Source organism: Tetrahymena thermophila (assembly GCF_000189635.1).
Source record: "Tetrahymena thermophila SB210 genomic scaffold scf_8254594, whole genome shotgun sequence".
Lineage (NCBI taxonomy): Eukaryota > Ciliophora > Oligohymenophorea > Hymenostomatida > Tetrahymenidae > Tetrahymena > Tetrahymena thermophila.
The window spans coordinates 53511-630226 of NW_002476365.1; the positions used below are offsets into that span (position 1 = coordinate 53511).

At 22.6% G+C, this 576716-nt stretch overlaps 144 protein-coding genes across 144 annotated transcripts in view; 83 read left to right on the forward strand and 61 right to left on the reverse strand. All coding sequences in view use genetic code 6, as the record gives it.

Moving 5' to 3' along the window:
• Nucleotides 1-2578: 2578 nt before the first annotated feature.
• Nucleotides 2579-2827, forward strand: TTHERM_00285410 (hypothetical protein; the record flags this gene model as incomplete). The annotated part of the gene is made up of 1 exon (XM_001018555.3): nt 2579-2827. One exon carries the CDS (start codon nt 2579-2581, stop codon nt 2825-2827), a length of 249 nt encoding a protein of 82 aa, XP_001018555.3.
• A 1545-nt stretch (nt 2828-4372) lies between these two features.
• TTHERM_000285419 (transmembrane protein, putative) lies at nt 4373-5011 on the forward strand (the record flags this gene model as incomplete). The annotated part of the gene is made up of 1 exon (XM_012798250.1): nt 4373-5011. One exon carries the CDS (start codon nt 4373-4375, stop codon nt 5009-5011), a length of 639 nt encoding a protein of 212 aa, XP_012653704.1.
• Nucleotides 5012-5451: 440 nt separating this feature from the next.
• Nucleotides 5452-5913, reverse strand: TTHERM_00285420 (hypothetical protein; the record flags this gene model as incomplete). The annotated part of the gene is made up of 1 exon (XM_001018556.1): nt 5452-5913. The coding sequence occupies one exon, from the start codon at nt 5911-5913 to the stop codon at nt 5452-5454; it is 462 nt and encodes a 153-aa protein (XP_001018556.1).
• A 558-nt stretch (nt 5914-6471) lies between these two features.
• On the forward strand, nt 6472-7414 carry TTHERM_00285430 (transmembrane protein, putative; the record flags this gene model as incomplete). The annotated part of the gene is made up of 2 exons (XM_001018557.3): nt 6472-6885; nt 7073-7414. The coding sequence occupies 2 exons, from the start codon at nt 6472-6474 to the stop codon at nt 7412-7414; spliced, it is 756 nt and encodes a 251-aa protein (XP_001018557.1).
• A 577-nt stretch (nt 7415-7991) lies between these two features.
• TTHERM_00285440 (ENOS interacting protein, putative) lies at nt 7992-8905 on the forward strand (the record flags this gene model as incomplete). Its single annotated transcript, XM_001018558.3, has 2 exons — nt 7992-8403; nt 8529-8905. 2 exons carry the CDS (start codon nt 7992-7994, stop codon nt 8903-8905), a joined length of 789 nt encoding a protein of 262 aa, XP_001018558.1.
• A 405-nt stretch (nt 8906-9310) lies between these two features.
• TTHERM_000285449 (hypothetical protein) lies at nt 9311-11672 on the reverse strand (the record flags this gene model as incomplete). The annotated part of the gene is made up of 5 exons (XM_012798251.1): nt 9311-10300; nt 10353-10585; nt 10646-10911; nt 11028-11577; nt 11660-11672. The coding sequence occupies 5 exons, from the start codon at nt 11670-11672 to the stop codon at nt 9311-9313; spliced, it is 2052 nt and encodes a 683-aa protein (XP_012653705.1).
• Nucleotides 11673-12172: 500 nt separating this feature from the next.
• On the reverse strand, nt 12173-15269 carry TTHERM_00285450 (hypothetical protein; the record flags this gene model as incomplete). The annotated part of the gene is made up of 7 exons (XM_001018559.3): nt 15098-15269; nt 14842-15001; nt 14613-14724; nt 12766-14559; nt 12633-12694; nt 12376-12582; nt 12173-12323 (listed from the first exon to the last, which is right to left on the reverse strand). The coding sequence occupies exons 1-7, from the start codon at nt 15204-15206 to the stop codon at nt 12173-12175; spliced, it is 2595 nt and encodes an 864-aa protein (XP_001018559.2). The 5' UTR covers nt 15207-15269.
• A 129-nt stretch (nt 15270-15398) lies between these two features.
• On the forward strand, nt 15399-20643 carry TTHERM_00285460 (transmembrane protein, putative; the record flags this gene model as incomplete). Its single annotated transcript, XM_001018560.2, has 5 exons — nt 15399-15908; nt 15968-16091; nt 16258-16950; nt 17190-18645; nt 18900-20643. The coding sequence occupies exons 1-5, from the start codon at nt 15465-15467 to the stop codon at nt 20641-20643; spliced, it is 4461 nt and encodes a 1486-aa protein (XP_001018560.2). The 5' UTR covers nt 15399-15464.
• A 519-nt stretch (nt 20644-21162) lies between these two features.
• On the reverse strand, nt 21163-31782 carry TTHERM_000285478 (transmembrane protein, putative; the record flags this gene model as incomplete). The annotated part of the gene is made up of 18 exons (XM_012798252.1): nt 21163-21490; nt 21550-21760; nt 21823-23153; nt 23294-23786; nt 23837-24228; nt 24379-25563; nt 25612-26612; nt 26892-27577; nt 27644-27927; nt 27975-28031; nt 28084-28205; nt 28255-28365; nt 28514-29032; nt 29163-29654; nt 29714-30175; nt 30288-30411; nt 30460-31265; nt 31315-31782. The coding sequence occupies 18 exons, from the start codon at nt 31780-31782 to the stop codon at nt 21163-21165; spliced, it is 9072 nt and encodes a 3023-aa protein (XP_012653706.1).
• An 887-nt stretch (nt 31783-32669) lies between these two features.
• On the reverse strand, nt 32670-34355 carry TTHERM_00285479 (ubiquitin; the record flags this gene model as incomplete). Its single annotated transcript, XM_001470813.2, has 1 exon — nt 32670-34355. The coding sequence occupies one exon, from the start codon at nt 34353-34355 to the stop codon at nt 32670-32672; it is 1686 nt and encodes a 561-aa protein (XP_001470863.2).
• Nucleotides 34356-36820: 2465 nt separating this feature from the next.
• On the forward strand, nt 36821-38743 carry TTHERM_00285480 (transmembrane protein, putative; the record flags this gene model as incomplete). Its single annotated transcript, XM_001018562.1, has 1 exon — nt 36821-38743. The coding sequence occupies one exon, from the start codon at nt 36821-36823 to the stop codon at nt 38741-38743; it is 1923 nt and encodes a 640-aa protein (XP_001018562.1).
• Nucleotides 38744-39851: 1108 nt separating this feature from the next.
• Nucleotides 39852-46298, forward strand: TTHERM_00285490 (regulator of chromosome condensation (RCC1) protein; the record flags this gene model as incomplete). Its single annotated transcript, XM_001018563.3, has 20 exons — nt 39852-39924; nt 40021-40090; nt 40151-40293; nt 40360-40413; nt 40483-40605; nt 40673-41073; nt 41120-41281; nt 41345-41543; nt 41597-41713; nt 41770-42283; nt 42340-43243; nt 43299-43762; nt 43813-44589; nt 44773-45076; nt 45137-45207; nt 45275-45471; nt 45527-45643; nt 45698-45916; nt 45974-46085; nt 46136-46298. 20 exons carry the CDS (start codon nt 39852-39854, stop codon nt 46296-46298), a joined length of 5184 nt encoding a protein of 1727 aa, XP_001018563.3.
• Nucleotides 46299-46724: 426 nt separating this feature from the next.
• TTHERM_00285500 (alpha-N-acetylglucosaminidase (NAGLU)) lies at nt 46725-49602 on the forward strand (the record flags this gene model as incomplete). Its single annotated transcript, XM_001018564.1, has 2 exons — nt 46725-47368; nt 47607-49602. 2 exons carry the CDS (start codon nt 46725-46727, stop codon nt 49600-49602), a joined length of 2640 nt encoding a protein of 879 aa, XP_001018564.1.
• A 1333-nt stretch (nt 49603-50935) lies between these two features.
• TTHERM_00285510 (hypothetical protein) lies at nt 50936-52449 on the forward strand (the record flags this gene model as incomplete). The annotated part of the gene is made up of 2 exons (XM_001018565.3): nt 50936-51241; nt 51388-52449. 2 exons carry the CDS (start codon nt 50936-50938, stop codon nt 52447-52449), a joined length of 1368 nt encoding a protein of 455 aa, XP_001018565.1.
• A 1319-nt stretch (nt 52450-53768) lies between these two features.
• TTHERM_000285519 (divergent CRAL/TRIO domain protein) lies at nt 53769-56107 on the forward strand (the record flags this gene model as incomplete). The annotated part of the gene is made up of 6 exons (XM_012798253.1): nt 53769-54757; nt 55096-55306; nt 55366-55437; nt 55495-55772; nt 55825-55954; nt 56015-56107. The coding sequence occupies 6 exons, from the start codon at nt 53769-53771 to the stop codon at nt 56105-56107; spliced, it is 1773 nt and encodes a 590-aa protein (XP_012653707.1).
• A 331-nt stretch (nt 56108-56438) lies between these two features.
• On the forward strand, nt 56439-60032 carry TTHERM_00285520 (serine esterase, putative). Its single transcript, XM_001018566.3, has 14 exons — nt 56439-56652; nt 56767-57057; nt 57159-57225; nt 57291-57371; nt 57424-57546; nt 57608-57750; nt 57821-58174; nt 58312-58697; nt 58766-58987; nt 59039-59190; nt 59254-59363; nt 59416-59525; nt 59585-59683; nt 59796-60032. The coding sequence occupies exons 1-14, from the start codon at nt 56536-56538 to the stop codon at nt 59896-59898; spliced, it is 2358 nt and encodes a 785-aa protein (XP_001018566.3). The 5' UTR covers nt 56439-56535; the 3' UTR covers nt 59899-60032.
• Nucleotides 60033-60610: 578 nt separating this feature from the next.
• On the forward strand, nt 60611-64074 carry TTHERM_00285530 (hypothetical protein; the record flags this gene model as incomplete). Its single annotated transcript, XM_001018567.2, has 8 exons — nt 60611-62048; nt 62266-62384; nt 62439-62700; nt 62761-63139; nt 63196-63343; nt 63402-63731; nt 63793-63910; nt 63965-64074. The coding sequence occupies 8 exons, from the start codon at nt 60611-60613 to the stop codon at nt 64072-64074; spliced, it is 2904 nt and encodes a 967-aa protein (XP_001018567.2).
• A 1015-nt stretch (nt 64075-65089) lies between these two features.
• TTHERM_00285540 (peptidase M1 family protein) lies at nt 65090-67252 on the reverse strand (the record flags this gene model as incomplete). The annotated part of the gene is made up of 1 exon (XM_001018568.3): nt 65090-67252. The coding sequence occupies one exon, from the start codon at nt 67250-67252 to the stop codon at nt 65090-65092; it is 2163 nt and encodes a 720-aa protein (XP_001018568.2).
• Nucleotides 67253-67532: 280 nt separating this feature from the next.
• Nucleotides 67533-69032, forward strand: TTHERM_00285550 (hypothetical protein; the record flags this gene model as incomplete). The annotated part of the gene is made up of 1 exon (XM_001018569.1): nt 67533-69032. One exon carries the CDS (start codon nt 67533-67535, stop codon nt 69030-69032), a length of 1500 nt encoding a protein of 499 aa, XP_001018569.1.
• A 702-nt stretch (nt 69033-69734) lies between these two features.
• TTHERM_00285560 (hypothetical protein) lies at nt 69735-71367 on the reverse strand (the record flags this gene model as incomplete). Its single annotated transcript, XM_001018570.2, has 2 exons — nt 69735-70734; nt 71012-71367. 2 exons carry the CDS (start codon nt 71365-71367, stop codon nt 69735-69737), a joined length of 1356 nt encoding a protein of 451 aa, XP_001018570.2.
• Nucleotides 71368-75420: 4053 nt separating this feature from the next.
• TTHERM_00285570 (MFS transporter) lies at nt 75421-77577 on the forward strand (the record flags this gene model as incomplete). The annotated part of the gene is made up of 3 exons (XM_001018571.3): nt 75421-76606; nt 76989-77235; nt 77301-77577. 3 exons carry the CDS (start codon nt 75421-75423, stop codon nt 77575-77577), a joined length of 1710 nt encoding a protein of 569 aa, XP_001018571.1.
• A 464-nt stretch (nt 77578-78041) lies between these two features.
• TTHERM_00285580 (hypothetical protein) lies at nt 78042-82013 on the reverse strand (the record flags this gene model as incomplete). The annotated part of the gene is made up of 1 exon (XM_001018572.2): nt 78042-82013. The coding sequence occupies one exon, from the start codon at nt 82011-82013 to the stop codon at nt 78042-78044; it is 3972 nt and encodes a 1323-aa protein (XP_001018572.2).
• A 1655-nt stretch (nt 82014-83668) lies between these two features.
• Nucleotides 83669-90388, reverse strand: TTHERM_00285590 (ATPase, histidine kinase-, DNA gyrase B). The gene is made up of 4 exons (XM_001018573.2): nt 87595-90388; nt 86917-87152; nt 85646-86860; nt 83669-84561 (listed from the first exon to the last, which is right to left on the reverse strand). The coding sequence occupies exons 1-4, from the start codon at nt 90276-90278 to the stop codon at nt 84017-84019; spliced, it is 4680 nt and encodes a 1559-aa protein (XP_001018573.2). The 5' UTR covers nt 90279-90388; the 3' UTR covers nt 83669-84016.
• Nucleotides 90389-93145: 2757 nt separating this feature from the next.
• TTHERM_00285600 (cyclic nucleotide-binding domain protein) lies at nt 93146-97727 on the forward strand (the record flags this gene model as incomplete). The annotated part of the gene is made up of 2 exons (XM_001018574.2): nt 93146-94095; nt 94388-97727. Exons 1-2 carry the CDS (start codon nt 93317-93319, stop codon nt 97725-97727), a joined length of 4119 nt encoding a protein of 1372 aa, XP_001018574.2. The 5' UTR covers nt 93146-93316.
• Nucleotides 97728-98219: 492 nt separating this feature from the next.
• TTHERM_00285610 (acyltransferase) lies at nt 98220-99784 on the forward strand (the record flags this gene model as incomplete). The annotated part of the gene is made up of 8 exons (XM_001018575.3): nt 98220-98324; nt 98446-98538; nt 98609-98733; nt 98800-98892; nt 98945-99002; nt 99056-99193; nt 99247-99609; nt 99689-99784. 8 exons carry the CDS (start codon nt 98220-98222, stop codon nt 99782-99784), a joined length of 1071 nt encoding a protein of 356 aa, XP_001018575.1.
• Nucleotides 99785-101431: 1647 nt separating this feature from the next.
• On the reverse strand, nt 101432-102332 carry TTHERM_00285620 (NAC domain protein; the record flags this gene model as incomplete). The annotated part of the gene is made up of 3 exons (XM_001018576.3): nt 101432-101705; nt 101980-102044; nt 102108-102332. The coding sequence occupies 3 exons, from the start codon at nt 102330-102332 to the stop codon at nt 101432-101434; spliced, it is 564 nt and encodes a 187-aa protein (XP_001018576.2).
• A 1075-nt stretch (nt 102333-103407) lies between these two features.
• Nucleotides 103408-105792, forward strand: TTHERM_00285630 (hypothetical protein; the record flags this gene model as incomplete). The annotated part of the gene is made up of 9 exons (XM_001018577.3): nt 103408-103546; nt 103602-103731; nt 103787-103932; nt 104031-104153; nt 104204-104440; nt 104521-104556; nt 104626-104986; nt 105043-105169; nt 105235-105792. 9 exons carry the CDS (start codon nt 103408-103410, stop codon nt 105790-105792), a joined length of 1857 nt encoding a protein of 618 aa, XP_001018577.3.
• Nucleotides 105793-106376: 584 nt separating this feature from the next.
• Nucleotides 106377-109087, forward strand: TTHERM_00285640 (hypothetical protein; the record flags this gene model as incomplete). The annotated part of the gene is made up of 2 exons (XM_001018578.1): nt 106377-108938; nt 109019-109087. 2 exons carry the CDS (start codon nt 106377-106379, stop codon nt 109085-109087), a joined length of 2631 nt encoding a protein of 876 aa, XP_001018578.1.
• Nucleotides 109088-112464: 3377 nt separating this feature from the next.
• On the forward strand, nt 112465-117707 carry TTHERM_00285650 (transmembrane protein, putative). Its single transcript, XM_001018579.2, has 3 exons — nt 112465-116738; nt 116872-117070; nt 117127-117707. Exons 1-3 carry the CDS (start codon nt 112520-112522, stop codon nt 117692-117694), a joined length of 4986 nt encoding a protein of 1661 aa, XP_001018579.2. The 5' UTR covers nt 112465-112519; the 3' UTR covers nt 117695-117707.
• A 1202-nt stretch (nt 117708-118909) lies between these two features.
• TTHERM_00285660 (WD domain, G-beta repeat protein) lies at nt 118910-123508 on the forward strand (the record flags this gene model as incomplete). The annotated part of the gene is made up of 4 exons (XM_001018580.2): nt 118910-119882; nt 119940-120259; nt 120676-121692; nt 121748-123508. 4 exons carry the CDS (start codon nt 118910-118912, stop codon nt 123506-123508), a joined length of 4071 nt encoding a protein of 1356 aa, XP_001018580.2.
• A 1035-nt stretch (nt 123509-124543) lies between these two features.
• Nucleotides 124544-128709, reverse strand: TTHERM_00285670 (EEIG1/EHBP1 protein amine-terminal domain protein; the record flags this gene model as incomplete). The annotated part of the gene is made up of 11 exons (XM_001018581.2): nt 128439-128709; nt 128224-128357; nt 128065-128161; nt 127900-128002; nt 127739-127837; nt 126352-127648; nt 126196-126297; nt 125967-126143; nt 125225-125914; nt 124880-125167; nt 124544-124756 (listed from the first exon to the last, which is right to left on the reverse strand). Exons 1-11 carry the CDS (start codon nt 128557-128559, stop codon nt 124544-124546), a joined length of 3321 nt encoding a protein of 1106 aa, XP_001018581.2. The 5' UTR covers nt 128560-128709.
• A 976-nt stretch (nt 128710-129685) lies between these two features.
• TTHERM_00285680 (RNA recognition motif protein, putative) lies at nt 129686-135010 on the reverse strand (the record flags this gene model as incomplete). Its single annotated transcript, XM_001018582.4, has 13 exons — nt 129686-129699; nt 129754-129798; nt 129874-129894; nt 129954-130022; nt 130079-131044; nt 131142-131712; nt 131764-132740; nt 132800-133028; nt 133645-133735; nt 134175-134233; nt 134337-134477; nt 134704-134780; nt 134902-135010. The coding sequence occupies 13 exons, from the start codon at nt 135008-135010 to the stop codon at nt 129686-129688; spliced, it is 3369 nt and encodes a 1122-aa protein (XP_001018582.4).
• A 3109-nt stretch (nt 135011-138119) lies between these two features.
• TTHERM_00285700 (RING finger protein) lies at nt 138120-138938 on the forward strand (the record flags this gene model as incomplete). Its single annotated transcript, XM_001018584.3, has 1 exon — nt 138120-138938. One exon carries the CDS (start codon nt 138120-138122, stop codon nt 138936-138938), a length of 819 nt encoding a protein of 272 aa, XP_001018584.1.
• Nucleotides 138939-141510: 2572 nt separating this feature from the next.
• Nucleotides 141511-142302, forward strand: TTHERM_00285710 (RING finger protein; the record flags this gene model as incomplete). Its single annotated transcript, XM_001018585.2, has 1 exon — nt 141511-142302. The coding sequence occupies one exon, from the start codon at nt 141511-141513 to the stop codon at nt 142300-142302; it is 792 nt and encodes a 263-aa protein (XP_001018585.2).
• Nucleotides 142303-147616: 5314 nt separating this feature from the next.
• TTHERM_00285730 (transmembrane protein, putative) lies at nt 147617-150609 on the reverse strand (the record flags this gene model as incomplete). Its single annotated transcript, XM_001018587.2, has 4 exons — nt 147617-148099; nt 148166-149034; nt 149274-150064; nt 150164-150609. The coding sequence occupies 4 exons, from the start codon at nt 150607-150609 to the stop codon at nt 147617-147619; spliced, it is 2589 nt and encodes an 862-aa protein (XP_001018587.2).
• A 1578-nt stretch (nt 150610-152187) lies between these two features.
• Nucleotides 152188-152721, forward strand: TTHERM_000285749 (hypothetical protein; the record flags this gene model as incomplete). The annotated part of the gene is made up of 1 exon (XM_012798254.1): nt 152188-152721. The coding sequence occupies one exon, from the start codon at nt 152188-152190 to the stop codon at nt 152719-152721; it is 534 nt and encodes a 177-aa protein (XP_012653708.1).
• A 3631-nt stretch (nt 152722-156352) lies between these two features.
• Nucleotides 156353-161471, reverse strand: TTHERM_00285750 (hypothetical protein; the record flags this gene model as incomplete). The annotated part of the gene is made up of 3 exons (XM_001018589.2): nt 156353-157587; nt 157977-158097; nt 158154-161471. The coding sequence occupies 3 exons, from the start codon at nt 161469-161471 to the stop codon at nt 156353-156355; spliced, it is 4674 nt and encodes a 1557-aa protein (XP_001018589.2).
• Nucleotides 161472-164569: 3098 nt separating this feature from the next.
• On the forward strand, nt 164570-165082 carry TTHERM_00285760 (hypothetical protein; the record flags this gene model as incomplete). The annotated part of the gene is made up of 1 exon (XM_001018590.2): nt 164570-165082. Exon 1 carries the CDS (start codon nt 164624-164626, stop codon nt 165080-165082), a length of 459 nt encoding a protein of 152 aa, XP_001018590.1. The 5' UTR covers nt 164570-164623.
• Nucleotides 165083-168783: 3701 nt separating this feature from the next.
• Nucleotides 168784-169915, forward strand: TTHERM_00286770 (cyclin-dependent kinase-like Serine/Threonine kinase family protein; the record flags this gene model as incomplete). Its single annotated transcript, XM_001018592.1, has 3 exons — nt 168784-169064; nt 169139-169422; nt 169557-169915. 3 exons carry the CDS (start codon nt 168784-168786, stop codon nt 169913-169915), a joined length of 924 nt encoding a protein of 307 aa, XP_001018592.1.
• Nucleotides 169916-170684: 769 nt separating this feature from the next.
• TTHERM_00286780 (zinc finger, C3HC4 type (RING finger) protein) lies at nt 170685-171749 on the forward strand (the record flags this gene model as incomplete). Its single annotated transcript, XM_001018593.2, has 1 exon — nt 170685-171749. The coding sequence occupies exon 1, from the start codon at nt 170811-170813 to the stop codon at nt 171747-171749; it is 939 nt and encodes a 312-aa protein (XP_001018593.1). The 5' UTR covers nt 170685-170810.
• A 915-nt stretch (nt 171750-172664) lies between these two features.
• Nucleotides 172665-174456, forward strand: TTHERM_00286790 (Serine/Threonine kinase domain protein; the record flags this gene model as incomplete). Its single annotated transcript, XM_001018594.1, has 4 exons — nt 172665-173023; nt 173164-173366; nt 173521-173976; nt 174068-174456. The coding sequence occupies 4 exons, from the start codon at nt 172665-172667 to the stop codon at nt 174454-174456; spliced, it is 1407 nt and encodes a 468-aa protein (XP_001018594.1).
• Nucleotides 174457-174976: 520 nt separating this feature from the next.
• Nucleotides 174977-176389, reverse strand: TTHERM_00286800 (hypothetical protein; the record flags this gene model as incomplete). Its single annotated transcript, XM_001018595.2, has 1 exon — nt 174977-176389. One exon carries the CDS (start codon nt 176387-176389, stop codon nt 174977-174979), a length of 1413 nt encoding a protein of 470 aa, XP_001018595.2.
• A 2014-nt stretch (nt 176390-178403) lies between these two features.
• On the forward strand, nt 178404-178823 carry TTHERM_000286801 (transmembrane protein, putative; the record flags this gene model as incomplete). The annotated part of the gene is made up of 1 exon (XM_012798255.1): nt 178404-178823. The coding sequence occupies one exon, from the start codon at nt 178404-178406 to the stop codon at nt 178821-178823; it is 420 nt and encodes a 139-aa protein (XP_012653709.1).
• A 1940-nt stretch (nt 178824-180763) lies between these two features.
• TTHERM_000286803 (hypothetical protein) lies at nt 180764-181152 on the reverse strand (the record flags this gene model as incomplete). Its single annotated transcript, XM_012798256.1, has 2 exons — nt 180764-180881; nt 180956-181152. 2 exons carry the CDS (start codon nt 181150-181152, stop codon nt 180764-180766), a joined length of 315 nt encoding a protein of 104 aa, XP_012653710.1.
• Nucleotides 181153-181910: 758 nt separating this feature from the next.
• TTHERM_000286805 (transmembrane protein, putative) lies at nt 181911-192863 on the forward strand (the record flags this gene model as incomplete). The annotated part of the gene is made up of 16 exons (XM_012798257.1): nt 181911-182378; nt 182438-183234; nt 183301-183424; nt 183625-183779; nt 183989-184021; nt 184160-184232; nt 184337-184651; nt 184718-185215; nt 185279-185389; nt 185440-185561; nt 186103-186386; nt 186445-187133; nt 187205-189444; nt 189519-189907; nt 189966-190458; nt 190664-192863. The coding sequence occupies 16 exons, from the start codon at nt 181911-181913 to the stop codon at nt 192861-192863; spliced, it is 8991 nt and encodes a 2996-aa protein (XP_012653711.1).
• Nucleotides 192864-196344: 3481 nt separating this feature from the next.
• TTHERM_00286870 (transmembrane protein, putative) lies at nt 196345-207154 on the forward strand (the record flags this gene model as incomplete). Its single annotated transcript, XM_001018602.2, has 17 exons — nt 196345-196812; nt 196881-197677; nt 197742-197865; nt 197946-198422; nt 198477-198968; nt 199036-199533; nt 199597-199707; nt 199762-199883; nt 200117-200126; nt 200531-200813; nt 200871-201559; nt 201618-203857; nt 203927-204315; nt 204368-204860; nt 205048-206384; nt 206441-206657; nt 206767-207154. The coding sequence occupies 17 exons, from the start codon at nt 196345-196347 to the stop codon at nt 207152-207154; spliced, it is 9135 nt and encodes a 3044-aa protein (XP_001018602.2).
• A 2424-nt stretch (nt 207155-209578) lies between these two features.
• On the forward strand, nt 209579-211453 carry TTHERM_00286880 (hypothetical protein; the record flags this gene model as incomplete). The annotated part of the gene is made up of 5 exons (XM_001018603.3): nt 209579-210050; nt 210127-210281; nt 210459-210612; nt 210729-211079; nt 211188-211453. The coding sequence occupies exons 1-5, from the start codon at nt 209705-209707 to the stop codon at nt 211451-211453; spliced, it is 1272 nt and encodes a 423-aa protein (XP_001018603.3). The 5' UTR covers nt 209579-209704.
• Nucleotides 211454-214153: 2700 nt separating this feature from the next.
• On the reverse strand, nt 214154-214744 carry TTHERM_00286891 (hypothetical protein; the record flags this gene model as incomplete). The annotated part of the gene is made up of 1 exon (XM_001470814.2): nt 214154-214744. One exon carries the CDS (start codon nt 214742-214744, stop codon nt 214154-214156), a length of 591 nt encoding a protein of 196 aa, XP_001470864.1.
• Nucleotides 214745-217877: 3133 nt separating this feature from the next.
• On the reverse strand, nt 217878-223008 carry TTHERM_00287890 (adaptin amine-terminal region family protein; the record flags this gene model as incomplete). The annotated part of the gene is made up of 11 exons (XM_001018605.2): nt 217878-217922; nt 217981-218064; nt 218641-218805; nt 219196-219754; nt 220073-220596; nt 220656-220709; nt 220874-221266; nt 221405-221655; nt 222133-222355; nt 222474-222698; nt 222856-223008. The coding sequence occupies 11 exons, from the start codon at nt 223006-223008 to the stop codon at nt 217878-217880; spliced, it is 2676 nt and encodes an 891-aa protein (XP_001018605.2).
• A 2216-nt stretch (nt 223009-225224) lies between these two features.
• Nucleotides 225225-225575, forward strand: TTHERM_000287919 (hypothetical protein; the record flags this gene model as incomplete). The annotated part of the gene is made up of 1 exon (XM_012798258.1): nt 225225-225575. Exon 1 carries the CDS (start codon nt 225306-225308, stop codon nt 225573-225575), a length of 270 nt encoding a protein of 89 aa, XP_012653712.1. The 5' UTR covers nt 225225-225305.
• Nucleotides 225576-227095: 1520 nt separating this feature from the next.
• On the forward strand, nt 227096-229757 carry TTHERM_00287920 (calpain family cysteine protease; the record flags this gene model as incomplete). The annotated part of the gene is made up of 4 exons (XM_001018608.2): nt 227096-227618; nt 227711-227766; nt 227956-228435; nt 228729-229757. 4 exons carry the CDS (start codon nt 227096-227098, stop codon nt 229755-229757), a joined length of 2088 nt encoding a protein of 695 aa, XP_001018608.2.
• Nucleotides 229758-230842: 1085 nt separating this feature from the next.
• TTHERM_00287930 (hypothetical protein) lies at nt 230843-233612 on the forward strand (the record flags this gene model as incomplete). Its single annotated transcript, XM_001018609.2, has 5 exons — nt 230843-231638; nt 231862-232320; nt 232375-233000; nt 233069-233222; nt 233296-233612. 5 exons carry the CDS (start codon nt 230843-230845, stop codon nt 233610-233612), a joined length of 2352 nt encoding a protein of 783 aa, XP_001018609.2.
• A 2224-nt stretch (nt 233613-235836) lies between these two features.
• Nucleotides 235837-240045, forward strand: TTHERM_00287940 (cation channel family protein; the record flags this gene model as incomplete). Its single annotated transcript, XM_001018610.2, has 6 exons — nt 235837-236378; nt 236604-236959; nt 237223-237416; nt 237612-238063; nt 238138-238633; nt 238691-240045. Exons 1-6 carry the CDS (start codon nt 235866-235868, stop codon nt 240043-240045), a joined length of 3366 nt encoding a protein of 1121 aa, XP_001018610.2. The 5' UTR covers nt 235837-235865.
• Nucleotides 240046-241021: 976 nt separating this feature from the next.
• Nucleotides 241022-241947, reverse strand: TTHERM_000287949 (transmembrane protein, putative; the record flags this gene model as incomplete). The annotated part of the gene is made up of 4 exons (XM_012798259.1): nt 241761-241947; nt 241588-241697; nt 241393-241533; nt 241022-241333 (listed from the first exon to the last, which is right to left on the reverse strand). The coding sequence occupies exons 1-4, from the start codon at nt 241870-241872 to the stop codon at nt 241022-241024; spliced, it is 675 nt and encodes a 224-aa protein (XP_012653713.1). The 5' UTR covers nt 241873-241947.
• A 1168-nt stretch (nt 241948-243115) lies between these two features.
• On the reverse strand, nt 243116-250763 carry TTHERM_00287950 (hypothetical protein; the record flags this gene model as incomplete). Its single annotated transcript, XM_001018611.2, has 8 exons — nt 243116-243162; nt 243220-243429; nt 243483-243741; nt 243799-247704; nt 247759-248544; nt 248611-248983; nt 249037-249850; nt 250292-250763. 8 exons carry the CDS (start codon nt 250761-250763, stop codon nt 243116-243118), a joined length of 6867 nt encoding a protein of 2288 aa, XP_001018611.2.
• Nucleotides 250764-250815: 52 nt separating this feature from the next.
• On the forward strand, nt 250816-251313 carry TTHERM_000287959 (hypothetical protein; the record flags this gene model as incomplete). The annotated part of the gene is made up of 2 exons (XM_012798260.1): nt 250816-250941; nt 251275-251313. 2 exons carry the CDS (start codon nt 250816-250818, stop codon nt 251311-251313), a joined length of 165 nt encoding a protein of 54 aa, XP_012653714.1.
• Nucleotides 251314-252169: 856 nt separating this feature from the next.
• Nucleotides 252170-256834, reverse strand: TTHERM_00287960 (endo-1,4-beta-xylanase xylA, putative; the record flags this gene model as incomplete). The annotated part of the gene is made up of 2 exons (XM_001018612.1): nt 252170-254361; nt 254422-256834. 2 exons carry the CDS (start codon nt 256832-256834, stop codon nt 252170-252172), a joined length of 4605 nt encoding a protein of 1534 aa, XP_001018612.1.
• A 2119-nt stretch (nt 256835-258953) lies between these two features.
• On the forward strand, nt 258954-261162 carry TTHERM_00287980 (hypothetical protein). Its single transcript, XM_001018614.2, has 9 exons — nt 258954-259336; nt 259419-259648; nt 259701-259790; nt 259848-260027; nt 260084-260281; nt 260338-260430; nt 260483-260578; nt 260646-260723; nt 260772-261162. Exons 1-9 carry the CDS (start codon nt 259058-259060, stop codon nt 260932-260934), a joined length of 1407 nt encoding a protein of 468 aa, XP_001018614.2. The 5' UTR covers nt 258954-259057; the 3' UTR covers nt 260935-261162.
• Nucleotides 261163-261990: 828 nt separating this feature from the next.
• On the forward strand, nt 261991-266823 carry TTHERM_00287990 (cyclic nucleotide-binding domain protein; the record flags this gene model as incomplete). The annotated part of the gene is made up of 6 exons (XM_001018615.2): nt 261991-262168; nt 262232-262977; nt 263038-263370; nt 263422-263550; nt 264194-264916; nt 265024-266823. The coding sequence occupies 6 exons, from the start codon at nt 261991-261993 to the stop codon at nt 266821-266823; spliced, it is 3909 nt and encodes a 1302-aa protein (XP_001018615.2).
• A 795-nt stretch (nt 266824-267618) lies between these two features.
• On the forward strand, nt 267619-268197 carry TTHERM_00288000 (hypothetical protein; the record flags this gene model as incomplete). The annotated part of the gene is made up of 1 exon (XM_001018616.1): nt 267619-268197. One exon carries the CDS (start codon nt 267619-267621, stop codon nt 268195-268197), a length of 579 nt encoding a protein of 192 aa, XP_001018616.1.
• A 2176-nt stretch (nt 268198-270373) lies between these two features.
• TTHERM_00289010 (hypothetical protein) lies at nt 270374-271177 on the forward strand (the record flags this gene model as incomplete). The annotated part of the gene is made up of 1 exon (XM_001018618.2): nt 270374-271177. Exon 1 carries the CDS (start codon nt 270473-270475, stop codon nt 271175-271177), a length of 705 nt encoding a protein of 234 aa, XP_001018618.1. The 5' UTR covers nt 270374-270472.
• A 371-nt stretch (nt 271178-271548) lies between these two features.
• TTHERM_00289020 (hypothetical protein) lies at nt 271549-273054 on the reverse strand (the record flags this gene model as incomplete). Its single annotated transcript, XM_001018619.2, has 3 exons — nt 271549-271731; nt 272883-272930; nt 273022-273054. The coding sequence occupies 3 exons, from the start codon at nt 273052-273054 to the stop codon at nt 271549-271551; spliced, it is 264 nt and encodes an 87-aa protein (XP_001018619.2).
• A 100-nt stretch (nt 273055-273154) lies between these two features.
• On the reverse strand, nt 273155-273466 carry TTHERM_000289038 (transmembrane protein, putative; the record flags this gene model as incomplete). Its single annotated transcript, XM_012798261.1, has 1 exon — nt 273155-273466. One exon carries the CDS (start codon nt 273464-273466, stop codon nt 273155-273157), a length of 312 nt encoding a protein of 103 aa, XP_012653715.1.
• A 550-nt stretch (nt 273467-274016) lies between these two features.
• TTHERM_00289039 (hypothetical protein) lies at nt 274017-274400 on the reverse strand (the record flags this gene model as incomplete). The annotated part of the gene is made up of 1 exon (XM_001470815.1): nt 274017-274400. One exon carries the CDS (start codon nt 274398-274400, stop codon nt 274017-274019), a length of 384 nt encoding a protein of 127 aa, XP_001470865.1.
• A 3247-nt stretch (nt 274401-277647) lies between these two features.
• TTHERM_00289040 (hypothetical protein) lies at nt 277648-278088 on the forward strand (the record flags this gene model as incomplete). Its single annotated transcript, XM_001018621.3, has 1 exon — nt 277648-278088. One exon carries the CDS (start codon nt 277648-277650, stop codon nt 278086-278088), a length of 441 nt encoding a protein of 146 aa, XP_001018621.3.
• Nucleotides 278089-280518: 2430 nt separating this feature from the next.
• On the reverse strand, nt 280519-281837 carry TTHERM_00289050 (peptidase family S49 protein; the record flags this gene model as incomplete). The annotated part of the gene is made up of 7 exons (XM_001018622.2): nt 280519-280693; nt 280806-280964; nt 281011-281170; nt 281227-281309; nt 281395-281455; nt 281581-281663; nt 281776-281837. 7 exons carry the CDS (start codon nt 281835-281837, stop codon nt 280519-280521), a joined length of 783 nt encoding a protein of 260 aa, XP_001018622.2.
• Nucleotides 281838-283015: 1178 nt separating this feature from the next.
• Nucleotides 283016-283441, reverse strand: TTHERM_00289060 (scavenger mRNA decapping enzyme carboxy-term-binding protein; the record flags this gene model as incomplete). The annotated part of the gene is made up of 1 exon (XM_001018623.2): nt 283016-283441. One exon carries the CDS (start codon nt 283439-283441, stop codon nt 283016-283018), a length of 426 nt encoding a protein of 141 aa, XP_001018623.2.
• Nucleotides 283442-286518: 3077 nt separating this feature from the next.
• TTHERM_00289070 (NADH:ubiquinone oxidoreductase 17.2 kDa subunit) lies at nt 286519-286941 on the forward strand (the record flags this gene model as incomplete). Its single annotated transcript, XM_001018624.2, has 1 exon — nt 286519-286941. The coding sequence occupies one exon, from the start codon at nt 286519-286521 to the stop codon at nt 286939-286941; it is 423 nt and encodes a 140-aa protein (XP_001018624.2).
• Nucleotides 286942-287760: 819 nt separating this feature from the next.
• TTHERM_00289080 (pyridoxal-dependent decarboxylase domain protein) lies at nt 287761-289665 on the reverse strand (the record flags this gene model as incomplete). The annotated part of the gene is made up of 4 exons (XM_001018625.3): nt 287761-288229; nt 288291-288622; nt 288907-289577; nt 289632-289665. 4 exons carry the CDS (start codon nt 289663-289665, stop codon nt 287761-287763), a joined length of 1506 nt encoding a protein of 501 aa, XP_001018625.2.
• Nucleotides 289666-290843: 1178 nt separating this feature from the next.
• Nucleotides 290844-293993, forward strand: TTHERM_00289090 (transmembrane protein, putative; the record flags this gene model as incomplete). The annotated part of the gene is made up of 1 exon (XM_001018626.2): nt 290844-293993. The coding sequence occupies exon 1, from the start codon at nt 290985-290987 to the stop codon at nt 293991-293993; it is 3009 nt and encodes a 1002-aa protein (XP_001018626.2). The 5' UTR covers nt 290844-290984.
• A 7193-nt stretch (nt 293994-301186) lies between these two features.
• TTHERM_00289110 (hypothetical protein) lies at nt 301187-303189 on the forward strand (the record flags this gene model as incomplete). The annotated part of the gene is made up of 5 exons (XM_001018628.1): nt 301187-301321; nt 301462-301553; nt 301926-302210; nt 302387-302504; nt 302872-303189. The coding sequence occupies 5 exons, from the start codon at nt 301187-301189 to the stop codon at nt 303187-303189; spliced, it is 948 nt and encodes a 315-aa protein (XP_001018628.1).
• Nucleotides 303190-309887: 6698 nt separating this feature from the next.
• TTHERM_00289130 (hypothetical protein) lies at nt 309888-315827 on the reverse strand (the record flags this gene model as incomplete). Its single annotated transcript, XM_001018630.2, has 7 exons — nt 315261-315827; nt 314035-314148; nt 313774-313926; nt 313483-313569; nt 313257-313427; nt 313087-313185; nt 309888-312836 (listed from the first exon to the last, which is right to left on the reverse strand). The coding sequence occupies exons 1-7, from the start codon at nt 315729-315731 to the stop codon at nt 309888-309890; spliced, it is 4044 nt and encodes a 1347-aa protein (XP_001018630.2). The 5' UTR covers nt 315732-315827.
• An 87-nt stretch (nt 315828-315914) lies between these two features.
• On the reverse strand, nt 315915-317157 carry TTHERM_00289150 (dual specificity phosphatase domain protein). The gene has a single exon (XM_001018632.2). It carries the CDS (start codon nt 317083-317085, stop codon nt 316486-316488), a length of 600 nt encoding a protein of 199 aa, XP_001018632.2. The 5' UTR covers nt 317086-317157; the 3' UTR covers nt 315915-316485.
• A 1417-nt stretch (nt 317158-318574) lies between these two features.
• Nucleotides 318575-324500, forward strand: TTHERM_00289160 (cyclic nucleotide-binding domain protein). Its single transcript, XM_001018633.2, has 11 exons — nt 318575-318752; nt 318831-318913; nt 319036-319539; nt 319589-319856; nt 320072-320271; nt 320327-321336; nt 321480-321705; nt 321756-322061; nt 322114-322267; nt 322335-323362; nt 323425-324500. Exons 1-11 carry the CDS (start codon nt 318577-318579, stop codon nt 324342-324344), a joined length of 4875 nt encoding a protein of 1624 aa, XP_001018633.2. The 5' UTR covers nt 318575-318576; the 3' UTR covers nt 324345-324500.
• Nucleotides 324501-325720: 1220 nt separating this feature from the next.
• On the forward strand, nt 325721-327702 carry TTHERM_00289170 (transmembrane protein, putative; the record flags this gene model as incomplete). The annotated part of the gene is made up of 4 exons (XM_001018634.3): nt 325721-325856; nt 326106-326408; nt 326483-326884; nt 326972-327702. The coding sequence occupies 4 exons, from the start codon at nt 325721-325723 to the stop codon at nt 327700-327702; spliced, it is 1572 nt and encodes a 523-aa protein (XP_001018634.1).
• A 598-nt stretch (nt 327703-328300) lies between these two features.
• On the forward strand, nt 328301-333487 carry TTHERM_00289180 (endo-1,4-beta-xylanase xylA, putative; the record flags this gene model as incomplete). The annotated part of the gene is made up of 10 exons (XM_001018635.2): nt 328301-328747; nt 328795-328900; nt 328965-331115; nt 331904-332160; nt 332218-332364; nt 332424-332723; nt 332778-332858; nt 332916-333059; nt 333115-333371; nt 333439-333487. Exons 1-10 carry the CDS (start codon nt 328379-328381, stop codon nt 333485-333487), a joined length of 3861 nt encoding a protein of 1286 aa, XP_001018635.2. The 5' UTR covers nt 328301-328378.
• An 877-nt stretch (nt 333488-334364) lies between these two features.
• On the forward strand, nt 334365-338859 carry TTHERM_00289190 (kinesin motor catalytic domain protein; the record flags this gene model as incomplete). Its single annotated transcript, XM_001018636.2, has 8 exons — nt 334365-334629; nt 334684-334877; nt 334957-335166; nt 335219-335350; nt 335406-335633; nt 335685-336414; nt 336507-338287; nt 338344-338859. The coding sequence occupies 8 exons, from the start codon at nt 334365-334367 to the stop codon at nt 338857-338859; spliced, it is 4056 nt and encodes a 1351-aa protein (XP_001018636.2).
• An 809-nt stretch (nt 338860-339668) lies between these two features.
• TTHERM_00289210 (transmembrane protein, putative) lies at nt 339669-342656 on the reverse strand (the record flags this gene model as incomplete). The annotated part of the gene is made up of 3 exons (XM_001018638.2): nt 339669-340655; nt 340709-341218; nt 341409-342656. 3 exons carry the CDS (start codon nt 342654-342656, stop codon nt 339669-339671), a joined length of 2745 nt encoding a protein of 914 aa, XP_001018638.2.
• Nucleotides 342657-343245: 589 nt separating this feature from the next.
• TTHERM_00289220 (thioredoxin family protein) lies at nt 343246-344034 on the forward strand (the record flags this gene model as incomplete). The annotated part of the gene is made up of 1 exon (XM_001018639.3): nt 343246-344034. One exon carries the CDS (start codon nt 343246-343248, stop codon nt 344032-344034), a length of 789 nt encoding a protein of 262 aa, XP_001018639.1.
• Nucleotides 344035-345226: 1192 nt separating this feature from the next.
• TTHERM_00289230 (hypothetical protein) lies at nt 345227-346604 on the reverse strand (the record flags this gene model as incomplete). Its single annotated transcript, XM_001018640.3, has 5 exons — nt 345227-345585; nt 345668-345927; nt 345989-346038; nt 346089-346396; nt 346463-346604. The coding sequence occupies 5 exons, from the start codon at nt 346602-346604 to the stop codon at nt 345227-345229; spliced, it is 1119 nt and encodes a 372-aa protein (XP_001018640.3).
• Nucleotides 346605-347319: 715 nt separating this feature from the next.
• TTHERM_00289240 (zinc carboxypeptidase family protein) lies at nt 347320-354701 on the reverse strand (the record flags this gene model as incomplete). The annotated part of the gene is made up of 8 exons (XM_001018641.3): nt 353750-354701; nt 352943-353442; nt 352168-352681; nt 351913-352116; nt 351487-351768; nt 350586-351423; nt 349447-350218; nt 347320-349059 (listed from the first exon to the last, which is right to left on the reverse strand). The coding sequence occupies exons 1-8, from the start codon at nt 354660-354662 to the stop codon at nt 347320-347322; spliced, it is 5763 nt and encodes a 1920-aa protein (XP_001018641.2). The 5' UTR covers nt 354663-354701.
• Nucleotides 354702-356141: 1440 nt separating this feature from the next.
• TTHERM_00289250 (transmembrane protein, putative) lies at nt 356142-356977 on the reverse strand (the record flags this gene model as incomplete). The annotated part of the gene is made up of 4 exons (XM_001018642.2): nt 356142-356323; nt 356373-356493; nt 356552-356716; nt 356774-356977. 4 exons carry the CDS (start codon nt 356975-356977, stop codon nt 356142-356144), a joined length of 672 nt encoding a protein of 223 aa, XP_001018642.2.
• Nucleotides 356978-357372: 395 nt separating this feature from the next.
• On the reverse strand, nt 357373-357995 carry TTHERM_00289260 (hypothetical protein; the record flags this gene model as incomplete). The annotated part of the gene is made up of 2 exons (XM_001018643.3): nt 357373-357621; nt 357687-357995. The coding sequence occupies 2 exons, from the start codon at nt 357993-357995 to the stop codon at nt 357373-357375; spliced, it is 558 nt and encodes a 185-aa protein (XP_001018643.1).
• An 881-nt stretch (nt 357996-358876) lies between these two features.
• Nucleotides 358877-359542, forward strand: TTHERM_00289270 (Tim17/tim22/tim23/pmp24 family protein; the record flags this gene model as incomplete). The annotated part of the gene is made up of 1 exon (XM_001018644.1): nt 358877-359542. The coding sequence occupies one exon, from the start codon at nt 358877-358879 to the stop codon at nt 359540-359542; it is 666 nt and encodes a 221-aa protein (XP_001018644.1).
• A 942-nt stretch (nt 359543-360484) lies between these two features.
• TTHERM_00289280 (hypothetical protein) lies at nt 360485-363268 on the reverse strand (the record flags this gene model as incomplete). The annotated part of the gene is made up of 1 exon (XM_001018645.1): nt 360485-363268. The coding sequence occupies one exon, from the start codon at nt 363266-363268 to the stop codon at nt 360485-360487; it is 2784 nt and encodes a 927-aa protein (XP_001018645.1).
• Nucleotides 363269-364855: 1587 nt separating this feature from the next.
• On the reverse strand, nt 364856-365791 carry TTHERM_00289290 (hypothetical protein; the record flags this gene model as incomplete). Its single annotated transcript, XM_001018646.3, has 4 exons — nt 364856-364996; nt 365056-365315; nt 365373-365441; nt 365503-365791. 4 exons carry the CDS (start codon nt 365789-365791, stop codon nt 364856-364858), a joined length of 759 nt encoding a protein of 252 aa, XP_001018646.3.
• A 1166-nt stretch (nt 365792-366957) lies between these two features.
• On the forward strand, nt 366958-367473 carry TTHERM_00289300 (swarming motility protein ybiA; the record flags this gene model as incomplete). Its single annotated transcript, XM_001018647.1, has 1 exon — nt 366958-367473. One exon carries the CDS (start codon nt 366958-366960, stop codon nt 367471-367473), a length of 516 nt encoding a protein of 171 aa, XP_001018647.1.
• A 2628-nt stretch (nt 367474-370101) lies between these two features.
• On the reverse strand, nt 370102-371139 carry TTHERM_00289310 (Scd6-like-Sm domain protein). Its single transcript, XM_001018648.2, has one exon. It carries the CDS (start codon nt 371111-371113, stop codon nt 370382-370384), a length of 732 nt encoding a protein of 243 aa, XP_001018648.2. The 5' UTR covers nt 371114-371139; the 3' UTR covers nt 370102-370381.
• A 570-nt stretch (nt 371140-371709) lies between these two features.
• TTHERM_00289320 (thiol-disulfide oxidoreductase DCC) lies at nt 371710-372141 on the reverse strand (the record flags this gene model as incomplete). The annotated part of the gene is made up of 1 exon (XM_001018649.3): nt 371710-372141. The coding sequence occupies one exon, from the start codon at nt 372139-372141 to the stop codon at nt 371710-371712; it is 432 nt and encodes a 143-aa protein (XP_001018649.3).
• A 777-nt stretch (nt 372142-372918) lies between these two features.
• Nucleotides 372919-376058, reverse strand: TTHERM_00289330 (Serine/Threonine kinase domain protein; the record flags this gene model as incomplete). Its single annotated transcript, XM_001018650.2, has 7 exons — nt 372919-373006; nt 373066-373248; nt 373303-373392; nt 373457-373639; nt 373700-374185; nt 374265-374741; nt 375418-376058. 7 exons carry the CDS (start codon nt 376056-376058, stop codon nt 372919-372921), a joined length of 2148 nt encoding a protein of 715 aa, XP_001018650.2.
• Nucleotides 376059-377042: 984 nt separating this feature from the next.
• Nucleotides 377043-378027, forward strand: TTHERM_000289339 (hypothetical protein; the record flags this gene model as incomplete). Its single annotated transcript, XM_012798262.1, has 3 exons — nt 377043-377346; nt 377408-377520; nt 377878-378027. The coding sequence occupies 3 exons, from the start codon at nt 377043-377045 to the stop codon at nt 378025-378027; spliced, it is 567 nt and encodes a 188-aa protein (XP_012653716.1).
• Nucleotides 378028-378876: 849 nt separating this feature from the next.
• TTHERM_00289340 (hypothetical protein) lies at nt 378877-380894 on the forward strand (the record flags this gene model as incomplete). Its single annotated transcript, XM_001018651.2, has 3 exons — nt 378877-379033; nt 379150-380408; nt 380541-380894. The coding sequence occupies 3 exons, from the start codon at nt 378877-378879 to the stop codon at nt 380892-380894; spliced, it is 1770 nt and encodes a 589-aa protein (XP_001018651.2).
• A 1064-nt stretch (nt 380895-381958) lies between these two features.
• TTHERM_00289350 (transmembrane protein, putative) lies at nt 381959-382675 on the reverse strand (the record flags this gene model as incomplete). Its single annotated transcript, XM_001018652.1, has 1 exon — nt 381959-382675. The coding sequence occupies one exon, from the start codon at nt 382673-382675 to the stop codon at nt 381959-381961; it is 717 nt and encodes a 238-aa protein (XP_001018652.1).
• A 2056-nt stretch (nt 382676-384731) lies between these two features.
• On the reverse strand, nt 384732-386609 carry TTHERM_00289360 (hypothetical protein; the record flags this gene model as incomplete). The annotated part of the gene is made up of 1 exon (XM_001018653.3): nt 384732-386609. One exon carries the CDS (start codon nt 386607-386609, stop codon nt 384732-384734), a length of 1878 nt encoding a protein of 625 aa, XP_001018653.1.
• A 1470-nt stretch (nt 386610-388079) lies between these two features.
• On the reverse strand, nt 388080-388928 carry TTHERM_000289379 (hypothetical protein; the record flags this gene model as incomplete). Its single annotated transcript, XM_012798263.1, has 1 exon — nt 388080-388928. One exon carries the CDS (start codon nt 388926-388928, stop codon nt 388080-388082), a length of 849 nt encoding a protein of 282 aa, XP_012653717.1.
• A 2706-nt stretch (nt 388929-391634) lies between these two features.
• Nucleotides 391635-393125, reverse strand: TTHERM_00289380 (hypothetical protein; the record flags this gene model as incomplete). Its single annotated transcript, XM_001018655.3, has 4 exons — nt 391635-391769; nt 392303-392401; nt 392506-392600; nt 392915-393125. 4 exons carry the CDS (start codon nt 393123-393125, stop codon nt 391635-391637), a joined length of 540 nt encoding a protein of 179 aa, XP_001018655.2.
• Nucleotides 393126-394202: 1077 nt separating this feature from the next.
• TTHERM_00289390 (protein phosphatase 2c) lies at nt 394203-397661 on the reverse strand (the record flags this gene model as incomplete). The annotated part of the gene is made up of 7 exons (XM_001018656.2): nt 394203-395018; nt 395080-395172; nt 395231-395316; nt 395364-395816; nt 395905-396755; nt 396861-397296; nt 397364-397661. 7 exons carry the CDS (start codon nt 397659-397661, stop codon nt 394203-394205), a joined length of 3033 nt encoding a protein of 1010 aa, XP_001018656.2.
• Nucleotides 397662-401622: 3961 nt separating this feature from the next.
• TTHERM_00289410 (leishmanolysin family protein) lies at nt 401623-403321 on the forward strand (the record flags this gene model as incomplete). The annotated part of the gene is made up of 4 exons (XM_001018658.2): nt 401623-402422; nt 402477-402560; nt 402621-402983; nt 403039-403321. The coding sequence occupies 4 exons, from the start codon at nt 401623-401625 to the stop codon at nt 403319-403321; spliced, it is 1530 nt and encodes a 509-aa protein (XP_001018658.2).
• A 1336-nt stretch (nt 403322-404657) lies between these two features.
• On the forward strand, nt 404658-406457 carry TTHERM_00289430 (leishmanolysin family protein; the record flags this gene model as incomplete). Its single annotated transcript, XM_001018659.2, has 4 exons — nt 404658-405457; nt 405506-405589; nt 405754-406116; nt 406175-406457. The coding sequence occupies 4 exons, from the start codon at nt 404658-404660 to the stop codon at nt 406455-406457; spliced, it is 1530 nt and encodes a 509-aa protein (XP_001018659.2).
• Nucleotides 406458-408767: 2310 nt separating this feature from the next.
• TTHERM_00289440 (transmembrane protein, putative) lies at nt 408768-410501 on the forward strand (the record flags this gene model as incomplete). The annotated part of the gene is made up of 1 exon (XM_001018660.1): nt 408768-410501. One exon carries the CDS (start codon nt 408768-408770, stop codon nt 410499-410501), a length of 1734 nt encoding a protein of 577 aa, XP_001018660.1.
• A 665-nt stretch (nt 410502-411166) lies between these two features.
• On the forward strand, nt 411167-413499 carry TTHERM_00289450 (transmembrane protein, putative; the record flags this gene model as incomplete). The annotated part of the gene is made up of 3 exons (XM_001018661.2): nt 411167-413035; nt 413162-413418; nt 413478-413499. The coding sequence occupies 3 exons, from the start codon at nt 411167-411169 to the stop codon at nt 413497-413499; spliced, it is 2148 nt and encodes a 715-aa protein (XP_001018661.2).
• Nucleotides 413500-416452: 2953 nt separating this feature from the next.
• TTHERM_000289469 (transmembrane protein, putative) lies at nt 416453-416863 on the reverse strand (the record flags this gene model as incomplete). The annotated part of the gene is made up of 1 exon (XM_012798264.1): nt 416453-416863. The coding sequence occupies one exon, from the start codon at nt 416861-416863 to the stop codon at nt 416453-416455; it is 411 nt and encodes a 136-aa protein (XP_012653718.1).
• Nucleotides 416864-418355: 1492 nt separating this feature from the next.
• Nucleotides 418356-425530, reverse strand: TTHERM_00289470 (REJ domain protein; the record flags this gene model as incomplete). Its single annotated transcript, XM_001018663.2, has 6 exons — nt 418356-419021; nt 419071-421638; nt 421702-421912; nt 421984-422476; nt 422533-423708; nt 423856-425530. 6 exons carry the CDS (start codon nt 425528-425530, stop codon nt 418356-418358), a joined length of 6789 nt encoding a protein of 2262 aa, XP_001018663.2.
• A 479-nt stretch (nt 425531-426009) lies between these two features.
• TTHERM_00289480 (REJ domain protein) lies at nt 426010-433749 on the reverse strand. Its single transcript, XM_001018664.2, has 6 exons — nt 432697-433749; nt 430947-432125; nt 430403-430895; nt 430053-430263; nt 426762-429998; nt 426010-426704 (listed from the first exon to the last, which is right to left on the reverse strand). Exons 1-6 carry the CDS (start codon nt 433640-433642, stop codon nt 426036-426038), a joined length of 6735 nt encoding a protein of 2244 aa, XP_001018664.2. The 5' UTR covers nt 433643-433749; the 3' UTR covers nt 426010-426035.
• Nucleotides 433750-434181: 432 nt separating this feature from the next.
• TTHERM_000289489 (transmembrane protein, putative) lies at nt 434182-434535 on the forward strand (the record flags this gene model as incomplete). Its single annotated transcript, XM_012798265.1, has 1 exon — nt 434182-434535. One exon carries the CDS (start codon nt 434182-434184, stop codon nt 434533-434535), a length of 354 nt encoding a protein of 117 aa, XP_012653719.1.
• A 1486-nt stretch (nt 434536-436021) lies between these two features.
• Nucleotides 436022-436788, reverse strand: TTHERM_00289490 (COPI associated protein; the record flags this gene model as incomplete). Its single annotated transcript, XM_001018665.2, has 4 exons — nt 436022-436274; nt 436344-436448; nt 436529-436633; nt 436739-436788. 4 exons carry the CDS (start codon nt 436786-436788, stop codon nt 436022-436024), a joined length of 513 nt encoding a protein of 170 aa, XP_001018665.2.
• Nucleotides 436789-438068: 1280 nt separating this feature from the next.
• On the reverse strand, nt 438069-438713 carry TTHERM_000289499 (hypothetical protein; the record flags this gene model as incomplete). The annotated part of the gene is made up of 1 exon (XM_012798266.1): nt 438069-438713. One exon carries the CDS (start codon nt 438711-438713, stop codon nt 438069-438071), a length of 645 nt encoding a protein of 214 aa, XP_012653720.1.
• Nucleotides 438714-439144: 431 nt separating this feature from the next.
• Nucleotides 439145-440307, reverse strand: TTHERM_00289500 (hypothetical protein; the record flags this gene model as incomplete). Its single annotated transcript, XM_001018666.2, has 4 exons — nt 439145-439812; nt 439871-439920; nt 439975-440097; nt 440171-440307. 4 exons carry the CDS (start codon nt 440305-440307, stop codon nt 439145-439147), a joined length of 978 nt encoding a protein of 325 aa, XP_001018666.2.
• Nucleotides 440308-443313: 3006 nt separating this feature from the next.
• On the forward strand, nt 443314-444858 carry TTHERM_00289510 (leishmanolysin family protein; the record flags this gene model as incomplete). The annotated part of the gene is made up of 1 exon (XM_001018667.2): nt 443314-444858. The coding sequence occupies one exon, from the start codon at nt 443314-443316 to the stop codon at nt 444856-444858; it is 1545 nt and encodes a 514-aa protein (XP_001018667.1).
• A 3125-nt stretch (nt 444859-447983) lies between these two features.
• TTHERM_00289520 (leishmanolysin family protein) lies at nt 447984-449528 on the forward strand (the record flags this gene model as incomplete). The annotated part of the gene is made up of 1 exon (XM_001018668.1): nt 447984-449528. The coding sequence occupies one exon, from the start codon at nt 447984-447986 to the stop codon at nt 449526-449528; it is 1545 nt and encodes a 514-aa protein (XP_001018668.1).
• Nucleotides 449529-452401: 2873 nt separating this feature from the next.
• On the forward strand, nt 452402-453946 carry TTHERM_00289530 (leishmanolysin family protein; the record flags this gene model as incomplete). Its single annotated transcript, XM_001018669.2, has 1 exon — nt 452402-453946. The coding sequence occupies one exon, from the start codon at nt 452402-452404 to the stop codon at nt 453944-453946; it is 1545 nt and encodes a 514-aa protein (XP_001018669.2).
• A 3381-nt stretch (nt 453947-457327) lies between these two features.
• Nucleotides 457328-458872, forward strand: TTHERM_00289540 (leishmanolysin family protein; the record flags this gene model as incomplete). Its single annotated transcript, XM_001018670.1, has 1 exon — nt 457328-458872. One exon carries the CDS (start codon nt 457328-457330, stop codon nt 458870-458872), a length of 1545 nt encoding a protein of 514 aa, XP_001018670.1.
• Nucleotides 458873-461722: 2850 nt separating this feature from the next.
• Nucleotides 461723-463267, forward strand: TTHERM_00289550 (leishmanolysin family protein; the record flags this gene model as incomplete). Its single annotated transcript, XM_001018671.1, has 1 exon — nt 461723-463267. The coding sequence occupies one exon, from the start codon at nt 461723-461725 to the stop codon at nt 463265-463267; it is 1545 nt and encodes a 514-aa protein (XP_001018671.1).
• Nucleotides 463268-465381: 2114 nt separating this feature from the next.
• On the forward strand, nt 465382-466926 carry TTHERM_00289560 (leishmanolysin family protein; the record flags this gene model as incomplete). The annotated part of the gene is made up of 1 exon (XM_001018672.1): nt 465382-466926. The coding sequence occupies one exon, from the start codon at nt 465382-465384 to the stop codon at nt 466924-466926; it is 1545 nt and encodes a 514-aa protein (XP_001018672.1).
• Nucleotides 466927-470110: 3184 nt separating this feature from the next.
• On the forward strand, nt 470111-471655 carry TTHERM_00289570 (leishmanolysin family protein; the record flags this gene model as incomplete). The annotated part of the gene is made up of 1 exon (XM_001018673.2): nt 470111-471655. One exon carries the CDS (start codon nt 470111-470113, stop codon nt 471653-471655), a length of 1545 nt encoding a protein of 514 aa, XP_001018673.2.
• A 374-nt stretch (nt 471656-472029) lies between these two features.
• Nucleotides 472030-472783, forward strand: TTHERM_000289579 (hypothetical protein; the record flags this gene model as incomplete). Its single annotated transcript, XM_012798267.1, has 3 exons — nt 472030-472177; nt 472230-472506; nt 472570-472783. The coding sequence occupies 3 exons, from the start codon at nt 472030-472032 to the stop codon at nt 472781-472783; spliced, it is 639 nt and encodes a 212-aa protein (XP_012653721.1).
• A 2361-nt stretch (nt 472784-475144) lies between these two features.
• Nucleotides 475145-475426, forward strand: TTHERM_00289580 (leishmanolysin family protein; the record flags this gene model as incomplete). The annotated part of the gene is made up of 1 exon (XM_001018674.1): nt 475145-475426. One exon carries the CDS (start codon nt 475145-475147, stop codon nt 475424-475426), a length of 282 nt encoding a protein of 93 aa, XP_001018674.1.
• A 2490-nt stretch (nt 475427-477916) lies between these two features.
• Nucleotides 477917-479461, forward strand: TTHERM_00289590 (leishmanolysin family protein; the record flags this gene model as incomplete). The annotated part of the gene is made up of 1 exon (XM_001018675.1): nt 477917-479461. One exon carries the CDS (start codon nt 477917-477919, stop codon nt 479459-479461), a length of 1545 nt encoding a protein of 514 aa, XP_001018675.1.
• A 2898-nt stretch (nt 479462-482359) lies between these two features.
• Nucleotides 482360-483904, forward strand: TTHERM_00289600 (leishmanolysin family protein; the record flags this gene model as incomplete). The annotated part of the gene is made up of 1 exon (XM_001018676.2): nt 482360-483904. One exon carries the CDS (start codon nt 482360-482362, stop codon nt 483902-483904), a length of 1545 nt encoding a protein of 514 aa, XP_001018676.2.
• A 3275-nt stretch (nt 483905-487179) lies between these two features.
• On the forward strand, nt 487180-488724 carry TTHERM_000289607 (leishmanolysin family protein; the record flags this gene model as incomplete). Its single annotated transcript, XM_012798268.1, has 1 exon — nt 487180-488724. The coding sequence occupies one exon, from the start codon at nt 487180-487182 to the stop codon at nt 488722-488724; it is 1545 nt and encodes a 514-aa protein (XP_012653722.1).
• Nucleotides 488725-491504: 2780 nt separating this feature from the next.
• TTHERM_00290610 (leishmanolysin family protein) lies at nt 491505-493049 on the forward strand (the record flags this gene model as incomplete). The annotated part of the gene is made up of 1 exon (XM_001018678.1): nt 491505-493049. One exon carries the CDS (start codon nt 491505-491507, stop codon nt 493047-493049), a length of 1545 nt encoding a protein of 514 aa, XP_001018678.1.
• A 711-nt stretch (nt 493050-493760) lies between these two features.
• TTHERM_00290620 (leishmanolysin family protein, putative) lies at nt 493761-494069 on the forward strand (the record flags this gene model as incomplete). The annotated part of the gene is made up of 1 exon (XM_001018679.1): nt 493761-494069. One exon carries the CDS (start codon nt 493761-493763, stop codon nt 494067-494069), a length of 309 nt encoding a protein of 102 aa, XP_001018679.1.
• A 2641-nt stretch (nt 494070-496710) lies between these two features.
• TTHERM_00290630 (leishmanolysin family protein) lies at nt 496711-498255 on the forward strand (the record flags this gene model as incomplete). Its single annotated transcript, XM_001018680.1, has 1 exon — nt 496711-498255. The coding sequence occupies one exon, from the start codon at nt 496711-496713 to the stop codon at nt 498253-498255; it is 1545 nt and encodes a 514-aa protein (XP_001018680.1).
• A 69-nt stretch (nt 498256-498324) lies between these two features.
• Nucleotides 498325-499261, forward strand: TTHERM_00290640 (leishmanolysin family protein, putative; the record flags this gene model as incomplete). Its single annotated transcript, XM_001018681.2, has 2 exons — nt 498325-498351; nt 498593-499261. 2 exons carry the CDS (start codon nt 498325-498327, stop codon nt 499259-499261), a joined length of 696 nt encoding a protein of 231 aa, XP_001018681.2.
• Nucleotides 499262-499325: 64 nt separating this feature from the next.
• TTHERM_00290650 (leishmanolysin family protein, putative) lies at nt 499326-500018 on the forward strand (the record flags this gene model as incomplete). The annotated part of the gene is made up of 1 exon (XM_001018682.1): nt 499326-500018. The coding sequence occupies one exon, from the start codon at nt 499326-499328 to the stop codon at nt 500016-500018; it is 693 nt and encodes a 230-aa protein (XP_001018682.1).
• A 1187-nt stretch (nt 500019-501205) lies between these two features.
• On the reverse strand, nt 501206-505539 carry TTHERM_00290660 (elongation factor Tu GTP-binding domain protein; the record flags this gene model as incomplete). Its single annotated transcript, XM_001018683.3, has 13 exons — nt 501206-501274; nt 501333-501799; nt 501858-502126; nt 502183-502505; nt 502568-502859; nt 502909-503120; nt 503180-503398; nt 503457-503922; nt 503982-504370; nt 504427-504751; nt 504898-505100; nt 505183-505337; nt 505440-505539. The coding sequence occupies 13 exons, from the start codon at nt 505537-505539 to the stop codon at nt 501206-501208; spliced, it is 3489 nt and encodes a 1162-aa protein (XP_001018683.2).
• Nucleotides 505540-506755: 1216 nt separating this feature from the next.
• TTHERM_00290670 (FMN-dependent dehydrogenase) lies at nt 506756-508258 on the reverse strand (the record flags this gene model as incomplete). The annotated part of the gene is made up of 3 exons (XM_001018684.1): nt 506756-507102; nt 507320-507592; nt 507763-508258. The coding sequence occupies 3 exons, from the start codon at nt 508256-508258 to the stop codon at nt 506756-506758; spliced, it is 1116 nt and encodes a 371-aa protein (XP_001018684.1).
• Nucleotides 508259-509643: 1385 nt separating this feature from the next.
• On the reverse strand, nt 509644-512176 carry TTHERM_00290680 (hypothetical protein; the record flags this gene model as incomplete). Its single annotated transcript, XM_001018685.2, has 3 exons — nt 511496-512176; nt 510510-511375; nt 509644-510307 (listed from the first exon to the last, which is right to left on the reverse strand). The coding sequence occupies exons 1-3, from the start codon at nt 512024-512026 to the stop codon at nt 509644-509646; spliced, it is 2061 nt and encodes a 686-aa protein (XP_001018685.1). The 5' UTR covers nt 512027-512176.
• A 927-nt stretch (nt 512177-513103) lies between these two features.
• TTHERM_00290690 (kinase domain protein) lies at nt 513104-515283 on the reverse strand (the record flags this gene model as incomplete). Its single annotated transcript, XM_001018686.2, has 9 exons — nt 513104-513185; nt 513247-513342; nt 513398-513493; nt 513549-513644; nt 513692-513790; nt 513846-513941; nt 514000-514095; nt 514156-514259; nt 514321-515283. 9 exons carry the CDS (start codon nt 515281-515283, stop codon nt 513104-513106), a joined length of 1728 nt encoding a protein of 575 aa, XP_001018686.2.
• A 1024-nt stretch (nt 515284-516307) lies between these two features.
• TTHERM_00290700 (hypothetical protein) lies at nt 516308-519026 on the forward strand (the record flags this gene model as incomplete). The annotated part of the gene is made up of 6 exons (XM_001018687.3): nt 516308-516542; nt 516626-516713; nt 516834-517220; nt 517410-518347; nt 518399-518873; nt 518930-519026. Exons 1-6 carry the CDS (start codon nt 516434-516436, stop codon nt 519024-519026), a joined length of 2094 nt encoding a protein of 697 aa, XP_001018687.3. The 5' UTR covers nt 516308-516433.
• Nucleotides 519027-520146: 1120 nt separating this feature from the next.
• TTHERM_00290710 (corvet complex core vacuolar protein) lies at nt 520147-525237 on the reverse strand (the record flags this gene model as incomplete). Its single annotated transcript, XM_001018688.3, has 9 exons — nt 520147-520409; nt 520473-520626; nt 520679-521005; nt 521091-521342; nt 521393-522385; nt 522443-523174; nt 523234-523446; nt 523500-524585; nt 524758-525237. 9 exons carry the CDS (start codon nt 525235-525237, stop codon nt 520147-520149), a joined length of 4500 nt encoding a protein of 1499 aa, XP_001018688.2.
• A 974-nt stretch (nt 525238-526211) lies between these two features.
• Nucleotides 526212-528326, forward strand: TTHERM_00290720 (zinc C2H2 type family protein, putative; the record flags this gene model as incomplete). Its single annotated transcript, XM_001018689.2, has 7 exons — nt 526212-526404; nt 526455-526499; nt 526593-526666; nt 526758-526814; nt 527013-527131; nt 527187-527245; nt 527302-528326. Exons 1-7 carry the CDS (start codon nt 526374-526376, stop codon nt 528324-528326), a joined length of 1410 nt encoding a protein of 469 aa, XP_001018689.2. The 5' UTR covers nt 526212-526373.
• Nucleotides 528327-529091: 765 nt separating this feature from the next.
• On the forward strand, nt 529092-534494 carry TTHERM_00290730 (hypothetical protein). The gene is made up of 20 exons (XM_001018690.3): nt 529092-529319; nt 529524-530041; nt 530206-530395; nt 530503-530610; nt 530666-530848; nt 530909-531123; nt 531236-531322; nt 531373-531512; nt 531566-531915; nt 531979-532051; nt 532107-532156; nt 532226-532453; nt 532510-532674; nt 532727-532815; nt 532864-533112; nt 533170-533326; nt 533399-533503; nt 533555-533887; nt 533946-534042; nt 534099-534494. Exons 1-20 carry the CDS (start codon nt 529221-529223, stop codon nt 534191-534193), a joined length of 3531 nt encoding a protein of 1176 aa, XP_001018690.2. The 5' UTR covers nt 529092-529220; the 3' UTR covers nt 534194-534494.
• A 1082-nt stretch (nt 534495-535576) lies between these two features.
• On the forward strand, nt 535577-537752 carry TTHERM_00290740 (hypothetical protein; the record flags this gene model as incomplete). Its single annotated transcript, XM_001018691.3, has 2 exons — nt 535577-535639; nt 535776-537752. 2 exons carry the CDS (start codon nt 535577-535579, stop codon nt 537750-537752), a joined length of 2040 nt encoding a protein of 679 aa, XP_001018691.1.
• Nucleotides 537753-538645: 893 nt separating this feature from the next.
• On the reverse strand, nt 538646-539008 carry TTHERM_00290750 (hypothetical protein; the record flags this gene model as incomplete). Its single annotated transcript, XM_001018692.1, has 1 exon — nt 538646-539008. The coding sequence occupies one exon, from the start codon at nt 539006-539008 to the stop codon at nt 538646-538648; it is 363 nt and encodes a 120-aa protein (XP_001018692.1).
• An 889-nt stretch (nt 539009-539897) lies between these two features.
• On the forward strand, nt 539898-541412 carry TTHERM_00290760 (hypothetical protein; the record flags this gene model as incomplete). The annotated part of the gene is made up of 1 exon (XM_001018693.1): nt 539898-541412. One exon carries the CDS (start codon nt 539898-539900, stop codon nt 541410-541412), a length of 1515 nt encoding a protein of 504 aa, XP_001018693.1.
• A 1153-nt stretch (nt 541413-542565) lies between these two features.
• Nucleotides 542566-544174, reverse strand: TTHERM_00290770 (Serine/Threonine kinase domain protein; the record flags this gene model as incomplete). The annotated part of the gene is made up of 3 exons (XM_001018694.2): nt 542566-542597; nt 542686-543281; nt 543699-544174. 3 exons carry the CDS (start codon nt 544172-544174, stop codon nt 542566-542568), a joined length of 1104 nt encoding a protein of 367 aa, XP_001018694.2.
• Nucleotides 544175-546375: 2201 nt separating this feature from the next.
• On the reverse strand, nt 546376-548545 carry TTHERM_00290780 (Serine/Threonine kinase domain protein; the record flags this gene model as incomplete). Its single annotated transcript, XM_001018695.2, has 3 exons — nt 546376-546410; nt 546514-547097; nt 548058-548545. 3 exons carry the CDS (start codon nt 548543-548545, stop codon nt 546376-546378), a joined length of 1107 nt encoding a protein of 368 aa, XP_001018695.2.
• Nucleotides 548546-552936: 4391 nt separating this feature from the next.
• On the forward strand, nt 552937-556985 carry TTHERM_00290800 (transmembrane protein, putative). Its single transcript, XM_001018697.2, has 4 exons — nt 552937-553088; nt 553217-553510; nt 553972-554269; nt 554334-556985. Exons 1-4 carry the CDS (start codon nt 552993-552995, stop codon nt 556538-556540), a joined length of 2895 nt encoding a protein of 964 aa, XP_001018697.2. The 5' UTR covers nt 552937-552992; the 3' UTR covers nt 556541-556985.
• Nucleotides 556986-557793: 808 nt separating this feature from the next.
• TTHERM_00290810 (transmembrane protein, putative) lies at nt 557794-563290 on the forward strand (the record flags this gene model as incomplete). The annotated part of the gene is made up of 4 exons (XM_001018698.2): nt 557794-558162; nt 558430-558684; nt 558855-559152; nt 559533-563290. 4 exons carry the CDS (start codon nt 557794-557796, stop codon nt 563288-563290), a joined length of 4680 nt encoding a protein of 1559 aa, XP_001018698.2.
• A 976-nt stretch (nt 563291-564266) lies between these two features.
• Nucleotides 564267-567731, reverse strand: TTHERM_00290820 (transmembrane protein, putative; the record flags this gene model as incomplete). Its single annotated transcript, XM_001018699.3, has 6 exons — nt 564267-564536; nt 564614-565924; nt 566219-566469; nt 566531-566828; nt 567194-567460; nt 567564-567731. The coding sequence occupies 6 exons, from the start codon at nt 567729-567731 to the stop codon at nt 564267-564269; spliced, it is 2565 nt and encodes an 854-aa protein (XP_001018699.2).
• Nucleotides 567732-568711: 980 nt separating this feature from the next.
• On the reverse strand, nt 568712-569767 carry TTHERM_00290830 (lactonase, 7-bladed beta-propeller; the record flags this gene model as incomplete). The annotated part of the gene is made up of 1 exon (XM_001018700.1): nt 568712-569767. The coding sequence occupies one exon, from the start codon at nt 569765-569767 to the stop codon at nt 568712-568714; it is 1056 nt and encodes a 351-aa protein (XP_001018700.1).
• Nucleotides 569768-570530: 763 nt separating this feature from the next.
• TTHERM_00290840 (Fes/CIP4-like domain protein) lies at nt 570531-572967 on the reverse strand (the record flags this gene model as incomplete). Its single annotated transcript, XM_001018701.2, has 6 exons — nt 570531-571196; nt 571257-571409; nt 571466-571680; nt 571742-571916; nt 571983-572532; nt 572789-572967. 6 exons carry the CDS (start codon nt 572965-572967, stop codon nt 570531-570533), a joined length of 1938 nt encoding a protein of 645 aa, XP_001018701.2.
• A 693-nt stretch (nt 572968-573660) lies between these two features.
• Nucleotides 573661-576716, forward strand: part of TTHERM_00290850 (hypothetical protein) — a gene marked incomplete at both ends in the record, with an annotated part of 6004 nt that continues 2948 nt past the window's right edge. Inside the window, 6 exons of the mRNA XM_001018702.3 lie at nt 573661-574254; nt 574410-574610; nt 574745-575305; nt 575363-575941; nt 576001-576165; nt 576231-576482. Of these exons, the coding sequence (XP_001018702.3) occupies nt 573661-574254; nt 574410-574610; nt 574745-575305; nt 575363-575941; nt 576001-576165; nt 576231-576482 (2352 nt within the window). The remainder of the gene's footprint in view (nt 574255-574409; nt 574611-574744; nt 575306-575362; nt 575942-576000; nt 576166-576230; nt 576483-576716) is intronic.

The following is a 576716-nucleotide window of genomic DNA, read 5'->3' on the forward strand; positions in this document are numbered from 1 at the left end:
AATATATTTCGATCTGTAAAATATTTATTATAGATGAAACTTAAATTATAATTGTGGTTTGAAAGATATGCTTAAGGTTCAATATAATCTAAAATCGTAGAACTAAATATTAGTTAGTTAGTTAGTTATTATCAAATTTCTTTTATCTTAGTATTCTATTAAAATAGCAAATAAAATAGCTTGATTATGAAATTATTTATTGTCTTAATTTTCACTTGGCTCTGTTTTTATATTCTAATTATACGTAATTTTTTAGCACAATCTTAATGGCTAACAACAAGTATTATTTTAGATATTAGCAATATTTATCTAACTATTTAAAAAATTTGCCTTTGAAGGAGAAAAATTATTGTTACATACTACTCAGAGTTAATAGTATCTTAGAAATTTATAACAAAATAAATTCTGAAATAGTAATTTAATATTTAAGTTTAATATATAAATGGAGGAAAATTATTTAATGGATATTGTAAAGGAATATTCGTCCATAACTTAAAATTCATAGTAAAAGCGATCAAAAATATCATTCATCAATCTACCTTGATGAAAATGTAAGCTAACGAAAGCAAATTTACTTATTTATTTATTTTTATTAATTAATTAAGAAGGCAGCTTATAAATGCGATTAAATTTATACATTTATTAAATTAATTGCGTTTAAGTTAAAATAGAAAATTAATCAACGCCAGTTATTATTCGTTAATGTGTTAATGAATGATTTGGAATCCATCTGATATTGATTTTTTTTTGTATTTCTGAAAGCAATCAAATTAAATGTATTTATTTACTTGTTTACAATCTCTCTTTTAATTTCTATTGGGATAAATTTATGAAGAAATAAAAAGATTGTGATAGTATTTAATTAAAATTATACTTGGAAGAATGTTACTGCTTACAATTTTAAGCTCAACAATAATTCTAATCAATTTTAGTAAATTTATCCCTTAATCATAGGTATATTAAATTTTATATTTATCCTTGTTCTATTAATATCCAGTTCAATTCAAGAATGTGTTACCTTTAAATTATTTATTGCTTCATTAGATACCTGATTTTAAACTTTCATAGAAATTAGCTTAATTTACAAAAATTTATTTTTCTTGAACGATCTTTTTTAAATAAATGATGCAATTAGAATAATATTATCTTACTATTCGCATTTATGAATTAAACAAACAAGCAAAATTTATCAAAATTATAAAATTTAATTCTAATTCCTTGTTAAATAATAGTTTTCTCTCAAATATACAAAAATAAAAATGATTACAAAAAAATGATTGATATTTATTTTTAAATTGATTATGGAATGCATCTAATCAGAAAATAAGAGAGAATGCATAAGAAATTTGTAAATGATAAATAGTCGGCGAGGGAGGAAGTAATTAAAAGAAAGGAGAAATTTATAATATTTAGACTGATGAAGTTTTGATTAATAAAAAGAGGGGGATTGTTGTTGTTATTCAAAAACAGATTTGAATAGAAATATTTAAAATCAATCAGTTTTCAAAAATCTTTTACATTTGAAATGAACCAATCAATCAATTAATGAATACATGTTATGTCATAAATTTTACTTCTTAAGTCTATATGAAGCAACTACAATCTAATGAAATAAACTATGAGTAAATTAGTAAAGCAAAAGCGAAGAATTACATATATGTAAGTTTCGACTTATTCATTAAAAAAAGCTATCACTATGCATATCTATATGCTCAAATATAGGTCTAGCTAATGTTTATATAAATTAGCAGATTAAAGCTATGAATATTATTGATAAGAATGATATAAATTCTTCTTTCAATTTAAATTGTTTGGCCTTTATTATTTAACTTATTATTTATTAAATGATTGATATATATTACATAATTGAAATTATTTGCACATATTAGCATTATTAACAATTCTTATTAAATAAATATCATTCAATCAGGTAGATTGAAATGTTAATTAACAAGCTGTATTAATCTTAATTTATTATTATTATTATTATTATACTAACTTGAATTTATCTATTAATTAAATTATTTATTTTTGTTTGTTTGATTGCTTCCTTATTTTTTTTGTTTGTTTGTATGGTACAAAACTTTGAAAAAAGCAATTTATAAATAATATAAAAAAAATCAAAACAATTAATTTGTAAAAAAAAAAAAAGAAAAAAGATAAGAAATATAGTAAAAAAAGCTATTGAATTTACTTAATTCTATCAATTATATTCATTATTGATATACTCAACATATTCACTTAATAGTAGCTATTAAATAATCAATAAGAAAAAAAATAACTAAATATCAAATAGATTAGATACATATTAAATATATCAAATCATTGGTTAAAAAACATACATATTTTATATAGGCACAGAACATTTTAAAACACTCTTCGTAAACAACCATACTATCGCAAAACTTTCAGTATTTTATTAAAATTGGCTTCAGTTTCTCTAAGAAGTATTGATTATTTCAACCATCTTCCCTTAACTAAGAAGGAGAAGTCTATTAAAAAGCGTAGCAAAAAGATATAATAAAAATCATCATTTTATTAGATATAAACAAAAAATATAATCAATTAAATTACAACAATGGAGGTCAGAGGCAGAGCTGGCACCTTGTGCATGACTTAATATGAACGTGAATAATTTTTAATTACTTCTGAGCTAGAAGGATTAGCAATTGCTGATGAGTCGCAAAATGGCGGCGACACTATCGATCAGATGCCTTAAATCCTTTAAAATGAACTAAGAAATTCCAGTAAATAGTAAAGCTTATAATGCAGTAAAATGATCAACTCAGGCACTGCAGATTCTAGCTAGCAATCAAACTAAAATTGATTCCTTAACAAATGACTTAGTAATATAGCTATTTAACAAAATTCTAGACTAATAACTAACTAACTAGAACAATTAAAAATTTTCATTCATATTTTTAAGCAAATACTAACTAAAAACCATTCAAACTTAAATATCAAATTAACTCTTTCATCATCGCGCTATTAAATATTTTGTAAAATAAAACTATTTTAAACATCCACATCCACATCCAAATACTTAAAAATTTATTCATGAAATTCATAACCAAATTTTGATGAATTCTATTTATTTACTCTAAGTAAAATGAAAATAGACTAAACAAGCAGATTAATAGATCTGAATTATTCAAGCATCTGTTTTTAATACATGCTAGCTGTCAAATATAAATTAAAAAAGTTAAAAAAAAAACCAATCAATCAAAAGATTCTTTGAAAGTCTAAAAACTGAATCAAATACATAAACTATAAATCTATAAGTTCTAAATAATCAAAAATCTTCAATCTAAAATTATTTATAATTACCATTTCCTAAAAACTAACAAGTATCTACACTTCGTATGGGCAGTAAATCAATCAGACTTTATGTTCCAGCACATAAATTTACAAATTACTAATTACTGTCCTATTAAAATAATTAATTACTTATTTTTTTAAATTTTTGATTCTTGGTTATAGTTGTCCTTCCCTCGAAGTGCATACATATCTGACTGACTGATTAATAGAATAGAGTCTTTTTTTCCTGGTTATTTCCACTTTACAAGTAGCTAAAACAGATATTAATTATTTATATATATCACAAACAATCTGCTATGGTCGTTATTGCTGTTACAGACTATTTATACGTAGTCATATATTATTTATCTCATCTAATTAAAATTTAATAAATATATATAAATATAAAATATATTAACTTATTGTATATATAGCTTATTTATCTCAACTTGTTTTTTAATCCCTCATTTTAAAAATTTATCTTGCTTATAAACCTAAAAAATTTTTAAAATTAGCCTAAAATATTTTAAGATGTTTAGTTTAATACAGCTTATTCCCTGGTATTGCAATCATGCTATTTTAAATTAAGTGAACTTCAAGAGTTTATATTCTTTTAAAACTTAAGTAGATAGATTGATAGATAGTTGCTGAATGAATATTCTTCGTTTTTTGGTTAAGTGGTTTATTAAATTGAAGGAATAATATTCATTATATAAACTAGTTTACACTTTAATGCTCTGCAAAAACTATAATTAAAGATACACAAAAAAGATAAAGTTCTATTTAAAGCACTATGACTTCTACTATAACATATTCAATAAATAGTAAGTTAACTAAAATTAAACAAATAAAAAATATTTTTCAATATCAATCAATAAAAGAGTGAATACTTGTTCATTAATTTTCCAAAAAACTCCTTAAATACATTAAATTAAAATTAAATGTATTAGTTTTCTTCTAGCAAAACAATCCATGAAAAAAAATTTCTAATTTGAATTAAAAATCTCTCTATATTATCTCAGCTTATAAATTTAATTGCTTTATTTTTTAGTTTTTTGTGTTTTTTTTTAAATATATGGTAGTCAGTCTCTCACATACATCAATCAATAAATTTTACTGTCTTGTTTTTCATAATTTATAATACATACATGTAATGCTATTTTTTTAATTATATTCGGATTTTAATCAAAATAATTACATTCCTTTCTCAATCCAATCCAATCATTTAATTTCTTTTATATAAGCATTAACAAAATAAATTGAGGATAATTCTTCTAAGCTAGCAGAATTTTTCCATTAAAGTTCCTTAAAAGGTTTTAAATCTACTCATTTTCCTATGAAATTCGGAATAAGAAAAATTTATTAATTAACAATATTTTTAAAAAAAATATATTTTCTCTGCGTAGATGTACTTGAAATTTAAAATGTCTCTTACCAAATGAATAAAAAATAAATAATTCATTCAGAAAAGTAAAAATATCTGTAAAATTAGCAATCGGTATGGTATTAGGGGTGCCTAATAACTAAAGTTTTTTTTTTTCCAGTTTTAATTAACTTAACTATTACTTTACAAGGTATAAATAGAAAGTTAATTAAATCATCTATCCCTTTTCTTTTATCTTTACATTGTAATAAATTAAGAATTTATTTAATTTGCAAAAATTCTTCACCAATAATGAATTATAAATTGATCATTAGAATGATGCCAAAATGATGCAATCCAAATGATGTCATATGTGAGTTAATTCTTTTAAATACTTCCTTCCAAAAATAAAATAAACTATTTACAAATAAATATGCATTGATTTTTCCAATAAAATATGTACAAAATAAAAATTTGTCAAAATAAATCTACTTAATTTACTGAATCATTAAAAGTATTGAAATTGGTTCATTATAAAAAACATAAATCAGGTAATTGAATGGATCAAGTGAACCTAAAAAATGCATAATATAGAAACCTTTTTATGAAGTACTATAGAGTTAAATATTCGCCATTTAAATCTCCTAATTGTCAGAACATCACAGAATATTATTACAGTAAATTTATTAAATTTAATTGGAGCAGGACTGTTAGAAACTTAGTTCTATTGATATATTTATTTAAGATCAATTAAATTTGTTAAAATTCTAGATTTATTTTAATTATTTAATTCAATTTAGAGTATTCTCAAAAGTTGTAAGTGCGCTATAAACCATGCTAACAATATATATTATTTGCTCTTTGAATGGTATTATTGAACTTATACAGCAATTTTAAATAAAATCTAATTCTTTTTATATGTATGTGAGCATCTCTCTATCCTCACAAAGAAACTTTTAAATATCCTGTTCTATAAGCACTAGTAGCTCTCTTATTTTACGGTTAAGAATGGTATCTTTCTCTATGCTATAAATATAATTCTTATTTTATTAGCCAGCAAGGAACTCTTAGTCGGATATGAGCTTTTAGTTAACTTACTCTAAAAACAAAAATATTTATACAACATCATTGATTACACTTTTATTTGTTATATGAAGAGAAACAAATTCTAGAAAATCACACAATTAATCAGTAGTTTTAGCCTTCATCCAGCTTTCTTTTTACCCCTCAGCAAATTTATAGCTTTCTTCCATATTTTGTTAATTCAAAAGTTTTTTATTTGAAAATTTTAAATAATTATAATAATTTTTTAATATATTTACAAATTATCTTTAGTAAAAAGTAAATTAACTCTGAATGAATTTCAGTGTATTCAACAATTATTATTTTATTTAATTTTTTATGTTCAAACAATTTAGCTCACTTTAAATTCCTAATTTAATAATTTTACAGCAATTCAAAGCAAAAAATAAAAAAACATCTAAATCAATTAAAAAATATTTTAATTTTAGAAATGAATTAATAAAAATATTTAAAAAATAATTTATATGATTTTATTAGTTAATTGTTACCGTTTATTACTAAAATAGCTTTTGAATGCAAATTCTTATCTAATTTGTTAGTAAAAACGAATTTTTTGTTAAAAAAGATTGAAAAAAAAGATTATTAAAAAGGGCCATTTTAAGATTATTAAAGTATTAATAGAACTTCAATAAAAATTTACTACAGAAAGGCTTAAAGTTAAATTATAAAGCAAGCTATTAAGAAATAAAGCCTTCACTATTTATTGATCAGACTTTATTTTTATTTTAATGTGGGATGATTAATTGATGGATGAAGAAGAGCTAGAGTTGCTCTCATTTTGCTATTTTTTTTTAGGCGTTCTTTTGCCAGGATTTTGGGGATACTTATTTATAGAATATTCACTTGACCCTTTGCGTTATAATGGTCAGTAGGAAAATTGCCAAATATTAGTAAATTGGGGACTAGTAGCGGGAACTGTCTTCCTTATTCATGCATGTTTTTACATGATTATGAGTACTTTAGCTTGTCTTGGAGCCAGAAATTCCTGGTATACTAAATTTATTAAAGTTGCTACTTTTGAAGATAATTATTGGAGATCATTTGTGCTAACTTTCTCCCTTCTAGGTATATTTGGTATGCTAGGAGTTCTTAATAAGTAATTTGAGGATTAGTTCCTTCTTTGCGGAGATTTATATAAATTAGTAAACACATTTTTCATTTAAGTTTAAAATTAAACAATTCAACTTCATAGTTATCATTACTACTTATTTATTGATACAAATTATGCAAATACTAACTTAGTATAAAAAGATATTAGAAAAACGCATTTAATTAAAACCATATTATTTTTTTGTAATATTTCTAAAAAAATTTTATTTTAAATTATAGTCAGAGATGTTTTATTATGTATTCTTTTCCATAGTGGCATCTTTTGCTATTATAGCTTGCTTAATTTAATGCTCATATGAAAATAATATGTTTGAAGAAGAAGATGAGTAAGAAGTTTTAAATGCTCGTAGAGCATAGAGAAGACGTCGTCGTCAATAATAAAATAATAGAAATAATAGAAATATACTTCCACCAAATATGGCACCATAAAATCAAATTTAATATTAAAATTAAGAAGAAGAGGAAGATGAGTATCAATATAACCCTTAGGATTTTGATAGTGACTAAGAATAACATTAAGCTTAAGTACGTTAAGATGAAGATCATGAAAATCTATTATGAAACAATTTTAGAATTAACTTGTAAATATGAAATATATTTTCATAGCATATAAATTAAGAATTTTACAGAAAAGTTTAAATTAAAATGTTTAAAAATAAGTAAGATTACATTTTTAACTAAATAAACAAACAAACAAAAAATCAAAGATAATCAGTATTATGGACAATATAATTATATTCTGAAATAAATAATTAATTATTTATTGCCTAATTATATCAATTTATAAATTAATATACTTTATCTTGATATGAAAATAATAGTTCAAGTTTAAATATTTTAAATTAAATTACAAATATTTTTATTCATTTTTATTATTTTATATCAATATAAATTAATATAAATTAGAAGAATTTTAATATAGAATAGCAGCATTTATGTTAATTTTATTATTATTTAACAATTTTTTATTGATATAATTATTTTATTTTATCAAATTATTTTAATTCTTATTTGTAATATTTTTATATTTAGTGGAATTAATTACTTTAATCAATTAGACAAATAAATATAAAGTAGAAACAATTAAATTTTTTCTAAATTAAGATCCTTCAAACATTAAATTTTATTTCTAAGCGATATGTCTAGACATTCTAAGAATAATACATCTACAAGCGTTTTTACCTATAGAGAGAGGTAAATGATTAAAGATTATGGAACATAAAAAGCTAGGATAGGAAATGATTCTTGCAAAAAATTTGATCAATGCAATTTATGTTTGCTAAAAGTTTAAGATCCATTAACTTGTAAAGATGGGCACATATTTTGTAAAGCATGTATTGTAGAAAACTTAGTCGAATAAAAAAAAGAAATAGCAGTAAAATAAGAAAAATATCAGTAATTTGTTGAAGCAGAAAAAAGGGAATAAGAAAAAAAATCTTAATAAAAATAATTGGAGGAAATTGAAAAATTTGAATAGGTGGAAGATGGAAGAGTTAAGAGCTCTCTTGAGTCCATCAAGCCAACAACAAAAAAAGTCACAAACTACATAAGTATTTTTCAAATTTATTGGTTTTTTCATATAAATTATTATTACTACAGTTTAAAGTTAGTTTATGAATAAACAACAAATTATTTATAATAAATATATGTATTTTATCTAATGATTTTATTATAGACTGGTTACCTGAAGATAATAACTTGAAATAAAAAATGGAAGAACCTAGCAACAAGTTAATATGCCCAGGAGATAAAAAAAAAGAAATTAAAATGAAAACATTGTATTAAGTTGATATAAAGTTTGCTGGAGATTAAGCTGTATGTCATGCATGTTAAAAAGATCTGGGATTTTAAAAAATGTGTTTATCAAAAAAGTGTGGTCATTTACTTTGTAAAACTTGCTTTGATAATGACATAGCTAAAACTTGGAGATGCTCAGTCTGTTTAAAAAAGTGTGATAAAGATGATATTATTTATTTACAAGAATCTCTTAGCTCGTACTCATTCCACAATAACGTAGAATCTGTAAAATTCTCTTCAACAGCAGCAATTTGAGGTTAATTAAAATAAAATAAATTTAATAAATAACCTGCTTTTATTATTTTGCAGATCAGTTAGATTATAAGGTTAATTAATGATATGGTTTAAATGTAATATTTTCTTATGTAATTATTTTTTATATGCAATATTTTTAATAAATTATATAATTAATATACACAAAAGCTATTTATAAAATTTATGATGCTTATATTTATTTACTTTCCCAAAAAAAAATTCATTTTAGCTTTCATAACTTTTTTTAAGTTTGCTCAAGCCTTTTAACATCAAATTAAAATCACATTTGATATATTTGTTTATAATATACATAGAAAATTTATCAATTTTAATGCTTTTTTAGGTAAGAAATATCAAATTTACATCACATTTGATGCATTTGAGAGTAACGAAATATAATTAAAATCACAAATGAGAGTAGTTAGGATTGGGTATTTAATTAATCGGCACATTAGTGTAAACTACTTATTATGGAGGAACTTGATAAACTATTGGTGGATTGCTGTGAATTATGTGAGGAACATGTAATACATTTTATTCATGAGCTAGAGTATCTACAACAGATCTTTAAATATTTGATTGCAAAACATGGCACAATTTTTCATATTCTGTCTTTAAGCGAGAATTTTATTGGTCTTGGTTTCTAATTGCTCTTTCAAGCTCGAGAACTCTCTGATGAAGTAATTCCTAAGATTCTTTAAAGAGCTTTTTCTCATTATTATGCTAGAATATTACATATTCCTACTTTTCTTTGTTATCATCCTTCAAGCGTTGCAATGCTCTTTATGCCTCCAATAGTTCTTCCTCCAAATCTTGTATTTAATCATCTTTTTAAACGTGCTTTGTTTTGTGAGATTCAATTTTCATATTTCTAACTGACAATTTGTTATGAATAGTATTGAGTTGCTATCTTTGTTCAGCAATTTCCTTCTCTAAGTTTAATATTGCAGAGTGGTACTTTTGCTCTTTATAATTTATATCTTTTACTATTTCTTGATTTTTTCTCAATATTTCTTCTCGCTAATCCTATGCTACACGATAAGCATTTTCTACATTTTTTATAGGTATTTCATACTTTCTTTGTACATCGTCTTAAATTCTAATCTTTAAATTTCTCTTTTAATCATCTCCATCCAATCTTATTTTTAACATCTGTTCACGAATTATATTTATCTTATCTTTAAGGTCCTCATTAATAGATTTGAGAGAGATATATTTCTCATCAAGACTATTATAACGACTTGACCACTCTCTAATCATATCAGTCATATTTCTTTATTAATCTTAAACAAGAATAGTCACTGCCTCAATTTAGTCTCTTTCAAGGGTAGCAACAACCTTATTATTGTTTGAAATGTGTTCCTATAATCCCTCTATTGCTTATGAGTACTTATCCTAAATATTAAAAAGTTTGTTAATTTGTAAGAAAATAATTTATATATTCTACTTGTAAAATTGACAAATCAGCCTTGACCTTTTCCAAATCATTACGAAGATAATTATTTTCGTTTACTAAATTGTTAAAATCCAACTACAACCCAGAAATGACACCTTCTTTTTGCAATACGCTATCCCTCAGCTTTAATAAATTAACTTCAAACTATTATCTAACTCTTTACTCCTCCTAAAGTTCTTGCTCTATTCTTTCCTTCATATCATTTACTCTCTTTTTCTCATTTTCTTATATTTTTAATTAATCATTTAATAAAAATTATTTAATTTTTTTAAAAACCATTTTACATAACATTTTTTCGATCTAATTCATAGATTATTTTTTATCCTGTTATTATCTACTCTAAAAATTTTAGGTATTCTATTGGCCTTCTTATGGGTAAATGTTGACACTTTAAACTGAAGCATTTTGCCTGTCTTATGCAGAAGATATGTTCATACTATTTTTTAAAGGCTGGGTATTAAAATTTTCCTATATTCTAATTGGTTCGTTCTTGTCTTATCTGGATGGTTATCTTGGTGGTCTTGGAACATTCATATTAGCAAAATTTCCACTTTTTATATAAGTATTTAATCATAAACAAACAAATAGCTTATTTGAATATTAAAAATCAACATTTTAAATTTAATTTTATAATAACTATTAAATTAAATTTTAAAGAATTTCTACCTTCTATTTCTATTCAGGATCCTGTTAACTTCGGCTATCATTTCTTCAGGTACCTTATTGCATGAAATATCTAAACTTTTTATTTGTGTATTTTTTTCGAGTCCATCTAAAATCATTTCGGCTCCCTTAACACCAATGTCATTCCACTTAAGATCAAGTGAAAGCAAATTTTTGTTTACTTCAAGAATTTTTGAAATGATATAAGCCCCATCTGAATTAATGTTATTGTTTTTCAAATCAATATGAGTTATGTTTGAGCAATAATCAAGTAAATTTAGCAGTGCTTAAAGACCTTCTTAACTGTCCTATCCTATTTGATTCCATTCTAAATGGAGTTCTTTCAAATTTTGGTTTCCTTGAAGAGCTTTACAAATTATTGCAAACCCAGTTGGTGTTATATTATTTCCTTTAAGCTCAATGGTCTGGAAGCGGTTAAATTTACTGAAAAATTCCGCTACTATCTAACAATTTTGTTCATTTAAGATAACATCGTTCAAAATGAGATTTTGCTGTTTTTCCTATTCCTCTAACTTTATTTAAAGTCTTCTTGCTATTTATAAAATAGAATTATGCTTATAATTCCTCCAAGTATTTTGCTTAGTTAGCTTATATATAAATATATAAATAATTACTGCTCTAAGACATTTCTGTTTCTACTAAATTAATATTTTTATTAGATATTTAAGTTTCACTGTTTTTGAATTTAACAAATACTCAAAAATAAAAATTTCTTTCTTTTATTTATGTGATGAAAGTTGAATATTAAACATTCATTTAGATCTATCTTACTATTAAATAATAGTAATGATCCAAAAGCAGTCATAGATATCAAGATACATATATAAAAACATACTTTGATTATTTTTTTCAAAAAAATTTAAATTTACTTATTTATTAGCTGGTTTCTAATTAGCCTCAAAGCTGCTGATAAAATTAAAAAAAACTTTTAATCCATTAATAAATCTTAATAGTTTTAAAAATACATTGAAATTGATTGTTTTTTGATTTATAGATTGTTTATACAATTAAATTAAAATAATTTACTCTATTTATATAAATATAAGCAGTTAAAATACACGGTAGAAGTATTGATTCATTTTATTTAAAATATTTATTAGACTATATTAACAATTATTAAAATTATTTCAAAAATTTTGGTTATTATTTTAGGTTTTTTCAATTAAAAATGTTTTTGACTTTTAAGGTTCTCCAAAATAAGGAGCACTAGACACAAACGAGTTATCAACTAATTAGTTATTTTCACTTTAAGAAGATGCAGATTTATCTCTATTTGTTCTTAAAATATTAATAATACAAAAATGAATAGACTAAATTATTATAAATTTACCTATTTCTTGTTTTCTGCTATGAGTTTGTAGATTTTTTAGGGATTTTAGTTGGCTAAGGATTGTTAGAAAAGGAAAATCTTAGTTAATCTTTGGAACTATCAAAATTTGTTAACTCTGTTTAAGCCTTTATATTATTTTAACTCACTCTTTAATCAACACTATCGGAATTTATTTCACTTTTTCTGTGTCTTACTAAATTATTTGAACTTTTTAAATTATTTTAATTTAAAATACCTCTTTTATGTTAATATTTTACTTATTTCTGTTCTTACTGTTGTTTCTTAGTTGTTATCTTTTTTAAAACTAAGTTAAATGACCCTAAAGTAAAAATATAAAATCAGAATAATTTAAGTTTAATTTAAATTTAGTTTTTATTTTAAAATATTTACTTTTTCTTAAATGTAAACTGAATTTTTAACATCTATGTATTAAGTATTTGTACTAAGGCTTCTTTTGTTGTGATTTAGAGTATTTTTAGGTATTAAATTAGTTTCTTCTTCTTCCTCATATTCGTTCACATCTTTTGTTTTGTTTAGAATTAGAAAATCTGATTTCAGCTGATTAACTCTTTTAATGTCTTTAGTCAAAATGGTAGTTTTTTTAGAAGTTGTAGATAAAGGTTGTATAGAAGGGAGAGAGAAGTCGTCATTTTGCACAGGAAAATTTATTTAAGAATGGTTTGCTTTCATTGTATTTTGATTTGAATTTTAGTTTTGAACGTTTTCAAATATGGAAGTCATGTTAATCATTTTTTCTGTTATAGTTTTCTATAATTTTTTTTACTTATCCAAAACGAAAGAATCATTTTAGCTGTTTCTTTTTGTATGATGCATATTCTATTATTAGTTTTATATCTTAGGACCAACTATTGTTGATGGTATTTAGTTTTCTGGTTTTTTATTAGTTTAAAGCAAGTAAACTATTTACTGATTTTGAAGTTTAGGTACTGAAGGAAGATACCTTTTGCTTTGATTTTAGATAGTTTCTGATTAATTAATCAATTAACTCTTCTCTTTGAGAGGAATTATTTTATCTTAGTTTGTAAATTTTCCATTTAATAATGCATCATTATTTTCAAAGTCAATATCTTGCAATTACTCTTTATTGTTATCTACTTAATTTATATACTATGGACTATTTTATTGTGATATAATAGCTTTATTTGGACTAGTTTTTTGAATATACTATGGATCATTCACACTGATAGTTTATTTTTGTACCTAAGAATCAATAGGAGTATTCTGCAAAAAATCTTATACTTAAACACAACTAGTTGAATCATTTTCAATGACCAGCTATATTTTTGAGTGATCTACAATCTTTACATTGCTGTTTGTTATATATTAAATGTTAAAGCTTTGTTATTATCTATTGATTTAAGGGTCGTTTTCTTTTTACATATTTTAATTTTCTATGTTTATTTAAGAATTTATTTATTATTTGTTTATTTTTTTTATTTTTTTCTTTGGTTGAATTTATTCCTGCTATAAATCTATTTGCTTTATTTATTCTAATGGCTAAACTATTTGCTAAACTTAATGATTGTGTAATTGTTAGTTAGATTAATTATTATACTAAGCTTGGCTTTGATTAAAATTATCTGATTATTAAGGGAAATATATATTTTAAATACTTTACTAGTGTGAATATGGCTGCTAAATAACTTATAAGGGGTTTTAATTTTATAAATATAATTATTTTTGTTGGAAGGCTTGTTGAGAATTAGAGTTGTTTATTTAGGGTTGTAAATAAACTACTGGTTATGTTTAAATAATTTATTAACCCTTTTGATGAGGATAGATTATTTGCTGATGTGGCTGTACAATCTGCTAATAATTTTAATTATTTTATAAAATAGCTTATTAAAGGTTAGTGTTTGAAGCTTAAATTTATTATTAATTCTATTAATGTGGGAGATATTAATGTTGATACTAATTATTAGTGTTTAAATATTATTGTTATTATCTTTATGGATCAAATTACTGATTAGGAAATGGTAAATCATTATATTAGAACTATGAAACTTAAGGATAATTTTCAGCACATAGACTAGAGTTTTTTCGAATTTGAGGACTGCTAGCTTCAATCGAAGTATTTTATTAAATTTAACTAACCTTTTTATTATTTTTTTAAGCTTATTTCTCTTTTCCTCCTAAACCCTTAACGAGAGACATTTAGTATGGCTGTTAGATTTAGAAGTAAAGTAAGTTAAAAAAGTTCTTATGAAATTTATTACGCTTTTAGACTTGTTTGTAATTGGTGATGGAGTTTTAGATTTTTTATTATCATTTTTGAGCTGAATACTCCCTTAATCGTTTTCTTCATAGTTACCGAGTTATGAAATGCATCTAAAGATATATTTTTATAACATTTTTATTTTATATTTCATTATACTGCTTATTCATAAATATCAGCGAATAATTTCATCATTAAGATTAATCTATAAATTTTTTTGTAATTTTTACATAGATTCATTTACAGAAATACTTTAAATATCCAACAAATCGTACAATTTGTTAGTTGCAATTGTAAACTTTGGAGGCAAATACTTCTGATCTTCCATTAACTTCATGTAGTATATAATTTTAGCGAATTTGTTTTTGAAGGAAGAATCATTTTCACTCTCTGATTAGAAATAATAAATAAAAATATGTCATAAAAATAAATTAATATAAGGCAAAATAACAAAAATGTATTTTTTAAATTATAAGATAATACTACTAGAAATATAGCTGCATAACTTGTCTGATATTAGACCTACAAGATTGATTAAAAGATTATTATAGCGACTTTCTTGCTTTCTTAGAGCAAAACCACTATAAATTGACATGCTTGTTTCTTAATTAAATAGAATATTTCTTGTATAAATTGTTATGAATTCATATGGTGTAATTTATTTTTAGATTTCTTTATCTAATTAAGTCAGCTTAGTATTGACCAATTATTTTATTAGTAATCTATAAGATATTTTTCTAAAAACACTTTTGATTCTTGATTTTTTTTTCAATAACTAAAATAAAGAGAAAAAATCAAATTTGAAGCTTTTAAAAATTAAGTTAGAAGAAAAGAATTTTAAGTAGACTTTAAAATGATAAAAACACTGTTATAGATATATTTTTTAATTTATATTCTTGTGCTTTTACACAAAGTAACTGCATAAGTAGATTTACCATTGAACTTATAAAATTTTATAGTGTAGAATTGTATTAATGATTGTAAGACAAATTGTTAATAAGGATAATCAAGAATGTAAATATTAGGAGGTAATCAAGGCGCTGTTTAAGGAGTACCAATAATAACTTATTAATAGTCTAATATATAGGCATTTTATGAAGCCAAATTAACATTTAATATTTATTATATCCAAAATTAAAACATAAACTCTTTAGTAGTATTCTAAAATTAGAATAATTGTACAAAATCAGGGTAAACTTTTTAACCTTTGGGTACTATAACTTAATAAACTGATATTTACTAGGGATAAACTCTTTAATACAATATATCGAATTCTAGTTAACTAAACCTAAAAATTGTAATTTTAAATAAAGTAAAATAATAAATATTTGATAAATTGATTTTTTTATGAATTAGTTTTCATCACCAAGTCTTTAATTTGGAATTGATCTTTAGTCTATTAAGTTAACTGTAAATTATTGCAAGGACCCACTATGCTCAGTTTGTGACTCTAGTTCTTGCTCATAATGCAAAGATAATGGTAAAAGAAAATTACAAATTGATAAAAATAATTCTAATAGAATATTTTTTAAAAAATTTAACAATTTACCAGATAAATCTTATCCTAATCAATGATAAATTTTATTAATATTTATGTTTCAAACATTTTTTCTTTTAAACTAAATAATTAAAAATATTTATAATAGCTTAAATTGTTTCAGGTTCTTGTGTTTGCTAAGATAAATATTATTGGGATGATGATTTATAAAGTTGTTTGTAATGTGATAGAAAATGTAAAAAATGCTAATTCTTTTCTGATAATTGTACTGAATGTGATGGTAACAATAGAGACATAACTTAAAAATGTGCTTGTTTTTCATATTTTTAAGAAATATATGATTAAACAAATAATTCATTTAGCTGTAAATGTTTAGATACTGATAATAGAATTTAGTTGCAAGGTAGTTAGCAGTGTGTTTGCAAATCAACACAATAAACTACTGGTTATTTTTAATTAAGAGACTAATAAAAATGTGAGTAGTGTGCATAGTATTGCTAGGTTTGTGATACGTATCCCTCAAAATGCTCATAATGCTCTTATAATCGTGATCCTAATAACGGATGCAACTGTTTATGTGGATTTTATAAATAGTTTCCTACTTCTGACTCTTGTGTCTTACTCCCTAAATAATCAAGAGAATTATCAAACGGATAATGTAAATGCAAGCAAGGATTTTATGAAAATAATTAGCCTGATTGCGATAATTGTCTTCAAAAGTGTGTAACTTGTGTAAATAAAAACTCTTGCTAAACCTGCCAACAAGGTAGAGATATCAACAATGATTGCTAGTGCTTAATTGGATACTATGAATTTACTCCTCTTGCTCCTACTTGTGGAAGTAATTTTTAAAAAATAAACAAAATTTAAATTTAACCTTTGCAAAAATAAAGACTTGTTTTATTTTAATTTATTAAAATGGAATTAGAAATTTGTTTGTTTCATTAATAAATGATTGTAATTTTAAAAAATTTAATCAAATTAATAAAACAAAAACATGTTTATCAATAGATTATCAATTAATAAAAAACAAAAATAATTTCATTTTACAATGAATTATAAGTTTATTTTAAAAATTAGAATGTGATTACAAATGCTCAGAATGCATAACAAGTGCAAATAATTGTACAAAATGCAGAGGAGATAGAATAAACGCACCTTAGTGCTAGTGTCCCATCTTTAAATTTGATAATAATTAAGAAAATTGTCTAGACTGTGATTTAACTTGTTAAACATGTAGTGGAAGTAGTCCAACTAATTGCTTAAATTGTATGAGTGATAGAATATTTAATCCTTCAAATAAAAGTTGTGAATGTAAATAGGGACTATATCATGTTTTCAAACAAAGACAGTGTGGTCAATGCTCTTAGGAGTGTCTTACTTGTGTGAATAACAAATTTTATTGCACTTCTTGTAAATTCCCAGAAGATTTTCTATTTGAAGGCAACTGTTATTGTGATAAAAATAACACTTCTAAAATAAGATAACAAGATGGTAGTTGCTCAGAGCCTAATTATCTTACATTTTAAATTTATTCTACTATAGATTAAATTAAATTTTAGAATTTAATAATTATTGAATTTGACGAGGATTTAATTTTAGATGATTAAATTAAACAAAAACTGTAATAAATTTTATAGATTTAACAAACTAAAATATACAGAAACCTAAAGTAGACTAGCTTTGAAGATAAAACATATTTTTAAAATTCAGACCCCTAGTTTGCCTAGTTTATTGATAATCAAGCAGGCTAAAGAAATTTGTAATAATTTAATGCACAGTTTATATTTGAGAGCATCACCAGTAACTCAGTGAAGTTCAGAGTTGTCTCTTCTGAAAGTTTTTCAGATTTAGATCTCAAAATTACGTTAAAAAACACAGAATTTGCTATTTCAAAAAGCAAAAAAAGATTATCTAATGCAAATATTGCTAAATTTTGGAATATAAATCTGGCAAACTAATACAATTTAAACAGTGATTAAACTCATACACAATAGCAATTATAGACTATGGAGAGTATTAATAATTTAACTTTTTTTGGAGTATTTTAGCACCTTTATTTATATTTTATACTAATGCCAGGCTTTTAAATTATGGCAATAATCCAGATACTTCCAATTTAACTACCTCCTAACTTGTATAATGTTTGTAGAATGTTCAATCTCTTAACCTTTTAAGTCAATTTTGAATGGGGATTACTTAATTATAACTAATAAAATACAGTTTACAATAAAGCTATCTCTTCATAATCTGAAGATAATGCTATCCCATAAAATTTTAGGAGATTAGGATTTTCTTCTAATTTTTTTAACAACTGTCTTGAAATAATTATTTTGATCATAATTATGATAACGATTACCTTTATATTATATTTATTATACTCTCACACTTAAGATAAGCTTTCAAAATTATTTTAGTATAAATCGTACATTACAAAGGCATTTAATTTCTCTCATAATGTTATCTCTTACTACATAGAAGCAACCATTTTCTTCCTTATAATAGGTTTTTGGCTAAATGCGATCTATGTATAAAAGTAAATTTATTTAAATATGATTTAACTATTTTAAAATATTATTTTTGATAAAATATCTTTTAATTTTAAAACCCAATCTTTCTATTTGTAAAATTTTAATTTATTTTAAAATTAAAAAAAATATTTTCAAATATTCATTATATTTTTATTAAAAAATTAAATTCAAAAACTGAAAATAATTTTTAAAAAAATCTGTTAGAAAAATTTGTAAATATTTATTTATTTATTTAATTTATTTTATTAATGAAATATAGTAATGGTGTTAACATTTTCGGATTAATTTTTTCTATAGCTGTCGTTATATTTTTAGGTTACTTTTTTACTTATTAAGCTTGTTTAATCCAACTAAAAACAGATATGGTTGCAAACAGGCATATGAGTAATTTTTTGCTGATTTGCTTTTGGTATCAAAAATTTTTTAAACTCTTTAGATATGTAAAAAAGGTGTTGATTTTAAGCATTTTAGTGATTTTTAACTTTTCTCCTATATCGTAAATGGTATTAATAATGCTGGTTTTTTTTACTTTTTTAGTCTTGAGCATAGTTATAAGACCTTATATGTACAAGGTAGATAACATAATTCTAATTTTAAATGATTCTATATAAGCTATATTATCTGTGCTTTTGCTTACAATTACTATATTGTATGAAAAAAAGATAAATAGTGCTTTTATAATTAGCTAAGTTAATATAAATTAGTACATTATTGTAGGCTGGGTTGCAGTTAGTTTTATTTCTTTATTTGCTATTTTAAATGTTTTTTATCAGCTGTATAATTTGAAACGTATTTTTGATTTTATTTTTAAAGATATTCACAAAAACTAATTCCCATAGAAAAACAACTAAAGCCCAGATCAATCAATTCTTAGGAAAACTTTAAATTAAGAGCAACTCTATGGGATAGAAAATATTTAAGATGAGATAATTTAGCAAGCTGATAAGAATTATCTTGAATTTCTTAAAAACTAAAGATTATAAAAGCTATTAGATGATGAAAAAAGAAAATATTTTGAAAATGTAACTCTGTAAAATTAAAAATAGTCTTTAACTCCTGATTAAATGAGATATATCAAGGCTTTAAATAGAAACTCAATTTATTAAAATTTTGAAATTAATCCTGCAAACTAATAAATAAACAACAAAACAAATGTATAAGTTGGTACTTAAAATTATGTGAATAGTTCTTAAACAGACATAAATTAAATATAATTTTAGGCTACTAATTTTTAATAACCTGAAGTAAGATAAAATTATGAACCTTAATATTTAATAGAATTAGTGACTAATTAGAACTATGATCAAGTTTAAAACTAAAATATAAATTAAAATTTCATAATTAACCCATATTTGAAGAATATGAGAGTAAACTAAGCTGAGAGTCCAAAAGATTAATTTTAAACACTTGAAAATGAAGAATTGGAAGATTTTAACTATGAGCCAATATTTTCATAAAACAGTGCATCTAATTATTAAGTACCTTTAATTAACAACTTAGAGCAGTAGTCTTATTAATAACAATAATAAATTTAATATCAATTAGAATAGAATATTACCAATTAAGCCAATAATTAAAACTAAAATATTTAGTAAGGCACTTAATAATTCATTAAGTAAAATGAAAATGAAAAATAGACTGAGGTTTTATAAATTAAACCAATATAAAACTAAAATGAAATGAACATTGATAAAATTAATGAACTACAAAAACAGTAATAACAAATAATATAAACTCTTCCCTATAAAGAATAAAATCAAGAAATTAATGATTAAGCTTAAATCTAAAATAATAATCAAAATCATGAAAACGAAAATATTAATAATAACTTACAAAATGAAGGAGACTATCAAAATTAAAATGCTTACATACCCTAATAATAACCTTTCAGTCATAATTAACTTGATGTCATTTAAGAGAATTTTAATGAATAAGATTCAAATTATTATTCTCCTGATTAAATTATTTAGCGTATTTCAGAATATAAAAAGTCAAATAATTGAATTAAATTTTTGATGTATTTTATAAATACAAAAAAGAAAAAATTAATAACTGTTGAAAGTAAGTTTTATTTTTTTATTTTTGAAGAAAAATTTTCATTTAAATATTATTTTAATTTTATTTCAAAGCATTAAATTTCGTTTTTTGTAAATCTAAATGACATTTTACTCTATTTATTTATTTTTTGTTAATCACAAAATGTTTATACAAAAATATTAATATTTTAAAACCTTATTTATAAAAAATATAATAAATGAGAATATCATATTTTTCTGTTATCATAATTAGAGACCAATATAGTTAAGTTATTAACTTATTGGTAGATCTTACTTTAAAAAATTATCTTCCCTTATGATTAAAAACTAAAATTTGAAATAAAAGGTAAAATTTAAGAAAATTTTATGGTCTGGTGGTTTATCTTCATATAAAAAAACTATGATATTTATTATTTAAAAAAATAAATCTTATCAAATTTAAAAGATACAAAAATACAAATATAAATAAAATATTTATATTTAATTTCATTCGATTGTAATTTATTAATCTTAGGTTAATAATCTTTTTTCACGCTCTGTATATTCTATTTCTTAATCCTAAATATATTCTGACTTTTTTTCATCGATTTGTAAAAGGAAACGTTTCGAATTTGAGTTTTTCGTAGACGATCTATTAGTAAAGAGTGTATGTGAATGTATTCTAGGAGATAATTTTTAGAAAATATTTCTTGAAGAATCTGTCTCTTAAAAAGAAAATTTGGATTTGTTTGTTTTATCTAAATATTTTTAAATTTTTTCAATTTAAATTTTTGATAAATCTCCTTTTAAAACAATCCTTCTTAACATTCTCCAACTATTTATTTTAAAATTTTGATTATATTTATAAAATTTATAATATTTAAATTAAAATACTTTCTAAAAACTTTGAAAGGCTCATATTCTTGGTTGTAAACTAAATTATAAACCAACATATTGTTCTTAAATAATTTATTTTAAATCCACTTTTTGTTTTTTACAAATTTGTTTATCATGAATTTCAGTAATGTAACAACGCATTTTTTTTTCATTAAAGTGTAAGAGTTCCTTTTGAGTATCGCTTATATAAAACTCATAGCTAGTTGTCCTAATATTTAAATTTTATATTATTTTACTATTAATTTATTTATTTTTATTAATAAAATATACCAAACATCATGAATAGTAGTACTATCAAGATTGCTGAAAAGACATATTTAAGGATTTCATTGTTATTTAATTAATCAAATAAACCAACCCAAAAAATTAAAAGGGCATAGGTGGCTGAATTTTATTCTAATCTATTTATTTTATGATCTTAGTATGGCTTAAAAATCATCAAACAAATGCAATAAATCGACTAGACAAAAATTACAGATATAAGCTGAATCACAGGTTCACTATTAAAATATGTTGAAAGTAATAAAACAATAGTTTTGTACCAAGTTTTAGCAAATTCCCACCACCAAGTATTTCTCTTAAAGCCTTAGAAGAAATACCCATATCTTCTTATGATGCTTGTCGAGGTGCTATCATACATTTTTGAATAGTTTCTACATAAAATGTAAAGCATAGCTAAAGGATAAATTACAATAACTAATATCAAAACTGGCACAATTAAAAATATTATGTAAAAATTATGCTCTGAGGTATAGCATTCTTGATTCATTTAGCTTTTCATATAGAATGTGGTATCAAATTTTTCACAAAAGATAATTTATAAAGCTGCTTAATAAATGTTTTACGTAGCTAAATATGAGAATACAATAATAGTACTAATAACCATATTAATATTATCATATTTGGTTTAAGAGTAGCTTAAATTTTGAGGGCTAAAATATGACATTCCTAAAAATATAATTTTAACTACCAAGTAAATTAAAAGCAAAAATGAAGCAGGAAGCACAAAAGAAATATAAATAAATCTTATGTATTAAAGTGGAATACCAATATTTATTTCACTAAGACTACAATCTACTGAATACAAAAACAATAATATTGGCTGTGATGTTGCTTAAGGCAATGTAAATAAACTGTCAAATAGATCAGGAAAAGAAAGACCTATATTAGATTTAAGAGCTGTTATAATGTAGAATTGATTTATAAAAATCTTTGAGATAACTGACTATTAGAGTATAAACTATGAGACTCCCATCTATAGAAGTTTGAGAGAAGAAATTATTTTAATTTAGCTCATTTTACAATTACTATTCTAGGATTCTACGATTAAATAAACAAGATAACACAATATACCAATCAGAACTAAAATTTATTTATAAGCGTTGTTTTTTATTGATGAGCATTTCTCACATAATACACTTTTTTAGGATATTCCGCTAACTCTACCATACTATTCGCCCCAAATCTAGCCATAATTATCACACGCAGAGCATAAAGCCCCTGTGTATCCTTAAAAGCAATATCCCTTTGACTCATCACCATTGCAAACATTTACTTCTGTATCGCATTAAAATATCTAGTCTGAGTTATTATTAATTCTCCTATTTATTTATATTTTTATTTATTTATGAAAAAGTAAAAGTAAATAAATTTCTTTTAATAAAGCTGCTCTTCTTTTTATTTAATTTGGTTAAATTATTTGGAATAAAATAAACAAGCTTAATAATTATTATTTAATTACCAGTAATTTTCTCTTAAATTTATTTAATTTAATTGGCAAGATGTTGTTTATGACAGATCACAGTTTTTGCATGATATTTATTCATTCATTTTAGGCTCAATAAGAGAATAAGTACCATTTAAGCATTATGTACACTCATATAATAAGCAATCTTCACATAAGGAGTTATAGTATTCTCCAACCTAACAGCCTCTAAAATGTATTAGAATATTTATGTTATCTACATTAATAAAATGATTAGTTGAGTTTAGAGTCTTCATTCCACCTAACGATAGCATTAAAGCTGAATTATTTGATGGAACTCCTGTGATTTTGAGGCTGTTCATTAAGCATCCAATTTTGTTCTTAGAATGATAAGCATAATCAACTAAAGTAGCACCTTCTATTTTAATAGTTTCTTACTGTAATGATGTAGTGTTCTCCTAAATATATATTCTACAATTATATTGGCTTATTTCTTAAAGTAATTCAGAACTAATTTGGCTTGTTAAAGCTAATTAAACAAAAATTGTATTAATTTTTATCAATTTAAAAATAAAATACTTTGGTTTTATAAGTCAATTTGTTAAACACTATTCTTAAATTCATCTAAAAATTAAATGCTCAGATCAAAGTTGCTTAAGCCACTTCTAAAGTTGCTAAATGCTACATTAGGATAATTAGTAATGTTGATATTGAAATCTTTGCTTGGTAAAATAGAAGCGTATTGAGGATAGCTTGCAATTTAGTTACCAAAAATTATGGCTTTATTAGTTTTACAGTAATTATAACCAAATGTTTTACAAGAATCCTTTTATGAATTTGGATTTTATATTAAGAAAGAAGGCTTTTTGTTCAAATACCTAATAACTGCTCCAATCCCAGCTGTATTGTTTACAAAGCTTGATTTTGTAATTAACAAATCTGAATTATCAAGTAAAATAACACCACCACTCCTAAATTTAAAATTATTAAAACAGTTTTTAAATTGATGTAATTTATTTTGATTTTAATAAAAATAATTTTTAATTATTTGCTTTTTAATTAATAAAATTTGATAAAAAAATTAAATAATATTTATAATCATTTAAATAAAAATTAAATACCCGAGAGCATTATTATTTTAGAAGATTGAATATATGATGAAAGAATTATTTCCACCAGATTATTAAATGAATAAAGAACCTCCATCACCAGATGCTTAAGTTAATTCTAAAGTTGTGTTTGATATTGAAAATGAAGGTGCATTGCTTATATATGCAAATCCTCCATTTAGAGCAGAAGAACAACCTTAAGATTATACTTGAACTATCTATAAGTCACCTTTTTCAAAGTAAATACTACCACCTTATATAGATTAAGTATTTAAAAATTCAGATTAAGAAATATTTAAATTAGATGAAGTTGAGTAAATAGAACCTCCTTATTATAAGCTTTAATCAGCATTAAAAGATGATTCTTAAATATCAATTTAACTTCCCGATAAATAAATAGAACCTCCCTAATTAGACTAGTTGCTTTTAAATTTAGAAGTACTTATTTAGACTTAAGAGTTAACAATATTAAGAATTGAATTCAAAGGATTTTTTCCAATTGATTAATTTTATGAAAGATTTAAATTTGTTATCAAAACAATTGACTGATCAATAAGTAAACTTTATATTGCCTAGTTAGAAATGATTTAAGAATTTTATATAACACCAATATTTTATACATTGACCACTGCTAAATTAAAGAATCCTTGATTTTTACTTATAGTCAATTAATCAATAAATAATTAATTTTAAATTTCAGTTTATAAAAGTATATTAGAATTAGTTTAATCATCATTTTGGATTATTGATAGATTAGATACAGTTAAGCTATTACTTGTTACCTATAATGCTTAATATTATTTATTATTAGTAAATTTGTTATTATTTAGATTTATATTTTATATTAATATGTGGTCTTAGATTAGCAATTGGCTTATTTATAGGTAATTTTACATAATGCTAATACTTCCTTTGTATGATAAGAACATTAAATTTTTATTATTTTAAAAAATAGTGTTGTTGACTATTAAGTTTTAAATTATATAGCTTTTGATTAATGGAGTAGAGACACCCTAATTCTAAACAATATTCAAAGTTGAAAATGTTACATTTATGTAGCTTGAAATGAAAATAGGTGCAATATCTTGAGCATCTTTGTTATAATTAAATTATGATTGTTAAATTTGGAGATTATCGAAGCTTATTTAAGTAATCGAGCTGTTGATATCATCTTAAAAGTAAAAAAGGATAATTTAGCTAAAAATTGCCTTAAAAATATTAATTTTTTAAAATTTCATTTATTACACATCTGTAAAACTGAAAAGATTGATTATAATCTAAGAATTTAATGATATTTAAGAGATAGATAATTCATTGAAAGAAACAGATTTCACAGAACTTATCTAAAAAGTGTATAATGTTTAATTTCCTAATTATATATTATTTAACTCAAATGTTTAAATATTTTGAACAACAAATTAGAGACATTCCTTTTAAGAAATAGCTGATTCCATCTATAGGTTATTAAATGATATTAAATTATAACCTGAAAAAGATGAAAATAAGTTCTCATTTATAATTATTTTTTATTAATCTTTAGTGACACTGTTTGATAATATGTTTACTTAAGAATATTATGAGAATTTGAAAATAGGTAAAGGCTGTAAAATAGTTTCTTTTTCAATCAATACATCAAATATAAGTTATGATATCAAAAAATAATTTTGAACTTGCATGTAAACGCTTTGAATTGAGTAAATTACTTGAGAAAGTTATTCTGAAGACATCTACTCTTAGCAAATATTTTAACCAAATATAGGTAATTAAACCTATGCAATTTAGTCTCCTGAGTAGAGAATAAGTTAAATGAAAATATTTTCTTCAGTATTGAAGATTTAGTAATTTGCTACTCGTCCCAATTCTTTGCTATTCTATTAAAAGCTTCCCAGTAAATTTATTGTTTAATTGTTTTAGTTTATTTTATAAATAAATATTTGGTATCGATGTACATCAAGGAAATACTCTTTGTTTACAAAAATTATTTCACTACTATCAGGGGTGTAAACATAATTGAATTAAGTAAGATTGAGTGACATAGTAAATCTTCCATAAGCAACAAAATTTAGATTTGAAAGTTAATTAATTTAGTAAACTCCTAAACAACTTTATATTATCATATCTAGTTCTTAATTTAAATTAAGTTTATAAGGATATCCTATACAAGGACTTTAGATTTAACTCATTAGATTTAATGTGATTGGGTCATATAATCCTAAACTAAAATCCATTGTCTTTTTAATAAACACCTTTATTATTTATTTTGAATATTTTAAAACATTTTTAAAGAAAAAAAATATTTGATTATATATATAAAAAATTATATATCATGTTTTTAAATAAAAAATAATGTAATTTTATCATTTTCATTAAATTATAAATTTTAATTTTGCTCAAAATTAAAATATAAAAATTTAAATAAAATAGAAATTAGTAATTAATTCCCCCTATACTTCTAATTATAAAAATTGTGCTTAATAAAAAAGTGTTTAATTTCAATTTAAAATGTTTAATGAATTAAATTTTACCTTTTCATTACAGAACTAGATGACATGTGCATGAGATTATATTCCTGAAAAAGATAGAGACTTTTAACTCAAAACATTTAATTGCTTAGAAAGAATAAATTAACCGGTTTATCCATTAAAACCAGAAGCTATAAATATATAATTGGTTGATTATTCAATAAACAAATTAGTTACTATTGATTCGTTCAGTAATTAAACGTAAAATTATTTAGTGAACTATGATTAGTTTTAAATAATATATCCTATTACTTCTCCTTATGTTGTAGTCAAGAAAATTGAATTTAGTGATAATATTTGTTTCAAATCTAAAATAAATTAATTTTAATTTAGAATAATTTATTAAAATACAGTAAATTTTTAAACATCTAAAATATTTAGAGTATTAACATAAGAGCATATTAGATAATTTTTCAACTAAGTCTATCTTAGGCATTTAATTTACTAAACATTAATTATATCAAAATTAGTTTTATCAAAAAATATTATTTGATCTCGAGTTAATAAAGCTGATAAGGTATCAGAGCCTTCAATATTAATAAATTTACTTTGAGAATCTAAAACAGGATATTAGCTATTAACATAAAACCCATAATTTAATTTTTAAGACTCATAATCCCAAAACTACACTATATTATTTTACTAATGAAATATTATTCCTTGCTCTGTATCAAGTGTTGACATTACTCCTTTGTATTGTTAAATCAAGAATTAATAATTATAATTATAATATATTTTAAATTGATTAATGTTACCTTCATATGTAAAACAATTGTTATAAGCATTAGATTAAATCAATTCTAATAAACTATAATATCCTAAAGTATTTGAATCTAAACTTCCGAAAATTAGCATATTATGCTTTGCATCTAAAAATATTTTTATAATCTTTTTATTAGTTACTTGGATTTGTTGCACGAGGGTTAATGCAGGATACGATAAAGTATATAAGAAACCATTAAAATCTACAACAAAAACGTAATTATTATCACTGTCAAGGATACCATCATAAAGTGAATTTTAAAGTTCAATTTAGCTCCTAAAAATAATAATTACTAAGTAATTCAATAATAGTTAACTATTTACATCAATTGAGGTTTGCTGTATATTTAATAACTCCATGTCTTGACATAATTATCCTAACTATGATAAATATTAATTTATGAAGTATCATAATATAATCATACAAAATTACCTTATTGTAGTTAAAATTAGATTTTTTTCATCAATTATTGTTTTAAAGATCCAATTTTAGTGGGCATGCTGATAAGCTAGAGTGTTGCAATTTAGATCAAATATTCTAAAATCTCCATTGTGCTTTATATAAAATATTTGAATCATTTATTTAATTCCAAGATTATTTTACATCCCACAAAATCTGTAGTTGGTGAGTATAATCAAAGTCTCCAAATATTCCCATCAGTGTGCATCTATAGTTCAGAGTATAATAATCAAGAGAAGTAGACCACCAAGTCCACTAAAAAAAAAGTTGTAATATTAATAAGTAAAAATAACAATAAGAAGAAAAGAAAGTAAATACATTAAATTTTTTAATATTTTATTAATAGGGTAGATATTAAATTAATAAAAAGAAAGATGATAAAATAAAATTTAAAAGTATTTACTCCAATAACCATAAGAACTCCAATTTAAGGATAAAATACTACATTTTCAATCAAATCTACATACCCTATTTAATCAAGTACTCTTATAAGTTAAAAATTTTTAGATAAATCCCACACGACAACAGTCCCAGGATACACGCATCCAACAAATAATCTATCCAGATTTTCATCATAAAAAAATTTATTTATTGTAACGCATGACGAAACATTATGAGTCATTATTCCAATTTATTCATAAGTATCAATTCTATATACAAAGACTTAGTTTGAAGTTTAATTTGCATACCCTACAAATAAAAAATTCTTTTCAAGGATAGAATAAATGATATATGAATCAGTCAAATCAACACTACTTGGAAATTCTGGAAGATACTATTAAGTTAATTAGTTATAAATAGTTATTTTGTCTGACAATAAATAAGATAATCCACTTTTTATATCAATCCAAAAGCTATTTAATTTACTTTAAGTAACTAATTTTTTAATTTAGCAAGTACTAGTTAATCTTCTTGTGTACATCTTTTTTAAAATAGTGTAAAAAAAATGAATAATTTAATAATTTTATTCATTTTAATTAAAATTATTTAGGAAAATATTCCTAAAATTCCTAATAATTTATTTATTTGTTTTGAAAATTAATTATACTTACTTGAATATCTGATTTTATAACAAGAGTGTTGTATTTTTGATCAATATATTAGATATCACCAAAATAAATGTTATCAAACATACTGATTATTTCATTTTTAACATAGTCATATAAAATAAATTTTCCATCATTGTAAGCGATAGTAAATATATCCTGCTCAATATAAATATTAGTATTTTAAATTTTATTAGCATATACTTATATTTGATAAAGAATATTTGCAGTATTTATGTCAATCACAATAACTATATAGTTATTTATAATAGCTATAACTAAGCCTCTAGGGCCATCATAATTGTAATATAGAACTGATTATTGATTCAAGTTCAAAATGTTTTCTTTTAAATTTTGATAATTCTTAAAGTATAGCTTAGTATCTCTATTTATAATGAGAGTATTTTGTTCAATTACTAAGTTTATAGAACTACTTTATCCACTATAGTAATTAATTGTGTTAATCAAATTGAAGCTACTACCATCATGTTAATAAATCTTTTGAAATTAAAAAAAATGGTTTAATATCATAATTTGATTTTTTTTAATAAACTTACTAAAATATTCTATTCTTAAACATTGAGAAGAGATATTTATTGGCTGTTTAAAAAATATGACAACGTTTAAATTGTATTACCTAAAATTAATACCTACTAATTACTGCTTCCATTCGAGTAAAAATAGTTAAATAGGTATAAATTTCCATTAATTTCGATCAATATTTACTTAGCACTTTCTATTAAATAAATAGTATCAGTAATCAAACCATTTGGAATAAGTAGTCCTTTAAATATTAATGAATGATCATAGCTTTGATCAAATCTATAGATAACATATTATGTTGTAGGTCTAATAAAGCCAATCATATAGCCATTAGTTATGTCTTATAAAAGAACGAAACTCTACAAATTACTATCATCAATAGGATTAATAATATTTTCTATCAATGTTCCAAGCTAATAGTCGAAAATATAAATAAGAGGCTTTTAAGTTACAGTGTAATAAGCATATTAAACAAGCTTTACAATTAAAAAATAAATATTTATTTGATATTTGAAATTTTATTTTTATAAATGAAGATTTTTATTAATTTATTCAATAAATATCTCTTCTTTATTTAAAAGTAATTACTTTATTAAGCGACTTATCTATAAAGAAAGTAGAGTTATAAGTAGTATATTTAAATAACTTATCGAGGGTATTATCAAAAAGAGACCAGTACTATATATTTCCTCCCAACTCGATTTTAATTATTCTTTTAAAAATATAAATACATAAAAAGAAAGAAAAACTTTAATTTTACCTATTTAAATCTGAATCCACTTATATTTTTGTTGGTACATCGTATGATGATTTTCCTGTATCGAAGCGATCCATTACATATTAAAATTTGGAGCTTGGTATATCTACTATGGAAACAGAATATGTTTAACTTAGTATGACTTTGTCTTACACTACAAATGCTTAAAACCAAAAAAATGATATTATTTAATTTTTAAAAAGAAGAGGCTTTAAATCATCTAACGAATAGACAAAAATGTAGTTTTAAAAGAAATTATTGGAAACAGCTGCAATTTAATTCTTTGAGTTTATAGATCCAAAGATGAAATCTATTGTTGAATTCAAATAAGTCGCATTTGCATCTCTTTAATCACAGTACATATTTTAAAAATCTGCCTGATAGACTATACCTTTCTACTATATTGACCAGACTGAAAATAAATTATTTTATCCTAGAGCTACTAAATAATCTTCTTGTTGACTTACTAATACTTGCGTGGAAGTGGATGTAAACGATTGCTAGAATTGTAAAATGTTGTTTTTATAAGAAGAAGCATAAGAGGATCCACTTGAATCCTGATAAGTCACGGCTATTTGATTTTATGTAGGATAAATTGATTGCAAATTAGAAAATTAGCTTATTTAAAATAAATTTTTGAATGCTTTGCTCTATATATCATATGAAAAAAGATTTCCTTAAGTATCTATTAGCAAAAACCTTCTATTCATTTTATCATTCACGCATTAGATTATATAAGTATTATCTAGCTTAATCTGAATTATGTTTGTATCAAGAATAGTAGAAGAAGAAAAATCAACAACAAATAACTGTTATTAATAAAGTCTTAATAAGAATAAAGTTAAAAAAAATATTTACTTCAGAAGAATTCCAAGTAACAACAATTAATTCTTCAGAATTTAAGCAAGCTTTAGGATCAACAGTAACTACAGAAGGAATTTATAGAGTATCTCCTTTAGATCCATTTCCTGAACTCCATCCAATAATCCTACCATTCGCATCCAGTGTGTGAATTAAAGAAACCTTTAGGGAAGGTCTATCATCTTTGTCGATTTGATAGAACTAGACATTATCTGCCTCTTCTGTAAATTAATATTTGATATTTTATTGGAAGTTATAAATCCCAACTGTGAAGGGATTATAGACAACCGCAGCAATATCCTCTACATCATTTTATGGGTTTGACTTCAATAAAATCATTGTCTATACTATGTGATCATTGTTTTGAGATCCTACCTACCAAAAAGGGCATCCAACTGCTTTAATTAAAGTAATTTAAGCTATAAATATGCATATTTTTATATTCTAGTAAGAATAAAAGCTCATATGATTTTTTTTTATTTATCAATTTTGATAATCTTATAATTTTTATAAAAACTAAGACAAACAATTTGTTTTTATAATAATTAATTTAAATCGTTATTTAAATAATAATAATCATATCGATACTAAATAAAAACTTTTTCTGTTAAAAAAAACTAAATGTTTGTTTAAAATAACTAGTTTTTAATTATAATTTAATGTAAAAAAAAAACTAAATGTTTGTTTAAAATAATTAGTTTTTAATTAGAATTTAAGTACATTTTTTTTACACTGTTCTGTTCTTTGACCAAAATAAAAGTCTCGCTTTATTTATATTTTAAATTCTACTTAAATTTAAACTACATTTTTCACTTATTAATCAATAAAAATAAAATGTTATTAATATAATCATAAAATTTTGTTTAAATTTAAATGGTATTTTTTATTTAATATTTAAAAATTATCCATCACTTTACTATTTCATAACTTTTTTACATTTCTAAATATATTAATTACCCCCTAAATCAAAGCAATAAATTATTAATAAATAAACGCAAAAGCTATTTTTGTTTTTTGTAGGGCTCTAAAATAAAAAAATGTGAGTTCTTCTAAATCTTTAAGAACATCTTATTTTCTAAAGTAAATTAATTGTAAATATAACAAAATTAATCTTATTTTTATTTAAGTTTTTAAACTTATTATTTTATCAATAATCCTTTTCCGCTATCTATTCTTTTTTAAATTTTATTTAAATATGGAAACCAATTTATACTTAAAAAAAACCAAACACAAAAGGTCATTTTATCTTATCAAATTTTATCATACTTTTACTTTTAATTTATTCATTAATATAAAAAACACTTAATTAATCTAAAGAAAAGTAGAAAAAAATAAAAATAAAAATATTAGATTCATGTTATTGTTATGCATAATGGACACATTTTTAATAATATAGATATCTTTTCGTAGCAATTTTTGTGGCATTTATGCTTTTCTTTATCTTAACAAAGCTCAAATGTAGATATTTCATTTTCTTCTGCGATAGATTTCAGACAAACAGAACACTTAAATTATTCATCAGATTCAAGAGGCTTTGCAAATAAGAAAAGTTGTTTCCATAAAGCAGTATTCAAAGTTCCATCATCTTTAACAGGATTATATCTGGTATAGCTATCAGGTTATGCTGATAGCATTGGTGAATGAATATGCTTATCCTTTCCTTTTTCCACTTTAATCCCACTCCATTTATATTAACAGTTTGTAAATCCGCATGTTACTAATTCAATATAACATTTACATGAATAATTTGGGCATTAAATTTTTTCATAAATATTTTAAATTAATTCAATTGTTTTATACCCAATTTAAGATATCACAAGCCTATCATAGTAAGGGCATTTTTTATTTTTGCAATATCCTTCAATATTTATACCTTGACAAGCTAACCTATAAATTGGAGCATCATTTGAAAATTGCATTTTTTTTTTTGAAATCTCATTTTCAAGATCTACAAAAGTTTAAGCAGTTGCACCACCTCTTAGTCTTAGCAATAATAGCAGCGTATCTTCTTAAAAAAGGCCACACTCATTTAAAGTTTTCTTATCATCTAATTATTTATTATCATAAATCAATCTTTATTAGTCTCGATGAATACCTTTTTTATCTTAAATTTTTAATTGTAAGTTCTCAATGGTATCACTACATTCACAATCAATTGTAAAAATCTCACCAGTTAGACTTTTAATATATATTTAGCTGGATTTTACCTTATAAAACTTTTTAGCTTGATTATTCAAACTTTATGCAATAAATCCAATTTCGTTTGGATATAAATCATTAAATAGATTTCTTATTTGACTTGGAGAGTAATTACTAGTAATTTATATCTACGTTTCATTGATAAAGATGTCTATTAAACTAAATGAAACAAATTTTTCTCCATTTGCAAAGCCTAATTCTTTTAAACTTTTTTCCATATTAATGCTTACTCTTTCTTTGAAAATTTGATTGAATTGTCTAAACCCAAATAAAATACGATTTTCGTTGAGAGGAAGATCCATAGCAATCTAATATTATTTGTCATCGATGTAAATTATATTGTCTGTAGAGTATAACTCTATTTTTTAAAATTTGATAAGTTTTTCTGTTATAGCCTAATTATCTTTCACCAAATAAAGGTTTTTTATTGGAACATTAATCTATTTAGATAGTTTAATCAATAACTCTTTCTATGAAATATCGGAAGGTAGGACTAAATGGATAATATCGTCTCTATACTATATATCAAGTTCAAATGATATTTGTTTTTCTTAAAAGTAAATAGGTAGTAAATTAAATTAAGTTTTTGCTAATCTTTAATCGAGATCAGGTTATTTTGCATAAAAGCTTTTAAATGATTATTTGCTAATCTCAAAATGACTGTTCTTAGAGTTAAAAAGAATATTAGCTTTATCATAAAGTCTTTCTAGGGTTAAGATGTTATAATCACTCTTTTCTATTGGCATTATAAAGCTTTTACTTGGATTTTAAGTACAGATAAATAGCTTATTTTATTTGGGAAGTGAGCATTCCCTTTCTATTTCTTCAATTTCGATCATTATTTAATTATATTTTCTATTAGTTTATTAACCTTTTTATTATAATTTTTATTATTGTTAAGAAATTTAGAAACTCAATTTAAAATACATTCAAACATTATTTACTGATTATTTCTGATATCTAATATAATTTTTACAAATTTTATTTCTAAGCGCTAATCTATCTTATTTGTAAGATCAAATACTATAATCAAAATATTTTTATTTGATTGAAATATCATTAAATAAATAACAACAAAAATAAAGTCTTTAATTAAAATAATAAAAAAAATACTAAAGTAAATATAGTAAAAAATAAAGAACCCAAAGACATAATTAAATATTTAACTTTATGAGCTAGAAGATCGTATACACCATGTATAAAAATAATTAAAATATTTTTTGCTTTAAGAAATTCAAATAGAATATGAAATAGAAGAAACAAAAGAATTTCATACTTAAAAAGTAATTATGCGATTTAGAAAAAGGTTTATATTAAAATGTTAGATTATTCTTAAATGCTTTTAGAAATTGTATAAGTAAATTTTGTGTGATTTAAGAAAAATTAACAAAAAAATAAATAATACCTTTCAAAAATAATAAAAAACATTTATATTGAACTAGGTACAATTATGGCAAGTGCAATATAAAAGATTTTGAAGTTTTGAATACTAATAAAAAAGAATTCTGTGGCTACAAACAATATTTATACTTTCTGATTTTAAAGACCAAGAATTCATTCTTTATATTTTTGTAATGATCATAATAGTTTTTTACTTTAAAAAATTGTTTAAATAAAAGATGGAAGTTTTACTACTTTGAAATAAGTGACTTAGTAGATGAGTTTTTCATAGATGCCTTAGGAGTTTTCCTATTTTTTTTGTTGCATAAAACATAAATATAAAATTTTAAATTAAAAAATATAGTTTATCAAATAAATTTTTTAATATTCCTATCTCTAAGACTTATGGTACATTAGGAAAGTTTTTAAGAAAAACGAAGAATTATCAAAAAAAATAAACAAATCTTTTGAGAAATGTTTAAAGATTTCATATTTGAAATAATAGTCCCTAAGTGAGATATAATAATAGAATTGAAAGATTTTGAGAGAAATATATAGCTTAATTGATTGTTATTCCTATTAATTCTGAGTACAATACTTAAGTTAGAAAGGAAATTAAAATGAAAAAATAGCTTTAGAATTAGAATTTAATCAGAATTTTGAAATTAATTACACCTTAATAAAAGCTACAAAAGCTATAGAATTAGAAACTAAAGATGCTGATATGAACAAAAAATAATTAAGCATTAGCTATTTTACAAGATATAATAAAAATATATTCTTATCTCATGCTGAAAATCATTCAAAAGTTTAAGTTAATATAGTAGTATTATGGTTAAAACAAAATCCATGGACATGGACTGCTATAATTACTAATCATAAACAATCAAAGATAATTACAATCTCTATTAAAATTTAAATGAGAAATAAATAAAAACGATATTATATTTATAGTGTATATAAGGTTTTAAAAAAACTAAAAATAAGATGATATATTTTTTATTAAAAATATTTATATAATTTAAAATTAAGAAAGTTAATATTAAATGTATCAATTATACTTTAGAAATATAATATTTTGTTTTCACTAGATTTTTAAAAGGTATATGGATATATGAAAAATATTGTTTTGTTCTAATTTTTATTATTAAGTATCAAACCAAGTATGTATATTTTTGAATTTTTTTATTTTTTACATGAAACAAAAAAATAAATAATAAATTTTTTCTAACAAAATAAGAATAGTAGTATAAGATAATTAGCTTTTATAATATAGAATAAAATTTAATATTAATTATTTATAATAAATTAAACTTTTTATTTAATTTGTGTTATAAAAATTTGAATCGAGTTGAAATTGTTAATAAGCATGTTGAAATTATGAAACAAAATTAACAATTAATAAAATGAAATTTCGAATACCTAAATGTTTGAATTTTTAGAGTAAGATAATCAATATGAGTCAAAACTTTAATAGAAAATTGTTTGGATAGAAATAGGCAAGTCTTGAGATAATTTAAAATATTTAAATATAACTTTGAAATGTAATATCAATTTTGAGTTTCATGTAAGCAAATACTATTGCTGATGTATTTAGTGTGTGTGGAGATGAAGTTTTATGTAAATATTAATCTATGAATAACCCTTTTTGAAAGAGTAGATTCAAAAGAATATTCAATATAAAAATTTAGGAAAATATATCTTATTAACTAAAAACGATTAAATTATGATTGATTATATTATTTAATAATATTTTAGAAAAAAAAAATACTCCTTTCTTTTTAGTATCCTACAGATAAAGTAAATATTATCAATAATAAACAATATTTAATAAAACCATTCGAAAAAAGGAAAGAACTTTATTATTATAATAAAAAGACATCAGCAACCTTTTTTTAGTAGTGTTTTTAAGATTTTTATTTGAATGTTGCATCTAATAGTGCTCCTTCTATGCCACCTGAGCTATATTCAACTTGGAAAGCTAGATAGCACGATTCCCTAGCCAAAACCCCATCTTACTTTAACTTGCTTTATAAAGCTACTTGCATACATCCCATTTAACGTAGGTTTGTAATTGACATATTTCTAAAATGTAACAAAGCTAATTAGAGATTTGTTACTCTTTTGCTATATTATTGGCTAATACTATACATTTGATTATGATATTATTTATCGCCTTCTTGGATTTGAATTCTTTGTGATATTTGCTCTTCCTTTAATTTTAGAAGGCTGGATAGCTAATTCTCCTAACTTCATTCTTTACTTGCTGAAATTCTACTCTATGTATTTTCCACTTTTCATCAACTAATTTTTGCTTCATGAAGACCGTATGATATAAACTATATTTTTCTTTGCTATCATCGAAGTGCCATCTATGGCACACAAGAGATAAGATAGAGACTTACCTGAAATTAAAATGAATTCTTACATTTTTAAGTTAGTTTAACTTCCTAAAAAGTAAATAGCGATTTTACATTGTACAAAGAAACAAAGGAATGGTACAAATTAGATTCAGTTAGCAATAGCATGTTTTGGGAACTCAAACTAATAAAATACAGAGCAGGAATAGAATATCGTCGATAGCGCAAATGTGAATTAAAAAAAAGTATTAAACGACTTTGAGAATGCTGTTTAACTGAAAATCATTAAGAGCATAGATGTTTGTGCTAATACTAGCGAGCTCAATTACATCGAAAAGAATCATATCTTAGTAATATCATCCTGCTCTGACCTTAAAATCTATAATGCATAGAACCTACAGCTCCTAAGAGTTGTGAGTTTTCCTAGATCTCTCAAAAGACTCTCTTTTATAAATTACGATAGGTATTACTCATTTTTAAAGAAAATTAATACAAACGAGACAATTGTTTCAATAAACGATTCCGTATTCAATACAATAGCAAGCTAACATATAATATAATATGACGTACAGCCTGAAATAATAAAATTTATAAAATACTATTCGTCTTGTTGCAATGCTGAAAAGTATGTTTACATGTGCGTTCCATCTGATAGACTAAACTACCTAATTATAGTAGATGTTAAAGAAGATTATAAAAAAATGTCTTTGAGTAGCAATGATTAAAAAAATATCTAAGATAAAACTAATTAAGAACATAACAATATATAACAAATAGAATAAGAAAACGTTTAAAGTTTAATTAATTTGAAGGAATAACAAAGAGAAGATGAAGAATTTTACAAGAATGGAGAATTTCAAGATGAAGTTATTGAGGAAGATTACTCTGATTTTACTAATTATTGGGAAAATTCAATTGAAATAGACAAAAATATTATCAATAATTAAAGTAAAATTTTCAATCACATAGAAAACAGAAAAAATAAATAGCAAAATTAAAAGATTCTAAATTAGACAGAAGATGTTAACTTGTATGAGTATATATAAAAGAATCAAGGCTTTAATTATAATAAATCTGACTAAGAAAAAGGAATTAATGAGTACGTTATAGATTGTAGCGCTATCAAAGACATACTTGTTCATGAGCAACTGTTAGTAATTTCCTGTTCAGAGAATATTGTATTCTTTGACTTAAATCTTAGAAGAATAGTGAAAAAAATCTCTACTCTTAATTTTGATACAAGAGTTCATTGGATTAGAATTACTCCCTAATACACTTATTATTTGATCTCTAATGAAATTAGGGCTTGGATAGCAAAGCAGTCAAATAAACTCAATGACTTCTCAATTATTTAACATTTTAACTTTTATGATATTCAATACATATTGGAAAACAAATCAAAAAATTCTCTATACGTAATTTATAATAATACCCTCTATAAATAAAAAATAGCTGTCATAGATCTATCGCTATACAGTTCAAGCTGATAGTAAGTAGAAAATATAAATACTAATAAAATATCCTTATTTAATAAATAGTTTATTTCAAAAAATTTTAATGTATTTAATACTTTCATTATTTTATATTGAGCATTTAGTTAAAACATAATATTAAATTAAAAAAAATATATTTTTAAAAAATGAAAAACAAAGAATTTAATTCACTTTTAAAAAATAGCTCTATTTCTTGCTAAAATTAGGTTGAAAAGACTTTTGTTTAGTTTATTTTAATTGTTTTTTGTTGTTTTTTTTTTCAAAATCAAATTATAAAAATTTTAAATTATGAATAGAAAAATATTCTATTTTATACAATAATTTTTTTATTTTTATTTTTTTTCATTTTAATATTTTAATTTTGTTTTAAAATTTACAAAAACTAATTATAAAAGATTTTAGTGTCTAATAAAAACCTCAAAATTATTTATATTAATTATGATTATTTATTTGTTGTTTCAAATTTTTTTTTTTACAATTTGAATAATTTTTGTCAAATTGTTAAGAATATTTTGCTGCTTTTTTATTATCAAACTTTTAAAATTAAGAATTATTGTAGAAAAATATGCTTTTAAATAAATTGAATAATTTTATTTTGTTATTTTTTTTTGTTTTTAATGTTCAAATATTATATTTCATAAAAATTAAAACATAATTTTTGTGCTTAATAAAAAATGCAAACCAACTAATGTTACATCATTTAAGTTCATTTTTTTTAATGATTATTTGTTGTTTCAAAATTAATATTTTTCACTATAAATTATATTTAATTTTATGGAATGTTTAATTATAAAAAAACATGTTTTCAAAGCTAAAAGTGGAATTCAAACATAAAAAAAACACTAAAAAATACAATTTATCAATTTTTAAAGTTAATAGAAAAATTATTTTAAATAAAATCAAAAGTGATGCCCAAAAATATTTTAATTAAGACTATTTATTTTTATAGAATATCAGTTTTTCAATACTTAATACAGTTAAGCATACTATTAATATTAAATTCTTAAATTATTAATTAGTAGAAAGAAACTCCTTCCTAATTCACAATTAAATATAAAATATCTTATTTTTTAAATTAAGCAATTATATCTAGTTTTAAATTATGTTTGACGAATAAATATTGGGATCTGTAGTAGATACTAATGAGCATATTATTTAGAAAGATTAAACAGAATGTATAAACTTCTTATATTGCATTTATTTAATTTTAGAACAGAAATATTGCAATAGAAAATATATAACTATTATTATTATTTTCTTATAAAATTTAGTGTATTACTTTGGTTGCGAGCAGTATAAGCCAAATGTTATTAATGAACCTGTTCCAGATACATCCTTTGTGTAATAGCTTAATTGATAATAAGCTATTAAGAAATGTAACTTTAAATTTTATAAAAACAGATTAAAAAGAGTAGACTTTTCACAAAATCTTAATCGAAACGGATCGATGACGGTTTCTACAAAGAATTTAAATTAAAAGAAATAAATAAAAACAAATATTAGATCTATATATTCAGGTTAAGGATACACATTAGCATTAGATGGTATGATTCAATTAATATTTGCATTGAGCATTTGATAGCATGAGTGAGTTGAAAATAATTTTTTAGATAAATAGTAAATTTGGGGATTCGGAAACAGTATTGATGGATAGTTAGCGGTCTGTATGTAATTATTAATTTTAAATGAAGCTTTTTTATTAAATTGAATAATTTCTCATATAATTTAAATAGAATAGTCTAATTTATGTTAAAAATAGCCTATAAACATCACTAAATTTTTTCCTTTATTTTAAGGACATAAATTGAAATTTAGTATGATAAGTTGTGGTGAAAATTATTGCTTTGCACTAGGAAGTAAATACAATTTCTAACATATACTGTTTTGTAAAAATGTAAATATAATTTATTTTTAATATTTTAGATAACCAAAAGCTTTATGGTTGGGGAAATAATATACAGCTTAAGCTTGGTATTGAGACAGGAACCAAGCATTTTGTACCTCCAACAGACTTAACCACAGAAATAATTAATTAAAATTTAGATAGCATAGCTAATGAATTAATATAGGAAAATGCATAGTATTAAAAACCTTAAGTTGATAATAAACCATAGACACCTTAGTCAGTTTAGTTAAATAGAAGAAAGCCTAGTCAAAAAATTTAAATCAATTATGAAATATAGTAAATCATAGCTGGGAGAAGCCACTCATACGTAATAGCAAATAACAGAGTAATAGCATTTGGGTATGATCATAAAGGAAAAATGGGTATTGGATAACTGGAAGACTCTTTAGTTTCTCCAACAATAATTCAATTATTTGATGTAAATATTAATTAATTTAAATAGCTATAAATTAATTTTATAATAGAAAAGCATTAAAATATCTGGAATAAGTATTGGAAGGACACACACAGTAGCATGGGATACCTAAGGATCGATATATACATGGGGAGATGCAATAGATGGAAAATTAGGTCATCCTATTGAGTTTGGTAGTAAATTTTCTACAATCTAAACAACTCCAAAAAAGGTTTTCAATTAAAAAATTAAATATTTACAAATAAATTAATAAATATTTATTAAAATTAATTAGGTTATGTAGTTAAAAAATGAAATTGTTGTTTAAGCAAGTTGTGGAAATAATATAACTCTTGCTTTAACTTATAGAGGAGAAATTTATTAATGGGGCAAAGGAGAGTATTCTTCTAATTGCAATCCTAGCTTAATACCAAATATTATGGAGGCAATTAACCCTAAAAAGCTTGTTGTTTCTGACGGTGATATTCAAAATAGTAATTTAAAATAATAAATTAAAATATGTTTAAAAACTTTCAATTATTGATAGCAAAGTTTGTAAAAGTTGTCTGTGGATACACTCATTAAGCTGCACTTGATCAGTTTGGAAGACTATACACTTGGGGAGACATGACAGATGAATGCTTAGGCCATATTGAAAAATAAGGTAAATTTTAATTATTTAATTAATAATTTTAGCACTTATAATATGAATGAAAATAGATTTGATGTAACCTAAACTAGTAGCTGCTTTAAAAAAATATAGAGTTTTAGATGTAAGCTGTGGGCAACACTTTACAGTTGCATTGACAGTAAGTAGAGAGAGTAAGTTAGATAGTGATTTCTCAAAAAGATTTAAAGATATTACTTTGAATGATGCAAAGAGAAATATAAATATTTTATAATCGTATTAGAAATAAAAAATAAAACTCATTGATTTATCTTAGTCCTCTTTATCTCATTAAGGATCAAACTTAATAGATTAAATAAATTCTTAACTTCCTGATTTTGTCATTTAGTCTCCAATAAACGATACAAAAATAGAAAACAAAGACTTTGCTGGATAAATAACTAATAAAAATAAATCCAGAAAGTAATCGTTGAATTAGTAGTCATAAATTAAAGGAATTACAGGAGATTTTTCATCAAAGATTCTTCAATATCAATAACAAGAAAGTAGAAAATCCTCTATTAAAAACTAAGCTTTACAATAATTTGCTAATCTAGAATCTTAATTGTAAATTTTTTTATTTATTTATTTGAAATATGCTTATTGTATTTATTATTTAAAAGTTAAAACACAACACCTAAACATAATAAAAATTATTATTCATCAGGTGGCTTAATAGATTAAAAAACAAAAAATTAAATGGGAAACTTTTAAAGTGCTCAGATAAATTTCCCAAGTTCAACTAAAAAAACTAATTAAGCAGGTTATATATCTGAAAATATTATTAATGAATTTGGTTTGAATAAGAACACAAAGAGTCAATAAAGTAATACTAAGTAAAGTGATGTTAGGAGATCTTCTATACCCAAGAATTCCTTTTTTTAAAATTCAATAAGTCAAAAGATCGATGTTCAATCTAATGAAAGAGACAAGTTTAAAAGTTCAATTCAAAATAATCAAGTTGCTTTAAGTAGCTAGCCTTAATCTAATAGAAGAATAAAAATACTAACTCCAAAATCTGATTTAACTTAAGCTATGTAGGGACTATCAATTGCAGTGACTTAAGCACATAAGAGTAACCAGGCAAGTCTTTAATAAGGAGAATAAGATCTTGATAATTCATAAGCCATTTCTATTAGAGATTAGAATAAATAATTCTCAATAACAGAATTTGACGAAACAGAATCCTTCAATAATAAAATCTAAGATATTAGCCAAACTAAGTATATCTAGCAGAGTAACTTGCAAATCGAATCTCCATCTAAAGGCTTGCAAGCTCAAACACCTAAAAGAGATAATACTAAATTTAGTACAACTTCTAAAGAATTCTCTAATCAAAGTAAATAACAATACAACCTAGACTTACTTAATTAGCCAACTAAAAATGATTTGAATACAATTAGCAATTTTGATGATAACAAAGATGAATTTATGTCTATGTAAATTGAATAAAAAATGAAAGGAAGCTAATATAGTGTTATCGATATTTTGAAAAAGCACAACAAACACGAAATTTAGATTATTAGTGTAAACGCTTTATTGAATTATATTAATTTCTAATTAATTTTTTTTTATAAAAAAGAACATAGGAAATTTGAATTAAAAAGATGTTGCTTATTTGTAGTTTGACAAAGTCAGCTCAAACTTGTTTTAACTCGAGGAAAATGACCCTACTTATCTTCCAATTTAATAGCAAACCGAGGATGAATAAGATGAATTTTGGTAAAAGTTTGATGAAGAAAATAAGGCCACAACAACATCAACTACGTCTTATGCAAAAACATAAAACATAAAATCTATAAATGATATTATTCTTCCAAAAGTTAAAGCTCCTCCTAAATTAAAAAGTAAAATAAAAAAGACAAGTCAAGTGAGTGATTTTTAGATGGATGATTTTAATGTTAATAATTCTCAAAAAAGAAAGAATTAATAAATTCAAAGCGAAGTTCTAAAATATGAATACATAGAAATTGTTAAATAAAAAAGAGAAACAGAGCATCTTATGTATTTGTTATAAGACCCTTAATCAAGAAGTAATTTAACAAAGTAAATCGTTTATTTAGAATATTATAAAAATGCAATGATTTTTTTTAAAGAATGAAGATCAAAGAGATACAGGAGTCTATTAAAGAAGATAAAACTGAATCAAAGAGTTAATAAAAGCTAAAATAAGATATTGAATAGGAAATGTAGCCTGTTATTTTTATTAGCATGAAAGATCACCTATAAAAAATTAATGAAACTAAAAAAAGAAACAGGAAATTACTTGCTTAGAGTGATACTTTTGATAAAACTAAGTTAGTTTCAGATATTAAAAGGTAGCCCTCACCTAACAAGGAGCAAATTTTGCAGTAGATAAAAGAAAGAGGATTGCGTTTAACATAGTAAATTTAGTTAGCAAATATAAAAAAGGAAAAGCTTTTTGAAGAGAAAGTTCAGAGACTGAAAGAAGATTAAAAGAAGAAAGAAAGAATGCTTGCAAGCATTCAGGCTTTAGAATTAAATAAAAGGAGAGATTATAATAGGAAAATTTACAAGCTAATGGTTTACTTAAATGCAGAGAGAATATTGTAATTCATATAATAAACAGCTATTGAGGCTATTACATACAGGAGAAACATGTTTAAAATACATATGAAAGTCAGAGTAATTCAAAATGCTTTCAGAAAATATCTAATTCACAAACATGTCATGCAAAAAATGAATTAAAAAGTTGAGATTTTCTTTAAAGATGTTATTTTTAAGTATAAAATAAAAAAAAATATTAAAAGAAAAAGAAAAGCTTGCAAATAAATTCTTATGCACCTATTTCTTAAATCCTTAACCTAAAAAATTAAATACTAGCTAATGGTTATCCGCCGCTCAATAAAAAAGTACTTTTCTTAAAAATCTTATTTTAGCTTCATACACCATAAAATAACTTTTAAAATTAAAATAAAAAAAATTTTTCTTCTTTAAAAAGAAAGTAAAAATTAAAAATTATTTTGAATTTTAAAAATTAATTAATCTTTTTAATTTGGTATTGTTTGCAATATATTAATTTGATTAATTAATAGTATATAAAAATTTGCTGTTTGGACTATGAAGTAGACTTCATGGCAAATATCCTAAATAAGCTAATAATGGGATTTGTATGTTTCAAACATGTTCAAAATTACTGACCCAGAGGTTTTGGCTTTAGCAAGAAGAGGATTGCAAAATTAAGGTGAGTCTAAAAGCCCAAGGGTATAATTATCAGCTATTAATAGCATATCTGGAGTAGCTGATCAGCTTATGTAATATTCACCATAAGTATCATAGAAACAAAAAGTTGATATTGACAATAATGCTTTTATCAGCTTCAAAGAATTTAAAAATTATGTAAAATATTCTTATAATATGATTAATTTTATTTAAATATAATTTTATTTCAAAATTTAGATTAGTTTAAAAAAAAGAGTGGGAGTTATGAATTAGAGATTAGGAAATTAAAAACACGAAAAAGAGGAATTGTATAATCATTTTTAATAATAATAATAATAATAATAATTTAGTTAAATTAAATTTTATTTATAATAGCAAAGTTATTCCTAACTTTATTCCAACTACATTTGAAATGAGAAATTCAGTCGTGCATCAGACACTGACTAAAATGCTTACAGTTGCAGATAAAATTTAACAGTATATGAGCTTTGATCACTAAAACGACTCTCAGAATTTAAATAAAACCAAAAGCCAAGATTAATTTGATATTTTTTTACCTTTCACCGTTCACAGTAATAAGTTCAGTTAAATTAGTTAAAGCTAAATTTTATTCAATTAATTAAAAAGATTCTAAAATTATACTTGGATAAGCATTTCGTATTAAATATGAGAGCGAGCATATTCATCAAAAAATTTATCTGAGAGTAATTGAAGAAGAAATAAGGATTAAATATGATTTGATTAGTAAATTTAAAATTTAATTTTAATTATTTTAAAAAAAATATTTTAATTATTAAGAAAATCATATCCATTAATAGAGGAAATAATATTGTGATCTTGTTAAGGTTTATAAGCAGGATTTAATAAAATTTATTGAAAAAAATAAGTAAGAAGTGAATCTTGAAAGAACATAACTTATGCTCAAGATGAGTCCAATAAAATTAAAGCATTTTTAACTTCAAGAAGAATATTTATACAATCTTCAAGAAAGAAGAAGAAAGAAAGGAGCAAAACAATGTAGCAATTCATTTTATCTTAAAATTTATAATTAAAAATTAATTTTAATATAAATAGAGCTTATATTTTCCAAAGACCATCTCCCATTTTCTAGCATTCTAATGGAAATAGCTTCAAAAATGCCAAATGCTCCTTAGAGACCAAAGCTAAAAATAAAATTCACTATGAAGTAAACAAAAAATAATTTCAAATATATATAAATATTTTTTAAATAATTAGAATGTTTGAAGAAGTTTATTTTAAGAGCTACTATGAACAATTTGTAAGCACCTATACAAGATTTGCAGTAGAACAGAGAATAAAAACTCTTTCTTATAACCAGAAGAACAAAAGCAAATCTGATAAACTTTACAAAAAAGATGAATTAAATGAAGACCAATGAAATAATTTTCTTTAAAACTCTAAATTATAAAATTGAAATATAAAATTTTTGTAAATATTTTCAATTAAAATTTATTTGAAAAAGCCTTTTTTCATAAGAAATAATTGTATTTTATCTATATGTATTATTTTATTTTGTTGATAACATAGTTATATCACTTTGTGGAGGAAGGAAATACTTTGGAAATCAAAAAATAAGTTTCTAATTCTATATAAACAAAAAATTAAGTAAGCAAAAAAAAAAAATCGCTCACGCTGATTATAAATATGGCAAATATAGCGTCATTTGTTATTGGTACTTAAATTTGGAATGAAATATTTATTAAATATCAATTTTTGTTAAGTTGAGTTTAATAAAATCATAATAATAATTAGCATTTTTTAATTTTGGATATAAAAAAGTATATTAAAAATAATAGAACTAAAAATGAAAAAATATAAATTAGCTTTGGCAGTATTAATTTTATTTGCTATATTAGGTAATGTTTTTGCTAAAAGTTCACTGCAGGGCTTAAAATAAAAAAGTTCAAGTATTTAGGCTGTAAGTTTTCTAGCGTCAAGAACTTTGGGAGAAAGATTGTCATAGAATATTACATTTAATTTGATTTAATAAGATTTAAGTGTTGAAAGTAGAAATGAAACACAATACAATGAATATTTCATTCTATCCTCACCTTAGGAAAATTAGCTTGTTATTCAGTCAAATACAAAAATAGGGCTTTCCAAAGGGTTGTTTTATTTCATGAAAAATTACATGAACTCTTCAATATCTTGGAATGGAGATAATATTCAGCAACTTGAATATTTACCAACAGTTAGTGAATAAATTCGAATTTAAACTCCTTATTAATTCAGATACATGTTTAACTACTGCACTTATTCATACAGTTTGATGAGTTTTTGGGATTGGTAGAGGTGGGAGAGAGAAATAGATTACATGGCACTCTAAGGCATAAACATGCCTCTCGCAATCATTGGTACTTCTAAAATCTGGCAAAACACCCTAAAATAAATTAACTACACTGACTCTGAAATACTTGATTTTCTTCCTGGTCCTGGTTTTGAAGCATGGTAATTTAACTATTAATAATAAATAAAATGTAGATAGATTGATTTGTTGATATTGTATTTAAGATCAACATTTTTTACGTTTTTAATTAGATTATTTTTAAAATTCTTACTATAGAAAAGAAATACTATAGATTTTTATATTTTTTAATGTAATTTATTCCGTTTTTAAAACATAAATCTTCTTTCTATTTTGATTGAATATTTTAAATTTTTTTAATAAATTTTATTTAATGAATAGGTGGCTTATGGGAAATTTAGAAGGTTATGGAGGCCCAGTAACACAAGCCTACATTGATGGTTAATATAATTTGTAGAAAAAAATATTAAAAAGAATGAGAAATTTAGGAATGTAGCCTATTTTGTAGGGTTTTTATGGAATGGTACCAAATTCTTTAAAGGCTAAGTTCCCTCTTTCTAAAATATATGGCGATTAATCTTGGTTAGGATTCAGGAGACCTGCCTTCCTTGATGCAAATGATGAGTTGTTTTCAAATATAGCAAATATTTTTTATTCTGAATCTGAAAAGCTTTATGGAAGAGCTAAATTTTATGGAGGTGATCCTTTTCATGAGGGAGCTATCGTGCCTGGTTTAAATTTAACTTCTTAAGCATAAAGTATTTATAGAGCTATGCAGTATACTGATAATCCTAAAGATGAAAAAGTAAAGTGGATTCTCTAATCTTGGTAAGAAAATCCCTCTCAATAACTGCTTTAAGGTTTATAGAATGATGAATGTATAATTTTGGACTTAATGGCTGAAGCAAGATCTAAGTGGTAAACTAATGATTTTTCTGGGCATGACTTTTTATGGACTTCCCTTCCTAACTTTGGCTTAAGAATTGGATAATATGGAATGATTGAACAATATGTAAGCTAACCACCTTTAGCTTATAGCATCAAAAACTCTACAATGAAAGGAATTGGAAGTATCCCAGAGGGAATATTGACTAACGTTTTAGATTATGAAATTTTATTTGACAAAGCTTGGATTTAACCTAACTAAGATACAAATTTGACTCCTCGTCAGTAGGTATTGCAATATCTAGGAGATTTTATAAGGTATCGCTATGGAGAGTAAAATAATAAAAATTTATTCAGTGCTTGGAGTTTGTTAACAAATTCCATCTATAATAGCACAAACCCTTGGGATGGTCCTAGTGAAAGTGTAATGCTAGCTAGGCCTGCTTCTTATATAGATAAAGTTTCATCATGGGGAACTAGTTATATTTATTGGAACACAACTAATGTACTTGAAGCATGGAAATTATTTACTAACTATGTAAAGGAAAAGAAATAAAAAAATAGAAGCTAACATTTGCAAAAGCTAGAAGAGATTAATAAAAAACTTGGAAGATCTGATGATGACATGGAAGCATTTGTTGAAATATCTTAAAATGAAGAAAGAAATATTTTTAAGGACACCTTCTTATATGATTTGGTTGATGTAGCAAGATAAAATCTAGCAAGTTATAGCTATCTCCTTTATAACAAAGTAATGTTGGCTTTCAATCAAACTGATACAATCAAATTTGCTCTTTACAGCTAGCAATTCCTTGAGTTAATTAAAGACTAAGATTAATTACTCTCAAGTCGAAAAGAATTCATGCTTGGATACTATTTGGAGTCTGTTTCTAAATTAGGTACAACTGATTAAGAAAAACAAAATTTTATTGAGCAAATTAAGAGATAAATAACAGTTTGGTCAGATTTCCCTAGTGACCTTCATGATTACGCAAACAAAGAATGGAATGGAATTCTCAAAGACTTCTATTTACCAAGATGGGAGTTATATTTCAAAAGTTTACAATCATACATAGTTGAAGAAAACAAAAAATAAGAACTGGCATAACTTTAGTAACAGTAATCTGAGGAAGAAATTGAAGTGGAATAATAAGAAATAAAGTAAAACGATGAGGATTTAGTTAAATATACAAAGGAAGAATTACTTTCTGGTAAAAACATTAATTGGTTTGATGTTGAAATACAATTCTCTAAGAATAATATTACATACCCATCGACTCCATAGATATCAGAGTTAGAAATAAACTAGGCTCTCTTCTAAAAATACTATTCTGTCATTTTAGCAGAGCATATAAATATAAATTAGATTAAGCCTGCAGTATAAAAACAGTATGGAATAAGATTGCAACCAAAGTAACACTAAACATATACCTAAGTCAAGTTTTCTAAAGATAAGTAAAATACTAAGTCAGAAGAAACTTAGTAGATTTGAAAACAATAAATAACATTAATAATTAAATTATGAACTAAATTATCTTTTTTTGATTTAAGATAGAAATATTTATATTACTTATTTGAATTTTTGAGAATAAGAATTAAAATAGATTATCTATTTTATTTAGTAATTGTAAAATTTTTGTTTGCAAAATATTTGAAATTAAAATAGAAATTTATAAAATTTAATTTTAATTTTACTTGTGTCATTTTTAGTTCTAGAAAATATTCTTTAAAAAAGTTTAGGTAAATTTAAGATTATTTAAATAAAAAGAAATGAAGCAATTAAATAATTTGAGTAAATCAAATAAGACAAAAATACTATAATTCCATTTATCGATCTTAAATTTACTGGAATTAATTTTTTTTAACTTTTAGGAAAAAATAGTTAGTATTATTTGATTAAAAAAGGTTAGTAATTTAATTTAAGATATTTTGTTAAAAATAGAAATATATTAATTTTGGGTTAATATTGAGTTTAAAACATTAAAAAATTGTGAAATTTTAAATGAGAAAGTATTTCATTTTTTAATAGATTTATTTATAAATAGATCGAATTTATAATTTTAATTATTTTAATAAGCAATAGCATAATTAAATGATCAAATTTTATCATATTAAATAATATAAAATTCTTATTTAATTAAAAAATTTAATAATATCAATTAATACTTAATATAGTAATAACAAATTAATTGTGAGCGTTAAGATTAGATTATTTTTTTAGATTTGATCTGTTTTATTTAAATATTAAAAATAAATAGAATTTTGTAAAATACTTTATGAGATGCTTTTATTTTTGTTATTTTGAGCAAATTCGACAAATAATTCTATAATGTAAAAACGGCAAAGATATACTTTATAGTGAGTGAATGAATCTAAAAATAAATCCAATATTTTATAAGATAGTGGAATTTAAGCGGGATTTAGTTGGTTTAAGAAGCTATTAAAAAATTAACATAACACTGATCTTTTCAAATAAGAAAACGAATAAACCTTAGCTAAAAAACACTCTCATGCTTAACAAAAATAAATAGTAAAATACTAGCTATTATTAAAGTGTAGTCAAATATTAGCTGGTAATAATTATTTATAAAGTTGTAATCATCAAATATCAATCAGCATTTCAGGGCACTCTTTTATTGTTAACTCTAAAATGATAAAAAAATCAATCTCTCTCTTCCAATTATTTTTAGAAATAATTAAATTTTCTTAAATATAAATTTCATTCAATAATTAAATTATTAAAAATTAATCACTTTAGTAAAAAAAACAAAAATCTAATTATTAGTAAAATAAAGTGATATACAAAGTTTAAAGATAATTAACAGATGGGTTCTTGTTGTGTTCGTGAAAAAGAACAAAATCCTTCTACTCAGAACATGCCTCATAACATTTAGGTTGTTAGGATGCAGAGGAGGGAACTGCTCATTAACCACTAATAGTCAAAGAGCATCAACAAGTTACAGCAGACTAATACTGGCAGTAATTCAAATAATAACGAACACACAGATTTTGAAACAAATAACTCTACAAACTTTTCGCCAGATGCGGCATCAAAAGCCAAGACACAAGCAAACAACACTCAGCTATTTCAGCCACAAACTAATGAAAAACATGAATAAGACTTTGTCGAAGTATTAATTTACTAAATTTTTAAACTATTCAAATAAATTGGCTCAAATATTATTCTATTCGATTAAATTATTTGAATAGTAAATATGGAGCTTTTATGATTATTTTATTTAAAAACTGCGCGCTAATAAAAATATTATTTTTAAAGGATCAAGAAGAATTCGTTTTCAATAGTGATTTGCACTAATAAGGCTAAAGAGAAGAGCAAGATAAACAAAGTGGATAAAATGTACCTGGATTAAATCTCTAGACTCTGTCTTCAAAAAACATAATAAATTCAGATTGTAACCTAGAAAATGAAGAGGGAGAGTAAAATTTACAAAACGAGAGAGAGTTTACTGAAATAAGAGAAGAAGAACATGAGGATAGTTTTTCTAAACAACTCACAGAGCAGTTGAGGGCTAATTTAATTCAAAAAAACTAATATATGGGTAGTAGTCATAAGGCAAGTGTTGATAGCGATTTTCCTATTCAATCAAATGATATTAGCAGTATTTCTGGATTTTCATAAAGATAAACCTACCCTATTAAATCAACTAATTTTTCAAGGATTTAGTTTGCAGAAAAGCAACAATCTCCCTACTAAAGTCAATAAAGCTCTTATACAAATTTAAATGGAGCCCAACTCAATAAATCTGAGAAGCTGATTTAAGGAAAATCTAGAAATGTATCTCCTTCTTAAAGCAACTAGGACCTAATTACCTAAAAATAAGAAGTATTTAATTTTTAAAAATCTGATGACCTTCAAAAACTCTAACAAGAAGCTTGGGCTATTAAAGAAGAATAGCTTAAGACAGAGTTGAAAAGGCAAGAAACCTATAAGATGGAAGAAGAACTTAAAAAAATGGAAAAAAGAAAAATGATGAAGTAATTTACTTAATCCATTATTGGAGGTACTCCTTATTACAGAAATAGTGCAAATAACACTCCTATGAATTTCTAAACCACTTAGGGATTAGGTTCTGTTTCTTCCTCAACAAGATCACCTACATCCTCAGATCATTAAGTAAAACCCATGCGTACTTATTCTACTCACTTCACACAACACTCCTAAAGTCTCAGATCTAGCTATGTTAATGGTGCTATGCCTGGAAGTATAAACATTCCCACAAGTATTTTTGAGAATTTTAAAGTAAAGCACTCAAAAGAAGGCTCTGATGATAATGATAACGATGATAACATCAGTGATAATAGCTAAAAAATTGAATGAAGAGCACATTTAGAATAGAAAAATTATAAATATTTAAATGATTTAATTTTTTATTAAATTTAGTCATGAAAATTAATTCTATTTCAAATGAGACATCTTCGAATCTCAAATTCCTTATACTCATTTAATTATGCTTTAAGGTTCTATAGTTTCTTGAAAATCTTTTTAATAAAAGATAAAGATACAACTAAACCCTATCTACATATCTATAGATTTTAGAGCAACAATTTATAGAGAATTTATATGAAATTAAAATAAATAGAATCTTATTTATTCTCTTTATAATAGATATAATTAAAATTTATATAAAACTCACTTTATCTTTATAATTTATATAAAAAGTATATATTTTAATTATTTCAACTCAGATGTATTAGCTTTACAGAAAATTTAGTTCAGTAAAGAAGTGTTGTTTGAATTTTCTAGATTGTTTTTTATTTATTTTATAAAAATTGAGACTATCACCTACTTATGTAACCTAAGCATATTTTAATCAATCACTTTATTAATATAAATAAATGTCTTACCCAAAAAATTTTTTTATATTAAAAATATCCTAAATATATATATCTATTTAATTACTGAATAAGAAGCAACTAATAAATTTTATAAAATATGTTGAATTATTTATAAATAATTTTAATATAAATAATTTAAATAGTTAGTTAGACCTTAATATCTTAAAAATATGGCTCGAACTTGAATTTTCCAAATATTATTTTGATAATAAAAAAAAAAAAATAAATAAGTAAATATTTATTTATTAAAAATTTATAAACCTCCTTTTATTTATTTATTTATTTATTTATTTATTTATTTAATCTTAGAATATCTAAAGAAAGTAATATTTTAATTATAAAAGTAAATTAAAAATAGTTAAAATAAAATTACTTTAATTATTTAGAATATTATTTAAATTATTCTAAAACAAAAATAATAGATAAAAGAATATTTATGATATTTTAGCAATTAGAATTATATTTATCTTATCAATTTATTAATTAATATTCTAAATATAGAATAAATTAATTTACTATTAAGATTTTTCATTTATTTTTAAATATTTGAAAAATATTATCGGTGTTATTAGTTTAGTTATGACCTTTTAGTTTTATTAGAATTAATTTATTTTATTTCTATAATAACAAACAGCAAAAAATAATAATCAAATTTTAAAACATTATAAAACTTTCAAATTTAATAATTGAGGACCAACTCAAAAAATTGTATTTTTAAAAGATAACAATAAACTTTTTTTATTGAAAGTCTGAAATATTGTGTACTTTAATAAGAGTTTTTGATAGTATATTTAAAGGATTATGGGATGCTGTGACTCAAAGGAAAGAAAAGATAAGGATCAGAAGTTTTATGATGAATCATTTGACGAAGGAAGCACTAAATTTGAATAAGATGATTTTAAAATCAGTTTAATGAAAAAGAGTCTTCAAAGAAGAGAACAAGATAAGCAGACAGTTTAAGCAAATTTTGAAATGATGAAGTCAAATACAATTTAAAATGGCTAAAACAAATCAAATAATGCTAGTTTCCTAAATAATTCTAATAATAATATTGTTAATGATCTAATAAACTGCTCTGAACGACAAAATAGTAACTAAAAATAATAAAAAAAAGGTTAAAGTAAGGATTAATAAGAAGATATGGAAGAAAGGAAATCTGAAACAAATACAGAATACTATACTCCTCCATTCAATCCAAGTGAAATACCCTTGTCTTACTAAGAAGATTCATTTATGCTAGATTTTCAATTAAACCCTTAACCTAAAGCTTACATGGAGTTTGATCCTCATAGCAGAAGAACTTTAATAAAATCAAATTTTGAAGAGTAATCTGACTCGCTGATGAGAAGTGGCTCAGTTCCAATTTATTTGAAGAATTCTAAGGCATTTATTATTACAAATAGTGGTTAAAATTTTGACATGAAACAGTTCTTAGAAGAAACAAAATAAGCTTTAGAAACTTTTTAACAAACTCAAAATAGCTTAATTAACGATAATAAAAATACTCCTTAGGAATTAAAGGAGAGCTCAAGTAGCATCTCTGATAGTTTTAGCGATAACGAAGAAAGAAAAGAATCTTCATCCTCTGTAAATGATAGTAGCTTTGAGAGTGTAAAAAATGTTTTTGATGCTGAGTTTGATAGAGAAGTTAATTAAACTATTGGCTAGAAAAATACATAATTAGAAATTAAATATTTCTACTAATTAGACGACTTATAAAATCTATAGACGTTATCTGCTCAATAAAAGAAATTGAAACCTGAGTAAAGATGGGATTATTTAAACGTAGAGTAAATAATTTAGATTTTATTTAAAGAGACTAATACTAATGATGTAGCTAAAATTCTTTTTTTTTGACTAGCTATTTAGATAAAAATTTTACTAACTTTAATTTTTTGCAATCAGTTTTACTTCAAAAATTTACTTTTAGTTTTTATTTTATTACTGATAACAATTTATAATTTTTAATCAGCAATACAAATTTACACTCAAAATTCTACTGATTGATATTTGGTTTACTATAAATTTCTAGACTTATTTATTTAGTGAAATATTAAAATGAAATAAACAATAAATACTTTTTTTGACTATTTTGTAATTAATATTTTAAATAATTATCTATTAAAAGAAATGAACTAACACCTAAAGAGCAGAATACATTTAAGTAATTTAAAGAGTACTTTATTGATTTCATAGATTACCCCAAAAAATCAGAAATATCTGACCATTATTTGCTTAGATTTTTGAAAGCTAAGAAGCTTGATTTAAATATATCAAAAAAATTCCTAGAAAAACATCTGAATTGGAGATAAACTGAAAAAATAGACTCAATTATTAATGTACAAATTAAAAATAATAATTTCATCTAACCAATTATAAAATGAAATAAATTATATAGGATTTCAAATTAGAAGAATGCTTATAAATTAAAAAATACTACCCTCATGGACTCCATTTTACTGATAAATTGGTAAAAAAAATTTGATTGATACAATAAAATCTTATTATTTTTTGAATTTATTTGTAGGGAAGACCTGTCTATATAGAGAGATTAGGATAATTAAATTTAAGTAAATTGTTTGAAGTCACAACTTAAGAGAGATTGGTCAAATACTACATTTAGTTTTATGAAAAGATCGTTAAGTATGTATTTTAACAATGTACATCAGCTAAGGGTTAATAAGTTGATAAAATGGTAATCATTTTAGATTGCAAAGATATTAGTTTAAGGGTAGATTAGATAACAACTTTCTTGAAGACAGCTGTCAGTATTACCAAAGAAAATTATCCTGAAATACTTCATAAGTAATTACAAGGGATTTAAAGTTATATTAAAATATTTTTTTTATTTTCATAGAATGTACATTATCAACACTGGTATGATGGTAAATTTGGCTTGGAAAGGTGTTTCATTACTGCTTGGAGAAAAGACCAAAAAGAAAATATCTATGTTAGGAAGCAAATTTATTCACGAGTTAGAAGAAGATGTAAATATTACTTTTTTAAAAAATACTATTTAAATTAATGCTGATTTTAATTATTTATAGATACCAAGAGAAAATATACCAAGATATTTAGGAGGAAAATGCACTTGCAAAACAGAAAATTGTTTCAATGAAAATTATGGCCCATGCCCATGAAAATCAATCCCAAATATCACTTGAAGTCATAAAATTATAATATAAAAGTTTTATAAAATAAATTTCATTAATAAAAACTATTAACTTAATGTTTTAATATTTATTTTGTAAGTTATATTAAAAAATATCTTAAAAGAGAAATTAATATAAATTAATTATGCTTGCTTTAATAATTAAGTAAAAAAAACTCAATAAATTATTGATATGGAATAGAACACAAAAAGCTAGTAATTAGCATTTCTTAAAGAGCTATGTGTCAATTTTAAAACATTATGCTTACCTAAAAATAAAAACTACAAATTGCTTTACAAAAAATTATTTAATTAATTTTAAAAAATTGTTAATTTAAATATCATTCATTGAAAGTAAAAAAAAAAATAAATAAATACATATCTGATTTAGCATAATATAAGTAAATAGCAGCCAAAATGAGTTTTAAAGCATAGCTAGAAGTACTTGTTCACATGGAAAGTTTTAGGAATATCAACATTTATCATTAAGGGATATATGTGATGAGAGCTAGAATATTTCAAAGACTTGAGGATGTAAATTTTCCTCTTTTTTAAGACTTTTTATGATTAAAATCAAATTATTGCAAATTTTATATTGAGAAAATGTAAAATGATGTAAAAGATAAAACGAAATATTATTAATAAAAGGGAACAACTATTAACGCACATCCTTACAGAATTGTTGAATTTGATTCGAGTTTGATTAGAGAAAAAATGAAATAAAAGTACAAATTAAATTCTGATTTATATGATTGCTATTTCTTTTCAAAAGGATTTGTCATTAAATATATGGATGAAATGGTAGATTTAGATGATATTTGCCATTTTAGAGCAGAAATAGATTCTTATCCACATTATAATGAAGATAATTTCTTTTTTACTGTTGACCTTATGTTTGCTGATCTTTCTTCTCAAACATAAGAAAATGTTTCACTCAATGTAAATCAATATTTTATTTGTTCATTGATAGATAGATACATAGATAGATAAATAAATAAATATATTTGAAGCAGCTTATATTCTAAAATAAAATTAAATAGGATCCAGATAAAGCAGCTTTTAAAGTTGTAGGAACTTTTGAAAGTCTTTTACATAATTCATTCAAAGGTAATTTATTTTAATTACTTATTCGAAAGGAATTTAACATTTATGCTCTTACTGATATCAATTAGGTATTAGAGAATATGTTCCTGTCTACTTTGGAGATCTATATTACTCCTAAGTGAATCTTACTGTGCATACTGCACTTATTAGTAATATAATTTGCTAAATGAAGTCCACTTATATCCTTATTAATATTATAAGACTATTAATTTAGATATCTTCCTCCTAGAATCACAGAGAATGAAAAATCAAAGAAATAAAACCACAATTAAGTTTAAAATCCAGAAAATTTTGATTAGTTTTTTAGCATTATAACAGATAACTGTAAATATTTTAGTACTAGAAACTATTTAATTGTTTATTTTAATAAATTACTTAAAAACAGTTAAACCAAGTTAAGTTGATGAAATTTATAATACATATGTTGGATCTCTTAGATTTGATCACAAGAAGTTTCTTAAACACTTCAAGGAGTTAGCTTAAAAAATGATTAAAAATGAGTTCAAGCTTTAAGAGATATATCTAAAAGTATAATTATTTTTAAAATATTTCGTAAATTGAGAGCTGTTTAATTTGAAGAATTGTATTAATAAAATAGATTCAAGAACCTGCTATCCCCGAATATCTTTAGCTTTATTGGTAGAGCTAAAATTAGCCAAATAATTAAGCTATGGAAAAAAAACAAGAGGATTCAATTAATTCTGATAGAATAGCTTCAGAGATGTCAGTATCAGAAGACAATGAAGAGATGAAAGGAGATGATGAAACTACCATACCACAAGATGAAACAGAATTAAGTATATAAATGACAACTTTCAAGGATACTTCATTTTAAATTGATAAAAAATCCTACTATAATTCATTCTACGACATCACTAGAATTCCGATAAGCAAATTTTTTGATTTGAGTAAATAGGAAACAAGAAAGCAGCTTGTTAATGAAATCTAAAAAGTAAAGCAAAAAAATATTTTTCGCTTAAAAAAAATTTTTAAATTCATTATGAAAATTTTATTAAATTAAAAAAAACAGACTTTGTTTGTGATAAGTTTAAGCTAATTTATTTAATAATAATAATAATTTTATTTTAGGAAATAAATGATATGGCTGGTTGTCAATTTTTACTCTGGAATTAATATGTTGAATTGCTCCGTTTAAATACAATTAAGTTTACTAAACTGCTTCTTGATGAGTATTAATATAAAATAAATGATTAATGGGGTCAGAGTATATTTAGATACCCAGTAGTGATTAAAGAATATTACAACTACAGCGAATAAAGAAGTGCTAAATAAAATATAAAACAAGCAAAAAAATATAGAAAAACTACTTGCTTTAAAAACAGAGAACCTTTAAATATAGAGGATTTAAATCTTTTTCCCAAAGCTAAATTCCATCCTATCATCTTCCACGAAGTGTATACTAAAAACAAAGAAATTAATTTGGACACATCTTCTTATGAGCCTTTGAGGAGAGAGTAATTAAATATTATGGATTAATTTAGGTCTATTCCTATTTAAAAAAATTTTTTAATATAATTTACAGCGAAGCACATGTGGTTGTCCTTGTCCATGGTTTCTAGGGAAGTTCCTACGATCTTAAACTATTCAGTAACAATATAACAATAAAGCATCCAGATGCAATATTTTTGCATAGCTCTTGCAACGAGGAGTACACAGATGGTGATATAGAAGTTATGGGTATCAGACTTGCAGATGAAGTTGGAAAATTTTTAAGTTCTTAACTATATGGAAGAAAATTAAAAAGGTAAGTTGTGAAAATTAATATTTTGTTTGAAATATAAATATATTTTAAAAGGCTATCATTTGTTGGTCACTCATTAGGTGGATTGATTCTTAGATCTGCACTGCGTCACTTGACCATGTACTAGGAGTTCTTTTTTACTTTTATAACATTCTCTACTCCACATTTGGGCTTTTTGTTCAGCTAAAGTAAAATGGTTGATGCAGGTAAATTAAAAAAAATAAACTAATTTTAATTATATAAATATTAATTTATTTATTTAATAAAAGGTCTTTGGTTTATGAAAGCTTGGAATAAATCAGAAAGTTTAAAGCAAATGACTTTAGCAGATAAAAAAAATTTAAGAGAGACCTTCATTTATTAATTAGCAAAACAAACAGTAATAGCATTTATTTAAAAATAGTATTTAAAATTAACATATTATAAATTAGGACCTTAGTAAATTTAAGAATATAATACTCTTTAGCTCTCCTTAAGATCAATATGTCCCTTATCATTCAGCTAGGATGCAGTAAACAACAAAATAACATAGTGATTCAAAGTAACTCAAACAAATAATTTATTTTTGATTTCTAAAAAATACTCTATAATTTAATTTAGATAATCTGAAGTATATGATGAGATGCTGAAAGAGATATTTGGTAGAATAACACTTGATAGAATCCATAGAGTAGATGTATCTTTTGAAATACCTGGAAAGTAAATTAAAAGTTTCTTCAAAAATAAAATTCTAATGAAAAAACAATACATCTTTATTTATTTATTTATTTATTTATTTATTTATTTATTTATTTATTTATTTTATATTTAGGGTTTTGGATAATTTTATTGGAAGAGCTGCTCATATTTAATTTTTAGAAAACGAAGCTTTAATGAAAATGATTCTATCTGATTTTAAAAATATATTTATATGAAATTATCTTTGTTTTATTCATTAAATAAATAATTAAATTAAGATTATATATAATTAAAAATGATAATTCAATTAATTTTGCAGCTATTTTTTAATTAAAAAAAACATAAGAAATATTCTAATAAATGATTTGATGTTAGTTAGAAATAGATAGATTGATTGATTGATAATATTAATTCCTTTTTTAAGAAAGTTAATATCTTTTATAAATTTAATTTGGTAGATAATTGAAACAAAATTAAGAAATTTCAAAAATTTCAACCTATTTATCAAAAATTTATTTTTTATTGCAATTGAATATTTTGGTTATAAATTCTAATATTTTGACTTTTGTTTGTTCTTAAAAAGTAAAAAATTTAATTTGAATGATTTTGCTTCAAAAATTGAAGTAGTAAAAGGCAAATTTTAACTAGAATAAATTTAATATGTATGTATGTAATTATGTATGATGAATTTTATAAATAAATATAGATCTCTCAGTTTTTTTTTTTTTTGAGTTTATCATCCTATCCATCCGGTAGGGTATTAAAACTAGATAAAAGCTTATTTGTATTTTAATAGAAAAAGAGATTTTAATATTGATTTTTCAATACTTCTTATTTATTTGTTACTTAATTCGCAAACCCACCGCTCAGGCCTGAGAAAAATAAATAAGTAATATAAATATTCAAAAAGATTATTTTACTGAAAAAATAAATTTACTAGCATCAAATATGAATAACTAGAATTCTCAAAATCATATTCTTTACTATCCCATACAAGCTAATGGTAACGTCAGATAACAGCCAAATTAATTTAATCTCACTTAAAATAGTGGAAATCTTATTCCCTTTACTCAGATCAGTAAAGAAAAAGATTATACGTATGCAAACTAGCCTCCTGTGCTGAATTAACAGCACATCCAGCTCTAGCCTCCACAATTAATGATCAATCAGTAGAAGATACCTAACTAAAATATACCTAACACTCTTCAAAGTTTAGCGACTAATTTTCCTAATCAAATAGTAAAAAAATAACAATAGTAGTTTATGGATTTGAATTATGCACAGCCAAGTAGATCTAGTTTAACACCAGTTTAACAAGTTTAGTAAGCAACGACAGTAACTCCTCCGAATCCATTTGCAGGTACATCTATTAACAATCCAACTACCTAGATGACTCTAAACGCTGCTCAAACATCTACAATTCCCTAAAACCTTCAAAAAAATTAACAATATCTACAAAATAATTTATTAAATGGTAATAATAATAAATAAGCAGTAAATTAAAATCATATTGTCTAAAATAATAACTCTAACAATCTATAAACATAAGATGTATTGCAACCAGAAATGACATTGTAACTGAACACCACTTAAAATTAAATCAAAGGGACAACTTAAAAAAAACAGTAACAAATAGCATTTTAAGCTACCGACTAGACTAAGTAAAATAATCAATTATAATAAAAAAACTCTTAGTACTAACAAATCAGCTTATAGCAATAATAAAGTTTGCCACAATTCATTTAAATTCCTTCTACATTAAATTAACAATAAAATTAGCAATAAAACCTTGCCTAGCAGTAGGTTTCTATGCATTAAAACATACACAATCCTTAGCCTATAATAAAATCTCAAAATTCAACCTAACCCTAATAAAATATAAATGAATTTGATAGTACACATTATATAGTGCCCAAAGCAAAATCTAGCATAATAAACAACTAAAATAATGCAAACAATTTAGCAAATAATTACATTGATTTCAATCAGTAATAGAAATAAAAAGATTAGCAGAAGATTGATTAATTGAGCAATTTATACCCTCAACAGCAGCTTTAGAATTAACAGCTTTTATAGTAAGAAAGAATTGAAGATAAGAAAATTCAATTAATAAAAGATATTTAATAAATTCCGTAACAAAACTAGCTACAGTAAGTAAATATGATATAAAATGAGGGAGAAGGAGAGAATGCATTTGGTGAAGCTGCTTAAGTAGAAAGATTTATTAATATTTAGAAAAATAGCAAAGTGTTGATATTAAGTGAGAAAATTAGAATAAAATATGAGAACAAAGATGTGAATAATAGCTTGTGTAGTGACTTTGATATTAACAGCTGGACTAATGAAATAGATAATATAATTAACTTATATGAAATGACACTGACTGGTATCAAATTATTATTTTAACTTCATAAATAAAAAATTATTTTAAGATAAATTTATTTGATTTTATTTAAGTCAAATAAATTTCCTTTTTATAAAATTAAATAAATAAATTTTTTGTTTTATTTTGAGAATTTGAAGAAAATAAAATATTATTTTATGATTTTTTTTTATCTCTTATAAATTTTATTGAATTTATTTTTAATTGATCAATTTAAAAGGACATCTAATTAAGGCTATTGAATTCATGAACGGAGAAACTTCTCTCAGTTTCTTAATCGAAATAACCAAGCCATTTTTAAAGAATTAATTAAGAAAGAAATCAGGAAAACCATTTGGAGTATAGTTAAATAAATAAATTTGTAAAATTTTAAGTTGACTTATTATTTATAAGGATGGAGATGAAAACCGTATCATAAAAGGAGGATTAGCAGAATATTGTTTTTAAAAGAAGGACTAAAATTAAGATATATGGACATTGAATTAAGAAAAGCTACCATCCATTATCAATGACACAAACGAAAAACTAAAGAAATACATAGACAACTTGAAAAAGAGCAAAGGAAAAGGCTAAACTAGTGTTATTTCATAAGGGAATGATATAAATTAGAGCTTTTAATAGTAAGACCATTAAAACTTAAATGATACTTTTTAAGGTAAAATAATAAATCTAGCTTTAATTCAGATTATATTTTTTTCAAAAATATTTTTAAAAGGATCAACCAAAGCAACAAAAAACGGAGATAAGAAACAAAGAAGAAAAAACTAAGAGAAACTTAAAGATAAAACTGCAGAAAAATAGAATGCAATCTACAATAATTTAGGAAAAGAACATAATGATAATTATGGAGAAAATCATTTAGAAGAGTAGAATGATTTAATTATGAATGAGGGTTATCATGAAGAAAACGATAGAAACTCAGATATTATGCTTGGGGATGAAGAAGAAAAAAAAGAAAATCATGGAAATCAAAGTTTTATTAATGCATAAATATAAAATTATCAAAAGTAAAACAAGATAAATTCTATTAAATAAGAGGAAACTAATTTACTTAATAATTAAGGATTTTATTTATCTTCTAACCCTTCTCTCATGTATTTATTTATTAATAAAATTTAACTTTTTTATTTGATATATAATTAATATTTAGCTAAAACTAATATTCTAAGAACATTGACATTAAGATAGAATCATAGTAAGATAGGAAAGTTAGCTAGTAAATTGGTATCAAGTAAAATAGCTTTTCTATTCCTGAGAATAATTCCAAAAAGAGGATCTTTCATAGTAATGACGAAAATGTAAAAATTATAATCATTCATATTATCTAAGTTTATTATTTTGATTTTTTTTAAAAAGTTTGATGAAGGAATTTAAAATAACGGAGCATCCTCAAAAACAGCTTTGTATAGGCAACATTAAGGCACTTAACAGAATAATAATCTATTTAATGATTAAAATGAATTAAATTAAGGGTTTAATAGCAATTAAGTTGCTAATTTAAATGGAAATTAAAATTCCTTTTAGAATAAAGGATTCGTATTGAGTAATAAAGTTGAATAGCAAAACGAAGATATTCAACACAAAATAGAATTAACTCAAAGACAAATTAATTGCAAAAAATTAACAGAGTAATAAATAAAGGAATACAAAAAGAAATATAAAATTGGATAATTCCTTATAAACGAAGTAAAATAATTAACCATTTTAGAATATGTTTAATTAAAGTAATCAACTAATTAATAAAAAGCAACTAAATTAGGAGCTAGAAAAGAAAGAAAACCAAGACATTACTAAATCTATTAATTAAATAGATCAATTAAAAATTGTAGGAATGGCATTGTGCTATGGAGTATTTAAAGATCAAAGTAATCATTCATACATCCTAATCGTTTTGAAATTTAATTTTTTTATTAAATTAGTAACAAAAATGGTTAATGTTATCAAAGAAAATCAAGATGCTGAAGTGAGAAAAATGAACCAACGTTCAAAAGAAATGAAATAAATGCTTCAATAACTTTAATTACTGTGATATAATTCGCTGAATGAAAAAACAAAATTAAAAAAGTTTTTCAATTTGATTACTAAATAAAAATATAAATTAAAAATTTAAATAGATATTTAAATAATTAATCTTTTTACTAACCTCTATATATGTAAATAAAATTCAAAATTAAATTATTTGTAACTGTTTTCTTAAGTGTTTTGTATTAAATTCTCACACTATAAAATTAAGGGAGACCAGAAATTAAATAATTTAATTTCTTTGATGGTTTTTTAGAATTATTTTATTTCAAAAAAAATTGAATCAAAGATTAAATTCAAAATTAGTTTCAATATTATCAAAAAATTATCTCTTCAAAATTTTTATAATTGGTATAACTAAAATCCAAATGAGTAGTTAAATAAATAAATAAACAAATATAAATTTTATTAATGTTATTTTCTGAACTATTTTGAATGATTTCCTCTAACTATAAAGTTATAAATAGTAAATAAATACTTTTTTATATTTTATTATTAATATTTTTAATTATTTAACACCAATAATAGAGTTTATTTAGCATTAGCAATAAATAAAAACTATAAAAAATTAATACCATCAAAATTTTTGATTTTTATGATAAAAAACCTTTCAATAAAAACTCACTCCTCATAATATTTGAAGCTAATTTATAAAAAATTATCTGCAAATATATACGCAAAATCAAATTAATTTTTGATTTTTAATATTTTGTATAAAATTAAACATATTTTTATTAAATATTAAATTTATAAAATACTACCACAAATGCAAATTTGTTAATTACAGATGTATTCATATAAATTAATTTAGAATCAGATATGTTTTTTTTAATTTATTTTAGTTATTATTTTGATCTAAAAAAATTTATTTGAAAAGATTATTTTTAACAAAATCTTTAAAATAAAAAATGAACAAAAAATAAGAACTATTTTTTTTCGTTTTTTTATTAATTTAATACAATTTACTCTTATCCTTTAATAATAGTAATAATAATATTTATTGTACAAATAATATTAAATGGTCATTTCCATTATTCGCTTGAGGTTGACGAACTGTCATTATCTATCTTCTTAAATTCTATTTTATTTAAGAATTTTTGAATAAATTATTAACCTAGGGCTTCTATTTATGAGAAATATTCAATTTATAAAATTTGCAAGTTTTGTTCATTCTCGAAGTATGATAGTCCACAGTTATATAAAAATATTTACAATCTTTAATCTGATTATTCTTAGCTTATCACTTTGAGTAATTCTTCTTCATCTTGATCAGTGAATTCATCACAAAATTCGATGAAATATTCTAGAATCACTTGCAGAACTGAGTCATCTTTTTCATATTAAAGATTTTTAATAAAAAATTTGTTTAAATATGAGACCCACTTGTCTTTATCACATAAATAAATTATTGCTTTCCAAACAGAGGCTCTAAACTGGTAATCGAATTTATCCATCAGCTTTTCTTAGTCTATGTATTTAAGAGTTTCAATATCTAACTCTTGATAAATCATGTGGTGATCAACGGTATTTAAAAGATATAAAAATTTAGGTTATTCTTGTTATTTTAGATCTTATAGGCTCAATTGCTCCAACTTATTTGTTTCTCTTTCTACAACAAAAATCTTCAAATCAAGGACCTCAAGCTCTTATTTAGATAAATTAAAACTTCCATAATTTTTTGCTTATAGCAGATTTTATCCTTTGAAATAAACATACCCTTATGTTGTTAACAGCTTTTTTGTGACTTAATCATCAAAGTAAGTCAAAAAATCTTTACTAGATATGCTTTAATTTTAAAAATCTTGTAGTAATTTTTATAATATTTTGTTAAACTTTTCTTAGCCATATATTTTATACTCAAGCAAATCAAATATATTTTAACTTTTCATATAAGTAATATCATTATGAGTGTTTAATTCTAAATACATATCATATTTCAAGGGAGTATGCATTAATGTATAATCTATTTTGAGATCATCTTGCAAGAAATCAAATTGATCTAGCTAACTTCTCAATTCAATTCCATTCTCATTTTTAAAATATTAGTAAATCATTTTCTAAGAGAATAAGTTTGCAAACCCTTCTTTGAAAAAGAGATCGTTCCACCATTTAATAGAAACATAATTACCAAACCATTAATGAGCTATTTCATGAAATAAGGTTTCTACTCTGTCTAGATCAAACACATACCTTTTAACTATTGCATTTTAAATATCTTTTGCCTCAATTGCTTCAGTGATGATATTACATAAGTAATAATTTTCATCCAAAGAAATACAACCAAAAGTCTCCATTCCTATATCTTTGTAATAAGGACAGAAGAATAGATCAAACTTTTGAAAAAAATATTTAACACCTGTGTAGGACTCCATAAAATCAAGTGCAAATTTTATTTGTTTGAAATATTCATTAACTTATTCATCAAGAAATTGTATCAAATTTTATCTACAGTATATGTTGATATCTATATTATCTCTGTACTTGTCAGAGTACTTAAAATAATCACCTGCATAAAATCCAAACAAATAAGTTGGGAAAGCTATTTTTGTCTAAGGAAAGTAAGTAACGACAATTTCATCAATAATTTTCTCTTATTTGTACCATTCAGTATGACTGGAGACCATCCAGTTTTAAGGGTGCTAGACAGTTAAAGTGTAATGTGATCTAAAATTTACCATATCTATACAAGGAAAAATCATTTGAGTACAGCCTACTTCTCCTTAGCAATAAAAATAAAATTTATTTTATGATTCTTCAGAATACTTTACAATGCCTTCTGCTCTGACTTTACTGTATTCATTCTAAAAAGCAATTAAGAATGTTAAATTATGATCTTTCTTGTTTAAGTGTTTTTAGATGTCTTTAAGTGGTATGCTAAGCTTGTTAGGAACATATTAAAAATGTATTTGTTCTTCTTGATCATTTTTGTCTAAAATACTCACTGAGATGACCTTCTCCCCACAGTAGTCTATAATAAAATGTTGATCTGATGAAGCTTTCAGGACAGATTCCTGAAAATCAATGTTTATTTTTACATTACCCTAGTACAAATCTATGTTTAAGTTAAGATATATTTCATATTAATTAATGGAATAGATATATTATTCTCTTTGAATTATTTCTGAATTAGATAGCAAGGATTACTTGTTAGAAAGCGAAGATGAATTACTTTAAAATAAATGCATTTAATATGAAAAATAGTATCTTTTTTATTTTAATCAATTAATATATGTTTTTACTACTTTAAGTAATACTTTATTATTTTATCATTGATTGTTTCTTTTTTAAAAAGTTTCTGTGTATCTGATATATAATGCATCAAAAACTAATCAAAAATATCTAATTGTAATAATAAATAAATTAATAAGTAAATAATTTAATAAATAAATATAGAAGAATTTTAAGGAGAAAAGAGTCTTTAGATATATTCTAATAAAAAAATTATCAAAGGTAGTTAACAAAAAAATGGATAAGAGTTTAACAAGCAATTATAGCATTTAATAATATTCAAACTTATTAGTAAAAGTTTTAAGTACTCTGAAATAGGTTTAACACTTTGCTAAAAGCAGCTAACCTGAGTTAGTCAACAATTTTGATTGCTTGAAGACTTTTGAATATGTGTCTAATCACCTTTCAAAGTTCGATATAAAAAATCTGATTACTGAAATTCCTAGTTTATGCTCACCATCCTCATCAGAACCGCTTTCAATAACTTTCATTCAAAAAAAAAGAGGATTTATTATTCCATGGCACATGATTTACATCTGCTTCGTACTTGAATAATGTTAATCAGCTCATGAATTTTAAGATAAAATGATGAAAATCTAAGTTAAACCTAAGAAGGGAGATGCAATTTTTAACGAGTCTAACTTGATTGCAGGCAAAGGTCTTTACTTAAGAGGAATTTTATAAGTAGCAAATAAAAATATAGACGCTGAAGAGCAGTTCAAGAATACTAATGAACAATCTGTATCTTGTGTGGTAGCAGATTTCATAGAGCATTTCTAATTTTATAAGCTTAACATTTAGCTAGCAGACTTTGAGTAGTTAGCAGAAAAAATGAAAAAAGATGACTATCCATTATTTTAAAAGCATCCTCAGATTAAAGTTGTTTGGGGAGAAAAACGTGAAGAAAATAAGAATTTCTAGGATATGTTTGAAAAGCATCTTAGTTTCATCAATTTTTTGCACACAATTTATGAGTTTTAGTTTATGAACGAATCTAACGATGACAACGTCTTGATCATTATGAGCATTGAATTTGCATTATCTAAGCAAGATGAATAAAAAAATTTTTTGCAATACGTAAGCAATACAATCTAAGAATGCAAAAGAGTCAATTCAAGTGTAGTCATTTTTAGCTCAAACCATGACTTTTAAGCTTAAAAAACCAGTTTTGAATCTATCAAGCATTAATTTCCATTAATCTAAGAAAGTGGCAATGATTAACACTTCTTATTTAAGTATTTGATAGAAATATTTTAGAAAGACGAAGTATTACAATTCAAAAACCCAAAAAAATCGAGTCTTCCTAAAAGGGCTGACATAACATAGGGTTCTTTGATTTTGTGGGGTGACCAAAACAAAAATGAAAAAAATTTAGAATATTACAATCGTTTAAGAAAAGCATTTTAAGAATAAACTGTTTTGCAAATATTCACTACTTCAGAAATGAGGAGAATTCCCTTAGAAAACCCTAATAAAATTCATATTGTTGTAATGAGCAGTCTATTCTCAAGCGAAACAAAAAACAATATTTCTAATTTGAACTGGTGCTAGTAAGCTATTTTAGAACATGATTTAAACTGCACTCATTTAATTTTGTTTACAAGTGAACAATCTATTGAAAGAAATAAATGGGATTAAGATTTCAAAAAAAAGCATCCTAATATTCTAATAACAACTTCATATAAAGAATTAGAAGAATTAATATCAAAGGAAAATTTCTTAAACTAAAAACATTGAATTTTTTAATGATAGATTAATCTATTAATTCTAAAAAGAATATTATTTGTTCCTTACTTCTTTATTATTAACATTTTGTGTTTTGTTTATAATTTTAAATTATTTCAAATAAAAATTATATTTTATTTGAGAAAAACTTTATTTTATTTGAAAAAAAAGTTATTTTAAATTATTTATTTAAATTCCATTTTTTAATTATTGAAAAAAAATAAAATTTTTAATTATTTTAAAAATAATTTTATGTTACTTTTAAGTAAAAATTCTATATTCCTTGTTACATACAAATAATAAATAATACAATGAAAAAATTATCTCTTAAAATAAAAAATGTTAAAATTGAAAATTCAGTCGCCAGTAGAACATCAGAAATCAGGTGGTTGATCCAAATGTATCATCAATCTTTTCAATTTTTATATTTTAAACATATATTTATATAAAATTAATTCTTTAATAAGTATGTCTTATTCTGTTTTAGTAATAGCATAATTTAGATTTACTTTTTCCTATGGGTTTATTAAATAAAATTATTAATTAAATTGAATATCAGACATAAAGATATTTTTTAATTAAAAATAATAAATTTTCATATCTGACTTAACAATTCATTTAATTCAACAAGATTATTTTTGCTAAATGACTTGAAATATATTTTAATAAACAGACTTTGAAAAACATGCATAAATATTAAACATTTTATAAAAATCATTATTAAGGGAGAGGTCTCTTTGCCAGAGATTCTTCAGTTTGTAGAGCTTTGATAGCTGTTTACTATGATAAGAGAGGTGATACATTTTGTAAGTGAGGAAGTTCGTTAACAAGCTTATTTTTGAAGGTTTCGTATTTTTTCATGTAAAGGAAGAAACATTTTTTCATAGCTTAATATTCTTAATCACTAATTTTAGTAATATCTTATTCTATGTAAGGGAAAGGATTTGCAATGTATTTTTCTCCCCAAACTCTGGTACCGAGCATAACGTCCATAATAGCTTGCTTCTCAATTAAAACTTCATCAGTTTCACCTCTAATTCTGTCAGGAATACGAGTAGCTTCTGTGAAGTTGATACCTACTGGAGGACCTTCCCAGTATTATTAAATAGGATTCAAATGATGCATTCCAATAACAGCAGTGACCTACTGAGCGGCTTAGAAAGTATCCTTCAGCAAAGCTGTCATATATAGATCACGAGGTAAATTAAAAATATGTGGTAAGAAGTTGATTGAAGCATCACGAATACTGATAGGTTGCTTAAGATCCTTCATTTTAGTCAACACAAATTTAAATAAGTCCCTCATTTCTTGAATTTCGACTGTATTTCCTAATATAGAACGAAGTAAAGGCTCAGGCATATCTCCCAACATCACCTTTTATTTTCCCATCAAACCAGTATACAAAGTTCTATTAACGAGATGGTAAGGTGAATAATTTTTATAAACAACATGTTCGTTAATAGCTTGTATAAAAGGCTAAGTAAGTGATTCTGTAATTTCCTTATCTTAAATATTAGGATATGAATATGCGTTGTATGTATCAATGAATTGGAATTCAGTGTGAACTTAATTTCTTTTTAACATATCTAAAACAGTTAAATTAACAACACATTCTTCCCATGACTGTGGTTTCAAAGGATCTATTTATTCTAAGGCATTCACTTCATAATCTTCAACTCCTTTTAATGCGCATTTATGAGCCATAAATCTTTATCTAAATATTGTTAAAATAAAAAAATACATTATTTTGCACATTTAATTCAAAAATTTAAATCTCATAATTATAACTTCATTGATAAAACATTTTAGTGTTTCATGTCTAATTGTGCATTTAGTATATTTAAAAAGTTAAATCTTTCTAATTTTAAACATTATCAGAAGTTTTATTGAACTATGTATGAACATTATTATAATGCTTTATCTTTATGTATGAAAATCGCATATACTTTTTATCAATTATGAGGTTAATTTATGGATGATAAATTCAATACCTTGCCATGAAAGGAGAAGGATCCATTTAAATAAATAATAAATCAGGATTATTGACTGTTAGAGAACGCTATAATACATCGTAATCTTTAAAATCTTCCTTAGGTTGTCCGAGAGGTGCACCAATCAAAGTAATCTCATCAGATGATCCTTCAGAATGGTTACAACCAGCTAATGGCTTTAATTGAGCCTATTGAGTTTTATTTGCAAAATTAGCATCTCTTTAATTAAATAAATAATCTTCAGCTGATAAAGTTTTATATCCAAATGCAGGAACTTTAAGAAAAGCCTTGGCTGCAGCAGCTGTTGTAACAGCTTTGCTGCATTTTTAAATATTACTTTGTACTATTCCTATCATATCTTTAATATCACAAACTTAATAAATACTACCTATAAATTTTGAATGAAAATTTGAGTATTTTTTATTCTAGGCTTTTCTTTTTATACTGTTTTTAATAATCAAAAAGATATTTAAAGAAAATTAGAAAGAATTTTGCTACTAAACATTAAATTAATTACATAAATCTATAAATTAACTAAATAATTTAAAGGTGTTTTTTTTATTAGCTTTATGTAAATATTGTGATATACCAAATTCTATTTTTCTCAATATTTTAAAAATTAATTCACATTTTCTTCTTTTAATCATTTTAAAAATCTATTTTAAATAAAATCTTTTTTAAAATTTTAATATAAATTAGGATAAATTTTATTTTATTTTTTTATTTTAAAAATAAATCAAATGTTATTTAATTATCTAAAAAATTATTAATTTCAAATAAACAAATTTTAAGTTATATTCTTCAAATAATTTCCATGATCAAAATAAACAAATAAATAAAAATATAAAATAAAATTTAGGTATTTTTAATACAATTTATTAAAAGTTTTTGTTTATTTTCTGATTTTTATTTACTGTAAAGTTATTTTTAAGACTAAAAAAACAGCTGTTATATCCTAAATTATATAAAAAGATTTATTTGTTAAAAAAAATTACTTTTTTGTAAAGTAAAAATATTCAAAAAGACATCTCTGTTGTATTTGATTATTGATTCTTATTAAGTAGTGCATTACTTTTAAGTTTTATTTAATGATTTAAAAGTAAATTATTGAATATTTATTAATTATTTAATGATTTAATAGTAAATTATGGAATATTTATTAATTATTTAAAATAAATATATTCAATTAAAAATGTTAGCAATTTGATAATAATTCAATCAAGACAATATATTTACCAAGTAGACCATATTAATTTGCTTATTATTTTTTATAGTTATTAAATATTTTTCATGAAAAAATTTATAAAAAAATATTATCATTAAAATTTATATGAATTTGATCAATACAAACAAATATTATATTTGAAAATAGATTTCAAAGAAATTATAGATTTTGAAATAAAAGAAATTTAAGCAAATGTTTGTTAGTAATTGTAGTGGTTTTAAATAGATATTCAATAGAAGCAAAAGCTATTCCCAAATAAAAATAAATATCATCATTTTTTTATCTATATTACCTATTATTACTGAAAAATGACTTAATTTATTCGTTTCTGTATTTGTATTTATTTTGATAAATACTGAATATACACCTAATTTAAAAGTAATTAAATTTCTAGAAGGATTTTATTATTAAAATAAATAAATGAATGAATCAATTAATGTAAAATATAATCAATTAAATTGCTTCATACCTTGATTTACATTCTGTAGTAATTGGATATTTCTCTTCCATAAGCAATTTATTTATTGCTTATTATAAATTTAATATTCAAAAGGTTAATAAATAAATACATGATATCAAATATTTACAAAAATTTATTTTTTAATTTGAGTAAGCTAAAATATGTTTAGAACAAGCTAATTAGTTTATTATTTTACACTTTTAATCTTTGTTTTGTATTTAGTTTGTATAAAAGAATAAAAAATTTACATTTTTTAATTGATAATTAATACAATAAAATAAAGTTTTGAACTTTGATTTATATCAATAATGCTCATAATATATCTTCATTCAGTATAGACAAACATTTATATTAATTTTCATAAAAATGTTCAATTGATTCTAAAATTATTTAAAATAAATTTTAACTATGAAGTAATTAAAATTTAAATGATTATTTTATGATAAAATCTGATTGAAAGGAAAAGGTTATGTTTAAACTGAATATATATAACATCTACAATTGTCATAATATCTTTTTTTATATTTATTAAAAGTTAAGTGCAATTACGGAATTAATTCTTTTACAGAAAATTCAAATCTTTTACTTTATTTGTTTATTTGCTTTATTATTATTGTATTTCTTTAAAGCAAGAACAATTGTCAATAAAATGCGATTTTTAGGGGGTCCATGTTAATATTAAAATAAAGATTATCCTTTGTTCAATTTGATAAAATATTGAGATTGAATAAGGAGAATATTCTAAAAATCGCAATTTTATAAATTCTGATTTGCTCTAAATAAAAAAGAGTAAATTTTTTTAATTCATCGAACAGAGTAAACTGAATAGCAAATACAATCAATCAATTATAAATAAAAAAGACTTTGCATTCCAAATTTTTGTAAGTGGAAACAATTTAATGTTATTTAGGAATGAGTAAAATAGTAGAACATACTTTTATAAAAATAATAATTACATGAGCAGATATAGCTTAAGCTAATATTACACAAATTTATAAATATAATTCAACTAGAACTAATTTTGCAGTTCTGTACAAAAATTTTAATGTTAATAAATTTTTTATTCATTTATAAAAAATTATTTACTCTAAGAATACATTGAAAATATTCAAGTGTAATGTGAAATATATTTAAATAATTGCAGTGTAAACTAAAATAAAAAGAAATTTCATAAAAATAAACAATAAATCTTGCATTAATCAACCAGCAAAGGTATTACCAAAATCAAGGAAATATAATCTTAATTATGAATTATCAAGTTTTATTAAATGAAATCTACCTAAATAATAGAGATGACTAAAAGGTGGATGAAGCTAATTCTCTCAATATCCAATATTCATAAATCAAATCAATCTAATCTTACTTTACTTATAATTAGATTGTGAATTAAGAAGAATGATCATTCTTATTACTTTAGCAGAACTATTAAGGTATTATAAATTTTAATATGCTTAAATTTGCAAAGTTACATTAAAGAATAAGTCAGAGTGCCAATACGTAATAGTACCTTAACTTTTTTAATTATAATAAAGTCATAAATTGTAATTGAAGAGTTGTACTTTATATATCTTAAAAGGTTAGCACATATATCGAATCATCATTCTTTATTTCTATTTACAGAAAATTAATTTTTGATAGAATAAAGGCAGAAAAGTTAAGCTGATTTCAATTATCTAATACGAAATATACATCTTCTTTATTAATAAAGAGTGATGAAATAGCTCTGTAAATCAATTAATTATATTATTTAAAAATAACCAACACATCTAATTATCAATTTTACCAGAATTGTGTTAGAATTATTTCTTAATATTAAGTATACTCTTGCTAATAAATTTTCTAAAGATCGATAACTTAAATTGAGTTAGAATGGCTTTTGAGAAATTAATAAAGTTAAAATCTCCTTATTCTTACACAAAAAATTTATATCTTTTGTAATTTGGATTGCTTAACTCTTATAGACAATAAGTAGGTAGTAGTTTATTTTATTTTTACTAAATAATGCATTATCAAAGACATAGTCATTCCATCAATAATTTAAGGCAATTTGGATTAAAAGCCTTAAAACGTTGAGAAGAAATACTACAAAATTTTCCTTTAAACAATTTGAAAAAGTTCTTAATAACTCAATTCATCGAACTTAGAATGAATTTTGTCTTGATGTTTACCAATAAATTTTACTTTATCTTTCTTTAAAAATGAAATTTAATGATAGGGCTAGCTAGATAACTAGCTAGTTAAATAAATAAAAAGATAAAAAAACAATCAAGAATTAATTCTGATTTAAAATTGACCTATATTTAATTATGAATTAATTTTTGTTTGTTTGTTTGTTTAAAAGCATATTTATAGAGGTCTAAATATAATTTGTTTGTAATGATTTACTAAAGACATACATGCACTGTTTGTATATATATATATCTCAACTTACTTATAGCATTATATTTATGTACCTCTTTTAAATATTTAAAAAAAAAGCATTTTTAATATAAATCAGTATCTTTCTTAATTTATTCTTTGTCTTTAGACTTTAAAAGCTCAGTCAACAATTAATTTAAGATTGTAATCTAATAAATTTTAGAAAAATAATAAATAAACAAAAACAAAACAAACAAATAATCTGTTTATTTCCTAAATTATAAATAAATAAACAAACAAATATAGGCTACTCTCTTCAGTCTTTACACTTCATAATTAACTTTACAATAAGCTTATATCCCATTTATGTCTACCATAATTAGAACTGATTCTTAACTGAATCCTTTAAACAAAGATCCCCATACAAACGAAAATGTTTAAACTGAAAATTAGTTTGTTGCTGAAGAAATCAAACCTGCTTCTATTTAACAGCAATCAGAATCATTTAAGGAAAGCGATACTCAAATTGAGAAAACAGAAAAGCAACAACCAACCTAGCTAATGATCGATGATGTAATTGAAAAATTAAATACAAGAGGTATTTTCTAGTTTTGGATTCTCTTTACTTTCTGCATTCTTTATACCGTCCTATGTGCCGCAATGCTTTATCCTTCTTTTTATCTTATGGACCCTAGTTTTATTTGCCCAGGTCAAGGAGACGGATTCACAGAAGCAGATACTGGGTGCGATGCTGGCTGTTATATTGACACCACTAGTGGAAGACGAACTTTAACCGACACTCTTAATTTATATTGCAATAATTAATAACTCCGTATAATGAGTATTTCTATACTTTACTTCGGTTGTGCTATAGGAAATATAGTCATCGGAGCATATTCTGAATTAAAAGGACGTCGTTTAGGTATGATAGTAACATGGGCTTTCTCAATTATTTCATTCATCGGTGTGATCACATCATACAGCATTACTTAATTGATGATATTTGAATTCGCCTTGGGTTTCTTTATCTAGCCTGCAAGTACATTGGTCTTTGTTTATATGAGTGAAGTATCTATTGGAAACTACCGTCAATACTTCTGTACTATTATCATGGTATTTTGGTCAGTTGGTGAATTGCTCTTACCAGCTGTAGCTTACTATGAATATAACTGGAGACTTGGATTTACTTACTACATGGTTATCCCAGCTGTTGTTGTAGTTATTTTACTTTATTTTTTCATGTATGAATCACCCTAATTTTTAGTCTCTCAACGTAGATTTGATGAAACTAAGCAAGTCTTACTTAGAATAGCCTCATGGAATAAAAGAACTGATTAGTATGCTATCATTGATAAATATGTTGAAGAGTAAAGATAATATGCAATTGAAGAAGAAAAAAAGAGCAGTTTCAAAGCTGATTAAATAACTTCCATTTATTTCCACCAAGTCTTTTGTCTTCCAAAGTTGCTCAAAATTACTGCCGCAGCAAGTGGCATTCTTTTAGCTATTAATCTTATTTACTTTGGTTGCTAACTTTCCTTGAGTACCATCAGTAAAAATTTTTAATTTGTTTGACTAATCTTTATTTTTTAATTACTTCTTTACAACTTCTAGTAACTTACAAACGAGTTAATCAAAAAAATTTATAATATTCCTTATAGTACGATTTAATAATTAATAGATCAATGAAGGAATAAATCAATCTTACTAACTAACTATCTTTCTTTTTTTCTCAAATACTTTCTTTTTTACAATTACAATTTGAACATTTTTTTGATAAAATCACAATCCCAAATATAAAAGAAATAAATAGTTAGTTCGTTAATAGTTTAGAAATGCTTTTTAATTGTGCTTTAATAAAAAGCATATCATAAATAATTAATTGCATAAAAATAATTATTTTTATTAATTTATTCCTATTTATAAATTATTAGGTCCTAATCCTTATGCAAATTAAGTCTATTTGGGAATAGCAGAAGGTTCTACTTTATTATTTTCAAATTTAACCACTACAAGATGCAAAAGAAAACTTTGGTCTTTCATTTTCCATACTGCCACTTGTATTTTGTGTCTCTTCTTTTTATTTGTTGAAACTGATGATGGCAAGATTGCAGTAGCTTTCTTTGTGAGAATTGGAAATGTATTCGCTATGGCACTTGTTTAGATATATCTAAATGAATTGTAAGATTTTTTCTTTAATTGTTTCTTATATAATCTTTAATTATTTTTCTATCAAATTAATCAAGATTCCCAACTCCTGCCAGAGCTGTATGCTAAGGTATAGTTTATTTCTTTGGTCTTGTTGGAAGTATCATCGCCCCCTACGTAATTGAATGGGCTGTTGATATTGGTATTAACTAAATAGCATGGCTTGGTATAGTCTCCTTCTTAGGGTCATTATGCTGCTTCTTCCTGAAGGAAACTTATCTCATGCCTTTAGATTAAGAATTAGAGGAATCTGATTTAAAGAGATTCAAAAAAATGAATGTCAAAAAAACAGCCACAGCTCCAACTGAATAATGAAAAATTTATTTAATCATTAAAAATGGTATTTTTTACCTACTACTAAACATTTGAATATAAAAATAAATAAAAATGTAAATAATAAATTCTAAATCCAAAAATATAAACTAATATGTAACTTAACTTTATATTACATTAATTCGTATTTGTTTTATCTTTTAAGATCAATTTTTAAAAAGCTTTATATTAAAACTACTTTTTATTTAAAGATTAACTTTATTTATCTACATCAATAATCCAAAAAGACAAAAATTATTTTTAAACTGATAAAGCTTTTTCTTTTTATTAAATTTAATTTAATGTAAAATTTCTTAAGATTTATTTGTAAAAAAAAATTTCTTAAGGTTTATTTGAATATAAAATTAAATTAAAAAATTCATAATAAAAAGACATATTAATTAATTCAAATAATAAATAATTTATATTTAGATTTTAAATATCATAATTAATATAAATTATTTCAATCATTTTTTTTTAAAGCAATTTTAAATTATTTGTTTAGATGGTGATTTTTTAGAAACATCAGCTATTATTTGCTTTTATATTTTGAATTAAGAAAATTATTAAACTGGTTTTAAGGGTGGATTAAATTGATCATATGAATTAGCAGCAGTGTCATATGACAGCATATTCTAATCTAAATCTTAGCCTGAATGTATTTTGGTTTCGTATTCATCAAAAATTTACTCTGAGTTTCTATGAGATAAGTCTTCAAAAATTTTGAAGCTTTTGCTTTAAATTTCTTACTTCAAACTACTTTCTTAGGAACTACTAGTAAAAGGAGAAATCTAACTTATTTCAAATTATCTTTCAGTTTAAGACCCTCCAAGTTACGCTGGTTATTAACTAGTTTTTATTTTAAGGAATTAACTAAATTTATTAGGAAGAGGCATGAGACTTTTTTATGGTTAAAAATTATTTTAGAATAAATTTGATTAAGAATTTTAGTGGATTGAAAATGTTTTTATTTTTTTTTGATTGTTTTTAGGAGAGTTTTAATTGCTGTGAAATGTTTTTTAGGAGTTTTAGCGCTGAAATAAGCTTTTTCTATCAATAATTATATTATTTATCTGTTCTGATGCTGTTTTAAAATCGTTTTAATGCAAATTTAGAATTTCATCACTATTTCTACTTGAAAGAAAACCACTTAAGAGTTTATTTGTTGAATTTTATTCTTTTTTAGAAAATTCTAATTTGGACAAAGAATTTTCTCTGCATAAATTAATTTATTAACTGATGTTAGAGTTTGGTTATTCATAATTATTAAAATATTGCTGTAATGAATCATTTTTAAAAATTTATTTTTTTATGTTTATTTGATTTAAAAAAGAGTTTTTTAACTAAGGACACTTTTTTTTCATGCTATCTAAGAATTTTATCTTTTGTCTGATGTCTAGATTTTATAATCTTAAGGGAAAGACTTGATTAGTTTGCTTTTTGTTAGTATCGTTACTATTAGAAGGTAATTGTAATAAAAATTTAACTTTTTTGCTATTTGGAGATTAATCTTCGATGCTATTTAGTTAATTTTCATTATCTTTATCCTGTAATTAATTATATTTAGAACAAATTTCTGTAAAATTATTGGAATTATTATCATTTTACTCTAATTATTTAAAGACTTCCATTTCTGATTAGGTTTGCTAGTAATTTTTATTTTAACTTTATTCATTTTAGATTTTTTTTAAATTTATTATTGAATGAGTGTTTTTATGGTTTTATACTTTTCTGGGAGATAAATTTAGAGATTTTATTATCGAAGGACTTTATGGGAAATAATTTTCATCTTGGTTTGAGATATTTCTTTAAGTTTACGATCCAAACAAAATATTGCTATATTTTTTATTTTCTATAAGTTGATTTTAGCTTAAATAATCTGATATTAGAAAATCAGATTATTTCTACATTTAGTGTTATTTATTATTTTAAGCTGCTTTTACCTTTATCTCATAAATATCCTAGTTAACTCCTTATTCGAATGAGGATTTATGGTTTGGAGAGGAATTTAATGATGCATTTCTTGAAATTTACTGTGAGTTAGCAATATTTTATTTGTTTATAGTTCCTCGTTTTTCTTTAAAATCAAAATAGTTAGATGAATCAAAATTTACTTAATTCAAATCTCTTGTATTGCTAAATTATTTATTTAAATTAAGTTATGATTGAGAATTTGAAAGGGATTTTTCACTTAATTTACTTATATTATACATACTCCTTTACCTTTAATTCTATCTAATGACAAAGTCAATTTTTTTCAAGCTTGAAGGAGGTTTCTCTCCTTCCTCTGTCTCTAAATGGTGCAAAGACTGAGGATGTTATGATTCTATAGCATTTAAATTATTTGAGGTAAAAATCAGTGTTGATCTTTGTCTAATTATTGGATTTTACTCTGCTGAAGCATGGTAACTCTTACTGTGTTATGTATTACGATTGTTATCTTAAGACTCCAAACAGCTATCTTACTAAATTTAAATCTATGACTAAACTCTTTTATGAGACTATATCTATTTATTTATTATTGGTTATATAGCAGCAGTGTTATATACATTATCAAATTTCATCTTGAATGAGTTAAATTCTGATACCAAATCCTTCATTGAAAAAGGTGAAAGGTCATTATGAGTTTCTTAAAAAAATTTATTAGATTCAGCTTTATTATTTATTTTATTGTTATTTTCTTGCATTAAATTTTCTACATTTGATGATGTGAATTTCTTGGTCTATTTTTATTAATGACTTTCAGAAATAAAGTAATCATTTTCAGCTTTGATTTTTTAAAGGATTGTTTCTTCTTACTTTTATACTGCTTCAGTATAAAGTTGCAGATACCTTTTGTGCCTTTGATTTCCATGAGCTATCAGAGATTTCAATAAATTTTAGTTTTGATATTAACAGAGAATCTTTCGAGGAATCTTGAAAATAACTGTGTCAGTTTCTAGAGTTACAATAGAGAATTCTTTTTAAAGTTATATCATTTTATCTTAGAAAGCTTAAGATGGTGAAACTTGACCTACGTAACTGAGCATGCTTTCAAAATCCTCTTTGAACCAGTTTTCATGTCCAAAAAACTCTCCCTCACTAAGCTAAGCGAGTCTTAAACTGAGTTTACTTACTCTCGACATGGTATTTTTCTACAAAGATGAATCTATATTTTTAATTTGACTTTTGGAGTGATTGGAAGTCATTTTTTTTTGGATTTCTATAGAGCCTTTGTAAAGCAAATAAAGAAACTCCTCTTCTTAATCAGGATGAGAGAATATGGGATTTTCAAGAATTTCTTATGCTCTTTTTCTTTCAGTTGAGCAATGCTCTATTTTTTAACTAGAACTATTATTATTGGAGCTTCTTTTAGATGAATCATTAGTACTTTCTAACTCTTTTATAATTTTTTAATTTTTCTCTAAGTGCTCTTCCTTGAAAAAGAATGCAATACTGCTTAAAATGTCTTAGTTTAAATCTTTCTAAAAATTATTTAATAAAGCTCTTCTAACAAAAGTCCTTTTCTCTAGCTCTTGCTAAAAGACTTTAAGATAATTTTTCTTGCTTATCTTACCCAAAATTATAAATTTAGAAATTTAAAAATGATTAGAAATTGTGTGGAGAGTTTATAATTAATTATCCAAATTCAAGTTTTATGCTTACTAATGTTGATCCAAAATATCTTAATTTTCCTATGACTGAATTATAATTTCTTTTACTGGTTGAATTTAGTAATTTGCTTCTAATTTTTTAGTTGATTCTAATCTTAAAGTGTTACTCTCTTCTTAATCATCTGATACTATATTAATTTCTTGATTATTAACTTGTTTGTTGGTTTATCTTAATGGGATCCCGTTGTGTGCAATTAAAGTAGCTGTTCTTTTTTAGGACTAGTCAGAAAGAATTGACTCTCCAAAACTATCATATTCATACAATTGAGTTATCTTCTTAAATCCACATATGGTTCCACTTTACCTGAAATATTTTGAAAAGTATTTATTTCTAAGTAATTCTTCATCTTCTTAGTTTCTTAAACACTTAAGTATGCTTTTACCTTGATTTATTTGGTTTATAATTTACTAGCTACTTTACTATGAATGCTAGTTGCCATGTTTTGAGTCCTTATATTCATTGTTTAAATATTCTAATTTTTATCTCCATTTTACTTCAAGCTCTATATCTTAAGAAGACTTAGGAATAAAAACTGATATGTTTCCTTTGAGGATAAAGTATAAATATTAGCTTTGTTCACCTTTGTGGAAAACTGCGCTATATTCTGGAATTTCTTCGTATTCTACATATTAAGCCAAATCAAATAGACGATCTTATAGCTCTTACTTTGAGCAAACACCTTTTAGGTAAGGGATATGAGATAAAAAATCAGCAACAATTGCTCTGTCTTTCATATCACTTACATTAGATTATCTTTATAGTATTTTGATGCAATTTTCAATCATAATTGAGTTCAATCAAGCTAAAAAAAACAAGTTTAAAATAAATAGAATGAGCTTTGTTTAGAATTTAAGCAGTTATCAAAGAGATTTAGTTGAATTTGTTATATAGTTTAGCTAAGTAAGTAGGTTAATAGAATTATTTTAGTAGTTGAAATTGTTTTGTGTTTAAGTTTATCTTTTTCAATTTATATTAATTACATAAATCATACTATTTGATTTATAAAATACTTACTTTTAATGTTTTTGAATAATTATATTCCGCTTACTTATTTATTTTCATAATTATTTGATGGAATTAGTAAACTGTGTATAAATAACACATATTTGTATCAACGACAATTGCAGCCAACACACCATAATATAGATTTCAAATATAAACATTACTTATATTTTCATTACAAATCAAATGTTTTTTTTACCATGCAAAATTCATAATTAAATTTTACCATAAATTTTTTTAATTTGCTCTAATTACTGTAATAAATAGAAAAATAAATAGAAAATTATTTATATTTTTTGTAACAAAAAAATTGAATTTTTAAATCTTCAAAATATCCAAAAATACTTTAAAAAAATTAATAATTTTTAAATTATTATGTCATATAAATAATTTTATTTGAAAAAAAACATTATTATTGTTCGCTATTTTTAAGAAATTGTTAAAAATGAAATACCTTAAGTATGGTAAATTAAACAATAGATTGGTACCAACAAAAAAAATTCAGAACATTTAAAAATGATAAATGTATGTAGATTTAATTTTAAAGTAATTATATTTTTCCAATAAAATTAAAGTGTTTTAACAAAATTAAAAAATAAGAAATTATCTTAGAGATAAAAATATATTTTATTATTAAACAAAAAAAACATGAAAGAATGAATGACTAAAAAGAAAAAATTTGATTTTAATCTTTCCAGATGTTTATAAATATAATAACAATTTTCTTCAGTGTAAGGTTTTTCTGATATTAATCATAGAAAATATAAATTCTATAAGAAATAATTGATATTCTTTTTGGAGTAAAGACACTGTTTGATAAAACAAAATTTGCATTTGTCAATTAGATTAAATAATAAGTTCCTAATTTAGTAAAAACAAACAAGTACATTTTTTTGCTTAAAAAAAACTTTTTGAGTATTAAAATTAGATAAAAAGTTATCACCGTTCTGAAAATAAGTAAGAATTAAGAGTTTTAAATTAAAATAATTTATTTAAATAACTCAAAAATTTTAAAACTCTTAATCTCATTAGTTTTCCAATTCATAATTTAAAAATCTATATTAAATGAGATGTTTTTGAAAGAAATTTGCAAATAAATACTGCAAAATCATAAATAAATAAATAATTGTTATAAAAGTTTAAAAAGAATCTAAATATTTGAGGACTGACTAGCTTGTAATAGATTTAAAACATCAAAATTAATTAAAACAAATAAATTATAATTCATTTTTATGATATAAATGTATAAGCATATATTTATATAAAAAAAGAGATAAAGTAATTATTTTTAGAAAAGTTTAAAAATGCCATAGATTTAATTTTTAATAAATAAGAATAAAAAACATCAAAAGTAACTATAACAAATAAATTATAATTAATTTTTATGATACAAATATATAAGTATATATATATATATAAAGAAAGAGATATAGTTAATCATTTATAGTCATACATTAAGAATTTAGAAGTTTTGAGAATGAAATTTTTTAAAGAAAGATGATGTTTATTAATTATTTAATTAAAATATGTTGTATTCATAATCAAAGAATTACAATTTTATTTTATTGAAATGGTATTAAATCGCATTTGAAAGGTTTTTAATGTTGGTTGTTTAGTTAATTTATTGAATTATTGATTGATTGGTTAATTTATTTTTTGTCTGATTTCTTGCTTAGATAATTATTTTTGTTTGAATCAATTGAAAAAAGCACAATTTTTTCCAAAATTTATTTTTAAGATTTTTTAATAATTAAAGTATATGTGCAGAAAGAAAATTTGGTAAAGCTCAAATCGATACATGCAAATTCTTGTTGCTATTGGTCAATTGACTTGATTAGCTAATAGGAAGAAGCTTCCATTTAACGATTAGATGTTGTAACTCGATAGAATCTAAAGGATTACTTAAAAAATCATAGAAGCCTATGCTTTCCAAATTCTTTTTAGTCTTAATAGTAAAATTACCTATAGCAAATACAATACTTTATTAACAATAATCATTAAAAAAAGACTCTAAATCTTTTTAAAAAAAATCTTGTTTCTAGAATTCGTCAGTACATACAAAGATACAAACAAACTGTCTTTCACCACATGTTTTACAATCATTGTTTTTCTTTTCTTCACAAAATGTAATAGCTTCTTTAATACTGCAGCACTTTTAAGGCATAAAATTAAAATTTGTTAAGAGCATTTCTATCGTTTCTAAGTTCCTATAAACCTTATCTATTATTAAAACGTTTTTGCATTAACATTTTAAAAATTTGTAGTGCGAATGTATTCCTGAAGGTTGCTTCTAGAAAGTCATAGTTCTTGTTTAGTTCTTTTAAATTTAATCTAATAAAAAAAAATAAATTAATTATTTAGTTAGAATAATTTTATTAGTTTGTTATCATAATCTTTCGAATTTTAAACTTTATGTTATTTATTAAAGCTCATAAAATTCGATGATAAGTTTTTATATTTAAATTAAATTTTATATTAATTTTTTATAAACGTAAGATAGTTATTATTTTCAAAGCATAAATTTATCCATTTTACATCAATAAAATGTTTTAAATAAATTTAAATTTATCAAAATATTAATTTTTATCTAAACAAATCTAATTTATTTATGAAATTAATAATCAAATTATTATTCAAGTATAAACAAAAAATTTTTAAATCCCTTTAACTAAATGTTAAATTATTTTTAAAATAAAAGTGGGTACATTTAATAATAATCTATCAATATTTCATTCAATTTATTTTTTAGAAATTTTTTATTATTATTAACAATTGTTTATTGATTCCTTAAAAAATGAAAGTAAATCGATTTTTATTTAAAACTGATAACTTTAATGGAGTTTTTTAATATAATTTTGTAATTTAGTGAATTTAAACTGGTGATTTATTTCAAAATTAAATGAATAAAAACATTAAACAGGTTCTCTGTTCATCTAATAATTATTGAAAATATTTTATTTAATTTTTTTTTTGAGTATTTCTTCATTTAATAATTTTATTTTGACGATTATAATCAAATTAATAAAAAATTAAATACTTTTTCATTGATTTTTCTATTTACAAATATTTTGAGTAATTTTATTAAAAAATTATCTTACAAAACGAATTATATTTTTATTTAATCAATTTATATTTATGATAATAACCAAAAAAAGGCAAAAATCATTTTTTTACAAAATTAGTAATAAAAATATCGATAAATGATTGCCTGTAAAAGTATGAAAGGATTTTTAAAGGTTTTACTCATTCGTTTTCAAAGAATTAAATTACTCATTAAAATTTTATTAAAATTTATTTTTAAAGAAATCATCAATCCAATCCATCCATCCATCCATCATTATAAATTTTATTTCAATAATGATGAAACTTTATTTGAGTTTTGCTAAATTAATTAAAGAATGTAAAAATTTATTACCAGAAATATCTTCTGAAACATCTAATAAATCATTTCCTGTCTTTGTTTAAACTTGATTTCCCTTATTGGAATTCAGAGCCATCACTCCATTTTAAGATGATAAACCATTTTAAATGATTGAAGATTAAATTTGTTGATTTGTGTTGCTTTTTTATATATTATTATGCTACTGATTGATCTGCTCATCAACTTATGAAGTAATAGTAGGAGGTTAAGATAACTAAAAAAGAGAAGCATTTTTATTTTAAAAGATGCTTTTGCTATTATTTTACTCTTGATACATTAGAAAATTATTGGCATAAGAATAATTAATCAATGAATCCTATATTTTTTCTGACTTTTTATTTTCGATAATTTTAATGTCAAAATAAAATTAACTTCCTTTATGAGGAACTGAAGTAAATTTAATGCCACTAGCATCATTACTTTCTAAAGGTGGATCATTTTCTTTTGTTAAAGTATATTAATATTCTGGATTGTAAAGTTTTTTAGCAATTATATTGCAAATGAACAAATTAAAACCAAAAGAAGATATTTATTTAAAATCTTAATATCCTATCCCTATTCCAGAGTTTAATAGTTTATTTAGTTTTTGCTAAATACTTTAGTCCATACCTTCTCCTGTGTCTTCTACCTAAAACCTAATTATATTTTTTAATTAGTTTCCTTTTTTTGTAGGAGGGTATATTCTAAATTTTAAATATCCAGTTTGGGTATGTTTGTGTGCATTTGAAAGTAAAGTAATAATTATTTGTATCAGTCTTCTACTATCCGTAGGAATAACGAAGGGAGTATCTTAATCATAATCTACTATAAATTTAATATTCCTATCGCTTGTTTATTTAAACATCATTATACAGTGCTCTACTACTTCGGTAATTTTAGTTTCTGCTATGTCAAGCACGAATCTTTCACCTACTAAATCATTAAAGTCTCTCAAATTATGAAGAATATATTTTATTATCCTACAAGATAATTAAATTGGCTTTATGAATTAATCTTTAATTTTCTCTTCAATCCTTTAACTTTTAATTCCTGCCTAAGAAGTTGCTATAATTTTACTCAAGCTTTAAGTTAAATCATTATTAAAGCACCTAAACAGGTTTTTTAGAATTTAATAGAATTATGATTTATTAACTATTTTTTCTCTCTAATGAATTTCTTCAAACACTAGCAAAAAATTGTATGGAGCTTCTCTTCTTTCATGTTCATTTTCTTTAAAATTTAAAGTTATTTAAAATCTTTTGAAAACTATTGTAATTTAAAAGTACCTTTTTAGTTATTTTTAATTGATGTGATATTAATTGATTGTGATTCCGCCATCTCCTCCATGTTGAATTTAAATGTTTAGGGATATATTTTTATTTAGTATTTCTTTATTTCTGATAAGTCCAAGAGCTAGTCTTCTGCCGTGAACGAAGCTATTACAATAGGTTTGTTAGTGTAGTGCTTCTTGAAATACTCCCAATTCATTGAAATTTTTACCAAAAATTCTTTTAGTGAAATCCTATTTTAAAAGCAAAAAATAAATTTATAAAATATTTCCTCATAGCAAATAAATAACAAATATAAATAAATATTTGAAGAAATTAAAATAAAAAAATTATTAAAAATTTATTTTGAAAAACAAACTATTGCAAATTTTAATTAATTGAGAAAGAAGGGAATAAAAAATATTTTTTATTAATAAATTTAAAAGTTAAAAAATTGAATTGAAAAGTGCTTTTTGAACTATTTTTTTTAATTTTTAAAAGCAAAATTTTTTATCAATTAGAAAATGAAAGCATCTAAAGAAACTAAATTATAAAAGTAGTAGCGATTATTAATTCATATTAAAAAAATGAGATTACATAATGAAAATATCTAAAAATCAAATTAATTAGCTTTGAAATTATTTTAAAATATTGCTTAAAATGTTAAAAATTTGATGAAAAATAAATAATTCTTACAAAATGTTTTTAGACTTTAGGCCTATTTTGTAGGAATATGCTATATTGTAGTTTGTAGTAGCTGCAGAGTTAGACACTTTGTTGCAGCTCATATATGAGTTTCTTGCAAATATTAGCTCCTTAAATGTAGAGGGACTATAGAGGAGTGGTGCTGGATTTTCTTGACTTACTTAGAGTACTTTAGAGTTATTAGGAGGATATTAATTAAAATTTTCTAGGTTATTATTGTTTTTTTTTGTAAAAGATTGAATGGTTGAGTCTTATATTAAACCAGGTAAAGGTTTTGTTTAACTTTATTTTTTAAAATTTTCCCACAAATTCATAGTGTCTATGTCAACTCTTTCTATTATAATATTTTGTAAAAATTAATCAAAGAGCTTAATGAGGTTGCTTTATTTAAAACTTTATTAGGATTTTTAGCGAGGAATAGTGGTAAAATCTGAAGGAGAGGCATGCCCTAATTCTGCTGGTGCAGTTTCTGCAAATATGTTAATTTTTTCTTTCTAAGCAAAAAAGGTTGCAATTTAAGGAATTATTTACTTTGAAACATACATGGTTGATGCTGTTTCATCAAGTAGAGCATATTGGACTGAATCCTTTAACATATTATCAGCTTCTTATTTATTAGAAGTTTCAAACTATGTATTATTTTATAGTTAAGGCTCCTTCTGCTGTATACTCCAATTTTAATTTTGGGTTTATTTTACTGAAAAATTAATTTTATTATCTATATTGTTTATTATGATTTCGTTTCCGCTTTTAGTTTTTTTCAAGTTGTTATTGTTACTATTGTTGTTCTTGTCATTTGACTTTCCCATGCAGAATTACTCCGAGAAGCAGCTATCAATTATAATCCTTTAAGAAAAATAACTTTTTTTTGCTTGTAGGTATGTATCATTTTAGGCATTGTATATATTTATCTTGTTGCAGATCATCAAGTGAAATGGGAATTATTTGAATTTAAATTAAATGATAAGAAGAATAAATCCAAGAAGACCCCATTAAATAAATTAGATATATAATTAATTTTATTGGTAATCCAATGATAGAATAGAAGCTAAAGCAAATATTATCATATCTAGTAATAGGAGCTTATCTTTAATTCGAAAAATTTTAAAGTTTGGTAATACTTATTTTAAAATGAGCTAAATAAAGAATAGTTCTACTACAACTTCTAAAGCAGAATTTTCGATATCAAACTTTAAGAAATTATTTGAAAATACGGCGCATCTAAATATTTAAGTTGCTACAAAAAAAAATATCTTCTTTGTGTGATCTTACAAAACGATTTATAGACTCAATGTTTTTAAGTATATTAAAATATTAATTAGAGAAATGACTTCAATTACTAAACAAATTAAAGCAAAGATTATAAAAAGCTAATAGTTATCATAATTGAATCGTCTTACAATCTACAAGGCTTCAACTATCATACCTGCTACCTGAATAAGCATCACTTTTAAGATTTCCTTTTGGATTACTTCATTTTAGTTTTTAAAAAGTTTGTGAAGGTGCATGGACATATCTTCTGTTCTGTTAGTGGAAGCATGGTTAGAGTGAAAATATTTATCTTCGTTCTCTTTGAGTTTATGTTGATTGCTTTACTTAGATAATTAATTGCAAATAATTTAAGCATCTAAGCTTGCAATTTTTCCATTTGAAGAATTTTCAAAGTGCTGAGTCTACTGAGCCTCACTCTTGGGTGATTTTAAATCTGATTTACTGTTAATATCTATTTCCTAAATCATTAAACCTTTTTAGGTATTTTTATTATTATTGTCATTACTATTATTATAACCACTCGTTTGTTTTTTAGAGGACTCAACCAAATAATTTTCATTAGCTCCAAAATTATTACCTAAAAAATAAAAGTTACCCTGGCCGTTATATTGCATGTTTTATTTATTTTATATCTAAAAAATATCTTGTTAAAGTTTTGTTAGATTATTATTGAATTTTTATTGACTTGAAATTTATCCATTTTTATTATTTTCTATACTATTTTTAATTTCATGCCAAGAATTACTTTGCTATTAATCTTATTTAACTATTTATTTATTGACCATATCTTAAGCACCATAAAATTTCTTATTAGAGGGTTACAAATTAAATTATGAATTCTGAAAATTTTAATTTTATAGCATGATATTTAAATCTGTAATGTCTATTTTTGTCTGAAGAAGATTCCTTTCTTTTCCGTTAGCAATTATTTCTCGCGAATTATGCTCAATGTCACTTTTCTAATTTAATTCATTAACAGTTTAGACATTATAAATAGAATTTTGAAATGAATGGTTATTGCTAATAAAAGCTTAACTCTATTTATTTATTAAGTAGTTTATTTCTTCATTTTAAGGACTTTAAATTAAGCTATGTTTGCTATTTGGGATAGGAAAAAGGTTTAACAGATTGTTGTTTTATACTTCTTCTTTTTGCGCTCCATTTTAATATATCGTTTATAGCATTTATGGAGTATTTTATTGATTTTTAATTATATCATTAATTTGAGCTATCTACAAATCGTTATTGTTTGGAATTTAATCGCAAGGGCTAAAAGTTATACTTTTTTATGGCCTAACTTCAACTATGCTTTTTTAGCTTTTTTTGCTACCGTTGCTCATTAAAGTCTCATCAACAATTGCTTGCTTTAAATTATTTTATTGGCCTTTATTATTTAAAGCCATATAAATTACCTAATAATGATTATTTTAATTAATTTTTGACTGATTTCTTTAATTAATCTGATAAATACAAAATCTCTATAATCTAACTTTATCTTTAATTTCTATTTTCAATGAGTAATTTTTAATATCCATCCTAAACAATATATATTAAGCAAATATTAATATTTAATCAAGATAAAGATAAATAAATAGATAGATAGAAAGTTTCATTGACAAAATATATTGATTGATTAATCGATATTTTTTGTTTTTTTCTTTAATGATAAATTGATTGATAAACAGATTATAGTCAAAGATAAATTAATTTGTTTGTTTGTTTGTTTAAAAAAAATTAATAGCTTTTTAAAACAATTAATATTTATTACTAAAACAAAAACTTTCATTTTGTTCATTATTGAATTTTTAACTAAAAAACATGATCTATTTTAGAGTAATTAATAAACAAACGATTTCAAATATCCTATAAATTATTTATGGAAAAAAATTAAAAAAACTTAGGTCGATTAAAAATAATCCTAGTATTAAAAACCTATTTAAAAATCTAAACTTAAAAAAAATGTAAACTTGATTAAAACATTAAATTAATATGACTCTAACGTAAAACTAATGTATTTATAAAATGAAATACTATCACATGAAGCAGTTAGTATATATTGTAAACAAAATAAGGTATTCCTAATTCAATATATTTTCTATGATTGAAGGAATTATTTGCAAAAATTATAAAAAATCAAGATTATTTTCATACATGGTAATGCGTCTAAAAAAAACATGTATATGCTGTATATACCACAACTTGTTTGATTCAGTTCGTACTAATTCTAATAATTATATAATTTTGAATATTATCTTAGAATGAGAAATCTTTTTACTTAAAAAAGTAAAAAAAGACAAATTAAATTTGTGGGATTTATTTTAATTTATTAATTAAAAGTGGATATTTTGACGTAGCTAAAAACATAATTATTGGATATTATTAAAATTACAATCAAAATTTATATTAAATATTCTCAAATAGTTGATGCTTTTTTTTCGTTCAAATGTATTCATTTTGAGAAAAACTTTCTTAGTTTAAGATTAAGTTTCAAGCTTTGAAAATTACTTCCTGATAATAATAAAAATACTAATAATAAATTTATTGCTAGTAATATCAATTTAATAAAAGAAATTCATCTGTAGTTAAAAAGCTAGGAAAAGGTGTTGACTTTATTTATTTATTTATGCTTTAGAATCAATAAAAATTTCAAATAAAATTTAATTTTATAATGATATATTTTTTATCTATAATATAAATAATAGAGAGAGAGAATTGTTAAGACTATATCTATTTATTGAAATTTCTAACAAAATACTATTTTTTTAAATAGTAAATTTCTCAAAAAAATTTAAATAAGAATTAACCTCAGTTTTTAAAATTCAAGCTATTTTTACCCACATTTTATTATTAAAACAAGAAATATATATATAAATTTTTGCATCATCAAATGAAATAATATTAAATTTGTAATCTACATTTTAGGTCATCTAAAGATAAGGTATTATTAAATAGTAATTAAATATATTGTCTAATTTTAAAAATACAGATTTTTTAATAAAATATTAATAATACTTTTGATTATCTTTTGAAAAAGCATCCGCTATTATTAGGATATAAATATTTTACATAGTCATAAATTAATATGTATTTTTATTTATAAAATTAAATATCAACAATAATTATTTTCATAGATACAAAATTCATTAAAGTTTTCAATCTAAATTTTTTGCTCATCAAATGAAATAATTAAATTTGTAATTTACATTTTAGAAGTTCATCTAAAGGTAAGATATATATTATTAAATAGTAATTATATAAATTGTTTAATTTTAAAAATACAAAATTTTTAATAAAAATTTAATAATATTTTTATTGATTATCCTTTGAATAAACATCCTCTATCATTAGAATATAAATATTTTACATAGTTATAAATTCATTTCTATTACCTATAAAATAAAACATCAAAATTAATTATTTTCAAAGATTATACATTATTCATTAAAGTTTTCAATCCAAAATTTTTCACTTTAAATAGAATAATTGGATTAAATTAGCTCTCAAACAAAAATTGCGTATTAAAAAAGTTAAGAATACTGGTTTTATCTATTTAAAGGAGAATGAGAAAAAACTTTTTAAAATAATTTAAAAATAGATTTATTTAAAAATATATTTTTTTTTGATTAAAATACCAAATTAAATAAAAAAGTAAAAATTAAATCAAAATAATTTCTTAGCATTTATTAGAATAAAAAAAATAAATTCATTATTTGTTCATTAAATTTTACAAAGTTAATTAAGTAATAATAAAATTTAACTACATAATTAATATTTTTTATCCTCTTGAAAAATTCAAAACAAATAAATTTTTTTTCAACTTTAAATTGATTTTATTTTATTTGAATAAATCTTTATGCAAAAGCAAAAAGCAAAAGTTATTTATAATAAAGCTACATACTTAATTTTATTTTTATTAGATTTTTAAAAAAGATTGTATAACAAATCTATTTTCTTTAAATTAAACTCTAAGCTTCCAACAAACCTTGTGAAAATAAATATAAATTATGATTTTCACACAGAATTTAAAAAGTAAAAATTAGAAAATAAATGATTATAAAAATATCTTTTTATTAATACTAGTTAGGATAAGCAAATATTAAAGCCATTAAATATATCGAAATTCATTATTTATTTATTTATTTTCAGTAAATTTTGCTCTAAGGATTTTAAGATTTCTATCTATTTTCAATATTTGATAAGTAAGTAATGTTTATACTTTAGCTACTTACAACAACGAACTTATTAATTAAGTAAAAAAAAATACTTAATTAATTAATTAGGAATTTTTATTCTTCACTCAAGCTCAAAATAAAGGACTAACTATTCCTCAAAAGCTTCAAAATATATAAATACCTAGTATATCATAGCTTACTTGCAAGAAGATACTTTAACTTCATTTTTAAAAACTCTCATTTATTAAAAGGAGTAATAAATTAATAGAATGGAATACTTAGAATAAATAAAAGATTCGAAGTACTTTGAACCTATTAGAAATACTAATCATTTTGATAAAAAGATATAAAAACTCATAGAGGCTTCAAAAGTAGTTTAAAAGAAACCTCTTGATATAGTATGTGAGTATGGATCTAAATCCAACTTTATGTATTTTGTTCTAGAAGGCAAACTTGCTGTGTTTATTCCCAAAAACGAATCTGACTTGAACCAATAGTACTAGATTTTAGTAGGCATTGAAAAGTGCAAAAAATAGATTAATAAAGACCCTAGTTTGCTAGAAGCATAGTAGAAATTATAAAAACTACAAGCTGAATGGCTGAAGATTTAAAAGCAATTCGATTCTGAGCTTTTAAATAATTTTAAAAAGTACCAAATTAGTCTCAAACCTGCTTAATAAGGGTGGGATGATGAATTTTACTTGGAAAAGAAGAAACAGATTAATTATTAAACAAGCAGTTTGCTTAAAAAAGATGTATGCAGCATGAAAAAAGTCGGAGAGCTGAAAAGCGGAGATTGTTTTGGAGAAATAGGAGCAATTTTAGATAAACCAAGAACTGCAACTATTATTTCAATAGAGAAAGCTACTTGCCTATTAGTTTCTTTTGATAAATACAAAGAAATCTTTTCATAAGAGCAGATTTATGAACTCAATTTCAGAGTCTTGAATTTGGCTTAAATCTTTTAAGAAAAATCTGTAGAAACAGAAGTGGTAGCCCATCTAGCCACTCATTTCTAATAAGTACAGGCGATTAATACGGTATACAGGTAAATTAATTTTGAAAAAATAAGAAAATACATTTTATATTTTGATCCATTCAAGTTGATAATTTGTGGTACTAAAATTAAAGTTATACGTACAATATTAACTGATGAACAAACCTTCAAATTATAATTTCGTTTCAATTAATTAATACATAAATACATCAATCAAGTTAATGTTACATAAAAACAAAGGCTCTGATGAGTTTTATCAAAAATTTTATTGATTTTTATTTTAACCTTGATGATAATAAAAAATAGCTTTAAATATTAAGTTATGTTTTATTTTTATTAACAGAGAAGGTGAAAAAGTAGACGGATTATATTTAATACATAATGGTCATGTCGAGATATTTAAAACCTAAAAAGATTACTTCAATAGTTAAATTTCAATAGTAGTAAAGGGAAAGGGATCTCTTCTTGGATTGGAGGATTACTTTGAATTTGATAATAACTCGCTTTTATTAAATAAGGAATAAGCTAAAATAAATAATAAAAAAAATGGGAGAAGTTTCACTGCTGTCTGTAAAGATTTAAACATGAAAATTTACAAAATAGATAAAGAAATTTTAGATTATTTCATAGAAGGCTACTCCCATTTTAAGAGCTATATTTTGACTATGGCTCATTAGAAGTTCTTGGAATACAATTCTAAATACTAAAAAAACTTAGAGCTAAAAAAGAAACTCAGTAATTTAAGTTTAGTTTAATAAATCCCAAAGAGCTCAAAAAAAATGTCTGTTGATATTTCCGACTTAAATAATTCTTTGAATCTTTCATAACTAAACGGCCATCATTAAAAATCGATTTCAATTGAAAAATTAGAAGACTTACCTAAAGAAGAAATAGCACCAAAGCTAAAAAATATCCAAAATTAAATAGAAGATTAAATTTTATAAGGTTACATTATCAATAAAAATAAAAATGATAAAAATTTAAATTTTCCTGAAATGCTTCGTTATGAAAACAGCAAAATAAAAGATTTAAAACAGAATTATGAAGTTTACATAACAAGGAATAAAAGACCACAAAGATAATAAAATCAATCTTATGCAAAATATGATGCCTTTTTGAGAAATAAATTTGATTAGCAATTTATTTAGGCATTTGAATAACTAAAAACGAATCAAAACAAAAAATCTCAGAACAAATAACAGAGTTAAGAATTAATTCTTAATGATTTGCCTGAAAACAAGCTAAGTTTAGACTTTATTGTTTAGCAAAATTAGCTCAAATCATTAAGATTCATCGAACAAAGATCAAAGAAATCGAAGACAGAAAAATCTGTAAATAATATAACTTAGAACTCAAGAGATAGTCTTTATGAAGAAGATGAAGAATAAATTCAATATGAAAATAAAACTCTAGAAAGAGAGGATTCTGATTAGACTTAAACTCTTTAGTTAGCAGACAAAAAAAATGAAAAGCTCTTCAAATATAAATCAATGAATTTAATTCCATCAATTGCTGATATTAAAATAAACAAAAATTATAGCCAAAAGCAAATTTAATAAAATTAAATGAAATTTTAGGAAAAGTTCTAAGGTGAATAAAAGGAGTAAACCAGTAATTTTACTACTGATAGAACTAAATCTGAAACAGATTAACTCACCAAATTACAAAGTATTTAAAAGATAGAAATGTAGCATGGGATACCAATTTAATTAATTAATTCAGATACTGAATAACTTTTATCAAATTAAGGTGTCTAAGGGTAAAGTATAATTGATAATACAGAAATTATGCAAAATAAAATGTATGACAAAGACCAAGTGATAAAAAATGATTCTAAAATGTTTGAATAAAATACAAATAGCTTGCTTAATCAAAAAGACAAGTTTGCCTAAAGATTCTCAAATTTCTAACTTGAAAAGGACAAATCAGGTAAAAAAGTAATCTTAAGGATTAATAGAAATAGGAATTAAAGCGAAAAATTCACATCTCCGGAACCAAAAAGTTAAAACTGCTCTCTTCATTAATTATTTATTTCAGAAAATCAGCATTAGGATAATGATTAAATTTCTATTTAGAGTCATTAACCATCAGAAAAAAGATTAAATTCAAATACAAATAGCAGCTAAAACAATTAATTTAATCATAATCTGTAAGTTTCTAATCACGTAAGATCAAAATAGCAATCGCTTATAGATTTAAAAGATAACAATAATAAATCTTGCTTAGTTGAATAGCACTTAGAGGAAAAAATTTAAAATGACTCACAATAACTTTGTGATATAAAAAATTATAATTCTAAGATTTTAAACTCTATTCAGTCTGATTAAACTCCTTTGAGTAAAAATAGTACCTATTTCGAAAGTTAAAAACACACTAATTCTCCCTTTTTACCAAAAATTAACAACTAAATCTAAGCAAACCACTAAGATTAGGAAAAACAAAAGATAATTTCTTCTTTTAACTCACTATATTCTAATCATAAAAAAGCTAATAATGATAGCAACATCAAGATCAAAAGTAATGAGACTTTCTCGATAAAATCACCTGTGAATATATCTAAAATTTCTCATTCGAAATTTGATTTGATTACACCTAACAAAAACAAGGTTATTTAATAATTCAATAGTCCTAAAAACTTAAAAGTTAGATTATCCATACCTTTTACTTAAAATGTATATGAAGAAAGTGAATATAATAAAAGATCACATTCTAATTAGTTAAAAGATTCAACACAAAGTGTGGATTAAGATTACAATCACCATTTTGGTTAAGACAATAACGAAAAGATAAACTCAGAGGCCAATTAAAATTTTATAAATAAGTTTTTTTTTAGCCAATAACCCAGTAAAAGGGTTTCAATTTAGCCTGAAAAGTTTAGCAACAACAGCACTCTTCCACTAAAAAATAATAGGTATTCTTCTTTGATAAACATAGAAAACGAAAGCTAGATAAATTAAAGTTAATCTATGGTTTCATAGAATTTTTACAACAGCCATATTTTTAGTAATTAAGATGATTTATAGAGTGCTTTATCTCCATCTAAAAAAATTAAACTTAGAAAAATAGTTGAAAATAACAGTTTTACTCATCTTAACTTTCAGCCTAATAATTTAAGCTATTCTAAGCCTACATAAAACTTGTAAAGAATCTAAATGAAAGAATAAATTATGGATGATATTTAATCTAAACTCGGGCTATTTCCATAAAAAAAGAAAAATGAGACATTTTATAAAGATTCAGCTTTGAGAAAACTTAACTCTCATGAACTAAAATCTGACCATAATATAAGTCCTACTTCACCTCTAAAATAAAATCAAAGATAATCAGAATAAAATATAGAAAGTATAAAAAAATTAGCATTTGCAGAGTATGTCAATAACAAAAGTATTATTAAAGAAGAAGAGCATTAAACATTATTAAGTACTCCTTAAAACAAAGTAAATAGTAATAACTAAAAACAAACAATGTTAAAAGGAACTAAAAGTCCCTAATCTCTTCACAAATACTCAGAATATGGAAATAGTCTGGCTTAAATTTATAAACTATAGCAGATGGTAATAGGGACACCCAAAAAATAGTTAAAACCTTCTCAGCTGGTGCTCTATTAAAAATAGAGTAAAACATCCAATAATTATATTTCTAATCTTTTCAACAACAAACTAAATTAGTAATAGATTTAATGAATTAAATACTCAATAAATAAAAACTATCAAAATCAAATTATTTAAAAACATTAATTTTCTAATTGAGAATATTTCTGATTTATACTTTTTATTTTAAAATAAAATAAAAATCACATATTGATTAGCAATAATGCATAAAATCACATTATAAATAGATAAATTAATTTTATGTTGTAAATTTATATAAAAATGGTTCAATTAGTTAAATAATGGTTAATCTAAATATAGTCTTGCCAGCAAATAAAAATAAATCAACTTTAAAAACTTTTTTGGGATTTTAATAATAAGACCATTAAATATAAATGAAAAATAAGTGTTATAACGTGTATATTTTATATTTAGATTAATTAATGTTTTTAATTAGAAAAGCATATCTTTTTAATAATTAATTCGCATCAAATTCTATCAAATATATATATTACATAAATCTAAAATTTATTAAAAATCAAATTAATTTTTAGTAATAAAAATAGTGTAAGGAGCAAAAGAAAAATGGAAAAATATAGAAGATTTGCAGATTAATTTACAGGAATTAATCCATTCTTGCCAGTATTTTTAAACAAGAAAAAAAAAGCAAGTGAAATCATTTTGAAACTGGTAAAATAAATAGAGTTTAATCTTAGCAACTATCCAATAAAATTGATAATATTAAAGCATTTAATTAATTTAATTCAATGCCACTTAACAATAATCTAATATTATTTTATTAAATTAATAGCTTTTAGGTCCTATTTTAGTTTTAATTAGATTGCCATTGATTTTGATATTCGCTCTTTTACTTGTTCTTTACCATTCTATTTTCATTCACTTGGTAATTCTATTTTGGATACTCATATTCAAAGGAATTAATAACATAATTTTAATCAAATTGTTACTTATAGTTAGTAGTCAATTCATTTAAAAGAGTTGTAACTCTCTTTAATCACCTTGTATGTTTGAGAGTCATCTTATTCTTGATGGGTTTCTATAAATTCAAAACAAGTTTTAAAATCCTCTCTAAAGAAGGGTAATTTTATTTTTATAAAAAGTCAATAACAATTCTTTATTTTTATTTAATATTATTATTGCAAAGTTCTAACAAATCTCCTCCTCCAAAAATGAACTCAGGATTTATAGTTTTAGCTAACCACACAAGTCCTGTAGACTACATCTATATGACATACTTGTAAAATAATATATGAATTTGCAAATAAAAATAAGCTTATTTTTAATTAAAGAATGTCACCTATTTTCTCCAAATAGTACATTTCTACCAAGGACTCTTCTCAAACAAAAGTAATAAATAATTTATTGTTAGAATCAAATAAATGTAATTATTGTTTTCTTAGGTCCTTTTAAGCCCATTAAGTTTCTTTTAGACAATAAAGGCAGCATTTAGCTTGGATTATTCTATTCCAGTTTAAGGTGATGATACTGAATTAGCAAAGCATCATGATTAAAAGCTTAAAGTTATTAGTCTCATCTAAGTAAATAGATAATTTATAATAAAAATTTAATTAAGTAACTCATATTTAATTAGTCATCTTTTGATGAGCATAAAGGTCCTCTTTGTGTATTTTTTGAAGGTGCAAAGACAAACGGTTATGGATTTTTGTAAGCTGAAGAGAGTTTGATTTAAGATATTGCAGAAGTTTAAGAAAAATATAGAAGAGAAGTTGTTGTATTCAATTTAAAGTACACTGATAAATCTCACTTCTCCCCAATAAATACCACCAGAAATCCTTTCTTGCATTTTATTCTTTTGCTAACTAATTTTTCAAACGAACTAAAAGTTTCTGCTAAAGGCATTCCATTCTAAGATACTACTTAAACAGGACCTTTAGACATAAAATAATATAAGGAATCTATTTATTCATTTTACGAGTCATCAGGTATTAAAAAGGTACTGCATTAAATAATAAATAAACGGTTTATTTATTTATTTATTTATTTATTTATTGATTTTAAATTTATTAAAATAGATGTAAGTAACATGGAGAGAATATTAGAAGTTCTTAGATTATTGGTAAAACTCTCAATCTAAATAGTACATTGAAGAAATCAAAAAGAGAGAATGAAAATAAAATTAATAAATCAAAAAAACTTCTTTATATGTGTTAATAACCAATAATATTGATAATTTCATATATAAAATAATTCTTAGTTTTATCAATTGAACAACAAAAATTTATGGCAATAAACTTTTTATAATTTCTAAAATCTAAATCTTTAACAAATCCCAATAAAATTCATTTATTTTTTATGTTTGATGAAAAAAGGAAGTTTTTACATTACTAAATTAAAGTTAGAAAATTAATACTGTTTTATATTTTATTGAATTCTATAAGATAAATAATTTGCACAAAATGTATTAAGTTATAAAGTAGGGTAGGTAAGTAATTAAAAGTATTTTGCAATTAATTAATTTAACAAATGTGTTAGCATATATGCAAAGATTAAAGAATATCAAAAATTATAAAATAAAAAAATTAGTTGTGAGTAAACTTTTCCAAATTTAATAAAATCATAATAAGATGTATGTTTTTACATAATTTTCTCATTCTAAGCATTAAAATTTAATATTTAATATCATTAGAAATGAAAAGAAAATTAAAAATATTATTTTAATTATTTGACTATTTTTTTAATGATTATTGATAATAGTTGTAGTTTATATTTATTCTTTTAATGATTATTTAATCTATTTGTTATTAATAGTTTTAATCACTTAATTTTGCCATGCAAGTATAATAAAGAGGTACCTTATTTATATGTATCAATGTATTTCGAAATTAATTGCAAAATTTTATTTATTAAATTACCTTTAATTGAACCATATAAATAATACTTATTTAGAAATATCTTGAAAAGATATAAATTTTTGTTTAGTATTACTTTTTTCAAATTATCAAAACTTATATTTATTTTTGAATATTAAGAAAACAATATAGTTCTTCACTTTATCTACTCTTTAAATTGTTTGAGGTTTAAATTAACTTGAAAATTATATATTTCCAAAATATACTACCTACTCCACCAATAAATTTCACTTAAATTTGCAATTTTAAGGTATATAATTAATGGGTTGAAATTGTTTTATTTATGATATTAAGTTATTATCATTTGAATGATATATATTTGAAAATATTTAAGTTTAGAAATAGTTAAGTTAAATGTTGATTTAAAAAGAAAATTTATATAAAAATTAATTTGATTAATTTAATAAATATACATTTTAAATATCTTTGTATAAATTTAATTAATTTTCTACAGAAAATATCTTAATTTATTTTACTTTTAAATATCTTTGAGACAACAAATTAAATTTTTTAAATAGAAGTTTAAGGGGAAATTGAATTCTACTTAAAAGTTTTAGAAAAACAAATTTAAAGCACTAACTATATTTATAAATAAATAATTTACAATATTAATTAGTTTAAAATATTTTAAATTGAAATAATTTTGAAGAATGGAAGGACAGTTGAGATTTTGGATATTTTTAAATAAGAATCTCCTTGTTCTAAGGGATTCTAATTAAAGTAAGTTATAATACGATTATAAAAGCAAGGGAGTCATATAGAGTTAATTATACATAGAGACAATTTTTTACTTTTAAATAACTATATTATAAATACTTTAATCTTTTTTACAAATTTTGTGTTTTATATTTATATTGAAGCAGGGAGAATTAAATAAATCTTCATGTTTAAAATTCAGTATTTAAATCACTCTTGGACCTTGATGATAGCAGTAACGGCGTCACCTTCGGTTTCTCTAAGAGCCTTGATGGCCTTAGCCTTGGTGCACTTACCGTGTTCCATGACCATCTTGATGGATTCAGCATCCAAACCAGTTTCGTCGAGGTCACCTTCAGCTTCTTCGGTGGTTTCAGCGGTGGTTTCGGTCTTGGGAGCTTGAGTGGGAGCCTTGGAGTTGAACTTTTCAGCTTCAGAAGCAGCTAAGTTTTGAGCGAAATCGTTGATCTTGGCTTCACCGAAGCTTTTAATTTGAAAAGAATTATTAGAATATAAATAAACACTATTTTTGCTTAGAAGGTTATTTTTATCTTTAATTTTAAATATGGCTGTCTGTATTAGATTTAAATTGTTTTAAGCCAATCCTACAAATGTAAAACTATTCTTATTAATTCAATCATATTTTTAAATTGCCATTAAATGTCAAATTGCTTATTTTGTATATTTTTTTCTAAAAAATATTCAAATATTTTCCCTCCTTCTAAGTTTAACATCAAACTTAATCATAAATTGCTTACATGATGTAAGAGTTTTCAGCACCAGGTGATTTCATGACATCGGGGTTGTCAATATATAAAAGTAACTACATGTTTATTAAATAAAAATTATTATTTTTTCAAAATTATAAATTTTGTCAATTAATTACGTTCTTGCCCTTTCTAATGGTGACTCTGTTGATACCTTCAACAGACTTCATGCCGAGCTTGGCCATAGCCTTCTTGAACTTCTTTTCACCTCTGTTAGCCTTCTTGTCGCCCTTTTCATCATCAGAGTCAGAGTCGTCGTGATCATGTTCGTGATCGTGATCGTGGTCGCAGTCTTCACCGTGGACGTGTTCGTGATCGTGGAGCTTCTATTCAGCGTCAGTCATTTTATTTGATTTTCTTTTCTTTTTTGATTTTTAAGAATTTGTAATTAATTTTCTTTTTTTCTTTTGTTTTTGGCACTTTATACTTTTTTTTGTTTTACCCCAAATTCATATGATTTTGTATTTCAGCCTTATCATTCTTTTTTCATCTTAGTCAAAATTTTCATTTCAAAGGCTCGCTAACTCACTCATTCACTAAATAATTATTTCATTCATCCTCACTTTATCTTTTTCGATCTACCTACATACATAGATAGATAGATATCTGCAAATATACATAGATTGTTTATACTCTAATATAGATTTAAAAATTCATGATAGATATGATTGAATATAATTAAATATTTGATTGTATGTAGATCTTGAATTTGATTGAATTTCATTTTTAGAAAAGGCAAATGAATGCGATCAATATTTTTTTATATAATCATTTGATATTTTGTTCTAATTTCTAGATATGCTAATTAATTTGATATTTATATTTTTGCAGATTAATTGAAGCGATATTAAATTAACATTTTCTGAGACATAATTTAGTAGTGCTTAAACAATTTAATTTAAAATTAAAACCTTTTTATTTAATGCAAATAAATTTAATTTTTTTAAATTTAGAAAATAATTTTCATTTAATTTTTATATTAATAAATTAAATAATATAAAAATGAATAGATTTATTTAAAATAGAAATTAATTTATATTTTTTTTTATCACAATTTAATATTTAGTCCATATAAAAATGATAATTTATCATAGTAAAATAATTTATTTGGTTTTTTGTTTTATTAAATGAGTAATTTATATAAATACTAATAATATTTTTGCATACTTTTGAATAATTTTTAAAAAATTTAGATTTGAAAATAAGTGATAGCCAGTCAGTCAGTAGTGGTAGAAAAAGAAATTTTTAAAGTTTTTGAATTAAAAAATTGAAATCAACTTAAGCAGTTAATAATCATTTGTTTTAATTATTTTTTATCAAAAACAAACACTTTATAAAATGAAAAAAATTAGCTTTTCTGACCACCTATAAGAATATTTTTTTTCTTATTCCGAATAGTTTGATTAGGAGTATGTGCAAATGACTTCAACTTACTAAGATTTAGATAAATAATGTTCTTCTGATAGAGAAAGGCTTTTTTTTTTGCTTGATGCTCTTGAATTAAATTTAGCTATTCTTAAAAAAGATATTATGCTCACGTTATTTTCTTTATGCGCTAGTAAAATAAATTAAAATTATGAGCTTAAATGTTAATAAAATTTAAATTAAAATAGAATTTTAAAATGGGAAAATGATCTTAAATACAAATTTTATTGAAGAACTTTATCATAATGATGGGATTAACATAGTAGATAGTACTTTTAAGGATTCAATTGAGAAATTAGTACAATATTAAGCAAAAAAGTAAATATTTATAGATAAATATAAAGAAAATGAAGATTATTCTAATAAATTTAAGGAATAAAAAGGTAGACAATTCTCCTAATGATACAAACGAAATGATCGATACCGAAATATAATTAAAAGCATCATTAAATACTTTATTTTTATTGATAATTCACATGCAAGAAACAAACAAAGATGATTTGATAAAATATTTTGAAGGTAATTTAAATTTAATCAATCAATATTTATATTAAAATCTTATAATTTCTTCAAAGACTATCTAAAATTAATTTTAAACTATCACATATTAATACTAGATAAAAAATTTGAAGAGTATTTGATGAAAATGATTTAGCTTTCAGTCGAGCTCTTTTTAATACCTATAAAAAAAATAATTAGTTTATTTTATCTATATCTGAAAATATATCTCTAAGATACCAGTAAAATATTTGATTCAAAAAAAATAATTATCTAATTGTCCAATTTTTAGATGACTCAGGGACTAAGTTAGACGATAATTACTACACTGAAGATAATATGAATTAAATAGACAAGGGACCACCAAGATTATTCATTTAAAATCCCACTAAAATAGAACAATTTTACTAGAGAAATATTATAAATTAGGCAGATATTGCATTAGCTTAAATTATAGTAGTGGGCTTACTTAGAACTATGCTCACTACATGTGCAACAAACAATAAATATAATCCTACAAATACTACAAGTACTACTACCACTATTACTAAATCAATTTTTTTGCAAAATTACTTTATTAAATTTGTTTTTTAATTTAATAAAATAAAGAGGGAATAGATTTAAATAGAGAATGGGAATCTTCAGGTATTCTTTCATTCATTAATTTTCAATGATTAAGATTTGATTAATTTTTATATTTTAAAAAATTGCCAGTGATACACATTTTACAGTATAAAGATGAAATTAACTTACAAAAAGAGGAGTTAAAAAAATACATGGATGACTATAATTAATACATTGAAAATAATAAAGATTTTCCTCAAAAAGATGAAAAGGAAAGTGAGTTAAACAAAGAAAAGTCAATAATTAAAATTGAATTAGATAGACATAGATTGTTTACTGCCAATATTATTTCAAGTTTTATTCTTTTGTTAGCAAAGAAGTTTAAGCATAATTGTGTTTGGTAATTTTCTTATCTAATCTAGTTAATTACTGATGCAAATGGAGTCTTAGTCTTCCTTAAGTTTTTAACAGATAAATTTTTAAGCATCAACTATGAAATTCCATATATTTTGTATGACAAATTTTATTGAAAAATTAAGAAGTAATTTAGTTAATTTTAATTAATAGATCCGATAAAGTTGCTTTAATGGATATTGCAGGTGATACTGTTTACAAGATTTCCAAATTGATGTATATCACTTGCAATAATTTCACAGAGAAGATATCTTAGTATTTAATAGATTATTAATCATTTGTAAAAAAAAAAAGCAGAAATTCAACAATATTTTAAATTTTATCAAAAAAATAAAAATTAATTAGTTTATATTGAAGAAGTTGCCTTAATAATTCACTATGAGAGAAGTTAGTAAATATTGTTATAAGCTAATGAAGTTGTAGATTCCTATGTTTGATAAGAGAATGTTAAAATCTAATTAAAGTTACGTGAAAGTTATTTCTGACCTATTCTGTAAAGTTTATCCTAACTTTGAGCCAGACAAATTTACAAAAATATTCAAAGAAGAACAAAAAAAATTCATGAATTAAGCAGATAAGGCTATGAAAGATGAGCCACTTAGATAATTATATTTACTTGAGGGAATTAGAGACAGAAAGTCTATGCTAGCTAACTATTGTAATTAAGATGAAGTTCGTAAAATAAATACAGATTTTAATAATTATCATTACTGGAAAGCTGATGAGTCCAAGAAGGAACTGAAATAAAAGTTAAATTTAGATGAATCAGGTATCTACTAGGACTAGCTTAAGCTTAAAAAATAAATTCTCAATAAAATGTGGGATGAAGTTTAAGTTCCTGAAGATTTTGAAAATAATTATGAAAAGTGGCTGGAAGATAATGTGTGGAATTATTATGATTGATTGATTGATAATAAAAAAAAATATTTAATTAGCTTTTTCAATTAAAAAAATAATAAGCAAAAATGAAATTTTTTGGCTGGTTGAATAAATAAAATTCTACTAAAAAATTGTTTATTTTTTTGCAATATTGTATAAAAAGTATTCGGATTTTAAATATTTAGTTATTGTTTTTTTAAATATTGTGCATTTTGAGTTCAATTTTGTAAATTTATTTGTTATTAAATAAGATTTTTTGAAGTAGTAAGCTAATCCTAGTGAAAAAAATACATAAACAAAATTTTTAATTGTGTGGTAAATATTTGTTAAAGCTTCAAATATGATGAAAATATCTTTAAATTGGGATGCACTGATTAACTTTATTGCATTGGAATAAGTAAAATGCCAAAATATATTTTGTTTATTTCTTTGTTTTTTGCAGATTTTGAAGTTGAATAATAATAATAATAAATAATGCTAATATTTTCATTTGGTTATTTGTTTATTAATCAAAAATTAATTATTATTTAGTTAGCTGGAAAAGGTTTATTTCAAGTAAATATTCTGCCTAATTATTAATTATATATAAAATAAGATAGTATTGAATTATGCTAGAAGATCCATGTCAAAAAGTTATTCGCGTTATTAAAGAGAAGCAACATAACAGAGACTACACTTATGAAGAAAGAGTGGCAATACTTGACTTTCTAGTAAAGAGTAAATTTGGAGAACATTATATGGGAAAGATCAGTGCCTTGCATAGGTTAGCCTATCAAATGTAATACGAAGTTTATGAAAAGGGCAAGACAATTTACACTAATATGGATCAAATTGATAAGCATTATATCATTTTAAATGGGAGAGTAGCTATTTTAGAGAGCAAAAATATAGAATAAATGAACTACTAAAGATAGAGAGAATAATAATTTGACTATGATCGCACACTTTCCTAGCTATAAGTAAATTAATAAGCTCGATAGCTAAAGAAGAGATGCGAACTTTAATAATATGACAGTTTTGGATTTAATTTACAATTAGCTTAACAAAATACATAGCAATATTCCCAAACTTCTGACCATATAGTCTTAGCTATGGAAAATACTCATATTTTAATATTAAAGGCAAAAATAATTCAAGAGAATAATGCAGAAAATTTATAGCTTAATTGTAAATTTGTTGGAAAGTAATTGTAAGTAGAATACACCTTGCTTAACGATATTATTTGTGAGCAGTGCTTTAAAAAGAAAGGAATGTATATTTGCTAAGAAAGTTAAAATCCTCGTTTCATTTATTGCGTTTTATATGGTTCTGTTCTTTACCAAGATTAATCACCTGCTGGGACTAATAGAAACAGAGTTGTTTTAGGTGAGGGAGCTATTATAGGTCAATCTATCAAAGGTGAAAAGCAAAGTAATTCTAATAAAGCTCAAAATTAAATTTCATAAAAAGCTTTATCTCGATAAAATAGCAGATATAATGGTATTTAGTTAGATATTTAATCCGATGAAAAAATAAATGAAAAGGAGGAGTAAGTATAATCTTCAATACACTCTTCATCTGATTTTACTGTTATATTAATGATCGATAAAGAAAAGCTTGGCTAAAAATTGATTGAATACAGGAGGTAGTAGGATTATTCAATAAATAATAGCAATAAGCAGTAATTTCACCAAAGTTCACAAAGGAGTATTTAGAAACCTAAGGCAGAGAGCAGTTAAGTTAATGATTTTAATGCAAATATTTAGTAATCAAGAAGACAATAAAGACCAGTTTAAGAAATGAATGTCACGAAAGGAAGATTGGTGTTTTAAAAAAAGAGTAGGAGTTAAAGCTATTCTATTTTGTGCAAATTGATATAAAAAGAAGAGAGATCTAATTCTTACAGCAGAAATAAATTAAATTTTATAGAACTAAATCCTAATTACAAAAAAGAGTATTTAGCAATTGAGTAACCAGAAAATAAAAATAGAATATAAACATTAATGGAATAGTCATTTTATCAAAATAACGATGTCTAAAATTCTATGCAAACTAAAAACCTATAATTGTAAGCAAACGAGAACAATAGTAATAGGAATGACTTTGAAGATGTGGTTAAGAGACTTGCAGAAAAAAGTGTTTTCCCTTAATATTATCAATAGGAAAAGAAATATAATAAATTGCTAATGAAAAACCTGAAAGATAGGGAATAGATAGCTAGACTTATAATCGAGAGCAAAAAGCCTACTTACCTCCCAAATTACTTTAGTAACCCTGAGAATTTTGTAAACAAAGATCAATTAATGAATCAGTTTCACACAAAATATTTGCATCATAGTATTAAAGAGATTTAAAATAACCATAAATAAAAAAGAAGCTACACTCACTAAATCCAAAGTTAGAATTCTACTGAATATTTAGAAAATTTCAACATAAATAGTCTATAAACTGAAGAAGAGATAGATAAATTTATCCAAAAAATCAATAGACAGCTTATAATATCAGAGACTCATCAAAACCAAATACCTAACAAGACTTCATAAAGCATATCAAATAAAAATAATAATAACAATAACAATAATAATAGTGTTAGTAGTCATAACTAATAAATAATTAATAAATAATACACGCTTGGTAATTTAATCAGCGAAGAAAATATGGATTTAAATCAAGAGCAAGATAAACTAAATCACTTAACTGTAAATTCATAACAATTATTCTACCCATATAGAGTTCAAGAAATGTTAGATTAGTTTATATCTCTCAAAAACTAAGAAAGTGGATAAAAGAATATAGAATGTATTGAAATAAGAAAATCTAGCATTCCATAAATAAAAAAATAAGGATAGAGCTAATAAGAATAGTATTTAAAAGAAGAGGTATTTCATAATTAGAATTAAAATATGCAAAATAATTGCAATATATACTAAGATATTGCTTTTGAAAGTAATTAGGAGCTTTAAGAGATGGATGTAAATTACCCATCTAACGACTCTTTTCAGAATGACTAGTATTTAAATTAATTAGAAATTCGAGAATAGGATCAGAATTTAAACATGGATACAGATTAAACCCAAAATTATGAAATTATGAATTATTTTACTTCTAATTAAGTATCTAGGTTAGGAAGCAGAGGAAATATAGGGATTAATTAGGTAGATAACGAAAAAGGAGTTCTTAGATCACAAAGTGTTCATAATATATTAAGAAAATAATTAGATGTTCAATAATAAAAAGTGTTTGCTTTAAATTAAATGTATCCTAATATTAGGTAAAGGAGCTTATCAAGAAATAAAATTTTAAACAAGAATAATTAAAATCTTACAAAATCGTAGAATGAGTCAATAAATAAAATATTAACAAAAACTGAATTTCGGTTAAAAATACAATCAGAAAAATAATTAAATAAAATAGTTTCAGAAGAATGTAGAGGTAGCACAATTTTCAAACCAGAGAAAAACTTTGTATCTCTATTATCAACTTACATATAAAATACTTAATAAAATAGTTAAAAGACGAGTAGAAGAACATCGAATTTAAAAGCTAGGCCATCAACATCAAATTGCGACTAAAATTAATTTAACTTAACGAGCAAATAAATAATGCTATCTAAATTTAATAATAACCTAAACACCATAAATAATCAATCCTTGAGTAATTCACAAAAAATTAAATAAGATTTAAAATAGTCACAATCTGAAATTAATAAAACCCCAAATAGAACTATATTATTTAGCAGCAGCGACAGAAGATATTCAAAATTAAATTTGCCATAACACAAAATAAATTATCAATCAGGAGAAAATTAAGATTAAAAATAAAAATAAAAGTAATGAGCCTTCCTGAGATAGATACCTTACCTAGCAACTTAATATACAATTTGAAAAAAAATCTCCTCAAAATAAATTGCATTAAGTTGCTTTAAATTTAGTTAAAATAATAATTTTAAAAATTAATTTTGAAACATACTGTAACTCCTCAAAAGCTCACTTCTAGCCTTTAGCTATTTTTTAGTAAAAAAAGAAGGTATAGAAAGTTAAAAATTTTGATTTAAAAATAGCTATAAGTGAGATGTGCGCTTACAAATAGTGAATTAAAATTAGATAATAAAATCACAAACATACACTGACTGATTTTAGAGATAAATTTTTAATTAAAAATTTTTAGAGATTCTGTCAATTACATAAAATAGAATAGCTATATTTAAATTTGAAGCGAATGTAAATTTTTCATTCTTCATTCAATATCCTTATTTTTAGAATTGGAATAAAATATTGATTACTTTCTTAGCTAAGATAGATAATATATACTGTTCTTTAACAAATTTTATATAAATAATAATTTATCTAACTTTTACTTTGTTTAATTTATTTTTTCAAAAAATAGCTGCTTTATATTAAATATTTTATTTGCAAATATTTAAAATTATAATTACTCTTTATATCCTACAAAAAATGGTATTAAAGTTGAATACTTTGTTTAAAATTACAATAAAAAAATAGTCAAATATTCAAAGTTAAGATAAACAAATATTTTGCTTCTCATCTAATTAATAGAAAATAATTACAGTCTTCTCAATTTAGTTACTATATATAAATTTAAATTTGTGATCATCCATAACCACTAGATCGTTTATTTATCATCAAGTATTAAAGTTGAAAATTTTAAAAATTAATACTTCTTAATTTTTTATCATTCTAATTATTTTTGATTGTTATTTTGTTAATTTTTTTTTTCTTTTATAAAAATTATTAACTACTCGCTAAAATTGGCTAAAAAAACTGATTTAATTTAAAAAAATCAAAGTATAAAAAAAATTATGTTGAATTAAGATTTTTTTCTATAAAATTTACTAATATTTTATTTACTCGATTAAATATCTATTATCTATTGCATCAAATAATAAAGATAAAAACAGTAAAATCATATCAAAATATTAATTTTTGACATAATATATATCAATTCTTTAAATTAAAAAATTTAAGATAAATTATTTATCCTGCTAGAAACTTAATTTTTATTAATCTAGGAGCTTTGAAATTTTTAAAACAAAGAGATGTTTTTAAATAATTATAATATTAAAATTAGTCTAATTAGCTCTTATTTATTTATTTCAATAATTTAATAATTAAAATTTGCTGTTAAGAAAGAAAAACAAATAATATTAAAAAAATATTGAGTAAATTAGACCTCAAACTAACTATTGATTGGAAATGAATAAAATTAAAAATAAATATTTATAACCAAAAAATAATAAAATTAAGAAATATTATCAATTCGAACTATTTATTTATCAATAGTAAGTAATAATGAAAACAATTTACTTTACTCTCACAGAAAATTAAGAATAAAAAAAAATTTATTAATAGTAAAATTAGGTTATAACTTAAAAACGAATTTATTAGATCCTCAAGCACTATATTAAATTAATTAGAATTCAAAAAATTGTTAACAAGAAATAAAGCAAAAAAGGGAAACAATAGTCTTTAGGCAGATAAAAAATGGAATCAAATAAAAAAAAGGGATTTACAAATTTTTTAAAGTGTCTGTACACAGAAGACATTTACATCATAGCAAAATAAGCAAAAAGAGGAAGAATATATAGTTTCTTACAATTATCCATTAAATATATTTTGATAATATTATTAGGAGACATTGTAGAATACTCGCAAAATCTCACTGAAATTGATTATAATTTATAGTTTTTAGATGAGCACTCTTTTTATCATTTCTTGAGCGATTCTTAGTATCTAAACTAAATAGTTTTAATCATTTTTTATATCAATTTGGTAGTTTTTTCTTTACTTAACTTAGTCCTTTTTGATTTGCTGCTGAGATACTTATTTAAGGGAAATACTTCTACTTTCCTTTTATATAAAATTTCTTACTCAAGCAATAGCTAAAATCATATTTTTTAGTAGCTTAAAAAGATTTTATCGTCTCTTATCTAGAGCTATGGATATGTCTTCCTCCTTCCTACAGTTTACTATTCATCTAAAGATCTATCTTCTGTATACTCTATAGTTAACTTATTGATAGCTGCAATTTTAGGTAATTATTCAATTTGTAATTTAATTAAAAATACTTTGATTTAACTTAAATCATCAAATTGAACTTTTAAAAAAATGAATTTTTCGAAAATTTAAAAATATTTTCATCATTTTTTTATTCATTTTATTGATAAATGTGAATAAATTTTGTGCTTAAAATTTATTGAGACAATTAAGGTTTTTTATATATTTTGTAAAAACTCTGATTTAATAGTTTTGAAAAAAGAATTAGTAGTAATCTTCAAATAAATTAACTTGAAATTTTTGATTTGTAGAAAAATAAATAATCTGTATCAATTTTTTACATTTAATTTCTTCAATTTTTTATTTTTATTTTTTTGATTACTATTTTCCTATTTTCTTAATCTAGTTTTCTATGATCATTTTAAATACCTTCTCTATTTTCTATGCAGATTAAATAATTTTTTTTCCTTCATTTTAAAAATGGAATAGTAATAAAGCTAACAAAATCTCAAATTAATAATACGAATTAATGAATTAAAAATTATGTTTAATAAAAAAAAAATAAAAATTTAGGTTTCATATTCTATGATACTGACTACGATTATTCTTTATATTCAGAAGATCATTTATCTGCTCCTTACAGCAATCTTAATAATTTACTTTTTTTGGGGGAATTATTGTTTTGCGCTGTAATATGTAGAGACAACTCTTACAAAGAAGGCTTGACTATACTATTTTTATTGCTTGATTTAGTAAGAATGCATTTTAGACCTTATTACAGTTTTTAAACTCAAAAAGTAGCTCTCTTTTTTAATTTCTATGGAATAACTTTTAGCTTTTTGATATTAATTGCGCGGTTAACGCCATAACCAATTAATTTGATTACTTTTTTCTCTCCAGTGTTAATTCCCATAACATATGTAATGGCAAGCAAGACAATAATTTATATAGAAAATAATACTTTTGAGGATCTATAAAATAGCTTAAACAATTAATAAATTAATTTAACTAAACTAGATAGAATAATTAGACTTACTGTACTTAAATAAACTAAAGATTAAAATCTAACATTTTCACAAGTTGATAACATTTTAATGAAATAAATGAATATAATTACCTAAAAATATCAAAGATAAAGCTCCAAAAATTAAGAAAATCATTTAGATAAATAATAGGAAATAAGTTAACGTGTGTAAGATCTTGAATAAATTTAAATTAATTTTGATGACGCACATTCCCATAAAAATACAAAAAAAATTAGAAAACAACTAAAGGAAATTTTGAAAGAAATATTTTAGAATACTTTAAAAAGCAAAAGTGGAATTTCTAATGCAAGAGATCACGCAGTATATTTCGTTTTTTTAATTGAAATCATGGGATCTCTTAGACAATATTGGATTCTATACAAAAATATTTTATAAAAAGAGAACTAATTTTCGAAATAAGCCCAAATATTTAATTCTATCCACAATATCATTTATCAAAATAAAGCTGATGTTCTAAAAAAAGATCAAGTTAGTGATCCTTTTGGACTTAATTATTTAAGTGTGATGTAGTATGAAAAATAGCTTGAAGAAACTGTCAAGCTATTTGATGTGGTGATCAGAAATAAAATTGAAGTTTTGGTTAAAATGAAGCAGAAATTAATTAACTTGGAAGAGTTAATCAAAGAAATTGAGTTATTCTTTTAAAATAATAAAAAGTTAAAAAGTTATTTAAATTAATTGACTAAAATTAACTCATCTAATAACACTTTATATGAGCTTTTGCATCTATATTTAGATACTTTAGCTTTTGCTGATAAAGACATTTAAATTCCTAGATATACTGCAGATATAAATAGAAAAAAAATAGACCAATAGAGTTATATAAAAAGAAATTGGTAATAAGATTTATACAGTAAGTACACTTGCGTGCTTGCGTCAACTTATGAAGAGTCAGGTGCCTTAACTGTGAGAAATGTAACTCAGAATTTCTATAAAATTTTCAATTTAAAAAATAAAGAAGAAATAATAAATAAAAGAGTTGATATTATAATCCCTTCTTATTTGTAAAGCACACATTAAAAATATGTTAACCATTTCCTAGAAAAAAAATGTAATCTAAAAAATGCTTTGTATAATAAATAAGTGGTTTTTGGTGCTCTTTCTAATTGCCATATTTTACCTTTACAAATTGATATCAAGGTGAACCATTTATTAGATTAATCTTAGTTTGGCTTAACCGCAAAAATCACTGCAATTGATTAGAAAAAGCAATTTATTCTTTACTGCCCAAAGACTTATTAAATATTAGGAATGACTCAAAAAGTGTCCAATATACTAGGGTTAAGCAGTGAAAGAATAATAAAATTTAAAATTAATTAACTCTTTCCTTTAGTATAAGAATCTGGTTTTGTTCGTATTAGATAGTAAATTAATCAGAATTCATAAATCTTTGATCAGGAAGACCAAGATCATGAATATCAAAATCATTAACATAATTTAGTAAAATCAGAGCTGAAAATAGACAATAAGAAACGAAAAACAAACAAATAGCCAGTGAATTAATAAGAAATATCATTTTAAGAAGATTTCTTGTATATATCAAAGAATATTACAGAACAAATTTTAAGTGCTAAAAAAATTTCAAAAAGCACTACTAGCAAGGTGAAATAAACTGCCAAATTAGAAAACGAGGATTTAATTAGCAATTTTTAATTTTTAATGATGAATTTATCAGTGAAAAAAGTCGATTATTAATTGAATTAAACATTTTGTTAACTAGAAATAGTTAATGCAAAATAGTATTTAATAGAATAGAACCTACAGGCAATATTTTATTAAGTAAAAAGTTAAATAGGATTATATTAGAATTAATTAAATAATTCTCATTTAAATCCTCTAATATCTCTTGAAACACTTTAAACTTTACTAACAGAGCTTTCTAAATGTTTTGAGAATTCATAAACCAAAATTTAGAGTTTTTCTTCAAATGTATCTCTGGGCCATCAAAATAATATTTCAGATATTGCAAATAACTCATTTTAAGCACAAAATAATATTGCACAAGCACCCTAAAAAGATACAGCCAATTTTATATCAGATATATTTCACAGTTAGCTTTTTCCTCAGCAAGTACAGCAAGAAACAAATTCTAAAAGATAAATTTTAAATCCTTTAAGTATTGAAGATGTAAAGTGTAATTCAGGAGACTTTCCATCAATTATTTCATAATAAAATGAAAATAATATTGATAACATAAGTAAAATTTCTGAGTGTTAATTAAAGCAATACCCACCTACCACGAGAAGAAGTTTATTGGATAAGCAAGATGATAGTATTCTCTAATTAACTGCTGATCAAGGAATAGAATAAGATATCTCTAACTTAAACACCTACACTCCTAGAGAGAAAATCTTATCATTAGGCGAGAAGACTTCAACTGAAACTTAGAGAAATTAAATGAATTAAATTCATTCAAGCAACAAATCGTTGTTAAAAAATAACGATTTAAACTATTTATAAATGAATGATACTTAGAACTAATAAACATCTCATAATTTACAACATGCTAGTAAATTTTAACCAAAAAGTGCAAAGAAACTCACCAGCAAAAATAATAAACAAAGGAACTCTTAATAAGCAAAATTTAACAACTTTTAATAGACTTTTTATTAAGAATAAATGAACTTTTCAGATAAGCATAACATAGAATCTCTATTGGATAAAAGTAAAATTAAAGATAAAAAGCAACTAAGTATTTGCAGGCAGCAAACAACTTTGAACAGGTCTAAAAGAAACTAAGAAAACTCTACGAAAAGAGAAAAAGAGGTTCTAAAATAAATTTTAGATAAATAAGCAGATATCTAATCGACTAGCTCTAAGAAATCTTCTTATGCATCTGCATCTAGGCAACTTAACTAAATACTTTCTTATTAGCATGTGCCTTTAGCAATAAAAATTTCAACATCTATTGGAATAATTAGTTATTTTGTTATAAATATCTTAATAATAACGTAGTATTTGACTCTGAGTAGCTAAATAACATAAAGCAAGCAAGATAAATTTTATTCAACCTGGCCAATAGACTTCTAAGCTGCTGTATGGAATTTAGTTAGAGACAACAACATTATATATGCTGTTAAGGGTTTGAATGATTACAAATTTCCCTCATCAAATGTTAAAAATTTATTCTTAAATAACACTTTTTATAATATTCTAGAAACTAAAAATATTGTTAGTGAGCTTATAGCCTAAACTTCAGGATAGAATGCAAATGCTCTTCCATTTTAGCTTCTGAAATAATTACCAAACACCTTCTAAATAGGAAAATATTATAACTAAGATAACATTACGAAGGTATCATCAATTGTTTAAAAGTATGTTTTCTATTATGTGAATTACACAACAACTATCCACTTCTCTATAATTTTATCTTATCAGCACACTTTTAGGTACGCAGTTGGATTGGGTACAGGAAGACCGGAGTACTATATGATTTTAAATAACATAAATTTTTACTAATCTTTAGGGAGTGTTTAATAGCAATTATTAAATATTTAACAATAAAGAGATAGTGACCTATAAGACTAGTTAGTTTAAACTATGATTTTAATTATAGTCATATCTGGTGTTTGTATTGGTATTATTATACCTCTTTATTCGTACATCCAATAGCAAAGAGAAGATATAGTAACTCTTTTTTCCACTTTCAGCTCAATAAAGTTAGATGATATGCTTGAAAAAATACAAAATAGTTACGAATATCATAGAAAATAACACAACTTAGCCGCTCTTAAAATAAGCAACTTCAAGTCAGAAGGAAATAAGAAAATAGCGAAAAATATTAGTGCTACAACAAAATTACAAAGGATTAGCATTCCTTTATTGTTTAAACTACTTATATTATTTGGTTTAATAATCATATATCCTATTGTAAATAAAATAGTAACATCAAACTACATAACGTAATAGACAATAGCTCTGAATACAGTTGGTAAATTTAATCTTTCTTTAAATTCAAACTATATTTATTTATTACTTTTTTGATTAAATTCTTTTTTAACTTTTCTAATTATTTTTAATATTGAATAAAAATAAAACAATTTTATTAATAAAAAAATAAATAGTTAATATGTATAAATTAAAGGGCTATATATCTCATATTATAGCTTAAAATTATAATGTCGTTTATATGTAAATGTATCCAAATGCTAAGCCTATTATGGTAGGTAACTTTTTAAATGATATCAAAGACCTAGTTAGTTACATTGACTAATATTAGCAAGATCTTTAGGATATTATTGATTTATAACCAACAATAAATAGGTAAAATTAGTAATAAAAATAAATTCTTAATATATTTTTTTCAAATTAAATTTTAGATATCAGTAAAATGACTATGATAATTTCTTCTTCTAAATATTTAAATCTAATATGTGCTAAGTATTCTAAAATTATCCTTAGTATAACTCCAATACTACACTGATTAATAATAATGATTGTACTACAGTGCACAATGGGATACTATAAAAAGGATTGTAAATTAGTATTAAGGAATTTCTAACAATATATCCAACTTTGTATTCAATTTACCAAATTTAAGATCCAAAAAAATACACTCCTCTTCTCTAAAAATTTACAGCCAGCTTTAATATTCAGGATTTCACAAAGTTTGAAATGATCTTAGAAGAGGTACTTGTATCTCTAAAAAACTTCATTTTTTCTGTAAGTCAAGATTACTATGATTATATTTCTTTAATTTAGATTTGGCTTTTACTCTACTAAATATGTTTAATGACTGTAATCTTTATTTTTGGGTGGCTTCAGTTCTCCTTCTAATTACATTATAAATTGCTTAAAACAAAATAGTATTTGCAGGTTATGGACATTGCATCTTTACTTGAAAACAGCTATATTCTTATTTTTATTAAAAAAAATACATCTATTTGATTCAATGTATAATAAAATATTTATTTTGATCAACTAAATTCTCTTATTTATTAATATTATTAAAAATATGTTTGCTATTTCTTAAATTAAATTTTATTAATAAAAATTACTTTAATAATCATCAACGAATAACATCTTTAGTTTTCTGTAATAGTTATATTTTGAGTGCTGAAATATTTATTTATGATTTAATGAGTTATTATTGATTCAATCTAATTTATTTACATATTATTATTTTTATCAAAGATTTATTTGTAAAGCAGCTCAATTACTCTAACTTAGCGAAATTCCATTTTCTATAAATTTAGCAATCTTAATACCTCCATAAAATAGAACACCGTCTTAAATTTTAAGCGTCTTCTGTTCGAGCAATTATAGTAATTAAAATCTAATATTGATGATTTATATTTTTATCCTTGGCGGATTATTTCAAGATTATATTTCATTTAATCCAAATTAGATAATAAAAATTTTATTTCTTTAATTTAAAGGAAAACTGAAAAATATGTTTATTTTAAAACAATCAATTTATTTTAAATAAAAAAACTATTCAAAATATTTTTCATTTGATTAATATGTATTATTTTATTTTTTAAAATTTAGTAAAAAATATAAATAATTTAACAAAAAAGAATTTAATCTATCTTATTAATAATTTAAGTGAATACTTAATTCATAAAATATATGATATAAACTGGTAGTTAAAATAAGATGATTTTATTTCAAATAAATAAATAAATAAATTTAAAAGTTTATTTTCTATTTTAAAATTTATAAATTATTCTAATGAATTTTTTATTAAAATATCATATTAATTTGAATTAAATATGACAACTTAAGAAAGATAGATGGCTAACAATATAACACAAGATTTTGTTGTGATTTTTATAAAAGAATGGAAATATTTTTAATGGTCTTTATTATTAGTTATAAAATTGGTTTTGATTTACTCAGTTTAAAATAAGCAAATATTAATTAATTAAATAAAGAGAAAAAGAACTAACTATATCGTTAAATAAAAAATATAAATAAAAATTAACATTCAATATAAATACAGATTGATTGATTAATAAATATTAATTTTTTTTAATTACTATATATATATTTATAAGAAAATAAATTACTATTGAACGAACACAGTAAAGCTTATCCACAAAATTTATTACTAATTAAATAATAATTAATAGAAAATTAATTTTCATCAATTTAATAAAAATGAATAGCTTTGGTGTTGTATAGAAAAATGTCCTAACTCAATTTATACAAGGACAGCCATCTCCTTAACAAGATAAAAAATATATTCCTGATAAATTTAGTCCAGACATGATAAGTGTACAGAATTTTAATATGTATCCCTTTTCTGCTTTTGGTTTCGTAGAAGTAATGCTAAAGAAACCATTTAATAAATCTCCACAAAGACAATCTCTAACTTCTTCAAAAAATCTAATGTAAAGATAGTCAAATCAGTTTAGTAAGTCCCCTATGAGGTAGTCAATATATTCTAGGGAAAGCATTATTAAGGAAAGAGATGAATAAGAGGATGAATTAGAGAAAAAGGTTCTTTAAGAACCTACATTGTTAACTGGTATATTAATAGGCCCTCAACATCTTTTGGTCTAGTTAGATAATACAGAAATCTTAAGTAATGACTTAAAGGTAACAATAGGATCATATGGAAAAGTTAATGTAGTAGAAATACTTAGAAGCAAATTTTTGGCTCTAAATAGGTTTGTAGTCTTACTTTTAGATAGGCAAGTTGGAATAGAAAGAGGATATGTCGGCCTAATATCTAATAAAAGAACATTTAATAATAAATATTTCTACTCTCTTGACACCATAGTTGAGTCAGATGTTTAAATTAAGAAAACTGGTATTGTAGTAGCAGGTTTTATCAAGAATTAATATCATGCCATGCAATTGATATATAATCAAGTTAGCGATGTGATGGGAGGAGTTCTAGTCAATATTAATGTAGATAGAAATAATTTAAGCAGAGATGCAGAAAATTTTGCAAGAAATCATTGGCCTTTGCTAGTAAACGATCCAGAAGCAGGATATTGTGTTGCTGGTTTTACTCAAGAAATCAATTCAAAAGGTTTAAAAAGCATTTTAATTAACTCTGAGCAATTCAATCAAATAGTAATTTTCACTCAAAATTATCAACCACAAGACATCCTTAGAATACCTTGTAAGCAAAATTAATTTTATTTATTATTAATAAAATATTAATTAAATTAATTAATAGGTTGCGCTTAATTGAGTGAAGATGAATACAAAGTAGATGTAAAATCTATAAAAGCTCATAGAAAATCTATAAAAAGTGTTGTTCGTATTAATTACAGATTGATTGCTTCTATTGATAGCGAAAAAAAACTCAAAATTTGGCAGATTGATTCAAAAAAAGTATATTCCGAAATAGATTTATCATCAAGTCCAGGATGCATAGTAGCCGATAACAGAAATATTTATGTTTGTCTAGATGACAAAATTTAAGTATGGGATTGGCAACTTAAATAAATTACTCATGAAATTGAATGCTTTTATCCAATCACTCACTTAATTAAGGTAAATCATTTAATTAATTTTCTAAAATACAAAACTAAAAAATAATTTTTTGGTTATATTCAAAAAAGTGAATGTAAAGTATTTCAATTTGAATTGAATATCTAAAGATAATCTTTTAATATTCTAAACATACTTAATTTTTTATTCATAATTTTAAATGAATATTTTCAAATCTATTCTTTAAGATTGCAGAGTTAATAAATAATTTTAATAAATTATAAAATGGATTTATTAAAAATTTGCAATTTTTTTAATTAAATTTGATATTAAAATTAAAAAAATTTAAATCAAAAATTCAAACAATTAAAAAGAATTTAATTTTAAATTTATTAAAATTAAAACATAATAAATAAATTAAATTTAAACTAATAACATAATAAATTAAATAAAAATTATTTTAATTTTACTATGATTAGGTCAATAAAAAATATATGGTTACAGCTGATGCTGGTGGTTAGATCATAATTTGGAGGAATAATGAAGTAAGTAAAATTGTTTTTTAACCCAACTAATAGATTGATTAGGCTGATGTGACAAGTATGGTTTTATTTAATGAGAAGTTTGTTGCAGCTGGTTTTTCTAATGGAAAAATAATAACTTTCGATATCAGTTAAGGTGTGTAAATGAGGGTCATTGAAAATGGTCACTTTGTTAGAGGTAGACTGAATTAGGTTAATAGCTTAGTTGTTTTCAATTAAGAATATCTTATTAGTGGGTGTTCAGATTAAACAGTAATTATCTGGGATTTAAGCAATGAATATAAAATACTTAAGAAAATGAAATTTGATGGATAAATTCTTTCAATTTCTTCATTAAATGAAAAAGAAATGCTTATTGCTCATGGCTGCCATGTTACAGTATATAATATGTCTACTGATAAGACTTTTAATCTTACTTAGGTATACGAGCCTCATTCTGAATTAGTAATAAATTGTACAGCTATAGATCATGAAGTCTTTATCACTGCAGATTTAGGCGGTACTATTAGACTATGGAGAGTCGATAAGGTTTTAGATGAAATTTACGAAACTATCTCCTTGGAAGAATTGCAGAAGATCTCTGAATAACTCAAAGAACCTAGCAACTACAACTACTTTTTTTTTAGAAATTTTATACAATTTTCTCAAATACCCTAACTTTAAATATAGCCTATGAGTTAAAAAGAGAAGCAATTAAAAAATGAAATTGAATAACAAAAGTTGATCTAACAAAATTTAATGCAAGAGTTGCAGTAGGTTTATCAAATTTTGAAAAATAGAGAATCTGAATTACAGCAAAAGACCAGTCAAATAGAAAGACTTACTGGAGAGCTTGACTCTTTGAATAACAAACAATATCAAAAAAATAGTAAATAGCAAGAATAAGCTGAACAAATCTAAAAATTGTAGCAACAGGTAAGAGATCTGACGAGCAACGAAAACAAATTAGTTAAAGTAATTTAAACATAAATATTGTGTGTGTTTATTTATATTATTTTTACTAAATTAGGAGCTAGAGTAACTAAGAAAGAAGAGCCAAAGCAATTTAGAAGAAAGCATTTAGCAATCAAAATCTAAAGAAAGACTTACTTATATCAGCAGCAATGGAAAAAACTCATAAAATATAGATTAATTGCAGAAACAATTGAACTAATTAAGTAGTACCATAGCCAAATTAGAAAATGAAAATGATAGGCTTAAGAAGGAGTTCAATAGCAACGAACAATAAGTAAGATAATTTTAGCAAAGTCCCAGCAAATCTTATAATAACAAGGGCTCAAACGATTAATATCTTACTAACTTAGAAATGGAAAATAACAAGTTGAGAACCTAAATAAGAAATCTAGAGTAAGAATAGCAGCAATTTTAATAAAAATAGAGTAATGAAAGTAACCAAAGAGAAGTTTACAAATCTCCTATTAAATCATAGAGACTAAGCTAAAATACAGTTCCTAAATCACCAATAATTGATCCTAAAGAAGAAGAAATAAATAGGCTAAAACTAGAACTCACAGAGTAAGATTCATAAAATAAACTACTAGCATAGTAATTGGAATCTTACAGATTAGATTTAATAGAAAAAAATAATGAAATTGAAGAGATGAAGAACTCAGTTCAAACATTAAAAGACAGCTTTAATGAAATTTAAAACTTATAATAAAAGAAGCACAAATTAGATCTCAAGTAAAAAGAAAAAGAAAAAGAGGAGATTATTTCAATCTTAAATGAACAAAGATAGTAAAATTAGAAACTAATGAAGACACTCGAAAGCACAAGAGAGCAACACATTAAAAACTTGTAAGAATCAAATAAAGAAAGAAGATAAATGTTAGAAAATCAGAATGTTTAATCAAACATACCTAATTTCAGCAGCAGCAATTAGTACACGAATGACTTGAATAAAAATAACTCATTTAATTCAAGAGTTAATTATCAACAAGAACCAATATTATCAAATAATTAAGAGAATTTAAGTAGCTGGTAAACTCCTTAAGATATTCAAAGCTGTAAAAAAGAATTATAAATGGTTTAAGACTAGATTCAATCATTGAAGAAATCCATTCTTAATTCTAGTAACTCATAAAGTGATCTCTAGCTTTCATCTCAGAAGAATGCGAAACCCTAGAAATATAATGAGCAGTAACAAGAAAAACAGAACAATAATATATCAGAAAGAACTGCTCAGAAAAAATAAGGTGGATTCTTAGATGCTAACATCTCAACACCTATCTAAAATAAAAAATCTCTTTCTCCAAACAAAACAACTAGCCCATAAAAAGATAGAAACACAAACAATCAACCATAATAATCATTTTCTAAAAGCAAATCTGAATTGTAGCAGATTTTACAAAATAAACTCTCAGATTTACAGCAAGAGCTATTAAGAAGACAAGGAAAACTAGATAGCTAAGGATATAGTTTGAATAAATAAGAGAGAGGCAGATCACCAAATATTAGTATGAGCCCTTAAAGATATAAATAAGTTAATACAAGTTCATCGCCTCTACCTAAGCAAAATATGTATAATCAAGGAAGCATAAACAGCAGTGTAATAATAACTGGCAATAAAAACTTGGGTGATTTAATTGGAAGTCCACTTAAGTTAAATAAATGCAACATTGAAATAGATATATCTGCAGCAGATGATAATGAATATGATATAGATGAAAAATACTCATCACCATAGAAACAAAATAATTAATTCTGTTAACCATAAGTATAGATTTTACTTGCAAATGACTAATAAAATAAATAAAAAAATAAGTTTTGAATGATTGATAGGTAGAAGTTTTACAAATAAATAAATAAACAAATAAAAAATCCAATAACAATTATAACTAACAATTTTCCTTGTAAATTTAAAATTTTAAAAATTATTTTATATGTTTTTGTAAATAAAATTCAAATTTATTTTCCATTCAACTAATTAATTAATTATATTTTTCATTATTAAGATTTTCACTCAATATTTTTAAAAAGTTATTAAATTTTTTTGCAAATTATTTTACTTTAATCACTTTCTTTACTTCTTCATCTATATTTTTATTAAAAAATATATTTAAAATTACCAGATATTGACCTTGAATTTTGAGATATTAATATACTCTATTAAAGCATAACATAATTTTGGAATTAGCCAGGCATTAATTAATTAAAGGCCACTCCCTCCCACATTTTTACCCTTCATTGAGATTCTTAATCCAAAATTTCAGAAATTATAAAAAATATCCTTAATTTTTGATCAAATAGGCTAGGCTCTTAATATAAAAAATTTCAAATTTTTTAAAAAATTAAAAAATAATTAAATAAATGGTATTTTGTAATACATCTTAATATAAGTATTCAAAGTATCAGCTTTTCTCATTTCTTAACACTCATAGTCAAAACATAAAAACTAAAAATTTTCAATGCTTTTCATAAGTTTTTCTTCGTTCACAATTATATTTTATTTCTCATTAATTAACACTTGCATTCAAAAAGCTTTTGAGTGTTTATCAAATATTTTATAAATTTTTTATATTGAAAAATTGAGTGTTAGTTATTGAAAAATGAAGGCATATTATAAACATTTATTGTATTATTTAATTATTATAAAATAAAATTAGTATTTAGATAGCTAGATCAATAGATAGATATCTAACATAAGGATATAAAATATAAAGTTTAATAGACGATTAAGTAAATTTATTATATTAAGAATAGTTAGTTATTTTTATAAATAAATAAGATTTTTTATATATTGAAAGTAAATGCATGTTAACAATCACATAATCAATCAATCATTTTCAGCAAATCTTTCTTACTGTCATTCAAGGTTTCCTCCTATAATTTTTTCAACAAGCTCTGGACCTCCATGCTCTAAGCATACATTCAAAGCATCTCCATACTTTTATTTAGTTTTAATAAGATCTTTTGAAATAGCTTGCATATCGTTTTCCATATCTTTCATCTTTTTTTCCATATTCAACATAAGTAGCTTGTTGTCCTCAACCTTCTTGTCAAAATTTACTTTCTGCATCTAAAATTGATAAAAATTAGTTAAGATCAATAAAGTATTTAAATTCAAGAAAGTTAAATTAGTTATTATTTTTTTCCGAATAAATAGAATTGATTAAAAAGATTAAAAATAAATTTTTTGTACTTTAATTTAAATCAGTTCATCTTTAGCAGATTAGTAATCGAGCTCTAACTTTTTATATGCTTTGGCTATATCATTATTTTAATCAGATTTCTGCAATTTTTAATTTAAATCTTTTATTTTTCTTTGAAGCTATTCATTTTCAACTGATAGTCTAGCTATTTCTGATTCTTAGTCTGGATTAAAATTAGAGCTTTGAACATTTATAGGTTTAACAGATGCTCTTAATTAAATTTTCAGCTCCTAAATTTAAATTTAAAGACCTTCAATTTCAGCCTGGTGATCTTCTTTCTTTAGATTAAAATAAAATTATTAACTTATGCAATAAGCTATTTAATTTGAACTTACTTGCTTCTTGTATTTTTTCTTCAGTTCTTTATATTTAGTTTGATTAATGTCATCAGTTGATTGATAGAGATTAGATCTTTCTCCTTCTAAAATTTACGATTCAAGTTCTCTTATTCTTTTTTTTTTCTCATCAATATCTTTTTCTTTCATTTAAAGAGTATCAGTCATTTTCTTAGCCTGTCTCTAAAAGTTACTCTTCAGATTTTCTAATTCTTCTTTTTGCTCAATTATAGTGCTTTAAGCTTGATCAAATTCTTTAGTTCTTTATTCTATTTCTTTGATATTACTTTCTAATTTATTAATGTATTCTTGTTGATACTGGTTCTTTTTTTCTAGTTAGATAACCAAATCTCTATTTTCATCTTTATCACTGCTACTATCATTTTTCTGTTGCAAAATTTCCAATATTCTTTGCTTAAGAGTTTAAATTTCTTTATCTTTAATTTCAATTTCTTTTTAATGACTTTCGTTATCTTTATCTACTTAATTTTTACTATATTCATAACGATTTTTAATCTTTTGGTATTCTATTTCTACACTTTTGAATTTTAAATCAGCTTTTGTATATTCATTTAAAGCTTTTTGTCTCTCGTCTTCTGCTTTTCTAATTTGATCTTTTATTTCATTTAGTTGCTAGTCTTTTTCAGATATTTATTGTTTCAAGTTAGTAATTATGGTGCTTTGTTCTTGCTGTATGTTTTATTAAAATTAAATATAAATAAAGCTAACTTAATATATTAACATTTTCAGAAGTGGCTGAATTTGCATTTGTCCTTATTGTTAATTCTAGTTCTTATATTTTCTTTTAGAGTTTGAAATTTTCACTTTCTTGCTTAGTTTACTCATTTCTAAGTCTATTAATTTCTTCTTATTGGCTTGTTATTTTTTCTAATCTCTTTTTGAGTTCCAATTCTGTTGTCTTATTTTCATTAAATTATTTAATCAAACATCAACTTCATAAAATATTTTACTTTTGACTAAGTACTCAAACTACTTTGTTCATCCTATAGAGACTCCAATATCTCTTTATTATCTTAGTATTCTTTTCTGAGGTTTTGATAATCAGAAGAAAGCTTTTATTTAAATTAAATAATTTTCAATAATTTTTCTCAATTTTTTTGAATTACATTTTTAAACTTAGTTTCTAAAGTTTTAAAATTCGAATTGGCTTAAGTTGCTTCACCTTGAGCTTTAGTAACTTAGAGATTTAACTCTTAAATTTTTTACTTGAGTTTGTCGTTCTCTATTTGTAACAAAGAGGATTTTCCATCTGGTCCACTTCCACCCTACTTATTAAAGAGAGCCTTCTTCAATTATTCATTTTCTGTTTGTAACTCATTAATTTTTTTAAAAGAATTTTATAATTCTATAACCTTTTGCTATAATAATTGCTATTAATTGCTATTAGCTTATTAATTTAAGGCTTGTTGCTAAGCTTATGGCTATTAAATAGATTCATTTTTAACTAATGGTCTAGAAGGAGAAACTCCTACAGGTTAGTTACTTCTGATAGAAGAGCTCATTTAATTTTGGTTGTTAAATATTGCTGGTTTCTTTGGAGGTTCTTAGCCAAAAATCGGTTTTCTAACTTAATTAGATGCCAAATCAGAATTGCTATTCTATCTTGATAAAGAATTAGTAGGTTTATTTTAGTTAGGCTTTTAGGCAGCAACTGGAGCTTCGTCTTCAGAATCATCATTTGCATCGATAAGAATGACATCCTCTTCATCGTCATCATCATCTTATTTTTAAATTAAAGCAGGCTTAATAGCTGAATTCAACTACTGTTGAGGTACACTTGAGCTACTCTTAGAAAATATATTATTTTATTATTATTAAGGTTAGATTTTTGATTATATTGTAGTCTACGACATAGGATTAGCAGGTACTCTTTATTAATTATTTGCATTTATTGTTGATTGACTTGAAGATTATTAAGGTTTGTTTATTTAAGGAGCTTACAAAAAGGCTTCTCTTTCCTTTTTTAACTGTTCTAACTTTTCTCTTCTTTTTCTTTCTTCTTATTCTTGGGCTAGTTTTAATTGGTTTTCTTCATCCTTTTTTTTTTATTCTTCCTTAATCCTTGCTTCTTCTTCCTCTTTTTCTTTCTAACGCTGCATCTATTCTTCATATTCTTTTTACTTTCTCTTTAGTTCTTCTTATCTCTGCTAAAATTCTCTTTGTTTCCTTTCAAATTCCATCTCTTCTTCTTTCTCTTTCTCTAATCGAATTCTCAATTCTTCATCTTCCTACATTTTCTTTTCTTCTTATTACCTTTATCTCTCTTATTCATAAGGATCATCTTTTTTCTAAGTTTTTTATCCACGATCAATACTATCATCGCTTTTATTTTATTTATCTATATTACTCATAGAAGTGCTTCTTCCATTACTAGCTTAAATGTCATTCATATCTTTAGCTTTACTGAATTTTAAAAATTGATATTAAAGATAGATGTCTTCATAGAATAAACTAAATAGGCTAAATAATATTCAATAACTAATTAAATTGTACCTCCTTTCGAATTCGAATACTCCGCTACCAATGTTATTAGAAATACCTTTTAGGTTTTGAGAACGAAAAGAATTCTCTCCATCCCTATCACTTTCACTTCTGTTTATTATAAAGTATGATTTTTTATAAAATGCTCACTTAAATTTATTGATATGCTTTACATTTATGATTCATTTACATCACCAACTTTCTAATAAATCAAATCAAATTTTAAAGTTGCATTTTTATCAGGACATTTTTCTAATTTCAATTCATAACTCTTTCCTTTTATAATAAAAAATATATACATATTAATTTTTAAACTTTTAGAATTCAAAGCTCTTTACTGGTTTTTTCTGAATTAGGTAGCTCTGATAAATCTAAAGAAACTTAACCTCCTGCTTTATCACCCTTTTGAGATTCTAAAACTACTGTGAAAACACTCTAATAAATTATTTATAGTATAAGTTTATGGTCTCACACTAACTAAAAAGATTTAATATTACTAATTTTTCTTAATATTAATTATTCTTTTTGGAGAGATAAAGAGTTGCATCTAGAAATAGAGATTCATTGAACTTTGCCTAGCCTGTTCTGTGATTAAGTTATGAACTACGCGACGTTTAAGTTGAATGATTTCCTAATAATAAAATTGATTGCCATTTTTTGAAAATGAAAGCTAATCAGAATAAGGTAGTCAAATTTGAAAGAAAAGAAATACCTCTTTTCCAATGGACTTTAATGAAGCATGAACCACCTAAACTTAAATTAACCTATTATATCTCAGCTTCATAGTTAAACTTAGTCGCCTTTGTTCCAATTCTCTTAAAGAATTTGCTCATATAACTTATTTTATTTTGTACACACTTATTTTTTTCCCTACTTTATTTAACTTTCTTAAATAATATGTAATTATGCTTTAATTATCGTTTATCATAATTATTAAAATCTGTGATACTTTCGCTTTAATCTATTTTCAATGTAAAGCCTGATATAAATATTTTTAGAATGATTTGACCAAAAATAAATATCAAATAAAAATATTGATTAAAATTTAAGGAATTAAAATAGAAAGAAAAAATTATCAGTAACGCTAATTTTCAAAATTAGTGCATTCTTAATGTATCTATATTTATTCAAATCTTGTTAAATTTCATAATAGACAGCTTGAATTTCACTGAACATTTCATTTTTCTCATAAAATACTATTTTATGTTTTAAAATATTTAAGATAAATTAAATTAATCAAGAAAAAATTTTGAAAATTTGTCAACAAAATAACAAAATAAAAAAATAACAAAATAGACAAAAACTACTTATAATAATGTTAATTGTAAATTAATAAATATAAATTGATGTTAAATCTTTTAGCAAACAATAAATATATTTGATTAAATCATTTAAAGAATAATAAAAAACTAGCTATTCAAATGTTCTTATCAAGGATACAAATTTCATTTAATAAATAATGAACACAAAAAAGATGAAATTAACTAATTTTTATATTTTTTAGTAACATTTTTATTTTTTTCAGCATATGAGTAACTAATTTGGACTTTAAGCCAACTGAAAGAAGCTATTTTCATAAGAAATTTTATCGTTTTTAATAAAAAATATTTAATACCTAAAATTATTTATTAAAATTAAACTGAATAAAAATTTAAAAGCATTAATAAACAGAGCAACTATCCAACTTTCTTTAATTTCTCAAATTATAAGAATAAATTCATTCATTTTTTCAGATAATATTTTTGTATTAAATTTTATAAAGTAAAATAAATATTGGACATAACGTTTTTCTACCAATAAAACACTTCCATCTCTGATTTAAAAAACATGCATAAAACAAAGAAGAATACATAGTATTTGAAGTTTATTATATTTTTTTTGTTTTTTAGCAATACTATTTCATAATTTATGCATGCATGACTTATTAGAATTTTAAACGTCTCTTTAAAGAAAACCATCTCACTCATTATCATCTGTTTAATTATAAAAAGATTAAATAAAATTAAAAAATATTGAATATATTTTACCATTAATTCCTACCTCTGGAGTGCCTTTGTACACAGCCTACTCACCTTTTCATTAAATAATATAAATTTAATTTCAAAAAAGTTAATCTAAAATTTTAAATTGAGTAAGATTATATTTACTTATTAAATCACTGTGGTACACTATTTTATAAAAAATATTTTAAGTTAAAATGATAAATCAATTAAAAAAAATTAAATACCTTTGCTTTCATACTAAACTTGCTTCTCTTCTTTCTTCTTATTTGCAAGATTTTTCTCATTTTTAGATTCTAAAATTTTAGTATTAATAAATTACAATATGGATATTAAATTATTTTTATTTTACTGCTAGATCTATAGTTCAGTTTACTATCAATAGGAACATTGGTAGATATAGTATTTTGTATTGTAGAAGTTTTGTTTGTATTATCTACATTATCAAAACGAACTACTATGTTGTTTGGCATTTAAATTTTAGAAGCATTTTTTGTAATTTCTGGTGGTAAGAGTCCTTACTGAGTTGATTTAGTAATATTAGCACTTATATTTATGCCTTCTTTAGTCACATTTATATTAGTAACGCTAGCTTCAGCATGGAATGCTAATTACTAGTTAACTAATCTATTCTAATTTTGAAATTAAAATGCCTTTGGGTCTATGCTCATTAAGTTGCTAATTTATTTCTATATGTCAATGCTATTAAGACTGCTTTCTTGTCTTTTCTTTCTCTTTTTATCAAAAGTGCTCTGCTTAATTTAAGGAATTTGAATTTCACCATTTTGCACTAAAATCTGTTAGCCGCTTATTTCGTGGCAATTTATTGAATTACAATTAAACTTCAAGCAACCTCCATTTATCAAAGGATTCAAAATTTAAGATTTATCAGCTTATGCCTATTGTTACTATTCCTTCTCTTACTCTTTTTACTTTTTTTTTTGCTGTTATTGCATCTATTCTTGCTTTTACTCCTGCTGTTTTTACTTGTTTTTTTCTTTCTCTTATTTGATCAGATTAAGTTGTTCATTTAAAAGCTGATATTCCTCCTACCTCTTTTTCTTCTCTTCCTTCAATTATTATTGCTCTAGCTATTTAGAGTTCATTTTTTTTGAGGTCTTTTTCTCAGGTTTTTCAGCTTATTTTACTTTGGTTTTTTGCTTTTTAGTTGTATTATCATTCTTTTGCTTTTATTGTTCCTCTTTATCTTTATCTTTATCTTCATCTTCTTCTTATTCATTTTCTAAAAATGTGAACATGTTGTTATCAACTCTCTCCTTCTTTTTGTCAGCTAATTCCAATTTTATAGCTCCTCCTTCTAATCATTTAGTAAATAAATTATTTAATTAATTATCAATATAAAAATATAGACAAATTCATCAAATAAATCTGTGTTTAAATAAAAATAATTTTACTTGGCTAAATGCTCACAAATTCTTCATCTTGTTCATTCTTTTCTTTTTCTGATTCCTGCTTTTTTATTTAAGTTTCTTGCTATGAAGTGGAACTAGAGACAACTTTAGTTCCATTTACTTTATTAGTATTAGCAGTATTGCTTGCAGGATTTTAAGTTGTTTTTTAAATTGTTTTTACTTGCTAGTTGACAGTTGAATTTATATTTTTTGAAGACTATTAAGAAGCGCTTTTATTAAGCTCTAACTTTTATGAGTTTTAGTTACTAGATTATTTTTAGATTTGAAACTCATTCTTAACAATTGAAGAAGATAAATTACTAGGTTGACTAGTTATGGAACTACTCTTTATTGGTTTATTTATATTTTAAACACTTTGCTATTTTTCTTCAGCTTTTTTAGGTGCATCAGAAGAACTTGATTATGCATTATTATTTAATTTTGTTTTGCTTGTTTTACTTTAATTTGAAGATTAAGGAAAAATATTGCTTTTTATCAGTTAGCTGTTTTCTTCATTGTGTTTACTCTCCTCAAGATCTGCTAGCTCTCCACCCATACTGCTGTGATTAGTGCTCTGTATAAAATTATTTAAATTTTAGCTATTTTTTAAATCGAATTATTATACCTAAAGAGAATTCGAAGATCTTTTTCTTTGCTTTTAATGATTCGGATGTAAAGTAAATATTGTTTAAACCTCTTGCAATTGCTGCTTCTGTTCAACTACAGGAGTAAACAAGTCAACACATTATGGAGCAATATCAACATATAGTAGATTTTTATCCTTAAATGTACTTCTAGCAGCACTCAAAATAATTTCTTTTTCTTCATCAGTAAATAAGTTATTTTCAAGGAATTCCAACATCCAGTTATCATTATCAAACATGTATTTATTGAAACTAAATTAAGATATTTATTGATCAACCAGTAGTTTTTTAAATATCTTTTCAGTTAAATTTTGCAATTTGACATAAGGAATCCACAAACTATGAGTAATGTTATATGCCAAAATAAATGTGTTAAGCACACTAAATTCATCTTCTTCATTACTTTGAGGTAATTATATGCAATCATTTCCTTACAAACCATTTATATAATTAGGATTATTAGGATTTTCAATTTTAAGTGAGCTTTTTTTTTAACCAACAGGTCCCCATATATTTTTAAATTTAAAGCTCTTGCTAGAGTCATTAAAAAATCTACTAGTTTAAGAATTTTCTGCTAGTTAAAATTTATCATCAAAATAGAATTAATTTGGTGAGTAATTTATAGAATCAAGCTCTACCCTGTTAATGTATTAATTTATACCAAGCTATTATTGTATATCAGGTTGTTATAATAACTAATACAAATTAGGATTTTAAAAAGGCAAATCTAATTTTTCGACCATCTTATAATAATTTAAAGTATTCATAGATTTTAAATCAAATAAAGGGTGCTGTAACTAGTTTGTATTTTAATTAAATAAGTTTATATCTTTCTGAGTGATGTTAATGTCTTAATTTTAAATATATTCTTAGTTTTAAATCTCAAAATTTTAATTTTAATCTTAATTTTAATTTTAAATTCCCTCATTTGTCATAGCATCATCATCATCCCAAGTACCTTTTTAAAATTACAACAACGATTGTTAGTTGAAAATAAGATGCAAAATGATTAATTACATGCTGTAATATTATTAATAATAACTGCAGAGTTCTTAGAATCGTTCGCTTTTAATACTGCAGTAGTGAGTGTATCAGGTATTTATAATTAAGATTTTAATTCATTTAATACTATCATAACATCTGGAAATATAGGGTTTTAAACTGATGAATAATTATTGTAAAAACTAATTTTTTAATTCACTATTTTTAATGCTATTTCTTTATAATTTATATAAAATCTTTAATCCTATTAATTTATTATTTTTATTAAAATAAAATTAATTTATAAGTAAATATTTTTTTCATTATAAAATTTTATTTATTTATTTATTTATCAATCAATCAGTCTCATCTTATCTCTTAATTTACAAAATATCCTTACTTCCTTCCTTACTCACTTTTTGATATTAAATAATCAATATTTATTTTCTTTTTTTTACATAGCTCCTAATTCAATAAAAATTATTTCTTATACAATTTTAAAAAAGATTTTTTCCTAAATATTTTATTTAACTTGATGTATTTTAATGTCTAAATTATTTCCTTTTATTTAAGATGCTATTAACTTTTAAATATTTGATATCTCTTTAAACATTAGTTAAGTATATAGTTTGCCATATTGAATACAATATTTTTATTTGCTGATAACCAATTTGTTTTATCCTATAGAATATTCTTTAAATGTAAAGGAATTTTTAAGGAAATAAATAATTTATTAAATTCAGATTGATTTCCAACCAATAATTTTAAAAATGTAAAAATTCATTTTTTTTTTAATAAAAAAGATCAAGATTAAGCCAGACTGATAGATAGATATGTTGTTAATTAATATTTCCAAGCTAATCAATAAAGACTAAACTTACTTTATAAAATGTATGCTCTTTTGCTTTTTCATGCAAATAAGGACAATCTTTTTTAATACATTATTAGCCATTTAAAAATGAATTACAGTATCTATTTTATTTATATTATGAAAATATTAAGTATTATTTTAAATAACTGTTTTATTTATTATCTATCTTTCTCTTTGTCTATATATCTCCAAATCAAACCAACTAACCTAAATGCTTCATAAATCCCTAAATATGTTTAAGTAAAAACATATTTCTTTAACTTTTTAGTGGCATATTAATTCAACAAGTGTTTGTTGTTAGTCTCTAAAAATTGCAATTTAAATGCTAGAAGTGATATTCAAAAACTATAATAAAGTGAATAAATGGCTCAAAATAGCTAAAAAAAGATTTATGATCATGATCCCTTTAGCTTATTATTTTTATGAGTTAATTATAAGAGCACTTGGCGTAATATTCTTTTGGTTTGCTGGTAAAAAGTTAGAGATATATATATAAAAGAGAGAAGAAGAGAAAAAGAAGAAATATATTTTAATGCCTACTTAGTTGATCCATAAAATGCTCTTAATGGCTTGCTATCGAGTTCAAATTAATCTAATGCCTATTAATAAATAAAAATTGAGTTGAAGCACTTTGAGCGCGGGAATAAAATAAAAGCATTTAATAGAAAATAATCAAATAGAAAGTAGTTATTATTCTATTACTAATATCGCAATTGAAGCCTCATTAGGAGAAGAATATGAAACATAAACACCAACTGAATTTTAATCTCTATTACCCTCCTGCTTTAAAATAACTTTTTTAACATTTCCATACTATCCCATATACTGCTTCTTCTTTAAAACCTAATTTTATGATAAATAATGTCAAAAAAATATTTTATTTTGCTTTTGCTTTTTTAGTTTTAACATTGAAGCAAGCCAGCTTCTTTTTGAAAGTACTTAAGAAACTTAAAGATAAAAGTATTAAATTATCATAGCTTATAAACAAGCCTTTTTTTGCTTGTTTTTTTTTAAATTGTAGGCTTTTTTAAAACTAAAATCTTCTTATAATGTTTGTGCATCTTGTTACCTCTTCTTTACAAAGCTTTGCATCGAGTCCATTCAAAAATACTAAATTTGTTTGTATGATTCTTTATTCCTGTAAATCTGTTGAATTTATGAAAAAACTACATTAATGAATTATCTAAATGAGATATTTGTAAATATCATAATAACGCATACACAAAAAAAAATATTTCTAATAAGCGAAAATCTAAAATAAATCTACTTTAATTTGAATTTGCTTAATTTATAGAGAGGGTTGAGATAAGGGCTCCTTAATTTGATTTAGGACCATTGACTACTTTGAATCCGCCTTTGTTTTTATCGCTACTCATTTCTACTTTTATTATTCTTATTATTGCTTAATACTTGTTTGTGTTTTTTATAAAAATGTGCCTTTATCACTAGATATTTAGATTTTTTGTCTAATATTTTTTTTTCTCTTTCCACAGATCAAAGATAATCTATTTTTCCCTCCTTATATATTTAATGTGATAAAGCTTTTAAATTATAAAATCAATACAAAAAGCTTGTCAATCAATCAATGAACGAATGAATGTTTGCATTATTTTGATTTAGAGTTTATATCTCTGTTTTTGATTGTTAAGAAGCAATGGTAAGAAAAATTTTAACTAACTACTTATTGATTTTCAATAAATACTTCTTAATTTTAAATGGTAGTCTCAATATGTATTTATAAATTTTCATTTCTTGGGTTTTAATTGTATTCAATTAAATGTTATTATTCGCTAATCTATCTGAGGTAAAATGAAATTTTCTTTTTCTTTCACCACCAAATCAATTAAAATAATTAAAATCTACTTTAATTTTAGCTTCAAATAAAATTTATTTATCAGTTCAATTATAGCTCGCTTTCAATATCTTTACTTCCAAATTATAGTGTCAAATAAAAAAAAACACTCCTAAATTGTTTGAGTAAAGTAGAAACATAAAGGAATTGAATCCTTTTATTACAAAGAACCAACCCAACCAAACACATTAATTTTTTTAAAATTTAAAACCATCTAATTAGCAAATCACGTAAAAAAAAGTTCAGCAAATTATATTTTATTATCTTATATTAATTTATAAATTTAATAGATATTTTTAATAATGTTTAATAAAAAAATTATATTTTGTGAATTAATTATAATGAGTTTGAGTATTTATTTATAAATAAATATTTAATAAACAATTTTCCTTAATTTTATGTTCAAGATTTTATATCAAACTTAATCATTTTAATAAAAAATTTAAAATAAAACATAATTAATTTGTTATCAATTTTATTAATTGAGAAAGTTAAAAATATTTTACAAAAAATTTAAATAAAACTAATTAAATTTTTAAATATTTTTAACAGTTTCTATTTTTTTTTTACTTGCAATAAATAAAAATAGATTTAATTTATTATTTCTATTTTCAATTTATTTTTCTGATATTTTAGAATTATTATTTTAGATTAATTTTTTAAGATTTATAAGTTGACTAGAACTTTTATTTAAAAGTATTTTATCTATTTTATAATTTCAGGTAATATGTTAAAATAAATTTCTAATAATATTTGAAATAAATGATTTATCTAAAGAACTTTCAACAGGTTTTGAATTTGAATTTTGGTTTGATTATTTTTTGATAATTTTTTGAAATTATAATTTGATTAAAAAGATTCTGTTTTAATCTTTTAAAATTCAAAAATAAAAAATAAATAAATGAACATTATTTTAATTTTTCAATTGTTTAAATCTATTTTTATAAATTATTTTATTTTAAACTTTTTAAAAATTTATTCTTTAATAAATTGATCTTAAAATATTTTTAATTGGGTTTACAATCAAATTCGAAAAAAAATAAATACCTTTGATTCTATTTAATTAAAATAAAGCAATCTAAACAACAAAATTAAATTTTTGTTATCATATTTAATAGATATCTGAACTACTTACCCAACACGATTAAGATTTTTATAAAATGTAAAAAAACATAAAAGCTTAAGTTCAAGTTAAATTTTTAAAATGAATACTTGAGAGAACTCTATTATATTTATTTTTTAGTGCTTTTTTTAGTTTTTAAGTTGATTGTGCTTTTATTTTCTTTAAGAAACAATTCAAAAAATATAATATTCCGTCATAAATTAAAGAGTAAGTAGAGAAAAAAAACTTAATGAAATCAGGTAATGTGTTTTCATAGACTGTTCTAATAAATTACATTTTTTCATAGAATCAAAATATTATGGAAATATATTTTCTTTTTAGAAACAAAAAATCAATCAATATCCATGTATTTTGCTATTATTTTCAACAATTTAGAGTGCCTTAATGAATAGTGATAAGAAGAAATTTAATTTTTATTTAAAAATATGTGGCTATTAATATACTAATTACTTTAAACTAAAGAATATTTTTTTACTACTACATTGAATGGTAAAACAAAAATTAAAAAGAGTTGCATGCGCACATGAAAATATTAAGGTTTTTTTTAACACAAATCATTCAAGTTATAACTTTTTTTTAATGGAATATTATAAATTCTGAAATTCAACACATCCTCAAAAATAGAAAAAGGAGTTGAAAAAAAAAAAGCAATTTCTCTTTTTGTAGCTATTTATTGAGATATTTTCCTCATCAAAATAAGATTAAAATTCTCGTAGAACAAGAGAGAATAATTCTAAAGTATTCATTTCATGATAGTAAAATTTTTTATTATTGTATGAATAGGGAATGCGAAATATGAGGTATTCAATATAGCGTAATTTTCACTGATCTACATATAAATTATTGTTAATTAAAAACGTAATTTGAAATATATATGAATAATTTATAATAAATAATTCTAATATTAATCAAAACGAATTGATTGATTGAACGATTGCTAAATTATGTAAACAAAATTCAAACTTATAAAAAATTTAAATAAAAAATTGATAGGCTTAATACTAGCTGGGTAATAGTGATAATTGCAAATGGTAATATCAATAGTTTAATTAGTTTGTAAAATTTAACTAAAAACATACTAACGAGCTCTAAGTTCTTCTAAAAACACTTATTACATCACCTTGATTTCAGTAACACGAAATAAAATCTATGAGGTAATTGAGTATAAAAACCTTTTGAGAATATGAAATACTGAGGAAGTATTTACTTGAACATATTCGAAATAATTGGATGATATATTATTGAATCTATTTTATTGATAAATAAGTGATTAATTACTAGATAGAGGGAAAAAATCAAATTGATAAAAATTATTAAAATCAAAGACCATATAAATAGTAAAAGAAAGGTAAGTGATTATTTGTTTATTTGTTTTTTAATAGGTTGCTTGCTTGCTTGGTTTTAGTAAAATACTTACGAAATTTAATTATTAAAATTTTTTTTCAAATAATATTCTTAAAATAAATAATAAAGAGTAAAACAAAAGACTTCAAAATAAAAAAATAAATAAATGGAAAATAACACAATCTAGAATGGTATTCACTTAGAGTGTCAGTTTGAGGTTAAGATACAATAACAAATTTAAATGACATAATAAAAGAACTCAGTACTGCTCAAAGAAGTCACTGAAAGACTCTAAGAAAAGTAATACTAGGCCACTCTTGGAATTGGCAACATTTTCTATGCTGTAGTTGGATTCATATTTTAGTACCAAAGCGAGAGTTTGCTAACTCTGACTATTCCAAACATCCTCTTTTACTTGATTTTAATTTATTATATTCTTTACTCTTATCGTGTAATCTCTTAATACCTAATAATTATGAATGTACATGAGGAAATATCTAAAGATAATGTACTTTCTTTCTCAATAGACTTGGAAATAAATAAAGAAAGTGACATTAAAAAGAGCTTTTAAAATACTCTACTTGATAGAATAACTTTTAACAATACACTTTACGGATTGTTTGGATTTTCTATTTTTGCTTTTCATTTTATCTACATTTTCTTCTTGTGCAGTGATGACTCTTAATCTATACTCTTCTTGGCAATAATATTCACAGGATACTATATTAATATATTCATCTATGCCGTTTTACTTGCTATTTCTACAATCAAGAAACTCATTAAAAGATTTAAAAAAGTTGAAAAAAGTGAAACCTTGTGTCAGAGCATAATCTAAAATGACTAATGCTGCATTTGTATGGACTCTTTCAAAAAAGGAGAGGTTTTATAACAATACAGCTGCTGTAACAACATATTTCATACTAATTGCATCCTTAATTGGAAGCAAGTTAGCAATACTTGTCCTCTTTGCAGACAAAATATTTGAGTTTTGAGCTCAATTTTAATTTTTTCTTTTAAATTAAAAGTAAATCAACAAAATTTAAAAGAAATAATCACCTACTTTAAAATTAAAAATATGTGAACAAAATATATCTTACTTATTTCAAAATAATCCATCATCCCTAACTACTATAAAGGAAGATACAATTAACTTACTCTAATTAACAGTATTTTATTACACTCAAAAAATTGATAGACACTCAACAATCAATTAATCAAACAATAAACAAACAAACAATTAAACATTAAAACAAACAAATAATCATTTTAGTTAATTATTAATTATTACTATCAAGACTTAAATGATTTTTAGTACTTTATATATATAAATATATATTCAATATTTACTGATATCCATTATTACTTCCTTCAAACAACACTATTATATATTCTTATTATTTATTATTTGTCTTTCAATTAAAAATTTTTAGTGGATTTCCACCCAAAAATGATCAATTCAAGAATTTAAATTTTATTGACAAGAAAACTATTAAAATTTTTTTTAAAAATATACATTTAAAAGACACAAAGGCTAATTAAAGTGCATAAGATTACAATTAATTAAAAAGATCAAAACTAATTTTTTGGATTGGATCTGTGATTTCGCTCAACTTAATCATCTTTTTAACATTTTAAAGTCTAAAAAAAAAAATAAACATTTTTTGAAAAGAATATTAGCATTTAAATTTTTAAGGTTGTAAGGTTCTATAAAGTAGTGGCTGCAGCAAATAAATCTGATACATTTTGGTCATTATAAATCTTTGAATTTGATTAAAATATTGTACCTTAGATTTTGCGTTATCATGGTTGGTCGTCATTTTATTTAAAATTAAAAATTAATTAATAATTAAATGATGTAATCATGGTCATTTGATTATCCGAAATTATTGTCAAAAATTATATCATTATACTTTTTAACTGTCAAAAATGGTTAGCAAATAATTTGTCATTATTGCTTCAATACGACAAAATCATTTAGAAGAAATAGACTTAATTAAAAAATTTTTTGATTAAAAAAATACAATTTCGTTTGAATCTTACATAGAAAATTTTGATAGAAATCTATTTCATCTTTATTAAAATATGAAAACGTAAATTAATTTGTTAATAGTTGAGAATATAAAATTTAGATTACCATTTTTATTTATTAATCCATTAAGATTAATTATTTTTTTAAATTTTATGTTGTAAATAAACATACTGTTTTTATTATCAATCGAAATAAGGCTTTTCCAATATTAATAAGCTCAAATACTAAATTATTGTTTGCTCATCATTTTTTGGTATTCTTCAAAATTCAATCTCACAAATATTTAGCTTTCTTGATCTTATTTATTAAATTCCTCTTCAAAACTCCAAAAAGATTTTAGTTAGTTAGTTAATGAATGGATGGAAGATTAATAATGATTGATTAAAGTAAATTTTGAATATAACAAACGCTTATGTTTAATTTATAATTTAGATTTGTGTAAATGAAAAAGATTATTTCTAAAATTTCGCCTATGACTACAAAAGTTACTAAAAAGAATTAGAAATTTTTATTGCTTATTACTTTTGAATTGATTAAAAGTAAATTAAATCTTCCGACAAGTAAAAATTGCTTTTGTTACACATTTTAGTATGAAAATTTATAAGCACATAATTAATGCTCAAAAATTCTTTTAAAAATTGTATTTGTAGGACTTTATACAAAAAACTGTTGATTTTCCATCTACTTTTAAATAATAAAGGACAAAATTAAGATAATTTTATTCAAATACTTCTGATAATTTCTCTTGTTAAAAAGTTTAACTCCTTATTTTCTAATTTCAGCTTTTAATAGCTTAATTACTTAAAAAAGAAAGATATTGCTTCAGTTAAGGATTGATAGTATTGTAAAGGAGGAAAAAATAAAAACTAGCATCGACCAACTAAAAATGTTCTTTTAATTGATGATTCTTTTTATGCGTTTAATCATCTCAATTTTTAATTCAGTATGAGATCAGTATTTTACCTAATTTAGTTATTAATAACTATATTATACAAATCTTAATAAATTTTCTATTTGACTTTAAGCTTATAATGATATGTAAGCTAAGCTATCAATTATTGCTAAATTATTTTGAGTCATTAATTAACAGCAATATATTTTACTATTTTGTTCTCTCCTTTCATTTCAAATAGATAAATCAATTGTAAGATAAACAGATATTTCAATATAGATTTTATTTTTGATAATCATTCTTAAAATTAATCAGAAAAAGACTGTTTTCTGGCTATAAAATAACAATTAATTTAACCTGCCAGACTTAACTTTTTTAATTTTGTTTACTTTGAGATCAATATGAGATTGAATCAAATTTTTGATTACAAAAAAATATTTACATAGTTTATTTTACTTAATGTATACAATTTTTTTGGAGAAAACAACTAAAATCTAATTAAATTGAAATACAACATAATATCTTATAAATCTTTTAATTAATCAAACAAAAAGATTTTTTTTAGATTATCATAAATAATAAATACATTTAGATAGTTCCATTAATAATTTATTAAATACATACAATTAATACTTGATGAGCTTAGAAATGGATTGCGAAAATCAAATAATAGAGTACACAAACTAGAAGAACTTTTAGAATAATGTTTAGCTAATACAAAAAGTGAAGAAGAGACTTTGCGAAAAATAGTATTAAGCTACTTTGGGCATAGGAAGTTTATTTTATGCATTCATAGGATTTATTTTTAAAGTATCCAACAATGATATGGATGATTGGAATATACCTAACTATCTCTTTTATACAGTGCTTGGTTATTACTTAATTTACTGCTTCTACATAATTGATTAGTATTTGGTCATATCTTCAGTTTATGATGAAATATCCAAATAAAATGTTGTTTCTTTCTCTATCACCATAGAAGTAAGCCTTAAGGATGAGTTTAAGAAGCAAAACTTCAATAGAAACTTGCTAGATAAGATTTCCTTCAAGAATACCAAACTCCATGTATTTGGGTTTATATTATTTCTCCTCCATTTATTCTATGTTATACTCTGCTTACAAAATGACACTCAAGCATTTATATTTTTGCTCATTATTTTTACAGGCTATTACATCAACATTGCAGTATACTTTGTTGTATTTATTAGAAACACATTCAAATTTGTTAAAAAACAACTTAAAAAATAACATATTTAACCAAAAACTGAACATTTAACTGAAGAAACTTGTTGTATTTGTTTAGCTTAATTTTAAGAAAATGACAGTATTTAATAATATAGCTGCTGCAGTAATCTCTTCCACTAAGAATGCATAGAAAGCTGGAAATAAGTTAAAAATTCCTGCCCTCTTTGTAGATGCCTTATATGAAAATATTCATAATTTATTTACTTTTTGAAAATTAATTATCAACAAATAATAAAAAACTTAATTTACTAAAATTAATAAATAACATTACTATAAATAAAAAATATATTAAAAACTAAATAAAAAAAAAATATTTTAATTTAATAAATTTTTAAATTATTTTCAAATCTAATATTTATTTATATATTATATATAGAAATAATTAATTGTATATTACTTTAATATTATATTAAATCTAAAAATATAATTTATTTCCTTCTATTCATGTTGATGCAAATTACAATCAATCTTATATCTTGATTTTTTTAAAAATATTCTTAAAATTATTACTGAAATGATATATAAAAGATACTAGAAATATACATATCTAGAAATCGATAAATTTTGTAAAATTAAAATGAAAACCACTCATCAAACATAATATATATTGATTTATTAATTATTATTTCAATAAAAATATCTGTTGAATCTAATTGAAAAATTATTAATAAATTTCCTCACTATTAAATGCTATTATAAATATTTTATGTAAATTTTTATTTTATTATTATAATTTGGTTATTTATTGAATATGCCTTATATCATTAATTTCCTTCTTTTAATTTTATTAAAATTTTTTTTTATAAATGACTTCCTTATAATTTAAGAATACTAGAAATAAATTTGATATTTATAAATTTTATTTTATGCATTTAAAAATCACTCTTTAAACATAATATATATATTACTTATATATCAATATTTATATTAGCTTAACCTGAAATTAATTGACAAATTAAGAAAAATTTCATTACTTTTAACATCATTAGTATTAAAGGGAAACTTTGATTGCAATATCATAGTTTGTTTTATAAATATTTCATATATTATCAATTAATTTCCATTTTAGAGCTTTGTACTTGAAGTATTTTTCAATATGCTTATAAAATCAGTCAAAAGGTGGGTATATATATCTGATAAAATCAGAGATAAGGTTGAAAGATAGATAGATTAAAAAAATTGATAACTTTTTTATGATATTAAATTTAAAGGCATTATCTTGTAATTAAATTATTTTAATAAAAATACTTATAAATTTTAAAATCAATGTACATTAAAAAAGGCATAACTTAAGTTGTTTTCTTAACTTTATTAATCTAGGTTTTTAATTTAATCAACTTACTTGCTAATTTTGCTAATTAATTAATAGCTTGAGTATTTTGGAGTATTTACAATTGGCTAAGTGCCTTCAAAATGTTTTAATGATTCATCAATTATTTAGATATTTTATTTTGATAGTTCAAGCAATTTATTATTGTTTTATGTTTTGTAATAATAGTTTAAATTAGTTCTAGTGTAGTTTAATGAACAAGAAGTTTACATTCTTTTGATTTTTTTCGACTGATTCATCTAATTTTCACATAAATATTATTTTAAATTGGTATAATTTTAAATGTGATAATATTCTTTATGTGAATTTTCCATATTTTCTTAAAATGTATTGTTAGAAAATACAGTTTAAAATTTTTGATCTTTTTCGAATAGTATTTCAATATTCTAAAATATATAGAAATGATATTCAAGTCCCTTTTATATTAACAAAAAATTTAGTGATTTTCCTTAAAATTAAATATAAAATTAATTACTTAGTTTTGAAGTGTCTTAACAAAAAAATTAAAGAATGGTCCTAGATTACCAATTATATGATAATTGACCTTCCACCCAATAAAGTTATAGTCTAAATATTATTAATTAAAAGCAGGATTTTTGGTTCCAATAAGTTCTAGTAACATATATAATTTTTTAAGTGAAATACCACCACTGTTGTCTTAAACTGATATTTTAATTATGTTAGATTTTGCATTTTCACCTTTGATTAATTGGAAAGAAACATTCACTTAGCTTTGATTTTATTCGTTTAACTAGAGTGTTTTAAGCTAACTATTACATTAGCTTGTAATTTGGTAAGCATAACTTTAATTTAAGTCATAATTAAAATCTTATTAAATATTTTTCGTAGCTTTTGTTAAGTTGTCTGAATTATCAATTTGATGAGAATTAAATTATTCAAGTTGTTGAGAATTTAAATTAATGGTTTTTTAATCATAGAATGTTAAGTTTTTTTTTCTTTTAAATATATTTTATAAAAAAGAAGAAGATTTTCTTTTTGATGTAGTTTATTCGTTAAAGAATTTTATAGAATTTTCAATTAAATTCATAAGTGTCTATCTTAATTTATTACTTTAAGTGCATATTTCAGTATTCTCGTCACAGTTTAAATATGAAAAATTTAATTTTACCTCTTTTAACTTATTTAAGAAACTCCTTTTAATTATATCATTAAATTTTCCTAAAGAACAATTTTACAATAGCTAGGAGCTATTAAGAAGTCTGAATTCATTTTTAATTATTTGAGCATGATCTTTGTAATTGTACATTTAATTGTATGATTATAAAATATTTGAATTTATTACATCTTTATTTTATAAATTATTTGAAATATTTTATAATTTATCTCCTATTTTATTAAAGTTAAATTAGTATTTTTGATAAATTATTTTTCAGTTTAATTTAATAAATCTAAATTGTTTCTAAATAATTTCTCTAATAAATTTATGCATAATTGACAATAATATTTTTAAAAGTATTGTAAAACAAAAATAAGTATTTAAATAAATATTATTTTAAGGAAAAGATAAAATTGGAAGATAATTTTTAAAAATATATATTAAAGCTATTAAATTATTTACCTATGTTAATAAATAGCTGAAAAAAACATGTTTCTAGGCTTGAATTAATTTTTTTGAGAGCTTGTATCTTTTGTTTTTCAGTTTCTCTTTCGATTACTAAGCAACAAAAATAACTCATAAAGTTTTAATAAGCTGACACTTTAATAGAAAAAACTTGATCTTTTGAACAATCGTCCTTTTTGTAAATTCCATAAAAGAAATCCTGCGTCTACTCTTCAAATTAGATATGAGATTTATCACACTCATTTTTAAATTCTTTATTGCCACCTATTGAATATTTTTCATTAAATTTTAGCTAGCTTGATTTTTATTTTTTATGTTTTTTTTCTATATATTCTTTGATTAAACTAATTATTCGGTTTTCAACCGTATTCTTTTATAGATTATTCATCCACATATTATTTTTGTTCTGAATTATATCTCCAGCTTGACTAGTTTTTGATTATTAAAAATCACTGCTATAATCTTATAGCTTGTCAACTGTTTGAGTTTACCTAGAAAAAATTTTAAATTCATTTGAATCATTTATTTGTAGCATTTTTTTTGCTGAATTGTTAATCATATCTAATTCAATCAAATTGTTTTTTTAGTCATACCGCACAGTTATTATGCTTAATGATAACACTTGTTTCACTATTTGAGACCACTCCTTTTAAGAATTCTGATGCAAAAATATTTATCTTCTTTCCCTTTGTATTATGTATGTTGAATATAAGACGAAAATCATAAAAGCACCATATTAGTATTTAAACGAGTAAATATTTTTAGACCAAAACACACAATAGTATCTAAATTAGTATTAAATATTTTCAGTAAATAAAAAATTAGATAGTAAATACTATTAAATTAATAAAAAACATAAAAATAGAAACTATTATTAATTACATCACAGTTGATAATATCATTTGAGTGCATGTGAATAAGTAATTTGAGCTTAAGAAAGCAAGCGTTACTTATATAGAAATTCCACTAGCTCCAAAAAAAAAGAGAAAGTAATCATCATTTATACCAGTAGAAGTTCCAAAAAAGATTATTTGACCACAAAATACTAACACAACAAAAAAATTAAGAGCGTTAACTTAGAAATTAAAATATTTAGGTTTTCGAATTGTCAAAGTAGAGTGAAAGATGCAATTTAGAATGGCAACGCTGAAAACAACCAAGTTGTTCAGATTAAAATTAACGGAAGATATTACTACACAAGGAATAGCTATTATGAATATATATCCTGTTAAAGTGTTAACAAATATCTTTCCATATGTTTTATGAGACTCTTCTTAAAATTTTTGTTCTAGAGACTATGATTAAAAGCATAGTGATATTTAATTCATATTTTTTAGTTTATATTTAATTATTCGTCTTATTAATTCTTAAAATTATTAAAAAATAATAATCTTAAACAAAAAACTCATTAGAAGGTTTATTTTAATTAAAGACAATCTCTCTTTAAAAATATGATTTACTGCCTCAAAATATACAAAATAAAAATAAAATTGCATTTTCCAATTGAATTCACTTTTTTTAAATATAAAATAATACATTCAAATTAAATAAAATTTTAGAAATTAAATTAATCTATTATTTTTATATAGATTATATATTTTTATTGCTATTTATTTATTTGTTTATTATATAACAACTAAATTAAAAATAGATTATTTTATATTATTTACAAAATATTTTTAATCAAATAGAATATGAGAGATGTACAATCTGTTTGTTTGTTTTGTAAAATTATTAATAGAAATTAATTATTTTATCACTATTTTTTGAAATATAAAATAATTTTTTTGATAAGGAAATATGATAAATATTTTAATAATCAAACAAAAAGCCAAAATATTTATTTTATTTAATAAAGATTTGTTTATTTAAATTAAAAATATAATTTAAAATAGTCCCTAAGTTAAAATTTTTTTGACAATAAAGATCCATTTTATTTTTTTCAATCATTACGATTTTGACAAAAATGTATGTCAATTTATGTACTTTTTGGTATTTTTATGTCACTTTATGTTACTTTATGTCATTTTATGTTCATTTTTTTATGTTAATTCTTTTTCTTTGTTAAATTTATGTTAAATATTTCCCTACCCATTATTATTATTATTATTATTATAGGGAAACTTAGATTAGAATATCATAGTTTGTTTTATAAGTATCTCTTAGATAATTAATTTCCATTTCATAGCTTTGTATTTGAAGTATTTTTCAATATGCTTATAAAATCAGTCAAAGGGTATATATATAAAATGTGCTTATTGTAAGTTAGATAAATTATTTATTATTTGTAATTTTAAAAAATAATATCATTTTATTTTAATATTTTAGAATTGTTTATATTACTTTAATTTTATCCACAAAATTGCTTAATTTTACCACTGATAATTTTAATGCAGACATTAATTTCAATCTCTTATTTTAGTTTTTAAATATTTTAATAAATGTAATTCTAAAAAAATCAAAGCTAAGGTTGAAAGATAAACAGACACATCAAAAAACAGATAAATTTTTTATTATATTTAATTTAAAGGCATTATTTTCTAATTAAATTATTTTTTTAACAAAAATATTTATAAAATTTAAAATCAATCTACATTAAAAAAGGCATAACTTAAGTTGTTTTCTTAACTCTATTAATCTAGGTTTTTAATTTAATCAGCTTACTTGTTAATTTTGTTAATTAGTTAGTAGCTTGAGTATTTTGGAGTATTTATAATTGGCTAAGTGCCTTCAAAATGTTTTAAAGATTAATCAACTATTTAGATATTTTCTTTTGATAGCTCAGGCAATTTATTATTGTTCTAAGTTTTTTAATGATTGTTTATATTAGTTCTAGTGTAGTTTATTGAACAAGAAGTTTACATTCTTTTAATTTTTTTGGAGTGATTCATCTAATTTTCGCATAAATACTATTTTAAATTGGTATAATTTTAAATATGATAATATTCTTGATGTGAATTTTCCATATTTTCTTAAAATGCATTGTTAGAAAATACAGTTTAATACTTTTGATCTTTTTCGAATAGTATTTCAATATTCTAAAATATATAGAAATGATATTCAAGTCCCTTTTATATGAACAAAAAAAAGAGTGAGATTCATTAAAATTAAATTTAAAGTATAAAATTAATAACTTAGTTTTGGAGTGTTCTAACAAAAAAATTGAAGAATGGTCCTAGATTACCAATTATATGATAATTGACCTTCCACCCAATAAAGTTATAGTTTAAATATTTTGAATTAAAAGCTGGATTTTTGGTTCCAATAAGTTCTAGTAAAGTATATAACTTTTTAAGTGAAATACCACCACTGTTGTCTAAAACTGATATTTTTATTATGTTAGATTTTGCATTTTCACCTTTGATTAATTGAAAAGAGATGTTCACTTGGGATTGATTTTATTCATTTAACTAGAGTATTTTAAGCTAACTATTATATTAGCTTGTAATTTGGTAAGCATAACTTTAATTTAAGTCTAAATTAAAATCTTATTAAATATTTTTCGTAGTTGTCGTTAAGTTGTCTGATTTATTAATTTGATTAGCATTATTTTATTCAAGTTGTTTAGAATTTATATTAATGGTTTTTTAATTATCTAATGTGAAGTTTTTTTTTCTTTTAAATATATTTTATAAATAAGAATATTTTCTTTTTGATGTAGTTTATTCGTTAAAGAATTTTATAGAATTTTCAATTAAATTCATAAGTATCTATCTTAATTTATTACTTTAAGTGCACATTTCAGTATTCTCATCACAGTTTACATATGAAAAATTTAATTTTACTTCTTTTAACTTATTTAAGAAACTTCTTTTAATTATATCATTAAATTTACCTAAAGAACAATTTTATACTAGCTAGGAGCCATTAAGAAGTTTGAATTCATTTTTGATTATTAGAGCATGATCTTTGTAATTGTACATTTAATTGTATGATTATAAAATATTTGAATTGATTACATCTTTATTTTATAAATTATTTGAAATATTTTATAATTTATCTCCTATTTTATTAAAATTAAATTAGTATTTTTGATAAATTATTTTTCAGTTTAATTTTTATTTAATCTAAATTGTTTCGAAATAATTTCTCTAATAAATTTGTTTAGAATTGAAAATTTTATTTTAAAAATTATTATAAAATAAAAGTGAGTTTTACATTTCAATAAAAATTATTTTAAAGAAAATATAAAATTGAAAGATAAATTAAAAAAAAATATTTTAAAGCTATTTAATTTTTTACCTATGTTAATAAATAGTTGAAAAAAACATTTTTCTAGACTAGAATTAATTTTTTTGAGAGCTTGTATCTTTTGTTTTTCAGTTTCTCTTTCGATTACTAAGCAACAATAATAGCTAGTAAAGTTTTAATAAGCTGATACTTTTATTGAAAAAACTTGATCTTTTGAACAATCGTTCTTTTTGTAAATTCCATAAAAAAAATCTTGTGTCTACTCTTCAAATTAGATATGAGTATTATTATCACCCTCATTTTTAAATTCTTTTTTGCCACTCATTGAATATTTTTAGTTATATTTTTGCTAGCTTGATTTTTATTTTTTATGTTTTTTTTCGATATATTCTTTGATTAAACTAATTATTCTATTTTCAACTGTATTCTTTTATACATTACTCATCCACATATTATTTTTGTTCTGAATTATGTCTCCAATTTCACTAGTTTTTGATTCTTAAAAATCACTGCTATAATCTTGTAGCCGGTCAACTGCTAGAGTTTACCTAGAAAAAATTTTAAATTCATTTGAATCATTTATTTGTAGCATTTTTTTTGCTTAATTGTTAATCATATCTAACTCAATCAAATTGTTTTTTTAGTCATACTGCACAGTTATGATACTGGATGATAACACTTGTTTTACTATTTGAGACCACTCCTTTTAAGAGTTCTGATGCAAAAATATTTATCTTCTGTCCCTCTGTATTATGTATACTGCATATAAGATGAAAATCATAAAAGCACCATATTAATATTTAAAGGCATAAATATTTTTAGACCAAAACACATAATAGTATCTAAATTAATATTTAAGAAATTTTTCAATAAATAAAAAATTAGCTAGTAAAAAAGTAATAAATTAATTAAATATTTATAAAAATAGAAACTATTATTACATCATAGTTGATAATATCATCTGAGTGCATGTGAATAAGTAATTTGCGCTTAAGAAAGCAAGAGTTACTTATATAGAAATTCCACAAGCTCCAAAAAAGAAAAGAAAATAATCATCATCTATACCAGTAGAAGTTCCAAAAAAGATTATTTGACCACAAAATGCTAACACAATAAAAAAACTAAGAGTATTAACTTACAAATTAAAATATTTAGGTTTTCGAATTGTCAAAATAGAGTTAAAGCTGCAATTTAGAACTGCAATGATGTAAATACCCAAATTGTTCAGATTAAAATTAATGGAAGATATAACTACACAAGGAATAGCTACTATGAATATATATCCAATTAAAATGTTAACATATATCTTTCCATATGTTTTACGAGACTCTTCTTAAAATTTTTGTTCTAGAGACTATGATTAAAAGCATAGCGAAATTTAATTCATATTTTTTAGTTTATATTTAAATATTTGTCTTATTTATTCTTAGAATTTTAAAAAAATAATCAAAAACAAAAAACTCATTAAAGGGTTTAATTTAATTAAAAACAATCTCTCTTTAAAAATATGATTTATTGCCTCAAAAAATACAAAATCAAAATAAAATTACATTTTCCTAATGATATCACTTTTTTTAGATATAAATACATACAAATTAAATAAGATTTTAGAAATTAAATTAATCTATGATTTTTACAAACTGATTTTTACCATAAAACAAATTTTTCTTTTACATCATTTGATGTAATATATAGATTTTATATTTTTAACGCTTCTATTTTTTATTTTTTTATTAAATAGCAACTAAATACACGATTAAAATAGATAATTCTATAATATTTATTTTTTATCTTTAAAATTTTATTAAAAAAATGATAAAAAAAATTACTAAATATTTTTTAATCCAATAAAATACTAGAAATGTACAATCTATTTCGTAAAATTATTAGTATAAATTAATTATTTTATCACTATTTTTTCGAATTAAAAAATCATTTTTTGTAAAAGAAATATGATAAATATTTTAATAATCAAACAAAAAACTATTTTATTTAATAAAGATTGATTTTTTCTTAGATTTGTTTGTTTGAATTAAAAATATAATTTAGTCCTAGAGTTAAAATTTCTTTTATAATAAAGACATAAATATAAATAATTTTATTTTTTTCTTTCTTATAAAACCTACATTTTTTTAGATTAAAATTTATAATTTGTATTTTTTATGAAGTTATGATTGTTAAAATATAATAAAACTTTATTAATATTTACAAGAGTATAGAAAAATATATATTTATTTAATGTGTGTGAAAAATTATAAAATGTATTTTTTATGGCAAAAGTGATTAAATTAATTTTATTTATTTATATTATAAGTTTTTTTGAGGTTAAATCAACAACATTTCCAACCTTGGTTTGCTTGAATACGAGCGGTATTTAGTTAATAATCATTATTATGATGATTATGGTTATCATTACATGTATTTTTTTCAAATTAAAAAGAACTCGGTAGTAATGTTACAGATTAATATGATCTTTCTCTCTTTTTACTTGCAAAAGCACTTAAAGTGTTTTGTTGAATAGGTGATGTAGTTGAAAATTCTGTCTTGACTAATTCATGGTATTCCTTTTCAAAATTTGTGTTAGATTGATATGTACTTTCGCAAGTTTGTTGCTGAGAGTTCATAGAATTAGAAAGTTTTGTTTGACTTTGCAAGTTTGCTTGAGAATAAGATTTTTAATGCATAATTTTAATAGGAGTAATTTATTTTTATGAAGCATTTCTTATAATTGTGATTTTTTTTTAACTTTAGGTATCTTTTTATTGAATATTTTCTTGATTATCAGGTATTTAATTTCTTTGATTTTATTTGCTTGGAGCTGATTAATCTTTTATATTATTATTATTATTTTTTACAAAGGGAGTATTAGATTAATCTACTTTGCTGAAATTTTAATTTTTCAGATACGAGTTTTCATTAATTGCCTTGCCATTTACTGCACTTCCCTCAAGTGTTAAATCAGATAATGAATACAAATTTTGATTTTACTGATTTATTTAGTTTAATTTGTTTAAAAGAGATTTAATAAATTTTTGATCATTTTATTAGTTTTAAGAATTAAAAGAGAGATTATGAGCTAAATTCTTGTTGGTATTAACACTGTTCATAGCAAAAAAACTAGTCAAGTTTTTAGTACTTAAAATAGAATTTTTCTTAGAGTTTATATCTATTATTGTTGGTTAATGAAAGTTAAAACTGCAAGAGTCTCGGTGTTCAGATTATTTCATAATATTCTATTGCTATTATTACTACAATTAAGTAGATTCGATTAGACTATTCTCACATTCAATTTTTGAAAGAGATAAATCGCTTTGATCTTATTCAGATTCATTCGAAATGGAGTCAATTTAATTTTGTAAATATTTCTCAAATTTTTATGGTTGGCATTTAATACTACTATTTACAGACTATTCTAAGTAAGGATTGTTACTCACTTTGCAATCAAGTGAGGCAGACTGATACCTTTGATCAAATTTCTTTTCTTTCTTCTACTCTTTGAATAATGGAGATTAATTTTTATCTTAACAATTTTATCCTTCTTGGTTTTCTTGATTAAATGTAAAATATTTTTTGAAAAAATATTCATTTTATGATTTTTCATTAGCATTTTAAGCTTAGGAAAAGCTATTTTCGAATTAAATACCTGATTTATAAAATTATTTTACAGGTGATTAAGAAGAAGTTTGCTTTGATAATTGGAACTTATTAGTTTATTCTCCTGAATTTAGGTTTGTGCTTTAGGCTGACCTATAAGTATAGTTTCTGGATGACATGTTTTAAGTTGTAGAAGATTCCTGCTTCTCTTCTGGAATAGCTTGCTCTTATTTGTATTAAGTAGAAACAAACATTTAGCTATTTTTTACTTAGGAAGCACTTAAAATAGTGGCATAAGAACCCACCTTTGGGTAATACAAATTACTATTAGAGATTTACTTGGAAAATGTTAGATTTTATACATTTGATTGAACATTAGTGTTAGTATTATTGAATGTGTTATTGTTCTAGCTAAAAGAAGCATTTGATTCAATCATAGATACATTTTTCGACTATGCTACTTTAAAGGATGCAGTTTCAGAGATGTTTTTTGGAAGCATTCTTTCTTTCACCGACTAGGTATACATTTAAATTTTCTTTTAGTATCTGTTTTCTTCTTTATTTCGACCATCTCCATTTGCATTCTTACTAAATTTGAGCTTGTATATACCTAGATCTGATGATATGCTCGAGTGGCTAGCTAATAAAGAGTTGGCTAGCTGATTTTAAATAACTGGAGTTTATTGAACTTTTTGCATTACTATTAAATAAATTGTATTTATTTATTGTTTTTTTAAATTCAACTTGTGATTATTAAGTAGATATTTATTTTATATTTTAATAAATATTTTATTTTCAGAAGAGTACTGAAATTTTAAAGTTGTTTGCGAAGGTAAATTATTATTTTGTTATTTGTTTATTTGTTTACTTGTGATTGATTTTACTTACTTTCTCTCAAACAAATAATATTAATTGTAAATTTTTTTGAATAACTTATTAAAGTTTAGTTAAATGTGGTATCTATCTATCTATATTGAGAGCAAAAATAACTATATATTTTGCTTCTAAATTGTCAAAATAAATAATTAATTATAAAGAAAGTATTAAGAAGATATTATATATTCCACCTTATTTCAAATATGACTTTGATTATTTATTTATTTGAAATTTGACTGGCTACCTCAATTCTCAAATATCCATTAAAATTAACCAATCAATAAAAATAATAATTAAATAACTTTTATTGTATTTTACATCCTTACTTTTCTATTTCTTTATTTTTAAAATATTTGGAATCTTTGCAATTCTAGATTAATATTTATTTGATCTAATTAATATTATCCAATTTTCCTTTCTTGAGGATACAAATCAACCAAAAAAATTTTAATTTTTGAAATATATAACAGTAATTTTGATTTCTTCAATAAATAAAATAAAGTTTTGTATTATAAAATTATGCATTCTAGTATGAATAGAATTCACGCAAAAAATAAAGTATTTAAAGTTGATTATAATTTTAAAAATTTGTAATTAATTATCAAAGAAAGATTAAAATAAATAAATAACACTTGCTTCAAGATTATCTTTTTTTGTGGTAGATGAATTAAATAATTAAGATTATTAATCAAGGTATTAAATACCACGAAATAATCAAATAAAAAAGAATATAATTGAATTGTATTTACCATTAATTATTCTTTATTATTTCTTCCAAATAAATTATATTGCAAACAAGTCATTATAAATTTATATATTCAATTCTATTGCATGCAAAATAATAAATATTCTACTTTAATAAACTAATTATTTTAAATAATATAAATTTTAATTTTTAATAGTTACATACTCTTAAAAAACTAAATTTTTTTAAAAATTTAAAAATAAATCTTTGAAAATAAATTTTATGTGTGAGAGCAAATAAGATAAAATAAAGATATAGACTTAAATAGATAAAATAAATTTTTATTTATATCTTAAATTCATTAATAGTTAATATGATATGTAACAAATTATACAAAATGATTTTACATTTTTTATTTTTATTTTTTAAAATTTTAAATTGTATTTTTTAATTTTTAACGCTTACAATTTATATATAAGCCTATTATTTTGTTTATAAAATACAATACTGCTATATTTGATTTATGATAAAATAATCAAAGATAAATTAAATGTAAAGACAATAAGATAACCATCCTGACTTAAAATATAAAAGAAAATTAGAAAAGCAAACAAAAATTTATTAAACAAATTAATTGTAAGAAAACATAGATTTGATTAAAAATAAATGTTAAATAGTAACCAAAAAATAAATTAAAAAATATACAAATAGAACTAAATTAAATTTTATAAAAAAGGGGAGTAATCATAATATAATGATTATAAAAAATTTATAAATTTGTTTTATACAAAGTATTATTTATGCTTTAGTTAAAACAAAAAAAATAAAATAACAAGTTTGCATTATGTATTTCAAATCAAATCATTATTAAAATTAATTAGAGTTCTAAATATTTTCGAAAAACCTATTTCTAATTTATTATTTAATTTGTAGAAAGATCATATAAAATTTTACACAAATATGGTTAATTTTATAACAAGATCAAAGTTTTTATTTTTTTTTAAATTTTGAGATCGTTTGATTGATAATTATTTTATAAATAGGTTTAATAAATTTAATTTTTAATTTGTGTGTTTTAATTAAAGTAAAAAATATAGATATGATTAATACATTCCATACATTAAATAAAATTATAGTTTAAATTTATTAACTTTAGAAATATATTAATTTGAAAAAATTATTTTTATTATTAATTAATTTAAATTTATTTAAATATTGAAGAAAGAAAATATAAAATATAATTTTTAAATGATACACTTGAAAATTATTTTTGTGAATTTGCGCACATGATGAGCATTTATTAAAAATAGAAAAATTTTTGTGAATAAATAAAAAAATAATTATTTTTAATTAATGCGAACTAGCTGCTCAATTAAAAATGAGTATTTGTTGGCGCACCTTTAATCAATAGATTCAAATATTATAAAATATTTTTGTTTCATCACTAAATATATTTTTTTTAATTTTGAAACTTTAACAACTAGTTTGATGCATCATTTGATTGATAATAATTTTTTTACTAGGTTTATGAAGATTTTTTTATTATTTTATTTGAGTCAAAAAGTTAATGAAAAAAGGAATTGTGGATTTTATATTAATGTTTTAGAAAATAAATTAAAATTGTTATAACAAAGCATTTATTTTTTGATGAATTAATTGAATAGGATATTAATATATATATTAAAAATAAGATAAAATATTGTATGAAATAATTTTAACAGGTATAATCAAATAAAAATAAGAAAGAGTTAAGTATATTTTTTAATTTATAAATGAGATTTAAATTGATTGAGTATTTATTTACATGCATTCAATAATTTTAATCAAGCAAGTTAATAGAAATTTGTTTTATTGCTTGTTTAACAGCTAGTGTATATTCTATATTGGTTGGTTTTAATTCAAATTAATTATTTTTTTGTTAGTTTTTTATTTATTTATTTATTTGTTTATTTTTAATTAGTTTGCAAAAAAGTTTTCAATGCTAAGACTTGATAAACTAATTTTCCTTGTTTTGCATTTGCTTCACTTGGTTTGCACATTGTTATTAATAAGAAACCTTTTCAGATATTGCTTTTTATTGATAAAACAATTAGTTTGAGTTTTGTTGTGCTAACTGAGGATTGTTTGTGACAGGATAAGAATTATTTGAATAAGGATTATCATTTTCTTTAGATTTTTGATTGAGAAGATAAGTGCCCTGCTTTGTAGAGGGATTTAGGTGAGGTAAATTTGACTGAGGCTAATTATTTTAGAGAACTTGGACTTGCTAATAATTTTGATGGGGTTTGCTTGAAGAGGGACTTATGCTGATGTTTTGATATTGGTGATGGAGATTAGGATTATTGTTGATTAGATTATTAGTATTATTGTTGCTATTGTAGTTAATATTGTTTTCTTTACTAAGGAGATTACTACTGCTGCTTGTGTTGAGTAGATGCTAAATATTATTTAAAAGAGTATTGTTACTATTATTGTTGATTAAGATCTAAATATTACTATCAATCTCTCTCAAGAAATGGGAAGAAGAAGCTGAGCTCTTTTTTAGTTAGTTATTTGAATTTACAGTATTGTTATTATTATTAAAGTTGTTATTATTAATATTTGTATTTGTGCTCACTATATGCTATATATTGCTTATATTTTATTAATCTTACATTTATGGGTTTTCAATTCCACCTTTGAAGGAACATTTCTTATAATTTTATTTAAGCTCATCATTAGGATCCATTTCTTCATCTTCATTAATTCTATTGCCATTATCTTCCTCTAATAGAGACAGTTGACTACAATCGGTTATAGAAATTTGATAATTAGTATTGTTTCCATTAGTGATTGTGCAGTTGCTATTTCTTTTGTAAAGGTTGTAATTTTCTGCTTAATTTTAAATTACACTAGAAGGCTTATTTTAGTTGCTATTTGAGAAATAGTTTAATAATTGAGAATTTAAATCCATATTAGTTCTTTATTGACTATTTAAGAATGCATTTATCTTGCTATCTGATTGAAATACTTCAGCGATCTCTTCATCTTATTCTTAATCCTTAAGAGTATTCTAATCCCCATTCATTTTTAGTTTCTCAAGTTCTCTTTATAGGAGGTAGTTTTTTAATACTTCTTCCAGACATTCTTTTTCCTTGTATTAATCTTCTAATTCCTTTCTTAACTCATCATTTTCAACTCTTATTCTGTTGATTTCTTCACATTAATACTCTATTTTTTTAAATTTAAATAAATAAAAACTCTCCTAAATTTATTCTAAAATGAGATCAATTCTTTGTATTTTTTATAATCAATAAAAAAGAAATATAAATAAATCCAAGACCAGTCAAATGTGCATTTTTCAAATATTTTGTCATAATGATTTTATAATATAAAAATAGTTTATTTTTGTTTATTTTCATTATTGATCAAATTCAATTTTTAAACCAAAATTGATAAGAAAACAAATTAAATTATTTCTCACAAATGAATCTAATTTAAACCAAAAATCTTTCAATTAATTTGTTAAAATTAAAAATTCTTGAATGATTTTTTATTTTTTATTTTTTTAATAAATTTATAATAAAATTATTTTGAGAATTTGAATAGACTATTTTTACCTTATTTTGATTACACTGATTGGTTCAAAGAATTTTTTTATGACATTTACACTATTTTCTTTTCTAAAGATTCTGATTTCTCTTTTTCTGCAACAATTTCTTTCTGTAAATTGGTGATTTTCTAATTTCATATTTAATATTTTTAAACTATTATATAATTAATTGAATTAAATTTACCTCTAGCAGAGACTTTTCTTTAGGAGATTATTCTTTGCTTTAACTATTAGAATACTGCTTAATACTTTCATTTTAAGAGTTTAACTTAACTTCTAGAGTTGAGCAACGAGTACTTAGTTCTTTATTTTGAAGCTCTAAATTAGAAATGTTGAAGAGCAGCTCTTGGTTGATTTGCTTCATTTCTTTAATCGTATTCTAAGAATCTTCTACTAATTTTTTATAAGCATTCTCTTCAGCTCTCTTTGTTATGATTTCTTATTGTTATTGTATTTATTGCTAAAGGGATTATAATCCTTCTTTTAACTACTGATTGTCTTTGTTTAATATTAAAATATTTGCTTATAGTGCTCTGTTTTCTTCTATCAACTTGGAGTTATCGTCTAGAAGCTTAAGAGATTTTAAAGAAAGATCATTCACATTGCTTACAACTTCTCTTTGTTGTTTGTATTACTCATTTTCTTTAAGGAGAGAAGTTATTTAATCATACAACTTTTCATTTTCAGAATTTAGATCAGCAATTTACTTAGTTAATGATGCTTTTTCGTCGTTCTTCTAAGTCTACTCTTATTGAGTCTTTACTTGATTATTAATTCTAATGTTTTCTTCCTAGAATTCTGCTAACTTTTCTAAAAATTCGTATTGCTATTTTTGTATCTCTTCTTCTCTTTGATTAACTTATAATTTTAAGTTTTCTTCATTTTTTTCATATTCTTATACTTATTCTCTTAACTCATAAATAGTTTATTCATAATCAACTAACTTCTATCTAAGTGCTTCAATAGTTTATTCGTAAGAGTCTTTGAATGTTTAATCGCTACTTTTATTTAATCCATCAGAACTTATATGTTAAAATTGTTATTAAAATTACTGCATTTCATATTGTAGCTAGCTGATTTATTGTTCATGAATTTCGTGTTGCTCAGCATAGGCATTTACTTAATTAATTAATTCACTATTTTCAGTATCTAATTTCTATATAGTTTATAGCTACTCTTGGCTCTAAGTTGACATTTTAGCTATTTTTTATCTCAGGACAGCATCTCTGTACTATAATTTTCTTATTGTTATTTTTAAAGCACGTATTTCAACATCGTTATCCTTACCACTAATTTCCATAGCTTTCATTATATTTCTATAACCTTACATAGGATTTGATTTCATTGTAGGGTGAATGCTTATTGAATCCTGGTTCAGGTTATTGTCTATATTTTAAGTCTAGTTTAATGAATCATAAGTTTCAGATCTTATGTCGCTTGTAGTCTAAGAGCTTGTATATTCTTCGCCTTAAAACGTTTCATTGTAAACATGAGGAGGTATTTCATAGTCCATTTGCTAATTCTTTTCTTCAATCATTTGATCAAAATTTTTTATTTTAGGAATCAAAAGTTTCTTACTAACTTTGTTTAATTACATACTGTTATTATCTCCATGATACGTATGATTAACTTGCATCGAATCAGCAAATAATTTATTGTTATCATTATTTAATACCTCATAACTATCATCTGCAATTGTTAAAGCTCTTCTTTTTTAAAACATTTTTTCTTGGTTTTACTAATTAGCTGAGACTGCATCGAATTGGAGATATTCTTAATCCACAACACTTTTGGACCTATTTTTTTCATCCTATTTTTAATTATTCATTTGAGATTATTTAATTTAATTATTTGTTATTGGTGTATGTTAGTAAGGGAGCTATTGTGATTTACTAATTTCACTAAAAACATTTTATTTTGGAGTGCGTAGGTAATCTTCATTAAGTTTGCAGTTTGCTGGCATAGAAGCAGCAAACATTTCATCGCAAGCCTCATTATTAACATCATAAGTTTCGCTATTATATTATTTGGGCTGATGAGAATTTCCTTTCATTTAAATTGGTATTTCTTTTAGAGACAGGATATTTAATTTATCATTAGAACTGTTGAGTTCATTAATATTCATTTTTTTATCAAGAATAATATCTGAAATTTAAATATTGGCACCTGAAAGATCAATAAATTTATTTTATTGTACCATTTAAGAAGAAGGAGTAAATTATTCTTCAAATTAATTTAATAAGCATTTCTGAGGGTCAACTGAAGAAGTGCTTGAATGAAGAGAAAAGACATTCTTTTTTGTAGGAAAATTATTTTTTGATGGTGAAATATTTTTAATAGTTTTTGATAGCTGATTGAGTTTCAGATTTATTTGAGCCACTCCTTTTTAGTTTTGTTATGAAGTTGCTTATTCGTTTAATTAAAGACTTTCTTGATGAGAAAATGATGCTCTGTAAGGATCATATTATTCAGATTGCATACCTCCAGTAATGCTAGATTAGTTGATATTAAACACACAGTCATTACTATTAATTCTCTACCTTGGAATTAAACCCTATTATAACATTTATTGCTAATTATCCAAATTATTGTGACAATAGCTATTGTTTAGATTCATAGTTTAATTTGTTAAGCTGCTATTAAGATTTTATTAATTTACTATTTTATTGTTATTTATACTTTAATGCAAAGCTCCCACATTGTTATTACTATGATGATAAGATTGAAGCTTATCTTATATTTACTAAATTTATTTCATTGGAGAGTCGCTGCTTTGTAAGTGCTACAGGAAAAGAGTTATCTTATCACTGTTCTTTTGAGGTTGCTGATTCCCTTAAATTGAATTATTAAGTAGATTATTGTTTATATTGTTTTTGGTAGATTGAGAGCTGAAAAAGCTTGAGAAATTATGGTATTACTCTCCTCTTAATCCTGGGGTGAGGCTGTTGCTAAGCTAATGGGAATTTATATTATTTGCATTGTTGCTGTTGCTGTTAATATTATTGTTATTGTTAGAATTTGTATTGTTTTTTTTACTAACAGAATTTTATTGATGAGCTTGATTTCTAGTACCTAAAGGAGTTTTTTTAGTTTTGTTTTGGACACTCATCGATCCTGATTAAACTGGATAAGAAGAAGCTGCCTTGCTATTTGTACAAGTACTATTGCCATTCTACTAAATCTTAGAATTAGAAAATTAATTATTGCTTTATTTTTTATCACATGAAGTAGTTATAGATAGATTTCTATTTCTAGTTAAATTCTTTTTACTACCTTGCTACTAACTGTTAATGGTACCTTGATTGTTTTATGCTTATTTTTGATTTGGTGCAGGTTGTTTTTACTTTGCATTTAATGACTTTTCTCTTGAATTTGAGCGACTGATGCTTTTCCTTTATTGATTTTTTAATATAATTTCATTTTGCTTGCAATTTTTTAATATGAGATCCATTTTTTCCTTATAATTCGCATAAGTTATATCTTGGGCAGAAAAATTTTGCATTTTGGTTGTTGTATCCTATCCTATTTGCTTGATATAAATCTTTTTGCTAGAAGTGGAATGTATTTTTCAGATAAATAAAATTATTTTTGTTTGTTAAATTCGATCGAGCTGTTTGTTTCTTTCCTATATTTAATTGGGATGTTTGTTTGTTAGTTAGTTAGCTCTTTCTTTATTAATTAATTAATTTTTTGTTTCTTTTTTAATTTATTTAATATTTCAGTTGATTCTTACAGTTTAACAAATAATAATACATCAGTAATAAGTATGTATATCGAGATTTCATTAATATTTTGACAAAAAGAAAAAAAAATTCAAAATCTTAACTATTAGTTGTTAAATCTCAATTACTTAACATATGAAAAGTTTTTGTTTATATTTTCTTTAAATGCATCTTCTACTTATTCATGCAATTACTCTTGTACGATTTATTAATCAATTTATATTATTTATTTTTAGATATTTACAAAATGGTTATTAAAATAAAAATATTTTATAAAAGCACAACCATTAAAAATTTTAAAACAAATAATTAGAAATCTTTATTTATTAAAAAAATAAAATTACATTGTTAAATTAATCATTGTATTTAATTTAATATATTAAAATAAAATTTAAACAAAGTATTAAGTTTTAGCATTAAAAATTTGTAAAATAATTATAAATTTATTAAAACAATTTTTATTAAAATATAATTAAAAAATATTGAATAAAAATTTTATCATCTATCTTATTATTCTTAATATTTCTGAAAAATGCAAAAAATAATATTAAATGTTATTTTTAATAATTTTATTAAATAAAATAAATAGTCAAAGATAAATATAATAAAATATATTTATATATTTACAAAATAATAAGTAAAATAGTAATTCAATAAAAGTGCTAACAGCAAATAAAGTTTTTGTTGGTAATAAAAAAATTAAAAGTAATTTTATTACTAATATTTAATTATCTAATAGAAATTTTAACATATAAAAACTCAATAATGTTTCTTCTTTGAGCATCATATAAATATTATTTTTATTTTAATTAAAAAGCCAATACTTTTATAAAGTAAGACTTTTGATTTTTTCATTTATTTGGTCTAATGTTTTTTGCAAATAATGTTCATTATCGTAAAAATTATTAAAAAAATATTATTACTCCTACCAAATAATATTAAAAATGTTCTAAATTTAAACAATAATTTATTAAAATATTTTTTATAATTAATATTAAAATATGTTTACACAAGAAATTTAATCAAATTAAAATTTTTATATAAAATTTCATTATTTTTCACAAGGAAATATATTGAACATATTCTAAATAAAATGAAATTAATTTTAATTTGTAATTGATACTTAACAAAATATTAACTCGATCCACCTAAATTTTTTAATTTTCTATAGTAGTGAAATAATATTAGATATTAATTATATGAAATTTTTAACAAAAATATCTAATGAAAAAAAAAAAAGCAGTGATAAACATACAATAAAATGTAACAAAATGAATAATAAATACATTCACAGATTTATGTCTTATAAATAATTAAAAAAAGCAATTTTTTACAAAAATGTTTGTTTTTTATTTAATAGTCCTCTAAAAATCAAAAAAATATACAAAAAATATTATTTTTGCATCTTGAAATTAGAATGTTTGTTCGAAATGTATTTATTATTGATCTATAGGTCTCATATAACCATTTAATTGTAATATTTGAAAATAGATAGTGCTTTAAAACTCTTTTTGAAAGATTGCATAATATTAAATAATGGATTTATTTAGGATAGTTAGTACTGATGTTTTTGTAATAGTAATACAAATTATTCAAGCTGATCTCTAATTCAAGCACTGGTAGATTTTAAAGTTTTATATTTACTATGATAAATATAAGTGAAATAGGCTGCATTTAACTTTATAATTAGAATTAATAATTATATAATTCTTAAAAAAAACAGAACAGTACATTACAGTAGAGTAGAGTAGAGTATATTATTAAATTTTACTTTTATAAAACAATCTATTTTAATTAGTATTTAAAAAGATTTTAATCATTCATAGCTGAATGTATGTATATAATAAGAAAATAAAACATATTACTACACATTTTTATATTCTTCTTACTAATTTAATTTTACTTAATACTGGTTAGTAAACTTTATAGTCTTACTTTTCTCAGAAGTTATAGAGAAGTTAAGTCCTATTTATCCTCTATAAAGATTTAATCAATAAATATTTAAAAATATATTCCAATCTATGTTAAATAGTTTATTCAAGCTTATACTTATTTTTATACTGGTTTTGCTAATGTTTTATTCTACATTTACATATTTATCTAAAAACTAGCTGGTTATTTATAAAATAAAAATTTATCCTTGCTTTTTTTTATTTTAAGCTATAAATAGGACTAATAGATGATTTTTTTATCAGATGTAATTACTGATGTGGAGCTCTTAAAAAATAAATATTAATGAAGGATTAAGTTTGAAATATCTTTTCTACTAATAAAAAAATATGATAAAAATGTTACTAACAGCAAGTAAGTTTTAATAATATTTTTGCGTTATTTATTTTTTCATTAAATTCGAAAAACAATTACTTTCTATTTTCTTAAAATGTAAATAATTAGATAACTTGAATAAATGCTTGAAAAGACCTGAGTATTTTTCCTAATTATTCACAAACATTCTATCTGTAATTAATTAATGTTTTCATATTAATAATAATAATAATCATTTAATAGAAGTTAAAATAACTTACACTTTTGTAAATACTTTATTTAAATAAAATTAAATTGTAAGTTGCGCAAATTAATTGATAATCAGATCAGTAATGTTATTTATCATTTTTGAAGATGTGAATTACCAAATTACATATATTTGCTCAGTAAATACTAATCAGTGAAAAAAATAAATAATACACTTTTCACAGCTTAATTAAAGTAACTTTTTTAATTCCCCAAAATTATATATATAAATTATTTTGCACAAATTTTGTATTGATTTTTGAATGAATCAAACAAAAATTTAATATAAATGATTTATAGAGTAAAGAAAGGTTTAAAAGATTAAAAAGAAAAGTCAGTCAGTCTTATAAAAAAATTAATTAAAAAATAATTACAATTGAAAAAAAAACAAACAACACAAAAATATCTTTTAAATAAACAAATGGGTTAAAAAGAATCTTCAAACAGAGAAGTCTTAAGAACTACTTGTGCTAAATAAACTTACAAGCAATTTAAAAAAGACTTGCTATCAATCAGAAAAGAACTCTATGGAATCTATTAGTTAAAAACAGACAAATTCAGATCTGTTGGTGAAGACCTATGCACTTTTATTGATATTCTTTAGTTAGTAAAATCTTACAAGACAGAATCTGAATACAAAATTTACTTAAACAGGATCTCTTAATACATCGCTTTAACAATAAAAGCCAAAGATTAATTATCTTAACTTTTAGAATCTTCAATGAATACTAATTAGAAAGTTATCTAAAAAGTGTAACAATTCGTCTTTAAGCTCCAAAATTCAAACTAAAACAAATACTCAGCTGAGTATTTCTTTGAATTAGCATAAGAATTAGAAAAATATAACCAATAAGAACTCTCTACATGCCATTCTGATTGAACAAATAATAAATTGAACTGATCTGGTGAATCTAATATCCTTCCTTCTTATCTAAATTTACTTCTTCTTCTTCTTAGATAAAGGATAGAAAATAGCTAGACCTTCTATATACTAATCAAATCTAACTTTCTTATATAACACACACACATATAATAGACTGTTAATAATATCACTAACCACTTTTATATTAAAAAATTAAATTTATAATTCTAATTTACTAACACTGTATGTATCTTAATGATTTAATTTCATATTTATATAGATAGATTCATTCATAAACTTACTTTTACTACTTTAAAAATCAATCAGTTAATCATTTCATTCATTCTTTCTTTCACTTTTTCTTTTTACTTTGGCTAAAATTAAAAATCTGATTTTTTCATTAATTTACATAAACTAATAACCTTCATCTATTTTTTAAAAAAACTACACGAAAGCCATATAATTTACACCTTTCATTAGATTTCAATTATTACAGTAGGTGTCTGCTTTATAGAAAATAAATTAACATATTTCAAAAATTTTTTATTGATATTTAACAACTCATTACACATAATTTTTATTTTAATAAATTTTTAAAAGCTGATTATTAAAAAACATTTGAAAGTACTTTTAATTAAATAAATATTGTAAAATAAAATTATTTTTTATTTGCGTAAAGAAAAATATTTATTTTAATCAATGAATCCCATATTTTCATTTAGAAATATTTTAATACAATTTGAGTATTCTCAAATATAAAATTTCCTTCAACCAATTAAAAAATATTGAAAGTAATCAATCCTTGGATAACTTCTGCTTTTAATTGTTAATTTCTTTCTTTTAAAAATAATAAAAAACAGAAAAATAATGAATGTAACAAGAAAGGATAAAAACTATTGTAAAAAGGAAATTCTTAATTAAAAAAGAAAAAAAATTTTAATTCCTTTTACTCTTTAAAATTAATTTGTTTATAAATATGTTTTTATTGAAATATTTAAGAGTTGAAAGTAAAAATATACAGCGAAAACTATCTAAAATAGACACTATAGCATAATATATTATGTTCTGTTTTTTGAAATATTATAGATTTAATTTTATACCTCTCTTTATAATATAAGTATGTGGACTTAAAGAAGTTTTACTGTGTATTAAACTATTTAATTGTCAAACAATTCTAAATTATTTACACTTTTTTGAACTTGCGTTTATGGTTGTTTTTTGTTTACTAATTAATAACAAATTCAAGTTAAAACAAGAATTTCAATATTTTTTAACAAATTAAAGGTTTTATTTGTAATAAGATTCAATTTAATTTAATAGAAAGGCTACATTTTATGAAAAAGCTAGAATTTCACAATTTTTCAAAAAATTAGTTAAATCATTTTTCTTACCATACAATTAATTATTTTTAAGAAAAGTAATATTTTTATTTAATATTTATTGAAACGCCATAAAGTCAAACTTAGACATGATTGTTAAATTTTTGAATATTTAAAATAATACATGTATTATATGGTAAGAATGTATAAAGTATCTATAAAATCTACATAAAATAAAAAATATATTTGTAATACGGAAAATATTTTCAAACAAATATTAATTTTACTTCTAACTATCTAAAAATAAAACAAAATAATTCTTTACTTTGTAAAATAACTTTTTGATGGATCAATTTTTTAATTATTAATACGTTTTGTAGATTTATTAGATCATAGTGGAACGTCTATTTTAAGATTAAAATTCTTTTAAAAAAGCAAGTAGATAGATAATTTATTGAGAACTTAAATTTTTATACCATTTAAATTTTCTTAACAAGGTTAAAAAACAAGTAAGTATGTTTATCAAAAATGAAGAATTTTTGTATTTGTAACAAAACGATTTTGTTAGCTTCAAAAAATAAAGAAAAAATAAATAAATAAGGAATCATCAGATTAATTTATCTATTTTTTACCTTTAAAACCTTTTATTTAAATAATTTTAATTATTTGAAAGATAATAAACCTTTACTGTACTTTAGAATGATATATATTTCTTGTTGATGTTAAGTTAATTAATTTATATTTAATGTACAAATTTTTATAATTAACAATAAGTTATAATTTTTATCATAGACCACTAGCGTAAGATATTAAGAAATACCTTAATATATTTTATTAATTAATTAAAAAAAATAATTAAAGTTTACGTATAAACTATTTTACACACTAAAAGATAAAAATATATATGTTAGCCATATTTATTATATTAGTCAAATTATAATAAATGTAATTTTCTAAATTATTTCTTAAGAAAAATCCACAAACATTAAAAAAAAATTTAATGAACATATTTTTTATTAATTAACTTATATACAATCAAAAAATTAAGCATATGTTATTTGATTATATTCAAATATGATAAATTTTTGTTAATAGTATAGTAAACTCTTTAAATTTATATGCCTTAGCTTTATAATATTATTATCTAAAATATTTACTTTCTTCTTGTAGAAATACTTATATTAAAATAACCTAAAAACTTTGTTTTTAGCCTTCAGTTTTAAACATTAAAAACCTTTATTTAGATAATTTTTATTGTACGCTATAATACTCCTCCAAATAAATTAATCAATTATTTTTCATATAACTCATCATAAAATTAAATATTAACTATTATTAATTAAATCTAGCACTTAGTATTATGGTTAATTTTTCTACAACATGTGTAACATATTTAAATTCTAAGCATTCGCTAAATTTTATAAAGAACACATTTTTTGATACAGTAAATTTACACCTCTATATTAGTATTAGAGGTGGGAGTCGAAATTCAATAATGATATAATTAATGAGATATACCATTATCTTAATAATAAATAAACCCCATTATTGTTAATCATAATAAAGTTTTAATTTATTATGAGAAAAATGATAATTAAATATATTTAATTATATTAACAAAGAATAGAAAATGTTTATTAAACATAGCAATAAAAAATATTATATTTTTAACAAAACTTCATAATCTCCTTGATTTTTAGAATTTATTTTTATCTATTCAAATGTTAAAATTTTTAGAATTCTAAACTATCTTTCTATCTACCTTTTGCAAATTTCTAAATTTAGTAATCCTTTTAATTTATTAATTAATTTATTCATTATTTTTTAAATACTAAATTATTACTATCTATAACTATATTTATTATAATCATAATTGTTGAGGGAAATATTTAGTCTAAAAGCATCTATTTAGAAAAGGCAGGAGGATATATTATATTTAAATTATCTATTTCTAATTGTTTTCCAATATTTACCAAAATACGGTGAAACTACTTATATGTTTGTTTAAATCAAATAATAAGATCAAGCATTTAAATTAACATCATTCCTCTATATTATTGAAATATGAAAAATCTTGGTAGAGTTTTTTTTGTCTATATCAATATTTAAAACTTTCCTAAATAAAATAAATGTAAAAGACATTGAAAAAGAAGAAAGCAAAAAAAATTTAAAAGAAATCCATAGTTTTTTTATAATTTCACTTTTAAATATCTATTAAATCCTTTAAAAAGTAGAGGTAATCAATCTATTCTCTGTTGATATGTTATTTTATTTAAATAATATTAAAAGCAGATTATAAAAAAACTAATTTGCGGAGAAAAAAAATTATTGATAAAATAAATAACAAAGTAAAAATAGATAGATTGATAGATAAAAAAAATTAAAAAAGGTTTGATCACAATGCTTACTTATTAAAACTTTTAGACTAGATATGTATAGCTAGAAAAATTAGGTGAAGGAACTTATGGAGTTGTATTTAAGGCATAAGATATGTAGACATAATAATTAGTAGCTATAAAATAGATTAGAATAGACCCTAATGAAGATGAAGGAGTTCCTTCGACTACATTAAGAGAAATATCAATTTTGAAGAAGTTAAAACATAAAAATATTGTAAAACTGCTTGATGTTTATGTTTTCCCTGAAGCTTAAAAAGTATCTTTAGTTTTTGAATATTATCCGTAAAATTAGCTTCATTTTTTGCAGCAATTTTTTTTATTTAAAATCACATTTTTATATCATATTTAAAAAATAGATAAGATTTAAGAGGCTACTTGAAACAGTTGCAACAAAAAAATTAGAAAGAGATCCCTTTAAGCTTCTATTAAAATTAATTTAGATAAATAATAGAAGGTGTTGATTATTGTCACTCTTAAGGTATCTTGCATCGTGATTTAAAGCCATAAAATATTCTAGTAAGTTCAACTGGAGAAATTAAAATAGCAGATTTTGGATTGGCAAGAGCTTTTAACTACCCACTAAAAGAATTAACTAAAGATATAGTCACACTTTGGTATCGTTCCACAGAACTGTTATTAGGTAAAGTTTGTTTTAAATCTTTTTCAAGTCAAATAAATATGAAAAATATTAAATACAAAGTCTTAAAAATAGCATATTTGATTATTAAAATAAAATTAAATGAATGTTCTCATAACAAAATAATTATGAAATAGGTGAGTCATAATATGATATAGCTATTGATATGTGGTCAGTTGGATGCATTTTAGCAGAATTTGTTACTTTCAAACCACTCTTCATGGGTGACTCATAAATTGATTAACTATTTAAAATATTCTAATTTTCTGGAACACCTAATGGGGTTATTTGGCCAAATGTTAAGAAGTATATAGATTTTAAGTAGACATTCCCTAAGTTTTTGCCTTCAAACACTTTAAGAATAGATCCAAGATTCAAAGAGTAAATTAGAAATGAAGGAATCGAACTTATAGAAAGTTTACTTCAAATAGTACCAGAAAAGCGTTTAAATTCAGATGAAGCTCTCAAAGCGCCTTTCTTCAAGTTAACTTAATGAAATTAAATAACAATAAAATCATCTTTTTAGTTAATCTGAATCAAATTTTAAATAAAATAATGTAATAACAAAATTTTGTCACTTCATTTTACTTTATATAACTTTAAATTTAAATATTTATTATTTATTATTTTTAAGATTCTCAAAAAAATAAAAAATTATAACATATTATTTAATTCTAAATTTAAATATTTAACTTACTACTTTAGTTAATGCTAAATCTTTGAAAAACAATAGTTTAATAATTAATTAATGAATCTATTTTTATCTGTTAAAGATTGAAATACTACCATAACTACTTTATATTCTTTTAAATTTGATATTAAAGTTATTATTGTATTTATTATATTTAGTAATTAATATATTTTTAATGATTAAAGTTTAGTTTTCAAAGAAATTAGTTTTAGTTTTATATTATTAAGAAAGAAAGTAGGATATTTGTTAACATTCCTTTTACTTACCTTTCATGTAATCAAAAACTTAAAATTTACTTTTAAATTCGTTCTTTTACTTTAATTTTTTTGCAGATTCTTTTTTGTATTAAACATATTTTGAATTGCAAATATTTTTGCCAGAAAAAACAAATTATTAGAAACAGAGTAGTTGTAATAGTAATTTATTAGAAATATTTTTATTTATTGATAAGTAGAAATTTTATTATTAAGTGTAGTTAAATAATTTTGAATTTGAAAAGAATATATTAGGTTTCTAACATGAAGCTAGCTTGAATCTATTATAAATACTTAATTAATTAATTAATTAATTAAAGTGGAAATTAACTTTTTCTATAAAAAATATTAATTTTTTACTCATTTATTTATTTATTATTTATAATTAAAACAAAAATACTGTATAAAATTATAGCATAGATTTTTTTGAATACTTCTTAATCAAGATGAGCTGCTGCAAAATTTGCTTATTTGAATGGGACGTTGAAAGGACCATTCCTAGAGTACTACTATGTGGACATACATTCTGCGAGGAGTGTATAAAAAACTAGGTTTAAACAAATTTAGTTTTTGTTTGCACTCAATGTTAAGTTCAGTATAATTATTAAAATGTAAGAGATGCACCTATTAACAGGACTCTGCTTGAATATGCCGAAGAAATAAAATAAAAATAAATATATTTATCAGAAAAATAGTCATAATTAGTTGATATCACTAACAATAAAAGCAATTAAGGATAAGGAATGGGAGATTTAATAAAATAGTAACTTTAATATGAAAGTATGAAAAAAGATCATTCAAATAATTTGATGGAAGATATTAATGAAAACTCAAATAATTTCAATTAATAAATGTAATACGCTAAAGCAGATGATATTTGCATGTTTGAAGATTGTAATAACACAAGAGTTTACAAGTATGGCAAAAAATAGGTGTTCTGCGAGAAGTGCTTGAGTAAATGCAGTGCTAACATTTTTAATTAAAATCAAAGCAATGATAACAACTCTAATTCTATGATGACAGCTTATAACGTATCTCCTTTTGTGTACTATTAACAAACAACACCTTCAACAAATTTGTTTTCTACACCTAATAAAAATAATTAAAATACTACTCTATAACTACTGAATTAACAAGGCTTTTCTTCTAATTAATAGTCTTAAGTATAGTAATAAATCCTCAATCCTCAGACTTAGTAAAGTATTCACTTCTCCTCTCCGCCTCCCAACAATTAAAGCTATCATAGAGTGTTATTCTAAACTCCTTAATACAGTTCTAGCAGTATGAATTAATCATAATAAATGAATTAGTCTTATAAAGTAAACTAATTTAATTCTGCAAGTGACTTTAAAAGCAACCCATTAAAAACATAATTATAATTTTGAATAATAAATAAAATAAAAAGCTCTTAATAGAGATTATATCCTTCCTTAAAAAAATATATAAAATTCTTAAAAAACCTTAAAAAGGTATCTTAAAATATTTCAAGCAGATATATCATATACTAATTAAAATTATTTATTTATTTTGCAAGTATCTATTAAAAATGTCAAATTTTGTCAAAGCTATTTTTTTTGCTAAAGGCTTATTAAAAATCTATAAAAATATTTAATCTTAAAAGTGTAAACAAGCATCTTCTTTATTTGTATCAAACAAAATTAATTAACAAATCTAAATACTAAATCAATTATCAAAATTGTCATAATATTTTACAAAAAATTAATAAATTTTTCATTTAATTTTTACATAAATAAAATTTGATTTTTATTTTTGCAAGTTTTTCAACTAAAAAAAATTCTGTGGCTAGAAATTTGTTTTTTACTATTTCATAAAGTAAAATGAATAAATCTCAAAATTATTTCTTTGCATGAAAGCTAAAAATATTTTTTCTTTTTAATTTTTTTAAATTTGCATTTTTAAAATAATTTGTTAAAAAATGAAATAGAATATTTTATTCCTATTATATATTCTGATAAGGAAAAAAAAAGAAATATCAAATAAGAGAAAGCTGATCATCAAAAATATCAAAAAATAAATAAAGCTTTCTCAAAACACCAAATATATCAATCAATAGATTAAGAATTTTTTGTTCAAAAACCACATATTAACAAATTAGCTATTATATTGATTCCTAACAAATAATTAAATTAATATTTACCTAAATAATATTGTAAATAAAGAAATAAAGGAGGAAGGAAGGAAAGAAAGAAGAAAAAATTGTACTTCACTTTAAGGATATAAAAGGAAATTTAGAAAGATACAGTAGAGTTTTTATAACAATTTAAATAATAAGGTGAAAAATGGGCGGTAAAGGTTCCAAAAACAATAACGAAGAGGAGATATAGGAAGGAAAGCCCTTCAATTTCTAAAAGCATATTTCAATATAAGTTGATTAAAATGGTAAATTAATAAATGTTCCAGAAGAATGGAAAAAATATGGTCTAGGCTTAGATATAGATGAAACAAAAACAGTTAAAACTAAGAAAATGCCTGAAGTTGTTAGATTTGAAAATGAACTTCCAGAAAATATTTAGGAATTGATAAGCATGCTTTCTTTGACTGTTTCTAAACCAGAAAATTTTGCAAGAGTCCATCATATTGAAATTGATCCCTCTGCTCCATACGGTCTTAAGGGTTTACCTCCTGAGTGGGAAGAAAGGTAAATAAAAAAGAAAAGTTTTTTTTATAAAAAATAGAATTTGTTTTAAATTTGTATATTGCTATGATGAATTTTTGTTTGAAATAGCAAAAATGAAAATATGTTCAAAAGGAGTTAATTGATATTTATTCATAAAAAAGATTCAAAGTTCAAGGCATAAACACTGAAGAAGTTAAAGAAAATCCACAAAACATGATTTCAATTATTAATAATTATGATCAAGGAATAGAAGCTCCTAAAAAGATTATTCTTCCTACAAACGATGAATTTCTTAAGATAGTTGAAAATATTGGTTTGCAAGAAGATGATCCATCAAAGTTTTACAATTTTGGAGATAAATTAGGTAATAAAAATAATTAAAAATGAGCTCCAAATAAATTCATTAAGAGTAGTTTACTCTGTAAATATAACATTACTCTTCAATCAATTTATTGTTAACTTATTTTTTAAATAAATTATTACTTATCATTTAATTTTATTTTTGTTTTAATCTAAAGGCAAAGGAGCTATGTGTTAGGTTTTCAAAGCCACTAAGAGAAAAACTAAGAATGAAGAATTTGCTGTGAGAGTTATGAAACTAGGTGATGAAGGTTCTATGAACAAGATTAAAATTGAGATGGCTATCATGAAAATTTGTCAACATAAAAATATTGTTAGATATTATGAAACTTTTAAATTCATGAGTTGCCTTTTCATGGTTATTGAATACATGAATGGAGGTTCACTCACAGAAATCATATACTAAAATTTTAAGACAATACCGGAAGATATTATTGCCTATATTCTTAGAGAAATTATTTAAGGTCTTAACTTTATTCATTTGCAAAACTAAGCACACAGAGATTTAAAATCAGATAATATTTTGGTCAATAAGAACGGAGAAGTGAAGGTAGCAGATTTTGGATTTGCTACTTAACTCACACAAGAAAAACAAAGAAGAAAATCTGTCGTTGGTAATTAAATTTAAATTATTTTTATTTAGAAATTTTATATTCTAAAATCTATACAAGACAGATTTAAATTAATATTTATTCTAATAAATAGGTACACCTGCTTGGATGGCTCCTGAACTCATTTTAAAGAAGGAATATAATGAAAAAGTTGATGTATGGTCTACAGGTATTATTGCAATTGAATTAGCTATGGGTGAACCACCTCACTTGAGAATGCCTCCATTGAAAGCTATGTATACTATTTCTAGTAAAGCTCCTCCAAGACTTGACCCTGCAAACTTTACTTAAAACTTTTGTAATTTTGTAGAGCAATGCTTATAAAAGAATCCAGATGAAAGAGCTTCATTTTAGACACTCTTAGAACATCCTTTTCTCAAAAATGTACCTGCTGATGCTGCTTCTAAATTTGCATCAATGGTTCAAAATAAAAAAAATATTCCACTCAATCAACTATTTAACATTCCAAAAGATAAATAGTGATTCATAATTCAATTATAAACTTCAATAAAAATTAAATATATATTTATAAATTATATTTTTCAAATCATTATTAATTGTAAAACTAAATTAATTAATTTTTCTTAGAATGCAATTCATTTATCTCATGTTGAAATATGTTTCATTTTATATAGAAATAACAAATAATATATATTTAGTTTTTTTATAAATAAAAGTTAATAAGTTTTTAAGAAATATTTTAACTTAATTTTCTGAAAAAAGTAACTCCTAATGAATATGCCTCATACATTTTAAAAGGGGGTTTTATGGTATATTTGTCTTAATTAAGCAAATCTTAAAATATATTTATGAATGATTTGAATTATATTCTTTAATTATTAATGGAAATAATTTTATGTTAATTTAATAAATTTAAAGATTAAGCTAACTTATGAAAATAAAATAAAGAACAATAAAATCTTAAATAAAATAATTTTAAATATAAAATATAAAAATAAGTATAAATATTTAGTTTTTATGTATTGTTTATTTCTAATAATTTTCAAATTTTTTCAATTTCTTCAAAATGAATTATATCAATAACTGTTTCAAAAGGAATTTATTTAGTTTGTTTGCCAAACTAAATTGTTAAATAGTAAATACTTTCTGAGTCTAGTAAAAATTCGTTTTGTAACTGATTAATTGAGGTCTTTAATGGAAAATCTAAATATTAAATTTATTTTGATTCAATATCTATGTTCATCTATAAAGTAAATCCTTTTTTTATTGTATAAAAATAATCTCCTTTAACTATATTTCCTCCATGATTAGGACTTTAAAAACAAAAACTCTTCCCTTATTTTGTTAAACTAAGCAATCCATTTAAATTATTTTTATTAATTAAACCAATAATTATATATTTTCCACCTTCATCATTAAATTTAAATCTAATTGTATATTTTTTGTTTTTACTAAGCTCATGTTTAAAATAAATTTCTCCAAAATCTATTTCTTAATTTTTGTAAACAGATATAACATTTTAATTTGAGTGTTATGTAACTTTTATATCCTAAGATTTTGAATCACTACCAAATTATTCTTTTCCACGAAGTAATTTTATTTAATTTTGTTTACTAAAGTAGATATTTGTACTTTTGATTGTTTAAAAAATATCAAAATCTTAATTCTCAGAATTTTTCCATAAGCCTTTAGCAAAGCAATTAAAATGATAATCAAAATCTTAAATTTCTTCATTTAATTTATTTTTAATTAAAATATCTAATTGATTTTACATTTCATTTATATTTTCTCTAAAAAAGTCATATTCTTTTATTTAATCATCTAATTTATTTAATTATTATGAAAACTAAGTTTTTATAGAACAAAAGTTAAAGATTTAAGGAATGTCTTAGTATCTTTTTATTTTTTCAATCATAAGCTAAAATTATAAATTGTTTGACTCTTTTTCTTCATGTTTTTTTTTCAGAAATTCTATCAAATCGCTTTTATATAATTCAATACAACTATCAGAGTTTAATATTTTTTTTAGCTCATCCTTGCTTGAAATCTGATTGTAAATTCTTGAAATTAATTCTTTTTCTACTTTTAAGCTTGAGCAAACATTTAAAACTTCTTTCTTTTTTAACTCAATCGCCTGAAGAATTTCATTAGTTAAATCTTTAAATTAGCTTTCTATTTTATATTCTATATCAACATAATTTTTAAAAAGTTATTTAAGTTCATCAGTAAGCTTTTAATTACAAATAGGTGGCCAATTACTAAAGATATAATCATCTTAGCTATTATTAATACTTTCTATGTTGAGATAATCTTTTATGCTTGAATCTTCCAAAGCGCATTACCCACATCTGAAGATTTCGCTATCCAATCCTTAAAAATTTATTTTAAAATAACTTATTTTATTACCAGTATGTTCTTTACAGTACATAGTTTATTATTCAAATATTTTTTCCATTTTAGTTAGATCTTATACTTAATTAGATTATTTTAATAATTTTTTTCAAATCCTTTTTTTTTGATTTTTTAATTAATATTTTTATAAAATAATAATAAATTATAAAACACTTTTATCTCTTTTCAAAATCTAAAAAATGATTAATATAAGCTTTAATTTAGTTTTTGAGAAGTTTTTTGTAGTCATAAAAAACAAATAATCACTCCAAAATTTAGTTAGAATGCTTTTGATATGTAGCAATTTTTAAATTAATTTTGTAGTTTATTCCAAATAATCAAATTTCTGTAAAACATTTGACTATAAATACTAAAACTTAAAAAAATTTCAAACTAAATTGAAAATAAAATTTTTGTTTAAAACTATTCTTTTTAAATTAATTTACCAAAATTAAAAATACTAAAAACTTTGGAATTATGCATTTTTGTAGTTACTGTATTCATGTTTGAAGCCTAGCTTATTAGGCTTGATATTTATAAACCTAAGTAAGCAATTTTAATTAATAATATCAGAAAATATTTAATTTGAAATTATTTAAGAAATAATTAAAATAATTGTAAAATTTTATTAAAATAGATAATTTTTTTACCCTAGGTTTTTTTATAAAAAATAATTTCTAAATTATCATTATTTATGAGAAATAAAATTCAGGGTGCTAAAATATGTTTTTCAAATAGTTAAAAGTAAAAATGTAAAATTTTTAAGATAATAATTAAGAATATTAGAATAAATTTTAATGTTTTATGTCTTAAAAAATATAAAAATTAATGTTATTTTAATAAATTAATGAAATTTATTAATATTGATTCTTTAACTATTAACTAAATATATTATTTATAAATTTTATTTTACTATAATTGGTAAAGGTAAACAAATGAAATAATTGACTATTATAATACATAAATATACTATAGGAGAGTTAAATTAATTTTATATGATAATATATTATCGATTAATACTCTTCTGACTCTTGAGATCTTTTAATTTAAAGTAAATTTATTTATAGGGTCTTTAATAAAATTTAAATGCAAAAATGAATTTAATTTAATTCTAAATTTGCATTGAATAATAATATTATATTATACTGCTCTTTTTAATTATGTTTGCCTAGTGATGTTAAATTATATTTGTTTGAGTGTTATTCTATATATTTAGATATTGATGATTAATGGTTGTAATTAATTGAAGAGAAATTTAGTAGAGAAGGTAAAAATATTTGGTGAAACAAATTATTAAAATTAAATAATAGATTCTATAAACAAGGTATAGTGTGTGAGTGAGTGAGTGAATGAATGATTGAGTAAGTAAGTGAGGGGTTTCAAATAAATATTTGCAGAATTTTTATAAATTTTCACAGTAATATTTATTGACCTATTGATTGATATGATATTTCAGTTATTAGAAAGCTTTGATTGTTTTCTGACAGAAGTGTTACCAGCAGTACGAGGAGGAGTTATTTTGCTGATTCCTTGCATTGAATTAACACCAGAAATATCAGTAGTAGTTTTGCACTTACTACAATACCAATCATCATCAATATTAAAATCATCTTCATCTGGAATTACACACTTTTAATGATACCAATCTTTACATTTATCGCATTAAATAAAGTTTGAATCAATTACTTTTTTACAAAAACAATATTGTTTCGACTCTTCTCTATTTGATGATGCGTATTTGCTTTTTGTTTAGCGTTTACTGTATTTTAATTAGTCAATATTTGTAGAGCTTCCATTTAATTTTCCATTTTATAAGTAGGGTGTTGTACTATTATTGTTACTAGCATATTGGTGTGAATAGCCATGGTTCTCTTGAAATGAGCTGTTTAAACTTCCACCTCCTTACTGTTTTGTTGGACTGTTCAAGTATGAATCAATATTATCATTTGCTTCTTTAATTTTTTGGGCCTTTTTTTCTTCATTCTTTTTCTTTTTCTTGAGCGAAGACGGTACAAGCTCATTCTCCTTTTCCAATTAAGGTGGTATAGGTGATTAGTAAGCCATGTTCGCCTTTACTTATGGGTTTTCTTGCAAAAATCTTTTAGTTTCGTTGTTTAATTCATCATGTTAAATCTAAATTTCTTGATAGATTTAATCTGCTACTTTGCATTTTTCTTCAGAAAGATGATAGTATTCAGTTTGTGTTTTATCTATGCATTCTATTAACTTTTTTTACTCTTCATTAAAATTGCATGATTTCTTGTTTGCAGGAATTCCACCACTAGCTTGTAAGCTTTTTAATAGATCTTATTGGAATTATTCAAGTAGTTCTCTTGCTCTTGAAGCTCTTCTGTCTAACTCTTAAATCAAACGTAAATTACGATTAACTTCAAGAGGTAAATAATGAATTTTTTCTATGTAATCATCAAGATATGACATTTATTCTTGGATATTGGAATAGTTTTTTATAAGAATGCTAGTAATCTATCTATTTATGACTTTAGTTGGATGGCTTAAAGCTAATTTATTGAATTTTGAATTATTTTTTTGTTCCTATTTATTTATTTGTTTAATTGTTTTGTTTTCCGATCTCTTTAGTAAAATTGATAAAGGATGTGAGGTCTTCTTCAAATAAATAGTTAGCAAAAGATAATGATAAAATATTAAATAAAAGCAAAAATAAAGAAATTAATTAATTAGAGTCCTAAATGAACGTATCAATTAAAAAATTAATAAATGAATTTAAAATATTTGATAGGTTCAATTGCATGCAACCATTTTTATTTTAAATGGCTATTGTCTTTCAAAAAAAAAAGTCATTTTATATTTAATTGTTTTATTATTAAAAGTATCTTTATTGATGTTTTCCCAATCAATTTCAGATAAAATGTTGCAATTTATTGATTTTTAAAATACTAGCTAAAATAATAATATAAGATAATACAATTATTATGTTTTTATTTGCATTTTATAACTTAACTACTTTTTATCAGGAAATCAAAATGATTAAATTTAAATTAATTATCAAATTAATAAAATAAATAAATAATTTTATTATACTAATTAATATTTATGCTAAGTAATTTTTAGTTTTATAAACTTAATTAATATAAAATAATAGTTATTATTAACTAAAAAAAGTAGAATTTTAGTTAGAGGTGAAATTTTATTGAAATTTCTTTATATATAATATAAACCCTTAAAAATTTGTATACTTTTTATGATAAATCTTACTATTATTTATTTTTATTGTAGCTAAAACAAATAGAAGGAATTCTAGTTTTTAGATAGGATATTTAAAATGCAAAATTATGGTACAACATATTTGATTTATGTATGTATGTATAATTTGCGAGAAAGATTATTAAAACAAAACAAAAAATTTTAATAAAGAAATGATAAAGGGATAAAAATTTACTCTTTTACTCATTTAAAAAAGGTTAACAACATAATTTAAGCTTAAATTGGCATTCTTGCTTAAACTAATAAAAGTAAAACTAGCTTTTTAATAGAAATCTTTATAAATAACTTATTATAATTAAGTATTATTTGATTATTATATTATATTTTTTTATTAATAAATAAGTTTATCAATAATAAATACATTTTTCCAAGTAATTAATTAAATAAGTAAATTATAAATTAGGTAGATTATTTTTAGTATTTAATTCTTAAAGAGGAATACTCTTTGATATTTAATCTTAAAAATTTGGCTCTAGTGATATAGATTAATTATTTATTTTAATCAATACTTGATTGATTGAATTTGATCATAATTTTAAAAAGTTAAAATTTTATTGTTTTTTATATTAACCATCAATTTTAATAATAAATAACTACAACTCCTACATTATTTTTAGCTGATAATAAATTTATTTTGTTTAATGATATATTTTTGAAAAATAAATAGTTATTTTCAATTTCTAAAAAAAACATAAGGTTTCAAAATAAAATTAAAATATTTTAATCTTAGTCTTTAAGCACGTAATAGAGACTTATTTTTTATTAGGGTAAAATGACATGACATATTCAGATCAGAAATTCTTTAAATAGTAGTACTAATTTTTTGAGAGTAAAGAATTTGGTAGGGTAGATAAATTTTTTATTTTGTATTTAATAATAAGCAATTGACTCAAATATAAGGTAAAAATGAATAAAATATACTGTCGATTCCTAACAAAAACCCTCTAAATAAATGACAAAAAATAAATTTGTAACTTAAAATATTAAAAGACTCTTAAACACCAAATTAAAAGAGCTGTTAAAATATCCATATTATTATTATTATTTATTTTGATGGAATATTCAACTTTGAATCAAATTTATCTTCAACTTCTTTGATCATTTCAGCTTTTTTTTCTACTTCTTTTTCACTATTTTTTTTTGGAGCCATTATACTATTAGCTTATTTTTATTCTCTAATGAAGGTGGTATAAGATCATTAAGCTTTATTCTCCTTAATTTATAGTTTCCTTATGAAAATATCTTGGTTTCGTCGTTATTAATTCATCATTTTAAATCTAAATTTGATAAATTTAATCTGCAGCATTGATTGCCTTTTTTTCAGAAAAATGAGAGTAAAAGTTTTAATTTAAAATAAATAATTAAATTGGTATTTTTTATTCTTAACTAAAATTTCATGATTATTTGTTTGAAGACATCAACTTCATGCTTGCAAGTTTTCAATAAATCATATTTGATTTATTTTTTAGTAGTTTTATTTCTTTTCATTTTTATTTATCTTACTCTTAAATCAAACTTAAATTACAAAAAAATTGAAGAAGTAAAAATGAATTTTTTTTATATCTAATTATAAAGAAGCTACATTTATTTTTGTAATATTGGATTACTTGTTTTTTAAGATGATTGTAATATCTAAAACTGTGACTCTAGCTAATTTACTTAAAGCTTTTTATTATTTTTTGAATATTATTTGTTACTATTTATTTACTTTTCAATTATTCAGTTTTCTTATCTATTTAATAAGTTTTTTAAAAGATGTAAAATATTCTTCAAATAAATAGCTGACATGATAAAATCATAAAATTTTAAATAAAGACAAAAATATAAAGAAATAGACATTCACATGCACATGTGAATAATTTAATTATTCAATTAAAGAGTGCGTATTAAGTATTTGCTAAGATTAATTACTATCATTTTTACTTTAATCATTTATTTTAAATTATAAATTATTGAAAATGAATTTCTTACTCTATTTACTAGCAATAATTTATTTGACATATATTAATTTTTTAGAAAGAAATAAATATATTTGTTTAATTTTTAACGGGGGGTTTTTCCAAGAACAAATAAATTTTAATTATTTATTTTTTTCTTAATTCTCCCCTCTTATATGTTATTTTGAGGAATATTAAATAATTTACCCCCTTTATTTAAATTTTTGGAGAGTTTTAACACTAAGTACTAGTAATAAGAAAAACATTTAAGGAAAATTATGATTTAAAATAACTAATAGTAATTAATATTAATCCCTTTAATGAAATGCTAAAATTTTTTAAAAAAATAATAATAAATTAATTCAAACTAAAAAAAATTACAATAAAAAAACTGAAGGAAAAAAAATGACATAATTGACTTTTAATTTTTTAAAGGTAGCTTTATTCCCTATCTTGCTTATCTATGTTAATTGTATAGGGTGCCCGTTTTGGTAATCTTACGCATCAAGCCATAGTCAGCCAGTTCAAAAAATACTTCTTCTTAAATCAAATCCATAAAATGACTAAGAAGATATTGCCGCCATGATTGTTAGTCCTTTTGCAGTTGGAATTTTTAATTTAAAAACAAATTAATAGTATGATCTAGCTGTAATAAGAGAACCTATAGTATTTTATTAAGTAGATAAAGATGATAGATCAGCTTTAAAAATTTCTCTCTTACACACTTTAGACTCTAATGGCAGAGTAATTGATTGGAACCCTCTAAATGGTTTGAAGTAAAACACAATCTAGATTCCAAAGAATATTACGATAAGCTAAGATTCTTGCTTAAACTCATAAGAAAAGCTAGTTTTTTCATGGAACACTACTCATGTAAATTTTTATTACCTAAAAATATTTTTTTTGATGTAAATACTATTTATCATAAAAAGATGTTCGCAATTGATTTTTCATAATAGTTGAGTCAAAATTAAGGCATTTTTGTATAAGAAATTAATTTTTAGAGGAAATTAATTAAATGTATAAATGATAAACCTAATAGGCGATTTTTACTAATTGATTCTTAAGGAGGGATAAGATCATTTGATATCTAATAATAAGTTTTGACTTTGTTGATATAACTTGATTAATTTAATTAACTTTAATCAATATTTCCCTCCTTGAATCTAATCGCAATTTCTTATTTACAAAATAATAAATAAAATTTTGTAGTTTCTTACAAAAATTCATAATTACTATTCTAGTAGTAAATAAGTTCCATTCCAGTCTAGATTTTAATAAACAATCAGGAAGACCAATTAATACTAATTGGATAAAAAAATTTGTTTTAAGTGTGGTAAATAAAATAAAATAGTCTCATTTATTAGGCAGACTTTTAATCTATCAAATGTGATTTTAGAGATTCTATCTTCAACTAAGTAGATAGTGTTATAAACTTTAAATTTGGATCTGTTAGCAGGAATAATGAGGTCATCGCAATTTCGGATAAGTATGTATTTGCCTTTAATCTAGATAAGTAATAACCCATCATTTTCAAAAATTAAAATTTTGGATTTAATTTTACACAAGGATATATGGTAGGTAGTAAAATAGCTATAAGTAATGATTAAAGTGTAACTATACTAGATACAGTGACGCAAAGATTTAATTATGTTACTAATTATTATTTTCCGACATAAACAAATTATGATGTTATTGAAAAAATAGAAGTAGATGTAGACTTAAATAGGTATAAATATATTTATATTTTTGTATAAATACATTAAATAAATTCTTTTATGATAAAATTATTTAGGATAATCTTTGTCAATCATAATGGAATGATTTTCATTTGGTCATATTTTGATAGCACATTTGAAAGATTTATACCTCTTTTAAATAGTGATTCAACTTTTTTTATTGATAAATAGCTTAATAAAGTAATCAAATTAATTAATTAATTATTATCAACTTACTTTAAATCTTTTTTAAAACATTATTTGAATTTTAATAAAGTGTCACATCATTCATTCATTAATTATTTTAAAAAAATTTTTTTAATATAAATAAACACAGATAAGAAATTTATTTTCTAATAATTCATTTTTATTTTATTGATAACTTTTATATTTTTTTATAGTTAGTTGTATTAGGCGTTTCATTTGGAATCGGTATATACTCAAGTTTTAGTGTAATCCTAGATTATATAAATTTGACAGTAACAGATATTCTTAGGATACCTTTTTAAAATCCTATAGTATAAGAACTAGGTTATGTTTAAGATAAAATAAATGGGTATTTAATTGGATACACAAAAATTACAACTCATTATATGATATTTAGATTTCAAAAAGATAATAACCATACTTTGATATTTAATGGAATTTTTCTTAAAAATTCTAATACTAATCTGCAAGTTTAAAATGTATTTTTAATTGAAGGGTTGCAGTAAATACTGCTTTAGATTTCTAATAATCTATTCCTTTTCAATTATTTATATTAAGGAGATTAGTTTAACAGTCCTCTACTAATTTAAGGTTTATAAAATCCTATTTAATATTATTATTTTAATGCAGTTACTCTAAATCTATATATCATTTAACAAACATAAATTTTGGTAAAATAAATGATTTAATAAAATATTTATTCAATTATTTAATTTAAAATAAAAAAAGATTTATGCTTATACCTAGAACCAATTTTAGAGCTATAAACAATTCGATATCTAGTAATCCAAAAATCCAACAAGTATTTAGTTTATAGAAGGGTTACAAATGATAATTTTCTTTACTGATTAGAATATAAATTTCTATTAATACGCTGTTAATACAACACTTATATTTAACCTATAGAGTTAATCAATCATTTAATATGTGATAGATGAATCTAAATCTCTTTTGATTACGATTAACAGCTAATATTATTTATATGTTTTGAACATAAAGGATGGAACTTTACTTTATTCTTAGGTGCTTGAATTCAATAATATTCTAATGTTTAACATATATCCTGATCAATAAATAGTTACAATAAGTAGCATAAATGGAAAAACCATAATATTTAACTATATTAAATATACCCTTTAGGGTATCTTAAATTATCAAAAAAATTAGGCACAATATTTTGATTCGTAAAACAAAAATCTTATTATGATGTCTGACGTTAACGTAATTTTATTAATTTGTTTGACTTTATATCTCATTAATTAACCTAACAACTTGTTAATAATATAGGTATTAACTAAACCTCTTCAAAGCTTAGGTTTGATAAATCAGTTTTTTATGGGAATAATTACTAACTACTACTTAGAGAAGTAAAGTAGCCTTTTATTTATTTTGTCTAATTAAGTTTAAATTTACAATTTCAAAACATAAGAGTATCTCCCACCATTTCCAAGCATAGATATTCAAAAAGCGCAATATATATATGCAATTTCATCATAAGATTTGATTTTTATTCAATTTAGTTCATAAGGTAATTCAACAATTTCTATGTATAAGCTAAGTACGTATTCATATTTAAGAGACATTGATTTTTCTTATACAATATGCTAAAATCTATAGTTTTTAAGTTATGATGAAAATTTAAATAGATTATTCGCTGGCTGTATCCCATGGAATGTAATTGTTTGGGATATTAATTAAAATTTTAAAATAACAAATATTATTGCCTTAAATAACCCTTTGCAAATATAATTTAACATAAAGACTAAAGCTATTCTGGTTTCTCAAGTATCATTAAATATATTAGATATTTTTATCATTAATAGCAAATCATGTTTTTTTTTAATTTAGTACACATGGTTCATATCTCGTCTTGATTACAACACACTTGCAAAGCAAGCTACTATAAATGGAATATTTTCAGATTTTGATTATGAAAGAGGTCTTTAATTCACTTGGGATGTAAAATATATTTTTTTATATAATTTTAATTTTAATAATGTAAACTTAAGTAAAATGGAGATATAAGACTTTATGATCCAAATTCTAAAGGATTTGCTTTTTAGCATGCACATTAAGGTTGGATTAATTCAGCAATAATAGACAGTACTAATATGATTATTACTACAATTGGGTAAAAATACAAATATTATATTCTAATTTTTTCAAATTATTCATTTTTAGATATTTCTCATGATAATTATGTGCAGAAATTATCTGCACGAATTTTTAGAGGATCATTATGTATATAGTTTTTAGTTTTTGTAGGTTCTAAAATGATATTCTACCAAGCAAATAATATTTATTCAAAATTAATGTTTTTTTTATTAATTTAAAGTGGGAAGGTTTTTAGAAAAAAAATTTTATTTGTAAAATCTTCGCCATAGTAATAAACAATACGTTTTTGTGCACATAAAACAAACATAGTGTTTATTGTGCGCCCCTATAATATATCCTAATCTGTTTATCATTTTTAATCTTTAATTATTTTAAAAATAAATTTAGATTTTCTTTTATTTAAATCTATTAATGAAAATATTAACTTTTTTTATAAACTTAGAGATGATTTTAAAATAATGACTTGGAACTATACGGCTTTTAATATTTTTTAATAAATGTATACATTATTTAAATTTAAATTTAAGTTTTTAATTTATTTTTTTATTTTTTTAAAGCTCATCGCAAACTCTTAAGGGATAACTTAAAATATAATTTTTAGATAAAGATAACAGTAAAATATACGCAGGTGATGCTAATGGAATTATTTATCAATTAAGCTATCCTGATTTGACTCTAAATAATATGATTTAAGTATATTAAACTGAATTGGACATGTTATTTATAGACTTTAATCTAAATATTCTAATTTATGGTTCATCTGTAGGAAAAGTATTTGGTTACTACAATTTGATAGAATTTATAGCACCTTATGCTTATTAAAATTCTCAAACCAAATTAGGTAAATTCTAAAAAATGTTAACTTTCATTTTAATGATAATATGCATTTTATAAAATAGGAGTTTTATCTGTTTTGAAAACTGAAAAAGGACTTTTATTTCATTAAAGTTAAACAGGTGTTTAGTTATGGAATGAATCTAGTTCGTAGTTATAGTTTGGATTTTATGTTTACTCAGACAGCAATTAATTTTATTCCTATACTAAATTTTTAATTTTACAAGGTTAAAAAAAGAGGGCTTGTTTGATTATACCATAGTAAATAATATTTTTTGATCTTGATACTTTAGATGTCTTAAACATCAACTTATAATATTGTGCGAAAAGTATTTAGCTTCCTTCATTTCTAATCTGCTCGCTTAAAAACTAATTAACTATAATAAAACTTGATGATTATACTACATTACAGACAATTGTTTAATAAGATATCTAATTTACTATCAATATCTAGAATATAGATAATAAAAATTCTTTTTTTGTTACAACAACTCAAGGAGAGGTTATTTGCTATAACTTTGATCAAGCAACAAATTAATTTTAATAATAATTCTATTCAAAATTGCTTGACAAAGGCATTTCTAATTACTTATTTATAATAAAAGATAATTATTATTATATTTTAATTACGTCCTTCACAGGATAATTTGGCTTTCTTTAAATTTCCTAATAACTAATTATTCAGACTTAAAAATTGATCAATTTTTAAGGTACATCTTCTCATGCTCATAAGATTGTGCATTATAATGATATGGTATATTTATTTATATATTTTTGAATTTAATTAAAAAAAATAATTTAAATTAAATATAAAAAAATAAATAGGTTTATATAAAGAGAGTTGGTGATTTATATTTGAGTATCTATGGATTATAATAATTTAATTTGATAAATAAAATATCTAGCCCTTGTATGGGCTACGCATATAAATTTGACATGAGTACAGATTTAGATATTATTTTATAACATTGTGTTGGTATATATTAAGTAAATGCGCTTTCGAGTAACTAATATTTAGCTTCAGGAAGGTTCACTAATCAAGTAAAACTGTCAGATGTATATACGCCAATTTAAAATTAAATAATACTTATAAACAAAAACTATTTTATAGACGTTTACAATCTTCAAATATTGATTTACTAAATAGATTATGCTAAGGCTAAAGTTATTATGTTGGGAAATTTTTATTATCCAGAAAAGTCAATAGGTTAAATAGCTGATTATTTAATATTTTAAGATTAAAAGAATACCTACGTCCAACTCATACTCTATTCTTTTACTAATGTAGGAAAAATCCAACTACCAATTAGTGGAGAAAGTATCTGTTAAGAAAAAATTGCATACGAACAGTTTACAGAAACCTTGTTTTAAATTTAAATGATTTTTCAGCGAATTTAAAGCTATTATATAATTTAAAAGCTAATATTCTAATTAACTATTGTTTAAGAGATGGTTTTATAGCCGCTACCTTAATCCACATTTTCATTAAACACTGAAATAGATATTATATTTTAAATACCAGGTAGATAAAGTTTTGAAGTTTAGAAAGCATATATTTCTGAAAATCTATTTCAATCCTTTAATGGATACTTTTAAATCAGCTTGATAAACCTCTTCCTTGAGCCAGTGATTAGATCAAATAATATTCTCATATACTCAATTTAGAATATTACCTAATTCTAGCTGGTTAATATCTAGCTTTCATCTTAAGTATTCTCAACGTTTTAAATATAGCAAGTTTAGTCCGTTTTATTTGATAGACTACACTTATAAGGCATAAATATAATAAGCAATAAGCCATTTATTTTATTTAGTTTTACTTAAGTTAAAAATATCAACTTCTAATAAACACTTATAACATAATCATTTTTTACCAAAGTAATTTTATTTTATTTTGAAGGTGATATAGATGATACTAATCCCTCAAAAATATTAATTACTAATTTTGTAGTTGACAATTCATCATTTATATATGATCAAGATGATCAAAATTCAGCTCCAATTGTAATTAAAAAATTCAATGAAGTAAATTTAAGTTAATTTACTGCCAATCAAAATAAAGGTTCAGCTATCCCTCTTTTAAAAGGCTTTATAATAGCAAAATATACCTTACAAGATATATTCTTTATGAAAAATGAAAATACTATGCTTTTTCAATATTAAAATAGCATATAAACTTTCCAAAATGATTTAGAAATAGTTCAAAAAAAAATAACAGATGAGGTAGATATAAAAAATTTATAAATCTCAAATAATAGAATTAATTAACCATCTTTGTTCCCTCTTTTTTCTATTACAGCCTCTTAATTGCAGATTAACGAAATTTTTGCTGAACTAAATTTTGCTACTTCTTCTAATCCTAATTCACTATTTAATTTCTAGCCAAATAATGTAATAATGACAAATGTTACTTTAAAAGAGAATTAAGGTAATTAAAATCTTTTTACGATATAAAATACATCTCAAGGAAGTATTAAAAATTTGACTTTACTGAGTAACGTAGTCAATTCTGTTTTATCAATAAGCCAATCTTAAATTACAATTTCAAATGGATAATTACAATAAAACTAATCAAAATAAACTAAATTGTAAACTTCTGTTTTTAATATTTTACAAAATTCTAACATTTTTATGAGTAATTTCAAATTTGAATAAAATAAATCAAATAATGGAGGATCAATATTAGTATCCTAGAGCTAATTATTTATAAGCGAATGTTCTTTTTCAGGAGATAATAGTTATGCTAGTGGAGGTTCAATCTTTTCATAAAACTCATAATTGACTATTTACTAAAGCACATTTGAATAATGTTCTTCTTAGGTTGGAGGATGCCTGTATGTATAAGAAGGATAACTAAACATAACTTAATGCAATTCTCAAAATACAATTGCAAATTAATCAGGTGGATTTTTATATATTGGCTCGGTTGATCAATTTATTTTAGAAAATATAAACGTCTTTAACAGTGTATCATAAGGCGATGGTGGATCTCTGTATATTTCACAGTCTATTGGAGCAAATTCTATTATTAAAAATAATACTTTTTTTAACAGCAAAGCAAAAGGGTAAACAAATTTTCTTCGATTTCTTATTAATTTGATTTACTATTTATTAATCCAAATAAAAATTTTATAAAAAGGAGTGGAGGTGCTATATTTTTAGATAATTCTAATTTCTAGATAGTTTAATCCAAATTTGTGAGTAATAGTGCTGGTATAGGAGGTGCAATAAGATACACAAATTTAAAGCCTTCTTTTATGATGAAATCAAATAAAGAGGATAAAGACTCTTGCAATACATACTAAAATAATAGTTGCTAAGAGAACTCGGCTATCATATTTGGTAATTCAATAGCTAGTTATCCTACAACAGCTTTAATACTACCAAGTGAACGTTTCAATGTTCATTCTGATTTCCCTTATTTTAGATTTAGTAACTTTTAAAGCGGATTAACTAACTTTGATCTAACAATTGTTTTTTTTGATGAGTTTTCTGCTCCTATCAATTAAATTGATATGTAAAATTAATGTAAAGTTTTTATCTTTTATATTAATTAAATTTTAGAGTTAAATTGTTATTTTTAAAGCTATAACTAGTTAATTGAGTTCAGATTTATTAAAGGAAATCAGTTAATATAGCTGTAGAGCTTATTTAGAATAGTAAAATGCAATCTTATAAAATCAGACTATTAAACTAGATGGTGCAACTCTAGCAGAATACTAATATAATAGCAATAAATAAGTAGGTTGTTTTTTACATAACTTTAAAATCACTGGAGTTCCATCTTCAAAATCATCTATGAGACTTTAACTTAATGGAATGAAGGCAGTGAATAAAAAAAATTAATTTGAAGATGTTGATAATATTTAAGTTGATATTTAATTTAGAAGTTGCAAAACTGGAGAAAATTATAACGAAATTTGTTAAAACTGTTTAATGAAAGAGTGTGTTGAATGTTAAAATGGAACATATTCATTAATTTATCCTACTGAAAACAAAAAAAACGAATGTAAGAGCTGTGATATGTCATAAGCCTATTCTTGCTTTGGAGATTAAATTTTGTTAAGAGAAAATTATTGGTAATTTAAAAAAATATTTATATTTACATGTTAATTTAACAAATTTTAATAATTACTTCATTAGCATTAAAATCAATTTTAATAAGTAGTAAAAATATGTATGAAAAAATGTTAATGAAAAGAATTGAAAATTTTATTATTTTATTAAACAAATAATAGATTAGTTCTGAATTTATAAGTTTATATAAAATATTTTTAAAAATAGGAGAAAAAGCAATGATTCAGATATAATATATAAGTGTGATATAATAGATAATTCTTGTAATGGTAATGCATAAAAAGGCTACTGTGCAGAAGGATATGTAGGGCCTTTGTGTTCATTTTGTGACATTTCTGGAAAAGTATGGGGAGAATCATACTAATTTGATAATACTGTGATAAATAATGGAATTTAATGTACTAAATGCTCTTTAAGTTCATCTTTTTTATTTAAAGAAGTTGTAATATTTTTAGTAATAATACTATATTTGATTTTCTTAGTAATTTAATCCCAAGATAGCAACTGTAAGGTATGTGCTATGAGAATATTATAATCTCTTGATTTATTATATCTCGGTGTTTCATCATTTTTGTCTGATAATGAGGTTATATCTAAAATAATTATTAACTAATTTCAAATACTTTCTACATTAAAGTATAGTTTAGGTTTGAACATTTCATAAGCTTTCTCAAGTTTTTTAACTATTCCTTAGGCTGCATCTTAACCTATCAATTAGTTCACTTATTCATTTGACTGCTTTTTTACAAAACTAAATTTAAAGATACCTATCTAATATTTTAGATTTATGTTTCTCTCTATCATATTCCCCATAACATTAATCATTTTCTTTTTTATCTTTGTATATATCATTCTATCTACAATATAAGGATTTTCTCCATAGTAATATTTCTTTTATAAGACTAAGTATATCAGATTGAATGTACTAATAAGCATGTTTACAGTCTTTTCTTATATTGCTTCATAAAATATTTATTAAACTGCTCTTCAAAGTATTTTCTGTGAAGAATTCGGCGGAACTTATTATATGAAGAGCTAAATGGATTAAATTTGCTATACCGAAGAGCACTACTTTTATATTTTAATCCTTATAGGTCCTGTTCTATTCATAGTAACTATAATATATCCATCTACAATGTTTTTAATCCTTTATCGAAACAGATTTAAATTGTTTGACCAAAAATTAAAGTAGATTAATATAATCAGAAGGTATGGATATTTATTTAAAGGATATAAAAAAAATACATGGTGGTGGGAAATATTGAAAACCTGGTATAAATTTATAGTTATCTTATTGGCTACATATTACAGTTCCTCTATTTTAATATAGATATAATTTATCATATTCCTGCAATTAATATATCTCTATTTGCTTATGAAATATTAACCCTACCAACATTCAAAGATGAATAAATTAGAAAAAAAATCTGTGATATACACACTGCTGATATTTTAAATTTCGATTATTTACTATTATAATTAAGACACTATAGTAGCTAAATTTGCATAAATAGGATTTGTTTTCATATTTACCATTTTGTTTGGTAATATATTTATAATAAAAAGTTTACTATTAATTTATTTATTTATTTTTTTTGAAATAGGGAGACTATTTTTTAGTATTTTAGAAGTTCAATTAAGATTAAATTTCTATTTATTCGAAAAAACAAAAAGAGTAAGATAATTCTTAAGAAGATTACTTTTACCAAAGTCAGAAAATGGATTTAAATTTTTTTTAAAAAATTATTTATTCTAAAATAATTGGGGCTTGTATAATATAATATACAAAAAAGATTATAATCCTTATAGAGTTTTTAGCAAGTATTTATTTCACTTTACTTACAAATTAATTTTTAATTTAATAATTTTTAAATAAATAAACATATAATTAATTAATTAATTTTTATATTTTTAAATTTATTTTTAATTCATTAGCTGGAAAAAAGTTAGAACTGCTTTTTAATTGAGAAAAATTGAATAAATTCCAAAGTAGAAGCTTAGTAATGAAAGCTCGAATAGCCAGAAGATGATAATTTCTATAAGTAATTATGTTGACCCTTTTTAAGGTTTAAAGTATGGTTAATGTAAACCACAGTTTATTTAAGAACAACTTTAAAGTATTTAACAATAATAGATTAATTAAAAAAGTTCTCAACAAGCATTTCAGCATTCAAATATTTTTTTACCAAAATAAAAAAATAATGTTCCAAGTTATGTTTCAAATTTTCCTTCAGCTGATATAGCTAATTTGATACCTTAAATTGAATTATCTAAATAAATACCTAAAGTTGAATTACCTAATTAAATTCCTAAAATTGAACTATCTAATTAAATACCTCAGGTTATTTAAAATAATAACAAAGAAATTACAGGAAAGAAAAAAAAGCACTTTTACAAATTAAAATGAAATAGTTATCAATTAATTACATATTAATTGAAAATAGCATTTAATGCAAGATATAAGATATAGATAATTAATACAATAAAATAAATAAAAAATTAAAATATTTATTTTATTTTGTATATTATTTTTTTTTTATTAATTGTATTTTTTTTAAGCTCTTTATTAAAATTAAAGCAGTAATAATAAAAATATAAAAGTCAATAAAAATTTTAGGTTAAAGCTGATCATATTTTAATGAAACTGATTTAGCTAAATTTTTAATTTATTTTATTTTTAATTATTTTTGATATCCATAATTCAGTAATTCATATATAATTAAGATGCTAAGGAATTAATACAAATTTCTCAACATTTATGCAATAAAAATACTCAATACAATAAAAATTAATATGATTTAAATTGACAATTAAAGAAAAATTTTAATGTATTGGAGCTTAAAGGATTTAAAATTTAACATTATTTACTAATTTTATAAAGAATATATATTTATTTAAATCTATTGATTTTTCAACTTTATCAATTAAATAAACAATTTTTATAATCTAGATAAATTAATTGATTTCAACAATATTTTATTTAATACCTTTGTTTATCTTATTACTTTTATGTGAAGAAGTGAGATAAGGACAACAATCAATTCTAATAAAAATATTTTTACTAAAATTATTTATTTTTAACTACTTTTAATTATTAATTAGCAATAATTATCCACAATAAAAAAAAGCTTTCTAATATTTTTGAGTGTTAAGAAAAAATGAACAAATATTTTTTTGATAATCAATTTCTTAATTTAAAGATATTCTCTTATATAAAAATATTGTTATAAAAATATACTCAAAATATTTCAATATCTATTTTTATTTATAAAGATTTAAGATAATTTTACAAAATTTTATTTATTTAATAACAAATGCTTACAAAATTCAATTCAGCATTACCATCTACTTCTTTAATTATTTGAATATTTTTTCTTAATTTATGTTCTGTTTTTGAGCCAAAAAGGTGTTATCTAATTCTTTTTCAGATTAAGATGATATTCGAGATTAAAAGGCTCTTTTCTTCTTAGTTTATTTGTTTTTTTGTAGAAATCTCTCGATTTCGTTTTTGATTCATCATGTTAAAATTGCATTTATTGATAGATTTAATTATTTATTTTATTTTTTAATTAGGGAGACTTTTTTTCAGTATTTTAGAAGTTCAACTCAGACTAAATTACTATTTATTATAAAAAATAAATGGAGTAAGATAATTCTTCAGAAGGAACCTTTAACCAAAATCTAAGAAAGGAATTAAATTTTTGTTAAAAAAATATTTATTCTAAAGCCACTGGGGCTTATATAATATTATATACACAAAAGATTATGATCCTTATAGAGTTTTTAGCAAGTATTTAACTTTAAAATTAATATTTTTAAATAAAAAACTATTAAATTTTAATTTATATTTAATATTATTTCTAATTTATTAGCTGGAAAAAAGTTAGAATTGCTTTTTAACAAAGAAAAATCTTCTTAATCTCAAATTAAAAGTTAAGCAAGTTGATGTAAAAGCAGAAGATGATCATTTCTATAAGTAATTTTGATGACCCTTTTAAAAGTTTAATGTATGGTTAGTGTAGACCAAAGTTTGCTTAAGAAGAACATATAAGTTTTTAACAACAAGAGTTTGATTCAAAAAATCTGCTTCAAATATCTCAGCCTAAAATATTTTTTTATCAAAATATGGATAAAACCTTCATAGTAATATTTTAAATATTTCTTAAATTGAACAATCTAATTTGATGCCTCAAATTGGTTAAAATGGTAACAATTTAGTAAAGGCAAATAAAAAGAAGCACTTTTACAAAATAAGGTGAAAGAAATTATCATCATAATTAATTTATTTCATATGAAGTAAAATATAATTATTAGCTATGTTAAAAATAGATAAGTAAATGCAACAAAATTGATTACAAAATTAAAAGATATATTTATTTTGTAATATTTTATATTTTTATTTATCATAATTTTATTTTTTAAGCACTTTAAAATAATTAAAATAACTCAAAATTTTAAAAATAAAAATTTCATTTTATTTAGAAGGGTTTATATTTTTTAAATATTCTTAATTTTTAAATAAATTTTAAATAATTATGTCTATGCATATAATTCACTTATTTACTTTTCATAAAAATTGCAGGAATTTATAGAAATTCAAACTTTTGCTTTCAGAATTTTTAATAAATCTTTTTAAATTACTGAAGGAGTTCTCTTGCTCTTGATACTCTTCTGACTAAACCTTATATCAAATAAAATTACATTCAACTTCAAGAGTTAAATAATCAATACTTTGATCATCAGCATTTTACATTTATTTTTTGGCTGATGAGAATCTTTTTTACAAATAAATTTATAGTCTTTATATTTATTATTATATTTGAATGAATTAAGCTAATTTATTTGACTTTGATTTCTTTGTGTAGTTAATATTTTGCTTTTTAAACTCATTGATTTTCTATCTTTGAAAAAAATGTAAGGTCTTCTTTTGATAAATTGTAAAAAAAATACAATTATAAATATTAGATAGTAATAATTATTAATTAAAAATCTCATATTTATATAAAAGAAAATATAAATTAATTGAAGAATTGATAATAAATAAGTATTTGTTAAGGATAAATAGCTATCATTTTAATATTAAATGAAAATAATCATATTCTAAAATATAAATCGTTGAAAATTAATAACCTTATTAAGAATAATTTATGAGGGTAATATTGATATTTGTGAAAAGATAGATAAAATTGAATTAATAAATTAAATATTAGTTTCAGAAAATAAATCTTTTTTTATAATAATCTGAATCTCTTCTAAAATTTTCGCCTATGATACCAAAATATTTACTCAAAATTACAGGTTTGATTTTTTTTATGGATTTTATAATGATAAATTTAAATTAGGATAAAAGCTTTTGCATATTTTTATAAGTGTTGAGTTTATATTTATAAGGATGTTAATTTGGACATATTTTATTATTATTTAATTACAAATATTTTCAAAAGCAATGATTCTTTTTTATATTATCATTAACTAATTTCTTTCAAACAAAATATGTCAGAAAATTAATTAAAATAAGAAAATTTCTTTCATTAATAGATTTTTTTAAATTGGTGAGTTGTAAAATCTAAAGCGACTTTTTTTAAGTTATAAACATAATTTGGAATTTTTTATATCTTTTAAAGTTAAAAGTAATTAATTGATTATTCTAAAAAAATAATGTAGTAGATTAGAAATATTTTTAAAAAGATCAAAAATCCGAAAAATCTGAGTTTTGATGCAAGATAATAAAATGATAAAAAAAATTTTTTTTAATTTTATTTGATAAATTCTATCATAAATTTTTAATATAAAGTAAGAAATCTCACAATTGAAATATTAAACTGAAAAAAAAAAAATTTAAATAATTAGAATTAAAAAAGATTAAAATTAAAAAATATTCAAGCAGAATGATAAAATCAACTTTTAGTTTATCAAAAGTAGCTTTATTTACTATTTTACTTATCTATGTTAATGGAATAGGATGTCCATTTTGGAAATCTTATGCATCAAACCGTATTCTGCATATCTAAAAGATAATTCTTCTTAAATCAAATCCATAAAATGAATAAGAAGATATTGCTGCTTTAATTATGAATCCGTTTTCAGTTGGAATATTTGATTTAAATACTAATCAATAGTATGAGTTAGCAGAAAAACAAGAAGCTATAACATTTTATTAAGTAGATAAAGATGATAGATCATCTTTAAAAGTGTCTCTCTTGCATACTTTAGACGCTAATGGTAGAGTTATTGATTGGAACCCTCTAAATGGATTGAAATAAAACGTGATTTAGATTCCAAAAAATATAAATATAAACCAAGAGTCTTGCTTAAACTCATAAGAAAAACTAGTTTTTTCTTGGAATACTACTCATGTAAAATTTTCATTTTTAAATAATACATATTTATCTTGATATTAATAAATTTTTTTTTTAATAAAAAGATATTTTTAATAGATTATACATAATAATTGAATCAAAATTAAGGTGTTATTGTCGGAGAAATTAATTTTTAGAGATAATTAATTAAGTGTTTAAATGATAAGCCTAATAGACGATTTTTAATCATTGATTCATAAGGAGGAATACGTTCATTTGATATTTAATCTTAAATGATGACGCTATTAATATAGCTTGATTAATTTAATTAACTTTAATCAATATTTCTTTCTTAGAGTCAAATTGCAATTTCTTATTTTCAAATAAATAATTAAAATTTGGTAGTTTCTTACAAAGGTTCCTAACTGTAATTCTAATAGAAAATAGGTTTAACTCCCACCTAGGTTTTAATAAGTAATTAAGAAGATTAATTAATAGTAATTGGATTAAATAATCTGTTTTAAGTATGGCAAATAAATTAAAATAAACTAATTTATTAAGCAGATTTTTAGTCAATAAAATGCGATTTTAGAGATTCTACAAATATCAATGTAGATAGTATAATAAATTTTAAGTTTGGATCTGTAAGTAAAAAAGATGAAGTAGTAGCAATTTCAGATAAGTATTTGTTTGCTTTTTCTCTAGATCAATAATAATCGATTGCTTTTAAAAATTAAAATTTTTAATTCAATTTTATTCAAGCATACATAATAAATAATAAAATAATTATAGGCTCTGATTAAACAGTGTCTATATTAGATAAATTAACATAAAAATTCAATTATGTCACAAATAGTTTTTTGAACACAGAATCAAATTATGATATTTTTGTAAAAATAGAAGTTGACGTAGACTTAAATAGGTATAAATATTTTTTATTTTGATAACAAACATTCAATAAATTTTTAAATGATTAAATTATTTAGGATTATCTTTACCAACTTAAGCGGTACTATTTTTATTTGGTCTTATTTTGACAACTTATATGAAAGATTTATTCCTGTTTTTAATGGCGCGGTATCTTTTTTTATTGATAGGTAGCTGAATAAAGTAAATAAATTTATTAATTCATTATTGAATATTAATTAAATTTAGAGCAGTTTTTCTAATTACTTTAAAACTTTTAATAGTTAGTTTCATACGCATAAATGACTTAAGCGAATTAAAAGTAAAAATAGATAGTAATAATTGATTATCGAAACGGAATAATAATAGATACTCTATTATTTTCATTTTCTAGCCAAATAATATAATCTTTCTATTATGTTTAAGATAAAACGAATGGGTATTTATTAGGATACGGAGAAATTACGACCTAATATCAGATATTTAGATTTTAAAAAGATAACGACCATACTTTGATATTTAATGGAACTCTTCTTTACAATTCTGATTAAAATTTGCTAATTTAGAGTTTATACATAATGGAAAAGTAGTAGTAAATACTTCTTTAATTTTCCAATAAAATTTTCCTCTTTAATTACTTCTATAAAGACAGCTAATTTAACAGTCCTATATTGATTTAAGGTTTGTAGGATACAATTTAATATTATTATATTAATACAAATACTCTAAGCCTATATGCGATTTAGCAATCATAAATTTTGGTAAAATAAATTGCTAAAATATTAATTTAATTTAATTATTCAATTTAAAAAAAGATATTTTCATATACCTAGCAATAGTTTTAGATGGATAAATAATTTAATATTTTGGAAATCAAAAATCCAATAAATACTGAATTTATAGAGGAGTAGCAAGTAATTATTGTCTTGACATAATAGCAAATATATTTCAATTACTACTACGATAATAAAATATTTATATTTAATCTATAAAATTAGCCAGTCATTAAATATGTGATAGATAAATCTTAATCTATCTTGATTACGATTAATAATTCTTACTATTTATATGTTATAAACATAAAAGATGGCAATTTACTTTATTCTTTGATACTTGATTTAAATCAAGTCGAAATGTTTAACATATACATTGATCAATAAATCGTTACGATAAGTAGCATAAATGGAAAAACCATAATTTTTAACTATACTAAATATACCCTTTAAGGTATCTTAAATTATCAAAAAAATTAAGCTCAATTTTTAGATTCATAAAACAATAATCTCTTAGTGATGTCTAGGGTCAATGTATTTTGTTATTTTTTTTTAATTTATTTATTTATCATCAAAATAACTACCTATTATGAATAAATAGCTACTAAATAAAGTTCTTCCAAGCTTTGGTTTGATAAAGAGATTTTAAATGAAAATAATCACCAACTACTACTATGAGAAGTAAAGCGGTCTTTTGTTTATCCTGTCTAATTAAGTTTTAATTTACAATTTCAAATCATAAGAGTATCTTCCTCCGTTTCCAACCATAGATATTGAAAAAGCGTAGTATATATATGCAATTTCACTCAAAGATTTTATATTTATCTAATTTTCTGCATTAGCTATTACCAAAATATCTATTTATAAGTTGAGTACTTATTAATATATAGGAGATCTTGATATTTCGTACAAACTTTGCGCATCGCTTGTACTTTTAAATTATGACTAATATCTAAACAGATTATTCGCAGGCTGTACACCATAATATCTAAATGTCTGGGATCTTAATTAAAATTTTAAGTTAATATAATCTATAAAATTAAGTACCCCTGTTTCAATAAGCTTTAGTGTCGAGACCAAAACTATCCTAGTTACTCAGGTATCATGAATTTTTTTTTTTAGAAATTAACCTCATGAATATATAATATTTTTTTTAATTTAGTACTCATGGTTCTCATGTTCTCTTGATTATTACACACTTCAAAAAAAAGTGACTGTAAATGGAATATTTGGTGATTTAGATTATGAAAGAGGTCTTTAATTCACTTGGGATGTAAAATAAATATTTAATTTAATTTCAATTTTAATATTAATAATTTACAATAAGTAAAATGGAGATTTAAGAATGTATGATTCCAATTCTAATTCATTAGCTTTTTAGCATGCTCATTAAGGTTGGGTTAATTCAGTAATAATAGATAGCACTAACATGATCCTTACTTCTATTGGGTAAAAAATATTAAATAGTTGTTTTATTTTTCAAATTTTTATTTTTAGCTTTAATTGTGATTTCTTGAACTGTCTACTCAAACAATCGCATCCAATCATCAACTGCAAAATTTTTATAATCATATTTATGTATGCAGTTATATATCATGTTTTATTTGGGCACATATCTGCAGCAAATTCAAAATTTATAAATAAGAAGAAATTAAAAATTAGTCATACTACTTTTAATATAGATAAGAGTAGGTGCTTATTATTTTCTTACTATTATCAATTCAAACCAAAATCTCAAAAACAAACTAAACAAACCCCATACAAAAAAAAAAATTAAAATAGATATTTTCTTATTTATAAATAGCAAAAATGGTTTATAGATTATTGAAAAAAAAAAAATTCATTTAATATTCAGTGTGAAAATTCAATATTTTTTTGGTTATTTTGTTTTTTAAACGTCCTGAATTTCATTCATAATCAGTTAATATAGAAATATTATTTTTATTTAATTAAACTATTTAAATTGATATTAACTTCTTTAAAAAACTTAGAGATGATCTTAAAATATTTACTTGGAGCTATTCATCTTTAAATAGCATATAATAAATGTATGATTATTATTTTAATTTAAATTATTATACTTATTTATTTTAAAGCTCATAGCAAATTCTAAAGGGATCGCTTTAAGCATAGTTCTTAGATTCGATAACAGTAATGTATATGTGTGTGATAACAATGGATATATTTATCAGCTAAACTATCCTAATTTGATTTTAAAGAACATGATTTAAGTTTATAATAGTGTTTTGGATATGTTATATCTGGACTTTAACCAAAATATTCTTATTTTTGGCTCATCTTCAGGAAGTATATTTGGTTATTATAATTTGATAGATTCTATTGCACCTTATGCATATTAAAATTATCAAAGCTAATAAGGTTAATTCTAAAAATTTTAACCTTAATTTTATTGATAATACATATTTTATTAAATAGGAATTTTATCTGTTTCGAAGACTGAAAAAGGAATTTTATTTCATTAAGCTTAAACAGGTGTTTAGCTATGGAATAAATCTAGATAGTAGATATAATATGGCTTTTATACTATCACTAACTATTAATTGTTAGAATCTAAAACTTAAATATTACTTTTGTAAGGTTAGGAAAAGAAAGGTTGTTTGGTTTTGATGGGCTAAATAATATTTTTTGATCTTGAAACTTTGGATGTTTTAAACGTCTAAAGACTTAATTGTGTGAGGAATATTTAAATTCTTAACTTTCTAATATGCTCTTTTATAAACTAATTAACTATACTTAAGGTTAATGATTATTCTACATTTCAGACTATTCTTTAAAATGAAAACTAATCTACTATCAGTCTCTAGAATATAGATACAAAAAATTCATTTTTTATAACAACAACTCAAGGAGAGGTTATTTGCTATAGCTTTGATTAAGCAGCAAATTAATTTAAATAGTAATTCTATTCAAAATTGTTTGACAAACCCATTTCTAATTACTTATTTATCAAATAAAATAATTATTATTATTTTTTTATCTCGTGCTTTACAGGATAATTTGGTTATCTTTAAATTTCCTAACAGCTCACAATTCAGACTCAAAAATTAATAAATTTTTAAGGAACTACTTCTCATGCTCATAAGATTGTATTTTAAAACGAAATGGTACATTTATTTTTTAATTTATTTTTTTAAATTTATAATTAAATATGAAAAAAAATAGGTATTTGTAAAGAGAGTTAGTGATTTATATTTGGGTGTATATGGATTGGAGTAGTTTAATTAGATAAATAAAATATCTAGTCCTTGTTTGGGGTACACATATAAATTTGACATTAGTACCAATTTAGATATTATTTTATAGCATTGTGTTGGTATCTATTAAGTGAATTCATTTTCGAATTTCAAATAGTTAGCTTCTGGAAGGTACACTAATTAAATAAATCTACCAAATGTATATACTCCAGATTAAAATTAAATAATATTTATTAACAAAAACTATTTTATAGATGTTTACAACCATCAAATATTCATTTACTAAATAGATTATGCTAAGGCTAAAGTTATTATGTTAGGAAATTTTTTTTATCCAGAAAAATATATAGGTTAAATAGTTGATTATTTTATTTTCCAAGATTAAAAGAATACATATATTCAGATTTTATTTTATTCTATTTCTAACATAGGAATTCTTCAACTGCCAATTAGTGGAGAAAATATCTGTCAAGAAAAAATTGCTTATGAACAATTTACTTAAACCTTGTTTTAAATATAACTAATTTTTTAGCGAATTCAAAGTTATTATTTAATTTAAAAACTAATATTCTCATTAACCGTCGTTTAAGAGACTGTTTTATAACCCTTGCCTTAATCTTCATTTTCTTAAATAACCTAAATAGATATCTTATTCTAAATACCAGGCAGATAAAGTTCTGATGTTTAGAAGGTATATGTCTCAGAGAGTCTATTCTAATCTTTTAATGGGTACTTTTCAATTAGCTTGGAAAACCTCATCCTAGAACCAGCAATTAAATCAAATATAATTCTCATATATCCAATTCAGGATATCACATAATTCTAGCTAATTAATATCCAGTTTGCATCTCAAGTATTATATTCATTTTAAATCTAACGTGTCTAGTCAGTTTTATTTGATAGAATTAGTTTATTAGGGGTAACTATAGTTAGCGATTAACCAATAATTCTATTTCATTTTATGTAGGTTAAAAATATTAAATTTAAATAAATATTTATAATTGAATCATCTTTTACATAAGTTATTGTGTTTCAATTCGAAAGCGATACAGAAAACAATAATCCCTCATAAATATAAATTAGTAATTTATAAATTAACAAATCATCTTTTGTATACGATCTAGATGATCAGAATTCAGCTCCTATCTACATTCAAAAATTTAATGAAGTAAAATTAAGTTAGTTTACTGCAAATGATAATAAAGGATCAGCTATACCTCTTTTAAAAAGCTTTATGATAACAAAATACTCATTAGAAGATCTATTTTTTATGAATAACATAAACTTAATGCTTTTGCAATATTCAAATAGCATATAAAGTTATCAAAACGATTTGAAAATAATTCAATAAAAAACCACTGATGCAATCTAGATACAAAACTTATAAATCTCAAATAATAGATTTAGCTAACCATCCTTGTTCCCTATATTTTCAATTACAGTCTCATAATTACAGATTACTGATATCTCAGCTGAATTAAACATTGCAAACTCTTCTTATTCTAATTCTCTGTTTAATTTGTAGCCAAAAACTTTAATTATGACTAATATAACTTTAAAAGAAAATTAAGGTTTTTAAAATCTTTTTATGAACTAAAATATATTACAAGGTAGCATTAAGAATTTAACTTTGTTGAGCAATTTGGTAATTTCTGCTTTATCAATAAGGTAATCTTAAATTACAATTTCAAATAGCTAAATTTAATAAAATTAATCAAAGTAAACTAAATAGTCAAACTCTGTTTTTAATATTTTATAAAATTCTAAAATTATCATGAATAGTGTCAAATTTGAATAAAATAAATCAAATAATGGAGGATCATTATTTGTATCTCTTAGTTAACTATTTATCAATAAATGTTCTTTTTTGGGAGATACTAGCATTGCTAGTGGAGGTTCAATTTTTTCATAAAACTCATAATTAACTATTTATTAAAGTGAATTTTAATAATGCTCTTCTCTGATTGGAGGATGTCTATATGTGCAGGAAGGATACTTAAATATCACAGAAACAATTTCTCAAAATACAATAGCAAATTAATCAGGTGGATTTTTATACATTAGTTAAGTTGATAATTTTGTTTTAGAAAACGTGAAAATATTTAATAGTGTATCATCTGGTGATGGTGGATCTCTGTATATTTCACAATCTATTGGAACAAATTCTATTATAAAAAATAATACTTTTATTAATAATTAAGCGAAAGGGTAATTAAATTTTCTTCCATTTATTATTAATTTTATTTACTCTTAATCCAAAAAAATTTTTATTAAAAGGAGTGGAGGTGCAATATTTTTAGATAGTTCTAATTTTTAGATCGTTCAATCCAAGTTTGTGAGCAACAGTGCTGGTATAGGTGGTGCAATAAGATATATAAATTTAAAACCTTCTTTTATGATGAAATAAAAATAAGAGGATAAAGACTCTTGCAATACATACTAAAATAATTTTTGCGAAAAGAATATTGCTATCATATATGGTAACTCAATAGCTAGCTATCCCACAACTGCTTCAATTTTATCTAGCAAGTACTTTAATGTGCATTCAGAATTTCCTAATTTTAGCTTTGGTAACTTTCAAAGTGGACTCAATAACTTTGACCTAACAATTGTTTTTTTTGATGAGTTTTCTGATCCTATCAATTAAATTGATTTATAGAATTAATGTAAAATTTTATTGTTTTATTTTTTTATTGATTCTTCAATTGTTTTTTAAAGCTATCATTAGTTAATTGAGCTCTGATTTAGTAAAGGAAATCAGCTAATATAGCTGTAGGGCTTATTTGGAATAGTAAAATACAATTCTATAAAATCAGACTATTAAACTAGATGGTGCAACACTTGCGGAATATGGATATAATAGCAATAAATAAGGAGGTTGCTTTTTACATAACTTAAAAATCACTGGAGTTCCATCTTCAAAATAATCAATGAAACTACAGCTTAATGGAATGAAATCAGTCAACAAAAAAAATCAATTTGCAGATATAGATAATATTTAAATTGATATTTAATTTAGAAGTTGCAAAACTGGAGAATACTATAATTAAATTTGTTAAAACTGTTTAATGAAAGAGTGTGTTGAATGTTAAAATGGTACATATTCACTCGTTTATCCTATTGAAAACAAAAAAAATGAATGTAAAAGCTGTGATATGTCAAAAGTCTATTCTTGTTATGGAGATTAAATTGTGTTAAGAGAAAATTATTGGTAATTTTATAAATAAATAATTAATATCTAATTTAACAATCAGTCTACAACAAAAAAATTATTAATTATTTGATTTTAATTTTAATTTGAAATAAAGAAAACACTCTCTTTAAAGAGCACAAATTATTTGAGTTTATTTTAAATAAAAACGGCATTTATTTGTTAATAAATTTATTTTTTAAATTAGGAGAAAAAACAATGATTCAGATTTAATTTATAAGTGTGATATCATAAATAATTCTTGTAATGGAGATGCATAAAAAGGTTATTGTGCAGAAGGATATGTTGGGGCTTTGTGTTCATTTTGTGACATTTCTGGAAGTGTATGGGGAGAATCATATTAATTTGATAATTCTGTATTATATAATGGAATTTAATGCTCTAAATGCTCCTTCAATTCATCTTATTTGCTTCGAGAAATTATAATATTTATAATAATATTATTATACATGGTTTTCTTAGTAATTTAATCTCAGGATAGCAACTGCAAAGTATGCGCTATGAGAATATTATAGTCTCTTGATTTGCTATATTTAGGTGTTTCATCATTTTTATCAGATAATGAAGTTATATCTAAAATAATTATTAACTAGTTTCAAATACTTTCTACATTAAAGTATAGCTTAGGTTTGAATATTTCATAGTTATTTTCAAATTTATTAACTATTCCTTAGACTGCATCTTAGCCTATCAATTAGTTCACATATTCGTTTGACTGCTTTTTTACTAAACTAAATATAAAGATGCCGATATAGTATTTTAGATTTATCTTTCTCTCTATTATATTCCCATTGTCAATGATCATTTTCTTTTTTATCCTAGTATAATTCATTCTATCTGCAATATAAGAATTTGCTCCATAGAATTATTTCTTTTATAAAACTAAATATATGAGATTGAATGTAATGATAAGTATGTTGATAGTCTTTTCTTATATTGCTTCATAAAATATTTATTAAACTGCTCTTTAAAATATTTTTTGTGATGAATACAGTGGAACTTATTATATGAAGAGCTAAATGGATTAAATTTGCTATACCAAAGAACACTATTTTTATATTCTCTTCCTTATAGGTCCTGTTCTATTCATAGTAGCAATAGTATATCCATCTATTATGTTTTTAATCCTTTATCGAAATAGATTTAAATTATTTGACCAAAAATTGAAGTCAATTAATTTAATCAGGAGGTATGGATATTTATTTAAAGGATATAAAAAAAATACGTGGTGGTGGGAAATATTCAAAACATGGTATAAATTTTTAATCATCTTATTGGCTACATATTATAGTTCCTCTACTTTAATATAGATACAATCTATCATATTTTTACAATTAATATATCTCTATTTGCTTATGAAATACTAGCCATATCAACATTCAAAAATGAACATATTAGAAAAAAGATCTGTAATATGCACACTGATGATATTTTAAATATCAATTGTATATTATTACAATTAAGACAATATCTTATCTAAATTTTCATAAATTGGGATTATTTTCTATTTGGTGATTTTGTTTGGTAATACTTCTTTATTATTATTATTATTTAATTATTTATTGTATTTTTTTAATTAGGGAGGCTGTTTTTCAGCGTTTTAGAAGTTCAACTAAGACTAAATTACTATTTATTATCAAAAATGAATGGAGTAAGATCATTCTTAAGAAGGAACCTATCACCAAAATCAAAAAAAGGAATTAAATTTTTGCTAAAAAAATATTTATTCTAAAGCAACTGGAGCTTATATAATATTATTTACAAAAAAAATTATGATCCTTATAGAGTTTTTAGCAAGTATTTATTTAACTTTAAAATTAATTTTAAGAGTTTAAATAGAAATATTTTTGAAATAAGAAAGAATTATATTTTTTATTTATATTTAATATTATTTTTAATTAATTAGCTGGAGAAAAGTTAGAATTGCTTTTTAATAAAGAAAACTAGAATAAATCTCAAATTAAAAGATTAGTAAATTTGTGAAAAAGCAGAAGATGATCATTCCTTTACGTAATTTTGATGACCCTTTTAAAAGTTTATAGTATGGTTAATGTAGACCAAGGTTTGCTTAAGAATAGCCTTTAAGTTTTTAACAATAAGAGATTGATTCAAAAAATTTGCTTCAAATACCTCAGCCTAAAAGTATTTTTTATCCTAAATAAGGAAAAAACCTTCATAGTAATATTCTAAATATTTCTTAAATTGAACCATCTAATTTGATGTCTCAAATTAGTTAAAATGGTAACAATTTAGTAAAGGCAAATAAAAAGAAACACTTTTTCAAATTAAAGTGAAAGATATTATAATCATAATCAATTAATAAATAATTAATTAAAATTTAATTTTTGGTATGTTAAAAATAAATTTATAAATACAACGAAATTGATTAAATAATTAAAAAAATTATTTTATTTTGTATTATTTTATATTTTTTTTATCACAATTTTATTTTTTTTAAACGTTTTATAAATAAAAATTACACATATTCTTAAATGTAAAAAGTAAATTTTATTTAGAAGGGTTTATATTTTTTAATTATTCTGAATTTTTAATAGTTTTTTAAAATTAAAAATTCAAATTTTGAAGAATTTATGAAAGCTGTTTAGAGATCTTGATCAGTTAGTAAATAAAAAAGAGTAATACTTATCATGAATTTATTAAATTGTACTATATTTTAAGCGATTATTATTAAAAACTACTATTTATTTTATGATTAATTTAAAACTAAAATTAAGAAATATTTTTACATATATATTTCAAAATTATTGATAATTCAAATTAATAACTATTGATTAAATTTACTAGATTTTTATATTCTACTATATAATTCTAATTTTGATGAGCTTTAATTTTCTCGAAAATATCATACAAAAATTTAATTTGTTTTCCTAAAAGAGTTTTTTAACATTAAAAAATAAAACCCACAATTTAAAAATAGAATAAATTTTTATGTAAATTTAATTTTAATATTTATTTGATGCATTAAAATTAAAAATTAATGTATTTAAAATAAAATTAACAGATTAATTAATTAATTAGATTTAGATTTTAAGAATATTAAAAAGATTTTTTAATAATTTTATTAACATAATTTATTGCTTTATTTAGTTAAATTAGTATCTTAACGACTCTTTTTTATTAATTATGTGCGTATTAAAACTAAATTTTTAAAAATAATATTGAATCTAAATTAAGATTATTTAGAGATGTATAAAAGCAATAAGTGGATTATGTTTTGAGATTAGTGTAGTTTTTAAAAATAGTTTTATTTACTCTTAAATGATTAAGAGTTATACCAATAAACTTAAAAGGATAGGTTGAATCAATTCAGTTATTATGCTACCTCTAAGTATTTGGAAAGTGATTAACTAATTAAGCAAATTAAAAAAATTAAAGGGTTTTATGATAGATTAAGAGGTGAAAAATATTTAAAAATTGGAATTATTTAACTTTAAATAATCAATTTGTTAAACTAAGGTAATTAATTAATATATATTGGCTTATTTATGAGTCAATCTTAGCTTCATTTTTGCTTTTTGTTTTTTCAATTAGCAATATTAACATTAAAAAGTTGCGGATAAGCTAAGATGACTAATTTTATTTTTAAAACAGCTCCATAAAATAAATATATACTAAATTTTATATAATTAATCTATTTATTTTATAATTTTATGAAATATTTAGGTTTCAGCTTATTTAAAGAAAGATGCTTTTATAAGAATGAAATTGAATCATTTGACTTGTTGCTTAAGAAAAGATTTTATAGAAGAAATAATGAATATTTTTATCACTTATTAATTGAGAGTATTTAATAATTAATTTTAGGCCTTTACATTTTTTTAAACGAAAAAATAGAAAACTATTTAATAATATATTTTCAACTTTGAATGCTATAAAAAAAATATATTTAAATTAGAAAATAAAAATTTAAGTGATTAGTTAAATATAATAAAATATTTTAAATCTATTATTTTTATAGATATTTTTTTCTAATAAAAATAATATTTTTATCATTATTTTATTGTATTTAAAAATATCATTCAAATATTTATTGTTTAATTTAAGTAAAATTTATGTTAGTATTATCTTTAAATTTTATATTAAAACAATTCAATTTATTTTTTTTTCTAAACAATTATTTTATTATTTCTTCAAATATTTTTAAGTTCATTATCTTTTATTTTTAATTTTTAAAGATTTTCGCTACATAAATTAGTAAAAATAAGCCAAATTTACAGATTAACAATATTAATAGGTATGTTATCATAAATAGTTCAAATTAAAACAAATGTATTTGTTAATTCTAAATCTATTATCAATTTTTTTATAACCTATTTATTATTGGTATATATGTTGGTAAATATTAAAAAAACATATAATTTTACGAGTAAATGAATGATTTATACAACAATTTAAAGAACATTTATTTATTTAAAATTATCTTTAATATACAAAAATCACTTTATGATTGTCAAAAGAAACCAGAGTAAATTAAAATCTTTTAAAAATGCAAAGTATATATTTTGATTATTAAAAGATATCTTTAAAATAACAAAGCTATTTGCAAAAGAAATAGCTTTTAAAATATTCAAATAGATTAGTAAATATCCTTTATTATGCTTGTTTAGAATAGATAATTTTAGGAAATTAAAATTTTTTAACATTTAAAAAATAGAATTAGTTTATAATTTAATACATATTTTTTTCATCAATATTAATTTAGTTAAAAAAGATTTGGTTTATAATAAATTATTTATTAAATATTATAGTAGATCATAGGAAGAGCTAAGAGTTAGAATAATACTTAAAATTTATACAAAAATAATACTAATCACTTGGATAAAATGATTGAAAAATACGATGGACGTCGTTAAAATTATTCAAGACAAAACAACAAAAATAATATGCTTGAATCTTATCATGGTTCTAATTCTGCTAATCAAATTAGCAGAAAAAACGAAGCGTAATTATGCAGAAATGATGCTGTTGACATATTTTCCATGCATAACTAAATGATTAAGAGCATGGATTAAAGATTTGAATAAATGCATAACAAAATGATGAAAAATTTTGAAAGTTCTTTTGGGGGTTTTGGGATTGGTGGTATTTTAAAAGAATTTTAATAGCCATTTAGCATGATGAACAGCATTTCTAAATAGATGGATAGGATGTTTTCTGATTTTAGTGACCGTATTCACTTTATTCATCTTAAAAACATTCATTCTTATTTTTTTATATTGCTCACCAAACATTATATTTAAATAAGTTCATCATAGTACTATGCAGAATAGAGATAAAGGCGGGTTTACCTCAGTGCAGAGAGTTTTTGCTATGGAAAAGAAGATTGGACCTGATAATAAGCCTTACTAACAGAAATATTTTTCTAACAATGTAGTCTAGAAAGATTAATCAGGAAACACTGTAAATTATTGTATTTGATCTAATAATTATTGCTTTATTTTTATTTGGAATGATGAAAAAAGAAAAATAGAAATTTAATTTTTTTTAAATCATTTCAGATTATTAAAAGGAGTCTTTAAATATTAATTAAATTCAAACGAGCATTTATTGTATTTAACTTTTTCAAAATCAAATTAGATTTCAGAGAGATAACAGGCATATAAAAACACTTATGAGAAAAGGGATGCAATTGCATAAGAAAGGATGTTAAATAATTAAGGAAGAAAGTTCGTTTAAGAAAGAGTGAATGGACAAATCAGTTCAACCAACCATTATTATAACATGGATGAAAGTAAATATAAATTTTAATTAAAAAAATACCCATCAAATTTAAATATCTACTGGGTGCTTGTTTACTCACTTTAATTTATTTGTTGATTATATATTTTTCTTTGAATGATTATTTAGATTAAACTGATGATTTCGATAGTATGTGGAATAATTTCAATTAAAAGATGGGATTCCATAAAAATCATTTTAAATAGTTGGGATTTGGAGGAGGTTTTACAAATTAAAACAGGCTGAGAAACGATGAAGATAATTATAATGATTCAGCAAGTAACTGGAGTGCTCCTAGTAATTAAGAAAATTTCACTAGAAAGGGTTATCAACACAATTAAAGATAAAATAAGAAGAATTACAAAGAATATAATTTTAAAGATGATTAAAGACGTGGTGATTACCTTCCAATTCATGCTCGAAACGAGGATTAACCAGTGCGTCTCAACAATAACTTCAATGGATATGGAAGAAGAGAGAGTAAATATTTCTAATAAAATATAATATCTTAGCATCAATTGATTTTATTTTTCTATTTTAAATTTGAATTCAATTAATAATATTTTTAATATTTTGCTATCACAAAAGCTGATCTATAGCCAACGTAACCAAATTAAAATAGACCATCAGTAGCAGCACTTCCATAAAGTTAAGCACAAATACCTTCTAACAATAATAGCATTGCTGACTCAAGGCCTAACTAAAGAAACAGCATTTAAAATTCTAATATAAATAGACCTCCAGTTACTGTTCCTGCAAGATAAAATAATCAGATACCTATTAGAAACGGTGTTGAATCTGGAGTTTTTGTGAATAGAAATAACCCAAAAGGTGCCTTGCCTAAGGCAGGATGATTAAAAATAGAAATCGCAATTAAATTTTGTTTCTTGATTGATAATCTATAATAATTTACTATAATTAAATAATATACTGGTTTTAAATTTGTTATCAGAGTAATTTTTTTAAATATTAAATAAATTAAAATTCGTATTATAATTCTTCATTTTAAATTTCATAAAATCTTTTTTTATATTCTTTACACTTTTATGCTTTCGTAAAGTCACAAAAATAAATAATTAAGCCTTGCTTTTAATCAATCAAGCTTTGAGTAATCAATCTAAAAAATTAAAAAGATAAGAGAATATAAATGCACAAGTATTGAATATTTATCATTTTAAAAAGTTTATTTTCTAAAATGATATTTTATCTATTGCAATAAAATAGAAAATTTATGTAGATTTCATAGATGATTTAGAAATGCAAGGTTAGTCTAATGAATTTTGATTAAAATTTTTCTGTTTGAAAGTAGAATTTTTTAGACTGGCAAGTAATATTATTTATTACTGGAATTCAGTGCGGTTTATTATTTATTTTTTGATTTTTAAATTTAAATGACCTTCTTAAGAGCATTTGAATTTTGATAATAATCATACAAAAGACAAATTATTCAAAAAGTATTTATATAGTATTTAAATTACTAATTATCTATCTTAATTTATTAAATAAAGAGTCTTGAGTAGATTTTTAAAAGGATGGTCTAAAAATTTTAATATTTATAGTCTTTTATATGTAATTAGTGCTTAGGAAGACTACCAAAATTATTAAAGTAGAAAGTTTTTCTAATTTAAAATATTAGTTAGCTAGTTAGTTATTATCAATTGTGCGTGATTTATGATTTTGGAAAAGAAAGAATAATTTGTTGAATTTTGTTTAATTTTTTTTCTAGTATCCAATATTAATTTTCACTGAAATAGAGGATTTTGTATATATTTTTGTTGCATCTATTATGAATTAATGTCATAGCCTCTTAATATTTATATATTTTTATGTTTTAGAACATTTTTAATAATGTTACTCTGCCAATAAAATGCATCATCTAAAAGTACATAGCTTAAATAGATTTATTTAAGTATTTCAGAAACATCTTAAAAATTTCAAATATCTATTTGATTTTAAAAATAAAAAAGGATTGGAAAAGTGCGTGTATATTACTGGGTGTATTTATATTTAAGTTAAATGATATAATTTTATCGTTTTTTAACAAGGAGATTTAAATAAAATTGTAAGCTTTTGATTATAATCCCAATATTTAAAAATATGATCGATCAATAAATAAATAGCAACAAATTTTTGTCAATTACAACTCATTCAATTTCTAACGCGTTTATAACTCAGTTTTCTGGTTGAATTGAGTCAACTTACAATTCATACACAATTATAAATTTCATTTACAATTATTTCTTTTTTTATGAAATGAAAGTTGATGATTGAAAACTCTAATAATCAAATTCTACTCTTAGACAAATAATTAAAGACTCATTTACATTTTAAAAAGAATTTATAAGCATATATCTATTTCAAATTAATTCTTATTATTTTGATTAAATGAAAAGTTATTCGATTTTCTAAACAAAATCTCTATTAAAGCCTATTCATGCTTTTCTAAAAATAAAAATAATAAATATGCTTTCTTGTTTATCATCAATTCTGAATATGCTTTTTAAATTTTATGATAAGAATTTTAAGAAATGAATGAATGAGTTGCGGGAAAAGTAAAAATTGATTATTATTTTAATCATTTAAAAAAATGATATTCATCCACATATTAAATAATTTAAAAATTGATCGTTTTTAATATAAAATAAATTAATGATTCATCCATCATCCATCGTTCAAAAAAATAAATAAATCAATTAAAAAAAGTAAAATAAAATGTTAGAAATGAATTAGAAATATAATTTAAAAAGAAACTAATTAATTATTTGAGTGGTTGCAAATAAAAATAAGGTAAAAATATACAGTTTGACTAAAAAAATATAAAATTATTATATTTTTGATATATTTAATTGATATATGAAAGTAAGTGTGAGTCGAGCAATATTATATTTTTAATAATGTAAGGTAAAGTTGAGTTTTAACCCAATTAATGGAGCAATTAAGATAAAAAGATAGAGAGGAATATAAATATTTAATTAATATATTTGAAATTTGCATCTAAAAGTAGAAAGAGAGCAATTATTGATTGATTGAATGATTATTTGTTATTTTGTTTGTTTGTTTGTTTGATATGTGCATAGGAAATAATTAAATATTTTATTTAAATAGAAATAGGTTAATTAGGTTTATTTTGATAATAATTATTTATTGGATTAATATATGAGTAATTAATGTATCTGTCTGTGAAGATGAGAAGAGAGAGGGAGGGAGTATTTTTTTTTTGAGATAGAAATGAGAATTGTTCATTGAATATCAAGTATTTGATTTTATTTGCTTATTAAATTAATAAATTATCATAATAATGTATCAGGAGCCAGTTAATATTTATGGTCATTAAGCATTTTTATTTTTAGAGTTTATGGTTGGTTGCTTTGTAAATTAATAAAAACTAGAGGCAAACATTATTAAATGTGAGAAATGTGGTAAATTATTTAATTAAATTGCTCTTTTAGCGATTTTGTTTGTTTGTGGTCAATTTTTTGTAAGAAAGGAAATTTCATAGCACAATTAAAATTTTAACAAATATTGATTATTGTAGCCTGTCTGTTAATGAGATTTCAAAATACCTCTTCAATTTCTTTCTCGCTGTTGTATTGTGAATTTTTATGATGACTGAGGCGCTTGTTGAATGTAGAGTTTAATTCGAATAGACCATAGCTTACGTTGGTTTGAGCATTTTACTCAGTTTCAAAGTAATAGGTGACTCTCATAATCAGTTATTGTAAACGTTGGAATTTAATCTCAAATTTTTTTGAAATTTTCATTCCTTAAGGAGTGTTTTTAAACTCGTTAAGCTCTGTAAAGTATTTTGAATTGATTTCGTTAATGTTTTAGAATTTTAGCAAACATTATTTAATGTTCTTCAAGAATTTGGAAACAACCAATTCATGTTTATATTTGTTAATAACTTTGAAACGTTTGAAGACAGCTAAGTCTTTGTGGATATTTTCCATTTCATTGACTTCATTGTCTTGGAGGGCAATTTCTTCCCTTTCGGAGTCATCCATATCCTTTAAGAGACTCTCAAATGTTTGAACTCTTTATGTTTGAATGTAGAATTCGATAGATGAATAAGAATTGATTAAATCATTAACAATGTTATTGATTTATTTGTTTGAATCAGCAGATTTTGTGCTTGTGCAACCCATTTAAAGTCCCAACAGTAATTCTAATTTTATGAATTCTTTTTTAATAAAGGAATGCGGGAAGTGAGAAGGGATTTGATTATTTTTTTTTAATCACTTTTGATTTATATTTTAATTAAATTATTATATTTTTTTCTTTCTTCAAATTATTTAGAGATGATTGAAATTGATGGAGTGGGGTCTACATTAATTACTTATATATTTAATTAATTGCCAATTAATTAGTTGAGTTTTTTTTAATTTGATTACAGAGTCCTACTCAAATTAGAAACTCTATATATATACATATTTGAATTAAATCGGTGCTGTCACCAAAAATTATAATTTTAATGATTAGTTTTAAGATAAAGTAATCTAAAGACTGAATTTTCATATTTCCTTTTGATATTTAGTAAGTATGAATATACTGTTTAATAAAATTGACTACTCCAACAAAAACGAATTGTAAAAGAAAAACCATAGCAGAAGACCAAGTTAAGTGATGAAGAGCCATTTTTCAAGAAGAATATTTTTTAGTAATCGCAAACATGCAAAACATATTTTTTTTCAAATTTCAGTTATAAATAAAAATTTCGAATATATCTTTTTCTAGTAAGATAGATAAATAAATAAATTATGTATATTAATGAAAAAATAAGAAAAGTATAGTGCCTATTTAAAAATTTATCATTTAATTTAATTGGTTAAAAAAGAAAAATCAAAAAAAGTTATTGCACTATTGATAGAATTTGACGTTTCTCTCCCTGCGAGATAAATATAAAACAAATAATCCCAAAAAAACAAAACACAGATAAAGTGATAGATACTTAAACAAATTTTTTTTATAATAAAATTAATAGTTACTATAAATTGAAATAGTTTGATGTGATATGAAAAATCGAGATTTAATTCTAATAGTTTCTTTCTCATATTATAAAGGAAGGCTCAATATATATTATCTCTCTTAATTTATCTTTTTCTGTAATTCTTATAATTAAAATTCTATTCTATTGTATTCTTTTCTATATTTATTTACACTTTAAAAGAAATCTTAATGAAGAAAATACATTTTTTTCCTTCTATAAAAGGACAAATTAAAAAATACACTTAATAGCATAAAATTAATTGTTGATTTACATGTACATATTATTAGATAAATGTAAAGTCTAACTAAATATCTTTAATTAAATTATTTTTAACTTCAAGGCTAGTCTAGGTATTTTTTAATTAGATATTTCTTAATCTGATCTTTAGAATCTGAGATTTATTTGATTATTTAATTACGCGAATATGCAAGAATATCAGAATATTAATCGGTCATCAAATTTATAATTTTTTATAATCAAACTATGTTTTATAACTATGATTTACAATCTAAAATAATTAATCCCCTTATACTTTGGACAAGCTAATTTAAATATAAATCACAAAGTAGATTTTTTTATAGCAGATCAAATCAAATGATAATTAAAAATTTATGTATCTTATCTTACGCATATTAAGATTAAATTAAATTTCCATAAATCATTTATAAAAATTTATTTTTTCCCAAATACTTTTACAAATATCAGTAAAAATACAAATATTATTTGATCTATTATTTATATTTAAGTCTAATTGATGAGTAAATCTTCGCGAAATCAGAATTAATAAAATATTGAAAAATAGTAAATTAAAATAAGAATCCAGTTCTTTTTTTCTTTTTTCTCAATCAAGCACTTGAACGCTACATAATAAGATTTAATTATATTAAATTGTTATATTAATCTTAATTCTAATACATATATAATTATGTTATTTATTTGGTTGTAATTGTTTACTATAAGAAAATATATCAACTTAATTCTTGAAATAAGATTTCAAAAGTCCCATCTTTCTTGATCTTTTTATATTCTAGCCTACTAACAAAATAGATTTTTAAAATATTAATATTGCAATTTAAATGTCAAAATGCTTATTAATTCTTATTTTATTTAAATAAAATTAATTTTTTACTATTCTAATGTATTAGAAAATTTGTATTTTTCAATTGGTTTTCACTTTTAAATAAGGTATTGATTTAATATCTTTTAAAAACTTATAAAACCGAAGAAGCAAAGCACGTGATTTAATTTACTTAACTTACATTGAAAAATTGAAAATTGTAGAAAAAACGAAATTCAATTTTTAAAATCAGGTAGTATTTTTGTTCAAAATATTAAAGAAAAAACAAATCTTAATTTCTATTGTTTAAAAAATCTAATTAATATTATATTTTTAATGTACTAATTTATATCGAATAGTACCTCTGGATATGTTATAGTTCTAGTTAAATATAAATGGCTTAAATGAATTCATGCTCACCGTTTTTACTATAAATAGATGCTTTATTAACTATCATTAAAGGATTTTGTATTATTTCATTTTCAGATAAATTAGAATTTAAAAATGATCCATTTTAACAGGTATAAATTTTTCTTTTGATTATGCAAATAAGAAATGAGTAATAAATTTATTTGTAAAAGAATAGTGATTTAAATATCAATAAAGGATTTTCTTTTGTACAAAAAATTATTAGGTAAGACAAAATATTTACCTTAAATTACATTAAAAATCAATAAAGTGAGAAATTTAACTTCCTCAAAAAAGATTATTCTATAAAGTTAATTTCCTACATTAAATACGTGTTTTTTCAAAAAAATTACTTGATTTTTCCCTCATATATTGCTAAACCTCTTTAATCTTAATTTTATATTGTAAATAGAAATTAAATTTCATTTTAAGCCTGAATAAAAGTAAATTAATAAACAATTATTTTCTAAAAAACAAAATTATTGCAAAAAAACAGCTTTTTTATATATTTAAGTCAAGTAAAAATTGAGAGAAATTTCATTTTTGTAAATAAAATTAACTTAATTTATGTTCCAAACACATATAAATGCATACACAGCTCCTAATTTCAATATTATTAAAATTTAATAAATTATTGATTGGATAGCTATACATAAAAACATTTAGATAATATTACTGATAAATTAAATTATATTCTGTAATTAAATTAAATTTTCATATGGACAGATTAATTTACATTATTTGATTTATTATTGTTTACTTTTTTAATTTATTTGCTTACTTATTACTAACTAAAGAAAGAATGAGAAAGAGAGAGAGAAAAGAATCACCATCCCTTGGGGAAATCTTATACAAGACTGTCTAGTGCTACCTTTAAATTATTATTTTAATATTTTAGTAATCTAAAAAATAAAAATGAGAATGTATACTGGCTTTCCATTTATATTATATTGAAGACGGACCTTCATAGCTATGCTTTTTTGCCCTGCCATTGTATTAACAACACTCATTACCTATATTGTTATTATTTTTTATAAAAAATTTGTTATATTTTTAGTTATTTCTGTTAAAATATATTTAGTTTAGTAAGAATAAATTTCCAAGTAACTAGCAATTTCTTTGCTGATAAAATTCAAAAAAAAATTAATACATTTAAAAGGTTTAAATAAAATAAGAAAAATTAAATTCTCAATTTTTTTTTTAAGTATTTTTCTAAATTTTAACATTTGATAAATTTTTTCCTTTATTAAGCAATTTTGATGGGCATACATTTTAGTTTTAAATTAGCTTTTCTCAAAGAAACATTGATATTTAATTTAATTTGTGGTTATAAATTGCTTTAATTAACATTCTTGGATTTTATTTTCGTGGATATTAATACGAAAGATTCTTATAGTTTTATAAAATACATCTCAATCACTCAAATAAATTAATTCATAATTTGGTTACAGAACAAAGTAAATGGATAAGTCAAAGCTGATAAATTTGATTGTATTTTTAATCAAATTTGGTAAAGAGAATATTTTAGTAATAGAGATTTTTTTGTTGCAATTAATATATAAAAAATTTATGATTATTTAAATCCTTACTTAAACTGTTTCACTTGAGGAATTAGGAGGTATCTGGGTAGATGATATAGGATTCATTGTTAGTTTATTATGCTTTTGAACAGCTACTTAGAACTAAAGTTCATTTATAATAAATGGAGTCTTATTTCCATACTCTATAGTGATCTCAACAGTATCTGCAGATTGCTTTATTTTAAAATATAGAATATTAACAATAAAAAATCAGAAGATCAAATTATAAAAATTTAAAATATTTTTTAGATAAAATTTCCGACTAATTATTTTAATTGATTTGTATTAGGGCAGAAATAGTTTTTTATATAAAAGAAAATAAAGTACTAAGTATTCAATATGAAGTATTTCTAATTAAATTGTATGTAACAATATAATAAGAAATAAGAGGATAATTTGTGAAATACCCCTAAAATTAAAAATCACTAGAACTACTTTAGGGTTAGGTTTATTTAATTTGATGAGGTTAATATAGAATGCTAAAATAAGTAATTAAGTGAGGAGATTAAGTAATTAAAATCTGTTAAAAACTAGAGTCTATTCAAAATATTTTTAAGATTTTACCTTAGTGCATTTAAAAACAATCTTAATAGTTGCATCTTCGATAGCTGTAAATATGTGTTTTGGTAAAACTGGCTAGCTGACTTGCATTTCTCCAAAGTCATCAAAATTATTGTTTGAGGTTATTTTTTGATTAGAGATGGGAGTAGTTGTTATTTCTTCGTCTCCACCGAGTAAATCAATTAAGTTTTTAGATTGTTATTGCTCATTATTTTTCTCTTTTTAAGCCTGTGTATTACTTTAAGAAATTTATTAGTTCTAGCTTTGGGAAGGTAAATCATCAAGTAAGTCAGTAATTAGATTTTTTTATATTTTGTTATCATTTTGAGCTGAAGGTGTGTATGAAGTTCCACCTATTATATCATTTAATAAATCTATACCATTCTATTCTCCCTAAATAGATGAAGTTGTTGGCACATTATTAGCTGTACTAGTACCTCCAATCAAATCGTCTAAGATATTTTGTTAAGCAGTTTGTGCTTAACTTACTGGAGTTTGAGGAATTTCATCATCTTCCAATAAATTTGTTTGCTTTTTTTAGCTTTACTCATCGACAGGCTTTCTATTAAATAAATACGTAATTTAATATTCGATATATTTCAAATCATTAAATATCTTTTTGTAAGAAATATAACAAAATAAAAAATGTTCTATCAAACTCAGTTTTAATTAAAGTAGAATAGATAACAAAAAAAATTTATTTATAAATTTAAATTATTTTTTTTGTTTATTTACTCCTTTTTAAAAAGTCATAGATATTTTGCTTAAGCACTTGAATAAATTAATGAGTTAAATATCAGATAGATATTTCAAAATAAGGAAAATTGAATTAAAATTTCAGAGGAAATAATAGTGTAAATAAATTAAATCTAAATATTACTTAGAAAACTGTTAGGTAGCTTTTGAATATTCAGGATTAGTTTAAAAGATATAATGAACTTAATTTTTCCATTCATTTTAAATTATATGCAAATATTCACAGGCTCTCTTCTGAACTTCTGGGGTTGTTGATGTAGTTAATGGGTTTAAAATGTTTACATAATTTTCTAAAGTTAAACTAGTGAACTTATAGAATAATTTCATTAAGCAGTTCATGCCATATTCTTTTACGTCATCATTTTCAACATACTTTTCAAAAACTTTAGAGATAAGGTCATATACATCTTTTTCACTAATTGAGTCTTCTGAGCCTTGAGTGGCTGTTACTAATTTATGGCCATACTCACCAAAACAGTATAAAGAGACAACTGCCAAGCCTGACTAATCAATTTTCTGTTTAAGTGCAAAATATAATTTTTATACAGCATACTATTACAAACTAGGAGAAACAGATATTAGATTAATTAAATTGTTAGTAGTATCTTCTTTGGCGTAGCTACCAGCTAAACTGAGCACTTTGATGATCTATTTATTATTGTAATTAATTTTAGAAAATAATTAAAAATTTTTTAGTTATAGCTTACAGTATCAATTTGCCATCTTCTATTAGGTGCGTGAGAATCTATAATCATGCAAGTCTTTTTATAATTATAGAAAAATATTTAATATTTTACTTAAAAATAATTCGATTCTGAAAATTAATTAAGTAATAAACAAGATATTTTCTATTTTAAGTAAAAAAAGATAGAAAAACAAGTGTTTTTTTGTAAAAATTTAGGCTGCTTTCAAAAATAATTCTAACCTTTAAAACTAGTTCTGGTAAGAAAATTAGTTGTTCAGGATCCATCATATGATTCAGTAATTCTTTAATAATACTCTCTACATTCTCACTTGAAGAGACCATAAAAATCAAATCTAATGCAAGTTGCTTAATTGAAATATCTTCTTCCTTTAAGCATTAAATAATTGTTTACATATATTTCTAAACAGTTTTTAGATCGTAATTCAAAACTTTCTATAGCATAAAGAGAGAAACATATTTAATGTTTGGTTCTGCGTTTTTTAAGAACTTTCCCAATACATTTATGCATAATATTTTTAACGAGCTAGTACTGCCTATCTCCATAACTGTCTTTACACATTCATATAATACAGCACTTCCACTATTTTTATCTCCATTTGTATTTGAGGCAACCTTTTTTGTTAAAAAATAATTGTTGTAAATTTAAATTGTAAAAGTTTTTTATTTCAAAAATGTATTTTTTAAAAATAATCTCAATTAAAATTGAAAATGATAAAAAAGTTTTCTAAAGTAAAACCATTTTAAATTTACCTCTCCCAATATACCACTAATTTCATCTGCTACGTGTTGCTTTCCTTAAGCCATCATTCTGAAGAATTCTAAAATAGAAATTTACAAAAATGGGTCATTAACTCCATTTACATCAAATTCTGCACTCATATTACTAATAAGAGCTTTCAGTATTTTTTTCAAAGGAGTAATATGCTTATAGAAATAGTTTTTATTTTCTTCGTTTAAAACAACTAAAGATTTCATTAAAGAGACAGTACTTAATAGCACACCTAATAAGTTTTTCAAATAATTTATAAGAATAATATTATATAATAAATAAAAATTAGACAAAATTTTTAAATATTGTAAAATTTATTCCAAAATCAATTAAAATAATTTTCTTCTTTCACCAAATTCTTTTAGATTTAATAAAGTTTTTAAAATAAAAAAGTATTTTTTTTATTTGCATTAAGATTATTTCATAATAAATTATATCAAAAATAGATTAAACTTCTTATAATCAGCTATTAAATAAATACATTTAATTATTTCAAATTTTATTTAAAAAATTTTGATTTTAATAAAATAATTGCATTATATTTCTATAAAATGATATTATTGAATTTTCAACTTATTTGTGAATGCTTTAAAAAAATGCTACAAATTTTAATTTGAAATCAATAATTTTATTTAATTTTTGTAAATGTTTATTAATATCTTATTTTAGAAAGAATGCCAAAAACTAAATTTTAAGAAATATAGTTTACCATGATGCTTATCCTCCATCAAGCTATCTATTTATTATACTATATCGGAAGTTGCTTCAGGTAACTTTTTAACCATTTTAATACAACATAATGCTACTTTCTTTTTAATAAAAGTTGATCCAACTTAGAATTGCTTCATAAGATCTGGAATCAACTCTCTACACATTTCTGTAGTGCAAATTTCATTTAAAGCTACAATAGCTAAACTAATAACGTAATTATTCTAGATATTTTAATAAAATAATTTATTTTCGCTTTAAAATTAAATTTTCTTATAATTTAGTCATAATTCTATTGTTTTAATGTTTTTTTTTGCATTAAGAATTATTATAAAAATTTACAGTGTGATTTAAGTCAATATGAATTCTATTAGTGGCCAACATTAATATTTCAGAATGTTCATGGAAAAGTTAACAGAGACCTAAGTACCCAATTCTTTTATTTCCATAATTTGAAGAAGTAATCAATTTAAGGCATTCCATTTAACCAAAATCTGTGTTATGACCTAACATAGATATGTAAAGCAATTTAGCTACATCCTTTGCTCTTGTTTCTTCTTTATTTTACTTTAATTTTAAATAATCGAATAACATATTAGATAAGCTAAATTAGCTTTGGATATAAAAAATAATTTTATTTATTAGTTGCAATTCAATTGCTTATAGTAGTTTAAAAATACATAATTTATTTATCTTTTTAAATTTAATATGATTGTAATCATACCAGGAATCTTTCTCTAATTAGAGCTTTTTCCTTATTGATTAACTCTCTTTCCTATGCAGCTGTTTTACATTCCCTCACTTGCTTTATAATATCTTTAAACTCATGTAAAGGGTGTTATTTAGTAGCTCCCTCTCCTGGCTTGCTAATACTCATTTCTTAAATTAGATTTATGTTCCAAAAATGAAATTTTATTTAATTTGTTTAATATTACGCTTAAAATTTTTATCTTATGAAATTTCTCTTTCTAAATAACTTTTGATAGAAGACTCTATCTTTTATTTATTATTAGATATTTTTTGATTTATTAAAAATTGACGCTCACAAACAAATAAACACAAACATTATCAATCCAAAGGCCTTTATTTATTATGACCACTTCAAACAAAGATATGTATGAATATTCATTTGATATACAAATATATTCAAAGCATCATTCTCATTCATTTTTTGAATTAATTATCAAAAAATATCTTTAAATTTTATCAGTCTAATTTAATTTTCATTTATAATTTTAATTGGGCTATACAATCTTATTAATTCTTTTATCAATCATTTTAATTTTTCTTAAATTTTACAATTCAAAAATAACAAACAATCATAAAGCTTTTGCTTTAACATTAAAATAAAATGATTTTTAGTTTTTTTTTTTTTGTGTTTTTCAACTATTCGAAAAATTTAAATAAATTCAATTTTTATTTAATAAATTTATAAATTCTATTCAAAAATGTCAAATAAAGGTCACAAAAATTAATCTAAAATAAATATTTCAATTTTTACTAAAATAATTATTCAATTAAATATTAATTAAATTCAGTTCTTAAAAAATATTATTTGAAATTTTTTTTTAATTTAGAATATTTTATTTATTTTAATTTTTTATAATTTTGCATTTATTTTTTTAATTTTTATTAATAGTTGAATGTTAATTTAATAAATTTTTAATTATTTCATTTGTCTGTTAGTCATTTTTTAATAAATTTGTTAATTTTTTTTGTTCTTTTTCTTATTATTGGAATTAAATATTTCTTATTTATTTATTTTTTATTTTTTTATGATTTCAACGAATATATTTTAATTAAAATTTTGATATTAATTTTTATTGATGGAAAAAAAATAAACTGTTAGAGTTAATTTAAGACAAGCTCAAAAGCTTTGTAAGTATATCGCACTAGGGGCTTCATAACTAGACTGCTAGCATATAGTAGAAGAGTAAAAATAGAGAGGAAAGATTAAAGAATAAATCTATTTCCTAAGATCAGCATTTATTTCTGTTTTAGATCTTTATTAACAAATCTTTTATATTAGTAGCGGATTAAAAACTTCTTGGTATAATGTATCCTTCATAATTAAAGCAATGAAAAACTTGGAATTTGAGATCTGTTAATCTTTGATCTGTTAAATAAATTGTTGTGTCTTAGTGTATCATTTTGACATAAGGGTTTTTGGAGAAAGAAAATGAAAAAAAGATGTTTGCATATTTAGAAGTGTTTGGTTTTTTTTGATAGTTCCAATCGACCTTTCAGCGGTGATTTCATATTAAATATTTTTTAGATAATAATTTAGAGTCTACCACTATGCATTTTTTAACATTTTATCGTTTAAAGAAGTGGATTTCGGTTACCAATTTAAGATTTGCCTTATGATTGAAAAAATTGGGCATTCGGGTAAACATCTTGATTATCTAAAGACTATTTTTTTGTTATTTTCTGTTAATTACAATTATTTAGATTTTTTAATTAATTACAAAAATTTTTTATTTTTCTTTTTTATATCAGCATTAGGAAATTTACACAATTTCTTAAATTTTTTCTTATCTTTAATTAAGAGTGCTTGCTAATTAAAAAATTTCTTTACTTTCTATGCATAATTAAATCTAAAATAATTATTGCAAATGAATGTTTGTTTTTTGAAATTCCAAATTCATAAAAATTGTCAATAATATTTGCCTTCTATCGATAAAATGAAACTAAATAACAGCTTAACTCAAAATATTAAAATAATGTTTTGGAAAAAATATTTTAAAGTCACTATCTACTCCATTTTTAATTGGCTTCTTGAAAAAATCTAAAAATTTATATTATATGTAAAAACTATAAAGAAGGAGTTGTAAATAGAAGATTTATAAAATATATGAATGGATTTATTTATTTATTTATCAAAAGCTATTCATAATTTCATAGATTATTTGATTAAAATTTCTAAGCAATAACAATAATCAATTAAGAGTTCTCTTTATTGCTTTTGCTTGCATGCATACATGCTAGTTTGATTGCTTGATTGCAGAAACAACACAATGAAAACTTTCTCTACTTTTCTTTTTATTCTTATTCTTTGATAAAAAATTATATAAAAATTAAAGGCATTATTAGAAATTATTAATAAAAAAATTATTAAATAAAAAAGAGAGAAAGCAAGAAAAAAGAAAGAAAATTTATATTGCGCAAAAAGAAATGAAGTTAGATCAAATTATCAGTTATTATATTACTCCTGTCAGAAGATTCGATAAGAACTTGACTGCTGAATAAATTTATGAATAGTATCAATAAGCTGCTCAATTCAACGAAATTGACGCTTTCACAAATATTCGTTTCCACAGAAAGTTCAAGGAATATATTCAAACTTAAGAATAATCTGACTACCTTTATGAAAAAGCTAAGCAAATTTCTACTCTTGCATAGAAGATGTTCGAAAAGAAATTCCCTGAATACTACACTTAGTGAATTAATAAAAGTGAATGACAACAATCTTAGGAAAATCATAGCAAGTAGCCTATTTGTTTGGAGAGATAAATTAGGAATTTGATATATTTTATAAGATTAAGGAATAAACTATAGCAATAGATGATATAAATATTTACTGTCTTAAGCATTTAAGATAGTGCGTATATCATTTAGAGTTCATTTTTATTAAATTGTATACATTTAAAATACTTGTAATTGTTAATCATATTTCCACTTTGCATAATTAATTTCCTCTAATCAAGATTCATTATGATTGCTTTCCTCATCTGTTTTTCATTTTTTAAAAACGATGATTAATTAATTGCATGTTTAATTTTGTTAATACAAAAAAATAACTATGGAGATTAGGTGTAATATAGCAGACATAAAGACTTTCAATTTCTATAAAATTATATCCATACTAACCAATTAAACTTAAGATATATAATTATCTATAATCTATAAACTTGCTCACAACAGCAACACAATAAATCCTACATTTATCCCAATAATATTTCAATCAAAAATTTTCAAAGAATTTTATTGCTTTCAATATAAAAAGTATCTTTTAATTTTTTAGGATTTGATCAATCTAATTAATAAAGATATTTATTTATTTAAGTAAATATAATAGAAATTTTTATAAAATTAATAATTAATTAATTTATTTATTTATTTTAAATCTTTTACTTATAATTATAAATATTTTGACTTGTAGATTACTTTTTAAGAAAAAACTTCATTTACAAAAAATAATTTATCTTTTATTGAATAAAATGATAAAAGTGATATTATTTTATTTGAATAAAATAATAAAAATGTTTATAAAATAATATTTTTCTCAAATTTTATTTTCGATTTCGAGCTTTGCTAACTATTTTCTGTTGAGATAAGTTATGCGTTGTGCATAGTATTTAGTTTCTAACTTAAATATAATCTCTTGATTATGAAATAGAAGATTTTGATTTTTAAACTTATCAATTAATGATAATAAATAACAAACATTTCTATTAAATTTAAAAGATTTTTATGAAATAAAGTAATATTTCATTGAAAAATACATGTAAATGTATTATAATAATTAATTTAAAAACAAAAATTCAATTTTTTATTTATTATAAATGAATAAAATTTAAAATATTTCTCATTTAAATTGCAATGGAATTGGATAGAGGTCAAATTAAAGTATATTATAATGTAGGCTATTAGAACTATTAATTACATATATGAAGGAAATGTTAAAATGATTAGTGATATAAGAGTAGGTGCATTCTATAACACTTTAAAATTTAATCAAGATCAAAGACAAAAACTTAGAATTGTAGAGAAGTTAATTTGCTAAATAAATTAAATAGAATTTCAGGATGGATAATATGAATTATGTTTAATTTATTTGATGAGTATAATCAGTAAAATAAATAAATAAATAAAAAACAACAATATTTGTATAATCTTATAATAATTGCTTAAAATTTAAGGGAATAGAAGTGAAGATTATAATAAGCATTTAAATTCAGTTTATGAAATCTTCAAGAAATAATCCCGTTTTACTTTAGCTAGACTCTCAGTTTCTTTAGTAGCAAAATAGCTGCCAATAATGTCAAATCTTGATATAAAACGAGGAAAGTTTAGTTTTATCTCATGTTGATTTATATAGATAAGATATTAGATATGATGCTAATTCAAATTGTTTGAATTTAAACGAATTTAAGTTAGAAAAAGGGACAAATAACAAAAGTTAGCACAAAAGAGCAACATAGAAAAAATAATTAGATGATAATATTAATAAATCTTGTGCACTTTTTACAGATAGTGAATTTCCAGCTGGGATAACATAGTTAGTAGGAGAAAATATCTCTCATTCAAATACAATTACAATTTAAAAAGATTAGAATGATATAGTTTGGAAACGATCAACAGAGTTTTTAAAAATTCAAAAGAGTATTTTTGGGAAAAACGGCATTCAAATACATAAAATAAAATAAGGCACTTTAAAAAACTGTTATTTATTAAGCAGTCTTTCATGCTTAGCAGAAAGACCAAGTAAAAAATTAAATTTCAAATAAATTAAATAAATAAAATTCATTTCAAAATAAATCTTTTAAAAGTTAAAAACTTATTAAATAATATTAAAGAAAGGATAGCTAAACTCTTCAAAAGTAGATTAATCAGTAGATATGGATTATATTCTGTAACTATTTTATTATTTCTTATATTCATTGTTAACACTTTATTTTTATAAATTATACACAATCTTGAGTTATTAATAAAAAAACTGAAATTTTTTTTTCAATTTTGTTTGATCAGTTTTATCAAAAAAATAAATAAATAACCAAATTTAAGTAATGTTCAAATTTTAAAGAATCTTATTTTTATATAGGTTTTTCTTTATGTGAATGGAGAATAGAGAGAAGTAATAATTGATGATTTATTTCCAGTTTATCACCAAACTGGATTATTTTTATTTGGAGGTTAATTAAAATAAGACCTTTGGATTTTATTGGTAGAAAAAGCTTGGGCAAAAATTCATGGAGGATATATGTACCTTGATATGGGAACAATGAGAGAAGCATTACATGATCTAACTGGAGCACCATGTGACAACTATTTCTTAGAGAATGAAAAAGAAGATGAAATTTGGATTTTAATAACTCAAGCATTATAAAAAGGATATTGCATCACTTGTGGGACTAAGTCAATAAATAACAAACTACTTCCTAACAATACAAGGATGCAAGATCATATCCTAAATGAAATGGGGCTTGTATCCTCACATGCTTATAGTTTATTAGGCGCCTATATTTTAGAAGATGCATCTAAAACAAAGATCATTAAATTAAGAAATCCTTGGGGAAAAGATGTAAATATTTATTAATAATTAATTTATGATTTTTCATTTTGAGGATTCTTTTTTTATGGTAAAAATTTAATTTTTCTGAAAAACTGAATTAGAAAACGAAAAGATTGCTCAATTTATTTTATTCAAATCTTTTTTCACCTTTAAAAAAATGCTAATTTTATCCTTAAAATAAATTCAAATTTTAGATAAAATAAACTCTAATTTTTCTTTTTATGTATAAAAAAAATGAGAGATTTTTTATAATTGTTGATATTAATCAATTAAAAATTATTTTTTGAATTAAATTATAATAGGAATGGAATGGAAAATTTAGTAGAAAAGATGAAAAATTCTGGGAAAGCATTAACAAAGAATTGAAAAAAAAATTAGGTTACTAAAAGTCAAAAGATGATGAGGGAATTATCTTTATGTAGTTTGAAGATTTTTTTAAAAATTTTGCAGATCTATAAGTGTGCATGGTGAATGATAGTTATAAGTACACAGCTTTCAAAACAAATTAATAAACTGACAAGAAATATTTTTATAAAATATCAATTTCTTAAAGTGGGGAGTATTTTATTACAGTTAATCAAAAAGTTAAAAATAAAAAAGAACAATATTTGTTTGCTGGTGCTAATTAAACAGATTATTCTTAAGTAATGATGACCTTAGCTTAATGGGATAGTAAATACAAAAGATATATTTACATTGATGGAAATTTAGACTGTTATCGTGAAGTATATACAAAAAAATCTAAACAGTAGATATTTAAAGAAGGAGATTATATTTTGTGTGTTAAAGTTAACTGGATTAATCAAAAGGATAACGATGAAATAGTAATTAGCTCCTATGGAGTAGACTCAGTTAATATTTGTCCCATCGATCCAATAGAAAATTTTACTAGATATACTATGTTATAGCATGCTATGTTTTAAAGTGAAAACAAAAAATGCTTAAATAAATACATGAAGAATGACTTCTGGATATGCATGAGTTAAATGCCAGAAGGTTATATTTATATAGCAGCTTGGAATAATGTAAAAGAAAATAACTAAAATATTAATTTTTATAGAAAGAATTAAAAAATTTATCATAAAAAAAGTAGCAGTTTTGTTGATGACCTTTGTAATTAATAAAAATATGATCATTAATAACTGAAAAGCTTTGATTTTAATTGCAAATTTATTATTAAAAATATGGATGGATTAAAGCTTAAAAAGCCATTTAAAGAAAATATTATTAATTTTTATCTTAAACCTGGATAGGCTGATATTGCCTTAATAAAATGCAAAGACTTAGAGTAATTACAAAGTTTTGATGTGGAATAATAGTTTATATTTTGATAAAAATGATGGAATTAAATGTTAATTAAAACACAAATAAAATAAAACATATTAAAAGAATAAAAAAAAACAAATTAAATATTTAAATTATAATTTAAATTAAAAATGCTTCTAATTAAGTAAAATATTTAAATATTTGGTTTTAAATCAATTTTTAAAATGAGTAAAAATATTTATGAGATCATCAGAAGAAAAAAAACCATTAATTATTTATTATGTAAATATAAACAAACCTACATATTTCAATTCTAGTTCTCCTTGAATTATTTTTAATTTTATATATTTATTTATTTATTTATTTATTATTTATCTTTGAATTTGATTATCATTATTTAAGCCTATTTTTTTTAAATTAACTCTAAAAACTTGTTTAAAGAATATATATATTTTTTTAAATATATCAGATTATTTCTATGATTAAATTTAATTTGTTTGAAGTAAAAAGAATTTTATATTGCCATTTATTTATTATGGTTGAAATGGAAAATTATGTTTTTGAATATGATGAATACTTAATTTAATAACACAAAAAAATAGATAACAACAAAATTAATTTTTACAATTTAGTATAGCACAAAAGGTTTTTTTTAATGAAATGTATTTATTTAGTAGAATATAACTTATATTATTTGATAAAAAAAAATATTCATTTAAGCAAGTATTTATTACTTGGTTCACTTGCACATATAACATTGGTGTTGAAAAATAAATAATAAATATTTTTAACAGCTAATTATTTTTAATAGAGATATTTTAATATTTTATTCTATTTTTAAATATAAAATTAATTTTGAGTTTTTTAAATATGAAATTTAAAAAAATTAATATATGATCATAAATTTTCTACTTCTTTAAGTTATTATTAAATGTAGTTGCTAATATTACCTATGATTTATTTTTTAAAAGTAATAAATAATCTATATAAATATTACAAATATACAATAATTAAAGAACCTTCATAATTATAAATTTTCATAAAGATTATTTGAAGAGTTTCATATTATTCCTATTAATTATTTTAGCAAACTATTATTTTAGAGGAACGAACCAAAATTTTATTTTTTATCAAACTTCTTCAAGAAAACATGTCTAGATCTGACCTAAAGTAGTAGAAGACATTTATGAATCTACCTAAAGAGTCTTTTTAGAGTATTGATGATTTGTATTTACACACCGAAGAAGAAGAATAATCTCAAGGTACTTACTAAAAATAAAGATCCAAACTAAGCCAAAATGAAATGGAACATTTTAAAATCACTAAGCCTCCATAGTTAAATTTAGGAGGAGGCATTAGCAAATAAGTTCAATAAAATAAAGTCCTTTTTTCTAAGCCTAAATATTTAATTAAAAGCATTGATAAAGCTGAATACAATCAAAGTTAGAATATACAAACAGAAAACAACTATCAATCTGCAGAAAGGCCATAATCCCCTAAAGTTGCAAGAAAATTTCCTTTTAGTTCTCCAAGCAATCAGCTTAGATCTGAAATGGCTAATTAAGAGGAAGAAAGAGCTTTTAAGAAACCTTCATTCTAATAGCATAATTTAGATTAAATAAATATGAAGGGTAATTTGCCAAGAAATGTATTTTCTCTAAGCTCAAAAAATGATGCTCAAAAAAATTTAATGAATATTTCAGACTTATAAAAACGAATTGCAACAAACAGAAGTGAGTTCCCACAAAAATAATCTCTTACTTAGTTAAAAGAAAATATATTTGCTAAAGATACAAAATAAGAAGGAACTCTAGACTTTAAAACTAACTAATTTTATGGATAAGGGCCAAGGTATGATGGAGATGGCAACTTAGTTACATATTCTTTAGTTGGAAAGCCAGAGTGGTTTTTATAAGCTTCTGAGGATTAAAAAACTCTAAAAAGAGGTAATATTTTAGTAGAAATATTTTAATAATAATAAGCGGAAAAAGATTTTTAAAATAAAAAAACTGTTAAATAAACAAAGAAAGATCTACTGGCTTTATAAAAGTCATTTAATTTTGAAATAACTCTATATTGCAGAGTTAAATATTGCTTTTAAATATGATATATACAGAATGTCTTATTTTTTTAAGTTAAATTAAAATTTATTTTTTTTTTTATGCAAAGATTCTGCAAAGTAATCTAAGTTAAATAAGAAAGTTTCAATGGCTTCTTTTGCAAGCAAAACATCTAGCATCAGGATTAAAAACTCAATAGATACTTTGAGTAGAGTAGATAAGAAAAGAAGAGTAGCCAATTAATCGTTGGGTGAATAGCTTACTAAGGAGTAATTAATTAAAAAATTAGAGAACGTTGAAAATAGAATCGAGGAAAATAAAAAAAATGATGAAAAGGTTTTGGAAAAAAAACAATTATATGAAAAGGTCTAAGAAGAGAAGCAAATGCATTAACTTTCTTACTATGACTCTGTAAATGATAAATGGGAAAAATTAAATTATAAATTATCTGAGAAATTACTAAGACCACCAGAACTATCTCTGTTAAAATCTAGTGTTCCTTAGTTTAGATAAAAAGTTGAGGTCACATAGATTTTGGAGCAAGTGAAGACTCCGAATGAACTACTGGGTAATAATTAATATAAATCCTTTTGTAAATTATATATTTTATGATTTAAATTAGGCAATAAATTTTGGGAAGTTACACTTAGAGATAAGTTTATTGATTATACTAAAATAAAGCTAGGATAAAATGATGAGCCAGGAATACTAAGCGAAGATCAAACAAATTTAAATTAGGAAAGTAATATTTTTGAAAAGAGAGCTTAGTCATCTCATTAAATGAACAGATCAGTTTATAGAGAGTTATCATATTCTAAAGGAACAAAAGTACCAGTATTGTTTAAGAAAGAAGTTGAAATAATAAAACATCCTAAATTACTAAATACAAATAATTAATCTAGCACTCAGTAATTCTAAACGCTTGGATAATATTTTAGTTCTATCAATAGCAATCAATTTAATAGCACCTAAGGAAACACTTTTAATTAATAATAACCTCGGTAACTTCTTTCTTAATAAATGTCTAGGCGACCATACTCCCAATAAAGTGCACAAAATATCAGCTATAGAGCAAGAACTCCTTTTAATTATAATGGATTTGCAAATGCAAATGAATTTATGAATAGCATACAAAACTCCATGTCAGTTAACCACTCTTCTCAAGGGCAAAGGGTTAATCTAAATAACTCTATGGATAAAATACAGTAGTTTTTTACTGCTTTAACAGTTGATGCTGATGAATTAGTTGTAAATAATATAGATAATTATAAATTTTTTAAGGGGAATTTTGTTTATTTTATGATTAAAAATTAAAGATTAAAGGAGAAAATAAATTGAAAGCAGAGAAAGAAGCACTAATAAATGATGGGCATCCTAATTAATTCATTTATAAACACTTTAATTAAGATGAGATTACATAATTAGAGAATCAAAAAAATTCATCGAAATAGAAAGAGTAAAAAGAAGGAGGTAAAATTATTTTTATTGGAATTTAATTTGATTTAATTTATAAATAAATAAATAAATAAATAAATAAATAAAGGAGATTAATTCACGGGAAATACAGATTAAATTAAATAATAATATGTAAATGCATAAAACAAAGGAGCCATATAAAAATAATCAACGTTTGGCAATATGAAATCATCTAACATTTTTGATTAAACTGCTAACAAAAAAGAAGATATGATTTCTAAAAAAAGGAATAACAATAATTAATCAGCAGGAGCTAATTAATATAATAATCAGTCAGAGAATAACCACTAATCTCTAACTTCATAAAAAACAATCACCAACAATTTATTGTCCCAGCAATCAATAAAGATTGGAGGTTTTAACAACCCTTTTCATGTATCCTGAAAATGAAGAAATGTATAAAATATTTTAAATTGAGAAATCCACTAAATATATAAAATAATAAATAAATCAAAAATCAAATATTTTGGAAAAAATAAAAATTAAAAAATTATAATTATATTTTTTTACTAGTTATTTTAGTGTCTTTGCTCATTATATATTTATTATAAAATTAAAATAATATTTTATAAATAAAGAAATATTTCATATAAGCTAGAGATATTTTTTCAGATTAAATAATTAGAAAAAGCTATGTAAATTTCTAGTATATCACATAAAGTTGTTTAGTTTTCTATTTTGTTTATAAATATTTTAAGAAAATATTGAAGTAAAGAGTTAAATAAATATTATATCAAAACATGATTTAAAATATCTTAAATTTCAACAAATAAGATATTATACTTTTGAAGATAGAATTTAAAGTGAAATTAGAAAAATATTAACTACTAAAATCTATTTGTATATACTTTAAGAAAATACCGAAGAAAAAGAGATTACAATTCCATCAAAGTTAATTAATTAACATGAACAAAAAAATTTTTTTAATTAGATGAAAATGTTTATCATAGTTTTAGAATGATATAAAAATATTAACAAAAATAAAACAAATTTTTTTAATTGTAACTTCAATTTAAATAAAATTTAAATATAACTGATGAATTTTTTAATTTTTATTGAGTTTTCTACCTAAATAATTTTTTTTCATAAAAATTTTTAAAAGACTTCGTTCTTTGCTTCTCCTTTTAGATGAGTTAGAAGAGATGAGTTTTTACGGTAATTATTTTTGTAAATTTTTGTAAAAATCAATCTTTATTTTTGGAATATAAAATTAATGAGTATCTTATAAATAGTTTTTAGAAAAATTAAAGTTTTATATTTTTCATTATGAAAGTTGTTAATTACATATTTATGAAATATTATTTAGTATCATGAATTGTTAATTTTTATATTAAATACTTATTTTTATACTTTGAACTTGTTACACTTATTAATGTAAATTAAATTAAACAGAAAAATGCAGAATATGAATATAAATTTAAACTGATTAAAAATAAAACTATAAGATTTATTTATCTATTTATTTTTTAGCTATCAAAAGAATTGTTTTTATTTTCAAATAATTTAATTATATAAAAAAAAATTTTTTTCAATAAAAATAGTGTTTTTTACTTTTTACATATTTGGTTAAATTATCCTTCTAAATTACTATAAAATTAATTAAAGCCTTATTAATAATTTAAATGTAAAATATTAAATGTAAAACATGAATGATTTTTAATTCTAAATTATGAATAAAAGTTTTTCAAATAAAATGAAGATTTATGAGAATGTTCTTTACAATTTTCAATATGGTTAATATTTATATGAAATTGAATAACAAATGATGGATTTGCTTTTGAGTAATCCTTCCCTTTTAGATAATTAAATAAAAATCAGAAATTGTTAAATTGTTAAATAATTAATTTAGAATACTTAATTAAAATAAATTACTGAAAAACAAAATAGTTTGGATCTTAGTTTCAAAATTTAACTTGTCTGAAGCTGCCATTTCAACTTTAAAAACTCAAATTAAACATGTATAACTTTAAAGTGAATGATCCAGTAGTGGCAGAATAAGCTGAAATGAGCTTGGATAATTCCAAAGAGTTTTCATAATTTTACTTGAAAAACGATTTTTAAGAGTAAGAGGACTATAGAATTCGTAAGGGAGACTATAAGCGCAGCAAATTGTTTCAGGCTAATGAAATGGTTTAGCCTTAAAGCGTTAATATTTCTATAGTAGAGGAGAATCAAACTATATTAACAGTAGATGGTAACGAACTATAGCCATAAGATGTGAGTTGCAAGCAAATCAAGCAAAAAAAATAAGAAAATTTAAATATTGTTTCAAAAGAGTTTGTGAGTAAAGAGGGAATACCAAATACACCAAACATACATTATATATCACCAAATATAATTCCCTTATCTAAAGTCTAGAATTATGAGACAACTGTTTAAACAAAAGCGACATTTAATAATTATAGAAACAGCTTAAATTCATCTAAGCTAGGCATTCAATCATCTCCAAATAAATAAAGTGTTCGGAATACGGAAAAACAAATTAACAAGTATAATGGATAATTGATATAAGATAAATCTTCTTTTTCCCCTTTAAATTCTGCTTTAGTGTAAAGAATGATGGTAAATTAGAGGCTTTCCTTTTTTAGGATAGTGTTTATAATTAATAGATTTATATTTCACATCAAAAGAGTTTTAATGCTTTTCCACCCAGAGAAATTGAATTCCCTTTAATTAAATTTGATTGGCGATTTAGCTTCTCAAAATTATGAATAAGACGAATTTGGTATTCCTTACAGCCCAGAATAAAATTTTTATAAAAATTATTTAGAGCAAAAAAGTATAAACAATAATAGCAATAATGAATAGGCAAATTGCTTTTCTTAATATGTAACTAATGTGAATATTTCTCATGAGAAATAAAAAGAAATTGAAAGACAAAAGATGAAAAAAAGAAAAAGAAAAATATTAAGAAAATTATAAAAGCTTTTTGGCATTAATTTTTTTTCTTAGATTTTATAAATGTGCAAGCAAAAGATGAAGAGATTAGCTAAACTTACAATTAATAAAATACCTCTAATAGATTTAAATTCTAATTACTACTATATTTGGCAGACAATAATCTTGATTTGTGATTCGATTGTTATGATTTACATCCCATTTTAAATAAGTTTTTAGCCTATTGAAGTTGTTGAAGTCTATTTGTTAAAGGTAAAAAATAATTTTTTATTGAGAAATAAATAAATAGAGCTTTGTCCTTAAATTTATTTTTTAAAATTTTAATTTTGATTTCAAAAGCTTCACCTGAAAAAAATTGATGATTTCAATTTGAATTATTCGAATAAGAATTTTTAGTTTATAAATATCAAATTTTTGATTTAATCATTTACAAAAGTGTAAGTAAAGCCTTATTAAATAAAATTACTAATAATATAGGTAGTTCTTCCAATAGTTTACTTCATGAATCTGTTTATTAATTTGAATGTATCCGCTTACGATAAAGGAATCGTAATCACTTCTCGCTCGAAAATAGTCAAATTGTATTTTACTAATAGCTTCATATTTGATTTTATAGCTATTATCGCCTCATTTTCTCACAGTTTTCTCCTTTTAATTCGATATTTTTACTCCAACTCTTTGATTGAGTAGCTCAAATCATACTTCATCCTTAATTCAAATTTAAGTGCTGTCATTTAACTTACCTCTCTGGTTATAAAAATATTTGCTTTTTCACATATTTTTAGTTGCTTTTGGCATGCAATAGGCTAGTACTATTACTTTCAAAAAATTGGGTAATTTATAAAAATTGTAAAAAATTCCTTTTCTATTTTATTTTATGTCAGATATTTACTAATTTTAATTTGGTATTAGATAATTTTTTTTGAGGTTACAAATTCACCTAAATTTGATTAAGTAATAAAAGATCGAATAATATCAAATTATTGATCAAATTGTCAAAAATTTTGATTTATAATCAATTTATTTAAAAAGAATGATAAATAATTCTACCCGATTGCTTTAAAAAGTTTATAAAATTTTTATTTTTAAAAATTAGATGGATATACGAGCTTGGATTTTCAAATGAAGATTCATATAAAATCTACATTGTTTGCTTTTACTATGCTGTAGTCACTATGAGCACTATTGGATATGGAGATATTTATGCTAAAACTACTGGGGAGATGCTTTTCATGATATTTGCAATATTAATATCTAGTTGCTTATTCGGATACACAATAAATTAAATAGGTAACAATAAGTTAATTAATTAATGAGCATTTTTTGTTTTGTTTTGTTTCTGATAGCTTTTGTAACCAAAATTAATCAATTACATATATTAAATTTTTCATTTGCAATTATAAAAATAATGAACGAAAAGCTTTTTTTATTTTGAATCTATCATATTAAAATCATTATACTCAAGATCATATACTTTAAAATTAGGGACAATAATTACAGAACTTAGATATAAGCATGAAATTTGCTCTAAAAAGTAAGCTAAACTGGAAGAATATTTAAGTAGACATCAAGTAGATGCAGGATTAAGGAGCAAAGCCAGAAAATATATTTAATATATTTATTAATAAGAAAATATTATGAATAAGGATGGTTAAGAAAACCTTAAGCATTTAAACTCTTATCTAAAACAAGAGATTTAAAAGGATATTAAAACAAAGGCATTTAGTAAAACAAAGTAAATATTCTAATGTATCTCAAGAAATCCTAAGTTTTTAGATAGAGTCGTCTCAATAATAAAGGAATAGTAATACGGACCTGAAGAATTGATTAACTTACCAAATTAGAATTGTAATCCTTCTCTGCACATAATCCAGTATGGCGAAGTTGAAATATTTATTAAATCTAGAGAGAGTAATTTACCTTTTAAGACAATACAAGTAAAACGCATTTATTTAACTTTAAGTTATAATTTTAGATTTCAGTAAATCTGAAACAAATTTTAAAAATCAAGTTTCTTAAGGCTGGGAGTGTATTTGGCTAACAAGAGTTTTTCACTAATAACTAAATAAACTATTTATAGGCAAGATCAGTGGGAATATCTTACATATCTTTTATACAACTTTAAGATTTTGAATCTATTTTAGACTAATTTCCTGAAGAAAAAGAAAAGTTCTTCATGATAAGAGACTAGGTGCTTATAAATAAATAGAATTTTCTCATTTAAGATAGTTGTATTTCTTGCAAATCAGACAATCATAATCTTTAAAATTGCCCTTATATTTTTTATTTTCCTATTATTAATGATGGCAAAAAAATATAATAGATTGTAAACTAAATTAATAATTAAGACTAAAGTCTTTTTAAATAGTAATTTAGGTAGAGGCAAAAAGTGAATGTCTTTAAAAATTTAAATTTACTTTAATCCTAAATAAATTAGTATTAAGTTAATTAGGATGAATTCATTAACATTTTCTATGGATAGTTAGATGAACAAGATCACATCGATGGTAGACTTTTATATTTAAATATATTAATTTTTTTTATGTTATAAAATAATAAATTAGATTAAGATCAAAGCCTGTGTTAAATGAGACCAGAATTCGAAGATACAGATTCAATGTCTTAAGATTAAAATAAAGAAAATATTAATCTTAGCAGAATTAGAAGTCACTCTAATATTTCTCTAAAAAACAATAACTCATATAAATTTCCATTACAAAATTAAGTTGTATTTAATGATTTGGATTCTTAAAAATTACGTAATAGTCATTAAAATAGCTAAATTCTGACTATTGATAAAGAAATGTCTCACAGAAAAGGTTCTAATAGCTATTCTTCAAAAAAAGGAAGTAAAAAATCAAAACAATTTTAAGAAAATGACAGAATATTAACTTAATCTTCTCAGATTGCTTGTGAAAATAAATTTGATTAAAAGCCATCAGATATTTTAATTAAGAATATAAAGAGTGAGATGTTCAACGAAGATATAATTTAGTAGTAAGCTAAACAACCTATTCAAACAGATATTTTAAAAAGAAGTTTTACTACCAAAGGAACAGATGAAGTGGAAATGAAAAAAACTATTTCACGAAAAAAGAGAAAATCTTTTACTCAAGTAAATTAAAAGAAACTATAAAAAGAAGAAGAGGAAAATGAGGAATTTTGTTTAAAAGATTAGGTAGTATTTAGAGAATAACTCAACTAAAATAATACATCAGAAACAAATATATTTACCAATAATCATACCCATTTTTCTAAGAATTTTACAAATCAGTATTAGAATAAAATTCTTTCGAATAATGCTGCACTGTAGTCAGATAAATAAATATAGAATTCATCCTAAATTAATATTCTTGGAGGAGTTAATTCAAACTTATTCCCAACTATAAATTTATAGCCTCTTTTGTATTAAAATTCAAATAGTTTAAGCTCCAAAAATCATTCAAATATTTAGCCTCATAAAACACAAATTTCTCAATCTTCAAACCATACAATCTACAAATAAAAAATACAGAATCCTGTAATATAAATTCTGCCAAGTTTAATAAGCTAATTAAATTAAATTTTTGTATAGAACTAAAATTAAAATAACATTAATATGAACCAAGTAAATAAAAACAGTATTGATCAAAATATATCAAACGAAGAAATATAAACTATTTTAGGAAGAAATATTAACAATTAAAATAAACAATACTTAAAACCTAATTAGTTTACTGATGGAAATATCATACCTTTAAATCTAGATATCTTAAAAAATTACCAATTTTATCTTCCTCACAACAATTTCGATAAGATGTCTCATTCTTATAATTAAAAGTTGAAAAATAAGCTATAAATTTAAAAAAAAGTCTCTCCTAAAAAAATTAGAAGATCTAAAAATGAAATAACCTTAATATAAGATATTCAATTGAATTGATTCTTTATCCAAAATACCATAAATTAGTAATGATATTTTACCTATGTAAATAAATTTGTTGCTTAAAAAAATTACAAATAAAAGCTAATTAACTTTAAATTTAGGTTTTTAATTTATAAAAATAATTATTTTAATATATTTAGAAAAGCTAAAAAGTGATAAAATTATAAAATTTAAAATTTCAAATAATTTTATTATTTTGATATTCAATTTAATTATTGAATTAAATATTTTTGTTGCTGTTTTCTATAATTTTTTCTGTAAAATAGATTTAAACAATATTCCAAATTACCCAAAGTATTAAGTTATGTAAATATATTTATTGTTTTAAATTGTTTCAAATTATAAATCATTATAAATCTACATTTTTTATTATTTTTATAAAAAATTAGTAAACATTTATTAGAGACTGTAAGTAGAATAATAATTTTAATGAGAGTATCAGAATTTATTTCTTTTTTCTTAATATTCTAACTTTTTCATTCAATTTTAAGTAGATTTTTTAGATAAAATCTTTAAGGCTACAAATTTTAATTGTAAAAAATATTTAGAACATCAAAAATGAATAAATATAAATTTAATATAATTGATTTGAAATCAAGCTGATAAATATTCATAAAAAAATATTTAATTTGATTGAAAATTTAAAATATCTTTCTCTTAGTTATTCATCTAATAATATAAATATTATTTTAATTTTTTTCCAAAACATTATTAATTAGTTAATAATAAGTAAATATATTTATTGTTTTAAAAAATATTCAAATTATAGTTCATAATAAATCAAAATTATTAGCTATTCTAATAATTTTACATTTTTTTACATTTAAAAAATAAATAAAAATTAGGAAATAGAATAAATATCAACAAATTCAATAAAATTTTATTTTTAAATTTACAAAAAAAAATAAGTCATAATATTTTTAGTTAAATTTTCCAGTAATTTAGTACTAATACAAAACTTATATAAAGTATCTCATTTGAAAAAATAAGCAATTTTATCAAATATTACATAAAAGAAAAGTATAGCTAATAAGAATAGAATGAAGTATATAAAATACTTGGTTAAATATCTTTTTGCTTGTAATATGTTAATCAATTTACTTGATTGTTTAATATCAGATTCAATCACTTTTTACTATTGATTAAGAGTATCTAATTTATTATTTTATTCGTAAATATTCTTTTACATTTGATTTTATAGTTAATCCATAAAGAAAACATCTTATTTTGCTTATATTAATTTCAGATTTCCAGCAAAAAAATTATTATAACTTTCATAATTCTACTAATTTTATTAAATGTTAAAAATAATTATTATATATTTATTGTTATTTTTTTAATTACTTCGCTTCCATATTATAGCTCTATATCGTTTATAAACTAATCAAGTCCTTAAATTTAATTAGGACAGTGCTTTTGATTTAAAACCAACATCTCTTGATACTTTGCCTATTGTTATTTTAAGTCCATTTAATGCATCTATATCTATTTATTAATTATTTTTATTTGTATATTGTTTGTTCAAGGATTGATTTTTACCTCTCTTTTTGCTTAATTTATATTTTGGCTATTACTCAAACATTCTAAATCCATTTCTTTAAGCAGGTTTTAAGCATAAGTAAAATCTTACTTCAACTTTTAAAGTTTATCTTTTATTTTATATATTTTTATAATGGATGCTTATCAATATTAATTATGAATTAAATAAATACCTTTATTCACATTTCCTACTGATTATTTAATACTTTTGTCAATTTACTACAAAGTGTCGATGTATTAATTTTATAATGATCTAAAGTTTTCATTCTTTTTACTCAAATTCATTTTATTTATCTCAATCTTTTTTAATTGTTCTATTTTTACTATTCGGTATATATTTAATTATTTCTTAAAAACAATATTAAATTTTGAATTTAAAAAATTTCTAGTAAATCAGAAAATAACAGTAAAATTTATTACCAAATATCTTAAATTTTCTATTTTAATTCAAACCTTGTTTAATATGAAATTTTTCATATTCTCACAATATTACATTTAATATTTTTTAAAATTTAAAACACAATTGAAAATTAAATTTACATTTCTTAAAAAAAAGTATCAAGAATATTTTAATACTTTGAAAGTAATAAATGAAAATTAATTTAATCTACAACTATTTTATTTTGATATTACAAATAATAAATATTTAAAATAAGCTAATTTTTATCTTTTTTATGTGAGCGTTAAAAATGCTTTTAAATAAATAATTAATTATCATAAAAATTTTAAAGAAAAGATTAATTTTAAAAAATTTTGAAAATTTTCTTTTAATTAAATTTAGTTTCTGCTAAAAAATTAACTAATTTAAATTCATATTAATATTTTTAAAAAAAATTGTTTATTTTACTCTAAAATTAATATAAAACTATTAAATTTTTTGAAAATATTGTTTATTAAGTAAATTTTCAACATATTTCTAATTATCAAACAGATATTTAACTTATCATAATTATTTAGGATAAATTGTTTATTTGAAAATAAAAACTATAAAATTTCCTTAATTAGTTTTGAATAAAAATAAAAAATTTAATAATACTAATATTGAATTCTTTATCTTATTGTTATATTTCTTTTAATATCAATAAATGAAGAATTTTAAATTTAATCTAATTTTGAAAAAGAATAAGAAATTTATTTGAATGGTCCAGAAAGAATATGTAAAATAATTGATAAATATAAAGTTTGTTTGTTATATATAAATACAAACTATTAAGAATAATAATCAAAATTATTATTTTTAATAAATATTTATTTATTAATTAATTGAGTTATCTTTAATTATTAATTTTTGTATATAATTATTATTCAATCCTTAAATTAGCAAAATAATGAAATGGATGAATTTTTATTTATTTTTTATTCACAGAGTTGTTTGTTTTTTAATTATATTTTTTATTTACTTTGAGGATTTGAATTTCAAAATAATATATTATAAGATATTAATTTAATTATTATTTATTATTTATTTAATTAATTAATTATTTAGGCAATCGATCATTCAAGCAAGCAAGCTATGTTACTTATCAATTCATTTATTTTCGCCAATTTTGTTAATCTTTGAATATTCTAAGAAGGCTTTTTTGAATATAATTAAGTATTAATATTAAATTTTAATTTATTTATATGTTTTACTAATTTTTGTTTGCTTCTTGGAAGAGTTGCTTCCGCCTGGAGTAAAGCAAAGAGGTCTAAAGGATCTTGAATTTCCAAATTCGTCTATGTTATTAAGTTAACCACTACTCTCTCTTCTTTAAATTAAATATGATGGAGGTTTACTTTCTTCTTATGAGGTGGTATTTTTATTTTTCAAACTAGAATTATCACTATTCAATGATGTTTCATCTATTATTAATTTCATAAATAAATTAAATATCAACACAAATTTTAATTTTTACTCTAATTTGATTTTTCTTCAAGTGTCCAACTTGTGTTGGATGCATTTTTATTCTTATATTGTTAATAATATGTGGGATCTTTTTGGATATTAGGGAATTTTTTGATTGAGTCAAAGTAAGGCTCTTTCTTTAAGTTAACTCTTAACTAACTACGAGGTAACTTACTAGAAATTGGACTTCTTGACGTTGATCTATCTTCTGGTTCAAAGTTATAAACTTCTTCAATTTTATCTTTAAATGAGATTCTTCTTTGAGATTTCTAATTTTTTTGATTTTTATTAATATATTTATTATGATAAAATTATATTTAAATTACCTTTACAGAGCTAGCTTTTGCTAAAGCTGAACTTGTTGGAGAGCCCATAAGTGATTTCTTTAAAATAGTTTTGGATTAATTGATAGAAGATCTTTTATGAGAAACGATGCTAACAGTTATTTCACACCCGTCCTCATCTTCTACCTAAATACTAGAAGATATTACTTTAGAAAGTTGTTGATGGCTTTGAGATTTGGAAAATGAGTTGTTTGTATGAGCTTCATTATTAATAGAAGTTGATGAGTTAGCTGAGAAAGTGAATTCTTTCATAGGATATGAGTTTTTATTTTGTATTTCAATATCAATACTTGTATTTTTGCACAATTAAATGTTTGGAGTTGTTTGAGAATGCAATAATGATGAAGTCTACTATTATGCTTATTTACTTTCTCCGATAATCAAATCTGATGATGTCTATTCACTTGCACTTTCTTCTTCCTAACTTGAGCGTTTGCTACCGAATTCCTAAAACTGATAATCAGTATCAATTTCTTATTTTAGGTTTCTACAGATGCCAATATCTTCAGTATTTGATTCATTTTTAATGTTAAATGTAAATTGCTGTCTTTTCTTTTGAGATGATTCAGAATTATCATTAAAAAGTACAGTAGATGAAGGAGTATCTTCTTCGCTTGAAATTTATTTCTTTTTATCTTGAATCTCACTGATTATTGTTTAGCTTTCGAAATTACTTATGTAAGTATTTTCGTTTTAAGATTCCTTTGTTTGTTGAGGATTAGGTTTTATAGAATTGGGATCTGCTTACTGCTGATTAGGGGAATTCTTTTTAATTTTTTCAGGAGTGGAGTTTACTTGAGAGCTAGGAATTTCTTTGTTATTGCTAATTAATTGATTACTCTCTAAATTTTCTCCAATATTGAGGATGGCATCGTCATCATCATCAATAGGATTTCTCAAAATACGACTGTTGTTTTCAGATCTTTTTTCATCCTAATCACTAATATTTTTATTGTTTGAGTTGTTGTTACTTGATTTTGAGTGACTGCTGCTGTAACTGTATTTAGAAATATTGCCATTGCTCAAGTCATTTTTCTTATTTTGGATGATAACGCTATCTTCGATTAATTTTTGAGTGCTTTCATAAAAGTTGGATCTTGAAGATAGATAAAATGTTGATGATGTAGGTTAGGTATTTTATTTAAAGCTTGATACTGAAGAGTTTTCCTCTTTTTCATTATTTTATGCACCTTTTTTATCAGCATCCTTTTGATGACTCTGAGTTTCATGTGCAAGTGGTACGTAATACAAATCTTTATTAATAACAAATTTATCTTGAGTTGGTGTTGTTCTATTATAGAAGTTTTGCTATGAAGACTAGTCTAGAGCGCTATCTATAACTAAAGTTTTAGGTGCTTCTTTCTTTGGTTCAGTATTTGATAAAGGGTGTTTATGTAAGCTATTATTGTGGTTATCCAAAAATGACAATTTTTTGCTCGCACTTGGACGATTAGAGGGAGGATTCTGGAAAGCTGAGAAATGGGAGTCTTCATTTTCTTGTGTGTTGTTTGTATTTTCGCGAATCTACTCGAGTGGATTTTCTCTACTTGTATGGACTTCATCCTCATTACCTTCTAATTACTTTTATTTTACTTCTTGAAGCTTATTCATTTGGGCATTATTCAAAGCTATTTTAGATTGAGAAGGAGTGTTTGGTTTAGAAAGTACTTACTATATATTATTTTTGCCACTTACTACACTGTTTTGTGAAACATTTAAATCAGCCTCAGTCTACTTAGTAGGAGTTTTCATCTTAGCTTCATACTCTTAGAAGAGTGTGAGGTTGCTTTTATTCTTAAACAAGGGCTATCTTGGAGTTATATTAGTGTTACTTACAGGAGAAGTTATTTACAATTATTAATTGCGAGGTTAGCTAGAGTAATTGCTAATATTCAAGTTATTAGGAGTTTAGGAGCTAGTATAGCTTGTGTTGTTGCTGCTTATGTTGCTATTGAAGTTTTTATTATCAAAAACTAGGCCTTAGTTTTGGGTTTATTGACTTTTTGTTTCTTCAAATTACTTAAGATAAGTACTAAAACGAATGTTTGTACCATTAAGCAGATTTGAGGCTGAGCTTGTGTGCTAGTTATTGCTCAAAGATGATACATTGTTTGAGTTAATATTAAATGTATTCTAGTTTTTTCCTTGAGAATATTCATCTATTTTTTTACTTCTTAAGCTTGTGTTATTCAAATTATTATTGTTAGGGGTGTTAAACATATTTTGCTAGTATCTAGAAGATTTTAAATTTGAACCAGGAGTAGAAACAAAGCTGTTGTTGTTGTTATTATTATTGATTGCAGTATTAATATGAATATTAGAGTTGTTTAAGTAAGAAGAGTCATTAGCGTTTTCTACAAATGATTGTTTACGAGAAGAAACTGCTGAATCTTGATATCTGTTTTAAGCAGATGAGCTTGAAGATGAGTGATTAGATTTTGCACTACCTCTGTAAGAACAATGATCCTAGACCATAGACTACTCCATCTTAGAGCTAGGCACTTACAATAAAGGAGAATTATTATTGTTGCTATTGTAGTGGATGTTTTCAATTTGCTTTTAATTAAGAGAATTATTTGAATTTATTTAAGAGTTAGTAGCACTAGTTTAGCTGTTTTTCATTTAATTATGTTGATCTTCTTTTAGAATGATTTTAGAACTTCCAGAATGCAAATACTCTTAAAATTGACTTTTCTTTTTCTTTTCATCTTAATCTGAATAGACATTTGATTAATTTTAAGAAATTTATGCATTAGGGGTTGAATTTCCACTTTCACACTCTTTTTCGTGAATATGCTCTAACTAGTTTTATAATTAGCCTAGAGGTATTTTATTTTTAGAGCTATTGTTGTGATCTTTTTTATTTGACTTTTTATTCGAGCAATAAATAGGAAGCTTAGGAGAACCTTCACTGAGCTAATCAGTGTTATCAGTTCGAAGAACAACATCATCTTAATCACTAAGATTATCATTCTTATTCTAAATGGATAAGTTTTGAGTAAGACTTTGTAACTCGCTTTCATACTATTCTTCTGATTAAATATTGCTTATAATCAAAGCATTCTTGCTAGATAGTTACATTTATGAATTCGAGTCTTTCTAATCAAGAGTATTTAACTCACTACCTGATGACGTAGATGATTTAAGAGTTTTATTTATGTTATCAAACTTTAAGCAGAAAGGAGTTAAATGCTAAGAGCCATTTTTCTCATCACTTGATGTCTTTTGCTGTATGTTATTTTTGTTAGAGCGTTTGCTTTTTGAGCTCTAAAAACAAGGTGTTTACTTTCCTGGAGCATTTTCACTTTCTTCTGTGTTAAGTTTTTATTCTTTCTTCTAAGGGGTGCTAGCAGAATTTTGATCATTTTACTTTTATAACTCTTTATTGTTCTTGTCAACTTGAATAGGAGTAACAATCTTATTATTTGTTTCTAATTATTTATCGTCTTTAATCGTTTGCTTTTCATTCTTTTCATTTGCAATTACTGGTTTTATAAATTAGATAAATTCTTTTTGCTAATTTTAAGCTGAGTTGTTATTGTTTTGATTTTATGCAGAAGCTTTATAAGTTGCATGTTTAAATTTATTTTCAGGTTCTGGGATCATTGTCAGAGCTGAATTTTGATCTACATTCAAACAAACGTTAGATTATTTAGATTCTTAGGACTCATTATTCTTGAAAAATTCTTCAAATAGCTTTTCTTCTCCTTATGACTATTGAGCATAGGTTATTCTAACACTCTCTTCAAAGTTATAAATCTTAGAGTTATTTTATGTGCTTGTATCATTCCTATTGCTAGGAGTTTCTTCTTTTTCTCCATTTATGCTGCTCTAAAATGAATTTCCATTCTTATTTTCTTTTTAGCCTTTCTCGAAGAGTTTAGAGGGCTATGATAAAAATAAATTTTTATTAAATTTTCTTATAAAAAGTGTTTTATTTACGTTTTTGAAAATATTAGGGCGCTTTATATTGTTAGGAGAGAGAGTAGGAGCAGTATTTATTGCTTTCTTTTATGAAACAGATGTTTAAGATTCGTCAACAGACTAAGGGCTACTAAAAGTGTGAAGAGCGGTTGAACTGTCGTTAGCTTTACTAGAATTTTTGGGAGTGTGATGAATGCCCATTTATCCAAATCCACTGTTTATAATTTATTCAGTAAGAAGCTATTGCTACTAAGGTGATAGGAATTAAGAGGAATTCAAAGGTGTTTTATAAGTAGAAATAACATCTTCATTATTTTCTTTAATATCTTTTTTGAGTTTCATGTTGGTAGAGGTTATTTAAGTGATAACTTCTTTTCCAGAAAAACTGAAACGAATTTTTTTATCATCACCAATGTTAAATTCAGCTAATTTTATAGGAGCATTTTGAATACTATCGTAAATGTTAATGCCTGGTTAGTTGCAAGAATTGTTCATAATTTACTCTGATTCTTTGTACAGCTTGTTTGTAAGGCTTTCTAAATCTTTAACAATATTTTCTTTTAAATCATCAATTATTTTTTATAACTGAGGTCCTTTGCTTAGAACATTTCCTTGCTAATATTGTTATCCTAACATTCCATTTATTGTAGCATTTGCATTTAATTAAACAACACTGTTAGGCATGTATTACTATTAAGAATTATTTTAAATTCCTTAAAGATAGTTACCACTTTGGCTTTCTGCTTGAGACAAAAAGCCTCCATTGCTGTTGAGAAAACTGGATTAAGAATTGAAGAATCCGCTCTAGATTACATAAAAAAAATAGTAAGCTAAAATATTTGTTTAACTTCAATGTAATATTTATGATACCTTATTTTGAGCTATGCTACCAAAGTTGCTAGATGGATTGAAAGTGCTCTTGCTATCAAATTATTTATTATTAATATGGTTTATAAAAGAACTGTTTTATAGAAAATTGCTTTAATTTATGCTTCCACTTGTTATACTTTAAGCTGACCTTTACTAATGCAGGCTCTAACTTTTAGAGTGCCCAATTTATGAAGGTATAGATTGTTCTACATTTAAACCTATTTAGGGTTAAGGAGATGCCGAAGGATTACTTAAGTTGTTACCATAAAACTCAAAATTTTAATAGCAACTATTTTAATGCTTATGATTAGTAGGAGTATTTGCATTGAAGTTATTATTCATTAAATTGTAACTGCTTGCATGTCTGTTATTACTTATAAAATTAAATGGTTTATTTTAAATGTATTTTAAAATAATTTTATTTACTTCATTTAACTATTAAGGTTGCTTAGTATTCTTTCTTAATTGTCAGGAGTGTGTTTAGGCAGCTAACGAGGAGTAATAATACCACTGTTATTTTGCTACTTGTAGGTTGGAGTCATAGAGGAAGAATTATTATTACTATTACTACTAGTTGGTGTTTAGTTTAAATTTGAATAAGATCTTGGATTAGAGAAAAAGTTTTCAATCTAGTTGATTTGTTTAGTTGCTATTGTAGTAAAATTATCATTAACTGAGTTATTATGGTTATTTTACTAATAAACAGATTATTATGCAAAGCAGCTTAAATTCTTATTGTGACCTCTAGCACTAGCCATGCTGTTTAATCTGATATTTTCATTTGACTCGTCTGTTTAATAAACACTATTTTAGGAGGAATTACCATGATTGCTAGATGAATCGTTGACCATATTATTATAGAGTTGAACACCTTGCTATTCTTTCCTTATTTAACCATTTTTATTTCTATTATAACTTTATTATGAGTCATTTAAATATTAGCTATTATTTTAAACAGTCATAGGACTGGCATAAACAGAGTGGTGCTATCTGCTTTAGCTTGCTTAATGATAATTAGGTGTGTAAGGAGTATAATTGCTTTTGCTTTATGTAGTATAAGAATTTCCTTTAATATTAGCTAATCCACCTTATATTACTTTTGAAGCATGAGTATTTTATGGAGATTTATAATTCATTTATGCCTAGCAGTGCATAGAGGCAGCTTAACGAGTTTATCGTTAACTCTATGGATTTTATTACTACTAACTTATGTTACTTAAATCTGCAGCTAATATAGACCCTTTATTTATTATAAATTATTTTATTAAAAATAAAAATTAACTTCATTTCTAGAATAAGTTAAGATTAAAAAATTGCAAAATTTTATTTATTTCGTTAAAATAGAAAATAATTTTTAATTTTATGTGGTTGAAATTAAAAATGGTAGATGACTTAAGATAGAAAATAAAGAGTTGATATAAAAATTTTGAATGACAAAGTTTTATTTATTGTTAGAATTTCAAAAGAAATATGAAAGTTTTTTTGAATTCATAATAGTATAAATGAAAAGAGAGTAAAAATGAAATTAGGTTTTTATAATTAAATTGCTTAAGAAAAAAAGAAATTAAATGAAAAAAATTTGATAGAGCTATTTGTTTCTTTGATAAAATTCTTAAGAAAGTAAAGAAATTTATTTGAATTTATGAAGGAAGAGAATAAGAAAATAAAGTAAAATAATTACTGTTAGCCGTTTAATTTAAAAATTGAGTGAAACTAGCATCGGTAGTGTTAAGAGTAGTCTCTTGTGAATTATTATAATAATTACTATTGTTGATTTAATTAGCACCATGACCACTTAAATTACTGTTCTAATGCTAATGAAAAGACGCTTGTTTACCATTTGGAGTCTTTTTTATGCCTGTAATTTTTTTGAAAGGTGAATTAGATGTATATGGACTTGAAGGAGCTTGCATAGCTTATTTTGAGATAGGAGATATTGAACGATTATTATTTTTTATATCACCATGATCAATACCATGATGATATTATTACTAATAATCAATATTTGTATCTTTTGTTTGCAAAACTGTTTTATCAGGAGTTCCCCAAATAATAGGAGGACCATATCTTTAAGCTGGTTCACGCTAAACATTTCCAGAAAAGCCATTATTTTCCAAAAACCTGCGAGAATCGGTATTACTATTCAAATGCATTATTCAAAACTTGAATGATATAAAGTATGTATGCTTGAGATATTATATTGTTATGTTAAAGGTAGTTGTAATGGACTATAAGGATATAATTATACTTAATTTCTAATTTATAAATAAGCACTTTTATTATGTGTGTGTTAAAGCAGTCAACCTCTTAAGCTAGGGTGAAGAAAAAAAGGTTATTTATGAAAATCTTGAATTAATAATCAAATTTAATTTATTTCTTTAAATTGTATTCTTTAAAGCAACAGGTTTAAATTGATAAATACAGTAAACACCTAATATATTAAAATAATACCTATCAAACTTTTCCCTTTAAATTAATAAAAATGCTAATATCTTGCATTCATAAAATAATAAACAAAATTATCCATCAAATGTAGAAAAAAAAATTTCAACGAATCCAGTTAAAATTTTGCACAACAACTACAAAAGAGCTTATTTTTTGCCTTTTATTTTTGAAATATTTTAATATAAAAATAAAATATTAAATTCTTTGTTTATAAAAAAGATAATTGACTTGAGCAGATTAATTGTAAAAATAAATTGATAATTGTTATAACTTATTAATATTTATTTATTTTATTGCTTATTTAAAAATGAGAATTATAGATAGTATAACAAATTATTAACTTTTTATTTGTTTTCAAATATCATTTAAAGCTAATATTGTAATTTTATAAAATACTAACAAATTTATCCATCTTTCATAAAAAAATATCAAAATACCAATTAAAGTGTTACACTACATGAAAACATGAAGAAAAGATCTTACCTTTTTTTGATTTTACTTTTTTTCTGAATAATAAAGATTTGAATGAATTTATTTGTAAAAATATATTGAAATAGGTTTTATAACTTATTTAAATTTATAAGTTGTTTATTTGAAGTGAGAATTGGACATAATATTACAATTTATTTATTTATACATATAACTTGTATTTATTTTTAATATTATTAATATTTAAAAATGAGAATTATTGATAGTAAAGTAAATTATTAACTTTTTATTTGTTTTCAAATATCATCAAAAGCTCATATTGTAATTTTATAAAATACTAATAAATTTATCCATCTTTCATAAAAAAATATCAAAATACAAATAAAAGTGTTGCATTACATCTTATCTTTTTGATTTTACTTTTTTGCTGAATAATAAAGATTTGAATGAATTTATTTGTAAAAATATATTGAAATAGGTTTTATAACTTATTTAAATTTATATGATTGTTTATTTGAAGTGAGAATTGGATATAATATAACAATTTATTTATTTATACATATATTTTGTATTTATTTTTAAAATTATTAATATATATTTATAAATTTAAATTAATTTGTTTCTGCAAAATAAGTAATTTAATTTATTTTTTATTTTATTAAACATTTTTTATTTTTTTTATTTTTCATAATTGAGTGTTTGAACCAACAAATTTATTTTGAGTGAAGATTTTTCCTGGTGATAAATTTGATATTTCAATTTTATTAATGTGGACTTCTCCTAACTGATTACTGGTATTTGAATAAGATGAATTGGAATCAAGTTGCTAATTTTTATTTTCTTTAGAAAAATTATAATTAGCTTAACTTTTAATCTGATAAGTATTAGATTTCTTTAAGGATTAGGGACTCGAATTATCATTGAAATTAATAAAGGACTAAACATAGTTATTTTGGAATTGCTCACTGTTAGTGTGAAGTATTCTCATGTCTTAATATAAATAAAATGAGAATTCATTTTTATCGTTGATAATTATATCATTAGTTGGCCCTAAAGCGCATATTAATTTAGCATTCACCTGTAAATTCAAGCAGTTTAATCTTTGATATATTAAATCCTAATCTGGCTTGAAGGTTTTCATGATTTTGATAGGCTCTGCATACACTTATTTGAATGTTAACAAAGTCTAAGATTAGGATTAATTAGTTTAGCTTGAATTTTATCCAGGGGATATTAAATTTCTACTTTCGGCTTAGGATTATTAGATTGGTATTATTAAACTTTATTAAAAATTCTTAGCATTTTATTATTAGCTTGGCAAAGAATAGCTATTTTACTTTTTCATATCTTAGTTTTTAGCATTACTGATTTTTATATTATTACTTTTTATTTATACTTTGGTTGAAGTTATTTAATTATTTTCAATTGATGGTAGTTTTTATTAAAAAAATATATTTTTTACTTAATCTTTCTATTGATTAGGAGATATTTTGGAACTTTGAGTCATATTTATTGTTTTAGAAGTTGCTGTTGTTGTTGTTAATCTATGAATATCAAAAGAATTTCCTTTGCTGAAAAAGTTATTTGAAGGTCTTTAGTAAATACTTTATGGATTTGTGTCGTGAGAGAACGAAGATATCCTAGTTTAAACAGGATCTGGTTACTACTTTTTTTGTTAAAGATCTTTATGATCGTTGGCATTTATATTTTATGGGTTACTATTAAATTTTTTAGGGTTTTCATTTAAATATAAATTATTTTCTTGTTTTTATGGACTGTTATTAACTAATATTTTTATTTTTTATTCTTTTTCCTCTATCTTAAATCCTAGTTATTATGATGGTATGATCGCGAAATGAGAAGTATTTCTTTTGTTCATTTAATAGCTTTCTCCACTCTCTATAGCATTTTTATTTTGGTCATTGCTACTGCTTTTACAATCTTCATCTTTAAATTAAACTAAGTTATATTAAAAATTTTTATCTTTTTATTCAGTTTGTTATCTTTAAGGCGAGTATATCGAAGCTATTTCTTTTATCAACTAGTAACTGTTTTATTTTTAAACATCTACTTCATTTGGAGCATTTGATTAGGTCATTTATATAGTATTTTGATTATTTTAGCTGATATTCCTATTTGAGAAAATAGAATTACTCCCAAAATTATTTAATGGCGATTTTTGATTTTCTAAAGATTGTTATTAATTTTAAATATTTAAAGTTTAACAATTAGGAATTTAGAATGAGAATGATTCTTCTCCTATGTTATAAGCTGGAAAAATATTGCTATTCACTTTATTTGAATCAGGAATCTACAATGAGTCTTGATTCTAATTTAAATATTTTAGGGTCTTAGTGGTTTACTCACTTGGTTTACTTATTGAACTGTTTGTAGTAGAATCTTTCTAAAATATATTTTATTTGGTAAAGTTTTAGAATTAATAGCCGATAATGTTTTAATGGGTTTCATCTGTATTCTTTTCGTAATCTCTGTAAGACTGCAAATCTTCACAATCATTATTTACCTTAATATTAATATTATTTTCGTTTTAAACTTTCATAAGCTAGTCTTATTCCACATCTGAAATATGTTATGGGTCTTTTTGATCCTTTAAATTTAATATTTCGATTTAATTTTGAATAATTTATTTGCTATCTAAATTAAAATTGCTATTTGAGATTTAGTTAGAAGGTTGAGTAAAAACTTGGAAATTAATAGACTAATTTTCTAATTATCCTCCATTATTATTATGGTTGTTGTTGCTAATACATGAAATTTTATTAGTTGAACGAGTATTATTTTCGCTTATAAAAGGCATGTATTATGTCTCTTTATCAGTGTTCTTGGTAATAAAAGTGTGTTTCTACTTCTGATTATCTAAGAATTAATTATTTAAAATTTAATTATTTAAACATTTTTAATTTAAATTTATCTTACCATAAAATTAATTCTCATTGACATCAGAATTATTTTTCAGATTGCTAATTGTTGCAATTGCATTTAAAGAGTTTTTGTCATCAGATGGTACCTTTTCTAAGTCATTTTCATTTTAAAGTAGAAGAACTTCTTAACTATGTTGCATATCGTTATTATTTAATACCCTAATTTAAGGTTTATATTTTTTATTTACACTCTTTGATTATGCTTATTTTTTAATATTCAAACTAAAAAGAGAACTGCCTTGTTTAGTATTTTTATTCTAATTTAATTTAAGTGCTTTGTTAGGTTCTTCCTTATTTTATTTATTGACTTACTTTTGATTAAGCTCATCGTCTTTATTTTCTATAGTATTCCAATTTGATATCTCATTTAAATTTTCTAATGACCTTTCTTATTGATCATTATCGTCGTCATCATCATCATCTAATGATTTTTGTTAAATAAATTCATATATATTTTTCTGATTTTATTTCATATTTTAGAGATAGTTATTATCATTAGTATTGCTTTCTAACTTGTTTCCTTTCTAATTATTTAATTTTGTCTAGTCTTAATCTTCATCTTCTTCTTCATTTTCTTCTAGCAATATAAAATTCTAATTTGACTAATAGCTATTTTCAGAAAGGCTAAAATTGATGGTAAATTTAATAATATTGCTTTTGCTGTTAACACCCTTAATCTATTGGGCATTAATGTTAATATTCTGTATGTGGTTGTTTTTTCTGTAACTTTTTACGAACCTTTCAATTTCCAGAATGAAATTTTAAATAATCTGAGCAACCCTTTTCTAGTTCGAGTGGAAGATAATATTCTCTCTTGAGGATTCACCATTAATCAAAACATCGTACTTTATTGGGAAAAAAGTTTGATTTGAAATTTTAATATATTCAAGCATTTCTGTTAAAGAAAAATCGGTCAGAAAATCTGGAAGGGTAATCTGTTTGTTTTCAAATTTATTTTATACAATAAAATTATAGAGAAGCATATTGTTAAGAAGGGTTGTGCTTTGGTTTATACATGCTACTAAGCTTTCATGCAAATATGAGAAAGGTTCCATCTTTTGAATAACTGGCTATAGCATTTAAATGAAGTCTTGCTATTTCTGCATCTGCAACGAGCATTTGTCTTTATATAATCCATTATACTTATCCCATTCCTCTTCGTTAAATATTACACATGAATTAAAGCAACTATTTCTTATAAAAGTATTTATCTTAAATTAAAATAACTTTTCCTTGGTGGGCTTTTTTTTTGGCTAAGCATTTTAGTTCTTAACATTTTTAGATACGATTTCTACTTCGTCTTCTTTTTGAATGGCCAAATACTTCTTAAATTGGCTAAAGTCATAATAGTTCTTGTGCTTTTATTTTTTTATTTGAGATTTTATTAGTTCAATAATTACATTTTCTAATTTTGCGTTTTTATCTTTAGAACTAGCTTAAAGACTTTTTTTTTTTTACTCTAAACTTAATTCATCTGTGATATTATCGTATTAATTTTCTTGTTGTTTAGACTTCACTTTTCCTTCTTGAATTCCATTTTAATCAGGGTAAAATTCTTCGCTTTTGGAACTCGTTTGCTCTTATAGATACACTGATCTTGTAAATTTCTTAAACTCTCCTTTATTTTAACTGCTGAAATACCTCTCACAACTTTTGTTTGAAAACCAAATATCGATGTTATTCAAAGTCTAATTGTAGGATACAAAGAATATATTTTAGTTAAGACCATTTTTGAGGATATTAGTGAACTGCTTATCATTAAATTGATGAAGGAAATTCTGTCTTCGCATCTTGTGGTTGTAATGAATAAAATACATTTCGCATATAATGAAGGCAAAGAATATTATCATTACGATTGAGAATTTAGAAGTTTTTGATCCTTCTTCAACAATAACTATTATATAAATGATAATAGTAGTATAAACGATTGTAACGGACGTTAACGCAATTTTAATTGTTGATGAAATAAGGGATATTATAAAATGAAAACCAACTTGAATTGCACTATACTAAAAAGTATTTTAGATCAGCCAAACTGCTTGAGCTTCGCAGCTAGCACCTTAGATAAATTTATTATTCTACTTAGTATGCTTAATCATACCTAACATGCTTGTTAATAAAATAGCAATATGGGCAATCAAACAAATGAAGTTAAAAAAATCTTTCTTTTTAGTCAAACCCAAATAGCAAACAAGGAGTATTAAGTAGCCTATAATTGATAATACTTCATTGGAATCAATACTGTTATAATCTTAATTCATTGAAGCCTCAGCTATTTCAGGAATTACATAGAATACAAAATATCCTAACAATATTTTCCTGAGCAAGCGACTGTTCTAGTTGGAGACTCTTTTTTAATATTATTTCTCTAAATATCGATTCTAAAATTCTAAGCTGAATCGATTCATTTTTCAAAAATCCTTAATTTAACACAGTAAAATATCCTACTATTGCTTACAATGAATATCTATCGTCAGCTTCTCTATCTACCTACTATCTATCCTTAAAAAAATTGGCCTACAGCGTTGATATGTCTACTATTATAAAGTTAAATATTATGTGGGAATAATTAGTGCTTATATTTTATAAGAATAGTCTTTTTAGCCTTTAAAACAAACTTAGAATTTTCAAAATAAAATGAAGTTTAACAAACTCTAGAAAAATATACTTGCTTATAAGCTATTTATTAATTTATATTCGTGTTATTTTTAATAATCTAGTTTGTTTATTTGCTTCTTTTCCAGTCTTTTTTTTGGAATATAAAATCAACTTAATTTCTTTATTAAATAATTAATAACTATTCATTGAGTGCATCAAACAATACTTGTCTTTACTTTGAAGTCGGTAATTTATTTATTTATTTTTTTTTCAATTCATTCAAATAATTAAATTAATTGATGCTTAAAAGACCTAAGAGTTTACAATAGAGTGACATTCAAAGATAAAGATACTTTTAATGAGTTGCATATGTGTTAGCAAATCAATAATTATTAATATTTTAACCTCAATTAAATTAACTAATTTAAAAAAAAATTTATTCCAAATATTTAAGTGTTTGGTTTATAAGCTAATTCATTTACTAAAATAAAATAAGAAATTTGATACATATCTTTAGTCATCCAAATTTATATAAAAAGTGATGATTGATATTTTATCTTAAAACTGGAGTGAAAAATATCTTTAAGAGCTATCAAAAAATTAGTTCTAGCAAAAGAGTATTAAAATGCGTAAAATAAACAATCAATTATTTCAAAATAATACCTACTTCATCAAATCAATCTATTTTTTCTATAAACTAAACTGCACAACTGTTATAGTCGATCCTCTTTAAAAGTCATTTTTAACAAAAATTATTTTTTTTAAAACGAAGAAAAATCTTTGAAAGTAGATACTGAAGAAGAATAAAAAAATAAACAATTATTCTGAATTATTTTAATATTCACACATTAAATATGATTAATTCACATAAATCTATATTTACTGAACATATAATTAACATTAATTTATACATTCAATAAATACTTTATATCTAAATACTCACTTTTATTCTTAAATAAAGAATCCTAACTTTAATTTTTTATTTCAAATAAATTTCTTAACTTAGTTATTCAACTCAAATTTTTATTTTTTTGGTAGGTCATATAACTGTTATATTAATTTAAAGAATCTTTATATAGAATTAAATTTAGATATACATTTTGCTTAAAATCAAAATAGAAAGCATATTGTTAAGATTTAAGATAGTTTATGAATACATAATTAATTAGCTTTTCATTTTGAAATTATTCATTTACTAAAATAATTCCTTTTTATCAAATCAAAAAACAATTCATCTTACCAAAATCAGTTTGTAAGCTTAAGTGATTAAAAATAAAAAGATATTTAATATCAAATTTATTAAATGAAAGGTGTAACACTTTTTTAACTAACACACAAATCAATAAGATTTATCAGCAAATTTACATTTCTTTCAAGTAAGATTCTTAAATTACTCCATAAAATTTAAAATCACTATTAAAAATTTTTAAATTTATTAATTTCTATTGCATAAGAAAAATTTTACTCAAATTCTGAATACTTTCTAATCCCATATACAAAATCTTAATCTTGGTTATAGTGATTTATTTGATCTCAATTCGAAATCGAAATATTCTTATATTAAGTGCTTGAACAAATGCTATTTTAATAGGAATTAAAATCTTAACTTTATTTGGAATATTATTATGTAATTCACCAAGCTTTACAAAGATTTTCTTTTGTAATATTAAGTCTTAATAAAAGCATTTAATTTTTTGAAATTTATAAGCTCTTTTTTTAAAATAATTTTAAATTTCATTCATACTTCAATTAAAATTTTAAATAATGTTAACCATTAGTTATTTAATTATGAAATCTATTGATTGATTTATTTTAAAAATGTGAGCAAAATAGAGAATAAAACAAATAAAAAAAACAAAATAATATTTTATTCAAAAAATGAAAAGATTTTATTTTGCTAGGATAAATTATTTAAGTTCTTTATTATTATTATTTAATCTTAATTTTTTACCAAATAGAAACTTGAAAGTATATCAGAGTATCAGAAATCAAACACAAAATAGAATAAATAAAAATTTATAGATTGCTTTTAGATGAATGCTTATTCAATATGTTTAAATGATTCTTGCAAAAATAATTTAATATTATAAAAGGATAACTAAACAATTTAGAATTGTATTGATAGTTCTCATAGGCTTATAAAATCTTAAGATCTTATAGAAAATGCATAATGTTCCATCAAAGTCTTTTCATAAGCTCTAGATTTGTTGAAGGAATCCTACATTTTTAATGAATAACCAGGATTGTCAAACATAAACGTGTAAAATATTTCAGCTAAAATCAAGTAGGAGTTGGAGTAATCAATTAAATATGTAAATGAAATTAATTGCTTAAAATATTTGAGCATTCTTTCAATGCATCAAGGTTGTCCTTTTTTTGTAATTATAAAAATAGTCTCATGAATCAATAAATTGTATTCAAAATGGATTTATTAGCTAGTAGTTTTTGAAGTAGCTACTTTACATTGATATGGAAGGAAATATAACAAACATATAATTCGAAAGAATTAAAGCCCTAACTTCTCTTCTTTAGCAAATAAATTCAAGAAAATGTAGCATAAATTAATTTAATTGCTAAGATCTTATCTAAGAAGTAGATTAGAAACATATCTAAATATTATCTATGTATATTAAATTTAAGGATTAATAGTTAATTAAAGTATTAAATAATAAAAAGAGATATTTAGGTGCCTATTATAAGTTTTATAAATAGAATTACAGTATATGCTTTACTACCATCTATTTAAACCCTTTATCTCTCTATAATGTAAGAAAACATCTTTTTTATTCATTCCATTTTTTAAAATGATTTTTTTTATTTTAGGCACTAATAATTAACTGAATAAGAAAACAATACTCTCTGCCATTTTATAGCAATATAGACTTCTCTAAAAAGGCTTCGTTTACAAATTATGATAGGTCTATAGTATTATAATCATTTAAAAAATATAATTTAGTCTTTAGTTATAAATAGGAGCATTAAATATTTAACTCTAGATTAGAGGTATTTTTTATTTAATTAGGTATTAAACTAATCATAAAAATAAAATTAATTTAAAGTTGTGGGGTCTTGCCTCTATAAATATTTGTCCATCTTGCACACCTCATAAAATACAACTAAAATATTAAGGAATTAAAATTGTTGTTTGATTTCACTAAATTCTAGGTACCACATACAGATTTACAAAGCTTAATAGCAATATTTTTAGAACTAGAGAAGTCGAAATCAATAAATTATTTTTATGGCTACTTCAATAGGTAAATTAAACTTAATTTTTTATTATTTATAGTTATTTCCATTTGTTTTAAAATAGCTTAAAGCCTTATAGTACTACCCATCTAGGTGATCAAATTGTATAACTCTTAGCTAAAAATAAAGTAATTTAGGAATTCTGCTTAGAAACAACGTAATTAGAATAATTTTTTGAAAGAAAATTTAAAAGTAATTCTTAAAAATAGCTCTATTAAATACAACTTGAACAAAATATCTTAAGGTCTTAGGCTCAACGAAGGACTTTAATATTTCAATTTAACAAGCAATGATGATTATGAAATGTAAATAAATATAAACTCAAATATAAATATATTAAGCTCTATAAATACATATATTTTATACTAATAGAGATGATGTGGTAACGCTTTGTAAGGCAGCTGAAGATAGAATGCTAAATTCTACTTTGAGATATTTCAATTCTTACAGGTATTTTTTTATTTAATCTTATTTTAGTAATTTTTAATTAAAATAAAGCTATGTCATACCTTATGAATACAAATCTAAATTTAAAATTTTAACTGAATATTAAAATTTTAGATACTAGGCACTATTTTACATATTAGCTTATAAAAAGCATTTTGCTCCCTATATAATTTATAATCCTTACATATAGTACATTGACCTCTTTGTAAATTGAAATTTTTGTTTAAAATTTGTAATTTAGTAAATATAATAAAATTTTTGTTAGCTTTAAAAGTAAGTAGGATACTAATAGAATTAATTTTTAATAAATCAAATTAGGATATTACAGCTCATAATTATAATTATAATAATAATTTAAAATTTTGTTTTTCTTATCTATTTATTTATTTCTATGTTTTTTTCTATTTTTAAATATTCGCTTGCCAATATAAATAAACACTACAAATTCAAAAATTTTCAAATTAAATTTATTTTCTAAAATGTTAAGTTGCTTTCAATTATGTATAATGTAAACTCTCTATAATAAGACCACCACCCATAATATCTAGAATTTCTAAAAAAATGGTCTTATTTAAAATATCACAAATTATGATATCATGGTTCATGATATTTCAAATGCAGGAACAGCTATATATAAAACTAATTATTATGATTTATTAATGTATGCTTTTATTAAATAAAGTTTATTTTAGTTTAAAAAAATATATTTTTGAATGATTTCAAATAAAAATTTGATAAAATATATACAAAATTAATTAATTGAATTTATTTTTCAATTTAAAAACAAAATTATTTTAAATAATCTTATGTTATGTTGAATTAAATATTTCATATTTTAATATTAAATAAAATATTAGCATGTTAATTTTATGCTGTTTTAATTATAGATATAAGTTTTACAAAGAATATATTATATATATGATTGAAACAGATAAAAAATAGATACTTTAAAAACACGTCAAAAATAATAAGAATCAAATAAAAATAACCATATATCAATAAAAATTATATTTAACTATTTATTATTTACCAACCAAATTATTATTATCGCTTGGAAATCAATATTTTGTTTTTATATATTTATATAAATTTTGCTAATTTTCAAAATTAATTGATAAAATTCTTATTATATTTAAGTATTATTTATTATTTTACAGACATATGGAGGACACACCTAAATGGTTAGATGTAGCATTTTTCAAAATTTTATGTTTTGATTGTTTCTATTTATCATCTTATCTTATTTTTTCAAAAGAAAGGCATTGCTATAATGGAGAAGCAAAGCGCTTCAAGGACTCAAGATGAACTTTAATTTTTAAGTGATTAACTAGGAGACTTATAGTTTTTCTAAGAATATGTATAAGATGATATGGTAGACTTGTTAAAGAGATGTGTTAGATATGTTAAATACAAATTTTGTAAAAAGGGTGAAGTTATATTTCATATAGGTAGTTAGTTTATATTTGATTTTGTTATTTTTTTACATATTATTTATTTTATTTGTTTAAAAGATTCTGAAGCAGATAAATTTTATATTATAATCAGTGGATTAGTAGGTGTATTTACTAGACCATCAGATGGTAATTAAAATAGAAAAAGGAAGAAGAAACATTTTGAGCATATTATTAAAAGAAAAAAAGATTCGTTGAACACTGATTTAAACATTAATTAATCGATGGCATCATCTATAAATCGTATGTCATAAATTGAACTTCAAAACATCTCAGCAGAAAAAATTGATGATTCTAGATTAAGATTAAGCATAGCTTCTTTATGTGAAGATAATATTGATGATAAACGTGCAAGTATGAAATGTATTTCATAATATTCATCAATGAAAAGTATCAAAAATTTATAATAACTAAAAAGATCTGTGTCACCTACATATAAAAAAAATAATGAAAAATTTATAAGAATTTAGGATAAATCTTCTTAAAAAAGTATTGCTTCTTAAATTGTTAAGCAAAATAAATCGAACGCTTAAAATGTAGCAGCAAAGGCATAAAGATCTTTAACAATAGATGCATAGGAAAAAAAATAAAGGTCAATGAATATTTAGCAATAAGAATAAGGATTCTTTCTTACTCAAGATCAAGATTAAAAAAACATTATATAGAATATATCTTAGTAAGAACTCTAAACTAAAAATGAAGCTATTTAGATGAATAAAAATGTCAAGAACAATTTAGGATTAGGTAAAGAGTAAGATATAACTGATAAAAAGCATATTTATTATTTTGGAGAACAGCTTACAAAAGTAGAAATATTTATAATTAATTAATAACGTTAACTATTAGACTTATCTTTAAAATTATAGGCAAAAAATATGGAATCAGGAACTGCTTTTGGAGAATTAGCACTTGTTTATAATAAAGAAAGAGCAGCAACAATAATTTGCTTGCAAGACACTCATTTAGCTTATATAGAAAAGGAGCATTTTATTTAAATATTTAGTTAAAAGGAGGAAAGAAGAATATAGTAATAGGCAGAGTACATAGGAAAACTGCCACTGTTTTCAAATTTCTCTTTCTAATTTTTGAGAGATCTATATTACAATACTATTTCATACAAATGCAAGAAAGGAGAAACTATATTTTAAGAAGGGTCTTCCCCTGACAATGTATATATAGTAAAGAAAGGAGAATTCGGGGTAACATTTTTATATAGTTATCAAAAATTTATTTCAATTTAATGAAAATAGATTTTTAAACAGTTTCAAGTTTTAAACTAAGCTCCAGATAGCATTCAGATTGGTAAAAATGAACAATTAGAGGTCAAATCTGTCAATCCATTATTTCACAAGAAAATGTTAAAGAAAAAATAAATCAAGGTAAACTTAGTTCATTTGTAATTTTCAACAAATATTATTTTTAAATTATTTTATTTATTTATGCTAATAAAAATCTAATTGAAAATATATCAATCAATTGTATTTTAATTTAAATAAAATTTTAAATCTTATCAAGTAAGTATCTGTAAAATATTTTTATTTTTTCAGTTTAGAAAATGAAATGAAGATTAATTTATTATTTTATTGAATTTGATCGTTAAATAAATACACCAGTTAAAGTATCAAATTTAAGAATAATATTTTTTATTATTGAAACTAAAAAAATTGTTTAAATTTAATCATGTCAAATTATTTTTCAGCATAATTAAAATAAATATAAAAATAAAAAATAATTATTTTTAATTTTATTTATCATTGAATTTTATTTCTAAATACTAAAAGTTAAATATTAATTTTAAGAATATTATTTTTATTGAAAATAAGAAAAATTAGTTAAATTTTATCACGATTACAAAATTTTTTTCAGTTAAAAAATGAAATAAATAAATAATAATTATTTGTAATTTTATTGAATTTTAGATGATCGAATTTTTATCTTAAAATAGAATTAAAATGAATATTTTGAATTTTTAATTATTTTAATCAATAATTTATTTAAATTAACATATGTTTTTTATTGAAGATAATGAGTTTAGGAGAATATGAAGTTATTGGGGATAGTGATTTAGTTTAATCGAGAAATCGCGAATATTCATTGAAGTGTACTTCTTTAGAAGGAGAGCTGCTGGTTATTAAAAGAGAGTATTTTGAAGATAAAATTTTTAAATATTAAGACACTTTCAATGAGATACTTAAGAGATGCAACAACCAAAATATTCTTTTAAGTTAAAGGATAGAAAATATTTAAAATTAGATAGATTTGTTTTCTAATTAGAATACAAATAAAACCTTTGATAAAAAAGAAAGAAGTTTTACAAATCTAATAACTGATAAATAAGGAATAGACAGAAAACTTCCTGATTCTCCCACACAAGAGAAAAAAAGATAATTTGAATACCACAAAAAAATCCTTATCCACTCTAATATTTAAAATTGCACAGATGATATTATTTTACCAAAAATACATAAAAATATCTCACCTCACCCTTAAGAAAATTCATAAATTTATCCCAAAAGTACGGCTAACAAAAGTTGTTGCTATTCATCTGACCAGAAATATTTTTTGTAATCTAGTGCAAGAAGTCACTACGAAAATACACTCATTTCAGAATTTGACAATTAATATAATTAAGATACAAAAAATGTATTAGGGAATAGCAGCTTAAATAAAGATTATACTTACAGAGTTTAAAAGAAATAAATAATAAAAGATGGTATTAATAGGCAGGAAATCATAAATTAGTAGGTAATACTTAACCATTAATTTAATTTTTAAATACTTTTTATTACGAATCACTTAAGATTACATTTAATTTCAGTAGTTAAAAGTATGTAACTTACTTAATTAAATAGGGAAATGATCGTTCTATAAAAAGTACAAATAAAAAAGAGAACTAAGTCTAGGAGATTAATAAGTATTATGAACCCTTAGAATATTAGTTTATGAACCAATAAAAGAGTAGAGATATTAGACTAATTAAAAATAAAAGGAGCTTACAGTTATCATTAGAGTAGGAACAACATAATTTGACTACTGATATATAGAGAATGAGCTTTACTCCCAACAGTACAAAAACACTTGATAATTCAATAGGAAATTATCTAAGAGAGAAACAAAATCTTTCTTAGTTTGAAAATTAGCTAAATTAAAGTATATTTATTGATGGATAAAATCAATCAGATTAGAGGAAACTGTTTGATAGAGAAAATACAAAATCTGTTTAGGGTAAATAAGTAGCACCCCATTTCAGGTCAATATCTTAATAGGATGTATCGACTTAATAGTATGAGACATATGATATGAATTCCCAGAATTTTTACTACAATAAAAATAAGCAAGTAACAAAAGTCTAAAATATTTCTAAAAAAACGATTTAGGAGACAATTTAAGAAGGAGCAGAAAAAAATTAGCAAAAATAAGGATAAGTACCACCATTGAACTTGTAGGAATAATCGAATAGATTAAAGAGGTTTAGCCCAAATTTAAAGAATAGTAAGAATTTAAAAATAGGGAACCACACAGAAAGAATATCCAGCAAGAAGGAAGAACAAGAGAAAGTATTCATGGACTCTACATATGGGTATTTTCTGAAAAAAGAGTAAGCTGCTTAAGAAGTTTTTACAGAAAGATATAATCAGAAACCTGTGCTAATAGAAATAAAGTAAACTGAGTATAATAAAATAGAGTAAAATAAAAAGAAAATTGAAAAATATCATCAGCAACCAATATCACAATAAGAGAAAATTCTACAAACTCTCATATTTTCTAACAAAAAGATAAAGAAACATTTATTTTCTAAGATTTTAGGAGATGAATATATGACCATATAGAATAATCTCCAGTCATAGCAGTCAGATCAAACAAAAAGGAACAATTAAAATAGACAAGATAAACAGACTTAGAGCTAAGCAACAAAATATATAGGAAGTGAATCCGCAAGTTAAAATGGTATTTTGACTTCCGATTTTGGTACACGAAGAAGCTAAGAGACTGTTTAGTGTAACTATTATAATTTAAACAATGGTTTTGACTAATTTCAAAAGGAGTAGCTGCTTACTAATAATAATTGCAAAAATGAAAATAATCCATCATAGAGCGATATCAAACCAGTAAAAATAACATCTGCGCAAGCTATTTAATTAAATAACTAGTAAGTATACTAATAAGCGTCTTTGAATATCAAAGATTTAAATCAATAGTAATAGTTAAATTAACAAATTTCAGATGATTAAATAAATAAATTAAATTAGAATAGATTACTTGAGGATATATCTTCAGGTGACTAAATTTGTAAATAGAACTAAAAAATAAAAGACTTACCTATTAATAATAATACTTCTATTAATGAAAGCAGAGAATGTGTTCCAACAAAAATTAAAAAATTAGGAGAAGTAGAAAAAAATGCAAGTCATAATTAGTAATCAGTGCTGAAAAATAATATTAATATTTTCCCTGAAATTCTAAATTTCAATCTAGAATCAGAAAGTAAATTTATTTTTGAGTAATATTAGTTTCTCGATTCTATCCGAGACTCTCAAAAATACAAAATAGGTTCTGCATCAGTTTAGAATAGATTCTTTAAAAAAACTAAAAAAAAAATGCAAGAAACTAGATAGAAAATAAACTAATTAAATTAATAAGATATTCATTGATTTCTAAGAAATTTGATGATTAATTAATTAAATAAATCTTTTTGATAAAAGAAACAAACTAGTAAAAGAAAATTACATATTTTTCAATCAAATAATCAATCATATTTATAATAAGATATTTTAAAATATATTAAGAGTTTATAAAAAGAAAGAATAAACACAATTCTCTTCTCAATTATTGTGAAAACGAGTAACAAACTGGTTATTAATAGTAATAGTTAATAAATTTAAACAAATAAATTTTTAGTATTTTGTTCTAAAGAATATAATAACTGTTTACTTTTATTTTATTTCAGAAGGTTATTGTAATTATTTTGAAAATAATAATTTGAATTTTTTGTTACTTTATTTTTCATTTGTTTTGTATCATTTTCATTTAATTCTTATCTATTATTTTAATTAATTACATTAATTATGTAATTTAAGCAAATAACAAAATCTTCTATTATTAGAATCAAAAATTTTTAATACAAAGTCTGCAAAAATCATAATGAGAAACCCTAATAAAAATATCCACTTAATAATATTCTCTGAAAAGGAATTTGCCTGCCTTAATTTTTAATTTGTATTTTTCGAAAATACTTATTTTTTAAGTAAGTATTAATTTTTGGTAGTCAATCATAAAAATATTAATAAATTATTTGATTATGTGAGTGAGTGATTGATTAAATTATGTTATTTACTTCATGAATAATACAAATCACTGTTCAGAATTAGAAACATCGAAATAATAAATATTAATTGGATTATTTACTCAAAAATTTAAATTATTTTGTAAAACAAAATCAATAAAATATGGGAAACAGCCAATCAGGTTACAAATGCAAACCCTACAAAACAATCTAAGAAATTACCTAAGAAATGAACTTTGCTCTTTCTTAAAGCTCAACAATAGTTAAGCAATTCTTGTAAGAAAGGGAAAATTTTAGAAAACAGTTTAACGAAAACATACTAGAGCCTCATTTCGAATGCACTCAGAAAGATTTAGTTTTGATAAATAATTATTATACAGATAATAACAAATCTTTTTTAATTAAAAAAATGGGAAAGATTATTTTAAAATAATATATTGACCTAATTGACAAAACAATCTTAGAATGCATTCAGATATTAGACTTAGCTTATAAAGTTATCGAAAAGATTTCTATTTCTAAAACTTTGATAAACAGTGACATATAAATTAAAATAGAAGTGTAAAATTAAACTGAAAACTTATCTTAAAATATTTCAAACCTTGAACTATTTTTATTTTAATATATTGACTATCAGCAAATAACCAGAAATCAATATAAAAATAGATAGTGTATTTAAGATAATCACAAAGAAGTATTAATCAGTTATCAATCATCAATAAATACTTTCCAAAGTTCATGAAGTCATTTAAATAAAAATTTATTAATTTAAAAAAAATGTGTAAACTGAACTGAAACACCTTGTGTGATAAATAAATAAATAAATTACAATAGAAAAATAATTAAAATTAGAATTTAATAAAACAACCTTACTACTTACTATTTATTTATATAAATTATAATTAAGTTAATTAATTATTTTAAAATATCTTTTTATTTTAGTAAATTCTTTATTTGTGTATTAATTATATTATATCAATCTATAATCATTTTAGACATTTATTTATAAACTTTGCTTTGTTCTTTCCTTTTTAATCTTTTACAGAATGATTTTTTTTAGATAAACTATAAATAAGGAATAGAAATTTGTGAAAATTAAACCAGTGGATGCATCGTTTTTACTTATTTTATTTTATAAAATTGAAATGAATGATATAAAGAGCATCAGTTAAGAAATTCTAATTTATTTGATTTAGCAAAGTATTGTTTTCATAATTTTTTAATTAATATAGTGTATTCATTACATTTGTTTTGAGTATTATTTCTTTTATACTTAAAGTTACTCAGATTTAAAATAAATTTTTACATGTAATAAATATCCTACGTTCTTAAGCTTACAATTGATTTGATATTACATCAAACTCTTGAATTTTTTAATTATTTATTCTTAAATTCAATTAAATATTTTCGTAAACATAGCAAATATTTTTAGTTCGATTGGGTGATAGAAAGAAAGCATGGTTAATCATAATTTTAATTATTCAAAAAATATTAAATTTTGATAGTAATAATCCATAGAAGTTTTAATAGTGTTCTGAACATAAATATAAGATCTAATTTTATTTTTCGTAAAATATTTTAACTAAAAATACTTTGATTTGGCTATGAATAATAATTCAAGAGATTTAAATGAAATTAGCAGTAGTATTACATATTAAAAGGTTAAGTAATATTGACTGTAAAAAATAAATAATGACTGGTTCTGATTGCATAAGTATATTTTTAAAATATCAATTAAGATTTAAATGTAAAAGCTATTAAGTAAAGAATTTTAATCCCAGTATTTATTTTTATTTTAAATTCCCAGTCTATTTCTGTTTTGGGTGTAAATAAATTTTGGATTAGGGGTGGTTTAGCATAGACTCAGCTTACATACAATTTGAGTAAAAAGTAATAATTTTTTAATTTCCAATTTATTTATTTGTGTAATTGCATTTTTAAATTATTAGAATCTTAATTATAGTAAGCTCTTTAGATAATTATCTCAAAAAAATATATATTTGTTTAAGTAATCTGACAATGAAATACCACAATACAAGATAACTTATTTATCTAATTTAAAGAAGAAATACATGTGAAAAACTAAAAACTATTGTGAAAAACATATTTATTGTAAAAAAAAAAAGAATACATTCCTTTAAATTGAATGTAATGTTTTGCTTATTATGCAGAATTATCAGTTGCAATAAGCATTTTGTTTTTATTACAATAAATGCTTTTGAATTTTATACTTTTAAAGATAATTTTTGATAAGTTAAATATTACTAATAGTCAACTTTTTAGGTATAATTAAAAATATGAAATAATCAAATATTTAATCAATCTTTTTTATATCTTTTAATTCCTTTAGATAATAAGGATACTTTAGGAAAGTAAACGCAGTTTCTTTTAATAATTAAATGAATATATTGATAGATCTTAATATCTATTAAAACTTAGTAAGCAAAAAAAGTTAAGGCGGATAAAGTGCTTTTAAATTTAATTTTTACTTTTTTAAAGATTGTAACAACCATGCAATCATTTCTGTATTTTTCAAAAAATGTAATAAAATATTTAGGAGTAATGCTTAATAAGAAATCGTTTTAAATATGACATAAATGACTTTGGTATTTAAAAAGATATCAATTATATAATTAATGGAACTTCTATTACCTGAATAATTAGTAAGTGCTATTAACATAATGTTACTGACTTAAAAGATAAAATAAGAAGATTCGTTTATTAGTCTTTGAATAATTACAGAAGGTATAATACTACTGATTGAAAAAAATAAATTAAAGATTTAATATTACAAACATTATAAATTATATTCAAGCCAGAATTAATAATATTTTGAATAAATTAAGTAGCTATTAATATGAATTCAGTATGGGTTTGTTTTATCAAATTAATAATCAAAATAAACTTAAATATCTAGCAAACGAGACCTTCAAAAAAGATATAATACAAATAAAAAATCTAAATTGAAATATTAATAAATAAATCAATCAATCAATCAATAAAAAACAAATTCCGAAATGGGATAATCCAATTCTAATGAGATTTTAAACAACCACTTTTCTCTTAACTAATAATCTTAATCATCTAATATAATCATGGATTCTGAGTCCTTGATAGAAGAGAGCAGAAAATTGGTGATTAAAATTAACGAAACCTTTGAAAAAATTTCCTCTTCAAGATAATAAGTATTCCATGCTTTGGGAATTTCTTAGGTTGGTTTCGGCAGGAAGTATAAATAACTGTGGTCAATAGATGACGATTTAAGCATTTTTAAATAATAATTGTAAAATTTAGATATTATCGTCCCCTTAGAAAATATATTATCCATAAACTAATATTGCTTTGAGCTTTCGATGATTAAAATTGGCATTGTTTCTCAACTTTGCTAAATAAATCGCTTAATGGATTAAATCTAAGCACACTTAAAATAAAATAAACCAGAAAAAAACAAAAAAATCTAATTAAAAAACTCCATTAAGGTTTTAAATTCAAATATCGTAAGGCTTGAAGAACTTTTATCGAATAGATTTGTTTGTTAACTTAACAATTAAGATTTCTTAAACTGTGTCCACTCAATCTAGTTCAAAAATTCTTTAAAAAAAATAGACGATAATATCAGTTTGAGAAACCAATCACCTTAAACAATCATTGATAACACAGACCTTTCTATTCTCTCAACTAATTAATCTTTTGATGACATTTTCTTGGAATAAATAATATGATTAATTTTTTAATCTATCTTTGAAATTCAAGCAAAAAAAACTAAAATTAAAGATTTCCTTAGAGTGTAAATTTTACAAGGAAATTCTTAAAATTGGTACTATCAAAAGATAAAATTGTAAATAAATGCTATTCAAGCATGAAATTAAAAGTCGCTAAAAATAATAACTTTTACTTAGTAAGTCAAAAACTTTAACTATTATATTAAAATAAATTAATTATAAATAAATACATGTAAATAATAATTACTACTTCATATAAAACACTTTCCTTACTCTGTTTATAATTATATAAATTGCTAAAAAAAATTACTAAATTCTTATTTAATACAAATTTTAAATTGAAAATATTAAATCTATTTTTATTACACTATTCAATAACTCACTTCTTATTTTACACTCATTTCATAATAAAATTAGAATTTTCCAACTCTCTCTTCAATTAAATAACGATCTATCTTAATTTCTTGAAAAGTCACTCTAAAGGATAATTTACTTGTGAATATCATCTATCTATTTACCTGGCTGATTTATTTCACCTTCTAGCCAAAATATCGCTTCATTAAAAAATTAAATAAGTAATTAAATATTCATATTTAATATAAAATTTCAATAAAGAAAAATAATTGATAAAATTTATAAAAAGATAAATAAAAAAATTATTTCATTTAAAAAAATTAGTCGATTAATGAATGGATAATTAAATTTATTGATATTAAAATTTTTATATTTAGAAAAATAAATTTATTCATAAGAAATTAAGTATACCGTGATTATCATTTTTTCCCTATTATTAGAGTATTCTGAATTTGTGTTATATTAAAAAAAAATCATTCAATTTATTATTTGCTAATCTATTAGTATCATTTTTTAGACTTAATATTTCAAAAAATCTTAAAATTTAACTCTATTGTTATTAATTGCTTTGAGAAACATTAAATCTCCATTTTTTTACAAAAATTAAAAAATATTTTACTAAATTAATAAAAATTAAAAAATATTGAGTCATTAATCAGCAGCCATAAAAAATAAAATGTAATTTTAATACTTAAAGTAATTTAAAACTGTTGAATTTTAAGCATATATTTTTTTTAAATGTTTAAAAATATTCCATGTTTAATTATGTCAGCAAAATAGTAATGAATTTTATTTTCCTAAATAAATTGTTTAATATTTTTATTAAAAAGAATTTAATTGATAACCAATAATTTTTAGTAATTGAAATATTAAATATTAATTTTATAATAATTTATAATAACTAAATTAATAAACATAGGCAAAGTATTGCTTATTCATATTTTATTTTTTTATTAAAGTATTTATTATCTGTAATTCATAATCAAAATAAGAGATGAAAAAATTAATTGCTTTAAGTTAATTTTTTTTCTAGATTTTTTTTTTTTTGGTAATTATTAACTGTGGATTTATTTTTCATAGAAATGAAAGGTGTAAATAATTCATGAAATTCAATTGAAAATAATGCAGAGTAAATTTTCTCAAAAATATTTGTGATGAAAGAAAGGTTATTAAAACTTAAAACAAACTATAAAAAGAATGAAATTCTTTTTTTAGAGCAGACAGACAGACAGACAAGAGAAAGGCTACATTTAGAAAAATAAAAATTAGTGAGATAATATCATTGAATATTTTAAAAACTAATTTATTTAAAAAAATTATAAAATCGCAAGTGATATAGAAAGTCAATTACGTATATATAACTCTAAGCATCAGAATAAAGTCTTTGCTTGTCTTTTATCTTTTTTAAGTTTTGAAAAGCTCTAAAAATTCAAAAATAACTTTTTTCAAATTTTGCTAAAAAAATCTAAATAAATCTAAAATAATTTTACACAAATGGGCAACAGCAACGCATCTAATAGCATGAATTCTGCTAGCAGTTGCTCTACTGTTATAATGTCAAATGGAACTCCAGAAAAAGACTAAAAGGCAACAAAATCTTCTCCAGAAGAACTGATTCAAAGTTCATACTAGATTATTGATTCTGGTAAAAGAATAATCAAAGAAATCAATGAAGGATAGTACGCTAGCTATAAAATGTTCTAGCAGTAAAATAGAATATCTAAACAGTACAGCATTGCAGAAGACTTTCGTTATTTTGTTGAATATTTAGAAAAAAGCATAATGCAAAATAATAAAAATATCATCTTTCTCTAACAATCGAAATAAAATTTATAATGCAAGGATGAATAGCTTCTTAACATTTATGAGGAGCTAACTTAGAAGCTAGCCTAAGCAGAGAACCTGATCAAATTTGGAAATTAAGTGCGCTCTCATTTAACACTATGTCAAACAGTACTTCTAAAAAGCTCTTAGCTGATTGAATATATAGAAATACTAGAATCAAGCTAAAAGAAATAAATTAAATAGAAGGGATTGAAAAAGTAGCTCGATTAAGCTCAATACAATCTGAACGATATCATCATGACACTGGAGCAATACTTGTTACAAAAAATATCATTTAACTCGATTTCTGATGTAGATGGGTATCTAATTAGATTGATTACAATTTAAACTTAGCTCATAAACTTAATGCAACAATTCTAAGTTGAAGAAAGCGAAGATATCTAAGAAATCCCCTACGAATTAGAGTGAATATTAGTAACCTTAATAATATTTTAATATAAAAATACACATCTTCTCTCATTACCTGAAGAAAGCGCTAACAAAAAATAAAACTAAAATCATTTTTTACTAAAGCTTTAATCTTACTTTATCGTCTACCTTTAATAAAATTATTTTTAATCTTTTAACTGACGACTGAAAATTAAATTATTAAAAATAATACAAAATAATTAAACAAACAAACAAACAAACAAATTTGCTCTCAAAAGTATACAAAGAAAATAATAAATTATCTTTCTCTTTTTTCTTTGAGTATTTCTTTCTTACTCACCTCTAATACTCTTTTACTTCTTAAATACTTTAATACTTAGCAGAAAGTAAATAAAATAGGATTTAATAGGTAGTTGAAATAAAATTCTATAAAAATTTTTACCTCATTTAAGTAAACTAACGTAAAAAATAATTTAATTAAATCCTATCTATTAGATTTCATCATAAAGCAATGTAGATTTTTGTAAATCTACTTAAGTAAAGACGGGCTTATGAATTTGTTTTAGTTTGAATGATTTAAGGTGTAACACAAGGCAGAAGATAATATAAGAATATCTATTATTTAACTTTCTTGAATCTCCTTTATTACATTCATTCACCTTCACAATACTCTTATTGAAAAACCAAATCTTAACAATCTAATCTTACAACCTAATTATACCTATAAACATTTATTAACCCAAACCTATATAATCTAACTAATCTTATTATAGCATTAAAGATTCTTAATTTTATTTCTTCTTACATTTAAAAAAAATCTTATATAATCAAAAAAATGAATGTCTGTCTTAAAATTCTTTCTCACGCATTCATTCATTCATAAATAATAACCAAAAACTTTTAAAAAAATCTTAAAATCAATCTATTAACCTCTTATAACGATAATCTTGTTAAATATATGAATTCAATTTTTACTTGGAACAATAGCACAAAAAATATCTAAAAGTCAAATAAAAATATGAAACAAACTCAACATATTTTATTTGAAATGAATAAATGAATTAATTTTATAAATAAATAAATTTGAAAAATAAATACTTAAATTGAATAAATAATAATTTCTATTAAAATCTATTTAGTTGCTTTGTTTATTTGTTCGTTCGTTTTTGTGCCTTTTTCTTCGTATATCTTGAAATTAAAAAAAAAAAATATCTATCTATATATAGATTTTGTATTACACTCTTTTACATTAGAAAATTCATGATTTGAAGTTTCTTGATTTTATATTTTAAATTAACTAAAGCCAGCAACTATTACAAAAGGTTTCTTTAAAAGAATATTTAGATTTACATAAGTTAATAAAATGCAGTACTTTTTTTTATTTACTTCTTAATTTAGATTAGGAGATTTAATGTAACTTTAATTTATATTAAAGAACAAAAAATTCACTACTTTTCTTAACTAATCGAAAATCCCACACACCCACACTTTTACTTTTTCTAAATTACAAAAAGAAATTATCAATTTAAAACTCAATCTTAAATTTAATTAGGAAAAGAAGTAATATATGCAAAAGCTAATTAATTATATCTTTTCTTTTTTCAAATAAAAACAAAAAATTATTATTTTTATATATATCTCATCCTGATAAATTGATAATGCTATTAAAAAAATATAATTTTTATAAAAAACTTGTTGATGATGCTAAGTAATAGTAGAAATTTATAAATTCTATTTATGCTTTCATGTTAAAGTTAAGATATTTGCTTTTGTAAATTAGCTACTGGACTCAAAAATTAACATGAATACTTAGAATTTCAAGGACATTAATTAATAAAAACGCAAAAATGTGTAAAAATAGACAGCTGATCATAATGCGCTAACCTTATTTTAAAAAAAAGTGCACTGATTGGAAATTAGCATTTTTTACATTGTTATAAATTAGAAACGATATAATTATATAATTAAAATTAACCTAGCATAAAAAGTAATTAAATGATTAATTTTTTAAGTAAAAAATATTTATACAAGCATTTGCTATGAATTTATTTTAAATGGTTAAATAAATTAAGATAAATAACTCAGTTTTTCTAAAAATAACTTTACACTATAAAATAAAATACAAATACTTCCTTTATTGTTAAGTAAATAAAGCTACTTTCAAGTTTTAATGAATAATTAAACTCCAAATTTCTTCTAAGAGAATTTATATCTTATTTTTAAGCGATTTTGCTGGATATTAATTTTCTTACATCAATTTTGCCAGTGTAAAATTTAATTATTTTCAGTAAATAAAATAGCTTTTAATTATTTGTTTATATGCACTTATTTCATACTTATAATTAAACTGAGTTACTATTCATTTGCTTAAAATATAGCTGAAATATAATACTTTAGCATAACCTTTATTTAATTAGTAAAGTTAGACTGGTGTTTGCTAAAAAAAGCCTATTCAAGGAAGTTATGAATTGTTTTATTATAGGGTTTATTTTTTATATCAGCAAATATATTTTGAGAAATTCGATAACGTTTATATATATTAATAGAAAAGACACTAAGACAGTATGAATGGGTTTTAATAAAAAGATCTTTTTTGCAAATTTGAGAATAATAAAAATGATTCAGTAGCTAATTTTGTAACTCTAAAAAAGTTTGTTTTTTTTGATTTGATTAAGTCTTTAATATAAAAGTTATCCTACGCATCGAACAAATATGTCATTTTTAGTATTTTAAAATAGTACACTGTAAAATTTTTGGATAATTCAATAAAAGGACAAAAAAGGAGAGAAGTAAATTAAAAAGCAATCTCTACTATATATCCAAAGAAGTTCATGTTGGGAAATCTTTGTATTTTGTTTAATTTTGATAAATAAGGGAAGAAAAGAGATGTAATGATAATACTTTACACCTGTTTTTAATATGCATTTAGTAATTTTTATTGGCATATTTTTTTCAATAACATGCAAATTTTTTTTACTGAGCAAAAGAGTATTTTGATATTTGGTAATATAAGTGCACTGATTTTTTTTACTTTTGGTAATAGTTATCTTAGTATGCAGGTTACATATAACATGTTAAGGTATAAATGAAATTATTATAATAAATTCTAGCTAGAATAATTAATTAGCAAATAACTGCATCAAGTGTAAAATATTGATCGACCTTAAATTTTTCATGGATCTTTATTTATTTATTTATAATTTGTTTTTGTTAGATTTTTAGTTTTAGCGAATCAATTTTATGTCTAATCACTTTTTTATTTTAAAGATATCTAACTGAGGCAAATATTTTTATACTTCTTGATTGAATATTAAACAAACAAGAAATGTTCCTACCATCGATTTAATCTCGTCTACCATGCTTGTGTAGTCCAATTTTTTCAGTAGCATTTTTACATAAATATTTATAAATATATAAGTACATCTTATTTATTCTTTTATCTGTTTTAGGTGACGAAAGCTGATTATAGTAATAGGATATTACATTGAAATTAACAAGAAAAAATCTGTGATGCAAAACAAAAATAGATAGCTCGATTGAAATCAAAAAAAAGAAAAAGAAATCATTGCTAATTTAAACTCAAATGCTTATTTCCCACTAAAAAAAGAAATAAGTAAAAACAAACTAAGACTGAAACGATCAATGTTAAATTAAATTTATTTAAAAGGGAAAAAGTTAATCTTTAAATTAATTATAAAAAATTAAAACCAAAAACAATTAATTAAAAAGAAATCAAACAAACCTTAACTAAAAGCAAATAATTAGATTAACATACCAAATCTAATCTTAAGTACTTATTATTCATTACCGAATAAGAAAATCCCTTCTATCTAAATTAAAAAAAGCAAGATAAGAAAGAAACAAACAAATAATTAACAAAAATATCAAACAAACAAACAAAAATGGGTTGCATCGCTAGTCAATAAAAGAATGTCTCTCAAGTAAAAACAGTTAAATCTTAGGCTTAATTAGAATATGAATTGAATAATTGCTACGACCACTTCAATACCATTTCAATCACACTTCAAAAGAGCCAAAAATATATTTTCAAGAGTGTAGGAAAGGAACTAAACTCTAAAGAATACTACTTAATATACTAAAAGCTCGAAAACTAGCCTAATTAAGAGAAAACTATCGAATCCTTTGATATATTTTTCAGAGCGGTTGAATAAGGTCTCTAACTTCTCCCTATGCTTTTAAAATAGAGCCAAAAGCTTGAAGCTAGTCTTTCAGACAGAAAAAATGAAATCTCAGAATTCAAGCAATCTCTTATTACACACATTGAATTCTGCAAAAATATTGTACTCCCTTCTCACATGAATTCCTAAAGCACTGAACATTGAAAAATTAAAAAGAATTCCCGAATTAATAAACTCCAAATATTTTTCAGTCTTCTAAATAGCTAAATAAATAAATCAGTACATACTATAATAACAATTGAGAAGTCACTAAATTTTATTAATCTTAGCCTTCCCAGATAGCTACTAATACGTACTATCTATCTATTTAATTATTTATATAGATAGATTGCCTTTTTTACTAACCTGCTAATCAATCAATTAATTATACTGTATAAACTTTAATACTCAAAATACAAATAAACTCAACTAATCCAAAAAATTAATTAATTATAACTGTGAATAAAAAATCTAGATTAAGCAGCTCAAATACTAATTTAATCTTAATATAAAATAGACCAGTAACTTGGTTTCTAAAAAATTTTTACTACCTCCCTAATTATAATTATGATAAGCTAAACCAAAATAAAGCAGGCTGAAAAGTAATTATTTAAATTATTCAGCCCTCAGATGATTATTGGTTCATTTATCAGCTAGTAGAAGAGCTGCATGAGACTCTTTAAATAGTACACTTTTATTACCAAAATGTATAGAAAACCAACAATAAATAAATAAACAACTTACTAAAATATTTATAATGTATTATATATTAATTTATTTTTCTTTTTCATATTATAGTTTTAAAATATTTATCTTCTTACTTAAATTTAATATACTTGCTTCCCTAACATTATTAGAAATTAAACTAATTCTATTTAGCTATAAAAAATACAAAATTTTCTCTTAAATTAAATTAAATTAAAAAATTAAATATTGTATGCAATACATTAACCCTAACGCATTTGTAAACGAATTTACTATTCTTATTTTGATATCAGCTAGAGAAGGCTAAAAATATTCCTTACTGATTCCACAAAATTTGATATTCTAATCAATTATATGAATATTTTTTCTAAAATATATTCCTTTTACTGAATTATATTTTTGCTTATTTCCTTAATTTTTTAAGTGGCATAATATATATAATTTTTCTTTTTCCACTTCAACTATTGATAAATAGAAGATTTAACCAATCTAAAATGCAAAAAAAAATAGAATTATTTTATTATTTTGATGCCTTTTTGTGATTTTCTGCCTACAAAAATACTGTTTTCCCCAACTTACAAGTATTTTTTAAGCTTCAGCAATACAGATGTAAAGTTATAAATATTATATCATTTGTTACTATAATTGATTTATAATATATTTAGATAAATAAAGCAATTTTCTTTCCTGAATTTTTTACAAATAAAATAGCAATTTTTCTTAAGAAATTCGAAAAATACAAAAATTTTCTCGATTTAGACTAATTATTAATATTACTTCCTTACTATTTATCTCAAATAATGATTGAAATTAAGATTTTATAGTATGAAGTCATTTTACTTAATATCAGTTCATAACGCTAATTAATTCGCTTACAAATTTAATATATTTAAGACTAATAATCAGTTATAAATATTACAACGCAACCACTATTAACCAAGCATAGAAATATAAAAAAAGGTAATATTTTAAATAGAAATATTTAAGAAATTTAAATCGAAGTAAATATCAAGATTTTAATACTATTTATAATATTAAAAATTGATTCATTTAATTTATAAAGCATTTTCTCATTGTAAAAAATCTGATCTTCCTTAGCAGCTTTTTTCAAAAAAATATCTAATTTTTACCAAATTAATATTAAAAAATAATATTTTTAAAAATCTATTTTTTGTCTCATCTTAATTTAAGCAATTTTCTATTTAAAATAATTTAAAAACTATGATATTATGAATGAGATATCAGCTAAAACTAAGTTATAAAAGAAGATAAATAAATAAATAAATAGAGTAATTTGTTAATCACAACCACAAAAGTTAGAAAACAAAAAAGAAATTAAAAAAATATTTGATAATTTACAACCTGTTTCAATAAATAAAACATCAAATACAAATTTGTAAACTTATCTATAATATTTTAAATCTAACAACACCATATTTTTTGAATCTATAAAATCTTATAATTAAATGATACTTAAGTACATTTTTAATATTTTTAAATTATAATATTTTTAATGATCAAAAATTATAAAATCAAATGTAAATTAAATTCTATTTTTGTAATTTGGAAATTAATAAGTTCCTTTATATGAAATTGAATTAGCTAAGTCTATAAATAGAAATTTTAAGAATAATTAATGCTAAATTCTTTAAAGACAAAAAAATAAAAAATGTATCAAAAATTCATTTAAATATTTTAAAATATTCTAATTATATTTAAAAAAATATGTTTTGCCTGTTGAAAAAATAAACAAAAGTAAGGCTTTAAATTTTTATAACAGTTAAATTAAAACTCTTTTCAATTTTAAAAAGTATTATTTATATTTGCTTTTTGAAAAATTTAATATTGCCATCTACATAAAAGAATATGCAATTAGAGTAAATAAATTTTTCAAACTTTCATGTTCATAACTTATAAAGCAAGGGGAGAAAAATAATCGAAAATTCCTGGGACATAAGCAGAATCTCCATAGCCGAAAAGACGTCTATTAACTACAAGCTTGACTTTAGCGTCTGGGAACTCGGTATTAACAATTTATTCAAATGTAGCAACACCATCAATAAATCTATTTATAATTAATTATAATTCAATTTTATTTATATTCTTTAAAGAATAAGTAAATGATCTCTTTAATCATTCATTCATTGATTCATTCATTAATTAATTTATTTTTTTACCCTAAATTTTATGCCTCTTATCCAAAGACTATATCTTTTTGGAATAAGCTTGAGTTTAATTATTCATTTGAGAGGTTTTTTTCATGGAACTTTTCAGCTCTTAATTTTATGAGTTCTTTTTTTAATTCTTCTTCTCTGTCGCTCAATACGTTGTTGATCCTATTAAAGAATGTTTAATAGACATCTTTATAATAATTAAAAATACCATTTTTTGTCTTCTTCAGTAAAAGGAGTGTTGCTATCTAATTTTTTACCCTTAGTTGCTTCTGAGCAATAAGTAGTAGCAATACCATATTCTTTATTAAATTCAGATGTTTCAGTAATAATTTGAGAGAATCCAAACTAGCCAATCATAGAATGTTTAGCTTTTTATAAAATTAACAATAAATTGAAACTTTTTTCTTTATTTAATTCAACTTACAAGAAAAGCACCTATTAGCTCCTACTAACACTATATTTGCTGCTCCAAAAACTCTGTCTTCACCAAAAGTATAAATAGGAGCTCTTTTTTTATATCAATAAGTTATACATAAATATTCGCATATAGTTAAAAAGGACAATGAAATTATAAATATGAAAATATATTTACGATGTTTTATATGAAATATCCTTCAAAATAGACACAATATTCTTAGCTTAAGTTATGCTTCCTTTTTTAAAATCGAATGATTATATAACTTTTCTTAAATTTGCTCATTATATGTCTTAATACTATAAATGAGTAAGTAACATCATCTATTGATGAAATAAAACTATAATGAGAGTATTTTAATACCTCCATCTGAGTTTATTGAAACAGCTACAAGGGATGGTCTTTATCTTATAATAGTTTAACTAACGTTGAATAATTTATCAGTGCTTTTGATTATAAATAAAATGTGATGGATGATTTTAACAATAAATATTTATTTATTATTTAGCATTTTCAATAAATGAAATTAAATTTTGTATTTAAGTAAAAAATACATACATTCTACTAGATATATTTGAGTGAATCTTAAAATGAACTACTTTAAATCCTTTGCTAAACATTACCTTATTTTAAGTATTTTATAAACTATTATATCTTTTAATTTTTATCTATTATAAATCTACCACTGTATGAGTATTTATATCAAAAAATCTTTTCTTCGAATTATTTGGAATAAAATATCTGAACTTTAAATTAAGATATATACTTTGTTAAGTAAATAAATATGTAGTCAACTATTTTTTATAAAAATAAAATATCTTTTTACACAATCAATTAAGTTAAAGCAGTATAATAAAAATATTATTGCAAACAACCAACAAAAAAACTAGAAAATAAAATAATATTTTTTCAATAAATTATTAAAAAATAATTTTTTCAATTGTTTAATTTTGTGTTTCGTTTTTACTATTTTATAAATTGAAATTCTTCTAAAAATATTTTTATTTGTTTTGAATTATTTCTATTTATTTATTTATTTATTTATTTATTTTATTAAAAATCTTATGATCAAAAATCTTAATCTTTAAATAATTTATTTATTTATTAAAATCACTTTTCATCAAAAATCTTCTTTAAAAAATTCAAAATAACTAATTTTAAGCAAACCCATAATTTTTTATTTTATAATTTACTATTTATTTGGCTGCTCTTTGCAACAAGAATTTCTTTAACCTCGCGACAGGGGCAATATAGCAGCAAGTGACGGTTAACTGATGCGCTATTATTGCTAGTTGAAAACTACTTCAATAAGTGGAAACGACGCTTGCGTCGGGTCCCAATTTCTGGAAGGTCGTATGACCTACTCACTCCCTATATTAATCAAACAAAACTAAGTTCTTTTCTTCTTAATTCCTTCATATTTATGATCTTATTTTCAATTAAATCAAGTTATTATTAACTCTAAAATGAATAAATTTAAATGTAATATGTAATTTAAAAACAAAATTTATGTAAAAAAAAAAAAAGAAATTAGCATAACTAACTAAAATGCTTTTTAAAATGATGTTTTATAAGTAATATCATAAAAAACTAGCATTCAGATTATGTTATTTCTTTTTATAAAAAAGAAACTCTGCAAATATTAAAGAAAAATAAAATGAAAAAATATATTTTTAATTGTGCACACATGAGATATATTTTATAAAGGTTTATTATAAAAAAAACTAAACAAAAATAATTATTTTAAAATGTTTAACTGTTTATTTTTTTATTATTTTTAATAAAAAGCATCATTCAATCACTCTTCTTTCTGAACATTTTTTTGTAATATCAATTCTTTTATGTGCGACATTGGATATAAGAGCCTCCCAAATTTAATTAATCCAAAGAATTAATCCCTAATAGGTAATACAATTCCATGATAGTGTAAATGATCTATTGAAACATGAGGAGGGATATGATAGCCATATTTGTACTCTTTTCCAGGATGACTTTTTTAGAGAATTTGTTCGCATACTTTGTGAATTTCATCTAAAAGTTAGAGATCATTGCTAGTTAAATAACTAGAGTTTTCTATGTGCTTAATTGGACATACTAAAATGTGCCTCTGCGAAGATGCTAAATCAATATCCTCAATAGCAAATACAATGTCGTTTTAAAAAATGATTAGATTTTTTTTGTTTTATAAAATATCGCAAAATTCACAAAAATACTGGTTCTTCATGCTTTTCAATTAATTTCAAATATATTTAATACTTAGAAACTAAATGTAAATGTAAATATTAAATGTGTTAAAAATTAGTCAAAGATAATAATGTTTTATTCAATAAATTTATTTTTTCATATTCTTAAAAAATATATTTTAAATATTTAATATCAAAAATCTCAATTTAGAATAATTTATATTTACCGATTGTAAAACATACATTATTATATTCATTAAGTACAAAAATTTTTGATAGATGCAAGAAAGAAAGAAAAATTTAAACATTGAAAAGTTTAGTTAAAATCAAATCTATTTCATTAGTATATTTTGAAAATATTTTGTCTATAATTTAAAAATTGTATTATTAAATTAACTAACCCATATTTTTATAAACCAAATTAATCTTTATAAATTGAAATCTAATCCTTAAGAAATACTTATCCTCGCGCAGAGGGGCATTATAGTAGCAAGTGAAGTATTAACTGATGCACTATTATTGCTAATTGAGAACTATGTTCGATAAATTGACTTTAAGTGTAAACTTATTGGCATAATTTCTGAAGGGTCTTATGGACTCCACTCACTTCACTTAAATTAACAAAACAAAAGCATCTTTTTTATTCTTTTTAATATATTTTTATTTAAATAATTTAAACATTTTATAAATAAATAGAAAATAAGTGAAAATGAAATTCATATTAAAAATAAATATTTTTTATAAAATTTCAAATATTAATTTGCTTATTTTTCAAGTTTGAATTTATTTATAAAATCAAAAGTTAATATCTAATATAATATTCTTATTTTATACTGCATTACAAGGTAATAATATGTATAAAATTTAAAGTAATTGTAAGATTATTTGTAGTAAAATTTATTACTATTTAATTCATCCCTTAATTTAAATAAATTAATTAAAAATAAAATAATTAATTATTATTTTTTAGTTTTAAATATGTACAATTAAAATATTTAACCAATAATTTACTTTTAGACTTATTTTATTTAAATATTTTTAAAAAAATTATAATTATATAAAAAAGCTGATTTATTTTATCATTATTATTCAATGTTTTGAGAATAAAAAATATATAAATTAATATAAAATAGATGCATTTTTTATAAAATTTTTGAAGTGAATTTTGTTGGTATTTTTAAATTATTTTTCCAAATCTATTTCTATCAAATTTAAAAGCATTTTGTCTATAATTTGATGTTAAATAATTAAAAATAGCTAACCCATAATTTTTAAGGTCAAATTAACTTTTATAAATTGAAATCTAATCCTTAATAAATACTTATCCTCGCGCAGAGGGGCATTATAGAAGCAAGTGAAGTATTAACTGATGCTCTATTATTGCTAATTGAGAACTATGTTCGATAAATTGACTTTAAGTGTAAACTTATTGGCATAATTTCTGAAGGGTCTTATGGACTCCACTCACTTCACTTAAACTAACAAAACAAAAGCATATTTTTTATTCTTTTCAATATATTATTATACAAAATAAATAAGCAATAATTAAATCAAAAACATTTTCATTTCGACTTAAAATAAATTAAAAAAGGAATTCATATGAAAATTTTAAAAAGATTAACTAAAGTTTCAATTGATTTTATAAATTAAACTAAATTATTTATTTACAAATTATATATTAGGTTTAAAAATAAACATGATTTAAATAAATATAACAAAGAATTAGTTGGTTTTTAAATTATTTATTATTTTTGAGAAAAGTATTTATTTTTAGATTTATTTAATTGTGTAAAAAAATTAATATAATTGCATCTATTAACAATTAAGAATAAAAATATTTGATAGATGCAATTTATAAAATTTTTGATCAGGATGATAAGCAATTAAATTAATTGTCCAAATCTGTTTTTATGAACTCGAAAAATATTTTGTAATAATTAAAGTTAGCTAACCCATATTATTTAAATCAAATAAACTTTTAAATTTATATATAATCCTCCTCTAATTAGTATCCTCGCGCAGAGGGGCATTATGGAAGCATGTGAAGTATTAACTGATGCACTATTATTGCTAATTGAGAACTATGTTCGATAAATTGGTATTGAGTTTAAACTTATTACCATCATTTCTGAAGAGTCTTATGGACTCCACTCACCCAACAAAAACATTTTTTTCATGTTTTTAATTTAAAAAAGTAAAAATATTATATAAATATAATTTACAATTAATGCAAGCTACATATATTTTAATTAATTGTGACAAAAATAGACAAAAATAAATTTAAGAATTAAATTTCTTTAAAATTTTAAAAAAATCAGTGCTCATAATTTTATTTAAATATATTTTGATAAAGAAAACTTTTAATAAATTTTTATAAAATTCTTATTTTTATTTTTAAAGTTTTAATTTTTAATATAAAATCTACTTGAACAAAAAAATAAAAATTTTGCCTGTTATTTAAAATTATAATTAAAAAGTCTCAACAATTATTTTAATAAAGCTAATTAAATTTTATAAATAAAAATCTAATTCTTTAAAAAACTTGTATTCATACTTAAAGGTGCATAAAAGAAGCATGTTCATTTTTAATTAAAGCTTTGTTATTTCAAATTGAGAACAATGTTTGATATATTGACTTTAAATTTATGCTTATTGTCACAATTTCTGATGATTATTATGGACTCCATTTACTTCACCTAAATTTTTGATTCAAAAGCTTCTTTCTTATTATTTTGAATGCGTTTTCTTAATATTAATAGCAAAAAGCTTAAAAAAATAATTTAAAAAAATAAATATTTAAAATATTATTCAAAAAAATTATACTTTAACTTTTTTAATTCACTAGAAAAATATTTATTAAATTGAAATTATCATCAATAATATATCAAAAAGATAAGTTAGAATAATAATTTGTATGTATCACCAATATTATTAATGTTTTTGTAATTTAGAGATAAATAATAAATATTTTTTTGTTTATTTGTTGATTTATTTCTGCAAATATTTTTTTTGTTTTATTTTAGATAAATATTTTTTAGTTTATGAATCTTCATTTACTTTTAGAAAATTCTTATTTATTATTAATTTATTTGTAATTTTAGTTTATTTATAAGTAGAAATGCTGAAGAATATTTTCAACAAGTTCAAACAAATAAGGTAAGCCCATAATGATGCAAAATTTAATAGAAAATTAGTGGGTACAGATAGAAGCGGAAATAAGTACTACCAATACTTTGATGAAGAAGGGTATGAAACTAAAAGAGAATGTGAATATTTAAATGTTTTTGATCAGAATCATGTGAATAGAATAGATCCAGCTTGGGAAGATTGGTTGAGAAAGAAAAGATTAGATCCTTTTACTGAAGAAGAAATGGAAAAAATTTATAGATACACTGATAATCTAAGAAAAAAAGGTATTTCAGCTGATAAATATGAATAAGAAATGATGAAAACTTTTCGTAGAACTGATAAATATAATGCTGCAGAAAAAAAAGACTTCCAACCTGAACACTGGGATTTTGATTAGAAAAACAATAAATGATATATTAGTAAACTCAATTGATAATAAAAATATATTCTTGATTAATTTATATAATTTTAATATATATTAGTTATTTTTAGACCAATAAACATTTTATATTTTGCTAAAAAAAGAATATTACTCAAATAATTAAATTAATTACTATTAATTTCATATTATAATTAAAAGAATAGAAATATTGTAAGCAATCTATAATGTATTTATTACTGAGTGATTTCAATTAATATAATATTATCTTTTTTTTAAATAAAGCTGCTTTTAGATACAATAAGTGAAACATCTATTAAAAGTTTCTCATGCATTTATTTAATTAGAAAATTAATTTATTTTTCTTAGATAATTATTCAATCAAAATTTGCTATATTAAGATAAAAATAGTTTATTTATTTTTTTTGGAGAGAATACGCACAAAGGATAGAATATATTATACTAATGAAATTAACAGATTAAAATAAAGTTAACTATCTAATTAATATTTATTAAAATAAATAAACATTATGCAATAGCTTTTATATTTTCCATTATCGTACATATTTATTTATTTAGTTTTTTAAATTTTGATTTTATTTTTTTTAGGAGTTACTATTTACTCATAAATTATTTTTTTAAATGAAAAATAAATAATGACTGAATTTAGTTAAAAAATATTTAGAAGTATTTAAGATTCATTAATTATTTATTGTTGGACAAAGAGTAAGTAATTTTTATCAGGTTGCTCAAAAAAAAAATGAATATTTGAATAAATGAATGTTTTAGATTTAAAATTTAAATTTATTTATTTACTTTACAGTTAAACAAATACAACAGTAAATATTATTATCATAAATCTTTACCCAATCTGTGTATTTCATTAAGAGCAAATTATGCTTCTTCTTTTCCTTTATCAGCTGTAAAGATAAATCTGAAGAAGTTCTTTCTTTGAATTGATTTTTGGTTTTGTTTTTAATAGGCAACCATCATTGTACCTTGCTCAACCATTTTAGCTTTGATGATAGGAGGAATATTATGCATGTCTTCCCAGAATTTTTCTGTTTTGTCTTCTCCTAATTCTTTTCTTTTTAAGAATGAGTCAGGATAATAGAAAAAGCTGACACTAACATATTCAGGCTCATTGATTAATTCACAGTTAGGGTGATCTTTAACCAACTAGGCAAAATATTTAGTGGTTTCTAAAGAATCAGCAACAATTTATTCTAAACCTAATGTACCAAAATGTTTCCAGTAGATCCAAAATTTGAATACATCTATATGTCTTGCACATTAGTAAGTCTTATCTCCTGAATCATATCTTTATTAAAGAAAGTATTGATTAATAGATGAAATATTAATTTTTTAATTTATTTTATTACTTAGTTGCATCATAGAGTTTTTTGTCCTTCATGAAAAGATAGTCGCTACCTAAAGCATTAGCTTCATGAAGCAAGCCAACATGTCTAGTGAAAAAGGCTGTACATTATTAAGGAACATTAAATAATTTATGAGCATCCCAAGCGAAACTATCAGCTTAGCTGATGAGGCTATATTTATTTCTAAATTCTTCTAAAAAGATCAAGTGACCACCCCAACAGCCATCAATGTGAACCCACATGTTATATTTTTGTGCTATTTCAGTGCATTTGTTGATAGGATCAACTACACCAAAGACTGTTGTACCACAGGTCAAATTAACCATTAAAGGAACCTAAATTAGATTAATAAAAGAATAAATATTATTGATGAATATTACGTATTTTAGTTAATAATTTTGATAAAAGCTATCAAAAAATATCTTTTATCATAAAATTTTTACATTTGGATACTGCTTTTTCTTTATGAACTAAAAAAATATCTTTAAAAATAAAATGAAATTATAAAATATTTTAGCAGATTCAAATAAGTTTTGTTTTATATGTTTATTTATTTATCTTCGGTTTTTATTTATTTAATTCATTTTCTTCAAGCAAAATAAATAATTGTCTATCTTACTGAACCTTCTTAAATGCATTTTTAGATTTCCTTTTCGAATTCCTCAGGAATCATTCTTCCTTCTTCATCACAAGCTATTTTGACAACAGAATCAAGACCAAAACCAAGCATAATTGCTCCTTTTTCGATGCTATAGTGAGCTAATTCAGATGTGAAAAGTTTCAAATCAGGAAGAGCACGAAGACCTTTTCTCTTAAATTCAGGATATTTGTGTTATCTAGCTGCTAAGATACCATAAAAATTAGATTAGGAACCGCCTGGGCAGAAAACTCCATCAATTGTACTCCACTTTAAGTATCTTTCTGCAAATAATTACTAAATGGCGTTTTCCATAAAGTTAAAAACTGGGGCCATTTCATAAGTATACATAGAGCCATTAATTGTAGATGTGAAATAGTCTCCTGCTAAAGAATATTCATTTGAACCACCGAAGAGGTTATTGAAAAAGTGAGAGTGTGAAGTCTTAACGCTATATTTGTCAACTAATTTAATGAAGTTAATAATCTCTTCATCAGACTATCCTTTTAAAGGAAGAGTTAAATCTATTTCTTTAATGAGCTAATCAGGAGTCTTAAAGTCAATAACCTTTCCATTACCTGTCTTGCATTCGAGAATTATCTTCTTCAAAATCTAAAAAACATCATCCAGAAATTTCTCATTGAGTTTTTTATCTGATAAATATTAAAGGATTTAAATATAAAATATTTTTTTGAACCAATAGTTACCATTTGCTAAAAGATGCTAATCTTATTGTTCCATTCTTATTTGTATGATATTCTAAACTATATATTTACCTTTATTTAACAATAATTAATTTTTTTTTTAAAGTAATTATATGTGGTTTTTATGAGTTTAAGCTATTTATTGATTGATGATAGATATTTTCTTAAATCTTTTATAAATACTCTTTAAATGTAATGATCCAAATGTAAAAGATTTTTTATCTCATCTTTATCAAACATACCTCAATATTCTACTAATTTTCTTTACATAAAATAATGTTCGTTCATAAATTTTTATTAAAAATTATTCACCATTTAGTACTCTATGAGTTTGGGGGAGGGGTTGGTGATAATTAATGAGGATTAACTGTATATCAATTAATAAATATTTGTTAGTTTAATTTTAGAATATAATTTTTTTTAGTAATTTAAAATATTTATTCATGCTATCTTGTTTTACTTTTGCAAATAAATATAAAGAAAATATATTCACAATTAAATAAATATCCTCAGTTAATTTAATATATTTTTATTGTATTATAGCTTTAATAGAAAATAATAATTATTAATTAATACGATTAAAAAGAGATTTTATTTTTAATTAGCAATTTTAAATTTATTTTTGAAATGAAATTATTATTGAAATTTATTTAGCTAAGCAGTTTTACACTTTTAATTAAAATTTTTTAATATTCCATTCATTTTTAAATATAGATTTAAACAAAGATATTGATAAATAAAAATTAAGTAGCAGGAGTTGAATGATTTCATTTACTTATAATGTTTATATTAGCAATTTTAAATATACTTTGAAATCAAATTTTTATTTAAATTTTACAAACAGAATTTACACCTTTTAGTAAATTTTACTTGCAATTTTGCACTTTTTAAATAAAATTTTACATAAAAATATTTGATAAATAAAAATTAAGATGAAAGAGGTGAATGAGTTTTATTTAATTTTTATGATTATTTTAAATTTGAATAAAAAATGATAAATTTTTAGATGAATTTAGACGATAAACAAGTAATTATGTAATAATTAAGCGAATTGATAAATAATAAAATAAAAATGAGTTGAAATAATCTACAATTACTTCTCACCATGAATATTTTAATAAGTTTGAAAATAAACAACTATTACAGCTCGAAAATCTTTTGTTTAACTAATAATTAAGTATTATTTAAATAATTATTCACTTTATATATAAATAAGCTTGGAAAAGTAGATAATTTGAATATTAATAGCATAAAAACTTTGTAGAATAGGATAACCAAATCAAAATAAAATAGATTAAACTTAAAGAATCACATATTAATTATATAATTCAAAAGTTATAGCTATACTCTCTTTTCATGTTAACTAAGAAGCTCACAAGATAAAAAACAAATAAAGCTAGTAAATCAGCATAAAGAAACTCAGATTAGCTTTCAAAAAATGATTAAGGGCATTCAGAAACGAATACTAAAAAAATTTCCAAATAGACCATATTTTTTATTATCTTGTAGATTATTAGTTTAGGTGAATACGCATGCATAATAATGAGTATTCATGTATTTTTATATAATGATTACTTAGTTTAATTTGGTCTTTAGCTTTCATTCTTTTTGGTATCTAAGATTATTAAAATAGCATATTATACAGTCAAAAAACAATATATATAAGTCGTATTAATTGTACTGTGTTTAGACTATGTTGCTGCATATCTGATTATTAAAGAAGAAAGACAAAATAATTAAAGAATCGAATAAGGAGATAAAGTAGTGCGTGAAGAATGGGTTTAAATGAAATAATAGCAGCAAAAAAAGATTGATTAATATTTATCCAATATGTCTTATTAAAAATCACCAACAAATTCTAAATAAAAAAATGATGAGATGAAATAAATGCCTCTTAATGTTAAGAAAGTGCCAGAAAATATTAAAATGAGTCCCCATTAAAATACATTTTTGTCACAATTTAATTAAAAGCCAACCATTTCAACCTAAGTTAATAACACAGAAACTACTTAAAAAGAGCAATTTTAAAATAGCTTGCAGAATAAGCAATTATTCAAGCTAGGAACAGGCTTGACTGAAGGCAGAAGCCCGAATCAAGATATTTAATTTTTTAATGCAAATCCTATTTCAACAAATACAGCTTAATAAAACTTATAAACGGATGAGAGATCAATAGAAAATATACTACCAAAAATTAGTAATCAGCATGAATCACCAAATTTAAATTATTAATAATCAGGTTAATTTATGTCGAGGATAGAGGAATATAGAAACTCTTAAACATTAAAAAGCAATCTTTAATTAAGCATTAAATAAGTTTCTTAAGAATCTAATAGTAAAATTGCTTTTCAAAGTGATTATTAAAGAAAGCAATCAAATTTTAGTTAACAAAACAGATTAAAATCTTAAAGTAAATACTCAGTTTAGAAAGAAACATCTGAAGAAGAAAAACCAGCTAAAAAGAAAAATGAACGTGTTTTAGAATATCAAATATAATCTAGCGTTTTGAAGAAGCTAAAGTTAAATAAGTCACAATTACAAAGCTTTATTTTTAATAAATTTACAACAATCTACATCGAAGAAGAGGCTGACTAAAAAAACGAGAAATACTTTATGAGAAGAAAATTTCTCTTAAGTGTAACTAAAATTTTTGATGGGATTTTTATGGATGCTCCCTGTCTCTATATTTTAGCCTATATAATTGCAAATCATTTAGATTTAGCGTAGCTTTATCCTTTACTTTAAGCTGGTTATTGGTATATTTCAATAAGCATGTCTATTTCTATTTGCTTATTTAACAATTTACAAAATTTACCATTTAGACAGCATGATAACTACTTTTTTCTATAATTAAAATCATTTATAAAGAACCTGGCGATTGTATTATGCATGGTAGTTTCTACTACTGTACTTTGGGCGTTTACTTCGTTGAACGGAACCGCTTTATTGATATATGATATCTCTGTCTTTTGCATAATTAATCACTAAGTTTTTTCGTTTATGCAGACAGTTTATAAGGAAGAAGTGAGAGGAGATTCAAAGTTTAAGTTTATGCTATTTTTAATATGCGTTTGCTTTTCAATTTTAGTAGGCAGTCTTCTCTTATTCGCAAATCTGATACTACTCTTAAATTCAGATCTAGCTCATGAAGCTTTGCTGTAGCTTAGAAAATAATTAGAATCACCAGATCCTAAATTAGTAAAAGACTCGCTCTTCGAATTAGTGGAAAGAGGTAAATATGGGTTTAGATTTTTGTAAAGATAAAATCTATTTTTTGTTTTAAACTTAACATGCCTTGCTATTTTAAGCCTGTTTGTTAATCAGCTTTACAATTTTAGCTGGGATAGCTCAATAGTTTCTTACCACAAACTTCTATTGGGATTTTTACCTGTGTGCTTATTGGGAATTCTCTTGCAATATTAAGATAGCTCATTCTTTAACGACACACTGGGTAAGATAGTGTTTGATCACTACAATAGAGTTGTTAACAATGTTAAAATGTTCAGAGTTAAGCTAAGAGTAAAATAATTAAATGAGTAGTAAATTTATTCTTAATTCTCAGAAGTAGAAAGTAAACTCAAAAACTTAAAAGAGAAATATTCTTAATAAGATTAATTTAGGAAGGATTTTGAGCATGAAGAAGCTAGATTAAATAGATCAGTGAAATCATAATAAGGATCATCTAATAATAAAAGCTAAAATAATTTAAAACTTATCACAATCTCTAGAAGGATAAAAGAAATCAAAGAATAACTTAAAGATATAAAACAAGAAATTGAAAGCCTTTAAGTAATATTTGAAGTGAGAGATAAGGAGTTATAAGTTATAAGAGAGTAGGTCAAGCAATGCTAAGAAGAATTCGATAACTATGGAAAAATTAATGGAATCAATTTGGCTGAAGAAGTTATGATGGATGAGCAACAAATAGAAAACGAAGCTATTCAAATTTAATACTAAGAATATTTAGCCGAATTACAGAAAAATCAATTTAATTACAATTAAATTAATGTTTAAGAAGAAATAGAGGCATATTAATAAAATTAAAATAACTCAAATCATTCATATCAACATCATAAAAGCCAATAAAAACACGTTCATCATACTTAAAACCACCATAGCCCTCATCACAATTAATCTCATGGCCATGGTGGTCTTCACCATAATCATTAACATTTTTAGCATCATTATGCTCACTAAGGTCATTAAAATTCCAGAAACCATCACTAGAATTAATATATTTAAAATAATCATCAACAATAGCATCATTTGCATTAACACTATCAATCACACCACCTCAACCATAACCAATAAATTTAAGAGTAATCCAACTCTCATCACTAAAATAATCATAATCTTCGTCATTGATAATCAAAAAATAACTAATTTTATCATCACAAATCAGATAACCTAATACCCTTTAAAAGTACTTAAAATATCTCCCATAATAAGTATATATATATTTATTACAATTAAGTACATGAAAGATTAATTAATTATATGTTGATTATGACTATCTTAGTGATAATAAACATAAATGGAATGAATCAAAGTTGTGTTTATTATAAGTATTATTTTTTTAGGCTTTCATTAATTACTTGAGTTTTCCTAATATAAAAAAATTTTGGATGAATGAATTTGATTAAACTGTTTAGAGTTTGAATTTAAAAACGAGTAAAAATAAGTAAAAAATTATATATTATTTTTTTTTACATAATATAAGTTAAATTATTAAAGGATATATTAAAATTTATTTTTAAAATTGTTTTTATAGATGACATTTATTTATTATCTTTTTAAAAAATGAAGTAATTAGAAAAATGATAAAAAATTATTTTGTTAATATTTAAAATTGGAAAATTTGTATATTTAAAGATAATAAGCTCAGCTCAGTAGGAAATAAACTTCTTTTTATTAGAATTATGTTTAATACTAAAAAATTTAGTAAAATTAATAATTTTTAATTATTTTAAAGAAATTTATAAAATTCATGCTAAATCATTAACATACAATTAAAAAAAACTTAAAATTTATGAATAAAATTAATTTTGGCAAAAATTTGTAAAATTTGAATTTCAAAATAGTGAAAACAAGTAAACAAATTCTTAATTTTTAATTTATTTAACACAATAAGAGTTAAATTATTAAAAGGTAGATTTAATTTGTATTTTAAATAATTTTATTACTAAAAGTAAAATTATAAGAAAAATGAATTAAATTTTTATCATTAGTAAAAGATATGAGCTTGAATTTGAATAGATTAAAAGGTCAGCAGTAAATAAATTTCATATCATGTGAATTATTTTAATCTATAATAAACTTAAAAATATAATACTAGATAAAAAATAGTTTCTAATTTTATGCTAAATATTTGGCATACCTCATTAAAAAAACTAAATACTTTTTGAAAAAAATTGATTTTGGCAAAACTTTCTTAAATCTGAATTTCAAAATAGTAAAGATAAGTAAATAAAGTAGATTATGTTTATTTTAATAACAAAAATCAGTTAAAGGTTTTAAATTTTTTTTTAAATTAATTTGTTTTATGACATTTATCTCTTGTTTCTTTGTAAAACTAACATAATGAGAAAATGAAAAAATTGAGACATAATTAAAAAATGTGAAATTTTTATTTTTAAAGATGAAAAGCTCAGCTCATTCATTAATTTTCTATTTATATGAATTATTTTAATCTATATACAACTAACAAATTTAATATTACAAATACATATATTTTTTAGTTAAAAGATATTTATTGAATTTATTCTAAAAATCTAGCATATTTTTCTACTTTTATATATAGCTATGAATGAATTTGTTCGATTGATAATCTCAGTAATATAAAAAAATTAGACAAAGAACTTTAGGGGTGTAGATAAATTTTTTATATAAATAGTATTATTTGAATAAAATGAGTAAATATGTAAGTGTAATTTAATAGAACAAATATATTTTTGAATAGTGATCTTTTAGTAGTAATTTTATATTGAATGATTAGATTTAGGTATCCTTTATTGGCTTCTTAAGAAGTTATTACAAATATTTTTACTTTGATATAATAGATAGTTATAAAAATAGTTAATCATTAATTGGTTAATTTCTGCGTTTAATATTACCATTATTTAATGAATATAAAGTACTAAATAAATTGAGGTAATATTAACTTGTATTACTCAAATATTTTTTTCTAAGTTTATATTATAAAAAATTATTTATGCCTTTGTTAATCTATTGTTACTATAAATTTTATATGAAGCTATATATAATAGAGTCAATTAATTAGAAAGATAACATATTAATATCTGTTTAATCGCTTAATACTAAGCAAGCATTTAAAAATGATCGTTCTTTTTATCGAAAATTAAAATATATTTCAAACCAATAGATAGATATATTTGAAATATTAATAAATTAAATTTTGAGAGAGAATCAGATAAAGATGTGTAACAAAATTATTAAGATTCGATCTATTAATTAATGACTCAAATAAATTACAAAAGTATTGTAAATTATTTATTCTGTAAATATATTAAATACAGATTTAATAATGCAAAATATCTATAAAAAACTATTTGTTTTCATAAAAAATGAACAACAAATATCTTTGATAGCATTTTAAAATAAGTATCTTAAATACAAAAGTTAAATTTATTTATTGTTTTGAAAGTGAATGAATATGCATAACTTGTTATTGTTAAATTTTTTAAATTAATGAAATTATAGTTATACTGAAATAAAAGTTAATCAAAGTCTATTAACTCATTCCCTTGGTTACTTCTAGTATTATTTTTCTTCTAAAAATGGGGGAATTTGCTCATTTTAAAAGAAAAACTAATAAAATGTAATAAAACTTTGCTTGAAATAGAAAATACTTTGCATTTTTTAAAGTTCTGAACGATATTATTAATATTTATCATCAAAAAAGTTTAAAATACAAAAAACCTTCAAATTGTAATCCACGCCATTTATTGATGTAAACTTTATAAAAGTTAAATAAAATTTAACAAAATTTGTGGAAAAATAAATAAAGAAAGTTGTTTGTTTATTTGGAAGAAATGAATGAATGAACAATTAACATTTATTTATTATTAAATTTAAGAGAAATTCTAAATAGATAGATAGTGGGTAATTAAAAATTTTAATTTTTTAACGCTTAGAAACTTACATCAATTATCTTAATAAACTATTTGATTTAGTAAGATAAAAAATACTTCTTTCACAAGGCTAATCATAATTATTTAAATTTTTATTTAGGCTAAAATATTTTTAAGATGGTTTTTTTGACATTGTTCTTATTGATAAAGATTTTAATAACCATATAAGTTCTATATTTAGTTGAAATGTGAAGGGTATTACATATTTTTATTAAAATCTAAGTGATATTAATTCTTTGTTATTTAGTTATGTGATTCTTTATATTACAGATTTAAATTTGTTCTTTTTAAAGATGTTAGTCAATGTATTTTACTGGGCTTTTTCATGTCTGTACAGATATTGATTTATATATATACCATTTATATTATAGATTGCATGTTAGGTTTTTCAAATTAATTGCACTGATTTAAATTTTTTTACTATAACAAGCCATAGATTTTAACAGAATAAAAAATCAATGCAGTTACGTGATTTATAAAAATACAAATATATTATTTTGTAACATTAATGTGATTTTTCTTGAATTTAGAATCATAATTACAAATTTCAATTTTATTTAAGGTACGCATATATTTACTTTAGAATTTACTACAATTTACATCTAATTAATTCTAAAATAGATATATATATGCAGCAAAGTTATTTTGAAATTCATTTTTAGTAATGATTCTGTATTTTTGTTTATTGTTTTGAAATATGAAACACCGAATTATTTTTATTGCCTACATAAAAAATTCAAAATACAAAAATAATACAAAATTCTTAATCCGAAACGTAAAATTTTTGTTTCAAGAATGCTCAATCTATCATTATTTATATAAAACTATACAAAACTATGTATTTTTATTTACTAGAGTTAATTACTGTAAGAAAAGTTAATTTAATAGAGTGAACCAAGAATATATTTACTCAATAATTTTTGTAAATAATTTCTTTTATCTAAGCTATAATTCTAGTCAGGAAAATTACACATTTGATAACTTTAGTTATATTGGATTATTTAAATATTTCTAAAACAAGTTCTAAGTACATGGAATCGTTTCAAACATATTTAAATTTTATTGATAATTTAGAAATACCTGCTCAATTTTTCTTCTATTATTGTGTCAAACTATTTTCTATTTTCACTTTCAATCTACACATTGATAAAAATTGAATATTTAAATTAATAATGAGAAAATTCAAAAATATGAAATTATTAAGTAAATTAATCTAGATAAGAATTTAATTTGAATCTTTAGATCTATTTAATATAGTGATTCATATGAAATACTCATATTGATAATAGTTTTTGAATAAATTATATCTTCTTTTTATATTTATGATGTAAATATGTTTTAATTTTCCATAATAAACACCAAAAAAATCCTAGAATGCACTTCATAGCAATAATATAGCTGGAATTTATTTGTGTGCGCAGGAGTTGAAAGTTCACTTGTTTTTATCTGAGAGATCTTTACTACTTTTTCATTTTTTTGAGTTCTGCCATAAATTCACAGAAGTAATCAGTAAAAAAATTCATTTACTGATGTGTTTGGTTTATATAGCTTTAAAACTAGAGACAAAATTTGCTTTTTAGAAATGGCAGCACTATTTTTTTGGTTTAGTTTTTTTGTGAACAGTTTTTGGAAAACTCTTGTTGCAAGCAGCCACTCAGAAATGACAAAGTAATGTTAACAAAAAGAAGAAAAATAATAGTAATGTGAATAAAAGAAATTGATATAATTAAGGAATTGAAGGCAGTTTATTGTTTGTTAGATATAATATTACTCAAAAATTAGTGTCCAAAATTCTTTCTATTTCCGATGATACTTGGAATATAATATTTAATTGTTCATTGATAATTTGATTACAGATACTTGCTTGGCTATAAAAGCTTTTCTGATATTTTTTTAAAAGAAACAAGATTGTTTTAATTTCTGTAATAATAGAAAAATACTAACAAAATACATTTTTTATTGTAAATATTTTAAAACCTCCTCTAAGATGAGATTCTTATGAAATCCTAAAGATCCAATATTTTTTATTATCTTGCACCTTTTTTTCCTTTACTGCGCTTTTCAGAATTATTAAGGTTCCTTAATTATAATAGCTAGCTATCTTTAATAAATTATATAGCACGAAGAAATTTTAACTATAACATCTTAATGATCTTCTCAATGATGCTATATATGTATTTTAAATTTTTGCATATCAGCAACGCTTGGTATTTTCTACATTCTTTTTGGATTATTTTTGAAGATTATTCACTTTCTTTAATTAATCGCTCATTAGTCACTATTTTAAAAATCATCTTCTCCTGCATTTAATGCTTGTTGCTCAAAATTTTTGTTTTAATTTTCTCTTTAATTCTGAAGAAAAGATCAAAGAGTAAGGATACTACCTTAAATCATGCTTATATCGTAATTCAAATTTAAACAGCTGGCTTGTTTTAATTTACATTAATAGTAAAAAAATAGATTTATCATTTTTTAATTCATTTGACATGTACAACAAAATTACATATTTATGTAAAATATGTTAAGTGTGATTAGCGCTTATTTGAAGAAATATAATATTATTAGATATTTTCCCCTTCGAAAAGTTGCCAATATTGTTATTTAATAAGTTAGCTATAATATTCAAGAAAAATATGTAAAAAAATTAAAGTTGATCAAAAACCAAAATCAATTAATTTTAATGGAAAATAAAATTTCTTAAAAGCCGTTTGGATTTATAGTAAAGCTAGATTTTTTATAATTTAACTTTTAAGCGATTAATAAACGCTTGTGCTGAAGCAAAAATAAACCAGCGCATTATTAATAAAAGCATAAAGTTTTCATAAAAAAATAAAGGATTTTGCAAATATCTTAAAAAATCAAGTATTGTTCTATTTTGCTAGATAAATAATATTTTTCTTTTGTTTTTTTGAACTTTGATTCAAATGAAAGTCTTACATTGAATCTGAGTAACAATATAAGAAATTTACCCAGTAAATGTGATATTCAATATTATTTTAACTTCTAAAGCAATAAATATAGAAAGCATATAAACTACAAACATATTTTTACGAGCTTTCAACATTTATTATCAATAAAATTATATTAGTAAGTATTTTTGAAAGTATTAAATATATTTAGTAGGTATTGTCCAAAAAATATCACTTTTTTTGAGATTCTATTACATTAATATTCAAAATTAAATCATCACTTGATTGATAGCTCGACTTCAAATTTTGATTCTACTAAATTAAGCAAAAATAGATAATTCATTTAAATGAGTCAATTAAAATTATCAACCAATTTCTTTTTAAAAGCTTAATAATACTTACCTAGAAACTGAGAAATTTGCTTACTTCTGATTATAGTGTTTAACCTAAAATTTTTACATTTTTAATTCCGTAACAAATTTTGTATTCCTGCGTAGCTTTCAATTATTTCTTTTTAAGTTGGCAAAAATTTGCTCTAATAACTTTATTGTAAGAATTTTATAGGAATCATCAAATATTTATACATAAAAACCTTACAAGATATAATATTTTTAAAAATATTCCTTAAAAATAAAAGTAACTTACATTTCTTTTCAAATTTTAACATTTTTTTTTGAAAAAAGAAATAAATAACTTTTTACTTTTTACAAATTTTATGATCAATTTTAATAGCAGAATATTCAATTTTAGCTAATTTAAAAACACCTTAAAATAATTTCATTAATGTTTTTTAGGTTATACAGTCTTATACTTTTAGCAATACTCGATAAGCTTACTTTTTAATAAACAAAAATTAAAATTTGTTTATTTTTTTTAGAGAGTAATTCCATTTAAATTAAAAAAAGAGAAAGTAAAATTAACGGAATCATAGAAACAATAGTAACAAACACTCATCTTTGTTACTATTTTAAGAATGCCGCAAGGATGTGTTTAAAATTTAATGAAAAACGTAATTGTATTATATTGAAGTAAAAAAGAATATGTTTAAGATTTTAAGTGTAATGTTAATAAAAATTCTAAAAAAAACCCATGATTAATAATCATTTATATTGCTTGCTCGTCAGATTTCTTTTTTGTTAAATTCTATGCTCCGATACAGTTTGAAAAAAAAATAACAAAATTAATAATTTTTCTTGTACACTTATTTTGTATATAAAATTGAATGTGCATATTAAGGGGATTTGTATATAAATTGCTTAATCAAATTAATAGTTCCCACCTTCTTTTACAACACTAAGAGTCTGAAAAAATTATAATTAATTAATAATATTAAATTATAATAATTCTAACAATTTAATTCGACTAGCCAGAGGTATTCTTAAAAAAACTCTTTATCCTCACTCAATCAATAAGCCTCTTCTCTTAAACCTAATTTACTATCAAAAATATCAAACAAAGATATAAGCAAATTAAAATATAAATAATTAAATAAATAAAAATGTCTGAATCACTTTCTTGCTACACAAATTCTCACTCCGAAAGTTTACATCCTGCTGAAGCAATTAGCTAGCAATATTAACCTTCCCTCCATGATTTCGCAAGCATCAAAAGCGTTTCTTATCCTCAACTTTCTGTAAACAGACAAATATTTATTCTATATTAAGTTTTTAACCATAATATTTAACAATTTTTCTCTATTTTAACAAGAAATTTATATTTGAACATTTTAAAGCTAAATTATGTAAATTAAATATTATTTATTTAATTAATTAGAAAACATACAATTCATTTATTATTGGAAAAATGAGATTTTCTAAGTTGGACTCATCTAACGGCCTTGAAGTTTAATATGAAAATATCTTAGAGTAAAATTTATTTTTATTTGATTTTATAAGCAAAGCGATTTCAAACTATTGCCTTACTCATTTTGAGCAAAAATAATTACAATAAAATATTAAATCCTTCAAATTTAGTTGTATGTTTAATACATCAAATCAAATACGATATTCATTACAATAGCTTAGGATTTTTGATAAAGAGATTACTCAAATTTATTAAAAAAAAGTATTCAAATTTATTTGCCAAGTAGAAATTTTGACAGATTTTTTGGAATGAATCCAAACAATTTTAAATTAATTTTTAGGATTTTAAATCATTTATTTGCCTCCATTTTAGCTATGCTAATATCATTATTTTAATTCTCAACCTAATGAAAATTTATTTAATTTATTATATAGTGAATTAGACTAATAATGTGAAGAAGCAAAATTGAAAGATTGTTGCCATCTTTCTGACATTTCTGAGACTGCTGCAACTAAAAAATTAGAGCCAAAGAAAAAGAGAGCTCAAGAAAAATAGAGTAGTAATAAAAATATCTCTAAGAAAAAAAACTTGCTTTCCATAACTGTCAATGCCAGAGTTGTGAATGACATTAAAATAATTTAATCAATTAACTTCAGCTCTTCTTTCATAGAATTTTATCGTCAAACTTCAGATGAATTCTAAACATCCTTCCATTCTCTGTAAATATATTTTCATTTTATTTGATCAGAAATAAGAACAAACAAACAAAAAAAAATAAACATAAATTTATTTTGAATTTTTGTGAAAATATGAATTTCCTAACAAAATATTTAAACAAACTAACACTAAAAAAATATTTTAAACAAAGTTAATCCTGTTTGTATTTATTAAATAGACCTTTAGAAGACTAGACATACTATGCCATATTTTAAACAGCTTTCGATAAGATTACTGAGAACCTAAAAGAAAAATATGCTCCTTACATATGTCCCATAGAAAATTATTTAAACAGAGTAAATAATTTACTTACTCAAATTCACATGCACTTTATCTAATATTTTTTGGTACTCTTGCAAATTAATAAAAAATTTCAATTAATTTTAAGATTAAAAGAATTGTTTACAATGAAACTTATGATAAATAATTGATTGAATCTTTTGGTTTTACATAATTTTAGATAAATTTATGGCAGCGGAGGGTAAATTCTATTTATTTACTCCCAAATAATTCAATTTAAAACATGAAAGTTATTACCAGTATTTAAGAGTTATCGTCTGATACAAGTTTCAAATTGATTTTTCATATTGAATATATAATTTGCAAGTACCATATAAAAATGCCATTTAAATAACAAGTTATATAATTTTATTTTATTTATAGAAAATTGACACAAAAGTATGCATTGAAGTAACTAAATAGAGCAGTAAAGATGAAAATAATGAGTTGTTGATTTGCTAAATCGGTATAATACCTATGGATTATTAATCAACTACTAATCCTAATCTTTTCAACAAGCGTAGAGAGGGAATACAGAATAACAAAAGCAAAAAAGCTAAAAGAAATCTTTCTGAACAAGAGAAATAATTCCTTTTACTCTACAAGGAATGCAATATCAATCCAAACTTGAGTGTATAAAGCGACATCTTAAATTATTTTTAAACATGCAAATATAGAAAAATTGAACAAATTGAATTCTGAAACAATATTGAAATAAACTGATTCTATAAATAAATCATCATTTTCAACTATTCAAATTTACTAACTTACTTATAAACAAAAATTTTAAGACTGAGTCCTCATAAATAAATTAATAAAAAATAAAAATAAGAAATCTGAAAAATTTTTAAGTTTGTTGAAAGAGAAATAATAAAAATCATTTTATCCAATCCAAAATATTCCAATACTTTGCAAATGAGTTCTCATTGCACACTTATTACATTTTACCATAAAATACTTACACTAATTAACCCAATTAAAATATGTATATAAACAATTTAAATTATTTTGTAAATCTATATCAACTATTTTCAAATTTGTATTTTGTTACTTACTCATTTTTTAAAAAATGAATCGATTTTAACACAGAGTTTTTTAGTTTATTCTTTTTTCAATATTTCTTTGGCAAATAATTTCTTATAAAAAAAACTAAATATTAATTAACAAGTAAATAAATAATTTAAATTCATTTATTTATATTTATTTTTTACTCATTCTTAATATCCTCAACCAAAATTAATAAGAATTGAATTTCTAAATTATTTATATTATATTCATATACACTTTATTCATTTACATATTTATCATTAAAAAAGTTATTGTTAAAGTTAAGATCATTATCTAATTTTACTGATTTTATTATTTATTGTTAAAAGACTTATTAATAAATTTTTAACTCATATGAAAAAGATAATAATAGTAACAACTTAATAAGAAGTAAATAAGACTTTATAATTTTCACATATAATAACAAAATACATTCTAATCAACCATGCTATCTTCGAAAAAGGCGAGTATTTGATAGTCATTGTGTTTTCGAGAGAAAAATATAATTAGTTTATACTATAGATTGCTTTAAATTAGGAATTTAATGCAAGATATATGTGAGGTTTAACCTTTGATATAATTTATCAGAACGTAAATTAATTATTTTTTTATTTATTAATGCGATTAATTCATGTAGATCTTGCTACTTATTTGCTTACCTTTCTAATCTAATTTAATTTACAATCACTGTTCCAATTTAAAAATTATTTAGCTATAAGCATATTATTAAATCTGCTAATTTATCCATAAATTTTATAATTAAAATCTATGATTAATGAAATTGTTTATTGATCTAAACAGTAAAAGGACTTTGTAAATGCTAATCTGAAAACTCACACTAAATACAAATATTTGTTACTTAAAAATTAATAAAAATTCAAAAAAAAATAAATATTTAGTTTTGAAATACTTTGTTAGATTTATTAGCTGATGAATAATTAATTGCGTAATAATACAAAAATTTTTATAATTTGCCAATTAATTAATTAAATAACAATTTTTATTAGTAAGCTAAATCAGGTAATTCAACAATAGATCTGCATGAGTTTACAAGATAATAAATAAAATATATAATTGTAATAAAATTATCTTTTTTACTTTCACCTTTACCGACACTCTGCCAAAGTATAGAAATTTTCAATTTATTTTAATAAAAACGCAAAATATATTTTTCTATTAATGAGATTTGCTGTAAATATTCTAATTAGATTACTTTATTTATGTTACATTAATGGCTGAATTTAAAAAGTTGGTAGTTAATTATTATTGGTTTAAATTACCTATTTTTACATACAAATTGTATACACTTTATCTTTAAGTAAAAAATAAAGGATAAAAGTATTCTATGTAACGTTGCTTATAATCAATAGTAAACTTTCTAATCAGAAAGATTTTTTATTTTACATTAAGGAAAGGAGAAATACATAATAAGTTTTTTTAATTTGAAATTAATTAAATTAACTTTCTATTTATATTTCAGCTAATAATTCAATACACATATTTTAGAATAGTTTTGATTGTCTTGTAAGAAAAAATAATGGATAAGCAAATCGGCATCAAAGTAAAAGCAAAATATTCGAAATAATATTTTCGTGTTTTTTTGATAGTCGTCTAAATTTAATGGAGATTTATTTGAAAATTTACATTGACTATTATTTATTTAATTAATTGTGAAAATATTTATTTATTAGGCTACATTTATCTCAGCGTTTTTATTTCTGTAACATAAAATTTGTTATTGCTAATAGCCTCTCCTCTTTCGATGATATTAAGAAGGTAAATATTAAATATAAAAATAGTAAGCTAACTTAGATAAGAGTAGAAAATAAATATATGAGGCAATTACGTAATTCGAAATATATTGATGACATACATAAATAATTTAGCAGAAATATACAGATTTGAAAAATTATAAATTATTCTGCTTTTTTATTAAGAATAAGCACCTTTTATTTTTTACATTATAGTCCTGAATCTCCGTAATTAATAAAATTAAAGAAATGAAGACTTAGAATTACAAAAAATTTCACCAATTAATATCAAAATCTCCTCAAAACAACAAAAATTTAGTATAATTATTTATTGTAATTTTAATTATTATTGTTAGCAGTCTTTTAATGTTTTCAGTTTCGCAACAAACAATAAAAACCCTTGATAGTAATTCAATTTAGGAAAGCTGGTATTCCAGACTTATTTAAACTGAAATAATACCAATCAAAGATGAAAAAATCGTAAAAAATATTGTTTAATTTATAGTTAAAGCATAAGAAAATTAACTAATTATTAAAGAGATTTTTACTAATTAGGAATCTAAAATACAAGAAACGTTTATTACTAACATAGACCATACCTAAATAGATAAGTATCAGAATTTGCATGTGTATTTTAAAAATTTAATAACTGACATAAATCAATACTAAATAATGTAAATACGCATTTTTTTAAACTTACAATACTATATTTAATGCCTCTCGCAAAACCAAAAATTATTTAATTTAAGGAACTTGGATGCATGCATACCTGAGAGCCTAAAATCTGTAACAGAAGAATCAATAAAATAAAAAACATAAGAATTATCCCTTATTACATCATATTTGAATTCTAAAAAGAAAGGCTCTAAAATAGTCATAAAAGTTACTAATTTTTAAGGAAAAAAATTCATAAAATCTATACATCATTCAGAGTCCTTTATGAAAATGCTTTAAATTGAGTCAGATTAATTTCAAATAGATTTTCATACTATGTAAAAAAAATTCATTCATTTTCTTGATTCCATTCCAAAATTCAAAATTTGACTTTCAAATACAAAGCGAAATTCATTCTTGTAGTTACAATTATTTGATTGAAATTTATAATAAGATAAAGTGTAAAGACAAGCTATAACAAACTATTCATAAATTAGAGTACAAAAAAACAATTTTTAATATTACTTATATTTAAAAATTAAGGTCAATTTAAGAACTTGCCCATTTTCAGTTGATCAACCAATTTATAAATTGCTTTAATGGAAGTAAAACAAAAAAATCATTTGTTTGTAATGTAGCTCATTCACTAGGAAGAGTAAATGTTTTTTTTAAACTATCTTACTAATTATTTTTTTAAATACGATAGGATATGGTAATTAAAGGGTAAATCAGCTAAACCTAATAAATGTCAACAGATATGAACACATTAAATAAAAAGCCTATTTAAAAATTTCATGAATAAGAAAATTCATTATCAACTATGTATTTTTTAGATATTTTTCCTATTGATAATTAATTCCTTATGAACCCCAATCTCTCAAATCGTAGAAAAGAGCTTCTAAAATAAAAACAAAAAAAAATTTCTATCTAAGAAAAGGCATTCCTTAACACAATTAAACAGTTTTAATCAACTTTAGATAAAAATCTAGAGGATCAATTAAGCAGAGAATATAAAATTTGTGGTTATAAGTAAATAAAAATAAATGATTAGTGATTAAAATCTTAAAATACTTTAGATTATAAAAAGAAAAAAGCTTAATAATCTGTAAACTATATTTTAAAAAATCTAGCATCTTCAATATTATCAAATTAAGATCAATGTTAAAAAAAATTAAAATGTAACAATCAGCCAAATTTTTAACTAGTTTCTGAACATTTGTGGTTACTTTCATAAAATATATCAATAAAAATAATGAACAAGGTTGCTTACTTTCACTTACCGAACTAATATCAATAATTAGTATACTTAAACACTTTAAATTAAAATTAATTAAATTTATCTACTAAAAGACACTACTAAATCTTTAGTTATTAACTTAAGCAAATTAAATTATAAAACATAAAAAAATTTTAATTTTTTATATTAGAAATTTTATATTTTGCACAAAAATACACTTATTTGTTACTAATTGTATATTTTAAATAAGAGTATTAATCTAATATTTTATTTTTATTTGTAATTTTCGATATTTAATAAATTTTTTTGATAAAAATCCTTTAAATAATGTGTGAGTACATTTAAAAATATTAAAAATTCTACTAATTTTTCTTTTTTTTAATGGAATTTATCAATTTAATTATGAGAATTCCAATAAATAATTTGTATTTTTTGTATTAATCATAGAATTAAAAAAATCATTAAAATATTTATCTTGTTAGTTTTAAATAAAATTATATCATTATGTTTTTAATAGATTGTAAAATAAAATTTAATATACAACTATAAAATCAAATTTAAGCATTTAATTTTTAAAATTAAATTAAAATATCTTATAAAAACCATATCATCTTTTCACTAAAAATTTTTAATAAATTAAAAAAACGATGACAATAAAGTAAATTAAAAGGAAAAGAAAGATTAAAAAATGAAAAGAAAATTGAATAAAAGAGATGAATAAAGTCAAAAAATATACATAAAAACAAAATAAATTTACCCATATTTGTAGCAATCAGATCTTAAGCTAAACATATAAAGGAAACTGAGAAAATGATTAATTTTGGTTTATAATAAAATTGTTTTTGATTCCAAAGAGGTATTTGAAAACATAGTAGAAAAACAATTTCAATAAGAAAAATAAATAAATAGTGGAAAAAAATGATAAAATTGATAAAATATATGAGTGATTAGATAATAAAAAGGACTGAAAATAATAAGAAAAAAATGGACAAAATATTCAAAATTAGGCAAAATAGATATGTTAAAATTGTGTTCAAAAGATCATTATAATAATTGATGTGTATTGTTTACTCTTTTTATTTTTCATTGTCTAATAGCTGATTTTGTGTGTTATCTATTAATAGGTGTTTTACTTTTTCAAACATATATGTCTAAAAATAAGAACTATTTTTTACAAAAATCAATTAAATATCCAAAATTTTTATCATTTCAATTTTATCAAGAAAGACTTAGACTTATATTTAAGTAAAATTTAAATGGTTTTATTCAGTAATCTGTTTTTAAAAATTTGATAAAATAAAAAGTTATTAGAATTTTTAAAATATCCTAATATATTTAAAATGCCTAAGTCAAAGATAAAAGACAGGATGAAAATTAAAATATAATTAAAAAATATGAAACTATAAATAACTTAAATATTTGAGAAAGAAATGGAAGAATGAGTAGCAACTATTTATACAAATTATTATTAAAACAATTAAAATAATCTGTTTTTAATTAATCTTATAGCACATATTCAGTAATCCTATATCTCTATATGATAATGAAATATATTGTATTTATTTACATATGTATTTACACCTTATATCACAAAAAATGTAAAATACAAAATATTTTTAGCCTTAAAATATTTTAAATTAAACTAATTTTTTTATGATTTCATAATAGGCTATTAAAGAGAATAGGTAAATTGTTAATAACTTAAACGCTTTTTTTGATACATTTATTTAAAAATAGATTAATTTAATAAATTGATAACTTTATTAAGATATTTTTTACAAAATAACTTAAAAATAATTCACTAAACTCTTTATAAATAGGTTAAAAATAATTTTAATTAATTTATTAAATAATAATTTTTATTGAAAAAATTTTAATTTTATTATTAAAAATATTCTTAAAACTAAAATATTTGCTTTCTCAAATAGAATAAAATAAAGGTAAGTTTATTATTATTAAAATTAAAAATCAGACAGAAAATATTGTTAATAAGATGAAGATAGATAATGTTATTAATTATTTTGGTATATGATATGAATAGATAAATTGGTGATGAAAAAGGCCTTTGATTTAGCTATATTAAATAATTAAATTTATAATTTATATTAATTGTTAGTTTGAAAGAGCTTGTGTAATTTATTTATTTACTTAATTAATTAAAACTAAAGAAAATTAAATAAATAAAGTAAATTTTAAAAGGCCAAGAAGTATAACTGTTTAACCATCAATAGTTAAATTAAATCTCCCAAAATAAAGTCTTTATAATGAATATAACTTTTGATACTTTTTTAATACATTTTAAAGGGCAATTTAGGACAAACTGTATTTCTATTATTTAATGAAATAAGTAATAAAAAATTATAAAAACAATAATTGAATGAATAATTTTTATAATTGTTATGTGAGGTATATAGAAAGATAGATTAAATGGGGATAGATATGCAGTATGCAGTTAATAAATTAATTAGACAAAAAATAAATAAGTTAAATATTTAAAAATTATAAAATATTATTATTAAGATAGGCACTTCTATAATTCATAGTTAATTTTGGTTGTTTATATAATTATTTATTTATTAATAAATATAAATTAAAATTTGAAAAGAAATTTAATTATTTATCTCAATTTATTGTAGATTTTTATTATTATTAATATTCATTCTATTTTTTATTTATACTGAATCGATTGATATATATATAGTCATGTCATATCACATGTCTTCTTGTGCTATGAGACTATCAGATTTATAATATTCTTCGTTTTGCACATTTTCATTATCTTCGCTTTATTCAATGTTATTATTATCTAAATTAAAATTTGCATTTGAAGTTTCTTCAGATACGTTTTTCTATTCTGCGATGTCAGACTAAGATTTGAACTGAGCTTCATTTTTGAAGCAATCTATTGTATCGCTCACTTTTTGGTTAGCTATTTAGCCTTAAAATATTCCGCCTAAGTTAACTTCTTCGTTTCCTAGATTAACTGTTTGATCTTTCATTATATTACTGTTTCCTCGTGATCTCTCTTAGTTTGTTTTCTTTTTTTCCCTTTGAGCGCTACTGCTACTTTTTTCTTCTTTGTGATATTTAGTAGTGTTGATTTTAAACTCTTCATGACCTTATTAGGTTGGAATTTAGTATTATTCTCTTTATATAAACGAGTTGATATTGTAAAATAAAGGAAGAAGAATTTAGTTGAAGTATAATTTGCATTGTTTTTAGCAAAAAGGCTATTAATGTGATTATTTTTTGTTAACTTAGCTATGTTTAGAACCAGTATTATGACTAACGCTTTTAGATCCGTTTGTGCTGTCGCCTCCTTCACTACTTTTAGTCTCTCTTTCAGACATTACATCATTAGAACTGCTATTCTATTTCATGGAACTATCATTAACAGAACTAGCATTAGTAGTGTTATTAATCGAGCTATTATCAGGACTACTTGAATTGCTTTATTAAATGTTTGCCATTTTCATATAGAGGTTAAATAGCTCTTCTAATTAGTTTTTATTTGGGATATAATGCTAAGTCTTCGATTGTTTGAAAACTTTCTTAGTTTCCTTATTTTGAACATTATATACACTTTATGAAGAAGGAGTTGTCTATAATTTTTATATATTATTTACAATTTCTTTCTCTTGTGAAGAGCTAGAGTGGTTTAAGATGTTATAAGGAGATTGTATTTGTTGTGAATCTGATGATGATGAACTATTCTACTAATCGAATTCATTATTGCTTGAGCTATTAGCACTGTTTTATTTACCCTTTTAGTGATGGTAGCTATTTGAAGATGAAGAAGGAGTTTGCTAATTTTATTATTTTAGTAATTCAGCATTCTTCTTTAACTCTTAGATATATGATTGTTATAGTTAAAGGATCTACTATTACTATAACATAAAACAATAGAATGGGTTAAAGTAAGGTTAATCACTTCTTTGATTTTAATCAACCTAGTTCATATTATTATTATTTTAATTGCTGTTATAGCTGAACATTTCCATCATGTATTAATTCATATTTTAATTTTTTATCATCAATTCATCGCTACCGTTATTATAATTTGTTTAAAACTAAGTTTATTGTTACTATTATTGTTATTGTTATTGTTACTGTTACTGTTACTGTTATTGCTATTACTATTACTATTACTATTACTATTATTATTACTATTATTGTTGTTGTTGTTGTTGCTATTGTTATTATTATTACTATTATTGTTGTTTCTATTAATGTTGATAAATACTTTATTGATCATCGATCACACTATTTTAAATAGAGGACTAAAAATTTGGTGAACCTTGTTGAGATAATTTTTGTTATTGATTTGATTGTTTTTAATAATTAGTTGAAGATTTCAAGCTTTGGAATGTTGGAAAAGATTATGCTTATGGACTATAAACTCCTCCTAACTCGCTTAGACTAGAAGGTTAATTAGATTGATTAAGATTGCTTTAATATCTATTTGTCCTCTCAAATTATTAATTGGTATTTTTGTTATTTGATTATTATTAACTAGAGTGTTATTAGGATAAATTTTATATAGAGTGATTAGCACTGTTTCCGAGGGATGAGTGGTCACTCATTTTTGAAGATTTTTAGTTAAATGAAAATTATTAGACATCATCTGCATGAGCAGCATTAAAGTTGTCTGGAGAACCCATGCTTTCATCAAGAACAGAATTTTATAATCTCGATTTTTTAATTACTTGAGCTTGACTTTATATTTGGGCAACAATCTAAGGCTAATTATGTTGATATAAAGAATCTTATAAATTGATTGCTGGAATTTATGAGATTGTTGAGCTTATTTAGGTTTGTTGCAATTAAGGTATTTATTATTGAAGATAAAATGATTAATTGATTGTCTAGTTTGTATTAAATTTTAAATTTTATTTATCTACTACTTATAATAATGCTTGATTTTAAACTGCATTAGATTTTTCTTTACTATCCTGTTTTTGCTTCTTTGAAAGCCTTGGTGATTCTCCATCATCTTATTTAGATTTTTCCTGCTAATTGTTCATTGAATTTATCATTTTTTCTCCATTTTGGCTATTATAATCTCTATCATTGCTTTGATTTTAGCTCCTTTACTATTTTTCTTTGCTTTAATTAGAGTTTCTTCTAGCGTGATATACAGGACATTTGTGAAGCTTTTTTCTTTTGTCTTAGTTAAAGACATTCAGTTCAAATATGCTTCTTATGCTATTGATAGATGTTTCTTAGTTAATTTTGAAGAAATCTATATCCTTTTCATTACTTGAATTATATCCTTTTTTTGCACTGTCCCTATCGAATCTAAATTGTCTTTCAAATTAATCATTTTTCTGCAATTGTTTTTAAATCGGTTTTTATATAATCATTAAGTCTTCACTCTATTTGCTTTCCTTTTGAGAGAATACAGATCTTTCAAATGTCCTATTTACCTCACTTCCTAATTAATTGATACCGCTGCTTGTTTAGTATTCATCATTATTTAAATTGATGTGCTCAACATCCTGCTCGCTTTCTTCAATTAATTCTTGTTCTTGTTCTATGGCTTCATTTCCAAGTAGATTTTATCCAATCTAAATTTTATCTTCTTCATTAGAAAAATTCATGTAGATTTTCTAGCTTGCCAAATGTGTATAAGATTTTTTATAAATTTCTTTTAGTTCATCCTATCATATTTCCATAAAAATAGACATTTTTTATTGATTTTTGAATGAAATAACAGATGAAATTTCTAAATTTTAAATTGCTTGGAAAATGAAAGGAAATCTAAAAATTCAATTAATTAATTTTAAATAATCTAATGTGGCTAAATCAATGGTCTGCTTGTAAGATATTTGCAATTAGACATGCGAATTAATTTATTAAATTGTAAAGCGTGTTGATCTAATAAAAAGTTAATATAAAAAATGTGTTTACTTAATATTTGAGTTCCACAAAGTTGGATGGTATGTCTGCTAAGAGAGTTGGAGAAAAAGAAATTATTGGGCCATGGAGAGGCTTAATATATTTAATAACCTTTTTTAATAAATTAATATTAATATTTATTTGAATGAGTGAAAGAAAAATAATTATGATGATGCAATTACTTTTTTGACTGTTTGATTTGCTTAAGAAAAAGGAGAATCTGATTGTATATTTAAGCAAAGGATAATAACTTTATTTGCATATGACTCATGGTCAAGCTTTTTATTCTATGTATTGGCTGTTTACATCAGAGCTTGGTAGATGGATTTTTGTATGCTGGTGAAAAGTGAATTCTTTATAATATTGATTAAAGCGTGAATATAATATTTAGAGTGGGAGGAAAATTACTTTTGTTTTTTGTGGGATGAGGTTAGTGTTATAAAACAAGCGAATAGCCTTGGGAAATTTCAATAAGAGGAAAAATGGATGAAGAATCTATTTTAATAAAGATAAGGGTAAGATTTCATATCAAAGAAAAACTTTTAATTTTATTCTATATGAATTTAATAATTTCTTAAAAAACTTTCTTTGTTACAATATTAAAATTAAAAATTGAGGAAAACAAGACTTCCTTTTATTTTTGAATATATTATTGGGTGTGGAAGTTTTTCATGTAAAATTATTGATATTTATAATTACTTTATGTCTTATCGAATATGCCGTAAAATAGTTCAAGATCCCCTCAAAATCTTCTTTTATCGTCATAACTTCAGGGTTCTTTGGATTTACCTTCACTTGGTTTTTGTCTAGGTGCTCGGGAAGGAATGGATCAAAAACACTAAACTCTGTTTACTTTTATAATTAAGTTAAATTGTCATTTATTAAAGTGTATTAATTGCAATCATTATATATTTTTTTATAGAATGAAGGTTGCTAATTTAAATTTGTGAAACAACTTACTCTTTCTTGATGGCTTTTTTTCCTCGATTCTACGTATATGAGAGGAGAAATTCTGTAATCTACAATTTCATTTTTCTCGTCCCTTAGTATGAAAACTAATCCAAACTTTAATCCCTTTTTAAAAAAATAAAAATAATTAATATTTATGATTTGCCTCACTTGATATTATTATGCTAAAAGATTATATTCAGATAAAAAAAAGTTCTTTTTGATTAAATTATTTCACTAACGAACAAAATAGTAAATGTTCATATGCCATGATCTCCATAGTAACAATTAATGAATAGGAATTTAAGTTGAAGTTTGAAGAAAGACAAATGGAATTAATTCCAATAAGTAGCAGATGCCGATTTAATGAATACTTTAGATTAGAAAATTTTAACTATACTAAATACTTTTTCCCCCTTTATTCTTTAACTTTTAATCAAGTAAGCTAGAAGATCGATCTCAAAATGAATTAATATAACTAATTTTTTAATTTAGCCAACAAGATGCCTCTTAAAAAAATGTAAAGAATCACTCAAAAATAGTCAACTTATATTATCTAACAATAACAATTATAATGACTAAAGAATAGATTAATCCGCTGCGGAAATATATGTGTAAAGGCAATTAGAAGGCAATATTTTTTATTTTCTAAAAATTAAGTTAGTAAGTAAGTAAGTGAGGTTGGGATGTGGGGGATGTATGCTTGTATGTATGTATGTGTTCGTATTATTATAATTGCAAATATGAGGGCAAGAAAATCAAGAAAAGTCTTAATAAAAATCAGAATTGCTGCCCAATATAATTAATCTAAAAGGTCAAAGGTCGGATAATTTAAATGAAGGCTCAAAGGAAGAAAAAGAGTTTTTCGATAAACCCCAAAAAACAAAGAGAAGAAGTTCATTATTTCGATTATTAATATATGCAGTGAATCTTAATTGCTTAATTGATTAAATTGATAAATACAAAAGATTTTTCATTTTAGCAAGGCAAAACAAGTTTTGCATACATCTCATTTAATAGTTCCAATTAAATTTAAGAAAAAAGGATTTATTACTACTTCCTATTTAATATACCATAAAACTAATATATCCACTAAAATCGGAGCTGCTTATCAGCACTATGGAGATTGCAGGCAGTCTAAACACTAACTATTCCCCGTTTTTTAATCATTTAATCAGAAAGTTTTTCCATTTTTACCTGTGTAATAACAATTTTATTATAAATAAATTCCATTTTACTTTAGTGTTAAACGAAGTATCAACAAACTTAACGCCTGCTATAGAGGTAGTTGAGTTTTCAACTTTCACAACTGTATTTCCTAGGAGTCGAATCAAAGAGAAAGAAGGAGGCTCAGAAGAAAAATTCTCACTTAAATCAGGCTCCTTGAACGCCCTGAGTTCCATATATAATTTCAATCCTTCTATCTCATTTTAAAGATCTTATTACTGAAGATCTTGCATTTATGGAAAGTTGATGCAATAAGAAAAAGTAGGGATATTCAGATTTTTGTACCATAGCCAGGTGAATTATTTAGGCTGCAAAAAGCGGTTCTCTTCTTTGAAAGAAATTGAAGCCTTGCCATAGTTGAATGATCCGTTCGCTTGATGAGAGGGACTCTATTTTTTAATCCAACAAAACTCTGGTGATTTAGAGTTAGCGAGTATTTCGCGTTGAAGTGAATTAAGTATTTGTAATATATTTCCTTCCATCTTTAGATAGAGGAAGAGTATTTTCAGTGTTATAAATTGTGTACTATTAAGAATTACTTATAAATTATTTGCACTTGATGATTATTTTTTTTTAATTAAATTATATATAAATATACAAAAAACATTGAATATTTTAGCTTTATCTAATTAATTAACTATAAGTTAGTAATTATAATTGAAGAATAACAATACTTTTTTAATTTAAAAAAATACTCTATAATATAATTAGTCTCTCTATCATACAAAATGCAATATGGAAACAAAGTTACACTTATATTTTGACTTTTTGCAACTAAAAAACAAAATATTAAAGTATGTGTTACTCTTCAGTGTAGCTTCAAAATCGTACAATAAAAATAATATAGGATACAAAAAAGTAATTTATTTAAATGAGGTACGATTTGTAATATAATTTTGGCAATCAAATATCCTTTGATAGAATACTCAAGTCATGTAAAAATGAGGAGATTAATACTTACAATAGTAATTGTTAATAATTAATTCTAAAAATAAGCATGTTGACATGTAGAAGTAACATATACTTCACTTGAAAGTAATTATGCATGAGACTGTCTTCATTCATCTTTAAAAAAGACTGAAAACTGCTCTCATAACACAATTTATCAAATTCATCTAGCATGTTTAATTTATAATAAATTAATATCTATTCTTTTTATATTATTTGAATTTTTGTTAGGATTTTTTTCAAGAATGTCATTTTTATTTAGTAATTCGCTTATTTTCAATGCTAAAGTCATGAGTTTTTAGATAATTTCTTTTCCAAGTTCATTAGCTGCTTCTGGAAGCCATCGTTAGGATGAGCACAATCTCTTTTGGATTTCACAAATTGCAATTCCTTCAAAAAAGTTGTTTATTTATTCTTCATCATCAAGTAAGCAATTACTATTGATGAGCTTCGAGATATTCCCAATTAGCAATGCACAAATACATTTGTCTTTTTAATGTTTTCATTTATGAATGTGTAAGAAGCATCAAAATATTACTCTATATTTTAATCTTCTCTGTCGTACGCTTCAAGATACAAATGCTTGATTTTATTATCATAATTTAGCCTAAGTGGATATCCAATAATTGAAACGATCGCTCCTATCCTTAGCTTTTTAAGTTTTTCATAATTTTCAGCAACTTCTATCTGCCCTAAGTACAAGCCTCCTTTCCCCTACAAGGAAGGTTTTATAATTTCACTATAGGGAAGAGGAGGATTGAATAAACACTCTTCCATAGTTGAAATAAAAAACTTAGAAATTTAATCAAGTAATCTGCTTTCAAATAGATTAGAACTCCTAAATTTTAATGATATCAGCTTTTGGCAGCAAATTATTCTTATCATCATAAATTAAATAAATTATGAAATATAATAATGAATATAGAGTCGATGAATACTCTAGTAAGGTAAGAGTTTTACATGCAAATCGAATATGTGATTTGTTTTATCAAAATAATAAATAGTAGTTAATTAATTGTAAATTAGATAAAATATGTTCCCTCTTTTTTATTTTTTTCATTTCCTCCTCTGAAAATGTTTTAGAGTCTATCTAAAACTATGAGGGCCAGTTACTTACTTTTTATATAAATTAATGGAATTGAATAGACTGTTTATGGATGTAAAACAATCATAAACATCTACCTACTTATATGAATAATTTTTAAAGATTTTTGATTTTTGGATTAAAGTAGACAAATAAGTTTACGCCTTAACAAGTATATGTAACCATGGTAAAATATTTTTCAAATAAAAAAAAAATACATAATTTATGAGCTTATTATAAAAATCTCTTCATTAATTATTAATTCTGGATTACTTGATATATTTAATCAATTTACCTTTTAATTAAGTGGGGATGGATAGTTAGATAGATAGATAAATAAATAAATAATTTATTGTTCTTTTAATTTGTTATCTTAACATTTAAAAGTGGAGGTATTCATCTACAAATAATAGAATAATCATAAGAAAAATCTGAATTTGTTACAAGATTTTTTTTAACAAACCAATGTGTTTATAATGGTTATAATATATTCTGATTGAAAATTTGTAATTTGTAAAATAGATGTTTCTAGAAAAAATATTAAGACTAGATTCAATTAGAGCATAACAGAAAATATCTTAGATTAAAATTATTATCTTAAATAAAAAAAAGAGTAATTAATTAAAAATAACAAATTAAAAAATGTGCTGATTGACTAAATGCTTGTTACAAAAAACTTAAAATTAAATTATTTTAATTTTTTCCATATTGAGCATTATTTGTCTTTTTTAAAATTTTTAATCACTTAAAAAAACTATTGCAAATAAGTATAAAAATTTTTCTAGCTGGCTTAATATTGTAATCTATTCAATGGAAAATTAATATGAATTAGTGCTAATTAATTCAGTGCATTTAACTCATTTATAATTTAAATTGCTTGTAAGAATAGCAAAAAAAAATAAATTTATATTTTTAATAAAATTATTTTATTCAAAAAAATTTTTGAAATTTACAAATTAAATTTAAAAAGTTTTAAATTATTTTAAATCATTAAAAAGAACTTAGAAGCTAGAAAAACGCTTTTGTATTCATAAATTATCTCCATTTTAATTTAGTATTTAGTTTATCGGTTAATAGTATGTGTTAATTTTAAGACTACTTGTTAACAATACTAAATTATGATCAAAAAAACTCTCAAAAAAAATAAAAATTAGTTTTTTAATTGCACTTTATTAGAAAGCATACAAACAAACACTCAATTCTATTTGGAATGAATGCAAATTAGAATTTTATTTTTCCAATTTAGGATAAAGAAAGAATAAATTATTTATATTAATTAATTAGCTGATAGTGTTATGAGCACAATGAATGATTAGCAATTAAATGTAAAATCTGGTAATTCTAGAAGTAATTATCAAATCGCTTCACTAAGTTCTAGCAACACATAAAAAGATTTATAATAGTAATACCCTTTAGCAGAAAAAACTATTCAAAACCCCCTCATTTTGAATCCTTTGATAAAGCTCAATAAGTAATTCTACTTAATTAAAATACTATTTAGAGCATAATTAACATTTATTAAGTAATTTTGCTTAAAATAATTTAAAAGCCAACCTATCCAATATGATATCAGTGAGAAAACTTTTAGAGATATAAATAATGAAGAACCTAATTAGCAAAAGCGTTTTTCAGGTACTTATCGAAGTTAAAATGAAAGTAGAATTAATAATATAAAAATACATAAATACCTTTAACTATCAGATTTTTTCTATTTTTTAATTCACTGATGAGATATTTCTTCATTTTTTCTTTAGGATTTGACCAGGGCATAGATGATACAGACCTAATATTTAAAGAAGGAAAGGATTTATTTTAGAAATCTCAATAATCTTTAAATTTCGCAAGCAATTTCTCCTCATTAACCTTCAAGTCATAATATGAAGTTTTATCTTCTTCTCAAAATATAATCCAAAAAGATGACACCAATATTGAAAATCTTCATAATATATAATCAGGCTAGATAAAAAGTAAGGGAAGTGATAAGCTCTCTGAAACAATTTCATAGAAAAGCTAAATAAATAATCAATCTTTACTATAAGAAAATATAATTTCCTAAAATTATATAAAAGAAAACACAAACTAACAATAAGATGACATCAATCATGATACTTTTTATAAAAATGAGCTCAATGAGAATGAAGACAATTTAGAAAAAAGAAAGAAAAATGTGGTTCTTGATATTGTAAATAGAAATGTGAATCAAAAGATAAAGCAAAATGAAAATTTAACAATAAAGCTTAATAATTCTGAAAAACAAAGTAAAAAGCTTGTATTGGTTTATAATAAAATTGTAATTATTTAAAATAGCAATACCAGGAAATGAGGATATTTCTAAATTTGAAGATTAGCAAATTAGAGAAAGGAATTAGACTTAGATTCCATCACCTGATAAGTTTTAAAAAAGAATAAATAATGATGATCTTCAAGCATTAGGAGATTAAATATCACCAAATCAAAACAGGAGATAACATAAGTTTGATAAGGTGAATAAAATAAATTAAAAATCGAAATTTAAAGCAAATAATACTATTGAAAAAGCATTGAGAATACTAATTTATAAAAAGAGAGAATAGAGGTAAAAATTTTATTTTCAATTTGATATTTCTTCTTATTTAATTGAGAAAAATATAATAAATAAATTTATATATTTATTATTTTTAAATGTGTGTTTCTATTGATATAATTCATTATTTGATTTATAATATATCATAATTTTAATTCACATTTTTTCAAGCATAATTCATATCCTTTACAAAAAAACATACCTAACTAACTCTATCAATAATATAGAAATAATGAAGACTTGGCTACCTTGTAAAAGGCTACAATAGACATGAACTTTTTTAAAGAACTATTATCAAAAAAGTCTAATATTTAAAATAATATTCATTAAAATTTATGCAAAGCAATGTAATATGAGTACAGAAAGCAAGGGAGTGTTGTTTTTTACGCAGGTGATATCCCAGATAGATTTTATATTCTTTTAAAAGGTATAACTGATAATATCTAAATAATGGTACAATCATTTATTTGTTTAAAATATAGGAGAGGTTGCTGTTTTGCTGAAAAAATAACAAGAAGAAATAGATAAGCTAAAAAAGGGATAAAATTTAGATCCAACTGATGAAAAAAAGAAGAGCAAATTTACTTTAAGAAAATATTTGCTCTTTAAAAAATTCTAAAAAGTAGTCAATAATCTGAAGATTGTTATTTTGTTTATTAACAGATTAAAAGCTCTTAAAAATGGAACAGAGGAAACAGAAGAAGATTATTATAGCCAAAATATATTTAATTTTAATGAAACTTAAGCAGTTTTATAAAATAAAGATGAGTTAAATTAAAATAAAGTTATTACTAGCTAAAATAAAATTGCTTTATTTGCAAATGAAATCGAAACTTAGTCTAGCAAGATTACAAATAGTAGCAACCCACCAGCTTTTAATAATTTTTCTGAGCTTAAAAAAAAATAATCTATTTTTCTTCAGCCTATCAATAATAGAGCAAGCTTATTTAGCCCTGAAAATAATACTAAACTATAGAGTATAATTATGGATACTTCAGGTTAATCTTGTCTTAGCCCTAACATATCAATTGAAAAGTAAAACAAAAAAAAGAAGAAAAAAAAGAAAGATTTGTAATTTACAATCAAATAATAACCAACTAAGCCTATTGATGATAAAAAAAAAAATTTACTTCCATCTTAGTTGGCTATTTATGAAAGTAAATTGTAAGATCAGCTGAAATAGGATATTATGACTTCCTCAAAAAATATTACAGGCCTTTTCAAAATGCCCAAAATGAGTATATTATAAACAAGCTAACCCAAAAAGAAAGATAACACATAGCAGCTGTAATAATAGAGTACTCTGAATTAATCTTAAAGCATGACTCAATCGTAGTAAAAAAATCAAAATAACTCAACTGAGCTGAACAGTGCAGAAGAAAAAGAATAATAAATAAATACAAATAATTAATCAAAATAGATATAAACTCCTGAAGGTGGAAAATAAGAAATTAGAAGTGTGAGAAAATCATATTTGAAGAAAAAGATATTAGTAAATTAATTATTACATTTAATAGAGTCATATTATATAGTACCTTTTTATTTAGAGCAATAAGTTTTGTTTGTTCAACAATGCTTAAAAAATATTTAATAATTAATATAGCAACATTTATCAATTTACTTTAACTTTATTAGGTTGATTTTCAAAAAGTTAGGCTTGGAGTTAGACTAGCTAAGATATTTGAACCTTCTAGTTAGTAATCTTAGTTGAATATTGGTGGAGTAAAAATATTGCAATGCTTTTAGATGCAAAATGAAAACTTAAAAAAAATGCTGCCTAAACTAGATTTAATGAGTTTAGAAAACTCAGCACACTTTTTTGATGAAAATATCTTTAAGTATTTTCATGCTTCTAATTTAGGTAAAATTGAGATTTTCTGAATTGTATTATTTATTTATGAATTTAAATAGGTGAAGGCAGAGTTTTTGGTGATCTCGGTATCTTAACTAAAAAGCCAAGAGCTGCAACTATTGTTTGCAATGAAGACTGCTATTTTGGAGTATTAAATGTTGAGGACTACTCAAAAATTTTAATGGAACAAAAGAAAAAAAAGATGCAAAAAGGGATAAAATTCCTTGCATCAACCATAAATATTAGTCTTTCAATAGAAAAAATGGCAAAAATTTCATAGTTTTTTGAGAAAAGATAGTTTGCTTCTGGAGAAAGAATATACGAAGAAGGAGACTAAGTTTAACACATTTATATTATAAAAAGAGGTAATTTTTTAATTAAGTTAATTCATTTAAATTCATAATATGAATGATTTAGGTGAGGTAGAACTATTTAGAAAACTACAAACTTCTTATGGTATAAATTAGAATCAAACTATTACTGTCAGCATTGGAATTATTGGTATAAAATCTTATTTTGGAGAGGACGACACCATATTTAATAGAAAAAGAAAATACACTGCAGTTGCTAAGTAAATTATAATTTGATAATTTTCTTTTTTATATTTTATTGTATTTATTTATTATTTTTAAAAAAAGGATAGACACTAAGCTCCTTATGTGCAAGAAAAAAGATTTTTAAAAGTTAATGAATGAAATATCTGAGATGAATATTGCACTCAAGGAAATGGCCATATAAAAGGAATTTTGGAGAGATTAAAAATATTCAGATATCTAAAAAACTAGAAATTCAATCAAAAAAATAGAAACTTTATATAAAGCAAGGAATGCTAGCAATTCAATTTCTTAGCAACTTTCTGAAAATGAAAATCGTCTTTAATAACAAATTAATGATGCACTTTCTACTTTAGTCTCTTAGTAGACTCATAAAACTTAATACACTTAAGAAGATGATTAATATGAAAATTAGTAAAGTGAAGAAATTGTAAGAAGGCAGTTGCTTAAACTTGAAAAAGACAGCAAAATATTAAATTTGGCTGTTTCAAGAAACAGAGAAAACTCTCTCTCGTTGAATAGAAGCTCAATAAAGCCAAATCCATAGCAACAGAGTGTTTTTATAGAAAAATCTTAAATATTATAATTAAATAATGAATCTTATCAGATGAATTCTCCTAAAAGCTAGGTAACAAACTAGAAATCTCCATAATCATCTCCAAGATAATCTCCTCGCAAATCCCCAATCTTATCTCCTTAAAAACCACAATTTTATTCACCAAGAATTCATCCAATTTAAATTCCAAAAAATAAACCTAATCAATCTCTAAAATAATCCCCAAATAACAGAAATAGTTAATTATAATCTCCATAAAATAGGGATAGCATACAAAATTTTAGCAGCTGCTTTTAAGATTATGTATAATAAGAAACTAAAGAAATTCAAAGTTAAGTTGAGCCAGCCACTTCTACAATAACCAAAGATAATTTTATTGGAAGTGGAATCAATTCATAGAAATGTTATTTCAAAGGAAACTATAGAAACATTAGTCCAAGATTAAAGGAAATAATTTAATAAAATCCTGACCTAAACAAAGAAGGATAGATTAAAGAATTACTGTGCAAAATATAATACAAAAAGCAAATTCTTTAAAATAATTCATTAGGCTAATGTAAATCATTATTTCATTGAAATTAACTTTAGGATTTTTATAAAAAATTTTATTTTTTTCAGAATAGTTATCTGTAATGCATATATTCAAAGAGACTTCAGACATATTCAACGATGCAACTCATAAGCAGCATAAGATGAGGGATTTTAGAAAACATTTAGAATCTGCAGATGGAAGCAAGCGATACAGCTTAAATGAGAAATAATTTATTAAACAAGGAAAAATGACAAGATAAGAGAAGATAGAATAGCTTCTTTAAAAATTTAAAGAAAAAACTTTAATTTAAAATGACTTGACCAAATCTTTGACTGGAGAGTTTTTCATTCAATCTTAATCTCCTCAAATAAAGGACAAAATCCCTAGTTGCAAAAGAACAAATAGTCTTGATTATCTTTTAAATTCAGAAATGTTTTAAAAAAAGGATTTTGTTATTTAAAGCGACTCTCTTAACAATTCAGAAAATGTTATGCAAAGTTCTATAAATTCTCAGAGCTCAGCTTAATCTTAAATGAAAAAACATGATTGCGATAATTTTATTTTTTTTGGATAGTAGAGTGCAAACAAAGGCTTGAATGCTAGGAAATTAAGAAGTTCCTTCTTTTACAACCCTAAGCATCATAGAATTGGAAGCTTAAATTTACAATCTACAAAATAATCTAAATTTTTAGTTCAAAATTAGCATAGCATTTTAAATAGCAGCAATAAAAGCAGTTTAATTGACTAAGATCATTTAAAGAATGAGCAATAATCTAAAACCAATCACAGACAAAGTTTTTCTTAAACACAAAACTCTTGTTTTTTCAAGAATATATCTGAATTTACAAATCCACTACCTTCACCAAATGAAAGTCCATTTAAGAGTAATAAGAGTTTTGGCAAATTAAAAAGTATTTAGAGCAATATGGAAAAAATTGTAATAGTAAATCACATGGGAAAGCCAACCACATTCCTTCAATAAACATTTTAGTAGCAATTAAAGTGACTAAAAATAAAAATAAAAAAAAGAAATATTAAAATTTTATTTAAGAAAAATTATAAATAAATAAATATTTCTTCTAACTAAATAAATTACTATTTACTCATAATTTATTAACCAATTAACAAGCCAACTAAAACCTAAAACATTGCTAAGTAAGTAAACATTCTTAACTATTACTAATTTAAGTTAATTTTATTTTTCAATATTACTAAATAATTTTATAATTTATACTTTTATTCAATTAAATATTTTATATTTTGTCATTAAATATTCCTTTACCATCAAAATATTTTTACTTATTAAATATTCTTTAAGCTACAAATAAATCTTTTAAAAATAAACATAAATAAATCATAAAATTTTATTGACAAAGATAATAAATAAATAGATATAAATTAAATTAATTAATTTTTACTACTTTATAAATTATTAACCAATCAACTAACTAAAACCTAAAAATAAGTCAACATTCTTTAAAAATTATTAATTTAATTTTAAATATATATTTCTAATATTTTTAACTAATTTATTATATATATTTTTATTGAATTAATATTTGATACATTTCGTAATCCAAACTGATTTGTTGTTAAAAGAGGCAAACAAAATAATAATTCTTTTAATTACATTTAACTTTTTAGCAACAATTGAAGTGATAAAAGTAAATAAATAATGAAATTTTATTAATAAAATGTAATATAGCTTAATTATTCTTTGAAAAGCTTTCTAAAAAATAAAGCCCTTTTCTAATGAAGCCTCTTTTAAACCCTTTAAATTAAGAAATTTTCATTAAAAAGAGAGGGTTTAAGTTAGAATAATTATGATATAATAAGTAAATACTTTTAGTTAGAAAAATAAAACATCAATTTAATTAATATTTATTTTTTATTAATAAACCATACTAGCAAATTAAATTTTGACAAAAAAATAACTTTTTCTTAATAATTATTAGTTTTAATTGATATTACTTTATATTTCTAATATTAATAACATATTTTATCATTTATATTTTATTGAATGTGTATTTGGTATATTTAATCATCAAAATAATTTTGTTGGTAACTTAATTAAAATAATAATTATTCTAATTTATTTTTGATAAAATTTTGAGAATGTTTTTAATTTCAATTCTTTTATTTAAATAATCAAAAATTTTGTTATTATATATTAATATTGGCTATATTGTAATCTTCCTCAACTATAAAATTTTAACTAATCAATAATCAGGCAAAGTCTAATTAAGATAAAAGAAACCAAAAATCATAGATATTTAGTAAATAAATTTGTATAAGCTACAAAATAAAATATAGATAAATAGATTGTAAAAAGAAATTGGCAATTGAAAGGTCTTTGACAATTAAGCATACATAAAATTAGGCATGATAATAATCAGGAATATTTATATTTTAGTTTTAGCAGTTATATTTGCTCATGCTTAAGCAGATGGGTTTTCAAGAGTTTCTCACCATCTTTTTTTCAAGCAATAAAGATTCAGAGAAATTTTAGGAGGTTCAAGTAAATCTAGTTCTTTTTCTCAATTTTATCAATGATAAAAGCTAAGATCTATAAAATAAGATAGAATTTTTATTTAGCAAGAATAAAACATTTAATTTTTGATGATATTTTATCCATTAATTTTATTTTACAAAAAAGAGTACCTTTTTTAATGAAAATTAAATAGTTTAACTAATTATAAAGAAATCAAAACTTAGTCTATAAAATTATTTTGTTTAAGCCATATTTTTAATATTTTGTAAAATTTAGGTCCTAGTCTAGTTTTATTGAATACATTTATGGGGAAGGTTAAATAAGATTCAAAACAAAATATTGGAGTAGTAATAGCCGATAAACCTAATTATGATCTTTGTGATCACTAAAATTTAGATAAATGGAAATAAGATTATATTTAAAGCGTTTAAAACATCGAGATTTATCTATTTATTAAAATCACAAACTAATGTCTTTTCGGAACTTAGATTAGAGAAGCTGTTTTGTTGGGTGCCAAAGGTGTTATTCTTTATGATCCAATTGGAGATATAAGAAATAATCCTTACCCCTAAATAAATGGTAAATTTTATAGTTATTTATTATAGACTTTACAAAAAAATACTTTTATTATAATAAATACTTTTAAAATCTAGTCGATCATATTGATATTCCTGTGCTTGTCATATCAGATAAAGATTTAGGCTAAAAGTTATATGACTAGATGAAAAATGATGATTTCGAAGGTTCTGTAATTTTGTGCTAGCTAAATTTTGCTCCAATCTAATAACAGGCTTTTCCTAAAGTTTAATACTTTTTTTCTTCTGTGCAGAAGCATAGCTATGCGTTTATTGATGGACTTTACAATTTTATCAGAGAATATGACCCAAATCAAACAGTAAGCATAGTTGTAACTCCTCAAATATATAACAGTACTGAAGCCACTAAAATTTGTTAAACAGAATCTTGTTTGGATCACACTTAGAAAGAAATCATTAGCAATGGTTGCTTTTCAAATGGAAAATATTGCACAATCCACAATGTTAATTACTTTAATCGTAAAAATATTAATAATATGCTTAAAAATTTTTATTTTTGATATTATTTTTATATATCTTATTCTGATAATAAATTTTATAAATTAGCAAGTGATGTTCTTGAACATGAGTTATTTTAGTATATTTTATCAACTTAAAATACATTTGAATGGACTCTTTACATGAGAGAATTTATTTAAAACTGTGTTTAATAAGCTGAGAAGTTCTAACTGCATATTGACTTATCAGAATGTGGTGAGAATATTCTAAAAAAGTAAAATCAGCCATTGTTAACTCAAGTCTAGAGAATTATAAGAGAATCATGGCTTTAAGGATCTGATAAATAATAAATAGATTATTAGGCTATGGATAATGCAAGCTTTAGATTAATTAAAGAAAAGATTGATAATAACAGAATATATTAATGGCCAACTATAATAGTTAATGGAGAGCTTTTTTAAGACAATATAGTAAATGTAAAAAATTAATTAGCCAGAGTCCTTTGCAAAAGCATGCTCTACCCATCAAAACAATGTGTTTCTCTACTTTAGATTGGAGTTTAAAATGATGACTTCGAGGAAAATGATTAAGGAGATAATTACAATAGTAGAAATGCAGGAAAAGCTATTAGACCAAAGAAAAAATCTTCTTTTTCAAAAGGAGTTGCAATCACTTTGTCATTGATAGGAGGTATGCTGATAGGAGGCTTAATTTTCTATTTAGTTAGGAGAAACCACATTAGAGAAATGAACAGACAATTAAATAAAAAAGTAAAATAGGCTGTTGAAAAATATTAAAAATTTAATGAAGTTAATAACTATTTCTAAGAGCTTTCATGATAAATTAATATAAAATTATTTATTATTTAAGCAAGAATATTTCTGATATAAAATAAGTTAATAAAATATTTTAGGTTATAACTTGTTAATAATTAAATATTATCTATCGTTTGTTAATAAAATTTTTATTTTTTTCCATTTTTGTAAAAAATTATTATTTTGATTTTTTATCATACACAAAACTTGCTTGAATACTTTTTCATTGAAATTAAATGGAAATTGGTATGTGTTAAAATAAAATTAATTAATTAACCAATGAATTATTTTTTTTTTCATTTGAATTAGAAAAATTAACTTAATTCTAAAGAATTCATTTAATTCATTGATTCATTCAATTATTTTTATCTATCTTGGTATGTAAGGTGAATTTGTTTTTAACTAATATTATGATTTACATATTTTTAGCATATTAGGTGTCTTAGATTATTCATGATTTTTATAAGCTACTTATATCCGTTATGAGCTCGTTAATTATGTTTAAATTCAACTATCTTTTTCTTACTAATTTGATAGCAAACAAAAAGCTTGGGAAATTAATTAAAAAGAAAAATTAGATATTTTTGCATATTTAGATAACGATAGAAATCAATCTTGTCTTATAAAAAAATAATAAAAAAAAGAACAAACAATAAATTTGTTAATTAATATTACTATATAAAGGTAATAACTGTGCTCAATGATTAATAAAATGCATTAATAAAGGGCTAGTTTGTAAGAACTAGATACAGATGATTATTTTGACAATGATGGATAATATGTTATTTAGCATAATAAAAAAAATATTTTATAGCCAATCAATTTAAATGCTACTAATAAGAGAGAAAATACTTAAGTGACTCAATCCACTGCTATCAGTCACCACTTAATGTAAGGATGCGGTGTAGGAAATAAATTTTAGACTCAGCAAAGTATAAGCAACTAGTCAATCGCAAATAATTTCATAGATAATTCCATATAATCTAAAAATATAAAAGACGATTAGTCTGAAACTCTCTACTTAACTACATAGTAGTCTCCTAAATCCACTAAAAACTATTCTTCTTCTGTAAATAAATTAATTTCAAAAAGAGTTTTAATTTTTTTCATTTCTAGGATCAGCAGCAATTCAGCAGCATGTCATAATTCTAATATATTTGCTAAAAATTCTAATTAAAAATGGAAGATATCATGTAGATTATGAAAGGATTTTAAGATAAAGGTATTATAGTTGTTTTTAATTTACCATAAATAAATACTCTTCAACTATTTTTTTTCAAATAAAGAATCTAAATAGATGGAAGAATCTTGCAAAGAACAGGTTATACATTAGAATCATACCCCAAAAGAGAATTCTCTGCAAGGAGGAATTAATAAAAGCTAAATCCATTCTTAACTTTTTAATTAGTTGCTTGTCCCTTAGTAAAATGAAATGAATTTAAGATTTTAAAGCGAAGTTTCATAAGTCTAATCGTTGAATGAAAATGGAGAATAAGAAGAATAGCAATTTTCTGAGCAAGCTCCAAGTTATAATGTCAATTTAAATGTAAATTCTAATGAAGGAATTTAGAGTAATTATCACGATAGTAAATAGTCATCATAAGACATGCCTTTGTAATATAATCCTTATATTTTTAAAACCAAGAATGCTAATGATGTAATCAAACAATCCGTTTAGCAAAACTAAAGAGATCTTTAAATGCAAAATTATAAATAGGAATTATAAAAAAGCTAATAATTTGCAAACAACTCATAAAATACAGACACTAGTAGCATCAGTAGTCGTTAGAATAGCTACTAATTATAAAATTAAATAAACTAAATCAATTCAGGCTATATGCAAAAAGTAGATAATTAAAATAATAGTCAATAGATTTCATTAAAAAATGAAGTAAAGTAGCAGCAGCATTCGCAGTAGTCAAATGCCTATAGTAGTTTCAATAACAAAAATACTAGCTTTAGTTCAAAGGTGAATGAAAATAATTAAAAGTCTGATTAGTATTATGAAACTTCATTAGAGAACTAATCAGAATAATAATTATAATAGTAATAAGAAAAAGAATATAATTATAAGTAATCTGTTTACTCAGATCAGAGTGGAGAAAATGACTCTCACTTAGAGGTAAGATTTTCAAACAGTGATATCAAAAATCTACCAGAAATCCCCTCGAACATGAGATTACTCGAAAACGATGCAGAGGATTTCAGCTGCCCAATGTAGTTTATCAAAGGTGGATTTATAGTATACAGCATAAATAATGGCATTAAGAATTTTAAAGTGGAAGAAGATAATTATAATAAGTAAAAAGATTAATTGATTGCTACAGAAATCAACCTCTTTACTTCTTAATCAGAACAATAAAATTATAATTAAGATTTTGAAAATAATTAGAATTAAAATAAATAAATAAGTTAAGGCAGATAATAAAATGATTTTAATAATTGCAAAATATAATTTGACAATGAAAAAAGAAATTAAAATAATTAAGTATAAAATAATAATTTAAATTCTGAATATTTAAATTAATCAGATCAAAAAATTGATACCTAAAGGAGTAATTAAGTAAATATGTAAACAGAAGAAATATCGTTTACAAACTAAACTTTTGAAAACAGAATTAGTAGAAGATTTTCAGAGAAGAATTATTTATCTAACGAATATATTCAAAATAATAATAAGAATTCATTTTCAAGTAGTATTCAACCATAGTATACCCAAGAAAGGTCAGATGAAGAAGAGCAAGATTACTAATAACAGATTGAAGATAATGATTATGCAGAACTTGAGCGCTTAAGATAGCTTGCAAATGGTAATTCTCAAATTAGAATATTTACAAACAGATAGTCTTAGTATCAAAAGTAGCTTAGCCAATAAGATAGCAAAATGTAAGAAGCAAATTCCAATAATTCTTCTTAGTAGTAAAATGGTATGTCAATTAAAGAAATGAAAATGAGTAAACAATATCAAGACCCCTTACACTAGATTGGATAAGTTAACTACCCAAGTTTCAATAATAGCAATTAGATATTTGGTTATTAAACTGAAGAAAAACCTGATTAACCCGCTTTATAACAGCAAGCAGAGAATTATTTAGAAGAATATTAAAGTGAATAAAATTACTTCAACTAAAATCAATAGATCTAACAATAGTAAAATTAAATACTATTTAATGATAATTAGCAGCAAAACAGAAACACTTTTTGCAATAATAGTGCTTAGCAAACAAATTAAAACAGTCTTTAACAAAGCCTTAAATCTCATAAAAATAGTTAGCAATAATTTGGCTTAGAAAGTTTTGGAGAAATATCTTATCCATAACCATAATAGGAGAAATCAAATTAATATGGTCTACCTAACTTTTAAAAAGAAGAATCATTTAACGATTAGTTTTCGCAGACTTTCTCTCAATAAAACCCCTCTTAGAATTTTGATTCACGTAAAATTAAATAAAATCATTTATAAAATTTATTTTTAAAATAAATATTAATAAGAAACAAATATTTAAATAATCTAATATAAAAAAATATTTTAATTCATCAAATGACATTTTCTCCAATAACAAAAAAGAAAAATATCATCAATCAAAAAAGAAACAAACAGGATAATTTTAGAAAATAAAAAGTTTAATTTAAATAATATTTTTTTACTTAAAATTACCATTTTTTAGATTTATCATATTATTTCAACAATAAAAGAAAAAAGATAAAATAGAATTCATTTTATTTATTATATTATATCAACAATAAAAGAAAAAAGATAAAATAGAATTCATTTTTAATATTTTATATTATCACTTCAAATTAATATTTTTGAGTCGAGTATTTTTTAAGTGATAATATTTGAATGTTTCACCATTTTTTAATAAGAGGAGACAATAGAATTTGTTTATTTTAAATAAATATTTTTATCTTAAAGTTAGAATATTTCAATCATTAACAATATAAATAATTTTTATTAATTTAAAAAATCTACTGAATTAATTTATTTTAATTAAATAAAAATTATTCTAACTATAATTATACAATCTATTATTGACCAAAGTAATAAAAAAGAATAATTGTTTTTTAAGCTTAAATATAATTACTTCAACTGAATGTTTTATCAGAAAATAATATATCTAATAATTATAAAATTATCAATAATTATCATGAAAATAATTTCTTTTAATATAGTTTAAAAAATAAATAGATAAATTAAAGTAATTTATTTTTGTTATGTCAATAGTAAATTTAAATGGAGTATATCAAAACTAAGAAATAGGAAATGCAAGAGATAGTAATTATAAATAGGAGGGATAATCGCATAGCTACTACTAGAATTCCACTTCTATAGATTAATCTTAATAAGGAAATTCATAAAATGGCCATTATTATAATCAAAGCAATAATTCTTATTAAAACTATGTGGCATAAATGATAGATAGATATGAAGAGGAAATCAAAAGGCTTTAAGAATAAAATTAAAAACAGAATTTAGAAATAGTATTTTTTTTTATATTTTAATTAACTGATTAACATGTGTTTAAACTGTATGTAAAGGGAGAATTAAATGGAAAAATACATGGAATTTAGGAAACAAAGAAGGATTTTGAATTAGTTATATAAAGTTTAAAATAAAATCTCTAATGTGTAACTGATTTACTTAAAAAGAAGGAAGAAGATTACAACAAGCTATTTGATAAATATGTAAATTAATTGTTTTCAAATTTAAGGAAATAAATAAATAAAATCTATAAAATTTCTAGAATACACTGGTTGAACAAATATAAAGATCAGAATCGAAAAACAAATATAGAAGAGAAATTTCTCCTAATAAAGAATATAATGTTTAAGATTCTATAGATCGTCACACTATTAGACAGTATGATTTAAGAAGTTCTAGTAGTAAAGAGAATAGAAACAGTCAAGAAAAAATAATCAGATCTACTGAAAGCCCTAATAATATTCTTTCTCAAAGAGATAATAATTGCATGATACCTTTAATGGAAAAATAAACCTCAAGGAAGAATTTAAATTATGAAAATTCTTAATTTAGCTAATTTAAGGTTATTTTATTTTACTCATATTATTATCTAAAACTAATTTTACATTATACATAGCCTCCTATGATAAAAAATCCAAAGAAGATCATAAATTATGACGAAAACAATCGTAAAACTCTGAAAAGAGAATTCAGTGAAGTAAATAATTCATCTAATTTTGTCTTTTTATTTAAAAATTACTAAATAAATATACAGAATCAGCTTGGATAGAGGTAATTTTAGTAAATACAAGTTGTATAAAAAATAGTCTAAAACAGCTTGTAAAACGAGTTAAAACAAGATAAGGAAAACGTTCAAAAGTTTACAAAGAAGACAAGTCTTTCTCCTAACCAACAAGATGTATCACAAAAATTAAAATTTAATAAATAAATTTATTTTGTTTAATTTTGAATAGTCAAGGAATAATACAAATAGAAGTAAATCGCCCTCATACGGACTAAATAGTGCAAGAATAAATGATGAAAATCAAAGATATCAAGAGTCTTAAAAGATAAGCACAAAGAGAGAAAATTTATCTGGGACAAGAATATAAGATTGCTTTTTAAGCAGTGCTAAAATGGTAAGTAATTCTCAAAACAGATACTCAGATTAGTTTAAAAAGCAGAAATCTAACTCTTATTTACAAACCAATAATTTTGTTTAGCAGGATAAGTAATAATTAATTTACAAATTTGAATATTTAAAACTGCAATTAAATTAATTTAATTTAAATTAATAGATAAGTATTAGACGAGCTGAGAAACTATTGCTTTAGAAAGAAGTAATGACAAAATAATAAAAAAATGCACTAATTAAATAATTTACAGATATATTTAATAAATCTTAATTAAAAAAAACTAAAATGATAATTAAAAATATAAATTAAATGCTTAATTAAAAATAATTAACAAAAATACAAACAAACAAAATCTATGTATATATTTATGTTCATATCTTTTATATTTTATCTGAGTTATTATAATTTCTTTGTAAATATACTTATCTCTATTAATATCTCGTATGAATTATTTTAATTATAATTCATTCATTCATATTTTCATATTTTCACATCACTTTACATTTTATCTGAATTATTCTAATTGTGATTTCGTTCATATAAAATAATGTTCTTAATATTTTTTTAAAAATTTTCTATAAATAATTAAAATTCATAATAAATAATTTCATATCTTATTATATTTTAACTTAATTAAAATTTATCTGTTCAAAATACTCACTTAATTATATTTATATTATTTTCTGCTATAAATCATTAAAATTCCTTTATATGCAAATTTATATATTTTTGATTTTTTTTTTCTGAATGAATAATTCTAATTAAAACTTAATACGCTTAATTAATCTTAGTGGTTTTTATTTACTTGATCACAATTTCACTAAATTATTCACTTGCTTTATAGTAGATAGCTTTTGTAACACCAAAATTTATTAGCTGGCGATAAAAATCAATATTAGATGTTATTTTAACTCAAATCTAAATCAAATTTTCAATTTTAAATTTAATTGAGATAATAATTAAAAAAGATTCGGCGCAAAAAAAAACACGATAATTATTTTTATTCATTTTCTAAGTAAAATATATACAGAAATTTTACAAAATTCAATCCAAAGCTTTTAGTTTTTATAGATACTTCTTAACATATAATGGATATAACTTCATCTACTTCTCTTAATATTTAAGAAGATAATATTTAAGTAGCTGTACGAATAAGGCCATTAAATGAAAGGGAAAGGAAATAAAATGCTAGATCAATATTATCAATTGATCAAGAAAATCCTAATAAAATATGGATTGAATCTAAACCCGAGTCGAAATCTTACATTTTTGATTGTATTATAAATTCAGATGTTTAATAAGATGAAATATTTGAAAAAATTGGCAAGCCTTAGGCTGATTTTTGTTTAAAGGGTAATTCTTTATAGATTTATTATTTTTATCATAAATGGTACATTTTATAAAAAGGGTATAATTCAAGTATATTTGCTTATGGTTAAACAGGGGCAGGTAAAACATACACAATGTTAGGAAAATAGGGCGATCATAGAGGGCTTTAGCCCCGTGTTTTTGAGTATATTTTTAATGAGCTATAAAAATTTGAAAATAGTAGAGTAAAATGCAGCTATTTAGAAATTTATAATGAGCAAATTATGGATCTTGTAAATAAATTAAAATGAATATTATTTGGTTTTATTATATTTTTTACTTCTAATAATTTATAATCTTTATAATTTTTAGCTATCACCATCAGGCTCTACTTTATTAGTTAGAGAAGATTAAAAGAAAGGAGTTTACATAGAAGGATTAAGTGAAGAAAAAGTTACAAGTGCTTAATAAGCAATAGAGTTATTAAATACAGGAGCAAGGAATAGGCATGTTTCAGCTACTTAAATGAACATAGAATCCTCTAGAAGCCACTCATTATTTTCTCTAACAATAGAAACAAAAGTATTTATTAAATAAGCTTTTAAAAAATTAAATAATCATTTCATAAATGAAGGATAAGGATAATGATGGATTAGAAAAGATAAGATGCTCTAAGTTTCACTTTGTAGATTTAGCTGGTTCTGAAAGATAAAATTTAACAGGAGCAGCAGGATAAACTCTTAAGGAAGCTTCTAATATAAATAAAGTAAATTGCTTTTGATTAGAAATGATATATTTAGATTATTTTAAAATACATGTAGAGTCTTACAGTTCTTGGCTGTGTTATTAATTCTTTAGTGGAGTAAAACCAAGGAAAGTAAAGACATATCCCATATAGAGATTCTAGACTAACATTTATATTGAAGGACAGCTTAGGAGGAAATTCAAAGACATTCATTATTGCAGCTATTAGTGATGCTTCTATTTCATTTTAAGAAACTCTTTCAACTTTGAAATTCGCTTAAAGAGCAAAGATGATAAAAAACAAAGTAATTTTATTGATAGAGTTTATCCCATATATTTATTAATTATTTAATTAGGCTTAGCTAAATGAAGAAAATAATATAACAGATGTTAAAGTATTAAGATTAGAAATAAAACAGCTTAAAGAGAGACTTGAATAAATGAGGGAATAAGAATTAAACTTTGAAAAGTAATTAAAAAGTTAAATGAATGAAAAGGAATCTCAAGATGATGAGACAATTATTGAATTAAAGGAGCGTCTTAGAAAATTAAATGAAGATTGCCTAAATAATGAGAAAGAATTTTAAAAAGCTATCCATATTCTCAGACAGTAATAAGAAAATGAAGCTTCAAAGTATGAAAATATAATAAGAGAAATGAAAGATTAAATTTCTAAATAGTTCACTTCAGACGCTTAGCAATAAATTATAATCCATTCTTAGCAAGTTAAGCTTAAGATGTTATTAGAGAAAACTTTTCCTAATAATTATGAACAAGGAAAATATGATATGCAATTTTTAAAAGACACTGAAAATTTATTAAATGATTTTGAAGAAGAAACTTAATTTGAAAAATCAACTAGTGGCTATACAAGTCCTTACGATAATGCCCAAACTGAATAAATTATAATAGAAGAATAGGAATATTCATAAAAGGATTACCAAACACCAAGTTCATAGAAGGATTGCTAATCTATCAATTAATAGAAGGACTAATTTTTTCTTATTTGCTTAAATAATCTTATGGGTAAAATAGATCAATCAATTAAATCTCGTAAAGAATTTGCTGAAGTTCTCCAAAAAATGGGTAAAAACTTGATTAATTATTTATAAATATAAATTTATTTTGTAATTTATTTATTTTTTTATTTTTATTTTTCATCTAAAAATTAAAATAAGGGTTGGAATATGAATGGAATACTCCTGAAAAAATGAGAGCATGTGAATAAAGTATAGATAGTTTAAGATAGGAATATACAAGCTAAATATTTAATATGCAATAGTAAGTTTAAGTGCTAAGAGATGAAAAAAACTTATATTAACAAGAGATTGATAAACTAAAAACTTATATTGGATCAATGGAAGAAGAGATTGATATGAAAAACAGAGAGTTAAATAAAATGGATGAAAAATATAGGGAATTGAGTTAATAAATGAGATAAGAAAATAAATAAAGATAAAGTGCTTAAATGATTGAATTAGTTGAGAAAATTATATTTTTAGAAGAAGAAAAGGATAAACTGATTAGAGAAAGTGAGAGGCAAAAGTAGTCAATAGATATGTAAAAACAGGAAAATAATAGCTTGTATAATTAGTTTTAGCAGGTTTAATAGCAATTTGAAGTTTTACAAAGAAAAGAATGTATCTCTTGTGAAGAAATTAAGGTTTTAAAAGGATAAATTAAAGAACATGAACTTAGAGAGTTGAGCCATTAATTTAAATTAAGTAATATGAATAATGAATTGCAGGATTTTATTGAATAGAATACATAAATGCTTGAAGAAGCATAAAAATGGTAGTGCATTGAGCAAACAAATGATTAATTAACAAAAAAATTAGAAGATTTGTAATCAGAAAACACTAAGTTGGCTGATTAAGTTGAAATCCTAACAGAATCAAACTAATTTATATAAAATTAACTTGAAGAGAAATCTAAACAGCATACTGAGCTTGAAAGAGATTTGTAAGAAAAAGAGAACAAGATGTAAGAATTATATAAAAAAAATAAAAATTTGTAGGAGAGATATGATTAACTGCAAAATAGCTATGATAACATACAAATAGATTCAGAAGAAAATAATGAAATTCTTGAATAAAATAAATCTTTATTTAGAAGATGTGATAATTATGTTGTTTAGATTGAAAAATTAACTAAAGAAAGAGATTAGTTATAAATTTAAGTTACAAGAAAGCAAGAATAAGCATCAAGATTTTAACTTAAGATATCTGAGTTGTAAGTCAGTTAAAAGCATTTATCAGGTGCTTTAAGAGATGCTCAAGAAAAACTTTCTCAAGCGTAAAATCGTATATAAAATATTAAGGTTAAAGCAAAGTACATAAAAGAATCAGAAAAATGGGTAGCTGAAGCAGAATCTAAGCTTCTTTCTAAAGATATAGAAATCCATTACCTAAATTCAATTTTCTAAGAAAAAGTATAGAAATGTAATAATATTTGCTTGAAAATTAACAATATCCTTGATGAAAATGAAAACCTGAAAGATATTATAAATTAATTGCATAATGAGATAGCTAAGCTTAACAATGATAACTTTATATTATAAGAAACAAATAACAGATTATGTGAAGCCAATCAAAATATATGTAGAGAAAAGGTAAACATTCTTAGCAAATTGAGTAAATACGAAACAGAAAATTTAGATTTGTCTCAAAAGTTTAAGGGATTAGAGCAAACTTTTAACAATCTTATGATTTCATACACAGCTTTAAAAGGCGAAAACAGTAATTTATAGATGGCATCTATCATATTAAATTAACAAAGACAGATAACAGCCAAGTTAGAAACAGAACTATAAATTAAAAATGATAAGATATCTGATTTATAAGCTTACCTAGATAAATATACAAATTAAATTAGGTCATTAGAGTAAGATTTGGCCTCAACAAAAAAAGAATTAGAGCAATTTAAAAAGTAACCTTAAGCCAGCTCTCCTTAATTAAAGGTAAAACTTTGAAATTTTTTTTTATTTAATTAATTTTCTTTACTTTCGAAATTAAGGAGCATTAAGTAAGAATAGATGAGCTTATAGCCATGATTGGATCATTTGAGTACCACTGTGGTTTGGCTAGTGAGTTGTTAGATAAGTTAGAATTTGAAAAATAGGAATAATGTGTTTTAATTGAAACATTTAAGACATAAATTAGAGCAATGAGCGCTAGTATTCAGCTTCAACAATCCAATAGCTTCTAAAGTTATGGCAGAAAAGAAATTCATTACATAGAAGGGAAAAAATATTCTAAAAAAGCTAAAAAGTATAAAAGAAAATATTAAGAAGCTTTGGAAAAGAATGATAAATTAATCATGTAATATGAGAGTTAAATCATTAAATTAAGAATAAATCAAGATGAATTTATATAAATACAGAAATAATTAGAAGAGAAAGAAACTATTTCAAAAAAGCTATAAGAAATAAACAATGAATTAAATTCAAAGCTAGTAATGGCAAATAAAATAGTTTAGCAAGTTTAGCAAACAGAATATATCTAGTTCTAGCAAGTGCATACAAATATTTGAAACAAATTTTAATTAGCACTTGATAGAATATTAATTAATCAATCAATCAAATAAACTACCATTTTAATTGACTACTTTATAATGTAACTAACTAACTAACTAACTACTTTAATTAATTAATTCAATAATTAATTAAAAAATAAATTTATAAAAAAGAAAATATATAAGAAAACAATAAATATAAACTTAATATTAAGTTTAATTATAATTCCTTGTTTAAATTTGAGTATTTTAATATATAGAATTATATATATATAAATGTTATTTATGAGTATAAAAGACTTTTATTAATTTAAATTATAATTCAATTAATAAAATATGATTCTAATTATTATAATTAATTAATTATATTTTATCAAGTTAAAAGTAATTTATTACTTTCAAAGTATGGAAAAATGTTAGAAAATATTATTTTTAATTTATTGTATTTATTTTTTTTTAAAACTCTAATATTTTTTGAAAGTAATGATTTGTAATTTTATCAAAGGAGTATTTTTTACAAACCCATTAAAGCCATGCTTATTTTACAATATTCCAAGTTAAGTTATAATAAATAATAGCTATTATATTTTAAAGATAATACTTTATGTGATAAGCTGTTCTGTTAATTTAATAATTTTTTTAATGGATGGAAATATTGGCTTAACTTGCAAACCTACTCCTATAATGTGATCATATATAATCTGTAATCAATCATAAAAAATATATTTAGAGATACAAAGTAGAAGAGGTATTTGGATGAATGCAAAAAAATTAATGCATTTATTTAATTTTGCTCTTTTGTTTTAAACTTAGAAAATTTTAGCATTTCATTAACCCAGTAAACCAATGTCTACTTTACTATATTTCATATATATTCTAAATAACCAATAAATCAAACCTACAACACCTGTAAAAAGAGTAGCTTCAAATGCAGGAGTAGCTTTGATTAAACCTAGGAATTAGAGTTAATCATTTTCTAGATCGTGTTTAATATCGTTTTAAATAAATTAAACAATTTTCATAATTTTATTATAATAATTATTATCAATCTATTCCTGTTTCAGCATTTTAGATTTTATTTTAAGAAAGAATTGTAATATTTAATCATCTTTATTTGTGTCTTTCTTTTTAAATTTATTGATTAAAATTTACTTTTAGACATCAATTAAGTGACTTTACTACAATAAATACTAAACTTTCATTATTGCTTTCACAGAGGATAAAAAGCTTTTATTTATTTCTGTTTACAGATGCACCCTGTTCAGTTAAGTGTAAATCACTACTACAGAATCTAGCAATATCATAAGGATGAGCCACGTTTGTTTGTATTCTTCTCCAAATTATAGTAAATCGAAATAATTTAGCAGAAAAATTGATAAAATAATAATTAATTCAAGGCAAAATACTATACTGATACGGTCAATTAGAATAATATCTTTCTACTTGTAATGGAATCCAAGTTTTCTCATGTTATTCCAAGAGATCAAGCTGTGGATATCTGTAAAATCTATAGAAGGAGTTAAATCAGATTACCCAAATATATCATCAATTTCTTCCTACTCATGATAAGAGGCTGATTTATCTAGGCAATCACATTCTTTAGTGATGCTATTCTCTGCTTGTTTACAACATAATTTCTATTCCTAAGTACTACTTAGTTTATTTTATTACTCTTTATCTTTAGCAGAGTCTAAAAAATATTCCTAACATCTCAAATTATTCTACTCGTTAGGGATAGGATTATTATTCTAAGCTAAGCATGTGTTATTTTATTGCAAATTATCTTAATTAGCTTATATTTAGAGCTTTACGTCCTTTATATTTTAATAAAATTGTTTTTTTATTATAAAATTGATAGAAAAATTACTTTTGGAGAACTGCTTTACTCCTATTGATTTTCTTTTTTAGGATTTAATAAATTTTTATCTTGAATAATTTTTTTTTATCTATTTTTAGTATTTTAGCTCTCTTGCTATTCTATTACTTGGTCATGTTTAATTTTCTTATCTTTTTTTAGATTATCTTTAGCACTATCATCTTCAAGATAGTGAGAATAGTCAATTAATTTATTAGTGAGACAAGTATAACCATTCATTACATCAAGATCTATACTGAAGAGCAAAAATCCAATAAATATAGTATAAATCATTTGACGATTTAATTAGCAAATTACTCCAACAAATACATTATCACCATAAAAGTTTAATCCATCATACAGTCTAAAGATACAAGGTAGAAATCCTTTTAGAAGAATAAAAGATATAAAACAAGTTTTTTTAAAGTAGTTTGGATTTAATGATTCCTATTTCTCGCAGAATATTAAAAGCTCATTACACAATTTTCTACCATTAATTTTAGGTAAACTATTTTGCTCATTCTAATTAATTAAAAGAAAATATTTTTAATAAGATTTTTAAGGTATTTAAAATTTAATCTCAAAAAAAAAATAAATAATTTAATCAATTTTAAAATATTTTTAAATAAAATAAAATCTAATTAGGTATTTTATTGAGTGTTTCTGTTTTCTATAGTAATTAAATCGACTTATTAAAGTAGAAATACTTTACATTTATTTCTTGATCATTTGGTTATTCATTTGTAGGGTTTTGAGAGGTATTTTCATCACATTATATTTCTTAAATTTTAATAGTTTGAAGCCTTTTGAATCTATTTTAAGTTTCTCCAACTTTTTACTATTTATTTTAATTAACTTTTTCTGTGCTTTTCTAAAGTTTATCATGCTACTTTTAAATTTAATTCTTTTGTTCTTATTCTATTTATTTTTAAAGGGGATTTTCTAGAGAAAAGGGGAGTAAAATAAAAGTAAAAGTTTAACTGTCGATGAACAACTGCTTCATAACTTTCACCATTCTCTCTTCAATTTTTCTTTCTCTTTAGATATTTTCAAATACTCCTAATTTAACATCATTATACTAGCTGTTTAACGGATGGCTAGCAGTAAAAGTTTAATTAGTGCATATATTTTTAGTAAAAGTCTTATGAAGTGAGCTAAAAAAGCCAGTTTTAATATTACTAATTTTAGATTGACTTGTGCTCTTATTCATCATCTTTTTTACTTTTGCTTCACTCAAATAATATAATTCTGAGAAGAATTTATTGTTAAAAAGAGCGCTTTTACCTAAAAGAGCTCCTCCTAAAGTAGCAACACTGATTCCTACAGAATTTACAATAAACTCTAACTTATAATAGAGAAAATCTTGTGGTGAAGCTAAGTCTTCTCCTTTTATTAAAAATATTATCATAATCCAACTCATAATGCTCAATATAGTTGTTTTTGATAAAATTTGAATTATTGTGGCCACTTTTATTTTTAATGGCAAGTTATCTAAGACTTTATATTTCCACAAAACATATGAAGAAATAAACGGTCCTATGATTTGCAGTAGGATTAAAAAAACTATATTATATAAAAATTCTTTTAATTTTGAATTGTTAGGATCTATCTCTAAGCTTGATATACTCAAATTCAGCGAAGACTATTGTGAAGTCTGCTAATTTTACAACTTATTTGTATCTTATTATTTTATTTCTTTTGAAGGTTAGCAAATTTAAGTTTCTGATTTTACATTTTAAATAATTATTGTTTGAGCATTCTAAACTAAAATATTTCTATTGTGAATTATTTTAGAAGGTGTATCATTTTAATTTTCAATAACAGAGTTTCCTTGAATCTAGCTATTATCAATTGAATATTCTACAGAGCCGTTTAATTCTTGCTAATCTCCACCGTGGCTTTTTACATATTTAAGATTGATTTGCTAGGGTTAAATATATTTTTAATTTATATCCTTCATTCAAAATCAAATAATCAATTATTAACAACTTATAATTAATATTAATTATGATTTATTCTTTAGATTTTAATTTATGTTTATCAAAAAATTATAAGCACAAGGTAAGTTCAATAATTTTAAATATAAGATTCAACTGCATTTCTAATTGCTGCATTTTTTCAATTTATTAAAATGGGCATAATTCGATTTTTTAAAGCTAACCTTGTTACTGACTTTATGAAATTACTATCATTCTTTATCTTTTCAGAATATTTTAAAGATAATATTTTAGAAGTTATTGAAAAAAGAATATATAAGTCATTACAGAATGTAAGTACACTTAATTTATTTTGCTTAATTATTTAAAAAAACTTACTCATATTTTATGTGAAACATTACATATATTTAAAAAAAATAAGTAGTTGTTATCTAGAAATATTATTTTGAATTAATAGGATATTATGCATGATAATGTTTTAGAATTTATCCAGATTATTTATATTCAGAATAGAAATTGCATCAGAAAGAAATTCTTTTAATTTTTTATTTTTAATAAAACATTCGCTATTGGCAAAATATTAAGTAAGAAAATAAATTACTATTTCATAAAATGGCTGAGTCAATTAATTAAAAAGCTCTAGAGTATATGGAGAATCTGGAAGAAGAAACTCCCAAATTTAAAGATGCAATTGAAACAGAAGAGTTAGTTTTGAAGCTATTTGAAAATATAGCCAATTATCCTCTAGATGAAAAATATAAAAAGATAAAAACAACTAATCCAAAAATAGAATCTGTTATCTTTAAGAGATGGCAAAAAGCATCTACATTTTTTGAAACAGTAGGATTTAAAAAAGAAGGAGAATTTTACATTTTAGGAGATTCTTCCTTAGGCAACGTTGTTAGCTTGATAAACGAAATAAGAAATCGTATAAAATTCAATTATGAAGTTTATGAATAGACTGATGAAGGAATGAAGGAAAAATAAGAGAAAGAAAAGTAAATCTTGCTCTAGTTACAATAGCTTTAAATAGAATAAGCACAAAAATAGCAAGCAAACGCATCAAAAATTATATAAATTAATGGGGCTTAAGATTTTTAAGCAAAAGTATTAAACTCAGATAAGCCTGTGATTGTTGATTTCTATGCAGATTGGTGTCCTCCATGCAAAAAATTAGCAGCTTTAATCGAAACTGAAATATAAAATAGTAATGGCTGGCTTGTAGCTAAAATAAATGGAGATAACCCACTTAATAAGCCATTATCAGCTTCCCATCAAGTTTCAGGCATTCCTGCCATATTTTTGTATCATAAGGGACAATTAGTAAGAGAGTTTTCGTTCACAGGTTTTAATCCTATGTCTTTATAAAAGATGATTTAAAAAGCATCTAGTTTATGTTGAAGCAAATTTATTGTGAAAAAATATTTATGAAGATATATATATCTAAAATTTGATAACCTGTTAATTTTACAATTTTAATTCTAAATTTATTTTCCGTTTTTATTTAGAATAAAAGGCTAAGTTAATTAATATTAATCAAACAAAAAAACAAACCAACAAACAAACTAAATTGTTTTTATTTATTTTAAAATTAAAATTAATTTCTGTAAAATAAAATTTAAACAAAATATTTTTTTTCTAATCAAAAATTTATTCATGATAATAAAATAATTGATTTATTTTTAAAAATATTGATTGATATTTTCTTAAATTATTTTTTTAATAAACAATAAAGTAAATTCATATCAATCAATAAAACTAGATTTTAAAAATTTACATTTTACTCTCTTATAATCGAAAGCTGATTCAATAATTGTCAATTTTTAAAAATTAAAAATCTAAAGGCTAAGAAAAATGAAAATGATGTCTTTTATTCAAAAATTTGAATTAAATTTTATTATCAGAATTATATTTATGGTTAAATCACAATATGAAAAGTTAAATACGAGTAAATTTTTTTTACTTATTTTGATAAATTAGTACAATTTTGTATTTCTTACTCGGTTATTTAGAACCAAGGTAGTGAGTTTTAGGGCGATTTTAAATTTTAAGCAGAATTATTAGATAAAAATTAAAATATAGAAATAATATTAATATTTTTAATTGTATATTATTTTCATAAAAAGATTTTGTTGATTTTTATCTTTCAAATTATAATAATATATAAATAAATATTCTATTTCTTAATTTTCTATAGTAGCAATTATTCACTCAATTTATTTTTATGCTTCGAAGATTTTGACTAATGTAAAATTTTAAAGTCTCACACAAATTTTAAAAATTATTCTAAACTTATTAAAGTTAGATACATATAGCCTTTTCAAATGGTATTTTAAACTGAGGAAGAAGTATAAAGCTTATAAAATAATAAGCCATATAAAATTTTACACACTAAATATTAATGTCTATTATATTTTTAACTTACTATAACAAAAGTTCTACTTCATACTTATTATGTAATTTAAGAATAAATAATAAGTTTAAATTAAGAAATAATATTTTTATTTTTTTAACTAATTTTATAAAAACAGAATAGAATAAATAAGATAAGTATAAAAGAGAAGCTTAGAGATTTAAAATTTAAAAAATAAAATCAATCTTCATAATCATCATCCTCAAAATCATTTTCATATCTTTTGTGGTGGTAATTGTTATATTTTTTAGTAAATTCGTCTTCATAATCATAGTCTTCATCATTTTCCTTATCTTCTTAATCCATGGAATTGGAATTATCATCGCTTGATTGTTTTGCTAAGTAAATTCCATGAAGACTATCTTGAAACATGTTTGGTTTCTTTTTAGATTTCTTTTTAAATTTTAAATTATCTTCATCGTAACTATCATAATCTTCATCTTAATTTTGTTTGTCATAATCATTATCTTCATCATCAAAATTTTCTTCCTCATCTGGGTAATCATTTTGATCAGCACTTTCTCTATTTGAATCTTCACCTTAATTTATGATAAATTTCATTTATAAATATCGATATAAAAATTTTTTATTAAATATATATATGTAAATCTTTTTATTTACTGTCTTTGTCTGAAAAGTCATCGCTTCTACAAGGTGCAAATTCCCCATCAAAAAGCTCAGAATTATTAGTTTAAACAAAATGAATTATTCCTGATTAAACTTTTAAGATATTTTCCTGTTCTTTTTACAAAAGACTTCCTATATTTTATGGCCCATCATCTTACTAAAATGAGTTATCTTCTTCTATTTTTCTTTCTTCTACTTCATAGTAGGCATATTCTTCATCATTTACATGCTTTTCGTCTTTTAAATTTGTTTTTCTTAATATTTTAAAAATGATTAGCATACTAACTAAATTATTTATTTATTAATATAACTTACTCTACTATGACTTCTTTTGAGGTTGGGTCTACTACCATTTCTAAGATTCTCTTTTAATAAATATATTTTGTATATAAATTTTTTTTTAAACTTAATTTACATGTTTTCTATGAGCTTGCAACTTTCTATCTCTTGCTTTCTTTCTCAAATTTTCAGCTTACATCATCTTAACTTCTTTTATTTATTAAACTGCTTCATTATCAACTAGCTTAAGAATGTATTATTTCTTTTCTACTTTTTCTTCCTCTTAATCATTAAACAATAAATTTTATTTCTGCTTTTCTTATTCGTTTTCTTTCTTTTAATCATCATTTTAAATAGATAAATCATTCAACATCTTTTCGAGGAAGTTTACACCAAAGAGAGGGTTGGGCTTTTATTTCTTTTAAGTAAACTAGCCTTCTATAACTGTTTTTAAAATTTACTAATAAATAAAATGCATAATTGATAAAACTAATCTCAAATTTTAATTACTTAACTTTTCTAGTGGGTCTTCATTAGCTTTTCTTTTCATTCTAACTACTAAAGTTGTTTAGGGTTAAGCTTTTGCATCATTTGCGCTATTTTCCTATTTCTATTGAGTTTAAATTTCTTATTATTTATTGATGGTATCCATTAAATTTAATTTCTAATTATGTATTTTGCTATTGATAAATAATTAATTCTATCTCCAATTTTTTTTATAATTAACTTTTATCAGAATATTAGCTAAAAAATATCTCTAGCTAAATATTAAAATCTCTACTGTCTGCTTGCTTGCTTTATTCACTAATTAATTATGTGCAATAAATCAATTTTTAATATTTAATATTTTTTTATAGCAAAATATTAATAGATTCATTCATACATATTTGCTGATTTTTGCTTATATTTAGTCAAAATAAAACTATTTTAACAAAAAAAGTATCAATTATTTAAGTTAAGAAAACTTTAACATCAATCTTTAAATAGAATAATAAATATATTTGTTTTCTTTTAATTGGTGTTTATGATATTTTATATAAAATTTATATTCATTTTAATAAATTTAAATAAATCTAAATATTGGAACCTTTAAATTACCTGCCAAAATATTGATTTTTTGTTTATGAAAGTTAGACACTTTTTATAAATTAATGATTGAATTTAGATAATTAATTATTTATTTATTTTTTGATTGAATTTGTTATTTAAAAAAAATTAAATTTGATGATTGCCTGTAAAAATAGTAATTAGTGAATTTAGTTAGTTAGTTATTGATTACTTTATAAATAAGAAATATTTACAATTAAATTTTATATTTAATAATAAACTTTAGATTCATTAAAATAGTGAAAAATTAGATAATTAATTCATATTTGCTAATTCAAAGTTATGCTGTTTTTATTATTCTGTTTGTTATTTAATGCTAGGAGAGGAGATGGGCTATTTAAATTAGGTGATCCAACTTAAGATTTAATGTTAACTTAACTCGTTGTTTTTATTTAAGAATAATTATGACTAGACAAATTATTTTAGGAAGGTTATTCTATCTTTTAATCAGCAGGGATAATTTTTCTATTATTTCCAAACATATTTAAATTTAAAATAATTTGATTTTAGTGGTTGTTATTTATTTAGGAAGAGTAGTTGTTTTACACTCCAATGCTTAGACTTTACTAAGGCAATGAAGATTTTTCTTATTTGTTGATGTTATTTGCATAAATATTATATTTTATATTTGGTATCACTTTATTGTTGTTATTCATATTTTTATTATTATTGTTATTGTATTCAGAGCCTATGCTAAAACTATTATTATTTAGGTTTTAATTTAATTAAATATTTCTTGTATCAGATGACAAATTTTTGGTATTATTTTTAGCTCTTCTGATATCTAAATGACTTAAAATTGAATGCTAAACTTCTAGTTCATTTTAGGCGCTAAAATTATTAGAATTAGGATGCTATATATTGGGAAACATTTGGCTTTACTGTTAATTAGAATTTAGATTTTATATGAATTATTGGGTATTTGTGTATTGATTTCTACCTATTCTTGAAGATGCCTTGATGGGGAAATCGTTTCTACTTCCCTTACGAGAGTGAAAGCTTTTATCCAAGTTTAATGAGTTAGTTTCTTTTATTTGATAATAATCTTTCTTATTGTAGCTTGTTTTTAAATCTAAAAACTCTTTTTAAGGTTAATTCACTTATTCACAATCCTTTAGCTTCATTTATAGAGGATTGTTACCATTTTCTTTTTAATTTACTAAGATGTTAGATTTATTCTTTAAATTTTTACTTGAGTGAGAATCAATATTTTTGCTACTTTATTCATCAATATTATACTAATCTTCAGGTGCATATCCATACCTTAGAGGTGAAGACTCATAGTGAGATAAATTTTGAAAAGCTGAATTGCTATTGCTATTATTTAGCTATTTGTGTCTCTACTATATTGAGGTAATATATTCTTTTCTCCTTTCTTTATCTGTTTAATCTGTGTCATCTAAATGTAGCATATTAAATAAATTATTGTTGCTTTTTTAATGTTCTTCATTAAGTTAAATATCTTTTTCAATGTAAGTCTAAAGATAAATCTCTCTATTTTATCCATCTTAATTTTAGTTTAAAGCCATCTTATTAGATACTTGTTTGTTTGTTCGATAAGAATTTCTAAATTCAATATTTGGAGACCGTTTTATCTAATCTTATTCCCCAAAGCTATTACAATCACTTTTATTGCTGTTTTCATTCTTCACATTACAATTATTTAAATTATGATGATGATAGCTTGGTTTAGAGAACAAAATATCTTCTAAAAGCTAATTAGCTTTATTATGAGTATTAGATGAATCAGCTCTCTTTTAATTATAGTTTACAGAAGAGTTGCTTATATTCCTCTCTCTTATTTTCTCATTTTTTTAGTTTATTCTGCTATTATTTTACCTATCTCTGCTCTTATTCTATGACTAACTATTAATTACAATAGTTTCATCTTCAGAGTAGTAAGTCCCCTCTTACCCATACTCGTCTTACAATTTCTTTTACCTGCTCTACTAAAGTAAACCAATCTAAATTTTTTCATTTTGCTACTTTAGCTGCTTTTACTAATAAAAAAAGAATTTTAAAAATAAAAAAATTCATAAATTTATTTAAATTTTCATCAAATAAAAAACATGATCTCATAGTATTTGACTTTAAATTGTATTTAAAACTTATGATTTTAATAAAGAATATTTTGCTTTGGTTAATAATAATTGATAGCACTTAAAACCTGTTTATCAAAGAGTATTTATTTTTTAATAATTCAAATATAAATTAGATTCTTTACCTAAATTCGATTTTATTTGCATATTTATTCTGGTAAAATAAACATTTTTTTTTAAATTTATTACTTTATTGTTGTTTGATAAAGATTAAAACTTTAATTTTTAATTATTTGTATATTAATTAATACATTTGAAAGTAACTAAAATTTGAGAAAATCAATCTACCTCTATCTTTCTTTGAATGATGGTCTTATAATTTTTGTCAACTACTGCTTTGGTTAAAGCTAATCCTTCTATTTATTCCATATTGAAAACTTTTAGAGCAGGATTAGATCTATCATCTTCCTGCGTTTTTTCCCTTACGCCACTATTTTTAGAGGTTTTATAGGTTTTATTCTATCTTTGAGTCAGTGACATTTAATCAGTTTAAGCCAGCTATTGCTAAAGAAGCATTTATTTTTACTTCAAGGCAGCTTGTTATTCTTTGAAGGAGATATTTTATTTTTAAATTGAGTTTACGATTTCATACTAAAAAATATCATTTTAAGTAGGAAGGGTAAAGTATTGTGATTATTATTTTTAGTTATATTCAAAGCTACGATTTTAAATTTAATTAATATAATTTCCTCCATTATTTTATTAGGGATTATTATATGGTTTTATGTATTCAGGAGATTTATTTTAATTTTCTAATTATTTTTTTTTTTAATGTTTTTTAATTAAAGCAACAGGTTCAACAGAAGTCTTTGCACTAGGCATAGGAAGAAAATTTTAATTTGCTTGCTACGAATCAAAAGCTTAACCAACTTTAGTAATTGGATAATAGTATCTCTGCTACTATTACTATGGATTTAAATAAGTATGAACTGAGAATATTTTTTTTCTCTATATTTAAATTGGTTTCTTAACATCATTACTCTATTAATTTTTTTTGTTTTATAGATCCTTAGTATTATCCTCCTCTTCATATTCATCATCTTCATTTATTTGAAACGGCCTTTTTATTTAAAACATAATTATTTATAATCAAACTTTTCAAATGTTCATCACAAATAATTCTAATATATTTTTCAAAATTAAAATTCAATCCAAATAAATACCTAAAATCTGTTTAAAATTCAATATTTTTATTTATTTTAATAGAATTATTTTAGAGTAAATTTCTATAATTATTAAGCATTTTAAACTAAAATGATAAATATCAAGTTAGAGCTTTAAATAAATAAATTATAAATGTAGTAAACTCATTTAAAAATAAATTAAAATTTCAATATTTATTTATTTGTTTATTTTCTGATTTTTTTGGGATTATTTTTATGCAAATAAATGAAAAGTTTTTATTTTATTGCTTAAAATTTGATTACCATTCATCTTCTTCGTATAAATCATCTTCGGGCTCAGAATCACTTCCACCATCTAAACTCTCTAAATCATTTGGGTCTTCTCCTTACTCGATCAACCTAAAATTGTTTTCTAAATCTTTTTTCTCAAAGTAGTCCCTCCAGTTTTTTTCGATATTAGGACATATCTGTAAAATTTACTATTGAGATAAAATAGGGCGGAATATGTCTTAAAATTAATTCTCACTATTTACGTTATGACTATCAATCTGCAATTATCCTTAAATTGCATCTAGTTGATTGCTGCTAGTAAATATATTCAACTAATTTTTTGATGCCCTTTTCTACTTATTTTTTATTTATTGAGTATCAACTGAGTTCAAGTCTTCTGAATTTATAGTAATTCCTCTGTTCACTTGAGAGCTTTGTGTTTACTATTTCTTTTTTTCACTCATGTTCGGAGTTTAAACTCCTTTCTTTTATATTTATTGCTTACCTAAGGACTAACTTCTAAACGTAGCTGTAGTCTTCCTCTTTAGCTAATCTTCCTCATATCCAGAATATTGCTTACCAATAATATTACTTGATGTTGATTAAAAACAATTTTAAACTGTATTTGACTGCTAAAAGCTTTGTTATCCATCTTCACTTTTATTTTTTGAAGTATTATTATTGCTGGCATTATACAAGCTACCTTTAGTGCTCTTCATATTATCCTCTATGATATTGTCATAGCCTTTATTATTATTAAATACCAAATCAGTAATCAAATATTTCTATTTAGCATTTAAATTTCCCTTATTAAGCTGTAATTCAAACTGCAATTATTCTAATGTAAGAGCTTATTCAACAAACGATTATCCTAATACAATTAAAATTTTAATATGAATTAATTTAACACACTTATTATCTATTTTTTTATTACCTATGGTTTCACCTATTTTCAAAAGATCTTCAACAGTAAAATGAAAAAACTGTTTCACACTTTAATTTAGTTTCTCATCATAAACCATTTTCTGATATCCATAAAAGCTAGTTTCTACAGTAAAAGAATAAGGTATTCCTAATTCTTACCATGCAGTTACTCTTGCCGTAGTTACTCTATCATCAGTTACCTTAAATCTGCACTCCTACAAAGAAAAGAAATCTGTTCTCTTTGCTAAAATATGTGGAAGAAGTCTAACCTTTGTCCATGCTGTAGTACCTCCTTTGAAAAATAAAATTATATTCAAATAAATAGTTTGAAAAATCTATTAAAAAAAATAAATTAAAAATTTTATTATTTGAATAAAATTTAATTTAATTTATTAAATATCAAAAATAATTTAATTTTTAAAAAGTGAATTTTTACCATCTGTTGCTTTGTTGCAGCCATAAATAAAAAAATTAGTTAGTTAGGAATGACCATGCAGATCACAAAACATCATAACCTCTCTTTTTTATTGAGTCTGTTTGATATCTTCTTTGATAAAGTAGACTTCAGGAGTTAGTTTTTTATCTGGGAATTACCATTTTCTATTTAAGTCAAATCCACTTAAATTGCATCTTGTATTTCCTAAGTTTTTAATTTAGCTTAAGATTATTGTTGAAATCAATTTAAAATTACCAAGAACAACACCGTCTGGATTGACCATGGGGATTATTTTAAAGATGTAGATTTACCTAAGAAATTTACTGCTTTCCTAGTCTGATAGAAGATAAGATATTAAACCTTGGCAAACAAAGCTGCTCGGACTTTCTCCTGGATGCTACCTGGAAATTATGTAAATTACTTTTCTTTTTCTCTTTCTGTATGGACCTTATCTTTTATTTGTGGCTATTTTTATTTGATAGATTGGTAATCCAAGTCTAGAATTTGCTATGATTTTCTTTTTATAATAAATGTCATCTGTCCTAATTTTAATAGTTTCGTCCTAGCTTGATTAAGTTAAGACTTACTATTCTTTTTCGTAATTATCTTGAGCTTACTCTTTAAGATTTTATTCAATTGAAGCTATGAAATTACATAAATCAGTAAAGGTATAGGCATAAGAATGAGCAAAAACTACTCTTTAACCAGCCTTCTCAAAAGTGTAAGTAAAATCTAGAGTTTAGTAACCTCTTTTTTGAATTTTTTATTGCTTGATTAAAAATAAAAAATATTTTAACTTTAATTATGAAAAGCTAAAATTTTAAACAAAAAACGATTTGAAAAAAGAATTGTTCTAAATGTTATAAATTAGTTAATATTAAAAAAATTGTAATTCCTAATAAATTTTATTTAACTTTAATAATAAAATTAATTAATTTAATAATTGGAATTTTTGTGGTGAAAATATTTGTAACATTTAGTGGATAAGAATCAGTTGTTAAATTAATTGTTAACTATAAATATTTTTTACTTTTTTTTCTAGCTATTCTTTTGTCAGATTATCTGTATTCTGCCTATAAAATGCATGGTCTACGTTACTCTTGTAATAAAATATGTTTTCGGATTTTCTTTACCAATTTTATTTGACAACATTTTGACGTAATTAAAGGCATTTTGAAGATTGAGTTTAAATTTTGTTTTCTTCTTGTTATTCCATCACTGCAATTTTCATCCCATCTTTATAGTGTTAACCATTTCGTTTGTTATTCAATATAATAAATTGGATAGTACATGGCTCTTTTGCTACCACAGTAAATTAAAACCAATGCACACATCCTTTAGTATTACTATCAGATTTCAGTAAAACCATGAGCTAATCGTTTGATTTGTTGATACTACAAGAAAATATGTTAGAATTTTCATAATCTCCCATGACCATGATTTTATCAAAATCTCTACATTTAACTTTCTAATCATAATTTTCTAAACATTTTGGTATCCTCTTATTCTCACTAAGAAAATCTTCCATACCTATAAGAACAACAAAAATATATTAATTATTTAACTAATTTACATACACACACACACACACACACGCATTAAGAAGGACAAAAAATACACATTCGACTTAATATGTATTTAAATGCGATGATCATCTTAATGTAATTTAAAAAATTTATTTGTTGCATTTGTGGCTAAAAATTTATTATTTGCTGATTTGTTATGATTAAAATACAATTTAACTTAAAATTTAATATGCTTGTCACTTATATACATTTTATTTATGTTTTAACATTTTTCATTTATAAATTTATAAAAATAAAATCTGTTTATTTACCTGAATATTTTGACACCCTATCTATAACATAATAAGCATACTATTTCATGTCTTAAAGAGTATATAGTTATAAAAACTTTTTGTAAGAATTAACTTTTTCTCTGATTTGAATGTCCATTTTTTTAATAAATGTGGGTATGTAGTCTATATAGCATATATCGTATGGATACTTAATGCTGTCTTCTGTAAATTTAGTATAATACTCAGAAGACATAGTACCAAAACAAATATTACACCTTTCAAGATTATCAGATATTTTAACGCATTTATGATCTGGTACATATCTATATCTGCTTTACTTTTTGAGAAACTATTGCTTTTTTTAATCTTCACTTAAATTCTAATCCTAGTTTTAAATCTGAGTGCTGATTACTTTTTTTTTCCTTTTTCTTTTATTTTGCATTTAGCTTGAAGATTTTTGTTCATTAATTATAATTTTAGGCTTTAAATCGTATACATCATATTTCCCTTTTTCAAGAAGGGGCAAAGGCTCACTCAATTTTTAACTGATCAAAGAGTTTGCTTTACTCTAAGTAGAAATTTTATTATTAATCCCTATAATTGATTAATTTAGCTACTGTTCATTGTCAATTACTTTACTTCTTTAAATACTTTGATCAAACTATTTTCTTATTGGACTTTAGCTATGAGATTATTAATTTGATTTAATATCACTTTCAGAATTTAGGAGTAATGAGCTTTCCGCAAGAAAGCCCTCTTCTTTCGCTTTTAATTTTATTGCATCCTTTTCAGGTGCTTTGCTAGAATTATCTTTCATTATATTTGAACTAATATTTATTTTTTATATATCATCTTTGAGATTTGACTTGTATAAACTCTCTGTTTTCTATTGCTACTCTAAGTGATGTTATTTAAGTTGAATTTAATCTTTTTCACTACTCTCGAGATGCATTATTTTATCAAGCAAATTTCTTTGTAATTTGCATTTTTAATTAAAAATTTTAATAATAAATAGTATTTTTGATATAATTCATGTTTAGATCCATTGAATTATCACAAAAAAGATTACTCATATTTTTCAATCAAAATATACCAATTTATCTTCATTTCTATTATTTCAAGCAACATTTAAGTAAATATTTCAATAATACTCCAAAAAGTAACTCTCGATCAATTTTTGTAAATATTTTGTTGAATGATTTCATCTTATCTTAATTTCTTTTCAAATTCTAAAAAAAGTTTTCAATTCAAACATTTGTTATCCAAATTTTATCTAAATAAAGGTAAAATTTACCTAATCCAAAAAATCCAACTAATATTTTTTAACTTTCTTTGAGTCTAAGAAATAAATAAATTGATAAACAAATAAACATAAAAATTTACTTAAGCAAAATACTTTCGTCTTATATCATCCTATCCAAAAAAAGTAATTTAAGTTTAGGAAAAATTTAACAGTAATTAATTTTTTAACAAGATTAACAATAAAAGGTGATAAAAAAATAAATATTTAAATTAAAAAAGCAAATTTTGCAAACAGATTTCCTTGATTTTAAAATACCTATTTATTTTATAAAATTTTATTTAATTAAAAACTCATTAATTAAATGAAGAATTAATGAAATACTTTAAAAACTATGAATTAATGATATCACAAATAGAGAGATTAAATAAACTAATCATGAAACAAATTATAAAAGCAATTAATTTAGATTGAAGGGTAAATTTAAATGAATAAAATTTCTTATGAAATTGAATATACTTTTTGAAATATTTCATATTACTTTTTACCATATTTTTTTTAAGCATAGAATATTATTTTACTTGGAAAACAAATTTAATAGCAAAGCATAAATATAAATAAATAAATAAATAGGTTATTAAGCATTTTATAATTATAATTAGCTATATATTATCAGAATTAAAATACAATAAATTAATAAACTAATAACTAAAAAAATAAGTAAATAAATAAACAAATTGCAAGACAATTAATTATCAGATCATCTAATTTAGATATTTAATTTAGTAACTAATATATAAATAAAATTGAATTTATTTCAATTACATGTAATCATTATTATATTTGGAAAATAAACTTATTAACAAAGCATAAAGATAAATAGATAGATAGATACAAAGATAGATAAATAGATAGATAAATAAACATTTTATGTATTTTCTAATTATAATTAAGTCTTTATAATTGCTTTTTAATAAAATCTAACTAAATAATAACTAATTTAACCATAGTCATACATACTTAAAATCTTAAAAACCTCTCTAAATTTATTAGATATGTATAAATTCATTTAAATTATAAAGAGATTTTTTTTGTTCATTTTAATTCAATCTAAAAATTCAGACTTAATAAGCTCTATTTGTTAAATTTTTTGAGCTTAAAAGATTAAAAATTCATTAGATAATTTGACAATCACTAGTTTTTTTTGTCTTCTTCTTAGATTTCTTTGTTAGAGAAAATGCGATTTAAAAAGCCATTTTTTTTGAAGTAGCTAACTGAAGTAAAATATGCAACTATTATTGTTGCAACTACACATAAGATAAGCTGCTAAAATATATATACTGGTACATTATCAAAGATAACCTCTTCTATTTCTATTTTTATTATATTTTACTGTATGAAAAATAAAAAATAAAAATTTACTCATTATATATTCAAAATCTTAATTTTTAGCTTCTAAGTCTCTAGACCTAGTATTTCTGTATCCCACTAAAGTAAAAAAGTATTCTTGATTTATTTCATCTTTCGACTCACTTCTGATGTTCTTATGTAATAAATGTTAAAATTAAAATCGCTAAAAGCTAAATAATATAAAATTTTACTACTACTTCACCATTTTTGTCTGTATAAAAATACAATCTTTCTGTATCTAAAGGTTTAAATTCCATTTCAACTTTTCTATTTATTTCATCGCTTTTCCAATAAACTCTGAACTAGAGTCCCATCTTTATTTTCATAAAATGAGTTAAATACTTCTAATAGACAAGCTTATAAATTAATAGTATTATTTTAATGGTAAAATAAGGTTTCAAGTAAATAATTACACTTCCAATATATGATATTTTGATATTATATTTTGAATTAGGTAATAAATCACTTTTGGCTATTTTAAATGTATGAAATTCATTTGGCTACGCTCTCAATCTATAGCTTTAGTTTATTTTAATATACTATGATACCTCATGAGCTAGGGACAATTACTAAAAAACTATTGCTACGATAATCACTTTCAAAATTATTTTCTTCATATTTATTATTCAATAAATAAATAAACTTTGTTTAAATATAAATAAATAGATCTTTTTTTAATATAAATTTCAAAATATCTCAGTTTAATAATAATATATATAAACACATTCTTTTATCATAAGTATAAATAAATAAATATATTATTAAGCAGTAAAATATACATACTTTTAACTTTTTACATATTACAATTACTAAAAATTTATCATTATGTATTTTATAAATAAGATGAATCCTTTTATTTCAATAAAGAATTTCTAACTAACTGCACTTGGAAATTTTTAAATAACAAAAATAGATTCTTAATTTACAAAAATAGTTAGGGAAACTCTAAAAATAGATAGATAGATGGATGATTTTCAAAACTTGATTATAAAATTTAAATTTATCAAATATTTCATTTTTTTTATGAAAAAATATTGTTAAAAAAATTAGGTTTATTTATAAAATTTTAGTTATTCATATTATTTTATTATTATTTCATTCTTTATTCAAACGCGTATCTATTTAAATCTTTATTTAAGTCATCAACGCCTTTTATTGATTTTATTCTATGCTCATCAGCGATGTCCATTGTACTTTTATATTTTTGATATAAATCATTACAAACTTAGCAACCGCTGTCACACCAATATTTAGGTAAAGCCTATTTTTTAAAATATTTAAGTTTTAACGCGCTGATAATCAATCAATCATTTTTAAAATAATTACTTTTTTTTCTTCATCCCAAGAAAAAACACAATATTACTTAGCCCAATAATCTTGGCTAGAATAGTACCATTCAGCATCTGCTTTTTCATAAATACCATGCTTAAATCTTAAATGATCAAATATTTCAGTTTGCAGAACCTTTTTCATAAATGTTACTGCTTCTTACAAATTTGCTTTATGATCCTCTAGTTATTGCTTTAAATTATATAATTCCTTCTCTTCATCACTTAGCTTAAGTACAGGATTGGTACTTTTCATTACTGCATGAAGCTTTTACCTAATTTACTTAGGATCATAACTTTAACTCATTTTATGATATTTACTAATTTTTGAAGTATAACTTTGAAAATTTAAATTATTTTTTAAAATGAATGAACTCTATTTTTTTGGAAAACTAAAAGAATTTAATTTAATTCATTCAATTTTTAGGTAAAAACTTTAAATTCATTAAAAATTAATTAGAAAAACATTTAATTTCTATTTAAAATGTAATTGCATCAAAATATTTTGTTGAAAAAATAATGTAAAATTATTATTTATGTGATTGCTTTTTCTTTATTTTTTTATTATTTGAAGATTTTTTAATTCTACAGAAGAATCTGCTCTTAAATGTTACATATAATATGACGCATCAATCCCTTTATTGCAGTACATAAATTACAAGTTAATGCTATAAATCGATTTCTATCGTTTATCAAAAACATCTATCTAATTATTATAATCATGCTAAATACTAAGCTTAATCCAATTTATTTTTCTAATTAATTCACAAATTTATTTGATCACCAGCTTTAAAATAGTTTTAATGATTGCATACAATCATTTTTATTATTATTGGCACTTAAAATATTTTAATTCTTCACATTTCGCATTATCATACTAGCTAAATATTAAGCAAAACAATAAAAAAATTGAAGGAACAATTAATTCAGAAAAAATAGATAGATTTTCTTAATTTTTTGATTGATTTCTACTAATTTGATTAGATAATTAATTGTCAATCAAAAGGGAAAACAAAAAGATTCATTAAATTTAGGAATTTTCAAGTGTTAGCTTGCTTAATTAAGTCTCTTAAAATTTGCGAACAAACTAAATATAAAAACTCACAAACAAGCTCACCATTCATATTTAAAAAGCTTGAAATACCTCCTGTAAACATCTTCACAATATATTTATAAATACTTTATAGAATGAGCCAAAAATCTGTAATAAATAAAATACCCTTTGATTTGGAGCCATTGGGTATAATTAGAACTATAATGGGATTGAGAAACGGTATCTATTATGGTTGTCGTGTAAGATTTATGCATTCGATAGTAATGTCTCTTCTATTTAAATCAGGTTCTGTTTATGATAAAATTTTTAACGTTGTTTAGCCTACGTATGAGCATGGTAAAAATCTTGGTATGTATGTCTTCCTCTATAAAGCCATAGTCAATTTCCTTGAATATGTAAGGAAAGGAAAGAAAGATAAAATACATTCTTTAGTTGCTGGAGCCATTATAGGAAGATATGTTTTTGGAGAAAAGACACCAGTTAACCATCAGATAGTTTTGTATCTGCTCTCGAGAAATATAACAGGCGGAGCCACAAACCTGTAAGCTCGAGGTATCTTTCCGAAGATGAAATTCTTTCCCATATTAGCTGCAATATGCTGGGGATTAGTAATGTTCATATACGAAGTAGATAAGCTTTCATTGCAAAAATCACTGAGTGACTCTATGGATTTTCTTTACAAAGAATCTGATTTAAATCTTAAGCATTGGACAGAGTTAGTACCTTTCAAAATCCCCTCTTTTATATTAGAAAATTTAAATAATATATTTAAAACACCTCTACCAAACCTAACAAATTGATTGACCGGTTTCTATCTCGCTGAGAAATCAATATAAATTTTAAATATTAATAAAACTCGTCAAAAACTTCATATTTAATTGTAATTAATCAATTTTTCTTATAATATTATAAAACTTCAACATAAAATTTGGCTTAATATCCAATTTATATTCATTCTCTAAAATCAATAAATAAATAAATTAATTAGTTAATTAATTAATTAATTATTTTTATTTAGAGTTATTAATAATAAACAAATACGTTTTTAACCTATTCTATTATTAGTTTGTTTGTTTGCTTATTAAAGTTTTTGCTATTCGATTTCTATCCGTTTAAAATTTGTTGTTACGATTGATACTTACTTACATACTTTTGATACTTTTGAATCACTATCTAACGATACTTAATCTAATTAAAATATTAACAAATGAGTTTGATACTTTTTTAACTCTTTATAAATGTTTACCATTTTATATTTTGATTCTCCTGTTCTCATTTTTATTTTACTAAAATGATTCTTAAACTTTTAGTATCCTTTCACCTGCTTCTTCTGAAAGTCTTAAATTTAATGATACTACTAACTAGTGTTTCCATTTTATTAAATAAAAAATAAATAATCTTTTAAAGTATTTTAAATTTAAAATTAATTTATAAAATAAAATATTACATTTTTATGGAAAAAATCAAACTAAAATTTTAATAATTGATTCATTAATAATCATCTTATTTGATATATAAAATTTATTTTATGATATTGCTTATTATTTAAAGACAAAACAAAAATCTTATTCAAGAATAATTTAAATTAATATTTTAATCTTTTAGAAGTAAAAATTATTTTTAAAAATAATTTATGATTTTTTGCTAAGGATTTAATGTTCCATATATATTATAAATTATAAGCGAAATAACAAAAAAAATAGGTTTTGTTTAACATGAAAATACTAAATTTTATTTTGAACTCACTTAACTTCTTTTAAAATAATTCTGTAAGGTCTGATATTTTGGTTATCTTCAACAGTGTAATATCTTGGTTCATTTACAGGACTTTTTACTCCGTTTGGATTTACTCTACACTAAAAAACAATATAATATTTTTTCCCTTCGTAACTAGAAGAAACACCTGCAAAGTGCTCAGCTATAGACATATCGTCTGTTAAATAGACATTTTCTTTTGGACCCTTTTTAATTATAGTGTTGGTTATCCTACATTTATCCCCTCCATGAAGATTACGATAACCTGGAACTAAATTTTCTTTCATAATACCTGAAAGAGCATTTTCATTTGTACCATGGAATAAAACAATCCATGTATTTGCATCAGCATTTGATGAAATCCAAGACCTGTCTTCTCCATATCTATTTATGTTTAACGCATAGCCTTTATAACCTGCTGGGTAATGGTACATATGGTCAACCGGGTTTATTTTATCGAAGAATTTTAGCTATCCTCTAACATCATGTTTTCCCTTATAGCTTTCAGGCCATTCCATATTGTATTATGAATCAAACATATTTACTGATAGCTTTGCGAACTCTAAAAGACTCTTTTCGCTCACTGATAACCCAAGGTCTGAAAAAGTTATCTTTTTTCTTAATTCTTAAGAGCTAAACTGTTGAGAATTCACTTAAAAGTCAATCTGAAGAAGCTTATCAAAGTCAACGTTGATGATTGTGATATCCTATTATGGATTCTAAGAATTTACTTTTTATCCAATATCTTCTTTGAATTTTTAAAGGAACTCATTAATATTCTATTTCGTCTTCGATTATATCAGATTCTAGTAGAGGGTTGATTATTTATCGATTTTAATTGTAAAATATTTAGCTTAGTTATGAAGTCCTACCTAAAGAAAAGATTATTATACTTAATAATTTTTATCTTTCTCCAAGGTTTAAATTGGTGTATCAGTGATAAAAGTAGAAATTCCATCCTATTTAAACATATTCTATAAGATCATTAGACACTTCAAAGAATCTTTATCATCTTTATTTACTTCATTTTAAGTTGCATTGCCTTGCTGTATCTTTTACATTCCTTAAAGATAATTTTATACTATATCATCATTTTTTACTTAAAGGTCCTTCTTTTATTAATCGCTAGGCTAACTTTATGACACTACCTAATACGCTTTAGTGAATTAAACTGCATTATCTTTAACTTTAGTTTAAGGATTTAGTTATTAAAGTACTTCTTTGACTTACTAATCTCCATTTCCTCCTTTTACTTAGGTGTTTATTATATCCTTAAATATTTTTTAAATGTTTTAAATTTGTGCTTCAGTTTATTTTAGCTATGAAGCTTCTAAGCTTTTCTGCAGCTCTTAATTTAATTTTTTATACTTTTCTACTTCATCACCCTTTTCTTTTTGTATTTGAATCAAACTTTGTTGAGATTATTCATAAAGATCTTTGTATTTTGTTAGTTCATTTTTATCCTAATTTAATTAATTAATTTGATTTTCTTGTTTTTCTTTTTATTATTCCAATTAGATCTTTAATTCTTCAAATTTCTTTTCTTTTTATTGAATTTCTAGCATTTAATTCTAAATTGATTCATCTTTTTCTTTGATTTGAATGGTGCTTTATTCAATTATCTTACTTTTTTCTAAAATTTATTGCGTTTAATTCTCAATTAATGTTACTTTCTCTTATAATTCATTTTAGAGTTTGCTATTTTTTTATTATTCTTCTTCATGCAATTCTTTATATTCTAACAAATTACTAACTTGAGATTGTAACTCATTGATCCTAATGCTCTAGTTATTTATTTCTCTTCTTAAAGAAATATTCTTTTACTTAACCATATCAACCTCTTATCTCATATACTAATTTGATTATTTTTATATAATATTTAAGTATTCTTATTCATTTTTTTATGCTCTTTCAAGCTAGTTAATTGATTTTCTTAGATAACTCACCATACTAATTTCCTTCACAGTTTAAGCTAGCCTTTAATATCTTTCAAGCTCAACCTTCAATTTTTATACATCTGATTTTAGTATTTTTTTTGGTAGCTAATCTTATTATGCTCCAAGTTAATTATGAATTTACTCGTTATTAATTTCAAAAAAATTATCTTTCTCTGGTGATAAATCATAGTATTAACTACTTTCATTTACTATTTCTTCTTTTTAAAAATGCTATTAAATCAAATTTGTTTTTTTTCTGAAGTTTTAAGGCGTAGAAATTTTGTTATTAAATTACTAATGCTTTATACCATTTTGATTTTGATTTTATAGCTCCTAGCTTTTTAACAAGAAATTCATTCTCAATTATTTTAAATCTTCTTGCTCATTCAGCTAGAAAATATTTGGGCGAGAGGATTGCTATCCTTATTCTTATTTTTCTTAATTTTAAATCTACTCTTTATAGATTTATTTTCTGCTCATAATTTATTTCGCAGATGCAGAACTTATCCTTATATTTTTAGGATTTTATTAATCAAAGTCTTTTTAAAATAATTTATTATTATTTAAATTTATCTTAAAAGGAGTCTGATTTCTTGTAGACTAAGGAAAGATATCCTATTTATCGTTAGCTTGAGATTCTTCAGCATATCTTAAAGCTTGTGCCTAATCTTAAGAAAACTTTCTTCTAATTTTATAAGATGAAGGACGTTTGATTAAAGCTTATTTATGTGGATGTATTCCATTTTAGCTCTCATTTTACTATTACTTTTTTTGTTTCATATCCATAATTTGAACCTCTAAGCTAGAAAGGTCATAACTATCATCATCACTCATCACTTCTTATTACACTTATATTTCTCTATTTTTTATAACAAATTTATTTATTTTTTTTGATTATTAATTATTAAAATAATGTTATTCTTCTAAATACAAAACAAAACTAAAAAACATATATTAATATGTAATTCATAATAATGCGTATGTATATGTTGTAATACTAATTTAATGAACATCGATAGTTTTTTATTCACTTTAATTTATAAAATTTTGCAATATTCTCCAAATCGCAACTTAAAAAAATCATTTAAACTTAAATTTCTCAAAATTTAATTTTTAATAATTCTAATAGAGGTAAAAACGTATATATAACAAACAATATATCTAAGTCAAATATAATAATTCAAATAAAAACAAGAAAAATAGGAAATTACTCAAATATTAAATTAATAAATAATTTTGATTTTTCTTCATTTGCTAAAGATATTAAGCATGAAATTAAAAATTATGTATGATAAGAAGTTAATTAAATAATACTTAAAACATTAATAAATAAATATTTAATTATGCCCAAATATCAGTATTCATCATTTTTCAAAAACCATAATTTACACCATTTTAAGGCATAATTGGTTTATTCTTCATATTTATGTGTAAGAGTTTTTAGTAATAGAGGAGTGAGGAAGCGAAGAATTAAACTAATTATTTTCTAAAAATGAATTACTATAAAAATAAAAAAATATCTCAAAAATTCTATTTATCATTATTTATTCTTGACTACAAATTGTGAAGAAATCTTCAAAATTAAGGAAATTGGCAATTAATCTATTACAAGTTTTAATACCTTAATGTTTGATTATTTAATTAAGTTTAATATAGTTAATTCGCTTTCTCTAAATTCTATTAACTTATCACTAATAGCGTTTATAAAAGTAGGTGAAGAGGTTTTGGGGTTGAAGGTAATCTTTAGATTATAAAATAATAATTGCTGAAAAAGAGAATAATTTACCTAATTTCAATAAAAATTTATATGTATTAATATTAAAATCATAAATTTAAATAAAAGAAATAATAATCCATAAGTTATAATTTATAAATAATTAATTTGTTTATTTACCTACTTTAAATATTCTTTTCTTTTTAAGTTTAAAAATTTACTTAATTAATTTTTTATTGGTTTGGTTTAATTAAAATAAATTTATTTCTTTTTATATCAACAGTAAAATAAATAAATTTAATTATTTTTGATAAAATTATATTGAGAAATTTATTTTTTTATTGCTCATTTATAATTAATTAGAGATTGAAAAATTTATTAGTTATTTAATACAATGATTAACTAATAAATACTTTTATAAACAAAACAGAATTAATTAATAAAATGATAATACGTTATAAGTAAATTTTTATATTAATTAATTTTTTTAAATTATCTTTTAAATTTATAGTGCAAATTTTTATATAAAATTATATTTTGGCCTTAGTGATTAATTATGATTTCTTTATATTAAAATTTTATTTTTGTTAGTTTTTTATAATTCTTTTGTAAAGTGCTTTGAGTTCATAGATATTTATTTATCTCGTTAATAATTTTCAACAAATCATTTTAATTTAAAAGAATATTATTAATCAAGCTTATTGCATTCAATTATTAAAGTAGCTTTTAGTTGCGTCTTAGTATTGATAACTTTAATTATTATGCATTTCTTTAATTATTTCTTCAGACATAAATATAATTTGATCTTCCGTCCTTTCTTCTTCTGATGAGCAATCATAATCTAGATCCTTTTAATATATTAAATACATTTAAATAAGCAATATCTAAATACATTTAAAAGCAATACTTATTTTTTAAAATTCTAAGGAAACCTACTAATGTTTGTATGTATTTCTTTATCTCTGTAAAGATTGAATGCTGAAAATGAGTTGTTTTTTTTACAGGAAAACTTGATAGAGGATTTAAAAGGAAGTAAAGGCTTCAGTCTTTTCTTAGAGTCCTAACCCTCATACTCTTACTTGCATTCAGAAGTTATGAATTTTTTTTCTGTATGAGATATGTTTTCATCGATCATCTACTATTAATCTGATTACCCTAAATCGTAGTCTTTAATGTTAAAAATTTAAATTAACTAAAAAGAGGCTTGAATAAAAAAAAACTTACCCCTTTCTATAAATTTTCTCTTTGCACTCTAAACCACTGTAGATTCTTTCTCTTCAAACAGATTATTATCTATAAAATAAATAAATAAATAAATTAGTAAAATATATCAAGTTATTTAATGATAAATCACCATGAAGCGTTTCTCTATAGTTTTTAATGGGAGTCTAAGGAGTTTTACTATCTTAAAATACTCTAGCATGCATAAGAATAAACTAATTCATCAAAGGAGAATCATTAAAATTAATTTTTCTGAGCTCATGAGCTACATCTGATGTCAAGATAATATTTTTTTTTATTTAAAGCGTCTTTTTAGTTTAATTTTTCTTTGGAGCACGAAGAATTTCTTAATGAAAACTAGATTGTGAATTTTATCCATTTTTATCTTTTGCTGAAAATTGAGGAGTTTCCATAATAAGCATAAGCTATTTTATTTTAGCTAACAAAGTAGAGGTTTCTAAAATTTAGAAGCAATTAATTATACTCAATATTTCTAAGATTTAATTATTACTTAATAGAATTTAAAATTTTTAAACAACTACTTTTCTGTTTACTGCAATCTTGTTAAATATCTAAGGTAATTAGCTGAATATTAATTATATGACTGAAAATCAATCAAATTTTCAGCATTCCAAAATTTTTTAAATAAGTTTTTATAAAAATCTGTAAAACTTAATAATCTTGTAAAAAGCAGGAAATTATAGACAGAAATTTGTTTAAATTTTAGATAAAATATATATATATATATATATATATTATTTCATATACAGCTTAAATATTTATTTTAATATTAAATTTACTTATGTTTTGATAGAATTAATTTTAAACAAATTTTAAATTGTCTTTATAATAGTTTTTAGCCAAAACAGTTATTTTTATTTTATCCTCTTTGGTATTTTAAATGAAATAAAAACTTTTAAGCATCATTTTTCAGATTAAATCTGAATAAATAAATATCTAGTAATCAAATTAAAAAATTTGATTTTAGGACCAAATGTTTTATTTCCATAAATAAGTATCTTAAATAAAAAAATTTGAAAGAATATTAAGTTAAAATAGCATTGAATAGTAAATTTTATTATAAATTAAATTAAAATACTAAATTTGCTAGAATTTTAAAATGAAGTTTATTTTTTATCTAAGAGAATTTATTAATTTTGTTAATTTATTATGAAATATTTTATTAAATTTAATTAAAAATTTTTCAATCTTGAATTAAATATTGTATTTTTTATTTTTTAAATAATATATTATTCTCATTAATAATAAATTAAAACATTTTAAAAAAATAATTTAAAAATTAAAAGCTAAAATTGTATTATTGAAAATAATTCAAAATACAAAAAAGTTATTTTTATCTTAATTCCCTCTAATTCAATAAAAAATTAAAAGATTAAGGTAAAATAGATAAATAGATAATTAGACACTGTTACTATTTTATCGAAATCTGATTTGCTCTTTTATATGACCTCAAAAATTCATTCAAAGTTGTATTATAAATGCTTGGACAAAATTCGCCAAAATAATTAATTTTTTTAATTTATTAAATATAAAATATAATTTGAGGGAAAATAGAAATTAATATAAAATGAGTAAATCTAAAACCAAAACAGACCCACTTCAAATTATTGTTGATGAAGGAAACACAATTAAATTTTATGGAGCAAAAAATAAAAATGGCTTGTTCAGTAACTTTTATATATCTCCTATTAAGCTCAAAGGTAAGATATGGCAAACTACAGAGCATTATTTTCAAGCACAGAAGTTTGCTGGAACTGTCAAAGAAGAATAGGTAAGAAATGCTTCAGGTCCAGGAATAGCCTTTAGACTTGGTAGAAAAAAAAGCAATGATTACCCACTTAGAAGTGATTGGTTAAAAGTGAAAGATGATGTCATGTATGAAGCTATTAAAGCTAAATTTACCTAACATGATAATCTCAAAAAAATTTTGCTGTCAACAAAAAATCATAAACTTATAGAGCATACAAAAAGAGATGCTTATTGGGGTGATGGTGGAGATGGTAAAGGTAAGAACATGTTAGGTATACTATTGATGAAATTGAGGAAAGAACTTTCAGAAGAAATCAAAAAAGAAGAAAAGTGAAGAAAAATGATCTTTTTTTGAATAAATAGTTTATGTTATAGATAAATTTTTATATATTTAACATTAATAATAAGTAAGTTTTTTGTTACATTTTTTATATTTAGTGGTGAAATGTTAATTTTTTAGTATTTTAAAAACAAATAGTCAATTTAAAAGCTATTATTTAGTTTAGTTTGAAAATAATAGAAAATATAAAAAGTGGAATGAAATTGTTCAAAATTAAAATCCTAAAATACTAATTTTTAAATAGGATAATTAAATTTTATAATAATTTAGTATGAAATTTTATAAAAACATTCCTCTAACAACTTTAATGTTTAGATAAATTGCTAAAAAATATTATTGCGTTTTTTGTAAACATTAACTCCTAAAATACAATTTTCTTGAAATATAAATATGAATAAATAAATAAATAATTAAGGCATTTTAAATAGCTAAAAAACATAAATAATCTATGAATTCAAAAATTTTTTGCCATTTAATTTTTTATCTTTAAGTATCTTCTTAAGCAATGTTTCATTTATAAAAATTTAAACTTAAAAATTAATTTCTGTCGATATGATACTTTGGATATTATTGGAAAGGAAATATTTGAGAGTGTGTTTCATAAAAAATAGTTTATGTGGTATAAAAATTAAAAAGTATAATCAATTTAGTTTTATCTAAAGTATAAATTTTCTTTAAAATAATACAGTTAAAATAGAATTAATTATTTAAAAAGATTCACAAAAATATAAAATTCGCATCATAAAAAGACTTTTAACTTCCCCTCATTTTTATAAATTAATATTCAAGCAACCTAATTATTTGATAACAAAATAGGGTCTTCTTAACAATCAAGAAGAATTTCTAAAGATTATAATATGATTTCTTATATTTTTCTGAAAATGTAATAGTTAAAATGATGAATATTTATTTATGTGATATTTTTAATATATTTGGCAAATAAAACCTTCTAATATTCTATTAATTTAGTAGAATTTCTTAATCTTAAAATATAATAACTTAAGGTAATAGAGCAATTTTAAAATTCAAATCAAGTATATTTAATAGTTATTTTTCAAATCAATTTTCTTTAAATAAAGTTATTCATATTTTTAATTAAGAGAACCTTCTAATATTCTATTAAACCTATTAAGTGCTTCGAAAATCCTGAAAAGAACAAATAACAATTCAGAAATTTTTCGAAAAATATAAATTTTTAAATTAATATTCTAAATTATTAAAATTATGCTTCTTTTTCTTTTATCAAGAATATCTTCTATAAAACGTTATGGTAAAACAAGAAAACCATTTCTATTCTTACTATGCTTATTAAAAAACTCTTACATTCTTTAACACATATCCTAAATTTGTTAAAATTTAATTTAAATTAAATTATAACTATGAAAATATAACTTTTAATATTTAAGGACCATATATTTATAATTCCAATTTTCCATAATATAAATAAAATAATCTTTCCATTACTTACAAAAATTGAATAAAATATTTAATTTGATTTTTTAATATCAGAAATTAGATAAATTAGTCCACAAGTAGAAATTCTTAAATAAATTCAAATGAAGAAATTTATAAATTAATTTATATCAAGAAATTGATAAATTAATTCAAAATAAGAAATTATTAAGTATGAGCAAATAAATAATTTCATATATTAATTTAAATATGTAATAATAATACAAAAAACCTATCAATTAAAATTTAATTAATTGATCCAAGAAAATAATTTATAATTTAATTTAAATATCATGAAATTTTATAAATTTATCATAATTCTGAAAAATTGTGGCATTAATAATTTTTAAGAGATAATTTGTTAATTTTTAATATAGCAAGCAATAATTAATATTCTTTTTTTGGGAATAACTAATTATTTCATTCAAATAATTATTAGATAAATTTATTAATATTTAGTAATTTTTTATTGATTAGACTAAATTAATATTTTATATTTAAAGTTGAGTTTTAATTTGTTATAGTATAAACTTATTTAAGATATTTTTTTATTCTTAATAAGAATTTAATTAGAATAAAATAGTCATTTTAGCAATAATTCATGAAAGATTCATTTAGTGTGTTTATTATGATTAAGATAAATTAGATTATGTCTAATTTGTAATTTTACTATTTTTGATATTATTTTTAATTATTTATAATGAGATTAAAAACCAGTATGTATAATATGAATATAGAGAATCAACAAAAGCATTAAAATTTTTATTAAGACTTGATAATTTTTTATTCTTATTCTTTAAAAGAGATTAAACTAATAAATATTTAACTTATAAAGATGAATTTTAATTTGTTATTGTTTTTACTTATTTAAAATACATTTTGATTTAAATAAGGGCTTTGTTAAAAATAAGAAATTACTTTGAGCTATAAATAATTAATTAGATATGCAAAAAGCATTTTTTTTATATTAAAATGAGCAAAATCTCGTTTAATATGTAACTTTAATATTTTTTGATATTATTTTAATGATAATAAAAACTCATTTAAATATTGAAAATATAAAAAGAACAAAAGCATTAAAAGTTTTATTAAGGTTTAATAATTTTTTTTAATTCTTTAAAAGTTTTTAGACTAATAAATAAATAAATATTTTATTTTATAATATTGAGTATTAATTTGGTACTGTTTAGACTTTTAAATTATACTTTTTTATACTAAATAAATAGTTTAATTAGTAATAAAATAGTAAATTAGTTATAATTAATTACAATGCATGTAGTAGGTTTGTTATGATAAATATGAATTAGAGCTTGTTTAATTTGGAACTTTAATATTTTTTGATTTTATTACTTTGTATTTAGTTTTTATTTTTAATTTGTTTTCTATTGAATAATTAAATAAATTTTGATATAATTTCAATTATGAAATAGCTTTTAATTTAAAATTAATTTCAATAGTATCTTCTCTTTATAAAGTATTTTTATGCTTATGCTTATTTTTATTGTTATTGTGTTAAAAAATTGTAATTTTAACAATCCTCAATATTTTTTTTCACAAATAAGCTAATATCAAAAGGAGTAATCTCTGATTTTACAAAGTATCTAGAAGGAGAATTAGGGGTTTTTCTTCCGAGTTACGAAGATGCTAAGTTTCTTTTATAATGTTTGTTATTTGATTTTAAATTAGTTATAGGATCTTTAATTGTAAATTAGCTGTATCTATCTCTTTATAGGCTTGAAGATTGTCTAGATCTATTTTATTCTATAAACATACTTTGATTTAAGCTGACATTTACAAAGTTATTATTCTGACTTTCTTCAGTATTTCTCCTAGTTTCGTATTAACTCAGCCTTATTTCTGGTAATTATGGAACAGATCCTCTTGAATTTATTATGGATATATCCTACTTGTTTACTTTTACAATCTTTCTTAATATAACATCTTCAATAGGCATAACATCTTTAATATGAGATATTTTAATGATCAATTTATCCTGCTCTTAGTATTGATTTATATTTTTGAAATTATTAACATGATAATATCCAAAATTTTTAACATCCTTCAGAACAACATGATCGTTTGAAATAGAATACAATATTCCTTCATATCTAATATCAAACTAACTAACTATTGATATTCTTTGTCCTTTATTAGACATTATGTTTGAAAGAAATTCTATCATGACTCTAAATATAGTTTCTCTCTTTAATTCGTTTAATTTTCTGGCAAATAAATTAATTGATAAATTTTTAATAATCTTACATATGTTTGATGAAATATTTAAGCTAATAAATAAATAATTTATTTTTAGATTAAGTTTTGATCAATCAAATCCAGAAAATATTAATTGTTGCTTACAGTCTATTCTGATTTTACTGAAATGACTTAAATCCATAATTAAATATCTACCACATAAACACTACAATGACTCAAATAATTATCTTTATATTTCCACATATTTATTTCTTTAATGCTATTATTAAATTTTCAATCACATAAAAATGTTTTGAAGTTATTTTAACAAGCCCAAACAAAAATTTTATAAAAAATAGGATTATTAATCTTTTTAAAATGTATTCAATTATTTTAGCTCAATTTATCATAAAATTTCATTCTCAAATTCAATTTCAATCTGAAATTCATAAATTAATACTTTGATTAAATACTCTTTCTGATGAAAAACTTTTCTAAGATAAATTAAATGTAGAAAAAATTATGGTAATAATTTTCCATTTACACAAAACTTAATACAACTAATTATAAACAATAATTTTCAATTCATTTTTTTTTAGGAATTTAACATTAACCATTTTCACATGGCTTATTGCCTGCTAACCTAGCGAATTTACTGCTTAGAGGATGTCTATTTTTAGCAAATAATAAATAAGCTCTATCTGATAAAAATCTAACTCCTCTCCAGCGCATAGGAGCTGCTAACCAACCTAATCCTACAGCTGCCCAAGAGTAATAGTAAGCATCTATTCCTTTAACTATTTCCCCATTATTTAATTTAGCGTGCAGGATTAAATCAAGCTACTATTAAGTTAAATCTTCTCTTGGTGGTTTAAATTCGGGATGATGTATATCTACTAAGTTTAAATTATTTTTTTTATCCATACTTTTAAGCCAGTTCATTTCTTTTGTGCATAAATAACATTTCCCGTCAATATATAATGTAACTGGAAAGTGACTGCATTATTCCTAACTCATTAGACCTTTTTAATAAATTCCTTTACTATATTTGCTTTAAATTTTAATTTTGTATTAATTTATTATTCTTACTTAAACATAAATATTCAATTCAATTCAATTAAATTCAATATAGCTTCATGTCACTTCAAGAACTTTCTCTTTTATATAATGAAATAGAAGCATAAGCTACTGATCAACTATTAAAAAATATATTTTTTATTTGTTAGAAATTTCTACTATTAATTTTTTGAAGATTAAATTTTTAGAAAATGAGAAAACATTTTAAAATCTTTTCTTGCTTTCAAACTTGTTTTCATTTTTTGGAAATTTTAATTGAAAACTTTTTAATAAATTTTTTATTAAGGAATTTGAAAATTATTTTTGAATAGAATCTTTTATTATTTGATTGAATAAAATTTTTAATGTGTTTTTATAAAAGATTAAATATACTATATTTATACACGATAGTAACGATATATAAAAGCAATAAACAATAGTTAATAGATAGAAAAATATACAATTTAAGTGATAATTTAATTAAATTATATAAACAATAATTTATTGTTTTATTTTAAGGGTAAAATATGTTAAATAATTTTTATTAATAAATGAGCTTTGCTCACATGAGTATTTGATATATTTATTTTTTGTAGAGGTTATGTTTGTGGTTATTAGTTTATTTATTTATTTGCTTGGTTATTTAGTTATTTAGTTAGTTAGTTTATAAATTTGAGTAATAATTAAAAATTTTATGTTTTTTGGTTATAGTAAATCTACTTTTATTAATTTTATTATTCAAGAGCTTATTGTTATTTTTACATCTGAAATTTAGTTAGATAATCTGTTTTCTATTTAAAATGCCTTATCATCTTAGATTACATTCCTATTTAAATATATCAGTTTATGCTTTTTTAAATACAATAAATAATATAATTTGTTTACCTTGGACATATTAAATAAAAGCTATTTAATTGATCATAATCCTCTGCTTATTCACAAATGAAATCAATATCGTCTTCAGTGATCTACTAGCATTAAGAAAGACTGATTGACAATCTCTTTAAGTTTTTTAAGTCAAAAAGGAAGGAAACAAGATCATCAAAATCAGTATCAGAAATTTAAATTCTAAATATTTATATGAATGTCATTCTTACTTAGTATTTAAATAAAGTAACATACCTTGATAAAGAGAGAGAAATGGACTCTAAATTCTTGCTATAGATACCTTGTAAAAAATGATTAATTGCACTGAGACTTACTTTTTGTGAACTATATTAATTTAAAAAATAATTAATTAACTATTTATTATTTTAACTTAAAAAAATAAAATTACTTGCTAACATCAAATGATATTTCTTGTAAATTTTTTTTATTTTCAAGAGCATTTTAAATTGCAAAAATCGAGTTATCTGTAAAATTTGTATTTCCTCCAATTGCTAGAAAGAGTTTTTTAATGTTAACTAGTTCATTAAGTTTTTAAGAGAGTTATGACACATTTTCATCATTAATTTAATTGCTATTTTAATTAAAATTTTATTTAAAGTTTTTATCTCTCAAAATATGTTGAATAATTTACGATAAATAGGCCTTAAAATTGTCAACTTCAGGGTTTAATTTGATTAATTCATTTAAATATGTAATAGATATGTTTTTATTGATTCTTAATTTATCTTAGCTTTTGTTACGTTTGATTTCTCTTATTTTTTGTCTTGAAGAATCTTTCAAATCACCTGATTCTACTTTATCAACTTTCTTTGAGCTTTGGTTGCTACCGTTTCCAGAGCTATTGCTACTTGAAATATCATTAGAGCTGCTCATTTCTTCAATATTTTTGTGCATTTATTGAATTTGTTAAGCTTATTCAGAGCTTTCAACAAATATACTTTTTGAAGATTTGAAGTCTGGTTGAGAAAATCTTTATTGCTGAAAAGAATTTGTTTGATTACTCAATACATTTTACTAATTTGCTTCGGATTGATTGCTTTTTTATAATGGCTTTTAGTATTACATTTATTTTCCTACTGATTAAGAGACTTGCTCATTTGAAAAAACTAGATTTTGACTATTTAATAAAACATATTATTTAAAATTTAAAGCTATTTAAAGTAAATTTTGAATCAAAAATTGAAATTCTATGTTACTTAAAAGAAGAGATTTAATTTCTGTAAGAAGAATAATTTTTTTTGGGAATAGTAATAGTATTTTGATTATATTACTAGCTTTATGATTGATTAGACCTTTCTTAAGTTGATATCTTAAGTTAGCTGAGGTTGAGGCTTTCTTCAATTTAATCACAATTAGCTAAGAAATTATATTTTGAACAATCTTAAATATTGTGATATTCTTCTTAGATCTGAGAGTCAAAATTCTCCTTTATATTTTCTTAGTCCTCTAGATTAGGATAGGTTGTATTTATAGTCTTCAATGCTTCTTCTAATTTCATACGAGAGGATTTGCTATAGTTAAGGAAGCCTGCAATAATTTTATCTATTACACCGTCCTAGTACTCTTTCTAATAGATATAGGTTTTGAATAATTTATTAATTTTCCAATCATGGTCACCTTAATCAGCCTCAGAACTGATCGTTCTTATCTCTCTAAATGTAGGTCCTGTGCATCTATTTCATATAATGTGATAGATAAATTTAAAAGTGACAAATGAAGATAATTATTTTTTAGTTATTTACTCTGATCATCATTATTGGCAAAATATTACAAAATAATTTGGAAAACACCCCCAATAATTGAAGTAAAAACTTTCTTTATTAATTTTTTATCTATCTAACTGTATTTAATTTTATTAGCTTATACATTCTCAATATTTAAAATTTATCTATCTCTTTTTTAATTTATTAATTAGCAGACAGACAGAAGTGATAAAATTTTAGAGAGAAATTTAATATTTTATTTATAAAGAATATTTCGAAATTAATCAGATTTGTATCCAGACTTGCTGGAATTAACCTTATTTTTCTATGGTTGGTTGGTTGGTTTAAAATTAAAATAAATCATTTAATTAAATGAGGTTATTGCAAATGATTATTTCAAAAATTTTCATTGTATATTTCTTAAAAATTTTAATGATTTTCTAAATTTGAGTTATTCATTTAATATTTTTTTATTGCTTCATTTTACATAATTTGCAAATAAATATTGTATGCAGATTTCAATAGAATATTTTGTTGAAAAAATATCAGGTGTTTTGTTTGTTTTGAAAAAATATTAATGGTTGATGTTTTTTTAAAATAATGAAAAGTTATTGTTTAAATTTGGATATGATGAATTTATTTTTACCTTAAGAGCATCATTCCGAGAGAGTAAATGTCAGCTATAAAATAATTAAATTTCATATTTGATGAAATCAAATTTTCATTTTACAACTCAGGTGCTTGATATCCAGGAGTAAAATAAGTATTATCTCTAAGAGTAGTAGAATGTTAATGATTTAGTTATTAAGCACTTCCCCAGTCAGTCAAAACATACTCGTTTTATTCTCTAATAAGAACGTTTTCTGGTTTCAAATCTGAATGTACAAGACCTAATCTATGAGCGTATATCAAAGCTGAAATCATCTGCTTTGCAAATATCAATATTTCATAATGAGATAGTTTCTGCTTCTGCTAAAGTATTTTTTCTAAAGAACCTAAAGGGCAATATTCCATAGCTATATATATGCAATTTCCTCTTTAGTGATTCGAGTAAATTTTAATAATATTTTTGATATTCGGGTTTTCATCATTCAATTTTTTAATGCAATTAGCTTCTTGAGTTAAAAAATTTAATGTTGATGGATCATCGCTTTTCATTTTCTTAACTACAATAGGCTATTTTGTGAGATTGCATTGAGTAACGAATATTTGGGAGAATCCTCCTCTTGCAATTAATGTTAATTTGTCTTCAGAAAAATTATCGTCGAAAATAGCAGTTCCTATCATCTTTCTATATTTTTTTCCCTAATAAAGTGCTAAAAGCTATTCAGATCACAAGCGCTTGATTGATAACTGCCTTCTTTAATTATAGATAAATCAATTGGATGGGTAAATGGTTTATTCTATACCCTGAATCCGATTATATTTGTCTTCTCCTAATTCTTTAATTTTTTCTAATTTTTGTTTTAAGTTTGATTTATTAATTGTTAGGAAACTTTCCTATCAAAAAGTTATAAATGCTACTATGAATTCAATATCTTCAAACTCTTTAAGATTGTAAAATAAGTTATTATAAACAAATGTGCGCAGCAAGCTCTTGCTATTAATTCTTATACTTATTGATAGGTAAAATCAGAATAATTTTCGATATATATTAATTTATTAGGTTTAGTTTTCCTGATAAAAAAAATATATATATATTCTTCAGTGCGCAAATGAGTGTTAAACTGAGAAAGATATGGCTTTATTAATCAATTACTATTATTTCTGATTCTAGATTTTTAAAATCTGCAGCATTTTTATCAGGCTATATTTTTAAGATCAAATAAATAAAAACCATGTTTAAAATTCTGAAAATCTGGCTTTTTAAAATAATTATTTTTAATAAAAACCAACTTTATAATAAATATTAAAGTAAATAATGTTGAAGATTATATTGGTGGGGTTTATTATATATTATTAGACACATGAAAGATAGATCAAAATTATTTTCTGTTAATTTCTATTATTTAATAAATTACATCCTAAAAATAAATAGCTGATCATAATATTTTATAAAAATGCTAATTGGTGTATTTCTATTTAAAATTTCATTTCATGTTTGTTGCATTGTTAAATAATCTGAGAGAGTTAGCAAAATCTCTTCATTTTTATTTATTTAATAAATTTGTTCTTTATTTTTATTTAATATTTCTTAGTATTCCTTATAGATTTAATACATATTAAAAATTTTGGTTGATTTCACTTTTTTCATAAAGCTTATAAAAAAACATGGATATTAACGAGTTAACAAAGCAAGTTAGTTAGAACCTGAAGGAAAATATATCTTTGCGTAAAGAAATAAAGGAAGGTTTCAATTCATGGAAAAAGAAGCTTTTTGGATCTAAAAATGAAGATTCTGGTTCAAATGAAAATAATTAAATAGCGCAAAATGAAATTGAACCTTAAAAATAATTTTAAATAACAGAACTGCAAAAGAATTTAGATGTAAGTAATTTAACTAAGCAGCAATTAGAGTCAATAGAGAAGTTAAATGAAGTTTTGCAACAATCCATATAAAATAAGATAAATATCAGTAAAAATATAAACTTTTTTGGATATTAAAAAGTAATTGTTTGAACGTTTATAAAAATAAGGTTTTAAGACTCTTTAGAAATGGTATTTAGTTTTGATGAATGAGCCATCCCTCGGAATGTATTACATTTAAGAACATAATATGAACGTTGTTGAAAATAATGTAGAAGATAAGGTAAATATTTTGGTATATTTGTTAATCAAGCATTGATAAAACAGTTTTTCGAATCTCATTCAGTTTTAATGGTGAGATCAGTGCATTTTATAAAAATAAAAGATTGAATTAATTTAGAATATCGTTTATATAAATTCTTCTACTAATTAGAATAGAAAACTCTATTTTGTTTTAAAATTTGGTATTTCCTTTTTGGTTTTAAAACAACACAGTTTGTACTTTACAAATAATTTTAAGTTCCCATTTTCAAAAAAGTATCAAGATATTGAATTTATTCTTATTTAATTTAAGCACTTAAATATATAGTAATAAATTGTTATCAACCACCAATAAATACATATTTAATTTTAAAAATAGAAAGAACTTAAAAAATTAAATAGAAAGCTATAATACACAACAGAATAACTTTATAATACAAAAAAAGAATTAAAGGACATATCTAAACTAAATGGTGAATGGTCTAATAACATGTCTGAATATATCAATAGGTTAGGAAAAGCTCTATGAATTAAAGCAATTGTGTATTTTCAATGTATATTCTATCTAAAATTTAAAACACTGTTTAAAAATACTTAAGCTCAATTAAATCTAATTTTAACATTTTGAGTTTTTATTAAAAAAAGTATTTCTTTTCAAAAGATTTAATCTTATTTTAAAAAAATAATTTAAAAATAAAATTTTCTTCATTATTTTATAATTGATTTTTAAATTTAATTTGGAGATAATCGAGTAAAAATTTATAATTGTTTTTTTGGCTAATAAAATTTATTTTTACTTGTTTAAACAATAAAAATATAATTAAGCTACTTTAATTTTCTATTTAATTGATTTATTTAAAGGTAATTTTATTGAAATTTTTCTAAAACAGAAATATTTTAGATTGAGTTTTGAAATAAATTTTGTGTTACATTAAGAGATTATATGTATTTATGAATTTCTTCTGCTTTAAGATGTACAAAATTTATTTTTTCTAAGTTAATATCTGGAATTGTTAAGATTATAGTTTATCTTTTTGCATTGTTTTTCAATTTAAAAAAAAATAATTAGTACTTGATTGATTAATTGAAATTTAATTGATTTTTATTTTTATTAAAAACTATTTTTCAAGATAGTAATTTAAACTGCTAAATTCTTTGTGTAAAATGTTATTTTAATGAAGCTATTAGATAAACCAAAATAACATTTTGGTTTTTATTTATTTATTGATTGATTAGTTAATAATATTTGAAACACTAGTTTTTGTTTGAATTTAATTATAAAATTTTTGCTTACAATTTGATAAATTTTTTTTAAGTTTTCTATCAATTAAAATAAATTATCTGAGTAATTCAAAAGCAAATATCTATTTTTATCTAAATGCAAGTAGAAGATAACTAAATAAGAAGACCATTGAATTTTAGGTAGTAAAGACCTAAGACAGCTATTTTAATGAAATAATTTAGGGTAGCTGGTTATCGCCCTAAAACTCCTCTTATTTGTTGTTAGATTTCAAGAGCTGATTGCACATGCTGCAGTAATTATTTATAATCAATACTAAATTCAGATTGATATTTTACAATTCTTTAATAACTGGCTTAAAAAAAAATAGTTGAAAGATAAATATTGCAATAAATATTTTAAAATAATTAGATTAACTAGTATATTCTAATTCAATCATGTGTCTAGATGATGCTTAGCTCAAATAAGATGCTTAAAAATCTTCATATTATTAAACTGGTAAAAAACTATCTGCTTAAAAGGAGGATTTAAAAAGAGTTATAAGAAGCGGAAGTAAAAATAGACTTCACAGAGAGTTGATGTCATAGTAAGGTAAAAGACTAGATCCATATGAATTTATCAATTAAAAATATGAAGAGATAATGCAGGAATACGAGGAAGAAAAGAAGACACCTGAATAAGATAACAAATTGCAAGCCTTTTTGGAATTCGATTTATTGAAAGATTAAACTAATTTTCCTAATACTTTCTAACTAACTTAAAATCAAGAATACAATAAATCAAGGCCGCAGAGTTAAAGAAATAATAAAAATGAATTTTATTACTAATTTGCAAATTAAAATAAAAAGCAAAAATAGAACCAGTAGGAAATGTCTTCTGTAATTATTTCGAAAGTAGTTGATGTTAAGAAGTTGGAAGATAACATGTATTATAGTCCCAGAGATAAAGCAATAAAATAGATATTAAGTAATGCTAAATCCAAATAAGGAATACAAGAAACATAAGAAGTTTTTAGCTATTATGCAAATAACTACTTTTTAATAAACTAAAAAATAGAAAAAAATCGTCCTTAGCCAAAAAACTAAGAGGCAAGTTCTAGTTCAATTTAAAAATTAAATACTTAAAATGACAGCCAATTAAATTAATTGCCTATTTTAATGGAATTAGAAAATTAGGATTATGATTAAACTAAAAAGAAACAAACTATACTAGGAAGTTTAATTAATAAAAATAAAACTCAATAAATTACCTAAGAACCTAGAGTAGAAAATCCATAAAAGGTGTTTTCATTAATACCTAATCTATCCCCGAAATCTTCATTCTAAAATTAAGAAAATGCTTACGAAAAGCGTGCTAATATTAAGTAAAAGTAGCCAAACTATTTTATGTAGCATATGAAGCAAATAAAAAGAGATTAAAATATGGATACTAAAAAGCAAGTGAATTCAATTTAGAGAAAGAATTCTATCTCAACTCCTTAAAAATAACAAAGTATTTCACATAGAAGCTAATAATAATTATCAACAACTAATAAAGAAACAAGCAGGGGTAATATATTACTCACAACAAATGAAACTCTTAAAACAGAAGAGGACTATTTGACAACACCATCAAAATAAAATAAAAGACAGTATCTAAACGATTTTATCAGATCTCCTTATTCTACAGAAGTAATTTTAATTAAATATCTGAATTATCATATTAAATTTTCATGAAACTTTTTAACTAAAATCCTATTTCTTGAAAAATCTTTACAAATGAAAAGTTATAATTTTGAGTATTATTTTTCATTTTAAAAATAGTTTCCTTTAAAAGCTGTAGATAACAATCTCATGTTCAATCAGCATTCACCCTCAATAGATTATCTACAGCAGAGTTACTTAAAAAAAGCAATATCTAGCTATAGAGATTTTAATTCTTAAAAAACATGGAGAATTTCTACACAATATGATGAATAAAATGAAAGGGCAAACCCTTAAATGATACAATAGCAGTAATTAAAACAATAATAGGAAATTGTTAAATGGAATAGAATGCTAAAAAAAGTTAGTGTAAATGGTTTAATGCAATCATCTAACTTACTTAAAAAAGGAAATTAATAAAGCAACTAAGGAAGCTTGACTTCAAGAGAATAAAAAAGAGTTTCGTTTAAATGAAAGAATATTAAAAAACTAAAATTGTGAAAAATAAATTTAAAATATTATTTATATTAGAAAAAGAAAGAAGTAAATTTATGAATGAATAAATAAATGCAAAAATAAAAAATGGATGAATTAAAATTTTATATGAAATTTAATTACAAAAAATAAACAATTTATAAACAAATATATTTAATAAAAATATGGAGAGGATATAGAATATGAAATAGTACAAATTAGATTTAAAAAAATATTTGTAAATGGATTGAATAAGTTAATCAATTTATCATTGATTGATTATTGATTGCTTGCTTTCATCAGACGATTAAACATAAGACAAAAGTTTAGAATAATAATTCACTTAGTTGTCTTAGGATACTTTTACGGAGCTGAAAATAGCAGCTTCTTTCTCTTAATTTAGATAATCCAATAGTAGATTATCTACTAGAAAAACTGTATATAATTATAATTATTATTCTATTATCATGTCTGTCTTATGTTTTTCTATCCAAATCAATTTTTGCGTCTTATAACAACTAAAATGAAATGCTTGGTTACATTAATTTTTTATTAAAATAAATTTATAATTATTTAGCATTATTGAATCCATTTGTATGTATTTTGAATTAAAAATATAATTTTGATGGTTAATAGTGATTCACCTAAATACTTTCGATTTTTTATTAATTATCAATTACTACTAGTTTTCATTCCTCATATAACCATTAGTTCTTTTTATTAAATTTTAATATTACTTCCACTTTCATTCAGCTTGCTCCTAATATCTTAGTATAGTTTACAGAATAAGTTAGAATAGATAAACTAAATTTTCCTTTATTTTTAATAAAGAAAAATTTCAAATGTACTGACTAATTGACTGACTTGGGGGCTGATCATTATTATATTAATTGAAAGAGGAAGGTAAAGCAAGAAAGTAAATTAATAAATTAAAGGCTTTTTTCATTCAAACATAGAAGGGAATACAAAAGAAGAATAGTAGTAGTGATTGATATTGTAATTATATCAAGAAGCAGTTTAAGTATTTTAGACTTCACTATTTAATTGTAATAAAGGTGTATTAATCAATAAAAATTGTGATATTTTTCGGAGCTGTAGACACCGCCCATTTCAGTTCCGCTCTAAATGCAATAGTCTTCCATCAAGAGGTCGTTTTCTGGTCTAGGGAAAAGGAAATTTGGGCAGAAATTGGGAGGTGAGAAGGGAGGAATTTTATATTTTCTTAAACTATATCTGTAGAAACCAACAAAGAAAAAGAGGACACTAGCAGCAAGAACGAGGATGAATCCAAAAGAGAGGCCAAAATAGCTGGTTTCCTTGTTATCAGGAGTAGGAGAAATAACTTTTTCATCTTCTTTTTTTTCTTCTTCAGTTTCTTATTTGGTTTCTTTATTTTCTTCTTAAGGAATAACTTTAGGATCTTCTTAAGGAATAACCTTAGTATCTTCTTCCTTCTTTTCTTCTTTAACAGCTTCTTTGTTTTATTCATCAACCTTTTCTTCCTTAACTGGTTCTTTATTTTAATCACCATTATTTTGTTCTTGAGTTTCGCTTGCATTATTTTATTCTTTAACCTAATCTTTAGCATCAGTAGAATTTGCTTCTTTAGTTTATTATTAAGTATTATCAGGAACAACAGGAGTGACTTCTTCTTTAATTTCTTCCTTTTAAGGAGCAATTTCAGTTTTTTAATTAACTTCAGTGTCTTCTAAGAACCTAGTTGCATTAACGTTGGCTATGCAAAGCATGACCAACAAACTAACTAATAAAAGTTTATTCATTTTGTCTTATGATTTTTCAAAGAGATTTTCAATTTTATTTTTTATTTAATTAATTAATTATTTATTTATTTTAGCTAATCCTGATATTTAACAATTAACTTTGATTAATTTTCTTAATAGAAAATTTATAAAAATTCACACTTTCATATAAAAAAATAAATACTCTATTTTCCATACTACTTCACATCATTTTTGATTGATATGCTAGCTTGCACCTTTATTTTCAATCAATAGTTAATTCATTTTTTCTCAAAGAGCATACATACATATGCATAAATAAATAAATACATACTATCTATATTTTTGATTTATCTTTATTTTAGTGATATCTAACTTTAAATTTTTCTAATTTTTTCTTTGAATGTATGTACTTACAAGATAATAACCTCAATTTAAGTTAAAATAAAATAAATTGAAAGAAAAAGATAAAAGTAAGTAATACTTCATATAAGATAGTTCTATCACTCACAATCTAATTAAAATCTATATCTCTTAGTCAATCTCTAGTTTTCACTTAGCCCTTAACAATTAATATCTATTAAATACCTATTAACTATAATTTAATAAATCTATTTCATTATTTTCTCTTTAAATCTATATTTATTTTCAAGCTCTATTTTACAATAGACAATTTCTTCATATTATCTTCAATACTTTCGCCTTAAAATAAGATCATTCCTTCAAATTTTTTTTTAATTCAGTTTCAGATGACTGTTTCTGTAAATATTTTTAACTTTTTTATTTTTCAAAAATTCTTCCTTACTCCTTTTTTTACTTTTTATTTTAATAGATAGATAAATTTGAATGTTTCTATTTGGTATTGGTTTTGGATAAATAAACAATAATTTTTATATCATTCATAATGACAAACAATTTAAATATTATTTTCTATTAATTTTTTAAACTAAAAAAATACATTTTCTATTATTTCAGTAATTCGAAGAATATATTTAATCTAAAATGAAGGTTTTGTGTAAATTCATAAATATTTTTATTTTAAGAATATTCTAAAGTGTATCCAGCTCTCAATATAATCATGCTAATTATGAAAAATTAAAAAAAAATAAATAAATTTTTAATATTACACAAATATCCAAATCTAAATAAATATACTTATCTTAATTATTAATAATTTATTTTTCATTTTTCTAAAGCTCTTAAAATTTATAAATCTTAGCTAAATAACTGAAGCAATTAGCTTTTAGTTAGATCTTTATTAGTCATTTAAATTAATTTAAGTAATTATAAAAATCATTATTTCTTTGTTAAGAAGTCACTAATCATTGATTTAATTTAAAAATCTTTGATTAAAGTAGAATTATATGATTGCTGCTATTAAAATTTGAATAATTTTTTAATCTCAAAATATAAAAGTTGAAATAATGTTTTTATATTATAATTTGTTATTTTATAAACGAAAATTTGTAATAGACAATTACAAAAATCGAGTATTTCAAATTATATAATATTGATTTTTATTAAACTTTTGATAAACATTCAATGTATAAATCAGGCTAACACATTTATTATTAAATCCTTTAATTCACTAAATTGATCAAAAATATTTCCCTTTATTAATTAGTACTTTTTTATGAAATAAGAAGAATAAAATTAAGTATATTAAATTCTTTAAAGTCTAAAATATAAACAACTTTATTTTCATTACTTAATTCTCTTGATCAATTTATTAGGATAGCAACTTTTAATTTAGGTTAATCTTTATATTCAAAAAAATGAAAAGTATTATTTTCTTTCAATAAAAATTTTTATTTTATTAAAGTATGATTATATGTATTAAAAAATTAATACAATTATTTATAATATCTTTGAAATATTCATTTGATGTCTATAGAGATACAAAGAGATTAATATCAAAGTTTACAAGTATAAAAAGTTTATAAAGGAATTACAAAATTAAGTTCATTTTATACACAATTAATATAAGGTAATGTAATTAATTATAACTATATTTTTATTATTTAACCATTTTAAGTTTTGAAACTTTTTGTGTAATTAAATTTATTTATTTATTATTCACTTACTCTCATTTAATTAATCAGTTTTTTGTTACATATTTTGGCATTTTCAGACATACATTTTGTTATTAGATTAGATTTTAGTCAGGATGAGGTCTTCTTGCATTTTTATTGAAAGTTATTTTTTATACACTAGGCTGAGTAGCTGAATCTTAGCTGTTTTAAGATTGAGAATTTAGTTATGATTTGACTGCATCATTAATATTTCCAATTATTGTTTGATCCAAATCTATGTTTGTCTTTTAGATAGTTTATTAGTAGTTAAGTTAGTTAGTTGATTAGGCATTGTTCTCTTATATTTAGTTTTTGATTAAGTTACATTCTGTTTAATTGTTTGCTTGTATTATATTTTTGTTTTTATTGTCACTGTTATTTTACTATATTGGTTGTAGATTAAAGAAATTTAGCTTTTATCTAGCTTGTGATAAGGATTGCAGACGAAAATCAGCTGTGAATCTTTTCTTTTTATCTGGACTGCTTTCTATTGTTAATTTAGAATCACTATTTGGGTGACTATGTCTTTCTTTACTGCAAGAAGTGCATTTATCTTTGATTCTAGATTCACTTAATTTATATCCACTACTATTGCTAGAATTAAAAATTTTAGTATTAATAGGAGAATTTACATTTTTAGGGTTTTCTTAGTTAAATAAGAAATTTTATTGGCTTTTTTGTGGGCTTTCATAAGAGAAAAGACTTGAGTTAATTTAAGATTGTTCTTTAATTAGCTTTTTGTTACTCAAAGAATTTTTATAATCAGAGTTTGATGTTCTAATTCTACCGCGAAGTAGGCTGCTATTTTATGAGAATGCAGAACAGTTTGAGTTAGTTAAATTAGAATTAGTCTGTTTTTATTTAGCAAAAGAAAATATATCTTCATGTATATAATCACCATTTAATTTTTAGTTTTTTTTAAGACCACTATTCTAGCTATTCTGCTGGTTGCTTAATTATTTTATCTAGTTTATTTAATCTTATGTGTACAATATAGTTTTCATCTCTTCTAAATTCTAATTATTTGGTTGGTCGACAGAGACTATCATATCTCTTTCTGGTGAATCGCTATTTATTTCCCTCTTTGATCCGAATGAGAATTTCAAGTGATGATCATTTTTTTAGATAAAGTTATTTTAGCTATTCAATTTTTGTTTATCAATAAAGACTGTATTTTATTTTTGCTACTGGTCATCATCATCAGCTTTATATTTCTATTAAAATTAGCTGTATAATCTTGTGCTCATTTGATTGATATCTTGTTCAGTCATTTTATTATTTCTCTCATTTTTATTTTATTTTTCATCAGAAAAAATATTTTACTAAGGGCTTAGTCCAGCTAAGTCAGTATAAAATTTTAATTTGTCCTTTACTTTTACAGTATTTAAGATTTCACTTTTATCAGTAAAATGAGGATTTGGAATATTTTAAAATGAATTAGAATTAGTAGAGCTGTTATTTTCTATAGGAAAATTATGAGTGTCCCTTTGAGTATCAGCATTCATAAGTCTCAATTTTTCATTTAAATTCTGAATTTCTTGCTCTTTTTCTGCTAGCTTTTCTTAAAGTTTATCAACCAGTTCTATCTTGCTAAAGAAGTATTCATTAATCTTGCTCTCAAATTCTTTTTTCCTTTTACTGATAATATTTCTTCCATCAGATATTATTTGCACAACTTGAATTTAATTTAAGATAAATGCTATTTTTATTTTTCCTTTACAAGATTTACAGCAAAAGTTTTTCTTACTTTGTAACGATCTAAAGCATGTTTCATGGATCATATGTCCACACTCATTCATAACAATACATTCTTTTACAGCCTAAAGAGTTTGATGGCACTCCTAACATACCTCTTATTTATTACAAAGCCTATCTATTAAGGCATATCCTTGGTTTAATATCATCTGCTTTATTATTTGTTTAGCTATTGCTTCTATTAGTTATTTGTAATAAGAGCCTATAAAAAGTATATATTACCCTTTTTGAGCTTTTAAGAGTAACTCTTTAAGATTTTATGAAAATAAAGAAATTAAGATTGTTTCCAAAATCTTACTTAACCTTCTGATAAATTTGTTTATACAGATTAAGCCGCTAGAAAAATTTTTGGCTGTATTTCAGAGTTTTTTGAAAAAACAAGAAAGTTTAAAAGATTTTGTGTTGTGTGAGTGATAAAATTTTTATGAATTTTTCACAAAATTTTATTAATCAGTTTTCAAATTTAATTTGCAAACACAACGAATCTAATTATTTTCCGCTAAGATTTCTAAGACATTCGCAAACACACACTCGCACATACACATTTTCTTATCGATAGATTTAGTGCATTTTTAATTAATTTAATAAACGAATCTAATAAGAAAAATATTATAAAATATTAAAAATATATTGTTAAATTTTTATTTTTAAATAATTTCTATTTTATTATTTAAATCTAATAAATTTTCACATTGAACTAAACAAATATTTAACAATTTTTTTTTTTTAAATTTTAAATTGAATATTTTATTAAATTAATTAAATAATGGTTTTAAAATAAAATAATTTCAAATAACTTACTATTCAAAATTAAAAAATAATTTTTTATAAAAATAAAATACTAAAATTAATTTATTTAAAATGCTTCAAAAATTAAAATAAATTAAAATTAAAAATTAAATATAAAATAAAATTTATTTTTTGAATTATATACAAATTTTAATTTATAACTTAAAAAAAGATTTGATAAATCGATAAAAAAATAATATTTTTATAAAATTAAAATTTTAACCAACAATCCTTCATGTTAAATAACTGGTAGCAATTGTATGTATTTTTTAATATGCTAGATAAATTTAAAATAAATTTCAAACTAATCTCACAACCCCTTAATTTTAATAATTTTATCAAAGAAAGCCCTTTAAATATTAAGATTTCTAAGAAATGAGAAAATGCACTCACAATCATCTCAATATAAATTTAGGGCGTTTTTCACTAAATTAGTAAATTAAATGAAAAAAATATTTTAAAATTATTCTAATTAAAATTAAATGAAAAATAAAATATATTTTATTGAGTTATTAACTGTACAAATTTATTATTAAAAAGAAGTTAAAATAAATCTATAAAAAATTAATTATTTATGAATATTAAATCAAAATGATGAAACCTATAAATCTTAATTTAAAGAAAGAAAATCCTTTAAATAATAAAAATATACAAATATAGCTAATTGTTTAAGCAAATTAAAATAGATTGTAGAATAGAAAAAAAAAAGTTAATGGAATGATAATATTCTAAGTTAAAAAATATTTAAATTAATTATAAATAAATAGATTTATGTATTTATTCATGCATTTAATTATAGTTTTAAGCTCGATTAAGTATTTTTTTTATAATCAATTAAATGTAATTATTTTATATAAAAATTATAAAATATAATTGATACTGTCTCTAATTAAATCAAATTTAATTATTTACTAAATTAATATTTATTACTGATTAAGAGAATAAATACGAAAGGCTTTATAATATTGTTAAATGGAAGAGTAAGAATACCCATAGTTGAAACCTGAGGATATAGATTAGTTTATTTTTAGAGTTTTAAATAAATAGCTTGATAGCTTTTAGTATCTAAAAATGCTTGAAGGCTTTATTTATTAATTTGATAGTGAGATGAGGCCACCTCTTGATTACATTGCTGAAAAAGACTTTGAATTTGTTCTGCTTCTATAAAATTAGCTATCAATAATTGAAATTTTAACAGAATATAAAATCCTTATAGTGAATGTTCTCTGCAATATTTTTTCATTAAGTCCTTTTGCAGCAGAGTTTTTTTGCTAAAATGGAGGAATTTCCCAATTAAATTAATTATGCGAAAAATTATTGCAAACAGATTTTGACAAAGCAAATTTTCGTCGCTTAAGTGATATAGTTTTAGCTTGTATTGGGATATGTCTAGAATATTAGCCTGAAATGAGTTTAATTTCATTTTAGAGCAACAGTTGGATATTTTAACTTTTTAATATTTACTAAAAACCAGCTTAATACAGAAGTTTAGCTAACTATATATCTCTTCTTATTTCAAATTCTCCTTAGGATTAAAGTAGAGTAATCACACCCTAAATTAGTTAAATATTTGTTAATTTACTAAACTTTTATGATCCTATAATATACGCCTTTATTCTAAAAACACTTAAAAACATCAAAGATAAAGAAACACTATTGTTTTTGGTAAAGCAAAACATTATTTTGATTCTCTCTAATTATCTTATATCTATCTAAACGTAAAGACCTAGAGACCGTTCTCTTATTTTATAATTTCTTTTTGTTCTATCAACTCACTCAGAAATTCTCCCTTACTTTTCATAAGCATAGTTTTCAGCTGATAAAGTTATGAAACTCACTTTTTTTTTCCAATCAAGTAATGTAATCGTCCCCAGAAATTCAAGCAGCTCTCAAATAAATAAGAAAGATGATGACTCTAACAGTATTATTCTTTTACTAGGGATTGTTTAGAACCTTATAAAATAAGAGTTTAATTAAGAATTTTTTACTGTTTTGAATCAAATAACATAAATTTAATGTAGAAATTTTTCAGTTATTGAAAGTGTATTGAGCTTAATCAAAAGCCTACTTGAAGATAAAAGCTAGAGTAATGCTCTACTTATCTTTAATTTTTTAAAACAGATTCTTCTAAGCAATATCTAAACTAAAGTATATCTACAGAACAATGTAAAATTTAAATAAAATATTTTATCAATAATTTCCTCACTTGCAAACTATGATCCAAGTAATAATGAACTGTAAGTTTGGTATTAAGAAATATCGAGCATTTAGCAAGAATTTCCACCATAATCAGAAGATATGGAAAATGATGAAATTGATAATTTAGCAGATATACTAGCAAATATGGATTTAACAGAAAATGATTTTAATAAAACAAAAATGAAATGAATAAGTAATTACTTTGATAATCAAATAAACCTATTTTTATTCAATTGTAAAAAAATAATAAAAAGTGTTTCTTTTTTGTGTGAAAGTAGTAGTAATAAATAAACATATTTTATTTTTTAAACTTAGTGTTAAAGCATTAAAAAAAGTGTAAATTGGTAAATTGAGAAATATTTTATAATATAAAAGGAAGGAGGCAGTAAAAATGTTAAATTAATAAAAGAAAAGAAATCTAATATTAAAATAAGCAATTTAATACATTAAATTAAGAACCTAAACAAATTAAAAAAAAAGATGTTAATTCTCATTTATTCTTTTAACTAATAACATTAATAAGTTAATAAGATTACAGATAAAATATTAAGAATTTTGTTTATAAAATTTTCATATAAAATATTAAGAGATTTTATTTATTTAATATGCTTATTGTATAAAAAAGTTTGATAATTCGTTGTTATTTTGAATATTTATTTATTCTAGATTAAGATTTTATATAAAATAATATTAAAAGTGTATGAAATAAATTTAAATAATAAATTGTGAGCTTTGTTTGTTTTAGTTACTTTTATTTTAATTAATTTGTAATTTTTATTTTTAATTGGATAATAATTTTTTTTGTAATGTATTTCCTAATTTTTTAACACTTTAAGCAGGGGTATACACCAGTGCAGGGAAGTGATTTAATTCAAAAATTTACAAAAAAAAACTAAATTTACACACCGACAGATAAATAGACAAATTATATTTAAAATTAAATTAAAATAAATTTATTTTTTAATTATAAATTTTTTATAATTTATTTATTATGTTTATAAGGAAATTCTTAGAAAATAAAGAAGGTTTTTCTTTTCATATAGATTTGAATGAAATATGAACATAAACTTTCTTTTTGTGTTTCAATTTGAAAAATTTAATTAAATTTTATTAATTAAAAAAATATATAATTATTTTGCAAAAAAAAATAAAATACTCTGCTTAACTTAAAAGCAAATGTATATCAGATTTAAAAAAAAAAACATTTAGAACACCATTTAATGATTTTTTATATAATTATTTTAAAATCTTAAACAGAAATATTTTATTTAAGTTAAAATTTGTTTAACTATTACAATATATTTAGTAAAAATATTGATTATCTATTCAAATAAATAATTAATCTAATTATTTATAGATTTAGATATTTATTTATAATTCATATTTTACTTTATAAACAAATTGTTGAATTATATATTTTTAGTAATTAGTTTTATAGTTATAAAATTTTATTATAATTTCTTTATCAATTTTGGTCAAAATAGTCTAATTTTATATTTTTAAAAATTTAATAAAGATTATTTAAATAGATAGCTATTAAATCAAACAAATTATTAAAATTTAATTTGATTTTACTTCTTTACTTGAATAGATTTTATAGAAATTTTATTTAATAAAAAGAAAACTTCAATTTTAATTTGAAAATTTCAAAGATTTATCTATGTTTTTTGATTTTAGTTTATTTTTTATTAAAAATTGATAAACAAACAAAATACAATATTTATTTTTAGAATTCCATATAAAAATATTTTGAATATTGTAAGCATTAACTTTAAATAAATAATTTATAAATCATTTATAATAAGATTCTTGAACAAAAATCTATTTATTAATTATAGGTTTATGAATATTATTGAATTTGTTAAAAATAATTAGAGATATTTAGTTAAATGATATATCCTTTCTAGGAAAAGAATGATTGCATATGTAAAATGAACCAGATTAGAAACAAATACTTATGTATGGATACACACTTTAAAATAAGTTGAATTCTTAATAAGCAATTTTAGTTTAAAATAATAATTAATCTAACGAATCCAACATTCTGTTGTAATTCTTTTGAATGACTTAATTTTGCTATTATTAATTACAACAGATGATTAGAAATATAAACTAAATCTTATTTTTCAATGAAATATCCAGTTGTTTGTTTTGCTATTGGTTGATTTATGCGAAAAGATCATTTCTCAAAGACCAAGTTGTTAGAATTGAGGAACAGGTCTAGCATAAGGAGAACCAACGAAATGTTCGGGGAAAAACTTCTTTTGAATACCATAGGCGGCATTTAATTCGACACAGGTCTTGAAGTAGTATTAAGCATCCTATTTTGATATAAATTAATTAGTTAATTATTTATTTATTTCTTAAATTAATTTTATATTTTTTATGTTTTATTCGCAAATAATAAGCAAGCAATAGTTTATTTATTGGTAGGCATGCTAAATAAATATATTAATATCTCTTTCAAACTACAAAACAATATCTTTGCTTTTTATTATTTTTTGGTATTTCTACAGATATGAATTTATAACTTTCATTTAAAGACCCAAAATTTAGCTAATTCTATTATGTTTTTTTGTTTATATTAGAGGATTTAACAATAGTTATTCATGTATTTTGCATTTTGCCAAATCTTTTTTTATTCTAGATTAAATCTTTTGAATATTTAAGAATTGCAGGATTGATTTTTTCAAAGCTATTTATCTAATGTTGATAAGAATATTCACAAAATAAGTTATTTTAAGCTTGCATGCTTAAACTATTTGCTAATTTTCTAATTAATTTAAATGTAATGCTAATCTTGTTCTTGGTTATTGTTTAAAATCATTCATTTTTATTGTATGTAAATTATTACGAGGCATTCTGGTCTGTAGAAGTCCTTGAATAAGCCATATTAATTCATGCAATGAATAGTCATTCTTTCATATAAGTGACAAGCAATCAATTAGTGAGCCTATATTTTAAATAATAATAATTTTTAAAGAGACCAAAGTATTAACTTATATCATCTTCTATATATTTTGAGTTCTGATATTATGAAATTATGTTGATTTATACCTTGTATTCAACGAAATCGAACTTGAGTTCAGCCAATTTACCAAGGTGGTTAACAGGTAAAGTCTTAAGGTTAGCCTTGTTTCTGTATTAATATTCTATTAATTTAAAAAATGATTGATAAAACTCTTAATTTGAAATATCTATTTTTATTGGCTTTGAAATATATTTTTTTATTATATTATGCTAAAAACTATTTTAGATTTTCAACATGATTATCGATTAATTGATTGCTCATAATATCTGCAGCAAATTATCCAAAAATGATTTGATTTAGAGAAAAGTACTCAACTAAAATTATTCAACCAATTAAAACCTATTTATACGCTTTTTCCTTTTATTTACATGTCTGATAATTGCTGTATTTTTATTTGCCTATTTGGCGTTCAATAAATTAATTTTAATCTATTACCAGAAGCTTCCCAAGTTTCAGCAAAGATAGTCATTTCTTTTCTTTGATATAAATATTTCTTTCTTTTTTAATCTTTTTTTTATTAATAAATTTTCTCTTCTTCTTGTTTTTATTTATTTAATTAATTAATTTACTTTCTTTTTTCCTTTGATTCTTCCTCCTCTTCCCCTTCTTTTTCCTTTTTCCTTTTATTTTATATGAATCCTTCCATCTAATTTTATTAGTTTTTTATTAATTGATTGCATCTTTAAATAAAATACTAAACCCTATGTTTTCATTCAATATTTCTTATTTCTTTCATATTTTACAAGCAAATTTTAGCTCAATCTCTCTTTCATTCATTCATTTTATTAATTGATATTTATTTATTAATAATACAATTAATTGAATTTTGTTAACATATCAAATCAACTTGCATTATTTTAATGGATTTCAACTTAAAATCTTAAAATGCATCCTGATGATACAGTTTAAAAGATATAATTTGCTGCTGCAATATCATTCTTTATGAGATATAAATCAATTTGAAAAAAATAAAAAAATATCCTTAGACTCTCTTTATAATTTTGAATTTATTTATTATCAGATAAAATAAAAGATATTTTATTTTTTTTATTTTAAAACAATATATAACCAGAATAAATTTATTTATTCATTTTATTTATTTATTTATGCTTTATAAATATAATAATGAAAATATTAAAAATTAATAGAAATAAGCTAATGAATTATTTTATTAATTCAATTATTATCATTTTAAAACATTAAAACTAATACTTAAAATTAAACATAATTACTAAATGAATTTTAGATGAATGAATTAGATACTTAAAAGGTACTTACTTTTCTGTTTGTTTTTAAATTACTATTTTTTAATTTAATTTAAATTAACTTAAGATAAATATTTTTCATTGATTTTGCTTAATTTAATAAAAAAATAACAAATATATTGATTGATTGCATTTTGTTTTATGTTTTTATAATTTGGTGCTAAAAAGATTCAGACAAATCAGCAAACAAGCAAGAAGTATATAATTATATACAATAATGAAAGTTTTTATAATATTATCAATTAATTATTTAAAAAATAAATAAATAAATTAATTTAAATTTATGATTTATCTATTGGATCATAACGAATAAATTAATTTATTATATTTAAATTTTTCTTTTGAATTATTCAATTTATTATATTTTTAATTTATATTTATTTTTTAGTGTTTAGGTTATATTTTAAGCTAATAATATATAAGAATATTCTATTTTCAATTCATTTTATCAGATAGATTCAAAGATTCTTGAAAAAAGCTTCATCATCTTCGTCATCATTATCAAAATTATATTGCTAAATTTCTTGAGCCTTGAAAGGACTCTTTTCTTTTTTCTTTTACTTTTCTTTCAAGTCTTTGGATTCCTTTTCTTCTCTTTATCTATCCAGTTCAAAATCTTTGGAGTACTCACTATCAGCGCTTTCATCAACATCTGGTATCAAACTTTTACTATTTTCTTCTGTTTTTTTTCTATTATCTGGTTTCGAGTTATTGATTTATGATTTATTTTTTGTCATATTGCCTTTTTGCTGTTAAGTTTATAAATCCTACTTCTTTTCTTAGGCTTTACCCCCTACTAATTCATTTAAATTGTTGAATTCTTTCTACAATATATCGTTTACTTCTTTTTCTTCTTATTCAAATTTTTAAATTAAAGAGCCTCCTTAGATTTTAGAAACTTCATTATTTTTTTGCGATTAGCTCTGCTCTTTTCTTTTTTTCATATTTATAGTTACTTGGGTCTAGCTATTTACTGGACTTTATAGCTTTTATTACTATTAATTATTTTTAGAAAATCTACCTCCAGTGCTTTTATCTTCTGTTCCTTCTATATGACCATCATCTGTTTTTGAATGAGTCTTGTCTACTTCTTCGCTTGCTTTTTCATTTACTTCTAAAACACTCTCTTCTTCCTCTTTATCATCTTACTCAATTGTTTTTATAGGATTTTAACTCTATTCTTGGTCACTTTCTTTTGCCTGAGAATTCAGCTTTGGCTTGTTTTTATGCAGAAAAACGCATATTACTGTTATATCATCAACAACATCATCATGCTTTTTTCAAATTATATGAATTTTTATAAAAGCAATAAAAAATTTTAATAAAATAAATTACTTATTTCCAAAATTGAGTTGATTCCTTTACAAGCTTTTAGCAAGCCATATCAGGTTATTATCTTATATAGTATGGCATCACGTGCACCATTACCTATTTTATTATTTAAAATTTTATAAACAAAAAAAGTTAAGCTTTATTATTTAAATACCTGTCTGTTATTTAGAAATTCCCAAACACCATCAGATGCTATAACAATAAACCTGTCATCGTCTTCTATGTTGAAAAACTTTATTTCTATATAAATTATTTTATTATATGCCTGAAATATAAAAAAATTTTACCTGGTTCACAGATAACACCACACTAAGCAGCAATTAAATCACCGAAGCTTCTTGACATTGCCAAACCAGGAATATCATCATATTTCATCCAAACTCTAGCAGGGCCAACAGGATCACCATTGTAATCTCTATAAGAATCGACTCTTCCACCACAAGCTTCGATTCTTTTTTTCTCTTCAGGATCATCTGCTTTATGATCATTTGAGAGAGGTTCTGCATTCCAAAGAGCCTTTGTTTATTTACATAAAATAGCTCTAGAATCTCCTGTATTTGCACACCAAATTTTATCATCGATCATAAGTACACAAACAAAAGTACTTCCACTGAAAGTGCAATCGATTTTACTTTCTAGAAGCTTTTAAGAAAGCTGTAAAAAAGCTAGTTTTAAACAGCTTGAAATGTATTCTTAGTCTAAGCACATCAAATCCTTTGCTAGAAGTGCTTCTAAAATTTCTAATTTTAAACAAAGTAAATTATTAAAAATAAAAGGCTAATTTACTTCTAATATTAAATATAATGAATTGATAAATTTTTCTATTACTTGGAAATGTTTTTTTGATAAATTCAGAAACTTCATGCCCATTAACGCCATGTCCGTCACATACACTGAAGAGATAGCGATTAGACATTTTATTTAAATTAGGATGGATGATAAAATTATCTTAGTTTTTTTTTGGACCTTAATAATTACATCCTGCTTTACTCCTATGTGCATAGTGACTGACGTACAGAGGCCCATTTTTGGTTAACTTTTCATCTATTTCTTCCTTTGAATGACTGTTATTGCTTGAAGCGTTATGTTGATTTAAATTATTAGTGCTGTTGGTATTTTAGTATGTTTGCCTATCTAACAATCTTAATTGTTTTTACTAAAGTGATTGTATAGAATTCTTTTTCGGACCTAGCTTTGTTGAAAAAGCAGTTAATCCAAAAGATTATTAAATAGATGCAGATGTTGTTTAAGGAGTTATCTATAAAGATGGTGCAGATGCATTTGCCTTCAAACCTAAGACTCCTCCATTCTATTTTGGAGTGTTAGAACGAAGACTTTTGAAGTTGGTAGCAGCTTAACCTCCTCCGTATATTTTATTTAGCTCTTCGTCTTTTTTACTGGCTTCCTTTGTTTAATTTTGCTAAATTACATTTGAACCAGCGCTTTAAGGATTTTAATTTTCACTAGGTGGAGTTCCTGACTTTTAATCAAAAAAGTTTGTTATATCTTTGGAATTTTTATATTGTTTAAAACGATCTTTTATTCTTTCCAAATCAGGGTCTTTGTCATTTTTTTTTGAAGTATTTTTATCATCCTCCTACCCATTTTCATTGCTTCCCATGTGCGAGTCAACAAAATTGTTTAGTTTCTACTGATTTTTTTGATTCTTGTCCTTAGCTCTATAAATATAAACAAATTATTTTTGAATTAATAATCTTCAAACATAAAAATATTGACTAAAATAAAGGAATATAATTTTATTTTATTTTAATTTAAAGTCATACTTTCCACTTAATGGTGCAGCTGAAAGCTTAGGTAAACGGATATTTGCTAATTACTTTTTCATATCTAAATCATTGTCTTAAACTCGATTTAAAGTTGAGGAAGGATTAAACTATATATTTAGAACATTAGTGTTGCTATTTCCTAAACCAAATTAATTATTTTTTTCATTGTTGTTTTCATTTTCTGCGTTTTCATTGCTATCTCCTGTAATTTTATTTCCATTGCTACTCAATTAAAAGTTCTTAAAACTTTTAAGCTACCCAGATTACTATTTAACTTTTATTCCTTTTTACAGACTTTAGCTTTTCTACATTTTTGCGTTTTTATTTAACTATTATCCTTGCATTTGCTAACTTGCTGCCATAGTATTATTATTTATACTTATTGCATTCAATAAATTCTCTTAGCCCAAATGCTTTAATTGGCTTTAAGACACTTTTTATATATTAAAGGTTATTAAAATGCTTAAAAAAAATAATAAGTATAATAAAATGTAAATTACTTTTGTTGTCAATATGTGTGCTATTATTCTTGACTGAAAAGTTTCTAATAGTCTAAGCAGACTGAGGTTGCTGCATTAGGAATTTCTACTAAGAATTTTATGTCAACAAACCCAATCCATTTTAAGATTGACCATTGCTTTAATAAATGCCTTATTAAGAAGTAGATGGCTTTATTTAACTGATAATATTTGAACGGTAAATTTGGTTCAATTCTTTTTCTTTGTAATCATTTTAACTTATTTTCTTAGGTTATCCATCTTAAGATGGGCTTAAAGCTGCTAACCTCGAATTTCTCATTAGGAGCTCTTTTTAAATTGCTATACTTAATTATAACTTAATTTGAATTCTAATATTTCCTATTTACTTGTTATTTTTCTTTTCTAAAATGTTTGCAGCAAAATTTAATTAATGAATGATTATTGTTGATTGTTCCATTCAAAACATACAAAATTTTACAAAAAAAAAAAAAAACAGAGTTGCTCATAAATGAAATCTATATATAAATTAGAATCTAACATTATTAAACTTAGTTTTTAAATTAAAAAAATGCTAGCAATTAAGTTTTAAATGAAACTCAATCAAAAATCAAAAATGTTTAAAATTTTAAATATGCAAATATTGAAATGTTAAGAATAAATAATAAAATTAATTTAAAAGTTAAATTAATTATATTTATTTTACTATTTTTACTGTGAGCCAATCTATTCTTAAAATTATTTTAATAGTTATTTTATTATTAATTAAATAACAGTTTCATTTTTTATCATAATCATACAAAAAGTAGTCTTTAATTAAATTTAAAATGTTTTTCTGAAACAAAAATAACAAATAAATTAAAACAGATCTATTTTCATAAATATTTAATATTTTGAAATAATCCCTCTCAAAAATTTTTTAATTTTAAATAAGTAAAGGCAAAGTCATTAAATTGTAAATAATTTAATTAAATTATATTGATTTATATATTAAAAATAGAAACAAAGGCAAAATAAAATTAAATATTCATTATTCATTTTTTTCTTTCATATTTATAGAAATAATTTTAAAATAAATTTTTACATTATAATTTATTTATTTATTATTTTCCACTAAAAGTTGTTTAAAATGTGAATAGAAAAATATTATTCCTAATATATTGAAAAATTTCATAAAAATGATAAGCCACTACAGATTATAAAAGCTGCTTAAAAATTTTATTCTTAAGATTTTTAAAAGTTAAAAATATGGAAATTATATCTAAAGATTTATTTTTAAATATAGTTTATGATTATTATTAAATAATTATTAATTATTTCCCAAAATGAAAAATGTTTTAACTTTAATTAAACTTATCTCAAATTATAAAGTTAACATTTTCATTTTTTATGTTTAAAAGATTTTTCATATTGTTTTTTTAATGGTTAAGAAAATGAAATTCAATTTTATTCTTTTATTTTAAGGTAAATGTTTGTTTTTTAAAATTTTTGAATGTAATAAAATTTAATTTTTATTAAAATATAATTAAATTAGATTTTTGTTTTCTTCAAAAACTAGATTTTAAATAAAAATAGTAAAAATGATATATTTTGTGGTATTTTAAGATTTGTTTTCTGATTATAATTTGAATTATAGATTTAATGTTTTTATTTAGCTTAACTTTTTCTCAAATCTTAAATAAAAAATAGACAGACAGTCGAATTTTAATAAATTACATTAATATTAAGTAAAATTTACAGTCATTTAGATGTAAATACTAATTAATTATCACGAATTCATCGACTCTTTCACTTTTTCATAAAATTTATTTTACGTCAAAACTGTAAGAGTTTAGCACAGAACTTTAAGAAACAAGTGTAAAAAATATTAAAAATGTTTTTATTCCTAAATTTAATTTTTCAAAAAAATAAAATTTAATATCAAAATAGTATAAATAATCATAAAATTACTTAATATTTTAATTTTTCTAAGAAATAAAATTTAATTTTCTGTAAAACTTTTTATTTTCTTAATAAAAACTGATAGATTAATAATTAAATTATTAAATTTAGATTGATTACAAATACAAATCAAATAGTATATAGCCTGCAAATAGTTTCTAATTTATTATATTCTCCTTGTATAAATATGTAAACTACAATCATTTTTACTTTTTGTCTTAAAGTATCTGTCTAAAAAAAAAATATAAAAAATCTGATGGTTATTTATTAAGTCAAAACGCATTGAATTCGAAAGTATTATTTTTTAATTATTGTAACAATATTTTGACAATAGGTGGTTACTTTTTAATAAATTTAACTTTTTGATAGATTCACAAGTAATTAAAATGAACACATTTTTGGATTTTTTCCAGATATTTTGTCTAAACATAAATAATTAAAAGCATACATTTTTTAAATTATTTTACTAGTTAAATTCTATTTTTAAAAGACTAAATGTAGAAAATAAGTTATTATTTAATATATATTTTGATCAACAAGTGAAATTTATTGATATCTTAGTTTTTATCATATTTTTAACCTAATTTGTTTTTAGAAACAATTTTCATGTAATTTGACTGATTAACATAAGTTAGGTAAGATTTTATTTTAAAGATACTTTTCTAAATTAATCTATCCACAAGATTTTTGTGTTCGTTCCCTTAATTGCTTATCGTGTTATCTTATTTCGATTAAAAATACAATTTTTATATAAAGCACTTGAATCTATCGAATACATGATTTGTTGTAAGTAAATTAAAAAGATAAATTAAAAAAATGCCATTTACAAGTTTAGAAAAGAAAATGAAAAAAATTGTTAAAGATTTCAAAAAAAATAAGATGAAATAAAAATTAAGGTAATGAGTGTGTTTTTAATGAATATTCTCTTAAAGTTAAGATCATTTTTATATTTGATTTTGATATTATTGGTAGAAAATTAATCAAAATCATTAATTAATTAATAATTAATTTATTTGGTGGTTTTAGACATATCAGAATTTTAAAGTATTTCCAAATCTAATTTTAAGGATTTAGTTTAAAGAAAACTATTAATAAAACTCCTCTTAAATCGAACAAATACTTTAGGATTAAATGGCTGGAGAAACATGTTTAAGGTTAGATAAATTAGAAATAGTTATGGATGAAAAAACCAAATTTAAATGAATATTTTTTATTATACAATTCTATTTATTTTATTAATTAAACAAGAATAAACAATTTTGCTGAAATTTTTTGAGCTTTGTTTGTAATCTCAATTTTCTTTACAATTTTTTAATACAAAATTGCTAAATAAAAACTTTTTTGAATAAAACCATCTTAATTACATCAAAAAACGAATAATAAAGAATAAAATAATATTTTTTAAAACAAATCCTTTTTTTGTATTTTTGTTTACACTTTTTATTCATAAAAGCTTATTAGTATTTTTGATGCAAATTTCTAGTGGAAACAATCAATCAATCATTCATGAGTAATTATATTAGTTAGAAGTGATTATGGAATTTAAGCTAAAAAAATCATACAACATCTGTTTTTAATAACCAATAAAAATAGATTAATTAATTTAGTTAATTGTAAATCTTACACCATCGTTTGTAAAACTTTCCAAATTATTGTTGTGTTTTTGATATTGGTTAAAAATTGCTTGTTATAAATAAATGTCATTTCTATTAGGATTTTAAATATTATAATTAAGAATTCTATTAGAAATACACATATAAAAGAAATCTTATAAACATTTGCTTATATTTAGGGTGATATAATGCAATTCACAAATTATATGAATAGGAGGTGGATAAGATTGAATTTATTAAATAATTTTATAAAATATCTTAATGTATTGCACTTGTAAGTGCTAAACAATTACCATAAAAAAAATACTTCAGGAAATTAAATTTTTATTTTAATTACCCAAAAATAATTTATGTATTCTGCTTATGGTCAAAAATATTGTTTATTCGTTTAGAAAGATATTGAATAATTGTGATTAATATTGAAATGTTACAAATATTCATCAATGTGCTTTAGAAATTAAATAGATTAATTCCAATCAATTTGTTAATCAAGTTCTAATTTTCTATTTCTAAAAGCAATTTTTGCCACATAAAATTCTATGTTATTATTTAATTAAAAAATATCTTAGAAATAATCAGTACCTAAAGTTCGGATTTTTATCTTTTAAAATTCTAAATGTTTAATGAAAATATGATTAAACTTTGGCTATAAATACTCCTCAACTATTTTACTAAATTTACATAAAATAATAAATAAATTAAATAAATCAAAAAAGCATAAAAAAAAACATGAATCGCACTTTAATTGCTTTACTCTGCCTCACTGCAGTTTTTGCTACTAGAATCCTTTAACACGAATGTGTCCACGATGATATTGCTGAAACTTTCAAATACGATGTTTAAGACTTAAATTTAGATGACGATGCTAACAGAAGATTACAAGGCACTGCTCCTAGAAACATTAAAATCACTTACGATATGAGTTTCTTTAACAACCTCAATATGACTGACCCTGTTAATGTTGCATTCAAGTAAAATTCTGAAAAGGCTCTTAAGGTTGCTCTTCAATACTTCAGTGATTTACTCACTATTGTTCCTAAGCCTGCTGGTGCTATGAAATGGAATTTAGGTCCTACCTGTGGATTGGTCACTGTTCCTGATGCTGATAAAACTACTGATAAAGATAGTGATCTCCACTTATATATCTCCTACACAGATGAACCTACTAAAACTTTCCTTGCCTATGCTGGCTGGTGCAGATTCTTGAGAGTTTTAGGTCCTTCTCATGGTACAGTTAATTTCAATCTTGGTTTACTTAGAAACTACTAATTCTCTAACCCTATCGTTTTCAATGACTTAGTACAAATAGTCACTCACGAAATCACTCACGTCCTCGGTTTTTCTGGAAACGATGTTTAATATTGGGTCAATTCTGCTAAATAGCCTCATGTTAACCCTACTTCAGTTTAGCTCATCAGAGGTTTGAATTCTACTGTCCTCCAAACTCCTAATGTTTAAGCTTATGCTAGATAATACTATGGCTGCCCAAATCTTGCTGGTATGCTCTTTGAAAATCAAGGAGGTGCTGGGTAAAAATATTTTACAAAAAAATCAATTTTTAATTTAAAAATAATAATAAATAGTTCTGCTGGATCTCACTGGGAAACAACAGTTATTAACAATGAATACATGAACGCTGCTATTTCTCTTACTCAAGGTTTCTTCTCGTAACTACTTTTGTTTTTATTTTTGTTCATTTCTTAATTTTCATTTTAATTCTAAAATAGAAAATTCACTACCTCATTGTTAAGAGATACTGGTTTCTACTCATCAGTTAATGCTGCTCTTGAAGAACCAACTTTCTATGGAAAAGATGCTGGTTGCACTTTCGTCACTGGAGCTTGTGACACAAATAAGAGAGAATACTGCTCTGCAGGAACCTAAAAGTGTGATTATTACTATTATGCTGTTAGTGCCTGTAACCCAACTACTTTTAGTGATGTTGGATGCAACAATTAATAAGCCTACAGCAATGCTAAATGCTATGAACCTAATGGAAATTTCTAAAATAATCCTACTTATATTCAAAAGCTTGGTGTTGGCTTTGGTTAATCATCTAGATGCTTCATTAGTAGTTTATCAGATCCCACGTAAATTATATAATTTTTATATAAAATTAATAAAATTTTTACTCTTTATAAATAGTGTCTCAATCAATGAATAAGGTCTTTGCTACAACTACACTTGCAACTCTGCTAACCAAGTTATTATTTAAGTTGGAAGCAACTAAGTTACCTGCTCTTAAAACAATTAAGTTGTTACCATTCCTAACTGGCGTGGTTCTCTTAAGTGCCCTGAAAAGCTTGACTAATTCTGCAATTACAAGAAGGTATGTCCTAACTTCTGTTCTTCTAACGGTTACTGTGATAACGGTGTCTGTAAATGTATTTCAGGTTTCAAGGGAGCTGACTGCAGTCAAACTGCTTGATACACTAAAATTTAAAATATAATAATATGATTTAAAATTATGTTTTTTTATAGTATATATATTTCTAATATTTTTAATTTTAATATACTTTTCAAAATTCACTTCTGCTTACAAATAATTAATTTCAAATACTGTAAATCATATATTTTCTCTATATGAATATTATTTTGCTTATTTTATAATAATCTATTTTATCGCTATTAATATTTCTAAGATTTTTAGGAGGGGGCTTGCTTTAATTAATGAGAATATGCAGTATTTATGAAGCATAAATAAATTCAATATTATGTAAAAAATATTTAAATAAAGGATGTTAAATCTTAATAATTTTCAAAAATTACAACGTATTTAGAAATAAATTTGTTAATAATACTATCATTTTTATATAATAATATACTTAAATTAACATAAAAACAATAAATAAACAATAAATTCTTTTTCTAAATAATTTTTATATCATTTACTTATAAATACTAACTTTAAAAATAAATCTTTTATAAAATTTTAAAATATAATCAATATTCCATAAATTAAAATAAATAGCATTTAATTTGATATGCATTAATTAAGAGTAACAAAGATTTTAATAAAAAATAAAGGTCCCACTGGGATTCGAACCCAGGTCAAGGGATTTAAAGTCCCCAGTACTAACCACTATACTATGGAACCGGAACACGATATTTATGATTAAATCTAAATTTTAATCATCCTTTTAAGAAAATTAAAAATAAATAATTTTTTAATATATATTCAGATATAATTTTTTTAAAATTTGATATTAATATATATCTTAAAATCAATTTAATCTAAAACTGCTTATCTTTCTTGATTTAATAATGCAGAAAATAATTTTAGGATAAAAAATCAAATATTGTACTATCATTAGACTGTATTTTTTCCTGCTATTGACTATAATACAAAAATTAATCTTTTATTAAGTTAAAAATTTTATGATAGGTATTTATTTATTTTATTTAATTTCATGTTTTACAAAATTTGAAAGTATAAAATTAAAAAACTAATTTAAAATAATAAAACAAGAAGATAACAAACATATTTTTTTTATATTACAATTTTTTAAATTTTAATAAAATAAAGTATCTTAGAAAATATCAGAATGTTTTTAGATGAAACAAATTTAATCAAATGTAATATTTATGATAATTTAATATAAAATAATCTATGACAGAAAATATCAGTATTAGCTAAAACATAAAAATAAAAACAAATATATTTAATAATAATATCTATTTTTTTGTTTAAAAACTGTACGCTTTTTGCTTAAAATATAAAAAAATATAAATCAATAACAATAATAACAGATTGAAATTAAAAAATGAATTATTTTTTCTTTGCTTTATTGTGTCTCTCTGCAGTCTTAGCTGCTGAAAATTTGAAACATGAATGTGTGCATGATGATGTTTCTGCTTCATTTAGATACGACGTTTAAGAGCTGAACTTTGATGATGCTAACAGAAGAATGTAAAATGTTGCTCCTAGAAATATGAAGATTACATACGATATGACTTATTTCAACTCTCTTAATTTAACTGATCCTATAAATGTTCAATTCAAAAATAAATGTGAGTAAGCTTTGAAAATCGCTCTTTAATATTTCACTGATCTCATCACTATTGTTCCTAAGCCTCCTGGGTCAATGAAATGGAATTTAGGTCCTACCTGCGGACTAGTTAATATCACTGATGCTGATAGAAATAATGAAAGAGATAGCGACCTTCATCTATATGTATCTTATAGTGATGAAATTGCCAAACCATACCTTGCATATGCAGGTTGGTGCAAGTTTTTGAAGGTTTTAGGTCCTACTCATGGAACTGTAAACTTTAATTTAGGAAAGCTAAGAAGCTATGACTTTAATAACACTATTGTATTTAATGAGTTGATTTAAATTGTGACTCATGAAATTACTCATGTCCTCGGTTTTTCAGGTAACGACGTGTAATACTGGGTGGATTCTACCACTAAAAAGCCTCATGTTAATCCTATATCAGTTTAATTAATTAGAGGTTTTAATTCTACTGTTCTTTAAACTCCTAATGTTTAAGCTTATGCAAGACAATATTATGGTTGCCCTTCTCTTGCTGGAATGCTCCTTGAAAACTAGGGTACTGCTGGGTAAAACAAACTTTTAATTATAAATAATTAAATATACTTATATAAAAGGTCAGCTGGTTCTCACTGGGAAACTACTGTCATAAAAAATGAATACATGAATGCTGCTGTCTCAAACACTTAAGGTTTCTTCAGGTAAAAAAAAATATTGACTTGCTTATTATTTTTATGTTCCTTAATAATTTACTTAGCTAATCAATTATAAAATAAAAATCTCTCTTTAAATTTTAGATTCTAAAATTATTTTAAAAATCTAAAATCAAATCAGATTAAACAATTCTTCTTTTAACAAAAAAAAGCAAATTCACTACTTCTCTGTTGAAAGATACTGGCTTTTATGCATCAATTAACTCTACTATGGAAGAATAAGTTTTTTATGGCAAAGATGCTGGGTGTTCATTCATAAATGGAACATGTGACTAATTAAAAAGAGAGTTTTGTAAAGCTGGAGCCTAATAGTGTGATTACTATCACTTCAGTTCTGGAATTTGTAATCCATCATCTTTCAGTGATGCAGGATGTGATAATATCTAAGCGTTTAGTAACTCCAGATGCTATGATCCTAGTGGAAACTACTAAAATAATCCTACATTTTTAGAGAAGCTTGGTGTTGGATTTGGTTCAAATTCTAGGTGCTTTATGAGCAGTTTATCTGATATTAGGTAAATATTTTTACTTTTTTGGTTTGATAAATAGAATATTTTAATTTTTACTATAAAGTGGTACAGTGAAAGAATAAGGTTTATGTTATAACTACACATGCAATAATGCTAATCAAGTTATAATATAAGTTGGTAATAATACTGTAACATGCTCTCAAAACAATCAAATTGTTACATCTCCTAAAATGAATGGTTCCCTTAAGTGCCCAGAAAAGCTAGATTAATTCTGCAACTACAAAAAAGTATGTCCCAATTTCTGTTCATCTAATGGGTATTGTGTTAATGGTATTTGCAAATGCATTGCTGGTTTTAAAGGTGTCGACTGCAGCAAAACCATTTGAGTTTAATAATAAATATTATTATAAAATATCTTATTTGCTAAAATTCATAAAATTATTTGTAGTATTTTTATTATATTAATATTATTTAATTATATTTACTAAAATTTATTAAATTTTAATCTTTTTCAATTTACTTCAATATAATCTGTAAAAATGAATAAATATTGTATCGAATATAATTAAAGCAATTCAATAAATAAATTTAATTTAATTATATTTCTTTAAGCTAAATTTATTTAAATAATAAACATATTGTTTAAAAATTTTTAAAGATTCGATGAAAGAAATTTGAATTATTTTGTATGCTTGATTTACTAAATAATTTTTACTTTGTTGAAGATTAAATTTTATTCAACAAAACAAAAAGATTTTCATAAAACAAAATAGTGTTAAAATTAGAAAGAGATAATTAATTTATAGTAAGGTTAAAACATTTATTATTTAAATGAATTAAAATATATTTGATGATATGAAAGAAATTTGAATTATTTAGTTTGCTTAAATTACTAAGTAAGTATTATTTAATTGAATATTAAATTTAATTAAGTAAAATAAAAAATTTTTATAAAACAAAAATAGTACTCAAAATTAAAAAGAAATAATTAATTTATTATTTATTTTAAAAAACATATTTTATAAATGTATTAAATATATTATATTGGAAACTTTTGATGATCCTAAAACATTCAAAGTAACTTAATTGGTAATTTTAGAAAAAAATATCATTTAAAAGTTATGATAAACATTAAAATATTACATAAATAATTTATAGTCTTGTAGGGTTTTTATAGTTTTAATATTATTAAATACTTATTAAATTATTATCAATTTACATTACTTCTTAATAAAATTATCATAAAGATTTTATTAATTTGATAGAGTAAAAGAAAACAAGTTAATTTTGATTAATTCTGTTGCAGTTTAAATTTTAATTAAGTATTACTAATATGAATCAAAAAACCATCACAAGTTTTGTGCATGATACTGTAAATACTAAAATAATAAATAATTATAAATAGAAATGTTTTGAATAAAAAGTAGAAAAATTTTATTTTCTTAAAAAAATAATATTTATGAGTAAACATTTTTTCTATTTTGTATTCTTTATTTAAGGTATTTACACAGACAAAATGATAAATGAATATTAATATTATGAAATATGAATTTTTCTATTTACAATAAACATAAGCATTTTTATTTTTAATCAGTACAGATTGATAAATTCTGAAGCTGATTAAATTTAAAGTTTATATTACCAACAAAATTAAAAAGTAAAAATTTTAATAAATTGAAAAATAAAATAAATTAATAAAAAATACTTTAGTTATATAAAATTAACCTTAAATAGATTATTTTTGAATAAAAGATTGATAAATTAATATATTTAAACATTATAAATTACTAATTGTTAAAGACTAAAGGAGTGTAAAGCGAGTCAGAATTTATTTGAGATATTTAACAAACAAAAAACTAGATTCATACAATAAAAAAAAGTGTATTTAATTTAATTTTTACTATTTTGTATTACCTATTAAACTAAAATTAAAAAAAATGATATTAAAATAATTTTTCTAAATGGCTTTAGTATGTATTTCTTTAATAAACTCTGTGAAACTAAAATAAATTATTTGGTAACTAAATTTTGATTCATTACATGATAATAACTCTATTTTAGAAAATATAAATTTTTAAAAACATTTATAAATATTGTGGAAAACTATTTTGAAAAATAAATTAAAATTTATTTGATATAAAAAGAAATGACCAATTATTTCTATATTTGTAAATTCTATGACGAAACAAGAATAAAATATTAATTTTGCAATTTGATAGTAAAAAAAGAGGAGAATATTAACAATTTTAACTTTAGAAATTTATTACAAATAAGTACTAAATGCTTTCACAATTCAATTGTAGAATATCATAAAAATATAAAGCTAAGATATAATTTATGGGTTTATTTATTTCAAATCAATAAAGCGCGGTTGATTATAAAATAAAAATCTTAATAGTAAGATAAGTAACTAGATGAGAAATAAAAGATTTGTAATTTTTAAATAAAAAAATTTTAATTCCAACAATGAGGAAAATTTTATTGGTAATCTATTTATTTATAATTTAAAATTTTAGGAAATTATTATTAATATTCTAATTTATATGTAAATTGAAACTCGCTAAAATAAACAAATTTGTAAATATTATAAACAGGATAATTTTAATTAGGAGGATATATGAATTTCAGGTTAAATTGAGATGAAATCTGGATTGAATATTATGAATTAATAAATTAATTAGTTAAAAAAATAAGATATGAGTTAATAATAAAAAATAGATATAGAATTAGGTAAAAACACTGAAGATCAATTATATCTTTCTAGTAATATGAGTAAGGATATAAATAATTTAGAGACTAGCGCAAATTAACTTTAGATTGGCAATGAAACAATTTAAATAGAAGAAGAATAAGAAATTGAAAACTAATGCTTATCTATGACATATTACTATCTTTATCCTTTGGTTTTGGTTTTCCAAATTTTTGTAGCCATTTTGATATTTTTGTTGAATCTGATTTAGATGTTGTTAGGATGTAAAAAGCAATAAATTTTATTGGTAATTTGGCTGATTATATCGAGCACTGCTCTCATTTATGTAGCTGTTAATTACTTTTTTTTGTTGGATGAGTAGTCTCACATTTAGTACTTTTACCAAGAGTTTTTGACTTTTTTATTTGCAATTATAATTGTTTAGCAGCATATTATATTAGTCACAGTCAAAATAAATAAAAATCTTCTTCAAAATAGCATTTTAGACAAATTCAACACCACTTTAAATACTTTCTACTTTAATGAGGAATAAGAAATAGATGATAGATCATTTTCACTTGATTACAATTTTAGATTATCAAATATTTAACTGCAAATAGAATAAGATCCTTAGTATTCAAAAACGGCTTTGTTTTTTTCTACTTTTACTTTTGATGAAAAACCATCTAAACTGAATCTAAATATTAAGCAGTTTTACTAAAAATTTGATGAATATATCTCTCCTAGCTTCAAAAATTATTTACTTTTGTCTCTTATAATAACAATAAAGTTTGTTTTTATCTATTTATACATATAGAAGAATACTCCAGTTTTAAGTGAAAAAGATTATATAGATTTTGCTGTTGTTGCAATTGGATATTACTATGTGATATTTATGATGAATAAAAATCTAGGCAATAAAGATCTTAAAAGAAAGATTAAATAAATGCGTGTCTTCAATAATTTAATTTCATTTGAAGAAATTAATTCTCAAAATTTTAATTAGAAACTTGACATAACATGCTTAGTCAGCATTAAGACTTGGGATAATGCAAGAAGGTACATTTTATCATATAAAAATGATTATTTGCTCGAGCTAGAGTTATCATATATCTGGCTTATTTTATCTTATATTTTTGATATAGTAGGATGTATATCTTATTATTTTGATATCAATTGGATTATACCAGAAAATTCAGATCTTCTAAATCCTGTTCTTATAATTGCAAATAGCTTCAATTTTATCTTTTTTACAATATTTCTCCTATTTAGAATTTACTAAGGTTCTAAGTATAATCAGACTTTCGAAGAACTTGATCAAAGTGTTTCAAAAATTTTAGATGTCTATACTGATTTACATTTGATGCACTAAGAATTCTTTAAGTAAAAAAAAGAGAAGGGCAAACTAGTTGATGATAAATTCAGTGTTTATGGGTTAATTATAAAAAGGATTAAATAATTGAGCAAATATTACATCAAAAATCAAATACCATTCTAGAATAAAGTTTATTCTATAACTTAAAAAGAGGATTTGAGAAGAAAGATGGTTAGTGATTTAAGAAAAGGATTCAAAAAATTAAAATAATCTATTTAATAAGATAAAGAAAGCTACACTTATAGCTTTTTGAATTTGTTATAAGTAGATATCTAAAGCTTTTTACTTCCACTCACAGTAGCTTTAGTAACAACATTACCAACTATTGTTCCTAAATTCATTGAGTTTTATAAAAAGAAGTAATGAATGAATAAATTGATTTTTATCATGCAAAAATAGTATTTATATTTTATATCTTATTTAAATAAAACGATATTTTTTTTTAATTTTCGCAAAAAATGTATAGAAATTATTCATGAAAAGTAAATAAAAAAAATGAATTTTTGAATTAAAGTGTAACATTTAAAATTTAAACTTGCATGAATATAAAAAAGTTTTATACAAAATAATTTTGAAAAAATAAATTCATTTTTTTAATTTATTTAAAATATTATTAAAAAAATGATTGAGATATTTTAAAAAATGTTATTTTTCAATTTTAAAAATATTATTGAATTAAATTCTTGATATTTTGTTGGTTGATTATAGTTAACTAGGTTATATTTAAGCAATTTAGGAAAAAGAAAAATTTAAAACATCATAAAATAAAAAAAATTGAAAATAAGTTATAATAAATCATAAAGCTTTTACCAATACTGTTCATTGTTGGCATTATGAAAGACTAGCTAGCATGCATTAAGTATGAGAAAATTAAAAATTATTTAATTTAAAAAAATAAACATAAATGGGTAAATTATTATTATGATTCTTAGATTCTTGATGTTATAAATTAAAATTTTATAGATTTAATCTTTTAAAACAAAAAACAAGAGTTGTTATTTCTATTAATTTTTTTATTAGAATTCAGATAAATGAAAAAATATTATAGATTATTAGCTTTGACTAGCGTTCTGATTTTAATATTGGTGACATCCGCTTTTATAAACATCTAATTTACTACCTACTATTTAAAAAATTATATTTCGGATATTACAAACCACCTATTTGAGGTTTAAATCAAGCACATTTCTATTTTTACAGCAATAATCTGCGATTAGATTAGCTAAGAAGCATAAAAAATTCCTACTTATACCAATCTGTTAAACAGTTTTGTTGGAAAAGTTCTTAATGATATTACAAATATTCAACATAATTACAGAAACTCATTAGTAAATTATTATTTGCTCCAAAAAAATGAAGAAGATCCTAGCTTTTCTTTTATGATATCAAAAAACTCTGGATTAGTTAATAATTGGTAGAGTGACTAGTTCTACTATATAAATGATCTAGATTAAGAATATTAGTCTTATATATTAAAGCTTTCTTTATATAATATTTTACAAAGACCTATCCAATATATGAATAATTAATTTTAAAATGAAAGAAGCATTCTTTATGATAACATCTTTTATGTTACACAGAAATATGAACTCATTTTAAATAGTAGAAATAACACTATTTTTGATTGTTTTTTATCTGATTAGTGCAGTATTAATGGATTTAGTTCAAATAATCTAATATGCCAAAGTTGGTTTTAAAACGCCATTAATTAAACATAAAATATTTTTTTTTCACCTAAACTATTAAAAAATGAAAGTAATATCTAAATAGCATAGTTACAATGCAGATAACTTTAGTACCCTAATAATTAAAGTTAAAATAAGCTGACTGTCTTTTGTATATAGTCAATCATATCTAAACTTAATAATTACTTCATTAACTTAGGAAATATGATAGATAGAACATATTTAATTGAGTCTTTAAATTAAACAATAATTTACCAATCAAATTCTAACCTTACAATAAATAACCTTGAAAATTTATACTAAAATTAATTTTAATATTAAGATGTTATGTCAGAAACTCAATATTTAAGCACCTAAGTTTAAAATTTTCTTTCAAATATAACATATTTTTATTAAAATAATCCAATCTATATACAGCATGGAGTAATTTAGAACTAGTAATAAATAAGATATAAAAGTAATAATACTAAATATGTTATTATATTATCTCCAACAATAATTTAATAATAATCTTTTCTATAAAGTTAGAAAAAAAATAGTTCATAATTGAACTATAATTATTTAAAAATACCTTACTTAGTAATTAATGTTTTATAAGAAGGTTCTTTTAATGGATGGAAATAGAATTAAAATTCTACTTTAGATACTATATTTATAATTATGACAGTGGGAATGATATTATTCTGGATTTTTACATCATTGTTGGTTAATTTTTATTTATTTAGGCATTTCTATTTAATAGATGAATAAGTAGGACACTTGACTCATATTTTGAATTAGATGGCAGCTTAGAAATTTAATTATGATATTGCTTATAATAGCACAAAAAAAATATTGATTTGTTTTGAGACTAAATTACTACTCTAAACATTTTAAGATATTTATTAAATATTATTGTATACTTCTGAAAACTTTTTTGACAGCAATGATACAGAAACACTTATCAAACTAAGTAAAAATTTAAAGTTTTTTTAAGGTTTTGGTAATAAACATGCTGAAGGAATTACTTTTAATAATATTGGAGCCTTATTAATGGGAAAAGGACACATTTTTGAGGCTTTAGAGTATTTTACATCTTCAATTATTTGCGCTAAATATGAGATTTAGCAATTTTGTTAAGAGAATCCTATTTCATTAACTACCTTTTTGATTTCTGAATTTGGATATCAAAGCAACATAGAAGAATTAATCTTTGAATAAAATTAAAGATATTCAGTAATTTATTTGATTTTTATTAACATTTTAAAATTTTTAAATATTATTTATTCTCTTTATTTGTTTTATATCTAAAAAATAAAAAGGTAATTTCATTTTTATAAATTTAAAAAATATTTTTTTTAGATAAAACTTCAAAAAGAAAAATCAAGAAGCAGCACATCTAAGTAAAGTTTCTCGTAAAAAACAGCTTTTTCATCTGTTAAACAATAAAAATAATAAATAACTACATCGCAATAAATGCATGTGGACTAATATTTATAAGAATAAGCAAGGTAGTTTAATTAGTTTTTGAAAAATAAAAATTTAAAGATCTTTAATAATAATGAAAATGAAATTAAAGATTAATTTTAAGAATAAAGGTTTTTTCTTTTGTAAAGTTTGTATTCTAGAAATAGAAATTTACTTGTGTGCTTATTATATGCTAATTAAATTTATAAAGACTTCTTCAAGTTTTGGGATGAAATAAATGAAATATTAAATTTAATGACAAAAATATCAGAATAGCTCCCTTAAAGAGATTTTTTACTTTATGAAATAAGTATTGTTAGATACAGAGCTAGCTTTGAGTTGAATGGAGTAAATGAATTAAGTAATATTGAAAAATTAATAGAGAATATAACTATCAATAATATAAAATAAAAAGAATAAATATTATTGAATAGCTATAAAAATAGTCAAATGCAATAATAATAGTCAGAAATAACCAACGAGATTAAACTATATTAAGAGAGTTCAAGTAGTTTTTTAATCAAAAATAGTCAAGGTTTAAAATTAAATGAATTTAGTTCTATCAAAAGGAGTTAAATTAACTACACAGAAAAATAGAAAATGTATTAATTTCAAAAAAGCCAAAGTGCTAAAAATGAATCATAATTATAATTCAATTAAAGCAGTAGAGTGTTCAAGTTTATCCTAAAATTAAATGACACCAAAAAAATATTTCTTGAAGATAAAGTGCATAAAAATAGAAAGCATACTCATTTGTCTGAGAATAATTGTAAAAATTTATTTTTGAATAAAGTAAATGAAATCATTCTTTCCAGTAAGATGTAGATGAATATAGATTCTTTATTTGAATTTAGGGATAAGCTAGAGTCAGCTGTCTAGGATTATCATCTTTTTAATTATTATTATTCCTTAGAAAATTTACATTTAATGTTTACACTATTTAAATCGCAAATATTACTAAAGATTGGATAGTTCAAAGAAGCTGCTGAAGATTTAACCAGTTTGTTTGAAAATAAAAAATAAATAATATCTAGCTATCCAGTAAAAATAGCTTTGGTCTTAAAAGAAATATTTGAAAAATCAAAGATATAATCTAAAGAATTTAATTAATTATTTTAAAAGTTTGATAATAGCATTACTATGCAAGTTGGAATGATATTTGATTGCTAATAAAACAAAAACCTAATATTTAAGTCAATTTAACTTTTTATTTATCTTATTAATTAAGTTCTAAACTGGAATGGAGATTCTTTTGGAATTATTTTAACCGAACATGATATAAAGCTTATTGAAATTTTTATTCCTCTAATGAATGTTAAATAAATAAAGTTCCTTTAAAGCCAAATTATCAAAGATATCATAAATACAATTCATGGAGATATAGGATAAATGTTTGATAAATTGAGTTCTAATATATATGAAGATATTTCTTAATTTGATGACTCAAAATTTAATGATAAAGAATCATTTACAAACTAATATAATATTTCATAGTAGTACTCCTACAGTCCTTCACCTTATAAAAGTAGTGCTTTAGATTTTATAAGGGAAGAAATATAAAATCTTAGCTAAGAAGAATATCCATCCTTAATGAGTGAAGAATTAAATAACTCAAAAAATCATCTTAAAAGTATAACAAAAATTAATCGAATAAATAGTGGTTAAAAATTTAGAAAGAGTCTATTTCTTTAAACAAAGAAATGTAATAGTTTTATTATAAAACCACAAAAATTTAATTTTTCTTCTTAATTTGAAGCACATTTAGGAGATGAAAGTTTATTTCACTCTTAAGATGGATATTTTGATGAGAAATCAATCTTTTAATCAAAATCAATTAATTTTGAAACTAATTTAACTTGTGAACATTATTTTCATATGTCGATTCATAAAGCATTAAGCAATTTGTTTGCAAAATAAGTCATATTTGAATAAATAAATTAAAATTTAAAAAGAAATACTGGAGAAAAATACACTTTTTAAAAAACTCACAAATAGTAAAGATATATAATATATTGCATAAAATAACTTATTTTAAAGAAAAATTAATTATTTTTTAATCTATGCTAGCTTCTGTCTAAGTTAAACATTTAAGTTATCATTTTATCAGAAATTAAAGGAAAGTGTTTTATTGAGCAATAGCCAGAGTAAACATTTATTTATAATAACCTAGAAATATTTAGAGTTTACTATGATTGCTAATAGATTGTAAATTTTTTAAAAAATTAAAGAAATAAAGTTAATTTCTACAGTATTTCTACTTCAATATAGCATTATTGATTATTTCTATATAAAAAATAAATTAAAATATTATAATAAAATAGTTAGTTATTATTATATTATTTTTATTTTGTAAAATAAAATATAAATGAAAAATTATTTAATCACAAACATTTTTTTTGGAATTCATAATTTTTTTATTATTAAATACTCTTTAAAATACGATTGATTATCTTTCATTCTAATAATAATAACTAGTTCAACCTACCTCAAATTTAAAAAATATTAACTTTATTAAAAATAGTGTATACTTTTAAAATACAATCAGTACAACTAAAAAATGTTATTTATTTATTTTTACTAAAATTTTAATAATTGATTTTCATATTTATTTTCTATTAACTTACTATCTTTAAGAAATAGGATCTAACCTTACACTTGAAGATTAATGAATAGAATTTGATTTTCTTGCTCTTTAATTGATAGTCTATTGATATTTTGGTTTTTAGTCTCCTTGTCTTATTTCTTTAGTTGAATATGTAGGATTATGTATTTATTTTATAGGCTCCGAGCCATAAATATTTTATTGTTCAATTTAGTGCTGATCAAGTATTTCATTATGGTTAAGAATACTTCTAATTTTTTCTTTTGATTTATTTATTTAATTAGAATCTTATTATCCTTTCTAGTCTTGAAAATCACCTAAATCAATACTGTTGATCCATAGAGAGTTGCTTTAATTAACTGAAAATGATTTCTATTCTCTTATTATGTTTTTTATTTTGTCATTTGCTTTTTCAATTTAGTTAGTTTTTAGATTTTTATCTTTTTATATTTTTTATGGGCTTCCATCATAAAAAATATTATCTTTATGACTGTTTGTTCTCACCTTTACATGCTTATTAGCTGAATCTTATATACTATTTGAGTCATATTATTGGAATAAATTACCTTTTTCATCTTTAATATTCATTAAATTTCTAAATTTTTTTGTTTATAGTTAAATCGTTTATTATTAATTTGGTTTATATTTTTGTTATTCTGATTATTATTATTCATTTTAAAAGGGCTCTCCATTGAAGCTTATATTCTAAATTGAATGATCTATTTCTTTTCTTAAGCTTAATCTTTTCTTATTACTATAAAAGGAATCTCTTAGCTTTTTTATTGTTAGTGGTTTTTTTACAGAAGGAGAAAGATTGAATGAAGTTTGGGTATCACTCTAATTGGCATCTATATTTTTATCTCTGTTTGTTAAATAAGTTTCAGTAATTCCTTGTTCAGATGAATCTAAGACCTGAATAAAACTATTACTTTAAGATAAATCATCGTTATTATTATTATTTAAATAGGAATAAGAAGAATTAGTTTATTTAACATGATTTAGAACTTTACTCTCTAAATTTTATTGAGGATTATAAGCTTATTCTATTTTTTTATTATTTTAAAATTAACTGTTAATTTTCATTTAAGATTTTAGTTAAAATTCTAGATCTTCTATCTTGTTTTTAAGCTACTAGTTTTATTTTTCATTTTCTTTGATTATTACCTTGAGTCTTTTTATTTCATCATCGTCACTTTGCTTTTGCTGTTTAAGTATATTCAGCTCTTTATGGTAACTTACTAACAACTAGTATGCTCTCTATTTAATATCATTCTACTTAATTTTATTTATTTATTCTAAATTTAATTACTCAAGGCTGATCCATTAATCATATTTATTATTTAAATCGTGTAAAAATTTTTCATTTCCTGTTAAATTATTTTCATCTTTTAATTTATTTATACCTGCATTAAGACGAACTAATCTATCATTTATTTGTTATAATTATATTGTTTAATTATTTTTATTTTGGTCTTCAGATTCATTTTTTTCATTTTTTATATTTCTCTGAACTTAAGTGTTCTAATTCATATTCTACTTTTCTTTTTTTAGAATATCATTTGAATCCTATTAATTTTAGGATACTTTAACATCAATTTATTACTAATTATTATATTTTTCATCTTTAATTTTTAAAGATTGCTATATTTCTAAAGATTTTTGATCTTCTTTTACAGTTTCTTTTAAATTTTTATAACTATTTTAATTTTCTTTTTAATAATTTTCATTTTCTTATTTTTTAGGTTAAGTTTATAAAATTTATTAATTTGCTTACTATGCCTACATTTCTTTTTTATCATTATTTTAATGCTCTTATTAGCTATTTTTCACATTAGAAGAGCTTAAAGTATGTTATTCTATCTTATCTTTAAGTTATTTTTAATCAGAAAAATGAGGATCTTATGAATCTTAGCTTTGATTATCTTAATATTTTTATTTATGTCCATCCAATTACTTCTATTTATTTTGAAATTGAGTATTTGTTTCCTATTAGCTACTTTAATTGTTATTTTTAATATGCTCATTATTTTATTAATTACTAGCGAGGTCTTAATTATTTTCTTTGTTTTCCTAACTTTTATTGTGTAAGATAGATTATTTAATTGATTCTTCATCATAAATCTATTATTAATCTGTACTTTCTCTTTATTCATTTTATGATTGAGACATTTAAAAAATATTTTGTAAATCTTATTTTCAATAAAACTTATTTTAAATAACTAATATTTCAATAATTTTTAATGAATGATGGAAATTAATTAAAAAAAAAATTAATAAACTTTTTTTATAAGTAGTATATTAATAATTAATCATAAATCAACTTTTAAGTATTTAATGTTACTCGAAATAAGATATTTTAATTTAAGAAAAATTTAATTGTATCGCATAATATTTTATATATTTATTAATATTATTTTTATGTTTTCCTTTAATCAATTTAATACAAAAATAGAAAAATGTAAATTATTAACAAAATATAAATATAAATCAAATATTTTATAATATCAATTATAATTTGATTAGGTCGTATAATTTTTAGTAAATTCCTTTAAGATCTTGTTTAGTGGCAAGTTTGATACCAACATATCTCAACAATATTGCAAAAAAAATATCAGTAGCTAATACTCCAATTAATAAAGTACCTAAAAATTTAAGCGAAATCTCATTAGTCGAACTTGGATCTTAGCCACTAACGATAGCGAAGAAAGCATAGTAATAAAACAGAACAAGCAAAAATATAATGAATTTCAATATTTTCTAAATTATACCTTTTCTACTATACCCAAATTCTATAATTTTTGTTATTATAGTAACTACAATAATATTAGCTATCTATATGAAAGCAACTTAAACTGCTGTATAATTTTGATTAAAAATTATATTTGAAACATATATGTGTAATATTCTCACATATTACACTAAAAACCTACTAAATCTGCTTAATTATTCGTCATATATAAGAAATACGCTAAAAATGTCATGAAAATATAAAATTCCTTTCAAAATATTTATGGATTCTAGTTTTTTTTATTTAGAGTCTTTGCTTTATTAGTTCTCTATCAAATTTTTTTCGCTGTTTAGACATACTTGTAAAGGTGTAGCAGGATTTATATCTCTTTTCGTAAACTCAATATCTTTATGCTATTCTCTATCCTGTTAAAATAAAATAAGTTAAATTTAATTAAAATAAATAAATATTTACTTCATTTGTATTTTTTTAATTATTTTGGCCTAATAACTTTTAAGGAATAAAAGGAGAAGACTAAGTTATAAGAATCTCTGTGTTTTATTAATCATTTATTTTATGGTGCATATCAACCTATTAGATTTAACTTTACACTAAATTAATTGAGTGACTTGACTTGTTCTCTATATCATTTTAAACATTACTAGGCTTAGAAAATTTTTCTTGTTCCATATCTTCTTTCTTAAGAATTTTTTGTTACTCTATTTGAATTTAATTTTCTTTGCTTTTTAATTCTATTTTTTCTTTATTTAATTTTAAGTCTTCATCAAATACCTTAGTTACTAAATAAGGCGATTTTAATAAAGATTTTTTATCTAAGAAGGCTCCATAAATAAAAAGTATTATAAACAAGAGTGTCAAAGCACCAATTTCCCAAAATGATATGTACTTATAAAAGTTATCAAAATTAGAAATATTATCAACACCTTATCCTGAAAATATTGTTTTGATATTTGTATTATTAGTAAAAATATTCTCAATACTATTAAAAACTGTAACGGGATTTAAATTATCACATACACAATCATAACTGTTTAACTATATATTATAAACAGTTTTGCATCCATCAGTAGTCCACTAATTGTTATTTCTATTTATACAGTTCAAAGTTTCATTTTTAATTGGCTTAAATGTAAAGGAAACTTATTTAGGTGGAACCAAATTTTTTTGATTTTCTATAGTCTATATTTATGGGTCAACTACACTATAATTTTTAATAGTATAGCTTGTTTGATTTTTTTGTATTTCTTTTAAAAAATCTTAAAATGGTTATTCATTCATGTATAAATTTTTATTGTATTATTTGTATGAAACTTGATAAACTTAATTAAGCTTTTCTTAAAATGGTGGTAATTATTATATATTTGATTGCCAAGTACTATCATATAAACTCTAATCTAAATATATAGGTAAGTTTTTACTAGTAACTAATTAGCTTACAACTAAAATATTGGATCCGTTAAATTGTTTCTAATTTTCATTAGGTAAGGCATCTAAATTTAATAAGTTACCTATTTGCTGTGAAAGTTAAACAATAGTTGCTTAAATAGTACTATTATCTGATACCAAAGACGTGCTTTAATCCAATATATTGAAAGCGTTATAAATCTGTTAATTGTACAAATCTTTCAAGTACTGAATTTAGCTATCCTGAGATAACTAACTTTAAATGACTTTTAATAATTGCTGAATGTAGTTTAATATATCGTCAAAGGTTATTTATGTACTTTTATTTATGCTACCTTAGGTCATTTTTGATATTTATTATGTAGCAAGTGTTGAAAAAGTTGATTATTAATATTCGTTAGTTGTTAAGTTCATTAGTTAAGAATAGATATATCCTATTTACTATTATATTGCTGGATAAAAGTTTGGTCTTGAAATAATATCTTCGCTAAGAAGAGATAAAGTTAATATTTAAGTAAGCTTTGACTATGTCTGTGAATATTAGATCATATTATTTACAGCTTAAATGTATGAATTTTGGTCAAAAGCGCTTTGACTCACTTATATTAATTAGGTAACATTATATATTGCTCCTAAAGAATCTATAGCTTGTACTAATATCAGTATATCTCCTGGAGGCAAGAAAGTTTCTACCTACGACAAATAAGTTAAATCTGTAATTTATTTTCTTTATACCAGCAAGGGATTTTTTACTTCTAATTTATATAAATCCTAAGAAGTATAATAAAAGAATTTGTATGAAATAGGCATATTATTACTCTAGCAAGATGATAAAACCAACGAAAATATAGTTTAAATTGAATTTCCTTTGATTGGAACACTTCCAAACTAACAGTTATATGGAGGGAAATTTAGTTTAAATTAATATATGCTTTAACTAGGTATAGAATATTTAGGATTATAAACAGAAAATCTCAGCACTATTTAATGATTTGTAGGCACAAATTAAGAAAAATAATTCCAAATTTAGAATCTGACTTTACCATACTCAAACTCCATAGAGGCAACTACTTGATTTTAGTAAATGATAGCTCCACCAAAAAATAGCAAATTTACATCTTAATTAGAATCATATTAAATAGTAGCTTCTATTACGTCATTCAAATTTATACTGTTTCTTATTAAAATATCATCTTTAAAGTTAATTAAAGACTAAGGGATTGAGTTATCAATAAAAGAAATCACAACTTAACTGCTTGAAGTTCTTGTATCTTTATTTCCAACTAAAGTAAACTAAATATTAGTATATTCTTTAAAAGTTAAGGGATCAAATTTTAATACCATACTATTTTGAGGGATAGGGATAATATTTTATTCGATATCTTTACATGCAGCTTAAGTTTAAAGATCTATACATGACCACGTGTATTAAATTTATTAGTCTTAAGTAATACTTTAATTTAAATCTAAATCCCTTATGTCAGATGTAAGAATGAGCTAATCGCTGTAGTTTTAGATTCTATTCCCACCTTATATTTACACTATCAGAGGACAATTGCTTATTATTATATAATAACTAGATGTTCCTTAAATTCCACTATCTGTTTAAAATGTTAGCTTTTTTAATTTTTGATTTTAAACAAAAAATAAATTATTTTTGAAAGTTATTTAATAATTTACCTAAAAATTATATTAAGTGTTAACTTGCAAACTGTATGGCTATAGTACTTACTAAAATGATCTATTGTTTGATAGACTCAAATTATTATTTAATCCTAAGATACTTTCTTAAATATTAACATTTATTGATTACTGAGTATCTATTAACTAAACTCTGTTTTAATTGCACATAACTATAAAAGCATCAAAATAGATTGTTATTAAATCTTTTCTATTTTTAAATGATTAATTTAATAAAAAAATAAAATTTGACAATTATTTTTTTAAATTTAATAAATTTACAAGTAATAAGGTCCTTCAACTAATTATCTACCAGCAATATTTATCTAAGTTTAGCCTAAAACTTAAATACTTATTGATTTTGAAGAGCTTGTCTTAATTTTATATTAATAAGCTAGTGTAAAAGAAATTTAAACTTCTTATATAAAATATTCAAGAGGCACAAAAATTGTTGGTGTTTGATTAGTATTAACTGAATTTAATATTTATTGTAAATTGTCACTCAGAGCTTGTATATTAGGTACCACAGAATCTAAAGTCCAATAAAAATTGCTAACTCCTTTATTTACAGTGTTTAGAAATTGTTTTATAACAATTTTTAAATTATCACATTAATTAATAATTGGCTGGTAATCTAAAACCACATCAGGCTATGGTAAATTACTTTAAGTTACAGTATTTCCATTATAATTTATTATTAAAGCTTAATATTCAGTTACCATAATGACATTGTTAAAATTTACTGTGTCTCCACTGAATATTGTTGCATCATAATCTAATTTATTAAAAATTATTAATTGATTGCTAAAAAATATGTTTTATTAAATTTACCTAAAATTACATTTATAGCATTTAGTTGAATAAGACACAAAGATGATTAAGCTAACTTTTGATAGGTAGAGCTATCAAAAATATATTTACATAGTAAGTTACTATTTTCTGGGCCTTAATATCCGTATGTGCTAATCGCATATGGGAAAGAAATGACTAATTTATCGAAAATATCTGTTAGTGTAATTTAAACTTATGCATTTGCTGTTTAGCAGTTGTCATTAAAATTTAGATACGCTTACTTGCAGAAAAAGCAAGCCTTAGTTTAGAAGTCTCTTGTTTAACAGTTATCATATTGATTGTAAGGTAAAGCTAGATATAAAATATTACCCGAATATTGAAATAGCTCATATGATTTCATCGATAAACGTATCTGTTGTATCGCAGGATTGCTTCTTGGTATTAATTCATAATCAATAAATTGAGATGACTATAAAAAGCTGGTTTGTATGCCAGTCAAGCCATAAATATTTTTATACCTTAGAGATGTAATATCTGACATTATACCATTTAATGTGTAGTTTGATATGTGAGTTTTTTAGTAATGTTTTAATGTTGGATCTATGTAAATTCCTGGGTTTTATGTTATTTATGAATTATGGTAAAGAGAAGGCATGTCAGAAGGACAAATTAAGTAAGTAATTTAAATTTATTGAATTTATGATGCTGTCACTAATATTAACTTGTTAGTTAAATCTGTTTATATACTCAAACTTAAACTTGTTTGAGTTTATCCAGCATTGTTACCAAATTATATTCCAGAAATAAAAGTTAGTATCTGATATTATCCGTAAGTTTAAAAATCGTAATTTCCTAAACTATATTGCTAACTAAGAGTGTTAGAGTCAGAAATTATAAAATTAAGAACACCAGAATTGTATTATGTAGTATTTGGAATGACAATAACCTACAAATGAAAATCTGTGTTAAAGAAACCCCCATTTTTATTGAAGGATCCTTAAAGCTAAACAGAATAGCTAGTAGTAGTAATTTGAGAGTTAGCTACTGTTACAGCTTTGATATCAGATAAATCAGATGCTACTTTGGTAATAGATAATATGAGAAAAGGAGTTTATGTAAAACCATTATTAAAGCCTTTACTTACTGCCCAATAATTAGAAACAATTGTGTCATAATAATCATCTACAATAAAAGATAATACTGAATTTGTGTTTTCTATTAGTTAAAAAAATGTATTTTTTCTTTTTTAAATTAAAAAGTGAAAAATATAAATCAAAATATCAAAAAACCAAATAAATCAAATTTAATTTTCTAAATTTAATTAAATTTCTTTTGAGATGTTTAAAGTTTAATATTATTTACTTTAACAGTTTATACTCATAAAATCTTCATATCCTATTTTGCATAGACAATTTATAGTAGAGTCTCTGTCACTTGAACTACATAAATTACATGTACTAGGAGTGCTAGGATCACATGAGCTGCACTTATATGAGCATTTCGGTATGCAAGACCTAATTTCTTGCACTTGGTTGTGTGTATTTAAATTGCATTAAATTAAACAAGCATTATTTAATAGAAAATAATTTGCTTGACAGAGAAGGCAGACGAAAGTGTTTCTGACATAAATAGCAACTTCACAATTATTTATAATACTTGAAGCTATAGATGGAGTGTAAATTATTGAGCTACTCAAATTTATCGAATATTGCGATATTCTATAAAAACTACCACTAGGTATTTTTGATAATGTATCACCAAAGTTAATTAATAAATCTTAGGTTTGTGTTCCAAGATTAAAATTTAATGGCCCTGAATTTTAATTCTGATTTAATTACAAAGTGTTGCTATCATATATAAGTACTTAAAGACTTTATCTTGAGAAATTATAATAAGAAACAAGAATAAAGTAATATTGTTATACATTCAAAGTGAATTATGTCAAATCTGTTATTTATTACTAATTACTCCATTAAATTTTTATCTAGTATTAATTGCTGCTTACATAGTAGTAGAACACACTTAGGAATTACTAATTTCCTAAATAAAATGTCATAAGAGGAGATTAGCTGTTACTAATCGGATCTACAGATTATAGATAAAACCAGAAGGATATTGTCATAAACAGAGCAGGATTATTGAGTTAGTAATAAGAGAAGTATTTCTACATAGAGATTGATGTGTACAAGTAGTTTCCTCCATAAAAGGTTGCATATCCAGTACCATAAGATGTTATAGGTGATTAATTAAAATAGAAACAATTCTAAGAATAAAATGATTCATCGGGTATACAATTTTTAGTATCTAATTAATCTTTAACAAAATATTTAAATAAAGTAAAAAACTCTTGCGCTTATTCTGAAAGCATTAAACTGAATTAAGATAATTCATAATTAGTGGTAAAATCAATAAATAAATTTCTAACGCTAAAGACTTTATAAACAGATCCTTAATAAAATTCGCTGCTTAAATTTAGCTGAAAACTTGAAAGAAACAAAGTGTAGAGACTCAAATCTGTAATAGTAATTTAAGAAGCTTAAGTAAATGTGTTAGAAATATTATTATCTATACTATTCCTAAACACAAAAGATATTTAGTAGCTTATTGAAGTGATCTGATTAAATGAAATTGCAATTTCATGTACTCCACTATTAAAAAAGTTTGGATATGAAAATGATTAATCTGACAAACTAGAAGAAGCAGACTCTTCAATTTATAGCTGAATGGGTGATTAAGTAAAGTCAAATTATACATTCATAAAGTAAGTTGTTGGATCACTGTTCAAAGCTATATACATCAAACTAGATTTTACTCCACTTATAGTTTGTTTAGAATCGAATTTAGCTGTAATTGTGAAGCTCTACTAAGGTAATGAAGTATCAAGAAGATTAGATATAGGTATTTTATGATAATTGTCTGAATAATCTTGTGTTGCATAAACACTAGTATACTAATGATCAGCTAAGAATCTTACATCTAGTTAAGAGGTAACTTTTACTAACAGCAAAGTAATTTATATAAAAAGATAAATACTCATATTAATTAATTAGTTTTTTGTATTTTTAATTGTATTTTTTAATGTTTTGACTTATAAATTATTTACTATTTTACACTTTTTAACTCAACTTTATTCAATAGATTGTTTCTATATAGATAATTAAAGATAAACATCAAAAAAGATTTCAGATTTAGACTAAAGATTAATTTTTTAAATCTTTCATATAATTTACGTTTTAAAATAAATACTTACATTATTTACCTGATTTTTAAGAAAAACAAATTTTAATTACCTAATTTTAAATAATCATATTTTCTTTAACAAAAATCGAAACAGTGATTATAGATAATATAAATTTATTTTATAAAAATATAATTTAAATTAAATAATAATTATAGATAAAAACGAGGGTAAATAGCTGAAGAATACTTAATGCATTTAAATTTAATTTAACTAATTGTAATTTATTTTTATTATTTTTCTCTTTATTAAAAAACTTAAAAAGAAAAGTTCTAATACTGATATATAAATTATAATTGACTTTTCATAAATTTTCTAAGATTAACTGCAGTTTGATAATATCATATATTTTAAGATAGAAGCCTTTCATGTCTTTCTAGTTTAATAATTTAATTCCTATAAATCTACAAAAAATGGCTACTAAAACATCTGTAAAAAGTGTGGTTATTGCTAATACTAGTAAAAATTATAGTGAGACGATATTAGTATCGCTCGGTTGTTTACTACCTACAATAGAAACGAAAGCGTAGTAATAAAAACCTACAATTGAATAAATAAACAGTTTAATAATCATTTTTATATATCCTCTTTTAGTAAACCCATACTCAATCAACTTAGATATTATACTTATTAAAATTAGATTAAAAATCTAAATAAAAATTACTTAAAAAAATGTGTATGAATAGCTAAAAATTATTTATGAATCAAAGGTATGCAAAATTTTTGCGAATTAGATAAAAAATCTTGTTGGCCTACTTAATTCTTCGTCATATACTATAAAAATGCTGAAGAGATCGTGAAAATACAAAGCGCTTGAAAGTAAATCCATGTTAAGAAGCTTTTTCTTTTTCTCTTATTTTTTAATTTCAATATAAACCTGATCATTTTAAATACTTATAATGCTATCTTGCTTCTTGAGAGAGTTCTTAACAAATCTTCTTTCAGTGTACTCTTCATTTTATTCTGTTATGATCTGCTAAATAAAATTTTAAAATATTAAGACTTTTATTAAAATATTTTTCTATATTACTTCTTTTATTTGCTTATTGGCTCCTTATGTAATTAATCTATCTGACTAAGGAATCAAAGCTTCTGTTTTTAATTCTGAATGAAATTCGTTATATAAAACTGATTATCTCTTTGATTCCATAATAACTTCACTTGAAAGCTATTTCTTTTAGTTAAAATCATATGAATCTCTTATTGAGTGTTATGAAATTTATTTAAAAGTTGAGCCTTATAAATTCTCATTCTATGTAATTTTATTTTTAGCGTCTAATTCATTTTAATTTTTTTCTTCTTCTTCTTGGTTAATGTTCAATTATGTGTTATTTTTTTATTATGTTTCAACAAATTCGCTTTCTAAGTTATATTCAGGAATTGATTTTTAGTTCTTCAGCTATTAAATGAAGCTACCTTTACTTTATGACTTGAATCTTAAAAATTTTTAATTCGTTTTTAATGATTAAAATGAAAATGTTTATTGTTAAATTTTCTCATTTATTTTATTTTCGCTATGAAATTCAATGTTTTCAATTTTCATTGATTCTTCTTAATCATTTGGCTATTATAGCTAAATACTCGTTTATTTTTCTTAATTTTATTATTTATCATACTATATTTATTAGCTATCTGAATCTAAAATTAAGCTATTTTTTTATTAAAAAATATCAAGAGGCTTAATAACTGGCTATTATTCTAAAAATGGGCTATTGTTGAACTATTCCTGTTTAATAATATCATTAGATGGGTTTTATTTTTGAGTATTATTCATCAATAAATTTTCTTCATCAAACTTTTGTAGATTTTATTCTTGAATTTAGTTATTAGTTTTGATTGAATCTTAATTTTCTTTCTAATTCTATTTTAATTAGATTTCTTTTTGAGGTGTTTATTCATTATCTTAAATTGATTTATTTTCACAACAAATTTTTTATTGGCTATTTTTTTCATTTAAATTAAAGTCATCTTAATCAAGTTCATGCTTCTTTTATGTTTAAAATTAATTTGATTCTAACAACTAAACTGTTGGTATAATCGTTTTAGATAATTTATCTATAGACCTACCATATAAAATTAAGCCAACAAATAAGAAAGTTATAAAAGCCAAAACCCAGACAGAAAGGTATTGATAAAAGTTATTTAATTTTTCAATATTCTTTACTCCTTCTTCTGAAAATATAGTTTCTATATTTTTATTTTCTGTAAATATAGAAGCTATATCATTAGCTACTGATACTGGATTTAGATTATCACAGATGCAGTCATAATTTTTTGTTTTATTATCGAACACAGTTTTGCATCCATTTGTCGTCCACTCCGTATTGTTTCTATTTATACAAGTTAATGTTTCATTATTTATTGGTGAAAAGGTAAATTTAACAGAATCAGGCAGCTAAATGTTTTATTATTAATTTTCGATTGTTTTTATTTAAGGATTAATCACAGTGTAATTATTTATTGTATAGTTTTTTTAGGTGCTCTAAACACTTTTTACAAAATTTTAAAATGGTTCTTCATTAATATATACATTCTTTTTATATTATTTATATGAAACCTGATAAACCTAGTTAAGCTTTTCTTAAAATTAAGGTCCTTTATTAAGATTAGATTACCATGAACTTTATGATATGCTCTAATCTAAATAAAAAGGTAAATTTCTGCTTGTTATTTGCTGACTTATAACAAGCAAAGTTTATCCAACATATTATTTAGGATTTTCATTAGGCAAAGCATCTAGATTTAGTAAATCACCAATTTATTATGACAGCTAAATTATAGCTTATTCTAATTAGTTATCATTTTTTATCAAATTAGTATTTTAATCTAGCAAATTAAATGTATTATAAATTTATTAATTGTAAAAATCTTATAAGTATTGTATTTTTTTATTTTACTACAAATAAGACTAAACATTAATCAAAATTTATTGAATATAGTCAATAGTACCTTAAAGTGAAGCTTAGTTTCCTTCACTTAAGTTATTTTATGTAATTTTAGTTAATTGTTATGTAGCTAGTGTTTAAAATGTAGATGATTAATATTCATTTATTGATAACTAAATCAATAATCCATAAATTTAGAAAATTTATTATTAAATTGCTTATTAATATGCTTGTCTTGTAAGTATATCTTCACTAAGTAGAGAGAGAGTTAAAATTTAACTTAGCTTTGTCATACTTTAAGAAGACGAAATCATCGTATTAACTGCTTAAATATATGTATCTTAATCAAAATTAGACTATTCTACAATAACTATTTATGTAGCATTAAAAAGAGCTCCTAGTGAATCGATTGCTTGAACTAGTATGAATATATTTCCTGGAGGTAGGTATGTATTTGCTACAGCATTGTATGTTAAATCAGTTATTTATTTTCTTTATATTAGCTCAGGACTTTTTATTTCTAATTAGTACATATCTTCAGAATTATAGTAAAAAAATTAATATGATATAGGCATATTGTTAGTTTAACAACCAGAAAAAGCCAATGTAAAAATAGTTTGTAGAGAGCTTCCTGTTGTTGGGTTAATTGAAAGATTACAATTTAGAGGAGGAAAATTCAATTTAAATAAATAGATAGATTAGCTTGGAGTGTAATACTATGGATTATACACTGAAAATCTCAAAACAACATCATTAATAGAAGGAATAAAGCCTGAAAAATAGTTCCAAAGCTAAAATCTCACCTTTCCATATTCAAATTGCATCGATGCAACCACTAATTTTTAATATATTATGGCTCCACCAAAGAATAGTAAGTTAACATCTTATGTAGAATCGTACTGTATAGTAGCTTCTATAACATCATTCCAATTTATAGTATCTTTTATCAATAATTCATCTTTAAAACTAACGCTTGACTGAGGAATTGAATTATCAACAAATGAAATTATTATTTAACTGTTAGATTGACGAGTATCTTTAGTTCCAGTTAGAGTAAATTATACATTTGTGTAAGGAATAAAAGTATATTGATTGAATGTTATATTTTGGCTATTTTAAGGTATTGTAATATCATTTCCACTAATGTCTTTACAAATATTTTAAGTAGAGATATCTAAGCATGACCAAGTAAACTAAATATTTTGGTTTTGAGCTATTGCAGGATCTTAATCTAAATCTTTCACATCAGAATTTATTGTTAAGTTGCTTCCATAATCTTAAATTCTATTTCCACCCATGATATTAATAACCAAAGGAGTTTTATCTAATATCAATTAATAGCTAGAAGTTCCTGATAGTCCACCACTAGTTTGATAGGCAATCTGTTTTTTTTAAAATATGTATTACAAAAAGAATCAAAATAGTTTAAATTTTACTTGGAAGTTATATTATATATTGGCTTTTAAAGAATAAGGCACAAATATTTATGAGAAGGCTCTATTTTATTACAACTAAATGTTATTATTTAATCCAAGAGTTTATTCTGTAACTGTTATATCAATTGTTTGTTCTCTGTCTACAATCTGAGACTAGTCTTGAGAACATAGGATTATTTTAACAGAAAAATAAATTTCTATCTAATCTTTTCTATTTTAAAATAGAATATTAAATTTAATGTTAAATATTATTAAAATTAAAATTTCTAAATAATATTTTTTTAAATTTTGTACATAATGATAAAATATTAAAAATTTTTCTGTTTGAAATAATAAATTTAACTAATTACACATAATAAGGTCCTTAAACAAGTTATTTACCAAGTATGCTAACCTAAGCTTAACCTAAAACTTTAACATTAATTGTTTCAGATGATGTGGTTCTTATATTATATTAATATTAAAGAGTTAGTTAAAGCTCAACTTATGACACAAAAAATGTTAGTGGCATATATAAAGTAGGAGTCTGTAAATTATTTGCAGAAGTGATAATTTGTTATATGTTAGTACTTATATCTTGATTTGAAGGATTCACCCAATCTAAGCTCCAAGAAAAGGTTGATATTCCTTTATTTTATGTGTTTAAGAACTATATTATGGTAATAATTAAGTCATCACACTAATTAATCACTGGTTGATACTATAATATAACACCGGGTATAGGTAGAGGGTCTTAGTCTACATTATTTCCACTAATTTGAGTTATTAATGCTTAATAATCACTGGATTTTAAAACTTAATTAAAACTTAAAGTATCACCTTTTTATATTGTTGCATCACTACCTAAAATTATTTTTAAAATTGTATATTTTTTTTTTAGAAAAATAATTTTACTTAAATTGACCAAGATTGCTTAAGGCTAGATTAAACATTAAGCTTATTAACCAAACAAAGTATTTGTTGGATTATCAAATAAAAATTAGCATAATTTATTACTTTAATTAGGACCGGTATAATCTATCGTATCTATGTTAAAAGGAAAAGATACAGTCAAAGTAAGAAAATTGATTGATAATTTAACATTCAAATTAACACTTGAAGTTTTGCAATCATTACCTAAATCTAATAAAGGAGATTTACATAATAAACATTATAAAGTATAATAATTTCTTGTTTAACAATTATCAGATTTATCATAAGGTTAAGCTAAGTATAATATATTGCTCGAATATTAAAAGATATATTATATTTACATTGATAAACGAGTTTGCTAAACAGAAGGAATACCCCTTGGTATTAATGCATAGTCAAACATCAATTAATTTTTCAAATGAGTACCATATAAGCTTGTTAATCCAGCTAGTGCTTTAATTCTCAATGAAGATGCACTGGCCATAAATTCTGTCAGCGTATTATTAGATATATGAGTCTTTTGATAATGCTTGCCTGTTTAATCTAAATAAATTCCAGGATTTTGAGTGAAGAGATAGTTTTGAGAAATAGAAGGTAAACTAGAAGGACATATCAAATAGGTAATTTGTAAATATAAAACACCATAAGTTGTAATTATATCAAAAGAAGTTTTATCATTACTTAATACAATTATTGATTATAAGTTAAATAGGGTTCCAAAAGCGCTATTATCTAAAGTAATACTTGATATAAAAAACAAAACTTGATAATCTCCATATTTTTTTTTATCGTAGCTTCCAATATTAATTTTTTGGTTAGATTATGACTATCCATTTAAATTATAGCTTAAAATTTCAGAATAGAATTAACCGTTATTAGGAAGTACAGCTACTTAAAGATGAAAATCTGTATCTTAAAATGATCCTGAAACATAAGTCGATCCTTACAACTAAACTGAATAGCTTGTTTATGTAATTTAATAACTTGATACTGTTACACCCTTGTAATCTGCATTATTAGTAGCAATTTTTGTTATTGATAATATGATAAATGGAGTTTAAGTGTAGCCTTAGTTGAACGATTTAGTAATTTACCAGTTATTATTTCTAATAGTATCATAATAATCATCAATAATAAAAGCTTTGTCTATATTCTAATATTCTTGAAAAATAAAAACAAAAATTTAATATATTTGAAATAGAATATTCTACTTTTTCTCATTAATTTATCTATGTATGAAGCAAATTTATAGTTAAGTAAAAAATATGATTTATCAAAAAAAATAAATTGATATGATAATTAATCTTAAAATTAAAAAAATTTCTAAATTATTAATATGCCATTAAACATGAATATTTTTTTATGTTAAAAGAGATAACATTCTAGATTTTGTTCTAATAAGTATCATTTTTAAAAATTTTTTTAGAAAATATTTTATTTTTTCAACTTAATTTTATTTTTATGACTTTTTAATCTATTTTATACTTTTTTACCATTTTTATTCTAATTTTTATTTTTAGTAATTTCAAAAAATTTACATTGCTTTTAAAATCCTTTAGTAAGCTATTACTTATTACTTTAAGTTATCATAAATTAAGGCCAAAAAAAAAAAATTTTTTTTTAATGTCCAAAATTTTAATTTTTTTGTTTTTTAGCTTATAAAACATGATAAATGATCTTAACTATTAATGAGAAAAAGCAGTATAAAAAATGTAGATTTAAAAAATTTTACATTAGCAATTACTACTTTGAAGATCATCATAGCCAAATTTACATAAACAATTAGATTATATGTCTCTATCACTTGAGCTACACTCTAAGCATATTTCAGGAGTATTAGGGTAACAAGAGTTGCATTTGTACGAACATTTTGGAACACAAAATCTATATTCTGATATTTGATTATATTTTTTTGAGTCACATTAAAAAACACAAGTATTCTAAAAGAGAAAATAGTTCACTTGGCATATTAAGCATTAATATTAATTTCTTACATAAATAAGTATTTCACAATTTGGAATCAACTTAGTTGCTTTAGATGGAGTATAAATTATTGAACTACTTAAAGTCATTTTGAATTAGCTAATTTTATAGAAAGTGGCAATACTATATAAAACATCTCCAAAATTTACTATTAAGGGATAACTATAGATCATGTTAAAACTGACATTTGGAAGTAAAAGATATTATTTGTAGAGTATTTAGTTGTTACCATATAATATAATTTGCATTTGACTATTAGCAAATTAGTAATAGGAAATTAATATAAAGTATGTTTATTTTACATTTAAAGCATATGAATCAATTAAATAGGCTGCTTAGTTATACTTAACACCTATATAGAATTAATTATCATTCGCATAACTATAACAAATATTCAAGAATTATTAGTTGCCAATATTTAAACCAATAATTATTGATTAAGAACATTAATTACCTGTGGTGACCTAATCTAAATAAAACCAAAAAGAAATAGTCATAAATAAGGGAGGGTTATTCAGTTTGTAATAGCTAAATTGTTTATAAATATCCATGCCAAAGTAAATTGAATAAGATTAATAAAAATAAGCTTCTCCAGCTCCATAATTCTTTTTTGGATAATTATATTTATTTTAAGAATCAAAACAACCATTTAAAAAATAAGATTCATCAACAGCGCACATTTTTGATGGAGACATTGCAGATTAATCGAAGAAACTTATAAATTCTTGAGCCTATTCAGAAATTTAAAGCACAAAATATTATAATTCTGTGTCTTATGTGAAATCAATAAATTAATTTCGAAGACAATAAACTTAATATATTGTTCCTTAATATAATTTTTTATTTATTTAATAGCTAGACAAATAAAGGTCATAAATGCTAAAATCACTTAAATCAATTTAAGTTTGTTGAGTAAATGTTTAAATTAACTGAATATTATAACAGTCTCTAAATACAAATGATATTTGATAGCTGGTTAAAGTAATCAGATTAAAAGATATAGCTATTTCGTGTTATAAGCAGTTATAGTAGTTTGGATAATTAAAATTTTAGCCATTAATTGTGCCTGATTATGACTCTTAAATTTGAATTTAGTAGGGATTCGAACTTAGGTTGAACTATACAGCCATAAAGTAAGTACGCGAATTTAAAGAAGATCTTATAAACATTATACTTGGCGCACTTGAGATACCTTTTCCTTCAAATTTTCCAGTGATAGTGAAACTTTTTGTTGATGATTAAGTATCTAAGATCTAAGATATTGGAATTTTATGGTAGTTATCAACATAATTATTTGTATTTATAGTGTTGCTAGAGTACTCATGGTCAGCTAGGAATCTTATATCGTATGTACTGCATCTGTTTATTAGTGCTAAAAAACTAATTGTACATAGTAACAATATATAATTTGCCATTTATATTTACTTAGTATTTTAAATATTTAATATAACTTTTACTCTTTTTTAATTAAGTAATTCTGAGTTAGATTATGATATAAAATCGTTAGTCTTTAATCAGGTCAAAACATAATAATTAAAAAAGTTATCTCTAAAAATATAAGGAGAGAAAATCCAAAATATTAATCTGATTACTAAATTTTTTTAAAAATATGTGGTTTTAAATAAAAGAATTAATGAACGTGAATTTGATTATAGAAAGAATTTATTTATATTTTTGATATTTAAATGGTGGTAAAATGAATTGAGCTGAGCTATCTCTATGATTAAATTAATAAAATGCATAATTAAAATTTAGCACTTTATTAGAGTAATACTATTTTTTGACTTTAAAATATCCACTTTAAAAAAACTAAATAAAATAATAGATTTTCAAAAAAAATATTAATAAACCTTATTTATTATTTATTGATTTTTAGCAATTTCTTTTTACTTTTTTTAGATGAATATATTATCTTAATAATTAAATACTATATAATTTAATAAGATTTTTTTATTAAAAGGTTAATTTTTTCTATTAATAACTCTGCTAAAGATAAAATAGGAATGATTATCTTTCAAAGTTAATTGAAAATTTATTATACCTTCAATTTTTAATAACTAATTTTTAAAAATGAGAGGAAAGATTATTTAAAATATTTAGAGAGTTGTTTTTTTACTTATAATTTGTATTTAAATTATTTATTTTAACCAAATTTCATAAGAAAAAAATACAGAATATTTTTATTTTCTTATATCTATAGAGATAGGTTTTATAACATTTTTATTGTAAATTTATCTATTTTATTTTATTATTATAAATAATTTTTATGTTATTTAATCTATTTCATAAAGAAATTACATTATTTTTATACTTTTTTCTACATAAATGATATAAAAATACATATTTTTTTATTCCTCTAACATAACTTCATAAAATCAATAAATTATCAGTTTTAAAAGAACAAGATTTTTTTATAAGCTATCAAATGCTTTTTTTGAAAATGAAATTTAAAATTTGAACTTCATTTTGGTAATTAAATATGATATTCAATAAAAATATTTTTTAATAGCTTTATTTGTTAATAAATTTACTTAAATTATCCCATTTAAAATAATTAATCCAATTGAATATAAATATATATAATTATTTGATAAAAAATTATTTAATTGTCTTTAGATTTAGATTAATTAAATGCAAATTTATTACTATTAAAATCTTTAAACCTTATATAACAAAGATCTTTTAAAAATATATTTCATCTAAAATTATTAAGTTTTTATTTAAAAAATAAATTAATTTTGAATAAAGAAATATTTTTTAAAAAATTTTTCTTTTAAATTTTTGATAAATTAAATAAACTGAAATTTAATTTTTTATAATAATAACTGAAATAAAAAAAATGTTTGACTAACATTAAATGAAGTAATTATTTTTTAAAACATGAATTCTGATAAATAAAATATTAAAAAAGATGAGCCAAAGTATAATTTTTTAAGTTTTTGATAATAAATAATCTTATAAAATAATAAACTAATAATTTAAATACAAAATCAACAAATAAGATCTAAAATATTTATCTATTTAATTTTGTTCAACTTTATTTAAATCAAACTAATTACTGTTTTTAAAAAATATCAATTAGCATCTAATAATATAGTAGTAAATTTTTTAATTTACTTCTTTGACATCATCATGTTCACTTTTCTATTAATTTAACATTAAATAATGCTCACTATTTATTATTTTCTTTTATAAAATTATATTACTGAGAAGAAGCTAAATAGAATGTAGAAAAATCCAATCACAAATAATATTAAAGAGTAAATAAAAGGAGCAAGCAAAGTTCCAAATTCATCACTAATTGCAAAAACACTCATACTTGATAGACTTAATTTTTTGCAAATAAAAAATAAATTATTATTCCAAAATATATTTTATTAATAAAAAATAACTTACAAAACATTAAATATGCCTCTTCCTAACAATGTTGTAAGAAACAAGAAATATTTTTCCATAAATTCTCTCTTAAATTCAATCACTAAGAGCATTATACCTAAAATTCTTTTAACAATTATCAATATTATAATATTTCGAATCACTGAATAATGCAATTTTTATGATTGATTAAAATAAAAATTTACATCATAAAGAAGGGCATGAAAAAATCGAAAAAATACCAAGTATCTAAAACTTTAAATATTTGTAAAGATACAATTCTCCAAACTCCTGCTACAGATAAGACCAATCTATATTTTTAATATCATAAAATTTAAACTAAAAGAGCGTATAGATAATTATGAAGAATTTATAATGTAATTATTTAAGAACAAATAAGAAGAAAATAATATTACGATGAGCATATGTTGATAATTTTAATTATCTTACCAGCGTTAGATGACATTTTATTATTCTTAAATTTCGAACCTTTTTATTATTTTTTTTGATATATGCAAATGTTCAAAAATAAATATATTCTTTAATTTTGCTAGCTATTCCTTTGTTTTTGTAAATTAAATTATTATCAACTTAATTATAAAGTTGATGTGTTAAATAGATAATTGATATCTATTTTAAAACTAAATAATAATAATATTCTCAAAATCTTCCTGATCAAAAATTTAGAAATCAAAAGAAATGCTAATTATTTTTTCTTACAATTTTAAAAAATTTGGATTATTATTCTAAAATTTAATAATTCGAAGTAAAAAATTATTTTAAATATTTAATAAATACTAAATTGAATGATCAATTTAAATTTTTTGAGAGTTTGTTAATTCCACATAAATAAATTATTCAAATGATTCTAATAATATTCTACAAAATAAATTTATTTTAAACTTAAGCTAATTTTACTCATTTAAAATAAATGTCTATTAAGTTAATAAAATAGTCATAAATTATAATGTAAATACCAAAAAAAATATATCATTTTAAAAATATAAATTACCATTAACTTTATTATTTCAAATTTTACACAAGATTTTTGATACTTGTTTCAATAAAAAAATAATAAGAATAAATATTTTTTGATAATTTAAATTAAAATTAAGCTATTAAGTTATTTTTTTAGTTAAAAATAAAGCTATCAAAAGTAGATTACTGTTTTTTTAGTAATTTTTGTATCTTAATTGTTATTATAAAAAACACTTCTTGAGATTGAAAATATTAAAGTAAGTTTATAAAAAAAAGATAGACAAATTACAAAATTTATTAATTATCTAATTAACAAATACTTTATTCAAATTTTTTGATGGTTTTTGTAATATTTGTTTATTTTTCTATGATTTAATTTAGAAAAAACTGATTCAACTTTAAAAAATATGTCACTTTTAGATTTTAAAAACTATATAAAAATATTCTAATATTAAAGACCTTAAATATAAATATTATTTATCTTATTTTCTGACTATAAAATTTCTAAAGCATATTTAAATAAATTGTAAATTTAATAAAAGTTTAATTATGATTTTTTTGTTTGATAAATCTATCAAATCTATATTGAACTAGCATTTTTTTACAAACATATTATCATTAACATTAACTTATTAGCTGGTTTATATATTAAATTAGATTTTTGTTTATTAATTATAATATAATTCAATTTAGAAATTTAGGTATAAGTAATTTTAACTATTCTATCTTTTATTGCAATTTTTATTATAGAAAAAATAATGATTAATTTCAATCATAATCATCTCCTTCATAATTTTCATATTAACCTTCATCTTATAAATCTTCTTCATCATTTTCATCTTATAAGATTTGATTAGAATTATTGTTTTATCCTTAAATAGTTTCATGCTCTTCAACTTCTTCTTAATTTTCTGTATCTTCTAATTCTTCATTACTTTTATAATCTTCATCTAATTCCTCATCATCTTCATATTCCTCTATATCTTCATATTCTTCTTCTTCTAATTCTTAATCCACTCCTTCGATATCATCATTTGAATCTCTTTCCTAGCTTATTTCAGAATTAGTATCTCCATCTTCGCTTTATCTATTTTAAATTATCTACATTAAATCTTAAATTCCAGTCTAATTAATTTAAGAAGGTTCTTTAACTGGTTCTTCTATAAAACTTTTAGAATGCTAAATAAGTTCTTTCATAAGTAATATTTTTTCATTTTAAATTGAGGAAAAACCATATCTTGCCATAGCAGGTAATAAATTAATAGAAGAATTCTCTAAGCAGTAAATCAAATGGTTTTAAATTTCAATAGTATTTGGCTATAAGGAAGTGTTTTCTTTGGGTTAAGAGCTATCTTTTTTTTCATCATTTTAACTACTTGTTCTATTTAAAATTCTATTAAAAATTTACTACATTTTTAATTTAAATTTGATATTTTTTATTAATAATCAATTTTAAGATCTATTAAATACAAATTCAAAGTAGATATAAATATCTATTTATTATCAATTTATCTCAAATTAAATATAATAGAAAATAAATAAATAAACTTTTTATAAAAACAAAACAAGAAAATTATAACTAAAAATAAAATTATTAAAAGAAATCATGAATGAATTAAAACAAATATTTAATATTTTATTTTTTTATTTTATCTTATTAAGCCAAACGACTAAATTTTAAATCAAAATAAAATTACTATGTTGCTAAACTCAAAAAATATTTTATTTAGATGATTTTTAGAATTGTTTTTTTATTAAAAGTAAGATTTTAATCAATATAATATTTAATTTTGCAATCAGCAAAGTAAAATTTAATAATTAATTATATATAGGAAAAACAAAAATCAAGATGCTTCTTAGCTTTATTTTAAAATATTTAATCTTCTTTCTTCAATAATATCTTGATTTAATATCTATAATTTATTTTTCGGAATTAAAAATATTGATTCGCTAACTTGAAGTTGTTTAAGCTCTGGAATAAAATTATTTTTATTCTACATTTCACTTCTAGCTTAATCAAATATACTTTTTGGACTACCTTCAGTGTAAATTTTTTATGATTTATATGGAGTCAATATTTTTTTTGGAGAAGATTAAGTAGAAAAAGCTTTAGTGCTAGAATTAGGAGTCAAGTGACAAGTTTCGATTTCATCTTGCTATAGACTATATTTATCCGATTTCTCTTAATTATTGGACTTGTATGGTGAAGCACATTTTCTACTCTCTTGGAATCTCTCTTATAGTTTTTATTTTTATTTTAAATACCCTTCTTTCTTCCTTTTTACAATATCAAAAAAATCTTCAGAGTACATTTCTTACAAGTTTTTCTCTCTTTCATTTAAGAAATGCTATTTAACTTTCTTAAAAATTTCTTGCTTTTCTAAAAATAAATTATATTATTTATGAGAGCCAGAAAATTGATTATTTTTGTTTGTAGAACTTTAGCCAAAAAGCTTATTAGGATTTTAGTTTTCTTAAATGTTTCTATATTATTTGTTTGATAAAATCTATTCTTTAAAATGGAATATAATTAATTTAGCAAAAGGTCTCTTAAAATTAAACAAAATTACTCATTTCCTGATCAATAGAATCGATTCTTTCTTTTTCTATCAGCCTAAACCTAATTATTACAAAAAAAAGCTAGAGATTGTGTTTTTAAATAATTTATTTTTACTTTTATGGAGAAGCTTTTTCTTTTTCACTTTAATACTCTTGAATTTATAAACTCAATCTTAATAGCTCTTCCCTTTACTTTAAAAATAATCTCTAATAGTCCTAACTCTAGTTAACTAAACCCCTAAAAAAATTTTGAGAAATAAAAAAGTAGAATTATGTGAAATGCTTCAAAAGGAAAAATGAATAAATAATACTAGATCTATCTTTCCTTATCAGAGAGCTTAGTTTTCAATATAGCATTTTCATTTTTAAGCTATCTAATAGTATCGTGTAATGAAATTTCTTTCAAAAGAAATACTTTTTCAAGTGTATCCTATGCTTAAGCATTCATTTAAAATGTAAGCGCTTAATAATTCAATAAACTGTGTTTACTTTTCTTATTCTAAATTATTTTTGTTTTCTTTATTAATGTGAATGTAAATAAGTGAAGAATAAAACTATATGGCAATTAAATTACTGGATAATTTAAAAATTTACATTTATATATTAAAAATAATATATATTAAATAAAAGAATAAACTACCACAAATTTTTTCATTTTAGTTTTTTTAGATTAGAATTTATATAATTTATATTATTAACTTTTAAAATAGGACAAGAATAAAATAAGAAATATTTTCATGAGTAAATAAAATATAAGTTTTTAAAATTTGAATATTAATTTCTTTAATTTTATGTTCTGTAATACTGGTTAGGAAAAACTTTTCCCAAAAAAGCATATAGAGATAGAAACTTAAAATATAAGGAGGATAAAGAATTTTTAAATAATTAATGTTATAATTTAAATAGAGTATTAAAAAAAAATATTTTATTTTTATATTTTTAGTTATTAATAATACCCCTCTATTTGTAATACATAATTATTTTTTTGTATCGATTATAATAATATGGAATTTTCATTTACTTTCTGAAGGAGTCAATATGATTATTAGATTTATTGATATTAACTTTGAAAAAAAGGATAATATAATTTTTATAAATGATTTTATTTTATTATTGAAATTAATTGCTTTTTTTAATATTTAAATTTCATTCCTTGATTTAAATATTTTTTTGTATTTACTACTTCATTTTTTTAATTGCTATAGTTAATAAATTAAAATATGGAATAAAAATAATATATGCAAATAGTTAAATTTATTTTAAGCCTGTTTATCTTTTCTCGATAATTCTAATTTTTAATTTTTACAAGCAAATTGTTTACAAGAATTATTGATGAATTATTCCTAATTAAAAATATAAATTAAAAGTGCTTTTATGGAAACAGGAAAATACCACAAACTTAAAACTATTAATTGATCTTAATTTAATATAAAATCACTTCTATAAATTTAACAAAAACGAGCTAAATTTACCATCAATTAGTGAAATCATTAAATTAATAGTGAAATATTTGATTGGATATTTGTTTATAGAATACTTAAATATTGATTTCATCATCAATTTATTAAAAAATTAAAAATATATATGTATAAAATTATCATTGTCAAATGATAATAATTTTTTTTTTCATATTTACTAAATGCTTTTTTTAAAGCATTTTTAAAAGATTTTTTTGAGTTATTATTTTATAAAATTCATACAAACTTTTCAAATTTCAAAAATTGAGTTGCAAAATTATAGTTTTCCAGAAAGATTCTATGATGATCAAGTTTTTAATATACGCATAGAGTATATAATTTTCGTACTTATTTAGCTCAAATTAATATGGTCATTAATTTATTATGTAAGCATATTTTAATTAATCAATAAACTTTTTATTTTGTGATTTTAACTTGAATAAAAATTCAATCAATTTTTACCATAAAGTGTTTGAGATGTAAATTCTTGAATATGAAAAATTTAAATCTATTTAATTATCTAAATCTAAGCAATTCGAACCCTATTTACATGCATCATATTACCTAAGCTTATTTTGTAAAAAATTACAAAAGAATGAAATTTATTTAAATTTTATTTATTATTTCTACTTTTTCTAATTATTTTAAATATGGTAAAAATTAAATTTTATAAATGGAAGGTAATTTCACTTGAATAAAAAGGAAGTAAGCAGATGAATTCTAAATATATTTTCGAACAAGATATTTAGAAATCATCATAAAGTTAGTGGTTGAAAAATTGTATTTTTAATAACATAATTAATATGGTTATAGTATACTTACTTTAGTATGACTAATTAATTAATGTAAAGAATTTAATTTTATTACTTAACTAAATACGTATTCCTAAAACTCTTTTTAGTTTCAAATAGATTTTTACAATCTATTAAATATTCATACATCTTTCCTTATAAAAATTTCTATTTTTATTTTTCTTGAAAAATGTTTTATTAGAAAATATATAATCTTTACATTGGTTTGATAGACTTTATTTTTGTTAAAATACTAAATTATTAGAACTTAGCTCTTAGTACTTAAATATTTATTAAAATAAAAAAGCATAGGTATTCAAAATAGATTTTTATAGTTTTTAAAAATACTTATATTACACATTCTTAATGAAGCTAATAGTAGGTAGTTAGTTATTTTAACAAATATTTTAGGACAAAATACTCATGTGATTTTATATTAAAATAATTTATTATGAATATGCTTTTGATATAACTATTATTTGTATTAATGATACTAACTAACACTCATACTTGAATGATAATAAAAAATGAAATTATTTTTCACAAATCAAAATAGAATTTTATTGACTTTTCAATATTTAAAAGTTAAATAATTAAAATAAATTTTTAAGAAAAAGAGTAAGTTTTAAAATTATTTTAGATCAACTATTGAACAATTAATTATGAATCTTTAGATATTATTTAAAAAAGTTAAAATATAGATAGTATGATTATAATTAGATTCATTTCATTAATTATTTATCATTTTTAATTTATATATTTGTTTATTTATTCATTTATTCAAATACATTTATTGTATTTTATTAGATTTTTGGACTTTATTTTTATTCATTTTAATCTATTTTTTAGTTTTTTTATCTAACTAGTAATATATTTTAAGGTTATCAAATTTTCTATTGTCAAGTAAAATGCAAATATAGTTATGATATTCTTTAATTATTAAACCAGTAATTAAATACAAATTCTTACTTTAATTTTTTAATCAGTTTAAATTAATTTGCCCTCTAGTACTAAAATATAGTCACATGAATTTTATTAAATATAAATTCTTATAAATAGCAGAATTAAACAAATATAAATATCCAGTACCATTTAAACATATCTTATATTTTTGAGCTGTTTTTACTTATTTAAATCATAGATCATAATAATTTAAATATAAACAATTAAATAAAAAAAATAAATAAAATCTAAATAACTAAAAGTATGAATAAATTCATTGCAGTTTTATTAATAGCTTGCTTTGCTTTTACTTAAGTCCAAGCTCATTCCCAAGGACATAAGTGTGCTCATGAAAAAATGAACGAAAAGTTAGACAAAGAAATTGTTGACTTGATTATTGATGAAAATGAAAGACATCTCTAAAATGCTAATCCTAGAAACTTTAAGATTACCTATGATATGGCTTATTTCGATAATTTACCTAATACTCCTGAAATGCAAATTTTCAGAAGAAGCTGTGAAAAGGCTATCAAGATAGCTTCTAATTTCTTCAGCAATCTCATCACCATCGTTCCTAAGCCTACTGGTTCTATGAAGTGGGACCTTAGACTTAACAAGTGTGGTGAAGCTACTATCCCTGCTGCAGATAAGACTACCGATAAGGATAGTGATCTCCATTTATATATCACTTTCACTGATGAACCTTAAGAAACTTATCTTGCTTACGCTGGATGGTGCAGATTCCTCAGAATTGTAGGTCCCACCCATGGTCAGGTTAACTTCAACTTGGGTCTCTTAAAATCCTACAACTTTGCCAACTCTCTCTAATTCTAAGATTTAGTTGGAATCGTTATCCATGAAATGACTCACGTTCTCGGATTTTCAGGATCAGATATTGCTAACTGGGTTGATGCTAATAAGAAACCTCATGTTAATCCTACTGTTCAACAAACTGTTAGAGGTATGAAAACTACATTTGTTAAAACACCCAATGTTCTTGAATTTGCTAAAAAATACTATGGATGCAGCACTATTCCTGGTATGCCTCTTGAAAACTAAGGTGGTTCAGGATCATCTGGTTCTCACTGGGAAACTACTATTATTCAAGATGAATTGATGAATGCTTCCATTTCCCCAACCATTCCTATTTTCACTGGTTTTACTGCTGCCTTGTTAAGGGATACAGGTTTCTATGCTTCAGTTAACTCAAATATGGAAGAAAAATCTTTCTATGGTAAAGATGCTGGCTGCTCATTCATAATTGGTTCTTGTGATGACAAAAAAAGAGAATTCTGTACTGTCGGATCTTTTGAATAAAAATGTGATTATTATTATCATGGTGTTGGACAATGTAACTCATCTACATTCTTAGATAACGATTGCGATACTTATCAAACTTTTAGTAATGCTAAATGTTTTGATGATTCAAACAACTTCTAGAATAACCCAACTTATAAAAGTGCTATGGGAGTTTCTCTTGGATCTAACTCTAAGTGCTTTAACAGCTCTCTTATTAATGAAAAATATAAACCTATCAAGGAATAAGGTTTATGTTATACCTATAGTTGTACTGCTGCAAACTAAGTTATTGTTAGTGTTGGAGGAACTCAAGTTACCTGTTCTAAGAATGGTCAATAATTGAAGGTTCCAGGTTACAGTGGTTTACTCACTTGCCCTGAAAAGCTTGATGAATTCTGTGCTTACAAGAAGTTATGTCCTAACAATTGTAGTTCAAATGGTTTTTGCAACAATGGAACTTGTATTTGTATGAATGGTTTCAGAGGAGCTGCTTGCGACTAAGTTGCTTGAAAAATTAAATTAAAAATTTTATACTATACAAATTTACATTATTATTAATTTATATAATTGTATATTAAGTCACTCAATAAAAAATTTAATATGCAATAAGTAAAATTTTACTTTATTTCCTTTGCTTAAAAAGTATATAAATTTATAAGAAATAATTATTTTACACAACTAAAGATTTGCATTTTTAATTTAAATTTTAGTAGATTATAAGTGATATTTTTTATATTTATTATTTTTTAGAATTTTTAAAAAAAAAAATAAAATTAAATTATTTTTTTATCAGTGAAAATTTTTCATAAAAATTTTTCATCATCTATTTTTGATATTTGGATAAATATTGAAAATAGATACTAAAAAAATATTTCATTTTTATATTTTTTATTATTAAAATATAACTCCTCTATTAAGTAATAATTGATTTTTTTGTGTTTATAATAATTATCTTGAATTTTTTCATTACTTTCTTAATGATTATTAGTTCTAAGAAAATAAATATTATAATTATCTAAATTAATTTATATTAATCATAAAAAATGATAATATGATTTTTATAAATTATTACTTTTGTATTGAAGCCAATTGTTTATTCTAATAATTAAACTTCATCCTTGAAATTAAAAATTTCTTACTAAAATAAATTAAATATGATATTAAAATAAAATATACAAATAATTAAATTTATTTTAAAACAGTTATTAATCATTTCTCTATAATTCTAATTTTCATATGCAAATTGTTTACAGGGTTATTAATGATTTATTCCTAATTAAAAATATAAATGAAAAGCGCTTTTAAGGTATCAAGAAAATACCATAAGCTTAAAACTATTAATTGATTGGTAATTTAATTATTTGTTTATAGTAAATTTAATTATATTTAATTTAACAAAAAACGAGCTAAATTTACCATCGATTAGTGAAATAATTAAATTTAAAAAAATGTGATTGGATATTTGCTATTTGAATACTAAAATATCAATTTCACCATCAATTTTTTAATAAATTAAAAATACATGAATAAAATTAACTTTGAATATCACTAAGATTTTAGTTTTTTCTATTTCCATATTTACTAAATGACTATTTTAATGCATTTTTAAAAGAATTTTATGATATATTTATTATTTATTATTTTATAAAATTCATACAAACTATTCAAATTTCAAAAAATGAGTTACTAATTAGAATCTAAAAGTATATTTTTCTAGAAATATTCTATGATGATTAATTTTTTAATATACGCATAGAGTATTTAGTTTTCGTACTTAATTAGCTCAAATTAATATGGCCATTAATTTATTATGTAAGTAAATTTTAATTAATTAATACATTTTTATTTTGTGATTTTAACTTGATTAATAAAACAATCTATTAATTATCACAAACTATAAAATGTAAAATTTTTACCATAAAATCTTTAAGATGTAAATTCTTGAATATGATGAATTTAAATCTATTTAATTATCTAAATATAAGGAATTTAAAACCTATTTACATTCATCATATTACTATCGCTTATTTTGTAAAAATTCACTCTAGAAGGAAATCTATTTAAAAATTATAAATTCTACTTTTTCTAAAAACAGGTAATGCTTTTAAATAGGGTAAAATAACATTATTAGGAATAGAAAATCGTTTCACTTTAATAAAAAGCATTCTTTTTCTAAGATTTCTATAAAAATATTCTGAATAAAAAACTAAATTTTTTTTTAAACAAAGTTTGAAAAAATATGTAATTTTAATTTTATTAAAATTCATATTTATAAAATTCATATAAAAAAAGATTAATAATTAAATATTTTCAATTAATAAAATATTCATCAGTGCTTTCATATTTAAATAATAATTAGAAAATATATATTTTAAGCTGTAAAAATATAAGGAATATCATGAAATCCTTTTTTAAAATTTAACTGACTCTGTGTAATGTTTTAAAGTAATTTGTGCGATCAACAATATTCATAATTTAAGCACTACCTTATATTCAATTACTTTATTTATTAAATTAATTAATCATTTTGTGGAAATTTCTAAAATTTGAATTTTAATTGAAAGTAAGCAAATGAATTCTAAATAAAATTTTGGAACAACATGTTTTAAAATCATCAAAAAATTAATGGTTAAAATATTGTATTTTTTAAAAACATAATTAATAATGGTTATAGTATAATTACTTTAGTATCACTAATTTATTAATGTAAAAAATTTTATTTTATTACGAAACCATATGCGTATTCCTAAAGCACTTTTTTGTTTCAAATAGACTTTTATAATCTATTAAATATTCATACAATTTTTCTTATAAAATCTTAAGATCCATTTGATTTACATTAATTTTTGTGAAGATTTAGCCTTGTAAATATTTATTAATAAAAAGCGTAGATATCCAAAATAGATTTTTATTGGTTTTTAAAAATAAACATGTTACACATTCTTTATGATGGTAATAGTTGATGGTCAGTTATTTAAAAAAATATTTTAAGACAAAACACTCATGTGATTTTATATTAAAATAATTTATAATGAATATATTTTTGGTATAACTGTTATATGTATTTATGATGCAAACTAACACTCATATTTCAAGGAAAATAAAAAATCAAATTATTTACACAAATCAAAATAGAATTTTATTGAATATTCAATATTTAAATACCTAAATTTTTCAAAAAATTTTAAAGAAAAAGCGTAAGTTTTAAAATAAAATTAATTATTGAACTATTTATTATGGAGCAATAGAAACAATTTAAAAAAGTTAAAATATGGATAATATGATTTTTATTAAACTTATTTCATTAATTATTTATCTATTTTAGTTTAATATTTTTTTTTTGATACATTTATCTTTGTAAATTTGTTGTTTTTAACACCAGTAATTAAATCCAAATTCTTACATTATATTTTTAATCAGTTTAAACTAATTTACTCTCTAGTACTAAAATATAGTCATATGAATTTTATTCAATAAAAACTTTTGCGGAAAGAAGAATAATCAAATATAAATTTCCAGAACAATTTAAACAAACCTTATATATTTGAGCTCATTTTAGTTATTTAAATCACAGATCACAATAATTTAAATACAAACAATTAAATAAATAAAGAAATCTAAATAAATAAAAAAGTATGAATAAATTCATTGCAGTTTTATTAATAGCTTGCTTTGCTTTTACTTAAGTCCAAGCTCATTCCCAAGGACATAAGTGTGCTCATGAAAAAATGAACGAAAAGTTAGACAAAGAAATTGTTGACTTGATTATTGATGAAAATGAAAGACATCTCTAAAATGCTAAGCCTAGAAACTTCAAGATTACCTATGATATGGCTTACTTCAATAATTTACCTAATACTCCTGAAATGTAAATTTTCAGAAGAAGTTGTGAAAAGGCTATCAAGATAGCTACTAATTTCTTCAGCAATCTCATAACCATTGTTCCTAAACCTACTGGTTCTATGAAATGGGACCTTAGACTTAGCAAGTGTGGTGAAGCTACTATCCCTGCTGCTGATAAAACTACCGATAAGGATAGTGATCTCCATTTATATATCACTTTCACTGATGAACCTTAAGAAACTTATCTTGCTTACGCTGGATGGTGCAGATTCCTCAGAATTATAGGTCCCACTCATGGTCAAGTTAACTTCAACTTGGGTCTCTTAAAATCCTACAATTTTGCCAACTCTCTCTAATTCTAAGATTTAGTTGGAATCGTTATCCATGAAATGACTCACGTTCTCGGATTTTCAGGATCAGATATTGCTAACTGGGTTGATGCTAATAAGAAACCTCATGTTAATCCTACTGTTCAACAAACTGTTAGAGGTATGAAAACTACTTTTGTTAAAACACCCAATGTTCTTGAATTTGCTAAAAAATACTATGGATGCAGCACTATCCCTGGTATGCCTCTTGAAAACTAAGGTGGTTCAGGATCATCTGGTTCTCACTGGGAAACTACTATTATTCAAGATGAATTGATGAATGCTTCCATTTCCCCAACCATTCCTATTTTCACTGGTTTTACTGCTGCCTTGTTAAGAGATACTGGTTTCTATGCTTCTGTTAACTCAAATATGGAAGAAAAATCTTTCTATGGTAAAGATGCTGGCTGCTCATTCATAACTGGCTCTTGTGATGACAAAAAAAGAGAATTCTGTACTGTCAGATCTTTCGAACAAAAGTGTGATTATTATTATCATGGTGTTGGACAATGCAACGCTTCTACATTCTTAGATAACGATTGCGACACTTATCAAACTTTTAGTAATGCTAAATGTTTCGATGATTCAAACAACTTCTAGAATAACCCAACTTATAAAAGTGCTATGGGAGTTTCTCTTGGATCTAACTCTAAGTGCTTTAACAGCTCTCTTATTAATGAAAGATATAGACCTATCAAGGAATAAGGTTTATGTTATACCTATAGTTGTACTGCTGCAAACTAAGTTATTGTTAGTGTTGGAGGAACTCAAGTTACCTGCTCTAAGAATGGTCAATAATTGAAGGTTCCAGGTTACACTGGTTTACTCACTTGCCCTGAAAAGCTTGATGAATTCTGTGCTTACAAGAAGTTATGTCCTAGCAATTGTAGTTCAAATGGTTTTTGCAACAATGGAACTTGTATTTGTATGAATGGTTTCAGAGGAGCTGCTTGCGACTAAGTTGCTTGAAAAATTAAATTAAAAAATTTATATTATACAAATTTACATTATTATTACTTTATATAATTGTATATTAAGTTACTCAATTAAAATATTTAATATGCAATAAATAATTTTCTTCATTTCCTTAAGATTAGTAATAAAATCTATATGAAATTAGTTTAATTTATAAATAGCTTGATAAAATTTAAAATTATAAGAAATTATTATTTTATACAATTAAAGATTTGCATTTTAGATTAATTTTTAGTAGATTACGAGTTGATATTTTTTATTTTTATAATTTTATAGAAGTTTTAAGAAAATAAATACTAAAAAAAACATTTTATTTATATAAATTTTTTATAAATATATCCCCTCTATTTGAAAAATAGATTGTTTTTTTTTGTGTTTATTATAATTATTTTGAATTTTCATTACTTTCTGAATAAGTCAATAGGATTATTAGTTTTAAGAAAATAAATATTTATACAATTATTTATATTAATTCATATTGACTATAAAAAAAAATAATAATATGATTTTTATAAATTAATACTTTTGTATTGAAGCTAATTTTTTATTCTAATATTTAAACTTCATCCTGAATTTAAAAATTTATTGCTATAATAAATTAAATATGCATTAAAAATAAAATATTTAAATAATTAAATTTATTTTAAAATACTGATTAATCATTTCTCTATAATTCTAATTTTCACATGCAAATAGCTTACAGGGTTATTAATGATTTATTCCTAATTAAAAATATAAATGAAAAACACTTTTATGGTAACAGGAAAATACCATAAGCTTAAAACTATTAATTGATTGGTAATTTAATTATTTGTTTGTTGTAAATTCAAATTTTTTAAAACTTAACAAAAACGAGCTAAGTTTACCATCAATTAATGAAATAATTAGCTTAACAAAAATTTGATTGGATATTTGTTATTTGAATACTTAAATATCAATTTCACCATCAATTTTCAATAAATTAAGAATATATGAATAAAGTTAACTTTGACTTAATTTAGATAATAGATTTTTTCCATATTTACTAAAAGCCTTTTTTAGTGCATTTTCAAAACAGTTTTTTCGATATTTATTATTTATTATTTATAAAATTCATACAAACTTTTCAAATTTCAAAAACTGAGTTACTTAATTAGTATGCAAATGTATAGTTTTCTAGAAAGATTCTATGATGATCAATTGTTTAATATAACCAGAGAGTATATAATTAATTTTCGTACTTAATTAGCTCAAATTAATATGGCCATTAATTTATTATGTAATTACACTTTAATTAATTACTCTAAAACCTTGGTCAATATCACCACTGGGATGGTGATGGTTATTTTTTGTTTAAATTTTACTGCCTCTGGGATATTGATTGTAAATTTTTTAAACCTGGGATATTTACTAAGGTTTTAGAGTAATACATTTTTAATTTTGTGATTTTAACTTGATTAAGAAAACAATCAATCAAATATCACAAACTATTGAATATAAAATTTTTACCATAAAATCTTTAAGATGTAAATTCTTGAATATGATGAATTTATATCTATTTAATTATCTAAATATAAGCAATTTAAAGCTTATTTACATTCATCATATTACTATTGATTGCTTATTTTGTAAAAATTTACTTTAGAAGGAAATATATTTAAAAATTATAAATTCTACTTTTTCTAAAACAGGTAATGCTTTTAAATAGGGTAAAATAACTTTATTAGGAATAGAATTTAATAAAAAAATTCTTTAATATAAGTCATATCAAAAAATTTATATTAAAAAAGATTAATAATAAAATATTTAGAAAAGATAAAATATTCAGAGCATTTTCATATTTAAATAATAATTAGAAAATATATATTTTAAGTTGTAAAAATATAAGGAATATCTTGAAATCATTTTTTTAAATTTAACTTCCTCTATGTAACGTTTTAAAATAAATTATAAAATCAACAATATTGATTATTTAAACACTACCTAATAGCCAATTATTTTATTTATTAAACTAATTCATCATTTTGTGGCAATATCTAAAAATTTGAATTTTAATTGAAAGTAACAAATGTTTCTAAATAAAATTTTCGAAAATCACCAAAAAATTAATGGTTAAAATATTGTATTTTTTTAAATAACATAATTAATAATGGTTATAGTATAATTACTTTAATATCACTAATTAGTTAATGTAAGAATTTAATTTTATTTAAGAAACCATATATATATTTCTAAAGCTCTTTTTGTTTCAAATAGTTTTTTATAATCTTTTAATATTCATACATTTTTCCTTATAAAAACGTCTATTTTTACTTTAATCGAAAAAAAGATTTTATGAGAATGTATATAATCTTTAGATCTAATTGATATCATTAATTTTTGAGAAGGTTTAGCTCTTGTAAATACTTATTAATAAAAAGCATAGTTATTCAAAATAGATTTTTATGAGTTTTTAAAAATACATATTTTACACATTTTTTATGATGGTAAAAGTTGATGGTCAGTTATTTTAAAAAATATTTTAGAACAAAATACTCATGTGATTTTATATTAAAATAATTTATTATGAATATATTATAATTGTTTATTTAGATATATTTATCTGTAAAATAGTAGTTTTTAAGACCAGTAATTAAATACAAATTCTTACATTATATTTTTAATCAGTTTATACTAATTTACTCTCTAGTACTAAAATATAGTCATATGAATTTTATTAAATAAAAAATTTTGTGGAAAGAAGAATTAATCAAATATACATTTCCAGAACAATTTAAACATACCTTATATATTTGAGCTCATTTTAGTTGTTTAAATCACAGATCACAAAAACTTAAATATAAACAATTAAATCAAAAAAAATATAAAATCTAAATAACTAAAAAAGTATGAATAAATTAATTGCAGTTCTATTAATAGCTTGCTTTGCTTTTACTTAAGTCCATGCTCATTCCCAAGGACATAAGTGTGCTCATGAAAAAATGAACGAAAAGTTAGACAAAGAAATTGTTGACTTGATTATTGATGAAAATGAAAGACATCTCTAAAATGCTAAGCCTAGAAACTTCAAGATTACCTATGATATGGCTTACTTCAATAATTTACCTAATACTCCTGAAATGTAAATTTTCAGAAAAAGCTGTGAAAAGGCTATCAAGATAGCTACTAATTTCTTCAGTAATCTCATTACCATCGTTCCTAAACCTACTGGTTCTATGAAATGGGATCTTAGACTTAACAAGTGTGGTGAAGCTACTATCCCAGTTGCTGATAAGACTACCGATAAGGATAGTGATCTCCATTTATATATCACTTACACTGACGAACCTTAAGAAACTTATCTTGCTTACGCTGGATGGTGCAGATTCCTCAGAATTGTAGGTCCCACTCACGGTCAAGTTAACTTCAACTTGGGTCTCTTAAAATCCTACAACTTTGCCAACTCTCTCTAATTCTAAGATTTAGTTGGAATCGTCATCCATGAAATGACTCACGTTCTCGGATTTTCAGGATCAGATATTGCTAACTGGGTTGATGCTAATAAGAAACCTCATGTTAATCCTACTGTTCAATAAACTGTTAGAGGTATGACAACTACTTTTATTAAAACACCCAACGTTCTTGAATTTGCTAAAAAATACTATGGATGCAGCACTATTCCTGGCATGGCTCTTGAAAACTAAGGTGGTTCAGGATCATCTGGTTCTCACTGGGAAACTACTATTATTCAAGATGAATTGATGAATGCTTCCATTTCCCCAACCATTCCTATTTTCACTGGTTTTACTGCTGCCTTGTTAAGGGATACTGGTTTCTATGCTTCTGTTAACTCAAATATGGAAGAAAAATCTTTCTATGGTAAAGATGCTGGCTGCCCATTCATAACTGGTTCTTGTGATGACAAAAAAAGAGAGTTCTGTACTGTCGGGTCTCTCGAACAAAAGTGTGATTACTATTATCATGGTGTTGGACAATGCAACGCTTCTACATTCTTAGATAACGATTGCGACACTTTTCAAACTTTTAGTAATGCTAAATGTTATGATGATTCAAACAACTTCTAGAATAACCCAACTTATAAAAGTGCTATGGGAGTTTCTCTTGGATCTAACTCTAAGTGCTTTAACAGCTCTCTTATTAGTGAAAGATATAAACCTATCAAGGAATAAGGTTTATGTTATACCTATAGTTGTACTGCTGCAAACTAAGTTATTGTTAGTGTTGGAGGAACTCAAGTCACCTGCTCTAAGAATGGTCAATAATTGAAGGTTCCAGGTTACACTGGTTTACTCACTTGCCCTGAAAAGCTTGATTAATTCTGTGCTTTCAAGAAGCTATGTCCTAGCAATTGTAGTTCAAATGGTTTTTGCAACAACGGAACTTGTATTTGCATGAATGGTTTCAGAGGAGCTGCTTGCGACTAAGCTGCTTGAAATTATAAATTAAATTAAAAATTAAAACTATTAAAATTTAAATTAATACTAATTTATATAATTGTATATTAAGCCAATCAAATAAAATGTTTAATATGCAATTAATAATTTTTTTTACTTCCTTTAGATAAATAAAAAATAAAATTTTTATGAAATTAGTTTAGTTTATAAGTAGGTTAATAAGTATATTAAATAATAAAAAATTATTATTTTATACAACTAAATATTTTCTGTTATGATATAAATATCACATACAACTAAAATATTGATATTTTTATATTTTATAGAAATTTTAACAAAATAACTAAAATTAAGGTAAATTATTTTCATGTATTTTATTAAAAACCTTTTTTATCATTATAAGACTTGTTAGGATAAAAATGATAGGTATAGCTTGATTTTAACCCTATTAGCCTTAAATTCCTCCAATTGTAAATTTTTTTATATATTATAAAAATTAATTTCAAATAATTCATTCATTACTTTATAATTAGCCATCAAGACAATCTATAGTTTTTAAAGGGTGGTAGTAATAGCAGATATTGAGAAGCTTAAAATTTATTAATTTTTTTTCCATTAAAATTATCTAAAGCTTTGTTTGTTCCTAGTAGAGTTAATTAAATTTATAGCACAAAAGTTTTTTATATTAAGAAAATAAATGATACTATTTTCTAAATTAAGTTTAATATATAAAGTATTAGCTCTTGAAAATAGTCAAATATTAATTTTTAAAATTTATTGATTATTGTTTTTAATTGAATTGGATTGCTTATTTGAATAGCTAAGTTTGATTCCCTAAATTAAAATCATCTTAATTATTTGATAAACTAAAAAAAAAATATTAGATTAAAGACAAAGCAAATAAAAAATTAAATATATTTTAAAGTTATTAATTTTATCCTTAAAATTATAATTTTAGAATTAAATAATTTATACAATAAATCTTTAATTTTTTAAAATTAAATCATAAATATTAATAAAAAGTAATTTTTATCTAAGAAAGTAAACGACATAAGTTTAAAATTTTTTATTGACTCTAATCTCTTTATTGTTAAACACATTAAATTCAGTTAAATTAAATTAAGTAAAAATTAGATTGTAAAATATTTAATTGTATATTTGTTAATTTAGCACTAAAATCTTTGTTTCATCATCATTTTTTATTAGCTAATTAATAAGTTTATATACAAGTTTACTTTTCTATTTCAAGTAGTTTTTTTAATTGTTGTTTTCATAGCCTTTTTTCTAATATCTTTGATATATTTTTTTAATGTATCTATTATTTTATAAAATTCATACAAACTTTTCAAATTTTAAAAATTGAGTTACATTAATAAAATGTAAATTTTTATGTTTTTCAGAAAGTTTCTATGAAGATTAATTAATTATTATGCCATACAGTTTTTTTTATATACTTAATTAGATGAAATTTATTTGATGATATGATTAATTTATTAAGTTAGTATGCTTTATTTAGTCTTTTGAAATAAATAAATTAATTATATCACACATTATCAACTATTAAATTTTAACCCATAAAATATTTATACAACTATAAATGTAAAATTTTGAATAAAATTAATTTAAATACTGCTAATCCAGATATTTCATTTAATTTTATGATATAAGCTAATATATATTCTTTTTATATTTTACAAATTGAATTTTTTATTGCATATAATGCCTTTTCTCAAATTTTGAATGCAAAATAATATTTTTAGATTAAAAAAATTACTTTTAAACATAATAGTTAATTTTTAATGAAAAGAGGTTATACCCTTTTAAATCATTTATGGGTATTCTACGGTATTTTTATGTATTAAAAGTAATATGCATGTCAAAAATTCATTTTTTAAAATAAAACTTATTTTGTGCAATATTCAATTATAATTTATACAAAATAATAATGAACACAGTATAATGGTTTAATATTCTTTTTATTTTATTAATTAAAATTTTTGTAGTCAATTTTGAATAACTTAGGTTTAGAATATAAGTAAGCATATTAATTCTAAATTACATTTTTGAATTAGATCTGTAGAAACCATTCAATTTTAATTCGTAGAAAGAAAAATTATATCTTTAAATATGATAAGTAACAAAGGTTATAGCTAGATTATTTAGGTTGTACTAGTTAATTAATTTTATAAATATAATTTATTACTTAATTACAAATAATTTTAAAACTCTTTTTTGTTTAAAAAATATTTTTATGAGCCTTTTAAATATATTTATTGCTTTTAAAAGACATCCATTTATTATATTTAAAAAATACTTTGTGATCTTGAGATTATTTGATAGAGGTTAATTATTTATAGTTCCAGCTAAGCTATTAGAACTTAGCTCTTAGTACTTAAATATTTATTAAAGTAAAATAAGTAGAAATATAAAAAAACAATTTTACATTTTTAAAAATAATTATTTAAGATATTAAATAAAAGCTAACATTAGATGCTTGTTTGTTTTTACAATAATTTTCGTAGAAAATATAATAGTGGCTTTAACTAAAATATTTTATAGTCAATATATTTTTGGTGTTACTATATATAATATGATGACGCTAACTAACATATTTACTTCAAGCATATTAAAAATAAAATTAAATTTTGCTAACCAAAATAGAATTTTATTGATTCATCAATATTCAGAAACATAAGTTTTTTAAAAATGTTTGAAAAATGAATAAACTTTAAATTTATTTTAAATGAATTTTTTGAAGTGTTTATTTTCACACTTTAGTTGCTTTTGATTTGGTATAATATAAATATATCTTTTTTTATTAAAATTTAAATATTTCACTTGTTATTTATCTACTTATAGTTATTATATTTATTTATTCAATTACCATATCTGATAGATTTATATGCTAAATTAGACTTAATAAGATTTTAAAGTTATAGACCGTGGTTTCTCATATATTAAGGACTTTTTTCAATAAATTGTGAAAAAATTAGAATTAAGGACTAAATTTGATCAAAGTTTTTATCTGAATATTCCTTAATATATAAGAAACTACGGTATTTATTATTTATAAACCTTAATTAATTTTCATCTTGGACTAAGTAAAATATTTTAAGGATATTACTTTAAACTTTCAATAAGCAAGTAAAATACGAAATCAATGATTTAGTATTTAAATTATTGATTAATGTACATTCTTACTTCGTATTTTTAATTGATTATTAACTCAATAGTACTAAAATCTAATCATATGAATTTTATAATATAACACATTTTTGGAAAGCAGAATTAAATAAATTTTAATTTTCAGAACCATTTAAGCATATTAGTATATTTGAACTTATTTTAGTGGTTTAAATCACAGGTCACAATAATTTAAATATAAACAATTAAAACAAAAAAATCAAAATAACTAAAATTATGAATAAATTTGTTGCAGTTCTATTAATAACTTGCTTTGCTTTCGCTTAAGTCCATGCTCATTCCCAAGGACATAAATGTGCTCATAAAAGAATGAATGAAAAGTTAGACAAAGAAATTGTTGACTTGATTATTGATGAAAATGAAAGACATCTCTAAAATGCTAAACCTAGAAACTTCAAGATTACCTATGATATGGCTTACTTCAATAATTTACCAAATACTCCTGAAATGTAAATTTTCAGTAAAAACTGTGAAAAGGCTATAAAAATAGCTGCTAATTTCTTCAGCAATCTCATCACCATCGTTCCTAAACCTTAAGGTTCAATGAAATGGGATCTCAGATATGGTAAGTGTGGTGCAGCTACTATCCCTGCTGCTGATAAGACTACCGATAAAGATAGTGATCTCCATTTATATATCACTTTCACTGATGAACCTTAAGAAGATTATCTTGCTTACGCTGGATGGTGCAGATTCCTAAGAATTTTAGGTCCCACTCATGGTTAAGTAAACTTCAACTTGGGTATCTTAAAATCCTACAACTTTGCCAACTCTCTCTAATTCTAAGATTTAGTTGGAATCGTCATCCATGAAATGACTCACGTTCTCGGATTTTCAGGATCAGATATTGCTAACTGGGTTGATGCTAATAAGAAACCTTATGTTAATCCTACTGTTCAATAAACTGTTAGAGACATGAATACTACTTTCCTAAAAACACCAAATGTTCTTGAATTTGCAAAAAAATACTATGGATGTAGCACCATACCTGGTATGGCACTTGAAAACTAAGGTGATGAAGGTTCAGCTGGTTCTCACTGGGAAACTACTATTATTCAAGATGAAATAATGAATGCATAAGATTCCCCAACCATTTCTATTTTCACTGGTTTTACTGCCGCTTTGCTAAGAGATACTGGTTTCTATGCTTCTGTTAACTCAAATATGGAGGAAAAATCTTTCTATGGCAGAGATGCTGGTTGTTCATTCATTACCGGTTCTTGTGATGACAAAAAAAGAGAATTCTGTACTGTCGGATCTTTCGAATAAAAGTGTGATTATTACTATCATGGCGTAGGACAATGCAACTCATCTACATTCTTAGATGACGGCTGCGACACTTACTAAACTTTTAGTAATGCTAAATGTTTTGATGATTCAAACAACTTCTAGAATAATCCATTTTATAAAAGTGCAATGGGAGTTTCTCTTGGATCTAACTCTAAGTGCTTTAACAGCTCTCTTATTAGTGAAAGATATAAACCTATCAAGGAATAAGGTTTATGTTATACCTATAGTTGTACTGCTGCAAACTAGGTTATTGTTAGTGTTGGAGGAACTCAAGTTACCTGCTCTAATAATGGCTAATAATTGAAGGTTCCAGGTTACAGGGGTTTACTCACTTGTCCTGAAAAGCTTGATGAATTCTGTGCTTTCAAGAAGTTATGTCCTAGCAATTGTAGTTCAAATGGTTTTTGCAATAATGGAACTTGTATTTGCATGAATGGTTTCAGAGGAGCTGCTTGCGACTAAGTTGTTTGAAATTATAAATTATATGAAAAATTATTATATTATTAAGATTTAAATTAGTATTGCGTTATATAATTAAGTCAATCAATTAAAAAATATTTGTTCGTAGATATTAATGAATTAAATAAATAAATAAATAAGTAAAAATATTATTTTAGGTATTAAACATACATACATCTCAACGATATAATAGGAATAGTGAGTTCTATCCAGAGTTTTTAAGGACAAATTTTACAAATTTTATTCTGATCAATTATTAATTTAACACTAAAATTTTTGTTTATCATCACTTTTTTACTAACTAATTAATATATGTATACAATTATACTTTAATATTTCATGGGTAGTATTTTTAATTGTTTTTTTTTACATATAAATAAAAGTCTTTCTTCTAGTCACTTTTATATATTTTTTAAATGTGTCTATTATTTTTTTAAATTCATACAAACTTATCAAATTTTAAAAATTGAATTACATTAATAAAATATAAATTTTATAATTTTTCAGAAAACTTCTATGATTGATTGATGATTAATTATTGATTATGCCCATACAGTTAATTTTTTTTCTTACTTAATTTGATCAAATTAATCTGATAATTAATTTATTATGCTAGTATACTTTATTTAATTTATACAATTTTACAATTGGAATTTTAATTTAAAATAAATAAATTAATTATACGACACACTATCAACTATAAATTTAAACCATAACATATTTGTGCTACTATAAATGTAAATTTTTGAATATAAGATTTTTAAATATATTAAGTTTAAATATAAAAATCCCAAAATATACATACTTGCCACGTTATTTTATCAATAATTATCAAGTATGAAAATTTATTTTAAAATTTAAAATCTTTATTTTTAAAATGACAGAAAATAATAATTCATTAAAATAATGTAAAAATAAAAGCTTTAATAATAGAAGCTTATGTTTCTTAAATAAATAACACTTTTTATGAAATTTGTAAAAACATTTTAGCTATTGAAATCAAATATTTAAAAAATTTTAAACTTAATTATAGCTAAAAATAAGTTAGAAAATGCACAAAAGAATCCCTTATAAACAACATTAGTTATAAATAGTAAATTTATATAGTCGATTTGCAAGAGGTATATAAAGTAAATAGTTGTAAATTTTTTTACTAGTTTTTCTAATTTTATTAAAATAAAAAATCAATAAAAAGCAATAATAAAAGCTTTTAATAAAAAATAAAAATAATCTTAGTTTATAGAAAAATATTTTACCATTTATTTAAAGTAAAATTATTTTTACTAATAATTAAAATATGGGTAAAATTTCCTAAACCAGTAAATTATAATTATTATTTATTGGTAAGTACTTAAAATAGTAATTTTATATGAAAAGTGGTTAAACCACATTTAAACTACTTATTAGGTATTCTACTGTATTTTTTATGTTTAAAAAGTAATATGTGTGCCAAAAAATTCATTTTGAAAAATCAAACCTATTATCTGCAAAATTTTATCATATTTTTTACAGTGAATAATATTCACATTATGAACACAAACTATAGTTAGTAATTCTTTACATTTAATAAATTCAAATTTTTGTGGTAAGTTTTTAATAACTTGAATTTAGTATGAAAGTAAGTGGAAGAATGCTAAATAAAATTTTTGAATTAAATCTTTAGAAACCATAGAAATTTTACTGATAGAAAGAATCATTCATTATATATTTAAATAGGGTTAGTAAAAAAAGTTATAGCTAGATTACTATGATTGTACTAATTAATTAATTTTAGTAATTAAATTTATTACTTTATAAAATATAATTTTAAAATTCTATTTTGTTTAAAATAAATTTTTTAGTCTTTTAAATTATATCTTTTTTTAAAAAGCATCCATTTTTAATATTTAAACAAAATATTTTGTGAGAAAGGATTGTGTCTTGAGTTTATATTGCTAGACATTAATTTTTTATAGTACTAGCTATTAGAACTTAACTATTAGTACATAAATATTTATTAAAGTAAAAATAAATAAGTATAAATATAAAATAGCAATTTTATATTTTTAAAAATACATTTTTAAAACTTTACATAAAAAGCTAACATTTGATGCCTATTTGTATTTATAATTATTTTTATAATACAAGTGTGGCTTTAAATTAAAATATTTTATATTGAATATATTTTTTGTATTACTCTTTATATTACGATGATGCTAACTTACACTTTTCCTTCAAGCATATTAAAAATCAAATTACTTTTTACAAACCAAAATAGAATTTTATTGATTCTTCAATATTTAAAAGCATAAATATTTCAAAAATTTTTAATGTGTTTATTTTTGTACTTTTTAGTTGTTTTTCATTTAACATAATTGAAACATATGGTTTTTTAAAAAAATTTAAATAATTCACTCCTTATTTATCTATTTTTTGTTAATTTATTTATTTATTCATAAATTAAATATGATGGATTCATATACTTAATTAGACTTTATAATATTTTAAAGTTATATATTTATTATTTATAAATCTTTATTAATTTTTATCTAGGATAAGTAAAATATTTTTTTCCTATTACTTTAAAATTTCTATAACCAAGTAAGTGCGAACAGAATTATTCAATATTTAAATCATTAATTAAATGTACGTTCTTACTTCCTATTTTTAATTATAAAACCATTAACTTAATAGTACTAAAATCTAATCATATGAATTTTATTAATTTAAGATATTTTAGGAAAGCAGAATTAAAAAAATATAAGTTTTCAGAACCATTTAAATATACCTTATATAGTTGACCTCTTTTTAGTGGTTTAAATCACAGATCACAATAATTTAAATATAAACAATTAAAACAAAAAAATCAAAATAACTAAAAGTATGAATAAATTCGTTGCAGTTCTATTAATAGCTTGCTTTGCTTTTACTTAAGTCCAAGCTCATTTCTAAGGGCATAAATGTGCTCATAAAAGAATGAATCAAAAGTTAGACAAAGAAATTGTTGACTTGATTATCGATGAAAATGAAAGACATCTCTAAAATGCTAAACCTAGAAACTTCAAGATTACCTATGATATGGCTTATTTCGATAATTTACCTAATACTCCTGAAATGTAAATCTTTAGAAGAAACTGTGAAAAGGCTATCAAGATAGCTTCTAATTTCTTCAACAAACTTATCACCATCGTCCCTAAACCTAAAGGTTCTATGAAATGGGATCTCAGAAGAGATAAGTGTGGTGAAGCTACTATCCCTGCTGCTGATAAGACAACTGATAAGGATAGTGATCTCCATTTATACGTCACTTTCACTAATGAACCTTAAGAAACTTATCTTGCTTATGCTGGATGGTGCAAATTCGTTAGAATTATAGGTCCCACTCACGGTTAAGTAAACTTCAACTTGGGTATCTTATAAACCTAAAATTTTGCCAATTCTCATGTATTCTAAGGTTTAGTTGGGACTGTTATCCACGAAATAACTCACGTTCTTGGATTTTCTGATTCTGACTTTGCTAATTGGGTTGATGCTAATAAGAAACCTTATGTTAATCCTACTGTTGAGTAAACTGTTAGAGGCATGAAAACTAAATTCCTAAAAACACCAAATGTTCTTGAATTTGCAAAAAAATACTATGGATGCAACACTATTCCTGGTATGGCGCTTGAAAACTAAGGTGATGAAGGTTCAGCTGGTTCTCACTGGGAAACTACTATTATTCAAGATGAAATAATGAATGCATCAGATTCCCCAACCATTTCTATTTTCACTGGTTTTACTGCCGCTTTGCTAAGAGATACTGGTTTCTATGCTTCTGTTAACTCAAATATGGAGGAAAAATCTTTCTATGGTAAAGATGCTGGTTGTTCCTTCATTACCGGTTCTTGTGATGACAAAAAAAGAGAGTTCTGTACTGAAGGATCTTTCGAACAAAAATGTGACTATTATTATCATGGTGTTGGATAATGTAACTCCTCTTAAGATTTAGACGATGGTTGCAACACGATTTAAACTTTCAATAATGCTAAATGTTATGATGATTCAAACCACTTCTAGAATAATCCAACTTATAAAAGTGCTATGGGAGTTTCTCTTGGATCTAACTCTAAGTGCTTTAACAGCTCACTCATTAGTGAAAAATATAAGCCTATCAAGGAATAAGGTTTATGCTATACCTATACTTGCACTTCTGCCAATTAGGTAATTGTTAGCGTTGGAGGAACTAAAGTTACTTGCTCTAAGAATGGCTAATAATTGAAGGTTCCTGGTTACACTGGTTTACTTACTTGCCCTGAAAAGCTTGATTAATTCTGTGCTTTCAAGAAGTTATGTCCTAGTAATTGTAGTTCAAATGGTTTTTGCAACAATGGAACTTGTATTTGCATGAATGGTTTCAGAGGAGCTGCTTGTGACTAAGTTGCTTGAAACTATAAATTATATTAAAAATATTATAATATTAGATTTACATTAATATTGCATTAAATAATTATTTATATGGTTAATCAGTTAAAATATATGGTTTTAAATATTAATTAATGGATTTAAATAAATAAAAAATATAAAATAAGATTTTAAGCATATATCTCATTATATTAAATAAATTTAACGAATTATGTAAATTAATATACGGTATTACCTCTCAACCTTATCCCTCACTACGTGTACCTCAAATTTTTTTTTTGACTTTTAGAGAAGTTAATTTTATCAATTTATTTGGAAATTTAATAAATTCTTCTATTGATATCACTTACCTTAATATATATTTAATCAAGTTTAAATATTAAAGGTTTTTCAAATATTTTATAAAATCATTAAAATAAAAGTTCTTTCTTTTAGTGCCAAAAATTTTAAAATGTAAATTTTTGTTCTGGTTTTAATTATTTAAAATTTTGATCAGTTTCTGAGTGAGTTAATTGAATTATATGGCACTACATGTTTTTTATTTTAAGAAAATATAATAATTTTATAAAAATTAATTAAAAACTAGCTAAAATCCATAATTAATTAAAGACAAAGTTATATTGTAAAATATTTGATTTGAAATTTGCTAATTGAATGCTAAAATATTTTCTTATCATAATTTTTTTTATAAACTAGAAATATATTTTGAAATTATCTTAACTATTATTTAGCTAATATTTTGAATAGTTTTGAAATGTTACTAAAAACGTTTTTTTCAATATCTTTAATTTTATCCTCTTTAGTATGCTTATTGTTTTATAAAATTCATACAAGTTTTTCAAATTTTAGAAATTAAATTACATAAATAGAATGTAAATTTTATAGTTTGCTAAAAGTTTACATAGTAATTAATTTTTAATTATTTTCATAAAGTATATTTTTAGTATTTAATTATTCCACACTAATATGATCATTAAAGTTAAATTTAAAACATATGGTCAATTAGCAACTTTAAATTAAAATTCTTAAAAATAAATTATTTAAATGTATTTAATAAAATTTATATGAGCAAATCACAAACTATGTACATACATTGATCACTTTACAAGCTCCTTTTGTAAAAATTAACCATAGAACGAAAGTATTTTTAAATTTTAAATTTTTATTATAATGAATACTGGAAATAAAAACTTAAAATAAGGTAAAAATAAATATCTTAATAATGGAAAAAATATTTATTTGCTTCATAAAAATCATATTTTTTAGAATAAAAAAAATATTTTGTAAGAAAAAATTTAGTTTTTAGATTGAATTGATAATCTTTACTTTTATTTTTTTAATGAATTAATAGGAACTAGCCCTTTCTTAGAACTTAAATATTAATTTAAATTTTAAAAAGTATTGATATTCAAAATAGATTAATACTATTTTTTTAAAATACTTATCTTAAGCATAATTTGTTAAGCTATTAGCTAATTATAGGTTATCTTTAAATATATTTTAGTAGAAAAGCCGAATACTTGTTTAAATTTAAATATTTTATAGTGAATATATTTTTGGTATAACTAATAAATAAAGAGATTATACTAACTAAAACTTACACTCTAAAATTAGAAAAATCAAATTATTTTTCATAAATCAAAATAGAATTTTATTGACTCTAAAATATAAAGAATTCTAAATATTTCAAAGAAAATGGTTAGGAAAAAGAAAATAGTTTAAAAACAATTTATATAAATTATTTAAAGTTTTATATTTATTGTTAATAAAATAATTATTAAGTTTCATTATTTTGTAGAATAAATTAAAATATTTGAAAGTTGTTATTTTTAAAATTTCTATAAACAAGCAAAATCGAAACACAATCATTTTTTTTAATTATTCACCCAGTAATTGAATTAGTATTCTAACTTCATATCTTTTATTTTAAGCAAATTTACTGTCTAACTCTCAAGTTTAGTTATATGAATTTTAGTAAATTAATAATTTTGTGGAAACAGAGCTAACTAAATATAAAATCCAGAACCAATTTAAAAACATAATTTTATGTCTACACTTGTTTTAATGGCTTAAAACATAGATTGCAATAATTCAAATATAAAAAATAAAATCAAATATAAATTAAAATTACTAAAAGTATGAAAAAATTCATTGCAATTCTATTAATAGCTTGCTTTGCTTTTACTTAAGTCCAGGCTCATTCCGAAATACATAAATGTGCCCATGAAAGAATGAATGAAAAGTTAGACAAAGAAATAGTTGATTTAATTGTTGATGAAAATGAGAGACATCTCTAAAATGCTAGACCTAGAAACATCAAGATTACCTATGATATGGCTTATTTCAACACTTTACCTAACACTCCTGAAATGTAAATCTTCAGAAGAAGCTGTGAAAAGGCTATAAATATAGCTTCTAATTTCTTTAGCAATCTCATCACTATCATTCCTAAACCTAAAGGTTCTATGAAGTGGGATCTAAGACGTAATAATTGTGGATAAGCTATTATCCCTACTGCTGACAAGACTACAGATAAGGATAGTGATCTCCATTTGTATATTACTTTCACTAATGAACCTTAAGAAACCTATATTGCTTATGCTGGGTGGTGCAGATTTCTCAGAGTAATAGGTCCCACTCACGGTCAAGTTAACTTCAACTTGGGTATCCTAAATTCCTATAACTTTGCCAACTCTTTCTAATTCTAAGATTTAGTTGGAACTGTTATCCATGAAATAACTCACGTTCTCGGATTTTCTATATATGATATTCCAAGATGGGTTGATTCTAATAAGAAGCCTCATTTCAATCCTACAACTTAATATCTAATGAGAGGGATGAAAACAACTTTCTTAAAAACACCTCATGTTCTTGAATTTGCTAAAAAATACTATGGATGCGACACTATCCCTGGTATGCCTCTTGAAAACTAAGGTGGTGATGGTTCAGCTGGTTATCACTGGGAAACTACTATTATTCAAGATGAAATAATGAATGCTTCCAGTTCCCTAACCATTCCTATTTTCACTGGTTTTACAGCCGCTTTGTTAAGAGATACTGGTTTTTATGTTTCGGTCAACTCAAATATGGAAGAAAAATCATTTTATGGAAAAAATGCTGGTTGCTCTTTCATTTATGGCTAATGTGATGACAGTAATAGGGAATTCTGTACTGTCGGATCTTTCGAAAAAAAATGTGACTACTATTATCATGGTACTGGATAATGTAATTTCTCTTAATTCTTAGACAATTAATGCAACACTTATCGAACATTTAGTAACGCTAAATGTTATGATTAATCAAACAACTTTTAGAATAATCCAAATTATAAACGTATTTTTGGAGTTTCTTTTGGATTAAACTCTAAGTGCTTTAACAGCTCACTTATTGATGAAAGATATAGACCTATCAACGAATAAGGTTTATGCTATACCTATACTTGTACTTCTGCCAACTAGGTAATTGTTAGTGTTGGAGGAACTAAAGTTACCTGCTCTAAGAATGGCCAATAATTGAAGGTTCCAGGTTACATTGGTTACCTTACTTGCCCTGAAAAACTAGATGAATTCTGTGCTTACAAGAAACTATGTCCAAACAATTGTAATTCAAATGGTTATTGCAACAATGGAACTTGTATTTGCATGAAAGGCTTCAGAGGAGTTGAGTGCGAATAAGTTGCTTGAAAATCATAAATTACATTAAAAATTTATATTATTAAGATTTATTTTTATATTATATATTAATTCAGCAAATTAAAATATTTAACATATAATTATATTATTCTTCATTACATTTATTAAAACCAAAAATAAAATTTTAAATAAATAGATAATTTTTTTTAAACCTATGAATTTTTTTTAAAAAAAAATATAAATTTTTTCATCTTCTATAGTAGATAAATATTATAAATAAATACTAAAAAAAACAATTTATTTTTATAAATTGTTTATAAATATAACCCCTCTATTTGAAAAATAGATTGTTTTTTTGTGTCTATTATAATTAACTTGAATTTTCATTACTTTCTGAATGAGTTAATAGAATTATTAGTTTTAAGAAAATAAATATGTAATTATCTAAATTAATTGATATTAACTATAAAAAAAATGATATAATGACTTATAAAAATTATTACTTTTGTATTGAAGCTAATTGTTTATTCTAATATTTAAACTTCATCCTTGAATTTAAAAATTTCTTGCTATAATAAATTAAATATGGTATTAAAATAAAATATATAAATAGTTAAATTTATTTTAAAATACTTATTAATCATTTCTCTATAATTCTAATTTTCACATGCAAATTGTTTTCAGGTTTATTAATGATTTATTAGTAATTAAAAATATAAATTAAAAGCACTTTTATGGTAACAGGAAAATACCATAAGCTTAAAACTATTAATTGATTAGTAATTTGATTATTTGTTTATAGAAAATATAAATATAAATTATTACTTTTGTATTGAAGCTAATTGTTTATTCTAATATTTAAACTTCATCCTTGAATTTAAAAATTTCTTACTATAATAAATTAAATATGGTATTAAAATAAAATATATAAATAGTTAAATTTATTTTAAAATACTTATTAATCATTTCTCTATAATTCTAATTTTCACATGCAAATTGTTTTCAGGTTTATTAATGATTTATTCGTAATTAAAAATATAAATTAAAAGCACTTTTATGGTAACAGGAAAATACCATAAGCTTAAAACTATTAAATTGATTGGTAATTTAATTATTTGTTTATAGAAAATTCAATAATATAAAATTTAACAAAAAGCGAGCTAATTTACCATCAATTAATGAAATAATTAGATTAACAATAATTTGATTGGATATTTGTTATTTGGATACTTATATATCGATTTCACCATCATTTTTTTAATAAATTAAAAATACATGAATAAAGTTAACTTTGACTTATCTTAGATATTAGATTTTTTTCCCATATTTACTAAATGCCTTTTTTAATGCATTTTTAAATCAGTTTTTTCGATATATATTATTTATTATATTATAAAATTCATACAAACATTTCAAATTTCAAAAACTGATACTTAATTAGAATACAAAAGTATAGTTTCTAGAAAGATTCTATGATGATCGATTTTTTAATATAACCATAGAGTATTTAATTAATTTTCGTACTTAATTAGCTCAAATTAATATGGCCAGTAATTTATTATATAATTACACTTTAATTAATTACTCTAAAACCTTGGTCAATATCCCCACTGGGATGGTGATAGTTATTTTTTGTCTAAATTTTAATAAATGATTCTGGATATTGATTGTAAATTTTTAAAACCTGGGATATTTACTAAGGTTTTAGAGTAATACATTTTTAATTTTGTGATTTTAACTTGATTAAGAAAACAATCAATCAAATATCACAAACTATTGAATATAAAATTTTTACCATAAAATCTTTAAGATGTAAATTCTTGAATTTGATGAATTTAAATCTATTTAATTATTTAAATATAAGGATTTTAAAACCTATTTTAATTCATCATATTACTATTGCTTATCTTGTAAAAATTTACTTTAGAAGGAAATCTATTTAAAAATTATAAATTCTACTTTTTCTAAAACAGATAGTGCTATTAAATAGGGTTGAATAACTTTAATAGGAATAGAATTAAATAAAAAACATTCATTCTCTAAAAAGTTTGAAAAAAGGTGTAATTTTAATTTTATAAGAAGTCATATCTATGAAATTCATATAAAAAAAGATTAATAATTAAATATTTTGAATAGATAAAATATTCAGAGTGTTTTCACAGTTAAATAATAATTAGAAAATATATATTTTAAGTTGTAAAAATATAAGGAATATCATGAAACCATTTTATAAAATTTAACTTACTCTGTGTATTGTTTTAATATAAATTATGCAATTAACAATATTGATAATTTAAACACTATTTGTAGCCAATTATTTTATTTATTAAACTAATTAACAATTTTGTGGTAATTTCTAAAAATTTTAATTGGAATTGAATTCTAAATAAAATTTTAGGCAAGGTTAGAAATCATCAAAAAATTTATGGTTAAAATATTGTATTTTTTAAATAACATAATTAATAATGGTTATAGTATAATTACTTTAATATCACTAATTAGTTAATGTAAGAATTTTAAGAAACCATTAATGTATTCCTAAAGCTCTTTTTTGTTTCAAATAGATTTTTATAATGATTTAAATGTTCATACATTTTTCCTTATAAAAACAGCTTTTTTACTTTTCTCGAAAAAATATTTTATGAGAAAATATATAATCTTTAGATCGAATTGATATCATTAATTTTTGAAAAGATTTAGCTCTTGTAAATATTTATTAATAAAAAGCATAGATAGTCAAAATAGATTTTTATTGGTTTTTAAAATACATATGTTATACACATCTTTATGATAAGAAAAAGCATAAGTTTTAAAATTATTTTAGATGAATTATTGAACAATTTATTATGGAGCTGTAGAAACTTTTTAAAATATAGATAATATGATTTTAGTTAAACTAATTTCATTCATTATTTATCTATTTTCATTTATAATTTTTTATTTAGATAAATTTATCTGCAAAACAGTAAGACCAGTAATTAAATTTAAATTCTTACTTTATATTTTTAACCAGTATAAACTAATTTACTCTCTAGTACTAAAATATAGTCATATATGTATTTTATTGAATAAAAAATTTTGGGGTAGGAAGAATTAATCAAATATAAATTTCCAGAACCATTTAAAAACATAATTTTATGTTTGCACATGTTTTGATGGTTTAAATCATAGATTGCAATAGTTTAAATATAAACAATTAAATAAATAAAATAAAAATCTAAATAACTAAAAAAATATGAAGAAATTAATTGCAGTTCTATTAATAGCTTGCTTTGCTTTTACTTAAGTCCAAGCTCATTCCCATGGACATAGGTGTGCTCATGAAAAAATGAACGAAAAGTTAGACAAAGAAATTGTTGACTTGATTATTGATGAAAATGAAAGACATCTCTAAAATGTTAAGCCTAGAAACTTCAAGATTACCTATGATATGGCTTATTTCGATAATTTACCTAATACTCCTGAAATGTAAATTTTCAGAAGAAGCTGTGAAAAGGCTATCAAGATAGCTTCTAATTTCTTCAGCAATCTCATCACCATCGTTCCTAAACCTAAAGATTCTATGAAGTGGGATCTTAGACTTAACAAGTGTGGTGAAGCTACTATCCCTGTTACTGATAAGACTACTGATAAGGATAGTGATCTCCATTTATATATCACTTTCACTGATGAACCTTAATAAACTTATCTTGCTTATGCTGGATGGTGCAGATTCCTCAAAATTGTAGGTCCCACTCACGGTTAAGTTAACTTCAACTTGGGTCTCTTAAAATCCTACAACTTTGCCAACTCTCTCTAATTCTAAGATTTGGTTGGAATCGTTATCCATGAAATGACTCACGTTCTCGGATTTTCAGGATCAGATATTTCTAACTGGGTTGATGCTAATAAGAAAGCTCATGTTAATCCTACTGTTCAACAAACTGTTAGAGGTATGACAACTACTTTTGTTAAAACACCCAATGTTCTTGAATTTGCTAAAAAGTACTATGGATGCAACACTATTCCTGGTATGCCTCTTGAAAACTAAGGTGGTTCAGGATCATCTGGTTCTCACTGGGAAACTACTATTATTCAAGATGAATTGATGAATGCTTCCATTTCCCTAACCATTCCTATTTTCACTGGTTTTACTGCTGCCTTGTTAAGAGATACTGGTTTCTATGCTTCAGTTAACTCAAATATGGAAGAAAAATCTTTCTTTGGTAAAGATGCTGGCTGCTCATTCATTACTGGCTCTTGTGATGACAAAAAAAGAGAATTCTGTACTGTCGGATCTTTCGAACAAAAGTGTGATTATTATTATCATGGTGTTGGACAATGCAACTCTTCTACGTTCTTAGATAACAATTGCGACACTTATCAAACTTTTAGTAATGCTAAATGTTTTGATGATTCAAACAACTTCTAGAATAATCCAACTTATAAAAGTGCTATGGGATCTTCTCTTGGATCTAACTCTAAGTGCTTTAACAGCTCTCTTATTAGTGAAAAATATTAACCTATCAAGGAATAAGGTTTATGTTATACCTATAGTTGTACTGCTGCAAACTAGGTTATTGTTAGTGTTGGAGGAACTCAAGTTACCTGCTCTAAGAATGGTCAATAATTGAAGGTTCCAGGTTACAGTGGTTTACTCACTTGCCCTGAAAAGCTTGATGAATTCTGTGCTTTCAAGAAGTTATGCCCTAGCAGTTGTAGTTCAAATGGTTTTTGCAACAATGGAACTTGTATTTGCATGAATGGTTTCAGAGGAGCTGCTTGCGACTAAGTTGCTTGAAATTATAAATTATATTAAAAATATAAAGCTTTATAAAATTTAAATTAGTATAATTTATATAATTGTATATTAAGTCAATCAATTATAATGTTTAATATGCAATAAATAATTTTTTTCATTTCCCTTAGATAAATAAGAAATAAAATTTTTATGAAATTAGTTTAATTTATAAGTAGGTTGATAAATATATTAAATTATAAAAAATTATTATTTTATATAACTAAATATTTTTTGTTATGAAAAAAATATCATATAACTAAAATATTGATATTTTTATATTTGAAAGAAGTTTTAACAAAATATATAAAATTAAGGTAAATTATTTTCATGTATTTTAAGGTATTATGTATTTATTAAAAACATTTTTTATAAATATGTCTTAAATTTATTTATTTTTTAATATTTCTAAAAGGTTTTAATATTAAGAATTGGTCTAGACGACAAAGAGATCAAATTAAATAAAACTAAAACACCAGTTTTAATAAAAGTTAAGCTATAAAACTTAAAGAAGTTAATTAATAGGTAAACTGATACTTTAGTTAAGCTTAGCAAAAAATAAAGCTCTATAACAAAGATTTATTAAAAATTATTTATAGAACTTTAAAGAATTTTTCTTTAATTTGTTTAGTTTTTCTGAAAAAAGGTCAAAAAGAAAATAATAGAGATTCTATATAACTTAAAAATTCAAAATCTGATTGCAGGTATATTATTAAGTTGGTAATTATTAAAAATCTGTTAAAAATCTAATAAAAAATTTGTGAAACATAGTCCTCCAAGTAAAAGACTTGTAAGGATAAAAATGATAGTTATAGCTTGATTTTAACCCTATTAAGCCTTAAATTCTTCTAATTGTAAATTTTCTTATATATTATGAAAATTAATTTCAATTAATTCATTCATTACTTTATAATTAGCCATCAAGACAATCTATAATTTTTAAAGGGTGGTAGTAGTAGAGATATTGAGAAGTTTAAAATTTATTAATTTTTTGTCTATTAAAATTTTCTAAAGTTTTGTTTGTTCCTAGTAGAGTTAATTAAATTTATAAGACAAAAAGTTTTTTATATTAAGGAAATAAATGATACTATTTTCTAAGCTAAGTTTAATATATAAAGTACTAGCTCTTGAAAATAGTCAAATAATAATTTTTAAAATTTATTGATTATTGTTTTTAATTGAATTGGATTGCTTATTTGAATAGCTAGGTTTGTTTGATTCCCTAAATTAAAATCATCTTAATTATTTGCTAGTTTATTTGATAAACTAAAAAAAGTTAATTATTAGATTTAAGACAAAGCAAATAAAAAATTAAATTTATTTTAAAATTATTAATTTTATCCCTAATATTATAATTTTTAGAATTAAATAATTTATACAATCAATCTTTAATTTTTTATGATCAACTCGTGTTTAAAAATATTAATAAAAAGTAATTTTTATATAAGAAAGTAAATACTATAAGTTTAAAAATTTTTACTGACTCTAATCTCTTTATTGCTTTATACATTAAATTTAGTTAAATAAAAATTAACTAAAAATTAGATTGTAAAATATTTAATTATATATTTGTTAATTTAGCACTAAAATCTTTGTTTCATCATCATTTTTTATTAGCTAATTAATATGTGTATACAAGTTTACTATACTATTTCAAGTCTTTTTTTAATTGTTGTTTTCATAGCCTTTTTTCTAATCTCTTTGATATATTTTTTTAATTGTCTATTATTTTATAAAATTCATACAAACTTTTCAAATTTTAAAAATTAAGTAACATTAATAAAATGTATATTTTTATGTTTTTCAGAAAGCTTCTATGAAGATTAATTAATGATTATGCCATATAGTTTTTTTCTCTACTTAATTAGATGAAATTTATCTGACCATTAATTTATTAAGTTAGTATGCTTTATTTAATTTCTAAAAAATATTTATACAACTATAAATGTAAAAGTTTGAATATAATAAATTTAAATACTGCTAATCCAGATATTTCATTTAAAATAGTAAATTTTCAATGAAAAGAGGTTAAACTACATTAAATCACTTATGGGTATTCTACGGTAATTTTATGTATTAAAAGAAATATGTATGTCAAAAAATTCATTTTTAAAAATAAAACTTATTTTGTGCAATATTCAATTATAATTTATACAGAATAATAATGAACACAGTATAATGGTATAATATTCTTTTTATTTTATTAATTAAAATTTTTATAGTCAATTTTGAATAACTTAGGTTTAGAATAGAAGTAAGCATATGTCTAAATTACATTTTTGAATTAGATCTGTAGACACCATTGCATTTTTATTTGTAGAAAGAAACATTATATTTTTAAATAAGATAAGTAACAAAGGTTATAGCTAGATTATTTTAGTTGTACTAGTTAATTAATTTTATGAATTTAATTTATTACTTAATACAAATAATTTTAAAACTCTTTTTTGTTTAAAAAATATTATTAAGAGTCTTTTAAATATATTTATTTCTTTTAAAGACATCCATTTTTTTTATATTTAAAAAATATTTTGTGATCTTGATATTATTTGATAGAGATTAATTATTTATAGTTCCAGCTATTAGAACTTAGCTCTTAGTACTTAACTATTTATTAAAGTAAAATAAGTAGAAATATAAAAAAACAATTTTACATTTTTAAAAATAATTATTTATGATATTACATAAAAAGCTAACATTTGATTCTTGATTGTCTTTATAATAATTTTCGTAGAAAATATAATCGTGGCTTTAATTAAAATATTTTATGGTGAATATATTTTTGGTGTTACTATATATAATATGATGACGCTAACTAACACATTTACTTCAAGCATATTAAAAATCAAATTACTTTTTACAAACCAAATTAGAATTTAATTGATTCTTCAATATTCAGAAACATAAGTTTTTTAAAAATGTTTGAAAAATGAATGCACTTTAAATTTATTTTAAATGAATTTTTGAAGTCTTTATTTTCACACTTTAGTTGCTTTTGTATTGGAATAATATAAATACATCTTTTTTTATAAAAATTTAAATATTTCACTCGTTATTTATCTACTTATAGTTATTATATTTACTTATTCAATTATCAAATCTGATAGATTTATATGCTATATTAGGCTTAATAAGATTTTAAAGTTATACATTTATTATTTATAAACCTTTATTAATTTTCATCTAGGACAAAGTAAAATATTTTAAGATTATTACTTTAAACTTTCAATAAGCAAGAAAAATGCGAACTCAATTATTTAGTATTTAAATTATTGATTAATGTACATTCTTACTTCGTATTTTTAATTGTAAGCTCATTAACTCAATAGTACTAAAATCTAATAATATGAATTTTATAATATAACACATTTTTGGAAAGCAGAATTAAATAAATTTTAATTTTCAGAACCATTTAAATAATTAGTATATTTGAACTTATTTTAGTGGTTTAAATCACAGATCAAAAAAAAAAAAATCAAAATAACTAAAATTATGAATAAATTCGTTGCAGTTCTATTAATAGCTTGCTTTGCTTTTACTTAAGTCCAAGCTCATTTATTAGGGCATAAATGTGCTCATAAAAGAATGAATGAAAAGTTAGACAAAGAAATTGTTGACTTGATTATTGATGAAAATGAAAGACATCTCGAAAATGCTAAACCTAGAAACTTCAAGATTACCTATGATATGGCTTAATTCAATAATTTACCTAATACTCCTAATTTATTGAATTTTTCTTCTAAAATCTTATTAATATCCCCCCTGGGATATTGATTAAGTGTTTAGAGTAATTAAGTTTATAACACAAAAATATTTTTATTTTAAGAAAAATAATGCTAAATTAATTTTAATATATTATAATTGATTATTGTTTTTTATTGAATTGGACTGCTAATTAGAATAACTAAATTCGATTCCCTAAAATAAAATAATATTAAGTATTTACTGCTTTATTTGATAACTAAAAAAAATTAATTAAAAGAGAAAGACAAAGCAAATAAAAAATTAAATTTATTTTAAAATTATTAATTTTATCCCGAAAATTAATAGTTTTAAGAATTAAATAATTTATACAATCTTTAATTATTTATGATTAACTAGTGCTTAAAAATATTAATAAAAAGTTATTTTTATCTATGCAAGAAAATGCCATACGTTTAAAAATATTTATTGAAGGTAATACCTTTATTGCTTAGACAGAAAATTTATTTAAAAAAAATAAACTAAAAATTAGATTGTAAAATATTTAATTTTGTATTTGTGAATTTATTTAACACTTAAATTTTTGTTTCATCATCACTTTTTATTAGCTAATTAATATTTATGTACAATTATGCTATAATATTTCATGGCTAGTATTTTTAATTGTTCTTTTCATATCACTAAAAGCCTTTTTTCTAATCTCTTTTTTACATTTGTTTAATGTGTCTATTATTTTATAAAATTCATACAAACATTTCAAATTTTAAAAATTGAGTTACATTAATAAAATGTAAATCTTTATGTTTTTCAGCAAGTTCTACGAAGATTAATTATTGATTATTCCCATACAATATATTTTTTCTTACTTAATTAGATTAAATTAATATGATCACTAATTTAATATGTTAGTATACTTTATTTAATTTATACAATTTTAATATTGTAACATAAATTTAAAATAAATATATATATTTTACCACACACTATCAACTATAAAATTTTAACCATAAAGTATTTGTGCAAATATAAATAATGTAAATTTTTGAATATAAGAAATTAAAATACTGCTAATCCAGAAATTCATAGCATTTATTAAAATTGTAAAATTTTAATGAAAAGCTGTTAAAACACATTAAATTACTTATCGGGTATTCTACGGTATTTTTTATGTATTAAAAGTAACATGTATGTCAAAAAATTCATTTTAAAAATCAAACCTATTTTGTGCAATATTCAATAAGAATTTATTCAGAGTAATAATGAACACAGTATAATGGTTTAATATTCTTTTTATTTTATTAATTTAAATTTTTGTAGTAAATTTTTAATAACTTAGAATTAGGATAGAAGAAAGCTTATGAATTCTAAGTAAAATTTTTGAATTAGATCTTTAGAAACCATTGAATTTTTATTTGTAGAAAGAAACATTATATTTTTAAATAAGATAAGTAACAAAGGTTATAGCTAGATTATTTTGGTTGTACTAGTTAGTAAATTTTAGGAATTTAATTTATTACTTAATAAAATATAATTTTAAAAACTCTTTTTTATTTAAAATATTTTTTATAGTCTTTTAAATAAATATCTTTCTTTTTAAAAGCATCCATTTTTAATATATTTAAAAAAAATATTTTGTAATCTTGAGATTATTTGATAGATATTAATTTTTTATAATTCCATCAATATAAAAAACAATTTTACATTTTTAAAATACATATTTAAAATATTACTTTAAAAACTAATATTTGATGCTTGCTTGATTTTACAATTATTTTCGTGAAAATACAATTGTGGCTTTAAATTAAATTATTTTATAGTGAATATATTTTTAGTGTTACAATATATATTACAATGACGCTAACTAACACATTTACTTCAATAGTATTAAAAATAAAATTACTTTTTACAAACCAAAATAGAATTTTATCGATTCTTCAATACTCAGAAATATATTTCAAAAATGTTCGTAAAAAAATCAACTTTAAATTTATTTTAAATGAATTTTTTGAAGTGTTTAGTTTCTCACTTTAGTTGCTTTTCATTTGGCATAATATAAATATAAGTTTTTTATAAAAAAATGTAAATATTTCAATAGTTATTTATCTATTTATAGTTATTATATTTATTTATTCAGTTATCAAATCTAATAGATTTATATGCTAAATTAGACTAAATAAGATTTTAAAGTTATATATGTATTATTTATAAATCTTTATTAATTTTCATCAAGGACAAGTAAAATATTTTAAGGTTATTACTTTAAATTTTCTATAAGTAAGTTAAATGCGAATTCGATTATTTAGTATTTAAATTATTGATTAAGTGTATTCTTACTCCGTATTTTTAATTGAAAACCCATTAGCTCAATAGTACTAAATAAAATCTAATCATATGAATTTTGTTATATAACATATTTTTGGAAAGCAGAATTAAACAAATTTTAATTTTCAGAACCATTTAAACAAATTTATATATTTGAGCTTATTTTAGTGGTTTAAATCACAGATCACAATAACTTAAATATAAACAATTAAAACAAAAAAAATCAAAATAACTAAAATTATGAATAAATTCGCTGCAGTTCTATTAATAGCTTGCTTTGCTTTTACTTAAGTCTAAGCACATTTCTAAGGGCATAAATGTGCTCATAAAAGAATGAACGAAAAGTTAGATAAAGAAATTGTTGACTTGACCATCGATGAAAATGAAAGACACCTCTCAAATACTAAGCCTAGAAATTTCAAGATTACCTATGATATGGCATATTTCAATAATTTACCTAATACTCCTGAAATGTAAATTTTTAGAACAAACTGTGAAAAGGCTATCAAGATAGCTTCTAATTTCTTCAGCAATCTCATCACCATCGTTCCTAAACCTAAAGATTCTATGAAGTGGAATCTCAGACTAAATAGTTGTGGCGAAGCTACTATCCCAGCTGCTGATAAGACTACCGATAAGGATAGTGATCTCCATTTATATATCACTTTCACTGATGAACCTTAAGAAAGTTATCTTGCTTACGCTGGATGGTGCAGATTCCTTAGAATTTTAGGTCCCACTCATGGTTAAGTTAACTTCAACTTAGGTCTCTTAAAATCCTACAACTTTGCCAGCTCTCTCTAATTCAAAGATTTAGTTGGAATCGTTATCCATGAAATGACTCACGTTCTCGGATTTTCTGATTCTGACTTTGCTAACTGGGTTGATGCTAATAAGAAACATCATGTTAATCCTACTGTTGAGTAAACTGTTAGAGGTATTAATACTACTTTCCTAAAAACACCAAATGTTCTTGAGTTTGCAAAAAAATACTATGGGTGTAGCACTATACCAGGTATGGCTCTTGAAAACTAAGGTGGTGAAGGTTCAGCTGGTTCTCATTGGGAAACTACTATTATTCAAGATGAATTGATGAATGCTTCCATTTCCCTAACCATTCCTATTTTCACTGGTTTTACAGCTGCCTTGTTAAGAGATACTGGTTTCTATGCTTCTGTTAATTCAAAAATGGAGGAAAAATCTTTCTATGGTAAAGATGCTGGCTGCTCATTCATAACTGGCTCTTGTGATGACAAAAAAAGAGAATTCTGTACTGTAGGATCTTTCGAATAAAAATGTGATTATTACTATCATGGTGTAGGATATTGTACCTCATCTACATTCTTAGATAGTAATTGCGACACTTATCAAACTTTTAGTAATGCTAAATGTTTTGATGATTCAAACAACTTCTAAAATAATCCAACTTATAAAAGTGCTATGGGAGTTTCTCTTGGATCTAACTCTAAGTGCTTTAACAGCTCACTCATTAGTGAATAATATCTACCTATTGAGGAATAAGGTTTATGCTATACCTATACTTGTACTGCTGCCAATTAGGTAATTGTTAGTGTTGGAGGAACTAAAGTTACCTGCTCTTAGAATGGTTAATAATTGAATGTTCCTGGTTACAGTGGTTTACTCACTTGCCCTGAAAAGCTTGATGAATTTTGTGCTTACAAGAAGTTATGTCCTAGTAATTGTAATTCAAATGGTTTTTGTAACAATGGAACTTGCATTTGCATGAAAGGTTTCAGAGGAGCTGCTTGCGACTAAGTTGCTTGAAACTATAAATTATATTAAAAATATTATACTATTAAGATTTAAATTAATATTGAGTTATATAATTAAGTCAATCAATTAAAAAATAATTGTTCGTAGATATTAATTAATGAATTAAATAAATAAAAATATTATTTTAGATATTAAAGATATATTTAAATAATATAATAGGAAAAGTGAGTTCTAGCCAGAATTTTTAAGAAACAATTTTATTATTTTTTTTAAGATTAGCTTAAAATCATAAAAATTAAATAACAAATCACCATCTGTACCTACACAGTTCGTGATATTTTAATTACAGGATTAGCTATAATTTATATAATTTTTAATTTTTTATGATTAACTAGCACTTAAAAATATTAATAAAATAATTTTATCTAATCAAGAATATGCCATAAGTTTAAAAATATTTATTGATGTCTTTATTTAGAGTAAATTTAGTTAAATAAAAATTAACTAAAATTTATATCTAATTAATATATGTATACAATTATACTTTTATATTTCATGAGAAGTAATTTTAATTGTTTTTGCATATCACTAAAAGCCTTTTTTTCTAATCTCTTTTATATATTTTTTTAATGTGTCTATTATTTTATAAAATTCATACAAACTTTTCAAATTTTAAAAATTGAGTTACAATAATAAAATATAAATTTTATAGTTTTTCAGAAAGCTTCTATGAAGTTTAATGATTGATTATGCCCATAGAGTATTTTTTCTTACTTAATTTGATCAAATTAATCTGATAATTAATTTATTATGCTAGTATTCTTTATTTATTTATACAATTTTACTATTGCAACTTTAATTTGAAATAAATTAATTAATTAATTATAACACACACTATCAACTATAAAATTTTAACCATAACGTATTTGTGCAACTATAAATGTAAATTTTTGAATATAAGAAATTTAAATTTATATGTAAAAATCGCAAAATAAATATACATACTTATCATTTTACCATAGCTCCTTTTTTATATAAAAAATTACCTATTATGAAAATTTATTTTAATATTTCAAATCTTTATTTTTCAAATGACAGAAAATAATTAAGTAAAATAATGTAAAAATAAAAGCTTTAATAATAGAAACTTATGTTTCTTAAATAAATAACACTTTTTATGAAATTTGTAAAAACATTTTAGCTATTGAAATCAAATATTTAAAAAATTTTAAACTTAATTTTACCTAAAAATAAGTTAGAAAATGTACCGTAGAATCCCCTATAAACATTAGTTATAAGTAGTGAATTTTTATAGTTAATTTGCGAGCCAAAAAATTCATTTTTAAAAATCAAACCTATTATGTGCAATATTTTATCACATTTTATACAGTGAATAATATTCACATTATGAACACAACCTATGGTTAGTTATTCTTTATATTTTATAAACTCAAATTTTTGTGGTAAGTTTTTAATAACTCGAATTCAGTATATAAGTAAGTGGACGAGTGCTAAATAAAATTTTTGAATTAGATCTTTAGAAACCATAAAAATTTTACTGATAGAAAAAATCATTCATTAAATATTTAAATAGGATCAGTAACAAAAATTATAACTAGATTACTATGGTTGTACTAATTAATTAATTTTATTAATTTAATTTATTACTTAATTATATATAATTTTAAAACTCTATTTTGTTTAAAATAAATTTTTTAGTCTTTAAAATTCTATCTTTTTTTAAAAGCATCCATTTTTAATATATAAAAAAATATTTTGTGAGAAAGGATTATGTCTTGAGTTTATATTGCTAGACATTAATTTTTTATAGTACTAGCTATTAGAACCTAACTCTCTTGGTACATAAATATTTGGTAAAGTAAAAATAAGTATAAATATAAAATAACAATTTTATATTTTTAAAAATACATTTTTAAAACTTTACATAAAAAGCTAATATTTGATGCTTATTTGTATTTATAATTATTTTTGTTTTTATTTTTGTACTTTAGTTGCTTTTCATTTAACATAATTGAAACATATGGTTTTTTTTAAAAAATTTAATTAATTCACTCCTTATTTATCTATTTATAGTTATTTTATTTATTTATAAATCAAATCTGATGGATTTATATACTTAATTAGACTTTATAAGAATTTAAAGTTATTTATTTATTATTTATAAACCTTTATTAATTTTTATCAAGGACAAGTAAAATATTTTAAACCTATTACTTTAAATTTTCTATAACCAAGTAAAGTGCGAACATAATTATTCAATATTTAAATCATTAATTAAATGTACATTCTTACTTCGTATTTTTAATTTAAACCAAAATAGAATTTTATTGATTCTTCAATATTTAAAAACATAAATATTTCAAAAATTTTTAAAGTGTTTATTTTTGTACTTTAGTTGTTTTTCATTTAACATAATTGAAACATATGGTTTTTAAAAAAAAATTTAATTAATTCACTCCTTATTTATCTATTTATAGTAATAAATTTATTTATTTATTCATAAATCAAATCTGATGGATTTATATACTTAATTAGATTTTATAAGATTTTAAAGTTATTTATTTATTATTTATAAACCTTTATTAATTTTTAACTAGGACAAGTAAAATATTTTAAACCTATTACTTTAAATTTTCTATAACCAAGTAAAGTGTGAACATAATTATTCAATATTTAAATCTTTAATTAAATGTACATTCTTACTTCGTATTTTTATTATAAAATCATTAACTTATTAGTACTAAAATATAATCATATGAATTTTACTAATTTAAGATATTTTAGGAAAGCAAAATTAAAAAAATATAAATTTACAGAACCATTTAAATATACCTTATATAGTTGAGCTCATTTTAGTGGTTTAAATCACAGATCACAATAATTTAAATATAAACAATTAAAACAAAAAAAATCAAAATAACTAAAATTATGAATAAATTCGCTGTAGTTCTATTAATAGTTTGCTTTGCTTTTACTTAAGTCTAAGCTCATTTCTAAGGGCATAAATGTGCTCATAAAAGAATGAATCAAAAGTTAGACAAAGAAATTGTTGACTTAGTTATCAATGAAAATGAAAGACATCTCTAAAATTCTAAACCTAGAAAATTCAAGATTACTTATGATATGGCTTATTTCGATAATTTACCTAATACTTCTGAAATGTAAATCTTCAGAAGAAACTGTGAAAAGGCTATCATGATAGCTTCTAATTTCTTCAGCAATCTTATCACCATCGTCCCTAAACCTAAAGGTTCTATGATATGGGATCTCAAACGTTAAAAGTGTGGCGAAGCTACTATCCCTTATGCCGATAAGGCAACCGAAAAGGATAGTGATCTCCATTTATACATCACTTTCACTGATGAACCTAAAGAAAATTATCTTGCTTACGCTGGATGGTGCAGACTCCTTAAAATTGTAGGTCCCACTCACGGTTAAGTAAACTTCAACTTGGGTTTCTTAAAAACCTAAAATTTTGCCAATTCTCACTTATTCTAAAGTTTCGTTGGGACTGTTATCCATGAAATCACTCATGTCCTCGGATTTTCTGATTTAGACATTGCTAACTGGGTTGATTCTAAGAAGAAGCCTCATGTTAATCCTACTGTTGAGTAAACTGTTAGAGGTATTAAAACTACTTTCCTAAAAACACCAAATGTTCTTTAATTTGCAAAAAAATACTATGGATGCAGCACTATTCCTGGTATGGCTCTTGAAAACTAAGGTGGTCAAAATTCAGCTGGTTCTCACTGGGAAACTACTATTATTCAAGATGAAATAATGAATGCGTCAGATTCCCCAACCATTTCTATTTTCACTGGTTTTACTGCCGCTTTGCTAAGAGATACTGGTTTCTATGCTTCTGTTAACTCAAATATGGAGGAAAAATCTTACTATGGTAAAGATGCTGGTTGTTCATTCATTACCGGTTCTTGTGATGACAAAAAAAGAGAGTTCTGTACTGTCGGATCTTTCGAAGAAAAATGTGACTATTATTATCATGGTGTTGGATAATGTAACTCCTCTTAAGAATTAGACGATGGTTGCAACACGATTTAAACTTTCTAGAATTCTAAATGTTATGATGATTCAAACAACTTTTAGAATACTCCAACTTAAAAAACTGCTATGGGAATTTCATTTGGATCTAACTCTAAGTGCTTTAACAGCTCACTCATTAGTGAAAAATTAAAACCTATCAAGGAATAAGGTTTATGTTATACCTATTCTTGTAATTTTTTAAATAATGTAATTGTTAGCGTTGGAGGAACTAAAGTTACTTGCTCTAAGAATGGCCAATAATTGAAGGTTCCTGGCTACAGTGGTCTACTTACTTGCCCTGAAAAGCTTGATTAATTCTGTGCTTACAAGAAGTTCTGTCCTAGCAATTGTAGTTCAAATGGTTTTTGCAACAATGGAACTTGTATTTGCATGAATGGTTTCAGAGGAGCTGCTTGCGACAAAGTTGCTTGAAACTATAAATTATATTAAAAATATTATAATATTAGATTTACATTAATATTGCATTACATAATTATATATATGGTTAATCGTAAATATTAATTAATGGATTTATTTAATCAAAAATAAAATAAGATTTTAAGCATATATCTCAATATATTAAATTAATTTAACGAATTATGTAAATTAATATACCGTATTACCTCTCAACCTTATCCCTCACTGCGTGTACCTCAAATTTTTTATTTCCCGACTATGTATATTTCTTATTCAAGAAATAATTATTCGAGAATAGCTATTGCACAAAAAGTTTTTTACATTAAGAAAATAAATGTTACTATTTATTTTCTAAATTATTTTTAATATATAAAGTACTAGCTCTTTAAAAAAATAATCAATTAATAATTTTTAAAATTTATTGATTATTATTTTTTATTGAATTGGATTGCTTATTTGAATAGCTAAGTTTGATTCCCTAAATTAAAGTCATCTTAATTATGTTTAATTTTATTTGATAAACTTAAAAAAATTTAGTTTTAAGATTAAAGACAAAGCAAATAAAATATTAAATTTATTTTAAAGTTATTAATTATATCTCGAAAATTACAATTTTAAGAATTAAATAATTTATATAATTTTTAATTTTTTATGATTAACTAGCACTTAAAAATATTAATAAAATAATTTTATCTAACCAAGAATATGCCATAAGTTTAAAAATATTTATTGATGTCTTTATCTTTAGAGAGTAAATTTAGTTAAATAAAAATTAACTAAAATTTATATCATAAAATATTTAATTGTTCATCACTTTTTTATTAACTAGTTAATATATATATATATATACAATTATACTTTTATATTTCATGAATTGTAATTTTTAATTGTTTTTGCATATCACTAAAAGCCTTTTTTTCTAATCTCTTTTATATATTTTTTTAATGTTTCTATTATTTTATAAAATTCATAGAAACTTTTCAAATTTTAAAAATTGAGTTACAATAATAAAATATAAATTTTAAAGTTTTTCAGAAAGCTTCTATGATGATTAATTATTGATTTTGCCCATAGAGTATTTTTTCTTACTTAATTTGATCAAATTAATATGATAATTAATGTATTATGCTAGTATTCTTTATTTAATTTATACAATTTTACTATTGCAACTTTAATTTGAAATAAATTAATTAATTATAACACACACTATCAACTATAAAATTTTAATCATAAGGTATTTGTGCAACTATAAATGTAAATTTTTGAATATAAGAAATTTAAATTTATTTGTAAAAATCCCAAAATAAATATACATACTTATCATTTTACCATAGCTCCTTTTTTAAATAAAAAAATTACCTAGTATAAAAATTTATTTTAATATTTCAAATCTTTATATTTCAAATGACAGAAAATAATTAAGTAAAATAATATAAAAATAAAAGCTTTAATAATAGAAACTTATGTTTCTTAAATAAATAACACTTTTTATGAAATTTGAAAAAACATTTTAGCTTTTGAAATCAAATATTTTTAAAATTTTAAACTTAATTATACTTAAACAGTAAGTTAGAAAATGTATCATAGAATCCCCTATAAACATTAGTTATAAGTAGTAAATTTACTAATATTTAAAATAAGGGTAAGTTTTTCTCAACCAGTAAATTTTAATTATTATATATTGGTAAGTAGTTAAAATAGTAATTTTTTATGTAAAGTGGTTAAACCACATTAAACTACTTATTATATATTCTACGGTATTTTTTATGTATAAAAGTAATATGTGTGCCAAAAAATTCATTTTTAAATAAGCTCAAATTTTTGTGGTAAGTTTTTAATAACACAAATTTAGTATAGAAGTAAGTGGACGAATGCTAAATAAAATTTTTGAATTAGATCTTTAGAAACCATAGAAATTTTACTGATAGAAAAAATCATTCATTATATATTTAAATAGGATTAGTAACAAAAATTATAACTAGATTACTATGGTTGTACTAATTAATTAATTTTAGTAATTTAATTTATTACTTAATTATATATAACTTTAAAACTCTAATTTGTTTAAAATAAATTTTTTAGTCTTTAAAATTCTATCTTTTTTTAAAAGCATCCATTTTTAATATATAAAGAAAATATTTTGTGAGAAAGGATTATTTCTTGAGTTTATATTGCTAGACATTAATTTTTTATAGTAATAGCTATTAGAACTTAACTCTCTTAGTACATAAATATTTATTAAAGTAAAAATAAGTATAAATATAAAATAACAATTTTATATTTTTAAAAATACATTTTTAAAACTTTACATAAAAAGCTAATATTTGATGCTTATTTGTATTTATAATTATTTTTGTAGATAATACAAGTGTGGCTTTAAGTTAAAATATTTTACATTTGGTTTTTTTTTTAAAATTTAATTAATTCACTCCTTTTTTATCTATTTATAGTTATTTTATTTATTTATTCATAAATCAAATCTGATGGATTTATATACTTAATTAGATTTTATAAGATTTTAAAGTTATTTATTTATTATTTATAAACCTTTATTAATTTTTATCCAGGACAAGTAAAATATTTTAAACCTATTACTTTAAATTTTCTATAACCAAGTAAAGTGCGAACATAATTATTCAATATTTAAATCTTTAATTAAATGTACATTCTTACTTCGTATTTTTAATTTAAACCAAAATAGAATTTTATAAATATTTCAAAAATTTTTAAAGTGTTTATTTTTGTACTTTAGTTGTTTTTTATTTAACATAATTGAAACATATAGTTTTTAAAAAAAAATTTAATTAATTCACTCCTTATTTATCTATTTATAGTAATAAATTTATTTATTTATTTATTCATAAATCAAATCTGATGGATTTATATACTTAATTAGATTTTATAAGATTTTAAAGTTATTTATTTATTATTTATAAACCTTTATTAATTTTTATCCAGTACAAGTAAAATATTTTAAACCTATTACTTTAAATTTTCTATAACCAAGTAAAGTGCGAACATAATTATTCAGTATTTAAATATTTAATTAAATGTACATTCTTACTTCGTATTTTTAATTATAAAATCATTAACTTAATAGTACTAAAATCTAATCATATGAATTTTACTAATTTAATATATTTTAGGAAAGCAAAATTAAAAAAATATAAATTTACAGAACCATTTAAATATACCTTATATAGTTGAGCTCATTTTAGTGGTTTAAATCACAGATCACAATAATTTAAATATAAACAATTCAAACAAAAAAAATCAAAATAACTAAAATTATGAATAAATTCGCTGCAGTTCTATTAATAGCTTGCTTTGCTTTTACTTAAGTCTAAGCTCATTTCTAAGGGCATAAATGTGCTCATAAAAGAATGAATTAAAAGTTAGAAAAAGAAATTGTTGACTTGGTTATCGATGAAAATGAAAGACATCTCTAAAATTCTAAACCTAGAAAATTCAAGATTACCTATGATATGGCTTATTTCGATAATTTACCTAATACTCCTGAAATGTAAATCTTCAGAAGAAACTGTGAAAAGGCTATCATGATAGCTTCTAATTTCTTCAGCAATCTTATCACCATCGTCCCTAAACCTTAAGGTTCTATGATATGGGATCTCAGAAGTTAAAAGTGTGGCGAAGCTACTATCCCTTTTGCCGATAAGGCAACCGAAAAGGATAGTGATCTCCATTTATACGTCACTTTCACTGATGAACCTAATGAAGATTTTCTTGCTTACGCTGGATGGTGCAGACTCCTTAAAATTGTAGGTCCCACTCACGGTTTAGTAAACTTCAACTTGGGTTAATTAAAAACCTAAAATTTTGCCAATTCTCACTTATTCTAAAGTTTCGTTGGGACTGTTATCCATGAAATCACTCATGTCCTAGGATTTTCTGATTCTGACATTCCTAGCTGGGTTGATTCTAAGAAGAAGCCTCATGTTAATCCTACTGTTCAGTAAACTGTTAGAGGTATTAATACTACTTTCCTAAAAACACCAAATGTTCTTTAATATGCAAAAAAATACTATGGATGCAGCACTATTCCTGGTATGGCTCTTGAAAACTAAGGCGGTGAAGGTTCAGCTGGTTCTCACTGGGAAACTACTATTATTCAAGATGAAATAATGAATGCTTCAGATTCCCAAACCATTTCTATTTTCACTGGTTTTACTGCCGCTTTGCTAAGAGATACTGGTTTCTATGCTTCTGTTAACTCAAATATGGAGGAAAAATCTTACTATGGTAAAGATGCTGGTTGTTCATTCATTACCGGTTCTTGTGATGACAAAAAAAGAGAGTTCTGTACTGTCGGATCTTTCGAAGAAAAATGTGACTATTATTATCATGGTGTTGGAAAATGTAACTCCTCTTCAGAATTAGACGATGGTTGCAACACGATTTAAACTTACGATAATGCTAAATGTTATGATGATTCAAACAACTTATAGAATACTCCATCTTAAAAAAGTGCTATGGGAGTTTCTTTTGGATCTAACTCTAAGTGCTTTAACAGCTCCCTCATTAGTGAAAAATTAAAACCTATCAAGGAATAAGGTTTATGCTATACCTATTCTTGTAGTTTTTTCAATAATGTAATTGTTAGCGTTGGAGGAACTAAAGTTACTTGCTCTAAGAATGGCCAATAATTGAAGGTTCCTGGCTACAGTGGTCTACTTACTTGCCCTTAAAAGCTTGATTAATTCTGTGCTTACAAGAAGTTCTGTCCTAGCAATTGTAGTTCAAATGGTTTTTGCAACAATGGAACTTGTATTTGCATGAATGGTTTCAAAGGAGCTGCTTGCGACAAAGTTGCTTGAAACTATAAATTATATTAAAAATATTATAATATTAGATTTACATTAATATTGCATTACATAATTATATATATGGTTAATCGTAAATATTAATTAATGGATTTATTTAATAAAAAATAAAATAAGATTTTAAGCATATATCTCAATATATTAAATTAATTTAACGAATTATGTAAATTAATATACCGTATTACCTCTCAACCTTATCCCTCACTGCGTGTACCTCAAATTTTTTTTTTCCCGACTTTAAAGACAAAGCAAATAAAATATTAAATTTATTTTAAAGTTATTAATTATATCTCGAAAATTACAATTTTAAGAATTAAATAATTTATATAATTTTTAATTTTTTATGATTAACTAGCACTTAAAAATATTAACAAAATAATCTTATCTAACCAAGAATATGCCATAAGTTTAAAAATATTTATTGATGTCTTATCTTTAGAGAGTAAATTTAGTTAAATAAAAATTAACTAAAATTTATATCATAAAATATTTAATTGTATATTTGTTAATATAACACTAAAAGTTTATTTTTGTTTTATCATCACTTTTTTATTAACTAATTAATATATGTATACAATTATACTTTTATATTTCATGAGTTGTAATTTTTAATTGTTTTTGCATATCACTAAAAGCCTTTTTTTCTAATCTCTTTTATATATTTTTTTAATGTTTCTATTATTTTATAAAATTCATACAAACTTTTCAAATTTTAAAAATTGAGTTACAATAATAAAATATAAATTTTAAAGTTTTTCTGAAAGCTTCTATGATGATTAATTATTGATTTTGCCCATAGAGTATTTTTTCTTACTTAATTTGATCAAATTAATCTGATAATTAATTTATTATGCTAGTATTCTTTATTTAATTTATACAATTTTACTATTGCAACTTTAATTTGAAATAAATTAATTAATTATAACACACACTATCAACTATAAAATTTTAACCATAACGTATTTGTGCAACTATAAATGTAAATTTTTGAATATAAGAAATTTAAATTTATATGTAAAAATCCCAAAATAAATATACATTTTACCATAGCTCCTTTTTTATATAAAAAAATTACCTAGTATGAAAATTTATTTTAATATTTCAAATCTTTATTTTTCAAATGACAAAAAATAATTAAGTAAAATAATGTAAAAATAAAAGCTTTAATAATAGAAACTTATGTTTCTTAAATAAATAACACTTTTTATGAAATTTGAAAAAACATTTTAGCTTTTGAAATCAAATATTTTTAAAATTTTAAACTTAATTATACTTAAACAGTAAGTTAGAAAATGTACCGTAGAATCCACTATAAACATTAGTTATAAGTAGTAAATTTTTATAGTTAATTTTCGAATGCCAAAAAATTCATTTTTAAAAATCAAACCTATTATGTGCAATATTTTATCACATTTTATACAGTGAATAATATTCACATTATGAACACAACCTATGGTTAGTTATTCTTATATTTTATAAACTCAAATTTTAGTGGTAAGTTTTTAATAACTTGAATTTAGTATAGAAGTAAGTGGACGAATGCTAAATAAAATTTTTGAATTAGATCTTTAGAAACCATAGAAATTTTACTGATAGAAAGAATCATTCATTATATATTTAAATAGGATTAGTAACAAAAATTATAACTAGATTACTATGGTTGTACTAATTAATTAATTTTAGTAATTTAATTTATTACTTAATTATATATAATTTTAAAACTCTATTTTGTTTAAAATAATTTTTTAGTCTTTAAAATTCTATCTTTTTTTAAAAGCATCCATTTTTAATATATAAAGAAAATATTTTGTGAGAAAGGATTATGTCTTGAGTTTATATTGCTAGACATTAATTTTTTATAGTAATAGCTATTAGAACTTAACTCTCTTAGTACATAAATATTTATTAAAGTAAAAATAAGTATAAATATAAAATAACAATTTTATATTTTTAAAAATACATTTTTAAAACTTTACATAAAAAGCTAATATTTGATGCTTATTTGTATTTATAATTATTTTTGTAGATAATACAAGTGTGGCTTTAAATTAAAATATTTTATAGTGAATATATTTTTTGTATTACTCTTTATATTACGATAACGCTAACTTACACTTTTGCTTCAAGCATATTAAAAATCAAATTACTATTTACAAACCAAAATAGAATTTTATTGATTCTTCAATATTTAAAAACATAAATATTTCAAAAATTTTAAAGTGTTTATTTTTGTACTTTAGTTGTTTTTCATTTAACATAATTGAAACATATGGTTTTTTAAAAAAAATTTAATTAATTCACTCCTTATTTATCTATTTATAGTAATAAATTTATTTATTTATTCATAAATCAAATCTGATGGATTTATATACTTAATTAGATTTTATAAGATTTTAAAGTTATTTATTTATTATTTATAAACCTTTATTAATTTTTATCTATGACATGTAAAATATTTTAAACCTATTACTTTAAATTTTCTATAACCAAGTAAAGTGTGAACATAATTATTCAATATTTAAATCTTTAATTAAATTTACATTCTTACTTCGTATTTTTAATTATAAAATCATTAAATTAATAGTACTAAAATCTAATCATATGAATTTTACTAATTTAATATATTTTAGGAAAGCAAAATTAAAAAAATATAAATTTACAGAACCATTTAAATATACCTTATATAGTTGAGCTCATTTTAGTGGTTTAAATCACAGATCACAATAATTTAAATATAAACAATTCAAACAAAACAAATCAAAATAACTAAAATTATGAATAAATTCGCTGCAGTTCTATTAATAGCTTGCTTTGCTTTTACTTAAGTCTAAGCTCATTTCTAAGGGCATAAATGTGCTCATAAAAGAATGAATCAAAAGTTAGACAAAGAAATTGTTGACTTGATTATCGATGAAAATGAAAGACATCTCTAAAATTCTAAACCTAGAAAATTCAAGATTACCTATGATATGGCTTATTTCGATAATTTACCTAATACTCCTGAAATGTAAATCTTCAGAAGAAACTGTGAAAAGGCTATCATGATAGCTTCTAATTTCTTCAACAATCTTATCACCATCGTCCCTAAACCTAAAGGTTCTATGATATGGAATCTCAGAAGCAAAAAGTGTGGAGAAGCTACTATCCCTGCTGCTGATAAGACAACCGATAAGGATAGTGATCTTCATTTATACGTCACTTTCACTGATGAACCTAATGGAGATTATCTTGCTTATGCTGGATGGTGCAAATTTGTTAGAATCTTAGGTCCCACTCACGGTTATGTAAACTTCAACTTGGGTTTCTTAAAAACCTAAAATTTTGCCAATTCTCACATATTCTAAGGTTTTGTTGGGACTGTTATCCATGAAATCACTCATGTCCTCGGATTTTCTGATTTAGACATTGCTAACTGGGTTGATTCTAATAAGAAGCCTCATGTTAATCCTACTGTTGAGTAAACTGTTAGAGGCATGAATAGTACTTTCCTAAAAACACCAAATGTTCTTTAATTTGCAAAAAAATACTATGGATGCAGCACTATTCCTGGTATGGCTCTTGAAAACTAAGGTGGTCAAAGTTCAGCTGGTTCTCACTGGGAAACTACTATTATTCAAGATGAAATAATGAATGCGACAGATTCCCCAACCATTTCTATTTTCACTGGTTTTACTGCCGCTTTGCTAAGAGATACTGGTTTCTATGCTTCTGTTAATTCAAATATGGAGGAAAAATCTTTCTATGGTAAAGATGCTGGTTGTTCATTCATTACCGGTTCTTGTGATGACAAAAAAAGAGAGTTCTGTACTGAAGGATCTATCGAAGAAAAATGTGACTATTATTATCATGGTTTTGGAAAATGTAACTCCTCTCCAGATTTAGACGATGGTTGCAACACGATTTAAACTTTCAGTAATGCTAGATGTTATGATGATTCAAACAACTTATAGAATACTCCAACTTAAAAAAGTGCTATGGGAGTTTCTCTTGGATCTAACTCTAAGTGCTTTAACAGCTCACTCGTTAGTGAAAAATATAAACCTATCAAGGAATAAGGTATATGCTATACCTATACTTGTACTTCTGCCAATTAGGTAATTGTTAGCGTTGGAGGAACTAAAGTTACTTGCTCTAGGAATGGCCAATATTTGAAAGTTCCTGGCTACAGTGGTCTACTTACATGCCCTGAAAAGCTTGATTAATTCTGTGCTTACAAGAAGTTCTGTCCTAGCAATTGTAGTTCAAACGGTTTTTGCAACAATGGAACTTGTATTTGCATGAATGGTTTCAGAGGAGCTGCTTGCGACTAAGTTGCTTGAAACTATAAATTATATTAAAAATATTATAATATTAGATTTACATTAATATTGCATTACATAATTATATATATGGTTAATCGTAAATATTAATTAATGGATTTATTTAATCAAAAATAAAATAAGATTTAAGCATATATCTCAATATATTAAATAAATTTAACGAATTATATAAATTAATATACCGTATTACCTCTCAACCTTATCCCTCACTGCGTGTACCTCAATTTTTTTTTTCCCAGCTAGTTTTTCAGTGAGTTAATCGAATTATATGGCACAACATATTTTTTATTTTAAGAAAATATAGTAAATTTAATAAAAATTAATAAAAAACTAGCTAAAATCCATAATTAATTAAGGATAAAATTATATTGTAAAATATTTGATTTGAAATTTGCTAATTGAATGCTAAAATATTTTTTAATTTTTTTTTAAACTAGAAATATATTTTGAAATTATCTTAGACTATTATTTAGCTAATATTTTGAATAGTTTTGAAATGTTACTAAAAACGTTTTTTTCAATATCTTTAATATAATTTTTTCTTTAGTATGCTTATTATTTTATAAAATTCATACTAGCTTTTCAAATTTTAGAAATTAAATTACATAAATAGAATGTAAGTTTAATAGTTTGCTAGAAAGTTTAAATAATAATTAATTTTTAATTTTTTTCATAGAGTATATTTTTAGTATTTAATTATTCCGCACTAATATGACCATTATTATTATGTAAGTTAAATATAAAATATAAGGCCAATTAGCAACTTTAAATTAAACCACTCACGGTCAAGTTAACTTCAACTTGGGTATCTTAAATTCCTACAACTTTGCCAACTCTTTCTAATTCTAAGATTTAGTTGGAACTGTTATCCATGAAATAACTCACGTTCTCGGATTTTCTATATATGATATTCCAAGATGGGTTGATTCTAATAAGAAGCCTCATTTTAATCCTACAACTTAATATCTAATGAGAGGGATGAAAAAAAAAATCATCTTAATTATGTTTAATTTTATTTGATAAACTTTATAAAATTTAGTTTTAAGATTAAAGACAAAGCAAATAAAATATTAAATTTATTTATTAATTTTATCTCGAAAATTACAATTTTAAGAATTAAATAATTTAAACAATTTTTAATTTTTTATGATTAACTCGCACTTAAAATATAAATAAAATAATTTTATCTAAGCAAGAATATGCCATAAATTTAAAACTTTATCTTTAGAGAGTAAATTTACTTAGATAAAAATTAACTAAAATTTATATAGTAAAATATTTAATTGTATATTTGTTAATATCGTACTAAAATTTTGGTTTTATCATCACTTTTTAATTAATTAATCAATATATGTTTACAATTATACTTTTGTATTTCATGGGTAGTAATTTTAATTGTTTTTGCATATCACTAAACGCCTTTTTTTCTAATCTCTTTTTTTTATACTTTTTTAATGTGTCTATTATTTTATTAAATTCATACAAACTTTTCAAATTTTAAAAATAATTGAGTTACATTAATAAAATATAAATTTTATAGTTTTTCAGAAAGCTTCTATGATGATTAATAATTGATTATGCCCATAGAGTATTTTTTCTTACTTAATTTGATCAAATTAATCTGATAATTAATTTATTATGCTAGTATACTTTATTTAATTTATACAATTTTACTATTGCAACTTTAATTTGAATAAATTAATTAATTATTCCACTATAAAATTTTAACCATAACTTATTTGCGCAACTATAAATGTAAATTTTAGAATATAAGAAATTTATATATATTAAGTTTATATGTAAAAATCCCAAAATTTACATACTTATTATCATGTTACCATTGCTCCTTTTATAAAAAATTACCTAGTATGAAAATTTATTTTAATATTTCAAATCTTTATTTTTCAAATAAATAATTAATTAAAATAATGTAAAAATAAAAGCTTTAATAATAGAAGCTTATGTTTCTTAAAAAATAACACTTTTTATGAAATTTGTAAAAACATTTTAGCTATTGAAATCAAATATTTAAAAATTTTTAAACTTAATTATACCTAAAAATAAGTTAGAAAATGTACTGTAGAATCCCCTATAAACATTAGTTATAAGTAGTAAATTTTTTAAAGTTAATTTTGAGAGGTAGATTGTTAATAGAAAAATATTTTACCATTTATTTAAAGTAAAATTATCCTTACTAATATTTAAAATAAGGGTAAAACTTTCTAAACTAGTAAATTTTAATTATTATATATTGGTAAGTAGTTAAAATAGTAATTTTTTATGAAAAGTGGTTAAACCACATTAAACTACTTATTATATATTCTACGGTATTTTTTATGTATAAAAAGTAATATGTCTTTCAAAAAATTCATTTTTAAAAAATCAAACTTATTATGTGCAAAATTTTATCACATTTTATACAGCGAATAATATTCACATTATGAACACAACCTATGGCTAGTTATTCTTTATATTTTATAAATTCAAATTTTTGTGGTAAGTTTTTAAATATTACTGATAGAAAGAATCATTCATTATATATTTAAATAGGATCAGTAACAAGAGTTATAGCTAATTAACTATGGTTGTACTAATTAATTAATTTTAGTTATTTAATTTATTACTTAATTATATATAATTTTAAAACTCTATTTAGTTTAAAATAAATTTTTTAGTCTTTTAAATTATATCATTTTTTAAAAAGCATCGATTTTTAATATATAAAAAAAATATTTTGTGAGAAAGAATTATGTCTTGAGTTTATTTTGCTAGACATTAATTTTTTATAGTAATAGCTATTAGAACTTAACTCTTAGCACATAAATATTTATTAAAATAAAAAATAAGTAAAAATACATTTTTAAAACTTTACATAAAAAGCTAATATTTGATGCTTATTTGTATTTATAATTATTTTTGTAGATAATACAAGTGTGGCTTTAAATTAAAATATTTTATATTGAATATATTTTTTGTATTACTCTTTATATTACAATGATGGTAACTTACACTTTTGCTTCAAGCATATTAAAAATCAAATTACTTTTTACAAACCAAAATAGAATTTTATTGATTCTTCAATATTTAAACATAAATATTTCAAAATTTTTAAAGTGTTTATTTTTGTACTTTAGTTGTTTTTCATTTAACATAATTGAAACATATGGTTTTTTTTTAAAAATTTAAATAATTCACTCCTTATTTATCTATTTATAGTTATTTTATTTATTCATAAATCAAATCTGATGGATTTATATACTTAATTAGACTTTATAAGATTTTAAAGTTATTTATTTATTATTTATAAACCTTTATTAATTTTTATCTAGGATAAGTAAAATATTTTAAACCTATTACTTTAAATTTTCTATAACCAAGTAAGTGCGAAAATAATTATTCAATATTTAAATCATTAATTAAATGTACATTCTTACTTCGTATTTTTAATTATAAAATCATTAACTTAATAGTACTAAAATCTAATCATATGAATTTTATTAATTTTAGATATTTTAGCAAAGCAGGATTAAAAAAATATAAATTTTCAGAACCATTTAAATATACCTGATATAGTTGACATATTTTTAGTGGTTTAAATCACAGATCACAATAATTTAAATATAAACAAGTAAAACAAAAAAAAATCAAAATAACTAAAATTATGAATAAATTCGCTGCAGTTCTATTAATAGCTTGCTTTGCTTTTACTTAAGTCTAAGCTCATTTCTAAGGGCATAAATGTGCTCATAAAAGAATGAATCAAAAGTTAGACAAAGAAATTGTTGACTCGATTATCGATGAAAATGAAAGACATCTCTAAAATGCTAAACCTAGAAACTTCAAGATTACCTATGATATGGCTTATTTCGATAATTTACCTGATACCCCTGAAATGTAAATCTTCAGAAGAAACTGTGAAAAGGCTATCAAGATAGCTTCTAATTTCTTCAGCAATCTTATCACCATCGTCCCTAAACCTGAAGGTTCTATGAAATGGGATCACAGAGGAAATAAGTGTGGTGAAGCTACTATCCCTGCTACTGATAAGACAACCGATAAGGATAGTGATCTCCATTTATACGTCACTTACACTGATGAACCTTAAGAAACTTATCTTGCTTACGCTGGATGGTGCAGACTCCTTAGAATTTTAGGTCCCACTCACGGTTAAGTAAATTTCAACTTGGGTATCTTAAAAACCTAAAATTTTACCAATTCTCACGTATTCTAAGGTTTAGTTGGGACTGTTATCCACGAAGTGACTCATGTTCTCGGATTTTCTGATTCTGACTTTGATAACTGGGTTGATTCTAATAAGAAACCTCATGCTAATCCTACTGTTGAGTAAACTGTTAGAGGTATTAGTACTACTTTCCTAAAAACACCAAATGTACTTGAATTCGCAAAAAAATACTATGGATGCAACACTATTCCTGGTATGGCACTTGAAAACTAAGGTGATGAAGATTCAGCTGGTTCTCACTGGGAAACTACTATTATTCAAGATGAAATAATGAATGCTACAGATTCCCCAACCATTTCTATTTTCACTGGCTTTACTGCCGCTTTACTAAGAGATACTGGTTTCTATGCTTCTGTTAATTCAAATATGGAGGAAAAATCTTTCTATGGTAAAGATGCTGGTTGTTCATTCGTTATCGGTTCTTGTGATGACTAAAAAAGAGAGTTCTGTACTGAAGGTTCTTTCGAAAAAAAATGTGACTATTATTATCATGGTAATGGATTATGTATCTAGTCTTCAGATTTAGATGATGGTTGCAACAGGATTTAAACTTTTAGTAATTCTAAATGTTATGATGAATCAAACAACATCTAGAATAATCCAATTTATAAAAGTGCTATTGGAGTTTCTCTTGGATCTAACTCTAAGTGCTTTAACAGCTCACTCGTTAGTGAAAAATATAAACCTATTGAAGAATAAGGTTTATGCTATACCTATACTTGTACTTCTGCCAATTAGGTAATTGTTAGCGTTGGAGGAATTGAAGTTACTTGCTCTAATAATGGCCAATAATTGAAGGTTCCTGGTTACAGTGGTTTACTTACTTGCCCTGAAAAGCTTGATGAATTCTGTGCTTACAAGAAGTTCTGTCCTAGCAATTGTAGTTCAAATGGTTTTTGCAACAATGGAACTTGTATTTGTATGAATGGTTTCAGAGGAGCTGCTTGCGACTAAGTTGCTTGAAACTATAAATAATATTAAAAATATTATAATATTAGATTTAATTTAATATTGCATTATTTAATTATATATATGGTTAATCAGTTATATTATTTGATTGTAAATATTAATTAATTGATTAAATAAATAAAAAAAATAAAATAAGATTTTAAGCATATATCTCAATATATTAAATTAATTTAACAAATCATATAAATTAATATACCGTATTACCTCTCAACCTTATCCCTCACTGCGTTTACCCCAAATTTATTTTTCGACTAGTATCTAAAATTTCAGTGTATAGCCTTGAAAAAGGCAGTACCCTCGGGTACTATACATATATATATATATATATAAGTTAGACAAAGAAATAGTCGATTTCATTGTTGATGAAAATGAGAGACATCTCTAAAATGCTAAACCTAGAAACATCAAGATTACCTATGATATGGCTTATTTTAACACTTTACCTAACACTCCTGAAATGTAAATCTTCAGAAGAAGCTGCGAAAAGGCTATAAAGATAGCTTCTAATTTCTTTAGCAATCTCATTACTATCATTCCTAAACCTAAAGGTTCTATGAAGTGGGATCTAAGACATAATAATTGTGGAGAAGCTATTATCCCTACTGCTGACAAGACTACAGATAAGGATAGTGATCTCCATTTGTATATTACTTTCACTAATGAACCTTAAGAAACCTATATTGCTTATGCTGGGTGGTGCAGATTTCTCAGAGTAATAGGTCCCACTCACGGTCAAGTTAACTTCAACTTGGGTATCTTAAATTCTTACAACTTTGCCAACTCTTTCTAGTTCTAAGATTTAGTTGGAACTGTTATCCATGAAATAACTCACTTTCTCGGATTTTCTATATATGATATTCCAAGATGGGTTGATTCTAATATGAAGTCTCATTTTAATCCTACAACTTAATATCTAATGAGAGGGATGAAAACAACTTTCTTAAAAACACCTCATGTTCTTGAATTTGCTAAAAAATACTATCCCTGGTATGCCTCTTGAAAACTAAGGTGGTGATCGTTCAGCTGGTTATCACTGGGAAACTAATATTATTCAAGATGAAATAATGAATGCTTCCATTTCCCTAACCATTCCTATTTTAACTGGTTTTACAGTCGCTTTGCTAAGAGATGCTGGTTTTTTTGTTTCTGTCAACTCAAATATGGAAGAAGAATCATTTTATGGTAAAAATGCTGGTTGCTCTTTCATTTATGGCTAATGTGATGACAATAATAGGGAATTCTGTACTGTCGGATCTTTCGAAAAAAAATGTGACTGCTATTATCATGGTACTGGATAATGTAATTTCTCTTAATTCTTAGACAATTAATGCAACACTTATCGAACAATTAGTAACGCTAAATGTTATGATTAATCAAACAACTTTTAGAATAATCCAAATTATAAACGTATTTTTGGAGTTACTTTTGGATTAAACTCTAAGTGCTTTAACAGCTCACTTATAGATGAAAAATATAGACCTATCAACGAATAAGGTTTATGCTATACCTATACTTGTACTTCTGCCAACTAGGTAATTGTTCATGTTGGAGGAACTAAAGTTACCTGTTCTAATAATGGCCAATAATTGAAGGTTCCAGGTTACAGTGGTTATCTTACTTGCCCTGAAAAGCTAGATGAATTTTGTGCTTACAAGAAACTATGTCCAAACAATTGTAATTCAAATGGTTATTGCAATAATGGAACTTGTATTTGCATGAAAGGCTTCAGAGGAGTTTAGTGCAACTAAGTTGCTTGAAAATTATAAATTACATTAAAAATTTATATTATTAAGATTATTTTTATATTATATATTAATTCAGTAAATTAAAATATTTAACAAATTATTATATTATTCTTCATTACATTTATTAAAACCAAAAATAAAATCTTAAAAGTTTTAAATAAATAGATAATTTTATAACATTTTAAAATAGTAAAAAAAGGTATCTTGATAGGTTTAAAACCTGAATAAACAAAAAAAAATAAAAAATATTAAATATTGATTAATAATGATAACTTAAAAAGGAAAAAAATACAATTAATTTGAATTTATTTTTTATTTATTTTTAATTAAAATAAAAAAAAATTGAAATATAAGAAGCTGTTAGTTACTAAAAAGATAGTTAAATACTAACTAGAAATTCAAATTTATTATTTAATCATTATATTTTAGATTAATTGGAAGAATTTAGATAATTAAAATGATTTATTATTGTTTTACTTAAATGAGTGTTTAATACTTTAACATAAAATTATTTTTTATATTTAAGTTTTGTTTTCTGTCAAAATATTCACTTTAAAAAAATTTAGGCCTTAATTGAAATTTTTTTATTCATACTATTTCTTTACTTTAATTTATCTGACTTTGATTAAAAAGTATCTAAAGTATTTATAAAAATTATTATAAATATAAATAATATATGTATATGGGTCAACAATACTTCTATGGTCATAAAAACCTTAAATCTAAAGTTTCAGTGTATAGACTTGAAAAAGGCAGTACCTTAGGATACTATATATATATTTTTTTCTCTCTTTCATTAATTAATAATATTACCATAAATTTTAATAGCAAATATTTCTCATTTAAATCAATTCCATTTTTTAATTAGTAAAAAATTAATAATAATCTATTTAACATAAATAAAGGAAAAGCGCTTTTATAATAAAATAAAATTCTAATCAAAACATAGATTTAAAAGAATATAACTAAATTTATTTTAAGTAGGGTGGTAAAGTAATCATAATTCTGTTTTTACAATTTATATTTATGGGTAATTTTTATTTAATTAATTTATTAGAATCTAGGCATAAAGTAGGGAGATTAGATCAATTCTAAAAATTAACATAGAATATTACAAATTTTACATAACATAATATTAATCTATATGAATAAGGTATTATTAAAGTAAGTTTTGTTGATTTTTTAAAATTTGAGATTTCTCATTTCTTTTTGGAAAGGTTTCTTTGCTTTTCTGCTGCAACAACTACTTTTTCTTCAGTAGATAAACCCTATTTTGATAAATAAATATATTAATTATATATTATTATGGAAAAAAATTAATGTTACCTTTCTCTTTCTGATTTTTTCAATTAGATCCTTAGCAAAATTAGGTACATTAACTGTTGCTCCGTGTTCTTCAATTTCTTCTTGAGTTTGAGGGACGTAGAAAGGATCTATTTCGAGGATTTTCCAGGTATCAAAAATAAGCTAAGAATTTATTCTACCGGAGGTGTTATCTTACATTAGATTGTAAAAATCAAATGACTCTGAGATAGGAAGATGAGCTTTAATTAGGAAAATATTACTACTTTCTTATAACTCTTCTTCCAAGATTTTGGCTCTCTTTTTATTTAGCACTTCGAATGATTTGCCATAATTTTCCTAATGTGTTTGTACATAACACATATACATACCTTCAACAATACGAGGTTATGCCCCTAAGAAACATTCAAAACAGCAGTCTTTCATTGTTGATATAACTTATCCGTTTAAGGGTCCAAAAGGCTAATTAAGCATTTTGTGAGCTGCATTACCTATTCAAATTAAATAAAAAATTTAAATTTAGTGTATTTGAAGGAAATTGATAATTACTTGTAGAATCAGAAGCTATTTCTTCTTTTTCATCTAAAGTTCTCTCAGAAGCAATTTGGTTTTCTTCTTTTCTTTCTTTTTCAGGTGAAGAGTTTTCGTTTTCTTTTTTTTCATCGTCCATCACTTAAATTTCTTCAAGGATATATATAACACCCATCATTTATTCCATACAAAGTGGACCAGCTGAAACAGCAGTGTCAAAACCATAAACTATTGAGTTTTATATTTCTTCAGGAGTAACTTTGTATAATTATTCTATTGTTGACCATCTATTTATTCAAAAGTATAATTTGCACATTAATTTAATTTCAAAATTGAAAGTTACGTCTTAAAAGTATTAAGCTTTTTATTAATGCTTGAGATTTTTTCATCTTTTTATTGATTGTCTCCTCCAATTTCACCATTCTACTATCCATTCTCTCCGTTTTGATTGTTTTACTCTTCAATACATGCTTAGGTAGCTTTCTTTCTCAGTTTTTCAAGGAGAGACTCTTCCTTTTGTATGTGATTCATTATGAGCATGTTAGGGCCATATCTGTTAGGACCAAAGGAGACAAGATTGTTCATAATCAGATCTTTTAATTTCTTTTCATTTACTATTTCATTCACTTAATCTTCAAAATCTTTTAAGAAATCAAGTATTTCTTACTATCATAAATAAAATGTATTTATTAAAATAAATTTTCATTTAATTAATTTTAAAATTTTACAGGCTCTCTTTTCTTGCTCATATCAAAGAAGAATTTATACATTTTTTTAGAGTTTTTCTCAAGCCATTCAGCTAACTCAAACTTCATGCCTATGCATCTAACTTTCAACATAATTTTACCGTTAGGAATCAACTAACAAATGTAATTCTTTTTATTTATGATATCTAATATGTTCACTCTACTTAACATAGCAAGAGCTTTACCTTTATTGGTTAAGTCTTTCTTTTTTATTAATTTTTCGACTTTATATTTAAATTTGTCCTTCTCTTTTTCTTCGTCAAGCAGACCATATCTAATAAAAATAAAAAATTAGTATTCAATTTGTTATTTCAAAAATCTACCTAATATCTTCATCTTTTTCATTTTAAATATCAACAATTTCAACATCTTCACATTCTTTTTAGAATTTTTCTTTAGCCAATCTCTACAAAGTTTCAAAATCTTCTTCTTATTCATCTTCACTTTCTTTTTAATATTCATTCTTTGCTTCTCTCTTATTCTTTAAGTTCTTGCTTATTACTGTCTCCTTAAATGAAATGATAGGATCTGAAACCTATTTACATTAAAATGTATTAATAACTTATTTAAATGATTTTTAAAGAAAAAATTTACTTTAATTTTAATTTTAGCCATAGTTTTTTCAAGGTCATTAATGCATCTTTCCATATGTACCTAACCACATGTAGAAAGTATAATATTACCATTACTTTCTGTGAAAACTTCTACTGAAGGATCACTCTTGTTTAATTTCTTTAAACCTTCGATTAAGAGTGAATTTTCATCTAAATTATGAGTAGTCAATGCTACCTTAAGGATACCTTTAGCACCAAGCTGTTTTTTTTTTATAAAAAATTTATTTTTATTTAAATACCAAATTAAAAATAAATACATTTATAGGAGTTAAAGAGGGACAGCAATCAAAACTGGAAACAGTGGCTGATTTAAAAACAAGATCATCCAAACCTCCGATTGAAAAAACGTTTCCAGCAAAAACTTCCTTGACACCTTCTTAATTAGGTCCCATCATAGTGTATAATCTCTCAACAGTGAAAGGGAATATGCTATTTTGTTAAGTATTTTAAGAACCTTCCTTGTTTTGGTGAGCTTTAGGACCAATAATATAAATAGTCTTTCCTCTTCTCAATAAGCCACTATATAATCTGGCAAAACCCATATAACGAGTTTATGGATCATTAGACATTTCCTACAAAGAAAGCAAATTTCTTTCATTAAAATGAGCCTTGTTGACAGCAACCATTTTGCAAATAAAAGCAACAACGGGCGCTTCTTCTGAGTTATCACATTCTTCTATAGCCTTTCTCATCAAAGCATATTCTTAACAGTTCTTCATTTCTCTAATAAATTAATTATTTTTAAATATTATAAAATCTCTAAAATAAAAATTTTGTTATACTTTTATGATGCCAATTTTTTAGAGATAACTTTAAGTCTATCTTTTTGACCTTAAATAGGTGAAGGCAACCACTCTACTGCACAAGCAAGAATAGCCCTGTCTAATGGTAACCATTAACTCATAAGATAAGAAACACATTTCTTTTTTTCTTTGATGTCTTTAGACATGTTGGTTTTCATGGAGTCAGTTAAATCCTTGAGCTTAAAAGTTTAACAGAATTTACTAATCTTATCAGTTTCTTAGTTAAGGACTAAATCATAAAGTGCCCAAATGTTTTTAATAATAAAGCTCTCAAAAAGAGGTCTGGCCTTATCGTTTGGAGGGTTTCTTGTTACTTTTTTAGTTTTAGGGTTGTAGTAATATTCACCCCAAAGCACCTTATTTAACAGCTAAGTAATTTTAATAAATTAAATAAATTTATGGCAATATTTAAAAGGCAACTTACTTTTTTAGGTAATTCAAGCTTTTCTGCGAAAATTTCAGCAAAATCAGAAAGTCTAAATGACCAACAATCAAGAGCAGAACAAAACACGATGTTACCTTTTTCGGGTGAGAAATAAGCTGCTTCTGCTTCTTTGTAGAAATCATCATCATTTCCTTCAATTTTAGTTGAGTCTATGTCATTGCTTTTTTAATTTTCTAGAGCAACTGTAAGAGCCTTTTCTTTTTCTTAGTTAATGAAAGAACTAATAACGGCATTAACTTATTCAATAATCATTTATAAATGCTAATATGTTTCTTCAGGAGTCTGGTACAACTCATATTTTAACCTAAAATATTTGAATTTATAATTTAAAAATATGTCTAAAAACTGAAATAAATTGATCTTCTACTGATAAATTGCTCTAAGTAATAACTATATTAAACTTATCTAAAGAAGTAATTCAGTAGAAATCAAAAATCAAACAATATTTACTTGTCAATTTTATTTAAGACCAGAACAGATTTAACCTTTTCATCATAGCACTATTTTAATACTGTATAGGTTTATGCAGACACACCTTCCAAAGCATCAACTACTACTAGTGCTCCATCAGTTAATCTCAAAGCACTACTGACTTCAGAAGAAAATTCTACGTGACCTGGTGAATCAATCAAATTAATTAAGAAATCTTCTTGCTAAATAATTTGATGATAATTTTAATTTAAGTTAATTTATTTATAACTTGAAAAATGAATGAAAAAATTGTAAAAATATTACTTGCTATCTATAGATAAGAGAAATTGCTGATGATTTCATTGTAATACCTCTTTACTATTCATCTTCTCTTGAGTCTAAATAATGCAGCTCTCCTACTAATTGCTTGGAGAAGATATTGTTAGATGAAATTAGAGAATCTGACAATGTAGTTTTCCCTATTTGAAAAATGAAGTAAAATTAATAATTTTAAGAACCTAAATTGATGAATTGTTGAGCTACTATTGAAAAACGAAGTAAATTTTAATATAAAGATTTACCATGATCAACGTGAGCGACGATAGATATGTTTCTAATATTCTTTGGGTTTTTTTAGAGCTACAATATGTATTTTAATCTATTGGTATCTGAATTCAACATTTTTTTTCAAATTTTAACTTATCTGCGTCACGTTATGGGGTTATGATATAATTGTATTAAGAAAGGACTACTTATTTTTTGAATAAAACTAGGATCTAATATTTGAAGTTCCAGAATGCTATTTACTAAGCTAAATCTTTATACCCTTTTTTAGTTTTCCTCTAGGTTATACCTAATTAATTATCTTTTTAAATATATTACTATAGATTAATGTATATTTTTTAACTCTGCTTATTCATTTAATTAATTCTAAATAAGGTCTAAAATATATATACCTAATAGAAAGATTTTATTATTAACCTTTATTGATACATTTCTTTCTGCTCTAATTATTTCTACTCAAATCGCAAACTAAAATTCTTTTCAAGAAGTGCCTAGATATCTAGTTGGCAGATTTTAATAACTTTGCTATTCTTCTATTTCCATTTATTTTTCTATTTGATTTCCTAACTGAACAGAAGTTTGTGAAATTTTATTAAAATTAAATTAAATGCTAAAAACATTTTTTAAAATATTTTTTAAAATCTAAAATTGAATAAAATGAAAAATTAATTAATTTATTTAAAAATTGGCTGTATTTAACTTTTAAATTTAAATTTTTAGAATTTTGTAATTAAAAAAGAATATTAAGCATTTTTCAAATATTAAATGATTCATCATAATTAAAATAATTGACACAATGTTTTTTTTGTAAAAAATTCATAAGTAAATTAACATAAAATTTTTTTGCCAAGAAATATTTTTAAAAAATATTTTAAACTTTTAAGACCATTTCATATTAAGATTCTATGTTGTTGTTTAAAATATATTTTTTATATTTTAATAAATCTTTAAAAGTAGAATATAAATTCAAATATTCAAGAATCAAACAGGCACTAATTATTTATTTATTTACCTCTTTTAATTTTTTTAGACAAAAATTTATTATCAAAAATTATGATGAATATACTTGATTTAAGGTCGAGTGATTGATTAATTGACTTATTAAATTTTAATTAATTTACGTTTTTAAAATAAAAAAAATAGAAAAAATTTAATTTTGATATTTTATCTTTATTTGATGTCATTCATTAGAGAATTTGTTTGATAAAGAAAATCTTTTGGTTATTTGATGCAATTTATCAAAAATTAGAATCTATAAACAAAAAAATACACACACACAAATATATCGAAAATTTTGCATACAATTAATAACAAAGGACTCTAATTTTCTTTTTCAAAGATTTGAAACAGGGATAGTGGCTTTAACAAGATGCTTAAGGCCAAGATCGGAAATTTTACCTGCTCCAAGAAGCATCATAGCTACTTTCATTTCTTTTTCAAAGAGTTAGAACATCTTTAAGACTCCCTATTCTCCTTCAGCTGCTAAAGAGAATAATAGAGGTCTTCCTATAAAAACACACTTAGCTCCTAAAGCGAGACACTTTAAAACATCGGTTCCTCTTCTGATACCTCCATCAACATAAACTTCAACAGTGTTTCTGTAATCCTTAATAGCATGCATAACTTCAGGTAGCATATCAATTGTGCTTCTAACTGTGTCCAATTATCTACCACCGTGATCTATTAAATTTTAAAAATTTTATTTTTTAGAATGAGGCTTTTAAATAAAAACTTTTGCTTAAGCTTTAGTTTAGACAACAGAAATTCAACACATTTTAAATTAAATTTGTAATAGATGACGTAAAAAGATTTGCTTGTTTAATTTATTTTTGATTGAATGACGGAATGAGATAAGAGAGATGTGTTGAAACTTACAAATTAAATCAAAAATATTTACTTGTAACCCAAATATGAACACCAAGTTGAGCAGCTCTAAGGGCGTCTTCGCCATTTTGGATACCCTTTAAAATAACGGGTAATTTTGTGAAGGACTTCAACCACTTGATATCTTCCCAGCTCATAGCAGGGTCAATTTGATCTTTAAACATTTCAAAGAGTCCACTGCCTCCTTTGCCTTTGACTGCAAATTCTTTTTTGAAGCTTTCTAATATTTCGAGTTTTAAGTGGGAAGGAAGAGTGAATTTGTTTCTTTCATCACCTTCTCTGATGCCTAATATAGTAAATTAGTGTTATCTAATAAAATAAACTTTAAAAGAAAGTAATTTGGCTATATTTTTTCATTTATGCTAACAAAAATTAGATTCTACTTTAAGCCAACCTCTGTAGAGATTAGTCGTATTACAAAAATTATTCAAATTAATTGATAAAATCTCAATTTACCTAAGTAAGGAGCATCAACAGTGACAGCAATAGCTCTATATCCAAGTCTTTCAGCTTCTCTTACCATGACTTCAGTAATTTTTCTATCTTTTGCGATATATAATTGGAACCAACGAAGAGCATCAGGTTATTCTTTAGCTACATCTTCCATGTTAGTGGTTGCTAAGCTGCTTAAAGTATAGATAGTACCAACTTTCTTAGCTGCAGTAACAGTAGTTAATTCACCTCTAGGAGTAGCCATTCTATGCATGGCAGTAGGAGCAATACCAATAGGAATATTTAACTTTTAACCAAGGACGGTGGTACTCAAATCAATATCTTTTAAGCCTGCACATACGTATGGGTTCATCTTAATTCTGGCATAAGCATCAATGTTATCTCTTAATGTGTGTTCACCATTTGCACCAGATCTATAATAAGTGTAAGAATTGTTTGTCAAGTTCTTCTTGGCCTCATCTTCGAATTCGAAGATGTTAACATATACCTTATCTGACATTTGCTTGTTAGATTTTTTTTTAATATTTAGTAAAGTTCTATTTAATTAAACTATTAATTAATTATAAATATCTTAAAAATGTTTACCTTTTTTATAAACGTCAAAACTTGTTAAAAAATAAAAGCACAAATGATTTATTCAATTCAATATCCTACAAAGAAGTATAAATAAATCAGGTTAATCTTATAAAATCTTTGCAACCTATTAATTAGATTACAACAAAAATAATTTGTGGAAATAATCTTTGCATATCTATTATAAGAAGCTCATATGCTCCATTTTTTCCAAAGCATCATATAATTTTTATTTCTTAAATTTATTTCGTCCAATTCAATTACCTTTAAAATCTTTTAACTTGTTTAAATCAAAAGGATATTCATTTTATTGCAAATTTTAGATGTTATAAATTTTGCTTATAAAAAAAAATAAAATAAAATAAACCATAAACAAAATTATATATCAATAAATTCTTCGCCAAACAAATAACAAATAATCGAGGGATTAGTAACTTTTATAATAGCTTACAAAAAGTATGAAATTTTTATAAAAAGTAAAAATTAAATAGAATTTTATAGGAAAAGAATAAAAAAACAAATATTAGAAGTACTTTTATTGTGTTATTGATAAAATGGTACTATGCTAACATTATTCATTTCAACGCTATTATTAATATGAATTTGTTATGATATTTTTTAGTGTTTTACATTATTTTTGAGTTCTAATGTGAAATTAAAGTTTATTTTAGTTATAGATAACAAAAATAATTCATTATTAAGTAGTATTTAATAAATACTTATTAATATTATTTCATTCTAAAAGTCATTTTTTAGTTAACATAAAACAATATTAATATTTTTAAGCTAATTAATTTAGTTGAGTGATCAAGTAAATAATTTTGAAATAAATATTTAATTAATCTAATTTAATAAAATTGAAATTTATAAATAAATAATTTAAAATTTTAATTATATTTTAAATTAATAATAGCTAATAAAGGACCTGATAAGTGTTGATTTTAATTACATCAAATCAATTTGCAAATAAATGATTGTAAATTATTTAATCATATTAAAATTAATCATAAAATTAAAAAATATTGACAAAAATTTATTTTTACACAATTTAAAAATTAAAAAATAGTAATAAAAAATAAACATGAAATAATGAATTTTTATAGTAGCTTTAAATGAAGACTAATTTAGAAATAAATAAATGATAAGAAAGGATGAATAAATAAATAAATATATTGATTGTAAATAAATTGAGTTGTCTAATATGAAATATACATTTAAAAAAATAACATTTATAAATTAACTATTAAATTAATTTAATGAAGATAGTAAAATTTAAATTAAGTTCAAATTATGTCATATAAACAATGATTGTCATTCTTATTATTAATTTTACTAAAATCCACTCTTAAGTGAATTTAATATATCTTTATATCCTCCAAATCCAGGAACACCCATTTTAATCATTAGCTTCTAATTAGTCTCAGATAAAGCTTTTTATGATGAATTTTTGTTTGATTAAGCATCTTCGTGTGCTTCACTCTTTTACTTTTCCTTTCTTTCTTCTCTTTCTTGTATTTCTATGAACTACTCAAGCTTTTGTTGGTCAATTGATATTGTTCCAGAGTTGAATTCTTATTAGATTTATTTCTAATCTGAATCAAGATGATTACTATTATTTTAATAGCGTTCTACTTGAACAGGACTCTCTTAAAGACTAGAAGACAGAGTATTACCAAATGATTAATTAAAAACTTTATTTCCAATAAGTTACTCATTTATAACTTAATTACGCTCATTGCTGCTTTAACTTGACTACTTTTAAGATGAGTCTTAGTTAATCTCTAAAATAGCGTTTTCTGTGCTTTCTTTAACTTAAATTTGCTACAAAATTTGATTTTATTATTATAAATTCTATTATTAAAATTAAGTATTGATATCAATCTGCTAATTTTGAACTTAAATTTATTTTTCTTAAATATTTTATTGATTTTAGTTTTAACTCTAATTTTGTGCTGTCTACTTTTCTTCTTTAACTCTTATTTGTATTTAATAATTAAATGTTAACAACAAAATAAAATAATATCATCTTTTAAAAGTTTGTAAAATTAAAAATCTGTTTTTTTTTTGAAAAATAAATCCTCTTTTTTGTAAAATAAATAAAAAATATTTAGCAAAAGAAATTTAAAACAAACAGAAATAAGTGTTTTTGTGTAACAGAAATAAGTAATGTAAATTACCCATCATCCTGGTTAGATGTACTTGTGTTTATCTTCTACATACCTTAATCTAAATATATTTAATAATTGGATGAAGAGGCAGACTACTTAGATTAATGCTAGGTATGAATATTAGCATTCTGAGTATTGAGTGAGGATTCTTATTCTTGTTCATATTGGCTTTGAATGCATTCCATACCAAATGTTTGACTGTTATTTACATTATTAGAATTGATAACCTAATTGTTAATTTCAGAAGTAGCATCTAGCTTGCTGGTAAGATTTGAAACTTGGTTATCATTTTAAGAGTTGGCCTGGTTTTATTTCTCTAGATACTATTGAGCAAAGTTACTCATTTGTTAAAGGTGCTCTTACAAAAGATTTTTTTCTTACTCCTTGCTTTGGAATACTTTCTGCTTTTCTTCTAGCAACTCATTATACTATCCTAAAAGACTTTCTAAGTTTCTTAATTCCTCAGAATCAGGTCCTTCGGATTAATATATCATGACTGCATTTTAGACTTATTCTACCTTGGTTTTCATACTTTTATTTAAATCTCTAATTTGTTCTAAATGCTAGTCACTCTATTTGATTTCACTTTGAATCTTTTCCAAACCCTTGTTTATTTCTTCTAATTTCTTTTCACTAACTTATAATGTTCTTTTTTCATTTTTTAATTCAGATAAAGCAACTTCTTAATCACATTGGTATTAAGATATTTTTTGCTTTATTTCTTGGACGCTCTTCTTCATAATTTCCTACTTCTTTTGCATATCGAATTACTCCTTTCTTACTTATTTTATTTGTTTTTCAAGCAATATAAGCTTATGCTTTTTGTCCTCCATTCCATCCTTTTATTCGCTTTAATCTCTTCTAAATTCATCAATCTACATATTTATTAAGTAATTAATTTAAGTAATGATAAATCATTTTAATATTTTAGTTAAATTTGGTAATTTTATGCTTTATAGATACTCCTTTATATAAAATTAATGATAAATATTTACTGAGCTCTACAATTTATTGTTCTCATCATCTATTATTTTTTCTTCCTTTTCCTTATCCTGCATAATAATATTCAAGGATTAAATATCCTTTTGCAATTTTTAGATGTACTAGACTATTTTTTCTGCCTCTTAACGATTTTATTCTAAAGCTCTTTGTCCATCATTCTAAATTTAAAGAGCATGTTTGTTTGCTAAAGTTAATTAAAGGATTTCCCTTTTACCCTATGCAATAATCTTCTAATGTTAAGAGTATTCGCTATTCAGCTCCTTTTACAAGTCTATATGAGCACCTATAAGCTACTCTATCTATTCTTATTCAACATAAACTAATTGCTCTATTTTATCATATTTCTCTTAAAGAATAAGTAACTACTGTTGATTTTAGCTTAAAGTAGTTTTTTATCCGCTTTAAGGATTTTCAATAATTTTTTGAAGCTATTAAATAGCAGCTTCAAAAGTGGCCAAGTAAGATTCTGAAGAAGAGAATTCGTTATTCAAATCATTTTCTTAATTGAGGTTCTCTTAACTCATATTTGTAAGTTGATTATGCTACTTTTTCTAATAGTTTAAATCTTTTGTGTTTTTGATTTTGTTTGTTTATTTACTTGTTGTTGTATTTATATATATAAAAAAATAAATTGTCAGTGGAAATTTATTAAATAATTAATTGTTAACAATAAAAAATATGCTTCTTTTAATTTCAATAAATAAATAGATATGCAGCTATTTGTTATTTAAAAATGAATAAACACAAATTAGATGTTTGTTTGATGTTGGTCAATCAATTAACATATAAATAAATAAATATTTTGCATTTCATATTTTTTATTTCTTATCTAAGATAATTTATTTTTATTATAAGAAAAAGGATTTTTATCAAAACTATAAATCTTCTAACTAAGATAAATTGAAAAAGATAGATAGATATTTCATTTAAAATTTAATTAAGGAAAATTATTCTTAAATCAAAATATATTTTTTATTAATTTAAAGACAATTGATTACAAATATTACCTAGTTAATTATTTATTTATTTATGTAAGTTGATAGATAAATTAAATTTTCATAAGTAATTCATCTAGCTAGCTATCATAAATTAATACAAGATTTATTTTATTCATTTAAAATTCAATTTATGAAAATTATTGTAAGGAATATAAGAATTTTTTTGGATTTAAGATAATTGATTAAAAATAATTATTAAGCAAGTTACTTATTTTGTTAAATAAGTAGGTTGATAAATAAATAGTTATTTATCTAAATTATTAATAAATTTTGAATAAGAAATATCTATAACTATGATAAATTGAGAGAAGATAAATAAATACTTTTCATTTAAAAACTGATTGATTAAAGAAAATTGTTGTTAGTAATTTAAGATATTAAAGATGATTATTATAAATAGTTATTTATCTATTATTTAGGTTGATACATAGTAATATATATGAAGTATTAATAAACTTTACATAAGTAATTCATTATAAAATTGTTATTTATTTTAGTATGTTTAATTGTTAATTTTTACAAAAATGATTGCTTTTATTAATTTTAGTTTTAGATTTTTATTCAATTTAAAATTTATTTAACTATTATAGATAGGTAATAATGTCAAAATAATAATCTTATAGAGCTGTTAAATTAATACTTTTCTTATAACTATTTTATTTCCTCAGCTGTTAACAGATTCATTCTTTTAAATAAAATGTAAATAAATCAATTTAATTAGAAAAAAGCTACCAAAAATAATTTACAAAAATTAGAATTCGCTCACTGAAATGATTTTTTACTCAACTTATTAAAGATTTTATAAAAAGCCATCTACACCATTATATGTCAATTTATTTTTTCTATATTATTTTATTGCTGTTAATTATTTATTTACTATTTACAAAATTTAAATACCCAAGGTATATCCAAATTCCAGATATTTTCATCATATCTAATTAATTCAGCAGTTATCCTAGCCTAATTACTCCTTAGTCAGTTAATTAATTCTAGCTAAATATTTTTTTTTTTAATTTTGCAACAAAAGATTGAAATGAACAAAAATTACCCAAGTCCTAACTCCATTTTACTCAGATAAGGATGTGGCATTTTAGTCATAGCATCAAATACTTAATAAGCACCCTCATCACCTAATGAGTTGATACTTTTTTTATCATGAGCTATCATTGTTTTTTAAAATAAATTATTTACCTAAAATACAATCTGAATGAAGTGAGCTAAGGTGCTTTAATATTTTCTATCATTTGTCTTGCTTTTTCACCAGCTACTTACCCCTCCAATTTGTTTAAGCTTCAAAAATATTTTTATTAATAAATAATGTTTTTATTCTAATTTATTTTATTACCCAAAATTTATCTCAAGTATATTTAGATTGTTGAAGCTCACTTCTTCGAATAATTTAATAAAGTAGTCCAGTCCTGAATTGCATAAGTTGTTTTTCCTAATTTGATAGATTCAATATAAATAATAAGCTCAATTGAATAAAATAGTTAATTTACTAGATTTTAAAATGAATTTAGGTTACATTTTCTAAATTCAGCTTTGGGAAGAGAGATAACAACTTCTCTCCAAGTTACTATCCTAATAAAAGCGACCTATTATTATGAAATTAATAAAATTAAAATTGTTATTCTAATTATTATAAATTATGCTACTGCAATTCTATATGAACCTTGCTAATATTTTCCTTTTATGATTTTCTTATTTGATACTCTTGATAATCCAGCTCTTTCTAACATGTTATTTAAATGATTTCTGCCTTTTATTATAGTTAACCATCAAATTATTAGAGTTTTTCAAGTAATTTGTTCAATATTTACTTTAAGGTTGAACTTACATAATAGAGTATTTACTGCTGCAACGGATAACCTGTTTTTAGGTATAATTTCTAATAAACGAAAAAAGAAAACTCCATAATCCTCTCCATGCATAAGTACCAAAGCCTAGGCATCTTTGAATTATTTTTCTTTAATATGCTTCAAAAATACCTCAGCATAATCTTTATTATCAGCAAGTGCTAAATAGCCTAGTACTACACCCATGCTCCAAGTATCAGCCTTCTTGAAATCATCAAAAACTGTAGGCATTTCTAATTTATCAGGAATGCCAGATTCTTATAATTTTAAATTATTAACTTCCGGTTCGTATTCTGGAGCTCTAAATATTTAATTTAGAGAGTTTACAAGATTTTGATAATAGAGCGATCTATTTAATGCAAAATCAGTGATCTTGACTTGTAGAGTATTCTTATTAATAAGAATATTGTTTAAACAAATATTTCCATGATAGGTATCATTCTATTTATCCAAAAAGGTAAAAGCAGCTACAACATTTGATATGATTTTTCTTTTATTTTATGTAATTTCTACTTTCAAATCTTCTATTCTATTTTGATATTCATAAATTATTGCTAAAGAATCTTTCCACTGATAAACATCTATGATTTTATTAATGTAGAACTCTCCTTGGCTTTCTAACTTTTTATGAACTTATATATCCTCCCTAATTAAATTTATTTACTGCTGAGACAGATTAACATAGCATTTCATTAAATATTTTTTGTCTTGCTTTTGTGAGTTTTCTTCTTGAGTATTCACTTCATCCTAGTTAGCTCCAGATTATACTTCTTATAAATTCATTTATCGAGGACTTGCTTCCTTCACTTTACTCCAACGCTGAACAATATAAGAGTTATTAACAAGTTAGCAAACTATTTTATATTCATCTTAAACGTTCTTTCCTGATTCCTTTTGATTGCTTGATTTACTTTGACAAACGCCCATATCTTACTTTACTTTTCTATTTGAAAAGTATTTTATTTATTTTAATTGAATATATTTTTGATTTCAAGCAACTAAACAGTTGTGATTGCCCTATTTTTATATATTATAAATAAGCTTTTCTTGAAGAATTAATCCTTTTTCTTTTTCTGCAGTTTTGAGTTTCTAGATTATCCTTTCCTAACTAATAGCTTTATTTCTTGGACTATGTTTGAAACTTTTTATTTTATATGATCAATAGTTCTTTTAATAATTTGATTGTTGATTTCTTAGCTTTTAGTATATTTGATATAGACTTATTATTATAATAAACATATGAGATTGTGTGATGGAAATAATTACTAGGAATTGTTATTTTAAGCTCATAGCATATATTTCATAATAAACTAAAAATAATAAAGTACAAACAGCGTTAATTGTAAATAAATTAGTAATAGTAGAGACGTAGTATTTTAAGTTAATTACTCTTTAATTATAAAGAAATGTTGTACTATAAAATTAAATGTTAAATATACGCAAATGTTTGTAATCCTCAAAGTAACAAAAGGACAGAGTTAAAAATTCCACACAGTGATATTTGGTGCTAACAAGCTTAATTTCAATTTAGAATTATCAACCACTAATTATCAATTTTAATTGATTGCTTTAATATTTAAGATCATCAATTGATATATAACTCGATCACCAAAATGTTTACTCACAAAAATTATAGCAAAACGATGAAAATTAATTTATATTTGTTTAATTAGAGTTAAGATAAAATGAATTTCCAATTAAATTTAAATATTCTAAGTCTAAGAATATAGCGTTCATTGATTATTTTTATGTTAAAACTTTAAAAAATAAATATAAAAAATTCATTAAAATTAAAAAAATTAAACAAAAAATTTGAGTGAGTAAAACCAGCTTGTAAATATAATTATTTTTTTAATTGTCTGGTTTGCGGGAAATTTTTATTTACTAATTTATTTTTATGACTAAATTAATTAAAATGATCAAGATTAAGTAATGAATTATATTCAGATAAAAAAGTAAAACTTAAAATACAATCAATTAGGTTTATTTGTCAATTTTTGATAAAATTAAATTGTGTAAAAATCAATTACATTTGTAAACAAAAAATATCTACAAATAAACAAATAAAGAAAGCAACATGTTTGGAAATAGTTTAACCTACAACAACATTTTTGGTAATGCAATTTAAGATTCTCATTAGCGTCTTTTTGGAGGAGATAGAATGCTTACAACTAAGGATATAGAGGGTATTTTAATTTATAAAAAATATTAGCCAATAAGAAACTATTCCAAAAACGTTTTTAAATTTATTTTTATGAATGCACAAAAGGCGCTTAACCAAAAAAATTCAATAGACATGTTTGGGGGAATTACTAGGCAAACTAATACCAAAATATATTAAGCTATGATCCTCAAAAGTAAAACCAATACATTTTCAGCAAAAAAATAACAAAATTTAGCTTATGAAAATAAATAAAGCAAACTTATTTAATAGTAAATTCGGAATAAATATGATTTATAAATAAATATTTAAACAGGTCAATTATTAAAAGTCCTATTTTGGGAGATAATGTTTAGCCCTTAAACAGAGCGATTCCTAATTCTTCAGGAATGATATTTAGAGATCCTTAATACTAATCTCTCACACAAAAGTTATACACATAGCAAAGCTTGAGGTCACCACAATAAAAACTAGATTTAGCTTAAAATATTTAGAATGCATAAACACAACCTAATGAAAGATCATCTAATCTTATTTCTTAGAGTTATACTGGTTTAAAGAAAGATAGCAGTAATCCTTTAGAAGGCTCTTCAGCTACAGTAAAATAATTAAGTAATACAAGCCAAAGAATTCCAGGAAGGAGAATAGAACCTCCTAGCTAACTAAAAGAATAAAATATTTTCTCTCACCCAGACTATGTAAAGTAAATAAAATTTAATGCAGCACTAATTTAAAGTCTTAGTTATTATAAAATATAAATAAAAACTTTAGAAAATTAAAAATAACCTACCTATCATTTCTAAAAACGAAAATAAATAACAAATTTAAATATTATTACTTAGACATTGTTTTATGGCTTTAATTTAGATTTTTTTATTAAAAATAAAAATAGCAAGCAGATATCTACTTACGCAAAACCTATGGTGAATATAGGTAACTAATCTTAAAACATTCTATCATCAAGTAAATAGGGTTTAGGTATAGTCCAAAAAGTTGATTAATATAAAATAGGTGATAAAATGTCAACCCTTTAAGGTTATTAGTCTTTATAAGCATTAAACAATGTTTTGAAATCAAACAGATCTCCTGATGCTTACATACCGTTTGAACCTACTCCTAAAGAATACCAAAGAGAATCTATATCTTCATATGCTTTAGGGTAGAATAAAGATCTTGCCATTGAAAAGTATATCTAACAAAATAAAGATAAATATTACGAATAGCCTTCCAAATCCCCTGTATTTTAACAAAACCGCAACTTTGGTCCTGATCATGTTCTTAGTGGACCAATTAGCGTGGAAAATAGATAGTCTACATCTTCCTATGAATTTGGCTCATTTGTCTCTCCTAAGTAATAATAAAATTAGTAATAAGATGTTATATCACCTAAGTAAGGCTATATAAATGAAAACAATACTTTGCCTCTTTCTAATAGACTGAATTAGAATAATTAATATACTTATAAAGAAAATTAAGTACAATAGGAAATTCCATAAATTTAAAGTGCTTCAAATTAAGATAATGCAGTTTCTCAAAAGGCTCTTTAAGAAGATAAAAATTTTGAATTTAATAAAATTAGCTCTTAATAGAAGATACAATCAAGACCTTAATCAAATACTTAGTTATTAGGGAGACCTGCTAGCAATACCAATCAGTTAACAAAAAGCTTTACTTAATTGAGAAATGAAGGAGCAGCTTCACCTAGCTAAGATTTAATAAGATTACGTTCTGTTCTTTCTTCTAGAGCTAGGTTGTTGCTAAATGCAAATTAAAATGAAGCTACTACCAATAGTGAATATGGCCTCTATGCAGCTTAATCAAACAGAATAGGTATTAATTTAATTTAAATATTATTATTTCTAACAAATTTATTACATAAAGATCAACCTAAAGAAAAGATTCTCTATCAATCTAAAAGAGATAACTTTCTACGTTCCCACTTAGTGAGAAGCTAGTCAGCAGAAGGAACAAGACTTTTGAAAAGTATGGCAGACAATAATTAGTAAAATTAAGAGCAAGCAAGTTTGGTATCTAAATAATAAAATAGCCACTCACAACTTTACAAATATGGTCAATGGGGATTAAGAAACTATAATATTATTGGTAACTATATGAATCCATACAAGTATGAGGGAAGAAGAGGAGACCCATTTGCTGATATTAAATACTTAGGAAAGTTAGGAAATAATAAAATATAATCAGTTAAAAACTTAAATTCAGAAATAAAAAATGATAACATTTTAAATGCAGATTAAAATGGTTCTTAGAAACAATAAGATCTAAGAAAAAGTGGATACCCATCATCACCATTAGCAGGAGTACAAAATTAATATGATGAAACCAATAAAAAGTTCAAGTAAAATTTAATATTTTTCTTAAATTTAAATGTCATATAATTAAATAAAAAAATAGTGCACTTTATCACAGCTAAAGAGCTCATGACCAACACTCTATTAAGTATTATGGAGCTAAAGCATTAAAAAATTTAAGCAACATAAAGCTTTATTGATATAAAAATCCTCCAAAATTAAAAAAAGAATGAATCAATAGAATTTATAAATTAAAAAAAAATAAGTTTATTTATTAATTTTATAATACAATTTGTTTAATTTGCTTGTAACTACTTTAAGGTATTGGTACAAAAATTAATTTATTCATATTAAAACTAAACACTAAATTTTTTTAGATCTTTAATTTAATATTTAAAATATGTTTTATATTTTCAATTAAATTAATAAATTAAAAATTAATTTATTAAATTTTGATAGTGTTATTTATTTTTTGATTCTAAAGCAATTTAAGATACTCGAACAAAAATTAATTATTTTATATTAAATCTCAATACAAAATATTTAAAATTATAAATAAAAAAGAATTTTTTAATTTAGAATTTATTTTTAAGTTAATTTTTATGATTAATTGAATAATTAAAAAAAGAAATAAACATTTTATTTGATTTATATTTTTTATGATATTAGTGCAAAAATATTTATTTTATATTAAAGCTAAATGAAATACAAATTTTAATTTCAAAAATTTAATTAAGACTTCTTTTTGATTATCGTATTATGTTTAAATAAAGAAGAAATGACATACAGATTAGCTCTAACAAAATTTATCTTTGAATTTAACTATAATAATTTTAAGAATAATAAAATGATGAAGTACATGAGACGGTTATACAAGCAAAAGCTGATGAATATGAAACGTATGCATTTGAAGAATCTTATTAAGAAGAATTTTAATTTAAATGAAAAATGAATTTAAAAGTAAAGATGTTTTTATCTTTTTGCTAAAGCTCTTGTGTTATCTACTTAGTTGATAAATTTATGTTGAAATTTATTTTTTTATAATTTAAAAATTAAAAATTGAATTAATTTTAATTAAATTATAATTTGATTTATATATGATAGATTTCCAAGAATTATTTTTTCATATTACAAATAATTACAACATAAGTAAGTATCAATTTTAGAAATAATTAAAAATATTTTTAATTTACATTTTATATTTCAAATTATTGATAATTTTTATGATATTTATAATTTCAATTACTAGCAATTTATTATTAAATATTTGTGATGAAAATATTATTTTAGATTCACAAAAAATTTTTTATTTTAAAAAAATCATTCAAAAAAATTTAGCTATTCAGCTCTAGATTCTTAAAGATTTTTATCAAAGTTTTTAAGTTTTTTTAGTTTTCTATTTTTTTAAAGTTGTTGTTCCTAAGCATTTTTTTATTCTTAAATTTACTTTTAATTTAAATTATTATTATTATTATTCTTTTTTTCCTTATCTTCTTGCACTTTCTTTTTCTTTTCTTCCTCAAGCTAGATATACTTTTAATATTTCAAGTTAATTGATTTTTACTCTTCTCTATTTAAAATGTCTTTACAAATTATTAAAAATTTTTAAAATATAAAATTAATAAATAAGTTAAAAATTTATTTACTTTAAAATGTGTTTTTTTGGTTTTCAAAGCAGATTAAACATAAACTTTTATCACAATCTGAACAATAAGTGTGATAACAATAATAATGAGTAAAGTCTTTTTGCAACTCTTTCTTGCAGTTTGAGCAAGCGAAATTTATTTTAATCCCTTTTTTCTATTTAGTATCAAACTTATAATTCAAAAAATTGATTAAATTTATATTTTACTTATAATCTAAAAGAAACATTTTCCTTTCTGCAGTATTCAAAATAAAGTATATCCTTTGAATACTCAAATATCTTTTGCTCAAAACTGTAACTTTTAAGAAGAGTTTAAAGTGTCTCATAGAGTTTTGATTTTTAGTTAAAATTTTCTGAAGAGTTAGAACCTAATAAAGGTAGTAAATCTTTATTTTATAAAATAGAAGAGAGCTATACATTATGTATTAAAGCTTCAAAAGATTCTTCTTCAAATTTCTTTTAAAATTCAATCATTTCTTTAGGTATATTCTGTTCTATTCTTTGTATTCCAGTGATCCAGAAAAACCAATTATTCTTTATAAAAAATCAAAATTCATTTATTTAGTAAGTTAAAAATATAAATTTTGAGAAATTCATTTATTTATTTTAAATTTGTTACTTCTGAATCTTCATCACCTCTTTTGTTATTTTTAAGAAGGAGCTCTGTTCCGTCTGTAAACTCCTTAATAGAGTGAGGTTTGTCCTTTCTATTTAAATATCTTTTTATCAAGTCTAAATGAATTTCCAATGCTCCTTTGATATTTCCAAAGCGGCTTAAAACATATGCAGTTCCTTGTAGATGGTTGGATTCCTTTAAAATTTATTAAACTTCTTCTAGGCTATAGAGTTGAGTTTTGAGTTCATTGACTACCTATTTATTTTTAAAATTTCATTTAGCTTTATATGATTATCTTTTCTTACTTCAGATGGTTAAAATTTAATTAGGAGCTTCATGTAAAGCATGTATAGGTATATCTCATTTTATGGTATACTTAGAGACTCTTCTATTATTTTTTTCCTTTAATCATGAATGTATTCAGATAAAATTTTGAAAGTAAGCTCTTCTTAACCATTTAGAGCTTTAATTATAGCATGAATGTCATAATTTTAAATTTTTTCGAGCAGTTCTTTTGTGTAATGATAGTTGATTGCTAATAATTTTGGAAGGTGGATAAATATTTTTTCTATAATTTATGCTTATTTTTCTGAATTTGTGTCAAGCAGCTCCTTAATAAAGCTAAAAATTTTAAATCTGATGTCTACAAAAGATGTTTCAAGATATATTTTTATAGCCTATTCAAAATCTCCTTGATAACGATAAATGTAAGAGCATACTTCAACGAAAGGGGAATTCAGAGCTTTTCTTAAGATTTCGCTTAGATTTAGTTTATTTTTGCTAATATGGGGTTCGATCAATTTAATAATTTATTTGCTTCTATATTCTATTTCTAAGGCCCAATCTTTATTTCTATAAAAATGAGAATTAGGATTTTCTAACAAAAAGTAAATAGCTTCGGTTGAAAGTTCTTAATCAATTTGCACATCTTTCTCTTTGACTTCAGCTAAGAGCAAATAAAAGTAGTTAAAAGTATCTTTTGGTAAGTATTTATCTGTGTTTTCTTAACTGATTACATATTTAATATATTTACAAATTAGTGTTTTTAAACTATCTTTTATTTTTATTGCTTCACCATTCCCATTTTTATCAGATTAAACATTTCGATTAATTTTATCATCATATTGCAAGAGTTTTTGAAATTTTTATTTGTATTCTTATTCTTTGATTTTTAGAAATTCACTTGAATAACCTTTAAAAAACATCAAAATATTTTGTAAAGCGAGATCAGGATCGATTTTTAAGATTTTTATAAGATTTCTTTCAAAGAAGATCCATTCAAAAATACTGTTGACTGCCTATTTTTTAGTAAAATAATTACTTTTTTGAAAAAATTTTTTAACTTATTTTCATACTTCTGACCATTAAGTGTCATCCATTTAAGTGTTAGGGAAAACAATCGAAGACAGAGATCTTTTGATGTACCACAAAAGTTTGTAGCCTATCCATTCTTTTGTGTATATCAAATTTGTTTACGATGAACCATCTGAAGATTTTTATAAACTACTACTTGAAGAAAGGGAATCTAAGTCTGACACCATTTGCTAGAGAGGAGCCTTGAAGTTATTTTCAAAGTTAGTAGAGATAAATATTGAGGCTGAAAGCAATTCTAATTTATTGCAGAGTCTTTTTATATATCTATATTCTAGTTATTGCTATTTATCTATACAAAAGATAAATTTAGCAATAATATCATGCTTATTTTTACTATCAAAGTAAGTAAAAAATTCTTTAAAAATTTCTTCATTAGGAATAAATTTAATATATTCTAGTACAATGTAAGGCTCTAACGACTAAAAGAAACTATCTTTAAGCAATTAGACATGCCTTATGCGATTTAAAAATTCAGTGAACATAAATTAAACGTTATCTGTGAATATTAGATACTTCATATACATCATAAGGGCATTATTTTACTTAACTATTTCAAGAACATTTTCACCAATTATATCAACAAAAGGTTTCGTGTTTATTTCAGAAATATCTGAAATCATTTTTATTTTTTGGGGGCTATTTTTTATTCTAAAATTTATTAAATCTATCAAGTATCTTTCAAATGACTCTTTAACTTTTCTGGCAATGTAATTCTATTTTTTTAAATTAACAAAATTTGTAAAAATTATCTTCTTAAAAATCAAACAATTACTTTAAGATCACTCTTAAAAGTAGAAATTTCACCAAAACTTTAGTTTTTTCCTTAATATATTTGTAGGCATATTTCTAGGGTTTGAATTTAACTAGCTAGATCTTTTCTAGAATCAAATTTTAGATTTAACTATATTTCCCACTATAATATCTCGCCTTCTAATATTTAGTGTTATTATTCTACATTTGTTGTAGTCAAAGACAGGACATAAATCTGTTTTATCAAATTTATTTAATTGTTTCAAAAAACCAATAAAAATAATTTACTTTTTCATTTAAAATTTAGATTGAATTGTAAAAAGATTTGATTAAGCGATTATCTATTTGAAGCTATCTCGATTTAGTGATTTTCTAGATATTGTAAGACTAGAATACATGTGCATTAAGAGATTACTCTGCACCACCATTATCATTATATTTATATTAATCTTTTGCAAATTTAAGAAAATTTACTATATGACAAGTATTGGTATTGTCTATTAAGAATATAATGTTATTTCTTATAAAACTACTATAAAGAATGTTAGTTTAATTTATGTAAAATCTATGCTTAAGTGGAAATTAATTTTCTACAATTTATTCGTTATTTGTTGTTTATTTAAATTACAGCTGTAACTTTACAACATAAACAATACTCCCCCATCCAATCATAAGTATATCTTTATGGAAGTCTATTACAGGAATACAGTCAGAATCAACATCTCTGAATCTCTCATTGTTCCTCTTTTCATAAAAAACTATCATTGGCTAAGTCCTTGCACTTTCTGAAAGTATGATAATGCTATCTTTGGTAACAAAGGCTTACAGTAAAACCGTTATATTTTTTAAGCTGATAGGCTAGCATTTATAATTAATAACCTTTTAAAATATCATTTCGTCTTGATTTTATATTTTGACTTCTTCTCTTGATTTTTAACTTCTTTTTATTATATCATAATAACTGTATAAATCTGGATAGTTTTCGCTGCTTGATTTTATACCAGATAGCATTCCTTTAGAAAAAATAGTCTTTTAAAGTTCTCCACTATCACAACTTAGAAAGGATAATTCAGTAATTTTTTCTACTTCCTTTTCGTGCAAAGGATCAGCTGAGTAAATATCATGAAAGAATTTAACAAAGTATACTTCTGTATTATGAATTTTTACTTGCATAGATAGTTATGCTTTCTTTAAATTAAAAAGATTAATGCTCCCATCCAGGTAGCCTACAACAATAAATTGTTATCGAATATCCATGCATGTAACTGGAGATTTTTAACTTGATTCATATAATACTAAAGGCTTATCTTCTTCCTTTTTATATCTAAGTATTTCGCCACTATTAGTTCCTAAAAACACTTCTCCGCTTCCAACCTAAATGTTTAAGTAAAATTTTTTAATTTAATTAAATTTAAAGCATAACTTCAAAAATAAAGAAGAAAAGCAATAAACATTTTATCAAAAATTTCTTAATTTTCATTTTAAATTGTTAATTTTCGATCACTAATTGTATGAATGTATTAATTTATTTAGCAGTAAATATTACATATAAAGTCGTTATTTTTATCTTGCTTTTTTCGTAGAGCTTGATATAATCAATGTTTGTAAAGCTAATAGTCTTTATTTGATTATTTCCTATATAAGTCTGTTATTATCCAAATATCTAAGGAAATTCAATTTAATAATATTCTATTGTTTTTTTATCTAAGCATGCAGTCTGCATCTCAATAGAATTTACAGCTTCTAATGGATCTTTTTTGTAAATTTCTTCAAATTAAATTTACTGCTGTTTTTATTTTAGTAAATTTACATTAGAAGACTCTAATTTCTCAATTTCCTCTAAGGTGATTGCATTATCATCAACAACTTTTATTTATTTTTCAACTTTTTTATTATCTGAATAATTATTTTCGTTTTAAAGAATATCATCCAATTAATTCATATCTAGTGAATTGAGATTGTCTAGAAGAAAAGAATTTATATCAATATTGCTATCAGCAAGAAGTTTTTTATCTTTCTGATCCATCGCCTTGCTTAACCTTTAAAAATTCCTAATTATTAACTAACTACAGCTATCTTTTTTTGGCAAATTTCCTACTATCTATTAATCAATCAATCTTTGATGTTTTTGCTTTTAAATCAACTTTAGAATAATATTATTTGTAAGATTTTAATTAGTTATGTGGATTAATAGTAAAATAAAAAGTAATTTGCATACTTAACTTTTAATTATATAAATTTTTAATAAGCAAATACTTACGTTTTAAATAAAAATTGATTTCAAAATGCAAAAAATATTAATTGATCAGTATTTATAATCAAATTAAAATCTTTATATAAATATAAAAACATTCTGAACGAGCATTTTTCTTATTAAAAAACGAAAAATTTTAAGAAGATTATTTTAAAATATAAAATTTAATTAAAATTATTTCAAAACAAAATTTTAGCTAACAACTTTCAATTTTTTTAAATGTTAACAAAGAGGAATTATAAAAATAAAACTAAATACATCTAATCATATTTATATATTTAAGATACATTGAAGAACAATACAGCTAGTTTTTTTTATTGTATTCAATTAAAATTATGCTTTTCTTTTGGCAAATATATTAATTAACTTGAAGGATTTAAATTCTAAGTAACAGAAAATTTGATTAAAATTTTTAGTTTAATAAGTAGAGCTTTTACCTATTTTATATTTTAAAGAAATACTATTAATTTTAATTGTGATATAAAATATAGTTGAAATCTTTGATAGAATATTTACTAAAAGACGATAGAGGGGAATGATTAGACTATTCAATAGTTAAATTATTAACGAATATATTTATTTGAAAATGAATAAAAGACAATAAATAATCTTAAGTATATTAAAAAATCATCGAACACTCAACAAATAAGCTATTAGCCTTTTATTAGCTTATTTGAAATGCTCTCCATAAATACTTGTATCTTATTTATTTGATAGATTTACTTTTAGCGCAAAAGTTAAAAAAAAAATAATAACTTGAAAAATATATTAATAATTATGAATTTAATTTATTATCAGCTAAATATTCATTAATTAAAGCATTAATTTGTGAAAATAAAAAGGAAAGATAATTTTTTAGAAGAATAGCTAGCAAATAAGCAGTAATAAATAAATCATTAATCAGATAAATGAACGAATAAAACTAGGCACTGCAAAATTGTAAAAGAAAAATTCTATTTGCTAATATAACTTTTTATATTTATAAATAGAGTTACAGTTTGAGTATGCTTAGTACAAAGGACTTACTGTTCCAGGTTGGACATTTCATTTCTTTTAAATTTTTTAAATATTCTCTTTTTTTAGCATCAAATAAATTAGATTTATATAAAAATTTTAAATTGTTATAGCTCCAGAGGAAGGTATTGACTATTTTTAAGAATCTTGCAAATTATACTTGGCAAACATTTTACTAACAAGTTAGGTAATTTTTGATTTTATGCATATATATCGCACTTAATTAATATATAATTACCTTGCGAATATTTCTAATAAAATAATTTTTAATTATAAAGCTGAAGGATTTACTATAAGATAAAAATGATTTGCTTTGCAGAATTTAGAAAGAAGAGGTAAATAATATTTGCATTTAAATGTTTATTTAAGTAGAATTAGGAAATAAAAAGGATTTAAAAACAAATAATGTGGCTTATTTTAAAGAAATTATTAACGAGAGAAGAAAAGAAAGAGTCAAATTATTTTATTTTTTAAAACCAGTTATAATTTAAAATAATAAAGAAAATAATATTTTTATTTATGTTATTTTTCAGAAAAGTTAAAATGATGACTCGAAAGGAGATATTTTAGATGATAAAAAAAGAAGAATAAGAAGATCTGCTTCACAAATAGATAGACACTATACTTGCCCTAAGTGTGCAAAATCTTATGGGTAAATTGATATTTCTTATAGATCTAAAATTTTATTATTTATTGATTGCTTATAGGTCTGAAGGTTCTTTATAATAGCATTTGAAGTTAAAGCATCCTGAATTTAACTTAAAAGGTAATTAATTTGTTTTGTTTGTGGAAATTCTTATATGGAAAACACTTTTCTGATAGATTATGAATTCAAACCAACTTATAGGATCCCTGGATAAAAATATACTACTGATAGTAAGAGCTTAGAAGATTATGAAGATTACTCTTAGGATAATAAAGAGCAAAACGAAGATACAGAGAGATAAAAAGAGAATTAAGATGAAACTGCTGAAAAAGCAGAAGAGTCAGCTGCTAAGGAGGAAGCTGAATCTGAGTAGTAGCAAAAAGAAAAAACAAAAAAGAGGTAAAAAAAGGAGAGGAGAAAAAGAAAGAAAGAAGCTGAAAAGGAAAAAGAAGCAGAAAATGAAAAAGAAGCTGAAAATGAATAAGAAAATGTAGAGGAGTAAGAAGTAGAAGTAGAGGAAGAAAAGAAATAAAAAAGAAAGTAAAAGAAAAAAAGGTCCAAGTAAGTATAGGAAGAAGATTAAGAAGATGTTGATAAAGAGAAAAAGTAAGAAGAAGAGGAGTCTAATAAGCAAGAATCTGAGAAAATAGAAGAGGTTAAACCTAAAAAACCAAGAAAAAAAAAGAAAAAACCAGAAGTTTAAGTTTAAAAAGAGGAGGAAGAAGAAAAAGGATCTTAATAGTAAGAAGAATAAGCTCAATAAAATGAAGCAAATGAAGAAAACCCTCAAAATGAAGATAATCAAGAAAAAGAAAAAAATGATGAAAATAATTTAGAAAATGGTGAAAATAATAATGAAGATAATTTAGAAAAAGATAAAAATTAAGATGAAAAAATAATTAATGAAGAAGTTTAAGCTGATAATAATAATGGTAACACTCAAGAAGAGAATAAATAAGAAGATAAAGATACAGTAGAGCCAAAACATTCAATTGAGAATGATAATTAAGAAAATGCAGCTGAAAACAAAGAAAAGCAAAATAATGAAGACATTGATCAATAAGAAAAAATTTAAGTAGAAGAGGATTAAAAAAATGACTAATAACAAGATTAAAAAACAGAATTAACAAATGAAAATAAAGATTAAGACATTTCAAACTAAACATAAATGTAAATAGAAAATAGTTAAAATGATGAATGAGTTGAGTGAGTGAGATAAATTCCTCCATTTTATGTATATTTAATTTTAATATAAATATAAATCAATAATTTGTCAGTTTTAAAAATAAAATAAAATAAATTAATAAATGAAATGTGATTTATATTTATTCGAAAATTGCATGTGTATAATATTATTGGAAAGTTAAAGTCTTTGTCTAATATAAAATGATTTATTTAATATTAATGTTTGTTATTGAAGTAGTTAAGAATTTAAATTAATTTGCTTTCTTGATTGTTCAAATAGAAATTGTTTTTTTATGAATAACTTATCATTTTAAACAATCTATTTAGGTAATATTTTTGAACTTGAAAATAATTTATTTATTTATTTACTTATTTATTTATCATTCATTTGTTTTGAAATAAAAAAGGCAGATTATTTTAAGAAATTTTTGATTGGCGCTTATTAAATAGATCCAGTTTTATATTTAAATAAATTGAAAATATATAGGATTTTATCAAAATTAACTTTTTAATTACGAAGATTGATTCTAAATCGACTGATTTATATATACATATAGACAAAGAAAATAGAAATATTTGAAGTATTTTAAAGATTATTTAAAATAAATTTTTAAATGATTGAAATGTAGCATAGAGATTTTAAAAGTAGCAAGTTAAAGGTGAAGGGATAATAATTAATAGCCCTTGAAGGAACTTTTTGATATAACTAATTATTTAACAATATTTTATTATTAAGAAGTATTAAATAGATCAGAACTATTAAATAAATTAATTAATGAATGAATAATTAAAATCAAAAAAAGATTCTTAATAATTAGAAAAAAATTAGATTTCACATAATTAAAAAATAAGTATCTATCTATTTATTTATAAACAATAAATTAGCTTGATTAATCATTAAGTAGGCGCTATGGATTATTAAATGATCATGTAAGGGGCAGCTATCAATGAGCAAAGTCTTTTGCAATTCGAGTAGCTCTGCCAGACTACCATCAACCATGCAGATAAGGTTTTATATTATTTTAAATTAGGTTAAGCCATTTTAGGTGCTCACTTTACTTCTTTATAAAATTTGCACAAACAAAGAGACACTTATTGTCTCTTTTAATAATTAAAGTGAGAAGATTGATAAATGGCCAATTTAAAAATAATAAATAAATATTTTAAATAGTAAAAAGCATATGCAGCAATAACATTTTATTAATTAAAATAGGATAATTTGAAAGTTAATGAATACTTAATGAATTTCTTGTGCAATTGGAATAATTGGCCTTAAATTTAGTATTTTATGCAAAATGTGAAAAATGAAATTACTCTTTTTGTTATAATTGAGTAATATGCTAAAATTTTTATGAACTCTACTAAATTTGAAAATAAACCTATGGAAATAATAATAGAATAAGACAAAGTATTGACAGGTTAAGCTTAAATTGCATAAAGTTTAATGAATTTCTTTGTAGAATTCTTCATCAGCAGACTTGATAAACTTTCAAATCTTATTTAGCGTTCATTCTACCATTCAATTTCTCATTTAGTCCGCCAAAACTGGTTTAATATGGACTAGCCTGCTATCTAAATCATCAAACCAATAATAGATAACTTCTTCAATAACGATATTAAACTAACTAAAGTCGGCCTCAAACTTCTTGACGAAATTGTCCAAAGTATTATTACTTACAGTTACTATACTTCTTACTTAGAATATCGTAAAACAATGATAAACTTTTAAAGGTAAATATAATTAAAGAATTCATTTAAATTAGACAAAAAAAAAATCTAATCCAATAATTATTTAAAAAGAGGTGTTTATTATTATTTATTCATGATTTTATGGCTTTATTAAAATGCAATAAATGAAATTATTTTATTCTAAAACTATTTTATATAAATTATAGATCTACTTTACATAAAATTCTTGAAGTCTCAGTAAAGGAATTAAGAAAAGCTTTCATCGAAGGATATTTAAATAGTCCAGTTAATACCGAGGCTATTTAGCTCATGTTCAGATGTATGAGCTACAATTTCTCTTTGTCCTTTTTTGAAATCGAAGTTGATCCTGAACCTAGAGACTTAACTATTATAGCTGTAAAAAAAATTATCAAACAAATAAATTCTTAAATTGAAAAAAAAAAACTTTTATTTTTAGCATTAAATTTAAAAAATATAAATCTTATTCCTTATCAAAAAAATAGTTTCCTGATAAATTTGAGTTCCTATTTGCTGATTTAGACTTCATAAGCATGCTTATTTTAAATATGTTTATGACTTTTAAGAATGGTAACTCAGAATTAGCCATGATTGTAAGATATTTTTTAAGGGAAAATTTAAATAATTAGTTTTATGAATAATTTACAGATGCTCAAAACAGTTGGTAAAATAATCTCAACAAGATAAAGTGTTTTCTTATCTCTAGAAGTTAAGTAGAAGTTTAGAGAAATAATTTTTGAAGGCATAACTACTTTACTCAACATGAGATACTAAGAGAGAATGGAAAGCGAATATTATCAAGAAGTATTAGAGCTTAACTTCAGAATGATTGTAACTCTAAATTTAAAACTATTTATTTCAATATATATAAATACATGTTTTTATTTTTAGTCAAACTTCAATGTGAGTACTCTATTTGCTCATTAACAGCTTTTCTGTGATTGGATTAAAAGCTTGATTGAGTTCTAAAAGATGTTGATTCAAACTGAAAGGCTACAAGTAAAAGATGATAATATCTTAATTAAAAATATTGAATTATGGAATAAAATAACAATGGACTTACAAATGTATGGATCATATGAGGCCCAAGATTACATAACCGATACGTAGTTAATTAATTAAATAATTGATTAAATAAATAAAAAAATAAGACATTTATTTATTAATCAATTACTTTATGTAAAATAAAAATTTATTGAATTTTTTAAAAATAAATAGCAATTTCAATAACCTTTACATTAATTTCATGTCGAATGAACCGTCTACACTTCTAAACTATAAGAGGAGATTAGAAGACCCTGTTAAGTATTATTTTGTTTAATAGCTTCTATTTAGTAATTATTGTGTTTAAAAAGTAGAGAATAAACTACAAGACTAAAAATTGAACAAAAAGATGTTGATTAGATTAAAAGAATAGCAATTGAATTCTTTTATCAAATATTTGAGACAACTTTCAAATCTCACCATGTTATTCCTAAAGATGTTTCATTTAAGAGTAAAATAAGTCTGTCTAAGAATGTTTAAAATATTTAATTTTTTTACAAAAAGGTCACAAATCTTTCAAAAAGCAATTTATCAGATTCTTCGAGCCTTATTATGATCTATTTTGGTGGTCTTAAGGAAATTGCATTAAAGCTTTAAGTGTTTATTTTGATGAGATTCTCTAAAATTACATCGGTAGTGTGAAGAATGGCTAACCTGTTCCAGAAATAGTCAGTGAAAAATTAATCTTAGCCCTAAATTTGATAAGCAATATAGTGCTAAATATTAATCAAGTTGAATCTAATCCATACTTATTTGAAGAAAGCTAGGAGGAGCTATTTGCTATAGAGGGATAATTACTTTCTTATGTCTGGAAGTTAATTGAGTATTCAGTTTAATTCAATCACCCAACATTTGTAAATAGATTAAATTTGTTTTATTCACAAAATAAAAAAATTAATTATTCATATTAAAAACAGGATAGAAATCTCAAAATGGTTGAACTGTCATATTTAGTTTTTATTGAACAATATTTATCAATAACGATTGATGGTAATAAATTTTTTAAGAAACATAAATATTTAATCATAATTTTTTATAAAAAAAGAACTTGAAATCCCACAAGATAATCCTAAATCAATTACATGCTCTAGAAGAGTATTTATTTGCTTTTAAATTAATATTAATTATAATTTTTTTTAAATGGTTTTTCATTTTCAATTAAAGTTTTACAGAAAGATGATAAAGGAATTTGGAATCGATGCTGATTATAATAAAATTCTTCATATTTCTTTAGTCAAATTGTTTTCGAATACTAAACACTTTGATGCTGATATCCTTGACTATTCCCTTTATTTGGCTAGGTTTTTCTTCATGAGACTTAAGAAAAACTTTTCAAGAGAAAAGTTTAAAAATTTTTAATGCTTAGAGATAGTTACTCAGTTTATTTAATAGGTAGTTTATTTATTTATTTAAAGAATATAAAAAAAATTTTAATCTTAATTCATAAGATTGACTTCACTTCTCTAAGCTCTGCAACTTTTAGTAAGAACAGAACTAAAATATATGAAATAGTAGCTCTCATTTGGATTGATGATTTCTATGATAATTATCTTTAAGCTTCTGAAAATGTTTACAAGTAAGTAAAGTAAACACTTGTAAACGGTATCAACAGAGTAAAAATTTTTAAAAGCAAATAAATCCTTAATGGTTTCTATTAAAAAATAGGAAAGCTTAATGAAATATCTCAGAGATTTGATAGGCCTTAACAATTGTATAGAAATAGCAAAGATATTTAGATTCTATTTCAAGCATATGTAATTATAATCCTTTTGTATTAAATTCAAATATCTTTATTTAAATAGATATGGCGATTTGGCTATGATCTTCCAAAATATGCAATAATTTTTCCATGATAATGAAGTTATGAAAGTTGTTTTAGATTTTGGTAACTCTTTAACTTTCAATAAAGCTCAAAGACTAAACCACGAAAGCAATTCTCCAATAGGCTACTAAATATTTTAGTTATTCAGCACATTCCTTTCCTAATACTCAAGATATCTTTTAAGTAAGCTTTAGGTATAGAATAGAAAAGTACTCAACATAGAAGAATAGTAATTTAATTTTATTTAAGACTTTCCTTGTTATTTATTATAATTTCAATAAAAAAGCTCCAAGTTAATTTATAAAATATTTAAAATTCTAAACGATTTCTTGAAAGGAAATTATGTTAATCTATCAACCTTCCCAATGTTCGGAGACTCTTCTATAAAAGATTATCTTCATTCATTCCTTGATTTGACATATGTTGTGAACGTTGACTTTTAGGTAATTTAAATTAGAAAAACTCATTTTAATACAAATATTTTATTTACTATGATTATTATAAATTAAATATAGCAATATCCAAAATACCAAGAAAGTATGATAGAAAATTTGCATGTGTTGACTGATATGGCAATAGAGGTTCTATTTGCAAATTTAGAAATAAACTATGTCTCAAAAGTAACATTTCTTTTTTATTTTAGAATTTTAACTTAAATATTTTTATTTCAGCTGCTTGAAGTCTGCTTGATGTAAACAAATATTTTCTGTGATTTGCAAGCAAAGACAAACGAATAACAATTTGCTCTTTAGCTCCCCTAAGTAACAAGACTCTAAGATGTTGTATTAAATATAATAAAATACATAGTAGAAGAGATATAAATAAATTGTTTTAGTACTCCTATTATAGAGCAAAATATTAGAAACTTTTTAATGAGCTCTAATGAAATAATTTAATCCCTTTTGAATATGTTTGTTGATTTGATTCTCACAAACATAAAAAACCCTCGTTTGACAAACAGTGCTAGTAAACTCTTGTTCTATCTATATTTGATTGATACCAAGGTAATTATTTCCCAATCACCTTTCATAAATAATATATTAAAATCTAAATTTTAAAAAGTATGTTGAACTACTCGGATAGCACATCATCACTAAATTATGTTAGAGCATTGTTGAAGGGTAGTCTGTATAACAATAATATTTTACTATTTACGAAGGTAAATTAATTACAAAAACTAAATTTAAATTAAGCTTTTAAAATAAAAAAAAATAGGTGTAGAAAGAAAGTTAGAGGCAAATAATGAAGAAAAATTTGTTACAAACTTTAAAAATATACTTGGAAACATCAAAAAATAATTTAACAATTGAAAGTAAGAGTTTAAAAATTTTTTCTATAAACTCTTTTAAGAATTTTATCAAAGTAACTTATAAATAAATAAATTAAACAACAAATAAAATAAAAATAAATAATTTTAATTTAAATTTAAATTTTCAAATGTAAGTTTTTTAACTAAGTTAGATAAAAATAATTGCAATAACAAACATATAATCCAACTAGTTATTGAATTAATTTTGTCTTAACATAACTTATCATCAACTATGTATTATATATTTCAATATCTCCTAAATCTTTTTGTAAACAAAAGCAAAATAGACTCACTTAAAATTTACATTAAAATTTATTTTTTAAATAATTCTCTATTTTAATAAATTTAATTTCCAAGCCTAATTTTTCAAGCTTTTAAAATTGATTTGATCATTTTTTTAATTAAAAATAATTAAATTTACTCTTTGAAAATTAAAAGCTATAAATGTGTAAAAATTTTTACCATTCATTTACAATCTAATATAATTATATTACAATATAAGCTAAATATTTGGAAACAAATAAAAAAAATTCAAATCCACTTAAAATATTTAATTTTTTAATTAGAATCATAATTTTGCTATTTAAACTCTTCAAAATTTGAAAATTAGTTTTTTATTCAACGTTTTATATTATTGAAAATCATTAAATTTATTCTTTATTATAAATCTATTAATATTTTTATAGTTAATTTTATTATTTATTTCAATACTAAAAAAATCAAGAAAAAATAATCCAAATTGAAATAAATCTATATTTATAACTAACTATATATTTTAAGGATCATAACAAATTTTTATTATTTAAACTATCAAACTCTTCAATTGGTTTAATTGTTCTTTTTCATTATTCAAAATCATAAATTAATTTAGTTTTTATAATAATTTTAATTATTTATACTTATAAATATATTTAATCTCTTACTAATCATTTTATTATTCACTTTTCAAAAATAAGTTTAAAATTTTTGTAAAAAAGTGAAAAATGATTGCAAGAAATAAGTAAACATATATTCATTTTTATAAGTAAATCATATATTTTATTCGAATGATAATCAAATTTTCACTGATAAGATTCTTGAAATTATAAAATTGGATTTTATTCTACCTTTTTAGCTTTTGAAAAACTTTATTTATTATAATTTTTTTTGATAATAATAATAATCACTAAGTATCTGCTATAATTTATAATAATTTACAAAAATTGTTGATCATATAATTTTTTTCTATATTTAATTTTTTATTTCTTTTCAAAAAATTAAAATCAGGATTTATAAAAACTTCTATCTATAATCAAAAAAATATTAAAAATTTTAAAGCATAAATAACCAAAACGTAAATTTTAAGTTTAGTTAATATCAAATTACAAAAAGCGAAAAAATAAAAATGGTAAAGGAAGGATAATAAAAATAGGAAATTAGCAAGAGCACATCTTCTGAACAGTCAAATGTATTTTTAATTTTTTATATATTTTTACATTTTCCATTTAATTATTGACAAAATGTCGCTATTTGCTTAAGAGGCTTTTACTTTTTTATGAGATCATTTTTATTTATAATTATTTATTATTTTACTTTATTGATAGAAAGAAGAGATTTAGCCCTCAAGAAATGATAGTGACCAAAGCGGTACTAAAACTAATCCTATTGAGACTGAGTTAGCTTAGCAATAATCAGTAGAAACAAACAATGCAGCTAATGAAGGAGATGTATAAAAAATTGAAAAAATTCCTAGCTCAGAAAAAGTTTAGAAAACTGAATAGAACATTCAAAAGCAAAGCTCCCAATTTAATGATGAGAAAGGAGGAGATAGTTCTCTAAAAGCAAATACTTCATAGAAAATTGAGCAAAATTTGAATTCAGCTTTCTCAGCTATGGGAGGATTTATGTCTGGAATCATAAATAAGGTGTAGCAAGGAGCGTCTTCTAGCTTAGGATAAAATTAATCTACTTTGCATCGTCGTCAGAAAAACGAAGATTTCATTCAAGAGAGAGAAGTTTTAATGCAATCTGCTTAGAATAGAAAAAGCTCTGTCTATTCTCTGTTGAAAGAATGGGATTAAGCAAGAATTAATTCTTTAAATATCCACAGAAATATCATAGAAAGTATCTTGGGAAGAGTTGACTAGAGGATGAAGGCAAGCTAAGAAAATTTAACAGGTATTACTCTTTTCATTAAAGTGATTGTAGATTAAATTAAAAATGCAGCATCAGTCAACCTCCCAAGTATATCTAATGGCCATATCTATAAGGCTATCTATGATAAAATCTATGAAGCTATTCATAAATTTGAAAACAGCACTTTAGAAATGAAGAAAAAAGCACTCACTTTTCATGAAAAAGTTGAAGTAGAAATTCACTAAGGATTAATAGCTGCAGAAGCTGAGCATTATTCAAATACCATAGCAACTATACGCACTAATTTGCTTAACTTAAAACGCTCACTACATGAGTAATAATTAAAAGTTACGCGTAAAAGCATCAAAGTGAAAGATGTCTACACACATAACTCTGACTCTTCAAAGAAACCAAAGAAAGATTTTCAAAAGTCATTATATTCTTTTCTTTTAGCATGCCAGGATTTTAGAGATCTTCAAATAATTTTGGCTAAAGCCACTGTTGGATTTTGGAAAAAGTCTATTGAACTCGAAAAGCAACGTTCAAAAGCAGTACAAAAGATAGTTACCGATTTCATTCATCTTCACTAAACCTATGTAGTAGAACAGGGACTTCCTACTTATTTTACTTAGGATTTAGTTTAAACACTACAATAATAAGTGGTAACAGATGAATTTATTATAAATCATATGGATTTTAATTCTATCATCTCCCCTGAAGATTAAATCTACATCTCAACACAGTTAAAAAAGCCTAAAAAAATAACTGTTCCAGCTCAAATTTCTTCTGAAGGAAAGTAAGAAGTAGCTGAATAAGGAATTTATGACATATCAATTTAGGAAGTCTATCATTTCTTGACAAAAATTTAATATCCTCAATTTGATGACACAGGTCTTGCTCACAAAAAAATGCAAGTCTAGAGAGAATTCCCTAAAGAGCATTTCAAAAACACTACAATTTTGATCACGCCTGACTCATTCTTATTATGCTATGACGAATAAACTTAGTAGAATAATCAAAATCCTCAACATTAGTCATAGCAACCACAATAACAATAACAATAACAATAACAATAACAATAACAATAGCAACAACATTCTTAGGATTAAGAAGAAGAGCAGAAAGAATAACCAAAATAGGAATAACAATAATCTAAAGAACATCAAGGCTAGGAAGAAATTAAGAGAGTTAGAACTTCAAGTACATAAATAGAAGACGAATAATATTAAAGATTATTTTATTAGCGTTAGCCTGACTATTAAATGCAAATCTAGCAAATTACATTAAAAAGAAATGGATTAGCACTTGATTTAAAATCTAGTTCAAAATCTAGTTTCATACAATTATTGTATCCCTCAAGTGAAATAAAGTTCCTTTTTAAAACTTCAGACCAAATGGAAGAATTTATCTAAATAATACAAGCCTTAGAAGAAATCTCAGATTGAATAATTTATTAAAACAGCTAATTGAAAAAAGCATTTTAATTATCTAATAAAATATTCATTTGCATATTATATATTAAATATTTGTTTACTATCATTTAATCCTAAAAATAAAAAAAATATTATCTCTTTGAAAATTTTATTTTTTTTATACTTTAGTTTATCTGCCTTACATGTGTTTCTTTATCTTTCATAAAATATTCTTTATTCAAAAAAATTATTTTTGATAAAATTTTATATTTTTAGCAAAAAACTCTACGAATTAACGAGGTTTTACAGTAAATAAATTGAAAATTAATTATAATGATAGTTTGAGCTGAAATAGACAAAAATCAAATTATTTTATTTACTCTCAATTTAAAATTATCTGATTAGATTTATTTGTTTACACAGATATTAATTTTTAAAATGAAAAATTAAAATCCAAAATAATTCATTTGTGTTTTTTTGTTTAAAAAATATAAAATAGAATATTTTGTATTATATAAAGCTGGTAAGTTAGTAAATAATAATTTATTTAAACTTAACTTTTTTGTCTATTTAGAGATTATATCATTTACATAAACTATTCGTAATCAAAAAGTAACTTTGAAAAACTATTACTAAAGTAATGCTATACGTATTTACCACTAATTTAGCAAACATGTAACATATAAATATAATTGCGTCATTTGCAAATTTTCTTTGTAAATTAAATTAATATTTTTGAATATAATTTAAATATATGCAAAAGAACTATTTAATATAAAACTAAGAGTAAAACTAAACAAACATAACATAAAAAACTTGATAAATTATTAAGCAACTAAAATTTTGGAAAAATAAATTATAAATATGAAAGAAGAGAGTCCTTTTTTAAAGTGTGTTATATCCTTGTTAATATTTTTTAGTGCGACTCATGGAATTTTAGAAATGTAATACTTTATTTGGAATATCTAAGATGGAAGTTCTTTAAAAACACTTTCGAGAATGTATACTTCATAAAATGTGCCTTATGAAAACAGGTGCTACTTTTGGCTATTGTAGAACTTTATGATGTTATCTAACTTTGTACTACTAATATTATTCATAGGATTTATATTCATGAAAAATCTAAAATGGCTCTATACAGGAATTGCAATTAGTTTTTTCAAGCTAACATTGTCTGTAATTTGGTTAGCTCTTCTTTCTTCATCTTTTATAGAATAATCTTTGTAGAATTAAGTAGCTTGTGATAAATTATTGATATAAAATGAAGGTTACTAAACGAACTCCTGCATAATTAATGATCTCTTTCTACTGGAAAGGAAATTAGTAGTCACAGTATCCTTAATTTAATTAATTATTTGTATTATTACTCCTTCTTATATCAAACTTATTAAATATCAACTCCAAGAAAATGAACCTTTAATATTCAGCGAATCACTAATGCATTGAATGATAAATATAATTGAGTACAATTTAAACAAGCTTAGTTTTTTGTACTCATAATAATTTTCCAAATACTTTAACTAAAAAAAAAATATCTCACTAATATAAAATTTAACAAATTAATCAATTATAAATTATATAAAAAATAAAATTTATTCTACTTTATTTAATTATCTGTGCTATGTAAATGTCTATAAATGTATTTGATATTAAAAATGAATTAATTTATACATTTTTTTTAATTTTATGAAGAAAGAAAGAAAATTCTAATGTTTATTCGAATCTAATAAAATATTTAAAAGAAAAATAAATTATTCGTTTTCGATCTAAAATTTTGTTTGATTTTTTTATTTCAAAAAAATACATTTATTTACTTTTAAATTTTAAAGTAGAGACAAGACAGATAGAAAGAAGATTTTATGAAAAAATGTTTGTTTGTATGAACTTAGATTTTTTTAATTGATTGATTTATTTATTTTTGCATAAAGATTTGCTAAAATGAAATTAATTTAGAATATATTCATCAAGTCAAATCAAAGAAACAAAGAAACAAACAAACCTAATTAAATGAATTAAATCAGATAGATTGTATATATTCATATAATCTAATGTTAATTACTTCAATTTAAATTTATAATAATATATAAAATAAATAGATCTTTTTAGAAAACCTTCAATAAAAAAGAGAACTAGCACAAATAGATAAATAACATTTGGTTGTTTTACATATCAACTAAAATGAAAAATCAAAAGTAGCCTCCAATTAGGAAAAGTGCAATTAATACTCCAAGCAATTAATCGGTGTATGCTTCTAGAAAGAATACATAGATGATCAATTAAGCTGTTACTAAAGAGGAAATTGTATCACCATAGAAATAGAGTCAATTCTTTTAAGCTTAATAAGCTGAAAAAAATTAGTAGAGTGAGTAGTTACAGAAAGCAAATACTCATTCAAGCAGCAGGATAGAATATATTTAAAATACAAATAGTAGTTTGAATAATTTCGGACCATAAAATGATAGAACACCTGAGCACTAAAATAGTATTTCTAACTTAGAGGATTATAATTAGCAAATTAACTCATAGTATTATAATCCATAGCAAAATAATACCTCTGATCAGCAAGGAAAAAAGGTGCTGAAAACAATAAGATCAGAAGCTAAGATGTTTGAAGTAGCTTAGGGAAATGTTTAAAATATTGATTTCAATTACACAATTGTCGATAATTTAATTGCTAAAAGAGGGTTTGCATAAGAAAAAATGGTACCTATGGAATTATTCTAAGAAACAATGCAATATTTTGAACGTAGATTAACAGGTATTGAGCAGAGGATTGAAGATAATGAACAATTAATCCATTTGAGTGATAGATTGCTGGAGTTGAGATCATTCAATCCAAACTCTAGTATCAGCTCTTCTTCGGGAGTTAAGGATAGATATAGCTAACAAATTTCTTATTATTAAGGATCTCAAATGAGCCCTACAGGATTTTCTGGTCTTAATTCTAATCAGGGCATGAATAATGGATTGAATAGAGCAGGAACAGGCGATTTTATGACTTCAACATTTGGAAGTGCTTAAACTCAAAAAAACAGCGGTTATCCAGGAGTTGGAAATAGTGCACCGCCTAAATAAACTGAAAGTAGGTATGAAGGAACTGATTTAAATAATTAATAAATTATGAATAACACAACAATAATGATGGATTTGAATACCAAAGTTGCTTTAATTGAAAAAAAGCTTACACAATTCGAAGATTTTAACAAAAGCATATTAACAGATATTGACAAAAAATTTGCTGATTACAGTAAAAAGTTTAATACATAAATTGACAAATTCTTCAAAAATGCTGCCTAAAAATTTGAGTCGTACGGTGAAAAAGAACAAAAGATAAATATTTTTTAGGAAACGATACAACAAAAAATAGATTTAATGAATTAAACATTTTCCCTAAAGCAAGAAGAATTAGTTGTAAATAAAGAAGAATTGAATGACAATATCAAAACATTAAGTGCCCTAATTAGTAAATTAGAAAATAGAATTAATGAGCATTCTATTGATATTGAAGAAAATAAAACACTTATTAAAGGAATTGAAGATGATCTATTTATAATGCTTTAAAACTATAAAGATTTATCTGAAGGAGTGCAAAAATATAGAAACTTCTCAGATGAAATTTCATATCTAAAGTAAAATATGACAAATATCCTTAAAAATACTAACATAAGTCCAATTCATTTATTCAAAAATTGACCAAAAAACCAAACAAATAAATAAAAAAATAACTCAATCATAAACTAATATTTTCACTAAAAACCATATAAATTAAATACTAAATTCACTTACTAAAATTTTCTGTTTAAATTTTGATTAAATTTATGAAATATCGTGTAAATAATTATTACTTATCCATTACATAAAAGTATCACAATTTTAAATAATAAATAAGCAGTATTTATATTTTTCTTTTAAAAAATTATGGAACAAATAAAAATTATATTCATAAAAAAAATAAAAATAAATACTTTAATTTTTCATTTAGAAGTTTTATTTAATTTAAAAATGTAGTATCAATAACTATAATTTATGTATTTTAGTAGATTAAGATTGTCTTGATTAAGATATTTAATTTATGGAAAACTACAATATATTTTTTAGATAGTATAAATTTTAAATTAAAAAAATTTATTAAAATAACTTACAATTTAAGTTAAATAATTTTATGGTATTACAGTAGAAATGTATTTAATTGAATTAAGTAATTTTTTATTTATCTTTTAATACTTTAAGGATATAGCTTGATTATCATAATTCAATTTCATTTTTTATTTTTACTTTTTACAAAAATATGTTTTTGATTACTAATTAAAAAAATTATAGTAGCTATTAAAAAAGTTAAGCTATTAGTTAATTAAGTAAAATAATTTAAATTTTATAATAATATTTTTTAAAAATTAGAATAATAAACTAATAATTTGGATATGATAATTTAATCTATGAAATTTTTATTTAATAAAAATAATATTTAGAAAAAAATGAATTTTAAATTAATTTAAAAATAAAAATCGATTATTTAAATTTAAGCTTATGTTTTGTATTATTTATTAGAATAGCATATGTATGTATTTTCATTTATATAAAATTAAGTTTTATTAGACAACATTTATTGAGCTATTTTAGGATTATATTATATTAGCATTTTTATTTAGCAAGATTGATAAATAATCTGAGTTTAGTTTATTTATCTTACTTTAAATTTTTCTGCTGTTTATTTAACCATATTTATGGATTTAGATGTGATACAAACACATTTAGGAGTTTTGAATATCTTAGTATCACTTAGTTACTGTGATTAGCAATTTCCTTACTAAATCTTCTAAGTAACTTTTTAATTTAAGAAAGATAGTCATAATTTCTTGGAGGCATCAAAATAGAAGTCTAATTATTTTAATAAAAATTTTTAATATTTTGTGAAATAAAAATAAATAGTTATTATATTAATTATTGATGAAATAAATTTAAATACCTTGAGTAATCTCTTTCTTGTCTTCCTCATCAGATGAAGATGAGCAGTCAGTAGAATCGTAATTCAAATTATTAGTATCTTGATAGGTATATGTACAGTTGAAATTAGATACATCACTCACTTTCTTGACACCAGTATTAATAGGAGCAGGTAATGTTTAGTTAATAACTCCTTCCCAGTCAAATTTATTGAACCAGGGATGGTTTTTAATGTCATCAAAGCTCTTAGTTCCAATTCTTTCTTTAGGATCTTTAGCAAGAAGTTTGTTAATTAAATCCTTGAAGTAATTAGTCACCTTAACGTCATCATTTACATCGAAGAAGACTTTACCATTCTAAATTCTTTCATAAAGTTAAGCTTAGGTGGTTTCTTCAAATGGAGTAACTCCAAATACTAATTCAAAGATTATGCATCCAAGAGCCCATAAGTCTACTCCCTTTCCATGGCCTTCACGAGTTATCATTTCAGGAGCGAAATATTAAGGAGTTCCACAAAGTACTTAAGATTCCTCAAGGGTTATATTCTATACTGCAGATCCGAAGTCTCCTAGCTTGAAATAACCATTCTTATCAATTAGAATATTTTCTGGTTTTAAACTGTTATTAAATAAAAGGATTTAGATAAATGTTTAATTAATAAAAAATGTAGTTTAATATATTAAATAATTCTAATTTTTATTTTTTAAATGCCAAAAAAAAAAAATTGTTAATACTTTCAGAAAGAAAGTTACTTAAAAATTATAAAAAATACTTCAAAATTTTTATTTATTTTTTGAGTTTTGTTTCAAAGTAAAATTCAAATTAGAGCTTTTGAAAATAGAAAGGCAAAATTAGATTTGGTTTTTTTATAATTTTTTTTAGAAGTAGAAGAAAACTTTACATTAAATATAGAGATTTTTTATCTTGTTATAGATATTATCTCATAATTAATCTCTTAGCAGTTTAATGTTGCATCAGTAAAAAGTTGGAATTAAAAAATAAAAAAAATGAAAAGAAAGTTGATAAATTAATTACTCTCTGTAAATGATGTTTTAAGAATGAAGAAATTCAAGAGTGAGAATTAATTGAGCAGCATAGAATTTAGCATCCTTTTCAGTTAATTTGCCCTTTCTTTACATATAATAAGCTAAGTCACCACCTGGGCAATATTCTAAGAGATAGAAGTAGTTGCTTCTATTTTAGAAGGAGTATTAGAGTTTAGTAATGAGTTTAGAAGATTTGCAAAGAGTAAGAATATTTCTTTCAGTCATTATTCTGTGTTGAAGGTTTCTCTTCTTAATCAAAGATTTCTTGATGACTTTCATGGCAAAGAAATTACCGCTGTCTTTCTTCTTGACCAATAGGACTGTGCCATATCTTCCTTGACCAATTACATTAACCAATTCAAAAGAGCTAAGTGTAACAGGAAGAGACATCTTAGCTTATTTCTTTTACTTCTTGGTTAACTCTTCAGTTTTTTCAATGATATTAACTTGATTGATAGTATCCATTTATTTTTTGTTGGTTGTTTTATATTTAATTTGTTTATTTTAAAGAGTTTCTATTTTTTATTTAATTATTATAACTTAGAATTTAGGCATGATAATATCCTTTTATATAAAATTAAATTTCAATATAGACATATTAGGTTTGTCAACAAGAAGAAAGTAAACCTAAAAATAGAAAAAATTTAGTATTTATTTATCCCCTAATTGGAATCATAGTTATCAAAATATTTTTTTAGTTATTTCGACGTAAACTGTAAAATTACCAAGATTAAATTGGAGATTTTTTAAATAACCGTGAATTCAAGAGCAGAGCATTACTTTTTTTACAGACCGTTCCATAGCAATTTTGTTTGAAAAAATTCATAAAAAGAAGAATTTTAATAATTTAGTCTTGTATCTTTTCAGATTCTATTAGAAAAGGAGTTGTATCTATTTTTAGTTAATATAGATTGACAATTTAAGCCTAACTTTAATTAGATCTATCTAATTCCTTCAGGTATAGATTTACAAAATTATACTTTAGATGCCAATTTAAGCTTTTGAAATCTGATTGTTTTACAACATTTGCAATTTGAAATTATTCAAAGTAAATTAAAAAAATATTTTCACTAATCCGCTCCCTATAAAATTAAAATGGAGTATTTCTCCTTAAAATCGATTTCAATTTTATTTAGCATAATTTTATAATTTCGATAAACCCTATTATCAACTAATTAGGATAGATCAAACACAATTTTGGAGTTTTATGATAAATTTGAATATTTTATAAGAAAATTTAGAAAAAAATAAAATATTCATTTATATGATTTAATTTTAAGAAAAAGAATAAAAATATTTTATGCTTTGTTCTTTTTAATCATTATAAATTTGTTAAACAATTCAAGCTTTTATTTTACACACTGAAAAGTAACTTTTATATAATAAGTTAATGCAATAATCAAATAGATAGATTTATTTTCAAATTTTTAACATTATTTCTACAAAAATGTAGAAATTAACCTAAAAATAGAATTTAAATATTAATTTAAAATAAACTTGATATTATTTTTTCTTTTCTAGTTTTTGAAACGATATTTTGGCTGGGGGTTGTTTCTTAGTACGCTCTAGCTTTGGAGGAGTTTTTTTTTGTAGTACTCCTCATTACTTTTTTGAAAAAAAATAATAGGTATGTATAATGAAGATTACTAAGAAATAGTCTCTCACTCCCAATTTTAGATAAAAGTTTAACTTTTTGAATTAATTAAGATGATTTTTTCAAAAACAAAGTCAAAAATATTTGATTTACTTTGAGTTGGAGAAAATTTTTGCTAATACTTATTGGTAAATACTTAATAAATAAATAAACAGTTGTAAATATGTATTTTTAATTTTATCATTTGAGTGACGTGACCTTTCTTTTAAATGTTTGAACCGAAAATTGTAAAACCAGAATAATGACATAGTTATTAATACAATATTTTCCTTTATTAAAATTGACTATCTATCTTTATTGATCTCATTTGTTTAGTAAATATGATAGAAAATTAAAAACAAAAAGATAGTTAATATTAAAGGAATTAATTAATATGATAAATAAAGTAATATTTTTGAAATTAAAAGGCGATATATAAGAAAAGAAAAATTAAAATTCATAAACATTTTCAAATATTAGTTGGATTTTAAAAATCTAAGATTAAAGAATAAAAATAATAGAAAAAATTGCCTAAACAATTTATATTCAAATTTATTAAAACGGGAAATAGTTAGTATTGATATGATAAAAATTTTACTAAAAATAAAATATATTTATAATTTGATTGATTGACAAATAAAAATTGAATATATACAGTTCTATGACAATTATAATATAAGTTATAGAAAGAACTGTTTGCTTAGAATTAACTCATAGCTCAATCTACAGTTTACAACATAAGCCAAAGGAGTTATTATAGTGTGAATAGAGGATTTTCGATTTAAGTTGTAATGTTATTGTTATTAATATAAGGATTATTTACACATTTGCTAGTCTTTTATCTGCATACTTACTCTCTGTTGAGCAAATATATTTATTTGTTGAGAGCAGGTTGAATTTTCTTGTTTTGGGTTCTTCTACAAGCACCACTTACCTTGTGGGAGTAGGACTAGATGCGTAGTTTCTTGATTTATTATTTTTTTTAATTTTTAGTTTCCATGTCAACAGAAACTACGCTTTTTTAGATGAATAGTCATAATTACTTTTAACTGCAGTCATAATAGAAGTCTATATTTATTTATTTAAAATAATTTATTAACTTATTCATTTTTTTATAGATTAATTAAAATTATTTTATTTTTAGGTAATAGAAAATAATTAAAAAAATTACTCTAATATTCATCTGAGTCATCATCTGATGAGCAATCAGTTGAGTCGTTGTTGTAGTCACTAACATCTTTGTTGGTAAATGTAATATCAAAGTTGGATACGTCACTTACTTTCTTGACTGCAGGAATGAAGGGAGCAGCAATTGTTTAATTGGATAATGCAGTCCAGTCCATCTTATCGAACCATGGGTGGCTTTTGATTTCTTCAATTGAAGCAGTTCCAAGTCTTTCATTTTAATTCTTTTTAAGGAGTTTGTTGACAATGTCCTTAAAATTATTAGAGACTTTCTTATTTTTGTCATTTTCAAAAATTACAGGGCTATTTTTAATTCTATCAAATAGAATTTTTTGATTTGAGTCATCAAAGGGGGTAGCTCCAAATACCATTTCATAAATGACGCATCCCAAAGCCCACCAGTCAACTGGCTTACCATGTCCTTCACGAGTGATCATCTCAGGTGGGAAGTAATGGGGAGTTCCGCAGACGCTCTTAGCTTCTATAGAATCCATATTTTGTCTGGCATATCCAAAATCTCCTAATTTCAAATAACCATTCTTTTCAATAAGGATATTCTCGGGTTTTAAGCTATTTAAATAAAATATGATTTAATAAACTTCCAAAAATAGATTTCCAAATAAATTTGATTATGGAATGAGTAAGAGGTAAATTTTTGATACTCAGATATATTATTAGAGATAATTTAAATGATATACTATCTAAAAGAATATAATTTGATACTCTTTGAGCTTGCGATGAGATAATATTGAAAAAAATTTTTAAAATTGATTTTTTTAATTGAATAAATCGAAAGAAAAAATCAATGATAGAGAAAATCTCCATGATTGGTTCGATTAAAGAAATATGATAAATTGAAAAAAACTATGGAGATTTTATAAAATAAAAATTGTTATTATATTTTAGAATTTATTCTAAATATCCTAAAAAAGGAGTTTTTAAAATTCCTTCTAAAAATAGTGATTTGAACTGTTGTGAGAACTTGTTAATTAATAGCTAAAAATAGTAAGTAGTACATTTACTTAACTTTTTATCTGATTGGAGTTTTTTGTTAATTTTCAATTTTCAACTACTTAAATATCCAAATAATTTTAGATGGTATTGGCATAAATCAAAAATGATAAACGAATTAATTAATTTTTCATTCAAAATTTAATTGAAACTTAAAACTTTTTATTTTAGATTTTAATTTAGTCCTAAAACTCCAATTTTTATCTAATTCTATTCCATCAATAAATAGGTAGCAATCAATAGAGCGAAATTCTATCTTTTTTAATTAAATGGGAAAACTATCTAAAGTAGACAAATTTTTTTCTAGCTATTCATTGAAAAAACTAATAATAGAATAGAAGTACTTAAAAAAAAAATTTTTTTGCTTTCAAACACCTTCTAAGAATTGGCATTAAATAATAAGGACCAATCATTAAAAAAATTTTTGTTAATTTGTTGGATATTCATTTAGGGAAATATTTGTCTCAAAATTGTCTTTATCTTTATCTCTTGAAATTAATTGAAAAAAAATTTTATTACTCTCTGTAAACAATATTTTAGGAGTGGAGGTACTCAAGCATTAGCACAATTTATGCAGCATAGAATTTAGCATCCTTTTCACTAATTGTGTTCTTCTTTGAGATGTAGTTGAATAGATCACCTCCAGAGCAGTAATCAAGGATAAGGAATAAGTTATTTTAGTTTTAGAAAGAGTAATGGAGTTTAGTCATAAAATTATTATTGCAGAAAGCAAGAATATCCTTTTCTTATATTATTCTATGAGCAAATTATCTCTTTCTAATTATTGATTTCTTGATAATTTTCATAGCAAAAAGCTTGCCACTGTCTTTCTTCTTTACTAAAAGAACAGTTCCAAACTTTCCTTCTCCAATTACATTCAGCAATTCAAAGGATTGAAGAGTAACAGGAACTCTTTATTTTGCCATTCTTTTTTGTTTCTTAGTTAATTACTCAGATGCAACAGGAGTAACTTCTAAGTTATTTAATGATGATTAAGAAATATCCATTTAAAATCAGTATTTCGTTGTGTTGTTGTTTTTTTCTTAAATTATTTTAATTAATTCTGGTAAATTTTTTTTGAAAATAAGTTTGTAAGTTATTTTATTAAATTATTTCTTCTCTTTCAGAGCCAAAAAATAGAGGATTTAGCAGTGTAAGTTGTTTTTTATAAGCTGTAAATTTTTTGTTTTTAAAAGTTTGTTTTATAATAAATTTTTTTCCTAATTTTTGATTATAAGTTTAATTTAGTTGAATCTTGCATGCTTTTATAAAAGTATACATATTAATTTAAAAGTACTCTATATCAATTAATCTTAATAATTGCCTTAATTTTTGGCTATTAATTCTAACAAATCAATCCTTTAATAATTCAAAATGACAAATTTTGTTCTATTTTAAGTATTGCCAAAAAAATAAAAATTTCAGCTTTTTCTTTCTATCCTAACTAACTAATTAATTAATTAATCAATCTATATTTTAAGACTTTCTTATATATTTCAAAATATGAATCTAATATTATAAATCGCTTGATAAAAATTAATTAAAGTAGAGTAAGACAAGTAAAAAATTAAAGGTGGGGAGCAAACAAATAAATATATTTGCTATATCAATAATCAAATATTTTTTAATTTCCTAATTAAAAACAATAATTCAAAAATTTTACCACTTCCTAAATAAATAGACAGCTATTCAAATTCAAGCAAACGTATTTTTTAGTCTCGTAGAATATATTATAAATTTTTTCTATATTATTTTCAATATGTTTTAAGTTATTATTGATTATAATCTTAGCAAAGTACAAATTCAAAGCTATGAAAACTGAAAATGAGATAATTATATATATATTTCATCATACATTAATAATATTTATTTTTACTTATAAATTCACTCTTCATAATTATTATTTTTTTTATTTAGCGATAATGAGTTACTTTATTTTTATAAGCCTTTTTCTTGTTGTTTATTCTAAAATAAATTTTTAAGATTTATTACACAAGTCAAATATTTTTATAGATTTTTGAAATTTTGATTTTGTGGTTATCTATATTAATATTATTAAATTTTATCATAGTTTTCATCCTTAACATGTGATTGTTTTTACTATAATTTTGCTTTTAATTTTTTGAACTTTAATTTAATTTTTTTTATTATATTTTTAAAAATAGTATTTTGTTTAAATCAAAATAATTTTTTTCTGTTTAAAATTATTAAAAATTGATATTTTATTCTAGAATAAATACTCAAATATTGATAAGCTAATATATAAAAGTATCAATAAATTTCAAAAAATACTTAATCATATTTTGCATAAAAAGGTTTTAATATTTATGTTAAGTATCTCCACATTTTATTTAACTGATTGATAAGATTAAATTAAATTCACTAATTTTATTTTTCAAAATGTAATTTAAAATAAATTAAAAGAAAATAAAATATTTTGAAAATGGAGTGCACATTTTTTAAGCTGTTTGAATAAATAAGAAAGAAATTTTTAATGTTTCAAAAAAAATATTAATTTAATATTAACAATTTTTGTTTGTTACAATTAAATGTAAAGTTTACTAAAAGTAAATAAACGATATTATTTATTTTCTAAAAAGTTAATCACTTTTATCAAATATTAATAAAAACAAAAAGTGGATTTTTTGAGAAAATATTTTTATTGAAGGATTCAGAATTAATTATATTTTAAAAGAAAGAAAGAATAATTTCTTTTTATAATCAATGATATCAAAGTAATTTTGTTTAAATTTATCTTTTAATTATTTATTAAATTTTACTACACAAATTTTTATAGATTTATTCTTTATTACCTCTCATTTAATATATCTATCTATTAGTAAAGTCTTCTACAATCTAACAGATAAACCTAACACATTTTAATAGGTAATAATAAGCTAATAATAGAATTAAATAATCAGAAAGTTCTTCAATTTTTTAAATAATAAAAGCAAATTATATTTTAGTAAGTAGATAAAAAGTTTTTAATATAATTTTTGTTTTTATAATTATAAAATTCTTTATCTTAACAAAAAAATTCAATTTTTAAATTCTCAAAAATTATAAAATATGTTAGAATTTATTTTCAAAATTCTAATAACACTATTAAATATCTAGAAAGGTTTTTAAATAGAATATTACAAATTTTATTTTTAATCTTTTGAATTTATTTAAAAATTATAATCATATTTTAAGGTGAAAAAAAGTAAGAAAATTTATGGGAGATACAGAGATAATTAAAATTAATTTCATATTACATCATTATTTATGTAAATTTTTATCATTTTTATCTAAATAAATAAATTAATTGAAGATAATGAATCAATATACAAAAAGAAATCTTTTTATCAATTTAGTTTAAATTATTAACTATATTTTTAAAGTGAAAAATGGAAGATAATAAATCGAAAATATAAAAATTACAGAAAGTTGCATTTTATTAAATTACCTTTTTGTTTATTTATTATACAATAATTTATTTTAATTTTTAAATTTTTAATCAAAAAATTAATTTTAACTTAATTAAATTTCATAACTATATTTTGAAATGTAAAAATGAAATAATTAATTAATCGAAAATACATCAAATTATTAAAAAATCTTCTTTAAAATTATTTTTTGTTTCTTTATTATTGTTTTAATGGAAAATGATACAAATATAAGTTTTATTTATACCAAACACTATATTTAACTTAATTGATTTTATTGGATATATTTTTTAATTGAAAAAATGGAATTAAATTAATCTAAAATATAAAAAAATATCTTTTATTAGATTCCCTTTTTATTATTATGTTTTTCATCTAAATGATTATTAAACAATAATTCATTTTATAAAAGTATAGTCAAAAAAGTATATTTAACTTTATTTAAAATTTACTCTATTTTTGTATTGAAAAAAGGAAGATAATTTATGGAAAATACAAAAAATCATTACTTCTATCTAAATATTGATACAACCAAAAATTGATTTATATATTAAATATATCATTAAAAGCTGTTTTTAAGTTAATTAAAATTACTAATTTTATATTTAAAGTGAAAAAGTAGAAGATAATTTATGGTGAATACAAAGAATCACAAAATTAATATTAAATAATAGTTTATTATTTATTCCTTTTTAAGATTTTAATTTAAATATTGATCCAGCAATAATGAAAATTAGTTTTGGATAAAAATCATTAAAAGATAATGTTTAACAGACAAATCAAATTTAATTAAATAAAGTATAATACTAACAATTTTGATGGTGTTATTGCTAAAAATTTAATTTATAGAATCAAATTATAATTTTGATAATTATTAGAATAAACATCAATATAAATTTAGAGGAAAATAATATTTAAAGAAAATATAGAAGTGACCATCATTTTATTTGGTTAAAAAGATAGGAAAATATTTAAGTTGGCTGTTTTTTAGTTTATTGCAGTAAGTTGTTTGTTTACTGGCAAAAAATTTAGAGTATACATTAGAAAATAAGTAAGTAATACTTCTTAAATATTACGAGCTGTTTAAAATAAATAATTTATCAATTTTATTAATCATTTAATTAAAATCAAATCAGTAAATTGTTTTTGTTTAAAATTTCCTTCTGGTATTTTTTGTTATTTCAAATAAATTAAAATTGTTTAAACACCACCATGAATATTGATCTTACAATAAATTACATAAGATGAGTGAAAAAATAATTTGAGATTAATAATTTTTTTATAAAAAACTCAAGATTAAGATTTAATTGGCGAAAAAATCATCAATTACTTTTTGGTAATTAAATGAATAGAAAAGATGATTTCTTAATGATTTGATATTTTGTGTAACTCAATGAATTAGCATTATAAAATAATGATATCAATTAGTATTTAATTTTAAGGGTTTATGATTAAATTAAATTGTAAAAAAGTATGAAAAGTATTACATTTCAAAAGAGAGAAGTATTTTTGCGTTACAAAATTCATCAACAAAATTTACTAAGTTATAAATATGTTTTTAGCTATTGTTAAATTAACTGAATATTTTTGGCAAAATGCTGAAGAGAAAATATAATATTTATCACTTAATTTATTTTTCTATTGTTGAGTAATTTGTAATGAACAATAAACAAAAGTTAATTGAAATCTAAGACAGTTTATGAATCATTCATGACAATATTATAAATAGAGTTAATTTAGTAGTATGTAATTTGAAAATAAGTAATAATTAATGAAAAAATAATTAATGGCTTCATGAATCTCAATTTTGTATTATCGTAGATTACTTACTATCACCAATAAATAAATAAACCTGATAAATAATAACTTAGAAAACAAAAGAAAATAGCAAATTGACAACTAAAACATAATATTAATTACTATTAAACATATACTTAGAAGTAATTAAAATACTCATAATTATCAATCAAGCAAAAACCAAGCAATTAATTAATCAAGCAAGCAAGCAAGAAAGTAAAAGAAGGCAATGGGAATTTTGAAAAAATTAAAAGTCATTTACTAATCTTTGCATTTATAAGATCCAGCTTTAAATAAATAGTTTGTAGAGCAAAGTCACCACAGTGTAATATTTTAGTTATTATTTTCGCTCATTAAGAAGCATGAAGCATGATTATAAGTCTTATTACATTAATACACTCTAATTCTAAAATCTTATTTTAATAACTAACTAATTTACCATAAAAATAACAGCGGATTATCTTCTATTACATTGAAATGGTATTTTAGTGTATAAGATTATCATTCAGTATGAATATGGAATCTCCTTTGTAATTAGCTTAATTAGTTGGCGGAATTAGCATGAGTTTAGTTTCATTGTTGTTTGCATATTTCTTGTCCTCTAAAAAGTTTTAATACTACTCTGTTATTTATAAATTGTCTCATATAGTACTTTACATGTTCAATATGTAGAAGCTTTATAATAATCTTGCATCGATGAAGTAGCTGTAACTGGATCAATCGTTTTACTTCTTCATCTTTGGACAGGTAACATTAATTCTAATTAGCTTATTCGTGTAAATAAAAGTAAAAAAAAATAATACAAACAAATTTTCTTAATTAAAAACAAATCAAAAAGACAGAGCTTGCAAAATTAATTTAATTAAGTTAACTTATCTGTTCTATAAGCAATTATCTAAAATACTTATGCATTTATTAAATCAAATATTATGTTTAATACCAATCAATCAATGGTCAACACTTAAAATACTGTTTGAAAGAATCATTTTTTCTAAATCATAATGAAAAATGTTTAAATATCTGCTTTAAATAAATTAATAAAAAAATGCGTTTCAGTATTTAGCTGAATTTAAAAAAGAAAGAAAGACATTTTAAGCATTAAATTACTAACAAATAAATAAATTAATTTCATTGATAGATAAGATTAATGCACTTAAAGAATAGATTTGTTTTTTTATATTAATTATGTTTTTTAATATTATAAAAAGGTATCTACAATAATATTTCATTTGTAGCTTGATTCTTTGTGGCTTGAAATTGTATCCTCTATTGGGTAGGCTATTATAGTTTTAGTTGTTGTAAACTTCGATATTTTTTAAACTAACATTATAGTATTTACTTATGTACAATTTAGTATATTCTAAGTTATAAATATTTTCAAATCTCAAAAGAAGTTTCTTCTCAAATTAAATGATAAATCTTGGTTGAGCATAACTGATTACTTTTACTAGATTCCTATTGTCATCATAAAATTTGATAGCATTACAAATTATATTTCATTAAATGGTAACATCATAAAAATTATTGAAAATAAATTTAAAAAATCATGCTTTTATTTAATGATATTTAGACTGTAATAAAACATCGGAGAAATTCTTTGACTTTAGAGGAGACGAAAAAGATTCAGATAAGCTAAATAAAAAGATGAGTTAATTCATATTAGAAGATATTTTGTAAGCTGATGACTTAAATAATAGCATGATAAAAATGTAATTAAAAAGTCCTACTTATAACTATCAAAACAATAATGGTACTAATATTTACTAAAGTCAAAGAGACTTAAAATCATATTTAATAAAAAAAAGTGCCAAAATAATTTTTTAAAAAGTTTCAAATCCAAAATCATTTGAGGAAGTTAGCAGCGTAGAAATAATATCATGTATGTACAATAATATCTAATACGAAGTGTAGATTCTTCCTGTAATAATAGATTTTTAATTAAGTATAGCTCTATAATTTCATCAGTTAGAAAATTAGTCTAGCTTTTTATAAGAAAGGAAGCCTGCTAAAACTTTGGAGAAATCTTACTTCAATTTAAATATGACAAATGTGAATGCAATAAACACTCCTACGTAATTCAAAAGTGAATCTATAACTAAATTACCTTTGTTTGTTAGCAGTTACAAAAAACAAAACCTCAATATCAATGCTTTTGTATAAAATATGAGTGTTTAGAATACTCCTTCGACCAATAAAAATAATATTCCTTAAAATTAAAATATGAATTCAAGCAATGAAGAAAAAGAAGAAGAATCTGTATTAATTATTAACTTCTACCACAGCATTATATAATTAATGAGTAGAAATATTGATGACCTCATAGCAATGATTGAATACGCTCTATAATTTAGCTAGAGCTCTACATTAAAAGTATAAATTTAGAGCTTAAAGCTACTTAAGTAGGAGTAAAAGCTCATTTTTGATGCCGTTTAGCTGAAGGCTAATTTTATATAAAAATAATTGCATCAATAAAGTCAAAATAATTAAGCTATTAATAGTGCAGGTTCAAACCAATTAGCAGAACTTTCACCTCCTGTACTACAATACCATTATTTTGACTTTTCTGATATTTCAATATATTTAAAAAATCATCTTTTAATTCATGGTTATGATTACTATTTTAATATAAAAAACTTGATTCCTTAAAAATTTTAAATTTACTCCAATAAGGAAATTATTTAGCAAATACTTTAATGTTGCATTTTCTTAATAACGGAGTCCTGTAAGTTAAAATCTATGCACTAATAATAAAGCAATATGATGAGATCTTTTGCAAGTAATGGGACACCTATTCCATAAAATATAATACAATAAAATGTTAATAACTTAATAAATACTTTGGGCATGACCTCTTAACAATAATAATAGCAATAGTCAGTTTAATAAGCTTAGACAAATAATTTTCAGCATAAAATGATGACAATAGAATTGTCTTAAATTTTAAATTAGAATTAAGTTTCTAATATTTCTGTAAAAATAACTAATATTTAGAATCCAAATATATTAGACAGTTAAAAGCACTCTAAGCTGGCAACATTCTTTTTTAACGTCCTTAAAACATATCTGGATAAAGTAGGGATTTTGGCTTCTCTACTTTAGAAATAGAATGAAGATAATCTTAGATATAATATATGCTTTACAATCTTATCAGACTGCAACAATATTTAAGCACATTAGCAACAGAACAATCAAATTTTATAGCTGTAGAATACAAATACAGGGATAAATCGCTAAACTGTCATGAGTTCATAGTACTATAATAATTCAGGAAGTCCAAAGAATACAATACAATTTAAGGAAGTATTAAGTCCTCACATAGAAAATGGAATCCAGCTTTCTAGTTCCAATAAGGGTCGAGATCATAGCAGCGACAACAATCCAAATACTCAAAATAATTCGCAAATGAATTTTCTTATCAACAATAGAAGCGAAAGCAAATTTTAAATTAACACTTCCCTGAATAATAACTAAAAATTAGAATTTTATAACTTGTAAGAAAAAATTGAAGAGCAAGTTTTAAATGACACAGAAGATGACGAAGAACAAAGCGATATTGTTGAACCTGGAAATGAATACTAAAATGATGAGAGTAAATTAGATAAATTAAAATAAACTGTAATCAACAGCAGTGCTTTAGTTTAAAACGAATTCTCTCATAAAAAAAATTTTATAAAAAATAAATGCACCCAAAATACCCAAAATTTCGACAGCAAACTCAAACTTTAAAAAATTAAAAATTTGGAATAGCAAAAAAATTACAAATAAACAAATAAATGAAAAATAAAAATATGAAAAGCAAGTTACTATTCTTATAAAACATCGAAATTTATTTAAAAATCTTCAAATATCTTTTTTGAGAAGAAACAACCAGCAAAATTAAATGATAAATTTTAAATAAATATTTAAATCTTTTGATGATTTATTAATTAAATTACTTTAAATTATGAACAAATAAGCATTGATTAATCTTTGTAATTATTAAATTAAATTTTGTCATGCCTTTTGTTATTAGCGCGTATTACAATTTAAAAGAATTTGTGACTGATGCTGTATAAATAAGATATGTGACAAATTAATAAAAGTTATATTAATCCTATTAAAAGAAAACTAATAATTTTTTGAAAAGAGTTAGTTGTCTATTTAAATGTAAAATAGCCCTAAATTAAATTAAATTTTGTATTTAAATTATAAAATTAACTAAAGAAAGCTACTTAATATCCTTACATTATGAATATATTTTGTTATAAATAAAAAATATTGTAACTAAATTATTTTATTATTATTTATTTTCGAATTTTTAAAAGAGAAATTTATTTAACAAATCTCTTAATAAAAAAAATATTAAAAACTTTTCAGCAAAATTAATTTTTTTTAGAAGCGATAATGTAATTAAAAAGTTAAGATAAATAAATTTGATTATTAAAAGAGAATCAATAAATATTTCATTTATAATTTGAGAAGATAAAAGTATCTGATAAAATTACAATTTTATCTAAGATTATCTTAAGTAATAAAATTGGCATCATTAAGCTTACACTTTTTATCATTTGTTATAAAACTGTCAAATTCAAAGTTAATAACATAACTTAAATGAATTAAAATTATAGTTATATACGTTACTTCTTAATTTATTTATTAATTAATTGTGGTTTTATCAGCAACTTAAATAGAAAACTAAATTCTTAAATTAATTATAATTGAAGGTGTAAATTAAGTATATTTGACAAAATATCTCAATATTTTAATGGTTAATTTTAGGGTTTAAATGTAATTTAAAAATAGTAAGAATGTATTTAGGAATTTTCTTGTGTGCATGAATTACTTACTTATATTTTAAGGTTAGTAAGTAATAAATATTATTTGCTTACATCCTTATTTATGTAAAATAAACCAAAAAATATTAAAAGATAAATATGAATAGCGTTAATTAAATTTATTCTAAGAGACTTTTAATTTAAATTGCTGTTTTAATAAGCGGTTTTGGCAGTATTCATTACTTTCGTAGATACTCTATTTATTATCTCAATTTTATGGCAGATTTTCAATTCAAAATAATATACATTACAGTTATTGCTTCTTAGAAAAAGGTAAGTAGGATCAAAAAGGAATTAAATAAGCATAGATTAATAAAAAAAATTAATAAGATTCAAGAGATAATCATAAATTAATTAATTAATTAATAATATCCTTCATACAAATTAAAAGAATAATAATAATAATATAAAATCTTCAAAAAATAATTAATAGTAAAAGTTTAGAGTATTTAAAGAAAGGTTTATGGTATTAACGATTCAAATATAAGAATGAAATACTATAATACCAAACACATATCCAAATGGACACTAAATTTTAAGAAAGATTATTTAGAAGAGTAATTTCATCAATAGAATAAGACAAAAGTAAAATATTTTAAAAGCACTCTTTTTTAGGTTCTGACCTTATTATTTGCAATTAATACATTAATAAAATAAACTGAATTCAACATTTTTTAAGAATTTATGGTCAAACCAATAGCCTCTACCAGCCCAAAAACACTTTTAAAATACAAATATTTGCATAAATGATAGGATTTATGGATAATTATATTATTTTTTTAAGATTAAACTTGGTTTTGGTCAAATTAATTCTATTGGGCGAACTAAATTAAATACGATTTTTATAAAAAGGACTTCTTCTTCTTTTAAATGATGATTCTCTCTACATTTCTTTGGAGTATTATATCTATTACAATAGATGGTATATCTATAAATATGGGAGCATTATTAGGTGTTTTGTTTTTATCTTTCCTAATTATAAGAGTTCCTCATCTTAAATTTTGCTAGTATTATATTTTTGTAATTTAGATTTTAGCATGTATAGCTATCCCATACTATAACTTAAGTAATAAGCAGCCATATTGGAGAATCTATCTGAATGGAGCTGTAATTTAAGCTTTATTTGTCAACTTATCTAATTTAATTTTATATTTATTTATTCATTTATTTTTATGATATAAGTTTAGTAGTATTATTATATTATTATTTGGTTTAATTTTTCTTTAATTGAGCTTAAAATAATTTTAGTAAGAACGGTTTTTTATTTTTAACAAAAGGCTTCTGTTTTGTGGATGTTTGTAGGATACTAATCATTTGTAATGGAAAGCATTTCGATTGCATTTTAAATAATAGCTCCAATTTATATACTTAAAATGCAATATGAATATATTGTAGTACTTGGACTGTTTATGTTACTGCTTATAACTAGTAGATACATAAACAATCGTAGTTAAAGATTGCTGTTCCTTGCATTGCAAAGTTTTGAGCAATGGTAAGAAGCAATAGAAAAAACCGTTCCAACGTATTTTATTGTTTCTCGTTTTGAGTTTATCACTCATCAAATGTATTTACATGGTAAAAATATTATCTAAATTTAAATTTTTATGATAATTAAAAAGAAAGAAAGAAAGAAAGAAATCTTTTTTTTCCAGTCTCAGCTAATTTAATTTGTTGGTGTTTTTACTAGAAAATTATTTATTTATTACTCACCTAATTAATTAAATTATCTATTTTTTTTAATAAAAACTATTTAAAGACTGGTTTTAGCATTACAACTTCTCTTGATTTTAATATTTAGTTGTCTAATGCAACAATTTAAATCACTTTCGAATCTAAATTTATTCACTTATCAAAATATTATAAGTTTTTTGATTGAAAATTTTTTTTTTGTTCATTAAAAATAAATTTGATTCTGGAATTATCTGTTTTAACTTTTTTTTGTTATAATTAATTAGATTAAAATAAGAAATTCTAAAAATTTATGGAAGCCTAATAGAGTACCAAAAAGTTTGGGTCAAAGAACTCAGAGGATAACAAACTTTATATTGAGTTTCTTAAGAATTGTGAAATAGAGTATGCACCTTCTTAACCGTTTTCGCCTGCATCTGCAGGTGGTGTCAGGTCTCATGGAAACTCTTATTCAAATAAGAATTCGAATGTTGAGTCAATCCATTCAAACTAAAATTTATATGGATTTGGAACAGGTAAAAATTAAGTTAATAACAACAATTTATTAAGCTCAGTTCATTTGAAAGTAGGTAATTAGTATACTAACAATACTCCTTCCTCAGCTACATAAGCTATTAATACTTTGTTTGATCTTTTGTTGAAAAAGCATGACTAGCTATACAATGAAACTACTTAAGCTTAAAATAAAAAAGGAAGAAAATCCTTGCAATTTAATTAAAATAAACCAGATGATAAAAAAATAAAAACTAATAACAATGACTTTGCTGCAGCTGCACCAGGCGATTCGAGGAGAAATACCATACTTGCATAAAATTTATTCACTAATATCGATGAAAATGGGGTTCAATAAAATTAATTGCTGAAAGAAGAGTAAATCAAAGTGATTTATAAAAGTCCATCTTCTCTATCTATTTAGAAGTTCAAAGTGAAAATAGTTCCTTTGATTATGCAAGAACCACTTTTAGCTATTAGTTTGTAAGATATCACTTTAAACGAAGAAGAAAAGAAAGTTAAAAAAATAGAATAAGATAATAATGCAATAAATCTTTAGGTTATTTCTAAAATAAAATCACACCTCGAGTATTTAAACTAGAATTTATCAAAAGTCAAAAGCCAAAAAATGAAGCAAGCAATTATCTTTCCTCTGAATATCATTAGGAGTACAGCTGCTATTGAAAAGAATAAGATTACTTATGAATAATTTGGAGTTAACTAGCTATTTAAAGAACTTGCTAGCACATTTCCTAATCTAGCTTAAGTGAAAGTGAAGAATAACTCTGAAAACTTATAAAACTAAAACACAATTAGTTCTTATTAAAAAAGGGAAAATAGCAACAATACTCTCAATCAGAATGCAAATTAAGATGAATAAGAGAAAATGAAGGAGTTTGATTTGATTGACCCTCAGTCATTTGAAGAGCTTGATGATTAAGAAATGGTCAAACAGTAGAAAGAGACTATTGCAAAAAAATATAATTTAGCTGGAGTCATATCAGCCAATCATGATTTCCTGTCTTTTTCTCTCCAAGAAAAACAATTTTATAGATAAAAATCAAATTTATAATCCAGTATGCAGACTTTAGGGGCTGAAAATCTTGCATTAAAGGGCTATGCCAATTTTGTTGATAGTGAATAAATAATTCCTTATTACAATTTTTAGAAAAAGATAAATTTAACCGAAACAGCTGCTGCCAACAAAGATAAATTTAATTCTTGTTAAAATATATATATAGGTTCTTAAATTGATAATGATTTCAATAATACGCAAAGAATACATTAAGAAAATGAATAAAATCACAATACTTCTGCTTAATTTAAAAATTTTTATAAATCAATAAGTAATGATAATATTGGATCTAAAAAATAGAATAAAATGGTCAATAAATTTAGTCAATAGCATTTACCAAACACTGTTAATACTAGCCCAGCATTTTAAAAGGTAAATCCTTTGACTCAATCTAAATCCTCAATTTCGTATAAAGTAATTAAATAATAATTAATATCTTAGATTAATAATAATTTAAAGCAATTTGATGAAAGCTAGCAAAATAATAAGTCTTAAATTGGCTAATTAGAATAGAAAAATAAACTGAATATACCTACATCAGAGGATTTGTAAAAAAGAGGATTAACTTTGTATACCACAACAACGGGTTTGTCATAACAATAATATGGATCATTCATGCAAACAAAATGTTAAAATTAAATAGAAAAAGAAGACACTCATGAAGATCTAAATTCAGAAAAGGTCAGCAATAAAATTTAAACTGCTTTTCAAATTAATTAGAATAATTTTAGCACACAAAAAATATTAAGTGATTAAAATTTATTGTAACAAAACAATAACATATAAAATGCGAGTGGTGTACAGCTACGTGAAGATAGACACTCTTCTATCGGATAAGTCAGTTCAAACAATTTTCCAAGTATTAACTAAATAGAGTTTGAAGCAAATTAAAATTTAGTTAAAAAGCACAACTTTAACTAATAAGTCGCCAGTAATAAATTAATTGTTTAGGGTGATAACAAAAACTAAGATGCAAGCGTTTTCACTAATTTGCCACATATTAAAACTTCTACATAATTAGAAACTGAGGCTAATGATGTTATGAGCGAAAAAGAAAAAAAACTAAACACATTATTTAATAACTAATCAAAGAATTCAATAAATTAACCTGAAATTTAAATTCACAGCAATTACAGACTAATATTTTAGGCCTTGTGTGGGATCATTACTTGCTTTGGCAAGCAAGATGTGCAAATAATTATAGAAAACTATAACAAAAAGCTCTACAATTCTCTGAAATTTACAGTAAAATGTATTTAAAATGAAAATTAAACAAACAAAAAAACAAATTAAAATAGCGAAAAGAAATAAGAACAAAAATAAATATTTAATTTTGAGAATTCTCCATCAATAAATAATTCTCCACAGCAAAATACTTATCAATACTCAATGTTCCCTTCAATAAACACACATACTCATAATCCTCCAAACAGTATTCTCTCACCCTCATCAAACTTCCAATCAGAAAATAATACTCCTCTTAAGTAGATAACAGTTGGAAAAGTAACTAAATTTAATTTATTATCGACAAATAAAGTTATGAAGGCTGAAGAAGATTTCAAAAAGAATTTGTATGACCTAAGTTACTTAAGCAGCAAGCATTTAAGTAATAAAATTTGGAATAGTATTAAAGATATAGCATGCTTATTGGGACCTGAGAAGTTAGAATATCATGAAAATACTATATCCATAGAATTTTTTACAAATATGAACATTATCAAAAATTAATAAATGAACCCAAACATTCCTTTCTAAAATACTAAGCCGAATCGTAACAGCCTTTTCAGTATTTAGCATAATCTACAAAATTAAATGTTTGTAAATAACATTAATTCGCAAACAAATATAAATAACAGTTAATTTTAGCCAAATAATTCTAACATGACTTATTACACTCCATAACTTAATGTGTAACCTAATTTCTAAGAAAATGTAGCTTAAAGCATAATCAACATCAATAATAGCTCTATTGTTTTGGCAAATGTGATTAATAACAATTTAAACATAAATAATATAAATAATGAACCTAATACATCTATTGCTAATGCTTAAAATATAAGTAGATTAGATCCTCAAACAGCATCTAACAAAAATAGTTTTAATAATTTATAATAACAACAAAATACCTATGTTTCATTTTAATAATACCTATCATTAAACAGTAAACATAGTGATTAAAATTACAGACCATCTTCATAGCAAAGCATATAAATCTAAAAATAACCTCAAAAAGTATAAACAATATTTCCAGTCCAACAGCAATCCTCTAATTAACCATTTATGGTCAACTCTAAATTGAGAATCCCTGAAGAAGAAGAGTAATCTCCTTATAAAAAGAGATAATATAGTTAAGTCTCGTTGTCTTTAATGAGTTTATAATCTTAATAGGACGAAGGTATCAATTAAGTATAACCTATAAAAAACTTTCTAAACTAAAACGCTAAATTTAATAACTGATGCTAAAATAAATAAATAAATAAATAAATAAATAAATAAATAAATAAATAAATAAATAAATAAATAAATAAATATAATGAAAAATTTTAATTTAACAAAAGTGTATATTAATTATTCAAATAAAAATATATTTTTATATATATTCAGGCTTAGATCTTTATATTAACAAAAGTTTTGTTTTTTCTTATTTTAATAAACAAACTTTCAACCTGTGTTTAATAAATGATACCTAAAACAAACACTAAATAAATATTTTAAAAATAAAATAAAATATATTTACAACAAAAAACAAAAACAAAAAATCTGTAATTTTACTTAATTTATAATTAAATTAGTTAAATGATTGTAAAATTAAGTCTCATTAAATAAAATAAGTTTATAAAATATTTAGCTGAACCTGCATTTGAAATAATTATTATATTAATTTTGAATATTTTTTTCCAATTCTTAATTATTTGCTTGATATTTTATTTTAAAATGTTTACAAAAATTCATCAAAATATAGAAAATTTTTTTCAAATATAAATTAATTTATAACAACAAATAAAATGTTAAAATATGAATACTTTACGATAACCTACATTAATTAATAATCAAGTTAAGTATCATTATTTAAAATAAATTTACAATATTATAATTCAAAAAATTACAAAAGTAATAAAAAACTTTCTTCTTAAAATAGCTATAAAACTAGGTTAGATAATAAAAATAAATATCATTTTATAAAAATATCTAAAATTATTTAGTAATTTTGGTGAATTTTAAAAAATATTATTTGTTAAAAATATTTTGTTACTTATTTATTAGCTTTTTAATTATTTAAAAACCTTTGTAAATTAATCTATATAAACAAATCAACTAAAAATAATAAATAAATAAATAAATTTTAATGGCAAATAAAATTAGATAGAAATAATTAGATAATCAACAATGTATTAAAATTTAGATTACAATATAAAATTATTATTTAAATTGTTCAAACTTACTTTTATAAAGTTTTAAATTTATCTTCATAATTTTTAATTTATTTGATTGAGCTAGTAACACCTTGAATTCCATACTCACCTATGTTTCCAAGCTCTAAATCAAAAGAGCAATCTTAATCGTCATTTTAATTTTAAGAATTCTTTTTAGTTGAATTATCTTGGTTTAATTAAAATTAGTGCATCTCATAATTTTCTGTAGTTCTAACTTAATTTAATCCTTGGATAATTATACCACCGATTTAAGGACTAATAACGTTGCTCTTAAAAATAATATAAAAATATATTAACCAAAAATTCTAATTTTAAAAATTGAATATTGTTTAAAATAATTTCTTACGTAGGAAGGAGAATGTTTGTTGGTATAAATTTAATCGACTCCACTATTTTTTAATACCTATTTAGTATTTTTAAAGTCTGAAGGCTTTACAGAATAACTTTTAACAAAGCTTTCATGCTTTAGGTCATCATCATCAGCAGATCCTATAAATGGATTGTCTCCATTATTTTCGTCGATTTCAAATTCATTTTTACTTGTTCCTCTCTAGTTTTAGGCATCTTCAATCTCCTTGAAGGATTTAGCTGGATCACTAAATAACCAAAAAGTACATAAAATCTAACAATTTTGGCTTTATTCCATTTCCATTTACTTGTTGTGCATAGATTGTAGATATCCAGTTAAATACTAAAACTCAATACTGTTGATTAGCTTGTGATTATTTCCATTTAAATACCTAAATGGCTTGCAAAGAGCTTGGTACCAAGTTTAACCATTTTTATAATTTTCATTGTTTCTTTCTTTATAATAGTATACAGATTCTTCATCTACTATCATTTGAATAACGAATTCGCCTGTCTTTTCTTCATCTCCATAAATATTTTAAGTGAACTTGAGAACAGTTTTAATATTTTCTAGTTTTTATAAGTTATAGCAATTTTCAAATAGGTAAATCAAAAATTGTCTAAATTCTTGATGTCCTGTGTTTAGCATGTACTCATCATCTAAGTTAAAAGCTATATCGATTTCTTCATTGTATAAGCTTAAGACTTCAAAAACTTCTTACTTCAAATTAAATTGAGTAATTTCAGAACTAACTTCCTCCTCTTCAGGTAGATTGGCTAAGAGAGATTGTTATATATTTTTTTTTATTTATTAAACTTAGATGTTGTTATCAATGATCACTTATTTTTCATTGCTTCCTTACATCTAATTTAAATCCTTACTTTATTTAACTTCTTCTTTTTAAGAAGTTACCAATTTATCTTTTTGATTGCTTATCTATGAATTTTATATATTTATCTAAACATTCTATTCTTCCACTTTATTTTTTGAATCATTAAAATTTGGATTTTATTATTAAATATTTCCTTCTTTAATCTCCTCTTGCACATAGTATTTTACTACTTTAGCTTAAAAATTTAAAGATTAGTTAGTCCTATCCATAATATGATGAATTTATGTTTAATCAGAGGCGTTTTGTATTTGCTTTTGCATTTCTAAATATCTATTTCTATTATTCCATAAATATACTTGCAGTAGATGTTGTTACATTTCTACCTTCTCATTTGCTTCACGTAAAGATTCTGGATCAGCTAAGCTCAAAGACAAAGTGAATATTTTATCATCAGAATTTATACCTCTCACATTAAACTAATTTAGATAAGTAAATAGTAATTAATTTAAATAAATAAACATTTTTAAACCAAAGAAATTTATAAACCATGGTCATAATTATTTTTTTAAAATTGATAAAAAATAATTTTATTTAAAATACAATTTATATTTTATGTATGATGCATGAATGTATTATTGTATTAGGGTAGATATTACTGAATAGTTAAAGTATCTTAAATTTAATTAATAATAATTTAATAATTGATCAAAATTTGGTTAGAATCTAAAATCTTGAAAAAAATGGAAAGTATAAAAAATAAAATAAATTACTTTGTAAATGTAATTCTAAAATTTTACAACACCAACGTAAGATTTAACTTAATCAATATGAAAAGGCCACATAGATTTGTCAAAGCATTTAACTAATATAGGCTTTATTGCTCTTCCAGAATTTCTTACAAATTCTTTGAATTGATGGGCAGGACCTTTAATCATATTATCAATGACTAAATTATCTAATAAAAAATTTAATGATTCATCGTCAGAAACATTATAAAACTATTCAGATGACTATTTAGATCCTAAATATATACAACAAAATTATTGTTTGTATTAAAGTTTTAGAATTTAATTATTATTAACCTTTAAAGGTGAATTTCTTCTCTTTTATATCATAGGAGAAAACTATTAATTGCACAAAACTGACTTCCTTAGCTAATTCCTACCAATAATTAGCTAATTAGAGTGATAAGAATGTTTCTCTGTTGTATATATAAGATTGATACTTCAAAAAAATTATTGCAAACCCAGTGAAAAGTGACAACAAGCCTGTCTCTGCATCAATTCCTTTGAAGATATGTAATAAGAAAAAGCAAAGAATTATAAATAAAGTATCAAAGAGAGAGTTATGACCTTAAATCCAAAAAGAGATAACTATACCCTAGATATAAAAAGTAAAATAAAATAAAACTAAAAGAAAGTAAATTTGAAATCAAGTTAAAATTTTGGGAGTAGAATTCAATTATTAAACTAAGTAAATTAATTTACACATCTTCATCTTATTAAAAAAACAAATGCACAAAATAATTTTTAGAAAAACCCTTATTTAAAGTATAATTTAATAAATAGTAGCTGATATTATCTTTCATTTTTATTTAGTAGTTTAATTTGTTTCTTTGTATGTATGTATGTTTGTATGTATAATTTATTTGTTTATTTGTTTATTTGTTTAGAATATTATTGCAAATATTTAGTCTTAAGTTGAAGTCTTAAAAATTATAAATATCAATAGAAAAATATAAATACCATTCCGTTAAAAAGAATTCTCAATTCACTTTTTTCTTTCGATTCTAAAAAGCAATCTGCTAGCACAAGCATAGTAAATATGCAAGTCCCCCAGTTGATTTTTTAGAGATAGGAGAATTTGGAAACCTTTACTATTAGTAAAAAAACTCCGCAAAATACAAAAAAAGCGACTCTTTTTTGGTCATCAAAGGCATTATCGATGTTGATTTTAGTAAGCAGCTGCTAAATGAATAAGAAAGCTAATAAAAGTCTTAGACCGTTCTAGTACTATTTTTTATAAGTGAAGTATTTAAAATAGTGTGACTGTAAATAGATATATATATATATATTATGATGATCTGAGCTATTATTTATTTATTTATTTTTTTACGCTTGGAGTGAAGAAATTTTGATACTCTAGCTCTAATCCTTCATTTTTAAACTTTTAAGTAATTAAATTGAGTTCACCTTTTTTGTATTTTAGCATCTCAATATTATCACTCAAAAGCTCCTTTTTCTCATCCTGCTTCAGCTTTTTTAAGCAAGGAATATTTACCATTATACTTTTTTAATTAGATATTAAAAATAAGAATTCTTAGATTTAATTAATAATTTCAAATGCTAATTGATTACTTTTTTATAGAGTTAAGCGATTAAAAATAATTAGTTTTCAATTTATTTAATAGAACATGAAATAACTGTTTATTGATATTCCTTTTAAAATAAATTATAACTAGTTTAAAGAGTGTATTATTAATTATCTAAAGGCTAAAATTTTAAAGTATAATTTAAGATGTTTATTTGTGGATGATCTTTAATCATTTTAAAAAAAGCAATTTATGAAAACAAAATTTAATAATAATAATAATCTCAAATTGGTGGTGATTTTTTTAATTATTAAGGTTGAATAATTTTTTAAACAATATTTACTCAGCCTCAGAGAATAATAATTGCATTTTAATAACTAATACTGTTTCTTTATCATTGAAACTAATATAATATTCTTTAATTAGCATACAACTAATGATAATTTATAAAAATTAGATAAATGAGCTGGATGCTTTCAAATTTTGTGGTATTTTTAAGTTAAAATTTTACAAACAAACAAACAAATTACAAATATTTGATGAATAAATTTAGTCAACTCTAATTAAGAGGTTATGGTTAATTACTATTAAAATAGTTATAAAAATTACAGTTTAAAGAAAGAAACCTTTACATATTTTTGTTTACAAGTTAAAAATTTTTTAGATGAACTTAGAGGAAAAACGGGGGATTATTTTGATGGTAATAATTCTTTAATTAAATTTCTTTTATTTAATTTGATTTCCTAAAAAATTAAATATTTTGATATATAAGTTTATTGATTGGAAGAAGAGATTATTTAATTAATATTAAGTTTAATATTTATCTACAGAATCTTAAAATATTAAAATAAAAAACCCAAAATTAAAAACTCATTAAAAATAATAGAAAAATAAATGATTTACTTAATTAAAAAACATATTGAATAAGATTATATTTTTGATGATATATATTTCATACATTTAATAATTCAATGTAAACAGGTATTTCAACATCTATTTTAGCAATTTCTTTGTTTGTTTATTTATCAAATACAAAGAGATTGCTTGATTTTTGATTAGCTACTAAGAGGTGCTTTTCGGTTAACTTGAAATTTCTGGGCCATCTTCCAAGAGTGGAGATACTGGGGAAGTTAAATTTATCTGAAAATTCATGAGTGGAAGACTTATTATCATTTTAGTTTAATATAAATATTCTATCTACTTCTCTACATGACACATAAATTTAATCTTATTCATCTACCCTAATTTCTGCACTATATGAAGTAGCTATTTCTTGCTTGTTGTTTGAATGGAATAATGAAAATTCTGTAACAAGCTTGAGATCAACATTGTTGCTATCGAAATCATAAACATAAACTACATGAGTGAGTTCTGAGATAAGATAAAGTCTGTCTTCTTTGTTATATATATGTCTAGGTCCACTTCCATAAGCAACTTAAAATGATTTTTTGAGTTCAATTGGCTTTCCTTCAGCATTTAATTCGTAAATTCTGATAACATCACAACCTAAATCTTATAAAAAGGCATATCTTTCGCTCTTATCTAAGACTACACTATGAGGATGAGGAGCTTCTTGCCTGTCCTTATTTCCTTTTTCACCTGTTGGGCTGTCTTTGTAAAGTATTGTTTCTACTAAAGCTAATCTTTTTTCTTTGTATGTGTAGTAAGACAAAGAGGAACCAGAGTAGTTAGAAACTAGAACCAAATTATTTTTTTTAGAGTATGCTATATGACAAGGATCAGCACCATGAGTGGGAAGCTCTTAAACTACCTACTTATAAGTAGTAGAGCTAGAATCTAAATCAACAACTACAATTAAAGGATTTTCTTATGTTTCGCTGACACTCAACAAAATTTTATCTTCTTCAATATAGAATAAGAAGCTTCCATTCTTTACTTAAATAGTATCTACAATTGATAAAGTTGATTTAGAAGTATCAAATGCAACTCTAAATATCTTATCAGTGTATGTACCAACTAAAAAATCAATTACTTTTGCTTGTTCCATTTTTTTTTTTTTGGTAAGTTTTATAGTATTTTCAATTTAAGCAATTTTTATTGAAGATATGTTTATAGTTGGTTTGAAATTTCAGATGAAAATCTTTCTTACTTTTATTTTAGAAATATAAAAGAATATCTTTTTTTTTTCTTTCTATATTCTTATCAGAAAATAGTTTGCTTACTTCATAATTAATTGTGAGAATTTTATAAAATATTTATTTAACCATTTTCATTTTGACAAAACCAATCTGATATAAATAAAGATTGTAGCGACAACAATTAAATAAATTACCACAAAATGAAAAAGGAAGTAGAAGTTTCTCAAAAAAAAAAAAATAGATTAGAAAAAAATAAATAATTAATTGATCAGACACGGCTCTAACCTACAGCGCCTTTCGGACTAGTAGGGGGGTCACTGCGAATTTAGAGAAACTAATTAATCATCAGTTGAATTAATTATTTATTTTATTTTATCTTAACACATATAACATAAATTAATCAAAATCACTTTTTAATATTTCTTGCAAATTAAACTAAAAATATCACTTATTCTAAATCCACTCTGTTTTATGGGTGCTCTTAGATATAAATTTAATTAATTCAAACACTTTAAGCACATTTAAACTAATATGCAAATTTTTTAATTTAATTTAATAAATTAATTAATTATTAATTTATACAAAATGGAAATTTCTTAATTTTATTTAATTATTTATTAATTATTATTTTATTTATCATAAATTAAATTGAACTTAAAAAAAAATTTTTTTTCATATTTAATCTTGTTAAATTTATTATTGAATGGAAGAAGACATTTCTTTTTCTTTAAGCTGTTCTTATTTTTCTTCTTTATTATTTATTATGGGCTACTTTTCCTTTTATTCATCTTAATTTTCTAATTCATTTTATTTTGAATCTTGCTTTTAAATTAGTTAATCTTAAACTTGTTTATTAATTTCTTCTTATAAATTATTTTTATCATCGAGCGGTTTTAACATTTCTCTTTTTTTCATTAAATTGTTACTTTCACCAAAAATAGGTTTTTTAATTATTTTCTCTTTATCTAAAATGACATTTTCAAAAAATTATCTTTTTTCTTCCTCTAATCTAAAGTTTGAGGCTATTTCATTTAATATACTTATTGATAAATCCTATGAAAACTTCATCTGCTTCCATTTCGATATATCCATTTTTAACTAAAATTCGGCCTGTCTTGGCTTCGAAATTTAATTTTTTCCATAATCTCGCTAAAATGCTTAGTTAATTTTCTTAGTAGTATCTTGAACCCAGAAATCTTTTGTTGAAAGAATCTTATGTTGCTGCAAGCTCTCTATAAATATCTACTGCTTTTCTTAATCATGAACATAAGTGCAACAAATTTTCAAAAAACTAAAAAAGCACCTCTCTACAACATCAGATTCCTTTGTCTATTCAATCTTAAACAAAATTTTATGTTTTACTATTTCAAAAAATATTTAAAGAAAATTAATTATTACCTTGTCGAATACATGAGAAACTAAGAAAATTAAGTCACTCATTGACTTCTCATGAAAAATATCTTTCTCCAATTTTTCAAGCATACTAAATTCATGCAAAGCTATAGTAAATAATATCAATTCCCTCTCATTCTAATCTATTACATCCTTAAACTTTAAGTATTTAAAATAATTTATTTTAAAAGATTAAATTCTTTATTTATATTTACTTTTTTTATTGTGTTGTTATCCAAATACATTTAATTCCTAAATATTCCTTCTAAAAGTTTTTTATAATAATTGTCTTATTGCTAAACGTTTTCTTAATTTTTTGAGGCAATCTGGCTTTATTGGTTATTCTTCACAGGTGAGTTTGCTGAGTTTTAATAGTATTTTTTTTATGCAAACAACTCGATAAATTTTTTTAAAGATTTGTTAATTTCCACTGTTATTTTATGAATAAAAACATATTTCCATAAATTGAGTCATATAAAAAATAATTTTACTGGATTCAAATTAATTAGAATCTGGTTTTTAAATGAATTTATCTATATGAGGATAAATGCATTCAGTTTCTACATAAGATATATAATTTGCAAAATTCAACTTGCTCAACATCATCCTATCTTAAAATTCTACAAACATAGGCTTTGGATCTTCTCTAACATAATTTTCTATTTTCTATAAACATCATTTTTTTTAGATAATATTTTATTTAGTCATTTGTAAAATTGGAATTGAAATTACTTTAGACACTTAGTTTGTGTCATATTCTACATTTTTCATAGCTGATATTTAATATACGAGTGTTTTAAGAAGAGAATCTTTAATTAGTTCTATTCGATAATCTTCCATTTAATCTTAAATTTTGCTAGTTTAAACTATTTCAGTGAAGTATTAATCAAGAAAAACATTAAATCTCAAAACAGATTCTTCAATAATTTTAGAATTTGATTACAAGAGTCTTTCATTCTCTTGAAGTACTGCCATTATTGGATTGCTTTCTGGTAGCTGCAAAGATAGTATTTACTCTTTACTCTTTTGCATTAGCTTAAAATTTTTGTAATATTCCTATTTCTGTCTCTCTAAATCTTGAAGGTTCCTATTTAACTCTGTTTTAAGAAACAATACTTTTTGCTAAAGATTGCGAAGATCATCTTATTATTTCTTGATTCCACTTTTTAATGTATTGACTACATCAGTCTTTAATTGCTAAGCATAATATGCTGCTTATTCACTTTAAGTAAGTACTACAGAGCGAACACTCATAACTATAGAAGCTACTCCTTTCTCTAAACTATTTCAAAATAAATTTATTAGCTTATCAAGATTAAAAAATGCAGTTAGTCAAATTTTTACTTTATAATTCACTTTCATTTATAACTTTAAAATAATAAATAACTAATCAAATAATTTTCTAAAAAACTAAACTGAAAATCATTTTATGTATCATTTTGTTTTTGATATCACAATAAATTTAATGAAAACTTTTAAGGAGCATTCAATCAGATATTTTACTAAATTGCTAAATAATTTGATAAATATTAAATTACTTATTCTTTTATGAATACTTCTCGCATAAATTAGCTACCTTTACTAAACTTTTTGAATATGCTAATTCTACGTCTGCTCTCTCGTTCATAATTACTTGTATATCTTCTAACCATTTCTTTTTAAACTCAAACTAATTAACTGTAAAATCATATCTATCTGCAATATCTGGCGAGTACATTTTTCTTAATCTTTATCTCTCTTTTTTTTGCTTTCCTAATTTATATTTACAATATTTGATAGATTTTCTTAACGATTAAAGCGGATTAAAGTTGTTTGTGATAATTAAATTAAAATTTTCTAATATGTATGTATGATTGATTCATAGACTGACTGACTGATTTGCTGATGTACCTTTATTTTAAAATAAATAGCATTAGATTTTTGAATCTAAACAAGTTAGAAAAAATCAGTAATTTTATAATTTTGAAAAATATAAATTAATACATTTTAATATTATTTGGTTATCTTAAAATTAAATTAATTATTATTTCTGTGAAGATAAAATTCTCTTTTGCTAAATATTTGAAAAGAAATTAAAATGATAATTTCAAAATTTCATTCTAAAAACATTTTTTAACATTTAAATTGAATATTTGAGTAAAAATTGAAAAACTGAATAAAAAATATTTATTTTATTTACTTCAAATTTATTTTGAATACAAATTAAAGATATGAAGATTGCCAATCAACTATTAATTAATTAACAAATTATTTGACTAATGAATAATTAATTAATATTGTTAACAATTATCGTAATATTTATAATAATTAATTAATATCAGTTTCGAAATAGAGTTTGCTTGTTATTATTTATAAGGATATATTTCGCTTTTTAAATTATTTAATAAAGTATTAGCTAGGAATAAATAACATGCCTCCAAAGCAATAAAAATAGAAGGCACCAGTAGGATACAAGGCTGCAGCCTTAGCCAAAGATATTTTACCTACAAGCGTCAAAAACCCTCCTAGAGAAGGAAAAAGTGTTAAAATTCCTGACGCAGTTGCCATTTAATAAAATTAAGCAATAGCTAACTAACTTAATGCCCCATTATTTGAAGAATATCCAAAAATTGAAGAATGGCCAGGAGATGATGCTGCAAAAAATTTTGATTTCAATATTGAAGGAACTACTAATTTTGTTGATTAAAATTTCAGCACAAATAAACTTACTCCTTCCTTTGTTAATGACAATTCAAATTTAATCTTTTGGAGACGTCCTACTGAATTTATCTAAATAGAATAAGAAGAATTACAAACAATTTAAAATAAATACAACATCAAAAGACGTACTAGTTATTATCAAACTGTTGTAAGTGAAGAGCACAGTTTTAAGAAGAAAGAAGAGTTTTAACACTCTCCTTTAAAAGGTTTACATGATGAACCTACAAAACTTTAAGTTAAAGTTTTCGAATATTATGAAAGGGAGGAAACACAACAAGAGTTTGAATAGCGTAAAAAAGAATAAGTAAGATAAAATTATTTTGCAATAGCTTATTCTTAGTGAATAAATTCTCTACATAATTTAAATAATAAACAAAACATTTTAAGATAAAATACTATTTACATAGAAGAATTAAAATGCAATTTATTTGAATTTAATTTTTTATTTGTTAATTGCAGATGGAGAAAGAAGAAAAAGAAAAAAAGACCAAGAAACCAGCAAAAAAGGTAGAACAAGTTGAAGATAAACCAGGATTGGTTAAAGATATAAAACTAAATAGCATAGATCTTTCCTATTAATATCCTTCAGATTCAAAATGGATTGCCTCATAATTGTAACTTATTAAGGATAGAAATATTAGGGATTGCTACACAAACAAAGTAAATAGAATATAAATTAATTCGTTTATAAAACTATATCATAAAATTATTTTAAGAAATACAAATTGAATAATTTTAACAACAACATCCTTCTTTATTGTTTAAATATTTTGTTTTTAATAAAATTTAAATAGCCTTTGCACTCTAAAATATACCCTTAATAAGATAACATTCCAGTTTACAATAAAACAGGGAGATATTGGGTTAAACTGTATTATCTTGGTAAAGAAAGAAAAATTGAAATAGATGATAAGATGCCAGTTAACTTTAAAGGTTAATGCAAATTTCCTCGTTCAGTTAAGAAAGAAGAAATATGGACTTGCATTATCACAAAGGCAATATTTAAACTTATGCAAATCAGCTAAGATATTACATGTATTAACAATTTATGTGGATCTGGATTTGTTATGTACACTCTAACTGGTATGTTAAGTCAGAGCATACCAATGCAAATTAATTCTAAATCCACTTCGGAATGGCAAAATAAATTAAATTTCATTAGAGAAATGCTCAATGATAAGCATTACTTAGATTAAGATATTTTAGTTACTTGCTATAGCGAACCTGGATTTTAACCTAAAATTGAGTAAGGATAAAACAATTCTAGATTGAGTGTGGTTCAATAAAAAAAAAGTAAAGATTCCTCAGAATTGGCTGAATAAATTAAAGAAGAATCTCCAATTGATAGAAGAAAGGTAAAAATTAATTATTAGCTTTTTTTGAAGAATTACAAAAATGCAAATTAAAATTAGAGTTAAGATGAAGAATAAGGTCATTAAAAACATACTAAAATGTTTATTGAACCTATTAAAATACCACAAAGAGGAAGAGAGAGTGCAGATAGCTCAAATGATGATACCCATCAAAGAAGTCCATATAAGAGAAAATAGCAAAGAAACCTGACAACTGGAGGTATCGTAAGATATTCCACTTAAGTATTCGATTAGATGCATAAAGCTATGCATGATCCTCATATAAGCGGAATAGAAGCTGATGAAGAGGAAGTTGCTAATAACAGCATGTCAATTCAAAACCAATCAATGAGTCCAACTAAAAGATAAAATCCTATGTTATAAGAAATAAAAAAAGCTTCTAGCATAATATAGCAAACATAAAAAAATATCCCCACAAACGTTATTTCAGGATTTGCTTATCCATTGATTGAGTGTTTCTACAATGATACATTTAATATGGTTTATGTCTAGAAGCGTACTGATAAAGAAATAAAATTGAGACAAGAGTATGTTGAGTTGTCTAACTAATCAATCAACAAAATGAGTAAGGAAGAAAAAATTGAGCATAGAAAAAAGAAAAAGGATATTAGAGATAAGGTAAAAAACACTCTTTTATATTATTTTAGCCAAACTAATAAAATTAACTATAAAAAAAGATAGGAGATGAAGAGAAAAAAAGAATAGAGTTGATTACTAGACCTCCAATTTAATATAAATATTTTAGGCTTAAATCTGGAGCTGGAAAAGTCCCTCAAATAAGTATTCTCACTCCTTTCTCTAATGATGAAATTTAAATAGCAAAAACTTGCATAGTTAACAAAGTAAAATCCCATAATAAAAATATAATAGATATGAATTTTTTATATTATTTATAATTCCTTAAAAGCTAAATAAACCTCCAAACTACTAAGATGGTGCAGAAATCAGAGATGATGGTAAATCGATTGTATCAAGTGTTATGAAAAATTAAGAAGAAACACTACAAATGAAGCCTCTTGATGATTTTTCATCAGTAAATAACTTTGTAGAACCTTTAAATAAAGGATAAGGTGGAGTCTGGATATTAGATAATGATCTCATAGGATGCTTTTAGAACTTTTAGATATTCTACAACCCTGCTAAATTCCCACATCACAAAGTAATTTCTTCACCATTTATACTAAATTTTCTAATTAATTTACTAATTTGCTCTAAAATAAGAATCCTCTTAAGTAAATAAAAGTTAAATTTTCTGAAAATTAATTAATCGTTAATTTTTATTAAAATAAATATATTAAATATTAATAACTTGACAATTTTTATTCCATTCCGAATAAATAATGCTTATCAATCAAACAAATCCAAACAAATCAACCATTTTAAATTTATATAT